The sequence below is a fragment of the Oryza glaberrima genome, chromosome 8 (genome assembly GCF_000147395.1).
Source record: "Oryza glaberrima chromosome 8, OglaRS2, whole genome shotgun sequence".
NCBI classification, from domain to species: Eukaryota; Viridiplantae; Streptophyta; class Magnoliopsida; order Poales; family Poaceae; genus Oryza; species Oryza glaberrima.
Genome location: NC_068333.1, coordinates 24,491,106 through 25,039,275, shown reverse-complemented (window position 1 = coordinate 25,039,275; position 548,170 = coordinate 24,491,106). Strand labels below are relative to the sequence as shown.

The following is a 548,170-nucleotide window of genomic DNA, read 5'->3' as shown; positions in this document are numbered from 1 at the left end:
CTTTGTGATGGCTGGCGACGAGGGGTTAGCGCTGGCCGGTGATGCTGTGATCTCCTTATACCTGGTGGTGTGCCGCGATCTGTTAATGGGGAGGAGACGGAGGGGATTGGGAGGAGACGCGGTGGCGGCAACGATGGGGAGGAGGCATGGAGCGATGGCACCGGAGACTTTAGGAGGACGTGGCGGCGAGGGGGACGCGCGCTGTCTCCGGCTATCCGCCTCTCGGACGCGAGTAGAACGAAAGGAAATTATTCTTTCCCCAGTAGGGTAGGGACGTGGAAGGGGCTATTTTTAAAAAGCAACTTCTTGAAGGACCACGAAGATATTTTGTCTATTGAAGGATCGGACGGTTGCTAACCATGGAACGAAGAATCGGACGGTCCATGTTTTCCTGGTGACGTGGCGCATTGTGGTGGTGAAAACTTTAGTTTTTTCACTACTTTAAATTATCTAAACTGATATACAAATTAATATGGTATAATTTAGTTAGAACATTGATAATCTACTTGAGGTCTTGTGACCCTGGAAAATTGTATGTAGAATCGTCATTGATGGGACACATCTTAGTAATAAGATGTGAAACTAGGATGTGTTCCATTCAATACTATTATTTGTAATATTATGGGATGAAGGTGGTAATGGAAACTTGAAAATTACCGTTGGATAAAAAATAAACGTTTGAGATTTGTCCACATTGTTAATAGTAAAAGTTTTACTGGGAGTAAAATTTTTACTCGGGATTGAATCTAGGGAAAAAAAATGATGTAACACTGCAAAGGGCCGGAACGAGGATGCGACTGAAATGGGCTTAAGTAGGATGGGCCGGCACTGACATGCCAGGCCGCGCGACCTGTGGCTCCTCGCCTTGGGAGCCTTTTGTTGAGGTGTTTGGCAAGTGAAACTCTGCAAATTGTCAACTGTTAATGAATAGTAGTGCAATCTTTCACGGCCATACATGTTTGTCGTAAGTAAACAACCGTGACACAAGCTAGTAGGCTCAGTACATCTCCCTTTAATTCAGTCGTTTCCTGCGCATAATTAGTCAAGCTGATCACGACGTGGGGCACGAGAGTGGTTTATTAAAGGCGTGTGCCGCCTGGCTGCCATCACACATATGGTATATTAGATTAGGTCAAGTGTTCTGACTAGGTTGCTCTAATTAACAGTTGATATGATTTTGGGTGCTCATCGATCGAAATCCAAGGGGGAAAATGAAAGATTTACCTCAACATATAATTTCTTTTCCCAGAGAACAGAACAATTGAGATTAATGTGTTGAATCGTTCTCTCCTATCTAGTAGTACTAGCTGGAGTACTTATTAGTATACTGTATAATATTTAATCTGCAATTTAGAAAGGCAACTGGGTAGTCCAAGTCCACGCAGTGGGAAGGAAGGCCAGAGCCCAGAGAGACCAAGCAGCACACAAGTTGCACTAATCTATTACTCGATCTGGAAGCAGCACGGCGAGAGGGCCCACAGATCAGTGACGACTGTGCCTTAATTGACAAACCAGGCAAGCAGGCTTTATCTAGCTTAGCTTGTTGTTTAGGATAGGAGGAAGGGAGGGACAGATATATATTCTCGTATGAGCTGAATTAATTTTCATCAATTCCCACTTTCCCAGTACAGTGCAGTGCCAGCAAGTGAAGGAACAATTAATCACACGTACCCTAGCCAGCTTGCTAATAAACAAAGCGCTTGATTGGAGTTAAAATTTAGCGAAAGCCTGCCCATTCATGTGCTTAAAAGGTTCGGAAACTAACACTGATGCATCTCCAAAGAAAAAAATAGTTCAGAAACAGCAAATTAGAAGGCACGTACCAGGATTAAAGAGGCTACCTAGAAAACTAACCTAAGTTTTTTAAGTGAAAAACTTTTAAAAATTATTATATATTATAGTTGTAACATAATTACATCGTAACTGTAGTATGTATTATATGTAAGCACAGTAATATAGTATTAACCTCTGACATGTCCCTTTCGGGTTGGGTTGCATTTGAGGGAGGCTTCAAGTAGGGATGACGAAGCTAAGCTTGCTTTATCTCCTAGCTCCTCATCTAGCTTTCGTTGAGTTGACTTATTATTAGTCATTCCAATTTCCATCCATCCATTCATCCCCTCTTCTTCTTCTTATGATCTCTTCTTGTTCTAATTGCGACCGCAATTAGCAACAACTAGTCAGTTACATACGTAGCATGATTCCAGGCAGTGGCGGCGGCGGCGGCGGCGGCGGAATTAGCCCTTACTTGGTGCAGAGCCAGCATGGGCATGGCGGCGGCGTCGACGGCATGGAGATGGAGGAGGGCGGCGGCTTCATGGGCGAGCAGCCACAGTGCCACCCGCTGCTCTACAACCTGTCCGTGCTCAAGGACAGGGTGCAGCAGCTGCACCCGCTCGTTGGCCTCGCCGTCGCCCACAACGCCCACGCCCACGGCCCCCTCGATGTCTCCGCCGCCGACGCCATCATCCAGGAGATCGTCGCCGCCGCCTCCTCCATGATGTACGCCTTCCAGCTGCTCTGCGACCTCGGCACGGCGCCAACCACCGCGCCATCACAGGAGACCGCCGCCGCCTCCGCCGTCGTTGTCAAGAACAACGACCATGCCGCCGATGCCGGTCAGATGGAGGACGACCATCTCATGCAGCAGCAGTGGCAGCAGAACGGCAGCCGCCAGCACGATTACAGCAGCCATGCCCATGCGCCGCCGGTGTTCCACAGCGAAACGGCGGCACCGGCAGGCGCGACGTCGGCGACGGACACGATCATCGAGCTGGACGCGGCGGAGCTGCTTGCCAAGTACACGCACTACTGCCAGGTGTGCGGCAAGGGGTTCAAGCGCGACGCCAACCTGCGGATGCACATGCGCGCGCACGGCGACGAGTACAAGAGCAAGGCGGCGCTGTCCAATCCGACCAAGCTGCTCGCCAAGGGAGGCGACGAGACGATGGCGGCGGCGGCGAGGAAGTACTCGTGCCCGCAGGAGGGTTGCCGGTGGAACAGGAGGCACGCCAAGTTCCAGCCGCTCAAGTCGGTGATCTGCGCAAAGAACCACTACAAGCGCAGCCATTGCCCCAAGATGTACGTGTGCAACCGCTGCGGCCGCAAGCACTTCTCCGTCCTCTCCGACCTCCGCACCCACGAGAAGCACTGCGGCGACCACCGCTGGCTCTGCTCCTGCGGCACCTCCTTCTCCCGCAAGGACAAGCTCATCGGCCATGTCTCCCTCTTCGCCGGCCACCAGCCGGTCATGCCGCTCGACGCCCCCCGCGCCGGCAAGAGGCAGCGATCGTCCTCGGCGTCCGTCGCCGGGAACATTGACGACACCACCGGCATTGGCATGGGCGCCGCCTGACGACCTTACTAACTAACTGTGATTGTATTGTTGCCATCACCTGCTGCATATATATGTCCATGAAAGATTCAATCCAGTACTGCATGGCTAGTTAAATTAGCATGACAATGCTAATTGGAACACACATGTTAATTTGGAAATCGATCAGGGCAGCAATTTCAGGCAGTTTATCAGTTAGTTCTATACATTAGCTTATGAGATGTGTGATGAATATATACTGTATTAGCTAACTAGCTAGGGGCTTTAGCTTTACAATATAATACTAAGGTTTATTACAAACTGTCTTGGTAATAATGAATGCATGATATACTACTCCAATAATCAAGATGGATATGCATGGTAAATAATGTAATACTCCTGTTTGTCTTGTCTTGCAATTAACTTCTAGGGTCCATGCAAAGATCGAGAGAGATGGAACAGAAGATCATCATCCTAAGTTCCCAAGTAACGGATATGGGGATATATTGAACTTGAAATTGAACTAAGGTATGGTATATATTGATTTGCAATTGGTTAATTGGGGGCAAGCTACCTAGGTAGCATATGCATGCTTTATATATACTACCACCTCCATTATCAAATAAATGAGATTTCCTAGATTATATGTAATCAAACCTCAAAACATTAATGGATGCAAAAATGTTATGATTTATTATGTGTAATTAATATTAATAGATTTATCATGAAAAACACTTTTATATAATCCCTCAGTTTCAAATTACTTATCATTATATCAAATCTCACACAAACAAATGAGATGTGTAATATTATTGTCACCCTCACTATATTTACACCCTAATTATTTTCTCAAAGTAGCCATTAGCCCACTAACTTTGATTGTCTTTTATGAGCCAATGAAATTAAGTTGTGATTACATTGATGAAAGGTTAAGGAGAAAGGGCAGCATCTAAAAGTGCTTTGAATGTGAGAATGGCAAATATCTTGGTAAAAATAATTGAACGCTAGAATGCGGACAGAGTATTGTTTTAATTTTTTTTACAACTTTTTAATTATAAAATGCAATGATGAGGTATCCAAAATATTGGGTTTGTTTGGTTTGCTACCATATCAAAATGTTGGCAATGCTAAAACCTAAACACATTTTAGTAGGGAATATTTTGGCATCAAACGAAAATAACTTGTTAAGTCAAAAGGAAACAATGGTGCTATTCAAGATGGATATAGAGTGTGTTTAGCTGGCCGTGTTGTCCTAACCGTCATGCTACGACAGTTGTACATGCATTCCAAGATTCAACCTCCAAAACATTTTGACCAACATTTAATATAATATGAATTAAATTTTACTTGCTAAAAATTATATCATTGGATTGACATTTGAATTTACTTTCATATGGTTATAATTTTGTTACTACAAAGTTTATAATATATGAGAAATTATAAGACAAAGATTAGTTTTGTAGACCGTGTCAAGTTTGACTTATATTATGGGATAGAGGGAGTAAATGGTTGTCGGTTGTCCTATAGTTCCATACCTCCCATTCATGGTGTATAGTTTGAATCGTCTTAGCATCTCTCCTTTTAAATCCCTTCTTCAATTAATTCTCCGGAGTAATTGACTGTTTGAGTATAGATATGTATGGTCATATGATACTCGATTGTGTTTGCTGATCTTGATGTGTAGGCAGGATATGGACAACCAACAACAAATGTGGAGTATGTATATACAGTCGCGCTTGAATGTGTTATATGCGTACTTGCGTAGGTGTGTTCCTAGCTTAAGCTACATGTGCACGTGTATATATATAAGAGCATGTTCATTTTGTACCGTGTTTTTAAAAAATTATACATCATATTTACAGATAACCTAGAAGCTAGTGTGTTTAGAACACAATCGCTAAGGAATTATACATTTTTTTTAAAAAAAAAAACACTACCGAGAGATGATCCGGCCTGGAACCGTACGTGGTGCTGCCGCCAGAGAAAAAACATGAGTGGGGAAGTGGAAATTAATGGGCCGAGCGAGATTAAGGAGCTGACATCTGGCCCAGCAGCCCAATACATGTCAAGGCAGAGATAATGTGCTTGATTCGCTAGCCCTGTATGGCTGTATGGCTGTATCATTTCGTTCCTCATTAATCTATGCATTCTATAAATACATACTATAAAATTATTAGCCCATTAAATCAATAGGAAAGCATGTCATATAGTATATTCTAAAAAATCAACATGTAAACATATTTATCTATAATATTTATAATACTTAACATATATCTATCCATATATTCCATATCAAAGCAGAGGGTATTATTTAAGAATTTGTTTCATGATTAGTAACTCTAGCTTTTCATATCTTTTCCTACCTTCCGCTTCCTGCTATGTAAATCTTGACCAACAACCTAATATTTTATTTACAATCTCCTAGAGAGCCTATTAAATTTATTTTTCTTCAAACATGTCTTGGCAAAACAATTTCATTTGATGGTAATAACTAATCTCCTATTCACTTCTTGCTCGATTGTTCAATGAACATATTAAAGATTTCTTAGTACTTTCTGAAGCAAAACATGGGGAATATGATCTAGTTAATAAATAAGGAAAGGGAAAGAAACCATGTCTTGCATGAAACATGGTTTCTACACAACATCTAAGATATCATGTGAGATAAGTAGCATTAAATTTAAGTATGGAATAGTAGTGTTCGCATTAGAAGAGTAGTGTCTAGTACTAGTTTCTTGATGATGTGAAGTTTATAGAAACTATGTTTAGTTTCTTGGGTTGAGAATGGCCTTATCTCTCCTCCTTTATCTCCTCGATATGTGTGCATAGCTTGCTTATAGTTTGCTATTGTACCTGCTCTAAGGGTAGTCCCAACCCTCCAATTAGAATGGTGTCTATAGTATTAACTACATTGCCATGTAGGATTTTTAGCTTATGTGACACTATATTAATTAAGAGAGAGAGTGAAGAGAGGAAGAAACTAGGTCTCATGCAAGACACAGCTTCAACACGAGAACCTATACACTAGATACTATCAAGTTTTGCATTGGGGGAGAATAGTGTCTTCATAATAGATGAAGAATAAATATGATTGGTAGAGAAGAGAGATGATGTATTTATTAATGGCCCACTTTAAGAAACCATGGGTTGTAGAGTGTAGTTTCTATTGTGATGTCTTATTGACATGGTACTATAGACACTGCTTATGGACATTATGGGTTGAGACTGTCCTAAGATGTACTCCATTTAATAGTGCAGTGGTAAAAAGTGTATGATTTTAGCCCTAAATCTCGTGTTTTCTAACACATTTATAATTTCTTTTCACAAAATACTAATGATATCATATCCGGTCGATGGATAGACAAGTTATATATTAAACAAAGGAACGAGCGGTTGAGTAAACGGGTTGGCTTTGCATTGTTTCTTGAACGTGCAGCATCATCATCATATCTACGTAGTAATTAAAATACGATATGATTCTTCACAGCATGCCAGTTAAAGCAAAGGCAGCGTCGTGGCTAAGCGAACTATACTAGTATACATGTTGCAATCGACGGAACGAGCTAGCAACGACATTTGTCCGGACAGCTGACATGTCAACACACAATAACCGTCACTGCTACTACTATTAATTGTCAACGGCCTCGCCTGGTCAAGATCTTAATTAACTGGTACATCTGTCAAAGATCTCTTTCACATAGTGTATGTAGTATTCATATATGATCACGTTATTAATTAATGCATGCTGCCTATCAAACCTCGCAAACAAATTTTGTACTTATATAGTAAAAGAGTAATTTTCTCTTTTTTTTTCATTTATAGTACGAAACAAAGTTGTGTGTGCTTGATGACTTGGACGAAAAATTCCAGACGACATCCTGATCTTGTGAGTTGTGACCAGAGAGACTCTACTACTACTACTAGAACAAAAATAATTAAATGAATTATAGCTAGTGATCGAGCGCAGCTCATATATAGGAGTATGAGTGATCAGTGACTGGCTGGTGGGGTCTCAGTTACTACTACGAGTAATCAATTAGGTGGCCATACGTCTGAATCGACGTGTCTAAATAAAAATCGTCCATTACGTGCTCGTCGTTGAGCAACAATAAAAGTCCACGGTCAGCCAAACCGGAACACGAACGGAAACTTCGGCCTCGAAAAAATTGCCAAATTAGATATATTTTCCAAATTGCACCTTGAACAACACTCCATTTGCAAACTACGTACCTATAGCCGCGTGCTTAATATATATATTAATCTCACCGCTTAATACTAAGCTAATTATACATATATAGGATGCCCATATGGGACTCCATGGTGCCCGGGCTCCAAGGTATAAAACACACAAATTCTCACAAATTGTAAGTAGATATCTAGGTATATAAATTTGATTCATACAAATACCTAACAACAAAACAACTCAAACTCAACTTTATTTCACAATTCATTATTACATACCTAACGAATTATATGTTTGGATGTTATATACCTAGAACCAAAATCTAACAAAAAAAAAAGTTCAAACTTGTTTGAACTTGTTAGTAAAGAAGTTAATGTTCATATCTAAACATTTAAAAAAAATCATACTCATTCAAATTGGATATATACTCAATTTGAATCTTGGAGCCCATACTCCATGTAACACCAGTTAATTTACCTATATATATATATATATATATATATATATATATATATATATATATATATATATATATATATATATATATATGACACTCATATGGGGCACCATGGTGCCCGGGCACCATGGTATGAAATACACAAATTCGCCCAATTTTTTCAAAATTTTCAAATTGTGAGTATATACCTAGTTATAAGTATTCGATTCATACCAATACCTAGCAACAAAACAACTGAAATTTAACTTTATTTCACAATCCAATATTACATACCTAACTAATTATATGTTTGGAAGTTATATACCTAGAATCAGATTCTAATAAAAACATGTTTAAATTTAGTTCGAACTTGTTTTGAACTAGTTAGTAAAGTAGTTAATGTTAATACCTAAACATTTGAAAAAATTTCAAACTCATTTGAATTGAGTATATACTCAATTTGAATCATGGAGCCCAGGCACCATGGAGCACCAAACAAATTTACTCTCTCTCTATATATATATATATATATATATATATATATATATATATATATAGAGAGAGAGAGAGAGAGAGAGAGAGACGCGTGTTCCATTGTTCCTACGACACATGAAACAGACATATAGTATATGTCCTGTCCCTCCATACACATATAAGTATATTGCCATAAGGTTCATATCACCAATATTTTAGTCTAGTTTCTATATATATATACTGTACTTTTTATGTGATCAAACATCACAATGCACCTGAATGAAAATGTTATCTCGATTATATACATTTTGAGGTCTCGTTTGATTTAGATTATTGAATGAATTAGTTACTTGATTATATGGATAAATTATTTTTTTAAAAAAAATCATATGACTCGGTTTTTTTAATAGAAAAACATCATGGCAGGTTCTGTTGGGGGTTAACAAGGTTAGGGGGTGTAAAGACGCCTTGGTCATACCAGACCAGAAGGCGCCACGCGGGAGCACAACTCAACGATAACAGATCAACTATAGCATGGACAAAGAACAGAGAAACTAGCTAACCTATATACTTCACTGATAAGTTGAGCAAAACAACATCCCGAAACTAGCTAGATCACCCTGCTCCTGTCCTGGAAGATCTCAGGGTTGCCACCACAGTTTGCAATTTGACTGTCAAGGCTTTCAGCTCAGACGTTTTGTTATGCTGAAACAAAGGCTGTGTTTAGTTCGTCTACCAATTTTTTTTAAGTATATGGACACATATTTAAAGTATTAAACGTAGACTAATAACAAAACAAATTACAGATTCCGCCTATAAACTGTGAAACGAATCTATTAAGCCTAATTAATCCGTCATTAGTAAATGTTTACTGTAGCACCACATTGTGAAATCATGGCGTAATTAGACTCAAAAGATTCGTCTCGCAATTTACAGTTGGACTGTGCAATTGGTTTTTTTCGTCCACATTTGATGCTCCATACATGTGTCTAAACATTTGATGTGATGGAAAAGTTAAAAGTTTGAAGAAAAAAGTTAAAATCTAAACACGGCCAGAGATTTGCACCGCATCAAGCAAGAAAAAGTTGACTTGGAAAATTACCTTGTGTGTGCGTCCATCTCTATATTAGTAACAAACAAACTACTAAGACTTCGTTTGACAATATACTTTCTCAACTTCTACTATCTTATTTTCCGCATGTATGTTTCTCAAAATTTAAACATTATATTTTTCTAAAAAGAATTATATAAGAAAGTGGCTTTAAAAATTATATTAATTTATTTTTTAAATTTTTAACTAATATAATTAATCATCGTACGGTAATCCATGATGGGAGTAGAGTCTAAAAGTTGGGAATGGACCTGGACACGATAGTGAAACGGAAAAGGGGGAAAATGTAGGGGGTGAGGAGGGAAAGTGCAAGAAGAAGAGTTTCCAAGGAAGAAAGGAATAGCGAGTGGGATTCCGAAAAGGCCCCCGTCCTTTCTTATAGCCCAAGCCATCCTCATCTCCTTCCTTGCTGCGTTTCGTTTCTTCCCCAAAAACCAAGGGGGAAGGCAAACTTTCCCCAAATCGCAACCCCAATCCCAATCTAGGGCACATGAGCCACCCCTCCTCGTCGTCCTCCTCCGCTCCCCCGGCGGCGGCCGAGGCCACCTCCCTCGCACCGGGATTCCGGTTCCACCCGACGGATGAGGAGCTGGTGTCCTACTACCTGAAGCGGAAGGTCCATGGGCGGCCGCTCAAGGTGGACGCCATCGCGGAGGTGGACCTGTACAAGGTGGAGCCATGGGACCTCCCCGCCCGCTCCCGCCTCCGCAGCCGCGACTCCCAGTGGTACTTCTTCAGCCGCCTCGACCGCAAGCACGCCAACCGCGCCCGCACCAACCGCGCCACCGCCGGCGGCTACTGGAAGACCACCGGCAAGGACAGGGAGGTCCGCAACGGCCCCACCACCGTCGGCATGAAGAAGACCCTCGTCTTCCACGCCGGCCGCGCCCCCAAGGGCGAGCGCACCAACTGGGTCATGCACGAGTACCGCCTCGACGGCCAAACCACCATCCCACCACAGGTCCCCCCCTCCCTTCCTATCTTACCCTTACCTTACCTGCTCATGTATCAGATTGACCCATGTTTCAGATTATATTTCTATTTCTCGCCATATGTATCCCTCCATTTCTCTTTCTATCTTACCCTTACCTGCCCATCAATGATTGTTTGATTGATTACCCATGTTTCAGATTACAGTTTTCTTTCTCGCACTATGTATATTAACGAATTGGTGCTCGAGTTATTAAATCCATGATTTTGCTAGCTATGGTCTCTCTTAGATATTTTTTTTTAAAAAAATATGTTTCCCCCTACACTGTTTCGGGGAAACAAAACAAAGTGTTTGATAACTCACTGAACTGCTAGCACTGATTTGCCCGTCCCCAACAGCGCTCCTGCCTGATTGCTAGATTACTACTAGTACGTAGGCATGTTTACTGCCGCTACGGCCTCAATTTGTTGATTATTCTGCTGCTGATAATGCGATGCCATGATGCTGATTTTGAGACCTATATGTGTACAGGATTCATTCGTCGTGTGCCGTATCTTCCAGAAAGCCGGCCCAGGTCCACAGAACGGGGCTCAGTACGGAGCTCCTTTTGTTGAGGAGGAGTGGGAGGAGGATGACGAGGATGTTGGTTTGCTACCGGTGGAGGAGAAGGACAACTCTGATGACCAGGAAAAGGAAATTTCTGGTGCTATGGAGAAGGGCTATCTCCAGATGAGTGACCTCGTTCAGGTACAGTTTCAAATCGCACGCTTTCTGTTTTCTCACCGTTCTAGTACAAATCTAGCACCTTTTAACATCAGATGCTGAAATGCATACCAATCAATTTCAGGACTGCTTCTATATGTGTAGTTTATTCCAGTCATTCTTCCATATCAATACTTGACATTTTTCCTACCAAACTGTCAAATAGTAATTGTTGATGGCGCCTTTTGTACGATTAAGTTATTTTTTTATTGAACATGGCCTTTTGTGGTATGTTGTGTTTATGATCGTATACATTGATTAACCATCTATCTCTCTCAGAAAAGGAACGCTGGATTTTCTTCAGCATTGCCCTTTAGACAACCTGTAATGATGAATTTGTATGCCGTGCTATGTACTGTGGATGCTGACATGTATTCACTTTTGATGTACATCTTCATATCTCTCAGGACTAGGTAGCAAGTAATATGAGATCACGACCCACAAGAGTCATGATATCATAGTATCCATGTCTATGAGCATTAAAAGGTTGGATTTTTTGTGCTGCCTATCTATGTCTTCATTGTATATCACCAACTTCTGAGACCCCTGAAACATATATTGTTATAACTTGTTCAACAAATTGGTCTTGGTAAAATGAACCTATTTTCTCTAGTAAAAGAGGAGCGTATTGTTCGTCCACACAAGACTTCCTTTTTTGTATGAGTTTTGTTCTGCAGGTGATTTTTGTTTTTTCATGTCTCAGTTTATCAGTTTCTTTATCCAGTATATATCTGCCTCTGTGCCGATTGTTCTAATATGCTGTCATTTCCTTTTCTTTTTCAGAACTTGGTTGATCAAAATGAGAATGGTACCATTGCCTTGCCAGTTTCTGACAATTCAAACAACAGCAACCATTCTGAAGACGTGGATGGAAATTCAGGGGACATTTTAAGTGACCAAAACCTTGGGTCTAACTTTCTTCACCATGTTGAGCCTGTGGAGCAAAACGGCCTAGTGCTTAATGAAAATATGTTTTCTAGTGCCAATGCTGGAGACCTTTTTAATATATCTAGCCCCAATGATGGATTCCTAGAACTGAAGGATTTTGCAGATATTGCAGATTTGGAGAATCCTTTAGCCAATGAGTCCACCATCTGGCCTTCTGATGGTTGGCCCTGGAAATCAACTGATTCCATGGAGGCTGTGAATGGGGCTAGCAATGAATTTTCTCCCTTAGCTGGTGAACAGATATTCCAGCCAGAAGAATTGGAACAGTTGTTACAGTCACTGCAAGAAGACTCTCATATGGGTTCAACTATCTCTGATCCCCCACATTCATCTATAACAAATTTAGCTAAGCCAGAGGAAGATTGTCTAATGTTCTATGATGCACCCTTTGATTCTTCAATGTGTGATGATGGTTTTAGACAGCTCAATGGATTTCTTGGCTCCCCATCGACCAATCTATCTGGTATTGACATGGTGGACGATGGTATGCCGTACTATGATGCGATGGATGATAACTTGTTTAATGATCTTCTGAGCTCAGTACAGCCATCAGCTGGTAGCAGTTCCCATGCTTTTAGTGGGCCAGTCCTTACTCAAGAGGTACAGTCATTTGCATCAAGAGTTGCATTTTGTGCACGCCATTGATGTGTTTACTGGAGATCACCCATAATTTTCTACTTTTACAGGTCAACAATACAACCTATACATATAGTCCAACTCAAAAGGTTTTAGAACCTAATTTTGTAGTTGGTGCCCCATCATCTGCTAGGTTACCTGAAGCGGGTAGTCAGTTAAATTATGTTGTTTTACCAGGTAATATTACTATGGAGAAGTACCATAGGTCAATTATTATTTCCTGCTCTTTAGTGCTGATCCATCATGGAAAAAGAGCATTCTCAGCACTTTTTGGGCCACTAATAATTAATCTTTTTTTTTTTGCAATGAGGAATTGTTCATTGTTGTATTTACTTGTCCTGATTGAGCAAGATTTAAGTATTACTAGATCATTTTTGTGGAGACACTCTTATCTTGCTCAATCAGTGCAGTGTTACACACAATTGGCATGTGATTTCTCATTGCCTGGCCATTAACTTGTACCTGTAATTGAACATTATTGACAAGTGTTTGTACTATATTCCACAGATTCCCAGACCAAGAGTAGTCTGATCGGGAAGCGTTTTGTAAAGATACTGGATTCAATCTCTGCTCCCCCTGCTTTTGCAGCAGCAGAGTTCCCAGCTAGCCTTCGCAAATCCTTGGCTCCTATTTCTGGAGCTCATCACAACACTATCCGTGTCTCTGCTGAAGTAATCAGCATAGGAAGTTTAACTCCTGCTTCTCAAGATAAGTGGTCCCTTGAGAAGGATGAAGGCATGGAGCTGCTCTTCTCGGCAGGTTTTGAGCCTGATACCCGTGTACACTTTGGCTGCAACACAATAACCGCAGTACTGCGTGGTGGCTTCTGCCTCTTCTTCTTTTCAGCAATAATGCTCTTGGTGAGCTACGAGGTGGGCATGTGCATCTATGGCAAGTAGGCCTGCCGGTATTGGAGACGTTAAGAACATGACGTTAGGTAATCCTATCTGTATTTGAGGCAAACTAGGGACCTCCTGCTGCTGGCTTAATGTATTGCATTGCATGACATTACATGACCTCCATGTGTTGAACAAGGGCTGAGGCTGTTTAACTATAGCACTAGCAGTACCGTTTTGCAGCTCGAGAGAGCTAGTAGTGTATGTATGAATTCCTCAGGTGCTATTCGTAGTAGTAAGCGCGAATTGATTATTATCAGTTCATGATGGTGCTACTATTCATATTCATGTTTCTGGTTGGCATGGGCGGTGCTAGTGCAAACTGCAGAGTGCTGTAAATATTCCCCAAATCTGCAATGAATTGAACGAGGATGCATTTGCCCTTATGACTGTTGCGGTGTTGCAGGTTTTTGAATGAGAAGGAAAGATTACTATGTAGAAAACGCTGTGTTGTATTTGTCGGTCGCAGGCATCTGGTGGTAAATTCTGTTACTGAAGAAAGTCCTTGTCGCTATATATTTGTGTGTTTACTTATGCTCTTGCCTGGAATAAAACTCGAGGATCTTTTCCTTTGCAAAACTGGGAAAATCCAGAAGTATATGCTATACGATCAGCCGCATTGCATTTGGTTGATTGTATTCTAGTGTGCAAACTCGGCAACATAGTTGAAATTTCTGTGGCATCCTTATTAAATAAATACTTATTATACATACGTATAAATAACTGCTGCAAGTAATCTGCAAGCAGTTGTTTCTCTCAGCTACTAGTAGTTTGTGTGTGTGTGTGTTTCCGTCGAAAACCCCTGTGAAATAACACAAGCCAGGGTTACCGCAACAATGATTCTACATTTCTCCTGGAAGCATGGTGTCTCCGGGAAGATCACAAAATGCATTGCCCTGCATCATGGCAAAAACAGACGCAGTCAGTCACTCGTTCAGTAGAGTTTGGTTTTCCTGTTGTCTTACTGAGCTAATTATTTTTCATGACCACTTTACTTACCTCTCCAGTAAGATGGGCAACGCATCTTTTCTCGGCGAGCAGTTCAGCTTCACTCTGAAAGAATTATAATAAGGTTGATAACTTCAAAAACCTGTATGCTGCTTGCAATTCTAGCAGAATATTGTACAAAACATCGACGCCTATAGATCAAACCTTTTTTATCCGTTCCCAGAGGAAATCGTCCATTGCCACATCTTTAACTAGTTCGTAGTCACCATCACCCTGTATGAAGCACGTAATTTGCTTATCACAAATTCACAATGGCGATCGACTGATCCTCAGGAAGAAAAAGCAGGGAGAATGTGAATACGAAAACACACCTTTGACCTGCATGGCATACTGAACACGATGTCCTCTGCTATGCCATAAGGATTTCCAGTCGTATAAACCTATGTTTTACCATTGCTTTTGGTGAGAGCCATAACAATATTAAAGAAACAATTAGCAACCAAAAGTCTCGAATTTTACCCCAGTAGAGAACCAATCGCCTTCTGGGGTAGGATTTACAAGGGACCTAATAGCATCCACGATGGAAACGGCGGTTGATGCAGCTGAAGATCTGCCCCATTTTTGTATGAGTACTCCTCCACGCTGTTGAAACATAGGAATGAAGCGAACAAAGTAAACATCAATTCAGTTATAAATTGATGTAGGGCATACACTCCGGGCTTACCTTTTGAACTGTTTTGGTGAATTCATCTTCTAACCACTTTGTGTCTTTAATGACTTCTTTCACTGGTCTCCCGTTAATTTTAGCATTCAAAAAATCAGGAACCTACTCAGAGCAAATCATCAGTAATAAGAATAAACAAAAGTACCGATACCACAGAAAGGTACAATAATCGGAAGTATTACAATAGAAAGCCAGTAATATCTAATCATATCTTCACCTGAGTTGTTGAGTGGTTCCCCCAAATAGTCATATTTGATACTTTGTCATAAAATACACCTGCTTTTAGTGCCAGCTACAAAAAACAAGTCCAATTATTTGTTTGAAATAAAACCACAAAAATATATCACAAATACTACGATTTAACGTCAAGTACCTGGCACTTGGCTCTATTTTCATCCAACCTCGTCAATGCATGAAAGTTTTTTGCTGGTATGTTGGGAGCATTCTTTAAGCAAATCAATGCACTACAAAAGTTTAAAAAAAACTTAATTCAAACATGATAATAGTATAAAATAATGACACACTTAGAAAACATAAAAAATTTCCATACTTAGTGTTACAGGGGTTCCCGACAACTATGACCTTCACATTCCGAGATGCCACAGAGTTAAGTGCTTTCCCCTGATACAATCAGAATTTTAGAGCATAATAAAGATAAAACTTATTTGCTACTAGCAAATTGCTAGTAGAGGTTTCTAGCACGTTCTATATATGCAAATGAATCCTATAGTTAGTCAGAGGATGGAAATTTTATAGTGCCTCCTGGCAGGTCTTTCCCTTTTTTGAGGTTTGCTCACAGTTTACAATGGTGTGTTCCACAAGAAATGAGGAAAGCAAAGCAAAAGAAGACCTGTTCAGCAAAGATTTGACCGTTGATATCTAGTAAGGCAGATCGCTCCATTCCAGGACCTCTGGGCTTAGCCCCAATAAGAAGAGCCCATTCTGCATCTTCGAAGACTACATAAGGGTCTATACCAATGCTGACTTCCCTTAGCAATGGATACAGTGAATCCTCCAATTCCATAGCCACACCTAATGTTGCAAATTTAGCAAATGATGTTCCCTCTGAAATCTAAAGGCCGAATGAAGAAGAATGAATCTACCTTCAAGTGCTTGTATTGATCTTTCAGAGCCCAACAACTTAAGTGCTATTGGTTGGTCCGGTCCAAAAACCTCACCAGAGGCAAGCTGCAAACGTTCACAATAAAGAAATGGTCAGCATTGCTATAGGAAATTTGCTTCATCTGTGGAACTTTCCAGCCTACGCATTTCAGTAAGGCACTTACTTTGAAAAGCAGATGATTTGATATCATCCCTGCTGCACCCGACACAGCAACATTCACTAAGCTCTTCCAGGACTTTGTCTTCTCATCCTGCGTTCCATTCAACAGGACAGACAATAAACAGATTAGTAAAACAGGCAGTAGTGCATCGAAATGAATTAGTGAGGAATTGACTGGTGCCCCCAGTTCAGGGAACTTGGGTCAGAAGAACCGGCTCATGTCAAGACGATTTTACACTTTTACTGTATTGTACTCCATATCAGTATGGACTATGGTAAGACCTGATGACAAAGTTGTTTGGGTAAAGGACATTCCTAGGTTCTGTTTTCGGTGAAAGCAGAAAAGCACGTTTACAGCTATCGGCCTATCAGAGAATATCATCACATAATTTTTTTAGGCAGGTCGGCCAAAGAGAAGACCAAATAAATCTTATTAAGATTGAGGGGTAATGTTTTACAAGTTATTACAAATATAATCACAGAATAAGAGGTCAGTGGTAGGTGTAGTGTAGTGTCCATTTTTTTTTCCGCCGGTGTTTGATCCTAGAGTTGGCTTTGTATGAAAGTGCATAGGCGCCAAAAAAGCTTGATCTTTTTATTTATTTTTTTTCCTGTGCGTGAAAAGCTTGATCTTTCAGGTGGAATGAAATTGACGGGCAGTTGACACGAAACACAAATACATGGTTCTTCGTATACGTGGAGTGATGGAACTCCAAGTTGAGAGAGATGATGAAAATAAAAGGAATACGGATGCAACATCACAGTCTGCACAGCAACAAGAAGGCAGGCTTGGAGGGGAAATCTTGGGGTGTGGTACTGGTACCAACCAAAGAAAGGGAGGCATAGCAGGGGGGAACATTTCAACAAACAGATGGTGGGAGGGAGGGAGGGAGGCTCACCGCCCTGAGGTCGTAGGTGGTGCAGAAGACGCCATAGCACTCCTTGCGCGCGGTGGGCGCCTCCTCCGCCGCGACCGCCGCGGGCGGGCCCTGAGCCTGAGCCTGCCTGCGGGTGCAGAGGCAAGAGTTAGGAAGAGAAGAGCTTGGGGGGGGGGGGGGGGGGGGGTTTGAGCGAGAAGGATTGGTGATCGATGAGCAAGAAGAATTGAGTATACTGACTTTGGCGCGGCGTCGAGGGAGCAGCGGAGGGTGGGTCGGCGCGGGCGTCGGAGGAGGAGGTGCAGGGAGCCGCGGCGCGGGGAGAGAGGCGCCGGCGATGATCTTGCGGGGGAGGAGAGATCGATTGCCGCCATGGGAGTGGGAGTGGATAGGCAGGCTGAGCTTGGCGGGGAAGAGGAGGTGATCGAGTGGAGGAGGTTATTAGCACGAGGGAGAGATTCGGATTACGAAGCCTTTATACTTGTTAGTTTTCCACCTTACTTATCCACCATCCGATGCCTGGACTTCGCAGCGTACTACACTTGTACTCCGCCAGCAGAGTCCAGAGAAGATCCATCGATTTATTACTATTAACAATGAAATATAAACGTAGTATCTGTGATTCAGTGATCACCAGCGTCCACCTCCTCACTCGCCATCTTATGCTTGTTCTGTTTCTTTTCCCTTTTTATTCTTCTTGGCTCTTTCTTTCCTTCTCAATCACTTTATTTTCTCGGCTACAAATTATTCGACTTTGCCAAATTTTCTACTACTAATAATATGTATATATGCAAGAGTAATTTCATTTTCTCGTACCCAATTTCAATTCCTACTAGCATACTGGTAAATTAAGATTTATTTTTTACCAATATCTAGCGCCAACATCCATGTCTTCCCACCTCCCTAATTTCGATCAAAGCCTAGTGTTGCCACCCTATCTTCCCCCTCTTCTCCAACTCACCGCCCCACCTAAGCATGCCATAAGAAGCCCGCGTGAGCGTTAGGATGGGGGTGACAGGGCCATCTTCACCCCCTTCAAGACGACGGATGTGACGGCATCTATGTTAGGCGACGCCCTCCTCAGCAATAGCCTCATGTGGTGGTCTGATGGCAACGATTGTTTGAGCCTGGCGATGCTTCGATTCATGGCAAAAAGGCCGGATCCATCGGCAACGCCATGGATCCAGGCAGCAGCAAGGCTCGTGCATGATGGCTTGGGTAGTGTGATTTCATGAGCTGTGGCGTGAGGAGTGTTGCAACGCTGGTCATGTGGTGGTGACATGTGGCCACCGACAGCAGCTCTCGTTCACGATGGGATAGAGATTCACCTGTTCTTTTGTTGCCTATGTCTGCCTCCTCTCAGCTCCCTCCGGGTGCCACAACAAATGTGGCGTGACGATGAGGAGATCCTGGCAATTATTGGTGGAAACAACGTGGTGCTCCTACAAGATTTCTTCATGTATGAGCTGGTTGTGGATGTGGAGTGGGCAGGAATCGCCGGCGAAAGCTTTTCCCTACCGTTAGCCAAATATGACGATGGTAACATCCTTAGATGTCATTTCCCTTCTTGAAGGCGCTGTTGTGGTATTTATTCTCTTTCTCCACGCTAATCTCCAGGTGAAAATATTTCTCCGACTTTTGGATGACTAGCGACGAATCACGTCGCATCCTCCGGGGGGCTTCTCTTCGGAGAACCTTCTTTGTGTAGTAGATGTCGTGGATGGGATCCTATTTCGCTCATAGCCAGTTGATGGTCCCTATTGTTTGTTCCTCGCATTTTGCGACTACACTTGGACGAGCAACTGATTTGCAATGTAGTTACATGATACCTTTCGCTTCGGTTTGATGTTGTCGGTGGCGATGTGCGAGAGTTTCGATTGGCGCTGATTTCGGGGAGTAAACAAGGATTACATGCAACAAGCATGGTTTTCATTAAGTATGTAGTCCCCCCATCCCAAAATATAAGAACATAGGACTGGATGTGGCATCTTGCATGTCCAGATTCGTAGTACTAGAAAATGCCACATCCGGTCCTAGGTTCTTATATTTTGGGACGGAGGAAGTATTATGTTCTCTATGTCTTTAGGATGGTGATTCAATTAATTTACCAAACTATGATATGTAATCTAAGGATCTCTTATTGCATTATGGATGGCGTAATTCTATTAGAATTGCTGACTAAAAAATCTATGTGGTTTATCGCTACTCAATAATAAAGGGGAGTTGGAAATTTGTTCCATCACTTTATTTCTCATTTTGATTTATTTTTATCTTTACTTTTTCTTTAACAAACTTATGGTTGTGTGTCTTTTGACAGAAGCCGGAGATGTAATCTATTTCCATTATCTAAAATGCTATGATATGTAATTTGTAGTCGTTTGAAGTACAAGTTCTGTAATAATGGGTTATAGCTTCTTCGAATCAAAAGGCTAGAATGAATTTTATTACTTAAAACAAGAGTAGTAAGTAAAGATTGAGTAGAATTGGAACAGCTGCGCAGCAGTGTGTACGTACCTCCGTTGATGCGGCAGGCGGGGGCAGAGCAGAGGCTGGCCACGAAGAAGCAGCGCGCGGCGGCGTGAGGGCAAAGAGGAAGCTCAACCAGCGGTGGCTGTCTCTGTCTGCAAATCAGAGCGGCGGCGGCCATTTCCCGTCGTGGAGATCAAATTTCGTAGCAAGCAGCAATGCATTTGCTCAAGCGGCAGATCGTCTTATGTTCGTTGTTAATCTGAAACAATGAAGGCTCCGTATTGATTCGTGACACCGGCCCTTGGTTGTTAATTAGTGCTGCTGCATGAAATGCGCAGCCCAGTTCAGGCACTAAGGCGCAAGCCATGCATTCCCCTAGCTAGTGAAACTGCATGCCCTTAATTAATTGCTTAATTTGCAGATAGAGACGGAGGCATGCTCTCAACTGCCGATTTGTATGAAACAGATCCTTTTTATTTTCATGCACAAATTAAATTTCTTCGCTTTCCTTTCACCTCGTTAACACATATATACATTTGTAGCTAGTATGATCATCAACCGTTCGATCCAGATTTGCAGTAGTCAGCATTCATGCATGTAAGAGAGCCTTCATATTTTGCTGTTGGGTTGGCATGATTGATAAGAATTAGTTGAAGTTCTTGGTAGCCTGGTAGGTGACGCCGAACTGCCAGTCGGGGGGGAGGACGTGCCAGGAGGTGGCCTTGCGGTGGTCGCCGGTCATCACCCTGAACGTCAGCGACTCTCCGGTGAGGACCTCCGACGTCTGCCACTCCTGCCCCCAGTTGCGCTTCAGCGGAGTCCACTTCACCCTCTTGTTCCCCTTCACCGATAGCCCTGCCACGTCACCCGCCCCGCCCACGTTCGACACCATCACCAGGTTGAAGTACGGGTTCCCGGTTATCGTGTACCTGATCCCACCCACCTTCACACACGGCACCCTACATTCCATATAATATATTAGCTTAAGCTGATGAGAAAAGACGAACAACATATATATCACTAATTGACCGTACCGTCTGTATGAGATGGGCACGATGCCGGCCTTCTCCTGCGCGATCTGCAGAAAGGCCGGCATGGAGAGGTCAAAGTGCTCGCGCGGCGGGTTGCACCAGCCGCCGTTGTCGTTGGACTGGCCGGGGTTGGGGGGGCAGAGGTTGGTGGCGGTGACGACCAAGGGGGCGGCGCCGACCTTGCAACCGTCGGGGCTGTCCACGCACTTGACCTCGTAGCAGGCGCCGCAGCCGGCGCCGGCGCCGAACAGCGGCGTGCTCACCGCCACCGTCTGCACGCCGTAGCCTTCCTTGGACGTGTCCTTGTACCCGCACGCGCCGTCCAGCGTGCCGGACCCGTCGCGCCCGCCGTAGAACGTCGCGTGCGCCTGCTTCCATGGCCCCGCCGTGAACTTGCCGTGGTTCCGGTGAACCTTGGGCGGCGCTGCATCGCCGGCAGCCAACGCAACCAGGAACACCACCGCCAACACCACCCGCCCCAACGCCCACGTACACCACATGATCGATCGATCGAATATTAACCGGCGGCTACTTTTAACAGTTAGTAGTAATTAGTAGCTGCGGGGGATTAGATTTCCGAAACATTGTGCTTCACATGATGCGCTTAAATACTAGTACGTGAGATCGACCAGCTGCTTGCATGCTTGCTTGCATAATTAGTCAGCCCAATTTTAGAGCTTGAGTTTGTTGCTGTTATTCAGGTATATATTAACGACAGGCCTGGAGCAATTGGAGGATGACCATCCAAGAATAACCAAAGAAACTGCTCTTTGTTTTCATTTATCAACGACTGACCTCACCTGTATATAGTAGCAACCTTTTAGCATGCTTCAAACTGCATATGCTGACCATGTTTTTTTTTTGAACGACTCGCACGAGACGGTGCGAAGTTCTATCGATAGAGCAGGAAAAAAATTACAAGATTACAACCCTGGATGGTCGTAACCAGGAAAAAGGAAAAAAAAAATACCACCACCCACACACCGACATCGCCAACACACAAACCCAGGAGAAGGCTAACACCGCACCGGCCGCCACTAAGTGTGACCGACCGCCACTTAAACCAACAAAAGGACACAGACGAGATCGCCCCCTAGGGGATGCCAAAACGACGTCTTCAAGAAGAGAAGCGACGGAAAACCACCACCGCCGTCCGTCGGGGCTCAGAAGAGCAAGACTGGGCTTTCGCCCGGCAATCACCCTTGAGGGGTGATACAGCACGACAACGCCCTCAGGAGGGGGAATGAACCATCGTTGTCGGTCCGACCAAGGCCGGACTGGGTTTTCACCTGCTGCTCACCACCTATGAATCCACGGCTAACGCACTGATGCTCCACCTCCACACAAGCTCTGCCGACATGTGGGACCCCTGCACCGGCGTCCCTCGCCGGCCAGTCTTTGTGCGCCAAAGACCGCGCCACACCCACCGGCAGCTCCTCCACACACCTAGGTTGTCTCCTCCACTACCGGTCGCGCCTCTCGCGCCAATCCGGCCTCCCTCCATCGGCCGCGCCTCTCGCGCCCAGCCGGCCTCCATCTCCGCCGCCCGCGTCTCTCGCGCCGAGCCGGCCTCCGCTGCCATCGGCTGCGCCTCTCTGCGCCAAGCCGGTCTCCAACCCCTCCACCAAACGATGTCGCGCCAGCAGATGCAGTCGTCTCCCACGCCCTCGGCTAGCCGTCTGAGGCCGTCATGCCTCCGGTGACCGCAGTCGCGGTCACCACCACCGCAGCCGCTGCTGCCGAATGCCCAGCCACCTCGCCGTCGCCATCCTCACCTCGCACCCGACTCCTTCCCCACCGCCGACGTCACCACTGCCTCCATAGTCACGGTCGTCGTCGCCGCTGCCACCGACGGCAGCCACCGCCTCCACAGACCGCCGCTGTGCTGTCGCCATCCGCCACTAAGCAGCCAGCAACCGCCCCGACGACGCCGCCGCCGGCCTCCACGCCGTCGCACCATCGCCGCCAGCCGCTGCCTCCGTTGCCCGCTCACCCCGACGCCGGCCGCGCATCTAAGGATGCACTCACCGCCGTCTGTCGTCGTCCAGCCGGATCCGGCCGTCATGGAGTCGGACCTCGCCCACCTCTGCTCCACTGGGCGTCGCCGTCGCCGCCGCCACCAGCAGGCCCCACCACCGGTCGCCTCCCCGCTAGATCCAGGCGTGGATCTGGCGGCACTTCCACCGCCACCATCTCTACCAACCGCCGCTGCTCCCTCTCCCGTGCGCCACTCCCTCTGCCCCGCCGGCGACGCCTCCTCCGCCCAACGCCGCGAGCCGCCATGGCCTCCGCCCGCTACAGGAAACGGCGCCGCCAACCTCCGCCCTCGGGTCTGCCCGCGTCGGAAACCGGAGGAGCGAGAGCTGCGAGCCCCGCCGCCGTCCTGGCGAGACGCTGGCTTTGCCGGCACCTCGCTCGAGCGGCGGCGAGGCAAGAGGCGAGGGTGGTAGGTTGCAGCGGCGGCTTGGGCTGTCGCCGCCCGTGCCGCCCTCGCGGGGAGGCGACGCGGGGGAAAAAAGGATGGCTTAGATAGAGATATGCTGACCATGTCATGCTTATGACATTGTACTGGAGCTCAAAGGAAAAAAAAAGTGTGTAGCACAAAGATTAGATCAGAAGCACGAAAGTACAGCCAGCAACAAGGCTGTTATGTATAACACATGGTTTTTTTTATGCGTTGTATACCCAGAACAGCTCATGTTTCACAATTTATAGTTTGACAGGGTGGAGAACAGGGGATGTGACGACACTTATTTGCTCAACTAAATTTTATTACTGTGAGACGAACGATCAACAGATACTATTAAGCATCCATGTTGCAAAATCCATGTGATACAAGAACGACTGCCTCAGGCTCGACGATGACAAAAAGGGTGACATGGATGCGATACTGACACTTCAGCTGCAACTTGCAGCGACCTACAACGGGGTCAGCCCAACAACACCTGCACAACAAACATATTAGTGTTGGAAACAGTTACACTTCTTCCTTAAAAGAAAAAAAGAGAACAGATGCGTTTGCATTTCATACATTTCACAGAGCAAACACCAGCCAATGGTTACATTATAGGTGAAGACCGAAGAGTTACAAACGCTTCACAGTCGAAATGAACATTTCATGAATAACAGTTGTAGTAACTTATTATTTGGATAACCATGTGAGGAATTCGCTACTAATCCAATGTCTAATCACCAGCAAGTGGAATGTACCCCAGAAAACATGTTTTGACGTTTTTATTTTTTTGAAATACAAGGTTTATAATATTGTTCGTTACTACGATATGTTCGTTCCAATATTTTATTCATGCGTGCACCTATGTACCACATTAACGTTACAAGAACATTTATGGAACAGAAATATGATTCAGAGAACATACCGCATGCAAGTCGCCCACCAGCATTTCCAGTACTGAGACTAAGCTCATGGCCACCTAAAAGTGATGGATAAAAAATGAGGTGTGTGTAAACTCGTAGAAAAAAAAATGCTGAGCATCAATATAATTAGGCATACCCTTCCCCAAATCATCTTCAAGCTCATGAACAACGAATGCTCTCCCAACAACAGAATTTGGGCCACTCAGAGGAATCTATTTAGAAGAAACCATCAAAAGTAGGTAAGCTGAGTTTCGTAACTTAAAACAGCAATGCAGCAACTCTCCTAGTGGTAAAAGTATGATCATTTTTACTATACCTGCTTATCAACAATGGTTGCCTCAGCTACACCTGTATGACAACAATTAAACAGACACACCATAAAATAAGTATGCCAAGAAGATTGTTTTAGAGAGAAACATCAAAAATGCATTCGTAGTGATTACATGAAGGCTATACCTTCAGCATTGGCAACAATGTTTCCCAGGTCACCCGCATGACGGACTTCATCTTCTGGTGCACCGTGCGTCAAATTGTTTGGGTTAAAATGTGGTCCTGCAAGACAAAGTTTTGCCATGTAATGTAAGGGTGTGTTTGGATAATGGGAAATGTGAGGTGGGATTGAGATTTGGAAATGAATGAAGGGTTAGGATTAAATGAAAGAGTGAGAATGAATGGTTAGGATTTAAAGATGTCTTTTAGTGGTTGGGAAATGATTTCCCTGTCCCATTAGCCAAACAGGGCCTGAGTAGACAGGTCTTAGGGCACCCGCAATGGTTATCTATAGGCTCTCTACAATAGATCCATGTCAGCATATTGTCCTACTTGGAAGAGATTAAATGAAGAGAGAGAGCAAAGCTATCTACTATCCTGGAGATAGTCTATAGAGAAAAACGAGGCAATGGATTAGAGAGCTATATATACCCATGTAGACATACTATTGAGGTGGTTTACTATTAATCTAGTCTATTACTGAGATGTACATGTTTTATAGAGAGCACCTTACTTTACCATTGTGGGTGCTCTTAGTGAATTGGACGGCAATTTTTTTTTCACAGTATTGAGTTTTTTCAAAAAAGCCAAAAACAAAATTTGCGAGGATAGCATGTGCCCTAATAGCATTGCAGAGGAAAGGTGACACTTGCAAGCTGAAAAATAGGCACAATCTCAAAGAAAATCTAAATAGGAATTTGGTGGTGCTTATAAGGGTGAAGGGTAAATGTTGATTTATCAGGTGGATTATGGAACGTTGGCATATGCAGGCATAATCGAGTCCATGAACAATCAACCTGTTGATATGCACCCATTCGTAGTATCGCCAAACTCGTGCTGCAAAACAGACATGAATATAAAGCAGACATGAATATAATGCAAAAAGTAATTAGAGTAATGTTCATAAATGAAAATGAAGGAATGTAAGCAGTAAGCGTAAATGCCAATTTAAAGCACAATACTTACGAGGTGGAAGCCGTGAAGTCCAGGAGTAAGTCCCGTCACACGGACATTCACTGTTGTAGGACCTGATATAAAAAAGCAATTAGAGAGACAAAATCGGGATCCTTTTGATGGATGTGAATGTAGTTATGTACACTGATGCTGATATCTTGACATTTTAGCCGGAAGTCAGATATTAGTAGTTTCTAGTGTGTGAATTTTGAAGTGAATAAATTCTTGCGTATGTATGTAATTGAGGTGGTAACAGTTAATAAATTATAGCTAGATGCATTGCAAATTGATAACTGAAACAGAATTCAGTTGTTTGTACAGAGCAAAACTCGAGTTATGCACTAAAAAAAAAAGACAAAATCTTGCGAATAGCCTGAGGAAAGAGGGGAACTCCTTGGGTGGATGGCCAATTAAATTAGGCGATGAAGCTTCTAGTCTAGTTGGTAGTCGTAGAGGGCAGTAAAATTACAAGAGAAAGAAGGAGAGCAGGTGGGTAGTGACCTTGGTCATCCTGGGTGAGGGTGACGACTCCCTCAACCTGGGAGGTGCCCTTGAGCACGGCGACGGCCTTCTTGGTGGCGTCGGCGACGACGAGCGCCCTGGCAGCGGCGGCGCCCCCGGGGCCGGCGGCGAGGCGGAGCGAGTGGAAAGGGCGGGCAGAGGAAGGGGACTGGAAAAGGGAGGCGGGAGGGGCGGTGGCGGAGAACAAGAGGGTCTGGGCGGCCATGGCAGCGGCGAGGATGGCTTGCATGCGGCGGCGGAGGGCGGCGGAAGGGAGGCAGAGGGTTGGTGAAGTGCCTGACCTGACGATGATAAGGTTTAGCTTAGCTTAGCTATTTTAATGGCTACTATAGATTAGATAGATCAGCCACTGGGATGAATCCTGGCCGTCCATGGCCTCTCACCCCTCGTATCTCAATCCAGAGCAGATAGATGGTGATGCTGTGGCTGTGCCTGCCAAGTGCCATGTGTTGTGTGCCCCTGCATTTTAGTACATTCTCAACAACACACAGAGGAAAATGACACCTTATTCTACACACATCTCTAAAATCTTCACCTCCAGCACACAAAAGAGAATTTTTAGTTTAAAAGGATGTGCCCCCTTCCTTCTTTTTTTTTTTCGCGCGCGTGTGAGCTACATGGTTGCATGATGTACTCACATTTGTTTGTATACTCCTACTCCACTTTGGAGTTAGTTCAAGAATACTCCTACTGGAATATTCTTCTCTTCTGCTTCTTCTTCTTCCTTAGGATGGAGAGGCCAAGAGAGTAGACGGTCTGATGAACATTGCGGTAGCAATGTATATATTGGGCTGCTTGGTGCATCACATCTAAATATTTGGATGGTTGGGCTGCATGGCTATTGGGCTTGTGTTAGATGCTAAGCCCATTTTTCTTTTATAGACAAGAAAAGAAATAAGTTCATCTGAGGTCCCTTAACTTGTCAACGAATCCGATTTTCGTCCTTCAACCGAAAAAGCAGATACAACAGGTCCCTCAACTATCAAAACCGGTACAATACAGGTTCCATGACGGTTTGGATGGCGGTTTTCGCTGACGTGGCGCCTACGTGGCTAATTTGACTCAGTCTTCATCTGATGTGGCGCTTACGTGATAATTTAATCCCTAAAAATAATAAAACCTATGGGAACCATATGTCAATCTCACACACACAATAATAAAGAGAAAAATGGTAGGGCCCACGTGGGCCTCACCTATCATTCTCAATCCCCTCCTCTTCTTCCTCATCTCCCCTCTCTTCATCTATCTTCCCTCTGCTCCCTCCTCTCGCTGGTAGAGATAAGGATGATGTGGAGAGGCGCGGCCTCCTCCACTCCCGCCCCCCATGGGCCTAACGCCGGCGGCCGCCACCCCTCTCCTCGTCTCCCGCCACACACACCACGCAAGCAGAGGCACGGAGGTCGGAGACGATGTCGTCGGGGAGGAGGTCGATCTCGCGGCTCCGCCGCCTAATGTCAGCTAAAACCGTCGTCCAAACTGTCATGGGACCTATATTGCATCGGTTTTGACAGTTGAGAGACCCGTTGTATCTGGTTTTTTGGTTGAAAGACGGAAATCGAATTCGTTTACAAGCTAAGAGACCTCAGATGAACTTATTCCACAAGAAAACAACGTTTAATAACAGGGCCGAAATTTAATTTAAGGCCCATGTGTTAAAAATGATGCTATATCCAGTTGGATGTAGGCCGGTTAAAAAATTCCCTTCGCTAAATAATAATAATAATAAAGTTCATTATTTATTTTTTTTATCTTAAACCGCAACCACCTTTTAAACCCCAACCATTTCTCATCGAACTTGGGACGCCAAAATCGTAGATTGTTCACTTTAATGTGTAAATCACCTTACCAATTTTTTACAGTGTCAAGGTTGAGATGTGTAGGTTGCATTTAGTTTATTACCTTTACCAAAAAAAATTCTGAGAGGAAGAAACTTTGATAGTGGAGATAAGTTTTGGTAATATTTGGATTGTTACTTTGGTAAAGGTAAAACTTGATAGTATTCATTTTAGCAACAAAGTGTACAGTCCTTTAGTTTTCTCCACGATTTTAATATTAAACAAACAATTTAATTAGAAATATTTATATTTTAGAACCTAGGAAATAGTACCCCTGAAGAAGTGTTTAACTGTCCAAGAAGAACAAGTTAAAGTTTACGCTAAACTGCGCGAGTGCTCTTTAATTTGGGATGGTCTACATCGATTTCACCTCATGCAACGTCCGAAGTTTGTCGCGGAGATTAAAAGGCAGGACACTAGCTCCAAGCTGTTAGCACGAGCTAGCAGACAGCACAACTTGTGATTTTTTTGCTTAACTAGTTTGCTCTTTTACTTAATTAATTACACTCATCTTCATGGATACTAGTATTCTAGTAATCTCCACTAATCCGGCCTGTCTGCTTGGAAACAAGTAAATTAAGAGTTACTGGTCCTGCAGAACTAGTATGTTTATATATCTTCACGGGCAGGCATCATGCATTATATGGATCAGTAGCAGCCGACTTATCATCGTCAGTCATTCCAGATGATATATATATATATATATATATATATATATATATATATATATATATACTCAATTTTCAACAATGATGCCCGGACACCATGGAGTACCAAACAAATTTAATATATATATATATATGTGTGTGTGTCTCCATTCGTCCATCGTCCAGATGACCTGCCTGTGCCATACTGCCAAATTGTCATGATCTAGCTCGCTCGGACTATACATGGATTTTAGATTAGATCGATGCTTCAGAAATAATTAAAGTGAATGTTGGAACATACTCCCTCCATCCCAAAATATTTGATGCCGTTGACTTTTTTAAAAATATTTGACCGTTCGTCTTATTCAAAAAATTGAAATAATTATTAATTATTTTCCTATCATTTGATTTATTGTTAAATATACTTTCATGTATACATATAGTTTTACAGATTTCACAAAAGTTTTGAATAAGACGAACGGTCAAATATGTTTAAAAAAGTCAACGGCGTCAAATATTTAGAGAAGGAGGGAGTACTATATATGCACAGAAACTTTAGCTGATCAGTAATCAGACAATATCAGTACTGTATATACACGGGTGGAGAAAGCCTTTTTACTCCCGGTTGGTAACCCCCTATAATCCCGGTTTTCCAACCCGGAGTACAAATCCGGGACTAAATATCGCTATCTTTAGTCCCGGTTCAAATACCCAGGACTAAAAATAGATCTTTAGTCCCTTTTTATTGTTTCTTAGAGTTAATCCCTATATTTTCTCCCGAATCTAGTGCCATGTATATCCCCAAATCCCCAATTCAAAGTAACATTCCAAATCTTAAGTTCCTTATACACACAAATCAAATACATCACAAATTCTAAAAAAAAATACAAGCAAATCAAATACATCACAAAACCTAAAAAAATACACCGAAATCAAATACATCACAAATTCATCTCAGATCCATCACAAGATTATACATCTCAATCAATCACAAATTATCAAAAAAAAAAGAAAAGGAAGAAGTCGGCTGGCAGACGAGAGGGCACAGCCGCCGCCAGACGCGCCCCCGCCGGCCGCCGCCGCGCGCGGCACCTCCGGCCGCCTACCCGCCGCCGCCCGCCATGGCCGCCACCGCGCGCGGCACCTTCAGCTGCCGCCGGGCGTGGCCCCGCCGCCGCCCGCCGCTGCGACCCCGCCGGCCGCCGGCCGGATGGGAAGGGAGGAGGGGGAGGAGGAGAGGATAAGTTTGAGGAAGGTGAGGAAGAGGATAAGTGTGAGGAAGAGGAAGGGATCTGTATGTGTGAGATGTTGTTGCGATTGTGGAGGAGAGGATAAGGAAGAGAGATTATATACCGCGTATTAAATTTTAGTCTCGGTTGGTATTACTAACATCTTTAGTCCCGGTTTGTAATACCAACCGGGACTATAAAGATGATCTTTAGTCCCGGTTGGTGACACACCAACCGGGATTAAAGATCCTCGGCTCCCTGACATCCTACTGACAGGGAATGAACCGGGACTAAAGATGATTTTTAGTCCCGGTTGGTAACACACCAACCGGGATTAAAAATCATAAACTAGCTGTGGGTTTTTAAACCGGGACTAAAGATCATCTTTAGTCCCGGTTCTTTTTGGAACAGGGATTATTGTGATTTTGGGTCGATCCAACAAAGATCGTTTCTCTAGTAGTGATAGATTAATCTTTCTTTCTTATCTTCTTAAGTAGCTTCCGTCCAATGGAAAACTTTTTTTTTTCTGGAAACATAGTTGACTTATGCTGATAATACTCTGGTGTATTGCTGCTTTAATTTGTTTATGCGCGTTCATACATTTGCATGTTCTGGGCATATCGATCTTAAGTCGAAGAACGCCGATTAATGACAATTAATAATCGAGGACCAAACAAGCGCGCAGCTGCTACCATTATATTGCAGCTATTAAGCTTCTCCTGTCTTCTTCCCCATATGATTCGTACATCGATCGAATCATCCATGCATTGCTCTGAATGCCAACCCCAATAATCATGCATAGATCTTTTTTCGTTCTTCTTTCTTGTCCTTTTCTTTTCTTTTCTTTGTAATTGATTGTTGGAAGCACAACTTACCATTAATTAATTAAAAATACCAGCAGAATATGTAGCACACTAGAGATTATCACTCACATGCATGTGAACGAGAGTAGTTGGTCTTCAAGAAAAGAAAGAAAAATGAACTAGTATCGCGCGCCTAATTGCACGCACGTATAGTAAGCAGACATGCACTCTAACTTCTCCAGGAATATCATTATACATTACACACATCACACATGGGATGATGGGACATGGCGATGCAATGTGTATGTATATTAGAATTTAGTAGAATCCAGAACAGTATTGTTCTTAATAGTAGTAGGAGAGTATTTGTTAGCGTCCACCTCAGAGACGAAAGTATTATACTCTCCTTATTTGTTATTAGCGTCGGTGGATGACATTATTATAACCATAGTACATTGCATGCATTTGTCAAATTGAATGCTCCCTCTGTGACTGATTGGACTCACTCAACAGTAGTAGTAGCTACCATAATAATGCATACAAATAAGAACAATGATCGGTGTGTGGTGGATTAAAGAAATTGATATCGACGGGGGCCATTGGTCCATAACTAATCTTTGCAGCTCGAATAGTCACCCACTCATCAACACAACACTGCATCATACCCTTGCATAGCAGAGGAGAGAAAAGAAAACTACAAGATGGAGAAGAAGACAGATGCATGAAGATAGAGGCCAAGAAAGAAATTAGGTGCAGGAGAACTATCATCCATGATGAGTTTTCAGATCTACGTGTACCAAGATGCATGTAGTAGGAGGACTAGCGTTGGTCCTTCCAGTTTGTCTTGCTGCCCCATTTTAGTTTGTCCTCCATGTTGCTCAATGCTGAAGGCTTACTAGATGCAGGCATCAGTGGGCTTCCACTACAGTTTAAACTAAAGGGGAGCTACCTAGCTACATGTTAAAAGGAGCTACATGGATGTCAGTCAGTGGAATAAAGCTAGTAGTTAAAGAAGAGATCACATTAACAACAAGGTTGGCAAAGAGATTAATAACCAGAGAAACAAAAGACAGGCTATAGCTGTCAGTCAGACAGAATTCAATCGCCCATGCATCTTGCATTCTTACTTGTTACTACCACCTCTGCTTTGGTTTGCTTTGCTTTCACTTTGCACCCCATGTGGCATGCAGTGGAATCGACAACCAACCTGTGCTTTTGCTTAGCTTCTTTACCAAACAAGCACAAGTACTAGAACAAGTAGAAATAAATCCTCTACTAGGGAGAGCAGAGAGGTAGATGGGAAAACGGTATTCAGTCAGGTAAACTGAACTGTACGTTCACAGATCATCGAACGCGAACACATGAAAACTGAGGAAGCCAGAGTAGTAATAAATCGGAGACAGCGGTGCCCACGAGCCCCACGGCGTGATGCCAACTAGTAAAACAAGGGTAATAACCCAGCCTGTGTTGTGTGTGTTGGTTTGGATCCTAGCATTGCCATGTGTAGTACTCCAATCCAGTAGGGCTGACTTGAAATACATATTACTGTATCTGTACTATACCTCTGTACGCTGCCATGTGAACTAATTTCCGTTTGCCATGAAAAAACAGTAACTAAACCCCTCAAACTGAATCTCTGATGATGAATGTGAGTTAGCAGTGGAATGGAATTGGGAAAGGGGAGAGCAGACAGACAGAAAGCAAGCAAGCAGCAGGAGCAGACAAAAAGCCCATGAAGAAAGCACTCAAACCAACTGATGTAGCTGCTTGTGACCTCTCTCGCATCACTTTCACTGCCAAAATGCCAAATTACTGGAGTAGTAGCCAATCTTGTTCTTCTTCTCCAATTGCGACCAGCCGGTTTTGAAAGTTTCTCGCTGTTAGTTAGTTAGTTAGTTACTGCTACCAACCAGCAGTAATGCAGCAGCTTTGATGGAGTTTGAGATGCAGCAGCAGCTAAAGCTAAAGCCCGACACAACCTAACACAAACAGTTGAGCAATCAGCCCTAGAGATTCAGCTTCAGCTTGGCTCCTCTTCCTCCTACTACATTTGATGCATTAATTATTGGAGAGTGCGGTCTCCTCTCCTCCCTCCCTGCTCGCGCTCTCAGTCTCCCCCATCCCCAATCACCTTACTAGCTTAGTAGCTTTGTGAATCAATCAAGGCCAGGGTTTGATCAGATCATCCTTCCCTCCCATTTGCCCATGCCTTGGATTTGATCCGACCAGGCATGGAGGGCGGTGGCACGAGGACGCGCCGTCGCGCCGCCACCGCGAGCCCTGGACGCAACAAGGTCTGGGTCGAGCCACCGGGCAAGACCCATCACCTGCGCTCGCCGCCCCCGCCCCCTTCCCCGTCCTCCTCCAAGAGGGTGGCCGTCGTCTACTACCTCTGCCGCAATCGCCATCTCGAACACCCCCACTTCATCGAGGTGCCACTCGCCTCACCGGACGGCCTCTACCTGCGAGGTCTGTATCCTTCTCTTTTTCTTGTTCAAGCTTCAGTTTTTTTCTTTTTCCCCTTTTCGATCCCTACCAATGATGCGGGAGGCGTTGATGCAGATGTGATTAACCGCCTCAACGTGCTGCGAGGGAAGGGCATGGCGGCAATGTACTCATGGTCGTGCAAGAGGTATATCTATCTAAATTCTTTTGGGGGACTAAACATCTCCCCCTTTCCTCTTGGTTTGGTCTGATCCGTGTAGCTTCAGCAGGAGCTACAAGAATGGCTTCGTGTGGCACGACCTATCCGAGGACGATCTCGTCCTGCCCGCGCAAGGGAACGAGTACATCCTCAAGGGCTCCGAGCTCCTCGACCGATCACCGCCAGGTTTGTGTTCGACGAATTGCCTCAATCACAGTCACAGGCTACTGAATTCAACTGCTCATCAGATCTTGCTCCAATTTTGCCATGTCTCAGATCGACAGCAGAATGGCGTTGGCGAGCCCAAGGTTGAGACCCTCAAGCACCCTCCAGAAGAGTCCCCTCATTCGCGAGGATCGCAAGAAGGGTGCTCCTCCTCATCATCTCCATCTGCTGTTACAAAAGAGGCCTCCCCACCACCCCCTACACCACAGCCACAGCAGCAGGCACAATCGGCCACGTTGCTGCCTTCATCGTCAGCTTCTACTAACCGTGAGGATGACCAATGCCGGACTCCGCGCTCTGGCTCATCTGGAAACATGTCCCCTGAACCGGCAGGAAGAGTTGCTCCTCCATTATCAGAGGCAAGCTCTCCAGGACCTTTAGAGTACAGAGTTTGCAAGCCCATCGGAGCCCAGGACGCATCCACACAGACCGACGACAGTGAGAGGGATGCTCCTGAGAGGAATTCTCGTATGGCAGGAGTATGTACAGAGAATAGTACATCAGATTCTGAGATTCAGGAATGTCATCCAAGGAGCACACAACCATCTCCAAAGGGTCCTGGAGTTGTTCGAGAATCACCACCGGTGTGCTCCTCTGATGCTTCTCCAGGAGGTAGAGTTGAGACCTTGGAGTCCCTGATAAGGGCCGAAGCCAGTAGGAGGAGTAGCTTTAGGGCGCTAGAGGAGGAACATCTCTTTGCCCCAATGGGTGTAAAGTTCAAGCCTGCCAATTTGCTCATGCAGCTGATCACTTGTGGCTCTATTTCTGTTAAGGATCACCGGAGCTTTGGGCTCATCCCAACATACAGGCCTCGGTTTACACAAGTTGAGTTTCCTTCTCCAATGTTCTCTACTCCTTTGGCATTGCGACACCTCGACAACATTCCTTGTAATGCTAGAACAATTGGAATGAGAATTCCAGAATCAGAATATTTCAGTGGAAGCTTGGTCGAGACAAAGAAGCAGGATGAGTCAGGGAAAGGAGGAACACCAACACTTAAACGCTCATCATCTTGCAGTGAGGACAGGTATGTCATCGTCTAGCTTATTCTGATATTGGACTATGGTGTTGGCAATATGCAATTCAATTCACGGTTACATGTCAAGTACTGTAGTTTATGATGTCGTATCTTACTGATACAGTGGCCTTTCTCATTGAACGCCTGAGCTAACATTGGTAAGTTGCACTAAATGTTGAACATTTCGATGTGTTGTACAGCATAAGTTAATTTCTCAATGTCCATCTTGTACTGTCTATGGTGTCCTGTACTGAAGGCAGGAAAGAAGAAAATAGAACCCAAGAATAAGATAGTTAAACAGATGACAATTATTTTATTGTACGGTTACCTTTTAGGCGTTCACATTTGGCGTTCTAACTACATCCAACTCATTAAGTCTCCTTGCTAGAATGAGCATACACCTTTCAAAGTGTTATGTTACCTTGCTCGAAAGGATGGTTAGTTATATTAGCCATTGACCCAGCATCTCTTTTGAACATGTCAGAGTCTGTAGAGTATCGGATTCCAACAGGGACATGGAAAGTATGGCTGAATCAGGCAGCTTCAGATGTCTGCCACAGACAATCAAAATGATATCATGTAAGCAATCTAGAAGTGGAACAATATTGTCTCCCAACTCGGATGTGAGGAACAGCTGTAGTCAACAAGAGTGTAGTACTAGATCCTCACCACTTGGTTCATCAAAAAGTGCAAGCAATAGGATGACTGATTTATCACTTGGTAAACTATCTTCTTCAAGGGTGGAATCATTCCATGAGGAAAAGGAGAAGGTGATCAAGATAGAAGAAAGTTGAGTTGTTTCACGTTCTTTTCTCCATTTGTTGGCCCAGTAGTTTTTGTTTTTCCTAAAGACTGACAAAAAAAAAATTCACTGCAGGCTTGCTTCTGGAGCTCGGGTTATAATCCAATCTTCACCCTTGTGTGAAGAGAGTGATGACAGCACTGAATCACTGTAAGGGGCTGTGATTTTGTTTTCCTTTTGTTTTTCTGTGAGCTGGCTCATTGTAATTTGGTGTGTGTCTCAATAGTTCTGGGAGTAGCTTCAAAGTGCAATTTTATTCATTTTATGACATGTGTGATATTCAGCAATCAATTTATTACACCTTCACGAAGAATTTATTGCCTCAAATTTTCAGCACTGTCCCGTTCTGTGTCAATTTAGCTTTATTTCTTTGATGACTTAAGGAGCAAACCTGACAGTGATAGATTTTTTTCTTTTCAATCTCAATCAATCAAGAATAAACTTGTGACAGTAACATACCTGTATGGTTACACACTTCTTTTGCTACACTCTGTAACTCAGCACCATTACACGGTAAAAGCATCACCCATTGGCTTATGTTTTTTCCTTAGCCTCAGCCAGCTTGGCAAAATCTTGACACAGTGGCCCAGATCTGAGGTTTACATTAGCTGCAGACTGTCAGCCGGATCTGACAGTGCTTTTGTTCTTGTTAAACCTTGCCTGTTGTCCAGTTGAACTACCTGGCAGATTACATGTAACACAAGCTGTTGGGGTGAAGCTAGTTAGGAATGTTGCTTCATTCCAGCATATTGGATAGCAAGCATTTTGATGATTTCTTGGTAGCTTGTTATCCTCTTTGTTGAGGTATGAATGTAAGTAAATACTCCATGCATATGGTTTTGCCAGTTGGCCAGGAAGAAGCAGATGAAGTAATCATTCAGGTTGTTTTGTGTATGATACTATGCTCAGGGTATTTATGTAGTATGATTAGTTGGAGATAGTCCAGCACCGGATGTTCAGTGCCATTGTATGGAAATGGAATGAAGCTGAAACTGGACTTTTGTTTGATTATAAAGCTATAGATCAGGTATTGAGCTAGCTAGCCCTTGTTTGGTTGTCTTTGGAGCATGTTGAATGTCTGTGTGCATTTGTACTGATGCAGTTACAGGTGGGGATCCTGAGCCATCCATCCATCCATTGCTTGGTGTGTGCTGCATCCTAGCCACATTGTTTGCAACTCCTGCCTGCTTGCCTGCATCTGCATATGCATCAATCAGAGAGATTCAGAGAGGGGAGGGGTCCAAGTTCAGGTTATCTATCTGTAAGGCTGTTGCGTGCATGTTACTGCATGATAGTAAAGTGCTGGCATTTGCTACTACTCCTACTGTAGTTTGGAGGGAAGAGATGGTCTGTCTCGCTTCCAGGTGGGTCCATGGAAATCCAGGACGGCCAATGATTGTTATTGGGCGGCTGGAGGAGGATGACACGGCACACTTATTACTGCAGTGTACAGGCTAAAAACCATGGGAGATCGATGGTTTCTGTTGCTGCTGCTGCTCAAATAATAATGCTCAGTGTTGTAGAGATCTTTAGTGACTCAATGTTGTGAGGCTGGCTACACAGACGCGTTGGCCCATAATATTTGGGCCCAGGCTGTAATTCCCTGGGAATTGGGCCCAATTCCAGCGTAGTGCATTCATCTTGGCGGCCACTTTCTTTTTCAATTGAGCGGCCCAATTGGAGGCATGGCTCAAGCCGGCCTTTTCTTTGTTTTTTGGCGAGTGAGTACAAGCAGACTGGATTGATCATTGATATAGTAAAGAAAGTGTATATACTGATGTACTCCCTCCGTTTCGAAATGTTTGACGCCGTTGACTTTTGAGCACATGTTTGACCGTTCGTCTTATTAAAAAAATTAAGTAATTATTAATTCTTTTCCTATCATTTGATTCATTGTTAAATATATTTTCATGTAGGCATATAATTTTACATATTTCACAAAAGTTTTTGAATAAGACGAACGGTCAAACATGTGCTAAAAAGTCAATGGTGTCAAATATTTTGAAACGGAGGGAGTATGTAACAGGACAGGGTACAACACAAGGCAAACAAAATAGGTACAATGAAGCACACATGTAGGTACATTAATTATACAAAATGTAGCACAAGCATCATTGAGCAATTAATCTCTCGCGACGTTACAAATTAAGAAAGCACAAGCATGATCCAAACAAAACAAATCCTAGCAAAACAAGCAAGCTACTAGCTAGTTTAATGTCGATCGATATCATAGGCAAAGGCAAATCATCAACATCATTTGGTTCTCAACAAGCTAAGTCTGTAGTACTAGCAGCTAATCGATCGATCAAATGGCTCGAAGCATGCACGCATGTAATTAATAAAGAGACCGATCGATCGATCAGACGGCGTTGTCGGAGGAGGAGGAGGTAGGCAGCAGGAGGGGCTGGGTGACGGAGGAGGACTGCTTGCCGGCGGCGATGATCCGGCAAGGGGCGGCGTCGCGGTCGGTGGCAATGGCGGCGGCGTCCTTGGCGAGGCGAGCACGCTCGTGGCTCTTGCCCCAGAGGACGAGGTAGAGGCCGGCGATGATGAAGACGGCGCCGATGATGCCGCCGAGGTAGAAGCTCTCGCCGAGGGTGAGGGAGGCCATGATGGCCACCACCAGGGTCTGGACGGGCTGATACACCGCCACGAACACCGGGCCCCCCCTGTCGATGCACCATATCTGCACCGCGAACGCCACCCCCGACGCGATGAATCCCTGCATCCATCATCACCACCTACCCCCATCAGCTCTCACATCCCATCTTCAGTTTCATTATGCAAACCATGCACTTCATTGATTAATTAAGCAGTTAACAATTTAGTTTGGCTTAAGAAGATTCATGCATTGGCTAGCTTCAACTCCAACTCCTCTTTTGAAGCTGAAGCTCAACCAAATAGATTCAGCTCCATTAAAAAAAGAAAGCGGAGTTGACTAAAATACTACCACAAAATTCACTAGAGTGGTGAAGTAATGTTTAGGCTGCTCTAAAACTTTACTCCAAGCTTAACTTTTGAGTTAAATTTATGAGTTTATATTAAGCCCTACTAAACATGTCCTCATTGGAAAAGTAAGTACTGTATATATTCCAGCCAAGTGTACTGTATATATGCATGCTAGGAGTACATGGTCGGATGCATTATGGGCCGGCGATGTGTGCCGACAAACAAAAGTCCAAAGGTAACTTTAAGGGCATGATTGATAACTATATAGTACAACCCAGCATGTTATCCTACGGAAAAAAAGTGGTTATTTGTACAGCTAGCTTCTGTGTTGCACCATGCTTGCTATAATACTCTGCTGCTGCCGCAGAAATCGATCAACTTGCATTACTTTACTGACAGATATATACCAGTACTAAGTGCTAATTAACTAAAGCAGGACAAATTAAATACAATATGGATATTTGCAAGCATGTATTTATATTCCTAATGTCACAAAATAGTTACTACTATTGAAAAGTGTACATATGGATTTCCGGCCCTTTTTCAATCCAGTACAGTATACAGAATGATTGTCATTAAATTAAAGTGACCATGAGCTGGTGCAGATATAATTAACACAAAGTAGGCTGTAGATTAGCTTAATAAATTAATCGTTGCACGTATGTATAGTCCTGTCCACTACTAGCTAGCTTAATTAGGTTGGCATAAGATGAGCTGATCAGTAAATAATTAATTAATTAATTTGCATGTTGATATTTGGAGGTAGGAATAATCGAAAGACCAGCAGTAATGCATGCATATGGATCGTATACGTAGGTGAATAGATGGAGATCGTATACGTAGGGAGAATGGAGATAGATACGTACGGCGTAAAGGATGGTGAAGAGCTCGGAGCCGGAGTGGAAGGCCCAGGCGTCGGCGTCCCTCTCCATGAAGGCGGCGATGATGAGGAACTGGATGACGCCGAAGAAGCAGGTGTATGACGTCACCGACAGCCTCGCCGGGTACTTCTTCAGCACCGGCGCCTGCAGCACCAGCCATCCCGACCACGACAGGCAGTGCCCGATCAAGTACACGCAGCCCAGCGTCCAGTTCTTCCCCTCTCCGGCGATCGCCGCCCTCAACGGCACCTCCGCCACCGCCTGCAGCTGCAGCTTGGGACCGAAGATGGTAGGGCCCTTGTAGAGCGTGATGACGGAGGCACCGGCGACGCAGGCCAGCGTGCCGAGCACCTTGGCGACGCCGTCGCGGCGGTCGAGGCGGACGCGCTCGATGCGGAGCGCGGCGGCCATGGCGAAGGTGATGGCCGGGACGGAGTTCTGGATGGCGGAGGCGAAGGTCGGGGAGGTGTTGTCGAGTCCGAGGAGGTAGAAGCCCTGGTTGGCGGTGATGCCGCACAGCGCCAGCAGGAAGAACTGCACCACGAAGCTCAGCGTCAGCTGCGGCCGATCCTTCCTGCATCCATCATCCACGTTCGTCTACATTAATTAATTGTTAGCTACCTACACTACAGATCGATCGATCGATCGAGATTACAACTGACTGAAACTCTAGGAGGACGGAGGTTCAATTCAGAAATTAAACAGCAGACAGTATATACTTCTCGAGGAAATAGGCGAAGGGGACGAGGAGGATGAGGGCGATGATGTTGCGGTAGACGGGGAAGACGAGCTTGCTGATGCCCATGTTGAGGGCCAACCGAGACACCACATGGAACCCCGCGTAGCCGAACTGCAGCGCCAGCATCGCCCCATGGAGCTGCACCCGCTCCGGCAACCCGCACACCTTCCGTGCATCCGCCTCCGCCGCCATTCTGATTCTTGCTATTCCCCGCCGGCTGGCCGGAAGCCCGGAAGGAGAAGCTCTCGATCGATCCCTCGCTAGCTAATTAGATAGCTAGGAATCGAGCTGGGGAGCTTAATTAGCTAGCTAGCATGCAGCTTGGGAGATGAGGAACGTCAGCGTCACATATATAGAGCAGCTAGCGCGCAGAGAAAAGAGTACGTCTTCAGACTTCACTGAGGCGCCATCTCTCATGAGAGACGTACTCTCCGAATATCCGTTTATACACCTTCAAACCGATGTTCACATATTTACGACTTTTTTTAAAAAAAAACAAAGAGATTATATGTAATTGTATCACCACACCATATATATATCACTTTACAAACATACAAACCAAATATTACTCTATGTAAAAAAAAAGAACATGACAAATTTGGTTGCAAATAGTGTGTAATGTTTAAAGCCAGATTATTTTCTTTTCTCTCTTTTGGTTTTTAAATTTGGATTTCACTTTCTGTGAATTGCTGTATGCTTGCTCTACAGGGGCAAAACAGCGAAATATATATGGTGGTGAATGAAAGCCCACAGTTCCGTAACAGGCATTTCTCAAAATTTCACCAATTGAAACTGTTAAATACAAGTCGAAACTTCCTGGCAAACTGGACTGGAACTTCCTACCAGCTCTCTCAGCTGGACCGAGAGGGCTAGTTGGATGTTCCGGGTCCTAGGAACTTCCAGCTAGACTGTTTCGCCTGGACCCGGCGGTGGACTGCACCTAGGTTTTTGATTTTGGGGAAAAAATTTTTTTGGATTATTATTTTTGCGTGCAGACGATATAAGCACCCGCATGGATAAATAGTGATTTTCGCTGACACTTTCGGGCAGACAGGTGACTCAACCACACATATAAAAATATGTTTTGACCGTTTGAGAAAATGCTCTTTTAGTAGTGTGTGAACTACCCCTTTCGAGTAATTCACGGCAAGTTGAGGAGAATAAAACAATCCTATAGCAAGGATAACCCATTATAACCATTATTTTCTGCATATATCATCTTTTAGTTGCTACATATATTTGTTACTAAAAGTCCCATTGATTATCCTAATAAACTAAACTAACAAACCCAACTAAAGGGACAATTTGAACCATGCCACACAAATTTTGATCTTTCAAAGTTTATTTTAAGATATTTGCAACATAGTTTCTTTTTCAGCATTGGTTATTAGGTCATTAAAAACTCATATATAAAAGTTCCACCATAATTCATAGTTTTGTCGCATGCTTTTCGTGTCTTCTGTATGAGGTTTTTGTCGGTTTCACTTTAGCAAACTATGTAGTTGTATGGTTTTCCTTATAAACAAGGTCAACTCTCTTCTTCTAATATATCCGGTAGAACTCCTACCGTCTGCTGTTTCAAAATTTTTTTTTGTTCCCAAATAAACCAAAATGACTTATTGGTGACCAATGAGGTTGTAACATGTAGACTCTTTGACCAAACATTGTTTTTTTCTTAAAAAAAATAGTAGAGTTGGTTGGGGATGGTTGAAATGTGAGCACTATGGACCTATTTCTTTTTTTTTCTTGCAGCTGGGAGCAGGTGAGAATTGACAAAACCACTATTCTCTTTTAAAGTAGTATAGATATGACACAATTCACTTTATATACCAACACTCTCTCTCACGTGATGCCCCCTCAAGCCTCTTGTGTGGAATAGAAGTGGTTTATATACCAACACTCCCTTGTGTGGGATAGGAAGCCTATAACTTTGATACCATATTGAGTGGCATGCACCAATCAGTCCAACTAAAAGCTTAATCTGATGCTGATGAGAAAAAAAAAGAACAATTCGCTTTATATACCAACACAATCTCTCCTGCCGCTAGCCTCTCCAAATTAAACAAAGCGTCCAAATGGAATAGTACGCCTAATAATGAACATTATACTACTGCGCATGATGCTTTGGAAAAAAATGTACTAGTGCTGGTACTGCTGTGCATGAAGTGAAATGTTGATGTGTGCACGCGCGCGTACTACACTAGGGAGTAAATCGATCGATCGATCATCGATCGCTAGTGTCGAGTCACTTTATTTTTGATGTTGCAATCGATTCGATGAGAATAGTGAAGAAACAGCAGGATCGAACTATAGCTAGTGCCTGGACTGGCCTCTTTATTTCATCGCATCTCTTTCTCTCGTTTGGCGCCACTCCGTTCGTCTCCACTAACCTGACCTGCATCCGACCGCCGGTGACATACCATACTGCTCAAGATTGACACATAGACAGTGATCGATATTAATTATTACAGTATATGATCCTCAAATGATCGATCGATCGATGCATTAGATCTTCTCAAGAATTAATCACTGAACCAGTTAATCTGCATGGATCGATCGACCGAATGAAGAAAGCTATAGCTATATGCCTTGCATATATTGGTACATTTACCCCAGTGCAGTGCTGCAGTGCATGTATAGTTGTTGGGCCTCGGAATGTCTTCCAACACGTCCTTTATTTGATTCTCTGATCAAGACTACCTGATGGGAGATTTGTCATCAGATAAAATCGCCATTTCTATGTTCATTCACATTCAGGCACCGCATGTGCATGATTTTATTCGCTACTTTTGATTTTGTAGTCTTGATCGGAACAGATCAATGCTATAGCTGCGATGATATGATGTTGCAGTCCTATTGCAATTGAAGAAAAAGGGATGCCAGCCACTGTTCGCTCTTAGAACTCGTTATCAATTGGCTATCGCAGGTCTGAAATTGAATAGCTGTAGCGATGCCAAGTTCATGCAGTTCGACAGAGATGAGGCCGTCATAGAAGAGTGAGGGTAATCTCTGTAATACTGCTCACTGACATGTAGGCCTCACACATCCTCGGGCTCACATGTCAGTGTGCAGTACTGCATGTGCAGAACCGTGGAGGATCTAAATTAGTCATAGAAGCAAGTTAAGAGTCTTTTTCTTAAAGGGATGAGATATGGCTATCCATATTTTTAAGATGAGGATTTATTCAAGTTTTTTGTTTGGTTGGTATAGGATGAGAATGGATGGGATGAAAGTAATTAACTAATTATAATATCTTAATTGACTCAATAATAGTGAGTCATACAAATTAACAATTTTTAACACTAATCTTGCCATACTAAGTACACATATTAATAGCAAAATATGTTAGTATTACTAATAGCACTCCAGTGAACTCACTAACCTTGTACTTGGCATCCTAGACAAGGTGGATATGGCTTCATCCGGCAAAAGGAGACTAATCCCTCCATTCAGAATAACGAGATCAGAATATTTTCTTTTCTAGGCCGCCTCATCAATGATCAATCCTACCCTCCAACCAAACATCATCCAAACTTGAATGGTCATATCCAATACAGGGATATCCTTACCACCAAAAACACCCTAAGCTAACGCTACATGCACTACTAGAAAAGGCATTTTTTTCAACATGGGGGTCTCATTTTCGCAGGCGGATATGATCCTTAGAGCCAAATGACCGCCTACGAAAATATAAATCGGGGTGAAATTTGATGTCCGCCTGCGAAAATAAAATAGATTTTCGCAGGCGGAGCACTTAAGGGGCGACTGTGAAAATCTTCTAAGTCCCTCCCCTCCACACCTCTCCTCCTCACCTCTCCTCACCACCGGCCCCTCCCCTCCCCTCTCCTCCTCTCCCCTCCCCTCACTTCTACTCTCCCCGGCGGCGGCTCCCGGCGGCGGCGGCGGGCGGTGGCGGCGAAGGGCGGCAGCGGCGAGGAGGCGAGGCAGCGCTGCCGAGGAGGCCGGCGGCGGCGCCGACGGCGTGGAGCGGCGACGGCGCGGGCTAGGTGGCGGCGACGGCGGCTCCCCTCCCCCCTCCCTCCCAGATCTGGCCGGAGGAGGGAGGGGGGAGGCCGGCGGCGGCGACGATGGCGCGGGCCGGGCGGCGGCGGCGTGGACCGTGCGGCGGTGGCGGCTCCTCTGCCCCGCTCCCTCCCAGATCTGACCGGAGGAGGGAGGGAGGAGGCTGGCAGCAGCGCCGACGGCGTGGAGCAGCGACGGCGGCGGCTCCCCTCCCCCCTCCCTCCTAGATCTAGCCGAAGGAGGGAGGGGGGAGGCTGGCGGCGGCGCTGACGGCGTGGAGAGGCGGCGGCGGCTCCCGGTGCGGGCCGGCATTTTTTTTTGTTCGTTTCTTCTATTTTCGCAGGCGGGCCGTTGCCCCGACTACGAAGATGGATGATTTTCGCAGTCGTTGTGGTGTAGACGGACCTCTCTTCCGCCTGCAAAAATTAGTTTTGTCCGCCTGTAAAAATGCTTTTTCTAGTAGTGATGCATGCATGCGGACATTTTCTGGATAAGTACATTATTGCTGGTATATAGAGAGTATATACTACTAGTAGTTGCATAGTAATATAGTAGTAATTCATTGCTGTATTGCACCCAGCAGTCAACACTTAATTTGATGCACTGAAAAAAGAGAGGAGAGAAATCGATCATATAGCTAGGGAACAAAGAAAAAGAAAGGCTACTCCAGTGATGTAAGAATGCCTCCTCCACCGAGCAGATCAGCTCCAGAAAAGCAGGGGAAAAGAGAAACACAAAAGAAAAGAGTGCAAAAGCAAGCAAGGAGAGAAAAAGTTGCTGCCAAGACAGAGGAAATGCGAAGATGTACATTTCCATTCCATGGTGTCTTTTCAGAAACTTTGAGGCGAGTGAATGAATGAATTATATAAGTATATATGGGGTCTATGCAAGCATGCATGTCCTGGATATGTGTTAGTTTAGTTTATGGAGCTCCCACTACCACTATGGTCGGTCGATCAAATGGATGCACAACATCAGTGTGTAAGAAGACTGAAATTGCTGCTTTATTAAATTATGGTTGGGTATATTCGATCGGTCCGGGCTGTCCAGGTGCCCGGATCAGGCTTTTTCCTGCTTTGCTGGGACATGCTGCTCGCCTCTGCTGCGACACACCATCATCATTTTCATTTCATGCCGTACCAACCTCTCACTCGATCTCCGCCTCTTTCCTTTTAATTAATTAAACTCCATTGATTACCTTAATTCATTGCTACTAGGAGTACTAATTACATGCATCAATCCCTGATGCACTTAATTCCAGGTGAACCTACTCTAGCTAGCATCTCCATGACTCCATCTCGATCGATGCTCTCATGTGTATATTCAGACTCAGGTGGTGTTTGGGAATTCCCAAACACCACCTGAGTCACACCTGCAATAATCTCTCAACTGACAACTGAGCCAAAGGAAGGAGCTGGAGCGAGCCACATTGGATATGCATGTCGATCAGCAGCAGCAGCAGCTATAATTACATTACGGGAACAGCTGCTACTACACACAAACCTTAGAGCAAACGATAATAATATAGCCCACTTCCTACTATTAGCACATCCTAAAGTCAACACATATAATAGATTAGCTATAAAGTTAGCTGTAATTTTCTTCTCCTATCTCTATCTCTCACTTATACATTTAATATATTTGTCTTGAAGTTTGTGTTAAGCTAGCTCTTGCATGAAAGCTAACACCATTTTCTTTTGTTTACCTCTCTCCTCCACATAAGCTTATAGTAGAGTTATAGCTCACTATTATACTTGCTCTTAATAGGTGACGGCTCATAAGCGTTGGTTCATTTAAAACCTTAATAGTTGCGGCCACTGCTGACCACCACCACCGAAGCCCATACGGTTGTCGTCGTGGTGGCGTCGCCCCTTCTCCTCTCCGTCTCGCCCCCTTCCCACCGGCGCTCAGGGCAGCTAGATTCGTCGCCGCCACCCCTCCCACCGGCGCTCGGGATCGGCACCGCCCTATGGATTATTTTTCTTTATTTGTCCATCTTGTTATTGTAATTGCGCATCTTGTTCTTTCAAAATTTGTGATTCAATTTTTTTTATTTGTGCCGATGTGGGATTAATGGATGGCGTTATGTGGATGTGAAGCTGCTCGATGTATCAGCCAGCCTTTTTTTTTTGTGTGTGCGTGTTTCTGAAACCTCAAAGGTGCTGGCTGAGTATGGGTTAGGAAATAAGTACCTAAGGGGTTTTTCTAACAGGCACCCATTGCTATTTTTTAATTAGTGAGTGTTTAATTTAATTTATGGTTTCTGATCGAGTTCCCCTTGTTTTTTCTTCCTTTCAACTTTTCAAGGCGAGATCCATGATTCACAGCTATATACTTATGTATAGTAGTATCTGAAGCTGCTAGTACTTGTACTGAATTTTGCGGGCCTGAACTTGTCTGTACGTCTGAATATATATATTCTGAAACATAACAGTATACTAGTAATTAGGAGTAAGCTACTAATGAGATCGAGGGTCCCCGGTCGGGTTCATGACGATCTGTAGCTAGTTTATTAACCTAATGGTGGATCTGACGCGATCGATCATTCATGGACAGCATAATTAACACTAGTGTCACAACATGCGATCGACTCTCACCACATGCATGGACAAGTGTCGATACATTGGACCAGTGGTCCAGAGCATGCATGCTTGCACCTGGAACTGAAGCTAATTGCTTCATATCATATCACGCTGCGATGCCTGCCTGCTGGAACTAATATCCTGCCACCATCACCATGCAAATGCATGCATGTAACTGCAGACATTCTTCTGTTTACTGACCTCATGCTGTGGAAGCTAGCATTCAGCTCATTCGAGATCCTCCACCTAGCTATATATAGCAGAGACCTAGTTTATTAGTACTAGCTTGCATTGCATGTGACAGATCGATGCATGAGACTGAGTTTATTTGGGGACAATTAAGGTGCAGTGTTGTACATGTCATGGATTGATCATATATGTATGGTTCTAGCTCAGTTGCACTGCCGGGCCGGGCAAGAAAATCTAATCTGAATCTCATCTCTGGAGATTGCATAGTGCGTAGAGATCAGATATGCAGGTTGATGAGGCCGACAGGGTTGGCATCGATGTGCCATGCAGCACTAGCAGATGGCAGCAATTAAGCTAGCATATCTTCCTTAATTTGATCAGTTCCCCTGATGATGCCCTGGCTAGCCAGCAACAGATCGATTGCTAGCGCCATTTATTTCTTACTGTACAATAATGTTCGTTGGTGATTGTCGGAGAGTGATCTCCTCTAGCAGGAGGCTATAAGGCCCTCTTTTGTGAGTTCGGCCAGGGGAGCAGGGTGCAACACTGAGGAGCGTCTTCTCCGCGATCGAGATGGATCCGCGAGAAACGGGCTCACGTGGTGGTAGGAGAGAGAGAGAGAGAGAGAGAGAGGGATTATACAGGTTTGGGCCGCTATCGAGCATAATACCCTACTCCTGTCTGTGTGATGATCTTCGTGGTGGTTACAAAGTCTCCAGGTTCTGGATGTGCAAGCTAGGGCTTGGCCAGCCTTTCTCCGGAATCTGGTTCTTCCAGAGACGTCCCCTTGACTCGTAGGGCAGGGTCCTCCTTTTATAGATGAAGGGGATATCACATGGGTCGCCCCTGACCTCTCCCTTCCGGAGAGGGTGGACATTGCCTATATTAAAATACATCTTATGTCTTGGGCCGAAAGCAACCCGCACGGCCAATCTCGGGTGGACCCCACTGGATCCCTTCGGCTGACACGGACGACATCCCCCATCATTCCTTATTAAATGTTTGGCGACTTCCTGGGCACACACGCATTGGGGGGAACGAACTTCAGGGCCTCCCACTGCGTATGACGGGACAGGGCATACCTGCCCCCACGCCGCTTGACACGAATCGGGACGTGGGTGCACTGCCGCCCGTCCCATCCATCCATCGCCGGGTCACAGACCGGTCAAAAGGCGGTCGCGGGCGCACGTCAATCAGCCTGCGGCGCACGCCAAATGCGATGGGGGAGGTTGCCGCGCCGCTCATAAATGCGCTTGGCGGACGGCGCTCATGCTCGCTCAAGGCTCATGGGTGGCCGCCACGTGGCGGCCAAGCGAGGGCCTCAATGGCGGTCCAACCCCTCGGGCCCGAGGGGTATGGCGAGGCACCCGAGACCGAGGGGGGTGGGGGGGAGGCAGCCGCTCTCCACGCGAGGGTGTGACCCCTTCAGGGGGACTGGGCCCGCCGTGCGCGCCACACGGGAAGGACTTTCTTTCCCCTAGACCAAGGGCCTCGGGCCCATATCACCGACAGTGATGGATCGATTGATAAGATCATTTCGTTGCACCAACATTTCCACCACTAGCTGCTAATTAAGCTACCTAAGCTATCACTACTCATTGTCACATCTATCCATCGATGGCCTGTCCTGCCGTCACTTTTGATTTCATTTTTCCGGAGTACTATGCTGAATTCAGATTGATACTAGTAATATTCTTGCTTTCATTTTCATGCCTACGCAACCTTTAAGCTGTTTTCCCGAATCTCTGAATATCAATTCTCCAGCTAGTAGCTCTTTCCATCAGTTTACTGAAACAGGTTGCATTCCAGCACACTACACTAACTGCAAACGCTAGCTAATTAATTAATTTGGTCCATCAATTAATTAGCTCCATTAACTTTCTTCAGCGAAAGATAGAATTTAAGAGATATATATATATATATATATATATATATATATATATATATATATATATATATATATATATATATATATATATATATATATGTGCTGGCAGTGCCAAGTGCCAACACACTACATGCAATTAAGGGCCTGGTAGTGGAGGGCATGCAGTAGTCTTGTTCGGTTGATTATATATGAATCTTTGCATACGCAATGATGTAAAGATACTACATGGTACTACATACATGTCTGCCATTATATTAGTACATATCATTTCACAACTTTAATTATCTAGCTAGCGTTTATTTTAGACCTAAGCACACACCGGCCGGGCCCCATTAATTGTGGCATTCATGATTAAGTACACATCCAAATTACCTTAGTACTTGAGTAGCCGGATCGGAGCCCGTCCATAATGTGTACTTCTTTGCATAATGCACGCCCTCAAAAGCCAACATTTGTTTATTGCTGGAGAACTCCATTATGCACTTACTATTTCAGTAGGAATATATATATATACTTGAGTACATTGACCATATGCTTGTTGTGTGAAAAAAAGAAGAAGTTCAATTCGGACAATACAATGAATTATGGAAAAAAAATTCCTAAGAACCCCAATTGAAGAAAAGGAATTAAGGGACTCCTATGGAACATGGAACAAATTTAGGAAAGGCACCATCAATTCATTAACCGTGACATGGAAAAACTCCTTTGTGTCCACCTTTCTCCCTAAACCCAAATGGCACAAGCGTGTGATGAGCAATATATACTTGTCGTTTAGGATATATTTGTAAGCTACAGTAGGATTTAATATCAGATATGTCACCTCAAGTGCTCAGTTGGGTTCGTTTTTAGCTAGATTCCTGCATACATTATTCGGATTAATTTTGCTGAAGACTTTCCTGCACTGCTGATTGAATTGTAAGATAGGAAGACTAGGCTTGTTGATCGAGGCGAGCAAGGATCGAGCTGGTGGAAGTATACTCAACGCATCATATCTAGCTAGAAATTAATAAGGCGGAAATCATATACTCCAAGCAGGCACATACTACTAGTAGTACATGCTTACTGCAGCAGAGTGTTTGTTCACACTGACCTGACTGTTATGTACTGCATGCATGCAGCAGAGTCCAAGGGAGACATAACACTCGGGAACTATTTATATAAGCATAGTTAGTTCATTTTGATTCCCTCAGGAGCTAGAGGTTGATCGATCAGACAGCAACTTGTTGACTTGGATTCATGTGTTTGTCCAGCAAATTAACAGAGGAAAAAGAGTTAGCTCTAGACTTGACAGTTGACGCAACTACTAGCTAGCTATTATCTCCGTCGTAAAATATAAGAATCTACTCCATCTGTCCCAAAATAAGCGCAGTCATGAGTTTCCGTGTCCAAGTTTAATCGTCCGTTTTATTTAATTTTTTTTAAAAAAAACTAAAAAAACATAAATATCGCATAAAATACTATTCATGTTTTATAATATAAAAATAATAATCATAACTTTTTTTAAATAAAACAAACGATTAAAGTTGGACACGAAAACTCAAGGCCACGCTTATTTTGGGACGGAGGTAGTAATAAATGTTCATTATAGGTTCTAATATTTTAGACGGAATATAGAGTGTACTAGTAGTATAAAGAGCAGTGAATTGTACGTAATTGCAGCAATATCCAGCCAGAATTATAATGGATATACTCTTATAGAATTTTTTTTAAAAAAAATATGATTTTAATGGAAAATCGTAAAAATATAGGTCGGTTAAGCGAAATCACAAATTTAGTACACTGTCAAACAACCGTGGTTCGACAGAGGTGCCATAGTTCGATAGGGTAGTTGGTCCAAGGGAAAAAGATAAATAAAAAAAAGGTACATGCACAGTGCCCGGCAGGGCATATCGAACAAGCAAACTTCGATAGACATGTCGAACTGCGGTTGTTCGATAGATGGGTGCTAAACTTGCGATTTCATTTAACCGACCTATACTTTTGCGATTTTCCATTAAAATCGTATTTCCAAAAAAAAAAATTCTAATCTTATATGCAACGGTTGCAAGCATATGCAACAACATAGTACTCCCTCCGTTTCAAAATAAGTGTAGTTTTGCACTGTTCGTATCTAACCTTTAATTATTTTTTTTATTGACGTGTAATCTTTTTGCACGTAAAAATTTAAAATTTTTTTATGATTAGTATTTTGTTAGTTATTACTAGATAATAAAACATAGGTAGTACTTTATGTGACTAATTTTTAATTTTTTTAAATATGACAGACGGTCAAATATTAAACACCAATATTCACTATGTATTTTTTGGGGACGGAGGTAATAGTAGAAGTAGCATGTAGCGGTCGAGAAAGATGAAGCAGCTGGGAGGCAGGCCAGCAGCTTTGCTAGCTCTCGGTAACGGAGCCTATATTGAAGTGAGCACGCACGCAGGAGACAGGATGACACACAGAACTAGCGATCTATTGATCGATCGAATGATAAAGAAAAGGCAAAGCAAGAAAGCCGGCAGGCAGGCTGTGTGAACTGCAGGAATTTTGTACTAGGAATCAAAAAGCTTGGTAATTTTTACTCAAACCCCAAAGCTACTAGTTAGCAAAATTGAAGTAAAAATAGTAATTACTAGTAGCAAAAGTGGAATACTCCATCAAACAAGGAAATATAATGTCTGGTGAGGGACGAAAATTCATCGCCCACACAGACACTTGATCGATCGAGTATGCTCGCATATATATATATATATATATATATATATATATATATATATATGCCTCTACTCCTAGTAGCAATAGATACTGTCACACAGCTGCAAGCATATGTCGATATTGACTAATGACTTATTCCCTCCGTTCCATAATATAAGGGATTTTGAGTTTTTGCTTACAATGTTTAACCACTCGTCTTGCATATATAAAAAACGAAAAATTATGCTTAAAGTACTTTGGATAATAAAGTAAGTTACAAAGAAAATAAATAATAATTCTAAAATTTTTTGAATAAGACGAATCGTCAAACCGTGCCAGCAAAAACTCGAAATCCCTTATATTATGGGTCGGAGGGAGTACAACCTCTCTTTTGAAATAAATTTGTTTTTTCTCCTCCTATTTATTTTATGATAAATTCAATTTTAATAATTATTACATCGTAGTTTGTGAAAGTATGAAATAAATACATTGGAAATAGATAAAGATAAAGAGATGTAAACTGGGATTTGAGAAAGTATGATTTTTTATAGTTTTTATTTTTGTGTTTGGATGGGTGAAAAATGAATTTATTTTAGAATGGTACTTCACTAGCAAAACATAGCTATAGCTTAATTAATTAATTCTCCAGGCTAAACATAGGCCCCCGTTTGGTAGAGCTCCAAACTCTAACTCGCAACTCTGAACTCCAACTCCAGTGGGAGCTAGCTCCTATAGGAAAGTGTTTGGCTAGACTTCACCACCACGTCCCTTGTAGTCATTTTATCGAACACTTGGTTGGCATCACCCCTCCGGTTAGCCCGCGCGTCGCCGCTGCCGCCCGCCGCTCATGTCCACTGCCGTCGACGCCACTAGCCCGCGTGCCCCCGCCGCCCAACCCACGTCCGCTGCCGTCGCCAGCCCGCCCACTACCGGTCGCCGCCGAATCGGGCGGATCTCGCCGGCGATGATGATGATGGGAGGATAGGAGGAGAGAGAATGGGAGGAAGAGGTGTTTAGGGGTAGTTCAGTGTCATTTTTGTGTAAATACATTAAAAAATTAAAAGGGTAGTGGGTCTTTTGGGGTGGAATTGAGCTGTGGAGCTAAAAAAAAAAACAGCTCCACCCTCGTAGTAAAAATTTGTAGAACATCTCTACCAATTCCGCCCCAAAACATATAGAATCTGTACCGTTTGGCTCATCTCCAGCTCTAAACAAGTTGGAGTTAGGAGCTAGAGCTGTGCCAAACGGGGGCCATATAATCCTAACACTCCCATCCATCCAGTGAAGTGGAAGATTGAAAGTAGTACGATACCACTACGTGGTTGTCAACTTAATATTTGGCTAGTTTGCTGCCAGGAGTACTTTACTATGTTACTCCTGAACTTAATAGTAGTACAGAATATACTAGCTAGCTTGAGTGGTAATAATGCTGCAAGTCTTATATATGATGATTTATACTACTAGTATAATTCTTTTGCAAAATGATCGTAGGGATATGTAAAGTGAAACCGGCCGGACGCAGGTGATGGGGGCACGCTGCATTGCACAACTTGGGGTGGTTCCAGTTTCTTTTTTTCAATTAGGAAGCACTGTTGCATAAAAAGACACGTGACAGCATTTGGATGAGCAAAAGAAATTCAAGAAAACCAGAAAAAAGGGTATGGGTAGGAGTTTTATTAGCTGATGATATATAACATTACAGCACACCGACACACTCCGTCGATGATCTCAGATCTCTCATGGCCGGCTTCAGTAGAGTCAGTCGGCCGGGCAGCCGGCAGCCGTAAAAGAAAGGTACGTACTACAGTATATAGCTATATGAATATCCAAGTTGATGATGGCCGGGCGCATGCATGCATCGATCGCCATCGCCATGGATGCATCAAGTGCTCCCTGATCGATCGATCGATCGAATCCTCTCCTCCTCTGTCAGCTGTGTCAAACAAGCATAGTAGCAAGGTACTCGATCCTAGAGCTAGCTACTACTATCCCTTTTCATTTTTGCTTTCCATTGCAATTGCAGCAGCAGCAGCAGATCCATCGAGGGTAGCATGCATGCACTGCTTGCCGGCCGGCCGGAACTGACTTTGAACGGAATACATGATGAATATATGCATAGAGATATTCAAAGCTGGGAATGATTCAGACTCCCCTATGGGAGGCATATATATATATATATATATGTAGTGCATGCTTCATCGATTCTCTTCTCACTTCGATCGATGTGACCAAAGTGGAATAATCCCATCGATCATACAGTATATATGTACGTACTACTCCTACCATATACTGTAACTACCTAATCACAAAAATCTGTTGCTACTAAATCTCAACTAAAATTAATTGCTCATAGTACGTAGTAGAAGTTTAACCTGCAACATGCATGCATAGAGGATAAAATGGTTGGAGGGATATATTTGGATGGTAGATAATCATTTAACTTTTGAATCATCGGCCTGTAATTGTTATGTTTGGGGAAGGTGTGGCGGGGCAGGTGCGGAATGGAAGTGCTGGCTTCATATTTGAAGCTGAATGGGTGCATGAGGAGAACTGTGAAGCAGTGGTGTCGAATGCATGGAGATTATCTATGAATACTGGAACCGGTCGTGTGGCTGATGCGGTTAGGGACGTGGCGGGGGATTTGTGGGATTGGAGTAGAAATATTCTAGGGGATTTGGAGAAAAGAATTAAGAAGGTAAAGAAGGATTTGGAGGCTTGCAGGAGAGGAGGCTTGGACGGTGCCAGTGTACATAGAGAGCAGATGCTTCAGTGCAAGCTGGAAAAACTAGAAGATCAATGTGATCTGTATTGGTGCCAGCGCGCGAAGACACACTGGCTACAGTATGGCGACCGTAACACACGGTTTTTCCACCAATTCGCTTCGGAAAGGAAGAGGGCCAACAGGATTCGCAAACTGGTAAAGGAGGATGGCAGTGCAGTTGTGAATCAGGATGGGATGTGCTCGTTGGTGACTGATTATTACCGGACTCTTTTTACCTCTCAGCAAGGTACCCGGTGCAATGAGCTGCTACAGCAAGTTCCAACAAAGGTCACTGATGCCATGAATATGGAATTGATGAAGCCATATAGTGATGAGGAGATAAAAAAACGCTTTGTTTAGCATGGGTGATCTCAAGGCGCCGGGACCGGATGGCATGCCGGCCTTGTTTTACAAGAATTTTTGGGAGACAGTGGGGCTGGATGTGGGGAAGGAAGTGAAATCTTTATTGATTGGATTAGAGATGCCAGCGCACTGGAATGAAACAGTAGTTGTCTTGATCCCAAAAATTCCAAATCCGGAGAGACTTAAGGATCTTAGACCTATTAGTCTCTGCAGCGTTGTATATAAAATTGCTTCCAAGGTCGTTGCAAACCGACTGAAGAGGATTCTCCCAGAAATTATATCTCTAAATCAAAGTGCCTTTGTGCCGGGAAGGATGATCACGGATAATGTGTTGCTCGCTTATGAACTTACTCATTTCTTACAGAATAAAAGGAGGGGTTCGGATAAGTTTGCAGCATTAAAACTTGATATGAGCAAGGCATATGACAGGGTGGAGTGGGAGTTTCTTAGGAGAATGATGGGGAAGTTGGGATTCTGTCAGGAGTGGATTAATATAGTCATGGGCTTTGTTTCTACGGTCTCATATCATATCAAGGTTAATGGTGACTTAACAGAGCAGATAATACCCCAGAGAGGATTTAGGCAAGGTGATCCACTGTCGCCCTATTTGTTTTTGCTATGTGCTGAAGCGTTCTCTTGCCTACTCAATTCAGCGGAAGACAGGGGTGATATTGAAGGAGTGCGTGTGTGTCAGGGGGCCCCGATCATAAATCACCTTCTTTTTGCAGACGACTCGCTGCTACTCTTCAAAATTAACAACCAGAGTTCAACTCATCTGTAGAATGTGCTATCACTTTATGAGGATTGTTTGGGACAGACTATCAACAAGGATAAATCAACGATCATGTTCAGTAAAAACAGCACCACTGTGGAGAAAGAGAATGTGATGGCAGGACTGGGGATCCAGTCGGAGGCTAGAAATGAGAAATATTTGGGATTACCAATTTATATGGGTAGATCGAGGAGTCAAACTTTCTCATATCTGAAAGATAGAGTCTGGAAAAGGCTACAAGGGTGGAAAGAAAGGTTACTTTCTAAGGCCGACAAAGAGATCCTGATAAAATCAGTTGTACAATCCATTCCAACATATGCAATGTCATGTTTTGATCTTACCAAAACTTTATGTAACAAGTTGGGTTCGCTTGTGTGCCGGTTTTGGTGGGCATAGCAGGAAAATGAGAACAAAGTCCATTGGGTGTCATGGGAGCTGTTATGCAGGCGCAAGGAGCAAGGAGGGATAGGTTACCGGGACCTGCATTTGTTCAATTTAGCTATGTTAGCGCGGCAAGGATGGCGGCTAATCATGGAGCCAATGTCGCTATGTGCACAAGTTCTCCGAGCAAAATACTTCCCGACGGGAGACTTAATGACTGTGAGAGAGAAACCGGGGATATCATATTCTTGGAGGAGCATCGTTCGGGGAATTCAAGCGCTGAAGAAAGGTTTGATTTGGAGAGTGGGAGATGGCACAAATATTGATATATGGCACGATCCCTGGTTACCGAGTGAAATTACCAGACGGCCTATTACACCCCGGGGGAGAACTGTGGTGAACAAGGTCACTGATCTCATCGATCCGACTACTGGAAAATGGGACAAGGAGCTCATTGAAGGTCTGTTTTGGGAAGAGGATGTCAAGCAAATCCTAACAATACCAATTAGGGCAGGTGTGGAGGATGGGTTGGCTTGGCATTTTGATAATAGGGGAATTTTTTCAGTCAAGTCTGCGTATCATGTTTTGGAGGATGAGAGATGTCGACATAAACCGAAGCAGGACGGAGCATCCAGCAGCGGCCAAACAAACATGGAACAGTTGTGCTGGCAACAGATTTGGAAACTTCCATATCTCCCTAAAGTTAAGCACTTCATATGGCGCCTTGCACATAACAGCTTGCCCTTTCGCATGAGTATTCAGAAGCGTGGTATGCAGATTGATACTAGATGTCCAGTATGTCACAGGCAGAATGAGGATGGTGGCCACTGTTTTTTGAAGTGCAAACTTATGAGGAAATGCTGGTAGAGCTTGGACCTGGAAGAGTGTAGACTGGAGCTGGTCCAAATGCAGTCGGCTAGTGAATTTGTGGACAAAATCATGCAGAAAAGTGACGGTCAAAACGACTATATTCCATTTACTGTGAGTATGGTGGAGTGCAAGGAATAAAGCAAATGTCGGGGAGGAGAAGCTGTCCCAGGGTGAGATTGAGCATCGTGTTCAGAATACTGCAGCGTATCTGAAAAACCCTGTCTTACATAATACAGTTCAATCTGGCCGGTCTGTGAGAAAGGGCAACACATGGAAGGCACCTCCACCAGGTATTCTGAAAATAAACTTTGATGGAGCTTATCGGGAGATGTCCAGGGATGGAGCCTGGGGTTTTGTAATCAGAGGTGAAAATGGACGGGGAGTGCTTGCTAGATCAGGGCGTTTGCCGATGGTTTCAGACGCACTGATGGCAGAGGCAGAGGCTTGTTTAGCTGCACTTGAAGCTACAATAGATCATGGCATTTCCCGGGTGATTATTGAATCGGATTGTCTCAATCTTGTTTCTGCTCTCAAAACTGATGAGTTTGACAGAAGTTCTGGAGGTATCGTTTTCAGGGAATTACGTCTTATTTTGTCTATGTATTTCGTAGTAATGGATATCAGGCATGTCCATCGATCTTGTAATGCATGTGCGGATGCACTTGCTCACATGTGTTTGGATAGGGACCCGGAACAACCAAATGTTTGGTCTGTTCCCCTCCCAGAATTTGTGAACATTTTGGTAGATCGTGATTCCACTGATCGCCATGTTATCTAAATAAAGTGAGCGTATTTCTATAAAAAAAAAAGCGGAGCTACTACTACATATATCTAGAGGGGTGCCCAAGAACCTGTTTCAGATTTTTTTTAAGCTATAATTTATCTATTTTCATCATATATGTACCCATCAGTTATAAACTTAGACACCTGTATCAAGTTAAATTTGATACAAACTAAGTAAAGTAACCGAGTGAGAAACCCCCTCTATTTTGTTCTAATTCTATCCCTGTTGGTGGGCATGGCTGAATAGAGCGGCCAAGAGAGGGAATTTTGGAAGTTGTTGGATTGTCTCATCCACCTAATCTTGATCATTAGTATTTAATTAGCGTAATTAATTAAAGCATGTTTCTCATCCATATAGCTAGAAAAAAATAAAAAAAAGAATTCGATGTTAGGATTTGGTAAGATGTGAACCAGGTTCAATGTTAGGATCGAGGCGGATTCGATGAAGAGATCGATTCGAAGAACAGAGTATGCATCGGCTGTGAAGGTATCAGCTGGAGTGTACATCAGCTGGGATGGATCGGACAGAGGATAGCCGACACAGCCGATGGAGGCAATGCAGCCGATTACGATGGAGACAGTTTCAAGGCTATTTCTAGAATCGTTCAAAGTGCTTCACAGGGATTGCCATGATGGAGATAAAGCTCTCGGTTTAGGCAATTGTATCTATTAATTAGGATATATTATGTAATTTCCTTAGAGATATGTTTGGACAAAAGTCTGCCGCAAAGACTTATGGTATCTTAGAGTTTGTTAGAGATAAGTGTCGTGTCCATCAAAGACATATTTTGTATCTCGGGTATAAATATGACCCAAATCCATGTAATCAATTAACACATGTTCAATACAATCTCAGCGCATCGCCACCCTTTTACTTTCGTTTACTTTCGACGAGTTCTTGCTTTCGGGTTGAGCTGCATCGGTTTCGATGTTCAACTAGAGGTAAAACTTGTTATGGCAGCTTGCGTTCTCGGGATTAGTGCTTCCATCTTTATGATACTCTAATCTTGTTTATGTAATTCGTCGAGTTATCATATATCTTACATAATCTTTGATAATATTGTTATTTAACCTTCAATCAGCCAACATTTATCATTGGAAGGCAGCCGATTAGGTTAAATATCAATGTTGACTTAGATTATATAGGATATCCACCACCATATGAAACATTCAAAGGCTTGATTGTATAGATATTGTCCTTCTTTTCAAACTTATAGCTGCATCAGTTGAGTTTGACCTTATAAGTCGTGATTAGAATCTTAATCTCTAGCCTGCTTTTTGGTTGCCGATTAGGGTAGCATCGGAGTTTCAACCGATCTTACCCGATTTAACTACTTTATATTTTATATGCTTGATTGACATGTTAAATCCGCCCTTTATGTTAAGATCTTGTCGCATTTAGGTATATTAAGCTTCCTGTTTGATATATTTTTGCTTGCTTTAATATCTTAATATAGAGTAGTATCGGAGTATTAGCCGATACATGCTGGATCTATCTGATCGGCTATGCTATGAATGCTTATAATCTCCTTGTTAATATATATTTCGACCTAAGTGATTTATATTGTCTCGGCATGACGACCGATCTATCCCAATCACTTGATTTAAGTATATATCGACGGAAGTATTATATATCATTAATATCTTCAGCCAATCGAATATATTTAGTTCTTTCTTGCCTATTTATGACTGCCAATCGACTCAAATATGACATCGGCTCAAAGATAAATGATACGTGATCGGCGACTAGCCGATCGGCTATCGTCTATAGATTTAACCGCTATTTTCCTGTCTTTATTTCTTGTTGATTGCATGATCAAATCAACTGGCACGCTCACGAACCTAAAGGCAAGATTTTTGGACCTGCAATGATGTTAAGCAGGACTTCATATGCCTTCTCACTAGTGAAATATTACATTCATCATTCACTGAGTTCACAATACAACAATTACTTGCCCTACAAACCTATCACAAGTCTAAATATTACTAGCAAGTTAAACTTAATGAAACAGTGACACACTAAGTACTAGGGGTACAAACATAACTTAGGGATCTTCTATTCTTCTGCAAGTTCTGTAGCTAGCTTTTCGAGGATAGCTTCATGCCTCTTGAGTTTTACATCATTAAAATTAGCAGTGTCTTTGTCCAACAACTTTAAATATATCTGATACTTCTCCATCCTAGTTTGTTCCTTCTTTGCTTCCGCTGATTTGGTGGTTGCTTCTGCAGATTTCAGCACTGCTTCTGCTCTCAATTTTACAGCTTCGTTGAGGAGAACAAAATCTTGAGATGGCTGGTCCCCCAAAGGAGACGGTGCATGTTTTTTTCCTTTCCCTTTAAGCTTGACTTTGACTTTTTTCTGCCCTTCAGGACGCTTCTCTTTTCGGCTGGTCTCCTCCTCAGTTTCTTGGTTGGATGATGATGTATATGCACCAGATTCAGAAATCTTAGTCCTCTTGTTCTTGCTGTCCTCTTCAAGTATCCGTCGCCATTTTGGTTGATCCTTTAATTCTCTCCACATATACTCTAATGTAAAAGTTTTATCATTGTTTTCTGATTTATATAATGCATGGGCTTTCTCCATGATCATATCATCAGAGAATCCACTGCTCCAGGTTCTTCTAGCTCGAGAATAAGCTCCACAAAATTTTGCAATGTCCTTCTTAACACCACCCCAATGTGTCTTACATTGCACGACTGTCCTTTTGCGGTTATTGCTAGATGTATTACCATTGAACTCTGCAGCAACATCCCTCCAATAGTATTCTCCCTTCTTGTCATTGCCATTTATAGAATCTAGTGAGTTATTCAACCAAGAGCTGAGGAGTCGTAAGTTTTCTTCTTCGGTCCAGTTTGACGCGTGTCCCTCTTCTCCCTGTCTCTTGGCTATTGTCACTTGACTCTTCGATGTTAACCAAATTGTTCTCTTCCTGTCTTGCAGGGCACTGAGAGGCTGATTTGGATCCATGAGATGAGGCAGACCCGACAACTTGATTTGGTGAGTGCATCCAACTTTCTTTAGGATGAAAACCTTGAAAGCTTATTGGTGCAGATTGTAACCAGCTTGCTTGCTACTGAAACCTTGAAAGTTTGGAGGAGAACTACCATATAGGTGATAGTTGGCTGGAGGACCAAAAGGGTTGAAGGTTTGGAAATTAGGTGGTGAGGCTTGGGTAAAATGTGGGGATCGGGGAAATTGTGATTGGGAGAAAGTTGAGGGGAATTGAGTAGGAGGGGAGTTTTGGCTAGAATGTTGGCTTGGGGAGCCTTGTTTTAACAAGTTCATGAAACCTCTCTTGAAGGGATCCATCTCAGGCTCTCAGCTAGCTAAGTTTCACAAAATGTGTTTGTGTTGATTTAAAGAAATCCTGAGCCATCTCTATTTTTGTAGGGGATGAAGATGGTAAGAAGAACAGTCCATGCAACGGTTGGCTAGGGAGGAGAGCAACGGTTTGAAGCAGCAATGGCTACTTGCAATTTAAAATTTGTTGTCAGAACTCCACTGTACGCATTCTATTTTTTTATTCCCTTTTTGCCGGCAGTAGTGCTACTTGCTGGCTTTAACTATGTACCACTTCCACAATGGCTAATACCAGGTAGTAAGAAGCCATTTAATGCTTACTATCTGATATTTTATAACATTGTGGTTGCCCTAACACCAACCAGGCAGCCACTTTTCTAGTTTTCTTCTCCAACCTTGTTGTTCGATAGCCATGCCATGAGCCATGGAGCTCCTCTCTGCCACTCTGGCTCTCTCTCCTTGTAGATCTCCTCTACTAGCCGTGGCGTCAGTGAGGCTGCAGATGGAGCGTTGCATGGGTTTGTGGCTGCCATCCACGAGGGTATAGCGCCGAAGAACGACACACTGACAGATGCCACATCAGATAGGGAGGGAGGGGCCAGTGCCACGGTGACATGCATGTGTGGAGGCCGCGTATCAAAATCCCTACCCGCCATTGGCCAACCTCATATCCCCTTATCCACTTCCTCACCCATTTCCCCTCTCTTCTTCTTGGGCTTTTCTCTACTCCATCTCCTCCACACCACACCACTCGAATCGAATCCACCACACGGTACACTCCTCTCTCCTCCTCCGACCACCATGGCCATGGCCACGCAAGCCTCCGCCGCCAAGTGCCACCTCCTCGCCGCCTGGGCACCGGCGAAGCCGCGCTCATCCACCCTCTCCATGCCCACCTCGAGGGCACCCACCTCCCTCAGAGCGGCGGCGGAGGATCAGCCCGCCGCGGCGGCGACGGAGGAGAAGAAGCCAGCCCCCGCGGGGTTCGTGCCGCCGCAGCTGGACCCCAACACGCCGTCCCCGATCTTCGGCGGGAGCACGGGGGGACTCCTCCGGAAGGCGCAGGTGGAGGAGTTCTACGTCATCACATGGACGTCGCCCAAGGAGCAGGTGTTCGAGATGCCCACGGGCGGCGCCGCCATCATGCGCGAGGGCCCCAACCTGCTGAAGCTGGCCAGGAAGGAGCAGTGCCTGGCCCTGGGCACCAGGCTCCGCTCCAAGTACAAGATCAACTACCAGTTCTACCGCGTCTTCCCCAATGGCGAGGTGCAGTACCTCCACCCCAAGGACGGCGTCTACCCGGAGAAGGTCAACGCCGGCAGGCAGGGCGTCGGCCAGAACTTCCGCAGCATCGGCAAGAACGTCAGCCCCATCGAGGTCAAGTTCACCGGCAAGAACGTCTTCGACATCTAGACTTCTCCTTCTTCTTCTTCTCTCATAATCGACCTATTAATTACTTGTGTTTTGGGTGGATGGACATGTAATTTTAATCATCTGTCAGGCTGCTCTTCAGTTATTGATGATGGTGTAATCGATCGATGGTGGGATATAATCTCTTCTTATAATATTGTAGTATATGTTTGGTGAATTTTGATGCGTGTTCATTAACGTGTTAATTATTGTGAATTAATTCACATGATCAAACAATCGTAATTCATCATAATTAGTTGCTGCAAGTTAAATTAATTTTCCAACTTTTAGGTAGACTAACACTACACGGCTTTATTCTGGAAACGAATGCTCCCATCGATCATTTGGCTTATTCACGGCATATTTACAAATGAAAAACAATTTGCGAATAAAACTTTAATATATATGTTCTTAACGATCTAAAAGCAAAAACTGAAAAATAAACTTTGATGAAAAAATCCCAAAACTAACTCTAAATTTAAGGTTGAAAATTCAAATTTTGACTAATAATCATAGGAATAAGCGAAAAAATGGAGCTAAAAATTCAGATATCTGAACGTGAGCAAATCACCTCTGATCATTAGCTTCCCAACCAATCAGAAATTCTCAACATCAATGTATGGATATGTGCTTTGCTATTGATTAAGATTGTGCATGGTTCACAATGATTAGATAAAAGAAGTAGAAAATGATAAGATTAAGATAACTAAACGGAAATTTTATTGTTCATGCAGTCCCCATTGTTCCATCCAGCTAATAATAGCCGTAACCGATCCGTTTTTTCTCGTTTTTTGGAATTTTTTTTTTCTCCTCGGATAGGTTTACAGGTGATTCAGTTGCCTCTTCGTCATGACATATTATCATCTAATAATAAGATATCTAAAGTTCATCCCTCTTCGCAGAGGGAAGAATCATACTTGCTGCTATTTGGCTTCTCATCAGCAGAGACCTTGATGTCCTGTGGTTTCTCATCATCCGAGTCCTTTGTCTGCTCAGCAACGACATCAGCCTTGTCATCGTCCGCCTCATCCTCATCATCCTGACATACAAATTAAGGCATGGTGTTTAGCACAAGGTTTAGTGTATACTGTATCTAGCGCGGTCTGGAGCTTGCACTAGCGTCGTCGTTGCTGTCGTCGATTTTAGAGTTTGCAGATTCCTAGCAAGAAGGAACAATTATTCTCTTAAAAAGTTTGAGCTGAAAAATGCTTTTGTTAGTTCTGTCATGTATTACAGGTTAAACAAGAAGCAACATCAAGGTATGGCTCAGAAAAATGGAGTTTTCCTGCTTACCTCCTCAAGCCTCCTCTTCTCGGCCTCATCGAAGGCAGTTTTCTCAGCCTACACAGACAAAACACGATTTAGTTCTACACAACTAGATACTGAAACAAAATAAAACCGTACAGTGCATTAAAGATAAGACAACACACATCTTTATGCTTGGCCCAGGTTTCTTCTGCAAATTTCTTGGCATACTCAGGGTCATCAGTGATAAGAATGTTGTCAAACAAAGTTCCCGACTTAACCTGTTACCAATACATTGAATTATTAATGTTTCAACAGAACTACAGAAATTAATTTCAATTTCAGGGAATTCAGGACGAACCTGCCACAGCTAGCTCAATGCCAATGTGGTTCGAACTGTCAAAAAGTGTAGATGTAAGGATCATCCTTGTAATCTGCACAAACAAAAAAGGAATTCACATGAGCGATAAAAGCATATATCATTGTCAAAAAGGAATTCACATGAGCTAGCTCGAAATCAATGTATTCCACGTAACAACCCCTGGCTGTGTACCTTCCTGCCTCATGGCGTCGAGCAGATGCCGTGCCTCCTCCCACTCAGCAGACCGGCAATAACCAAAAATCATCGAATTCCACGTGCCCAAGTCCCGGCACACCATCTTGTCAAACACCTTGCACGCCCACCCCAAGTCTCCACATTTGGCATAACATCACGAGCACCGAGTTCCCAACCGGCACATCCCCATGAACCCTCTCCTGATAGCCATGGAATGGAGCGCCCTACCAAGCTCAAGGTCCTCGGCATACGCGCACGCCTGTAAAATCCTCGTGATCAAGAACCATGGTCACCGCGAGCGCGAGGACGTCACTGTACATTCCCCTGATGGCGTACCAGGCTAGCAGGTCCCTGTGGCCCATTCCGTCGAACACCTCCCGTGCGTCCCCGAGTATGCTCGCAAATATATATGCCTCTACTCCTAGTAGCAATAGCTACTGTCACACAGCTACAAGCATATGTTGATATTGACTAATGACTAGTACATCCTCTGTTCGAAATAAATTTATTTTTGGCTCCTCCTATTTTATTTCAAAATAAGTTCAATATTAATAATTATTACATCGTAGTTTTGTGAAGGTATGAAATAAATACATTAGAAATAGATAAAGATAAAGAGATGTAAGTTGGGATTGGAGAAAGTATGATTTTTTATAGTTTGTATTTTTTGTATTTGGATGGGTGAAAAATGAATTTATTTTAGAATGGTACTTCACTAGCAAAACATAGCTATAACTTATAATTAATTAATTCTCCAGGCCAAACATATAATCCTAACACTCCATCCATCTAGTGAAGTGGAAAATTGATAGTAGTATGATACCACTGTGTGGTGGTCAACTTGAATATTTGGCTAGTTTCATGCAAGGAGTACTTTAATATGATATAATAGTAGTACCGAATATACTAGCTAGCTTGAGTAGTAATAATACAGCAGGTTTTATATATGATGATCTGCTACTAGTATAATACTTTTGCAAAATGATTATAGGGCGCGTAGCTTGTATGCAAAGTGAAACCGGACGTAGGCGATGGAGAAAACGGGCACGCTGCATTGCACAACTTCGGGTGAATAGTGTGATACCATCGAAGTTGGTGCTTCCAGTTTCTTTTTTAACTAGTGGTCCGCGCAGATTACGCGGCTACCATTATTATATTTTCTCTCTTATAATATCACATATGTTTTCTCAATATATTATTTAAATATATTAAAATGACAATAATTTTGCATGTGTCACGAAAGCGAACTTCCAATATTCCTTTTTGCATGTCTTATCCATGGCGAACTTCCAATATGCCGGGTAGCCGGCAGCCATGGATGATGGCCGGGCGCATGCATGCATCGATCGCCATCGCCATGGATGCATCAAGTGCTCCCTGATCGATCGATCGATCGAATCCTCTCCTCCTCTGTCAGCTGTGTCAAACAAGCATAGTAGCAAGGTACTCGATCCTAGAGCTAGCTACTACTATCCCTTTTCATTTTTGCTTTCCATTGCAATTGCAGCAGCAGCAGCAGATCCATCGAGGGTCGCATGCATGCACTGTTTGCCGGCCGGCCGGAACTGACTTTGAACGGAATACATGATGAATATATGTATGGATATTCAAAGCTGGTAATGATTCAGACTCCCCTATGGGAGGCATATATATGTAGTGCATGCTTCATCAATTCTCTTCTCACTTCGATCGATGTGACCAAAGTGGAATCCCGAATATATGTACGTACTACTACCATGTAAACTACCGAATCACAAAAATCAATTACTACTAAATCTCAATTGCAGCAGGAAATATATATTTGGATGGGAGATAAGAGATTTTTTATGGTCCAGCAAATTGTACCGCTCGGTACCAGTACGCATCTGCCGTTCGTTCCGGCATGGGTAGGATCGGAAGAGAGTGGCGCCGGCCATGCGTTGAAGCAATCAAGTGGCGGCGAGCGGCGGATTCCGGCATGCGTTGAAGCAGGCCGCGGCGGCGGCATCGAACTCGTCCTTCCCAGCGGCAGCAGCGTTGAAGCAAGCGGCGGCGGTAGCGAACTCGTCGTTCCCGGTGGTGGCGGCGTCGATGTCGTCCTTCCCGGCAGCAGCGGCGTTGATGTCGTCCTTCCCCGCGGCAGTAGCGGCGGCGACGTTGAAGCAGGCGACGGCAGCAGCGAACTCGTCGTTCCCGGCAGCGGTGACGGCGTCGATGTCGTCCTTCCCGGAGGCGGCGGCATCGATGTCATCGTTCCCGGCGGCGGCGGCGGCGACGGCTGAGTTCACCTCCAAGAGTCGGCGGCGTCGATCCAGGAGGCGGTGGCGGCGTCGATCGATCGAGAATCACAGCGCTTCTAGGGTTCGAGCTGCCCGTCCATCCCTCCCGATCCGGTTATTGCACGCGAAGTTACGTTTTTGTCCTTCCACCTCAGTTCTCCGCGTGGTACTGCACAGGGACAGAATTGGTACCGCCCGGTACCAAACTCTACCAGCCGTCCAGGATTTTGGTACCGGGCGGTACCGGTACTGACCGCTGTACCGTAACAACGCTCGGGAGATAATCATCTAACTTTTGAATGTGTTTGATTAGTGAGCAAGAGCGAAGCTACATCCTACATATATCTAGAGAGGTGCCCATGAACCCGGTTTAGAATTTTTTTAGTTACTTCCGCCGTTTCACAATGTAAGTCATTCTAGCATTTCCCATAATCATATTAATATTAATGAATCTAAATAGATATATATGTCTAGATTCATTAACACCAATATGAATGTGAGAAATACTAGAATGACTTACATTGTGAAACGGAGGGAGTATAATTTATCTATTTTCATCATATATGTATACCCATAAGTTTAAACTTAGACATCTATAACAAATTAAATTCGATACAAACTAAAGCTATGTTCGGCACTGTCTGTTACCATCCTCTCCTCGTTTTCAGCACGCACGTTTTTCAAACTGCTAAAATATACTTTTTTGCAGAAAAAAGTTATTATACGAAATTTGCTTAAAAAATCATATTAATCTATTTTTTTTAAAAAAATAGCTAATACTTAATTAATCAAGCACTAAATGCTACTTCGTTTTACGTGCTAGGGAATGAGGGCCCGAACATAGCCTAAGTAAAGTAACCGAGTGAAACCCCCTCTATTTTGGTGGGCATGGATGAATAGAGCGGCCAAGAGAGGGAATATTGGAAGTTGTTGGATTGTCTCATCTGGCCCAATGATATTCACCTAATCTTGATCATTAGTATTTTATTAGTGATAATTAATTAAGGCATGTTTCTCATCCATCTAGCTAGAAAAAAAGGAAAAAAGAAAGAAAAAACTGATGATCATATATATCCGCTCTGTACCATAAAAAATTAGATCACTGTATTCTTAAACACATGGATGTACATTTTTTTTATCCAACATTAAGTATGAACCAAACACACAGCCATATAGGTGCGGACAAGCCTATCAAAACCATACACAGGTTTGAAATCTGAATCGATAGACATTTTAGAGTTCAATTGAGTGGTATGTATGTTTTTTTCCGAGAATACGCATAAAGCTTGCGTATCTTTGTATTAAGATTGGGAAATAATTACATCCATCCAGTTACAACATGAAGCAAGATGAAACAAAGTTGTTGACAAAGGTTTATATCTCGCGGTATAGTTTGTGCGACTACTAATTTAGGAAAGAAAAGAAAAGGCAGTAGTACAATATATAGTGAAGTGAAACACAAAAATTAATTAATTAATTAAGGCATATATGCGCGAGGTACAAACGAATAAAACATCAAGGAATGGAATGGAATGGATCCAAATAAGATTGGAATAGAAAATAATGAAGCAGCTAGCAGAGGCTGCTGGTAGTGGTAGAAATGAAAGGGAAGAATATAATGGAGAATAGATATAAATAAATTAGGAAAGATGATATGATGGATGGGAAGCGATGAGAGATAAAGAAAAAAGAATCAGAAGACCTTGGCGACGTCCTTCATGAGGCCAGGGTTGGCGTTGCAGAAGGAGATGAACTCGTTGAAGTCGATGAAGCCGTCGCCGTCGGTGTCGATCTCGGCCATCATGCGCTGGACCTCGTCGGCGGATGTCGACCCCAGCGTCCGCAGCGCGTCCGTCAGCTCCGACAGCGATATCTTGCCGTCCCCGTTGGTGTCGAACCGCTTGAAGATCCTCTCCATGTCAGCAGATGAAGCAGCAGCCATCCCGATCGATCGATCGATCAAACAAAACAATCTAATATATCTCTCTGATCTCCGCCCGATCGATTAATCTCCGATTTCTGATGATATTCTTCTCTGCTTGCTGCTATAGATCCTTCTTCTCCGGTGGTCGATCAACAAGTATGGATGATCAGGTCGATGATAGATAGATATAGATGAGCAGGTGGAAATGAATGTGAGGAGTGGCGCGTGTTGAGGAGGAACAACGGTGGGAGTGGGAGATGATCGCGCACCACCACTCGCCGCCGCCGCTGGAATCGTTCAACCTGGAATGTGGACCAACTACCTGGACCGTGTTCGGCCCAGCCCACGTAGGAATCAATGGGCCTCCACCAAATAAAGGCCCAAACTCACAAAGCTTCCTCTTCCTCTCGATCCCCTTTTTTTCTCTCCCATGGCGGTGGCGATCGCCGGCGCCGCCACTCGCCGCCTCCTCCTGGCGCCCGCCCGCCGCAGGGCCTTCTGGTCCTCGCCCTGGGCGGAGGAATCTCCGCGCTCCCCTGGGCCCTCCGCCGACGAGAATAAGAAGAAGAAGCCCTCGTCCCACCACCGCCTGGCCGCGGTCATGGACGCCGTCGCCGACCGCAAGCTCCCTCCCGAGCTCCGCGGCCGCGCCAACGCCGTCAGGTTTATATGCCCCCTTCCCCTCCGCCCTCTACGATTCATTCATCGGTAATCATGCAAGAGGGTCTAGGCAGCGTATTATCCCGTTGCTTGCATTCTACTACTATTATTATCTTAACCAGTATGATGCCAATACCAATCTCTTCTTTCGTACCCAATTGCTTGATTTAATCATCTACAGCTTCCATTTCATTTCGAGCAACATCTGAACAGAGTCAATGAAATTACCACTGAAACTAATATCATTCTCTTCTTCTACTTATCACCTGCCCTGGCCAAGCTTTTTTTTTTAATACCATTCTCTTACCACCTGGGCAAGCATTTGTGGTGATACATAGCGTATTTCGATTGTAAAAAATATATATATATCACTGTTAGGCTTGTAGTGGAACATTGCATAATGAAATCAACGTTATAGTTGTTATACCTTATGGATTTTCTTCAGTTTCGCAACAACAACAGCCAAAACTGCATACTGCATGATGTTGTTGCTTACAAGCAGCTCCAATGGACAATGACGGACCGACTGAGTGCCTATAAATGTTCCGAAACAACGCTAATTAAAATTATCTTTCTGGTGGTACTCATTAGTCAATATGTAACGATGCTGATGAATTAATTGTCACTGGCCTCAACCAACAAAATAGACAATGTTGGAACTGCATACCTATGTGACAGCGTGATATTGGTTCAAAAATGTCTTGTTCACAACATGTTTAAGTTTAGGTACAAGACAGCATATGATCATTTTCAAAATGTTTCTGCAACGCGTGGTCCATTTGTCAAGCTATCTTATGTCTTTCTTCCTCTGGTTTCTGTAAAAAGTTTATATATCTTGTTAATGACTCTGAGTTTTTCACTTCAGAGCTTCGCCCAGCCACATGCACCCAGCAAGTTGCTATTAACAACTTTTCCATCTCTCTGTCTGAACATTTGTGTTTTACCATGTACATTAGCGTACCAATCAATCTAGCCAATAGTTAGCCAAATTGATGCATAGAAATTGTGTAATACGCACATGTTTAGGCTTGTTTCTTATTGGTAAATCTGACGTTTCTGCATCACTAATTGGATCAACTGTCAAATACTGTGGATTGTCACATGACTAGTAACTTTTCTTGTTTGTTGCAGATCTGAGACTGATATAATCAATGTTGTGGAACAAAGAATATGGCATTCAATGGAAGAAGGGCACTTTGAAAACCTACCTGGGAAGGGAAAACCTTTAAACCTCAATTCAAACCCTCATGCTGATCCTGCAGAAGACACACTTTACAGAATACTTTCAAGGAACGGCTGCGCACCCGAATGGGTTGAGCTGAACAAGGAAATTCGAGGCATGATTGCACGATGGAGATCAGCATTGAGGAAGGCTTGGGCGAACCGCTCTGAGGATGATCATTCTACCTGGCATGATGATCACAGACTGCTTCAGGAACAAATTCGCCAAATAAATGACAAGGTGCTACTGGCTACCTGCCCACCCTGTGTATGCTTAATGACTAGAACAAAATGGACTAATCTGGAGTTTTATTTTTCTCAAATGTTACAGGTTTTCCGATACAATCTGATAGTGCCCTTTGGGCGCCAAATGTTTGGTCTTAACTGGGACAAGGAGCTGGACAAATTGAAACAGTAAGACGGGAAAAGTGTAGGCTACTGGGATGCAGTTTTATAGGCATTATCCTGTATTTTGTTGTATCCAAGAATACCTTAGAACTCGAGCAGTGGTGAATAGCTTGAATAAAAAAATTAAGAAACTATAGTTATATACGCGGCATTTTTGTAGTCATCTTGCTCTTGGATTTAGATTTTCAGATGTTAGCCTGCAGTGTAGGACATGAAGCAAAGGGGGTCGAAATAATGGTGTGTAGCATGCAGAACAGCTAATTTTCTGCAGCAGAGCTGAATACTGAAGTTGTGTGCTGTACTATAGTAGAATTTGAGAATGGTTTCAGATTATTCACATTGCGTTGCTTGGCCCTTTTTTGCTTGCGAAACCAGGGGCTCAATTTTTATTCATTTGCAACACTGTTACCATCTCGAAGTGAACATTTGTTCAGAAACTCTGGCGCTTGTTAGCTGTTACCCTGTTACACCATTTACTGGACGATTTTAGGATGTGGTTCATTGCTATTTTGGATATCCTGCAATCAGACTTTTGCATTGCATGTTGAGCATTGAAGAGATCAAACCAAGGTCAGGTCATATCAGTTCATGACTCAGGAAACTGCTGCACTATGCAAGCTGCATGCAATAAATTTGATTTTATATTGTACCCTGTCACCGAAAAACCAGCTGCACCAGTACTATAATATAAAGTGAAACAGATCTCTTTCTCTCTATTTATATCACTCTGCTATCTTTTCTTATCTCATCAATGCTATGATATCCTTTTTCTTTTCTGTGTAAAAAGGTGAAAGTAGAAATTAAGGAGAAAAAGAATCTTCAGTTGGTGTCAGCATGTAGTGTCACCCTCCTCTTTTCTACTGAGCAGGAGATTGTGTAATGTCACCAAGCATCTTCAATGCAGGGCAAGGGTTGTCTATTGGTACCTGTCAGCAAGAGAAGGAAAATAGATTTCAGCATCGACAAACATTGAAGAAGCCACTACACAAGTTCACCTGCCTGTCCTAGTAAGCTCCCTCCATCCCTGATCCCTCCTCCTCTCCCTATCTATCTATCACTGTTGGTGCATGTGTCCCTGCCGGCCTCTTGTCTTTCTCAAAGGCACTGTATTGCTTCTGCATGTGCTGCTATTGATCCTTGAAGAAACTCTCTCACCAGCTACTGGTACTACATGAATGCACACTCTTTCCAGCTCACACTGAATCTAGCCTGTCCAAATCCTGATGGCTATGCTTGCACAAAAATAATTGCACTTGCATGCAATCAGGGTAGCTGACACCACAGGTTCCAACAATACCATTGTTTTACTCTAATATACTAGTATATGTGTTGGAATACTAGCTAGAGGTTACTACTACTTACCATGTGGCCAGCTCCCAGTATCCAGTAGAATTTGAGATTCTTGTAAGATTTGAGGAAGGCTTGGGTGCCAGCTGCTTCACCACCACTGCAGTAGAGCGGCACTCTGCGTGAGTTTGTGAAGTTCTTCAGACCATCCCACCTGACATCAAACAACAGGCATGCATGGGCCATTAAACCACTTGTCTTTGTAATTTGCTTCTCATGCATTAATTCTGCAGTAATAAGAGAGGGGGGGTTTGTGCAGAAACTGCAAATGCTTACTTGAGTTTCTGAATCCAATCCAATGTTCCCTTGGTCGCACAGATCAGATCAAGCTGAATGAACAATTGCCAATTAATTAACTATAAGAAAGGTAAACTTTGGCTATCTTCAGATATATTATTTATTTATTTATATATATAGTTGGTTGCTGCGATGCATTTGGCATTTAGTAACTCTATATATATATCCAGAATATGGTTCAGAAGTTGAGACAAAATGGACAGTCACACATGTTAGGGGTCATGTGTCTGTTACGATGTAGGTTGTGCCTTTCCCAATAGATGAAGCTAAATCAACTATATATTCCTGGTGGCCTTTGTGTGTTGGTGCAAGAAACAAAAGTTAGGAGTACAAGAAGAAAGCATGGAGCTGACATACACATATATTCGTCCAGATATATGCCCGTGATAAGCCTAAGGATATCACATCACATATACATATGCACCTAGGGTAGCCTGATGAAGATATGTATGTGTGTCTGATGAGATTGCACGAATCCGATAGATGGACTAGAGATGCTGATGATACCAGCAGGTGTGCAACATGCACTGCTGTCTGTCATGTGGAATATATTCTTGCTGGCGATCAAAGAGCATGTACTGTACTGCCACTTGAGAGTTGGCATGCAGCTAGAGCTAGTACCTTGTATGAGTATGGATTAATGTGACACTAGGCAATACGGGGACGGACAAACAAAACAACAGGTGATAACACATTTCCTGACGGACAACTGAAGCATGATACTGTGCCAGTGCCATGCATGCAAAGCAACAGCCAGGACTCATGATGTGTAATGTTTGGGTGTAAGCTAGGTAGAACATGCTGACATACATCAAGTAATTGGTCGATGGATCAGACAAAGCGATAAATCCACATGTTGAAAGACCCATACATAAATGTAGGAGTAGCAGAGAGGAGAGTTGAGTTTGATACCTGTCCGCTATAGATTGTGACGTTGAGGCCAAGGTTGAGAAGCTCGTCGACCTCAAGGATTCTGGGTTTCATGAAGTCTCCTGCAAGAGCTTCGAACACATCGTCTGACTGCTCGCTCCAGCTATATATTTCGATCGTGGACAGTATATGATTAAAGTTAGATGGGACAACAATTAAATTCAGAGATCCCATATACTTCCTTCGTCCCAAAAATGTTACTACCTAAGATGAGATTAGATACATCTAGTATAATAAATTGGGATAAATTGAAACATAGGAAATACTATATCATTTGTATGTGCATGCATTGTGCATTATACATATATAATGTTGGTATACGTACGTGACGTTTTTGGGTATGATCCGGAGCTTATCCCTGATGACGGTGTTCATGATGCCCTCGAAGCCGCCTTCCGTTGTGACCTTGGAGCTCAGGTAGCTGGAGTAGCGCCTCCTCGACTGCCCCAGCGACGCCAGTAGCCTCTGCCGCTGCTGCTGCTCCAAATTAGCATCCGACGACGAGTCATCCTTGAGGAAATTGTAGAAGTCCTGCACCCATCACATTTCTCTTTCACAAACTAATACAAACTCTGTGCATATATGTATATAAGTATAAATATTAGTGAGACGCACGATGTAGTTGGCTTGCTCGAGAATGATGGACTCCAGACTTTGCCATGTGTTCTCGGCCTCCAGGAACTGTGCTGCCTTCACCTGCGCCTTGATCTGCTGCGCCAGGCTGCATTTGCATTTGCATTTGCCTTGTTTAATTTATACATCGCCTTAATATCCATTTTTGTAAACAATAAGTAATTAAAAAAAGACTGAATTGGGACGGATGAATTGCAAGCAACTAACTAGCCAACCATTACATGCAACTGATATGAAAATAAAAAGTAGCACTCCTTCTATTTCAGATTATAAGACGTTTTAACTTTTGTCAAAGTCAAATTGTTTCAAGTTTAACTAAGTTTGTAAACAAATATACTATAATATTTACAAAACCAAATCAGTTTCATTAAATCGATAATTAAATATTCTTTCATAATTTATTTATCTTGGATTAAAAGTATTATTATTTTATCTATAAACTTGATTAAATTTGAAGCAGTTGACTTTGACTAAAATTAAAACGACTAATAATTTAAAACGAAAAGTAGTGTAGTAGTAAGTTAACCTGTCGGAGAGGTAGAGGCCGTTCTCGTCAAGGCGGGACACTTGGTACAGCAATGGCCCCCACGAAAGCTGCCAACAAATATAGGCACCCGACCGTTTATTTCCATCAAATCCCAAAATATCATCTTTTCCTCTTACTAATTACTCCTTCCGTTCTAAAATATAAAAGATTTTAAACGGATAGAACACTTCATACTACTACGAATATAGATAAACTCTCTGTCCAAATTTATAGTAGTAGAAAATATTCCACCCATTCAAAATCTCTTATATTTTGAGACTGAGGGAGTAATTGAGAGCATATCATATCCACAATGTTTTTCATGTACACAATATATACACCAACTAACAAACTTCACCAAAAATTCTAAAAAAACGTTTGTACATATACTTTAGGTAGTAACACATTTATGTGTAAAGTTCCATCTTGAAATTCAATCTACATATGAAGCACAAAAAAAGGAAAAAATTGTGATCGATTTATACCCTTAAAATTGTAAGAAATTTTATCTTTGTTTTTACTCTCAAAATGCAATGAATTTGAGGTTAAAACTTTACACATAAGTGTAATGCTGTTGGAAATTTTATCTTTTTCTTTTTTTTTTGAAATTGGTGTGCAAGATATATACGGGGTGTACACGAGAAGACTTGTGTAAACAGGATACGTTCTAAAATTATTAACTAGTGTGATGGGAGTATTGAGCTAGTACTTACCACCGAGTCCTCGGGTGAAATCCAGCTATTACCAAGCGCAACTCCTGCATAAAGACATGAAGATTAAGTCAGTGTTTACATATATACACATTCATTTGGTGTAGGTATATAATAAAGAGATTACTGTGTATATGGGTAGAGATAGATGCAAATGGGGCAATGGTGGATATATGGGTGTAAGTACCGGCGAGGCTGGCGGCTAGGCGGCCAGCGTGGATGGCCTTGAGCGCGGCCAAGGCGGTGGTGACGGCGAACTTACCGCCGTAGGACTCTGCGACGATGTAAAGTGGGCTCCCCTGCAGCCGCGTGTTGTTGCTGCGGTAGAGTTGGGAGAGCAGAGTGGTGAGGTCGGTGGCTGCCTCGGCGTCCGTGCGCGCCAGCAATGTCCTGTCGCCGCCCTCCACGTAGCTGAACCCGGTGCCCACTGGGTTGTCCTGCCATTGCCATCTCATTGCACCATTCAATTCATCCTTCACCAACCTACAACTACTCTATCTCTATCTCTATCTCTCTCTCTCTCTCCAGAAAATTTGTTTAAGATAATGAGATCGAAATTAAGCAAAATCATAGTATTACGACGAAGAGGAGGTCGGCCTTGGAGAGCCAGGTGGATGGGCGGGGTTTAAGGTTGGTGTCCAGCGGCCCGATCTCCATGAAGTTGCCATAACCCACGCCCGAAGCGCCCTGCAATATCGCTTGTTTGTTAACTACACAAGATGCATGATACTACGTACGTACTACTACGATAACATTGGAGGGAGCAATGGTTGTTGATTAATTAGCTAGCTGGATGATTAATTATATTTCATATACTATATATAAATAATTATGCAATCAGTAAATTAATCAATTATGCATACATGGGTGGTCGATCGATATCGGAACCAGCTAGCTGCCTGCAATCAATATATATATATATAATCATCTGGATGATGACTATATATATATATATGTACGATTTAATTAATGAATTGATTACCGGGCCTCCCTGGAGCCAGAGCACGGTCGGCCATGGCGTGCTGCCCTTGTTGTTCACGCGCTGCGGGCTCCGGTACAACCACCAGAACATGTGCGCCTCTGCACGTACATAGTATATACGGACCAACATCATAATCATATTATTTCGATCGATGGATCAATATAATATATACCCAATAATAAGCTAGTATACACAATATCATCAAAGTAAAAGGAGGAGGAGGAAGAAGAAGAAGAGTTGAAGATGCTTACTCGGGCGTACTTGGACATAGCCCCACTCCTCCGAGCAGTCCGGCGTGCCACCGGCGATGGCGGCGGCGGAGGAGGAGGTGAGGAAGAAGAGGGAGGCGGTGGTGCAGTAGATGAGCAAGGCGACGGGCCTCATCAGCAACCCCATTCTTGACCGAGATCGACAGGGATGCGTGAGGCAGCCTCTGCCTCTCCCTCAGCCTCAGCAAAAAGGAGATGAGATACTAACTAGCTAGAAATGAATGACATGACCTGGATGTCCCTATTTATATTTTATTTTATACTCGTGTACATGGTGTACTATGATCCACAGGTGCTGTACATTTAGAAATAGTATCTATTTAGTAATAAATAAATACAAATAGTAGGAGTAGTTAATTACCTGTTTTTCTCATCCATCTCGTTTGATCATTTTATCTATACATGTGTACTTTGTCCGTCTAAGAAAAAAAAACTAGCATAGATAAGAATGAGATATAACTTAAACAATGAATTTAGACATATATCTCATCCTTATTTAAGTTGACCTTTTTTTTTTAAAAGAAATGGAGGAAGTACTACTCCCTTCCATCATCCATCCACAGATATAAATGGGGGATATTAATTGGGACGGATTGGATTGAGTGCTGCTCGATCGATCCATCCATCCGGCCATCTACTGCTGCTATGCTACTTGGTTTGTTATTTACCCATGACGAATCGAATCATCCCATGCATATAGATTGGTCGATGATCGATCTGTCTGTTTGTTTTTTTGTCGTTAGTTTTTGCTTGTTTGCTGGAAAACCGCATGCAACGTAACGTACCACAGCTGCACTATATATCTGCCTCTACCTGTCGATCATAACTATATCTCCTTGTTTTTCACACGCAACGCAACCAACCCAATCACGTACAGGCAAGATCGGAATCCGATATATATATATATATATATATATATATATATTTAGTATAGGAATCTTTATATTCTTGTGATTTAGTATTTGAGTTGTGGCACTGCATGTGTACTCTACTTGTGGTCGATCGTACTCCATTTAGTTACTCCCTCCGTTTTAACTTTATCAAATATTAATTTCTAACTTTGACCATAATTTTTAAACTATATAAAATTTCAAAAATTGTAGTCAAAGTTAAAAACAATATTTGACTCAGAACAAAGCTAACAATAATTAATTGAAATGGAGAGAACTCATTGCTTGCTCCATCCTTCTATTTTATATTTTGATTTCAGAAAGGTAAACCTGGAAATTTTCGGGATGTTAAACCTGAAACTATTTTAATCCCAAGTGCAAGTGGTCATAGTTTCAACACTACTTGTGGTAAATTGGGTGTAGCTCAAGTGGTAGTAGATAGCCAGGCCGAGGCGCGCGATGTGACATCGAGCGTCTGTATTGTGTTTTGTGAAAAAAAAAAGATTCAACTTGTTGTGATATACAGTTTCTTAATTATCTGAAAAAAAAAAGTGAGATAGAGAGTATAAAAATCGTGCAGGTTTCCTATAAAGATAGGTAGGCAGAGTAACGGCCCAGGCCGGTATGGTCCCGGTCTCTGCATGGCCTCCAGCCGCATGACAAACAAAACAAGCCCAGCACACGCTATCTACACTTGTTCAGTCTTCGCTTCTTCTTCCTTGTCTTACTTCATTTCTCTGTCTTCACGTAACTGCAATCCTCCTTAAATCAATGCAGTACAATTATTATTATTCTCCTAGCTCTACTCCAGGCCCCAGCTTTATTGGTTTGGGATAAATATCTACAGTATAAGAAAGGTTTTGGTTTTTTTAACACACAACTACAAGAAGGGGGAAAAAAACTTCCCGAGATTTCCCTCATTTTCCTTTATTTATGGGCCGCCGTTACATTTTCCATAAAGTTTCCCCGTGGGCCGTCATTGGGCCGCCACGTTTCCATCATTTGTCCTAGCAGGCCAACACGTTTTCCTTAGCGAGCTTTTATTGGGCCATAGCTTTCTTTCGTGGGCCCTTAGTAGGCCGTACGCTCTCCTTCGTGGGCTCTGACTTTCATAGTTTATAGGCTTTTTTATTGTTTGTGGGCCCTTATACTAGGTTATGGGCCTTAGGTGTATGTGTTGATGTTTCTGTGCTGGGCTAACTAGCATGAGTATAATAACTAGGAAAACTAAAAAGTAAAAGCCTAAAAGAAACTCCTTTCTATGACTCAAGCTCAACTTTTTTCCATCAGTCCTAAGACCAGGTATAACCCTCAAGTATTAAAACCTACTAGGGTTTCTCACGGGCGGGCAAAATCCACACCGTTCATTCACGATCCGACGATCCCACGGGTGTGAAAGCGATGCCACAGTGGAACACGTGGATGGCTAGATCGACCCTACGGTAAAATCGGACGGTGGATAGTAGCGGGGACCGGTATGCAATTAACTAAAAGTATAGGGTTGTTTTTGCAAAAATCGGCTGACGTGGCGCTCTAAATCTCAAGCAATCTCACGGCATTTAGAGAGATTAATATTCATTTTGTTTCCTTTAATGATTTGCATCCTAGTTTCTTCCTACGTGACATGTCAACCCATATAAATCATCGTTATCAATCCACATGTTAATTCCTCCCACTTCCACTACGTGATCGATATCCAACACCTACCCCTAGAATGCCATGAGCATGAAGGCAAAGTCTGGTGGCGCCGCAGCCAACGGCACGCCACTGTCGTCGCGTCATCCTCCGATTCAAATGGCGCCACGGGCTCTACCTCCACGAATAACTTGTTCACTACACCAAAGCCGAGGCGTGCAATGGTGTCGCACTTGAAAGGTGGAAGGAACAATTCGAAAATGATAGTGTTGCTCGCTCTGGAGGGGTTCGTGGTGAGGCTGGGGACGCCTGGTGATACCGTGAGGATACTACGAGAATGCACACTGCTCTCCTTTAACCCACCTTCCAACATTGAAATCCTAAATCCTCTATTGGAGTTGCTATGCCGTCATCGTTGCCACCACCACCGTGTGCAATATCCTAAATCCTATTGAAGCTCGAATGGCAGCGAGGTGCCTAGGGGTGGATAGCGAGCCAGCTCAGCTCGGCTCGGTCTAGCTCGTTATCCTAACAAGCTAAAAACCCAGCTTGGCTCGGCTCATTTGAAAGCTCGAGCTAGCTCGTTAGGCTCGCGAGCTTCAGCAACAGCAAGCATGACTGCATGAGTGCGTCTGTGCATGACCAGTCACAGAGGTGGTTTGACCGTTTGAGTATGCAAATCTACAGTCTCACAAGTAGTACATGACCACAATCACTCATACATGATACATCAGCAGTTCATCACATCAGCAGAGGAGGAGACGACGCCACTCCTTGTGAACGGTAGAGGAGGAGAAGAGTGAGGACGGTCGGATGCGGCGGCGAGAGAAGACGCCGGCGCCGCGCACATGCTCTTTCGGTGGAGAGCGAGGCAGCGAGCGGCAGTGGCGGGCGCCTCGCTCCTTCGGTGGCGCGCTGCTTCCTTCGATGGCTGGCGGGTGGCAGGCTGGTGGCTGGCAGTGGCAGGTGGCGGAGTAGCGAGTGGCGGCTGGTGGACGGGGAGGAGTCGAGTACTCAAGCGGTATATATTAGGGAATCGGGAGAGGAGACTAGGGTTTTTGTTGGGCTGGGCCTCTAGCCCTTTATTATGTGACTGTGCGGCTAACACCCAAAGGCCCACAGCTCATATGTTCTCGCTCGTGAGCAGCTCGCGAGCTAGCTCGATCTCTAACGAGCTGATATGCCAGCTCGGCTCGTTAGGAAAATCAAACGAGCCAAGTCGAGTCGAGCCGAGCTTGTCACGAGCCGAGCGAGCTAACGAGCCACGAGCTTCTTGTCCACCCCTAGAGGTGCCCCCGTTCCGTTCATCTTCTCCACCTCCGATAACTCCCACGCCGCCATTGCCCCCACCGCCCACTTTGAAACCTTTTTTTTTCTCTGTGTAAACAATAGTACCAAATTAATTTGTAGTGTAATGTACCGAGGAAGCTTAAGTGTTAGCTAGTACATTTGCTAACATTATATTAATTTGAGTTACTTTTTTTTGTCGAAAAAAGAAGAAGAAGAAAAACTCGAGGACGTACGGGCAAGCCATGTGGTGGGCACAAGTTATATGAGGATCGGTGGTACGGCGAATAATAATAGCAGTAGTACTCTCATGTGCTAGTTAGCTAGTCAGTGAAGTACGTTGGACATTTTGATCATATTTATCGATCGATTAGCATATATGCTGCTGGCTGCACGCCAGATTAAATACCGTACTCCCTCCGTCTAAAAAAACTCAACCTAAAAAATGATACGACTCTCTTTATACAGATTCATTGTTATAATAGGTTGAGTTTTTTTTGGATGGAGAGAGTATTTATTAATTGATGGTTGATTAATTGGGCGTGCATTTATCTGTAAAGTGGTCCAAAATATAAAGATAGATAGATGCATATGCTACACAAAATATAATGAATTGAATGGAATTGCCTAGTTACCAAACTCCTCAGCCACACCCCACTTCGCTCTCTCCATCACTCTTCTTCAATACTACTAGCTACTCTCTCTCACCTGCATCTGCACGCTGCCCGGGAGTAATATAATCGTCGGTTGCTGGCCGCCACTGCTATGCTCACTACTCACTCCCTCCGCCCTATTAAAAAAAAACAAGGTAGTACCTCTGCTAGCTACTATTAGATTTAACTTAAAAACATTCGTTCGTGTACAGCATATATAAAACAAAAAATGGAGCTATTGAAATAAGTATTAGTTACTGATACCACTAAAAACAAATAAGAAATGAAACATTGCCAAATCCTATTTTGACACATTTTTGTATCACAAATGAAACATCAAATTTTAACTATCGACAAAAATAATTGTTAAAACATACAAGAACACCATGTACAATATTTGTTTTAAAAAAATAATGATATATTGCAAAACAACATGATTGTCTCCTCGTTGGAGCGTCACCACTGCATCTCAGAAATATTGGCATTAGAGAAAGTAAATCGTCGAATCCATGATAAAGCCCTAGATTTGAGTTGATGCAATGGGCCCCACTAACATGGTTGATGGTATAAGGAGCACTAGCTCCCTCCCTTCCTTGGGGCGGAGATGCACTTGATAGTTTTTAGGGACGTCTCTCCCCAAATCTCAGTTTTGGATTGAACAATGGAGCTAGGATGTCGTGCTACTGCCTTGGTCGATGAAAATGGAGATAAAGGAAGAGAGAAAGAGTAGAGTGGTGGAGGCCACGAGCATCCGATTTTTCCTCCCGTTTAAGACACCCACAAAAGATTCATTTTTCCAAAGATTTGGAGTTTATAGTGATGAAGAGAAGAAGGGATATTTATGAGGAATTGGAAACACTATAGCTAGCTAGCTAGTTGTCGTCTGATTTTTTTTTCAGAAAAAAGAAAAAGAGAAGAGCTTGATTATTTGTCGTGACAGATATAGATAGATAGATCACGGGAGCAGGGGGGATGGGCTTCAGCTTGGAGCTATATGTATACTCCGTACTAATTAATCCATTTATTTAATACAAATTAATAGTATATATATATTAGTACTAGTAGAAGGCAGTGGTCCTAGTAGATATGATAGATGGAGCTGTATCATGAGGACGCAAGCAGCAATGACGTTGGTTAATTTGGATGGATACATATTAGTTATTGTATAAGCCGCCCAACCTTCAGTTTGGAGTAAGCAGTACAGGTACTAGCTGATCATGGATGACGACCTCACATCACAGGCAGAAATGTTGTTTGCTCGTTCGGACTAGTATCTTGTATCAACAGTTGCCGGCCTCTGTACCTAATGTCAATTAGTCAAGTATAATATTACTAGTATTTACTAGTGGCATCCATATATGCTCTTATTTTTTTAGACTGATTATATGATCATGTTTTAAGCTGATTCGATCTTTCAATAGTAATGTCATTACGGTCGGCAGGAAGAAAATTATGCAGAGCAGTAGACATGTTACATGCTCCATTAATCAATCAAAGCATTACAAGCTTAATTAGCTAGCTAGCTGAGAGCTAAGTTGTCGGGCGACCGGGCGAGGAGGTTAATTAGCTGGAAGGGAGGGAGCAGCATTTGGTGTGATCGTTCAGTTTGCTTGAAAGCAGAGTAGCTAGCAGACTCAATCGGTAGCATTCCGGGCACGTCAGTAGCCTTTGCGTGCCGTGATTCATCATTAGCTAGTAGTAATCTTTCACGCTTATGACGGAACTGTTCAATAGGGCTCCATCAGCTCAAGTTCCGGGATCCTTGACTGGTGAAGCTCAAGTTGAACTAAACACTAGTATTAATCACTGACGGAGGCATTGACATTGTTACGCCTGAGCAATTTGCTACTTCAATGATCGATGTTTTTTACACATATATCATGGACAACAGGACAGTGAGAATGTTAGCGGTGGAATGAGTAGCTGCATGACCAACCCGGGAGCTAGCTCCACCACTTATACTTTTGATGGGATTTTTTTTACGAAATCCGCTGCTGCTACTTGTAAAAATGTAGGACCTGTTCAGCTTGTTATCGTTTTCAACTTTAGCAAAATTTTGGTATTACTAAATTCTAGCATATTCTAGATTTTACAACTACAACTTCTCAGAATCTAAAAAGAACTAGTCTGTTTATAGGAGGTTCTGATTATGGAAGAAGCTAAAAGCTCCCCCAAAGAGACCCTTAGCTCAGCTCACAGATACTACTAGTACTTGTAACTTAATCCTTGTTCAATGCGCGCGCGTGTGTTTTTGGGTTTGCTTAATTTGTCTTAGATAAAAATTGTACCTGTTGCCTTTTCAACCAACCTGAAAAAAAAAAAGAAAGAAAAGAAAAAGGGAATATGCAACTGTTGTGAACAGTAGTACTGCAGGTGAAGGAAGCAAAAGCAAAGGAATTTGTTGTCAGTGAGTGTCAAATCCCACCTCTACTTCTATCTGGAGTAGCCAAGCCATAGCTTGCTGTACTGCTGCTTCTGGCCCTGAAAGCGCGATCCACATCGGTGAGTGCGCCGCAAATGTACATGCTGGGGTTTGTCGCTTGGCCCCACCTGCAGTGGCACATGAACCCACTTGCCATGTGGTCCCCGGGGGCCCTACAGCAACAACCCAAATGGGTTTGCGTTTGCTGCTGCTGCTGCTTCTTTTTCACCTTCCAACCGCCACATTCCAGAGCAGCAAAGACCGTGTGTGGCCGGGCCCATCTCTCAGGCTTTCCCAGCTAATAGTCGTATTTGGATCCTTCCTTTTCTCAACACCTACAACTCAGACAAGTCAAATTCATGTTGAAAAACCAATCGAACAACCCCATCTATTCAATTCACAATTTGGCATTCTTTTTTTTTCCCTTTCCTTAAAATTATACTAGGTATTACCAGTATGCTGTCCCTCATCAGCCCATCGTATAGAGGAAAGGGAGATGTATTCAAGAAAATTCATGTTGTTGTTGTAATGTACTCCCTTCTATTTTAGATTATAAGTTGTTTTTATTATGGTTAAAGTCAAACTACTCTAAATTTGACTTTTTCACAAATGTGCAAGAGGAATAGAGTTTTTGTTACACATCGCAAATTGGTTAGACCGGCCTATTCCAAGGAAGGGGAAAAAACAAAGTCAAAAAACAAGGAAGAGAAAAAAGGAAAAGAAAAACTAGAACGCTACTCCAAACAACGGGAGGGGACAGAGCCACGCTACACTCCAAACAAATCCCCAAAGGAAGCAACGCCTGCTAACGTATTCTAAATTTGACTAAATTTGTAGAAAACAATTAGTAACATTTTCAATCTAAGATGAATATATTAAAAAATATATTAAATTATAAATTATTAAAGTGGTTTAGTATTATAAATATTAATATATTTCTCTTCAAATGTAGTTAAACTTGAAGTAGTTTGAGTTAAAATGACTTATGATCCGAAACGAAGGGAGTAGGCAAATAGGCAATGGTATCCATGGATGCGGGTTTGCAACAAACCTAGCAGAGGACTGAAGATGATACGGATAGGAAGGAAGCTGTTTGTACATTAGGACCTGATGATTGATATTGTAATGATCCAACGGGCAGGAAGATGAGGAGCGGCAGATCCAAGGGACGCAACTAGAGGGCGTGGGCACCGGCAGATCAATGGAGCGAACGAGCGAAGAAAGAAGAAAGAAGAGGACCACCCAACGCAACGCAACGCAACGAGCGAGTCTCGAAAACGCATCGCATCGCGTCTCACACCAACTCCAATGCACGCCACGCCACGCCACAATCACAATTATACTCCACACTCCGGTAGGCGAAGCCGATTGAGAAAGCACCTACCACACCACACTAGTCTCTTCCTTCCTTTCTTGCTTTCTCTCCTGACTACTCCTGCTGCTGGTTGCGTCTGCCGGTGCCGGCATTGCCATTCGTCGGCGTCATTGATGTCGCGGCGGGTGGCCCCGCCGGAGTCGGAGGGCGCAGCAGGGACGACGAGGTTGCCGGAGTGGCTGGAGACGCTGCTGTCGACGCGCTTCTTCCTGGCGTGCGGGGCGCACCCGGCGTCGCCGCGGAACGAGTGCAACATGTTCTGCCTCGACTGCCCTTCCCCCTCCCCGCCCTTCTGCTACTACTGCCGCTCCCACCGACACCAATCCCACCGAGTCATCCAGGTCAGGCATCCTCTTCGAATTGCTATTGCAATAAACGAATGAATTAATTTGGTGCGTTGCAGATACGGCGTTCTTCCTACCACGACGTGGTTCGGGTGACGGAGGTGGAGGACGTCCTCGACATCTCCGGCGTCCAGACCTACGTCATCAACAGCGCCAAGGTCCTCTTCCTCAACGAGCGCCCCCAGCCACGCGGCGCCGGAGCCGCCGCCGGCAAGGCCGCCGCCTCCCCCTACAACTGCCAGATCTGCGCACGCGCCCTCCTCGACCCCTTCCGCTTCTGCTCCCTCGGTTGCAAGGTACTACGGACGGACTACCATTATTTCTTCTTTAATATAATTCTTCCTTTTCTTTTCTTCTCTTCTTCGTGACTACTCCTACATATAATATAATGCCAATGCACTTTGCTCTCTGCTCGTTTTTCTCAATTAATCTCATCTACGATTACAAGTGGAGGGAGTACTACATTTTTGTTTTTCTTTTCCTTTTTGTTCGTGTCATCGTGTGTGTGTTCTGTTGGGTCACGCTTAATCTGTTTTCCGGCTCCTCCGCCTGCGGCGTGCAGCTGGTGGACACCAAGACGGGTGGTCGCGGGGCCACCGTGCAGCCCGGCGATGCGACCAATGACGATGCCGCCGCCGCCGGCGGCAGCAGCAAGAACGGCGGCGCACGGCCGCAGGGGAGGCGGCGCAAGGGGATTCCCCAGCGCGCCCCGTTCGGTTCGTGAGTCATCGTCATCAACATCACCAGGCAACGCAACGCAAAGCAAAGAACCAAGAAACAAGAAAGCAAAAGCATTCTTGGCGAGGCAATGCCGACAAGGGAGCACGCGAAAAGTAAGCAACGCAAGGCTTCTTCTATCTGCTAGTCGCATTGCTCATCCCAACAGATTCCACTTCTTCTCTCCATCCATCCATCCTTCGATCGATCACCACCATTAACAGATGGAGGAGGAGGAAGAAGAAGAAGATGATGCGTCCAAACAAAAGAAAAGAAAAGATGCGCATTGCCCATCTCCAAAAAAGAAAACCCAAAAGCAACCCAACCACCGGGCCAACACCAGCAAATCATCCTCTCCTACTGTCCATCTCAACACCATTGTAAGCCAAACCACCAGAAAACACACATACTACTACACACACACACCACACCAGTTAAGTTTATTGCCCTATACACAAGATACATACACCAATACTTTTTACCCATTCATTCATTCAGTAGGTAGGTAGGAGCTCATGTCCATGTCATTAGCTTAGCTCAATCCCTGCTACCTTGTCGTCTTAGGCACTAGCAGGAGTACATTTTTAGAGGATTGACTTCTAATATTAGTCACTATTGATTCTTTTCAAGATTTTGTTCTTGATTGACTGATGATGATACCGCCTGGTAATTACATTGTTACAAAATTAGCTGATTCATTCCCACATTGCTGTTACACCCTCCATGCATGATTATATATATACAAGATTCCTTGTTATTTAAAAATCATTAAATGTTGTTGTATTGTACGTCCACATTGTTACTCACTACCTCACCCTGCTTAAGAATAAAGAAAGAAAGAAAGAAAGAAAGAAAGAGGAAAGATACCAGTACTAGTTTTTTTATGCGCGTTAGGAATAAGAAGAAAATCCATCCATGTTTTGTCTTTATGGTTGGCTTGCTTTGCTTGCGCATCATTGTACTATACAAGAAGAAGAAGAAGAAGAAGAAGAAGAAGAAGAAGAAGAAGTTAACAAAGTGATCGATTACACTTGCTGGCCTGTTCTGGCCTGGCTTGTTTGATAATGTGGCTGTTATTTTAATCTAATCTTTTGGAGGGAGATGGAGGGTCTGGCTGGACTTATGCTTAGATGTGAGTGATGTGGGGACGTACATAACTAGCTGCATTATTGTTGCTGTTGGGCCGGCTGCCTATCAAATCCTCCTTTCCTACATAGGAGTAGAACTAGAATGTATGTTTCTTTCTGAAACTTATTCAGAACATCAGATTAAAGCAATCCGGAATGCATCATTATATAGTATATATGCAGACAATTCATTCGGCCCCAGCTAAGCTTTGTCGTCGATCATAAAGCTAAATTAATCAGCATGCCGGCGGCTAATTTAATCAGTTGATTAGCACACATGTACGTACAAGTAAGCATGTATAATTGCATTGTATAAGAATCAGCAGAAGAAGGGGGGTGTGCGTTGGGATGGATGTTGATGTGCATTGTGCAAAGCAAATAATGGGCTGAACCCACCACGTGCATGGAAGGAATTTGCAAATGGAAGGGAAGACTTGTTGTTGCTTGCTTGCCTTGTTGTCTTTTGGTTTGGTTTGGTTTGGTTGGTCCATTCCCTTCTTTCTCTTCCACAGCTTGACAGAGCAGAACCAGAGACGATACTCCTAGTTAGTTGATGGATGACAAGGAAAGCTAGCCCTCCACACCTTGTCTTTCTCTCTTAACCTAATCACTTAATTAGTGCTTAAATAAAACTAGTGCATTATTAGGGTACTCAAACTCTGGTCATTTCTTTGGCATGCACAAGTAGCTGCTGTCTTGGTTTGGTGTAAAATTAAACAATAACCCTCCAATTAATGTTGATCTCTTGGGAGAGAGTAGAGTAGAGGAGAGGAGAGGCGCTTATGATGGATTGATTGACCATGAATGCATCAGATTTGTGTGATCCTATTCCTACAGCAGGTTCATCTCATACTCCCATCATCATACATTTTCCACTCTTTCTTTGCCTCCTCTGCTCTGCTCTGTTTTTTCTTCGGTTTCACAAACTCTGCTCTGCATATGCTCCAGTGCTCTGCTTGCCTGATAGAAGTTATGGGCCGTAAGTTGTTTCTGTAATGGGCTCTCTGCATCTGCCCATTTCTCCTTCGGCCCAGCCACTTTTTTTAGCACTCGGCCCAACCAATCCTTTTTTTTAAGAACTCGACCCAACCAATCTGTTTTTAGTTAGGGTGTGTTTGGTTCCCAGTCAAGGTTGGATGGGATATGGCGATCCATATTTTGCTGGATATGGCGATCCAGTTTTTTGTTAGGTGGAGTGAATATGGTGGTCCATTTTTTGTTTGGTTGTATGGATAGAGGTGGATTTGGTGATTCATTTTTTTTTTGGTTGGAGGAGTATGATGGATGAGTGGTTGCAATCACCCTTTCATTAAAGGTGGTGAGTATACCTCCCTTAAAATTCACCAAACCTATAAAAATATCAATATACTACAATAAAAAATCTAAATAGAAATAAAAAGACATGAATAAATAAAAGGGGAAGGTGAAAAACGGAAAAAAAAAAGAAAAAAAGTCTTCTTCGCCGACTGCAGCCGTGCCTCCTCTTCGGCAGCCGCCGCGCCTCATCTCCCGCCCGCCGGCCACCACGGTGCCTCCTCTCCCGCCGGCCGCCGGCCCGCATCTGTAGCGCCCGTTCCGTCGTGGCGCCTAGCGGGAAAATTAAATTCTTAAAAACCCTAATTGCAAAATTTGTCCTTTGAGTGTTGTCAAGCATCCGTGCCATTCCGGATCTCAAAATCCCCGATCTATCGTCAAATTCAAATCCCAAATCCAAATCCTTCCCAAATCAAATTCCACTGCAACAGTCTAATATGCCTCCCCGTCGTTTGGTGGGCCGATTCTCTCTCTCTCGGCCCGCTCTCTCTCCCCCCTCAGCTCCCTCTCTCTCTCCCTCGCTCTGCCCGTGCGCAGCACGCGCGCGTGCGCGTGCGCCGAGCCGAGCGCTCTCCCCTCTCGCTCTCTCTCCCCGCTCCATCCCCGGCGAGCTCCCCGCACGCAATTTCGAACCTGCACGCCGTTGCTTCGCGCGCGCCCGCGCGGTTGCCGCCGTCGTCAGCCGCCTGCTACCTGTGCCTACGCCGTCCAGCCCCGCGCCCTGCCGTGCTGCGCCGCCTACGCCGCGCCCTGCCCCGCGAGCCAGCGCACGTGCCCAAGCCGCGCCGCCCGCATCCATCCAAAAACCGGAGACAGCGCCTCCCGCTCCCATCTCTCTCCCTCCCCAAATCGGCATGGCTCGAGCTCTCTTTCTCCCCCTCCGTTTTCCCCTTTCCTCTCTCGGCCCGGCCTTTGTTTCTCCCGCTCGGTTCCAGCGCCATGGACAGGGAGGAGCGCCTGACGCCGAGCCATCGCCCATGCCGTTTGACCTCGCGCTCATGAGCCCATTCCTTCCCCTCGAAGCTCCCTCGCCCCAGTACCGCTCGAGGTCGGTTTCCTCTCCTCCCAAACCGACATAACCACCCCATAAAAGCCACCCCTCCCCCTCTCGCTCGATTCCTCTGTTTCGCTCCATGCCGCCGCGCCATTGCCGCCTCGCCCGTGCCCTGCTTGCCGTCGCCTTCCGCCGTCGCGTGTGCCGGAGGAGCCGGTGCGCGCTAGGAACGGAAGGAGACTCCGGGCGCACGTCTTCCTCCTCTTCCCCGGCCCAAGGCCGGAGCGATCACGCCCCGTACCGTTGGCCATCGTCACTGCGCCCTTCACCCTGTCGCGGTAGTGCACTCCCCGTTCTCCATCCTCGTTCCTACTCCTCCCCCTAGCTTTCGGTAGTAGCACGAGTAGACCCCCCTAGTCAGCTCGCGCCGCCCCAAGCCTTGCCGCCGCCTGCTGTGTGCTCGCCGCCGTCGCTGCCCGAGCTCGGTAGCGCCTCTCGTCGCCGGCCTCCCTCGGTGCGTTTCCTCCTACTTCGGCGCTAAGAATGGATTCCCGGAGTCGCGTAGATGCTCTAGTGCGAAGGAATCGAACTCCCGTCACGCCGTCGCCATTTCCCCCTTCTCTCGCTGCCGCAATCCTCCGCCATCGCACTCCCTCCGGCGAATCCGAGCCGTTAGCTCGTCTCCTCTAGTCCCACGCTACCTCCCGGTGTGCTCGCCCTCGCCCGCATCGCCGTATATCGCCCCGCCGCTCGCCGCCGCCGTCCGCCATCCGTTCGCGGGTGCGTCGTCGTCTTCCTCTCGCCGGTCCGCGTGGCAGCCACGTAGGCGCCACGTCGGCGCCACCTAGGCCGTGACCGGGTCAAGCTGACCCCGGTCCACCGCTCCCCTCTGCCCCGCTCGCGCGCGCGGTCCACCGCGAGCGGTGAGGCTGCGCGTGGGCCCGCCACATCCGCATCCCACCGCGAGCCGCGCGCGTGCGCCGCGCCCCCTCCGAACCCTAGCGCCGCGTCGCGTGCTCCTCGCTCATGGTGAGCCGAGCCGCCGACAAGCGGGTCCCACTCGGGACCACGCGAGGTGGACCCGGCCCACCGGTTCCCCCTCCCTCTCTCCCCACGCGTGCCCTTGGGCCGCCTTCTCGGGCCGGCCGGCCCATTTAGCTCGGCCGAGCCGCCCTCTCCTCTCGGGCCACGCCCTAGCCGCCCAAGGGAAGTCTAATCTCCCTCCCTCCTTCTTTTCTTTTTCAAAAGGGTTTAATTAAATCCTTTTTCCTTTAGACCAAAAATCCAATAATCTTATAAATTCAATAACTTCTCAACCGTACATCCGTTTGACTCGGTTCAACTTCCAAAAATCCTCAAATCTCGAGATCTATCTAATGGCACGCTTAGAGGTCAATAATAGGGCTTTATTTTCGCCGTTTGTTGAGTTGTCCCGTTTCACGTGTAGTTTCGGAGCCCGAAGATCCGCAGCGCGAGGATTTCGAGGATCAAGCTCAAGATCTCGAGCGAGGCAAGTCACCTTTGAACATCTTGCACCTATAATTTAAATCTAAATATTTCTTTTCCGCAAATATTGCATGAATAGGTTTAACACACGTAATTCGGCCGCGGCTTTGCGAGATAGCCTGCCGGCCCCAAATCCTAAATTGCTGCAATTACCCTCCGTGAATTATTGAATACCTAAAACTCCTTTGTCGACTGTTGTGCTTCGATGCACGGGCCTTCGGGCACGGGCATCGGAACACCTCCCCTTAAATTTAAAACATCCAACGATGGGTAAAACTTGGGGTTTTATAAAAAACTTGGAAAAACCCGACACCTGGGTCGGTGCTTGCGAACTAAATGAATTTCCAAAATCACAGACCGGGGGACGTACCGAGAGTACGGTTTCCCGCTCTTGCACTAAGGACCGTTTCCTTGGAATTTCATCCGAACATAAGACAAGTGCGACCACATGGGTGTAATGGGACGCCCCTGGCTAAGTAATTAGCTAATCGGGGGAGCCATGATGCCAAGAGACATGTGGATTCAACGGGGTGGTGCCGGGGAGAACCCTCGGGTTTCCTGGCACAGTATGGTTTGGGACCTAACCTGGTGTTGGTCTGGGACCCCTCTCGTTGGCATATGGTGAACCTATGTCGGCTTTCGAAATGCCTTGTCATGAAGGCCTCAAGATCTCCAGACGTGGCCGTTCTGCACGGGCTGGGTGCTCCGGGTTAGTAATGTCGTGTGGGTAAAGTGTACCCCTTCTGCAGAGGTTATTAAACTGTTCGAACAGCCGTGCCCACGGTTATGGGCGGATGTGAGGTGATTCCTAGCGTAGTTTTGTTTGACTACTGCTTGTGAAATTGCTGATGTGGAAAGGGTTCGATGTTTGGAAAAATCTGCGGCTGATGGGATCAGCCAGGCCTGGGTGGCCGTTTGAAAGCTGTTGGCCGGGTGCCAACCTCGATCCAATCAAAGACTGATACATTGCACATACTCCGACCGGACGAGACGCACTATCTCATCCGTGTCGTTTGAGAAGCGCTCCCTTAGTTGTTTCAAAAGGGAGTTTAAATAAAATCAATTGCACAAACAACAGCCTTTCCTTTGAAGCCTGCATTAAACACTTAATTCCCATGGCTTGCTGAGTACTCATGTACTCACCCTTGCTCTACATAAATAATTCCCTCCCTAGTTGCTGAAGAAGATGAAGTAGATCCCGCTGATGAGGAGTTCTTCCAGAAGCAAGTCGGCTACGATGAGTTTTAGGGTTTCTGCCTAGTTCCCAAGTCACGCCTGTGATGAATGGTCCAAGTCTTGGCTTCCGCTTTCCCTTTTGTAATGCAGTTGTGAGCTCGGGATCTGTCCGTAGCCCAACATGACTGTACCCCTACTCTGTAATAAGGAGACCTCTGTTGCTGTGATAATCTGTCTTCCTGTGATACCAGCACTGTTTCCTGGGACTGGTATCGATTAACAGGTTAATTTGGAGCGTCACGGGCTAGTTCCTTTCGGGGCTAGTTTGGGGCGAGACACCTCCTCTCCCACCGGTCGCCGCCCCTTCTCCAAATTGCCGTCTCGGTCGTCGTCGTCGTTGTCCCAATCGGTCGTCGTTGTCGTCCAGATCTGATCGCCGCCTCGAGCGCTCGGGCTCGCCGCCCCGTCTCCTCTCCCACCGGCTGCCGGCCGCCTCCTCTCCCGCCAGTCGCCGCCCCGTCAAATCGTCGTCTCAGTCGTCGTCGTCCTAGTCAAATCGTCGTCTCGGCGTTGTCCTCGTTGTTGCAGTCGGTCGTCGTCGTCGTCGTCTAGATCTGGTTGCCGCCTCGAGTGCTCAGGCTCGCCACCCCGCCTCCTCTCCGGCCGGCCGTCGTCGTCGTCATCGTCCTGGTAGGTGGCGGCGTACCTCTTCCCGCTGCGCCGCCGTCCCCTCTTCCCGCGCCGGCCGCTGAGCTCGCATCCCACTACCTCCCTCGCGTCGTCGCCCTGTTCTCGCACGGTGAGAGGGGTGACGCGACCCACATCGTCGCTCGCCCCGCTCGCCCGAGCACTCGGGCGGCTCCATCCAGCCAAATCGGCCGGATTCCACCATCCGGCATCTAGAGGGAATATTCCCCTCCGGGCCGCCCTATCCCACCTTCGCCCACCAACCAAACACCCACAAAAAATGGGCCGCCATGTCCTATCCACCCAAATCCCTCCATCCAAACACATCCTTAAGCTAGCAACATTTGGGTTGGGGTTGGAGACTTGTTCAACCTCAACATCTGCATGTTTATTCAAGAACAAAATAGGCATTATTCCTTCCAATCATACACATCCTATTGGAAGTCCAACTTTTCATCCCTCTCTTCATATACTACTACTCCCTAAATTTATTAAGAATTAATGAAAATTTAATCAGGTGCACCCGTTGACCATCACAAAACAACTCAAATAAAATCACTCCAATTCACACATGACAAAATGCCAAAATCCTGACGTTAGCATAGGGGAAAACAAGTGATGTGAGCTGGGCATGCATTCATGCATAGATAGATGCAATGCATATGTTAGTTTTTTTTCAATGGTACAATGCAATGCATATTTAGGGTGTGTTCGGGAGAGTTGTTCTCAACTTCCCACACTCGTTTTTTGTGAGCACGCTTTTCAAACTGCTAAATTGTATGTTTTTTTTAAAAAATTTCTATACGAAAGTTACTTAAAGAAAATCATATTGATCTATTTTTTTAAAAAAAATTAGCTAATACTTAATTAATCACACGGTAATGTACCGCTCTGTTTTTCGTTCCGGATGGGAACGCTTGTGAACACAGCCTTATTTGTTAGCACAAACCCGATACACATGCCCTCATTCTTAGACGCAGATATACAGCACGGATATATGCTAGTACACGTCTAAAAAGATTGAAGCCTTTTAGTCTCACGTAACATGTCTAAAGAGATTGGAGATCCCTCACGTAGCGACCACAAAATTAAGAAATAATTTTTTTAAAAAAATGCAAACATATTAATATCAAATCTAGAATTTAAGCATTTTTGAGTAGGTATTCGGAATGAAGTGTATTGTGGTTGCATACGTACGGTTGACTCCTTCGAAGCTAACTCTCGACTTTCATTTTGTTTTATACTAGCCACATTAGTTGACCCCAGCTTAATTTCAAGACGAAACACACTATAAACTTATACATGATACATGCATACGTTGACCTGATGAATACATGCAGCCAGGGTCGTATATCACATCAACATCTGTCACCGTTGGGTTTGCGCAACGACTGAGCCAGCTGATTGATCCCATTATATTGGTTAATATCTTTTGTCATCCATCGAGCTCGATCGACAGATGCATTGCACATATATGCAATGCATTTTTGTCAACGTCTTCTCTTGATCAAAAACTTTTTGTCAACATCTCTTTCAGTTGATCAGTTCGTCAAGCATAAAACTGCACCGGAATGAACTGGCTGGGTAGGGTTCAGACATGTAAATGCGGTCAAATGTTATAATATCATTTTGTTGACGTCAACGGATAAAACTATCCTATCATTTTGTTGACGAATGTAGCTCAGCTGGTTAGTTTTTTTTTATGAAACATGCTTATTAGGCAGATTTAAGTCATAGAGCACTCGTTTTTATGAGTAATTATTCTTTTAGTGATAATTAATATATACATCAATAGTAAGACGTGCACACATGCATGTATATGAGCGTGTACCATGTTTTAGAAAAGGAAATAATATAGTACATAAATGTATGATACGTATGATATACTCCTATATAGTTGACTCGGCCGCTCGCGTGCGTGCTTTGCTTCAGATGGATTTCTTTTTCATTTTTTGCAGCGTGTCCGTTTTTCCTTGGCTGTTGACCGGATCCCCTTCCTGCTACCTTGTTTCACTTTTCTTTGCTTTTGGTATATATTGGACGTCGTACTTAATTGCAAACCCCTCTCTCTTCTCGGATAGATAACGTCCTACTAGCTAGTAGTTAAACCATAACATCTTAAATTATTAATTTAGAAAAAAATATAAATTAAATAATATGTAAAAATGATATTGATATATTGATTATGAAAAATGTGTTTTAATAACTTGTATGAAAACATAATTAAAAGAAGTAATGCTAAAGCATGTGAATTAATTGGAGATTACGGCCTTGTTCAACTTGGAGGGAGATGAAGTTTTTTCAGGCACGTAAAATGATAAAGCCATTAGCATATGATTAGTCAAGTATTAATGATTATAAACCTGAAAAAGTGATTTATTTGATATTCTAAAGCAACTTACATGCATATAGAAACGTTTATGCACGAAACACATTTATTAGTACTTAAAAAAACGTGCTAACGTAAGATAAAATATGTATCTCAATAAGAAAAGAACGATACTTATGCTGATGTTCACAATGTCATGTACTAAATTAAAGGTAGTACTACTCTCTCGCTTGTCATAAGGATATTGTCAGGGTTATAGATACCACATACTTAATAGTAGTTGACTAAATCTCGGCAGGACCCACCACATACCATGTCTTATACGGAAATTGACCTCAGAGGAGTTTTGGTTAAGGAAAGACGACCAAAGTTCTACATGGAAACGACAAGGACTACTCGTATTGTATCCATATTGGTTTCCCTAGTTCTACTTAAACAAGGGGACACCTATGGGTATAAATACAAGGCCCCCTAGGAGGAGAGGGGACAATCAACACCCACCATGGAAAACACCCACCATAGACGGAACGACAGAAGCCACAACATACAAGCCAATATATGCCAAGACAAGACGCCGGATATCGACTTCAGGGATAAGCACGGCTAGTCCCCTACTGTGTCTCCGGATACTGTCAGGAGAGACGAAAGCGCTATCTCTGATCTCGCGGGCACAGATTCGAGGAGGAAGCTTACCTTGTTGTTCACTACGAGTCAGACCTTCAGACCGCCATGTCGACAACAGTTAGATAGGCTACCCCAAATATTGTACTGGTGTGATTATGGTGAATAAGAGCAATACCGGCTTCGGCCAACAGGATGTAGGGTTATTACCTAATAATTCAGGGGACCGAACCTATATAAAAATCCTTGTCCCCATCTCTTTTACCTCAGTCTCGCGTATACCCTAGTACCAACGATCCCCATACTATGCAAATACCGGAATCGCGACATCAAACGTCGACAGTGGCGCGCCAGGTAGGGGTATTTTGGTGCTTTAGGATTTCGACGAGATAGGTTCAAAAGATGGATTCTCCAATAAGCTACTCGACGATATCGGCTGTGGGGAGATTCAACCCGACTGGAGTATGTCCTCTGTGGGGTGTTGGCGACATCAGAGATTGATCTGACAATTAGCCTATTCTGAGAATCCACGAGGTGTCCTCATCCGATTCAGATACATTGGCCTACAGCAGACCGAAGTCAACTACATGTCGTCTGACCTGCCGACCAAATCCCTTCGCGGCAATATTTGGTGCAAGGCATCGGGAGTCTAGCAATCTCCACCAACTAAACGAGTGCAACAGCAAAGTGGCCGCCCGACTGCATTGCTATCTACACATATATTACATGCATACTGTGGGACCCACGCACATACCGTAGCACTTTCAATGTACCGAAGGCAATTTTACCTTAGGTACACGTGCATGCGTACGTCAGCGGGCCACCCGTGCATGGTGATCATTATGTATCCAGAAGACAAGTTCGGATCGGCTACCAAGGCTAATTAAGGTAATTAGTAGGTTAATTAATTTAATTGATCTACTAATTTTATAGATACATCCGGCATGTATCTACAGGTACGCATTATTTTATATAAAATTTTCTATACTTCAGATTTATACTATATTGTCAGATCCATAATTTATTATGTTTACCTAAAGCATGTTTTTTATACAATATCTATTATGCAAGTGTCTCCGATGTTAAATCGACTACGGTTTAACGCTGGGGGCTCGTTCTATTTTCTTTCGTATAAATCATGCTTGTTTACGGTCTACATAATGCTTGATATTTAATCTGCTCGTTATATCTTGATAATGCTAGAAGATCCATGCAGCTTTTTGAGTACATACTCGATATTCTCTGCTATACGTCTTGCCTTCTAGAAAATATTTTTCAGGAGCACTCGAGTAGGTTGTGGTCAAGTACACCGCATTATCGAGAACGATCTCGACAATGCAGAGTCGTCGCGCCCAACCTACCAACGAAGACCGACGACCTATCTCATAGCACCGGCCATGGCTGGACTACTCGAGAAAAGGTTGTTAACGGATAATTCCTCGCGAACACCGTCGGCTTGATCACCCGACATGATTGCGAACGGACATCCAGATATGCTACAAGTTGGGTGTGTGAGTCATGCTGGCCACATGAGATGCACATGTAATAAACCAACTCTAGCACCTCCATTGGTGTTCGAGAGATGATTCTACTCGTCCGCTGGTTCTCGAACCAGTACGTAGCAATCTCCCGCACCGCAACTTCCATTGGTGTTCGAGAGATGATTCTACTCGTCCGCTGGTTCTCGAACCAGTACGTAGCAATCTCCCGCACCGCAACTTCCATTGGTGTTCGAGAGATGATTCTACTCGCCCGCTGGTTCTCGAACCAGTACGTAGCAATCTCCCGCACCGCAAACTTTCATTGGTGTTCGAGAGATGACTCTACTCGTTCGCTGGTTCTCGAACCAGTACGTAGCAATCTCTCGCACCGCAACCTCCATTGGTGTTCGAGAGATGATTCTACTCGCTCGCTGGTCCTCGAACCAGTACGTAGCAATCTCTCGCACCGCAACCTCAGATGGACGAGATACGACTACAGCAATAACGCAGCGGTCCTCGCACCACGACTTCAAATAATCGAGAGACACCTACTCACTAGTTCTCAACCAGTCAATTGTAGCAATCTCTCGTACATTTACTTCTAGTGGTTGAGTTACGACTACTACCTGGTTCTTGACCAGAGGTGTAGCGCTTCTCCCATTACCTCTACTTCAACAAAGTTGATATCAGGTGCACAATATCGCCAAGTGTTTTACCCAGAGATCCCTTACCACAAAAGACACCTAGCGTTGAAACATATCCTCATGTCCCTTTACGCCGTCTTGACAAAGCCTCTGAGGAACCTAAGGGAACTTCGGCTGGGGACGCCCAAAGCGGATAAGGCTTTGTCGGATCCTTCAGAGACGAAAGACCATGTAAGATCTAGTCGTGCAAGAGTTCTCGCCGTGCGTATTAACCAAGCCGTGTAATCGGAAATGGATTTTCCAACTTCACGGCTGCGGGCTAGGATCAGTGCTTGTTCAACTAAGGCAGGTCAAAGGTCCAAGAGCCTTATCATCCGAGAACGATTCTCTGATGACAAGGCTGGAGGCTAGAGAGAGTGTATAACTCAACAAACTGACTGGTCGAAGTCGGTAAAAGAGTAGACGCTCATATACAAAACATTGGTTTGTAAACCTAATTCATTTTCAGTTTTCCATACATTCTATAACATGTTACCCTTTGAGCACTCGCTTAGGGGCTATTTCTATCTAATATTATTTTCTGAGTATTGATTTCAGGAAAATTCTATTCGGCATTATCGAAGACTCCATGTCTCTATGGCTCTATACCAAGATCGACTAAGGCGAGTACGACAAATGTTGACAAAGCTCCGTCGCAGACTCTGCGCCTTCTCGATCGCTCGAGAACGGTTGGTGGATATTGACAAGGAATACGGAATGAAGAAATGGTGTACCCGCCGAGATAAAATTTCTTGACTTCAATCCAAATTCTCGATTATAGCAAGACGGGAGACTTAGTCGTATGCTTTGTACTTTCTTAGTTGACGTCGGAGATTGACTCAGACAAACCCTTTAGGTGCCCGCACGAGGCTGATAAAGGAAGTCAAACGTTATCTCTAAACTCACCGAGAACGATCACGTGAGCTCAATAACAGTTCCTCCAAGGTCTGCGGTTGAGAATATGAACCTGTTTATTTGCATTGAAGTCGGGGGCTACTGTCAGGGTTATGGATACCACATACCTAATAGTAGTTGGCTAAATCTCGGCAGGACCCACCACATACTATGTCTTATATAGAAACTGACCTCGGGGGAGTTTCGGATAAGGAAAGACGACCAGAGTTCTACATGGAAACGACAAGGACTACTCGTATTGTATCCATATTGGTTTCCCTAGTTCTACTTGGACAAGGGGACACCTATGGGTATAAATACAAGGCCCCCTAGGAGGAGAGGGGACAATCAACACCCACCATGGAAAACACCCACCATAGACGGAACGACAGAAGCCACAACATACAAGCCAACATACGCCAAGACAAGACGCCGGATATCGACTTCAAGGATAAGCACGGCTAGTCCCCTACGGTGTCTCCGGATACTGTCAGGAGAGACGAAAGCGCTATCTCTGATCTCGCGGGCACAGATTCGAGGAGGAAGATTACCTTGTTGTTCACTAGGAGTCAGACCTTCAGACTGCCATGTCGACAACAGTTAGATAGGCTACCCCAAATATTGTACTGGTGTGAGTATGGTGAATAAGAGCAATACCGGCTTCGGCCAACAGGATGTAGGGTTATTACCTGATAATTCAGGGGCCCGAACCTGTATAAAAATCCTTGTCCCCATCTCTTTTACCTCAGTCTCGCGTATACCCTAGTACCAACGATCCCCATAGTATGCAAATACTGGAATCGCGACATCAAACGTCGATAAATATGTACATTTGTTTTGCCAAACTTATTGTCATTTGAAGATCTTCAGTTTTGACTTGCTGCATGCAAATGTAAATTGTATTCATATATCTCAATCAAGGTTCTTAGTGCAGTAATATTTGTGAGCAGAACACACAAACAAAATGTATGTATACTGGCTAGCTAGGTTGATGATCAATGAGCATTGTCTTCAATTTTTTTTTCAAAAAAAAACAGATTTGGAGGGAGAGATATCTCTTAAAATATTTTTTAGAAGAAATTGTGAGCGGGTTAGGGATTAAACATAAGATTTTAGGGTTGAAACCATACACCATTTGCCACTGCACTGTCAAATGATCTCATTGTCTTCAATTTGTAAACATAAGCAATAATTATACACACAATATGTGTTTATAGAGCAGAAGCACAGAATTGTATATAAAACCAATTCTACTTTTGAAATCTGCTCCGTGCAAATTTAGGGCTTATTCGTTTCTAAGGAAAACCAAAGGATTTCCAAAACAGAGGATTTGAATCCTATATACAGCATTCGGTTTATAGGATTGAGCTATAGGAAATTTGAAGGGAAATTTCCTTTTGTGCCAGCTGTATCGGTAAAACACAGGAATTTTTGCATCCAGTACGACCTCTTGGAAATTTTCCTGGCGCGAAAAGAGCGCGCCACGAGCGCACCGCGCGCGTAATCTTTTCGCTCTCACGACAAAAAAGGTAGGTACCGCTGAAAGGAAAATAAAAAAACAATCACAGGAGGCAAACAGACTCACATAGAAGCCATCGCCTTTGATCCCATCTCCTATACCACTTCCTCTACTGTCTCCACGATTGGGTATTGGACCTCCTCTCCCACATCGATCGCCGGCACCGGATGCACCTTCGCCGCCCAGGTGACAGGACGCAACGGCAACAACGGGAAGAGCCACGGCAGAGATCGGCAAGGACGCGTTGATCGCAGGTTTGGTGCCTCCTTTTGCGTTGTTATGCGTAGATCTGATGCCCCCTGCTGCTTCCTTGCATACACCTTAGCATTTGGGTCGCCGCGGATGGGGTCGTAGCTGTAACACACAAGGGTTCATAGTGTCTGCCCAATGGCAATCTTGTTTGGTTCAGAGAAGTTGTTGCCGGCGGGCGGCGGCGATGAGCAGCAACAAGTAGTAGGCGAGCTAGCCCTGTATTTGTGGTTTGTGTTTGATGAATCACCTAACGGTGACGATTGGATGATATGGTTCTTTCATCCATATTCTATATATGTTTATGCATGTAAAATTAAGGTCCTTCTTCTAGCTACTTAGCTAGCATCTTGATGAGCAGAATGAGCACATCAGTTATCAGTTCACAATTTTTTAATAGCATCCAACTTTAATTTTTGTTCTGTTTTATCCTCCCTGTACTATTTATGATTTATTACAGATGTCTAATCGTCGGAACTATGAGCAACAAGGCCATCGTTCACAATCACAAGGAGTCAGTAATGTTGAAGCTGATATTTCAACCTCACAGCTTTCTCAACAAACAGGTATTGCTATATTTTTTAGTTAGTTCAATTAGCTTGTTCTGCTACTTTCTTAGAAGGATCACTGTAACTAAAATTGAGCATGTTTTGTCTGCTTTAGGTACCATAAGGGCTTGTTCTAGAGCTAAATGGAGTCACCAAATGAAGTTGTTTCTTATTCAGCAGTTGAAAGATCATGATGTGCCTGGTTTTCGAACACACAATGCATGGAGCAAGGATGCATGGACAAGTATTGTTTCCCAATTAAATTGTAAGTTTGGTGTATCGTTAACTGTTAACCAAGTCAAGCAAAAAGAGCAAGATTTGAAGAAAGATTATCGAAGTGTAAAAGATTTGGTAACTGAAAGTGGCTTTGGATGGGATAACGAGAGAATGATGGTAGATGCACCAGATAGTGTTTGGAACACATTTGCTGCTCGCAAGAAGAGTAAGGACGCCCTCCAATGGCGAGACAAGTCTTTCCCATACTATGATGAATTGGCTGCACTTTACGATGGTTAGTGAAATAGACTTAGTGCTTTGTCAATTGAACAACATACTTTATTTATATTTTTGTTGACCTGCTCTTTTGTCTTGAAATATAGGTCGTTATGCTGAAGGAAGGACTCGCCGTGGCATGGACTATTATGCAAGCAAGGCACATAATGCTTTTATTTCTGTTGATGAGAAGGTTGATTCTTATCAGACGGCATCACCTAGTTTACAAGGTCCAGGTGAATCTGGTTTGTGTTTCTCTATTGAAGAAGAGGTTGAGGACAAAAAATTGGATTCTGCCCAGCAGCCATCAACACCTGTGCAACACATTAAATCCACACCAATGCCCACACAATCTTTTCACGAGAAGCCTAGCAATAAACGTCCAAAAAAACAGAAGATAACTACTGAACCTGTTGATGGATTTCATGAGAAATACCTACAATTGAAGAAGGAAGAAATAGACCGCTTTGCAGCTATTGAGGAGAAGAAACTAGAGGATCCGTACAGCATTAACAAGTGCATCACAGCTCTTGAAGGGTTAGATGGTCTACAAACGAGTGACATTCTAATGGCATCAAATATATTCCAATCAAAGGATAATAGGGAAATTTTCCTATCATATTCTAGTGATGCACTACGGTTGGCTTGGATTACAAGGGAGATTGCACGTACCAACCCAAATTATCAGTTATAGAACTAGTACCTTTGGTCAGATTGCAGGAATGTTAATATTTTGGTCAGCTTGCAGCAACCCGGTATAGCATATTTTGGTTGCAGTGGTTAGAATATATTGGTCGGACCGCAGGAGCCCAGGTTAGCATATTTTGGTTATGTTGTGGTTAGCACATTTTGGTCAGACTGCAGGAGCCCAGGTTAGCGTATTTTGGTTATGTGGTGGTTACCATATTTATTCAGACTACATCAATGCTAATATACTGAGTAGGAAAAACTTATGAATAGATATATTAATGCAGTACAACATTAATATTCCAAGTACATGGGATGGTAATACAACTTGCAAGCCTCATCACTGTGTTCCTATCTTAAAGTTCTCCGTGATACGTACTGATCCCACATTTGTCGTGCTATGTTATCTCGCATTTGATTTCCTGCTTCCCTAGAGTTATTAAATTCTTGTATATCAGCTTGGTAGTCATCGTCTCCATCTGGCACATCAACAATCTTGTCTTGATCAATATCCATGGTAGCATTACTAGGCCAAGTCATATTTCCATTCTGTAGGCGTATAAAGTTATGTAGAATAGCACATGCAACAGATATGTCAACCTGTTTTTCTTTTGGAAAATGTGAAGCAACTTTCAGTATAGGAAATCTCATTTTCCATATGCCAATAATTCTCTCAACATGATTCCGAAGTTGAGCATGTCGAAGATTAAATAATTCCTTGTAATTTTGTGGCTTTTGACGAGCTCTTCCTTGTTCTTTTAAATGATACCTAGTACCACGATATGGAGCTAGAAATTGCGGTGTATTTGCATAACCAGCATCTACGAGATAAAATTTACCACCAGGAACTTGAAAACCATGATTAAGTGCATCATGTAAAACTCTTGCATCTGAAGCTGATCCCTCCCATCCAGGATGTATATGCACAAACTTCAAATCAAAATCACAAGCAACCATACAATTTTGAGAGATTGTTTGCTTCCTATTTCTATATGGCTCTTGCTCATCCAATGGAAGTTTCATAGGGATATGAGTACCATCTATAGCACCAATACAATTCTACACAAGACATGTCAAAGTTATTTTTGTCCAGTTCATGAAAAAATAGGATATTCAAAATATGAAATCAGAACAACTTAACAAGTGGCCATACCTGAAAAAGGGGTAAAATTGTGGTTTCCTCAAGATTGGATGTGGGTGTAGGGATGGTGCACGAATGTAGACAGATGTGAGATTTGTGATTGCTTCCAGCACTGCTTTGAAATATCTATGTATTGTATCTGGACTATGCTGAAACCAATCTTGAAGTGTTTCATTGGTTGCATTTTTTGCCACTGTATATAAGAATATAGCAATCTGCTCTTCTACTGAAACATATATTGTGTCAGTTAGGTACTCTTTCTCACGTAACTTATTGACTAGTGCATGAAAAATGTCGACCTCCATACGGAAGTTTCTTTTGCATAATCTTTCATGTCCTGTTAAAATCTCATGTACACGGCAACCCCCTATAAGTTTTGACGTGTGCATTGGTCTCCTAATACAAGATGATTGTGATGAATCTTCTAAAGTAGGCAGAACAAAATGAATGAACTCATCATCACTTTCTGATATACGTCGGTAGCTTGGATTCATGGTGTGCAGATGCTACCAAACTGATGCTGTAAACTCAAATAGAAGAGAGCCAAAAATCAAGACTTTTGCTGAGGAAAAAACAATTTTGGTGCACCAGATGAACAAGTAGTACCTTGTTGTTACACGAGCAAGTAACGGCTAGCTATGGTGGCTAGACGATGAGTAAAGCTTCTGGAAAAATTATGCAGATAGTGAAGAGAAGAACAAAGGATCAGCAAGCTTCTTCCACAGTTGATGAGCAAATAGAAAGAACAGGGGAGAATGGTGCACAAGGCTAACGAGGGCTATTTATGCACTTCAAAGCTAACGGCTAGTTGAGGGCCGATGTCAGTTGATGCAAACTTAAAAAAATATATTTCAAATGGCAGATTTCCTACACTTCTCCTGTGGTGTATCCGAATGCACATTTTTTTTTTCAATTCCTGAGGTTTAGTTTCCCATAGGATTGAACTCCACAACCATCTCTATTCCTTCATTTTTCCTAATCCTATGAATGAAAAAATCCTTTAAAACAAATAAGCCCTTAGGTGGAAATTAATATCCGCTTAGCTTAACTTATCGATCGAGTGAGCAGTTGAGATACGGCCGAGTCGAATAATATTTCATCCATGCATACTCATCGATCCAGTCTGTCCACAATATATATATATTCTGAGATCGATCATATAAACAACATAGGAATGACAAATAAGCATGAACTCAGATAGTGCTGTACTGAAGCTTTAATTAGATGCACACTCTTTCGGAATATATATATATGATGACGTACATGATTCAGTACTATGTACGTCAAGGTACAATCACGTTGACTTTGAAAAGTCAAAACAACAACTTACTATTTTAATAACTAGAAAAAAAATATACTACATGCATACATACGCAAACCCACGGCTGGCTTTGGCTTTTTCAGACGACCAATCGATCGATGAGAACAAGACAACTTAATTATAGTATACTCTCATATGTATGGATATTATTAGCTAGTCAACGCGCGCCAATCGAATTGTTGGGAAGGCAATTAAGCTGAAAAGCTAGGTTTGACCGGTCAAATCCTGCCTCTGCCTCGTTCAGGGAGTTGGGCCCTGCTGTTGACTTGTTCTCTTGTCGATCAATCGATCGATTGATTTGATTTAATTTTACTCCGGCAATTAAGCTGCTAACAGCAAGCTAGCTATATAGGTGAATATAGTAGTTATATAATTAATTAAGTGAGATCGAGATTGATCAATCATATCGATGATCTGTGGGCTGTGTTTGGAGCTAACTTAGCCAAGGCAATTCCGCAATTATAATTACCGGGGGTGGATCATGAGTAGTAGTAGCTAATATAATTATAATTATAATTACAGGAGTACTCCGATCCAGTTAATTATAGTGTAGAGATGATCCAATTAAGAATGGATCGATCAGTAGAGCCTCCTGGAGTGGAGGAAGGACTTGTGGTTGCCGGCGGCGGAGGCGAGGTAGGCGAGGAAGGTGGCGAGGTCGGTGTCCATGTAGCGGCGCGGGTGGCGGTCGTCGATGAGCTCCGGCGCCGGCGATACCACCCTCTCCGGCGCCACGCTGTGGAACGACGCCACCGACACCCGTAGCCTCCTCGAGTTCACCTTCACCCTGTGCAGCACGCTCCTGTACCGTCCATTGCTCAATATCTGCATCCATATCCCCATCATTTCAATTTCATTTCATTTAGCCACTACTAGTAAAATAATATTATTGCAACTATAAACTGTAGCTTTGGCTGCTGATCTGAGTTGCATATATATGCAAGTCGTATTAAAATACTTTAATTTAAGGAAGGATATTTTGCAGTGACAAGATCGATCGATCGAGTTTATTTGTCATGTGTGACGTGTGTGACACATGCAGCAAAACTAGAGGTCGTCCCACGATACTGAAAAGACGAATTATTATCAGTACAAATTACTAATTTGGAGGCTTAGGTTTTGCCACGTACTTGGACAGCGACGACTAATACTAGTCTACTGCGTACAGTAGCTAGCTACCTAGTTAGCTGAAAAGTAAGTAAGTACGTACGTACCTCCAAGTGGTCGCCGACGTTGACGACGAAGGAGCCCGGGAGCGGGTCGACGGTGAGCCACTCACCGGCGTGCATCACCTGGAGTCCGGCCACCTCGTCCTGGAGCACCAGCGTGAGGAAGCCGTAGTCCGAGTGCGGCGGCATCCCCAACGTCAGCTCCGGCTGCGGGCACTCCGGGTAGCAGTTCACCGTCATCATCTGTGTCCCCGCCGCCAGGTCCTCCATCACGCCGCCGCCGCCCACGCCCAGCGCCTCCAGCGCCGCCTCCATCACCTCCATGAACACGCGCTGGTTCGCCTCCGCGTACCTCGACGCCACCTCCCGCAGGTCGGCCGGCGAGGTGGGCCATGACTCGACGACGGCGGCGAGCGGCATGCAGGCGAGCTTGAGGAAGTCGCGCCAGCACAGCACGGCGTCCCTCACCTGGTTGAAGCTGGTGCCGTACCTCACCGGCGCCCGCACGTCGGCGGACATGTACCGCTCCCGCTCCGGCTGCGGCAGCTCGAAGAAGCGGCGCGCCACGTCGAGCATGCCACCCACCACCTCGCCGCCCACGCCGTGGTTCACCACCTGGAAGAACCCGTACTCCCGGCACGCCGCGTCCAGCGTCCGGAGCACCGCGCCGCGCTCCGAGGGGACGCGGAGGCGCGACAGGTCCACCACGGGGAGCTTCACTGACCCCCCGGCGGCGGCGGCGGCGCCGGCGGCTTGGCCAGGGCGGTCGGAGGCCGGGAGGACGTAGTTGCCGGGAAGCCTGGTAATGCCGCTGTTGCACAGGTGCCGGACGCCTCGCCGGCAGTAGTACTCGCGGCTGTCGTCCACGCCGCCGTCGCCATCCTCCGCCGCCGCTCTCTTGCTGCCCATCTGCTGCTGCTCTCCGGCATTGACCAAGTCAACGATCGCCATTCTAGCCAGTAGCTTAATTAGTGGTCGCTTTTCCGGCAAAATTTGAAGCGCAAGTGCACTTGTACTTAGCTAAGCCTAAGCCTAAGCTACTTAGCTATGTTTGTGGTGTCGTCTGTCTGTAGCTGGATTGCTACACAAATTAGCTGTTTGCTTTGTGCAAATGGAGGGCAAGTGTTGTGCTACTTATATAGGCAGCATATGCAGGCAACGAGTGCTAGTTAATTATATTAGTGGTCACATGTAAATTGATTAAACTAGCTAGCTAGTGACGAAACCGGCAACGAGATGGAGAGCTAGTGGTTTTCATCGTATCATTTTCCTGCTGGTTGCTGCCTGAAGGCTACCTCGATTCAATTCTCTCTCTTGCTTTGTTTAGTTTCTTTTTTTTTCTTTTCCCAATCAATTCGTGCGGGTCTTGATCGATATGAGCGTCACATTCCGTTGACCCGTACTAGTTTTAATCTATCTTCAATTGCACTCTATCGGCAGTTATACTATATATATCCATCTATATCTTCAAATGCATAAACGTACTCATCAACTAATAAATAAGTATTACATAATTTTAGAGTATAATAATTATATCTATATGCAAAGTTTTATAAAAAAATTCATTATACATATGGAAAAAAAGATGAAATTTTGATAGATTTATACTTTAAAATTGATAGTTTTTTATAGCTAAAGTATAATGAATTTGAAGGTGAGATTTTGTACGTACGTATAATATTATCGTAACTACACGTACAAATATTCTAGAATTTTCGATGGCATTTGTTAGTTAATGTGCACAGTATGCACAACCAAAATTTATGTGCACATGATAAGTTCTCATGTTTCGCTCTAAAATAGGGACTTAATTTTTCCTACACCTAGATATATATAGTGTAATTAAAAATACTTGATTTTATCTTAACTTTATATGCGGACCGCAAATAACAAACAAGGGCGAGGGCTCAAAAAAAATTGTTTTGACAAAGAGAGCAAGAGCTCTCCCATTCCATTACCTGACAAAAGTGTTAACAGAGTTTAACTAGCTAGAGAGCAGCAAAAGAGATGCGAGGGCTCTAAATAGTTTTCAGCTAGGTTATGTGGAGCACAAGCAGTGCTCAATTTGGTTAGAGAGGAATGCAGACAAGACCTTCTGACAACAAAATCAAGACAAGTGGCCTTAATTAACTACTGTTGGAGACATCGATCGACACAGGACGTGCCCCTGTGCTGTCCAGGTGGAAAGCAGCTATCTAGTCATACTCAAACCTAATTAAGTGCCCGTATACTCCATCTATATATGTCGGCCAATTCTGTGCTTTTCTATGTGATGATTTTTTAAAAATATATAATCATGACCATTTAGATTAATTATATATGACAAGAGAGATAGGTATCTGTATTATACTACCAGTATCATTAGGGTAAAATAGTAATTTACTAATACAATAATTAAGAGTTACTTTATCATTTTTTTTCCAAGCTAAATTTATCTATGATCATGCATTGCACTGGTATCGCTCATATTTCATCAAAAAAGTTAAAAAAGAGGAAAAAAGTTTAGTCACTGTTTAAATGACAATTATATCCCTCCACACCTTTTTTTTTTTAAATAATGCCCCTTTTTTTGCTATCGCCAACTGGATGGTAATATAAATAGATTTGAACCCTTCGATCAAATGGGATCAACGGTTTAAATTGTGTTCTACTGCTAGTAGAGAGCATCATAGTGAGGCCCTTTCGCTTGATGTTCGGTGTTTTAGACTTAGTTTGTTGGGGCAATGAACGATTCTACTCTCTCTTATAGAATTTAATTATTTTTAGGATTCAAAATTTATACAAAAATTTCAACCAATAAACAAAAATCCATATATTTCAGCCAATCGGATGTTTAGGAAAAAAAAATCGTTAACCTTGGTATATGCTAATTAAACAATATATAAAAAAGTTTATATTATATAAAAATGACAACATGCATTATACAATGATGACATGTACTAAACGGCCCTGCATATTATGCATGCATGTATGCCTGTTCTAGCTCAGAGAGAACATATCATCAGGCCGATATTCCAGCATGATATTCGATCGACCGATGTAGAGGCACATAATTTTTCAATGTGCAAAACAGGTATCAAGCTACAGAAAACACACAAATAAACAGACGCACACGCTATACATGCATATTCGAAATATCTACTCCATCCGTCAAAAAAAAAAATCAAATCTAGAGTTTGAATTTTGTTCCACAAAATATCAACTTCTACCATTCTACCTACTCTCAGCATATAAAACGAGAAATTTTATCCCTTAAATACCCTTTACCTAACTATCACTATTACTACGTACTTTTTCTAATAATACGAGGTATTTTTGTTATTTTTACCCTCTATTATTTTTTTTATTGTAGGAGTTAATATTTTATAAGACGGATGGAGTAGCTAGCTAGGGGTGTAGCTAGCTAATAAGCTAGGGTTTTGCTTCGTCTTCCATTATATGGATGGATATATATTCCTTGTTGGGATATTGTCGGGCGCGGGAACACGATGCCTGTGGGTACGTGGATGACATGCACGCTATGCATGGATCGACAAGTGTTTTTTGCCCCCCAAAAAACAATAAAGTGCCGAGGTGTCGATGCCCGGCCTAATTAAGTGGACATATCATATCGTGCTAGCTACTGTATTTTCCAACCATATATAGATACAGAAAATCTCCCCAGCTGATTTAGCTTATATATGGAATTATCCCTATATATATTACTACCTCCTTTCCAGGTTACAAGATTTTCTAGCATTATCTACATTCGTATATATGTTAATGAATCTAGACATATATATGTGCCTAGATTCATTAATATCTATATAAATATAGACAGTGCTGAAAAGTCTCGTAACCTGAAACGGATAAAATATCTGCAAGACTTCAGCTCTAACTCTAGGTCTAGCTCTATCTTCCCTAAAACTAAAACACAACCAAATATATAGTTTCAGCTTAAAAGACAAGCATATCAACTTCGAGTAATATATATATATGAAAAACATAAACTAATTAAGGTCGTTCGAACTACAAGTTAGATTAAAAGTTAGAACACTACTAAACATGTCCCACATATACATCGATTTGGTGCTCGATATGCATGTATGCTGCGTGCGTATCCATCCTGTTACAGCTAGCCAGCTAACTAGATAGATAGGATCCAAGGACGACAAAATTACAAAAAGCAACTTAATTACTCCCTCCGTTTTAACATGTTTTACACCGTTGACTTTTTAGCACATGTTTGACCATTCATCTTATTCAATAAATTTAAGTAATTATTTATTCTTTTCATATCATTTGATTTATTGTTAAATAGTACACATATAGTTTTACATATTAATTTCACACTTTTTTTAATAAGACGAACGGTCAAACATGTGCTTAAAAAGTCAATGGTGTCAAATATTTTGAAACGGAGGGAGTATATATTAGCTTCATGAAGTTGTATGGTTGCTTTAGGGTCTTTTGAGGTTCTGATAAATAGAGTTTCTTTCAAAATTAAAGTTCTATCAAATAATTTAGTTTTTTTATTTAGATTTTAAGAAATTGTGGATGTAGAATCCATAAATGAATTATATCAGCCAAAAACTTTTCTCAGCTTCTTCAGATTTTTGCCAACTAAATTTTCATCAGTTGCTTATGAAAATCTAAATAAAGGTCCCAAATATACCCTTAAACCTTGGAATTCGCTGTAGCTTACCACTTATATTTAGTCGTCATTTGTAGCCAAGTTTTGTCGTGATGGCAATGATATATACTGATATATATGATCGGTAGTGTGCGACTTGAAAATTATTAGAGCCCATATCGCAGTCAGCCGCTCATCCTCTTCCTCTCTTTGAATAGCGTACAGCTGGGACGCCCTAGCCAAGCTTAATTAGACCACTTGGCATCACTACACAACTTCTTTCCAAGCTAATATTTTTATATTATATATATATATAAGGAGCTAATCAGAACTATGATCATGAATTCAAGATACTGGCTTCATCTGGAGGTCAAATTAAACTACTTTAAGGCCGGGTTACTTGATTAACCGGTTTCACTTTTTACAGTAAAATATCTGATCGTATATCACACTACTTTTGATTTTTTTTTTAAAATAAATTAGTTATTTCTAAAGGAAAAAACAATAATATATGCACAATATAATAGATGCGATACGATGGAGTTGTTCTTATATTCATTTTTCGCCCAGTGCTCCTTGCCTCAGCAGAAAAGTTTGACGATTGCATCACGCATGCGCGCATATATATATATATATATATATATATATATATATATATATATATATATATATATATATATATATATATATATATATATATATATATATATATATATATATATATATAAAAGCTGGCATATATATATATGCCGCTGTTGGGGAGTTTAAGATTTTTAAAAACAGCTGGTGAGAAACTAGCTGATGAGAATATGGAGAAACTGACAAACCTAGCTTCTAGCTAGGGCTTATTTGGAGAAGCTTAAAATTTTGAGAAGCTGATTAATTGGTAGCGAGCCAGCTTCTGAGAATCTAAAAAGGCTGGATTTTTTTAGCTTCTGGCTTCTAGTTCATTTTCTGAATTATACAACTGCAACTTCTCAGAATCTGGACCAAAAGCTGAATTGCTTGGGAGAGCTACTGATTCTGAAAGAAGCTACATAAGTTAGAAGCTCCCCAAATAGATAGCTTATTTTCTGGATTATACAATTATAGCTTTTTAAAATCTGGGACGGTTTGAAAAAGCTTCTGGCAGCTGAAGATTTTAGAAAAAGTTACAGCTACTAGAAGAGCAGCTCCATAATCGCATTTATGCTACTACTGTGCATGCATAGTGATCTAATCTAATGACATGACTAACTGATCGATCCAAGAGGCCGCCCGGCAAGCATGCATATGTGCTATGTCTATAGACTACATAGTAGTAGTAGTTATATATAGTACAACTATGTAGTTAGGATGTGATTACCATGTAGAAAGTGTTGGCTTTGTCCACACAACAAAAAAGACTAATCAACTATATAGGTTACCATAAGTGTTGCCTTTAATTGTTGGCCATTCTTTTGCCATGAAACGTAACACACGCATATCCTAGCTATTGGGTTCTTGCACATGTACCCTTCATCCATCTCAATGTCAAAGTGGGGAAAAAAGAGAGGAGGAGCTAACGTGTCACGCTTGGAACAATAATATAATTATGACTCTAGCTACATATATTTGACCAATATTGTACTATATGCTTGACCAGGCGACACGCGTATGTGCTCGTATGTACTATATAAAAGCTATATATACTTAGCTCGCTAATATAATGGAGATGCCAAAGGCCAATTAACTAATAGTATAGCTACTAGCTAAGTTTTCTTTTTTTTTTCTTTTCAAGACAAGCTAACGCTGCATGCATGCATATATATTGAAGCTTAATTACGGCTTAGCCAGTGATCAGATATTGTTAATGCGTCACAGTACAGATCAAACAACTAGCGGTATCTGTATGCCACACCTTAATTAATTTGCTGAGATGCACCGTACGTGGCCGGGCGTCCACGTAAGTGTACATTACCTAACCATCTGGTAACAAATTAATTAAGGATTCTTGGAGGGGATTTAATCCTATGCATTTTTCTTCTATACGGTTATTTAGATCAAAGGAATATCTATAAAAATTCCTATAAAATTCATTTGGATTATTGACTCAAAACATGAAAATTTTGAAGAGATTCTAACATGAGCTTCAACCTCTTAATTAAGGAAAAAAATCCTCTGTATATATCTCTCTTATGTTTCCTGCTTTCTCCTGGCACTCCATCAAAATGATCATTCATGCAATTTTCCTATGTTTTTTTTTATCCGCGGGATTTGAGATGCTAGGACATTACCATCCTGCATTTGTCCTATTTTTGTGTTTTGAGAATCCTACATTTCAAAGAAGCTATATTTCTATGAATAGCACTGAGATGGATTTCCACTAGCTAAAATTAATTAATAAGGGCCCTTTGATCAAAGGATTTATGTAGAAATTCTATAGATTTGAATCCTATGGGAAATTCTCCTATTGGGCCCCTTTGATATATACAAAGGATTTGGAGCTTTCAAATCCTATGCAATTCCTATGAAATAGCTTTCTGCTTATAGATTTTGGAGGAAACTTAGCAAGAGCTTCAACATATTTGAAATTTTTCTTTGAATCTATCTCTCTCATCCGACTCCTCTAATTTTCCTGCAGTCCAATTTAACGGCAATTTCGGTGCTTTTCCTCTGTTCTGCAATTCTTTATTTTATACTTACATTCCTGTTATAATTTTTTTATATTCCTCTATTTATCCATCCTGCAATTTAAAGAAGCCCTAAATATATAATTATTAATTGGTGGAGAACGAGCAGCGAGCATGGAGCTAGCTAGCAGCAGTGTACTTCAACTAGAATTAATGGTGGCCACAGCTTTAAAGATGATACATGTCACGTGGGACAAAGAGTGAATTAGACATTGAACCATGTATTATATGTAACGAAAGTTTTACTTTGGATTAGCCGACTAGGTTAGAGCTAATGTTTTTATTTTGGACCAGTTATTCTCACTTTAAGCAACTGGGCGTCGACTACCGTCGCACTCGATCGGCTGCCAACAGCAGCGGAGCTTGAGCTTAAGCTTAATTAGCTCGAGCTTCACACACACACACACACACACACACACACACACACACACACACATATATATATATATATGTAATACACAATGCTGATGGAGAGCAGGCGGAGCTCGAGCGCAAGCTAGCGTTGCGTCGGCGTATGCAGAGCCTGAGTTCTATCTAGAGAAGAGCTTAATTAATTGCCTACTAAATTAAATAAGCAGAGGTTAATTAAGGTCAAGCATAGTGTAGCAAGAACAGAGCCAGAGCGTAGCTTGAGCCTGAGCTGGATCATATCGACGTACGTTCGGGAGCACAGGCGGCATGGATTAATTCATTTCCACATGTGGAGAGAGAGAGAGAGAGAGAGAGAGAGATGATCTAAGTGAAATTATAACAAATGCTAGATTACTAGGTATAGCTCGTTCAAAGTAAAAATATTGTTTATAGGATAAAAGATGACGTGGCACCATACAAAAAATTGAGAAGAGGATGTGAAACTGGCCTGGTCTAACATGCAGGAGACCTCTGCTGAATTTATATAAAATATCGCGAAGACAGACATGTGAGTAGTAGTAGTTTATATATATATACATTAATTGGGGGAATTGAGTATAGTACTATTAATTAGTTTCTAGCTATAGTTAATTAAGATGACGCGAAGGTATACAATCAGTCCTTTTTAGTGATGTCCTGCACTTGGGACTGCCCTTATTACACCAGTTACTAGCTATCTAGAGCACTCCATCAGTCTTTAATTTTTTATTTATGAATTGGTGGTGGCAATGGAAAATTAAAACGCGCGGTAAGAGAAGGAATGTCCTACTATATATATGTATACACATATTCTCTTATTATTAATTATGTCCTAATATCTGCACTAGCTATCTCTCCAATTATTTTCACGTTATATATTAAGAGATCAATCAAAGGTCAAACCTGGTATATATGTGTATAAAGGACAACAGCATCTTAGCTAATTATAATGATTTTATAGTTTTGCTGGAACACAGCTAGCATATGGAGAAAGAAAACCACGATTGTTTATCACACCTAGCTAATTAAGGTTACTATACATATAAGCTATCGATCTGGTCGGGATAGCTCTTTATTCCGTGCATGCATTGTGTTGTGTTGCTAGCTTTCCTTTTTGATCTCTCAGATTAACAAAAACAAGCCTAGTAACTAATGGAGTATATAGCTAGGGTACTCGAGGATATAATTTTTATTAGTTGGAACTGATCATCGCATGCATATATATAACTGGTTCTTGATATGAATAAATAAATAACTACATTTGCCCTGCTTCTTTTTGGTCTCACCAGTGTATATTCACGGATGCATGCTAATTATAGGGTTATAAGTACGTCTCCAGATAATAATAATGTGATGTGAAACCATGAGGCGATCTGACAATCTACTGTACAATATAATTGCAGTTAATACTTCCTCCTTTTCTTAACAGACGAAGATATTAATTTTTTAGATACGTTTGAACATTCATTGTATTGAAAAAATGTAGTTATTAATTTTTTATTGTGACTTGATTTATCTAAAGGTTCTTTAAATAAGACTAACATTTTTATATATTTTTAAAAAACCAAATAATACAAATGGTCAAATATATATCAAAGGAAAATATATATATTTGTACGTATGTATGTATTCATACGTCGTAGTCTTGTAGAAATTAAACGTACGGCTCTAGGAATCGGTGGCGGTTCAATCAGGGCATTAACAGTTGACAGTGAAGATTGCAGCTGAGTAATCTGATGTGCTATATGCTAGTGGCTGATCTAGTAATTAACTGCTGCTTCCTGTAATTAGCTCTTATACTCGCTGTCAACAAGTCCTTTTTATGGCGTTTTTATGTAGCTAACATCCTGGCGCTTCATTGCAGCTTCTACAAATTAAACGTGGTTTTTTTTTCCTTCTTAACGACAATATAATTCTCTACAAGTGATTTATAATTCAATCAAATAGTTCTTCCAAGTGTACTACCATTTAATCGATCTCTCGTTAAAGTAAAAGGCAGATGAGATAAAAAAGAACTAGAAAAGGTAAATCGCAATCTATCGATCGATGATTGAGCATCTAGTTAAATAGATGCATATGCGTGCCAGTATTGTTGACTTGCTGGTCCATTTTAAGTTGTCTTTCGCGCCATGTTCAGTGCATGATTCCACATCAGCATTTATACTTAGCTAGCATCCACAAAATGACGTCTCCATCTCTCAGATTTGTCAAATCACCTTACATCAACGCACTAGTACCAACATCAAGGCTGCCTAGCTACTCTGTTTTCAGGACGAGCTAGAGGCAATTAACAATGCAATCGAGATCAGAATCAAAAAGAAGGAAAAAAAAAAGCAATGCGATCGAGATCGATAATCATCGACTTTTATTCAATTCTCCAGTAATCAATCACTACCACTTTGGATTCATTCTGAAGATTTACAGCATGCATATGCATGCAGCTTGCAAAGGAAAACAACCGCAGATATTTTTGCTAGCTGATTGAACACCTTTGGAACATTGAATCATCATTGATTCACTGTATCTATCTACAACTTTGCCTGTTTGACAAGGATAGCTTTGTCTTTGCAGGTGTAGAAATTAAAGAGAGAACTTCTCTTTCGATGATGTGCATCTGCATCAAAACCAAAACATCCAGATGTTTCCATGGCAAAAAACAGAACGGCATACTGTTCACTATCCCATCGTACTGGTACATCATATGCTTCAGGTATGTACAGTGCAAGCAAGGAAAAGGGAGGCATATTATTTTTCATGTCATTTTCGTGCAAAAGCTCACCTTGTCTGGGTATTTCCATCGCATCAGGCAAAACACGAGTGATGATGGAAAGCATCTTGTTCCGGGCTATGTGAGTTGCATGCAGTTTCCATCTTATCAGGTTATGTGGTCATCAGCAACACCAGAATTGAGATTACCATGGGCGGCAGCTCCAGTTTTTGCTGATACCAACAAACCTGGAACAGTCCCAGTTTATCAGCTGATACCCAACAAACCTGGAACAGCTCATCCATACCTATCACCAGCAGCAGTGCAGATGTTGCCATTTCTTGTCCATGAGGTTGCTCTGCAGTGGTGGATGCTTAGCAGAGGAATAACATGCTGATGCAATGCAGTTGCTTCTTGTTGGTCTTGCTGGATATTTTTACTATTATATATAAGCTAGTACACCAAGTGATTCATCATCAGCATCCATCAATCTTGCATGACTGACAGAATTTTCAACAGCAAGCTTTGCAGCACACCTCTCAATCTTGATCCATGACAATCGTGAATTCTTCTTACCCCCACTTGCACAAGGAAAAATGAGAGCTCACAATCTGCGGTGACAAAACTAGGTGGCAGAGTCAGCAGCATGGTTTTGCCAGAACTTTTGATAGCTATGCAAAATCTGCCTCTCTACTTAATTTCTTCCCCAGCACATATATGACAACACACAACTAAATTTTACAACAAATCAACAAATTGATTTGCACCAGGGTACATGGCGACGGTGTGAACTTCCTATCTCAGAAACATTACCTAGCTACATTCTCATACTGCAACTGTCATCTCCTGTAATATGGATAGGTTCCATAAGCTATATTCCTTTGTAACGCTATATTCTCGTTATGCTGAATTAGCTGGGCCAAATGGAAATCATAGGGGTGAAAACCATTGATCACAGGTTGCTGTTCTAGTAAAGGGACAAACATATGTTGGGCTTGCTGCTGTGGTTGGATTCCAGGATTCAGGTGGATGAAATTACCCTGCTGTTGACCTAGTAACCCCTGACTATAAAGGGGAGCTGAATGTAGATGCTGTTGTGGTGGTAACCCATAAGCAAACATAGGGTCAACCAAAGGTTGAGGTATGTGGGAAACCTGATTAATTGGTTGGATGGGCCGTATTTGAGGCACAAATGCGGTAGGACGGTGTAAATTAGTGGCAGATCTACTAGCAGCCGGTCCAGGGTTTACAGTATGCTTCACTTTCTTTTGCTGCTTCTGGTTGCTTTCTGGGCCAATAATATGCTTCGCTTTCTTTTGCTGCTGTGGGTTGCTTTCTGGGCCATGCGTTGGGTGGTCCTTCCTCTTAGGACGCTTTAGACTGGGATTACTGATCAGCTCATCCTGACGAAGCGGCTCAAACATAAGGTTCTTCAGCTTTGGTGCATCAATTTTACCCCTAAAGAAATTGTTCAAATTCAAAACAGCGACCCTTATGCATTCGCTGATTTTCTGCATCTCCTCCTTGCCTACTGCTCTGGCAAAATTCTGTGACCGGTCCAAGAAGTCCTCAACCTGCATGAATTGCTTGTTGTGTATAAATAAACAAACTTTTGCAAAAGTTACTAAAAAAGCACAATGAATTCATGGAAAAGCTTACACTCAAGTTACCAACTCCTCTTTCCCAGGTCTTAAAGATCCATGACCCTTCAAAATTGCTAGCACAGAGCCCTTGCTCCCATAAACCCTCCACTGATAGTAGCTGCATGAGAGAAGGTCAATAGTGTCTGTCAGCATAATGAGTTCTGACATTAAGAAGGAAGGGCTCTTTTGTGGAAGTAATGTTAACTAAGTAATCAATGAACAGCTTACAAACCGTTCATACGTATATACGACACCAAAATAAGCAAACAACTTTGCCTAGCAACAAATTAGATGGACTCAGGTGGTATAACCCTCTCTAACTGTGTAACAAGATCCCTTAATTAGATAATGAAGTCGATGATGCTATACAAGAGAACAATGTTTAGAAGGGCACAAGAGAACAGTGACATGGACCAGGTGAACAGGACCGTCCCGTCCCAGCTGGGTCAAACTGGGAGTTTACTGTCACAGATTTTTGTCACGGATTATTAGCCTCTAAAAATATGTTTTCTCAAAAACCTTTCTTCTACTGCATTGCTTAGATCCCTTGTTCTAAGCTTCTTATTTATTAATATTTTTTATCAAAATATTTAATTTGTATTTACCACCGTGCAGATAATCCACTACAATAATCCAGTCAATAATCTTTTTCAAACTGGGCATTTGTTCAGACATTTGCAGGGGTTCAGATCAAGTCATGTGCAAGGGGAGATATCCCTTTGTCAATCAATGTAAAAACTCTAGGAAATGAGGGCAAAACAACCATAACTCAACAATATCCCTATGGATTCAAAATAGAATATTGGCCTGTAACAAACATAAATGGAAGGTGCATTTTTAATTCACTTACTTTACTCATAAGTGACACAAAAAGCTCGGCAACTGATTCTTTATTTCTGCTCCCAAACCCCTCAACTAGTGAGACATTTCTCTGAATACTTGGAAAGTCTGGACCATCTACAAGACGATGGAAATTATCTTAGTTTCTTCATATAAGTTTTATATCAACAACAGAGAAACCAATCCCAGGAAAGCGTAGCAGTGAGAATGACATACACCTAAAAATAGAGAGAGTACCTTTCAACAAGGCAGAAAATGCAGGTAAGATTGGAGGTCGCCGGGTCTGTAATCCACATTGTTTAATAAAAAGTGTGTTTATTTCTCTTTTTGCCAACAGAAAAAAGGACTTAGGATTAACTGCAAGCTTATACATACAGGCTGTAGAACTTTAATGGAAATTCCATGAGGCCAGTGAAGCTACCCTAACTACTTGATACTCATGACTAAAAAGTCCAATAAAAACTCAAGTCAAAGTAACAAACCTGTAAATGGAAAGCAACTAAAGAGATAATCGCCATTGAGCTCATTGTTCGATCTCTGGGGCAATTAACATCATGTGCCTTTGCCCAGAATTTCATCTGCAGAATTAACAGAAACGGTTGGTGTCACATATTTTAGAAGGCCACTGTATGGGGATTCTTGCAACAATTTTATTGCCCATTGGAACGAAAAAAACGTGACAGAGAATTGCAATACCAGATAACATAGTATCTGAAATCTTTCATCAATGGATGAAATAAGTTTAAATATCATTGATCTTGACATGCCATCTTTGTTCTCAACTGAAATATCACACTCAACCCCAGTTCCCTTATCAATAACCTTCAGTACAGGAACTTTAGCAGTTACAACAGGTAAAACCCCATGACAACGGCCATTCCCTGATATTGACAATATAAGGACAAGGAAACGAAATCACATTAAAATTGGCATCAAAAGGTTCTATTAAATAGGTGACATATATCAAAATGAAGTTATTTATGTCCAATTGTCAACACCATGTCAAGGAGAATACACTTCTTATCAAACATACACCGATAATTTGATATACTGTTAATAACAAAACTAATTTAAATTCTTCATTTAAATTTTAGATATTTGGTGTGTGACACATATTGCAACATATATGAAGGGACACCATAAATATATGGATATAAAGTTGACCCTTTTGGATCTGTTACATAAACCTAGAGAGTGTAGATAATTACTCTGATGAGCATATAGAACTTTTGCGAGGTTCCGAATAACAGAAATCTTGTCCTTGCGAGCAAATTGACTATGAAAATCAGCATTAAAGTTGACAGAGAGGTCAAGGTCACTTTTGGAAGTAAATAGATCCATTGTGAACGATCCAAATGCTTCCACAACTGGAAACCCCTTCTTTTTACCTGGAAGGAGGCATCATAATCAGGAAACAGGTCATAATATCACACAAATTTGCAATATTCAGGCAGAGACTAAGTATTCATGGTAAAAGAAGGAATCTTGCATGTAAAGAAAAGTGTATTGCAAAAGTGTAGACACACACAGAAATCTGAACAATGCATGTTGAAGTTAACTGATCAACTAACAGTCAAAAGGAGGTTAACTAGGCATATTTGTAGTACAAATCAAGCCAAATTCATATAATTTTCATGCTTGTGTTTCCAAATGCATTATCCTTTTCACCAATGCTCTGTTATGTACAAGTTTCAACACAAAATTTTGCACTATGCATCTTTCTAGCATCAGAAGCAAAAGTCTTTGCTTGACCATTAGGTGTCAGCAATCCATAACTGAGGTGCACAGAAAAAGCATATTTTGCTGAATGCTGACGCATATGAATCATAACTGCAGGTGTTTAAAACCCTATTCACACTATTGTTGAACTGCAAATGAATTTCCCTGATTGCATATGTGTATGAATTACAAGAAAATGCATCTTTTGCAACTCTCATATTATATTTTCAAGCATAGTCAGCAATTACAATGATCAAAAGCGCATATTTTGAAAGCATAATTCATCGACCCATGATAACAGATGAAATATAACTCTTACCATATATCTCTTCTGCTATTTTGTTGAAGACATCGATCATCAAATGCCGTTGCTCATAGTCATCAGGCTTTGGACGCAATATTGCATATAATTCTATAAGTAAATCCTCGAGAACTGGAAGCAAAGTAGGATTGATAGAGGGTGCTTCTGCCTCCAACTCGCAACTCTCTGCACGCTTGCATAGCGCTGCTAGTAATTCAAAATTTAAATAAAAGGTATCAGTTGCAGTGTACATGAAAGTATTCATTAATGGCGCAGAAGTCCGTGTAATTGGTATCAAGCATGGTAATTCACAACTGTTTCAGCATTTACATGCCCAGAGTACTCCTTCATATAAAGAAGTCATGTTTGCAAACAATCACAGCCACCACGTATATATTTAGAGCTGCCAGCATTTGCTTGCGCAGAGAGAAGCTATTGACTTATTTCTAAGTAGTCAGGAAATCTAGAGAAGCGAAACATGACAAGAGGCTACAGGATAACTTTGTGGACGGAAAAACAGACAAGCAGCTATCTTTGCCGCAAAATGAAACTGTCATTACTCATAAGAAATATAGGAGTATTAGTCTAGGTCCACCAGTTGTATTGAGTGCAGAAGATATAGCATGCTGCTTGCATGCATCTGACATGGTCACATGATACAGTTGTTATCTGTGATGCCCTGGTGTACAGAAATGATACCGTAGCAGAGGAATCTAACAGAAAGGTTTGGTTCTTGATGTGCTTGAATCGAAGAGCAGCATGAGGCAGGAAGTAATATACACCAATAATAAAAAAAAAATTGGGAGCAGCAATAAACAGATAGTTAAATAGTACTACCTTGTGAATCCCATGAGATTTCCAAGCTCTGCGGCCTGCAGGATGACACCAAAAGGAAAGAAATTTTAACTGAGAGGTCATCATAAACCGGGGGAAAATAAATCGGGTTGGTCCGTAGTCGTACCAATCCAGAAAGCTAGACATGGCAGCAAATTCTGAAGGAGAGGATTAAGCTTAAGCATATACTAGTATCTACAAAGCACAATCCCCTCGCTCTCTCGTCTTATAGAACTACTAGTACCATGAGCAAGAAGAAGAATCCGAGTAGAATTTGGTCGTACGCACGCACGCGGCGACTCCAATTCCCCCCAAAAGCACAAGGGGATCAGCGGAACACGAAGGGGGGCAGAGGCGCGAAGAATAACGGACCTGGGGGAGCGGTCGGGCCGAGACGAGGCGTCGACTTTGGACGGGACAGGAGGAGAGGCGGCGGCGGCCATGCAGATGCGGCGGCGGCGGCGGCGGCCGTCGGTTTCTGGCGGTGAAGACGTGAAGTGGTCGGAACTCGGAACGCAAGGCGCAAGAAGAAGGTAAGGCTGGTGGGGCCCACTACCACGGTCGGTTAACGGTTTTGCAAGGCCCAACTCAGCTTCAAGGCCCACCACCACCATGATCAGGCCCAAGAGATGATAAAGTGGCCCATTGCCAAGAGGAGAGTAGGAGGCGGAGGTGGTGTGGGAGATTGATTAGTACCACATCGGCTAGCGGAGAGGAGGAGGGGGTAGGCGGGTGGGTATAAAAAGGGAGGCGATGCGGCCGGTGGAAGGGCACGCAGCTGCGCGGTGAGCACAAAGCGAACTATTCTTTCGCCTTTTACTAAAGAATACCGTGTGCGCGCCGCACATAGCAGCATACGCTTATTTTTGGAGGGCGCCCTATCCAAGGGCCCCCAACAATTCTCAAATTCAATAACTCTTTTTATTTTTGGAGGGTGCTCTATCCAAAGGCCCCCAACATTCTCAAATTCAAAACTCTTTTAAGTTAGAATATCAAGTACACAGAAATTTACATTGTCCGGTCGTTTGAAAACAAAAATATCTCTTTTCCTGCATTCTCCTTTCTTGATGTTTATACAGTACCTTTTTAAAAACTAGAAATGCTTTTCTACCCGCCGAACCCCGTTTGGTGAATTTACATGTCGAATTCTCCCGGCTCACTGTCAAGCTCAAGTGAAGAGCAGCAGCACAGTGTACAATGTAATTTTACATGTGCTGAAGAAGAAAGACAAACCTGATTCAGCTCAGCCAACTACTCTTCTTCATCAGGGTTTCCCTTGACTGTTAGTTGCATGCATACTGGCTTTCCCCCCACATTCAATCTCAGCTTCTGCATCCCCTGAATTCTGCCATGGATTATCAACCAAAGGTTGCCATGCACAAGATTACGACCTCACTCCACTTGGTTCACAGGATCTTAGACAGCATCCTGGATAGAGCCTACGACGACAAACTAGACAGGCTATACGAGAGCGTCAACAATGATGATCAAAGGGGTGGCCTGAAGATTCTAGCATCACAGGCTCATCACATACATGAGCTGGCAAAGGAGGTTCAGATCAACTTCTCAGGGTACATGGAGATGCAAAGAAAAGAAGAGAAAAGGTTTGGGAGTATGATATCAAGCCTAAAGAAGGAGAACCAGGATATCAGAAGCATGCTGAAGATTGCTGTCACTGAGAAGGAGGCAGCAGAAAACAGGCTCTGTGTACTGAAGGGTGATAAGGATCAGGGCAGAAGTGCAATCCTGCAGATTGCTGAGAAGGGATTGCACAAGGTTGGCTTTGGCTTCATCATGGATGTGATCACTGGAGAATCAGAAAGAGAGGAAAACATGAGCAGCAACAGTGCGACTGAAATATCCACTACTGGAAGAGAAAGCGATCAGGGCGTTGACAGTCTGGTAAATAGTTCTACATCACTCCTCATTCTTCCTCACTGGCTTATGTATTCATTCTTACGAAATCAATAATTTCCAGTATATCTGTTTCTTATATATAATCCTTCTAAACTTACTGCAATATATAACATCAACATTCAGTACCTGTGAACTAATTCCCCTGCAAGCTTCCAATAAAGTTGACAAACATTATTCTATGACCGTGAATGCAAGTTGACGAGTTGTCAAGGAAAAAATTTCCTGATTGCAGAACTTGATCAGCTAATTATCCGTCTAGCTGTTTCGTTTCAGACTTCAGTAGTTGGAAAGACGATGGAAAATATGCAGAATGAGATAAATGACCTAAGGCATGCCTTACATAAGTCCAGGTAAACTACAAAAGTCATCGAAAAAGATGTATATATGATAGAAAATTTGATGAAACACTCAAAAGTTTTTCCATTAATACGGGTGCTAATTGACATTATCAAATTGTTCCAACAGGTCAGATTGTGATCGTTTGCAACTTCTTGCTGCTGAACAGGCCCAGAAAATAGTCAAATACGAGTTGCACATTAAAGATTTGGAAGAAAGAGAAATATTCCTACTTCACAGCGTATAAACAAATTTACATTTTAAGTTTCTTTATTTGCTAGCCAGGTAACTGAGAAGGGCCTGATGTTCTTGTTTGCAATGCTTAAGGTTGAAGAACTCACTGTAGATCTAAAAGAAGTAGAACGGGAGGCTGCAAGATGGAGGGAAGCATGTGAATTGGAGGTAGAAGCTGGAAAGGATGCTATCAAACAACTCAACCAGGAGGTAATCTTTCAGTAATTACTTTGACCTAAGCTTCCTCAAGATGATCTCCTGAGGTCATGAGGCTTGCGCCGTTCTTTTCAGACTGACAAATTTTAAACAAATTTTCTCAAATTTAAAAGGATGAATCATGCTCAAATTTATTATGTAAAACAATCATAAGTTTGGAATTCTTGAGTTTGCAGTCACTCCAGTTGGGAAAAACAGTACTCTGATGATACCACAACAATATGTGACACCTAATAACGTCATTTATCATGAGCATTATGCATGTTCTCATCAGTTAGGTCCCTTTCAGGTCGCCTTGCTCACAGAAGAACTGAGAAGGGTAAAAGCAGACTTGGAAGCTGCAAACAGTAAGCTACAGCTGAAAGAAAAACTAGCTGCCACTGCAATGGCAGCACAAGCTGCTGCTGATGAATGCCTCAAGCTTGCAGACAGTAGATCTGCTGGGCTACAACTGAGGATAGAAGAGTTGACAAAGCAGATAGAGCAAGAAGATGAGCATGCAGGAAAGGAGCGAGGGAGTGCTCACAGAAGAACAAGATACGCTTGCTGGCCTTTGCGACGACTTCGGGTCATATCAGCATCCTCTAGTGCCAGGAAATGGTTTGTTGATCAGAATGGCAGGTTGCCACCTGGGACAGAAGCACTACTGCAAATAAGGATCTAACAAATATTCAGAGTTTCCTTGTGCTAGAGATATAATGTTGTCCATTATGTTTTGAATGTTTGCACATGCATATCTAAGGTGTTTTGAAACATGTTTATATGGTCTTGCCACTGGATATGGCTTGTTCAACTATAGTCGTCCAACTTTAAGTTATTTTGCATATATGGATATTTACAGAAATATTTGTCACCTTATAAAATGGCTAAAAGAAAATAAAATATTCAAGGGAATACTTTTTTTTTCCAGGATGGCCAAATGATATTAAGATCGAGGGAAAATATTACATGAAAGGGAACATGCAAATATGTATACACTATACAATAGTTACAGAGTTACAGGGTTTGGTCTTGTGCAATGCACCAGCATGAGGTCATTCATTAATCTGAAGCTTGAAGCATGGAGGTATCACTGATTACAGGCATAACAAACCTTGCAACTCTCTCCCAAAAAGAAAAAGATATAAGAAACCTTGCATTTCTAGCCTTAGAAAAAACCATCTTATAAATTATAAATATACTTCTCTTGGTCTCTTCCATGATCTAAACCAATTTAGTAGCTGAAAATTACAAGGCTATTCACTATTCAACTTCGGAATGACCAACAATATCCAGAAAAACCATCCACCCTTACGTTCAGCAATTACACAGGGTATAACAAATCCATGGTAATTAATCTAGCAGAATGTGAATATTCCGATGAAAGATACAGACATGAATATGAACACACTACCTGTCACCTGGCCTTCTTCCCCAATGGCATGGCAGTAACCGAAGGCGCCGTCCTCTTCTTGCTAAAGGCACTAGTTCTGCTTTCAGTCTCACCACTGTCATCATCACTATCATCATTCACCTCCTGAGCAATTGTCTTCTCCTCCTCGGTGGCCTTTCTCTTTTGCGCGTTCACCTTCCCCAGCAACCTCCTTTCCACTGGATCAGTAGGAGCCGCACGTTTTACATTAGGTGCCACTTTAGCACCAAGACCAAGCCTACATCAATTTGCCAGCCTCACATATATATACTGGGTTTTATATATCCAGGAATGCTAAGAAAAAGAAATTCAATTCGTTGAATTGGTTATACCCTGGTGGGCGACCCTCAAAATCCTTAGCTTTGGGTTCATCCTGGTCTGATGCACTCATTTTGTCCACCCATGTCTGTGCCTGAGAACGATTAAATCTGCGGGTTAGTATGCCACATAGAACTAGTTCATGAAATACCATTGCACTCGAAGAATTCGATCGAACACTAGGAAAAACAGGAAAAGAAAAATAACCACTGCTTTTAGGATAAGAGAGTTCAACGGCGAGGCACCCTCTAAACCTAACTAGCACGGACTGCATCGTGCGCTTCTAGGACGGAAAGAGTAACAGAGAAGAGAGCATGGGAGTGGTGGAGGCGGAGCTGACCAGCTTGAGGGCCTTGTTGAGCGTGACCACCTTGGGGAGCGGGGCCTTCTTCTCTCCTCCCGATGCTGGCGGCTTCTTCTCCGACGGCTGCTCGGTTGCCATGGCTGGTGGTCGAAGCGGCAGAGCCAAGAGACTGGAGGTTTCTGACCGGATCAGCGGCGGCGGGAAGAGCTAGTAGGAGGAGGCGGCGGCGAGCGAGAGAGCAGAGCAGGCGGCGGCGGCGCGACGGTGAATCGGACGCAGGCGCAGCGACAAGAAAGAGGGAGGCCGTCGTGGACTCGTGTGTCTTATGGACTCTCCCTGGGCTGGGCTGGGCCGATAAATGGGCCGTGGTGGCCTCGTTGTTACGCAGCTGCTACTTGGACCTTGACGGACGGTGTACAAATACGCTTTCTATTCAGAAAAGCGTATTTTTCATAATGGCACAAGTTTACATAACGGTTAGACTCTGATGCAATGGAGAAAAATTGCGAAATTAGTTTGGCACAGCTCATCGGATCACACTTAAAATGCAACACAGATCTGGTAGCTCCTGGCTGCATTCCAGTGATACATCATAAAATTGCAGTACCGGTTTTTTTTTTCTCAAGCATCAGGCGATTTTCAGACAAAACTTGTCCAACACAGCAACAGACAATGGATTATTCAGCAAGCAGTTCCCTCGGCATTGCTTGAGCACCTAGGAAACTGCCATTTTATTGAAGGGAACTACCATCACAATCAGCCTTCACCAATCACCACCATGAACTACTGTTACATGCAAACTGTTCCTCAAAAACCTCCTCCTATTCCTCCTCTTTTTTATTTTTTATTTTTTATTACTCGAGCAGCAGCAGCACGATCTACTCATCGGTGACGCATCCTCTTGATGCAGGGGACACGAGCTTCGTGTACTGCAATGATAAAAGGATTACAGCGATGTTCATTACCAAAGGCCAATCTTATGCGACCAGGAATGTTAATGTGATATAATGTATGTAGTAGTACCTTCCAAAGCGCTCCACGGGCAGCCTTGTGTGGCGGCGGCGTCCATTTCCTCCGTCTTTCTTCCAGCTCAGCTTCAGTCAGTTCAACATCAATTACTCTCTTCACAACATCAATGGTAATTTTGTCACCGTTTTGAACAAGACCAATTGGACCTCCCTCCTGAAAAATATTCACATTGTAAACAACACCAACCAAAACAATCTTTGCTGCCGTTATCTTTCCCCTAGCTGGCAGCGTCATGAGGAAGAACCATTTGAAAGGCCGCAGGAAAAAGAACTAGCAGAATGTTACATTTTATAGGTTAATGTGTAACCAATGCTAGAGTACTACAACACAATACCTGTGCTTCAGGACAAATGTGGCCTACAACAAATCCATGTGATCCTCCAGAAAATCTGCCATCGGTCAGCAGGGCACACTCCTGTAGTGATGTTTGAATACAAGTTAAATATTGATCAGCTGTCACAAGGAAAGTTATCAGACATTCAGAAGACAGCAAGATAACTACCTTCCCAAGACCAGCACCCATTATTGCACTAGTTGGAGTCAGCATTTCAGGCATCCCTGGTCCACCTTTCGGTCCTTCTCCTCGTATCACTACTACCTTCCCCTGTTGTGATTGCATGCCAGCAGAGTAATTCAGAACAAGACTATGCATGGTTGTCCCAGTGAACTAATGCATTCCCTTGTCAAGAGCGTAAAAGGAAATATCGATAAAGCGCATTAGTTTGCAAAACTAATTAAAGTTGACTACTGTGTCAACTGGAATAAAGGTAAGTTATATTAAAATATAGGTCCAATCATTAGCAAAAAAAAAATGCAACTGCACAGAGATTTCAAAACGATATCTGCCCCACACTTATACATATATATTAGCATTCCTAGGTGCAAATATATATATTTGCATTCTTAAGTGCACCAGAGTATGATTTTTTTCATTAGCGCTTATACAAAAGATTTATTTTATAGTTCTCTGTTTCAGCGCAAAGAGTTATGTTATAAGCAAAAACTCAGATATTAAATTTACCCAAATACTTGGAAAACTGGTTGCTATGAAATTTTGTATTTCAGGCCTCTGAATTGCAAAAGAATGTGTCCAAATTGCACCTTTTGGATTAATCATATTACCTTGAAATTCGCTGGGTTTTCTGATATAGCTGTAATCATAGATTCTTCACCCTCAAACACTAGTGCAGGGCCTGCCATTTGACCATAACAAATTTAAATTTTACAGATAATGTGAGGAACTGAGGCTCAAAGGATTAGAAAAGGTGAGCAACAAAAGGCACCTGAGAAAAACATCCCCTCTTTGCCAGTAATTTTTGCTACAGAACCTTCTGGTGCAAGATTGCCATAAAGTATTTGTATATGACCAGTTGATTTGATTGGGTTGTCCAGGGGCCTTATTATTTGCTGAAAGAACAAATAAAATGTGTAAATGCTACTATACAAAGAGCTAGATAATAAGGCATAAGAATTCTGGGTTGAGCTTTACCTGTCCTTCGGACAGAGGAGGGAAGATTTTAGCATTTTCCGCTAGAGTTTTCCCAGTGACTGAAGATGGAAAAGAACAAATCGGTTAGTAACCAAATAAAGGAGCTTCTACACATTATTATGAATAGAAATTGATGGCACACACCGGTCATACAATCACCATCAAGAAGACCTTGCTCCAGAAGATAATGAATTACTGCAGGTGTTCCACCAATCTGAAATGTGCAAGCACGAATTTTTGTGAGCGCTTCACACAAACACTAATTGTAAAGATGAAGTGAAACCAAGTACATATTTATAGCATCAAGTATTTACCTTATGCAGATCCTCCATGACATATTTGCCACTAGGCTTAAGGTCCGCAAGGAAAGGAACTTGGTCACTGACCTTCTGAAAATCATCAAGAGTTAATTGCAGACCTACAGACCTGAAAGAAGAAAACAATCAGCATTTGTCTATCCAAGACATTAAAAAGCAGACAAGAGGAAGATAACCCACCTAGCGATAGCAATTAAATGCAAAACAGCATTAGTAGACCCACCAAGTGCCATGACAATGACCATTGCGTTCCGCAAAGATTTTTCAGTGATAATGTCTTTAGGCTTCAAATCCATCTTTAACAATTCTAAAAGATACTTCCCAGCAAGACGGCATTCCTCTAGCTTTAGTGGGTCTTCAGCAGGGGTTGAAGAACTTCAGAAAATAAAACACAGCAGAACTGATAAGAGTTCTGTTCAATTTCTGAACTCAGAGCAAATTGATTATGCAGCCTAAAAAGAAAACAAGACAAGGTTCCAGCATATTGTTTGCACCTGTACGGAAGGCTCATACCCATGGTCTCGATGGCGGATGCCATTGTGTTCGCGGTGTACATACCACCACACGCACCTGCTCCTGGGCATGAGTTGCGGAGCACATTCTTTCTTTGCTCATCACTGATTGATCCGGTAACAAATTCTCCATAGCACTGTACATCATAACACGACAAAAGTAAGAATAAGCTGTATACTGCTACATTAGAAAGTACTAGCAAATAAGAAGCAGAGTACCTGGAAAGCAGATACTATGTCATAAGAATTACCCTGAAAATGACCAGGCTGCATGAACAGAAAGCCCGTCAGAAAATGCTCAGCAAAAAGTGAATGTAATTCAGAACTGACATATATTCACCATGTTTTATCACTGGTAAATGACTACAAACCCATTATTATTAAATTAAAAGGGCAGTCCACAAACATGGTGCCAACCATATTGAACTGTTTTGTAGCATGAATTATTTGCTATGCATAAAAAGGTTGTTTTATTGTATCTGGCACTAACATCTTCAAATTACTTCAAATATTAATACAATCCTACATCAAAAGAACAGAGATGAATTACCTTAATAGTTCCACCATATATCATGATACTTGGTCGGTTCAGCCGCCCCATTGCCATTATTGTTCCTGGCATCTGCAACGGATTAGGACCATTAAACTCAAATGCAACAAAGATCTAAATGTCCGCAGTTATCTCACAAGCTTTCCTAATGTCAAAAGCATCATGGGGTAAAATGAAGTACAAAATTTTAGACCTTTGTTATGTTCTTCAAAACAAGGTTGTAAGTACAAAACAGTGTACCAAAATCACCTCAGCTTCAACAACCAAACTATGCATTTAACTGAACGTGCAGGGATAATGGATTTTTTCTATCATCTGTTTACTTTGTACTGGCGAAAAATATATATCAGAACCAATTGGGGATGAAATCCCCAAATGTTTAAAACACCTATGGACAAAGCGGACATCACAGCGCAAGGCCTACTTTGATGATACCACAGTCTGATTTCTCAGCACAGATTGCATTTTTAATTGCGTCTAGGAAGCAAACTAGCAGGATGGAACAGTGAATAGAAAGATGCGGACTTATGTTTGTAGAACGGATCGAGCAAAAGGATAAAGGGGGGAAAGGGTGGAGGAAAGATACAGACGTTCTTGTCGCATCCAGGAATGGAGATGTTGGCGTCGTAGTGCTGCGCGCCCATGACGGTCTCGATGCTGTCGGCGATGAGGTCGCGCGACTGGAGGCTGTAGCACATGCCCCGGGTGCCCATGGAGATGGCGTCGCTGACCCCGACGGTGTTGAAGCGGAAGGCCACCATGCCGGCCTCGCGGACGCCGTCCCTGACGGCCTCGGCGAGGCGGAGAAGGTGCATGTTGCAGGTGTTGCCCTCGTACCAGACGGAGGAGACGCCCACCTGCGGCTTGCGGAGGTCGGCGTCGGTGAGCCCCACGCCGTAGAGCACCGCCTGCGACGCCCCCTGCGACTTGGGCTCCGTGATGCGCGCGCTGTACTTGTTCAGCTTCGGCTCGTCGGACACCGCGGTGGCGCGGATGCGCTCCAGGCGGCGGCGGCGGCGGCCGGATGCGGTCGCCGGCGCCGGAAGGGAGGGGGAGGTGAGGGCAAGCGACTGCATGGCGGCGGCGGCGGAAATGGGAGGGAGGTTTAGGGTTTTGGGTGGCGAGATGAGATGGAGATGGATATCGATGGGTGCGGCGAGAGGAAGCCGACGAGGCAGCACTGTCTCGGTCGGATTACTCTAATTAACCCTTCTTCCATTTTTTTTACTGACAAGAACAAAAAAAAACTTGCCTTCTTCATGTCGTTTGCTTTGCTCCAGATAAACTAACTAACTAATCTGGTTGTTCAGTGTCATGATAAACTGTGTTCTGGTGTATTTGCATTGCAGGCGCCCATCGAATAAGTCGTAAGCTCATAGGATCAGAAGTTCAGAACAGCTGCATCCGAGTATCTATTTGTATATGCATCCATTGGCAAAAGCTTTGTGCATTAGTGCCGGCTTTTATAAAAGAATCATTTGTAAAGCAATCGGTGATGCACCATTTAGCTTTTCGGATGGCCTCCATCCAAATCCATGTTATGTAAGGTAATCTGGCTGGCTCCAAGCTCAGCTGTTGGGTCCCAACCCAAGAGCCAACCAGGATAGTGCGCTCGCTGGAGAAGTTCAGTTAACTCTCCAGGCATGAGGTCTCATCAACATGTTATGGCATTTGGCTGCTGGGATCTTTATCATCTTCCCCAGCCTTCTCTACTGTACTTGGTGTTTGTCCGGTGATAGAATTGTACTAGCTGATTAAGGCCAATTATTAGTGCATCATCCTTATCCTTCTCTGAGTTATATCTATAGATTGCAGTAATGTAAGGTTGTACCCTGTTGTTCTCGCGAGAGGGAACAAAGTGTTGTTGTAGAACCTTTTGACAGTAATATAAAAGTATCTTTGATTCTGTCATGGTCGATTACTTGAATGTTGAAGCAATGCCCAGTGATCGATTGGCTGGCATAAATATATGATGAAGATTTGCATGCTGCAAAAATTGAAACAAAAACCTTGCTGATGAAGATTTGCATGCTGCAAAAAGCCCAAGTTGATATCAATGTCTGAGCCCAGGTTCGAACTGGGGACCTTTAGTGTGTGAGACTAACGTGATGACCAACTACACCACCCAGACAACTTGTTTGTAGCTAGAAAACATTTCTATACATACACATTCTTCTGCTGTATATTTCATTTCAATTTTATTTATCTGAATCTCCCTGTTCTCACCATCATTTCTGATGTTTTTGTCTAATAACCGAACGAATTTAGATACAGTATATAGCAAAGAAATTAAACAAACCTGCATGAGGAAATGGGCCAAGCCCAGTTGTAAACCCAGGACAGAAGAAGAATAAGGGCCGTGAAAAAGCTAAAGGCCCATCTGTTGCTTTTCTTTCTAGTGTCTTCTTCTTCTTGAACTTCTTGGCAGTTTCGTTCCGTTCCAATCAATCGTCAAGTGAAGAAGCTTGGGAAGGAAAGATTGATGGATCCAAGGTCAAAAGCCGACAGAATAGTCCGGCGTACGGCGATGATCGGCGCCGCCACCGCCGCCTACTTCCTCCTCACCGCCGATTACGGCCTCGACTACCCCAACCCGGTAGGTAACTAGACTAACTTCATTTTTTTCCCTGTAAAAAAATGTGAAATTGCTGCTCCACTGTAGCACAAGTCCAATACTACCAGTATGTTGGTGCACAGAATTTGTGAATTTTATGAAGCTATGAGCTTTTCTTTCTTGTAGCCGTTCATGTGGCGCTGATGTCTGACTGGTCAAGTTCAATACGAGTATCTACTGCATAATACTTCATACTATTGATTATTGAAGTACTCCCTCTATTTCACAATATAAGTCATTTTAGTATTTTTCACATTCATATTGATGTTAATGAATCTAGAATCTAGATTTATTAACATCAATTTGAATGTGGAAAATGCTAAAATGACTTACATTGTGAAACGGAGGAAGTACTACATACTGAATAAGGAGAGATCTTAATTAGGCCTAGTGTTTTAGAAGTGTTTAAGATGCTGAACTGCTGACAGCTACATCAAAGAGCTTGTGTGTGTGTGTGTGTGTGGGCGCAGATTAGGAAGGCCATGGAAGCATCACCGCAGTATATCAAGCACCTCTCCATCTTCAAATATGGCCCAAGTAAGAACAACAAGAACCAAGAAAATGCAGAGCCGGAAGCCACCAAAGAGTAGTAGTTGGAATCTGCACTAGTCACTGTATGCATCCTATTGCTGTGTATGTTGTACAGTGGGCACTAAATCTGAATGTCGTCACTGTCTGCATCCCTATTGCTTTGTTAAGTACTGTAGTAGGAGACTCGATCTGTATTAGCACTATCTAGAATCTTCGCTTTTGTTTCTTCATTAACCTGCTATGCATGATCCAAGTGGTATCTATGTACTATATCTATCATGAATGAATAAACAGGTAGCCTTTTCACTTTACATTCTTTGAACCAAAAGACAAGGAGAGCAACAAGTTGAGTTCACTTGTTTTGTTTCACTTTCACAAGGAAAAGAAAAGAAAACAAAACTTCTCCTCTTCGGTTTCACTTTCACAAGAAAATAAGGAGCAATTCTTATATTTGGTGAGGGGCTTTCTGTAATTTATAGTGTATAAGAATTATGTAGAGAAGACCTCGTATTTGTGGCCTCCCCTCCTCCTCCGAAGAGAGAGAAGGGAATCTCTCCTCTTCTCTTCTCTTCTCGCGCCGCCGCCGCCGCCTCTTGCCTCGCCGTGTCCAGTGCCCAAGATGTGGGGCAGCGCCGACGGCGGCACGCCGGAGGTCACCCTGGAGACATCCATGGGCGCCTTCACCATCGAGGTACCATTGGCTCGGCTCGGCTCGGCCGTCTCTCTCTTGAGCTATTCTTTTCGTCGGCATACACCGAGTTAAGTTCTTGCTCCTTGATTTGATTTGGTCGCTTCTCTCGTCGATCGACAGATGTACTACAAGCACGCGCCCAAGACCTGCAGGAACTTCCTCGAGCTCTCGCGCCGCGGCTACTACGACAACGTCATCTTCCATCGCATCATCAAGGTTTCTGCCCACTCCTTGCTTGCTGCTTTGCTTAATAGGAGTATTAATCAATCCGGTCAGGTTTTCTTTACTGCTTTTATCTTCTTGCGGTTTAGGATTTCATCGTGCAAGGTGGGGATCCTACTGGCACCGGAAGAGGCGGCGAATCCATCTACGGGTCAGCATATTTCTTGCTTTCCTCCTCTTTCAAAGATTGCATTGCAACTGTAACACTCGATTTTGAACTGTATTTTGAGCTCACATCATCAACCCATGATGGATAGCACTGTATTTCTACCTGTTAAAAACATAATAGGGAATTAGTACCTATTGTGTAGCAGCATTTGGTAGCGATTGTACCATTGTTGCTGGGCTCCTGTAGCATCTTGTTTGTAAAAGTAGCTAAATTTATTATTCCTTGTTATTTTCCACGCCACGCCGTTATTGCATTCTATTTGGGGCTCTGTTTGAATCCTTACAAATGTTTGTGTTCTTGCTGTGTGTTTACAGAGCAAAGTTCGAGGATGAGATTAGGCCAGAACTGAAGCACACCGGCGCTGGAATTCTGTCGATGGCCAACGCTGGTCCAAATACAAATGGAAGCCAGTTCTTTATTACTCTTGCGCCTTGTCAGTCACTTGATGGTGAGTCTACCGTACTGTCTCATTGTTGCTCCAGTTTTACATTATGCTTCCGCTTGTTTGCTGTCTATGAATGTTCTTTGCATTGCCCTGGAAAGCTGAAGTTCACTCTGTAGGAGTTAATCAACAATTTCTCAGATTGCAACCTAAAAACTTTACTATCAAATCACTGCAAGTTTTTTTTTAATATTAGATTTGGAATAATTACAAGAAAAACTTGGGACTAGCTTTTGAAGAGCCTGTTGTAGAGTGACTTTGAGTCTAGTGCAATCACTAGGAGCGTGATTCTTGGAGACTTCTGGTGGATTTCTGGGACTCCTGTTCTTCTGTATTGTGATGTTGGTACATTGGACTGCATTGTTGTTAATGTGTAATGCAATTGTGAAGGACTTCTGCTAGCACCATCACTGTTTTTTCTTCCTAATTGCCAACCCTGGAAGATTTTGCCCCTCAGGATGTCACTGCTTACATCTGTTTTTGACATTGTATTTCGCACTCTGGATTGCTTTTACAAATATGTTCTTTTCGAAATTTCCACATTGAAAGTCAGGTACATTTTCATGCTATTAAGGTTATATGGTTTTCCTATTCCAGGAAAGCATACAATTTTTGGGAGAGTATCAAAAGGAATGGAAATTGTCAAGCGCCTTGGAAGTGTCCAGACAGACAAAAGTGATAGGTAACACCAAAACTATATGCCATGGTTGTACATATCACATAATAGATATGGCATCCGATTTGTCCTGAGGGAGAGTTGAGTGAGTGCAACGCCTCACTATTACCATGCATATGCAATGGCAAAGTAGGTAGCAGGGTAGCAGCAGGAGGGAAATATTTGGGATGATGAGTTGCAGCGTTAGTAGATTTGGCTAGGATCTACTCCCTTCGTTCCACATTATAAGATGTTTTGGCCTCTCCATTCGTTGGCTAGATTCACTAACATCCATAAGCAGTTTAGCACATACATGGATCCATGCATTAATCTATCCAAAACTCAAATCGTCTTATAATTTTAACTTATAATGTGAAACGGAGAAAGTATTCATCATGGTAGAGAACAATGAGAGCTGCGGGTGAGTGAGGGCGAATGGTGGGAGGGAGATAACCAAATCATGTGTACAATCCATGTATGGTGCCTGTAAAACTGAAAGGGAAAATGATCGATATGCATTTTTCCTGTCGAATTTATTCAGACTTGTTATCTTTGTTGATTCAGGCCCATCCATGAAGTGAAAATCCTGCGGACTGTGGTCAAAGATTGAGGCACAGCGGGTCTACTCGGTGTCACTCATGACTTCTGGTATTTGGAGTTGTAGCTGCTGTCAGTTTCAGGAATTGTTTCCTGCTTGTTCCGTGCTTATGCAGTGGTGTATCGTTTCGGATGGGCTAGTTTAGTTATTAACAACTCATGAATCGTGATCCGTCTTAATTATTCTCACCTGAACGAGTAGTGTTCAGTGATTATCAGTGGAAATAACTTTCGAAATATATGAAGTCATTTTGAGCGCATGATGTAATTCAGCTGATATTCAGCATGTTACATGCTGTACCAACTCAGGGATTTTTTTTATGTTCAAAACATAAACTCATGCGCTTCAACAGTCCCTGAAAAATTGACGACTCAAGCAATCATAGGATCGGTGTAGAGCTCCGCCAGTCATGCTTCTTAGCATTAGGTCGGTGATGCACATCTAATTCCAGATCACAAAGAACAGGGAAAAACAACAAAACAAGCACAAATAAAGGGAAAAACAACAAAACAAAAGGGCTGCTCTTGACATAGTACCACCATTCATGGATTTCTATAAACCCTGCAAAATTGCAATGCTAGAGAAACAGCATTTTAGACGAATCTGCGTATGGTTTACACGCATCTAATCTACATATTTAGAAAAAAATATGTTTATAAACTGGTGTTCCATGATTTGAGAATTTGACTTGATGCGTGTAGATAATAACATGATTTTTGACAAAGGGGATAAAAGAGCACCATTTTTCTATCAAGCATACTATGGCGACTGTAGAAAGAAATAACAGGCTCACAGAACTAGAAGATGTACATCATGACACAGCCTGTTGAAATGCCGCCGTCAATTGATTCTAGTAGTTTTTCAGTTCTGTTTTTTCTGCATTTACAACAAGGGCTTCCTCCTCTTTCTCTGTTTCTTCTAACATATGGCAACTGAAGCCATCATGTTCATAAACCTACACAGGGGGTATACCTCTACAAATCAAACTCTATAAGCATATCCCCCATCAATCTTACATTTGCTACAAAGGTCAAAGTGTAACCAGAGAAATCACCGTCGGATGGCACAGAAGTGCTCTTCTTTCTTATCCATTGTGGGTGTCAGACAAATGAGACACCCAGTGTAGGCCTGCAAAGCGTCGAATTCTGTAAGAACAAATGTCCACCACAGCAATGGTGCATCTCAAGCTACAGTGGGTCAGTGTTTCCCACATCAATGGAGTATGCTCGACTCCCCTTGGTCACCGGCTTATGTGCCCATTTGCTTCAACTTTCCCAGAAGAGACAGGTGAACTCACACCATTCACCATTATAGGGGCCTGCTGAACTTCCCCTACTACTGCAGCATGCGCTGTTAACTGGGATTGCTTGTCTCCATCTACCGCGGCATCCACTCTCTGTGCTTTCAGATCTGCGAGCTTTGCGACCTGATTGTCATCAAAATCTTGCTTATTGTTATTGGAGCATGGCTCTTCCTGTAACAGATCCAACCGCCTGAGGGCAGGTGCATCCCCATCACAGTATCTGCGCCACATGTTTCTGTATGCAGATTCCAGACCACGTGTGAAATTCTCTCCATCACACACTGGTGATTTCGCCATCAGCCCTCGGAGGCTCATTCTCAGTTCTTGCAAGGCAGTAACATCTGCCGCTAAATCCAATGCTAAGCTAACATATTCATCCTCAGACTTCGCAACCAGCCTCCCCAGCCCTGCAAGAATAACAGCAAATGTCAACCAACAATTCGGCAAGGAGAACATATACCCGACCTGATTCAACTGTGTAAAGAAAGGTCAGATTCAATAGCTAGAATTCCTGCTCCAATCATCAAGTTATATGTATCAAAACTCAAAACCAGACAGCACAATAGTGATTTTTTTTCCGAGTCTTCACATGGCGATGCAAAAGAAGAAAACAAGTCGATCAACAAATAGCATGAAAATAAAACTGTACAGCAATTCGATCTATTGCTACATACACCACAGAGTAAATAGACACGTACCAACTTTAGTGAGTAGACTAACACCAACATTATGAGCATGGACTGAGCCAGCCATAGTAACACATGGAACCCCCATGTATAGAGATTCGCATGTAGTAGTAGTTCCAGCATATGGAAACGTATCCAGGCTGCAAAGGAACCAACCAAAGTTCAGACAATTTAAGATACAATGCAGTAGAATGGATCTACTCGTTTACATAACATGTTTAAACATAGGATAAAAGATGTACTCCCTCCGTTTCATATTATAAGACTTTCTAGCATTGTCCACATTCACATAGATGTTAATAAATCTAGACACAACATCTATATGAATGTGGACAATGCTAGAAAGTCTTATAATATGAAACGGAGGAAGTATCAAAATAACTGACCTTATGTCCATTAGGGAATATGCTTGCATGTGATCATGGTTGAGATGGATGAGTGGCAGCAAGTCAACTCGTAACGGCTCCAAACCCAATTCTGCTAGTGTTGATAGGAATTTCTGTCTAATACTGTCGCAGCAGAATGGCTTACACTTAACCACAAGACGGGAGTTAGGGACTGCACACAAAATTTTGGCCCAAACTTGCAATACTTTTGGTGTAATCTGCCAAAAGAAAAATCAATAAATAGTGATCCAGTAAAAATGAACTGATTACTCAAGTTTTATGTGTCACCTTTGCTAGATTATTAAAACTCCCAAACGTGATGAAACCATTTAAAATTGCTGGAGTGGGACAAACTGGCCCAGCTTCTGGGGAAGGACTGTAACAAAGAAAGCTTTCAGGAAGGCGCACCAACTCTTCAACATGCCTGCAGATAATTCATAATTGTCACCGTCACGTTCTAGATGTGTGGGTATAAAAGTGCATGCCAGAAAGCTATCACCGCAAGAAAAGCAGATGGCTTACTTTTGGGTTGTATCAGGTGGGTCAGCCAATGAATCTGTTATTCTGTAGTCAATTGTTGGCAGACCTGTTGTATTAGGGTAGCCAATCCATGTAACCTGTGCAGGCAATTCAAGTAAAAGAAGCCCCTGTCAGCTCAATAATCACATAGTAGAATAGTCAGATAATCATTTATTATTAGACACTTGAATAGTTTCATTGACTAGAGTGAAAAGGAAGCAATCATGTTAGCAAGATCAGAAGAAGCTAGTTTCAGAACATAATGATCTGATGATATCACTTCTGTCCAAACAGTTCTGAAATTAGGTAATGTGACAGTTATGAATCATGGGCACAAAGGTACCTGAATAGGAGCAGGCCTGCATGCCATTGTTCCTAACTTGTTATTTGCCGTATGACCAGTAAGTTCCACAAGTATATCCACTTTGTCCTCTCTTACCAAGCTAGCAACCTTCTTTTCATCAATACCATATATATCTCTCCACAACCCACCCTTTTTTAATACCTTATCCTTGAATCGAAGGGTCTTGGCATCTGCCTAAATAATTTTCAATTGAAGAAAACATGAATGAACTGTGATTAAAACAGGTACTCGAACACATTGAAGATAAATTGGGCCTAATTTCTTTGTACAAGTAGTGAAACATGCAAGTTGGAAAATAACTGATATGTCACAAATAAATGGCCCCGAGTTGTCAGCCACCTTGGATGATTTCCAATTATATATTCGCTGTTACTGGGATAATCTTTCTTGGGGGGTTTCAGGATATGCATTTTAAATCTCCGGCTATAGCTGTTTGAGAAGGGTCTAGCTAAATATTTGCTCTTATGTACAATTTAGCCGCTATAGCTATAGCTGTTTGAGAAGGCTAACCACTAAATGTCTTAGCCCACTATTTAAAACATTTCAGTCTAGGCAATAATAAAGTGGTAATCCTGAAACTGGACATAGTCTAGAGGCCTATCTTGAAAAATAATTACAGTTCACTATCCTATTGACCATTGAACTACCATTTCTGTTTTCAAAAGGAATATTTTTGCATAAATTATTTCCATATATATTTTAAATCTTAATGAGGCAAGGCAGTCTAAACAAGTTTTTTGGGACACAATGTGAAAATGCAGGAAAATAGAGACAAGAAAAGGAACGGCTATATCTACCTTCACAACACCAGAATACACAACCACCTTGTAATTTGAGTAGTCATGGTGTGCAAGGGGAGCTTCAATGAAGTACGACACAGAGTGAGTAAAGTAATCAGGAGACACATAGCCAATGACCAGAGGACGATCAGTGACTTTTGGGTTATCCCAACTAGTATACTGTGGATACAATTTCAGGAAGCGTTTTCCCCACTCCCTGCAAAATATAAAATACAGTGAATATATAGTTGAGAATTTCTAACACATAAAAACAGAAAAAACAATCTAACATAAATATGACTGTATATTGTGAAAAAGTGCTAAATGACCTGTGAGCTTGATAAAGCTTGTCGTCAAAGCCCTCATCAATATAATTCAACGCAAGCAAACGATTCTGCAGAACAAGCTATATCGTAAGTTGAATGTTACAAATATAAACCATAGCTATTCCCCAAATATATATTTTTTTTAAAAAAGCAGCAAAACAGATACCGTGGGCAAGCAACATCAAGGTTGGAACAAATTATGAACATGCAATAGACGAGTATTTGTCTATTTATACAAGGAAGAAACATTTATATGCTTCCCAGTTTGCTACTAAATGGATAAGTATAATTATTAGCTGTACCTGCTTAAATAAATTTAATTCTCCATGCAACACAGAAAGATTACACAAGTTTTAATTAGCAAGCTTAGGACAAAGAAAGTACCTGACCAGCATTTCGTGAATCAGGATCAATTTGAAGGCATTTCTCATAAGCTTGTACGGCTGAAGTAATACTTCCTGCATCTCTGTAAAGAACACCTATGGTGAAAGCAGTGATGGATTGTCAGTTACGTATTAAAGTCTCATTCCAGCTATCAAAAAGAGAATTATGCAAAGCAATGAAATGAATTACTGATTAGTGCTTATATAGTTGTTATGAGTCTCAGCTGGAAAATGCTGTTTCAAATTACATGGCAGAATTTAAGAGGCTCTCATGATGTTGGTTGGTCAAACATTACCCAAGTTATTATATGCTTCAGCATACGTGGAATTTGCAAATATGGCCTTCTGAATCATGCTTGAAGCAGCATCCATCTTTCCCTATATATGAAGAACAACATATTCAATAAGCTAAAACATGATACAATCAATCCCAATAGAAATTGTGCAAGACTAGCAGAGGAGCATGCCTGGACAGTGTAGACAACTCCAAGGTTATTCAATGACTGAGAGAAATTTGGCTTAATTGACAAGGCCATCTACAACAGAATAGAAGATAATGAATAATCTGTTGTGAGACTTGTGACTATCTGCAGATATTGCATACTGCATAATTAGTTCCACTTACTTGATAACATTCAACAGCTTTGTCAAGATTATCCCTGTCCTTGTATATTACTCCCAGGTTGTTGCATGCCTCTGCACAGCGAGGATTGAAGTGCAGAGCAAGCTCGTAAAAAACAATAGCCTTTGGAAAACAGAAAAGAGTGTCAGCAAAAGAGAGGACATTATGTACAGAATATTAAAGATTTTTTTCTTATGACTGACCATCTCAAAATTCAACATTTCACCATATGCGACACCAAGATTATACATGGCATCAGCGTAGTGCCAATTGTAGAACAGAGCTTTCTTGTAATATGCCACACCTTGATTAATGTCACCCTCAATTTTTACCTGTGAAAAATGTCAATTGATAAGAGAAAAATACAAAAATCACCACCAAATGCCAGTGTTAACAATTCTTAAAGGTATACCAAAGTATACATTAAAAAGGTCTATTTCATATGATTCATTCTAAGGTTAGTCAAAATTAATTATATTGCCAGAGTTGCTATGCTCAGAGTAAAAAGTGAGCGGACAAGCAACGAAAAAACATAGAGTTATCATGATGTTTCCTCATTAACCCACATGATTGAGACAATTTTCAAATCAACACTTAGTCTTAGTTCAAGCCTGTCACGCATGACTGCTAATATGATGGGCAAGTGATGGCAACCATTATGATTGACACGCAGGACACCACAAGAAGCAATGTGTTGATTTGGTTGAAACAAAAGGTAGCAAGACCACACCTTTGTACCCAAGTCGGTTAGTGCTATTGCCATGTTATTCTTGGCAATCTCAAAATTTGGGGAAATAGTCAAGCACCTGGGATACAGTAAAGATAAGTCAACATTAGTTTTCAACAGTACTTTGGGAATCAGCATAATTTGTATGAGCAGAAAAAATAAAGCTTACCTCTCGTAGCAGGCAATTGCTGCTTCTAATTCTCCACGATTCTTGTAAATAACTCCCATGTTGCAATAAGCTTCAGCATACAATGGCCTCTCCAAAGCAGCTTTCTCGTAACAAGTAAGAGCCAAATCAAATTGCATCATCTCCGAGTAAACCACACCAAGGTTGTAATAAGCAGGCTACATTAATCAGATGAACACATTAAAAAACTTAAATGGATAACAAAAACAAAATAATAGAGATCTAGATATAAATTATAGCTGGTGGTGGTACCGCATAGTGGCTGTCAACTTCCAAAGCTTCACAATATTTTTGAATCCCCTCCTCTGTATTACCTGCAAGCTTCAAGCTAGTTCCAAGATCGGTCAACACAATAGCAAGAAACTCTGCAGCAGGTTTGTAGGAAGGATCTGCATTTCGAGCTTTTTGATAAGCCTGTTACAATTTCTCTCCATCAGAACATTTATGGATAAATATATCACATAATAAATACAGAAACAATGTCGAAATTCCAAGCTTTTCCGAGAGAATTTTTGGACTGACCAACTGTTTTGATCTTATATGTTAGATTGGTTAGGAACTTAGGATTTTTACAACCCTGCCAATTAATAGGGACCACTATTCTCCAAGGGGCAAAAGTATTACTCTTTTTGCAGCTCTAGCTGAGCCTTAGCTCATTCACATGTCATTCTATCCACCAGCTACACACAAAATTTTACGGTGCTAATAAGTATGTCATGGAGATAATAAAAAATCTTCTGCTGGAAAATTCTTGAGTGATTATCTCGACAGTTTTATCTCTTGCATAGTATGCTTGATCAAGAACTTATCAAACTAGTTGTTTTGGTTTCTAGTTACAGTTCTTGGACACAAACCACTCAAGATATAACTTGGTGCTAAAAATAGGTCTGCAGTACCCTCAGAAGTCAGAAATTGGCAGTTAAGTCCCAAGTCTCATTGCCTGGTATTTTGGGGAGTGCGACTGTGCGAGGCACTTACTTCAGCATTTGAGTATTTTGCTTTCAGAGAACCACATATACAACATTTGAGACTTCTAGTGTTTATGACAACAAACTAAAAAGAAAAACTATCAGATTTCACAATAACGAATAAGCTAACAGTAAGAACAGGGAATCCACATGAAGAATCTTACGCATACCTCTGCAGCTTCAACTAAGTGACCCTCATCTTTGTATATCATCCCACAATAAGTGAGAGCACATGCATTCGCTGGGTCGATCCTGACGGCCTCGTTGAAGCACTCGATGGCCTGCATAGGTAGGCTCTGTGCCTGGAGGCAAATCCCTTTGCCAATAAGGGCCTCCACATTGGCTTCATCCTTCTCAAGGACATTATTGTACAACTGGAGTGCTTCGGCAAATTTGTTGCGGGAGCGGAGGATGTTGGCGTACCGCAAGGTGTCCTTCCCGTCCAACTGCTGTTTTGCAGGGACAGCACCACCATTACGTTCAGGAACAACGCCATTGCTCTCCCTCCCTTCGGTGGAGTCCATCCCCGGTCGCCCCATGGTACGGAAAGTAACCTACTTGTTCTATCTTTATCTCTTTTTTTTCTGCAGAAAGAATGTAACGATCATCAATTTTAGAATGGTTCGTTAGGTCTGAGATTTCAGTTGCGAATATTAGCGTGAAGAAAACGCGTCTAAAAAAAGGAGAAAAATTGGAGCCAAATGCGCGTAAAGACTAGAAAAAAAGGACGCGGCTTTGGACTACCACCGAATTGCGTAAAAGCCGCAGCTTTTTAGTAAAAATTCAGGGAAAAGAACACCAAGATTGCAAATTTCAAAACCCTAGCCAACAAAAGAAAAAAAGAACTTTTGCAAACAACAGATTAAGAACACCCCCGGAAAGAATCCAAGAACAAGCACTAAGAATTCGCAGGAAACAGTAGGCGTTCGCAACGCAAGAGAACTCTTCCAGCTCAAGAAGCAAGAACCCTAATGCCGCGGCGGAAGTAGGAGGAGAGCTCACATTGGATAGGCGCAGTCCACCGGCGCAAGATCATGGCGCGGCAGCCGGCACCGCACCCCCCACCGCCACGCCGCAGCGAGGGGGGGAGACCTACCCCTCCGCGCCGCCGCAGGGAGGGGGACCCGGTACCCCGCCGCGCCGTGCGGCAGCAGCAGCAGCGAGGGTTTCGACGGCGACGGCGGCGAGGGTTTCGGGAGGAGGAGAAGGAGAAGGAGAGGGGGAATTTTGGTGTTTAGCCCCCTCCGTTTATTCCTTTTTGCTTTTCGGATTTTTTTTCCCTTCTTTACAAGTTCATCGTGCGCTCGCTTTGCCTTTTGTACTGCCGACTCGCAGGCTATTGCAGCTGGGCTCTGGTCGACTCCTTCTGCAGCTTTTTTTTTTTTCTGCTGTATCTTTTGGCTGCCACCCCTCAGTTTTTACTTTATTCCTTTATTTACTTTCCTTGTGGGAGCAACAGTCTGCAATGATTTTTAGACAGTCCACTAGTAATTGCTTGACACAGAGAAATTAATTGTGGGCTGATTTGGTTTGAGGCCTAAATTAGCCTTACCAATATTTGGCAATTTCAATAGTGTTTAGTGTCTATTTGGTTTGAAGCTAAATTTTGGCATGCCTAAGAAAATAGGCCATTTCAATAGTTAAGTTAGGCTATTTTGGCTTCTATCCAAACACAACTTTACCTTGCCAAAATTAGCCATGCTAAAACTTGTCACAATTTAGCATTGCCAAAAATTGGTAAGTCTAATTTTAGCCACAAACCAAACCAGCCCTGTGTTTCTGAAGGGAAGATATGAGGATGAAATGTTGACCTCAACCGTGGTAAGTCAATCCCGTTAGAGCCTGCTCTAATAACAATACTGTATATCTTAATATAGTTTTATAGATGTATATTTATTAAGAAGCGTTTCTATGCTTAAAAAAGCTAGTGCGGATATTAAAACTTACTAGTAGTAGTCTAATTTAAAAGTTACAATTGACATACTAAACCTCATTAGCAATGGGCAATTTCTTCCCACAAAATTAACCCATATTAATCTCATTTGTCTAAAAGGGGCACATGGCATGCAAAGGAAGGGGACGTGGCGTGGAGTGGTGTGCTGGCGGTAGAATAAAGGAGATGCCAGGGAGGCACAAGTGCATGTCATATAGGTCACTTTCGTAGTCGCCAACGTGGAGGACATGGCGGTAGGCTACGCAACGGTTAGTGGATCGGAAGAAGCAACAGCATAGTGGCTTGTGGAGAAAGGGGATGGACTGTTCACCGAAGGAAGCAAGCACTGCCAAATTGCTCAGGAGAGGAATAATAGAAGCGGATGACGCTGCCCACCGGAGCTAGCGCCCGCCATCAAAGGCAGACGTAAGATTTTGATGGTGGTTATTCAATATTTCTTACACTATAATATTATTGATGAAAAATAAGATGTACTTCTTAAGTTTTATGATTGCCTATGTTTAAGTAGAAAGCTATTTTCTAAAACATGGGTATTCAATCCCCTCTAGACCCGTCCCTACCCATCACATCACGATTGATCTGTCACCGTAACATCCTATGTATCAAACTATCAATACAAGAACATGCGCATTAGTTTTGGGTAGATATGGGCTTCATTTCCTAGACGATATTGTCCCTCGCTTATGATGATCAATTAGCTGAGTAACTTTAATCTAGACCATTCTTAAGCTTTAATATCCATGCATGTTTTTAAGCATGTAAGCACGTCGTATTTGTACCATTTCTATACTAATCTTATACCTAAAAATATAAAAGGCTTCAATATTATGTGCATAAAACTATAAATCTAGCGTTTTATCACAAGAAAAAATGATTTTAGTGAACGTTTAGTCGATATTTTTTTTTGCAGGGAACGTTTAGTTGATATTTGATATAACAAATTCACCGCATATGGCTATATGTTTTTTTTTTTAATTGATCAAAGCAGTGTGTGTTTGGGCATATTACTTCACTCCCCTAATATTTCGCCCTCCATTATTCCCACGACCTACATGTTTCAAATGTGCCTTAATTTTCTAATAAATTTAGTTTTTTTTGTCATTTTCTAATTTTCAGACTCAGTTTTTGGAGCTAGCGTTTAGCCTGTCTAAAATGTTACTCGTATGCTTGTTTCTAGCCTGCCCAAGTGCAGATATACTTGTTTAGTTTATAGTAAGGTAGGTAGCAACGATAACACTACCTCTATATGTATAAGCTGTACTTAAATATATGTATCCACTTGTGTTAGTTATAGCCAAAATTTCGAATTATAAAACTAAGTTTGAGTCAAATTTCTAATATGTCTTTTTCTTCTTTATTTTTTTTAGAAACCAATAACGACTTTTAAACCGTGAACAAAAAATTTTATCCATAAATTATTTTTGTCTACTTCGTTCATATTTCTGCAGCTTATCGGTCGTAGCTCAAAAAATCGAATCTGAACAAGTGCAATTCTAAAATTATTTCTTATATTGTCTTATAGCCTTGCAAGTCGCTTCAATATAAACAACTCACAAGAGAAAAAATTCAGAATTTGGTACTCAAGTCACATTCCTCATAATATTTAAAAACCCAGCTTATGTGCATTCTATATTATTTCCACCGAGCGTATGAATTGTTTTCGATCGTGCCATTTAATCCCATTTGTCTCATTTCCTTTCTTTCCTTTCATTTTTTTTCTGATGTGAGTAGATGTTTTTGCCTCTAGCTACAGGGAGATTTTTCTCGGGAGAGTCAATGTGATCGACCATACCCAATCGCTTGGTGTTGTTCCTCGTCTTGCCCTTTGCTCTTTTGAGTCGCCACCACTCATCTATATATCCTTTGACACACCCTCTCTCTGGTACTCCCTCCGTTTCAAAATGTTTAACACCGTTGACTTTTTATTACATGTTTGACCGTTTGTCTTATTCAAAAACTGTTGTGAAATATGTAAAATTATATGCCTACATAAGAATGTATTTAATAATGAATCAAATGATAGGAAAATAATTAATAATTACTTAAAATTTTTGAATAAGATGAATGGTCAAACATGTTTAAAAAAATCAACGGCATCAAACATTTTAAAACGGAGGGAGTATTATAGCAACAGGGCAATTGTTGTCACTCCTCTCTTCTTCAACAAACCATGGAGTGAGAAGGGCGCGACAGCCACGCTTGACACTGCGTGGCTCCTCGCTACAATGAGCGTTACAGCGGTGCACATGTTCATGTGGCTCGGTCCGCTTAGAAGCATTCCCATAAGTTATTTCATTAACTTTTTGACTTTAACCAACAAAACCTATTCTTATTTTTTGATTGTTTCAATGAGAAAATTTTAAAAAAATTAAGAAATCTAGTATTTTTTATTCCTTCAGAAATAGATAAGAATTAGTTTGGTGAATCGGAAACTTTTTTCAATTTTATAGAAAAATTGAAGTAAAATTTTCAAGTAAAAATTGCAATTTCTTTTCTTATGGAACATACATATCAATATGCATGGGTAGCTATGGGCACAAAAAAAAATGACTCATACGAAAAGAAAAGGCAAAACGTGAGGAAAATAAAGGACATAAAGAAAGAGAGAAAATCTGAATGAGGTATGAATTAGATGTCAAAGTGTTGCTAAAATTTCGCAGGCCTCTGTTTAGCTGCTTACTCTCTATCTGTAACTGTTGAGCATGTGAACTTGTTCAGCTGGCACTGCAAGTTTGCGGACATGTTTTGTGTTCAGAACGGTGATCTTGGTTCACTTTGTTCTGAACGATGTTACTGAAACCTACAACGCACACCCTGATTTTATTCAGGACGTACACCACATCCAGTCATTATTAACAAACTTAAAATGATTTTATTCTGAACGATTCCGAATTTGAATTCAACAAAAATTGTTCTGATCAACCGTACACCGAGACCATGTTCAGTCACTTACAATGTTCAACAGCAAAGTGAAACAGCAAACACTCCAGTGCCCAGAATACTGTGACCAACGCAATGTTAGAATATTTGCCAACCATACTGTCCATACACAACATTCAGTCATTCAGGTTCAGCAATGGTCCAAGACGTTCTCGCTGACGCTACCAACCTAACAACTGTTATGAACTCGATTGATGAAGGCAGCATGGGTTGAGAACAACCGCACTCAACCGACAGGCACTCAACCGACAGACGAACAAATACCAAAAGTACCGTAACTCAATTATACCGTCGCAACAAGAAACACCTATGATACCAACATGATTCAACCAGTCAAACAAACACCGAGAGGGAGGGCGGAAAAATTTATATAGGGCAAACAAGAACAGTACTCAACTAATAACCAAAATCTCTGAAATGTTTCAGCCATATAGAGATGCTGACCATCACAAGTAGCTCATTTAACATAACATTAGCAAACTCGACAAAGGTAACAGCTGTTCTAGAGTAGGCAAGCCCCTCGTACACATTCAGGGCAAACAAAGATGCATGTCACCCTCACACTTAGGTGTTGGTTGCCCTGGTGTAGATCTGCTGGCTTGAGTGAACCGAGACCATGCGGATTAGGCCCCGTGTCATCAAATCATTGATGGCCCTACGAGCCAGGGACCCGTTGATCTGCAAGGAAATGGCAAGTCGATTTTAGTTAAGTAACTATTGTACAGAACAAGATGCAAAGCAGAGTATTGGGATGGTTCAGAGATCAGCAAGTGCCCAGTAAGCTAAGCGTTAGATCATACAAGTATGATTATGCAACTAAAGTCAGAAGCATACACCTACACTAGGTGTACAGAAAAAAAGTAACAGAAACTGGAAACAAAGGAGGCATATATGAGCCAACTTAGATACTATCTATCTTTGCTGTATATTGTGGCTACAAATTTGAAGGCATGAGCTAGCTAGCTATTATATGGGAAGAGGAAGTAGTAATGTTGTATGAATGGTTCAGAATGACAAAGGAAGTCAACAATGAACGTCCCACATGAACAAGATTGTATGAGCAGACAATAATCATACAGAAAACACAATGCATGAATTTATCACCGGCAAACACAAAAAGCCATGCTGAGTACCATCCACAACATGTATAAAAGAACATTTAGCATGCACAACACACTTTGCAATACTCGATATATAATTAGGAATGATAGCATACATGCCATTCAATAAACAATCAACATGCCAGCATGAAACAAACAACATGAACCTTTAGTAAGTACTGTATTCAGCTGTCAGGGATTACTGAGTAGGCAAAAGGCATCCAAAATGACCAGCCAGGAGGTTACATACTACATCCATCATAGTTATTAGCCACATTGCAAAATACACAGCACAATCATCAGATAATTTATACAAATCCATGATATAACTAAGAGAGAAAGCTGAACGCCCCTAAATTCCTACAACAGTAGCAATCTGATAAAAGAGATGTAAGAGATGAGATAAATTACCCTGAGTCTCTCAGAGAGAACGGAGGGGGTGATCTGCTTGTACTTGGGCACCTCGGAGAGCAGCTTGTCGTAGGTGGCCTGGTCGAACAGCACCGAGTTGTTCACCTTCTCCTTTTGCTTTCCCTTGCTCCACTTCTGTACCAATCAACAACATATGCGATCCACCCATGAGAACCAACAAAAAAGAACTAGCAACAATTGAGACAGGGAGACAGCGTCACCTTCTTCTTCTGCTTGCCACCGCCGGACTTGGCCGGCTTCGACGACGGCGGCGGGGCCTTGTCCTTCTTCGGGGCCTGCAGCGACAGAGACGAAAGAGCTTATCAACGACACGCCGCGTCGAACAAGTCCACTCCAGAGGCGAGAAGAGTGAGAGAGATTACCATCTCGGGGGCGGCGGTGGCGCGGAGACGGCGGCGGCGGCGGCGGCGGTGGGGCGAGCAGAGGAGAAGGGAGGCTGCGACGGCGGCGGCGCTAGGGCTTTGAGAAGAGGTGGGAGACTCTTATATAGCGAGCCACGTGCCGTTTCTACCGTCCGATCCGATCGGACGGCGGAGAGTTACCCCAAGGGCAAACACGGGACAGCGAATGGGTGGCCCAACCCAGCACGGCCCGTTATGCATGCAACTGTAGCGGGCCGTGCCGTGCCAGCCCATGTACCAAGGCCTCAGACCAAGGATTTTGTTGCGGAAAAAAGTACACCCAAGGTCCCTCAACTTGCCATCTAGATACAAAATCGTCCCCCAATCGCAAAACCAGTCAGGGCAGAGCTAGAGCGAAATGGAGAGTGGTGCCACTTGCTTAATTTACTCTACTTTAGATCGAGTTTAAGCTGATGCGGGTGCCTAAGTTTGTATTGAGGGGGCTGCATACATGGTTAAAATAGGTGAGGTATAGCTTAAAAAATTTTCTTGACCGGGTTCCTGGGCACCCCCCTAATACATAGCTCCACCCCTGAAACCAGATACCGGACGTCCCTCAACTAACAAAACCGTTCGCTTCAGGTCTCTCAGTGGTTTTGACCCCGGTTTTGTTCGACGTGGTGGCTGAGTCAGCGTGGGGGCCCCATGTCAGCTCCAAATATCAGAATGACACGTCATCTCTCTTTCCCCTCCTCTCTTCTCTCCCTTCCCCCCCTCTCTCTCTCACTTTTCCCGGCTCGCCGTCTCCGGGATCCCCTCCCCTCGTGGCGAACGTGGACTCTGGCACGCTCGCGCTTTGCTCACGCGTGGCTTGCCGTCGTGCCGCCTCACCCTATCCTCGCTCGCCAGCCGGTGCCGTGGCGGTGAAGAAGGTCTCAGCGTCAGCGTCAGCACGGGAGAGGGTGAGCGGGTGTGGGCGCCATCGAGGACAGGGATCCACTCGGCGGAGCTTGAGGCGGAGGCGCTTGGAGTGGGGCTCGGAGAAGACGAACTTGGCGCCGGAGAGGGACGGGCGAGGGGGCGGTTGAGGCCGCGGAGGAGGATCTGCATGAGCTCGGGGGACTCCGGGGCCGCACGGAGCCAGGAGCGCGGGGGCTGAAGGTAGGAGGTACAGTCGGGGCAGTAGACAGCGGCGTGGCATGGGACGCCCTCGATGATGTTGACGCCAGCGCGGATGCAGCGCGTGCACATGTTGGCCGGGTTGGGCTGCATCGCCACGCCGTAGATGCAGCACAACACCGTGCCCACCGTCTGCGTCGGCACGAACATGCCGCTCCAAGCAGCCGGTGCCACCGACCCCGGCAGCATCCTCTCGGCGGATTGGATTGGATTGGATTGAATCGGGATCAAATCGAGTGGATTGGGAGATCTCTAGAAGCGAGGGGGATCGAGATTTTTAAGCTAGGGTTTTTGTAGGTGAAAAGAGGGGGAAGAGACAATGGCGGCGCGTGCCCAGCGCCTGCCTGCTCCGCCGGCCGGCCGCTCCGGCCCGCGCCGTTGCCGACTTCGCCCACCGCTTTCCCGGTCCTCCGGCAGGCAAATGCGGCGGGTCGCTCTGCCCGTCGCTTTCCCGCTCCGCCGACCCGCCTGCTCTTGCGTGGTTGCCGCCGCTGCCTCATCGCCGGTCGCCGGCCACCGCCACCAAACCTCCTCCTCTCTCGCCTCGCCCCGTCGACTTCCTCCCCAACCCGCCGGCCAGCCTGCCCACCCAGACGACGAGAAAAGTGAGAGAAGAGGAAGGAATAGATGACGTAGCATCCTGACATATGGGGTCCATGCTGACTCAGCCGCCACGTCGGACAAAACCGGGGTCAAAAACCATCGAGGAGCTAAAAGCGAACGGTTTTGTTAGTTGAAGGACGCCCGATATCTGGTTTTGCGATTGTGGGACGATTTTGTATGTCGATGACAAGTTAAGGGACCTTGGGTGTACTTTTTCCTTTTGTTGCGGCAAATGGTCCAGTGGCCAGCCCACCAGCCCGCATGGCCCACTAAAATCTGTAATCTGAAGCAGAAAAAAGAAAAAGCGAAAAAAATAAAAAAATAATGATAGTAAAAAATATAGAAAGATAGTAAAATATGGTTAAAATTTAGTGAAAATAAGGGAAAATATGAAATACATGACAAAATATACGGGAAAAAAATGAAAAAGTATGAAGAATACATGGGAAAAATAAAAGAAAAATAGATGGACTGCCGGGCCATGCTGGTGCTTGGACCGTGCCGTCCGGCCCATCGGCAATCGTGCTGGGCCAAGCACGGCACGGCCCACAGCCAGCCAGAGTACGGACAGGATGGCAATCGTACGGATAGGATGGCCTCCTATAAACTTGGCCTTCGCCTCTGCTTTCTTCCAACGCAAGAAGAAGAAAAGCGAGAGAGTGGGAGGAGAGCAGGTAGAAGCAGAGAGAGAGAGAGAGAGAGAGAGAGAGAGAGAGAGCAAGCGTCTCCTAGGGTTTCTCGCGGCGCTCGGCTCGATGGCGATGGCGGTGGTGGCGGCGGCTTCCAGGGTTCAGGCGAGGCTGGCGGCGAGGCTCGCACCGCGGCTGCTCCTCTCCTCCGGCGGCAAGGTGCTCGGCGAGGAGGAGAAGGCTGCCGAGAACATCTACATCAAGGTATATCCACCCCCACTCTCTTCCCTAATCTTCCTTCCCCTCGTGATTCTTGCTGTTCTTGCCGCGGTAGATGTGCTCTAGATGCAACTAGAGATGTATTGGTGTGCTGTATAGAGGTTTATGGTGCCAAGTCCAAGTGGTGTGTGTGTGTGTTGCGGTTGCGGTGGGGGTCGATTTCTGTTCGCTTCTTGCTCCGTCGCTTCAGGGATTTTGGCTGATGGGACGCGTGAACCGTAGGATTTTTTGCTAGTATTGTGGGTGCGCATGATTTTGTTGAGCGGTATGGTTCAGGGAAATGGATGTGCTCCTAATTGGAACGAGGCTGTTTTTCCTATACGAACTGCTGAGTTTGCTTCAACTTTCATCTGTTCATCCTTGTGCTGTTTGTGCACCTGTTGGTGTAATGGTGTTGTTTAGGGAAATTTCTGAAACTTGATGATTAATCTAGACATATGGTTACCTTTTCTTCTCTGTGGGTATGTGTAATATTTCTTTGTGTGGTGGTATGTGAGTATTTGCGGTTCAGAAAATTATGCCAGCGTGTGATAATGTCAGATGTGCTTGCGTACTAGTCATGAGGGATAGTTTGTCTAGTTTTTCTTTCATTGCTGTTCAGATTAGTAATATGTTCCTCGTGAAATTGCGCTTGATCTTTCTTGGTTTTGTTTTTCTTTCTGTGCTGTTCAAATTAGTGGCATGTTCCTCGTGAAATTAGCCTATTGTTGTTTGTAGTTTTAGCAGTGCTGTTCAAGAAATTTCTAGTTCATGTTTTTCTTGAACCATCTTCTTTCATAATTAGTGCGATTGATGGTGGTAATTTAGGAAAAATAAACTATGGGTTTTAATCTAGTTCTGTTACCATGTGTGGTTAACCTCCTAACTAGCTATGTGTTGTCTTCCTTTCTGCATGGGCTTATAGTTGGTTCAGAACCCTATGCCAGTTTGCTGCAACATGATGTGGGGTGGATCTGATATCATTATCTGTTTGTTACGATGCAATTTCATCGTATTAGGAGATGTTGATCATCATAATCACTTAGCATGAGTGGTGAATCGTATGTTTGCTTATTCCCTAAGTTCTGTAGGATTTCTGGTTGCTTTGGCATATTCTGTTAATGGCACTTGATACTCTTGTGGGTGTAATATATCTGAATGTTCTTCACTGTACTGCAGAAAATGGAACAAGAGAAGCTGGAGAAGCTTGCACGCCAGGTATGTGAAGCACATTATCTTTGCCCTACTTAAAAGTGTGCAGTCATGCATTTCTGTTTCTCATAACTACTTTCCATTTTATTCCCAGCTTAAAACTACAGATCAGTTTGCCCTGCAAAACTTTGATCATAGTGTTATACTTTTATACCAGTTTCATTCAATATCTGCCCTTGCTCTGAGAAGAGGCAATTTGTTTATGCCATGCCTTGCTTTTACCAAATTATGTAGAGTTTACAGGCCATGAATTTGCTGTGTTTTCTTGTTATGTGGGTTGTGAATTTGTGAACCTTTTAATCATTTGGTTGTTGCAACTTACAAGATACTAAATGCTTGCAGGGTCCCAGCCCAGGAGAGCAAGGCTCATCTACTCCTGCCGCTGATGTGAAGGCCGAAGGTGGCCCAACTGCTGGTGCGTCGACCGTCAAGAACAAGAACTACACTCTCATCTCATGTGCTGTTGGTGTTCTAGGTGCCAGTGCCATAGCGTGGTATCGCCTGTCAAAGCCTGAGAAGTCAGAAGAGGTTGCGAACTAACTTGGGCCTTGCTGATAGAGTTCCTGTCCAGTTTCTCCTTTCTTTTACTCACCTTATGCACCTGCACTACCTTTTGGAACTAAACTGAGGAAAACCATGCGACTATCTCGGGGGATGTAAGTAACACCAGACAAATGTTAGTTTTCGCTTAGTTTCTACCATATGCAATCTCATGATAGGCAAGAAATTTTTGTGCCGTTTGAACTCAGTTGCTGGGTGAGGTATAACTGCCTTTTTTGGAGGGTGATCTTTTTGATCTGTACGGAGTAGAAGATTGTGCCCTTTTTGTCATAGCAACATTATTATCTGATGAGAGATATATATGAATGGAATGAATCAATGAATGATCTATATGAATGGCTCTTCTTTTGCGGTGTTTGTTGTGTCAAGTTAGCGGGTGAAATATGCTCCATTATTTTCTTCTAAGTGTGGCATATTTTGACTTGTCTGGTATACTGCTACATATTTGCCTCTTTTTTTTGTGCCCTCATCCAGAGAGAATGGAGCAGCACTTGTGTGAGCTCGCTACTGGTCTGATGTCTGAATGGTGTATGTATGTTGCAATCAAGAATTCAAGATGTATAAGTCTGAACAGCGTATGCTACTTGTAGCTGCAAATATTGTTGTCAAATGAACCTCATGCCTGGAACCGCATACGTACGCATTCTCACGCCGCTGCGAATGAATTGCATAAACCGCATGTCTGGAACCGCAGCAGCACGCATGTTCTGCATATCTAGGTGCGCAACAAAATGCAGAAAGGGAACACAGATATACTTGTCCAACACAATAGAGCCTCATTCAATCATGAACAAGCACCGGAAACCAGAGCAGATGAATCTAGCTCTGTCAAATGTTTTACAGAATTTATTCTTTCATCCTAGGACATGTATGAACACCGGTGTCCAACATAGGCATGTGAAACAAGTCCGTCTTCAGACAGAAGCACATCACTCCTAATTGGATCCCCCCTCCGTATTCTGCCAAGACGAGCAATTGAGCAGCATTAGTAAATAGTCCAAACTATATTGTTCCATAGAGAGAATTAGAGTGCAATAAGCTGAAAAATGCATCTCCATACAAGGGAGATAATTCTTAAAAGCATACAGAACTTGAAAAGGTAGATAGGACGAGCAATTGAGCAGCATTAGTAAATAGTCCAAACTATTGTTCCATAGAGAGAATTAAAGTGCAATAAGCTGAAAAATGTATCTCCATACAAGGGAGATAATTCTTAAAAGCATATAGAACTTGAAAAGGTAGATAGGATCATAAGAAGCCTGCCATGTCAGGTAAACCAAATTAGTTGCTATTCTACATTTTTAAGCCTGCCATGTCAGGTAAACCAAATTAGATGCTATTCTGCATTTTTGCGCCCAAGACACATTAGAGGATTTTGCTTTGTCAATGTTTCCCTCTAGTAAGTTGCCAGGTGCAAGCGAAAATCTGCTGCAACTACATGCCAAAGTCCCATTTGGGACGAAAATCCACAAAATTTCCTATAAGGTGGTTTGCAAGTTGCAACATCAAACATTATAGCATGTAAACCAAATGAGTATAAAATTGTGAGAGAAGGGCAAAGTAATATGTAGGAGTATCATCTAATCCTAACAATAGGAGTAAAAAAAGAAATGAGTCATGTTTCAAACACTGCAGCAAGTTAGCAAGACCAACTGATGCACTAATTAGAAGAAAAGAATTCATCAGATCATATGTTGAGGAGCAGGTGTGTAAGTTGGATGGATCAAGTACATTGTAACATGGTTATCATCTTTTCTGAACTAGAACAGATAGTGGGTATGAATATTCATGAAGATACCATTTGCCCACTAGTGTTGCTCGGCTCAAAAGTGAAAAACCTTTACCCTTTACCTTTACATCTCCCCTCCCCCCACAATGAATTTAGCCAGCCATATACAGAATCAGAATGAAGTTATCTTCAATCCCTAGTTCCCCACCCACCAGACGCTTGAGGCATACTCTCAATGTAGCGATTTCTGAATGTCCCTGTGGCTACACTAGACATTTCCCCATCAATCCCAATATCATCAACACAAGTGTGCCTTGCCCCAGTCAGATATAATCAACACAAGTGTTTGGGGAAGAGAGAGAGTGGGGGTGGGGGATAACCTTGTCGGAGGCGGCGGGATTGGCCTTGTCTGCCTCCGCCTTCTCCTTCTCGAGCTTCTTCTTGCGCTTCTCCATCCTCTCCCTCTCCATCTTCTGCTCCCCCAGCAAGCCGGAAAGAAAGAAAGAACACACAGCAACAATAGCGGTGAGCACTGGATCGGATCTGAGAGAGCACAAGAGCAGAGGAGACGAGGGGAGGGGAGGGAGCAACCAAATAAACCTGGACGTAGACGTTCTCCTTGGCCCGCTCCTCCTCGCTCAGCACGCGCCCCTTGCCGTCGCTCATCAGCCGCATCCCGCCGCACGCCGCCGCCACAGGAGCAGGGGAGCGGAGGCGCAACGGGAGTGAGGTCAGCGCCGATCTCATCGCCATCTCTCTCGCGCACTCTCCTCGACTCGCCAATAATCTCTCGATCGATTTCGCGTCGCGTCTCCACAGTCTCCGGGTCTCCTCCGCCTTTTTGTGGGCTGCAACGACGGCCTCACCTCACCTCCTAACCGTCCATTCCAAATCAACGGCGGCAGAGGTCGTCCTCACGCTTCAAGTCTCGTTGACTATAGCCTTCTTTCTTTCTTTTTTTACTTTATCAAAAGATTTAAAGTTGAGAAAATTTTCGGAGATTTTCACGATGTTGTATATGCTTAGAGCATCTCCAGAAGCCCTCATTTTAAAGCCCCTAAAAACCAAATAAGGGCTGCCCCCAATTCTTTAGGACCCTATAAATACCTTCAACTCCAGCAGCAGCCCCTATTTCTTAGGCCATATTTATTATTCTCTTTTATATTAATATAGAATATAGGTTTACGTCTAATTTAACATCTCAATAATTAAAAGATAAATATTTTACAAGATCATCTCGATGAAAAAGTTAATTATCAGGTGCATTATGCACGAACAATAGAGTATATATTTAACCAAACTATTGAAATATTATCCTATATACTGTGTAAAAAAAATGAATATATACCACTGTCTCTCACTCTAATCCTGTATGTCTCGACCAAAAGGAAAAAAAATACTGTCTTTCCACTAGAATCCACTATGCCTCTGTAAAAAAATGCAAAGAAAAATCTACTCCCTTTACATTCTGTGTGCAGGGACATTGCAGGGGCAAGCAGACAGGCAGAAGAGGGCCAGGCGGATGAAAAAGCAAGGGGATGGGCTGGTGGGCAGGCACTGGCCCTCCGGCCGGCGAGGTGGCGCGGGCTGACAGGCAAAAGAGCTAAAATCAGTGCGGTGATTCGCCGGCATGCGAGCGGATGGCGGATCTTTATAGGGTGATCTTGTCGGAGGTGAGGGGTCAACGACGGCAGCCGGAGGAGATACAAATGCATCACAGGGTGTTGTGGGAACGTGAGATGAGCGAGCGAAGAGAAAATAATGTCTGCCCCAGAAAAAACATCGATAGGGGGCCATCTTGTTGAGCCCCCAGGACTAGGGGCTTCGGGGGCCATCCTGTTGAGCCCCCAGGACTAGGGGCTTCGGGGGCCATCCTGTTGAGCCCCCAGGACTAGGGGCTTCGAGGGAGGATTCAGGGGCCTCCACATTTTGGGGTCTATAGTAGGGTCTCTGCTGGACTTGATTTTTTCATGTTAACTCTCATAATTTAGTTAGGGGCTAGGTTTAGGGTCCCTGCTGGAGATGCTCTTAGTTCCATCAAACCCTAAACATGTTTTGCAAAAATTCATAGCTATGGATAAACCCTAAACTTTGGAAGCACGACAATTTAACAAACCCATAAAACTTAGGGTAAACGTGCAGAAGACTGAAGGATTGGGCATTGTAGTCTAATGCTAATCTTACAACCAGCACGAAGTATGGAAGTGATGGAACAATCCGAATGGTGTCGTCAAGCGCCACAGAAGGCTCTCACAAATTTGCTATCCAAGTATGATCATCAACACTACCTGTGGCAGTGAAACAAATTGCACCAATCTTGAATCTTGCAAGGTAAAAAGGCTTATCCTCCCTCCATTTCGAAATGTTTGATACCGTTGACTTTTTAGCACATGTTTGACCGTTTGTCTTATTCAAAAATTTTTATGAAATATGTAAAATTATATGCCTACATGAAAATATATTTAACAATGAATCAAATGATAGGAAAAGAATTATTAAGTGTCGAAATTTTTTGAATAAGACGAACGGTCAAACATGTACTAAAAAGTCAACGGTGTCAAACATTTCGAAACGGAGGGAGTATGTAGGAGCAGCATAACACACATAGAATTTCCACATTAGAAGCTTAGGTAGAATAAGTTACTCCCAAATAAACACGCTACAAAAATAAGGTCCAGATATTTCTTTGATATATTCTCTTGCACTGACAGACAAAAGCCGGTCCCAGAGCGACAGGTCTATTTTAAGAGGAAAAGCTTGGTTTCAACTGATGCTTTTCACTTCTAGGTGGAACACACCAACTTAGAACACCCTGATTGGTTTCCCCATGGTGCTCTTGATGTAAAGGCACCTCACCTATCAAACACAAACAATTCCAAGTTATCATCAGTTGTTTTCTCACATAAAACTATTATTCAAAGCAAGGCCAAAACTCATATATATTCACTATGTTGTTAAACAGATTTGAGCTGTAAGTTTAATTGCATGCAAACAGGCTCAGAACAGATAACTCACATTCTGCCAGTTCTTTTTCAAAAGGGACACGAGGAAGTTGACGCTCATTTGGATGTTTTGCTGGATCTGCTTCTCCTCCATTGACAAGTTACCCACAGCAACACCCATGCACAGAACCTTCTTCAGCTGGAACTTGACTGTAGCTTTCGTCTCGTTGACCTTGGATTCAAGAGACTCCTGGTGAGTAACCAATGTAGGGAACTTGCCTGCAGTGTGATCAAAATGATTCAATTAACCAATCTGCCTTGGTAAACCCCAACTAGCCAGAGTCTAAAAAAACATATGGGTAAACTTCACACAGTTACTAGATTAAGGTCCAATTGGACAGTTTAGGTCCTACAACAGTTAACAGTTGGCATGAAATTAGCATAAAAAGACAACGCCATGAAAAATGAAATACAATGTAACACCTAGATGATAGTTATGTTTCACTGCAGGTCAACTATAAATTTGTAGTACTATTCAGGTAGCAGTGAGGCATATGAAACGATACTGTGCACGTTAGAATTCAAAACTACACCAAGAAAAACTAGCATGTACTCATTAGAATTCAAAACTACACCAAGAAAAACTAGCATGCACTCGTTAAAATTCAGAACTACACCAAGAAAAAGCAAGAATGTCAGAAAATGGAATACTTGCCTGCCTTGTTGAGACCAGGACCAAGGAGACGAGGAATCTGCTTGATGATGGCCTCTGATGCTAAGAAAGCATGGTACTTCTTGGCAAGCTTCTTAACCAGCTTCTTGTTCTTGTTCATTTTCTTAAGAGCCTCAACATCCATGTAGTCAAGCCCAATCTTCTCAGCCTGTACACGAGCCAATCCGCAGCAAGTTGGCAGATAAATAAATTCTCATTAGACAGAATAAATTGATCCACAAACAACGTGTGAACATTCTTAATTTCAGACTCCAGCCAATTATACATAGCATACAACACTTGAGATGCAATGGAGAAGGACCCAGACAATATATCAGGCAAGGCACAAATAATAATTCAACCAAACAAATTAAAAATATGAAATATGTTTCAGTTAAGATACTACAAGAATGTAAAACAAAGACTTAAATAATCTAAGGTCACTTACATGAGTGAGAAAGGAAAATCCTCAATTTCAATCTAAACGGAGGGTGTACAAATTTACAAAATCAAAATGGGTATGGCATCATAATCTTACCTCCTCGACATGCTGGGCATCACCAAGCATGCAGACCTTCATCTTGGGGCGGGGGATATGGGGCAGCTTGACGGAGCCACTGAAACGCTTGTCCTTTTGCGGGTCATAGTTCTTGAGACCAATCTGAAGCTCAACGGTCTCGGTGAACTTCCTGCCCTTCTCCTTGGATTCCCCAACAACCTGGGAGATTGCTTCCTTGAGAACCTCGCTCTGCAACTTACTGCAATTGATCACGCAAGCTCAGCACGTGAATTTTGTTCAGGAAACAAAGAACGAGCATTTCTTATACCGATCAGTAACCTATATTCAGACATAATCTAGCTAGCGCCACTGATCTCTAGCGAGAAGCAGAAAACTCTAGATCATGCAAGGTGTACAGCTACGTGATCCCAGTCTATCTCGAGATCCATCGCTTTAATGAGACATAAACTAAACAAATCGTCCGAATTCCATATCATCTTCTTACATCTTAATAAGAGCTTTGATCTAACAAAGCAAGCGCGCAGAATCACAGAAGGCCATAGCGACAGAAACTAAGCAATAGAAGAGATTCGTTAACCGTAAGAAGGGAAGTAGAGATTGGGCGGCGGGAATCACCTCATGATGATCGGCGGCGGCCGCGGAGGGTCAGGGAGCGAAACGGCGCGAGAGAAGAGAGAAGGCGGCGAGTGAGGATGCGTGCTCCCGACCTAGGGTTTTTGTGGCTGCATGCTCTGTGCCGTTTCGACCGTCCGATCGGATCGGACGGTGGAGATTGACGCCGGTGGGCTTCCTTTCGTCGTGGGCCGAAACATAAAGGGCCCATTCCGCATATGGCGGTCGCCCATCTCAATCTCAAAAAAAAAAAAAAAAAGGAAAAAAACCTCCACTACGCAAATCGTCGTCGTCTTCCTCCGCCGAATTCCCCACCCCACCGGCGGCGCGACCGGGCGGAGATGTACCACCCGACGAGAGGCGGCGTCCGCGGCGGACGGGATCGTAAGCTCTCTCCTTCTCCTACCTTTCCCAAATCCACTCGCCGTGAGATCTCAATCGCTGGCTGCGGGCCCTAATTCTGCCGCGTAATTTTTTTACTTCCGTGAAACACTCGCTAGGGTTTTTAATGCTAGGGACTCGCTGTGGCTGTAAGGTTCTAGTTGTTGATTTGTCGGTGCTCCTTCCTCGCGTTTGATTGCATCTCGTCCGGTCTTACTTGTTGGTTCCAACTCGTCCGTGTTGCACTGGATTCGATTAGCTAGTGCGTCTCTTGTGTCTATGTGGTTAGTGCGTAGGATCTTACCTTCCAACTCATCTGTTTGCTTGTATGATCTTGCCTCAGGAGGAATTCTGTGTCTGCCAAATTGTTATTGAATCATGTTCCTTTGAAAGGTTATAAGATGGAAACTGCACATGGCGCGGTCACGCACGTATGCCTGCCCGCATTCAGCACCCTTCGTCACGCGTGTTCACCTTTATCTCTTCTCTATCCAATTGATACCAAGTTCCTCATTGGTTCCGACATTGTTTTTTAGTTTAAAAACAATGGTCATAAGATGAATGGATGACCCCATTGCAAGGGATCCTCGTGTGACAGACTGACAGTCGGATCATCAAGGGACAACAACTACTGGGGTTACAACGTACTGCTGCCAAAATTACCTTAATGAATGGTGGCATGGCAATACCAGTCATCAGGATGAAACATGACACTATAAAATTAGTATTAGCACTTCTATATGCTGGATGTATGAGCTTTCCAAAATTTACACGAGTTTTTCAACTTCTGTGGGCATATATTATGGATATGCATTTGTTTGCTGCAATGTACGGCACTTATTAGTGTGCTCCGAGCTCTAGGATAGGATATCATGGAATATTCAGTTTTACTCTCTGTATTTCGTTGTGTTTTATGCTTTATAATGCTAAGGTTCATCCTCATGCTGAATGAGCAAAAAGTTGCTAGATAACTACAAGATACAATGAGGTGAGAAAATGATCCAAATTACATTGATTACAATTGCTGCATCTGAAAGAGAAAATCATCACTTTTTTTTTTTGGGGGGGGGGGGGTTCATTTATAGGCTTGTACTATATAACTACTTTGTATATGATAAACTCACTAGATTATCATCACTTATGGGCATCATCGGTGCCCTAATTGTATAACCTTATGCTTACTATTCAACTTTACAAGCGCTACAAATAATGAGTGCAGCCCGTTAGCTCCTCCAATTGCACCTGTGGTTCTTCATTTTGTACTATGAACATAAAGCTACCTTTTCTCAAACAGAAAAGCGTGCACTGGACTACTCCTACACCTGCCAACATGAATAGGCCTACATTTTGATCGTTTGTTTTTGCTATAAGCTCTTCTACATGTTGTTCTGTTCCACTGCCATTGTGTCATCTCCATCTTGCACTTTGCATTGTAGCTTACGAGCTTTTTTGTTATATGGGTTGAACATACAATTATTAGAAAAGCTCAGTAAATCTAAATACTTTTCTCCTTTTGTTCCTTGCAGAATTCAAATGGGATGATGTTAAGGTTGACAAGCACCGAGAGAATTACCTCGGTCATAGCATTAAGGCTCCTGTTGGAAGATGGCAGAAAGGTAAATATAACAATACCCCTTGTTTACATCCACCTTTGTTGGCTGGCTAGTCCTTATAAAACAATGGTTTTTTACTGCTCGACATAAAGTGGTTTTTCTTCTTCTTCTTCTTCTTCTTTTTTATGTCACATGGTCTAATTAAATTGTTAAAAATATCTTATCTCTTACTGTAGTTTCCTACTTGACCTTGATTTAGCTGTACTGTTAGTCTACTAGATTAGCGAATACCAGTTGTCCCATGTCCAGAAATCAAGAGTGGCTAATCACATCTCCCTCAAGTTGTTCAGGTTAACACTATCATTTTGTGTATACCGGGACATTACCTTTGATATAATTGAACTGGAATATGTATTTTTAGTGCGACAAGTGCGTAACTGTTGAAACATAAGCAGGCATTTGTCAGGGTTAGCACGAACTAAACAAAAGCGCTGGCATTCTATTTATTGACTTTCTAGCTGATACAAATAAAGTGCTATGGCATCCTTTTTTATTTTATGGATTCCAGATACAAATTAAAATTAGTCATTCATGTTTTTCGACCTTCTAGTTATTTATCAACTGGAAGAAATGTTGGTCTTGTGAGCAGTGAATTTGTGAACCGTAGGTGCATTCAGTGAGTTCAATATTGGCATGTGTTGTTTTGTTACCAGCTCAAGTGAGTTTGTAATTGTACCTTAGAAACCTCGTTTTGGCTTGATAATAGTAGGCTAGTAGCAATAGATCTCCTTTTTCAGCTGGGCTTGGCCAAATGTTTTGATAAGCCTTCAACTAAAGTGGATTGGAATGTCAATGCTTGTTTTACTTTTTAAAGTCCTGTTATTTTAATGTATAACCCTGTGGATTCTAAGTTATTGATACGAGAGACTGATTATCTCGGCCAGGGAAGGACCTGTTCTGGTATACAAAAGATAAGAAATCTGACTCAGAAGATGCTCTCAAGGAAGAAATCAGGAGAGTGAAGGAAGAGGAGGAGCAGTCCATGCGGGAGGCACTTGGCTTAGTTCCTAAGCGTAGTAGTCGACCTAAGGGCAACCGATTAGATAAGCATGAGTACGCAGAGCTTATTAAGCGAGGATCAACTGCAGAAGACTTGGGTGCTGGACATGCTGAAGCAGCACAAGTGCAGGGTCTAGGTTTATACAAGTAAGTTCATGCCGCAATAGTTTCAAAACCCACTTTAAATCATCCTTATTATATAGTGGTCATATAATCGAACTTATCTGAAAAGTTTTTTCTAGTGATATTTGATGAATTACTAATAATATAATCATAATGCACATTATCTCAGGGGTCCTCGCAGAGAGGAAGAATCGAGCTCCTTTAACCTTGATCCTCCAGAAATGGTGCCCGCTGAGCAGGCTGACAACCCTCCACTGGAAACCAAACCGGAACGTGAAGATTCCGATGATGATCGTAGGAGCAAAAGGAGGCGTGAGGAGAGGGGAGGGGAGAAAGAGCGGAAGCGAGAAAGGCACTCGGAAGGAAAGGAGAGGAGGCGTGACAAGCAAGAGAAGAGGAGTCGGCATGAGTCGGACGACAGGTCGAAGCGCCACCGCAAAGACAAGCACAAGAGGAGGCATGACTCTGATTCCGACTAGTTACTGCGGCTCTTTCAACCTGTCTCACTGTATCCTGCCATCATATTTCATGCCTTGCTACGTTTGCTTGATGATGATGTAGTTGTAAAAACAGCTTGTATACTCTTCTTGAATACATTGTCTGTTTTTAACTTGCACATGAGAAATATGTTGAACCTGTAACATCAGCGGTGCATTTTGGCAATCTTCTTTCTGCCTATCCTTGTCTTGTGCATTTCCATCTTCACGGGATGTTAAGTGTTACGTGTGTTTTAGTTCACGCCAAAATTAGAAGTTTGATTAAAATTGAAACGATGTGATAGAAAGGTTACTCCCTCTGTCCCAAAAAATTGATTCGATTCATTGTATTAGTATGTGTCCCATCTAGTATAAGGTTGCTATATTTTGGGACGGAGGGTGTGCTCTGCTTATTAGTTATTTCTTCAACGATCCAGTGAAAACCATTCTTAAATTTAACAAACGTTTAACACGTTAAGCGGCTAATTATCCAACCAGAATCTCCCAGGAGGAACACGCAGATTAGCAAAGGAAAAATAAATAAAACTAGCTGAGTCAACTCTCTCTGTCGTCATCTTCTTCGTGTGTGCAGTGTGCGAGTAACTCGACTCGACGAAGGGCAAATACGTAACTTTCTCGGCAGGAGAGGAGTTGGGTTGATTCGCAGCAAAGGCACGGCACGGCACGCACGCACTCGAATTCACCTTCACCTTCAGCGCGAGCCGCGAGCGAGAGAGGAAAAGGGAAGCGACGATCTCTGCCCTTCTAGAAGGTTCGCCTCGTCGGTCCCCTTCCCCCCCCCCCCCCCCCCTCTCCTCTCAAGCTTCAGAGCCCTCTCTCTCCCTTACACGAGGCGAGATCTGCTCCCCTTCTCCCGATTCAACCAACCACCACCTCATCTCCGATTCCCCCTCTTCTTCTTCTTCTTCTTCTTCCTCTTCTTCTTGGTGGGGTTAGTTTCTGAATCGTCTCTACTGCTAACCTCCGACTCTGATGCCGCTTCCTCTTCCCTTCTCTCCTAATTCACATTCTATTCGGATTTCCTTTTTGAGGGTACTCTCACTAGTGGAGTAATTGATTGGTTGATTGGTGTTGTTGTTGTTGGGAACACAAATTAGGGTTTGGGATTTCTTGACTGGACGAACTCGTGCGATTTCGGGAGGCAGGAGCCATGAACGGCAATAAGCAGTCCCTGATATACAGCTTCGTGGCCAAGGGCTCCGTCGTGCTGGCCGAGCACACCGCCTTCTCCGGCAACTTCAGCACCATCGCCGTCCAGTGCCTCCAGAAGCTTCCCCCCAACACCTCCAAGTCCACCTACTCCTGCGATGGCCACACCTTCAACTTCCTCGTCGACCGCGGCTTCGGTAACACCCCTCTTCTTCTTATTCTTATCTTTCTGTGGGAACTGAACTACAGTAGTTAGTAATTGTGATATCTGTTGAGCTCACTTGGGTTATTTTGGGGGCTGCAGTGTTTCTCGTCGTTGCGGATGAGGCCGTTGGAAGGAGCGTGCCGTTTGTGTTCCTAGATAGGGTTAAGGAAGACTTCATGCAGCGGTATGGCTCCAGTATCGACGAGGAGGGTCAACACCCGCTCGCCGATGATGCAGATGATGATGACTTCCTCTTGGAGGACCGATTTAGCATCGCCTACAATCTTGACCGGGAATTCGGGTATGAAGTCACCATATGCTGTGTTACCTACATATGATGTTTCTTTCTTTTACTAGTATCAAATGTGTCTTTAACATGTGTTTTTGTGTTTGGGTATAGACCGAGGCTGAAGGATCACATGCTGTATTGTATTAATCATCCAGAGGAAATTAGCAAGCTCTCCAAAGTGAAAGCACACCTCACGGAGGTCAAAGGGATTATGATGGACAACATTGAGAAGGTATGTGCTCAAAACAGTGCTTTCTTTGCTGAAAGAATATAGTATATTGTGTACGGAAACAATTGTTGTGTAAGTAAGGTTTCCCAAAAACTCTGGATTATATTGTTCTAGACACCTAACAGTTCCCCTGTTCTATTCATGTATGGCCATATTTCTGTGTGATTTATTTCTTTGATGAAGTAAACGTGGATATCATGTCAGGGTATGATGTAAACATGTTTCACCTTTTCTGCTCAATGAAAAATCGCGTAAACTTGTTTCACCTTTTCTGCTCAATGAAAAATTGCAAATGGAAACATTTTCAGTAGTTCATGGGCCACATCCCATGCTGCTTGGAAGTTCCTGCAGAATATTATTACTGTGTGCAGTCTATGTTGCTATGCATAGAAGTGCTCTGGTGTCTGTTGGTGTGATTAATTTACAAATTGAACAAGTAATGATGGGATCTTGAGTTTTAAAATAAAGATCAGTTTTCCCCCCTTTTTGTGAGTTAGTACATACTGTTGTCATTGTGATGATGAATTGTCTGCTTATTGTATTGCCCATGTATTTGAACTTTTTTTTTGTTACAAAGTCTTCACTATGACAGTATGGTTATTGGCACGCTAGTTTCAATATCTTGGACCCATGTCTAGTACTCCTACCCAGTATGTAATTAGTCAGTCTGGCATTTTACAGGAAGCCAGAGAATGCAAACAATATTTGTGGCCTCATGTCATTTTAGTATTTAACTGAATACAGAAAAAATAAACTCCTTTCTTGATGTTTCATACTACTGACTCTTACTGTCCTGGATTTTGTATAGATATTGGAACGTGGAGAGAAGATTGAGCTTTTGGTCGGCAAGACTGAAACCTTACAATCACAGGTATGGAAAATCTGTGTGAAATTTTTGTTTCTGTAAGAATGTTTAAGTAACCATGACTAAGTGGTGTGTTTTCAAATAATCTTCAGGCTGACAGCTTCCACAGGCATGGAAGAGAGCTCAGGCGTAAGATGTGGCTTCAGAACCTGAGGTTTAAGTTGATGGTGGGTGGTGCTGTTGCGGCGTTGATTCTCTTCCTCTGGCTGATTATTTGCGGGGGCTTCAAGTGCTAGAACATTGAAAGCCTTTTTCTTTTTTTTGCATTCGATGTGTTTACCGTGTCGTGTGCATATATAACGACCAGCAAATCCTGCTTTCGATATGCTTCGTGCAGAGTTAAATCTCCTTATGGACCTTTATTCCTTGTAGCCTGTTCTCATGTTTCATAGTATTACAATAGGGGGGCTCTGGAAATGGAATACTTGTGTAAACAAACCTTGTGAAAGGAGACAACTTAGCTATCTGTATTATGTACATTCTGAAATGCTAATAGCTTATTTCAATCTCATTTTCATTGGTCATTCTCAGCTGGTGTCCTAAATGTTGATTGCGTACCGCGCGTCTGCGCCAGATCATTTAACTCGCTATTCATATTCTGCAATTAATCGATTCTTTGAACTGTAAGGGTCTATCTCAAGATTAGGATGGCGCACCGAATTTCTGATTGCATGAAAGATATAGTTTATCTTCACAATTTGCAAAGGGAGAAAGGCTATATATGTTGATATGCACTCTGCTTCTATCAATCCCTCCCGTGCTATGTTTAGCGGTGAAGCAGGTGTGGATATACCTCAACTGACAGCATATGATCAGTCGAACTGAATTTCATACGGAATGAGTTAGACTGACTACGCCTAATCACTTCCATTGCTGCCCTTTTTTTTCTCCCTCTTCTAGCGTTGCGAGGTAAATGTATTAGTTAGAGAATTCGAGTTCCTGTTATATAAATTTATAAAACTTACGGAACAGAAACAACGCAAAGGGTGTTTGGTCTAGTGGTATGATTCTCGCTTCGGGTGCGAGAGGTCGCGAGTTCGATTCTCGCAACACCCCGTTATTTTTTTCCCAATTTTGCTTCAACGGATGACCAATTGCCTGTGCCATTTACCTGAGTCTAATTAGCAGCTATTTTTGACTTTTATTTTTCCCACCTTGTTTGTGCATGCAACCGCGTATAGAAATATTTTCACAAGATAGGTATGTCTTGTTTGAACCAAATATGGGTACCGGCACTCTGTATCGCCAATTCTGAGATATCACCATTTTTTGGTGGAAATAATAGTAGCCAAAATTGTCTAAGTACGAGTCTATACAACATGGTACAGATTGGAGGTTAAAGCAAAACCAGTTTACTTGTGTGAACATAGTTGTGCTCTGGTTAGGGTCCATGTGATAAAAATCATAGGGTACGTACTTTGATGGTTAAAGAAGGTACCCGTGGTTAGTGGTGGGTGATTTTAATGAGACTCTTTGGCAGTTTTGAGCACTTCTCTTTGAAACAACGAAGTGAGCCGCAGATGCAAGCCTTTAGGGATGTGGTCCAGAGATGTGAACTCCATGATCTGGGGTTCTCGGGGGTGCCATACATTTACGATAACAGGAGAGAAGGCCGCAGCAATGTTAAAGTGTGCCTAGACCGCGCCCTTATAGATGATGGGTGGAGGGGACTGTTCTCTACAGCACAGGTGTTTCATCTGTCCTCTCCTAGATCAGACCATTGCCCCATCCTTGTCAAATTTTATTCTGAAGATCTTCGCAGGAATTTTGCGAAGTGTGTCCATTATGAAATTTACTGGGAAAGAGACCCTGCAATCTCTGAAGTTATAGCAGAATCTTGGGGCGTTTCCGGAGCTAAGCAGGATCTGAGCGACATTAATCAAGCTTTGTTTAGGATGATGTCTGACCTTCGCACATGGAGTAAGAAAAAGTTCAGGAATGTCAGCCGGGAGATTGAGAAAACTAGAAAGAAATTATCTGAACTTCTTCTAAGTAATGCCGACAGCAGGGAAATAAGACGGGTATCTGATCAAATGAACGAACTTCTGTACCGTGAGGAGATGATATGGTTGCAACGATCTCGAATTGCTTGGCTGAAAGAAGGTGATAGAAATACACGTTTCTTTCACAGCAAAGCAGTGTGGAGAGCAAAGAAGAATAAGATTACAAAGCTACGGGATAGTGACGGTACTGTTCACAGTACGACAAAAGAGTTGGAACGCATGGCAACTGAGTATTTCCAAAGGCTGTTCACTGCCGACCCCAGCATTGATCATTCGAGAGTCACTAGCCTGATAAAGCCGAAAGTCATGGATGCGATGAATGAGGAACTATGCAAAACCGTCAGTGAAGAGGAAATTGCAAATGCCATGTTCCAAATTGGTCCATTAAAAGCACCCGGGCCAGATGGATTCCCTGGTCGGTTCTATCAGAGGAATTGGGCTATACTAAAGGACGACATTGTGCGAGCAGTACAAGAATTTTTCTCTTCGGGTACCATGCCTTCGGGGGTCAATGAGATTGCCATTGTTCTGATTCCGAAAACTGAGCAACCACAGGAACTAAAGGATTTCAGACCTATCAGTTTGTGCAATGTGGTCTATAAAATAGTGTCTAAATGTTTGGTGAACAGACTAAGACCAATCCTGGATGATCTGGTGTCGCAGAACCAGAGTGCTTTTGTCCCTGGTAGATTGATAACAAATAATGCCCTGATAGCATTCGAATGCTTCCACAATATACAGAGGAATAAAAACCCTCAGAATGCTTACTGCGCATACAAGATGGACTTGTCCAAAGCGTATGACCGTGTAGACTGGAAATTTTTGGAGCAAGCAATGGTTAAACTGGGTTTCGCTCACTGTTGGGTTAAATGGATTATGGCATGTATAACCTCGGTGAGATATGCAGTTAAACTTAATGGAACCCTGTTGAACACCTTTGCTCCATCATGAGGTCTGCGTCAGGGTGATCCGCTTTCGCCCTTTCTTTTCCTTTTTGTGGCTGATGGACTGTCCTTGCTACTAGAAGAGAAAGTGGATCAAGGAGTCATGAACCCAATCCAGATATGCCGTCGTGCTCTTGCTGTGTCGCATTTACTGTTTACGGATGACACGCTGTTGTTTTTTAAAGTGGCAAATGATCAGGCGGTAGTGATGAAAGAAGTTCTCGAAACATATGCTTCCTGCACTGGGCAATTGATAAATCCTTCCAAATGCTCCATCATGTTCGGGCAAAGCTCTCCTACTGCTGTCCAAAATCAGATAAAGCAGACCCTGCAGATAAGTAACTCCTTTGAAGATAAATATTTGGGCTTTCCGACGCCTGAGGGAAGAATGACCAAAGGAAAATTCAAAAGCCTCCAAGAGAGATTATGGAAGAGAATTATGCTATGGGGTGAGAACTTTCTGTCAACCGGGGGGGGAAGGAGATTTTGATTAAAGCTGTCCTACAGGCCATGCCTGTTTATGTTATGGGACTCTTCAAGCTCCCGGAGCGGTCTGCGAGGAATTGACAAAACTGGTTCGTAATTTCTGGTGGGGAGTAGAGAAAGGGAAGAGGAGAACGCACTGGAAATCCTGGGACTGTTTGATTGATCAGAAGTTGAAGGGAGGTATGGGGCTTAGGGATTTTAGGCTGTTTAATCATGCGCTTCTAGCTAGACAAGCCTGGAGATTGTTTGACAGACCGGACAGTCTTTGTGCTAGAATTTTGAAGGCCAAATACTATCCGAACGGTTCTCTCATTGATACAAGTTTTGGAGGAAATGCCTCTCCAGGCTGGAGAGCGATCGAATATGGTTTAGAATTACTAAAGAAGGGCATTATATGACGCATTGGCAATGGTAAAGCAGTCAGATTGTGGAGGGATCCCTGGATTCCGCGGAGCTATTCAAGAAGATCCATCTCAGCTAAAAGAAATTGCAGACTGAGATGGGTTTCAGACCTGATTGATCAGTCCGGGTCTTGGGATACTGACAAAATCTCACAGCATTTCCTGCCCATGGACGCTGAGGCCATCCTAAACATTCGTTTATCTTCAAGGCTGGAGGAGGACTTCATTGCTTGGCATCCGGATAGACTAGGGAGATTTTCTGTCAGGAGTGCTTATCATCTGGCAGTAGCTCTAGCACAGGTTGATGATGGCTCGAGTTCGTCCGGGAATGGAAGTAGCAGAGCTTGGAATGCCCTTTGGAAATGCAATGCGCCCCAAAAGGTGAAGATTTTTGCCTGGCGAGCTATTACTAACAGCCTTACGACATTGGAAAATAAGAAGAAGAGGAAGCTTGAAGTTTCAGACATCTGCACCATTTGTGGGGTGGAGTCAGAATATGTTGTTCACGCTTTGTTTCACTGCCCACATGCCCGGCAACTCTGGGAAGCGATGAGTGATGATATGCAGCTTAACCCTCTCAGCAACATTCACAATGGAGATTCGAAAGTGATCCTGGACCTGTTGGAGCAGTCGCAGCCGGAGGATCAGGTTATGCTTTTAATGGTACTGTGGCGAATCTGGCACACACGGAATGAAATAGTGCATGGCAAACCAGCCCTAGGAATACTAGTGTCCAAACGTTTCATTGAAAGCTATGTCCTCTCCCTTGCTGAGATCAAGCAACACCCCCAAGCAAATCCTGAAAAGGGGAAACATGTTGTGGATGTGGTCCTAAAGAAGTCGCACAGCATCAAACAGAGTCGAGAACCTGCTCCTGACAAATGGTTGAAGCCGCTCCCAGGAAGCATGAAGCTGAATGTTGATGGCTCATTCCAGGAGAGTGAAGGCAAGGGTGGTATAGGCGCTGTGTTGCGCAACTACACAGGAGAGGTTATTTTTGCTGCTTGTGGACATGTTGATCGCTGTAGTAGTGCTTTGGAAACGGAACTCCTCGCCTCTAGGGATGGTCTTGCCCTCACCCTACAATGGACCCTGCTACCAATAGTGATTGAGACAGACTGCTTGGCGATGGTCCATCTTTTCCGCGATGCTACAGGAGCTAAATCGGAGCTGGCGTTTTTAATCAGGGAGATAGATTCTCTCTTGGTGGGAAATAGGGATATTAGCTTTAATAAGTGTCTTAGAAGTCAAAATCTTATTAGTCACTGTTTAGCAAATAAGGGCCGTTGTGACAAGATCACACAGTTGTAGCCGGACAATAAGTGTACTTTTATCTCACAGTTTATATGTGAGGAGGCTAATGAGTAATTATCCCTTTCCCCTGCAAAAAAAAGAAGGTACCCGTGAGATGCAAGACTTGGCAATAATCTTGTGTATAACTTTGTTATATTCATGTGGAAATTTGTGTGTGCATGAGTATATGTGCACGTCTTACTTGTACTTAGAAAAACTTCTTAATTGTATTGTTACTTACCTTTTTATAATGTCGACGACAACTAAGATGGTGACAACAATATTGGACCATGTGCGCAACAATGGGATAAAGCTACTAAGGACATCTATATTGTAGTGAAAAAGCAGGTAATAAACAATAATATATGCTTTCTTGTTAGCATACATTGTGGTACCTAATAATAGCTACTATCAAGTACTCCCTCATTTCCTAAATGTTTGACGCCGTTGACTTTTTTAAACATGTTTGACCATTTGTCTTATTCAAAAACTTTTGTGAAATATGTAAAACTATACATATACATTAAAATATATTTAACAATAAATCACGAACGATCAAACATGTTTAGAAAAGTCAACGGCGTCAAACATTTTGGGATGGAGGGAGTAGTATGCTTGCTACCAATAATAAGCAGGTCAAATATGTTATTTGTACACCTCGAATACATGGAATGGATGAATTTTGTTTGTGTACGGGTCCACCTTATTTACCACAATGGGCATCAAATTTTGTAGTGTGTATCAAGTTACTATTACTTGATAATGGAACACACTATTACCACCAACCTAGACAAGATACATTGCTGTTGTTTTAAAGGGGATAAATTGTGTGTGTGTGGTGAGTGGACGGAGAAGGAGGAGGGTTTTTGCGTGTGTGGAGCTAAAGGCAATATTTAGCTCTAAGACGTCATAGGCAACTTTGCGACGGTGTAAAAGCTTGGAAGAAAAATAATTGTGATTGTGCGAGTTACAAGGCTATGACAAAAAAAAACGATATTATAGACCAGGTATTTTCTTCCAATTTAACTATTAGCTGGACCATTCTATATAAGTTATATAAGACTATTAATTTTTAAAGGGTTCTTATAAAGAAAAATTAATTAAAAAACTCACATGTTCTATAGAAAATCTGAAGGGCATGGTCGAAAGCTTGTTTATTGGTCTAAAACTTGTGCGAAATATTGGTTCATAGTATTTTTTTTCTCGAGTTTGGCTGGAAAAGAGACCATTAAGACAAGAGAATAAAAATCTCCTACCGAGGCCATAAAAAAGGCAATGAAGTTGTGCTCGCCTCATCTTAAGAACGCGAAGTGGTAGCTCACTGAGATTCCAGCGTATTTAGTTTAAGAAAAGTAGGGTTGTTCGGAGGCTCTTATTTCTCCAGTAAAAGGTAGTCCCTTTATTTGTACCTTGTTTTGAAAACGAAACACATTGCCCTCTAGCGAGCGCTAGAACACCACTTACCTCTTTTAGAGCACATATATTGCTATGTTGTCTCATTATCCCCTTCCTCCTCTATGGCGACCGCTCTCCTTGGCAGCGAGCTCCCACAAGATCATGGCATATTGCCTCAATCAGAGCCTCCTTAGCAGTAGTCGGTCGACGAGGTGTCAGCTGTGAGACTTGTATGGCTTTGATGCTGTTGGATCTTGGATTGGTCGCACTGGATGTTGCAGCGTACGTGCAGACTCGAGTAGTGGACATTAGCTTGGTTACTTCTTTCCTTTCGTTTCATAAAAAAAAACTTCTTACTATCAGTTACTTCTTACTCTTTCTCTTATGAGACGGCCATCCTATAGCCTCCTAGGGCACATTGCCAGCTTCATCGGCGGTGATAACCTAGTGGAGTATTCATTTCAGGGGACAACGGCATTTCTGCTTGATAATCCTCTAATGCTCTTCTATTTTCGGTGAATAAATTTATTGTATGCAGTATTGTTTATCATACCCAAACACTCTTTTATAGGGGTAATAAAAATATGATTTTATTTTTAGTTAGCATCAAATTACACGTGGGAATATTTTAGTTGCGAAAACAGTTACTAATGACCAAAACAAACCTTAAATTATGTATATCCTAGGAAGATTGAGCTGTTTATATGGCAATCCGTGGTTCAAGGCCTCCAGTCCAGACTTTTTTAGTTTTAAACCTAAATTTTACTTCTCAATCTGAATATTTTAGCCATGTTAGCTGGATTGACATGGCGATACAAAGCTTCAATGTGATGTAGCTGGCATGGCAAGTTTGTTTTGTCACGCCACCCAGGCTGACGCGACAACATAAAATTGTCTGTGTTGTTTTGCCGTATAATCGGGATGGCGTGATTAAAAGTTTGAGATTTTAAAAATAAAGGCTTTATTGGTTCGTCTAATAAGTTAAAGCAAAACCAAAATTTGAATTTTCAAAATTGATGTAGAAGATGATTTTAAGATATTTATAACGCATTTTTTTATATTGACTTTTAAGTCATTAAGAACAAATATAAAAGTTTTATGTACAAATTAATTTTTATTCTATAACAAGTCATTTTTAAAAATAAAAAAAGGTTAAAAAAATTAAAAAATAGCCCATCGAGAGGCATAAGTAAAGTGTGAGCCGTGGACGGGCCTTGTCCTATTGGGGTTGGGCCGCAGCCCACAAGGGGTGCCTCGAACGTCGCATCCCGTAGGATGATCCAACGGCCGGGGCACTTGCATAAAGCCGAAGCTCCCACCCCTCATCTCCCCTCGCCGCAGCCACACCCTCTCCAAAATTCAAATTTCTCCCTCCTCTTCCCCACCCCACCCCCCGCTCCCCTCAAAATTTCCAAATCCCACGCCATATCGCACAGATTTTGAATTCCCCTCCTCCTCCTCGCCGCCGCCGCAGCCGCCATGTCGTCGCGGCAGGACAAGGAGAAGGCGGTGAACGTCCAGGTCCTCCTCCGCTGCAGGTACGCCCGCCGCGCGCCCTCCCAGATCTCCCCAGATCCGCCGCCCCTAACTTCCCCTCTCTCCCGCGCAGGCCGTTCAGCGACGACGAGGTCCGCAGCAACGCGCCCCAGGTCATCACCTGCAACGACTACCAGCGGGAGGTCGCCGTCACGCAGACCATCGCCGGCAAGCAGATCGACCGTGTCTTCACCTTCGACAAGGTCGCTTCCCATCTCCTCCCAGATCTGCCAAATTTTTAAATACTGGATGCCTCGGTTTACCTGCTCTTGTGCTCTAGTTTTGGTACCCTTTCAAACTTTTAAATTATTTGGATGAGTCCAAATTCTGCGAAATGCGTACCGAGGTTTTCGTGATTGGTCCGGCGATTTGGACGGTAACTATTCAGTGGCTAGGGTTTCTTAGGTGCATTCCAACGGGCTGAATCTGCATTTGGCTGGAGTTGGTTCGCAATTAATAAAGCATCTGGTTTATACAAGATAATATAAGAAAAAAAAACAACACAGGAATGTGTTTCCCCTTGTTGGAGTTGCTGTGGAATTTATTTCATTTCCGGTTTGGCCGCACAGTACAGAGTTCTAATATGCAGCCGTTTTTCTTTCAGGTGTTTGGCCCGACAGCGAAGCAGAGAGACTTGTATGACCAAGCGATTATCCCTATTGTAAATGAAGTCCTCGAGGGTTTCAATTGCACCATCTTCGCTTATGGCCAGACCGGCACGGGAAAAACATACACCATGGAGGGTGAATGCAGGAGAGCCAAGGCAAGCCTACGCTGCTGTTGCTCTTTCATCATGTGTTTGCCTCTACCAAAGGGTTGCTTATTGTTTGTTTTCCTTTCGTCGAAATACTTGCAGAGTGGTCCAAAGGGTCAGTTGCCTGCTGATGCTGGAGTCATTCCTAGGGCAGTTAAGCAAATATTTGACACACTGGAGAGCCAGAATACGGAGTACAGTGTTAAGGTCACATTCCTCGAGCTGTACAATGAGGAAATAACTGATCTTCTTGCGCCAGAGGAGATATCTAAGGCTGCCCTTGAAGAACGGCAGAAGAAGCCCTTACCTCTTATGGAGGACGGGAAAGGCGGGGTGCTTGTGAGAGGCCTGGAGGAAGAGATAGTTACGAACGCTAGCGAAATATTCTCTCTTTTGGAAAGAGGATCTGCAAAGCGCCGTACTGCAGAGACTCTGTTGAACAAGCAATCCAGGTTAATCCTTACCTTTGTCTTTTTAAACTTTGGTTTGCTCATCTCAAGAAACTGTGTGCTCCCTATTCTCAATTACCATATATGTAACATTTCAGTCGTTCACACTCCCTATTCTCAATCACCATTCACATAAAAGAGGCTACTCCTGAAGGAGAAGAATTGATAAAATGTGGGAAGCTTAATTTGGTTGACCTGGCTGGATCAGAGAATATCTCCCGTTCTGGAGCTAGGGAGGTAGGTGTATAACCAGCTAGAATGCTACTATTTCATTTAACATTCATTTATGTTTTGGATATTTTATTATACTATTAAGTTAGACACTTGAGCCTGATTGTAGGGACGAGCTAGAGAGGCTGGTGAAATAAACAAAAGCTTGCTTACTTTAGGTCGCGTTATTACAGCCTTGGTCGAGCACCTTGGACATGTTCCTTACAGGTAAGTGGTTAAAATACCTTGCAACAGTAATCTATTTGGCCTTTTGTGCTAACTGATTCGATCTTTCTTACCTTTCAGGGACAGTAAGCTTACAAGGTTGCTCCGTGATTCACTAGGAGGGAGGACCAAAACTTGCATTATTGCTACTGTTTCACCCTCCGTGCATTGTCTAGAGGAAACATTGAGCACTTTAGATTATGCTCACCGAGCAAAGAGCATCAAAAACAGGCCCGAGGTGATCTAGCTTCATTTTCTCACATCTACAGTCAATGTGCTGATAGCAGTGTGGTGTGTAAACAGAACAGCTTAAAATAGTAGTAATCGCTTTATTCATATTGGCTAAACAATTGTACAAAAACAAGTAAATAATTCAAATAGGAGGTGCCTAGTACATACCAAAATTATAATGGGTTTGAAGAGTACAAGCTGAAAATTTTTATTAACTCCTTAAAGCTTGTAATTGCATAGTGTGGCCTGCTATTAATATATTGTTTATTTTGTATTCCAGGTAAACCAGAAAATGATGAAATCAACATTAATCAAAGATCTTTATGGAGAAATAGATCGACTTAAAGCAGGTCTGTAGTGATTTGACAGTCAGTTCTAAGTAATTCACAATGGTTGCAGAATAACCTCACAAATTTCTCTATTCCCAGAGGTCTATGCTGCTCGTGAAAAGGTTGGAGTCTACATCCCAAAAGACAGATATCAGCAGGAGGAGAATGAGAGAAAGGTAATCTTTTGGATTTAATGGATCTGAATGGGGAAATATTCACAAACCTGAAATATGTACTGTCAACATATCTGTTATGTAACTCTAGATGTTATTATGGTATTGAGAAGATTTGGAGCAGTTTGGCTGATGATGCTAACTGTTCTTATTTTTCCTTTTTAAGGCCATGGCTGATCAAATTGAACAGATGACTACTTCGTTGGAAGCAAATCAGAAGGTTCGTAAAGTGCTTGTTGTGTATATTTGATATTTGTTCTTGTTTAAAATTGATCTTTTGCTTGGGTTTCAGCAAATTAATGATCTTCAAGAAAAGTACGACTCAGAGCTTCAACATTCTGCAGATCTAAGCAAAAAGCTTGAAGCCACAGAGGTAATCATGATTGCAAGTTAGTTCCTTTCTCCTTCATGCTATTTTGTGATCGAAGGCTTATAGTGTTGTACCATGATAGAAATGTCTGGACCATACAAGCAACTTACTATCCACAACCAAAGAAGATTTGAAACAAGCCCAGTATAATCTGAAGGAGAAAGATTACATAATCTCTGAGCAGAAAAAAGCAGGTTCGATTCTTTGCACATTTTTTATTCCTGCAGGTCAATTGTTAATAATTCTAACAGTATTTTCATCCATCTGTGTTGATCAGAAAATGCTTTAACTCAACAAGCCTGTCTTCTGAGATCAGACCTGGAAAAATCTAACCGTGAGAATGCTGCACTCTATTCAAAGATTGGTAAGCTCTTTTGGCTTAATTCGATGACTATTCCAAAATGTTGCTTACTATCATCTTTGTCATTGGTTCTAACTGAATGATTACCATGACAAAATAGCTCGAGGAGATAAACTAAATGCTGCAAATAGGTCAGTGGTGAACTCATTCCAAGCTGACCTTGCTTCAAAGTTGGATATTCTCTCCACTACCCTCGCCACATCTATAGATCAGCAAAATAAACACCTTAAATCTGTGGAGAACTTATGCAAGTCTTGTGTTGATTCCCATGACACGGTATGCATTGCTACTTCATAAATCTCCATGCCTAATTTTGCAAATTAGTTATGTGGGCTCAGTGGTTCCATATTATATTTATATGTTTTTTTTTGTTAAATGTTTAAGGCTACTTCGGAGATAAAAAAGAAGATTTTGGCTTCAAAGGCACTTTATATGTCACATATGGAAGCCTTCCAAAATGTTGTGCTCCTGCATAAAGCAAATTCAAATTCTACACTAGAGGATATATCATCCCTATCTGCTGCAAGCTGTTGCAGCCTTGATCAGGCAAGCAATCTTCTTAGTTGTCCAACAAATACAGAACCTGATGCTCTTTACTCTGTGACTACCCTTTGATTGAGTTATTCTCATGGCATTATTGTTAATGACAGCTTCTAGCTTGTGTCGAGGGAGAGGCTCAGAAGATATTTGGTGATATCCAGAATTTGCTAGCTGATCATCGAAGCGAAGTGGCACATTTCACTCAAGAGTTGCGGGAGGTCAGTTACTTGATCTGACTGTTAAACATTCTAAATTGTCAACATACTTGCCTATGATCAGCTCTTAATTGAAGTTTGCTCCTGTTATTATGCAGAGTTTCCGCATTAGCTTGGATAGGACGAAGGACATGTCTAGTTTCATCCTTGGGTTGTTCGATAAGTATGTGGAGGAAACTTCGAAGTTGCAGAGCCACTCCAATCACACACATGAAGCACAAGTCAAAAGCCTTGAAGATTTCCAGAAGGCTTATGAGGTGATCGATCCCCCTTTTGTCTGCTTGATTGGCAAAATTTGGTTGCTGTATCTAACATCAATTTTATGCAGGAGCAATCAAAATCAGAAGAACAAAAGCTTCTGGCGGACATCACCAGTTTGGTTTCTAAACACGTTACTCGACAACGAGAACTGGTGCGTTGCATACTTTCACCTCATAAATATAAGTCTGGCCAACCTTTTGAGGCATGCTTTTGATGTGTGATCATAATTTTGTATCTTCTCAAGATGCTTCTGGGGCGTGTGAATTCAGTTGTAGTTTGGTTTTGATGGAAGCCTGGTGTATTTTCCTGCAGGTGGGTGGTAGACTAAACTCTCTTGGTGACGCCGCTCGTGGAAACAAAGCATTTTTGGATGAGCACACGTCCGCCATGGAGGTGGTCACGAAGGACGCCAAGAGAAAGTGGGAAATGTTTGCAGAGCAGGCAGAGAATGACTGCAAAGTTGGGTCCAACTTCTCTGCAGCTAAGCATTGTCGCATGGAAACCATTCTGCAGGAATGGTATGCCTTCAGTTGCTGCTTCTTCGTTCCTTCTTCCCATTAGTTTGATTGGCTTTCTCTAACTAATGATTTGTACTGGACTCAGTGCATGCACCGTCGACACTGCTGCTCAACAATGGAAAGCATCACATGCAACTGTTAACGATCTATGCAGAAAACAAATAGCTGAAGTTGAAGCACTCGTCAGGCAAGCTCATAGTTTCTCTTAAGCTAGCTGTTGCTGGTTACAATTGGTTAGGAAATATTGTTTAGTGCTTCTTCATCAGATTTCCACTTATCGAGCTAGCATTTCAAACAATCCATTCTTTTAATAATCGTGTTTGCCAAGTAGCACATAATTTCACAACAAAAGGGAACACTTCTGAATTCGTTGTGAATGATGGCAGTGGAAGTTTTGAAAAGTTTAAAATCTAACGAGCGTCTTTATGTTGTATATTTCAGGAGTGCAATCGAAACCAACGAGCAGCACGAAGCAGAGATTGCATCTTCCCGTGCCACGGCCGAGGAGCATGCGTCCAACAGCAGCAAGGACCTACTCCAAGATGTTGACAGTAAGTTCTGAGATCTCATCACAGTTGCCTACTTCTAAAACACGGAGTTGCGTAAAGCTAATCCCAACCTGTGTTTCCCATATGCTCGCATCAGATATGCTGCAGGAGGCGCGCAATTCGTCGTCGAGAGTGGTGTCGACGGTGGAAGCTCATTTGGGAGAGATCCAGCATCTACAGGAGAGCCACTCCAGCCATACCGCCGGCATCAACACCCACGCCGACAACGCTTTCCAGAGCAGCTACAAGGTGAGCGAGACTAGTACACTCAAAATCTTGTGAACCGATGACAATTTTCATTTCACCGACCAGAGCCTGATGAACAACTCCGCTGTTGCTTGTGCAGGACTACGAGCCGACCGGCGAAACTCCGGTGAGGTCGGAGCCGGAGGTGCCGAGCAAAGACGCGATCGAGTCGCTGCGAGCGATGCCGATGGAGTCCCTGATGGACGAGTTCCGCGAGAACCACCCCTACGAGCCGAGCAAGGACCGCAGGCCATCGCTCATCCCTCGCTCGCCGCTCGCCACCATCAACAACTGATGAAAATCCATTGGAAACGCAGCGCAATGCAATCTGTCTCTGTGTGTGTACTAGTGTAATCTTATTAGCCGTAAGTAGGTCATCAAATGCTGGCTTTTGGTGTCCTTTGGTTGTTGTGGCTCAGTGCCAGTGCCAGTCCAGCTTCTTGTTGTGGGTTGCGAGCTATCTCAGCTTCCCCCGGCGCCCTTCCCTTCCTTTCTTTCACATTTTATTATTTTGATGTACCAATCTGTTGCTTTTCTGTGTGATTATTGGAGCTGCATAAGAGATTTGTTGAGCATTGCATTCCAAATCTCATCTCATTGCATTACACTTAACCACACATGAGAAACAATCGACGAGGTTTTGTCATCTAAATTAAAAGGAAAATGAGATGGCATCAGGTGAGGTAGAGCTGCATCTCGGAGTGGTTCTCCTGCTCGATGACGTCGAGGAAGACGGGGTCGACGACGATGTGGCTGTCGATGCTGACGGAGAAGCGGCGGGACCAGAGGGCCACGGCGGCCTCGCCGGCGATCTTGACGGCGGCGTCGAGCTCCATGTGGCGGCGCGCGGTGTCGGCGAGGATGGAGCGGGCGTGGTGCGCCAGCTCGACGGCGTCGAGGCGGGCGGGGAGGTGGAGCAGGCGGCAGGAGGTGGGCGGCTGCTCGCCGGCGTCGAGGCGGGCGGTGCCGAGGTGGGCGCCGCCGTAGAGGATGGAGACGGTGGAGGGGCCGTAGCGGACGGGGACGACGTTGGGGTTGGTGGCGTGGACGGTGAGGGTGAGGCCGATGTCCAGCGCCGCCGGCGGCCGGAAGTGGAAGGTGGAGAGGCTGATGGAGATGAGCTCGAACGTCGGGTCACGCGGCCGGCACAGCAGCACGGCCGCCGCCGCCGCCGTTGAGGCGGCGCCCACGAGTGCCGAGCCCCAGCTCCACCGCCCCCTGGACGCCGGCGCCGGCGACGGCGAGCTGTCCATGTAGGAGTATTGGGGATTTGGGTTAGCCACCTTTTTCCCTTCCTTTTTGCGCGTGGCCTTGAGGTTGTTTTGGCCTGCTCCTTCAGAGTTGGAATCAGGTTCTTCGCGTGCAGATTTTGTTACTTCTACTCAAGACTTGATTAGCTTTGTTAATCCGTGAATCGACGGCTGGCATTTATTCTGGTAGTTGAGATAGTGAAGGTTAAGCTAAGAGTAAATTGCGTCAGTGGTAAAGGAACTTGTCAAGTGTGTGCGATTTAGTGTAAAAACTTGTAAAATGAGCAAACCGGTACATAAACTTTAACAATCACGTGCATTTTGATAAAAACACTGTTACATACCAATGATTCATCGTATTTTATTGGTTGTATTGTAAACATAACTGCTAGATTAATTGTTGGCAATGAGAATGTTTTGCAGTGCTCATCAGCGAATTTTTTTGATTAGCTGGATCGCTCGGAAATTTTGTTAGTTGGCACACTTAGTTTTGATAATCATTATTTTTTTTCAATTTTAAATAATAGGTTATTTTAGTATGATAACCGAGCAAACGCAATCTATCTAAAACCTTGTTCAGAACTCAAGATGATCTAACTGGCTGCTTTTTCTTTACATGGCTGAAAAAGTATGGTTTAAAAGAGAGATCTTTTAACCAAAATGCATGCACTAACCAAGTTGTTAGACCCGTATAATTATTTTTCAAATTCTTGCACTAGATCGTACCCACTTAGCAAGTTCGTGTACTATAAACACAATTTACTCTTAAGCTAATTATGATTTTTAGGTCCCAAATAACTGGACAGAGTTCTGTTTAGCTTCCTTATTTGATCTGAAAATTAACTGGGCATAAACAGAGAAGCTTCACTGCACCTCTTCTACAGCCTCATTTCAGTGTCATTCACTATAAAACAAGTAAACAGGGAGTATAAATTCTTTTACAATAATCGTTTCAATAAAAATTCGTGTACAATAAAATGAGCAGTGTTATGTGTATGTGCATGTACTGCATTATGAATTCGCCGATTCCTTGTAAAGAATAGAGAGAATCTACAACATAAGAATAGAGAGAATGCATATTAACACTTGAGATATGTCAGGTTATCAGTGTAGCATATACTGCATATTGACACTTGAGATATGAGAAGTAGAAGGGATTCTCAAGCCGCATATGTGGCCCTCAGGTAGTCTATGATATCAGCGCTCTCGAACATCTTGACCCCTGTGTTAGGATCTTCGATATAAGGAGCCTGCCACAGCAGTAATTCATGTCAAGCGCAAAGAAGAAATTTTACAATTTAAGGCATAACATTTGATGGTTGCCAACCTGGAAAATGCCGTATTTCTTCAAAAATTCCTGTCTCCTGGGGCTGCCGCGTGCACAGCTGCAGAAATTTTCAGCTACCAGTTACTCCAAGAGTGTAGTGCTTGCAATTGCAAGGCTTTGTGATACAGGGATGTGATTTTACAGCAGGAAAAAACACTTATGATAGCTAACAGCATATCCAGCAATTTTGTCATTGGTGTAACATTATTGAGTACCTGTGTAGCAAGTGTGGCAACTCTAATTCAACAAGGGTCTCTCGTACTATTTTACAGAAAGGAGATCCCTGATGATAAAGCATGCACCGGTCAGATTCTGGATCTGGCAGTAAGCCACAGGAAACGGCAAATGCAAACGTATCAATATGCAGAGGATTCAGACCTCATATGCCCATAGTTCTATTGGCTCGGGTGGAAGCTTTGCAGGAGTATACTTAGAACCCTGTAAACAATAACTGGTCAGCCCTGGATACGGTTCATGCAAAACAAGACTATATGGCTTGTTCAATATGTACCTTCCCACTACGTCCACTCATTGCGAGCCCTGCTGTTATAGTCTAGGAAAGAAAGAGCATAAGGTTATTTAAACTGCACAACTGACTGTTAACTGGCCAAATAAAGGTTGCTGAGTAGGTGTGAAATTCAAGAACCATATATCAAATAATAATCGATTAGACGTTATTTCAACAAAGGTAAAAGGACAGAACCAGATCATAACTTACTGTTAATATACCAAGTGATAGCATAATTGGAACTGTTCCATCACCTGAAAAGCAAGGGCAAATGCAGGAGGTTAGTAGGAGGCCCCAGGGACAGGGAGATGTACAGATGAGAGATGAAATAGGCACCATATTTGTCGGCCAGGTATTTTATGATGGCATCAGATTCATACATGGCAACCCCTGTGTTTGGATCCACCTGCAGCATAAGAGTACCTTAGATGATGATAAAAACAAACTGATTTCACACTACTTCTTCCAGACAGAAAGAACACCCAAATATCCTAAGTGAAGGGAAAAGTGGAAAACAGACACATCGCTGTAGCAAAGTAAATCCATACGACAAATAAAAATACCATTTTGCAAGGTATTCAAGACTCTGCAAACATGAATACATGGTAATGGTGAGATTCTGAGCATGCTTGTTTGTCAAATATATTTCCATAACATTTTTTTAGTAATTCATAGCTGTGTAAAAGTAGAACAGAAGTAATTGAGTATATGACCTAAGAAACTGAAGAAATTATGGAGGATTACTTGCATACCATGTAAGGAAATTGTTGCTTTCCGCCCATCTCTAAAACCTTTGGACGGAAAGTGGGGCCATTTTTAGGGCAGGGGTAAAACAAAACATCAAGGTCCAAGACGGCCACCATCTCTCTGACCTGCAAATTTTTAAAAAATTGTTCATACATGACAGAAGGTAAAGTGCAAGATGCAGATGTCGAAGGCTAAAAATACTAACCTTTCGGCAGAATGGGCAGCTGAAGTTGAGGCAGAATTAATACAGCAACAATTGAATGGACGGTACAAATTAAGTTAGCTATAGCATGAGAGAATACCCAGAAGAAGATTATTGGGTCTGAACAACACATGTCTTCTATGGAAAGAGAGAAAAGATGAAGCATATATACCCTTCAAACTCGTAAATCTCGATAGGCTTTTCTGGTCGAGGACACTGCCCTATCTTTGATGACTCCTTAACCTTCCGACCTAGAATAAGAAATGACACATATACATGTGTTACTATGTACTGGTTTGAAGTCTGATCTCAGCAGTTGGGCTGGTAATACAGTAACAATATAGTGTCTGTTTTACGAAGCAATTGAGAATAAACTAGGTCGTTGTATGGTGCAAAATGACGACCTTGTGTGTGCGTTCATCGTTGGTATTTGCTTTGGGAAAATAAAATAAAAAGATTGTACCTTGGAAATCCAAAGCATATTCATCTGGTGCCACCTCGTCAGGAGAAACCAGCGATACCGAATATCTGCACATCAAATGAATCCAAGGCCATGAATATATGAATCGAGTAACAATAAGATTTAGAAACAAAATTCAGTAGGTATTGGATCGAATAAATTCAGTAGAAATAGAAAATAAAGTACCCAAGGGCGAAGACGCCGGTGCCGAGGCGGAAGGGAATGGCGAGGGAGGCGGTGACGATGTCGTCGGACTGGCCGGGCTTCACCTCGAAGGTCTTGGGCTCCGGAGGCTTGAAGTCGGGAGGCGGCGCGAAGGAGGAGGCGGCGGCGGGCTTATCAGAGGTGGAGGTGGAGGTGGAAGCAGCGGCGGTGTCGTCGAGCTGCGCGGAGAGGCGCGTGGTCCTGTGCGAGGTAGACGTGGAAGCGGCGGCGGAGGAGAAGCGGAGGCGGCGCGCGAGGAGGAGTGGCGGGAGGTGGAGCGCGGTGGCCGCCATGGTGCGCACAGCACAGGAGGAATCGAAGACGACGCAACAAAAGAAAAGAAAAGAAAAGAAAAGAAAATCGGTGGCTCACTTCACTGCAGCCGGAAATATTTTGTGCTGCTGAATGCTGATACGATACGATACCACACGTGGGATTATTTTGGATCACCGGTCCGGGAGATAAGTACAGACAGACAGGCACTGTACAAGGTCTCTTTCTCTCTCTGTATGAGGCTTGACAGTGATTGGCACTTGGGCTTAACGTAAGCAGACGACAGATGAAAAAGAAATGGACATTCTATATTTCTGTCACATTGTTTAGTACAATCATAATGGAGTGGCCAATATAATGTCACTTGTTTGGTTCAGGCTTCAGAGTGTTTTGTTTTTTTGTTAGTGGGGCATGTATGTGCACCCTGTGTAAAGTTCTCTGGTGTTGTCAACAATTATTATGTGTTGAGAGACTAGTATTTTTGATTTCCTTATTAAAATAAATGTGGCAGAGGGTCTTCAGCCTCTGATGGTCGGATTGAGATCCTCTTTAGGGTATTCTCAGCCGTCCGATTTGCAGTGAATGGATGAGATCGATCGCTACAGTACAATATAGTAACACGCAAACAGTACCTTTGTACATCATATTTTCCTGCTTATCACTGTTGCTACGGTAAACCACTGCAGATTACTGTTTCGTATTGTAGCACAAGACATGCTTTATTGTTCTCCTCTGTCTTTAGCACCTAAAGTCACAAGAGTTGGATCCCTAATGGCCAGCTTTGAGTGCTGCCACTCTGAAACCATACTATCCTCGGTAGAGTACTCACTTGAAGGCCTGAGGATGAAACTTCCGTGCCCCTCTTTAGTGGCTAACCATCGGGCCCCTTCTCGTTTACAATCTCGTCACCCTTATTCTTTTCCCTAACACTCATAACGCCCCCTCCCCTCCTACCAAATCTAGAGGTTTAGATATAGTGAACAAGTTGACATTAATTATCGGGTTGTGATGATGAATGTGATGGCATTGGGGATGGCTACGACAGACACTGGAGAGACCCGATGAACTATGGGGCTAGATGTGCGCCAAATTGTGTAGGCTGCATCTCCAAGACACGATGGGCAGTGGTGTGTATGAGGGCTTGGTGAACAATGACAACCACATGGCTAGTGGTGCATCTAGTTGGCCTGGCACCCGTTTCGGTCGGTTCGACTCCCTCATGTGAAAGGTTGGTGGACGTGGCTTCTTCTTCTTCATGATGTTTTCCACCCCAACCAACAATGTCCACCTATGGCTGCCGTTGCCAGCGGTTACCTTTCCTATGTGCCTCCTCTCTTATCCTCTTTTAACCCTAGATCCGTTTGCCTCCCCGACGACATCTCCACATACCTTCTTCATTTGCCAACTCCTTTCCTCTTCGTTTTTTCTATTATGGTCGTGGAACTATGGTCAATGCATTTCTCGTGCCATTGGCCCCTAGAAAGTCCGCTTCACTCTTCCCTTTCATCCTTTTTTGTGTAAACTTTGTGCCAATACTGGCATGCCTCCATGGTTGGAGTCCCTAGAGCCATTGTTTTTACCGTTGCTTCAACCAATTTAGCTCTGCCCCATTGTCTAGGAGTGTGTCCAATCACTTTAGCCTTGTCCCCTCCTTTGGATCCGCTCAATTTAGCATGCTCCATGTTTAATAGCTTGGGTCTCCATGTTGGTTGAGGTCTAGGGCTCTAGGCTCTTCCGGTGGTTGTGGTGACTAGCGAGTTGTGCCTTTCTTCTATCAGTGTGATCTCCATTTATATCCTTTTGTCCAGATCCGTGTTCTTCTACATCTTTCTTCAATAGCCCTCCCTCCTTTTTGTCTAGCTCCCTGCTAGTTTACATCCTCCTTCAACAACTCTTCCTCTTGTGGGGCTCCTTTTCCCAAAAGGGCGTTGGAGTTTATCACGCTTCTTGTTTGTCTACATCTTCCTTCAACAGCTCTTCCTCCTTTTTTGTCTAGTTTCCTGTTCGTCTACATCCTACTTCAATAGCCCTTCCTCCTTTGGGGCTTCCTTTCCCGAAAAGACGTTGGAGTGTATTGAACTAGATGACAATTTGATGAAGTTTGATCGAAGATAATTGGATGTGGGAGGCCTAGAGAAGTAACATTTAGTGGAGTGTGGACCCACAAGTGCATCGGTGGGCATTGATCCAAGCAATAACATGATAAAGTGGGATTCTTGATGGCTTGGTGTTGGTGGCGTTAGGCAATCACAACATTCGACACCGGGATATCGAGCCAGCTTCCGAGTAGCAGAAAGCCCTCCGATAATATTCGATACACGCACATCATATCCTTGTGAGCACCTTCAAAAGGCTGGACTGACATATCTTGAGATTGACGAAGTCGATACGGACACATTATTGTTGATGGGTACATCGCATAACACTAAAATGCGAGCACTCATGTCGAGTCTAGGACTTAACCTAGATGAACAGGTTCTGTAGCAAGAAACCTAACCAGTTGAGTTATGCTCACTTTGCTTTTACTATGTCTCTTTGTCCTTTGGGAAGGTTGTGGTGACTCCCTTCTTCTTCTTTTTTATTTCTATGTATTCCTTCACTTTATTCTTTAGGACTCGTGCGCTTGCACAGCCGAAGTAGGTCATAAGGATGTATGGTTTAAAAATAATATATTTAAGGCTGTGTTTTTTTTTAGGTGTTGGGAATACTTCCCCTCTGCATGTAAAATAGAGTGACAAATTAACGCATAATTAATTAAAAATGGATTATATGATTTTTTTACATTAATTTTTCTATAGAAACTTTTTTAAAAAAACACAGCATTTAGTAGTTTGAGAAGTGTACACGTGAAAAACACGGTAGCATAGGTTGTGAACCTTAGTTAAAACTTAAAAGCACAGCCTAACAAAACTCCAATCCTTGATTCTTACCCGTGATTCTTCGGAATCTTTTCATCGTTCTCCAATCCTTGATTGCGGTGTTGTATACTTGTATTAGGCATACTCCGCATTAGTAAAGAAATTGCTTAGATCTGTTTTTGTATAACTGGTGGTTAGATTCGCAGCGTTGACCAGCATTCATATTCCGAATTCCGAGCCGCGTGAAACTAACGCGATGCGATGCGACGCGACACGTAGAAATATCCATGGTCGGCCGGGCGATGCGCAGTGAGCCGCCGCGGAATTGAATTTGGATGAGCAACAACACAAGACAAGACAGACTTGTTCTTGGTTGTGTCCATGTAAACTTCCATCATCAAACCAGCACACGTACATATTAGGAGTATTTGATACATACGCGCCTTCACAATTTGCAATTGCCAAGAAACGAAACGAAACGAAACGCAACGCAAAGCAGATTTGAAAGGAGGAGCTTACTTAGGCTGCTCGCTCACGACTTGTTCCTTCCTTATCTCTCTAGCTGCTTCACCACTCTACTAATGCTAATTTGTCTTGTCATGAGTTAGTTGTTGTTGTTCTCTTCTCTCTTTCTTTCTGTTTGTGCTGCTGGTGAAACCGCTCGCTTAGCAATGAAGCAACTACGAGTTACAACAATCTCTTCTTGATTACTCCCTCCGTTTTCTAAATATTTAACACCATTAATTTTTCTTAAATATGTTTGACCGTTCATCTTATTCAAAAAATTTAAGTAATTATTAATTTTTTTTGTATCATTTGATTTATTGTTAAATATACTTATATGTATACATATAGTTTTACATATTTCACAAAAGTTTTTAAATAAGACGAACAGTTAAATATGTGTAAAAAATCAACGGTGTCTATTTAGAAACGAGGGAGTAATTATACTAGTACAATTGCTTACGACTCCTAATACTAATAGTATAACCATCAATTTCCTCCCTGTTGCCGTACACCTGCAGCTTTGGAAGCTTCCAGTTAATAGCTCCTTCACTCCTCTCCTCCTCCTTCCCCGATCGAGATCATCCAAAAATTTCTTGCCAAAGGCCGCACCTTTGCAGTTCTCACTGCACAGGTATAAAGAAAAGGCCACGCCTTTGCCTCGTCAGTTATCTCTTCGTTTCTTCTTCTTCCTCCTTCGACGAGAGCAAGCAAGAAGCCATGGCGGACTACAACCGCTACGGCTACGGCGGCTACGGCTCCACCCCGTCAGCGCCACCCGCCTCCTCCTACGGCTACACCACCACGCCCTCCGCCCCACCGGCCTCCTCCTCCTCGTCCTACGGCTACGGACATGGCGGCGGCGGTTACCCGTCCTCCACCTACCCACCGCCGCCGCCGTCGTCGTCGCAGGCGTATCCCATGGGGATGGGGGGCTTCCTGGTGTTCCCGCCGGGGACGCACCCGGACGTGGAGCGCGCCTTCAGGGCCGTGGACCGCGACGGCAGCGGCTCCATCGACGAGCGGGAGCTGCAGGACGCGCTCTCCTCCGCCTACCACCGCTTCAGCATCCGCACCGTCCGCCTCCTCCTCTTCCTCTTCAACAAACCTGCCTCCCATTCCCCCTCTCGCATGGGTAAACCTGCTACTCTTCTTCCCTGTGCGCCAAATTATATATCCTCTCTTCATCGCTTCAATCACGCCCAGAAAATGAAATTTTCATTTTCTTTGTTTGCTGTTCTCATGTGAGCATTGAATTCCAACATAAGGTCTATGTTTGGCTGGAATTTCCAATTCCTTCAGTGATAGATTGGATGTTCCTGGGAGCAATTTGTTGCAACTTACTCGTATCATACTGCTCGCTGCATCGAATCTGAAACGATAGAGCACTTATTACTGCTATTACTACCAGTTTACAGTTTACACAACCTTTATAACTATACTTTTATTGCTAGTACAACTGAAAGATAGAATCATGCAAGTACAATTCCTTTTGAAGCTTTCCTCTCCTTCTACTACATGGGAAATTGGGAATGTCTGTTTCTTTCTGTAAAAGCTTCTACCGTAGATCATTCTCTTCTGTGCCCATGGCCCCTTGCTCTTAGATTGGATATTCACCTTTTATGAGTGTTACCGCTTCAACTATTGAAATTCTATATCAGGATTGCTTACAAGCATTCGTGCATTAGTTTCGTCAATGCAGCTCTGCCATTTTAGTTGTCAAAATAAGTTACTACAAAACTGACTGATTTCTCATTGCCACCTGAATTTGCAGGTCCAGCAGAGTTCGTGTCACTGTGGAATTGCCTTGGGCAATGGCGGGTGAGTGCCAACAGTATTTCTATAGTTTTATCTACGAACACAACAGACAAATTACATTCTTATTATTGTAAAGCATTTAGTTTTTGGTGCCTTTCATTGTGTTTTCATCATTGCTTCAACTGGACACTAAATTGTAGACAGCAGTACAGCCCATCCAACCTGTCTCTCGCTGTTAAGAAATCTGCTTAATAATGCAAGTGGAGGTTTTTATGTTTGTATTTTTTTTAACAAAAGAAAAACAGAGAGAGGAAATAACAATGCTACTGGAGTGGAGACCCAGCAACCTGTTTCTGTCTGGAAGAGCTGGTTGCAATTATGTCTTTGATATTATAATTATTGTCTGTTAACTTATCTAAGCAAGACTTTGCAAGATTATATGGTGCTCAATTAATCAATAGGTGTCATGTTGCCTATTCTTCTGTTCTTTCATTTAGTGTTACCTATTGGGCTAATTTCTGTTCTTGGTGGCAACATCCAGGGCATTTTCGACAGATACGATAGGGACCGGAGTGGAAAAATTGAGAAAGATGAGTTGAGAGAAGCTCTATGCAGTCTTGGATATGCGGTTCCACCTTCTGTCCTTGAGCTTCTTATCGCGAACTACAACAATGGAGTCTCCAGCCGTGGCGCGTTGGACTTTGACAACTTTGTGGAGTAAGTATATTTCTCACACAAAATGAACTCATCAGTCAGTTTATTTTCTGAATGAAGGAATCTGACTATTGTTTCGTATGCCTCTGTAATTTTAATTCTGCAGGTGTGGAATGATTGTTAAGGTATGCCACTTCTCTTCCATTTGCAGCCCTCCAATTATGATTGGATCATGCAAAGAAGCAGCAAAGAACCTAATGACTGATTTATTTATTTATTTATTTTTTGGTTCCGCGTAGGGTTTAACTGAAAAATTCAAAGAGAAGGATACACGCTACAGCGGCTCGGCAACTCTTTCATATGACGGGTTCTTGTCAATGGTCATTCCCTTCATTGTCCCTTGACTTCTTCGGGTGTCTCAAGACCCAAAGAGCTTTGAATTTGTACAGCTTTTCAGCTATGTTTCTGCTTCCTAGTTGGATTTGTTTGTGCAAATAGGCCTTGGTGATTTTATTGACTCTGTGCCGTACTGTGTACTTAGTACCATTTTGTTTTCCCTATAGCCTATATCGACTGTTACCTGTGATTGCGTCTCGGTTCTGACATGCTTTGATCTTAGTTATCCTCAAATGTAATTGCCTTTTGATGCTAACAGATAATATGGGAGAGTAAACTCAGCATCTATGTTCAGTCAAGTTCTTAAAAGTCTACTTGAATTATACTGTTTCTGTATCTTCAAAAATGGGGTCAAACGGCGCCGCATCATGATTTCGATGCTGCACGATTCTTGCGAGCAGCGGCAACATTTGCTATCGATTCAAGGTCAAACCAGAACGAACGGTAGTTGGCACACCAATTCTCCCCATGAACGAAACTATTCATAAATAACACAAGCCTCATTTGCATAAATCCGAAGTGCACTGAATAAACTACTACAAAATATGATAACATATCTCGATGTTCTCTTGGGTAAGCACAAAACTGATATCAGTGCAAGCAGATCTAATGTAAGGACAAGCTCAGTTCAACCGCCCAGCATCTTATCAGCTTCAATGTGGAGCAAACCAGCTTAGAACACCCTGTACGGTTTCCCCATTGTGCTTTTGATGTACAGGCACCTCACCTGCAAAGCACAAACCATAACAAGTTAGACTGAATTGTGTTTGCTTGTTGGGCTTACACTATATAAATTTCATTACATGTAAACATCAGAAATGTAAACTACTGATGCCATGAAGTTGAGAACAGAACTAACATTCTGCCAGTTCTTCTTCAAAAGGGACACGAGGAAGTTGACGCTCATTTGGATGTTTTGCTGGATCTGCTTCTCCTCCATCGACAAGTTACCCACAGCAACACCCATGCACAGAACCTTCTTCAGCTGGAACTTGACTGTAGCTTTCGTCTCATTGACCTTCGATTCAAGAGACTCCTGGTGAGTAACCAATGTAGGGAACTTGCCTGGAGAGCCAACGACATGACCCAGTTAGCAGAGCGGTGCTAGTAGACCATACATGGCAAAAGTGTGCATAATCAAGAGCACACAACACTAACAGTACTTTAAACAAGATACCAGCTTAATGTATGTACTATGGTGTGTTCAGAAAGCCAAACAGCAGCCGAAAAATTTACTTAACATATAAAGATAGTGGTCCTTGCAACACATGCACAATAATTTGATCAATTCCATTGCCGGGAGCCCAAAAAATTGAAATGTGCATACAAGTACATGAAAAAACAGGTATTCAAAACAAAGATCATGAAAAGAAGAGCAAGCATGTCAGAAAATGGAAGACTTGCCTGCCTTGTTTAGACCAGGACCAAGGAGACGGGGGATCTGCTTGATGATGGCCTCTGATGCTAAGAAAGCATGGTACTTCTTGGCAAGCTTCTTCACAAGCTTCTTGTTCTTGTTCATCTTCTTAAGGGCCTCAACATCCATGTAGTCGAGCCCAATCTTCTCAGCCTGTTTAAATGCAATGGTGCAGCATGTTAGTAGGAAGAAAATTAGGGAGAAACAGTACCATTAGACAGAATAAAGACAGATATTACAGAGAGAAAAATCCAAATTGCATACAACCAAACACATTAGATGCTAACGAAATTGAGTATAACATATGTTGACATGTAAAGAAATAAGCACCAGGGAAACAAACAACCACATTTTAAGAAATGGTAATTCAGTAACACTACATGTGTTCAAATTGAGAAAATACTACAAGAATGTAACCTGTAAAGTCTGAATTAAACAAAATGGCTACAACATCATATCTTACCTCCTCGACATGCTGGGCATCACCAAGCATGCAGACCTTCATCTTGGGGCGGGGGATATGGGGCAGCTTAACGGAGCCGCTGAAACGCTTGTCCTTTTGTGGGTCATAGTTCTTGAGACCAATTTGAAGCTCAACGGTCTCAGTGAACTTCCTGTTCTTTTCCTTGCAATCAGCAACAACCTGGGAGATGGCTTCCTTGAGAGCCTCGGTTTGTAACTTACTGCAATTGATCGCACAAGCTCACATTCAGAATTTGTTATGGAAAAGAAAGAACATTTCTGATACTCATCAATCAGTGCACCATACTCTGGTATAATCTAGAAATCAGCCATCTCTACTGTTTACTAGGCAAATAAAACATTCTTTATGATGCAACCCAGTGCTTAGTTACATAAGCAATGCTACAAAAAAGATATATCAAGTAGTCACCTTTGTTGATAACTATATACAACTACTGGATCCCTCTTTGGCTCTTGATGTCACTCTGAAGGTCTATGTATGAAATTCGGCATAAACTAAAGACCTTTTCCTCCAAATTATAAAACTACTGGATCCCTCTAAGGTCTATCTTAGATTTATTTTTTTTGAAAAATAAAAGCATTCAACTGTCTAACAAGAAACGATCTATGACACCAGTATCCCCCAAAGCAATGCTACTACCAGACTAAATCAACGAAAACAACTAATCAGTAAGCAAGTTGGGAGGAGTAGAGTACCTCATGTTTGCGGCCGATAACTCAACAACACTCTGCAGTAGAATAAAATCAGAAAAAAAAAACTAGTGAGAAGAAGCGAGGTACAGCGCGTAAAGACAATACAATCAAACAATCGGAAGAGGTGAGGTTGCGGATCGAGGAGGGAGGCGGCCGGAGACGGAGAGAGAGACCTCACCTAGGGTTTGGGCAGGGGCGGCGCCGGCGGAGGAGAGGCGAAGAGGGGACGAGGCAGAAATGGCGTCTCTGCTTTTATCGCCTAGAGCTTTCGGATTAGACGCCACGTGGCGATGTCCTGAGCCGTTGGATCTCGCTACTGGGCCTTTTGGGCCGGAAAGCTATCTAGGCACATGCTTAACTGTGGCCCATGTTTAGTATGGGCTTCAACTTGAGTTAATTCGGCCTTTGGCTGCCGTACCTCTGAATTCTAACCAGGACTACTGTTTCGTCTGCTCTCTTCAGCATTTTTTTTTTGAAGAAATCAGAAATGTAACTGCAAAAAATGAGAAATGCAAGTTTAATTTGTTTTTTTGAGTTGAAGGTGCAGGATAGACGTGGGTAGCTTTAGTTTACATCGCTTTGTAGTTTGGACTTTGTCTTAGATAGAAAGTGGAATGGAAGATCACTGTCATATGAGTTGCTGTCTGGATTAATTATGAGTAGCAAGCTTAGTTAGATCCAATCCACTTACTAATCGCTATATGTACATATCACATGCATTATTAGAAGAATATTTAGAATAGTAATATGCCTGACAGACACCTTGGATCCATCATTGATGATTTGCAATATAGTACATATACTAGTTCCCTTGGAAACACAGACAGAGGCATGTGTTAAGCATGATCGCTGCTTCCGTCCAATTATATATCATCGTAATATTCCTATAATCCTATGTCTATGTGGTGGCGATGCCCATCGATTGAAGCGATCACATGATCGATGATCATTCTGATCACTTAATTCCTGATCTCAAACTACTAATGACAAGACAATATAGTGTAAAAAATTAGGAAGAAAATTAATTAAACTGCATGAATGCATGCATGGATGGTCCTATATATAATACGGCTGTTGCAGGATGAGGATGAGGATGAGAACGGTGACGGAGAAGATCATCGGTAATTCGGTAGGTAGCTAGGTTGACAAGTATTCTCTCCGTCCCTTAAAAAAAATAACATTGTATTAGGATGGGACACATTCTAATTTTATATTCTACGTCTAGATTTGTTGTATTACGATGTATTATATTTTAGTATTAGATTATTTTTTTTTAACGGAGCGAGTATACACTAGTACATCTATCTATCCAGCACGCACGAGCAAAACTGAAACCGAGACGTACGTAGAACAAAGCAGATCATGCATTTTCAGCATGCATTATAATATTATTTCGTTATCTCAAACTGAACTCAACAGCAGAATTTTAATTGCGCCACATGCATGCATCTCCATAGTTCGTCCATTTTCTTTAGATATTGGAAAGATTTTCGGTCTTTGGCTACAAACAAGTTGCAACCACTTATTACATAATTCTTTTTTTTGCGGGGAAAAGGGAATAGATTACTCAGGAATTAAATCATCTCTTACAAGATTTGAAATCAAAAGACATGTAGCTATTTCCCCACCAAACACTAGACAAGCCATCGCTACGGCCACTTATTATACGTAATTCAGCGAATGGAGAGTATAAAAAAACATCGAAGCACTAGACAAGAACTAATAATACCAACACAAAATAGATAAATATTTATTGAATTCTATTTATAAATCTTCATATGAAGTTGGCAAGTATCTGCACGACACGTAGCATATATTAGTTCCTTGTCGTCCATAGCAGAAGACACAGAGCAATTTAATTTGATCGATCGATCGCTAGTAGGATATATACTATTATTCTCAACGTGTATATAGAAGCCGTAAATATATACTCCCTCCGTTTCAAAATATTTGACATCATTAACTTTTTAGTACATATTTAACCATTCGTCTTATTCAAAAAATTTAAGTAATTATTTATTCTTTATATATCATTTAATTCATTGTTAAATATACTTTCATGTACACAAATAGTTTTACATATTTCATATTTTTTTAATAAGACGAACGGTTAAATATGTGCTAAAAAGTTAACGGTGTCAAATATTCTGAAACGGAGGGAGTATATTAGGTGGATCGATGGATGTTCTAATTTAATTACTCGATCGCTAGCTAGGATTATTGTGAGCATCGATCAACTGTTAATTACATCCATGAATCAATCAATTAAATAACGCTATGCACGTACGATCCTGTGTCGTCGTTGCCGCGTCGAGCATCAGGTAATAGCAATACTACTGCTGCCTGTCGGGCGCTAAAATAGAAATGAAAGAGAGAGGCCATGCATGCATGCAAATGCAATGGATGAACACCCACCGAATCTTCAATTCTCAACAAATACTGCACTGCATGCACCATGTTTTCCTTCTGAATTATAGGTATCGGTCAAATTTGAATAGTCACTACTCGATCTGAACTTGCGAAGATGCTTATAGGGATAGAGTTTACGTACATGCTTTTATAGGGGTGAGTGTGCGTGTGTTGTGAGTGGCTGCGTTGTAATGTATATTTTTTTTTAAAAAAAAAACAGCCCCATCCGAAGGGCAAAACAAAAACAACAAGCGGCAGAGATCCAAACACGTGGGCGCCGACTCCGCATCCGCCTCATCCACGTGTCGTGCCACTATCCCTTCATCCGACGGCTCTCCTTCCTCCGGCACGATATCGGACGGCTGTCCCGCCACCAAGCTCAAAGACGATGACACCCTTTCCCCCACCCTAAATTAACCAAATCAAACCAAACCAAACCATGTTTGTCATCGCTAATCAATCCACGTGCATCGTGTTCGACCGACGTCATCTTGCCTCTCCTCCTCCTCGTCGCCATCGTCATCGCCATCGTCGCGGTCTATATATGGAGGCGAGGCGAGGCGAGGAGATCGGTGTCGTTTGTTGCTGCCAGAAAGAAAGCCCAAGTCTGAGTTGGAACTTACTTGGAAGGGAGAGTAGTAGAGGTTGCGTCCTACTGCTACTTCTTCCTCCTCGATCTTCCTCTACTTGAGGAGGAGAGAGAGAGAGAGAGAGAGAGAGAGAGAGAGTTAGTTTTGGGTGGATTTGTGATGGGGTCGAACGAGCAGATCCACCGGGACAAGCTCATCATCGACACGGATCCCGGCATCGGTGAGTCCCTTCCTCTTCCTCTTCCTCATCTCATTGCGCTCATACTAGTTTCTTCCTGATTTGATTTCAATTCTTGTGTGGAAACATCTCCTCTCCCAACGACAACAATGGAGTCATGGGGATAGAAACGAGAGGCCATAGATAGATAGATAGATGGATAAGATGAGGAGAGCGAGAAAATTTCAATCTCTTTTTGGTATCTTCCCCTCCTGATCCCCTCCTCCTCACCTCACCTACTCCTCCAAGAAAGGAGAAGAGAGGAAGGACAACCAACTGAAACTCTCTCTCCTCACACCACTCATGTGATGTGGTGGGGTTCCTCCTTCTCAATCCGCCGTTTGGACGGATCCCCACTATCCGGCCTTGTCCATGAAAACGATGGATGGATCCTGCATGCACAAGCACCAAAAAGTTGCAATCCTTTAGGGAAAAGTCGCAATCTTTTTTTCTTTTTTTTTTTTTTGGCTTAAGCGACTGGTTTGTGGTTTTGTGCTTAGCGATGCGCTAGAAACTGGTAAATTGAAGAGCTGCTGCTGATAGTTCATGACTATTGTCGTAATTATATCTTATTAGCATCTTCAGTCTAATGGTAAAGCACCTAGTTAGTGCCAGGACTGTGTGCTAATGCGGCCGACAAGTGTCAACACTACGCCATGATTCCTCTCAAGTCTCACCTAGGTGTCGTTCGTGGGGGCCACCTCTTCATACTTTAACTACAGTGAAGAACCGTTTTGTTTCCTGATTTTTGCCTAGTTGATGGTTAAAAAAGAGCAGCTTTACGAGTGTGTGTGTGTCACACTTTCAACATTTTAGTGTAAATTGAGAAGTTACAGATTCCCCTTTCACATACATTCACCTTTTCCTGATCGTGCAATAGAAATGCATGACATCTGATGCTTGTGCTAGCCAATTCCAATTGACCTTCTTATGTTCAAATTCTAAATGTTCTATTTAAATTGGACGCAAAACAATTCAAGGTTAAAAGAGAGATAGTTTCACTCCTGTTGCAAAACTACATCCACTTCTTGAGAGAGAGAGAGACCGATACGGCACAAATACTAGACAGATAATTTGAAGAAGATTTTGTTGTGAATCTATTGCCTCAAACTATGTGCTTTCTGATTTCTATGTCTTCAGAAAATACATCTGAATTTCAACCTTCTAGGAAACTACTTCTTGCTAATTCTTTTCCTTACAAACTGGTTCCAGATGATAGCATGACAATCCTTATGGCGTTCAGAGCTCCAACTGTGGAGATCATAGGGCTCACAACCATATTTGGCAACACCACCACAAAGAATGCGACTCAGAATGCGCTCTTGCTGGTGAGATTTGAGATGGTTGAATATCCTTTGTTATGTTTCTTGCTCTTGGCCTCTTGTTAACAGCGGCATGTATTGAAAATGACAGTGTGAGAGAGCAGGACATCCTGAGGTTCCAGTAGCAGAGGGCAGCGCAGAGCCTCTCAAGGTACGCTGGTTCACGATATGCTTATACAGTTATATGTAACAATGTAAGACTTAGCATGTACGACGAGCAACATGAATCTTGATACATGTTCTCCCGCACAAACCGATCTTCATGGCCGCTTTCAAATTTGATGGCTTTTCCTTCGTTTATGCTTGCTTACATTGTCAAATATCAATTTTAAATGGCTCTTGAGTGCTGACTTGATTAGCGTCAATCATAAATGTGTAGCTAATGTGACATCTTAAAAATAAGACGAAACAGTCTTCCTAGTTTATTGGATGTACAGGGCACAACCTTCTTTTTTTTTTGCCCGTGGGAGTTAAGGCTTAATATAATATTCATTTTTCTATTTATAATATAGATTGAACAGTTTACTTTTATTTGCATAAGCGTCAACATTTTATATGCCACCGATTCAATTAAGACTGCAGACTTCCGATCATACTACATTTCCTATTCAATTCCAGTCAACGCCCCATGCTTATCTGGATGAGCTTGTTAATGATGTGCTCTTGTACTTTAGGGAGGAGAGCCACGTGTTGCTGACTTTGTTCATGGGTCTGATGGCCTGGGGAATTTGTTTCTTCCTGCACCCACTAGTAAGAAGGTTGATGAAAATGCTGCTGAGTTCATGGTTAATAAGGTCTCTCAATTTCCTGGAGAAGTTTCTATACTCGCATTGGGACCCCTGACAAACGTGGCGCTGGTATGCTTCCATTTACAGGATAAACCTGTTTAGCATGTTGCTTTATATGCCGTGACAGAGGATAAATCTGTCTGTGTTCTTTCTTAGGCCATCAAAAGGGACCCTTCCTTTGCAAGTAAGGTGAAGAAAATAGTTGTACTGGGTGGTGCTTTCTTTGCGGCTGGAAATGTCAGCCCGGCTGCTGAAGCAAATGTAATGTCATTATTGCATATTAGACTAGTGCTTGTACATGGACAGAAAAAATACATTGACACAAGTATTAAGTTTTTGCTGCATAACTCTGCAGATATATGGAGATCCAGAAGCAGCTGACATAGTTTTTACCTCAGGAGCAGATGTTGACGTGGTTGGCATTAACATAACAACTCAAGTCTGTTTTACAGGTTTGTTCCTTAATAGTGTCATTTGCATGGTTCGAGTCCAGCTGTGGGGTCAATTATATTCATCAAGTAAAATCTGTTTCTTTCAGATGAGGATCTCCTGGAGCTAAGAAACTCAAAAGGGAAGCATGCACAGTTCTTATGTGACATGTGCCAGTTCTATAGAGACTGGCATGCCGAATCCGATGGCTTTCATGGTATATCAAAATCCTCTCGTTTTGGTATTATTCTGCTAGTTACCATTCAAACTGAAATATACTTTAGCTGATTATTTCTATGTGTTCAGGAATTTTCCTCCATGATCCTGTGAGCTTCACTGCCCTAGTTCACCCTGAGTACTTCACGTTCAAGAAGGGTGTTGTGAGAGTAGAAACCCAGGGCATTTGCACTGGTCACACTTTAATGGACCAAGGATTGAAAAAGTATGATATTGTACTTATTTCTAAGTTAATCACAACATATTTACCTTTCTAGCGTCATGACCTTTTGACAAGCACATCTATCACTGATATATGGCTACTGTAATTGTTACTGATTGCTTGTTCCAACTATGACGCAGGTGGAATTCAGAGAATCCATGGTCTGGCTACAAGCCAATCTCAGTTGCATGGACAGTTGATGTGCCAAATGTTCTCGCATTCGTGAAGGAACTCCTCATGGCTCCATGAGCGATTTTACGCCTATTTCTTGTGCTTTCGGATACACAAGCAAATTTGACAAATACAGAGTTGTAATTAGATCCTGGAAACCGGAAGCTTTCTATTCCCCTATGAATAAGAAGATATGGTTGTTTTGATTTCTTGAGTTCAAGTCTGGTGGCTCAAAACAACCTGGTTCCACCTAAGAACAGAATAAGGACTGGTTTGTTCTGGGCTAGTAGGCATCAGACCTGAGGACCAAAACAATCTGTTATCTTATTATATGTAATAGGAGGATTAGAAGTTTGCTTCCTAGCTACAAGCAAAATATATGTAGTAAATTGAAATTCTGCATACGAAAGACAGCATTGTTACAAACTGTTTCAGACATTTGTGCCACAGATATACATTTCAAATTCGGAAATCAGTTTGCCACTCGCCGTGTTACTGTGTGCTAATTGTGTCACAACTCTCTCGGTTGTTGGTTGCGTTTGCTCAGTAATTGCTTGAAGCTAAAAAGTATAGCAGCACCACGCTTGAGTAGAGTAACTTTTTGACTTGATTTCCCTACATGGTGAGAGAGATAGCATACTGGTAAAAATAATTTTCATCGTCAGATTGCAGATGAAACCCAGAGCACAAGCAAGGACAAGTAAAGCTGGTAGTACATGACACAAGCACGAGCACACAGTGTATTATTATTGATTAAGATATGGTGATTCTTATCCGATACAAGCATTACTTAGTCTAGTAGTTGACATATATTAAAGATTAATTCTTTGAGCAAGCATGCATATTCCCATACAAGCTAGTATCAGCATACTTAGGTAGATTGCTGGCATTTGTAACAGGGAGGAGCAGAGCCAGAGTACAATACTTAAAAGTCTTCTTCATCCAGCTGTTATACATGATGATATAATCCATCATCATCCATGTGTGTTTTACTTGAGGATGTACTTGAGCACACCGGGTATATGGATCCTGTAGAAGTAGTCCTCCCAATCGATGGTCTTTGGGTCGAAGTTGAACATTTCATCGTCTTGAGGGTTCCTGCTCTTCCCCATCCTCTGCCTCAGCCTCTCCAAGTTTATGTCGTCGAAGCTTCATATATAATCCAAGCATGCAGTAATGATTATTTGTTAGTAGTAATGTACAGGTATTTGTATATACGTGTATAAAAGTAGAGAAATACGTAGGTAGTACGTACCATCCTTTGAAGAAGGCGAAGGGGCCGTAGACGTCGACGAGGTGCATGACGTAGCGGTACTGGCGGGCGAGGTTAGAGTAGAGGCGGGAGAAGAGGCCACAAAGGAGGAGGTTCACCAGGTGGAGGATCTCCAATGGCAGCCTGTACTTCACCAGCATGTACACCTGCAAAAATCAATACCAACTTGTAATTCTTTTCTATCTTTTGGATCTGTTTGATCGTGTGCATCGTAATTATACAGACATTAAAATGTTTATCGTAATTGTATCATCTTGACAACACACTTCAATGAAAAGCTTCTACTCCGTCAGTTTCATATCCTTTGATTTTTTTTGTTCAAAATTTTTTTAACTTTAACTAAATTTACAGAGAAACATGTAGTAGTATTCCTCACACAAAACAAATATATTATGATAATATAATCAATGTTTAGATTTAATCGAACTAATTTGGTATCGTAGATATTACTATTTTCCGATAAACTTAATCAAACTAACAAAAATTAACTAAGAAAAAGGCCAAAGCGACTTATAATCTATAGAAGAGAAATACCATTAAAAAATAACCTTGTAATTCTTTTTTATCTTTTGGATCGATCTGTGTGTTTGGTAATGTGCATTTTAATTATATATTATCTTGTCGTAATAGACTGAATTCAGTAACAAACTTTCATTATTAAAAAATAATAAAAAAAGAAGAGTAAATTAATTAACCTGGAAGCTGGCGATGGTCTTGAAGAAGTGCATCTCCTTGGTGGGGATGACCTCGCCGCGCTTCCCAACCCTCGGCTTCTCCGTGAAGTGCCGCCGCCCGGCCTCGTACAGCACCGAGTACGCCGCCGGGTTCCGCAGCGACGAGCTCACGTGGTACACCGCCGGCCGCTCCTGCCCGGCCTCGCCGGAGTGCGCCACCGCCGCCGCCATCATCGCGTTCACCACCATGTCCCCCGGGATGACGTCCATCACCAGGTCCAGGTCGCCCAGGAAGCACGACAGGTTCTGCTTCGCGTACCCGATGATGAGCGTGTCGATCGTCCGCGTCCCCTGCATCCACCCCGGCACCGGGTCCCGCTGGATGCTCGTGATGATGCTCGGCCGCACCACCACCACGCCGCCGGCGCCGGTGATCGCCGGCGCCGGCGACGAGCTTTGCAGCAGCATCCTGGACAGCACCATCTCGCCCATGGCCTTGGTGAAGACGTAGGTGTTGGACCACCCGAAGTGGCGCGCCCTGGCGAGCCCCAGCTCCTTCATCGCCTTCCTCCGCGCCTTGTCGTCGTCGTCTTCAACCTCCCGACGCACGTCGGCCACCAGCCGAAGCTCCGCGTCCACGTCCAGGTGCATCCCCTCTCGCAGCGCCCACCCCTCCTCGAACGCCCTCTCCTGGATTAGCCCCTCCTGCTCGCCGCCCGCGTAAGCTGCATGCAATTAACTTCAATTTAATTACTAACTGCATCTATATATATATATCGATCGAGCTTAATTAATCAGCTGATCGATCAGTGGTGCAGTGATCGAGTGACTTGACTGACCAGTGGAGACATGGAGGAAGACCTTGAGGCCCCTGCATTTCTTGGCCAATTGGCACAGATGCTTCACTCCCAGCACATTCACATCCAGCGACACATCATACCTGCATGATCATTTCATCATTTGCAAGGCAATTCCATTCCATTCCATTTCATCAATTAATATATAACTGAATTGAATGGATTTGTACTATATTTGAATCGATAGTACCGACCGACCTGCCGTAGAAGTTGGTGGTGGCAGCGCCATTGACGATGACGTCGAGGTTGTCGGCGAGGTGTTGAAGCAACGGGGGATCGAGGCCCAGGTCGTCGTAGATGATGTCGCCGGCGAGGGCGACCACCTTCTCCTCGATGAATCGCGAGAATCCCTTGCCGTGCTTCTCCTTCACCACGCTGAACAGCTCCGTCTCCGTCACCTGCACAGCACGCGTATGTTTTCCTTTTTCACATTAATTAATTTATTAATCGCATCATTTTAATTAATTTCCTAGTGCGTCTATAAGTTAATCTGCGGCATGTAGTTTCGCAGCTACTAGCTGTAACCAGTAGTACAAGTGTGCAGTTATGGTAGTACTAATTAATTATTCTTTCTAGGACGTAAGTATAGTATCGTACAGCTAATACACAGTGCATCTGTGCATGCCTCCTGTTAAACATGTTGTCAGTGTCAACATGCGTGCAGGCCTCATGCCTGTACTCATGGCAACAAACACACGATATTTTTCATTTCTTTTTACTATAATGTACCGGGCCTTGTCAGTAAATGTTACTGGCAGTAGTGGAGTACTAATTTCCGGCGACAGATATCGCACTCATCTTTTCGCTTATAGTTATATTTATTAGTTAAAATTTAAATTTTAAATTTTTAAGTTTATTTTGTATTTTTTTATTAAAGTTTATTTTTCAGCTTTTACTTTTATACCAATAAGAACATATATAAAAAAATATTATTCATAAATTATTTTTTTTATAAATATGCTATTTGGCTTTTTCCCGAATAAGCAAGCCGTATTTTTTTTAAGATAATGAGCAGCTTCGGGCCTGTGCATTACAAGGTGAATGCACACCGCAAGTGGGGCCTTATATGTCTGCATATGCAGAGTACAGCTAGCTCTGCATTGAGTATTTGAGTAAAGTGTTGCTGTGTAATGGATGGATAGCTGGATATATTGGACCATACACATGAAAAATACAGCATACTAGTAATGTGCATTATTATGCACGGGGCAGGTTGCAGCAGGATAGTACGCACATGCTGCAGTGAAATTATTTAAGCAAGGAATGAATTCGACTGCAGGCAACAACCAATAACCAACCATGCATGGATATATATCGATCAGAACAGCATATGCATATGCATGTACTATGTGCAGGTATAGGTAGATTACATATCACAGTCTTGGGCGTGGATTAATTTTTTTGTTCACGAAAAGAAAATTTTTAGATGTCACATTGGGCATTTGACCGGATATCGGAAGAGGTTTTCTGACATAAATAAAAAAACTAATTTTATATCTCACCTGGAAACCGTGAGACAAATTTATTAAACGTAATTAATCTATCATTAGTACATATAGGTTACTGCAGCAATTATAGTTAATCATAGACTAATTAGGTTCAAAAGATTCGTCTCACGATTTCATGTAAACTGTGTAAATAATTTTTTTATCTATATTTAATACTCTACGTATGTATGTGTCCAATGATTCGACGTGGTTTTTGAAAAAAAAATTAAGGACTAAACAATAGATCGAGAGGAAAAAAAATCGTGGGATCGAAGAGATGAGGCAACAGCTGCAACAGCAAACCTGCCGCATGGGCCATCACCTCATTATTACTACTGCATACCTTACTGCTTGACACTGTTAATTGGTGTGAATTCATTTTTGACTATCATTTTTTTAAAGAATTACAATATTGTCTTTATGAACATAACTAGTATAGTTATATTTAGCATACAAAGTAAGTAGTACTTAATAATGAACCTGTTTAGATTGATGTTATTTTAAACCGTATCATTGTTTGATAAAATTGATAAATATATGGTATTTAGTTTATTACCTAGAGAATTCCGGCAACACCACATTTAGTCTATCCTATTAAAAAGGCAATATATGCTGTCAACTTACTCAAAATTTTTTAGCATAGCAAAAATTTGAAAATGTTCATTTTAGCAGTAATCTGACCATACTCAATAAATTAATTTTAAAAGATTTTTATTCGTTTGGACGCCCACGCCTCATCATATGCTAGCTTCCAACTAATAATGCCTACATTCTGCTCCATCTGAACCATCGATCCCTTCTACGGATGGCTCAGATCAGACAAACTTAGACCAACCTAAGATTCGTACTAGTCAGAAGTTAATTTTTTTAAGACTTCACCGTATGTCACTGGGATATGATGCTCTGCTTGGTAGCTCTACACTGATACACACGTCGAACTGTTTTTCATTGCGGTAAATTATCAACATTCCCATCCTTGCACTCTGTCACAACTATACCCGACACTGTTATTTTTCGAGGAATAAAATAACAGGATAACTATAATGATTTTTAAAATTCAATTATATTTATTTATGTTTTCCAAGCTTTTAAATTGTATTTTCTAAATTATATTTATTTCAAGGAATGAAATGACTTAGTAAATATACGCTTCCCTAACTTCTAAATGGTAGTGTAAACTTTGTTATAAATGAATTTAAATTTGATTTGCAATTTTATAATATTTAATTAATTTATTTTTACCATCGAATGATATTATCACGAATCATCAACCTATTCAGCGTAAAAGGACATGGCTGTCACCTCTCACATAGTCACATATCGAATCAATCAGCAGGCATGAGAAAGCTACACGGTTTCCATGCATCTATATATTGCTAATAACGAGCTGAATTTCAGCTATATATGTACTAGTACTAATACATGTTTATTTATGTTCAAAAGATTAGTCATATCAACACAACTATAGTATGAATTATATATACCGTTGTAGTAACTTGTAAGTTCAGCGGGCTACTTGATCAGAGCGAGTGCGTGATGACTTTCTATTTTTCTAACGTTTTAACAGTAAAATTAGTAGATTTGCAACGCAGTAGGTGAGCTTATTACCTACTGCTTGTAAGTGATAGTGATTGGATGTGTCGAGGAGTACAAGATAAGAAGACCATGCAGACAAGTTGGTTTCTTGGCAGACCGGCGAAAAATACAGTAACAGGCCAACCAACACATATTATTTTGACTTACAGAAACTGATGGAGCAAGAAAAAAATTGACAGCACCAACTAGCCAATCAACTGCAGCCATGTACGTATTTTAATACTAGGTGATATACGTCTCCTTTTAAATTCTACCTCCATTTATTTTCAACAGATGACACAGTTGACCATTTTTAAGTTTATTTGACTATTGGTCCATTCTACAATTAATATTTATACAAATAGATATTATGTATACTTAAAATACTTTTGATGACAGATACAGTGGTACTCTTTTCACTTTAATTGACTAAATAAATGAATAGTATTGTTAGTCGAAGTTTGAGGAAAAAGTCAGCCGTATCATATATTAAAAAACGAAGATAATATAAAATTGATTAAGTACGTATAAAAAAATAGGAAGAGATGCATGGATGGATGAGATGAATCAACCTCAGATTGGACGCGTTGGTTTGCAGATGCTTGGTCGATGGCGCGAACGAGCAGGTAGATCTTCTTGACATCAGGCTGCACCCTCAGTATCTTCTCCACAAGAACTGCACTCATATGCAGCAGCAGCAGCAGCAATGAGCTCCATCAGCAATGAGCATTCATATCCAGTCCTTGCAAGAACAAGAACAAGAACAAGAACAAGATCTAGCTAGCTAGCTAGCTACTATATATATGCACACACAATTAACGTACTCTTGCCAAGAAAGCCAGTTGCTCCAGTGATGAGGATGCTCTTGCCCTTGAAGTACTCTATGATCCTTTCTGCATCCAACCTATCAGAAGCCATCATTTTAACTAATCACTGCAGATAGCTAGATCAGCTAGCCTCTCCTTCCTCCACTCCTTCTGTGTTTAGCTAGCTATATGGAGTATATAGCTTAATTAGGGATAGAGAGATGGCCTGTGATATATGTGTGTGCTGCTTGCTAGCTAGCTGCTGGCTTATGAATGAGAAGGAGCAGCAGCAAAGCTAAGCTAAGCTAAGCAAGCACCTGTGACTGTGAGTGAGGCACGCAAGAGGGAGGCTCATGTGCAGATATATATAGGCAATTAGATAGGCAAATCGATCTCTTGTTGCTTCCAATATAAGCTGGACCAATTCGGTCAAAAAATAAGTAATAAAAAAGGAGCAGGATTATCGATCACTAGTGCTTGATCAGACGATCACCTAACATCCTGCTAGGCGTGTCAGAGTATTACTGGATCATCTGTGCATGTGTGCCCGGAATTACTGAAGAGTTAATGCAGCAGGAGGGAGATAGCGCTGTCCATATGCACAGCTGCAGCCGAAGGGAGAGTTAAATGGTTCATCAGTACACACTCCTGAAATACGACTCTTTTTTTTCATTAAAAAGAAAAAAGCCTCAATAAAATGGTTGGTCTTTCACATGCGGAGTAGCTTCTATGGATCGGTTTTTAACCCGTTCTTTAAGACCCCTGCCCCATAGAACAAGAACCTACCCATAGATCGATTCTTAACATATATTTTTACGGGAGTCAACAAGTAACTTTTTTTTTTTAACTTAGGTCTGAAATTTGCTCCCGCGGGGAGTGCATCGAAGATCTAGGGATGATATTTAAGCATTTTAACCGCTAGACTACAAGTACTTTCGCTCCACTGCTAAATTACATCACATAGATAAATAATATCAATTTTTAATTTGAGAAAAAAATGGTTACTTAATTACTTCATTATCCATCATATATACCAAAATTCACCGGTATGAGTTTGATAAATACTACCGTTGTCCTAAAATGAAACTTTTCTAGTTAGGCTGTGTTTAGTTCACACTAAAATTGAAAGTTTGGTTAAAATTAGAATAATGTGACGGAAAAGTTGGAAATTTGTGTGTGTACGAAAATTTTGATGTGATGGAAAAGTTGAAAGTTTGAAGAATTATTTTGAAACTAAATACGGCGTTATAAACTTGGATAAGTTCCTGTCTATATTTATAAATAAAAATGAGTATCTCTAGATTTATAGCTAGAAACGACTTTAACTTTGGACGGAGGTATCTTTGGGTGTGTTTAGTTCACGTTAAAATTGGAAGTTTGATTGAAATTGGAACGATGTGACGGAAAAGTTGGAAGTTTATGTTTGTAGGAAAGTTTTGATGTGATGGTGTTGACGAGAAAATCGAACACACCGGCCTGGGAGATCTGCTTAGCTCCTGTGCAGGTCCAAATCTTGATTAGATGCGAGCGTGCCAGTCAGTTTGATCCTGCAACTGACAAGATATGCAAATAGTAGATCAAAACAGCCGATCGGCTGACAAGCCGATGGAGAAGTTCCAGCCGATAGCCGATAATAGCCGATGCTGATACCAGCCAATAGCGATAGGGTTTAAGCAATCGGCTATATGTCCAACGTAGATAATAATATGAAGGCAATCGGCTGATGAGGATGTAATAAAACAACAATAATATAATCCGATAGAAACCAATCGGCTAGAAACAATATATAATAAGCACTGATCTGAAGGTTAAAGCATACATCGGCTGGAGGTCCGATGTCATTAAATCCACAATATTAGATTAAACAGTGAAATCTATGTTGCGATCGGCTAAATCCAACTTATATGTATATGCAATCCTTATGAGCCGATGCAATGTCCAGATAACTCATCGGCTGAAACCCCGATGAAACCCTTATTGGCAGTCAAAAAGCAAGCTAGAGATTATGGTTCTAAGTATGACTTAGTAGATCAAACTTAACTGATGCAGCACTAAGTATGAAAAGAAACACAATATCTAGACAATCAAGCCGTTGACTGATTTTCAGGGTGGTAGATGTCTAGGCTAATCTAATATAGCAAGGCGATTTAGCCGATACCGACAGAAACCCTAAAGCGAGAGACAACCGATAGAGCTAAATTGAGATGCTAGGACTAGATTAACATAGACATATGATAAATAGCCAGGCAAATATATTATCCAAACCAGAGTAATCCAAGATGTCGAATGTATTGATGCAGCCTTGAACGACGCCGACGTAGACGATACAATTGCCTGGACTGACGGAACATTGAACTTATCCCTTCGCCGGAGATCGGACACCAATGCAGCCCCGCGTCAAGTGCCAAGTCCCGCCGGACGATAAAATAAAGTAGAAAAGGTAAAAGGTGGCAATGCGCCGAATTGTATTGATCGTGGAGATAGATTACATAGACCCTGGGTGTACATATTTATACCCATGGGTTGATACAAGTCCTTGTCGGACAAGAAAGAAACTAACCTAAAGATAAAAGGAAAACATAAAGTCCTTATCGGACACTAAACACACCTTCCTAAAGATAAAAGGAAACTAACAAACTATTCCTAATTAATAGATAAACTGCCATGCTGCATCCTCTTTAAACTCGGTCACTTCGGGATAAGCTTCCTTTAGTATATTGATTTCCTTAACCGAATATAGCAGGAATCCGACTATTGGCGACTTGATAACTCCCATCGGCTGATTCCGAAATGCTGCAGCCGATAATGATTCTAAGCTGATGACGTATTTGCCGATTACCAAATTTCACTGTTAACAGATGGACTAGTTGAAAGTTTGAAGAATTATTTTGGAACTAAACACGGCGTTATAAACTTGGATAAGTTCCCGTCTATATTTATAAATAAAAATGAGTATATCTATATTTATAGCTAGAAACGACTTTATTTTTAAACGGAGGTATCTTTGGGTGTGTTTAGTTCACGTTAAAATTGGAAGTTTGATTGAAATTGGAACGATGTGACGGAAAAGTTAGAAGTTTATGTGTGTAGGAAAGTTTTGATGTGATGAAAAAGTTAAAAGTTTAAAGAAAAAGTTAGGAACTAAACCAGGCCTTTGTTATTTTTTTTTTCGCCGGTCGGCGGCGTAGGAAAACCCCGACCAATTAAATTAAGAAAATGAGGAGATGTTACATAAAACAACAAACATGTTTGTTGTGAACACATCCCAATCCTAGAACAAGGAAAGGTTTTTGCCGGCAAACGCCTAACTACATGTATACATGGATTTTATATCTCTTCAATCGTGATGCCTCCAAAGCCAGCATCTCACCATGCCCACCATTCTTCAGAAATGCACCAGGAGACCTCGGCGACGGTCTGACTGAGTCCTTCAAATATCCTGCCATTTCTCTCCTTCCAAATCATCCAAGTAATCAAGATGTTTGTGTATATCTTTGTTATCTAAAATATGTTGTTTGTGTGTATCTTCTTTCTATTGGTTGTGAATTTCTGATTGGTCAGGAAAATCACTGTTTTGCAATAAGATGAAACCATGAATGCCGCCAGAGGACCACATTCACATGAGCACTGCAGTCTTGCCTCCTCCTGCTGCTGCTGCAATTTGCAATGCTGTATGTATGTAGTTGCAACGAAATGATCAAATCTTAACCACTGCAGCAAACAAATTAATCACAACGTCTTCAATTTAACAAAAGGAGTATGGGCCAACTGACCAGTTCATACATAATGGTGCTTTCCATTGATTCTGATCTCTCAGCTGCCTGCCTTAATCTGCAGTTGACTTCAGTCCAACCACACTGTGTTCGACTTAACTCGAGCACTTTCGGGAAGGATCATTTAATCTTATTGTACGTGCTGCATTCTTCCTTCAAGGCAATGGATTAATTGACCACTGTGTTATTATCTGATTTTTGTCCCCACTAATAATCAGAAGAACAAAATAACGACAAACAAAAGGTATCTGTTCATTTGACTAGTTTGAAGTTCCGTATCCGTATATCCGGATTATCCGCTTCGAACTGTATCCATGGTTTCTTTTTCTTTGAAGCGAACGAAACTATCCGCTCTGTTTGCTTCTCTAGTTTAAGCTATACCAGCTAACAAAGGCCTGGTTTAGTTCCCAACTTTTTCTTCCAACTTCCAATTTTTTCATCACATCAAAACTTTCCCACACACATAAACTTTCAACTTTTATGTCACATCGTTTCAATTTCAATCAAACTTTCAATTTTGGGCCCAATGAAAACTTTTTTTGTCCGGTGAAAACTCTCAATTTTGGCGTGAACTAAACACACCCAAAAATGGATTCGGAATTCAGTATCTGCATGTAGTACTCCCTATTAGGACACAGAACAGTAAGTGATAAGAATGCATGTAGTGATCAATGAACAGCAGCGTGATTACTCCCTACTATGTCTTGCTTATATGATAAGCAAAATTATTTGACACATGCTAATATGCTATTCACCCTGCTGCTGGTTGCTGGCATGCATGCCACAGTAACAAAGTTGGGCTGGATTGATCGGTAAGCAGCATAAATTAAAAACCAAGTATATCCATGGGCAATGCCATTGGGTAGATTGGTGTTGTGATCTGTTCTACATTAATTATTTACCATACTTGGGAGGCTCATAAAATTGTCCAGCATTCAGCACCCTAAAGGAGAAGTGAACACTAAACTGAACAGGGCTGGTACTGAAAAACTTTACCCGACCAACAAATAATGGCAAATCAACATATAGCTGTTCAACCTTCAGTGTGGAATATCTATAGTTAATTGATCCATATGTAACAATCAGTTATGGGTGTAGCATATGCATTTCTGCACAATGAGCTAGGTAAACCAAAATCATCTTTGTATTTGGAGCTTCAGTTCAGAGTTGGGCCATGCATTATGAAAAACAGAGTTCAGAGTTGATCTTAACTGAACATGGCCAATCATGCAAAACTGCATTTCCCTCTTGCTATGTTCCTGGTATTTCCTGTCACAAGGCAGGCAGGAAATCAGGAATGTATCCCTGGGATCATGAAATTTCAGATAGTATAACGGATCTTGAGGAGTGCACATCGAGAGCTACTGCTAGGGTTGGTAAAGTACAAGAGGAAGAAGGTGCAGCTCTTTGAATGCCTCTTGTTGTTGCCCTTGCCATTCTTCCACTCCTCATCACTGAATTCACAACTTACTATTGCTATGTCCTTTTTATACTACTGATAATTGATCTTTACACTGCTTTATCCATCGGTCCTGTAATAATCTTGTTCATCATCTTACCAGCACGATCACCACCGTTCTATCTATCTGTTGGCTGCTTGGCATAATTCTATTTGCATTTGGTGAGTAGTAGAGTTTAAGTTGTACTGCTACTCAACAAGGCTGCAAAAGAAGAAGACAGAGAATGTATGACAAAGGGTGTTGTTGTCAATGAGTGATTGCACGAAACCAAGCATGTCGACACTTGCGAGCAGCAGCTGGATTAGCTAACAACAAGAGGCAGATTGGTTACAACAGCAGACCCTTTTTCTTGATTTCAGCACTGGAGACTGATAGTTCCATCAGTACCACTCAAGAAACTTTAGCCACCAACTGCATTTCATGCATGTTGGATGTCTGCATGGATCACATCATCAAAAAGATTGAATGAGTATGTTAGATTGATACTACCAGTGCAATTCTGAAGATACTGTTGTAGCAAGCCCCAGTGTGTGGTGCCAGTGAAGCAGCAGCAGCAGCAAGTAAGACGGCATGAGATGCAAATGCTGCTAGACCTACTCGGCGTGCCTTGCATTTATTGGCATTATTAGGCCGGCAGGGGAAACAGATTTCCTGCAAAATAACAACCGCCTGCCAACAATGTGCATCCAACTTGCGCTCCTTTAGCTTCAACATTACAGTACCATCTTTTTTTTCTTTCTCAAGACATGTATATAGCATTGCGATTCAAGGGGTGCCATTGACTGTCAGTTTTCACCTCTCTCTGCTTTTCTTCCTACCTACTCCCCTCCATTAAAAAAAAACACTTGATTTCAGGTTCAAAATTTATCCAAAAGACAATCGATTCCTATCGTCTTATATCTATCCTTAATCGAAGTTTTATCCTTCAATACCTCTTACTTACCAGAGAGACTATGGTATTTCCCCCTTACTAGTAAATTTTCTTAGGATGACTGAAAATATAAATCTTTTCAGGTCAAAGGGAGGAGAAAAATAACATAATTCCACTTACCGGGACCCTGTTTGGAACACAAGAATTTTGAAGGAATCACGTGCAAATTCCGACGGTAAATGTAAAGACAAAAAAAAAAAATCTGAGGTCCAAGAAGGGAAACAATTTGTTGTAATCGCCTCCAAATTTAGACGTATAATAATAATAAATGAAATGATTTATTCCATGACAGTAGCTAGCCCAACGCTATTATACATTTATTCTCCTAAGTAGGAACAATGTACGAGTATTTAGGACCACTTTTCCTAAGTCTAGTAGTACTATAGTACATGTATGATGAACGAGTCCACCTAAGCTTAGGTATAGCCATCAACAAGGGCCAGTTCCAACTGTTCAAGTGGCACAATGCATGTGACCTTGATTTATTGGTGTTCTCAATGCCTCAGCAGTGCAGCAATTGCCTTAAAATAAATTCAGTGTTGTGTGCAGCTAAACCTGAATCTGTTGTACATTGCAGGGAGTAACATGTTGATGTTGGCCAGCTAATGCAGCAATGCTACCAAACCTACAGGTTCCGTTCATTTGGGTTCATAACAACGGACACAACTCACCCATTTTTCACCTAAACTCCCCAGAACCAGTTGCAAATTTGCATGCAGTGTTTCAGGATAAATTTCTGGAGTAGCTTGCATCAACCACAAGAGATATAGGATATGGAAAATCATACCAGATGATGGAAAGGCTGGATTGTAGATGTGTTCTTGACTGTTCTGGTGCATGTAAATCCAAAAATAATTCAACTTGACCTGAGCAAGATGATAAACAATGCACGGTTCACATTCATCCCACAACACATGGTTTCAAACAGCAATTATATCGATATTAAGTATCGCTTTGTTCTCAACAACATACCACAAGCCACCCTAATCAACCAGCAAAATGCAATTTTCGCGAAATTGCACAGCTGTTGCATTTCTAAACGACCGAAAAAAACTATAGCTGAGACACCAGGTAACAACAGATACTACAAATTGCTGGAAACGGTTGTCCCCATCACAGAAACTGAGAGCGACTACTCAGTAATGAAGGTGCCAAAGCTAGATCAGCTTGTTGCTAAACAGCTACAGACATCCCAGAAACAAATGACTCCAAGATAAAAGCTAAACGAGCATGTTCTACAACTCCAAAGGCACAGTAGTTGTGTAAACATGCAGCTCCACTGTCGCGCCAGTTTAATGTTTAGGGTAACAAGCTTGGATTTGCTGCTCCAGCTGCATTGGAAAGCAAAATAACAGATCAGTTCTATAAATGGTTAAGGTAAATTTGCATCGTCAGGTCATAAGACTAGTAAGATTTGACAGTCCAAGAAATCGAAAAATGCAAGCCAGAATTAAATGACCATTTTCCATTCAGAAATGAGAAAGGGCCAAACTGGGGAGGTAAAAGATCAGGTCTACCCATATTATGAGAAGAAAAATACAAATTGGGGACCAAACAACTCTAGGCCTCTTGGAATTATCCCATAGATATATCCACACGCAAGGATGGGATAAAATAAAATAGTTATAAGACAAACAAGGTTTTTGAGTGCGATATCTGTAAGTCATAATTATTACCACACCAAGTGGTACCACGTAAAGGCTTAAGTACAAATGTAGCACTGGAAATGACAAAGAAAAAAAACCAACTTTGTAAAGAAATAAATATACCATGTTCATCTTCTGCCAACTGCCATTATCTCGCATGCTATTTAATGCTTCACAGCAACTATACCACTGTACTATCTCATATATGTGTCATGAAAAGACTAATGCTATTCATTCAGCAAACAGACTAATCATTGTTGATTGTTTTTGTGTGTTGCACGGAAAGTAACAGTATTAATTCCATCATATCCAACCATCTCTACAATTTAATGTTCCAATCATAAAGCAAACCTTACAAATCACTTCCAAACCTTACACAAAATCACTTACTTTTAAGATGTCCACTCCAACTCAGTGCAACACAACAGGGAGTATGGGATGTAATTTGGGAACGCAAGGTAATACCTGAAGCATAGCCTGAAACTTGTTACGAAGATCATAGAATTCAGTCCTCACCAAATCCAAAGTCTTGAGGCACCTGATAAAGGAAAAGGCCCAACACAAAGAAGGGACAATTGTCACAAAAATAACATATTTTATTTTAGGCTATTACATAAATGAAGATATAAAGATCAATATAATGTAGATTTAGGGCCGTTTTGGTTTGAGGCCAATTCCTGCCCTACCAAGTATTTGGTAGCCTTGAATAGTAGTACTTGGTAGCCATTTGGATTGGAACCAACTTTTGCTAAATCTATGGAGTTGAGATAAATCTACCCTACCAAAAAAATTGTAGTGCCAAAACTTGCCCAAGAATTGGCACTACAAATATTTTGGTAGGATTTCAAACCAAAATGACCCTACTTTACTGAATAGCTGCACAACATACAGAGAGGATGGAACAACTTGGTTCCACTACAAATATGCATGCTAAAATATTTGGGGGCATATTGGACAACCTGCAAAACGCAAGAGTTATCCGTCACGTTGCAACCACCCCAATGACCCTACTAGCAAAAATCAAAGAAGAAGCCTCAGCCTGGGTAAAGGCAGGTGCGGTCAAGCTTAAGGAGATAAAACCCTGGGAATAATCGACTAGCAGAGTGTAGTGTTTTTTGGGCTGGTGCGCGAGCATCACATCCCCTGTTTTTCCCTTTCCCTTTTGTAAATGTTTTTTGTCATGGCCCTTCTGCTTTATTAATACATAAGTGGCAAAGCTTTTGCCCTTTCTTCAAAAAAGAAAAAAATACTGAAAATCTACCAGTTCTGTATAAGAATCAAACTATTTCATTTCAAATCAAGGCATGCCTGCCGTAGAGTTTACATTAGTCACACCTTTTAAAGTGATTCTATTATCTTGGAAATTGGAGTGGAGCAATTACAATCCTAAGTCAACAGGCAGAGTAGAATCAGCCAGTTGTTGCTTTCCATGAAGATATGTTACAATAGAAAAAATAATGCAAGAAATTACGTCAACATTATACCACAGAAAACACTAACAATAGGAAAATGTAAGAAAAGAGTGCACTAGATCATCATTAAGATATGCATATAACGATATGTGCAATAATATGATAAAAAAATGGGAATACTGTATTAATAGGTACTAACCCATCTCTGCTCCTCTGCTGGCAAAACTCACGGAACTGAATGCAAGTGTTCTTCACTTTCTGAGCACCAACACTGCAAACATGCAAGGATATACAGTCAGGAAGGCTCCTCAAATGCTTTAATGGAAAGACGAGCAACAAATTTGATTATATCTTCAACAATGCAATATTATCATTGACCTACTAGAAATTCTGGGACGATGATATTTTACTATCAGATTTGCATGTTTTTATTGATCATTTCCGTCTGGCTTGTGAGTTGCCTACTATCAACAAGATTTAATATTTGTAGTGATGTGTATGAATGCCAATTGGTAGTTCCAGTTCTAAATATATAAGGAGATCTAACATGAAGAACCATGGTGAGTTATTTTCATACATAATTTGATTCTGTAGAATAACACTCCAGTACATAAATATACCTGAACCCAAATTGAATAGGCGAAAGGATTTGTTTGTCAATTTCTTATTTAAATTTCTGTTTCAAGAAAAAAAATCTAATCTGGATAAACTCCAGACAACCTGTTTGAATAGGTTCAGTGTACCCTTACAAAATGTACCTTAAAACATCATTCTGAGGATATACTGATAAAGAGCAGGATTAAATTCTAGGTACTATTAAGATCTGGAGCAAGAAGAAAATTTGATAGCACCTGCAGATATGACCAAGTAAGGAGATCTCCAAAATTCAGTAAACAAATCTCAAATGGAAACATTTTTCTTTTGTAGCCATCAGGAAGATATCTTCGGGTATAGGGAAATTAGGGATCTCGAGGAAGGAAGGTGTAAAGGTACAAAACCATGACTACACCAAAAGGAAAAAAAAAAGGCATTTAAACAGGAATTTTACATGCTGTGTCATCCTACTACTGTTTGTGCATATGGTGCATAGAAGCTCTGAAGGACCATCCATGGTGAAGTAGTTTATGGTCTATACACTTAGGAATACCATTAGACCCTTCTCTCACTAATCTATGATATATTCTCTAGCAGTCTACCTTTTAATGACCAACTAATCTAAAATGTGATAACACTCCGGGTTTGAAAAATAACAAAAAATAGAATTCTAAGTAAAATTAGATACAATATTCGTAAATATGAAGCATTTCAAACTATAGGACTCTCACGTGTAAACCAAGTCATTTTGGAATGGAGGAAAGTTCTTCGAACCATTCAATAAGTGTGATGGAACAGAAGCATGTTTTCAGATCTATGTCAAGGAATGCTGCAACAATGAAGCATATGACAATCCTCCTTGAATAGATCTGGAGCACTACAAGGAACAGGAGAATATGAATGCTACTATTTGAACCGTCTGATCAACATGGGAGCGGGACTGAATTTGTCATTTCTACATGATAGAATGATACAGCTATCAAACGGACGACAACCCATCCCAAATTGCTCAGAAGGGCAATTCATATGATAGAACAATGTGAACCGCTGCTCTTCGAATTGTCCAATCACTTTGGGTGGAATGGACCATTTTTGTCAGATTCTACGCCATAAAAGATGCAATAATCAAACATATGACAATCCTCCCAAAGTTGACTACATGCTTCGCACAACGCTTTAAATTCTCCCATTCGAAAGGGATCTCATACCCAATTTCGTGCGCCAAGTGACAATAACAGCAATAATTATCCATAACAACATAAATTTCCATATCCAGAAAAGGACAGGGGAAAAGCTCACCTTGCGCTGCTCCCCTTGAGCTGATGCACATACGAGTCCACCCTGTCAAAATCCACATTTGGCTTCTCCCTGCACACACACACACACACACACACACGCAGCAATCAAATCTCCCAAACCAAAATCAAGCCAATCCCCAACACGAACACGAACGATCCGATCAAAAGCAAGCGAAACAGTTACACGCACAGCTGCCTGGCGAGCTCGCAGATGATCCGCTCGCCGTCGTCGCAGAAGAGCGTGACGACCTCGGAGACGAAGTCCGGCGCGGTGGAGTCCTGCAGCATCTGCAGCTGCTGGAACTGGTCGTCCAGCAAACCCTAACCCCCCAATACACACAATCCAACAATAACATCACACATGGAACCCCAAAAAAATCTCGTCATCCACACCCGGAATTCCGCCAAAAATGGCGCAAAAAATTCGTAAAAAGAGCGTGTGAAGCGCCTCACTCACCATGGCGAACATGTTGTTGACGAGGGCGTTGAGCTGGCTGGTCAGCGCGGCGGCCGCCATGGCAAGCAGCAGCGGCGAGCTCCTCACTCCGATCGGGAATCGGCGAGGCGAGCAAGCGAGAGAGCGAGAGAGATGGATGGAATGGAAGCGTGGGGATTGGGAATCGGAGCGATGCGACGGGTGTGATTTATATGGGGAGGAGTGGGAATTGGATTCCCAAAGGCAAGTTTTAATTTTCTTTTGTGCTGTTGTGAGCTACTATTGGAATTTAATTTTAATTTCTACTTAATTTGAATTGATGAGCATGAGCTGGAGTTGGAACAATAATCGCATAAATTTGGTTAGATTTTATTTCCCCAGCCCTTTCCTATAAAGGAATGAGCCCTTGGTATAGGAATGATTAAATGTGTATATTTATTTCATGTTTAATGCCGGTATAATTCGTGTATATCTGTTCATTACTGCGATCACACAGCTATGTGTATGAAGTAAATTAAGGTGATATTAAAAAACTACTACAAGTAACAAGACACCCAAAGCTGCCTTTTTAGTTGACTTTAGTTCATCTCAAGCAACAGCTTGGAGGTTTTATTGCATAATTAAAAAGTAACAAGTGGCATTTTCACTTGAAAAAATGTGCCAAATCTTTACAATTCGTATAATTTATGTAATTACAAATTACAAGAAAAATAGTAGACTTTACAAATTGCAAGAAAAATAGTAGACTACTCTGTCAGTCTCAAAAACATAAATACTTGAGATTTTTACGGATATTAAAGAGATAGTAAAATTAAATAAGGGATTGTTGTCACTGGTTGAGATAAGTAAAATAGGTGAAAAAAAGTGATAGATGATTGTGTCTGGTTGAGGTGAAAAAAAGTTGCTATGCCTTAGCACAAATTTTAAATTGTAGAAGTTTTAGGAGGGGTGCCAATTAAGGAACTGTATAACATCATGTGCACTGCAGTTTAGTGAATCGAAGAGCAAACATGAGTGATGTTGAAGCAGCAATCTAGTTGGTGGATACTATACCAATTAGTTAAGGAACTATAACATCATGTGAGTACCAATTATTTTACCAGAATCTAACAATATCCTATGATTGCAAATGCAATGTCCACGGGTCGTACAATCCTAGATATTCTTATGCGTGCTACCCTGAATTGTAAATTCTAGCAATAACGTAACTATAAATATTCAAACTTACTAGTAATAATCCATAACTCCATATATGCTTTGCGGTTTAGTGCATTATTGCAAATCAATAACAAAAGAGAAGAAGCGAGTACTGATAATTAGCAAGCTCGTAGGTTTAACTATCTGTTGCTGTTAGTAAAATCCAATAATATCCCAACAACGTAAATGTTATGCCAAAGGGGCTGTACAATCCCATATATTAATATTTTGTCTATGACAATTATAAGTTCCTACAAAAATTATAAATCCCGATAGCAACACACCGCGATAGATATGTAGAATTTTAGAGTGTTCAAGTTAAAATGAATTCGTTTCGTACTAACTCAAACTCACCAAATTAAGGCCCAGAGTAAAATAGGTTATTAACCAAAATTATTGTAGTGGATTATCTATACAAATTATGAATCAAATATTTTTGAAGTATGGAGCAAATAATCCATAATAAGGGTTTATTGATAGAGCTTTAGCTCTCACACTATTCTGAAGCAGAAGCCCGACCAAATAGTTTCAGCTTCACCAAAAATGAGAATGGAGCTGGATGAACTAGGGAGGTGGAGCTAGATTTAGACTGCTCCACAACTCCACTCCAAACACGGCTCTTGAAGTTAAATTTAAGAGTTAGAGTCCCTACCAAACATGCTCTAATTGAGTAGCTAAAAAGAAGATGGCCTAAAACTGTTCTGATTTCATTTGTCAAATCTTCTTAAGTAACTAGCAAAGAACAGCCTAATCCGTGATAAAAAAAAGAAACACAGACGATACACAGGTTTTTTTAAAAAGAAAACAACTAATCACAGAAGCTACAGAGTACAGACATTATTGGGACCTCGCCACAGTGACTACATCACAAATTCACAATGAGAACAAAACAAATCCTCCATATATAGGATCGGAGCTAATAAAATCACTACGAAGCTCAGAATCGAAAAGATGGCAGCATCACAGCGTCCACAAAATGAAATGCGTGTGCATAGAGAGGTTCAGACTTTGGCAGCGAAGTCGAGTCCTTCCTTCTTGAGAGCCTCGACGTCGGCCACCGGCGGCTGAGCTCTGGCGACCTTGGCAATGACCTGATTCTCCTCCGCCGAGCCGCCCTCGAGGAAGACGCCGACGACCTTGCCGTCCTTGATCCAGTACGAGCCGAACTTGGGCTTGGCCGCCGTGGGGTCGTTGTCGCCGAACAGCACATCCTCGCCGACGTTGTCGCCGTAGAACTGCCACGAGAGGTCGAACGACCGGGAGTAGAAGTAGGGCAGGTAGTCGTACTCCGGCACCGACTCGCCGGCCTCCTTCGCCTTGATCGCCTGCAAGTTCATTGAAGCCAGTGAATTTGGTTATCACAAAGAACTTCTGAATCCTGATCAATGGCGGCAACGAGGATGAAGAATCAAGAACGAACGGATGGCTCACCTTCACGGCCTGCTCGGCTGATTTGCGAGCATGGTCAACATGCTCTACTCTCCTAATCTCATTGTATAGCTTCATCGGGAAGGCGGCCACGTCGGCAATGGCGTATACACCAGGAACGCTCGTTTCGAAGAATGCATCAGTCTGGAAGACACATGCAGATTTGAAATGTTCAGCTAATTCGAAGGTATAAGCAAGAACAAGCTCGAAAGAAGGTTCAGTTGCTAATTAGGGTAACTCAAATGGACAATAGCCTGAAATACAATCATCATGCAACAAATGTAGCAGATAGAGCAGAATCTGAAAGATGAACAGAAACCGGACAAACCTTGATTCCACCCTTCTCCTCTGCAACTTGACCCTTGAAGAGATGAGTCAGTGGCCTGCCACCGACACCGACAATAACAATGTCAGCTTCCAGCACGTTTCCATTCTTTAGCTTCACCGCAGTAACCTGCCAACAGAAAAAAAAATTAACAAGGTGAACATTTGCCTTCACAGCAAGATGATACTGGACTAAGTGGTAACTACAGAGTGCTCACATCTCCATTGGCATCAGCATCAAAACCAACAGCCACGGTTCCCTTTATGATATGGATTCCTTTGTTAGCGTAGTATCCCTCGTAGAAAGCAGCAAGGCCAGAAGTGAAGAGACGGGGCACTACAACAGATGGCATCTCCAATATGAGATTTTATTGGCCAAATACGTTACAACTATAAAGATGAGAGGTATTTGTTTCCTTGCTGTTGAGTATTCAGAAAACACAATTTATAGTAGTAAAGCTTTCTGGATGCAAAGAATAAGGAGACTTACTGCACCAAGGTTCAGGGTACACCATAGTGACATCAAAATTGTTGGTCTTCAAGGCTGCGCTAAGCTCAAGTCCTATGTAGCCACCTCCGACAACCACAGCCTTTCCATCCTTCTTGGCTTGCATAGCCGCGACCAACTTGTCAGCGTCCTCAATATCCCTCAGGTACAATATGTCGTTGGCCTCTGCTCCTTGAACACCAAAGTCAGTGAGCTTTATGACCTGATCAAGCAGACAGATGTTCATGACATGAGCAACATCTTAATACAAAAATGCGCGTCTCGCGTATTCCCAAAAAAATGACATGAGCAACATAGCTCTGGAAAAACCGATATGAATAAACAAACATTACAAGTTCACAACCAAAATTTACTAAAAAGAACACCATTCCTCTTTTCTTTGTGGGTTAAAGCTTAAAGGTACAGTTGAGAACTCACCGAGGAGCCAGTGGCAATGAGCAAAGTGTCATAGGTAAAGGTTGCATCAGCTGAACTGGTCAATGTCTTGGAGGCAAGATCAGCCTTGACAATTTCGGTGCTCAGGATCAGCTCGATACCTGCAACATTACAAATGGAAACTCATTCAGTTTGCCATCAATCTGTCAGAAAGACTGCGGTATTCAGAAAATGGTGACTTTTAGCAATTTTATTTATAGAGGAATATTTTTGGCCATTTAAATTAGCTGGCATTCCTTTGTTTACTCGAAAAGGATCAGAGATCAGAGGATAGAATTAATGAAACGACACTTGAGTTATAAAATACTACTACTGGTACTTTTCAAGTTTTTTGAAGGTTTGGTTAGCTTCCAAGTTAGTACTACTGGCAGTCTGGCACTGAAAGCCTGTGAATTAATGTACGGCAACGGGTTTGTGAAGTGACCAGAAGAACTCATGGATAACCATTGCATAGACGATCACCATTGCAATTTGCAATCAACAAAGTACTCTGGCATGAAGATCGAACAGCAACTGCAGATTGCAAATTATATGGAAAAGAAAAGAGAAAAAAAAGCAGTAATTGTACCTTTCTCGGAATACCATTCAGGCAAGAGCCTCTCTCCGCCGCTCCCGACGCAGGTGTGGAATCCCGGAAGCCTGGCTGCATCTGTAGAGAGAAAGATGGATCGGAATGAATCAGCAGCAAGAAATGGAAGAGAGTAATTAGTAGTATGTTGAGAAAATAAAATAAATATGAAGGGCAGGGGAGGGGAGGGGAGGGCGTGACGTACTCTGAGGAAAGAGGTATCCCTTGCTGAGAGCAGGACGCTCGTAGGGAGCCACCTGCAGCAGAAACACGAAGAGGAAAAAAAAAATAATTAGGAATTACTAGTCCAGTATTCATTCAGGAAGGAATCGATGGATGGATGGATGGATGGTTTACCGATTCCTTGGAGATGATGGCGAGTTCCCCGGGCTTGACGCCCTGCTTGGCGAACTCCCGCGCAGCGTATCCCTGCACAAATCAAAATGAAAATGAGTTCATCGATCGTGTGAGTGAGATGATGTGATGGCCATGAGAAGGCAAGCGCGTATTGAAGAGAGTAGAGGAGGAGGGTGGCGATGTTACCGCGGCGACGCCGCCGCCGAGGATGACGTAGGTGAAGTGCTTCGCGGCCGCCATGTCGGAGTCGGAGTGGGACAAGAGGAGGGAGACGACGATGGAGGGGAAGGAGGACAGGTGTGGTGGTGGGAGCAAGGGAGGAAAGCGCGCGGCGGAGGCCCGGGTCTCTCGCTCGCTTGCTTTTTATACGACCGAACCGACGATGGAGTGACGAGGCATTAGCTCGATCGATCGGAGGAAGGAAAGGTTTGCTGCTTCCGTCTCGTTTCCTCTCTCTCCGTTCGTTTCCCCCACCAAACCAACTAATTTTGGCGCCCACGCGGCGCGCTCTTGTTCGTCAAACAGCGAGAGGGGCGAGGGCGGCTAGTCTCGCCGGCCTAGTCGCATAGTACATACCGGATCTACGACCCAGTTGACCGTTCTCACCCCCACCCGGGAAAAAAGGGCAACAACGAATGCGCACACGCCATTGCTGACGCCCGTTAATTAGAGCACGATTGATCAATTATTAATACTCCTTCATTGCAAAATACTATAGTAAGATAAAACACAATCTGAAACTATGAATGTGAACATAAGTACATTCAGATTCGTGATCTTAAGTAGTGGTGTATTTAGTCTTAGGTTGTTTCATTTTAGAACGGAAGGAGTAAATATAACAAACTATCCCAAAAGTTATCAAAGGTTAACATTTATGCTTGCTAATTACTAGTCCTCCTTTCGCTTTCAACACCACGGGGACAACCAACGCTACTCTACTCCTTTCATTTTCTAACGCAACGTCACAGCCAACACTAACCTCCTTGTGCAACACTATTACAATAATTGTAGTACGATCTTAACCTCAGTGGACAGACAGCGTCAGATGGGAACACCTAGTAGATGCTCAGGATGCCTAACCTCCTCTCCGTGTCCAGGTTCACGATGCACATGCCCCACCACTGCAGCAACAATTCTTTAACCCAATTCCAGCACGCACCGGCCGGCCAAACAAACACGGGATTGGGATTCCCCCTTCCTTGTCTGTTTACACGGGCATCATCACCATGTCAACATCACAACGTCGACCGACTCATCGGTTAATCAAGACTACAGAAAAAAAGTTAGCCGGCGCCAAAACATGACGCCCGCGAAAAGCCATCGTTCTACACGGCAGCTAAATGACGGTTACACAGCTCAGTCTAATTGGTATCAGCATTCAGTGGCTAGTCAAAATAAAACTTACGCCCTTACACCCATGCATGGAAAAATCGTCCATGTATCCTCATCTAACTGGCTCGTTACATTTTTTCCATTGTTAAATTGCAATACCAATCCCGTGTACAGCAAAAATGTTACAGTCCCATTGCCCTTGGGTTATGGATGGGAAAGCTAGTTAAAACTCGGAACACATACCTCATCAAAGGCAGTGCTTTCTAATAATATGGTGCTGCCTCTGGGTTGAGGTTTGAAGGACCAACTCGATGCACCACAGCAGCACATAAAGTTCAGAACATTTGTCTTTCACAGGCTTGCAAAGGGTGGAAGAACCTCATGCGTACAATGTCAAACCTGCAGAAGGCACACGAAATGACCACATGAGAGCACTGGTGATACAAGAAATGGAACCGTTCTCCATACAGTCAACATGAAACTGGTGATAAAGAAATGGATCCGTTCTTCATACAGTCCACATGAGAGAGAGAGAGAGAGAGAGAGAGAGAGAGAGAGAACAATCCCATGGCAAACAGGGGATAACACAAGGTAATAATAAAGAGCACCACTGGTCACTGGATGCTTGGTTTTCCTACAGGTTGTCTAGCAAAGATGACCTCCTAAAGTAAATTTAGAAGTATTTAGGTCTAACCCAACAAACCATTATGAAATTAGCTTTGATAACCACATAAGTAAAGCAGGCTATATTCTTAATGTTGTTGCAACTGGCAGTATTATCTTAATGTATGTACTATATTCTTTCCGTCCACAAATATAATCACTTCTAGGATTTTAACAGAAAATAAGGTTTAGGTGAAATTAATTTGATGCCCCTGGGACTCTACTTGATAGGGAAAATACCATGCCTAGAAATACAACTAAGTGAGCAATAAATGCAGCGGTGGTTGGATTGGGAAAGTAGTACTCCAGAAATGTACAAATTTCAAATGCTAGAAATGCTTATATTTGTGGATGGAGGTAGTAGGTAACTTTAGAAAAGGGAACAATTTAAAAAAATTAATGTTCACAAGACATCTGTGCCAGTTAAGGATTAGTTTGCATTGTATGTATTTTGTAGGAAAACACCAAGCAAAGTCACTTGTTCAAGACAATCCCCAAAACAAAATGAATTATGAGGTTAGATTATGGTATCAAGAGCAGAAAAACTGACCAATTGTTTGAGCTTATGTCTTTGGAACTGTAACGTTCAAGATCTTCACATCCTGATATGGTTTGTCATTCTTGTCGGTCTTGACCTTCTCGATTTGCTTTTAAGTTTAAAACAAAACGTATTAGGAAGCACAATAAAGGATATGAAAATTCACACACAGTCACTAAGTTGGTCAAAAAGGCTGGTACCTGAACAACATCCATCCCTTTCACAACTCTACCAAACACTGTGTGTTTGTTGTCTAGCCATGGAGTTGCCACAGTTGTGATAAAGAATTGGGACCCATTGGTATTTGGTCCAGCATTGGCCATTGAAAGAGTAAAAGGCCTATCATGTCTCAAGCTGCAAGATAGCCGCCATAGCTGTCAGTTGTCACTATAAGCATATTCAAATAGGATCATTCATATGGATTGTGTTCTCTTCAACAACAATAAGCACAGTGCATGCAGAATTTACATGACTATACAGATATCTTTCCTGGACCTTGCATAGACATCTGTCATCTAAACGGTACATAAGATGAAAAACTGCATTGTTTTCTGCAAATGAGAAAAGAAAAACAGGAAAAGGCATACAACTTATATACCTTTTGTGAAATTCATCTTCGAACTCCCTTCCCCAGATTGATTGCCCACCAGTGCCATCCCCCAAAGGGTCTCCAGTCTGAATCATAAAGCCTTTAATGACACGATGAAATATGAGATTATCATAATAACCATTCCGGCAATGGGTAGTGAAATTCTCCACAGTTTTTGGACACTCTTCTGGATATAATCTCAAGTGAATATCACCCATAGAAGTATGCATCACCTGAAATAGGAAATACTCGTGTAAATAAATGCGACCTAAAAAGGAAAAATGTTCAAAGACTATCCCACCAAGATATCAAATTTCCATAAAATCAATAGTAGCAAATCACCATTTTTAGAAATGATTGAGAAAACATACCAAATTATCAGGGAGTGATGTTGTAGCAGTCTTCCCTAAATCTGATACAGCCAAAAGCTCTTCCGGTGGGGGTTTTTCATTGAAAACATCCCTACCCTTGGTTGCGTCTTCAGGCTCCTCAGGTTCTCTACGACTGTATAATGAAAAAAGAGGGTTGAGAAGCGGGATATTAAAATTTAAGAAATACCATCTGGAGAGAAAGGAGTCTACAGAAGCAGCATGCGGAATCAGCTAATATGACCTATCCAAAGATCATTGAATTGATGTACCTAAAGAGATATATTCGATGCTTCTTGAAGGCACAGCATAGCAGCGTTGGGTCAGATAAAGGCTCCTTGCTGTCATTGACATTGGCAGCTACTGAAGGAATTTTTCTAACCTTCTTATTCCCTTTATCACCTTGGTATAGAGCAATCCTCAGAAAACGTTCATTGTTTTCTACCTTCCCCAGGATTCTTGAAACCTTATTTGTGTGCAAATTTATAATCTGCATATTTATGGGAAATCAGAATTAATCATACAGAAATATGTTCAACAATAGCAACATGCCAGATATTTACATGAACTCAACAGCTAGATAGGAGCATAATGAATACAAAACAAGCTGCTAGAAAGCTAATACAAAACATGCTGTTTAACTAGCAGCTGATCCATAAGATGGAATTCCACAAGGACAAATATTTTCTTGAGCAACATTTATCATTCCGAACATAAAAAATAATTATATAAATAACTGAAGTACATATAATGATATCAAACACATACTACATAAAAGAAAAGATGTGCAGTAAAAAAATAGCATACCTTTATGCCCAAAAGGGTAGCATAAATAAGAAAATTGCTGCTCTCATCAAATACAGCATTAGGCTGTGGAACATTTTCGGTCTTTTCTATTTCCTTCTCAACAGCCATTCTTCGCCCAAAATCAATAGCATCAAGACGATACATCGGGATATCACTTTTCTGCAGATCTTGTGCCACCTATAATTGACAGCATTCAGTTGGGGATTATAACAGAACATATTTATCTGTACCATGCATTGTACAGATGGAATTTCTTACCTCAAGGGACTCATCATATACACGTCTTAGTTTCCCAGTTTTGAACCAAAATACCCGTATCCTACGATCAGGGGATGTAACAACAAATTGAGTGCCGTCATTGCTCATCTGGACAACACAAGCTCGTTTATCAGAGTAATCCTGTAGCTCTATCAATAATGAAGCAACAAATGCAAATAACTTGAGAATCAAATAGAAGAAGTACCTCAATAGCAGACACGCTAGTCTTGCATTTTGCGATTTCAAATAGATTTGTGTCTGTTTTTAAACGAAAGTTCACCCTGCACAAAAAACAAAGGCAATATGCATTGATAAGATGATGGATTGATGCATTCACCAAGAGGGACAGAACAGCTGTTAGCACATATAAATATAGCCATTACAAAAGGAACCAACCCAGAGCTTATACACTGCCAGAGTGACAGGTGAAATGAAAAAACAATCCATAAATACTAAAGTAGGATAATATGTTATTATAAGAAACAAAAGTGAATCAGAAAAGATTTTAAGTTAAGTGCATCTTCACCAAACATAATAGTACCTAACTTTTTTAAAAAAAAGCTGGTTCGTTGATTAATTAGCACCTAGGATTGTTCCAGCTGCAGACTTAACAGAAAAGGAAATGGTAGGTGTAATCATGGCTCAAGTACTTGGTGGCTCAGTGCAATGTTTTGGGAAGACAAAACCACAAGCTACACAAACGTTGAAAATAACTCCAAGAGAGAAACAACATACGCGTCTTCTGGAAATTTGAGGGTAGACGGAGACCAGTATTCCAAGAGTCCTTTGGCATCAGCAGATATCACAACATCGTGAACATGGTTATATTTCATAACCTTTACTGGGCCAGCATGAATCTGCATAAAGAGGCAGCTCATGCAGTAAGAATCATTTAGTTACTTTAATTCACAAGAAATACACATCGACACACAGAAAGCAACAACAGATTACCTCTTTGGAGATGATGGGATCGTTTGAACCAGAATGAGTATCATATATGTGAACAAAAGGTGTATTACAATCACTAACAGCGAGTTTTGGTTTAACATCTCCTTGTCGATAAACCCACTCAATTGCACCCGGAACGAATGGGAGACGCATCATGAACATCATGTCATAATTCACAACGTCATATATCTTGACAGACCGATCGCTGGAGATCGTGCAGCAAAGTAGGCCATCAACACTCACCTGCATTACTGAATCACGCTATAATTTGAGGTTGTTCATAGTTCCATAGGCAGGAGCTGTGACTAAGAGTAGCAACTAGCAAGATAAATAGACTAATATATATTGCGAATGCAAATGTTTTCCCTGGATTAGGGAAGTCAATATAAGAATCTGAACACTCACAGCTAGGCCTTCAATGGGACTGAGATGAGATCGAAAATGTTTAGCAAATTCGATCCCAGCTGGTTTCTTCTTCCAAAATTTCAAATGTCCTGGGTAGAGAGGAGAAAAGGATGGTAATTAAGCTCCCATTACATGAAAATGAATCAGCTTATTATTGAATCATACCACAGGATTTGATCAATCCATAGATCTAAAAGTTTTTCAACCAATACTATTACGCAAGTCTATCAAGCCCGTGATTATGGTTCAGTGAAGGACTATCCCTTATGTAGAAGGGCTTGACATTTCCACAAGATACCATCCGAAATCTAACACATGCTGCCACAAGCTAACAAACTACCACAAAGGCACAAACCACTAGTATCGCACACTGAAATACGGTACGATGCAGAGACGTGAGCGCGAGAGATTACCATCTGCGCTCCCGGTGATGAAGTAGTCAGCAGGAGAGACGGCGACGTGGGTGACGACATCCCGATGCATATAGCTCTTCTCGTACCTGCAAAACCAAGCCACGGCCATCAGCCTCCCAGCCGACGCACCCCCTACCAAATCCGAACCTGAAACGGCGAGGAGAACACTCACATGGCCGCGGAGGGCAGGGCGTCGAGGAAGGCCTGCTCGAACTGGAGCGGGCGCTTCTTCCTCGGCCGCGGCGGCACGGGAGCCGGGCCGATCATCTCCTCCTCCTCAGCCGCCGCCTCCTTCCCCACGGCGGCGGGTGCGGCTGACACGGCGCCATTGCCGTTGCCCTGGTCGCGCTCCACCTCGGCGTCGTCCGTGGCGGTCGTTATCGTGGAGCTCGCCGGCGCATCGCTCGCCGTCGCCATCTCGAGGTGGAGCTCCGCTAGGGTTCTGGGGATTTGGGGGAGAGAAGTCTCGACTCCTCGAGACCTTCTGCTCCGGCGACGAGGAGCAATTATTTGTGTTACGAAACTAATAATAGGGGGTTTCCAGAAAAACAAGTCCCTACTCTCCGCCTCGATTCTAGCCGCCAATGGCCGATCTGACGGTCACAGTGACACGGGGGATTCAAATGAAAAGTAAATTCTTCTCTTGGGGTTTTTTACGCAAATGTTTACAACAGCCAGCCCACAGGCCGTAACCCACGGCCCATATTAAAACGGTCCAGTAGGCCCAACCCAGTTAGACGAATTCCTCAACCTTATCGATATTTTTCTCTCCTTTTTTTTTTCCGAGGATTATTAGGGAGTTTTCGGATTCAAAAGCTCCAGTACACCGAACCATCTCCGCTTCCGCGGCGCGAGCCACTCGTCGCTCGAATTGCCCCCATCCACACAGCTTCCCCCGCGCGCGCGAGAGGGAGGAGCTCGTGGCGCCGGCGGCCATGGCCGGAGCAGCCGCGGCGAGCTCCGCCGCCTGCTCATCTCCGGCTCCGAACCCGACAACGCGATACCCGGTTAGGAGGCGCGTGCCGCGGCCTCCACTTGTGGCAGCCAGTCGTCACTGCACCGCTTCACCTTTTCCCACTACAATCTCCATCTCCAGCTCCGGTCTCGGCCAGGCTCGTCCTCGCGATCCGTTTCTAAACCCTCGCCTTCGATTTGCGGCTGCGGCGGCGGCGGCGGAGGGGGAGGGGGAGATGGCTGCGGAGGCGAGCGCCGCGGCGGCAGAGGGGGCGCAGGCGAAGCCCTTCTCCGTCCTCTTCGTCTGTCTCGGTAAATCACACCAACCCTAGCTTCTTATCGTCTCAGCGATTGGCCATGAACTGATTGGGGAACCGCTTGATAGCGCAACTCGATTTGATAATTGTCCATGTGGATTGAAGTTGCCTGTGATTGCTTCGTCCCGCTGATTTTGGGTGCTTCTGCGACTATCAGCCCTAGTGTGTCCGCACCGTGCGTGCACTAATTCGGGGACGGCATTTTATCTCTCCAATTTCCCCATCGCGTTTGCCTGATTTCTCCATTGTAGTTTGTCCGTGATAGTATTATGCACATTGGGAAGTGTGGGAGTTTTTCTGGCTGTACGTGATATGGTTATCAAGTTTTACGGATATGCTCGCATGTGCTTAGTATTAGTAAGCACCAGGATGGGTTCTCACAGTTTTTGTTCAGCTCAATTCGGAGATTTTGGTCAGTTGGAATACCAAAATGCATTCTCTCAAGGGTTATGTGTGCACTGTATAAGTTGCAATTTGGTTTAGGGACTATCTGCTTTCAGTTGTTGCATTATTCTGATCATTTGATTACGACAATCTGTTCCGTGTAGTGATATATAGCTCAGACTTCACAGCTTCAAATTTCTAGTTGCTTGGTTTATCAGGACGAGCTGTATAATTTTGTGTCAGGTGCTTAGTACATGTGAATTTCGACATCTTTCCATGTACAAGCAATGTAGTGTTTGCTTTATCAGCGTATAAGATTGTGCGCTACCTTCTTTGACATGTTTATTTGTCTGTGTACGTTTGCATGTTTTCACGTGCATTGGTGCGTCTCCCCCTGTTTTTCAGAAAAAGGATAAATTCACCCCACTGCCTTATCTTACCTATGTGTATTACAGCCTGAAACGTGTGGTGTTTGTTGCCTGTGTTGATGTAAATTGTGTATACAGGCAACATCTGTCGGAGCCCTGCAGCTGAGGCTGTGTTCCGGAACCTCGTGAGCAAGCGTGGGCTTGAGTCCAAGTTTCTCATAGACTCTGCTGGTACAATTGGTTACCATGAGGTTGTATTCTGTAATACCATGCTTGTTTGTACATTGCTCTGTTCAGCGATGACATCATCATTGATGAGATGTTGCTTGGATTCAGGGTAACAAGGCAGACTCAAGGATGAGATCAGCTTCGAAGAAGAGGGGAATTGAGGTGACCTCCATATCCAGGCCTGTCAAACCCTCCGACTTCCGAGATTTTGATCTTATCCTTGCAATGGATAGGCAGAATTATGGTACTCTCTCAACTCCTCTCATCTGTGTTTCGGTACCTCTTTTTTTTATTATGTTCTGCTGCCTTATGTGCTTTTATTTGGAGTAATGTGCAGAAGACCTACTCAGTTCATTTGAGAGATGGAGACACAGGGAACCCCTCCCAGACAGTGGACCCAAGAAGGTTAAAATGTTAATATGTTATAAGAGTTCTTGACTCATTTATAACATGAGATTATTTCCCCAAGTTCTGTGTGAATTTGCTGAGTCCAATTAATTTTCCACAAAATTCCTGTATTGCAAACATTCCATTAATGTTCATCCTGCATATACTTGTTTGATCATTTCTATTTTTAATTTTGTTGTCTTAACCCCAGAACCTGAGGTCTTACAGAGTTTAGGCATCTATGGGAACCCAAACAGCATGTTATATGCCGTTATATGCACAATCTGAAGTATCCGCATTTGCTTTCTCCTAATACATGTTTTCCCCTAAAATAATCGGTGATATGACCAATTGACCATGCCCTTTGTCTTTCAATATGACATGGAAGGTGAAGAATTAATATACTGCAATTATTATTTATTCCCCTACTTGATTTTCTCCAACATTCCTTAGCATGTTTCACTTACAGTAAAGTGCACTTTCTAAGTTTGTTTCGGGCAAATGCAGAATCATCAATTTCTACAAAGTAGTCTCTTGCATTGCTCTTGCTCCAGCTGATGATGGCTACTTTGTTCTAGCAACTTGACTGATTCACCATATCTACGAGTTAGATTTCTTTTACCAGATAGGCAGATACTCTCTTATTTCTGGTAGAGGGGTGACCACATAGCTGCTTGATAATGGATAGTGTCTGGCCTAGCGTTTATTCTCTTTCTGACACCCTTATACAACTTTACAGTAGTTAGTTATCTCATACTGCAATCTGGAAGTCCAGTTAAGCCCAAACTCAACCAAACCAAAAAAAAAAAAAATGGCAATCCAAAAATTAGTCACCCATTTGGTTTGTGGCCAATAAATTGGCATTGCCAAAATATCTGGCTTGGTTGAATTGAGTACATTGCCAAAATGCAACATGGGTAGGCAAGCGAAACAAAAGCCCATTTTTTCCAAAATTTTGACAATACCTATTCCTGACATTGCCAAAAATTTGGCAAGGCTAAGAATGGATAAGAACCAACATGCCATATGGTTAAGCAGTTAAGCTGATGTTGGTATTCATGCTTGAAAACTAACACATGAAATGTTCTTTTTACCTTTACTAGGTTAAGCTGATGTGTTCCTATTGCAAGCGTCATACTGAGTCAGAAGTCCCAGATCCGTATTATGGAGGCCCTCAAGGATTTGAAAAGGTGAGATGATGAAGTGCACGATTGTTTTGAAGTCTGCAAATTACATGTTAGATATGTTCCATTTTTCTGACTGAAGTTAGATCTGTTTCATTGTTTGACCCAGTGGGGATGAACATGAGCATCCATGTGTGCATGACAGCATGAAACAATAAAACAATGTTTTCTGTTCAAGCATAGTATTTTATGCATGAAAGTGTACCTCCAGTACTGACCTGTGATCTTCATTAGCTCTGCCCAAAGTCTTTGGGCCTGTTTGGTTGGTGCCCTCACTGGCATGCTTGAGAAGCATAGAAGAAGTTGATGAAAATTCTTCAGCAAGGCTTCTAAAACATAGTGTCAAATCGTAGACAACTTTGAGCCTTACTTAGTCCTTTGCACAATAATTAATTGCTCTAAAATTTTCACCTTTGACTGTCAAGATCATAAACAGAATAACATAGAGTGTGATCCGTGAAGAAATTTTGAAGTGATCCTTTTTTAGATATATAGATGAACTCCTGGGTTTAAGGCATTGTTCAAAGTAATCCCAATGGGGTAGTATTAGTAGCTAAGTAATATTAGCAGCAAAAATGAAAGTCGGATTTATTTAAGTTTTTGCCAATGTTCCTTCATTTCCTTCAAATAAGACTGTTGCTGAATGCCTGATTAATATTTTTTCATGCATTTGACTTAATATGGTTCTTCCTCAAAACCATTAAGTGTACTCATAGTTCCTTACGTGCAAGCAACGATGATGTTGTCTGTTGTGCCGATTATACGAGGACAAGATTTTACATGAGAAAGATATGCGTGATGTACATTCTCCAGTAGTAACCTATCTTTGCACAATGTTTTTCAGGTGCTGGATCTGCTGGAAGACGCATGCGAGTCATTACTTGACAGCATCGTGGCAGAGAATGCAAGCGTTTCTGCTTGATCTCAATGAAGCTATCTGGAGGCAATGTAAGCATCATTTTTTCCATGTAACCATGATCAGAATCTATCTATGCCATTTGATTGCGATTCAGATAACCAGAAACACTCACATCAGCATGCATGTACCCATGTTCATACAATGTCAGGCTGGAGACATATACTTATATCTTTCATGTACACCATGATTTACACTGTAATAAAATCACCAACTCGAATTAGAGAAGCTGATTGGCACGGACTAGTTTTGTTAGTAACACATTGCACATACATACTGTCCAGTGACGTCACGTCACCGGCGGTAGCATTGCACGTGCAGGAAGAAGCCACCCCTCGCCGGCGGCTGGTCGGCCATCCACAGCCTCCCCTCCTTCTCCGCCCTCGCCCTCACCATGAACTGCGCGCCAGCTCCAGCTCCGCCGCCGCCGCCGCCACGGCCGAACCACCAGTCGTGCACGTCCCACATCACGTCCACCACCTCGCCGTCGGCGAGCACGGCGGCGCGGTTGCCGCGGAACCCCCACCCCACCCTCCTCACCTCAGCCACCCTCTTCCCGTCGATGCTGACCCGCACCTCCCCCTCACCGCCGCCGCCGCCGCCGCGGGTCGCGTGCACCGCCACCTCGTGCTCCGCCCCGCCCTCCCGGAACCTGCACCGCGTGGTGTGCGCCGTCGCCGCGCCGCGCAGCTGCTCTCGCCGGCTGAGGACGACGGCGCCACCGCCGTCGTCGCCGAACCGGCGGGAGAGGTCCCGCGCCGCGCCGCCCTCGCCGAGGAGCAGCGCGAGCTCGGCGTCGGCGACGACGGCGAGGTAGTAGTCGCCGGTGGGCTCGGGGGACGAACCCGACGCGTACGTGGCCTCGGCGGTGTCCCAGTGGACGCCCACGGCCGTGCCGGCGGCGGTGGCGAGGGACCGGCTCCCGCGCTTCTTGTGCAGCACGTGGTGGGCGCACCTCGACGACGGCGAGAGCGCGTCGTCGAAGGCGACGGCGAGGCCGGTGGCTCCGGCGGCGCTCCGCGTCCACGTGACCCGGATGAGGAGCTCCTTCCCGGAGTGCAGCGACGCACCGTACACCGTCGTGGTCGCCGCCTGCAGCGAGCGATCCAGCGCGCCGCCGCCGCCGCCGGAGTCACCGGCCGCGGCGGCGGCGATGCCGACCGAGCTGTCGCCGAAGCACGACAGCTCCCTCATCGCCTCCGGCTTTGGTTTTTCTTCCGGCGAGATTAGCTGCTGCTGCTGCAATAAAATGGAATGCACTATGTATTGCGCACGTATGCGAGGGGAAGAAGAAGAAGAAGAAGAAGAGGCCAAAAAAGAAGATGGATTTGATTCGAGACGCGTTGCGTTTTGATCTGCTACTCTACTTGTGATGCCAAAGTCGATGAATATAAATTTGTTGCGAATTTCTTCCTTCTTGTTTATATTGGCATGGTCGTGTGGTGAGCTTGCAGAGAGAGGTGGCATCCGAGGAATTGATTAGTCGATTAAAGTATGCACGTCAATGGCCAGCGGCAACCAATATCTGCAGGTCTGGTCGATTTAAGGATGGATCTCATCATCTCCTATAGATGTATGGTTGGTTGGTGATTTGGACAAACTGTACACACCCAATGCTAGCTGCTTTGGCCATCTGATTGATAATCCTCATGCCATTGGTGGCACTGCTACTTCCAGTTTTTCTCTTGTATCTTACCACACGAGATCACATGAGATAGTGAGGTGTTAACCTTGACATGCTGATGCTTACATCAGTTGGGAGGGCATGCTTTCACGGAAATTTTTAATCAACACGCAATCGCTAGCTGTATATCAAGGTCCAGTTCGATTATGGGCAAGTGACAGGACGATCGTATCATATATTCTGAGACCGACCTGATGCTCTTGACACCCTAACCCCTAACCATGCAATTTAATTAGTATATTCCATTGAGATATATTGCACTGTTTGAAGATTGCTACAGCGGGATCACCATTTAGATAGATCCCTCCTAATCAAGTGGTGATGGACAGAGTAAGCATGCATGATGATTTCTTGCAATAATCCCTGTAACCCAACTATGCTGACAGCGTGTTCCTGCCTACCATCGCTTCGGCACATCATGATTCTGCATCCGTGCAATAATCTTTCCTAGTCTTGTTCTAACATTTTTTTTATGCTGATGAAGACCCCCAGGAAGTTGGTTATGTTTGGTTCTTCACAAAATCCGGTTTAATGAAATTTTGCTGTTTTTCTTTTTAAAGAAGGGTTATGGCATCAATGATGAAAAAGAATATTAATAACCCTCGCACGATAAAAACGAAAGAAAAAATAAGTCAATTTTGCCTCCCTTGCTATTGGTTGAATCTGATTTGTATCTCTCAAGTCTGAACCGTCGTAAAACTAGGTATATCACCGTCTCCTCTGATACTAAAATCAGTTTAGAATGACTCACTCGGCTATTTTGAGATTGGTTTTGGTTGATGTGATGCCCAATCAAAAAAAATAAAAAGTACTACCTCCGTTCTAGAATATAACAACTATTGGCCATAGTTGTCCAGATTCATAGCTAAAAATACTTATATTTTAGGACGAAGGGAGTAGACGTGAGCCCTCCTCGTGTAAGTGACTATTCCATCCGTCCCAAAAAAAGACAAACCCTGGTTTCCGTGCCCAACATTTGACCGTCCGTCTTATTTAAAAAAATTATGAAAAAAATTAAAAAGACAAGTCACGCATAAAATATTAATCATGTTTTATCATCTAACAACAATGAAAATACGAATTATAAAAAAATTTCATATAAGACGGACAGTCAAAGTTGAACACGGAAACCCAGAGTTTATCTTTTTTTTGGACGGAGGGAGTACTTCCCATCTTCATAGGGCCCACATGTATACCTCCTCTCCCTCTCCCCTCTCTTCACTACATGACTCCATCTCTCTCTGGCAGCTCTCCCGGAGAGGACTCAAAACAGACTTTTCCCAAAATAAAACTAACAAATATGTGGACCGTATTATGATGGGCCGACGCTGTGAAAATGGAAATAGGAATGTAGGAGGAAGGAATAAGTTCACCTTTAGTCCCTCATGTTGATGTCAAGGTTGAATCACATCCCTAAACCGTAAAACTAGGTACAACACATCCATCATTTTTCAAAACCAATACAAAATATAGTCCTAAGATAATATTGAAAGCAGTTTTGAGTGACATGGCGCTGATGTGGCACAAGAAGAAAATAAAAGATAACACGAAACCCCACATGTAAGTGAAACAACAATCTTTTTTTTTATCCCCTTTCTCACTCCGTCAGGTGGCGGCGGTGGAGCCGCGTGGACGACGAGGCAAACCATACGGGCAGTGTGGATGTTGACATGGCTGGTGACGGTGATGCTCAAGCCGAAGCACGATCATCGAGCTGTTTCACTTACATATGGGTCCCATGTGGTTATTTATTTATTTTTTCTTATTGTGCCACGTTATCCAAAACCACCTTCAATATTGTCTCATGACTATATTTATACCGATTTTAAAAAATAAGGGATACGTCATATGGTTTAGGGATATGATTTAAACTCGACATCAAGACGAGGGACCTAAAGTTTACTTATTTATAGGAGGAATGAAGCCACTGCAGTGATTCTAACGCCTAAGCAGATGCAGATACTATTTCAATTTTTTCTGGTTGATCTTTTTTGTTGAAATAAAATTTCTAGCTGAACATTATTATTACTAGTACAATTTTTTTTTCTAAATATTACTAGCCATCGATTGTGCCACATGATGGCCGGACCACCGCCCACTTGCACTTGCTTTGTCGTTGCCTCGCCGGCCATCCCCGGAAACGAGCGGCCGGTGGACGCGGCGGATACTCTTCTTCCTCCTCCCCTCTCCTGGTCAGGTCACTGGCCAGTGGTCACAGCTCGCCGGAGAGGAAGACAAGCTTGTGGTGGTCGCCGGCCGATTGGCAATCATTCGGCAACGACGACCGATGCTGGTTCAGCCGCCGAACGCCGTGGCGGTCCGGGCGACGGCGGCGGGCAAGGAGCCCCTCTTCTCGTTCGGCGTCATCGCCGACGTGCAGTACGCCGACATCCCCGACGGCCGCTCCTTCCTCGGCGTCCCCCGCTACTACCGCCACAGCCTCACCGTCCTGCAGAGAGCCGTCCGCTCCTGGAACGCCCACAACCACAAGCATCCCGTCGCCGGCGGCGGCGTCCGCTTCTGTGTCAACTTCGGCGACATCGTCGACGGCTTCTGCCCCAAGGACAGGTCGCTGGCTGCCGTCCAGGCCGTCGTCGCCGAGTTCGACCGCTTCCATGGCCCGGCCTACCACATGCTCGGCAACCACTGCCTCTACAACCTTCCCCGGAGCAAGCTCGTGTCGCTGCTCAGGATGCCGTCGGGGCGCGCCTACTACGACTTCTCGCCGTTCCCGGGCTACAGGTTCGTCGTCCTCGACGCGTACGACTTCAGCGCCGTGGGATGGCCGCGCGGCCACCCGGTGGCGGCGGCGGCGAGGAGGTTCTTGGACGAGAGGAACCCGAACGCGGACAAGAACAGCCCGAGCGGCCTCGCCGGCGTGGACCGGCGGTTCGTGATGTTCAACGGCGCCGTCGGCGAGGCGCAGCTGCGGTGGCTGGACGGCGTGCTGCGCGGGGCGGCGCGGCGGCGGGAGGCGGCGGTGGTGTGCAGCCACCTGCCGCTGCACCCCGGCGCGGCGTCGCCGTCGGGGCTGATGTGGAACTACGAGGAGGTGATGCGCGTGGTGCACCGGCACGGCTGCGTCGCGGCGTGCCTCGCCGGCCACGACCACAGGGGCGGCTACGGCGTCGACGCCCGCGGCGTCCACCACCGCACCCTGGAGGCGGCGCTGGAGTGCCCGCCCGGCACCGACGCCTTCGGCCGCGTCGACGTGTACCCCGACGGCCTGACGCTCGTCGGCGCCGGCAGGATGGGCAGCACAGACATGCGGCTCCAGCTCCACTCCCCAGTGACTGAGCTCAGCTAGCTAAGCTAAATCCTCTCTGCTGCCGCCATTGTGCTAATGCAACTGTTGTAATAGTGGCAATGTGATTGACAGTTCGTTTCATGCATCCCTAAAAAAAAATAATCTAGTGTCCAATTGATGTCTCGTCGTCGTCCATGTCGCGCGGTTAGAAATCAAAGTCGTTCCGAGGAGGAAGACGAGAGGCGGCGTGGGCCCGGTTCGGCATAGAGGGGGATGCGGTGTTGACCAGTCCAATTTATCCACGTGTAATTTTGCTATATATTTATCAATAAATTTTCTCTAAAAAACTAATAAATGTTGTAAATTGCATGTAACTATAATGTAACTTATATATAACTTTCACATAATTTTGAACCGTTATATTTGTTTCAAGATTTGTGCAACAGTGCAAGTGAGGAATTAAAAGTCACGGCGTGTATACATGTGAGATGATTCATCCCTACGACCTCCGTTTCACCGAAATAATATATTACGGAGAGAGTTCTAAAAGTCCCTCCGTTTCACAATGTAAGTCATTCTAGTATTTCCCACATTCATAATCAATATGAATGTGGGAAACACTAGAATGACTTACATTGTGAAACGGAGGAAGTATATTGTAGTTACATGCAAATTACAGTGTCATTACATCACAATTGCACTAAAATTATACTCTCTCCATCCCATAATACAAGAGATTTTGAGTTTTTGCTTACAATGTTTGACCGCTCGTCTTATTCAAAAAAAATTTGTGCAAATATAAAAAACGAAAATTTGTGCTTAAAGTACTTTGGATAATAAAGTATATATATATATATATATATATATATATATATATATATATATATATATATATATATATATATATATATATATATATATATATATATATATATATGACACTCATATGGGGCACCATGGTATGAAATACACAAATTCGTCCAAATTTTTCAAAATTTTCAAATTGTGAGTATATACCTAGTTATAAGTATTCGATTCATACCTATACCTAGCAACAAAACAACTCAAATTTAACTTTATTTCACAATCCATTATTACATACCTAACTAATTATATGTTTGGATGCTATATACCTAGAATCAAAATCTAACAAAAGCAAGTTTGAATTCAGTTCAAACTTGCTTTGAACTAGTTAGTAAAGTAGTTAACGTTAATACCTAAATATTTGAAAAAGTTTCATACTCATTTGAATTGGGTATATAGTAAATTTCAATCATGGTGTCCGGGCACCATGGAGGACCAAACAAATTTACTATATATATATATATATATATATATATATATATATATATATATATATATATATGCAAGCACACCGTACTGCGGACTCTAGCGACGACTAGCATCACTAGCCTCTCCGAGGTGTGCATATGCACCATGCGACTGCCTGGGCAAAGAAGAAGATAAGATTGATATGATATACACGACATAAGAAATAATTAAGTAGTACTAACCACATGTATTCTGGTGTCTCAGATTGTACACAGGATCTGATCGATCTCGTATGGCTATCGCCGAATGCATTGTCGCCATCGAAAAGGCTTTGCGCGAGATCGACGAGTGATTGATGCCGCCTGGGTTAGTTCAACTATTGCTGCATCGCACCGTCGACTAGTCCCGTCCCGTCGCGCCGTTGCCTTGGAGGACGATGACCTGCATTTCCGCCACACAATGTTGCCGATCGGTCGACACCGCCGCCGCGCCGCGCGTGCAGGCCGCCGCGCCGGGATCACGCCGTCACCTGCAACGCAGCCATGGATCGACGATGAATCTCGCTGCTGTTGCGGAATCGACGATGAATCGCCGCCGCCTTCTCCGAGTTCTAGTATATCGCGGTCTCTCCTAGTGACCTGATTTTCGGATCCGATGCACTGGTGGGAACGAGGAATTGTACTCACGTCATTCCGGTTTCCGTGGCTAAATTAAGGGGTACGTAATTTTTTTTCTTGTCAAAAAGTTAAACGGGTCCGCTCGTTAATCCAATATTAGGATCCATCGAAGCTAATCACAGATCAACGGTGGATGATAGCAGGTGTACATACTCCCATGTATATAGAACCATTTTCATATATATATATATATTCATTAACATCAATATGAATGTGGGAAATGCTAGAATGACTTACATTATGAATGTGGGAAATGCTAGAATGACTTACATTGTGAAATGGAGAGAGTATGTCACAAAGAAAATAAATAATAATTCTAATTTTTTTTGAATAGGACAGAGTATCTTTTTTAAATTTTCGAAACTTTCGAAAATTTGTGGACAAATGTATTGGTGATCCCATCCACACATCATACGGCGGTTGGCTCATTTCCTTTCCAAGAAATGGGCCGGAACGGACAGTTGGACGTGGAAGGCCCAAAATCAATTGGGCCCAGTAAGGAGCCCACCCTACGTTGCGCGGCGGATAAAGAGGGGGAGGGCGACGAGCGCCTCAAGCTCCAACAGTAGCGCTAGCTTATCCCCTCCTACTCCCCCCTCATCCTCCTCCTCCTCCTCGCTCGCCCATGGCCATGGCCACCACCTCCGTCACCTCGCTCGCGATGGCCATGGCCGCGGCCGCCTCCGCCGACGCCACCCAGGCCCCGCACAAGCTCTCCGCCCTCCCCTTCCACCACCTCCTCTTCTCCCGCGCGCCGCCCCTCCTCCGCGCCTCCCGCCGCCTCCCCCTCGCGCCCCTCGTCGCCTCCTCCGACGCCGCCGCCGCCGCCGAGGCCGGCGTCGAATGGAGCGAGACGGAGGAGGCCGATGAGGGTTCCCAGGAGGAGGAGGAGGAGGAGGTGGTCGAGGAGCAGGCGGAGGCGGAGGAGGAGGTGGTGGCCTCCGTGGAGGAGGAGGAGGAGGAAGCGGTGGAGGAGGAGTTCGCGGCGGAGCCCCCCGAGGAGGCCAAGGTGTACGTCGGTAACCTGCCGTACGACGTCGACAGCGAGGGCCTCGCCCAGCTCTTCGAGCAGGCCGGCGTCGTCGAGGTCGCCGAGGTGAGCCTACTCGCGCGCCAGCCCACAATCAATTTTCCCCTTCTTCTTTTTAACAGAAGAATTGCAAGATACTATTGCCAATTGCATAAATTCTCAAGGCTCAGTATTTCCAATTACCCAATTATTGTTTTTATTTAGGTCATTTACAACAGAGAGACAGGGCAGAGCCGTGGATTTGGGTTCGTTACCATGAGTACGATTGAGGAAGCCGACAAGGCCATTGAGATGCTTAACCGCTATGTGAGTGCATTTCTGAATTGTCGTTTCTTAATCCATTGAAGTATTTTATTTTCACAACTTTCACCATTCGCACATGCTGCCGTTACACATAAAATTGGAAGTACCTTGATAACTGAAACAATTTATATTATCTGATCAAAGGGTAAAATTATACTGTTGGTACATCTCATTTAGGTTAACCATTGTGAAATGTTCCCATACCCGATGAACTGTGTTCAGTAAAACTGAGCTCGAAGATATTTCTGTCATAGTGATAAAATGATAGTACAGAAGAAATTGTATAAGTTGCACAGTGTTCTCAGCTGCTGGCTGATAAATTTATGTTTTACAGGATATCAACGGAAGGCTTCTGAACGTAAACAGGGCGGCTCCAAGGGGCTCTCGTGTGGAGAGACCTCCAAGGCAGTTTGCTCCTGCTTTCAGGGCTTATGTTGGCAACCTGCCATGGCAAGTGGATGACTCTAGGCTGCTGCAATTGTTCAGCGAGCATGGAGAGGTGGTTAACGCTTCGGTTGTCTACGATAGAGAATCTGGGCGTTCTCGGGGATTTGGTTTTGTTTCCATGGCCTCCAAGGAGGAGCTCGATGATGCTATTTCTGCCCTTGATGGACAGGTGAGGACAGCACCATCTACATTAAGCATACACTTGAATATCACCATTATAACGAGTATGGCAAATATGGAGGCTCTATAAGCTAATACCGTTTCTTTTATGCTTCTTTTATTATGCTCAATTGTTCATGATGGATTACAGGAATTGGATGGCCGCCCACTTCGAGTGAATGTGGCAGCTGAGCGACCACAGCGAGGCTTTTGATTCCATATGGCGTTGGGGAGCATGTCTGCACGTTTGAACAAGAATGCTAAAGTGTTATGCGTTAAGGCGGAAGCTGATGGTTGTCATTTACAGAGCGCGCGTTAGCTTCCTGATTTTGAGTCCTCCCGTCCTTTTTATGTGTCTTCCAAGCTGATGTTATGTTAAATTATTCTCAAAAATATGAGTTCAACTTTCCAAGTAGGATATTTATAATGATGATGTCCTTAGTATTTTTTTTTCCCGTGATAATCCAAAAGTTCACTTGTCGACCATATATCTGAGAAAAGGAGCAAATGCATGGCAGCAGCCAGTGCTTACCCCTATGCATTATGCTTATTTTTTCTCTTTCAGAAATGTTGTTCTCTGGATTTGCAAGAACCAAATACTTTGATAAACTATTGTTCATATAATGCACAGGAAACCACAATAGTCATGGACACTCCAATCCCTTTAATGTCACAAAGCTGATCAAATCTGCAGGATACGTTACATCTAAGCCAACCGTGTTGTGAAGATAACAAATATGTCATGCACATTGTGGTGGAAACACCATTAGAGGCAAAAGAGATCAACACAAGCACATACTTCCATGCTTCATGACGAACCAACATCCAACATTGTTGACAAGCACCAAGCGATTCACACATACAGTAGGACCAATTTATGTACAATAATAACATCTTGATGTAACTGGGATCACGCATTGAAGGTTTTACATTCAGCAGAATATTATGGTAGTGCATTCAGTTAGCCTGCAGCTGCGCATCCTTGCTTGTGAGGGGCACATAGCGCACAGCCGTCTCATCTCTTATGCTGACCTTGCCATCCTGGTTCTTGTCCACCACTTTCAGCTCCTGGAACATAGTCCCAACTGGGATCACCATTCTGCCACCGGGCTTTAGCTGCTCAATCAACGCCTGTGGAATCTGCGGTGCAGCAGCTCCGACATGGATGGCATCATAGGGTGCGAGCTCTGGCCAACCTTCTCTGCCATCTGTATCAGTTACAGAGATCGATTATTGTTAGGTAAATAATGTTTTGGAATATGAAGTACTGCTGAAGCCAACCCGGATGCACAATATAAGTTTATGAGATGGATGGGCAAAGTCGCTCCAAGTCTGTGTCTAGAAAGCATAAGTATCACAGATGAAGAACCACTCACTGTTTGGTATGGATAAAAAGATTCTCTTTGAAACCTAAAACAACTTGTTACCACGTTAGACCCGACAAAAGTAACCCTTTAAAACAAATTACAGAAGTTCAACATGTTTATTTAAAGTATCATTTAACCCTTGCAACTAAGCCCTTGTCTACAAAATTGTACTCTACGCTGCAATTCAGTTCAGACCTTGGCACTTCAGCATGTTTGTCATTACTACTAGTGGAGAGGAAAGTGAACAATTAAAAGCTGCAAACTTGCGCTACTTACCGGTAATATGTATACTGAGGGATCCATCAGTTAACTGTGGAGCCGCTGCACTTTTCTTGATGTTTTCAATAGACGAAGTAACCAACTCTGGGATATGTTCAACACCAACTGCTCGCCCTTCTGGTCCAACCATAATCGCGAAGCAAGCTGTTAGGTACCCTGTGCCTGTTGAAGTTATCAAAGATACGTAAATAAGCAATGCGAGTTGACAAACATGTATAGAAATTTGCTATCTGTTGAGCATTTCAGCTAGGAAATATTAAACAGGTCGGCAGTCCTGAATCAATATTTAATTCCATAAATCAGTATGACAGAAAAAAAGATGAAAGAAACCAACATTACTACTGAATCTTTGTGGTATAGGGTAGAGGCCAGCCCATCATAGACCACATGAATACATACCCTCACGGAAAAGCTGTGAGATGAAGCTAAATATTGTTTTTTCCACATATGTTGGCAAACATTTCTGCATTTCAAAGCCTAAAGCGTGCAGTGATAAGTACATCTATTAGATAAGATACTACTCCACTGACAGATCTTGGGTAATGATAAACCTATAGTTGAAGTTGTAACTCAAAAACAAAAGCAATTCTATATTTTGGCACTTAAGATTCATAACATAGTTTTGTGAATGAGAACATCAAAACTCAAAAGTGTTTCTGTTGTGATGATACATAATTGAAATGATATTTTAGGAGCATAGATAAAACGTTGAAGTGATTGAGCGAAACTGAATATATGAGATACGGGAGACCTGATCCAACATCCAGAGCACGCATGCCAGGCTGAAGGTGCTTCTCCAGGAGCTCCAAGCAAGAGGCGTGCATGTGAGGCGCAGAAATGGTGGCGTTGTAACCGATGGGCATCGGGCTGTCGAAATAGGGAGAAGCACCAGGAGGCACAAACAGCCCCCTGTCGATGGTCTCCATCACCTGCGCGACCTTGCTCGACTTGATAATCCCGTACCTCTGGAGCTGCTCAACCATTGCCTTGTTCTTGTCGCTAGCCCCGCTTGACCACAGTCGGTGCTGCAACAGTATCAGCACCAGGAGCAACATGAAACGGTTCTTCCCAGAGAAAAACAGCAACATGAGAGATGAGGCATATGAGATTGAAATCAATCCCCTTCAACGCTCTAAATGGCACTCGACAACTATGGTTGGCACATAAACTGAAATTTGTTGTAGATTATCTTATCTTATGTGAATCAAGATCATCATCAAATATCCCAAAGGTACAAAGGAACTAGTAACAATTAACAGTCGGCATAAAATTCTAATTCAATTCGTTGTAAGTCCATAATCAAATGTTGGAATCAGGCTGCCGGTGGTGATTAGAATTAACAATAACTGACAAGGTTTTAGCCTAAATTATGGAGAACTCTCCCCATAATTTCCCTAATTACTAGTACCACAAGAACTCAGACTAGCGAGTAATATAGCCTTATTAGGACTGGATCAACAATTAAGCACAGTAAAATCACAATTACGTACTAGCAATTAAAGAAGATACTCACGGAGCCCGCAGATGCTGAGGATGATTTGGAGGAGGAGGAGGAGAAGCAGGAAAAGATGTAGCGGAGTACCTCCATGGCGAAAGTGAGCGAACACTCGATCGGGTGGTCTCTCCTGGTTTAATCTTAATCTTGGGGCCGATTGGGAGCGCGCGGGTGGGTCGCGGTGCAGCTGCCTTTGCCGGTGCAGCGGCGGAGACGTGGGGGATGTCGCCGCGGGAACCGGATTCCCGCCGCGGCAGTGGCTGGTGGCTGGCGGTGGTGGTGGGGGATTGGGAGAGAGAGAGAGAGATGGATTCTTCTCAAACCACCTAGCGAGAGAGAGGTGTAGGTAGCTTGTGGGCCGATTTTATGGGCCTAATCCATGGGCCGGAAGAGCGTTCCCATGGGCTAGGCCTCCATGTGGCCGCTTGTCATGCCAAACCTGAAACCGGCGCCGTTTCTTCCCAACACAATAGTCTTTGTTCCGGTAAAAAAACGCAAGAGTTTTGTTTGAGAAAACTAAAATTGATAGATTTTTTTTAAAAAAATCATTACAGTCTAAGGGTACGAAGTACGAACAAATGAATCTTTAGACCAGCACTCTAAGAAAATTGTTATGTATGAAGGACACCATTTATAAATTTAAGAAGCGTGTGCAATTTTTTCTAAGAGAAGGGTATTTTTTTACTCGGCCTCTATATCCAACTGGATATATGCAGCATTTTTTTTAAAAAAAATACTCCCTCCGTTTCGAAATGTTTGACGCCATTGACTTTTTGGCACATGTTTGACCGTTTGTCTTATTCAAAAAATTTAAGTAATTATTAATTCTTTTCCTATCATTTGATTCATTGTTAAATATATTTTTATAGGCATATAATTTTACATATTTTATAAAAGTTTTTGAATAAGACGAACGGTCAAATATATGCTAAAAAGTCAATGATGTCAAACATTTCGAAACGGAGGGAGTAGAAACTTAGTTTGAAATTCACTCCTATGGAGATTTAAACTTAGGACCTTATGTGCTACACAGAAGTGTGTGCAAGTGAAAATTGAAAATCAGAAAATATCGGACAAAATTCATACTTAACAATCTTTTTCAAATTAATAATCAATAATCATTACACAGCGTAAACATAATCGAGCTAGATTGCAATAAATACGAGCATGCAATCAAATCAACTACAGGTGATTAAATTAACGAACTGCTTATTTTGTTACGACGTCGATCGATCGCCTCCAAACGGTAGCCAGTTACTGTTGTAAAACACACAATTAAATGAGCTTAGAGTTCGTCGTGGTGGCGGTGCTCCTCGTCATCATCATCTTCGTCGTCGTCGGTGACCTTCTTGATCTTCTTGGGCGCCGGGTTCGGCGAGGTCTTGATGGGGTAGGATGCTTCCATGGCGATGCCGCAGAGTCCCTCCTTGGCGGACACGTCGCGCTTCATCCGGATGTAGCCCTTCTCACCCCAGTCTGCGCCCCACGAGTTCCTGACGATCCAGTACTTGGTGCCGTCCACCGTCGTGCCGTAGCCCACCGCTGCCACGCCATGGTCGAGCTCCGTCCCGCATTTCCCGGCGAACACCCCCTCCGAGTAGAACTGGAAGTGCGAGCCCCCCGCCTCGATCGCCACCGACACCGGCTGGTTCGCCACCGCCTTCTTCAGCGCCGACTCCGAGTTCGCCGGCACGTCCTCGTAGCCGTCGATGGTGACGGCGGGGGACGACGCCGCGGAGCTCTTGCAGGAGCTCTGGCGGGCGCGGTACGGGTAGGCGGAGGAGGCGGCGACGCCGCCGTGCTTGGCGATGTACTGGAACGCGTTGTCCATGAGGCCGCCGTCGCAGCCCGCGTTGCCGGTCTTGGTGTCGCAGTCGACGAGCTGCTGCTCCGACAGCGCGGTGAGGTTGCTGGTGCGGATGGCGTTGATCCCTTCCACGGCAGCGATGGTCGAGAACGCCCAGCAGCTGCCGCACTGGCCCTGGTCCTTGACCGCCCCGACGGCGCCCTTCTCGCGCCAGTCCACCGCCGCCGGCAGGTCGCGGGCGCCGGCGTACATGAAGCCGCTCCGCCTCTCGCCGCGGCCGCGGAACATGCGGTGGTGGGAGACGCGGGAGGAGGCGTAGGCGCGGCGGAACTCGTCGGCGGTCATGTCGCCGAAGCGGTTGAGGCGGAGCTTGTAGGGCTCGTCGCGGCGGTTGAACTCGTGGATGAGGCGGACGTTGTCCTTGAACACGTTGAACCGCCGCGCCTTCTCGCCGAGGTCCCGCGCCACCCGGTGCTGCCCGCGCCACCGCTCGTACAGCTCCCACAGCGCCTCCTCCGACGCCACGTCCTTGTCGCCGAACTCCATCGCGCTCGCCGCCGGCGCCGCCGCGCCCAGCAGCACGACGACGGCCACGGCTACCGCCGCCGCCGCCACGACGACCACTACTCTACCCATCGCAACAACACTTGTGATCACTTAATTGTCACTAGCTAGCTAGCTTAGTGGAGTAGGTTGAATTAGCTTGTGAGGTGGTGGAGGTCAGGGGCTTCTTATATAGAGGAGGATATGATGCTGGATTGCTGGCTGCATATGTGCAAGGTAGAGGCTAGAGCCGATCGAATCAAGGCGTTGCTTGCCGGCAACAGTTTAGTCATCATAATTAAGAGGTCAGGTACTACACTTGTAATGGTTGATTGCTCTCGTGAGTGACACACAGTGATATCGCTAATTTTGGATTATACTTGCGCACCAATGCTTATTGTTGTATGTGCAGTTTTCAGAATCTAGAAGGCTTGCAGCAGTGCCCAATCAATTGGTGGATGTGATGTGATTATGCAGTTGATTATACCATCCTCAGGGTTTAATCACCAGCAGAGAGGTCATGTGATTAACTCGAACAGAAAGATACTAGCATAGAGTAGCATAGAATATGTTGATATGGCACTAATACCAGTGCAGTAATTATTGGGAAGTGGATTTTTGTCTTTCGAGTGGACATTATCTCGTTTTGTGCATGTCATTAAAAAGTTATCAAAAAAAAATTAAAAAGATTTATCAAGATAGATCAATATATGATATATCTATTTTAAACATGCGAGTTAAAATTCGACTTATATAATTAAAAAAAACAAATTTGACCGTAAATTACGCATTCTATTCATAGTCAAATTTGTTATTTGTTTCTACTTGTATAAATTGAATTTGAATTTGCATGTTTGTGAAATGACATATCACATATTGATCAATCATACTAATTTTTTTAAAATTTTTTGATGACTTTTTAAATGACATGTAAAAATGAGGGGATATCCTCTTAAGGGATGATTTGAATTTCCCTATTTATTGTAACTTTGACCGTGTTTAGTTTCCTCCATATTCTCAACTTTCTATCACATCATACCACATCAAAAACTTTTCTACACACAAAGCTTTCAACTTTTTTTTCCAAACTCCTAACTTTCTTCAAACTTCCAACTTTTTTCAGAAAACACACCCTTTACTTAATTGGACGGAATAGCAGTTGTTGGTGGCCAGGTACTGACTACTGAAGATGAATTTAACACTGAATACACGTAGGTACTTGGACATGCTCGTTTTTTAATTCATCGACAGATAGAATTAAGCTTAACTGCAGTAGTTAATTGATAAAGCAGCCGATTGATTAGTCGTATAAACCAAGTGTTTCTGTTAGTTTCGCAGTACTAACTAGTACTACCTGCGATGCTGCGAATTAAGGGGGGTGTAGATTATGCGGGAAACGCACAAATAAAGAATTAGCGAGGCGTTTACGCGACGGCCATGTAAATGTACAGATCAAGCTTGTGCGACACTATCGATCACCAATCCACTTACTCGAAAATTAACTCAGATTCTAATTCTGTCACCACTTAATAACTGAACCTGAACTAAGCTATGTTAATTTACAGATATAAATATGCAGAGCTGAATTTCAGGGCCAGATATCTGGGAAAATTTTGGATCGCTCGTCAAGCAAAGCAAGTAGCAGAAACAAAACTGAAAAGATTAAAAATTAGAGTATTGTAATGCCCCAGCTTAGCCAGTCAATTTAGGTCAATCCTAATGTTCCTTGATTGTGGCGTGAGATTTCTTCAACAAGTAACCTGATCGAAGTCGAAGAAGGAAGGAAGGAAAGGAAGCAAGCAAGCGTGTTGATTTCCTCCAGGACTGGTTCCATCAACAGCTGATGGCGACATGGAAATTAAAGCATTTCCATCAACAGTTGGAATGTTGGATGCATATGTGGCTCTGCATGTCTTAATGTCTTTCTCTCTGTGCTGAATAATGATCAGGAGATCGGAATCGACTAATTAATACCGAAATGCCAATCTTTACGCATGAATCTCATTTATCATCAGGTCCGTTCGTGTGTTTGTGTTGGATCGGCACAACTGTATTGATTGATTAATTGAGCTTCCTTTCAGATTCAGATTTCATCAGCCACGCTGGTACATGCAGCTTCTAACTAACTACTGTCTACTACCAGTACTGCATTATGCACAAGAAAGTGAATTACGATTTTTTGTTTTTGACATAAAGAGCTAGCATTAGCAAGATAAAATCCTGAAGCAATAGAAAGATTGGAAGCATAAGATCTATAGCTTGGGGAAACAAAATTCTGCATTCATCGTTGTCACTGAAAATCTGGGGGCAAATGAGAATGGCTGGCTTTCCTAGCTCTGCTTTCTCACATGGATCGCTTCGAGTGGCACGAAACCCATTATTCAGGCTACGTTTCGATCGGTTCCCAGACTGAGCAGGATGAACAAGCAACATCACCAGCGAGGCAGCGACATTCTGCAAGTATCTGGTGGCCTTTGGAAAGAGAGAGACAGGAAAAAAAGAAAGCATCGAGGCTGTATATTGAGCCTGCAAACTGATCAGATTTAATCATCTATGTACAGTCATTACTGAGCAAACTTAGCGAGGATGGCGAATGCATTTTGTCAGGATGATATAATCTTGTTGAATGGCGCATGCTGATTTTTAGTTAGGTGTCTAGGTGACGCTTGTAGGATGGATACAGATGAGAATTTCAGAGCTCTGATATCTGTATATATCTTGCGGAGAAAATACTAGTAGCTGCTGTCCTGCCTGCCTGCCTGCCTGCAGATGACCCTGCTCATGTCATTCAAGCTTAAGTGTGGGGGATAATCTTATTCTCATTCACAACTCATCCCAGATATCTCATTTCTCATAGCTCAAGTTCACGTGATGATCCCAACTCAGAGCAACCCCAGAATATACTACCTCTGTTTTTTAAATAGACGATGCTATTGATTTTTTTTATCAAATCATTCGTCTTATTAAAAAATTACGTAATTATAATTTATTTTGTTGCGAGTTATTTTATCCCTTAAAGTATTTTAAGCATAATTTATACAAACATTTGTATAAATTATTTGAATAAAATGAATGGTTAAATATGTATTCAAAAATTAACAATATCATCTATTAAGAAACGGAGGGAGTATATGCTTGGCTTGATTTCCTAATCGAACCTGTTAGATATCGGAAAGGCTCATGTCGCTGTTTGCCTGTTTAACATGGGGATTTAAATCTATCTATTATATTATTAAAGGAATAGAAAAAGGAGTCTCTACGTTCGCTCTCATGGCCTAGAAATTCTCACATTAATCGGAGAAAAAGAAAAAAGGCAGAGTCCATATAGAAATACAATTTAGAAATAGCTGAAATTCGGAATTAAAAAATAAGGAATATTAGAAGAGGAGACTAGAGTCCATATAGAAATACAATTTAGAAATAGTTGAAATTCGAAATTAAAAATAAGAAATATTAGAAGAGGAGACTAGAGTCCATACAGAAATACAATTAGGAAATAACTGAATAAAAATAAGGAAAATTAGAAGTAGAGTATAGAGTCCAAATAGAAATACAATTAGAAAATAATAGAAATTCGGAATTAAAAGTAAGAAATATTAGAAGTAGAGTATAGAGTCCATATAGAAATACAAATAAGAAAAAAATAGAAATTCGGAATTAAAAAATAAGAAATATTAGAAGTAGAGTTTATAGTCCATATAGGAATTTAAATCTAACTAAAATTCGGAATAAACATAATAAAATTAAAAGTAGTGTTTAGAGATCGTATAAAAATACAATTTACAAATAACTAAAATTCGAAATTAAGAAAAACATGGGAAGAATAGTTTAAAGTCAATATAGGAATACAATTTAGAAGTAACTAAAATTTAAAATTAAAAATTAAAGAATATTGAAAGATGAGTTTAGAGACCACATAGAAATACAATTAGAAATAATAAAAATTCAGAATTTAAAAAAAGAAATATTAAAAGACGAGTCTAGAGTCCATATAGGAATATATATAATTTACAAATAACAAAAATTTGATATTAAAAATAATTAATAACTAACACATATATAAAATACAATATGAATATTACACATTAGTAGTTTAGTAAAGTTGTTGTAAAATTTAAAATTATGTTGTCATTTTAATATATTTGAATAATATAATGAGAAAACATATATATACTATTACATGAGAGAAAATATAATGATGCTAGCCGCGAATCTGCGCGGGCCACCATAATAGTTAGGAAGTATAGTAAGATGGACGGGCTGACTGTTTCTACCAGTTCAGATTCCACAGCCCACTGGTATGGGCCCTGGGCTAGGAATATGGATGGTGATTGGGCCGAAGATAGTTTATTTCTCTTCTCTCTCGGCCTATAGTCTTAACAATCTTATCTTACGTGTTTTAAAGGCCCAACACGACCAATTTTGTCAAAGATCACGGTTAGGTAGCAGATTAAAAGAAAATAGTAACATTTTAGAAAGATATAAATACATGTACAAGCTGAAAGGACCGCGTGGCCTAATGGATAAGGCGCTCGCCTCCGGAGCGGGAGATTGTGGGTTTGAGTCCCATCGTGGTCGTGTTATTTTTTTTAACCTTTTTGAACTTTCCAACTCCTCCGTATTTCTGTACTAGTATTTCTTTTTTCCAAACTAATTTATTTCGTTGCGTCGTACATTATGAGTATATCCCAATTGTGTTCACGTGTGTTTTATTCCTTACTCCATTTTATATAATATAAGCTCCCTAAGCAGCACAAACATCGTCTAAAGGACGTGTTGCGGCTCCACTACTTTAGCTACGGTGCAAAGTAGTCCCTTCGTATTTTAATGTATAATACAATTAAAATATTTAAATATAAAAATATTTATGTCATGTCTAAAGGGCATTTATTATAATTATATAAAATAAATAATCATTATATTTTTTTAATAAGAGAATGGTTAAACGTTAGTAAAAAAAATAAACGGTGTCATATATTAAAATACAAAAGGATTACGTATTTTTTGTCAGTGCAGTTATGGTAGGACTACGTTGTAGCGCAACGTGCAGCTGAATACGGTCTATTATAGTAGATATTTAATGTTATAATCTCATGATATAGCATTTACAATATGTATGATGTAAAATATAGATATTTTTATGTAAACGAGATGATTAAGCAGACGCCATCAACGAATGCCTTATCCTATCTTACTATAAAGTTATCCCTCACTAACTTCTTAAGCTTAACATGCAAAGATGCCACATCATCATCCACTAACAAGATGCCACATCATCATTCACTAATTAACAAGATGTCACATCATCATCCACTAACAATCATCGTATTTAAACATCATGCAAACATGCTATATCTTTATAGTTTTTATAATTTAAGAGCTGTTCAAATACAAACATGTTAAATTATCATCCAACATAATTCACATAATGTTTTAATGTATATATTCATGCAAAGATGCCACATCATCATCCACTAACAATCATCACATTTAAACATCATGCAAACATGCTATATCTTTATAGTTTTTATAATTTAAGAGCTTTTCAAACACAAACATGTTAAATTATTATCCAACATAATTCACATAATGTTTCAATGTATATATTCATGCAAAGATGCCACATCATCATCCACTAACAATCATCACATTTAAACATCATGCAAACATGCTATATCTTTATAGTTTTTATAATTTAAGAGCTTTTCAAACACAAACATGTTAAATTATCATCCAACATAATTCACATAATATTTCGATGTATATCTTCATACTAAATTTCTGCAGCAATGCGCAGGGTTTCACCTAGTTTTTATTATACAAGCTGCTCCTTACGAGATAATCCTAATCCGTCACCGCATCTATCTGAAAATAAATAAAGCGGTAAATCAGGTAGCGCCGTGAAAAAGATCACGTTTATGTTGATTATTTTGAAATTAGAAGGTCTTCATAAAAAAAATAGACGGTCAACCGGTTGGATTGAATCCCTCCTGACCACATGAATCTCTCAACTCATAGAAAAAAAAAACATCATCATTAGATAACATTTCATAATCTCATTCATGTACCAACCACACATCTCCATCATCAAATAGAGTAATTATCCTTCTGTGCCAGGTATTCGAAAAAAAATAATCCTGATTTACCAGAGCAGTTGTAAACAATTTTAGTCTTTCATCATTTATCTTTTGGCTCATCAACTGCTACCAAAATTTTTAAAAATTAAAGTTTAGTTTTCAATTTTTTTAAACCAAAGTTTGTTTTTTATTAGCTTTTGAATCGCCAAAAACAAAAATATAAGTTTTTTATCTATAAAAAAAATTAGCATGATTCATATTTTTCCACGTCTTATCAGCAAATGAGTATATGACTATGAAACTATAAGCAGTATAAATATTTAACGTCTAGGACAAGAATTGATCAAACTTTTAAAACTATGGTAATCTCAATAATGTCTCAAACAATTAGTTCAAAAAGATAAAAGAAATCATATACGTAAAATTTTGCTCGAAAAGTAATACTCCTCTACTCATATTAGTACAATATCACAAACTTATTGTAGATTTTATAAATTTAATCTAATACATTTTTTTTATCTTATCTTAAATGTCAAATATATTAATAATAGCCATGTGCGTCATTAGACGGTAGTACGATCATACATAAAATCCCAGTCAAAGACAGGGAAGCAGAGCAGAGCAGGAGGAGGAGGAAAACTTGTAGCAAGTGATCATTTCATTTGGTCGCGTTAACTTGTCGTAGCATCAGGCACGCCACATGCTACATACAACAAAAGCGATCGCATGTGTTGTTCGCGTCGCCTCCCTCTCACGACAAGCAAACCCAACCCAAACCAAACACGAGCCGGACGAGACGGAGCGCTCCCTCCCTCTCTGTCGCCCGCGACGCCGCGAAGCCGCGGGCGCCACCGCCGCCGCCGCCGCCGCCGCCGCCGCCGCCGGAGATGGACGGCTCCGGCAGCTGGGACGCCATAGACTGGAACCAAATCAAGGTCAGTTTACTTGCTTCCTTCCTCGGTGGTGCGCTTCATCCCTCCCTTCCTCCTGCCTCTCCATCGATTTCTCTCCTCGCTCTCCTGCCTGCGTCTTCGCGGGTGTGGCTGTCTGCGACGACTGCCCTTGCGGGAGGGGAGCTGGCCTGTGGGTTTGGGATCCTCATGCGCGGGCGCGGGGCCACCGCCTGCCGCGCGGAGAGGCTTCATCTTCTCTCCTCTCCTCTCCCGATAAGTGCGCGAGTCGTTGCGGGGGGCGGTTTTGATTTGGAGATAGGGTTCGGTTGCTGTTTTGGGGGTGATCTCCGATTTCACGTTTTGTTTCTATTGATGATTTTGTTCTCTCCGCTTTCTAGGAGCCGAGGCCGCCGCGGAGTTCGTCCCGGGGCATGGAGGACTTCCTCCTCGAGGATGAGGAGGTTTACGCCCAGGTAATCGCCTCCTTTTCCCCTACATCTGTGACTGAATTCCTCCAGTTTCGATGTGCAAGCTTCATTTCGGACGGAAATCTCCGAATCAGTTGCGTGACGTGGTGCTTTACTAACCTTGCAATATGCTTTGTCGATTGCCCTTTGGATTAACTCATCAAATTCATTCATTACTGCCTAGAATGATTCGCCGGACTATCCTGATTGCAATGCACCCATCCATTCCCTGTTCACTGATAATAAGTAGGCCATTCACAATTGACAATTCTCCTCTCAATAACACAACCGGGGCAGCAGAATCTGTCACAATGGGGCAGCGCATTTCTAGTGCTATTGTTCAACTGCAGCAGTACAAGTAGTACACCAATTGCCTATCACTCATAATCTGTAGGCCATTCACAATTCTGAATGACACAACCGGGGCAGGATAATCTGTCACAATGGGTAGCACAATTTTAGTGCTATGGTTGAACTGCGGTGGTACAAGTTTAAGTAGTACACCGAACGGGTTCTAGGCTGCTTACAGTGGAGTTAATGGAAGCAATAATGTACCTAGTCTGGATGTACATTTTATCAGGGAAAATTTTACGTAAACACTAACGATTTTTGCACATTTTCACCTACTAAGGCACACCAATTTTCTGTGCGTAATCTAGTGATCATGATTTCCCACTTTCAAATTTTGATACATTTTTGCGGAGCCTGTCGGCTTCCAGATCATCACCTTTTCAAGGGTATTTAATCTTGGATAGTTGTTTTTGAGCCTTTTGGTTCTTATAAAATCCTAGGGACAATTATACTCCATGAGTTTGTAATCAACCAATGTGTTTCAGACTGAAACCAAAAGCCTTACACAGACAGAAACAGCTGCTTCTGACTTTTGCTCTTTTACATCTCTAATTTGGTCCCTCTTATATCTCCTTATTTAGGGTCATGGTGTTGTTCTACTAAACACAGATGAGGCTGGCATTCTTTCAGTGACAAATTTCCGACTTCTCTTTGTGGTAAGCAATCATATTATTAGTTTTATCACAATTATTAGAAACAATTCGACGTGATTTGGATGCCTCCTGCATGTCTATACAAGTTCATTCTACTATACAACATTCTCCGTTTGTTCCTTATATGTTCTCTCAATTTTTTTCCATCGATTTGAAATATGAATAATGTCTTGTTTGCTTTTTGAGTGGGAATTTAGTATATTATGACCCCTGTTTTTTTTTTTTTGGCTTGAACTAAGCATTCTAATGATGGACAGACTGCTCCCTCAGTCCTTTCCTTCTCATATTACTCTTGTTCTTCTTTTATAAATGCTACCCCTTTTACAGAGCCAAGCCACAAAAGGCGTTATAGAGTTGGGTACCATCCCACTAACTGCAATTGAGAAGATAAATGATGTAAGTCTATAATTTCCTTCATTGGGAAGTTCATGTTTTCAAGTCTTCTTTTGGGTTCATGGCCGCTATTCCATTTTCTTTAATTCATTCTATAAGTCCTTAGAAAATATTGATTCTGTGGCAGGACGTAAAGCTTCAACCCTTGCCCCGCCAGCATGATAAGAAGCAGCCCCGTGAACTTCTTCAAGTCATCGGTAATATATTTTTTTCTTTTTTTACTTTGTAAGTCAGCTTTGAACACAATTCATATATTTACAGTCCTACTTAATCATGACTGAGTAGATCTTGGCAGAAATTTGTAAATAATCTGTCTTGAGAAGGTATTGATGGTGTGCCTGAAAGGATCTATGTTGACATAGTATTAATACTGCCAGAGACCTCTATTACATGTCCTCTTGTAATTGAATCCATCTTTCGTTGGTGGGATATGAATTAAAAACAATAATTATCTTCTTAAACCATTCTGTGATTTCTGTGCGATAATGCCATTTTCCTTGTTCTTTTACCATAGTATCGCCATTTTTATTGGTGATTTTTCAGTCTATGTATGTGTTAATAATTTTACCTGACATCTAAAGTAGTTTGCAAATGTATCTTGTTTTGACCTTACCTTTAACTTGATCTTTTTTTCATCCAGGTAAAGACATGAGGGTCATTGTGTTCGATTTTCTTCCTAAAACCAAGCAGGTAGAAATCCTGTTTCATTCTAATATTCTTTTGTATTATATTTTGTTCTATTCTCCATTTGTTGGGTGATGCATCGTTAAAACCTCATATGGTCTCATACTTTGTTATGTCATGTATTTTAATCTTTTGAGTTTCATTTCTGTTACTTATCTTTTCAGAAAAACGAAGTGTTTGATGCTTTGAGAAGATATAGCAAACCTACTCATCTGTGGGATCTATATGCATTTTCTTGTGATCCCTCCACTGTTTATCAGAAATCTGATCCAAAGATGCGGCTCTTGAAGGAATACCATCGCCTTTTTAGGAAATGGTTCCCGCATAGTGGATCCGAGTTCGAAAAAGACTTGCGTAATGAATGGTGGAGGGTAAGTAAAGTAAATTCCACCTACTCACTATGTTCGACGTACCCATCTGCATTGATTGTGCCAAGGAGCATAAGGTACTTTTATACCATTCATAATATCTTGTGGTAATTTTATTCTCTTACACATGCTCAGCACCAACATTTTTTTTATTATCTGTTAGTGATGAAGATTTATTGCAAGCTTCTTCTTTCCGATCCGGCAGACGCTTGCCTGTTATTTCGTGGTGTGACCCTGGTATGCATGCTTACGTTTTGCCAATAAATTTCATCATTATTCTCTGCAGTCTTATGCTCCCTATATTTTGGAAAGGCTGATGACTGTTGGTGAATGGTCTTATGAATTATGACCTCATTGCCATTCCTTTTATATTTATATAGTTCATAATTGTTCCGCTACTTTCAGATTTTGGGGGTAACACTGTAACATCATTAATATAAAGTATCATGTTGGTTTCAGTTCCCTTTATACGACATGCATAAAACTTGAGTGTGTTTGTGTTACAGGGTCTGGAGCTGTTCTGGCAAGGTCATCTCAGCCATTGGTAGGATTGATGATGAATTTTCGGAAGTGAGACCATATCCATCTTAATTTATTTGATGCATGCACTGACTTCTGAATGCCGTTGGTCTAAACATATGTCATTCTTTGCAGCAATACCGATGAGAAGCTTGTTTCTGCTCTTTGCACCCAAATTATTGATGCCACTGGGTCTCTAAGGTAATGGAAGTATACATCATTTCATTCTATGTTTGTTAGTCTCTTCTGACATCATTGAAATATTGTCTTCTATAATGTTGCTATTTCCACTTACTGGCTATGTTTTTATAAGTTGTTTGAGCTGCTGTGTTCCTAGAAGCTAAAGTGTAGCTGATATTTTTATTGATTGTGTTCTTTCTTCCTTACCCTTTTTGTGCTCTTTCTTCATTGTTTCTAAGTATGAGCTACTTAAAAACACATACAGAGATAATGAGTGCATATCTGTAGAATTATTGGGTCTTGACCCTTGAGACTACTTACATAGCATATTTGATTTTTCCTACACTTGCATTTAACAATCGGAATATGTCACAGTAATATTAGAAGATGCAAGTTTGATCGTTTTCCTTTGATGCCCTTATCTCAATATCTTAAACACCTATGGTTTCAAGTTATATTTCTTCTGATTTTAATGCACACAGGAAATTATATATAGTTGATGCCCGGCCAAGAGCAAATGCTTTAGCAAATGGTGCAAAGGGAGGTGGCTCAGAGTCAGCATCAAACTACCCAAGATCTGAGGTATATTCTGTATATATTAACTTTTTTTATATACCATACAATTTCTTTACAATTATTTTTTTCTCTGTTTATCTGGATCCTGGACCAGGTTCTCTTTTTAGGAATACAAAATATCCACACAATGAGAGATAGTCTTTTTCGCCTTAGGGACTATGTTGATACCCATGGATCAGTATCATCAAATGGAACATCATCAGCTGTATCTCTTGTTGGAGACCGGGTAAGCCTATGGTTTGTCTTGTTGAACTACCACTTGCAGTATACATTTCCTTGATCTAAGGTTAGATTATGCTTGTGCCAGGCCAGTTGTAGGCTTCTCCATACGTGGGCTTGGTGCCAGCCTTTTCTTACGTATCTGAATCCATTACCTGCCTCCCTAGCTGCAATTTACATTGTTTAGTTAAATATGTACTATGAAGTAGCTTCTTAAGTTAGAACTTGGGACCCTTTATTTCTGAATTAGAAATATAGTACACATTATGAATTTTTTGACTAACGGAAGACATGTAAAGTTGGTCCGGATAAGTCCCAAGTGTTACTTTTATCATACTGAAATGCCTATAAGTTCATTAATGACAAAACAGAAGAAGAGGAGATTGACGATCTTTTTTTCTCACAGAGAAATCGTGGATCAACCTGGGGTGGAGGGAATCTGAATAGCATGACACAATTTTCTTCAATGTTAGGGGAGTGGCTAAACCATATCCAGAGTATCATGGTCGGTGCTTCGTGGATTGCTGCACAAATTGTCCAAGAATCAGCTTCTGTTCTCGTCCATTGCAGGTTTTTTTTTCTTCACCAGCTTCTGGAGATGCTCTAATTGAATTGGTTTACTTATTAGTAAAGGGAGAATGCAGAGAATGTTTTTTGCACCTACATTCTTACCTGGGCACCTGACATTTAGTTGAGTCTGTAGGCTAGGTTTGTAATTGCTGGATGATAAGTTTAAGCTCAATTGAATAGAGAAAGACTTTGTCTGGTCACATCTGGGAGGTTGTAATTTGAATTTAACTCAAAATTCAAAGTATAAAATAATTTAAACTAGATGCTTTCCCAAATCCTGATCCCTAATAAGAACTGGTGTGATCTTACACCCTGATTCATGTCTTGTGCATTCAAGTTATGATCCGTTGATTTCATCTTAGTCTGTATGATCTCTATAGTTTTCTTGCTGTGTATCCCTACACATTGCTGATGCATATCAAATTCTCTCACTATTTTGTTTTTGCAGTGATGGTTGGGACCGCACAACTCAGTTGGTTGCACTTGCTTGTTTGTTGCTTGATCCATATTATAGAACGTTCAATGGGTTCCAGGTACAGAGATTAACTTTTATGCAATGCACTAGTAGTAGCAAAATCTTTCAGTTTGATTTTAGCATTATATTTGATGTTTGATATCCCTTTTTGCTAACTGGAAATGAAATGATTTTTTTATATTTATCGCACGGTTGGTGGCCTTCTTAAATTTTGAGATCGAACACACTACTTATTTTGCTTCTTTGTTGCATGTCCATGTTTTTATATTTGATATTATGCACTCTGCACGAAAGCTATATGTACATTCTTCTAGTTAGTGCCAGATACGTTTTAAGTGCTGGTTTATTTCAAACATGTTACTTCAATAACACAATTGGAATTTTCACATTTTGGATATATAACCCTCTGCACTACACTTCTTTAGGCCCTTGTGGAAAAGGATTGGCTAGCATTTGGCCATCCATTTGCAGAGCGAATGGGAGTTCCAACGATAACTGATAATAATAGTGGATCACAGTTTGAGCTGCTAAGACAACCTTCTCTTGGGACTTTGAGCAATTCACCAAACAGAGGTGCTTTAGGATCATCAGTGTCAACGTCTAATACTACTTCTGGTCAATCCCAGACATCAAACAACTCTTCACCCATACTGTTACAGGTAATCTATTCTTTCTTGGGCGCCCTGTGTTAAAACAGTACTTTTCCAGTCAAATTTATTTGATGTAACTGAGTCTCAGTTCTCCCAATGTACCTCGATTCATAAACAAGCATCAGCAACTGCCAACAGTGAGCTAAATGAATAATGTTTTTTCTTCTTTTATTTTCTCATACACAATCAACCTTTTCTGATTCTGTAATTGGTTTCCTTATTGCCTGTATGGCAGATGTTATACTCTTTTGTGAGGGTAAGCATAAGCTAATACTCTTCTGGAGTTGTATTGTACAAACTGAGCACTGAAGAGTCTGAAGACCGCTCAGCATTTAGGATTAAGTTGCACGCCCTCGCAAATCATGCATGGCAGATGGTTTCCATTTTTATATTGAAATTATTAGTTAATAACAGGCGGTGCTATAGTGACTACTACATTCAAGTGACTGCATTCTGGCTTTTTAATAATCTTCCTTATGAACAATGCGAACCATTATCCATTTGGCAATTCTCACAGTGAATATCTTGTGATTAAGATATCAATTGTTTCTGTATCACTCAAAACTTGTATTAACCCACCTCAGAACACTCATATCTTATTTTTCAGTGGCTGGATTGTATTTCTCAGTTGTTACGTTTGTATCCATCTGCATTTGAGTTCTCATCTGTAAGTCGTCTCCTCTTTTGCAGCTGCATTACTCTGCTGAAACTAGGTCTCTTCATGAATTTTTATAACCTGAACTGCTTTTCACTGCAGAAATTCCTTGTTGACTTTATGGATTGTGTGTTGTCATGCCGCTTTGGGAACTTCTTGTGCAATAGGTATTTAATCTAGATATCTCATTGCAGCTACTTTCATATGTATATTTTGTGATTGAGTGAATATAAGTGAACGAGTAGAGGAAGCAATCAAATAAAGACATGCGGACATGCTCATGTTTTCATCTGTCCAAAATAATGGAAGTTCTTTTCTGACTAGAGTGACATGCTTAGGTAAATTGAAACATTAGTTGCAGGGGTCTGTTTGAGACTGAGTCTCTCTTTGAGGGTACATGATTTTCGTTTTTTCATATTACCATTGTAAGATTCTACGGTTTTCCATGATGTCACGACTCACGAATGGAAGGCTTTATGCTATATTGCCATCTAGTCAATTAGGGGGGAAAAGAAAGAGCAGTGAAATGTTTCTGTTCATCATCTGTCATGATTTATCTGTTGTAAGTTTGTACTGTCTTCTAATGTGTCTGGTTCTCACATTATTTTGAAGTATTATCTGGCTACATGTGAACAATATAGTTAATAGTTTGCCAGTAATAATGTTAGTTGTTACACCATTCTTAGGCTGTGTAGTCCACTAGATGTGGTCCGAAACTCTTTTGACTGTGTCTTCCCAAAACGGGCTTGTCCAGAAAATTATAGTTTGTTGTTCATGTATGCACCTGTCTCTTGGTAATAAGCAATGTTTGACTCCTTTCTTTTATAGTTCTTGATCTATCTTGTTTGGAAAATATTGTGCATATCTGACTTCAATTTAAAATGCAAGTGAGCGAGAAAGGGAGCAATCTGGTGCTGTAAGCTCTTGCCATTGCATGTGGACGTACTTGGCTGATCTCCGAGCTTCTGGTGGCAGCTTCCATAAGCATCGTAATCCATTCTATGATCCATTAAAGCATAATGGTCCCCTAGTGCCACCTGCTGCAGCACTTGCTCCTACCCTTTGGCCCCAATTTTATTTGAGATGGACATGCCCCATTGAATCTCAAGGTGGTGATCTTGAATCTCAATGGCATGCCATGAATAAAAAGTACACAGAAGCAATGAAGGTAACTAAGTATAGATCTTTATGTATACCTTTAATCATTTTGTTGCTGTATGTCGAGTCATCATAGTATTTTTTTTGTTTGATTTGATCACACAATCTTTAGGAAGTTGCATGGAGCAAGACTAAAGACATAAATTTATGGTTTGAGATAGGATAACCATCATAAAAGGGACACTGGGATGTTTTTTTTTTTAAAAAAAATTGCTTTGTGTGTCAGACATCCATCCTGATGTTTATTTCTTGTTTTGTTTTCTCTTGTAATGGACAGGCAAAGGACACAGCTGAATCAAGGGTAAAAGATATTAAAACGAAGATGGAATCTATGCAATTAGAATTACAGAGGGAGAAGCGTGCAAGTAGTTCAGCCTTGGCCATGGCTCAACGTGCTCAAAGGGAGAGCGTTGCCATCAGAAAGGCAGTGCGATCGTTGGGCTGTACGGTTAATTTCGGCACGAATGAAAGCCAGGTGGAGAAAACTGAGGGGCTGACATATTCATTTCGAAGAGACACAGATTTTGAGTCCCAGCACGAAAAAAGTTCCGACTTCTCTGTATCCATCACCGCGATTGAGGACAGCTTGGTTTCAGAAACACCAAGCAACCATATCTGTGAGTCACTCTGCCCTTTCCGCACCAGGGAAGGATGTAGATGGCCTGATGCAGCGTGTGCACAGCTTGGAAGCCAGTTTGTTGGTCTAAAGGCAAATTTTGATGCCTTCGACCGGCTATCGGTACAAGACAGCTATTTTGGTTCAGAATAGGAAGGAGATCTTCGACTCTCCATGCCAATCCAAATGCACTTGGCAGCTGCCAATACATTTTTTTCACAAGTTGGCGCCTCCAAGTCCTGCACAGCTGCACTAATATCAAGCTATATGCGCGGAAAGCAAATCAAATGATACATGCTTTTAACCATTTTGCCATGAAGTAAGCCAAGCTCACTTTTTTTTTCTTTGTTGTTGTTTCTTGGAATGCCTCTGTAATAGTCTCTAACTGGGCATTAGGCGTTCTTCACTAGAGGAGTTAGCAACTGGTTAGTAGCTACTGGGACTGAAAATCAGTCCTTCGAGCTGTATATAGAAGGAGATCGATTCATACAGTTAACAGTATAATGCAGGATGTAAAAGGGATAAGGGACATTTCTTTCTTTCTTTTATTTTCATTAAAATTGGTTTAGTTACGTTGGGAATAAAGAAACCATGTGTATCCTGCTTGGTTGAAATAAAATGTGATATGACGGGGGCTATCCAGCTATGTTGTTCGTTCTTTTGTTTCGGTATTTTAATTATATTTTATTTGCACAAATGTTGTAGCCTTGTTTTGTGAGATCAATTGACTTATAGAGCGATATCTTGAGGTTAAAATTAACACTTGCAAGACGATTTTGAGACCTAGGAAACAATGGAAGATAATTTAGGGACTTGTTTATCCCTGTTTTGCTAATATGTATGATTAGAAACGAGTCAACACACACGACTACTGAATCAAACGGGAAAAAACAATAAATGCAACAGGGGATGATTGTACAGCAAAATTTGAAATCAATTTATTGCCGTCACCACATGCTGTTTGCATTTGCAGCGAAATATGCTGAAAAACAAGATCATCCCCATGGTTATGTGATCGCGAGTTCAAGTTCAGAACCCAAGCATGGAATGGAAAAGTGGCCATCAAGAATTATAATAGAACGAGCATGCAAAGCAACAGTCAGAAGACCATTCCAAGTACAATCGACAAAACCAATGTTGCGCTGTCAATCCTATAAGAACATCAAGAGGGATAGCAATAAACGTGCAAAATATGATGATCGAACCAACCATCATTATCGCAAAATTATCCAAAACAGGCACGAAAACTTCATCACCATGATGGTTTATGCAACGCCTTGATACAGAACAAAGTCATGGAGTGAGAGGGGAAAAGAGTTTGTGTAGTCCAACATGAAGGTGGGGAATTATTGCCTTACTCTTAGCATCAAAGTAGAACAAAGTTTTGACAGCAAACAAAAAGCACACATGAATTTTATCGGAGTGGCTAATGCTGAGCTGAAACAGCAGGAGCTCCCTCAGCCTTCTCCTTTGCCGCCTCCTCCCTACGACGAATAGCAGCTCTTAACTTACGTTGCTCCTCCTTGTAGATTCTGTTCCTGCGCTGGAACTGCATTGGAGAGAATCATACATTTCCGCATCAGGTCATCTTGGTTGTTAGAATCGCTAATAGAATGAAATGGAAATCTAGAACAATATAATTCAGAGTACTGTTGCATCCTGATTCATTTCTCCCACTGACTGGAAGCTATGCACTAGCATGAATCCATAAATTTTATTTTGCTGTAAGGAATCAGGGCAAGCATATATCCCTTTAAAACACAAGAAACAATTCAGAATATGATGATATCATGCATGCCAAGAAGTAATAAGAACTTGTTAAATAGTATTACGACTTGTGTGCCTTTATGCTAATGAATAATTCTATTCTAGTCACATTCTGGAACCAACCAGGGATTTTCTGAACTAGTTATCCAAGCAACAACAGACACTCCGAAATATTCAGAGATCACTTGGAAATGGGAAATTGGGCTATCCTAAGAGACAAGGAGAGACCAATAATACTATTAACAACCTTGTCTACTCCCTCATGTTCTATATTAATTGACGTTTTGAACAAGATTGATGTCAAACTTTTATAACTTTGACCATCAATAACTTTAAAAATATTTAGTTTAAAGGAACTAGAACAACATATATAGATTTGTCTTTTAAAGCACTATAATAAAAGTAAACATGCATTTATTTATTATATATATTATAATAGAAAAATAAGATCAAAGATATATCTTGTAGACCGTGTTATTGTCCAAAACGTCAATTAAAATGAAACCAGAGGGAGTACAACAGAATGGAAATGAAAGCATATGGAATCCCAACCTCCAACAATCATATCATACTAGAATGGATTCGAAATACGATTACTACTCCAATCAAATGCAGTGCCCCCAATTAGCGGGTGATGTTAATACCACGAACAATCCATATCCACCCCTTCAAGAAAACTGTAAATGGTAGATCTAGGTGGTGGGCGAGGCGGGCATATCCATCAAAAATAAACCGAGAAGGGCGGGTGGGAGATGGATTGAGGAGTGAGGAGAGAGGAGAGAGGAGGATTACCTCCTTGGAGTGGTGGAGGCACTCGAGGTAGTCCTCCCGGAGGAGGCCGCAGTCGGTGGGCTGGCGGCAGCGGCTCATGCACTCGCTGAAGTCCAGCCAGAAGTCGTAGCACCGCCCCTTGTTCCCGTTGATGCCCCACCCGGACGCCATCGCAACCTACCTTCTCCTCCCCTCTCGCCGCTCGCCGCCGATCTCCTCCCTCCTCGCCGCCCGCCTCTTCTTCCTCCTCTCGTCTCCCTACTCTCTCCCTCCCGATCCCCCAACTCCCTAACCCTATACCCGTCCGTTTCACTGACGATGTGGCCCCACCCCACCTCTGAGTGCTTGTGGGATTTCGATAATATGAGGTAAATGGAGGGGCTGGGTGGAAATGTACCCGTTAAACCGTACTTAGCCTCGATCTCAACCGCACGTGCTAGATCGGGCGGTCAGAACAGACGGGAATTCTGATCGCTGCCATTGGTAGCGCTATCCTGGTTTTTTGGTGGGGGAAAAGAAAAGGGCAATGTATGTCCCTCTCGATTCAAAATCAGATTACAAATTGTGTAAGAAATTTGCGTTTAAGCATGTACTATATTATTGATTCTTGGCACAATAAACACATTGCAATGTCAGGCACAAGGTTGATCATATCAAGACCAGATCTTTGCATAAAAAAACATAAAGATTTACTCCTTCCATTTTATCTTATAAGACGTTTTTGTTTCTCTGTCCCTCGTCAAGATTTATTAACATTTATATGAATTTCAACACATATATGAAGCACATATATGGATTCATGCATGAATCTATTCAAAACCAAAACCTTCTTATAATGTGAAACAGATAAAGTATATCGGCACAATTAGCATTAGATACGTCAGTACGTTCCCCCAATGTTCATTCAAACGCTACACGCGTTCTGTCAGCATTTCTATTTCGTACTGCACAAGAAGAAGCCATTCGTATCAAAATTTGGCACAATGCTATACATCATCACAGCCCCTCGCTGCCTGCACTACAATCTACAAAATGAGTTTCTTTCCCTTTCTCAAAGAAGAGGGGTGGAGTTGGTAAGTCAAAACTGAGATTTGCCGAGCAGAAAAAAGGCGCTCGCCATTCTTGTTCTGCGCCAATGAACATAACGTAATTGTACCTGGATTCAAAGAGGGGGAAACATCAAGGTTCATTGAAATGCTCAACAAATTCATATCTCATGGATTCCTAAGAACCATGAAGACAACAGATCGAAGAGGTGGCCTTACTTGTCCAATGCAGAGAGACTCAAGCCAGCGTGACCTTTTTTCCTTTAGATTCCCTTGCCTGCAAAGAAATATTTCAGTAGCTGTCCAAGAATCTTATTGCAAGAAACATCAAACACCGACAGAAGGGAGCATCAATAAGATGCGGTATTGGAATTTTCAGTTGAAAAACGCGTTGTTTATATGCCAAAAAATGGAGCATGAACCGCACCTTCGTTGAAACAGACTTCCTAGACGATACAAATTGACCGAAGTCCATGTCATACTGCATTTTTTGTTCTGCTGATGTCGAAGGTCTAGCCTCCCTAGCAGTAGATATTAGGAGTTCTTTGCTGATACATGGCTGTGTGTCTGAGATACCATTATTTCTGTCCTCCAGAACTTTATGCACTGCTGCCAGCTTAGCATCTCTTAGAATAGCTGCAAGATCTGCACCTGTAAATCCTTCAGTCAAAGAAGCAACCTCTTCCAGACTGGCATCACTTGCCAGTGAAACCTGTGACCAACAGAAGATATTAAAAATGAAAATGCATCATCAATAACAATGAGAATGTTAAGATATCAATAATTTAAGGAGTTCACAGATGGCAAAACCCGTGATTAAAAATATCAACAAAAGACAAAATGGCAAATGAGAACTCACCTCTCTAGAGTGAACTTTCAGAATTTCCAAACGCTCATGCCATCCAGGAAAATCACATAAGATCAAACGGTCAAATCTTCCAGGCCGCAAGAGTGCAGCATCAATTGATTGTGGCTTACTGCACATAAGGAAAAAGATGAAACCATTAAAAATTAAAGGAAAACAATCAAGCTATTTTAGTTCCAATCTTATTCTCATCAGTAAAATTTCAGTCTTCATAGCATTTCATTCCATGCTGACTAATTCTTGATGTTTTGCGACTGGTCATTGCAGTCCATTTAAAATTGATTGGCATGCTGCACCAACTACATCTTCTTATGCTTTGAGAGCTAACCTTGTTGCAGCAAATACAAATACTCCAGTCAAGCTTTCTACACCATCTAGTTCTGTCAAGAACTGCAGACAAACCATATATAAATATGATCTTGATTATAACAAGAAAAAATAATGCTCTTTTGGAACTATAGACCGATCCAAAACTTATATTCAGTAATGGTAAAGGCAACTTACTTGATTAACAACACGATCAGAAACTCCTGCACTCTGTGTTCCTCGCTGGGGTGCAATGGATTCAAACTCATCAAAGAACAGTAGGCAAGGTGCTGCAGCAGCTGCCTTTGCAAAGAAGTCACGAACCTGGAATCAGATTATTAAAATCAGAACCATGACCATGTAAAAGAAGAATATCAGAACCATATTAATCTCAATGGTCTTCTATGTCCTCTATAACTACAGCTACACAGATAAGATAAGATATTAAGACAGGTCTGAGTAATACAAGGTGCAGGAAATGTCACAGTTACTAGCCCTTCAAATGTCTCTGTGAAACTAGAAAAAGGCATACGACAAAGAATGGTACATCACAGCGATAAAAAGAGTCCTTACAGATTGCTCAGAAGAACCGATGTACTTATTCAATAGCTCTGGACCTTTGACTGATATGAATCGCAGAGAACAAGCGGCAGCTGCAGCTCCCACAATATGTGTTTTTCCACATCCAGATGGTCCATAGAGGAGAATGTTTGATCGCAACCTTACAGGTGCCTTGGTAAAGATATTCGGGTATTTTGATGGCAATTCAAGAGTCTATAACAAGAAAAACAAATGTGAGTAGGAAAGTAAGAATATATATTACACAGGTAATGAAATGAAGGTTTGTAGACAATAGTTAGTTGTCCAGAGTATATCAATGAGGAAGCAAGCTCCTTGTTCGTCAAACCTTAAAATATTTAACTTGAAACCATATCACAGTATCCCTCTCAATAAATTGCAATAGCCAATAGTCACTTCTATTCTCATTCCCGTAAGCATAGGTAAATACCCCTTCCTAATTCCCATGTGGAGGCAATATGGATGGAAACATGTATATTTCTAGAAAATATATTTTCCACATGGAGGCAATATTCATATCTGTTATTCTGTACCCTCAGTTACATACATTCAGTCCTTCTAGAGGCTGTTAACCACTCCCAACAGATCTTAAAACTTGGATTAGAAACAGGACAAACATGTTTTGTCGCTAGCTAATGAAATTTCTAAGATAGATAAATTTAGTGCTGTGAGCATCCTCTGAACTCTGGTGGAATAAGTATAAGGCTTATATTAATACTACCTCCGTCCCAAAATATAGCAGTTTTTGGCTATGAATCTGGACTTACGGTTGTCCAGATTCATAACCAGAAATGCTTATATTTTGGGACAGAGGGAGTAGTAAATAGTAAAAATAAATAATTTGAACAAGTAACAAGGATTGTGAACCTCTTTGATGATGGTTACTGCTTCATTAAGCCCTCCAACATCTTCCCAACCACCTTCACCGTCAGCAGGGGCATATTTGCTAAGATCACGCATGGCAACTGGAAGGAAGTCATGTATCGCTTTTAAGAAGTCTTCCTTCACTAGAGTTGGTTCAGCACAGTTCACAGAGGCGCTAGAAGGCAGAACAAAGCGAGAGGCAGCAGCATGCACAGCCCTATCAACCAAAATATCCTGCAACACAATGGTATATATATATAAGACGAACAGACCTCAGCCCTTTGCCAAACTTGTCATATGGTTGAGAAAAGGGTATTATCTAAATAATATTTCTAATTTTGGAAATGTTTGCCAAAAATCAGTAGCATTACCAAGTCATATGCATCATAGCCATCACATTTTGATGCTATCTCTGAAAGAACTTCCTTAGAACACTGTAACTCATGCTCCTCAACATGATGTTTCAATAGCGCCTCACGCTCAGGAATAGCAAGAACAGGAAGCTCAACGTGGAAATCAAATCTCCCTGTGAAGTAAACAGATTTTTTTTAATCAACATGACAGAAGTTAGCAATATATCTCTTGACATGAAGAGAAGGTAAGAAAGAACCAGAAGAAGTTAAATCTTGAGGAAGACTCTGAAGTGATTGAGCTGAAGCCATTAATGCAATAGGTCCATATCCACATGCATTCCGAGCCTTATCCTAGCATGAATACAAGATCATCATGCTAAACAAAAGAAAACACAAGTACTCTGATAAAAAGAACAGCTTACAAATATGCAAGTTTGTTCAATATTTGAAATGTGCACATAGAAAAATATGATAACACCTTCTCACCTTGTACTCATCCATGATATCAGCCAAATATCTTACTATAGAATCAGATGAACTGGATGACTGAGGTGCTTGAGGATCTGAAGACACTGAAACCACATTGTCCATATCATCAAATAAGATAACTGAAGGTGCGTGAAGCAGAGCTTCAGAAATGCTATCTTCAATTGTTTGCTTTGTCTCCTTAGCCTTGCCCACTGTAAGTTTGGAACAATCTATATATATTCTGCTCACAAGGACAAATCAACATTTTAATGATATAACTTAAGGTGCCCCCAACTTTTTTTTTATAAACAACTGCATAACTCTGAATAAAAAGATTGAGATGTTTACACATGAGCCAATATCTCTTTATGGTCTTCAAAGTATTTTGCAGCAGCCCTAACCAAAGCAGTTTTCCCAGAACCCTGAAACAAAGAAGGAGTTCACAAAAATATAAGAATTAAACACTCCTTGGGTTTAAGTAGGATTTAAAATCATACAACCCATAAAGCAAACCAGATACTATTACTTACTCGAGGTCCAAGGACAAGAACATGACCAGGGAAGGGGAGCTTTAGCTGGTCAAATAACCTCAGACTAGTTGACGATAAGAGAACAGATAGCCCTTTACAAAGAAAATGATGATAAACATGGATTAAGAAATAAGAAATGTGATACTTTACGAGATAAAAAGAGCAAATAAAATTAAGGAACTTAGCAATGAAAGTAAATACTTTTTGTGACATCTGACATTGCATTCTCCATCCAGCCTAAAGAAGATCGAGTCAGCTTGAACCCATTGCTGAACCCATCATCTAATACAGAATCAAAAGATTCAGGCTCACCCAGCTCCAACCTCCCAAATTTTAATTCCAAGTTTTCTAGATCATCAGTTTGAATGCTCCAAGAAAGCTCAGCATTGCCTTGCGAATTGCTGTAGCTAGAATTTTCAAAGCCAACCTTTAGCAGGTATAGAAATTCTTTTCCCCTGTTATGCTTTTGGTCTACTGCTTCAAAATGGAGCAAAACTTTGGTTGGTAAAACTACTGGACTTATCTCAGAGTTCCCAACGTGTAAGCCCATATCTTTAAGTTGCCCAACAAGCCACTGTTTAATGAGAATCTTATGTTCCAATATGGATTCAGAAGTGTTATCAACATCTGCGCTCAGAACATCATCATTGTTACCAAAATGAGCTTCCTGAAAGGGATCTCTATTTTCTGAAGGGATGCTAGTTTTCCTCCAAATGTTCGCTTCTTGACTTCCTAATTCACTACCATCATGAGCAACTTTTTCTTGCATCTTAAAATGTAACGGACTTATTGTCAATATAGGTTGATCATTCTTGACATTAGCTGAGAATGTCTTCACATAAACCCCTGCAAAGAACAATGACCGTTTCAGACTTCAGAGAATTGTAACATAAAGGATGATGCATTATACAGGTAGAATAACTATTTATAGATGCTTATATTCCAAATCAGAACTCGTGCATGGACTGTTTGAAGCCTTTAAAACAGAACTCATAGACCACAGTTGGTTGCTACTTGACAAGTTGACAACGCAGAAAGACCTATTTTTGAACTTACATGAATGAATGTCTGCACTTATGTAGTGGCGAATAGAGTGGGGAAGCATAACATGCCCTTTGGAAACTGAGTCTGAGAATAAGATATAGACTACCACTTCTCGGACCCTTTCTTTAGGCAGTAAAATACCCTTCTTTTGAGTAACTTCTTTGCCTTTTTGAGCAAGTCTCTTTGGTGATGATTTGGATGAAACAGTGACCAACTGAAGATTGGAAATTGAAGCTCTTGCAGCTGTATCTGGATGTACCAGCACAGCATAGCTGAGAATCACCCCCAGTTCAACACCTTTATATTTGAATTTATGCACATACTTCCTATCTGCTGCTTGAACACGCAGGAGAGCCTTTGTTTGAGCTTCTTCCTTCAGTGCACTTTGCTTTTGCACATCCTGGCTGGAGTTTTCTCTACGTTTTTTGGGTGCCACAGCAACTTCAGTTCCCGGAACAAGTTGAACTAAAAGAATTAAAAGCATGACAAACATTAGAAATAAATACAGAAGGTACATGACCTCAAATACTGAAGGCATTTTTTATGAGAAACTAAAAGCAGCATGACATACTGTAACACAGTGCAGCAAGCAAAATTCATGATGCGTTAGAACAATAATCATTGGGGTTTTGTCAGAAGGTGCTAAATTAGGTTAAGGTACAGTCGGATGGACTACCAGTGTACGCAAAAGCTACAATCTAATAGCAGTATACAACAGCTGATACCATTTCCCCCATCTTAATGAAATTTGGTCTCCGTTCCTTCGGCCGACCCGGCAAAAAAAAAAAAAAAGCTGATACCATTGTAAGAAATTATTTATAGAGGCTTGGACAAAATATGTACGAACTTATCAAGCCCATCTCCATGCTTTTGTTGATAACATGATTTCATACTAGCGTAACATCCTGGATATAAGAAGGTACATACAATTTGAAGTAGTTTGGATGAAACAGCTAGGTCACTAGATACAAAGTGCGCATGAGCGGAACATTCCTTAGAAAGTTCATTCGAATGGAACTATGGTTTAGATAAAATAATGCACTGGATGTAACACGAGGATAATTCAGATAAGAAAAGGAGCCATACCCAGTGATTTCTTTGGAGAAGATGAGGTCACAACAAACTTCACAATATTATGGCTGTCCAACCACAATGGGAATTTCATACCCTCGTAAACAACGCCAACCTAGTTTGAAGAAGAGAATTTAAATAGTAAATCTTTACACATTAGAGATGATTATCACTTGGCTATCAAGCAAACAATGTATATAACAGAATAGTACCTGAGTCAAGATTGTTTCTTCAGCCAAATCAGCACGGCTCTCCAGTATCTCCCAATCATCCTCGCTGAAAGGTTCTATACAGACTGAATCAGCTTTGGCCAGGGAGCGAGCTACACTCAACTGTGCAACTGTTCCATCAGGCAACGAGATGCATTCTGCCAGCTCTTGAGCAACCTGCAAACCCCAACATTTGATCAAAGATTTCACGCTGGAAATAATCCACAGCCTACTGCACAGTGTTTACATAGTAGCAACGAATACAAGCATACACAGGGTCATCACAATCATCGAAAATTCTACTCGCAGAAGCCAGATTGACCGCAAAGCAGCAAAACCCCGGATAATTTTGACCAGGATAAAGCGAGCAATCATCCATCACAGATGCTAAAAGTAAATACAATTCTAGGATGGGAATAATACGGGAGTCGGGGGGGGGGGGGGGGGGGGGAGGGGGGACCTCGATGGCGCTGGACCGGGACGCGGCGCCGGACCAGGCGAGGGACCAGCGGGCGGCGGTGTCGGTGGCGGCGGCGCGGAGGTGGAGCGCGAGGACCGGCGGGAGGTCGCCGGAGACGGAGGTGCGGGACAGGGCGTGGATCAGGTGGAGCGGGAGCGCGGCGAAGCAGCTCCGGGCGCCGCCCACCACCCGCACCTCCACCTCCATCCCGCCGCCGCCGCTCATCGCCTCCTCCTCCTCCTCCTCCGCAGCTCAGCTCCCCTCTCCTCTCCTCGCCGTCGACGACGACGACGACTCCACCTCCTCTCTTGTATCCGGTCAAAAAAAGTCAAGGGGTTTTGGATTTTCTTTTAAATTATTTTATTTTTGGAGAAGCTTATATAGAGCTCCATGAAGAAGAAATCGCACTTGTACTCATGCACGTTGGATCCTTTCTTCGGTTAACATAATACTTTAAAAATAACTGAAAGACAGATATTTTAAAAAAATTATAATCAAAGATTCTAAAGTTTGATCTTAATATTGTCTAAAACGACAAGAATTATTAGCTCGGAGAGAGTAAGCCAAACTAAAAGCTAAAATTTAAATTTTCAAACTTAAATTTAAAGATGATTGTAAAATATTTTTAATGTAATTTCTTTGTAGTATTGACTTTTAATCGCTATGAATAAATATAAAAAAATTATCTATAAAATATTTTTATTTTCTAATAAACCGTTTGTTTATTAGAGAATATGGTAATCTTGTAATTTCTAGAGACATGGTGAATGCTACTCCCTCCGTCCCAAAATGTAAGCATTTTTAGATATGAATCTGGACAAGCCAAAAGTTACTATATTTTAGTACGAAGATAGTATTTATCTTGGATAACCTGGGGACTGTCGTTTTTGTCCATACTTTATGCAAGTTTTTTTTTAGCGTATTGCGTCCAAAATTCAATTAATTATTCATTACTATTGTACAAATCACAGTCAAATACTAACTCCCGGAGTTTTATATGATTTCGTTCGGAATTAATTACCGAGAAAAGAATGCTGTACATGACAAAACTCTTGGCTCCCACCACATCTCTTTGCTCCCGATTTCTCTCTCTTCCTGAATCAGACAAGGTTATGTAATTATCTTCACTTCATCAGATGTAAAACTCCACATTAATTAATCTTCCTTCCTTTTAATGCTTCGACAGCATATGCTGATCACTTGTTCTTGCAGATTCTGCTTCCAGTGTCACCTCGCCGGAGATTAGCATTGTCCGGCGATGATATCGCCATTGCCGGTCATCAGTTGCAGATTTCACCTACGGAACGGTGGCGGCTTCTTCTGGAATGTTCCGGGAGCAAACACCGGGAAGGACTCGCCGCCGCGGGCCCTCGTCCCCGCCGCCTCGTCCCTTCGAGGTTCGCCGGCGGCGGCGGCGCCGCCCAGCAGTGGCCCGCCGAAGAATATCGACTGGCCGGAGTACGTCAGCCTCTCCGACGGCAGCGTCGACGACGACGAAGGGGCGGCGTTCGTGGGCGCGGGCGCGGCGGGATTATTGCGGCTACGGGCGGCACTCAATGGCTCGCGCTCGCCACCTGGGTTCGCCAAGAAAGGCGGCGCCCTCGCCGCCGGCTGCTCGGCGCCACCGCCGCCTCCTCCTGGCCTCGCCGTTGCCGGCGCCGGCGCCACCGACACGTACCGGCCGGCCTCCTGGTCCCACACGACCGACGCCCTCCGGTTCTCCCGGACGTACGACGTGGCCGACTGGAACATCGGGTTGGATATCCTCGTCGCCGGAGGAACAGGCGGCGGCGGCCGAGGTATTGCCGCCTCCGGAGCAGCGTTCACCGGCGGCGGCGGCCGAGGCGGCACGTTGTGCGCCGCCGGCAATGGCGGCGGCGCGAGCTTGTGGAGGCGCACCGGGCTGCTCATCACGCTGCTGCCGCTCTGCTCGTACTCGTCCTGGCTCGCCACGCTCTGCGCGCACGAGCTCGGGAGAGAGGACGCCCTCCTCCTCTGCTCCTTGGCGCCGGCGCTCACGCTGCTCCTGACGCTGCCGTTGCCGCTGGAGCTCAGGTCGCCGGCGTCGTGGCCGCCGCGGTGGCGAGCGTCCACCGGCCGGAGGACGGAGGAGGACGCCCGAGCTCTCGCCGCCGCTTTCATGGCCTCGTTGGTGTCAAGCTTGGCGAGCTTCCACGCGCTGATCTTCACTTGCTTCTTGGCTCTGTTTGCTCTCTCAGCATTTCCAGCCATGTCAGGGTCGATGGTTGATGGCACCATCCCAGCCTCCAGGTGTGGGATCACTTCATCCTGCATTGCAATCATTCAGAAGAGAAATAGTACAGCGCTACTCCCTCCGTTTCATTTTAGAAGACGTCTTTGCTTTAGTCAAAGTCAAACTATTTTAAGTTTGATAAAGTTTGTAAAAAAAATTAGTAACATTTTCAACCCAAAACTAATTTATTATGGAAATGTATTCAATTATTGATTTGATGAAACTAATTTAGTATTATAAATATTACTGTATTCGTCTATAAACTTAGTCAAATTTGAAATAGTTTGATTTTTAGCAAAGTCAAAACGTCTTATAACCTGAAACAGAGAGATTATTTAGCAATGTTGTTTGCAAGAATTCAGATAAATATGTTCTTTGTAATGCTATTTGCAGCTTGAAGATTCATACTGATATTCATTCAGATGATACAATATCTGATTCTTTATTTATCAGGAGAGATTGTCTCAGAAGAGACGGGTCATCGTTTGCAGTTACCTGATCAACGAAAATCCTTGGAGGTGTGCACCATGAACCCTTGTAGGGAAGACCAAGTGAGCTTCCACCGCTGAATCCAGTAGTTGCTGAATTTGTTGGGGAATAAACAATGTTCACCCCATCCTCTTCTTCCTCCTCTTGAGGTGCTTCACTCATAGCTCTCATTGCGACAACATATTCGTAAGTTGTGATCCCCTGATTCAGTTCAAATGAAAGCAATGTAGGGGAATTTCAAGCAAATGACATTACATTTCTATGCATCTGACATGTCATTTAGATATTACATTTGATTCGGTGAGAATTGCGATACAAACCTTTCTGATCAGTATCATGTGGAAGAAGAAGAGTTCACCTAGGGGTATACAAGCGATTATAGAAAGAAGAGTAAATATGGCCTGCACAAGAAGTTGGCATTCAGTCAACTAGAGAAAATGTCTTACAACTAAAGTATGATGATTTCTGCTAGTGCAACTTACTACTATAGTTGCAAAGGGTGGACGAGTTAAACCATTTGCAAGCTTGTCTTGAATAATACTTTCTGAATTCTTGTTGACGAAGCATACAACAAGAACAGCAATGCCGACCCCGATTTCAATGGCAAGCTGCCAGATCACAGATTAAGAATAGATTTTAAATGCCAATCAGCTGAACTAATTAATGAAAAATGCAAAGAATCTTTTAGTACTGTGTTAAACATGTATTCGGAATGGAGATTAAGTAAGGCCACTTTACAGACCCAGAGGAGGCTGGTAATCATCAGAGCAAGAAATGTGAAATAGTTCTTGCGCCCAACGCAATTATTTAGCCACTGCAATGGATGCAATAATCAGACGTGCGAATAAAATTTGAAGAAAAACATAGGTTTGTATAAGAAAATACCCGACAGTGATGATCAAAACCATCCACACATTTATCACAACTTCTGCAATGTTTACTGAATTTGCGAACCTGAAAATTTTGCCTTTGTAATTAGCAACATCTGACAACAGAAGTTTTCGCTTTTACAAAGTTATTACAGAGGAAAATAAATGATATATTTTGCCTGAAACTGAGACAAAAATCATTATGCAGTTCCAACGTTGAGCACATATACAAGCTTACCTCAGCATTACATAATGTGCAAAACAAGGCATCTTCTCCATCAGCTTGATGCTCTGAATCAACAAGCGTCCTGCAATCCTCCTCAACAAACAGAGCACAAATAAGTCCTCCGACTAAGGAGCAACTTGAACTCCTTGGTGGTTGTGAGCTCAAATTATTTCCATCTCCAGCAGCTAAACCAGCATGGTTAGAACGTCCATCTAGAGAGCTCTTAAAAGTAGATGTTGGGGAATTCGTTCCAGTAGCAACATCACCCCTTCCTGGCAAATTTGTGTCCTGTAAGCCGGTGCCACTTGTTGGTGCATTACGGAAGCCATTTTGAAACTTTGACATGATCCCGGGATCTGCAGGATTTATGCTAGTGCACCGGATATAAAGGATGAAGACAACAAATGCCTGAAAATTTTACCACGTGGAGGAGAAACAGTAAGTGCACATCTCAAATAACTGTCCTTACATGATATGCTGCAGGTGTCATTTGGTAGGCTTACCACAGGAGTATAGATGCCGAATGCGATATATTCAAGGACTTGCTTTCCCAGGAATGGTGCAAAGAAGGCATAAAAGGCAACCACCAGAAGGAAGAAAACGGTAATTGCAATAATCTGTTTGACAAGAGATTCAACTTAGTCATCCACTGTTCAAAAGTCCGGTAATCGGCAAGTATTACAAACTACAGCGTGTATCATGAACTAAAAGTTGTGAACAGAAAATACGAAATCGTATTTTTTGCTGATTGACATCAAATTAAAAAAAATGTCCCAACAATTGGATGTATATGCATTACCCTTTTTATATGAAGAACTGTCAATAAATGCTTTTGGAGGGTATTATAGGCATAGGACAACACGGCAAGTTCACAGTTCTTTGTCCTCTTATAGCATTTTAGGCTGCGTTCGTTCCTATATAGGAGATAGGGGAGGTTGTTACTCGTTTTCCGCGCATACGCTTTTCAAACCACTAAACGGTGCGTTTTTTTGTAAAAATTTTCTATAAAAAAGTTGCTTTAAAAAATCATATTAATCCATTTTTGAAGTTTAAAATAGTTAATACTCAATTAATCATGCGCTAATGACTCACCTCGTTTTGCGTATCTTCCCAATCTTCCCAATCCTCTCTCCCTCAAACATAGCCTTAGTATGCTTAAACTGACTTTTCAATTTTTCAGTAATAGCATAATGAAAGAAAAACAATAATCTTATTGATGCTACAAGGGTAACTGGAAGATAGCAACTGGAAGATTGGAAGTTACTACTTAATTTCACCAGTCCATGAAAATCACATTGTTTAATAACCATGGAGTGTCCAATAAGTCGCCAAGCAGCAATACATGACCAAGGCACCAAGCTATCCCTTCAGAAGCTCAAGCTACCAGTGTTCTTACTTGTTTATTTTGTTAGTACAACTGTATGTGTGAACCCAAACAAGTTTGTCCCTTTTTGCACCCATTTCAGTGCCAAGTCATGGAGAGCATAATCTTTCACTCCATGTCTCCATCTCTCTGTTTATTTATTTAATTTTTTGAACAATTCCGCACTCCATCATGGTAGAACCAGGATAATGCCAAAAGATGAGATTTTGTAGTTAGTAGCAAAAGGGAATATCCACCGCCCGACTAAAAACCACTCCACTAAAATGCAGGAATCAGGAACAAAAAAAAAAAAAAGGCTACCTAGGAGAATTCGCCCAAAGCCTAAACAGGTTCAGAGCCAGGCATTCCTAAAAACACTAGCGAAAATTACAGTGATCATTCCTGAGCAGTGCACTCTAGAAACTGAACTCTACTTCGTAAGTCTACAACATTTCATCACGCATTTATTTCCTCCAATCCACACACACACACGTAAAGTGGAAGTTGAGATATAAGGGAGTGGATAAGCAAGATCACTAGCAACTGAATTCTGCCAAACTGATCCACAAAAAGAGAAACAAACAAAGGCTGAAAATTTTCTTTCAGTTCGGGAAGATCGAGATGTTCTTGCAGGCCTGAAAGACAAGGAATTCTTCCGGCGGAATTTCCGGTGGATACCGCGCCCGATAACAACCGCAAGAAGCCAAGATAGACGGAAAAACAACAACAACAAGAAGAAGAACTGATCGAAAGAAATTGCACCTGGAAGGTGTGTGCTGGGAGCTGCCACCCATTCTTCCGCACCATGGCCTCTCTCCCCTCTTCTTCCTCCTCCCTTTCCCCCCTTCTCCAGGTCTCTCTCTCCTTTTCTCTCTACCAATGGAAAGGGGAGTCCTTTCCTTTCCCCTGCTTTCTTGAGGGCAGTTCAAGAATCAAGACCAGAGGAACAGAAAAAAGCTGGAGATTTTATAAAAACCCCTTGCTCTCTTCCTCATTTCCTGGTGAAAATAATTTTCTACCGTCGCCCTTTTGTCGCTGGTTCGTTGGGTGGGATCAATCTCCAGCCTTGGAAATGCAGTGCAGGGCTGCAGAGAAAGAAGGGAAGATCGAGTTGACAGATTCAGACTCTGCCACTTTTTATACTCACACTGCGCTGAAAATACTGAATTGAATGTGGACTAGCTGCCTGCCACTCTCTCTCTCTCTCTCTCTCTCTCTTCTTTTGGCCTTTTTCAGAATTTTCGCTTTCGGAATAAATGCATCTGCTGAAAATTACTTAACCGTGTACTTGAAGGGCCGTATACCGGTACAAGTTCAGGAATAGTTTTCTCAATAATAGAATTCATTTCATTATTACATAGGTTAAAGGACAAGTGACGATTACGAATTATAAAATTTCCATCTATGTTTGGCCAAAGTATGCAACTTCAATGCTCCGTATTTGTTATTCCATCGATTTTTTCTTGTAACTGAAAAACAAAGAACATTTGGTGAGTGACACCATCAATCAGCTGGTACGCTTTGCTGTTGTATACATTTGTGGTGTGATACAGATAGGCAGGTAGCCGTATGTATACTAATATTAGGGTGTAGACCCCAGCAGTGTACGCTGTACATTACTCCCTTTACCTACTACTCCTACTCTCCTGATTGTATGCCCAAGTGCTCATGTCTTGATTTAGGTGAATAACAAACCTAACCTAATCTAATCAAATCATCTGATTGATAATGCTATGATAATAGTGTTGCTTGACCAGAAAGCATGCAGGAATCATGCTCTCCAGAGTCCAAGCCAGCTCTAGCCAATAACTATTTGGCAAATAAAATAGAATGAAAAAATCCCGTATCCAATGAGTTAGTAGACATTCTTTAGGATTAAGAAATGGCCCTCATCATCTCCTTTCCTTAGCAGGAATCAATAAGAATTTAATCGGAGAATGTAGTGCGGCAAGTACTTAGTAGAGTGCAGTTTAGTTTAGGGTACAGTACAGATGGATGCATGAATGAATGCTGGTGAAAATGATTGGAGAGGGCAAATGTAAATGCAATCAATAATGCACTGTTGAGTCCCAACTACTCCCAATTGTTTGCTAATTGCCTTAGAATTGTCCTCTCTTCTCCCTGTAGGTGCTTTCCAGATCCAAATCCAATGTGGCCTTTGTTTTCTCCTCCATGGATGGATGATGAGATGGTCCATCATCATCATTTCCTAGTTTCTTCGTTGATTTTATTTTTATTATTAGCTTTCGAGAGAAGCTGGATTGCATTGTGGCATTGTTAACTACCCGATACTAGCATGATTATTCCTTATTATCTCAAAAACTATAATTGTTTCATTATAGGGGATAATCAAGCCAGTGACATCTATTTAAGTAGCGATTTAGAAGGAAGCTGGGTTTTCATAAATATAGGATAGTAATTTCTCAATGTAATTTATTTTCTTTTGGGAGGTTGCTTTTGTGGCAACTTCCATTTACTTCGATAACTTCTGTTTGAAGTCGGAAACCTTGTATATTTGTACATATTCCTCATTCTCAATCTTAAGTACATCTATTTAAGTATATGTAGTATTCTCTCTGTTTTTTTTTAAATGTCCGATGACGTTAAATTTTAAATATATATTTGACTACTCGTCTTATTTAAAAAAATAAAAATATAAGTCATACTCAAAGTAACTTATTTAAAAATATATAAATTTTAATTACGTACGCTTCTCTAAATAGGACGAATAATCATATGTATGTCTATAATAAGTTGCTAGGTGAAACCCCGCGCATTGCTGCGGGATAGTATGATAACAATAAAAAAATAACGTGTAAGATAGCTAGATAACATTAGGTTAAGTAAATTAATGTGGTTTATGATAATTTAAATTTAAATAGTATGTAGAATGGTGATTCAAACGTAAAAAGTAAGGTGGTATGACTTTATGGAAGAAGAAAAGTAGGGAGATAGTTTAGACCGTAGATTAATCATCTAAAGGCTAAAACAATTGATGTAATATGACTTAATTAGAGAAAAAAAGGAGAAAGATAATTTGGACTATAGATTAATCATTTAAGCACTAACTAAGTGAGGATGAATTATATAAGTATATATGATATTATAATACATAATAAAGATATACATTGAAACATTATGTGAATTATGTTGGATGATAATTTAACATGTTTGTATTTGAAAAGCTCTTAAATTATAAAAACTATAAAGATATAGCATGTTTGCATGATGTTTAAATGTGATGATTGTTAGTGGATGATAATGTGGCATCTTATTAATTAGTGGATGATGATGTGGCATCTTTGCATGTTAAGCTTAATGAGTTAGTGGAGGATAACTTTATAGTAAGATATGATAAGGACGTTAATAAATGTTAGAAAATGGAGAGAGTATGTAGTGCTACGTTTATAATGGGCCGTGTTGGGCCGGGCCACACTGGCAATGGGCACTCTCCGCGTGGACCAGAGGCAAGGCCAAGCTATTATTATTAACTAGATGAATGCCCCACCGCGTTGCTGCGAAAAAATAAATTATATAATATGTACAAATATGATGAAATATGATTATTAAAACTAAAACAAATTAATACTTATGAATTTTGAGCCTATAAATAATTGAGATTGCATGGTGTTATTAGAGAAGAAAGAAGAGACAATTTGAACCATAGATCTATCATCTAATGGCTAAAAATAATTGAGGTGATGTGGCTTATTGAGAGAAGAGAGAAATAACGATAACTACACTTAGTGAGGATTAACTATATAAGTATATAGGATTTATTAAACAACAAAAATATTAGTAATTTCATAAACCATGGTAATTAAGGTTGCAGGGGATGAAATTTAGACTTATGTATTTTTTGTTGGGTCGGAATGGGATTGTTGGACCGGAATGTGGCCAGGCCGCAACGGGGTTACGAAGATTATGCCTGCCGTTCAATTCAATTAGTTAGCTCGACCCCGATTCACTGATTAGATAATAACCATTGTAATTTGAAAATTCAGTGATAATTTCCTGGACGTGAAGATTGAAATGCGATACATTTACAGCAAGTCAACTGATCGAGCACTCACTTAACTAATTAAGTCTACTCCTGCCAAGAATTAGTGCATGCTTGGACTTGACCTGGTCGATCTTGTACTCCTGGTAATTTCTAGGAATTTAATATGCTAATAGCTATACTAGCTAGGTTAGTTGAGATCGATTGGCTAGGGAAAACCAGCGATATCGGTTTGGACGACACTGTCAAGTGAAGCCACACCTATGGACTATAGTCTCTTACTTAGAAGATATATTTGTGAAACCCAACAAATTCAAACCGTATAACCTTCAAAAACAATACATGTAGCTATATATGACTTACATATGTGTTCTTCAACATTATTTAATCTGACCTGCAGTCAACCATGAAGGTAGGAAAGGGATAGATCGAATTAATTTCAAGAACGCGTTATGACCAACAGACATGATAATTCAAACTAAATCAACTTGCAGGTCAACCACGACCCTGTTTGTACTTATAAACATATATGCATGGATGATGTCATGGAAGCATGGATTGTAGTCAAATACCTATAGGAAAAGTAAATAAATAAATTTGGTAACATTGATTAATTAGGATAGCATAAGCCTATACACAAGCATACAGGTTAAATCTACAAATAGAGGGGAAAAAGAAAAAATCAAGCAGCGAATAGTATGTGTGCAACATGGTGAAAAGCATTTCTTTTTTTTTTCTACAGTTTAAATTTAGATTTGCATGTTTGTTTGTTGGTTTATACCATCATAATCTATCTTGTAAAATTTCATTAAATTTTTTTTGCAACTATACAAGTTAAACACATTTATTTTCGTGCAATTGAACATAAGCATAAACTTACTTTCTGATAGGTACATACTAAAATACATATGTTCTGTTTGGAAAAGTTTAAAATTATGATAGGCATTTAGTTAATAGCTGGAGAAGCTAAAAAAAACCAAACCAGTTTATGATTTTAAATTTATTTTCTGTATGTAACTACCGGTTTTCTTAGAATTTGATGAAGATTGATATTGCTTGAAAAGTTTTTGATTATGGGAGAAGCTGCAGCGGCTTAAAACCTCCCTAATTAAGAGGCCAACATAAGTGCATATGTACTGCAGGCATAAGTGCATATGTACATCTATAAATACAGGCATGCATCATACATACGACGTACTACAGAGCTAGAGCTAGCTAGCGCCTAGTGAATAGTGATAGAGTCCTATATATAATGGCGGAGGTGCAGGTAGATGAGGTAGAAGGAGGCGAACGGCGGCGGCGGCGGCCGCTGGCGGAGTACGCGGCGGAGCTGGAGGCGGTGAGCTTGAGCGTGCGGGCGGCGCCGCCGCTGCGGCTGAAGGCGCTGGTGCGGGCGTGCCACCACGCGCTGGCCTTGTTCGACCTCCTCGGCGTGGAGGCCGGGTTCTGGAAGACGGAATACGCGGAGCGGCTGGTGGCGCTGGAGCGCGCGGCGGAGGCCATGGACAGCGCGGAGGAGCTCGTCGACCGCGACGTCGCCGCCGGCCGCGTCAGGGCCACCGGCACCCACTCCAACAACCTCGTCCGCGTCAAGCGCGGCATCGAGCTCAAGCGGGCGCTCTTCCAGCTCATGCTCGCGCAGCTGCAGCAGCAGCGACCAGGAGGAGGAGGAGTCTCCTTCGACGGGGTGGTGTCCATGGCGTACGCCGCCGTGTTCGCCCGGTACCACGACAAGAACGTGCAGAGCACCGTCGCCGACTCCATCTGCGCCATCCCCGTCAAGTCCATTTCCGACTTCTTCGCCACCATCAATGAGACCGGTACTGTTCCATCCATCATCCATCTATAGATCAGGTTTGCTAATTAGCGCAGACGCGCTAGCTAGCTAACTCGCGCGCATTTCGGTCCACGGCGACTGTTTCGGGCCTTCCAGCCCGCTTTTGTTTTCTTTCCGTAGGAAACGACACAGACATACGCGTGCACCACACGGTAACGTAATTAGTTTCTAATAATCATCGTTCTAATTATCGTGCTAATTATTTTTATTTTTCTTTTTTATAGGTTGTTTCTTGTACTAAGATTTTAAAAATCCTTACGTGAAATTTGAACATTTTTCAGTTCAAATTTTGAAAACTTTCATCCCGAATTTTAAAAACTTTCAACTCAAATTTGAAAACTTTCAACTCGAATTTGAAAACATTCGACCTGAATCTTGAAAACTTTCAACTTGAATTTGAAAACTTTCGATTCGAATCTTGAAAACTTTCAAATCAAAATTTAAAAACTTTCAACTTAGATTTAAAACTTTCAATCCAAATTTAAAACTTTCAACCTAGATTTGAAAACTTTCAAGTCAAATTTGAAAGCTTTCAACTCAAAATTTGAAAACTTTCAACTCAAAATTTAAAAATTTCAAGTCAAAATAAAAAAAACTTTCAATTCTACATTTGTAAATAGATATGCAAAATATTGAAAAAAAATTGGAAAGAAACAGAAAAAAAAGTGTTGGAGGAGTCAAAATCAGGAAGAAAGTGCGAAAAAAGAAAAAACAAAAAAGGAATCGGGAAAAAGTGCGAAAAAAAGAAAAAAATCAAAAATCAAAAAGGGCGCGTGGAGACGGCCCAGCTGACGTGCGCGCTAGCAATTTTGCTAGCACGTAAGCGCGCACTAGGATCCCCCTCTATAGATGGCCATAAGGCCCGAAGCCTGATGGCCGGCCCAAGCACACCACGGCTCGAATGATGTCGGACCCGTGCTAGCATGGCCCGATAGTTGGGCCATACCTAGGCCGATGCCTTCGCACGGTGGGCCAGCCTAGCACGACACTGTTTAAAAACATAGTAGAGGATCTAAAATAAACTTAATTAACCATGTAAGGCAAGGCCCAAAGAAAGATGATAGACTTAATTTCCAGCCATATAAGACAAAGCTCGAAGAGTTAAAGGAAAAAAAATAGACTTATTACATGGAAGAGCACGATGGGCCGGGCCGGCATGGCACGGTCCAAGTCTTATTGGGCCATGCTTGGGCCGTGTGTGCAGCCCGTGGGTTGGCACGGCACAGCCCGACGTGGAGGTCGGGCCATGCTGGCTGAGCCGGTCGTGTGGCCCATTTGGCCATCTATATCCATTTTCTCCTTATACCGCATTTGATTTTAAATACACGATGTTGTTCACTTTTAGGGGCGTTGCTAGTTGGCGCGCGCACCAGCTGCTCCCGGCTCATCAGCCCATTAGCCATTTTTTCTTTTTTTTCGCGATTTGTTTTATCGTTTTCCTTTTGCGATTTTTTTCTCTTTTTTTCCTTTTTTTTCCTGATTACTTTTTTTAATCTTCAGCACACTTTTTTTTAAAAATGTTTTGAGTTGAAAGTTTTTAAATCTTAACTTGAAAATTTTTAAATCTGATTTGAAAGTATTCAAATCTCGAGTTGAAAGTTTTCGAATCCGAGTTGAAAGTTTTCAAATTTGAGTTGAAAGTTTTCAAATCTCGAGTCGAAAGTTTTCGAATCTGAGTCGAAAGTTTTTGAATATGAGTCGAAGGTTTTCGAATCGGAGTTGAAAGTTTTCAAATCTCGAGTTGAAAGTTTTTAAATCTGAGTCGAAAGTTTTTATATTTTTTCAAATCTTAACTTAAAAATTTTCAAATCTGTACTTGAAAGTTTTCAAATCTGAGTTGAAAGTTTTCAAAATTTATCTTACACATTTAAATTTCGAGTTGAAAATTTTTAATTTGAGTTTTAAAAGTTTTTAAAATTCGACTTCAAAAGTTTTCAATCGGTTAGTGGAAAAAATCTTCCGGAAAAAAGGAAATCATATCTTAATTACTGTCATTATCTACTAATAACTTAGTTAGTTAGGCTAAACTATTCGGAAACGCTCACCGCCAACACGCACGCGCGCGTTAGCTTTTCCGCACTTTTAGGTATTAGATTTGATCATTCGTATTATTTTGAAAGAAAATAGTGCTAATAAAATGAATAAATATAAGTCATATTCAACAGTCAACTGTGTAATATATTTTGAAACGAAAATGGTACTAATATATACTCCCTTCGTGTTATATTATAAGTCGTTTTGACGTTTTTTCTAGTCAAACTTTTTTAAATCTGACCAAATTTATAGAAAAGTTTAGCAATATTTTCAAAAAAAACATATTATCAATATATATTAAATGTTAATTTGAATGAAACTAATTTCGTGTTATAGATATTACTAAATTTTCTCATAAACTTGGTCAAATGCAAATGAAATCAATAATGCATTGTTGAGTCCCAACTACTTTTAATTGTAGTGGGTATCAGACGATACCTCAGAGATATCATCCCATCTGAATGGGATACCGTCATGTAACATTTCCTCTTTTTTTTTAAGATGATTATACGCATGCTTCTTGATGATTAATTTCTCAATTTGCAGCTATATAATTGTTCATATGCATGCTTTTTTATGATTAATTTATCCTCAATTTGCAACTATTGTAATTGTGAACTGCGGCAGATGAATCTGCGGCTGCAGAGATGCAAAAGTACATCGATGCAGCCAACGGGATCATCAGCTACATCGACGAGCTATTCGCCTCCAGAGGCGTCAGCGCGGATTTCTGAAGTCTGTCATTCACACATCATGCAACAGGGATGCTTAATTATCTGCAGACTATGCGAACGGTGGTCAATAATAATGTAGTATTAATATTTACTTATACTCTGCCTATGGTCTTCTGGACCTACAGTATATATGCAGTACAACATGGTGTTTTTCCTCTTCTTTTATCAATGAAATAAGGTAGTAAAACTTTCCTGTCGCCTCAGAAGACAGAATGGTGGTCAACATTTTTGCTCTGAATGCTGACTGAAGATACTTCTGTGACTGACAATAATGGATACTATTATATTGTAGATTTAATTATTGAAAGGGAAGATTAGATCGACCAACTGCATCAGAATAAAATCGTTAGGACAGGACGGACGGATGACACTTCACAAGCATGCTAGTACTCCCTCCGTTTCAAAATATTTGACACCGTTAACTTTTTAGTACGTGTTTGACCATTCGTCTTATTTTAAAAATTTAAGTAATTATTTATTCTTTTCATCTCATTTGATTCATTGTTAAATATACTTTCATGTCCACATATAGTTTTACATATTTCACAATTTTTTTTAAATAAGACGAATGGTCAAACATATGCTAAAAAGTCAACGGCGTCAAACATTTTGAAACGGAGGGAGTATTAATTAATAGTACCACGACAATCCACGTTACATATATATTCCTCTTCGTGCAAATTAAACAGGGAATTTTCTAGTTCTTGACATGGATACTGAGTGAATAATATTGGTATGATAACGAGCAATAAAGATAAGACAAGTACACTAAGTACGTATTTCTGAACAAGTATAGGTGTTGTTCATGCTTTTCTCTGCCTGAATATCTCCACGCCCAAATAGTCGAGGACTCCCTGAACAGCAACATGAGGTTTCTCAACCTTCACTCGAACTGCAGAAATCTGAGGGAACTTGAGCAGGGTTGAGTTTGCAATCGACTGAGCCACCGATTCCAACAGATTGTGCGACGGGCCTTCGACTACATTCTTGGCTATCCTATACGATACAAAAAACAAAAGAATATGAACATTCTTTATTGAGTGGTACTAGTAGCAATTCTGAATCATGAAAAGGATCGGCAAAACATATGCTGAACTTTTTTATATGATTCTGAACTCATGCACTGTGCTGACGAGTTAAAATCTCGTTACAGCATGTCAGTAGCAGCTAAACTCATCTTAGCCTTGGAACGAAGTGCACTGTGAACCACATCTGTAATTGCAACTTGAAAATAACGAATCCCAGTAGCAACTTCATTCAGGGAGCATATCAGTAGCAAGCGAGATTGAACTCTCTAGATTCTGGATGTTGTGGGGGATTCGATAAGGGAGGTAGGACGGCCAATGGCAGAAACCAGCAAGCGGGATTAATTAATTAATTCTGAATTTGGGATAGAGAGGAGAAGAGAGCTTTAAAATGAGCGACCTGTAGATTTCGGTGTAGCTGACGGTGTCGGAGATGTCGTCGGAGTCCCCGGCGGCGGCGAGATCCATCCAGGCGTCGACGTCGATGACGAACTTCTGGCCCAGCTTCTTCTCCTCTGGCTTCACCCCGTGGGTGCCATGGAACCGCAGCCCCCGCAGGATCAGCTTGTCGCCCCTGTACACAACAGCCTCCTCCTCCTCCTTCTTCCCCGCCATGGCCCCCCGCCCCCGCCGCCGCCGCCGCCGCGCTCTTATAGTGGCCGTGGAGGCGGAGGCGCCTCCGGTTGGTGGTGGTGGTGGAGTTGTTGCAGACAGAGACAAACAGATTTGTTGGGGGTGTGAACTGCGAGGACCGAGGAGGCAGCTGACGTGGCCGCCCATACCTTGGGCCGTCGCGATGTCAGCCCACATTATTTTTCTGGGGGCCCACGTAAGGTTTTTTACCTCCACCATCGGTTACGGTCCATATTTCAAACGGGCTGAATTTTAAAGTTTGGATTCCTACCTTTGGTTTATGGTCCATATTCAAAGGAGTAAGTTCAATTTAGGTCTCCCAAGTTGTCGCCGAGTTTAAAATTCATCCCTGAACTGTAATACCAGTTATACCGCGTCCCTTAACTTCCAAAACCAGTGCAAATAAGGTCTCAAAGCGGTTCCACTTAAAGTTAAAAAAACATGGGACCCACATGTCAATGAGTGTTCTATTAAAAAAATATAGTGGTACCCACATCATCGCCACTCTCTTTCCCCTTTCTCTCCCTTTCTTCTTCTCTCTTCTCTCTGCCCTCTTTTCTCTTCTCTCTCTCATGCGCAAGCACGGCAGTAGCCCGGCAGAGCTCGGTGGCAGATGGAGTCGTGCAATGGCCGTGTGAGGATGGCATCCAAGGTCGTGCCAAGATCTAAAACAGTTGTTTGGATTTGTGGTTGTAGTCTTGCAGAGACCAGAGATCACAACACGTTGATCTTCATGACTAGAGACGGAGTGCAGCACCAATATGAGGTTTCACTCCACATAAGGGAAAACCTCATAATGAATGGTGGTGAGGTGGCACGTCGGAGCAAGACGCCACCAACGTCCTCAACGAGGCTGTTATAAAGGTTAGTCGATATAGCGGAACGACAACTAACCTTTCCGATCGGTTCAATCATTAATCACCCAAGACATGGACATAGTAACACACGATATTTGTTAACGAGGTTCAACCGAAGCCTACATCCCCGGGGCTCTGATTATGGGCACTCCTCCCCAACCAACATAGCTTCTAGCCGCTACGAGTCCATGGCCACGTCGCCATCATCTCCCTGCGTATCTACGCTATATTGTAGTCGCCATGGTTACATTGTGGTGCCCCCCTCTCTATTTAAGAGAGATGCCGGGTTACAGAGTTTGACTCTAACTGCACCCCCTAACACCTATTACAACTCCAAGTCCTAAATTGTAACCGACTACGTACACATATTCGACACAAACTCTAATAGAGGCCGTCAGGTACCTCGATCACTCAAGGTGACTAGCATGAATTGTTGCAACTGCTAACCCCCCCCCCCCCCCCCCCCCCCGTGCCACGTCAGCGCGTTGTTGATGCTCACGCTCCGTCTCACCTCACCTTGGAGGGGATCAGGAAGAGAGAAGAAGTAGCGGATAAGAGGAGATTGAGGAGAGGAAGAAAGTGATAGCCACTGACATGTGGGTCCCACGCTGACTCAACTTGTCACATCAACTAAAACTGGGCATAATACTGGTTAGGACCTCGGGTGATCTGGTTTTGTAAATTGAGACCCATTATATCTGGTATTTCGTTTTAGGGGTAAATTTCAAACTTAGTGACAACTTGAAGGACCAAAACAAAGACGGTCCATAGTTCAAAGGGGCAGAATTTTGGCGGGCCTAGAGCCATTGGACGGCAGCAAAACAAAGAAAGTTTAAAAAATACAAAATTCCGTTGCCGGGACTCGAACCCGGGTCTCTCGGGTGAGAGCCGAGTATCCTAACCAACTAGACTACAACGGATCATGTCTTGGATATATAGGTATCATTTTATAACCTTATATTATAGAAATAAGATGTACAGAGCCAAAAGCATGTCCAGTCCCACATAAAAGACACAATTGCTCAAGATCTATGTCTTGCTACTCCAATACGAAGTAATACACTAATACTACACTATCTGCAGATGCAGATTATTGTGTATTTTAAAGAGGAATCTTATCTGCAAATGCAGATAGCTACACGCAATCATGATGTGAGGAGCAGCAACAGATCTGGCGCCTAATCGTTTCGTCTTGCGCATCTAAACGAGTGGAATTAACCATGACACAGACAAGTGGACAAATCTAAATCTAGCTAATCAACCAATCACACCAAAGCGCAAGGAGTTCCCATCGGAATCCAGACAGGATCCAAGTCCATCTCTTGAAGTAATCACAAACTTATTTAAATATAAATCAAAATAATACTCCCTCTATCCCAAAACAAGTGCAATTTTGCACTATTCACGTTCAACGTTTAATCATTCGTCTTATTTGAAAATTTTATAAAAAATTTAAAAATATTTAGTCACACATAAAGTAATATTCATGTTTTATCATCTAATAGCAATAAAAATAGTAATCATAAAAAAATTTTAAATAAGACGGACGGTCAAACATTGGGCACGGATATCCACAGCTGTATTTATTTTGGGACGAAGGTAGTAATAAACTTACCGGCCATGTTAGATCCAATCCGAGATCAAAGCGAGACCAACATGAGATAAGGTTAATACACTACCCTCTTTTTGTTTTTTTTGGTTTTTTGGCTTTGTACGGATCGATCTTGACTTGACTCGCACCTGCAGCTGCCACGTCAGAGCCACGTCGGATTCCAACACGTATTCCGGCGTGGGCATCGGCTCTTTCTAGAGCAAACCCCAAATCAAATCTTGCACGAACACCCCTCCAACTTCCCCACGTTTACAAATCCAACCCTCACCCTATAAATAATAAATAGCGAATTCTTACTCTTTTTTTTATTAATATATAATAAAAGAAGATCGAAGCGAAGCGCACCTCTCTCCTCTTCTTCTTCAATTGATCAGGTTGAGGGACGACAACATCAGATCACGAGCCACGCAATCGCAATCGCAGAGGGGAGAGAGAGAAGAGGGATCGAATCGAATCCAGTCGAGGAGGAGGAGGGCCCCTCGGGCCGATCCGATCGAGAGGAGGAGGGATCCGAGCTGAACGATTCAACCCAAGGCTCGCGGGATTTGGCGCGAGTTGAGCCATACCGATCCCTCTGCCTTCCGACGGACGGATCCCTGATGGAATCGGCGCACGGCGGATCGGATCGCCCAGGTTAGCGCGGGGATTTTTTTTTTCGTCTCTGTTTCGATTTTTGGCTGGATGGTTGGGTTTGGGGTTGCTCTTCGATCTGGGGTTGCATCGGTGCGATTGTTTTTTGGTTGATTCTTGCTGGGTTCGGGATGTTCCCCTTGCTAGATCTTGCTGCCAAGTGCGTCGGATCTTGGCGCGAGCTGTCTGCGTCGCTTAATTATGACAATTCATAGATAGTATACGTGATTAATTTTTCCCTGATGCCATCCATGTCATAGACTCATAGTGGTGCCTTTGGAATTATTGAGTGAATTAGTGGATTATTAAGATTAGATTTCAGGGATTCGGGCAGCGAAGACCTGCTCAAGCATCGACATTGCCGTCTTCTTTTCTCCTCTTCGCGTCCGTGAATAATGGCAGGTGGTGTGGACTATTGTTGGTTCGCGTGCAGGTTTAGCAATGTGCGATTTTGTCGGTTGGGTAAGATGCCGCTTTCAGATGGAAATCGCATCACGTGTTCATGGTTTGTACAGGCAGCAACCTGCACTAAAATTCCGGCGAGCCAGTATACCAGAAAAAGATACGGACGCAACCAATGCCTCTAGTGTGTCTCCTGTGAGCAGCAGCAGCAGCTGGCGCAGGGATAGTAGCTGCACGAAGGGAGAAGGTAGTAGTGGTAGGATGCCTGTCAGTATCGACAATTGCCTGTAGAGGCCACAATTGTGGTTTTTAGTATGGTTTTGACTAGTTGATAGGACGGCAGTGAATGATGGAAAATTGATGCCTTTATTGTGCACGGCTGCATATGCTATTGGCTACTATGTGGTGGAGAAGTACTCCCCCGAAATAAGTTGATTCCTAATGTCTAGATTCGTAGCCAGAAATTAATACTTATTTTGGGACGGAGGAAGTATGGGGTACTAAAGTACACTAATTTCAGTAATTTGGAATACTAGTGCCCATCAGCCCATGTATGTGATTGTTTAGAAGTGTGGCTTCATTCATGAACTGAATGATATGGTTCTATGGTACATCTAAGTAAGTACAATGGGGACTTAGGCACGTAGCTGTCTTTATTTGGTACTTCAGGCCATTTACGATGCTTACCTTTGTTGATTAGTGTGCCTCACCTTTTTGTTTCGAAGTGGCAGGGTATAAAATGTATTACTTATTAATTCGCCTAACAAAGAAGTGCCTAATACAGCATGATCCTTAAAAATTACTTTGCAATACAATTTTCTCTTACTTATGTGTTTTTTGCGAGGAATTTTCTCTACATTTAATTGGAGTAAATCTATGTTCCTTGAATGTTTGATTTGATCTGTTCAATCTCCCTCCCACAGGCTCAATGGATTCGCAGGAGCCAAGAGTTGATGCTGAACAAAAACCTGTTCTTTCTGATAACCCTGAAGAGCAGGTCATTACTTTATGATATCATTTAGAGATGTTCTATACAATCTTCTGATTGTCATAATTGCCTTTTTTGTGCTGATTGTTGTAGTTTTTTTTTGTTTGCTGAAATTGCTTTTTACGACCTTAGACCATTCCTAGCAAAGATGAGAAGGTCCTTGAACCCACCATTTCACACGATTCAAATGGTATCAATCTACCAAGTGAAGGACAAGCCCAAGCTGGCACTTCCAATATAGGTGGGGGACACAATGCTGCATATCCTCAAACCATGTATTCTTCTCAGGCACAGCCATTCTATTACCAAGGTCAGATCACAAACCATATGTTCTTCTCAGGCACACTATTCTCTAATTGATGAATGTTATTGTTGAGTCCTTGACATAATTGATAATTTGTCTTTTATGAGCAGGTCCAGGATATGATAACCCTTCAAATGAATGGGATGGATATCCTCCTTATGTGAGTGTTGAAGGCTTGGAAGCAGGTCCAGCGGTAAGCAATCTGTTTTTTTGGTTGCCAGAAGTTTTTCGTCAAGCACCTTTTCTAAAATTGTTGGCTTTTATTGAAGGTTGTATACAATGATGATCCTCAATTGATGTACCATGGTGGCTATGGCTATGACCCTTATGCTCATTATTCTCCTATCTCAACGCCTGTACCGGCTGCTGTTAGTGGAGATGGTCAGCTCTACTCTCCTCAGCAGTTCTCCTTCTCGGCTCCTTACTACCAGCAATCAGTACCACCTGGCATGCCATATTTAAGCTCTCCTACTCCAATATCACAGGGTGAGGCAATGGTGCCGATTGACCCAACACAAGGGGCTTTTATCGCCGAAACTCTGAGTCCTAACAGCTTCCTTTTCGGACCAAGACCTGGTTATTATCTATCTTATGCCTTGTTCACCTGATACTCCTAATTCAGGTTTCACTTTTTAGGCATGATTTTAACCTTTTATCTCATGATGATAATTTCAGAATGGTTCCGATCGTCTGAAGGAAATGGGGCGTTTCCATCACCTGCGGCTTCACCTCAACCTGCTGGTGGCGTTTCAGGGCCCTTTGGACAAAGCAACTTCCCTATGGCTTCTGGAATGGTATTCTATGCACATGCCATCTCTTGTCTATTTCTTTTGTCAAATGAAATAGTGGTTCACCCTGTTGCGAGCTACTAATTGTCATAGGTGTCTGGGGATTAATCCATTCAGTTTCCAAACAATCTTGCCTAAGTTTAATTCACATAACAATAAGCTTAGTAGACTAATAAAAAATGCTATGCAATCTGCAGTACCTTTTCTGATTGAAATAGATGGCCGCATATTCTCTCCTATTCTGTTTTCGTGTGATCTTTTAGGCCATAATTCAGTTACCATAAACATGGTCATTCTTGAATTTGGATATAATATCTTCTGACTAGACATGTAATGGCAAGAATGCCTGGTTAGAATTCTGTAAATTCTTATAATGAATGGTCCTGATTCCCGATATGGCCAAAGTTGCCTCTAGTTCAAATGCAACCTTAAGCTTTGGTTTTCTTCTTGCCAGTGAATTTCACAGAAATTTACTTAGAATTATGAATTGCTTTTCCTGATAAGGACACTGTTTACTATCTCAAAATGACTACTATCACTTGTCTGATAAGGACACTGTTTACTTGTCGGATATTTACAATGACACAGGCATATTTACTTGTATGATCTATCTTCTGACACTCTTCCTTTTTTCCCCTCTAATTTCAGCAATCTCCTCAGCACAGGCCCTTCTATGGTTTTGGGACACCAAGTGACTCTTACGGAAGAGTGTTCTCTCATGGTGGATATTTCCCACAGGCCACTAATTATGGGGGCCCTTTCCCTAGCTTTGGCCTGAATGGTAGGAGTTCTATTCCGATGGAAAAAGGCCGCAGGAGAGGAAGGGGCAATGCTCTTCTTTGCAGCTGCAATGGTTCACTTGACTTCCTCAATGAGCAAAGCCGAGGCCCACGTGCCACTAGGCCTAAGAAGCAACCAGAGGATGGCGGCAAGGATGAGAAGCCTTCTGCAGGCGTTGATTGCGAGTTGTACAACAGGCCTGACTTTGTTACAGAGTACAAGAATGCCAGATTTTTCATCATAAAATCATACAGCGAAGACAATGTGCACAAGAGCATCAAATATGGTGTTTGGGCTAGCACCACAAACGGGAACAAGAAACTAGACTCAGCCTACCGTGAAGCAAAGGAGAAAGAAGAGCATTGCCCAATTTTTCTGCTGTTTTCGGTAATTAAAGCTGTGACCTACTTTCTTATTGTTCCTTTACTGCCTTCATTTTTTTGTTAGTGGTTTTGTTACTTTGAATTTGTTGTTTCTCTTCAGAGTTAACAGTTTGAATGCTATGTACAGGTGAATGCTAGCGCACAATTCTGTGGTGTTGCAGAGATGATTGGGCCAGTGGATTTTGAGAAGAGTGTTGACTATTGGCAGCAAGATAAGTGGACTGGCCAGTTCCCTGTTAAGTGGCACATTGTGAAGGATGTTCCAAATAATCTTTTCCGCCATATAATTCTTGAAAACAATGATAATAAACCTGTGACCAACAGCCGGGACACACAAGAGGTACATAATAACGATAATAATTCTTATTTTCCCCTTTTACTTTGATATGCATGTTGATATTACAATGTAATGGTTTCAACCATTTAATCTGACACAAATAGATGTCTGCATTATATTATATTAGGTAAAACTCGAACAAGGTATGGAGATGCTGAAAATCTTCAAGGATCATGAGGAGGATGCATCGATACTCGATGACTTTGACTTCTACGAGGAGCGTGAGAGAGCCCTGCTGGAGAATAAGGCGCGGCTGCATCAGCAACATCAGCTGCCCAGCTCTACTGTGGTTGAGCCCAAGAAGCCCTTGACTGTGGCCACTGATCTAGTTGGTCATATAACTAAGAGCTTTGCGCAGGCAGTTCGGCTTGGTGAGGCCAAGAATGTGAGCCCTAATTCAGCTGACAAAGGTGCCAGTGGGGATTCATCTGTCGCTGCAAAGCCTTTTGAAGTTAAAGAGGCCGGCTTAGCATAAAGCCCCAGGGTGATTGGTTCATACTGAATTCTCTGATCCATGCTCTTCCTCTTTGAAATACTAAGAAATGGGCGAAGACAATGTCCAGCGCTTCTGTCTGGTGAAGCATTGTACACTAGGATAGGATGGAAGCCTAGCTCCTTAAATAGTTTCTTTTTTTACCTTTCTTTTGTTCCTTATCTTTTCCTGTTGGTAATATTTTTCGTTGCGTTTATATGATGATCGATTCCTTAGTGGCTAGCCTTAAGGAGAGCTGCAGTTTTTGTGCAAGCCTCTGTAAATTTCCCAGTTCAATCGATCTCAAGATGAATAAGGCCTTTTGCCTCCTCCAGTAAAATCCTCTTTAATCTACTTGTCTTATACTGAACAAGGTGTGTCTGGAAAACAACATAACATCTGTTTGGGTGACCTGGTGATGGTAACAATAACAACTTGTTAATAATAAAGAGAGTGTGACCTTGTGGTGGTCGCTTATGTGATCTGTGTCTGTTCTGGAGACTGGTTATTTTCAGTGATGATTTGCTTGCTTCCAGTGCTTACAAATTTTGTAACCCTTGTACTATCTTACTTCTGAGACATGAGATACCAGGCAGGTATAGAAATGGTAGAAACATCCTGCATGGGTTGCATAGTGTGTCTAACTGGACAATACTCCCTCCGTTTTGATGTTAATGAATTTCACATTCACATTCATATTCTATATTCATTAACATTAATATTAATGTGGGAAATGCTAGAATAACTTACATTGTGAAACGGAAGAATTATTATTTATTGCCCATCTATAAAAAAAATCACAATTATGTTCTGGTCTGGCCCTCCTGTCAGTCACAATTCCATTCTGATCGTCCCGTTCAGCCCCAACTGTGACGGCCCATAGGAGGCAGGGGGTTGGCGGCCCACACATACCCTGCCTCCCCCAGTCCACTGCCTTCGCCCCCTGTGCATCATCTAGTAGGTGATTTTGGGCCACTTTGATCTGATGCTAAATTGCTAATTGAGTATTTGGTACTATCCCTGTTTCAAAATATAGCATTTAAAAATTATCCTAAAATATAAACCCTTTCACCTATCTTTTATTCTTAACCCTTTACAACCAATCATAATATTTTTAATTTCATCTACTTAATATCCGTGTCCAACCCAGAAGACCAACGGTAGTAGTTTTCGGTAGTTCTTAGTAGCAATTTGGATTGGAGCCAAGTTTTACCACATTTATAGGGTTGAGGCGTGTGTATACTATAGTTTCAAACCAAAATGACCCTCTTGCCCACAATCCGGGCAAGGGAAGAAACCCAAGAAATATTTTTCCTAAAAAAAATCCTTCTATTGCATTGTTTAAATCACTTGTTTTAAATTCCTTTATAAGTTTGATTTTTTAAAGAAAAATATTTAATCTATCTCTATAATCAAGTAGATAAACCATTGGTAGCTACAATCCATCCAATAACCTAAATCAAACGGGCTACATAAAAAAACGTAAATATTAGAAAATGACCTAATATCAAATAAGTAGGAGTGAAGATTTGAACCCAGGCCGGCTAACCCACCACCTTATGAAGCTAGCCAGAAAACCTCTAGACATTTCTCAAACGTGCTACATCATTTGGTGAGCTTACCATGCATGCTAGAAATTCGACGCGTGGGCCAAATACAAATTCATTTCTTCACTTGAGACCCATATTTCATACAGAAAAATCGAACGAAAAACAATTAGCCAGAGGACACATTTAGTGTATTAGTTAATTTTTCATTTGCTGACTGCCTGACTTTTGTTCAGTCACTTTACATATTTTTTTTAGACAATGGATTTTCATTAATCCGGTCTCTATATTTATAAATGATATACACAGTCAAAACATACACGAGTTCTTAGATTGTATATATATCCGGTCGAGAGAGAAGAAAAAACAAGTCATCAACATGTAGCTGGCAATAATATTCATGTAGAGGATGCAGGCTTTTCAATTGAAAAACAAGATGGAGGAGAGTACCAGCTAGTTTGGTGGAGACTGATGATGAGAATCGATCGCGAAGAGTTTAGAAGGCTAATATCTTGAGATAGTTTTTGCTATCTATCGGCCTCGAAGTTGTCGATCGATGCAGATCTCATCCGGACCCATGCAGCATGCCTCCCTGCCGACCAAATCTCTGTCAGATTGCATTGCTAAGATCACCACCATCTCATCTTAGCTACTACCACAGCAGCATCCATTGAATTTTGCATGCACTTACACACTGTTTGTCCACACATTGATCAGCTTGCTTCTCACTGTGTAGGAGTACATCCAGAGAGCTGAGCTGCATGTAGGAGTAGGTCTCAAGATTCCTCTTGCATACTCCTACTACTCCTCAAATCTATCTGCACAATGCTGTCCAGTATGAACCACTCCTCCATGCCCGGTACAATCCTGGCATGGCATACACAGTGTCAGTGCAGCTGGAGTTTGATTCTGATTTATAGTGGTAGCATTATTAGCAACATTTGATATTGACATAGTACTACTACTCAGTACTGGCTTTAAATATACTATAGATTTGCATGTCATTTCTGCGGTGAAAATGCAGCCCACGAACTGGAAAGAACTGGAAACCGGACTATTTGCATCCTTTTGCTACTGTTTGTACTCACTACTCACACAGGCAGCAAGCTTACTGTTTGTGCATACTGTGCCTGCAAGTTCAAGCTGTGCAGCGATCTTGATACGCAGATCGAATTTGATCTTATGTTTCCTTCTATTATTTTCAGAATTCTTCATGTATAGCTGTTTGGACTGCATGGATAAACAAGATGTCCATGTATGGCTTAAATCCATTTTCAGAAGAAAAACAGCCCTAAACACCGAGAGACATACTCCCTCCGTCTCAAAAAAAGACAAACCTTTCCGTGTCCAATGTTTGACCATCCGTCTTATTTAAAAAAAATATGAAAAAATTAAAAATATAAATCACGCATAAAGTATTAATCATGTTTTATCATCTAACAACAATGAAAATACTAATTATAAAAAAATTTCATATAAGACGGACAGTCAAACGTTGAACACGGAAACCCAGGGTTTGTCTTTTTTTGGGACGGAGGGAGTATGCAGTAGGGCCGGCTAGCCATCTTACCGCAAAATCAACTCATTATCATGCATATACTTGTAGATGTATATGGCATGCAAAAAATCTACTAGTTATTAGCAATACAGCATCTAAATGCAATGTACTCCGAGTAAACATATTCCTTCCGTCATATAATATAAGAGATTTTATTATTTAAATTTATCCCAAAATATAATCGATGGGATCCAGAAATTATTATACTTGTTGGGTACTTGGGTTTCAGGCAAAGGCCCGGGCAGTCAGGAATGGGCCAAGCTATAGAGGAGCCTAGAGCCTGATTTGTTAAAAATGCATAGTTGCATGCTGCAGTCCAAGTCATGTTAATGTACTTGCTGATCTGAAGACTGAACCTATGTCACTGTCAGAGGCATGCACACCCACAGCTTCCATCCGGTCGAGCATAATAATACATCTGGATAATAGCCGTGTAGTAAGATCAGCATCTTAGAGGGGATCTTTGCCTAGTCTCTAGCTAGTTTTGTTTTCATTTGGCTTTCAAGTTTCAGCCATGCATGCATGAATCTGCATGACGTAGCCCTTGCAGCTAGATACTAGCTAGTAGCGCTAGTAGCTAGAACCCTACGATACTAGGGATCTGGATAGATCATTCATTCTTCATTCTTCAAATTCGTAGTGTTAGGATATACAATATGTCAGTATCCAATCTAGTATTAGATTGCTATATTTTGAGACGGGTCAGAGGTAATTAGTTTCTATCACCCTATATATCCTCGCTCACTTTGTAAATTGAGAAGTACCATTTATCAACATTGTTTCTCAACACCTAAGTCATTTTTCCTTCTTACTAAAGTTATCTTAATATCTTATAAATATAAATTTATTGTAGGATGGAGGGAGTACTGCTCTCCATGACCATCGTTTCACATGCTCAAAACTGGAGTATAGAACATTTTTTCTAATTAATACTTCCTCAGTCCCATTTTAAGTGCAGCCATGATTTTCCGTGCACAACTTTAATCGTCCGCCTTATTTAAAAAAAATAAAAAAATTTAAAACATAAGCCACGTGTAAAGTGCTACTCATGTTTTATCATCTCATAACAATAAAAATACTAATTATAAAAAAAATTTTAAATAAGACAAACGAACAAAGTTAGGCATGAAAACTCATGGTTGCACTTATAATGTGATGGAGGTAGTTGTAAGTAAGCATGGATGAAGCTAGCTAGCTACCTAGAGCTACTTTATTGTCCTAGCTAATCAAGGGCAATGCATGCAAACAATGGGTCGATCATGCATGCAAGCTGATCAGCATGGGCCTTACTGCAAATGTATATAAGCAAACGACTTATTACATGTATCAACCATATATAGAACAGTGGACGTGACCGCACATAGGAGTACTACATACATAACTAAATGTACCATACATGTATATATACCGTATATAAAGGTCAAATGGAATAGATCTTGCTGTACACATATATACAAGCAGATATGCCGTACTCGTTCCGTACATAGGTACGTATGTAATTAAAGAACCTCAAAGATTATATAGTAGTACAGATATATGGATATCTGAGCATATTATAAATATAAATATACCGTACATTAGTAAAATGTGAAAAGTAATAATCTGGCACGTCCCGTGCAAGAGACGACTGGAGTGCATACGTCATGCATGCCATCAACGCAGAGCAAATTACGACACGTAGGTACTTACAATGTACTAGCCAGATACTCACGGAGATATGCAAATGTCACGTTTAATTAGTTACTGAGTGAATATAACACCCACTCCCTCCGTCCCACGAAAAACCGATCTAGAATTAGATTTGACACAATCTAATACAACGAATCTGGATGTACAAGAGCTTAGGAGCTAGATTATGCCAAATTCAATTCTAGATTTGTGTGTGTGTGTGAAGGAGTAGTAGCTAGCTAGTATGATGGCAAAGAGCTTCCATCGATTGATTGCCAATATGTAGTCCATTTGTTAGCTTAATTCAGACAATTTTGTCTCTACAATGGGTTAGCTACATATTGCCGCTTTTATCACAATCAGAGTAATGACGTACTCTTCCATTATTGTTCCGTACAAGCAACATACAAGGTGTTATGGACTGGTGAAAGACATTATATTAGACATCGGTCAAAGTGCGGCAACAGCAAAAATAAAACATTACTTGTATAGAATAATGGCGCGCATAGATTAAGAGGAGGTTTTTTGCTATGGCAAAAGTGAGGATGTAGTGTGCTCTAATCGGTAGCAAAAGGAAAAAAAATCTCCTTAATTATTACCCATTATCCATGTGATACCATGTAATGCATGCTTAGTCTTGGAGAGCATGCCTTTAATTGCAGAGTCAAGATGGACATAGTTATTTACACGTAACAATTTTTATAAGAACTTCAAAATTTGCTTACGATATCTTACCAACTTGTCTTGGACTAGCTAGGGAAACGTTGGGTATCATCTTGGATAATATCCTGGTTTTGTGTCTAGCTAGCTAGCTAGTAGTACCAGTTGGGAGATATCTGTTGATTAAAGTCCCCATGGATTAGCTGTGTACATTTTGTTGGTGTAGAGGCTAAGTCTCTTAATCTATTATTAAAAAAAATTATCATTGGCAGAAAGATTGGTAATACTGTTACTGTTTTCGAGTGTCGAATTAAGTGATCTCAGTTCCCAACTCACCTCCTTCGTTCTTCACGCGCACGCTTTTCAAACTGTTAAACGGTACTTTTTTTACAAAAAATTATTAAACGGTATATTTTTGCAAAAAAAATTCTATACGAAGGTTGCTTAAAAAAAATCATATTAATTCATTTTTTTAAAAAAATTAGTACATACCTAATTAATCATAAGAAAATACATCACTCTGTTTTGCGTACGTGGGAGGTGAGTTCCCGCAGCCGTGTACATATAATATGTAGCTCAAATGTAACATCGATTATTATTCAAAAATGAATAATCATGGAATATATTTCCATTATTGACATTAATGATTAATTGCTAGTGCCCAACCAAAACAACAGCGCCGTGTGGCCGTAAGCACTAGAGGGCCGACATGACAATAATCCCCATACAAGCTAAGCTTAGCTAGTCGATCGCCTAGCTAGTCCTCCAGGCTTAATTGGACTTTCCTCCTTTTATATACGGCCGCCTCGATCGAGCTCGCACCACACTATCTTTCTTACCCACCCCGACAATTACATTTTGCACATCCATACCAAGCTAGAAACTAATTGATGGAGAAGGAGATCATCGGCGCGAGGTCGACGACGACGACGACGACCACCGCCGCCGCCGGCGACGTCAACCTCGACCTGCGGCTGGTCCACTCCACGGCGGCCGGCAGGCAGCACACCGCGGCCACCAGGAACCCGGCGCCGCCTCTCGCCGCCGCCGGCGACGACCGCGCCTTCTCGTGCACCTACTGCCGGCGCAGGTTCTACAGCTCGCAGGCGCTGGGCGGCCACCAGAACGCGCACAAGCTCGAGCGCAGCCTCGCCAAGCGCAGCCGCGAGCTCTCCGCCGGCGTCACGACGGCGGCGGCGGCGCCGCCGCCGCATCCTGAGCTCGGCTGGCCCTACCCGCCGCAGGGCGGCGGCGGCGCCGCCGCGGCCGTCGTCAGCTGGATCGCCGACGGCGGGCGCCGCTACGGGTACCGCGTGCACGCCGCGGCAGCCGGCGGCGACGCCGAGGACATCGACCTTTCTCTCAAGTTGTAAGCTATACTGCTAGCCGGTGTCGCGTCCACACGCTTGTCATGCGTGTGCATGGTTACTGCCACTACTACCACTAGTCCACACTATCACCAGCTTGCTAGTGCTTTAATGTTACTTGTGTCCGTTTGACACAAAAAAGCTAGCCAAATCGACAGGCAATTTGTGTGTATGCAATGCATATCTTGTGTTTCAACTTCCAATTCAATCGATTTGTGAAATGTGTGCTCGCTCTCACAGCTGGTTTAATTAATTTTGTTTGTGTGATATACTGTATATGATTTTAGTAGTGTGTGTATAGAGACGCACCTCAATCACACCTTAATGGGTACTCCTATGTACGTACAATTAATTATTAACGCTAACTGTAAAAAATTCGGATTGCATTTTCAAATTATGCGCTTGGTGATAAGAGAAGAAAACAATTCTAACCTAAACAGCATTTGATATCATTCAACTATCATGCACTATATAGTCTAATTTAGTAATTTCATACGTCGTGCTTTCAAATCCCAGAAAAAAACAGAGAAAAAAAGTTCACACTGATAACCCAGCATATGCTTATTTTAAGCAAAATTAATCAACGTACCTGTGAGGTGAATCGATCCCGATCAAGCTAACAGTGAGGCAAAGCATCTCGCTGTCGAGCTGTGTAATGCATGGTTTGGTAACAAGCAGTTAATTTGCCATGGCACGATGGCAAGAAATTATGATAAAGAAACGATGATGTATACACAAATGTCATTTCTAGCCACGCGCGAATCATGCATCTAACAGAATTAATTCTAGCCACACGACAGTAACAGGGCTCATATCGAACGTATATAATAGGAAAACAAGATGACAGAAAGCAAACATGTCAGACACTACTGTTATGCATGGCATTATATTTGAACATGCAAAAACAAGTTGTTCATACTTCTGTAGTTCTGCATGCTCAAGGATTCATGTCATGAACTCGAGTGATCTATCAGACTATATCTCACTGTTTGTCCTATATACTTTTCCAAGGCACACCATTGATTCCAAAAAACTATTGGAGTACTCTACATTCTCCTGTCCTTGTCCTTTGGGCATCTGCAACTTATTAGGACACTCCATGTGATTACCAATCACTTACCTGTCGAGGTCTACACGATCTTGTTTAGTTAATCTTGTAGCTTTCAGTTCATGGGTCCATCCGCCCGTGCGTCAGGGCATGCAGACATTCAGTAGCTAGCTATAGTTTCTTTGGTGCAGTTAGCTAATTACTAATTATTGTGATTTTTTTTCACTTGGTGGATTCCATCTGTCTGTCAGATACTTTTGTGCCAATAATCACACAGCATGGAATTAAGCATGCTACCAATTCGACAATAGATATATAATAATATTGTATAAGCCAAAGAGCTTCTTGCATTTGGACGCGAAGCACACCAAACCAGATCAGGAGACCTGATTTGAGAGCCTATTCCTCTAGTCCTCATTTCAAAGCTGGCTAACCATCCCCCTCTGTCTCGTTGAATATTCCTAGCATGTAGCTGACGAAACACAATGGCAGGGCAATGCATGCATTCGCTACTAACTAAAGCAAACCACTTTGGACAAAAGTCCAGTCGATAATTGGTTCTTTGTCGCCAATTAGCAAAGCTTCATCAATGCTCACAGCAGCAGCATCTACCCCCTCTCAATGCATGTTCACATCCTGACGTGCAAGTGCTAAACACCACTCCCCAACTAATACCAGAATTCAGAAGCAAAAGTCTTTTGTAGGCAAGTGGAGTTCACTCCAGAGCCTCCTTTTTCTCCTTCTTCTTTGTAGGTGACACAAACAGAGGCAAACATCCTCCGATCACAAGAATGCAAGGGCTATCTGTGCTTGTTGCAAGCTCTATGGCTTCATGGGGCCTCAGATATCTCATGGACCACATGGTGCTGCCGTCCTATGAGGCAAATGGACAAATGGGGCTTGTCACCATCATATCAGCTTATCATGACATGTACGCGTTATTATCACGTATAATTGATAGTTATAACCAGTAGTCCAGTACTGGTGACCCCTCCCACCCAAACAAGAAAGGAAAGATTTTCATGTCTTGAGTACATATTTTGGTGCATATACCATTAGTTTATATTTCTTGGGGTTCAAGTACCAGCTAAGGCATGGTTAACTTGAATTGAAATTACATCAGCTGCCTCTGAGTGTAAGTTTATGAACTGGAGCTCAAGTAAATAAAGCTTTATGTCTAACATGCATGAATTGATAATTGCATTAACGCTGTTTTAGTATTCTTCCTAAGCAATGGAATGTTTGGAACAAAGTAGTTTTTAGTTGCAACATAAATTGAGTCAAGCAGCCTTATGTAACTTTACTACTATACATGGTACGATTTCAATTGACGTTTTATCAGAACTCACCGATTGCCACGGAAGTCCATAAATTCCGAAGATGGTCTTACTTTAGGGCTCATAGAAACCACCTCTGTAACTCCAGGGAGTACTTGAAATGAAAGCTGATATTGATTCTTGAAACTGGTTATGCTTTCACCCATCCTCTATTAGCCTGACATGACAACGAGTTAACCTTTCCAGTAACGTGCACCTGTCGTTTTAATCGTTCATGTTAAAATGGTAAGAAGGATATAATACATCAGATCTGGGATTCAGATTTCAGATATTTCACCGTTGAGGAAGAAGGCCGGATTTAGGCTCTGAAACGGCGGTGCACGTCACTTGTTGATTGGAGCAGATGCCAGATGCTGGATGGTATTGGCCTACCTGAAAAGGACCTTGCATTGATCAAGCATACAGGTCATGTCAATGGGATGAAGAGATCAGTTGAGCTTAACCAAGATAAAAACTCGGAAGATCCTGGGATTGGTTAACTACTATCTCCCCTCATGGCTCATGAGAGTTGTTGTTATACCAGTTGAGAACGGAGCTAAGCTAGCTGCTGACTAAAAGGTGATGTAACTACTCAAACACTGATTTGGTAACTAGAGCTAGGAAGGGCTATCTCTTTTCTTAGGGTGAAGAGTGCAAGCTCATTCTTTGCCAAAACGAGAGTGAAAGAACACTAATATTCTTTGGCTATTAAGACTTTAAACTCATCCCTAATCTTCCATGGTGCATGTTGTCTGCACCATGTTGCTGAGATATAATTAAAGCCAACACCCTGTTAACAATTTCTAATCTAGATAACCCTTCAGAATAAGGACCTAACATATGTCTCTGAAATAGCAGAGAATACTTGATTTCTTAACGTTTCTCAATTAAAAATTGTTTCATAAACTTACATTGTGTAAACATTTGAGAATATCACGTATAGAATACAAACAGAGAGGCTGTGTACTATATTATCTCAGCTACACAAAGTTTTAGGCAGTTTATTTGCAATCCTAATTCCAGAACGTCATCATATAGCCACAAGGGGGCACTTACGAGATCAAATTTGTAAAGCAACTGACTTGTTGAGTAAAGTCACCACCCCAGAACACGCTTAGTTATTTTCTTGTTATTGAGAGTTCACACCGTAATTTAAACATCACCATCTAGAAATGAAGAAAACGACAGTACATGAAAGCATAATAGACAAAACTGCCCTTTGCATGGCACACACACATGACAAAAGGGGCTGATGCATTATTGCCTCTTAAGTATTTAAGAAAAACTCCCTTCCTTTTTTAGAGCAGACATAAAACATGCATATATAAATATGACATAAGTAAATTGGAGTAAAGAGTAAAACAATTAGCTAAACATACCAAACAATGCCTATCACAATATTGGATCCCCTAATAGATTCTAAGGTCTGTCTTATAGACCATAATGTAGGCATGTAAGGGTCTTGGTGAAGAAATACAATTTCAAATTATAGCAGACTGGTTTGTGATAACTACTCATTAACACATGGGGTTAATGAAACATACTTTTGAGCATGCTTCGGTAGTTGGTTTCCCAGCCATTCAAAGGAGAACAAAACACCTTCTTGCTACATCATATTCCCTTAGCTAGTCATCCTGAAAATCTGAAATTGATATACAAAATGTGATATGTTAGTTTCCAAGTTTGTAGAGTACAAGCCTCTAATAATTCATGAGAATTGCCATCCAAATGACATGTGGGTGAATACATTGGCGAGTCAGAGGCAGCATGTTCTCAGTAAAGGAGTTTGGAGAGGACTTCTAGGTCCAGCTTCCCCTGATGAGCAGCAGGAGCTACCTCCCTTGCCAATCTTCCAATCACTCGCTCAATGTATACCACATACAGTCCGTTTCTCCCATCTAGGACTTCCAAGTCCTTTCGTGCCTTGAGAATAGATCTGACCCATTCTTCAAAAAGTTCTGAATAAATGTTGTATTTAGATTTGATCAAGCTCATGTGATGAAATGCCAAAAAGAGATAGTAGATGCAATGATGAGTTATGTTTGCACCATTATCAGCATGTATCTTTCAATATTTAGCTATTCAGATTCAGGGATAGAATTATACAATTTATAAGCTGTGACTCGACTCAAATAATTAGTATGAGATGATAAAGTGCAATTCCAAAGAACAATGTAGAAACCAAAGATATTTAACTGCAACCAGAAGAATTGAATGAAGAAAAAACATATATGTGGATATAATTTATTGTTTTAATGTTATCATGTTGGATGCAGCACAATTCACATTGAATAACAATTAACAAATATAAAACAGCGCCATCAGGGCAACAGAGGACTAACTTCTGTCAAAATGATCACGGCATAGCCAATTGTTGAAGCTGTCAGATATTAGGAACTCGATTAATTGTATCCTGCAACATAAAAACAAAGTAAGGCACAAAAGAAATAATCCTTATAGGAAACAGGGAGTAAAGAAAATCAAATTAAATATTTGCTAATTATGCAACAACACAAAGCATGCCCCAAGTATGATGGAACTGGAGATCATAAATTCTTCTTCTGATGAGATATGTCATGTCTAATATCTTCAAGTTGTTGTAACTGCCCAACTGGCAATCTCAGAGTATAGATTGTGTTGGGCAAAAAATTATGACAAATATGTTCTGAAAACATGACTGCATCTCAACTGACAGTACAGTAAATTATCAGAAAAGAGGAGAAAAAAACTGTATGCAGACCATATTGCTCAGAGTCGGACATTATCTTATGACAAATTGTGCAGAAATTCCTCTGTTATAATCTATCTGAAGGAGTTGAAAATCAACTTACATAATAAACATATTGCTATGCATTTCAGGGAAACCATCATCAAATGGATCTGCCAGAAGTAATTTTTCTGATACATTTGAGATCTTTTGAGAAATTGCAAGGATTATCCTCTGACCAACAAACTCCTCATTTCCTAACTTACGGAATAAGTGCTGCAGGGAGAATTGGGCATCTGAACAGTCAACTGATCCTGCAATATACGAACAAAATGAAAGGAGCACAAATAAATATAGAATTGGTGACAATAGCAGAGCACATTCTGAAAATAAATTCAGTTAACACTCAAGTGATAAAAATAAGCAAAACTATAAGATGTCATAACATAGATAAATGTTCCCAAAAAACAAACCAAGCGAAAAGAAAGTCAAGTCCATTGTTAAGGAATAGTAATGGTGCTACTAGCTAAAACACTGCTAATGTGCAACTAATGGCACCATTTCATGATTCATCACTATGGATGTAATTTCTGAAAGAAAAACATATATCCAAAATGCTCTAGGAATGGTCTGAAATGGATCAATTAAAGATCATCTGAACTTGAAGTACCAGCATTTTCAGGAGTGGTGCACATCCTTTTCATCAAACGTGCAACCAAACCATTGATTATCTCCTCGATTATCTCCTTTTCCCTTTCTGACGAGAGAATGTTCTTCAGTGAAGCTGAAAGAGAAAGTAATTACCAATCACACATGGCTGCATCAATCTAACATGGAATAAACAGAAAACAAAAATAGATAACTTCATATGCAACATATTGACGATTTGTGTGGCAAGTGTGCTCTTAACCCCACAAAATAAAATGTGTGGCAAGTGCAATAGAAAACTGAAAATAGTTTCTAGAGCCATCTTATACGGCTACCATTAAACAATCAACAAAATATGTGAAAACTGAAAGGTAAGGCTGGAAGTAAATTCATAATTCCTTTGCTAACTACAAGACGATGCATTCAGGTTCCAGTATCAACTTGCCATGTAAATAACCACAGAAAAATCAAATATGTTGAACGTTATTATCAGTGACGAGAACTCATACCGCTTGAAGCATATGTGGGGCACAATTAACAGATATAATTTATTAAATGTTCAGTCGTGGCATAACTGTGCAACTCTCACTTACCCAGAATGAAGTCTACTGCCTGGTGAGAAAATGTAGCAAATGAGGAGCCAGCTTCTCTCTGCACAAACAAATCTAATTTTAGAAACACAAAAAATGGGATATCTTACATTCTTACATATAATAAGACAACAGAATTTTACTTTGGCAAACAAGCCATCTGATAACTCCACCAGGAAATCAATCGACAAGCTAAGCTGTTGTACCTCATCCTCAGTGTTATATTCTGCACAATCGAACAATTGAAACTAAGATTTGAGCAGTTAAAAACTATTCTACAGTAATCTGAAATCCGAGTAGTGAGTGAGAAGAACATATGTTTGCAGCGATACCCACCCATCAAACTACTCGTGGGCAGTGATCTGTCCAGTCTCCTGCGCTTATCCTTCCACCGCACTGTTGCAATAGAGCTTATACATGTAAAATTCTACTAGAAGCTCCTATAATTAACCGTGCAATTGTGTGGTTTTCAGGCCCGGTTTTCCTTATAAACTGGGTCAATTCTCTTCTTCTAAATATAAAAGTGGAACAAAGTTCCGCCTTAGGTTTCAAAAAAAAAAATTCTACTAGAAGCAATAAAAATTCAAAAAAAAAAAAACAGTGTATCGAAGCCAAAAACCGTACCCAATCTGACGAATCTCCTCCGCAGCACGTCGTCGACCCAGTGCTCCCCAGCATCGCCGTCCGTCGGCGGTGGAAGGTCCCCGCACCCGTCGAAGAAGTGGCATCGGCACGACGCGACCGGCGGCTCCATCTCCTCCCCGCGCGCCCCGTCTGATCACACCCATACACGAATTGGGGGCTGGAAATCGAGTAAACGAACGCGGCGCGGCGGATACGTACCTTGGAGGAGCTTGAGCTCCTCGCGGAGGCGGAGGATCTCGCGCTTCCGGTCCTTGGCCTGCACGCACGGGATCAGAGGAGAGAATGAGAGTTAGGGTTCGACGGCGGGGTTGTGGAATGGGGAATGCGACCTACCTTGCGCTTCCAGTTGAGGAGAGCCTGGGGAGAGGGGGCAGCGGCTGCTGCTGCTCGAGAGGGGAGGCGGTTGTAGTGGATGAGAGCCATGGCGAGGGCCGCCCTGAGCGACGGCGACTCTATCCGCGACGAGGAGGCCGCCGCATTCGCCGTCGGCGTCGGCGTCGGCGTCGGCGGGCGGGAGGCGGGAGGAGCCATGGCGATTTCGGCGGCGCGGCGGAATGCTGTGTTGCTGTTCCTTTTCCAAACCGTACCGAACCTTTGGCATATTGACCCTTTTGGCCTTTTATAAAAGAGGTTTTCTACAGTCCAGCAGGTAGGTACGGTACCTCGCGGTACGAAATCTGGGTTGTCCATTGGAGCGGATCGAACGGACTGAAAACAGGGGTACCGCGAGGTACCGTGGATGAATTTGAGCTGTATCGCGAGTGGGTTTAAGGGTGGAAGGGCATATGCGTAACTTCGCATATCATTAGAGCATCTTTCGCTTTGAAGCTGGAGGAACCCTAGGGATGCAAATTCTTTCTCGATCTGATTCCCCAGCGGCACTTCCCGATATGATTCCCCATCCGTCGCCGGAAGTGAATGGTGCCAGCGGCGCTTCCCGATCTGATTCCCCATCCGATCTCCGCGGACTCCAGGGCGGCGCTTCCGCGGACTCCAGGGCGGAGGCAAGAGGAGTGAAGGGCGGCGCTTCCGCGGACTCCAGGGCGAAGGCAAGAGGAGTGAAGGGCGGCGCTCCTGCGGAGTTCTTACTGTGAAGTCCAGAGCTGATTGACGCCGGTTCGCTTCTCGTCGGTACAGCCCTGGTCCGCTCGTTGTCGCTAGCCACGAGAGAGGTTTGCCGTCGTGGTCAAGGGGCGATATGGTGGTCGGAACAGACTGCAACGGCGCCGCAGCGGTAAATTCGTCGCTACATTTATGCTGGGTGGAAATGCGTTGGGAACTATAGTTTTGTGGCATAAAATTGCATGTATTGTTGTGCTAGCTGCTTTGGGAAGAAATGTTTGAGGCACATGAAGTTCAGAAAGATAGAAATGTTGGGTGGAAATGTGACATTACATTGAAATTTTTTTGAATTTTTTTTGCCCACTGCCTTGGTAACAAATGTATGAGCGACAAGAAGTTCAGAAAGATACAAAACAATTTTCTAACTGCATGGAACGAAATTTGCAAAAGAGTCTAGTCACTCGTCCTTCTTTTGTTGCATTTGCTCAGTTTGTATGCGTCTGATGTCTTCTTGTATGTTGATGACCTCATTCATGGAAGAGTTGATTAGGGTGGATGCCAGCTTCGCTCTAAATGTAGTGCATGTGTCCTGAAAGATGAATTAGAAATATTTAGAGCAATGAAGTAGGTTGTATATTTATGTTTTGATTAAGGAAACATACCATTCCATGGAATTGAGGCGATAGCTCTTTTCCAGTCCAGTGTTCCATGAACCTCAACATATGTAAACCACAGGACCAACCGTCCCTTTGTTGTGGAACTTGCATTGGGCACAAAGGCCAATCGGTCACATTTGTATTTTTCCATCTTGTGGTAACGCTTTTGTCCTCGGTTGCATATGCGATGAACTTGTCAATACCTTTAATCTGTGTTTTCAAAACACAATCGCTGATTGTATATATGAATGTACAAAGTGAATGCATTGTATAAACACGCAGATGATACGGTAGAATGTAACATACCGTATCGTTGAGGTCTTTGTTAGCCTCATATGTGTTCCTATCCATACGTATTGAGTCTAGTATCTGTATTTTTTGTTTTCCAGCATTGAGTACAACAACATACCAGTGGTCCTTATTTCTATTTAGTGGTAGGAAGATCTGCATGGAATGAATGAAAAATAAATGTTTTGATTTACTGGTAGTATGGATGGATACATTAGGATTTAGTTATACCATATCATGGTTGAGGTATTTGGATGCAACTGTGGCTCTTCTTTGACGGTATGTTTTGCTGAAAGTTCCTTTTTTTGCACCATCAGATTTCCATTGCTGGCAATGTGCTTCAGATTCTAGTAATGCCATCCCATTTCCTCTTGGTGTGTCGGCTTGCTCGTCTTTGATGAGCTCAATGTATGCGTCTATGATCTATGATGGAAGATGAATAATACTCATGATTGAAATTTAAATAAAAACATTGGTAGTATTGTGAAGAATGCTTACACTGCCATTTAACCACTTGGATGTTGGAGGTGCTTCTTGAGGGACAACAAGTGCTCTAAGAAACTGGGAATAAAGTTTGACTCCATTGATAGCTGAAAGTAATATGTTGTCTTTGCAATTGGAAATATAATTAATCGTTATGGCATCAACATCGTCTATCTTTGGTTGTTTTGTGGACGATGCAGTAACTGTGAATTTCTTCTTGTAGTACACGAAGTCATCATATGCTTTGTGTGCTGGTTTGATGACCCTTTTTCCTAAAATATTAGGATCTTTGTATTTGGGTTCAGCTTGCAAGGATGGTATAACATTAACAATTATACAATACAATATTAGATTATTAAATATGACTGTAAGTGCAAGAATTAGAGGACCTCTGTGTTTCCATTGCTGTTGTCATCGTCGCTTAGGATAACTAGAGTAGTTTGGCTTGTCTCTTTGATGTCTTCAGTTTTCACCTTTGATTCCATCATGCTGTCAGATTGTGTGTGTTTCACCTTGTCACTTCGCATAGTTTTCACGCTCTCTGTTTGGGTATTCTTTGTGTCGTCAGCTTGTGCAGTCCTTACTTCCTCTTGATTTGTAATGTTGAACTGCTCATGGATGATCTCGACCTTTGGGTGCTTTGCGCTTGTTGCATGGAATGCTGATCTCAACCTTTTTTTAATCTCCTATTATAAGTTAGATATAAGCATTGCTCTATCACAAAAATGTGAGATGTGACCCTTAAAAGTATTACCTGGATATCTTTTCTATTTTGATTGCATATGCCTTCAATTGATATCAACTTGTTTGTCATTTTATTGTCAAGGAACTGGATGCTTTGTTGAAGTTGCAGTAGCTGGCCCAGTACAATATCCATATTGGCTGAATTCTGTAGAGAGCGAAGTAAGAAACTGCAATTTCAAGCTACTTTGTTTGAAATGAAACAAATAATACCTTGGGTTGCTGGCTGCTTTCAGGACTTGTAGCATAATTTTGGTATTGTGGGGATTCATACGTTTGGCCACGGTCTGTATCTGATCTGGAAAGTGTGTGAATTTCTTGATTGATTCTGTCTTCCCAAGTGGGGCCGTGGTCTGTAACTGGAATGTTGTTATCTTTATTGTCCGCTGCTTGTTCGGCATGCTCTTCATTGTCATGTTGAACTATTGAATCGCATTTTTGCAAGGGAAGAGTGATCTCTTGGACAACCTGTATTTGAACAACATGTAAGGAGAAGTTCTGGTCGTGTTAGTACTACATAAGAACCTTACCAGTCCAGATATGCCATGTTTGCTGTCGTACTTAAGCCATGAATTGACCTTCATCTCATTCCAATACGACATGAGAGGAGGTGTCCTGTCACCATATGTCAGCTTGTACTTAGAATCTTGGACCTGCACATGTTCCCATAACCAGAACTGGAAAGTAGTAGCAGTAGGAACAGAAATGTTAACACGTGTCTAGTAAGCTGTAAAAAATAATATTGATCTGTGTTGAACTAAAAGTATGGAGTAGTTATGTTACCTGTAGGAGTGGTAGATTTCCTTCCAGATTAGTCCTTTCGCCCTTAAGCTCCTTGAGAGAACGGATCAGAAAATCTCTAGTGAGAGCAGCCCAATTGATGTGTTTTATTTGGTTGATGTCCTTCACCAAAGCAAGGTAATTTGAGCTGACAAATGGTTTAGTTGTCGGACATAGAATGTATCCTATTGCAAACAAGACAAATCTTCTCAAGAAATGCTCGTCGGCTACTTTTGCTTTTAAGAGTTCTTCCTGCAAGATAGCTAGACTGATATTCTTTTTCTTTGGGTCCTTGTACACCGAGTAGTACTTGTAGTCTTCATCATCGGAAACTGGCCTAGGGGTAATCAACAATTCTCCAGCTGGTAAACCCATTATGCACTGAACATCAAATGTTGTTATTGGAATCTGGATACCTTCAATCTCAATGCATTCTGTAGTTACATCGAACCGGTCAGTGATGTGCCCACACGTTATCCTTTGAAGTGTAATATCATGCATTTGCAATAAACCACCAAAACCGATTCTTTCAATAGCTTCTTTTTGACACGAATCGAAATTTTGAACGAGTGAAACAAATTTTGGAATAGAACAAGCAATAGTCATGGAGCTCATCTGTTATTTTCCAGGTAAAAGATTTAGAGGACAGGAGCATGAAATCAGTGGATAGGAAAATGATTTGAATGGATATGACAAAAGCATGATTTGAATGATTTTAGACATACCTTAAGGGCAAACGACACATGAGCTTGCTGTGGCACCTGAGGTGGGCCTTCATCACGTGCATTGCCGTCTTGATCCGCCATGGTTGGCGCCACGGAGATACTAGAGCACGAAACAAAATTATCTGACTCTATCTCAGTCTGTATTTATAGTAAGCATGTATTAGCAGTTGTATTATGGCTAACTTGATTAATTTAATGACTTGTCTGTTCGATAACTACATGCTTTTGAATAGGCGACTGTACACTTCTCATCGGTAAGTGTAGCGAGGAATTAAGTCGGGACTGCATGCACTACCGTTGTCCAACAAATTTAAAGTCCCCATTACTATTGCCTGTCATGAGTCAGACCACAACAAGTTCCAAAGCACATTTCTGCACTGCTTGTGAGCTGTGATGGACCTGACGAAGGGCACCGTTCGCACATACTTGTACGCAAACGTTTCACGCGATGTCACAACACGTTGCACGCGATGTCACAACACTTGCACGCGATGTCACAACACGCGATGTCACAACCGTTCGCACATACCCGGGAATCATGGTAGGTCCACCCATGTGCACAAGTGTGATGTACAAGTGTCGTAGCACACGTGCACTCTTCGACACGTGCACTCTACGACAAACATCGTGTCGGGTTGATCTGGGCTATGCACAAGTGTGGTCTATGACATATATCAGGTCCGACGTACAAGTGTCGTGTACGCACGCACTCCATGACAACTACTGGGTCTGGTGTACAAGTGTCGTAGCATACGTGCACTCTTCGACACGTGCACTCTACGACAAACATCGTGTCGGGTTGATCTGGGCTATGCACAAGTGTGGTCTATGACATATATCAGGTCCGACGTACAAGTGTCTACTGAACCTTCTAGTCTACTGTCTTGATTTGTTCTGAAGGAGATTATCAACTGCAACCTTACTATAGTCTACTGTCTACTATATGTGAGCATGTCTGCTGTCCGTCAGTTGTGTAGTGTCCGCTATATGTGAGCACACGTGCTATTCGTGAATTGCATGTATGAGTGCTGCTTGTTGCAAGTTGCCTTTTGTGCTAAATGAAGTGTTTGGACCACAACTATGAATGAAATTATATTTCGCATGCTATCTCTTGGCCCTTGGCCCTTGTTAAACTTTGGTACTCGATCATGATATCTCAAAATGTATATATGCCATCTCCTCCCGCACATATGATTTTCACCACTGAAAAGCACACACGTTCCCAGATTGAGCATGTATAGCACACTTGAATAATGGATTAACTATAGCAGCTCCAATACAGTGAGATAGGAGGACAATTCGTGATCGATTAGCAAACCAAAGTCATGAATAATTGAACAAAACAAGTACAGCTCCAGTACAGTTTTCAGACACAACAGACGAGTACAAAATAGCAAACATAATAGACCAAGCACAGCTCCAATACAGTTTTCAAACACAACAAACGAGTCCTGCCACGACTCATGATTTACAGAATTCAAATAGCACAAAATAGCCCACTGGATAAGACATGGAGCTTGATTGCTTCCACTTTGCACTTCATACATCTACTGCAACTTTTCTGAAATAACAACAAAACTAGTCCTTGTCAGTTGTCACCAATTACAAAAAAACAAAACAAAAAAAAGCATTACCCAAAATATATTAGAACCTTACCTTAGGTAAATGGCACAAGAACGAACCGTGTGTCCACGAACACGGCAATAACCACAACGCCGGTTACCCTTCTCCAAAAAACCTCTCAACCTTTTAGTTGGTGCACCTTTAGGTACTACCTCCATAGGATCATGAACCTTCTGTACACTAGCAATGTCAGAGCGTAAACTTTGAGCTACAACGTGACCGCACAATGTTACATCAAATTCATCCCCCTCAACTGCATTTGTCTCTAAGTCCAGTTTTTCAAACATCTCCATCACCTTCAAAGTATATTCCTCTGACATCGAGCACTTCAATAAAACCTCAGATCCAATTGCACGCATTCTACGATATCTTTCCATCTGATCAGACCAGGTATAAACCTCACCATACCTATCTGAAGGAAATGCAATTTTGGCTTTAACTGTCCACCTAGGCACTACACACACATCTGGAATGGCTTGAAGGTTCAAATAGTCCATAATTGTGAACATATGCTGACATGGAAGGCTTTCACACTCCATTTTCTTGCATGTACAGCTCATATTCTTCAATGATGATTCAACATATGAACAAGTCAAGATTGTTATCTTGTCAATTTTTCCTTTCATGCAAATGATGTACTTAATAATATTTTCCTCATCTATACAGTCTATCACCTCACAATCTTTCGATTTAATAATATCCATTTTCAACTTCTTAAAAACTGATGGTGTGAATATACGGGCAGCATCCTTTTCAATTAGACTAGCATCGTTGGCTGTGAATGGAACTGACCGTGAAGCTTTCGAATCAAGCTCTGCCTCCCTATGTCTCATACGCGACAAGCAGTGCTCATAGTGCTCAACCAAAAGAACTAAGCTCATTTTACGATCCAAGTGTCTATGAAGTTTAGAGTTGAGGCTTTCACTACGTTGATTGCTTTTCATACCAAGGAAATACATACCTTTAGTATATGCAGCCGCCCATTTCTTCCTTAAGTTGTACATCCTCCCGAGCCATTGGTTATCTTCTGCCATTTTGTGTTTCAGCTTGAACTCCACCCATTTTTCCTCAAACTCCTCAGCAGAATAAGTTGCATGAACTAGAACTCTAAAGTCTAAAATCATTTTCGGACGGAGATGCCTTGCCATATTTTGTTCAATATGCCAAGTGCACAACCTATGTTCCGAGTTGGGCATGACAGTTGCAATTGCTCTTCTCATGGAATTATCACTATCTGTAATCAACCCTTTAGGATGTTTCTGACACATGCAATCCAAAAAGCGCTTAAGTACCCATTCATATGTTGCAATCTTCTCATCCGCAACAATAGCACAAGCAAAAATGACGGTGGACCCGTGATGGTTAACACCGACAAACGGTATGAAAGGTAAATTGTATTTATTTACCCTATATGTGCTATCAAAAACAACAACATCACCAAAAGCATCGTAATCAATACGGGATTGACGATCAGCCCAAAATAATCTCTTAAGGCGACCGGCTTCATCTGTCTCGTACTCATAAAAGAACTCCATATCATCTTTCTGTCTAGCTTGCATGTATTTGATAACACGATCGACATCACCACCAACAATCTGTTTCTTCTTTTGTCTAACAAAGAAATTGTACATGTCCTTACTAACAAACCCAGTTGTTTCAAAACCACCACGATGCCTCTCCATCACATCCATTACTTGATGCTGCCGCAATCCCACTCCTTTCAGCTCCATTAAATTGGCCTTCTGAGCATAGCTAATTCTACGGTGAGAGCGCAGGAAAGCCACTTCATCTACTTTAGCTAGTGGATGGCTATGTTGCGGCACAAAATTAAGGACAAACCAATCACCCCTTTTCTTGTCAAGTTTAATCTCAAACTGAGCAACGAGTAAGGGCTCTAGGTTCTCTACTCTTACATGAATTTTCCATATAAATGTCTCTCCTATGTCCTTCTCTAGAACAAGTATACTGCCTCTGGATAACATCTTTACTCATTGCATCACGTCTTGCATTGTTCTTCCTAACACTGAACCCTTTTTCCTTTGCATACCTATTGTAAAAGATGAAACCATCTTCCTCACTCTTGAATCTCATACCTTTCATCATTGCATAGTGCTCTTGATCCTCAATGCTCACAAAATTATCTCCCATCTCATCACCCAGTTTGAATCTGTGAATCGAACAAATCCAAATAAATACACTGCTTTTACACAACAAATCCAACCCAAGCACATAATGCACAAAACCACACAGTCAGTTCAAACTTACCTTGTGTGCATCGTGCTGGGGACAAATTAGGGCTGTGGCTGCGGGGCACCCAAGGGGGAGACGACGGACGCACGGCGCGCGGAGATGGGCAAAGGGGAAAACAACGGTGGGGCGGCGCAGCGAAGGGGCACCGAAGGGGGAGACGACGGACGCTCTGCGCGGAGATGGGGAAAGGCGACGGTGGCGCGGTGAAGGGGGAGACAACGGTGCCGCGGAGAAAGGTCGCACTAGGGTGGCGTGGCGCAGCGAAGGCCGAAGGGGCAGACGAGCCGCGGCAGAGCGAACAAGGAGAGGACGCCGGCGGCGCAGTGAAGAAGGAGAGGGCGCCGGCGGCGCCACGAAGGAGAGGACTCTGTGGCGAGGACACTTGCGGCACAGCGATGCGCTTTCTGTGGCGAGAAGTCCGCATTTTCACCCCCACGGCCCCACCAACGCGCATCAAAACTTTCTCCACTTCTGATTCTGCCCACCAATGGAGTTCGCTCTGGTACCTCACGGTACCAGTACCCCGCGCCACTTTCTGCTGGACTGGAGCAACGCTCTTTATAAAAACCCATTTAAAAAATAACCCGTCACAGAAACTAATTTATAAAAAGTAAATTTCACTTTGGACCATCTTTATTGACCAAAATTTCACATTGGGTAAGAGCTAGGCTCATGTTTTCACTTAACACCATGTATAGTTACTATTGTTTGCACTTTGGACCTGGTTATAGTTACCATCACATGAGTTGTTGTCTTGGTGCTTAGCATTTTACAAGAAACAATGATATGGAATTTTTTGCCATGCAAATATGCTTAGCGCAAGAACATTGATTGTAACATGTTATAAAATATCCTATCAAATTAATGGGACTTCATTACTACTGCATATGAACATTCACAACCCTTATACTAGAGACAAAATTGGAGAAATATTGAGTTTAAGAACTATTTTTCTAGAAAAGATATTACATGTTTTACGATACCCAACTGTAGTGTTAGTACAGATTGTTGAATTCTAAGTTTTCTAACACAAAAAATAAATGAAATCAGATCTACAATCATTATACTATGTGTAATTTATGAAACCCGGTCCAAAGTGCAAATGATGGTAACTATATATGGTGTTAAGTGAAAATATAAGTCTAACTCTAGTCCAATGTGAAAATTTGGTAAATAAAGGTCGACCAAAGTGAAATTTACTCTTTATAACATAAACTATGATCTCAGCGCTAACCTGATGACACTAAGATATAGGGTCTGTTTGGCACAGCTCCAGCTCCACCCCTCCTGGAGCTGGAGCTTAGCCAAACAGTTTTAGCTCCACCAAAACTGGGAGTGGAGCTGGGTGGAACTCTCTCATAAAATAAACTAGAGTTGTGCACAACTGCACTCCAGACCTAACTTCAGGAGCTAAATTTAGGAGTTGGAGCTGTACCAAACAAGCCTATAGTGTCTCAACTCCATCATCATTGGCGCTGAGATAGTGCCCAAGGTGACGTGAATTTGCCTTATCGAGTTTTAAACTATGTAGCAAATAAAATATTGAAATGTGAACAATGAAAGTCACTTGAATAATATTAATGTTTTATAACCATTGGATTGATAACAAATATCAACCTTCATTTTTTTTCAAAAACAAAACATTGATATTTGCATAACTATCTATATCATTCTATCTACATACGAATAACTTAGAGCACACTATAATACTTGTGGTGTTGATAGTGGAGTGATTGCTGCCTTAAGCACCTTAAGGCGTTATTTGCGTATGCTTTTGCTACACCTGTCATAGGGATGTCATCGATAGATCCACCTTGGTATGCAACTTGTCCAACCGCTCCCTTGTTGTTCAAGCTTTGATGCAATCATATACACTTGTTTGCCAATTATTTCCATCTCATTAACCTTCGTGTCTAACTGTTCCATCACCGCCATTAGTCGCTCCTCCATGAAATTTATCATAGCTAGCACTTCTCGAACTTGTATGCCCTCCTTTGTTGGAGCCATGGTGTCTAGTATAAACCGATCGAGCACGAAATTGAGAGAATCACTAACTCAACTATAGGAGTTTTACCAATCAAGGTGATGAGAATGCGATCAACACATCACACGGATCGAACAAAGCCTCTGATACTAAAATGTTATATTCCTAATCACCGGTAAGGTTGATTCACCATCAATCAAAGAAATGCATGGGAGAAGAGATTGGAGAGGAAAGAAGTCCTAGCCACACCCTGCCCTTTGGCCCTGCACAGTTCATAGAATGACTTCTCAGTCTTCATAGGTTGGTGCCTTCCTCATTTAGGGTGTATTCGGAGCACATGACATCCCTTTTTCTTCTTCTTTCACTATGGGTGAGGCCCCTCCCCTCCTATCATCCGTCACTAAACACTAACCCTAACACCTTGCACCTGTCGCAGCGGAATGGATTCTCGATTAGGACCCGATAAATATTACTGTGTAAAATTTTAGGAGGCTATTCAGATTGTGTTCAAAATAAACCTTACTAAATTTGGTATTGTCAAAATTTTGGTAAGTTGACAATATTACTAAAATTTTGGCAAGATTTGTTATGTGTTTATCAAAGTTTGAAAAAAAATATAGTCACATCTTTAACAACTTTGCTAAATAATGGTATGGTTAGAAATGACATCAACTTGAACAGCCCACGGTAAATTTAGAAAATTTGGCAGAACAAGCTCCCAACTTATTTTCGGGCTGATTGAGTATTTTGTAAATCAGTCCTCTACGTTCTCGTCCCTATCGTACAGACGACGTCGTCGGAAGCGGCGGCATTCCGACGAATTAACCGGCGCCCGGCGGCGATCTGGTCGCCGGCGACGACCTGCAATCGTCACCTCACGGCGACCTCACTCTCACTCTCGAGGGGCAGTCGCAAGCTGGCCGTGAGAGCTCTCGTATTGAGCCGGCGACGGAGAAGAAGAGCCGCGCAAGGGGATCGACCGCCGGCTGCCCCGGACATATCAACACTGTAAGTGCTTTTTTATTTATTAAGATTAATGGAGTATATTTTTTTTTCTGTAGAAACTGTCGTTAAATATGTATACCACCAGCTAATTAAGTTGGGGCGATTCCTCTTTCCGCGGCGGCGATTAGGATTTATGGCACGGCGACCACATCTACGGTACACTCCGATATCGTTGTTTATGGCCCATCCATGTATACAAACCAACCCTTAATCTCACCGGCCTCATCACGGCGCCTGTACATGTGCCCGATCACCGGCCGGCCATTACGATAATCCAAAATTAAATCATGGCCGATGTACAACAACAAGCCCTATTGTCGCCGCCTCATAGATGAAGTCATAGACTTGAGAGAAAGATTACTGAGATTGGGAGTGCCAACCCACACTCCGCAGATAAACAATCTATCATTCATTCATGTAAAAGTTAAAACAACACATACTTCGCAATTGATCAATCCATCATATCTTTGTTTTGTTTGTTGGATTGGGCACATAAGAATCACAAATTTTCCATGTTTTTTTTTTGTTTTGTTTGTTGGATTGGACACATGAGAACCCCAAACCTTCCATGTTTTTTTTTTACAAGTTGCTGGCTGCCAGGTCGGAGAGCGCACAACACAAGCAAGCTATGGCAGAAAGTGACAAGAATGGGGAGGACAAGTGCGAGATGAGGGATACGGTTGATAAGAAGAAACAGGAGTGGAAGCTGTTAATGGAGGACCCGAAGCTGACATGGGAAGAGAAGGTGGTCGAGGTCCTTCACATAGTTCGCTGCAGAGGCTTTACTGAATATAACCACAAGCTTCTTCGCTCTCTTCCTACTCGCTTTCACACCCACAACATTGCCTTCTTTGACCTTGATAAAGAATGTCAGTACATCAATCCATATATAATCCTTAATTTATCTTCCTTGTTACATGCAAGCAATAGCTGTATGGATGTATGCATCCTCTCTTACTATTTGTTCGTCATCACATCTTTAGCCTTGGGTAGATATATGTAGACGTGTAAAAATTACAGTATATTCTTTTTTGTTTGATTTCTGTTATCTCTGCCTTGATTTTATTTACAGCAAAGCTTGGGCGTGGACCACCAGTGAAAAAGGCTCTTGCTTCCTCTGAATATTGGAGGATGATGGACTCCGTCAATGTCATCGCGATCAAGGTGACCGAGTCTGATGTGAGTTACCCTATCAGCATATTTGGCACTGTGTTGGCCAGGGATGTGTACGACTACAGGTGTGTCTATTTGTTCAGGCGTGGCAGGGACGATGCCCAGATCATCACCTCACCGGTCTGTCGCTTAACCAATTCCTTCCTTCCTCCTCGCTAGATTAATCAATACTACCATTCCTCCGGTCAAATAAAAATGACATGGCCTTACCCTTACAATCCACTTTCAGATATTCTCCAAGTAAATCACGTCAATCGCCATATTGCAACCAACTGTTTGATCCTTGTTACTAAATAGTTTGTCTGGTATCTTTTTCTAATTAATATTAGACTCACATTATGAAGTGAAATATAGACAGTTACTGAATTGTATTATACTTATCGAGCTTGGTCCCTTCTCATGTCATCTTTTACATGGTTTTCCCTATCCATATGCAGGAGGATACTCTACTTTTGACAGGACCTAATCGAGCACTTGCTGCAAGTGATAATATATATTTCGAGTTCCATCTGAAGATCAAGGGTGATGAAGGTGTCGACAAAGATTTCAGCAAAGGTCTGCTAGAACACAGTACCATCTGTTACACAAAGCAACCCATGACTTTGTCACTGGAAAGCTTGTTGAGTACAATTGAATTTGTGTATACCCCTGTTCCATGTGCTGTTGAAGCTTCAGTTGCAGTCAGCATTAAGGGGCTAGTATCATCCAAGTTCAGTGGCAAAGTAACTGCTTGGACTTCTGGAGACGATGAAAACAAGATCATTCTATATGACAGTGAAGTGAAAGGCACTAACAGAGCACTTGGACCTGGTGGATCAATCGATTTGACTCGTCGTTTTGTCGCTGTGAAACTGGATGATACACTGGTGCTCAATGTCTCTGTTTCTGAGGGCGACCACCATGAAGAAGCTGAATTGTTTGAGCTCGTTGTAGGTCACGATGATGATGAAGAAGAATGTATTCGTCAGCAAGGTCCTTATGAGCTGCAGGTGAAGGTTGTTTGGACGGCAGGCTTGGAGGAGAGTTGGCGGCGAAGGTGCGTGGAAGTTGGGGACAACTACATATTGCTGTGATATCTATGATGATGGAGTTGATGGCTATGGGGAACATGTTCAGTCTCAAGCAGTTTTACTGCCCTAGGTTAACGATTAACATTGTTCAGTTGATCTAGTGTTTTGCTCCTTTGCAGCTCAAGGAGTTTGCCTGCAATGCTTGTTTAGTTAAAAGTTATCGATGTACCGGTAGTCTGTAATGCCCAGTAAACATGGATAGGTCTAGCATGCGTGCTACGTACTTCATCACAACCAAAAATTATGCATTAACCGTGATCACTTGTTCTGAAAAAAGAATAGGGGTATGTTATTCTGAATTGGCAGACTACCATTTTTGGACTTGAATTTTCACATTGTATGCTCCAACTGATTATCAACTGATTATTACCACACAGGATTATTACCACACAGGCTAAGTATGTTCCATTTTGTGAACTATAAAACAGTTACAGAGAAGTTTCTGCCCAAACTATACACATCTCAACATTCAAAACCAGAAATGACATAGTAGCACACATGCTATACTATCATCTTCATGTTTAGCTTGGAAAAAAAATTATCACTGGGACTTGGAATAACTGGAATGGAATTGCCATGACAAGCTCTCCTGTTCCAGGACACAGAGGTGACTGTAACAAACTGGAGTTACAATCACAGCAGAATTCTAATTCCAATTCCAAAATTCTAATCTCAAGTTCATCCAAATGCCCTCTGTGAGTAAATAAACCTTGTGAAGAAGAAACAAGAGAAGAAACCAATTGTGCCTGTAAGCAGGAAGAAGGCATATGAGACGACAAGCATGTATCCAAAGTAGAACATGACTGACACTGGCTTAACAATGCTCAGCTTCGCGAAGAAGAAGAATGTCGCATATAAGAAGAGATAGACTGCAGAACATCCTGGTGTAAGGAATGATCTCCACCACCACTTGTAGTTGCCGCTTCGCAGTTGATAGTAGCAAAACGCAACGGAGATTTCAGCGCAGGCGACGAGGAGGAGAACAAGCGTGATGAGGAGGAACCCAAATCCACGGTAGAATTGGTGATACCAGATGAAGATGAGGCCAAAGAAGAGCTCAATGAAAACAATTGTAAATGGAAAGATACTACCAATGAGGATGGAGAACACAGGGCTGATGTACCATGCTTGCTTGGGAATCTTTCGTGGAGTTTTGTTGATCTCCACCGGAGGCTCAATGGCAGGTCTCTTGTACCCAAGATATCCTCCAAGAAACACGAGAGGCGGCGCGATACCGGACTAGAGGAGGACCAAGGCACACATTGTGGTTGGAGGAACTGTGGCTGATGAATTCTCATCTTGTAGAAGAGTATTCAAGATTGCGAAGATAACAAAAGTGAAACCCGGGAACTGGATAGCTGTTGCCATGGTGATATGCTTCCACTCTGAACCGCTCTTGAACATCTTATAGAGGCGAGAAGAGGTGTAGCCAGCAAGCATCCCCATCAGGACCCAGGTGAGCAACACAACATTTCTCAGGCCTGCAGAATTTGATGGAGAAAAGAAGCCCAGCGCAGCGAAGGCTACGGTGATGAGTACCAAATAGTTGAACACCACTCCCTGCATAGGCACAGAGCAAGACAGGGTTGGATGGAGGCCGGAACACATCTCCATGAACAAGCTTCCACCCGGTTTCCACTTGAGCCTCATTCTGGGTTTCAAGTTTGCTGTATCTAAAGATATCTCTATGCAGACTTCGAAGCATAGTCATGGCCATTGCAACAGAAAGACCAATCAGGGTAACAGGAGAGTTAACAATGGAAAACCAGCGAGCCTGATCATCTGTCATTGACAGGTAGGCATCCCAGCGAGAAGCCCACTTGATATCACTTTCCTGTAACAGCAGTAGCACAAGCATGTGATAAATCATTAGAGAAAGGTTTAATATCTGATTAATGTCTGTTTTAGGGAGAAGATACAATTTACAGGTGAAAGGATGATAAAAGGGAAGGATGAAAGCCACCTCAAAGTTAACATCATAGGTGAAGATGATTTCTTCACCGACTTCAATCTCCGGTGGAGAATCAGAGGATAAGATGAACCTGTTGGCATTAGCATCACATGTGCTCAGACGAGAGTTTGCACCGTTCCATTGCGCTTCATATTGGTGCTTAACACTGGGACAAAAGGAAATTAACCAGAAGAACGGTAAAGATGGTACTCATTCATGCTGAATAAAATGTGGGAAGCAAAGTTGGCAAAACCTGAATGGTTTGACCTCAAATGCCACTATTGTAGAAGCACTTGTGTCGATATCCCTCTTGTACCTCACCAAAAATGATAAGTGATTGTGGATGAAGTACCTCTTATGCTCCTCCTGCGGAAAAATGCTTATGCATGAGGGTCTTTTTAACTAAAGATTTTAGCGAAATAAAGAGTTTGAGAAGATCAATATAATGATCTTTCATCTAAAAAAAAGAGTTTTGAGAAGATGAACCCACTCCAAAGAATTGGCCAATTACACCAATATGGTACCCATGCTGATAGAAAAAATCATCTTTATCTAACCTTCTGATTGGAATACTTAATGGGAGGTTGTCAAGAGCCCTGTAATTCAACTTCATTAAATCTCTCACAAACTTTGCGGTGTTTTTAGAAAATGTAAATCTAACCTCTACAATCCTTACATGTTCACACGGTACTCATCTTCCATCTTCTCCATCAGCTCCTTCGCTTCTTTTTCTCCAACAAGCACTCTGCAGACAATTTGGCACTTCTTGGGCACTCTCATTTCAAACTACAGTGAAAACGCAAAGTTGGATCATCAATTCGCAGTCCAAAAATGATAATCCAAGATCTTCACAGACAAAAAAAAAATGATAGAACCCAAGATAAAACCCTGGCAGGTGGCAGTGTGTGACTAACCTGGTAAGGGGACCTCTGTTGGCGATCACCATGGAGAAGTTGCCAAAGAGTCGGAGCACTTTCAGTTAGATTGTCAGGTCTACAGAAGGGAAGTGAGTAGTACGAGTAGGTGATCTGAATCTCGATGGACATCAGCTCGTTCACCTTCACCAAAACCTCATCTCCCTGTGAAAATGAACACAAGAAACAAAGCCAACAATTCAGAAGATTAGACCAATTAATGTTCAGCAGATCAATTCCAAAGGAGACAGATACCATGTAGAGCGTATCAGATTCAGTACCTTGTAGAATTCGTGGATGAACACAGCTGCGACCGGTGGCGCGGCGAGCAGCGCGGCCACCGCCGCCACCGCGCACCATAAAGCCTCACGTACGACGGCGAGTCGGCCGGCGGTGACGTTGAGGAGGGAGAAGCACTAAGCCTCACTCATATATGATACCGGAAGTGCTGGGAGATGACAACGACGAGTTGGCCGGCGGACGGCGGCGACAGCGAAGGCGACGGAGGAGACGGCCTTCTGCATTGGTTCTCTCTGGCCACGACATACGTGGTTGACCGTTGACCCCTGGGTGGACCGCAATAACTGACTGACTGATTACACGTACGTCACACAGCAATATGGCAACTTTTCAACTCACCCAAAGAAAAACCGGAGCAAAGTGGCAACTTTTCAACTCACCCAAAGAAAAACCGGAGCAAAGCAGCTGCTGGTGATACTATCTTGGAAGGGTAAAAAATGATCAGAAAACAGTAGTATTCGGTCCCGTATATAATAAAATGAATTTATACAGAGATCCATAAGAATTGAGAATAATATGCTCTGCCATACGAAACTAACAATCGTAACTAGCCTTATATAACTTCATATCAAAGATGTATCATCTCATTTATAGTGAATGAACACAAGTGGTTTATAAGCTAAGAACTACGATATAAATTTTCTCGAAAATCAGTAAAATACAGAGTGGATTCTGATCCTCGTCTCACAATTCTCCACAATAATCATACAGAACTTTTGGAAGCCGGATGTATAGCAACTCTGCGCCTAGTCAATCTTCACAGATGAGTAAATCAATCTCGTGAACCACAAGCAGGCACAGAAACCAATTGTGCCAGTGAGCACGAAGAAAGAGAATGAGGCCAGAAGCATGTAGCCGAAGTACAGAATGCCTGACACCAGTTTAGTAATCTGCAGCTTGGTGAAGAAGTAGAACCCAGCATACAGGAAGAGATAGATCGCAGATGATCCTGAGGTGAGATAGGACCTCCACCACCACATGTAATCCTCACTGCACAGTTGGAAGTAGCACAGCACGATTGCAATCTCCGCACAAGTGATGATGAGGATAATGAACACGAGGAAAAGGAAGCCGAAGATGTAGTAAAACTGGTGAAGCCAGATTGAAGTGAGGATGAAAAATAGCTCAATGAAAACTGCTCCGAATGGAAGAATCCCACCAATAAGAATGGTGAAGGCAGGGTTCATGTACCCAGCCTGCTCTGGGATCTGTCTCGGGATTTTGTTGGTCTTCACTGGAGCCTCAATGGCAGGTTTCTTGAAACCAAGATAGCCCCCAACAAAGACAAGTGGAACCGAGATACCGAACCAAAGAAGCACCAAGGCAAACATTGTGGAGAAAGGGACAGCACCTGATGATTTCTCCCCCCATATAAGAGCATTCAAGACGAAGAAAATACCAAAAGCAATTCCCGGAAACAGGAAAGCAGTCTTCAAGGTGATGCTCTTCCATTCTGATCCTTTAAACATCTTATAGAGTCGGGAAGAAGCATATCCAGCAAACAGCCCCATCAAGACCCAAATGAGCAGCATCGCAGTCATCAATCCTCCACGGTTTGATGGAGAAAGGAAACCCAAGACAGCAAACATCATGGTAACCAGCAGCATACCAAAGAACTGGACACCAGTGCCAACATAGACACAGAGTAAGTCAGAGTTAGTTGGTGGGCGGAACACATCTCCATGAACAAGCTTCCAACCAGTTTCCTCCTGGGCTTCTTCTTCAGTCTCAAGTTGATTGTACCTGGAGATATCTCTATATAGAGTGCGGAGCATAATCATGGCCACCATTCCAGATAAGAAAAGCACGATCATGAGAGAGTTCACAATAGAGAACCAGTGAATTTGATCATCTGTCATAAGTAGATAGGTGTCCCAGCGAGAAGCCCACTTGATATCACTTTCCTACAAGACCCAGCGAAGAAAACCAAAAGATATTGTTTAAATAAATATAACATTGGAAGCATAGCTGTGAAGGAAAAGAGTCATAGTACAAAAGGAAAGAAGAGATGCCATGAAAATATCATCACCTCAAAGCCAACATCATATGTGAATATGATATCCTTTCCAGCTTCAACCTCTTGAGGAGTATCTGAGTTTATTACTATTTTGTTGGCATGGGGATGACATGTGCTCAAACGAGTATTTGCATCATTCCATTTCTCTTCGAATTGGTGTTTAACACTGAGTCAGGGAATTTAGTAAACACATATGAGGGATTAAACTTAAATTTGCCCAATATGTCAAAGACGTTGTACGAAACAAACATAAAAAGGTTAAGGGAATGAACCTAAATGGTTTGACCTCGAACCCAACAATTCTAGAGAGATCTGAATTTTCATCCTTGTGATACTTCACTAAAAATATCAGGTGGTTATGGATAAAGTACTTCTCATCCTTGCTCTGCAAAATATATTTTTGTAAGATCATTACTAGTCTTCCAAACAAAAGAAAAGGAAGCTGAGCACAGAGACTTACACCAGCATATTGGCCCTTAACACCAACATGATATCCACCCTGAAAAACAACATCATCCCTATCTGGCCTTGCAATAGGCACAACTAGCGGGAGGTTGTCAAGAATCCTGTAAGGTAATTTAACCATGTTACTCCAGAACCCATCATATAAAATAAATTTCAATCAAACTAAACAATCCATACAGGCATACATGTTCACCCGGTACTCATCCTCTATCTTTTCCTTTAGCTCCTTTGCTTGTTTATCGCTAATGGTTGCTTTGCAGACGATCTGACACATCTTGGGCTCTCTCATCTCAAACTATAGTCCAAAGAAGTAAAATAGAAGATAATTAGGTACATTAACATGCGAGTGCGCTCAGATAATCTGTAAACCAGAGACCAGTACTAACCACATAAGGAGAATTCTCAATGCGATCACCACGTAGAACTTCTCCAAGATTTTCTGCACTGTCAACTATCGTATCTGGCTTGCAGAAAGGAAGGGAGTAATATGAATAGGGGAGTTGTGTCTTTGTGGATGACAGCTTGTTCACCTTCACTTGAAGTGGATCTTTCTGCAGGCATTGTAGTATATATGTCCATTAGAGCACATCCAAAACATATGACTAGATATTTTTAAGATATTGTCAGTACGGCAGGTTAATGTAAATGTATGTTTTTTAAGATTACTAGATATTTTTTTTCTTCACAGACTCAAAAATATTTTCTTTCAGTCACCTTCATGATGTTTTCTTCTCTACGTAGCAGAACAGAATAAACATGTAATAACCTAGAAAATGCCTAGTAGCACAGTCATTCTTAAAACTAATGACTGAACGATAGAGAGCAAAAAAAATTAAGGGTAAAAGGGTGATTAAGCAGGTGTTGCAAGGACATGCATGCCATTCGTAAGTGACAAAATTGAGGATACACGCACAACTGGCAACAATTGACGAGAGAAGATAAACAGGGTACGGTATAGAGAGGCTGAGAAGATGTTGAAAATTGGAGCGTGTTTACTCAATGCGCAAGCTTGAAAAAATTACAGAATACAGCTATAGTCAACAATATAATTTGTTCTGAAAATGTTCAGAGGGATAATACGAAATGCATATGCTAGGATCATTGCAGAAGTTTTTTCCACTCAAAGTGATAAACTCCTTTGCTTCGCTTTCGGTTAGAAACATGTTTTGCCTCAGCGATGAGGCTTGCGAAACAATGGATCTAATCTAAGGATGCTAATGTCCATCCAGAATTCCAGAGGCATGCAACTAGAACCACATGACAGAGGCATCCCTAACAAAATGTCGGGCATGCAACTAGAACCACATGACAGAGGCATCCCTAACCAAATGTCGGTACGCCTTTAGCACTGATCAGCCACACCCCTACATCAAACAGCACTGAAAATATACAGTTTATTCTCAACATTGGCGACAAGCGGCACACAGATTCATCACTCATCAACCAAACCCCACCAACATCCACAGAAACGCGTACGAAACAGCATCCCCTACGTGTGTGTGTGTGTGTGTGTGGAAGAACAGGACGACGATCACGCCAAAATTATAACACCAGCTTTGCTGGCTTCGGTTTTCAAAAAAAAAAAAAAAAGATCACGCCAAAACGATTTGGCGCGTACGGACGACCCCGAAGAGCGAAGAGGGCTAGAATCACGAGGAGCCGGATCTGCACCAGGGGATCGCCGAGATCCAGCAAGCGCAGGAGCGGGAGCCATTACCAGGAGGAGGAGGGGGAGGAGGAACGGACCTTCTGGAAGTAGTTGGGCGCGACGCCGGGGAGGTAGAAGGCCGCGGCGGGGGGCGCGGCGGCGATGAGGAGGAGGAAGAGGAGCGCGAGCGCCGCCGCGGCGGCGGGCCATCGGAGCATCGCCGGCGGGCGCATCTGGTGCGGGATCCGGATCTGGCAAACTCCCTCTCCCTTCCTCGTGTCCTTTTTTCGAGCTGCTACTGCTACTCACGCTCACCGGTCGTGTTGGGGGCAAGTTGGGGGCCTTGTTTGTTGGGCGAAAATTTGTGTGTGTGTGTGGTTGTCACGTCTAAGGGCGGCCCAGGATTTTGAGATTAGCTATTAAAAATGTAAAGGGGATAAAAAAATAATTTTTACAACACGAACATAATATTTGGTATGAATGATCAATAGTACAGTATTTTAGTACTGCTTATTGAATTAGAACTTGCGACAAGGCTTTTAGCAATTTCCTTAATTTATTATGATATACTTTGTGAGAAAACATATACAGTACAATCTACCAACCAAGTATATATCGATTGGCGTCATGCCATCACAACACGGTTAATGCACAAATTAGACAACCATGCATAATTGGGTTCGATTTTGAGGGATCCAGCCTGCTAGGTTTTCTTGTTGGGCTTCTTTCGATCAATAACGTTTATTTTCTTTATTTCTCTATATACATATGAAATATATATCTCATATATGTATTTTTTTTTTGTCTAAAAATCTTGGGTATTCATTTTGAATACCCTTTGAATTGAGGTGGGCCCGCCCCTCGGATATAAGGACACATATTTGAAGTATTAAACGTAGTCTAATAACAAAACAAATTATAGATTTCGATTGTAAACTGCGAGACGAATTTATTAAGCCTAATTAATCCATCATTAGCAAATGTTTAATGTAGCACCACATTATCAAATCGTGGAGCAATTAGGCTTAAAAGATTCGTCTTGCAATTTAAACGCAAACTGTGTAATTAGTTTTTTTTCTACATTTAATACTTTATTCATGTGTCCAAACATTCGATGTGACAGTGTGAAAATTTTTGTTTTTAACTAAACATGGCTCCTATACCATTTTCAGGCCTTTTTTTCGTTTTCCAAGTTTTTTTAAAATATTTAGAAAAGTTGTTCAAACGCAGACATACATGCACCCTATCTTCAAATAGGGATCTAGAACTAGATTAGCTGTGTTCGGGAGGAGGGGTGCGGCACGCAAAACGACATGGCATTAGCGCATGATTAATTAACTATTAGTTATTTTTTTCAAAAAAGGATTAATATGATTTTAAAAAGCAATTTTCGTATGGAAAATTTTTACAAAAAACACACTGTTTAATAGTTTGAAAAGCGTGCGCGCGAAAAACAAGAGAAATAAGTTGGAAAAGTGAGGTAAAGAACTCAGCCATATATAGGGGAGACTCATCTCCTTCTTCCTCCTTCGGCCCCCACACCCAAACCCCACTATTCCTCATATCCCTCTTCTTCTCCTTCCATCTCTTCTTCTTTCAATGGTGATTCAGTGTGGTACAGGGGCTCGAGTGACCCAACACCCACATTGGATCCACTCTTGCTTATCCCTATGAGCACATCTAAAAAACTAGATCGGTATATTTTGGTATTAGCGAAGTCACTATGGGTGTCTCATTATCGACAAATACATCGTTTACCATTGAAAGAATAATTAGTCGTAGATACTTAAAATTTGTACGGTTATATTTATCTTAAGCAAGTGAAATTGGAAGTGGTGGGTGTCACGCCCAGAAATTTAGCCCCAAATTTCCAGACTATTTTGTGTATTAAATCCCTGTCCAGGACCAGCCAGGGTACACAAAACGACAAGTAATATACAGTTCCAAACATAAATAAAGCGTAAATACTTACAGAAGAGGCACTTAGTCCTCACACCGAAAAGAAAGCAGCAGTAGCGGAAAAGACGATCCTAGCGGGGTTTCAGCTCCACTCCACAGGTAAAACTCAACTGGGGTCTGAGCCTTGGTCTTCTAACTTCGTCTTTAGTTCAGAAGCACTACACTTCTAAAAAAGGGGGGAAAATAGTAAGGCTGAGTACAACCACTGTACTCAGCAAGCCACACCAATGATGCAGACGTGCAAGGGGATACAAGGACGGCTTGAGGCTATTTGCATAAAGGCAGTTGTAAAACATTTTATTGAGCAAAACCGTAAAACAGTTGAGTAATTAAAGTAACATTAAATCTCCACTGATCAACGCTACACCACGTTGAACAGGCCCAACCAACCCACCTGAACTACAGTGCATTGAGTCGATTTATTAAGGTGGGACTAATCACGGTGAATTTGGTCGACCGCCCATAACCGCGGGCACGGCTACTCGAATAGTTTTACTCTGGCCAGAGGTGTACAACTGTACCCACAAGACACAGTCCCACGACACGTTTCCGTGCGCCGACATGCCACCACGACATACCGGAAAGAGGTCGTGACAGGACCCTTCGCATAACCCCCTCTAACCAAGCACACCACACCTCAGGTTTCACCCCCACTCCTCGCAAGGCAGCGGGCAGTCCCCTCTCGTGCCTAGGTGAATCCGGAAGCCGCATAGGCCGTCGCAGGGCCCATCCAAACTCCATCACGCACACCCTTGCCTGGATGCGTTAGCTAGAGGAAAGCTACACTACAAGTCCAGCCTTGCCCACGCTGGCTTGTGGTAAGTATGATAAGTTCTTCCAGGGCATCCCGCGAACCGGTTCTTAATCGCCATGGGTGCGACTAGCAAAACCATACACCCACAGCCCACCATTCAGTCGCTTTTTTAGTTGGATAAATATGAGCATGAAGCATGGCCAGATGTCTCGAGCATGCAGCTCATTCTGATACTAAAAAGGTCTAATACTGTAATTATCCCATCAACTGAGCTAGTGGTAATTAAGCATGGCTAAGCATATAGTTCTAGCTCGGTCACATAAGTAACACAAGCTAGGCGATTTATTACCCACGGATGACAAATGACAGATATCAAGTAAACATGGCACAAGCGAGCAGATAGGTAACACCCGGATCCCATGTAATTAGCAAAACATGCATATTTATTTGCAAACGGTAAAACATTTATAAATTGGGATCAACATGCTCAAGGGGAATATGTGACTTGCTTTGCTTCTTCACTTTGATCTTCTGAACTCTTTCCCCTTGCGATCGCAATCTTCCGAAACGACGGATTCTACACGCTGGCACGCAAAACGAGAAAAAACTCTAATAAAAACCAAGCAAACAGTACATAAAAAGTAAACAAACATATAGAGCTTAATTTTACATGAATTTTGCAAGTTGAACGGCTCAATTCGGAGTTCGAATGAATTAGATATGAATTTTAGAAGTTGTTGAGCCATTAAATGATTTTCTATAGTTATCAATGATTTATTGCGCAATTATTAATTATTTTTACAAAGGAAAAGGCTTAAGCGCTGACGTCATCAAAGAGGCCGGCGCCGACAAGCGGGCCCCACACGTCAGCGTGTCAAGGGAATCGGTCCACCGTGGACCAGGACCATGGGGTGGTCCACCGCCGGTCCACGGGAACCGACGGCCCAGATCAGCCCGAGCTGATCGGGCGACCACGGGGTGGCGCGGCAGGGCACGGGCACGGCTCAGGCCGGCCCGGCCGAGCGATGGCTCGCGGCGGCGCGGCCACTTGCGGCGACGGCCGGCGACGGCTCACGCGGGCGACGGCGGCGCACGCAAGAGAGCGGCGGCGCGGCGCGGCAAGGGGGAGGCGGCAACCAGCTGCCCGGCACCACCGGCAATGGCGCGGGCGCGGAGAGCGGCAGCAGTGACCCGGTCGGACGGCCACTGTCGGCAGCAGCGCGTCGCGAGGACGCCTGGGAGGTGGCTAACGAAGGGGAGGAAAAGGGAGAGGGAGGAGAGTGCTCAACGAGGGGCACGACGGCGAAGGGGCAGCCGATGGCAAGGACCGGCGGCGGTGGGGCTCCTCAGGAAGACGATGCGACGGAGCTCCGGCGACGGGCGTTGCTCGGGAAGGGGCGGATGGGCTCGGCCTCGATCTGAGGAAGATAAAGGAGGGGTTAGAGAGGGGAGGACTGGTGCGTGGTGACCGGTAACGACGGCCGACCACGACAATATGAGGAGGAGCTCACCGGCGACCGAGGAAGGAGGAGCTCTGGCGGATTTCCGGCGAAGAGGGGTGGCGGCCGAGGTCCTCCTCGTCCTTGCGGAGCTGAGAGAGGCAACGGCGCGGGTCGGCGTCGACCGAAGCGGCGGCGTGACGCGGCTGGAGTCGGTAGCGGCGGCGGAGAGAGGTGGTTCGCGTGGCTGCGGCGCTTCGGAGGTGAAGAGGGGAAATGGAGCAGTGGACGAGCTTGCCCGGGCGGCGGCAAAGCCGGCGGTGGCAGCGGCGCAGCGCGGAGATGGCGGCGGCGGCTGAGGCGCGCGGCTGGAGAGCGCCGGCGGGCGGCGGCGATGGGGAACGGCGTGGGGAGAGCGAGGGGGAGTGTGGCGGGTTCGGGCGAAATGGGGAAACGAGAGAGGATGCTCCAGGAATTGTTTATATACACTCGTGGAGGGGGAACCGTGGCCGAGTGGGGCGGCAACGACCGGTGAAGTGGCGAGGCATCGTAGGATCGTGGGGGCCAAACGGGGGAGGAGGTGGAGTAGAGGGGTTGCTTCCGGTCCCACGCAAGAGAGGGCTCGAGGAGGCTGGGAATGGCTGCGACGTGGGCGGTTTTAGGCGGCCATGGCAGCAACGACAGTTGCCGGCCTGAGGTTGGGGATGACAGGTGGGCCCATGGGTCCCATCTGTCGGCCAAAGAGGAGAGGGAGGCCGGCTGGGGAAGCAAAGTAGACTTCGGGGAGGAGAGGGCCGAGCGGCGAGCTGGGCCGAGGGAGAGAGAGAGCCCGAGAGGGAGAGGGGGATTGGGCCAGGACGGCCCAAAAACAAAGAGGGGGAAATTTTATTGCTCTTCTTTTTATTTTAATTGATAAATGAACTTTGTATCGTTAAAATTATTTCTTGAGCTCTGAAAATTCACGGAAAAATCCGGAGGATATTTAGGGCACAAAGAATATTACAAAATATTCTCGGCCAATGATTTTTAAAGGAAAATTTTAATTCTCCCAATAATTTCACTTGATTGAATTGATTTAACTTTTATTTAATTTCTAGGAAATGGATTATTAAATGATTTTTAATCCCGAATGAAAATCGGGGCGTTACAGTGGGGGTAGGAGAACCGCGTCCAATTTATTCGTATTACTATTTCTTTTCATCTTTTATTTCCTTTTCCACGAGTTGCGGATAGTTGTTGGTATTTCTTAACGACATTACTAGAAATATAATTCCCAGCAATGGTGCAGAAATACTCCTGGTATATTATGGTTACAGAGTTCATCCGCAAGCGCACGGATATACCATTGTAGCATTTCACCCGAGAGTATTCCAAGGGTATCGTATTTGTTTAATCCCGTGGGAAGTATTTACACCCAAATTTGGCACCTAGGGATAAAATAGGGAAAATTACCAAAGTTTTGAAGTCTGCCGGTTTTCCTCTGATTGGGCCGGTCTGACTGCCGTATGTTGGCCGGTCAGACCGCCGAGTGAGGGCCGATCAGACCGGCGGTGTGTGGCCGGTCTGACCGGCAGAGTCTGAGTCCGGTTCTGTTTTCATCGGGTCTCGGGTTTCCTTGCTCGGGAAGGCATGTTTCGGGTTTCCTTTGGATTCTATCCCGAGTTGGATGTGGAAGAAGGCCTGTAGAGAGCAAGACCAACCCTTATATAAGGGGGTAAGGCCGGTTCATTGTAAAATTCAATCTACAATCAATCAATCGGATCGTTTTCCATATTGCTTTTAGTTTTCTCTTAGTTTGTCCATCTTTGTCGATTTGCGCCGTAAATCGTCCGCCGCCGCTGCGAGAGTGTGACACCTCTTTGTAGGTTTGTCCTGAAAACCTTCCGTTTTGCCCACGAGACGGGTAGTTATCTAGAATCGGCTCCGCTAGCCGGTTTAGTTATCAAAACCCATCTTGGTTTAGCTTTTGCTAGATTGAGGTGGTTGGCGACTCTAGGATCACCGCAAGGCGTTTAGGTGCTACGATTGTGCCTGTCAACTTGTCACAAAAAGTTGCCAACACGATTTTTGGTGACTCCGCTTGGGAAATCTGCTCAAAGGCATCTCAACTTCGACGTCGTCATGACAAAGCTTCCATCAACCAAGGCGGAGGTGGAACCGGGCAATGTGATACCAGTCGCATTGGAGGAGCTTGACGAGGGAGCACGCAAAGCTTTGAATGAACATCTTAAGGCGTATACTCAAGATCTATTGACGAAGGCGTGTGCTAGGACCCGTCAAGGTGTGGTTTTCAAGCCGGGATCATTGCCTAAACCTACTTTTGACATGGTAAGTGCTGAAGAGTTATCACAATCTATCCAACAACAAATTGCACATTCAATAGATTCATCTATGGTTACTTTAAATAATAAATTAGATGCATCTATTGAAACTCGTTGTGAAGAATTCCTGAGGACTAAATTCGGCTCTCTCATGGTCGATTTTATGTTCAAAGATAAAGCCTCTACCAGTGCTAGCCAAGCCCCTATAGATCAAATAAGTAGTAAAACTGATGGGGCGAAGACGCAACAAACCGGCGAGGGGTAGTCGGCTCATACAGCCGGTCCGACCGGGCCAGATGGCCGGTCGACCGCGACTTTGCCGCCAGTCAGACCTGCCAGATGGCCGGTCAGACTGGGTATTACCCCGGCGGTCAGACCGGACCTCAGACCGGTCTGACCGCACCTCTGGACACCGGTCAGACCGGGTCTTGGACCGGGCAGACCGACACAATTATTCCTATACAGGGGGTAGATCCTATTACAAATAACGCGTATTTGTACCATCTTAGAACATTTGATCCCCCTGTATCTACTGTTGTTGCTAGTTCCCAAGTTCCCCCACATATTCCCAATGCTTATAATGATCCTAGTAGGGGATATCCCACCAATACTAGGCATGGCCAATATAATTATATTGCGCCACAACCTCAACCTATTAGGCCACCAAACCCACCACCAAACCAACATAGGCCTGATAATATGGAGGAATTGATTAGTGGAATCATTAGGGATAAATTCGGGATTGAAGCTAGGAATCGTGCTAAGGTTTACCAAAAACCGTATCCTGATTACTATGACAATGTACCATATCCTCGTGGTTATAGGGTTCCCGAATTTACCAAATTTAGTGGTGAGGATAGTAGGACCATATGGTAACATGTAGGTTAATTCTTAGCGCAATGTGGAGAAGCTAATAGTTCTGATACTTTTAAATTACGCTTGTTTTCTTTATCTTTGTCCGGTATTGCTTTTACATGGTTTACTTCTTTACCGGCCAATTCTATTCATACTTGGGCTCAATTAGAACAAAGATTCCATGATTATTTCTATACTGGTGAAACTGAGCTTAGGTTATCTGATTTAACATCGGTTAAACAAAAGTATAATGAATCTGTCATAGATTATGTTAAGAGGTTCAGGGATGTTAGAAACCGATGTTATAGCTTGAATATAACTGATAGGGATTTGGTTGATCTTGCTTTTAATGGTTTAATTGCTCCTATTAAAGAAAGATTAGATGGCCAACAATTTCTTGATGTTAGTCAACTTATGCAAAAGGCTCTGGCTCAGGAAAGCCGGGTTAAGGATAGTAAGAAATTTGTTAGACCATATGAGAAGAAGCCTAATGTTAATTTGATTGATTACCCCGAGGCTAGTGATAGTGATGGTGAGGGTGATCATGATATGCATGTTGCTGAGTGGTCATGGACTAACAAAAATAACCCTTTTGTTTGTTCTAATTTAATGCCGACTCCTCGTAAAGATCGGCAAAGTGAGGTTAAGTATAGTTTTGATGTGGCCAAATGTGATAAGATTTTTTATTATCTTTTGCAAGAAAAAAAAATTAGATTACCTAAAGGCCATATCATACCATCTCAAGAAGAGTTGAAGCATCGAGCTTATTGTAAATGGCATGATTCTTATTCTCATTCTACTAATGATTGCAATGTGTTTCGACGACAGGTTCAATCGGCCATAGATGAAGGACGATTGAAGTTTACCCATGGTTCCAAGATGAAGCTTGATCATGATGCTTTTCCGGTAAATACAATTAATTTCAATGATAAGAAGGTGTTGATTCGGCCGGAGCAAGCCGAATCTACTGTCACGCCCAAAAATTTAGCCCAAATTTCCAAACTATTTTGTGTATTAAATCCCTGTACAGGACCAGCCAGGGTACATAAAACAACAAGTAATATATAGCTCCAAATGTAAATAAAGCGTAAAATAATTATAGAAGAGGAACTTAGTCCTCACACCGAAATGAAAGCAGCAGCAGCGGAAAAAGGCGATCCTAACAGGGCTTCAGCTCCACTCTACAGGCAAAACTCAACTAGGGTCTGAGCCTTGGTCCTCTAACTCCGTCTTCATCTTAGAAGCACTACACTTCTGAAAAGGGGAAACAATGGTAAGGCTGAGTACAACCACCTTACTCAGCAAGCCACACCAATAATGCAGATGTGCAAGGGGATACAAGGACGGTTTGTGGCTATTTGCATAAAGGTGGTTGTAAAACATTTATTGCGCAAAACAGTAAAACAATTGGTTAATTAAGGTAACATTGAATCTCCACTTATCGGCTTCAAAGTTCTAGAATCAGCCGATGGGAGTCAAGTCGCCACGATGTCGTGTTCTTGGTGGAGTCGGATCAATTAAAGGAAGCTTATCTAGAAGAGTCCGAGATCAAGAAGGATGCGACATGACAGTTTATCTATTAATTAGGCATAGTTTGTTAGTTTCCTTTTATCTTTAGGAAAGTTTGTTTAGTGTCCGATAGGGACTTTAATCTTTTCCTTTTTAGTTTCTTTCTTGTCCGACAAGGACTAGTATCTCCCTATGGGTATAAATATGTACACCCGGGGTCTATGTAATTTATCAATCTATCGATCAACAATACTCTCGGCGCATCGCCACCCTCTTTATCGAGGTTTTTACTTATCTTCCGGCGGGATTTGGGCACCTGACGCGGGGCTGCATCAGCTTTCGATCTCCGGCGAAGGGGTAAGTCCTACGTTCCGTCGGGCCCTGGTGAATCTATCGGCTACGTTGGTGTTGTTCAAGGCTGCATCGCTTCGATCTCTTGGATCGCTCTGGTTTGGTTGATATATTTGCCTATCTGATATCTCAATTCTATCTCTAGTTGCATTGTGTTTAGAGATGCATCGGTTTAGTTGGAACTGTCTCGGTTAGGTCTGATCTTCTATCTTGGCCGATATATCTCTATAATCGCAATGCTGTTATAAATAGATTTGTTATATCCTTCACATTAGACAGATCTATCGGCTCATTGAGTATTAGATTATCATATACAATCTCATCTCATGCTGCATCGGTTAGGTTCGACCTACTAGATTGTTGTTGATAATATGTCTTGTGAAGCCGATAGGTTCATACTAATGTTTTATCGGGGTGCTAGCCGATAAGTTATCTGGACGTTGCATCGGCTCATAAGGATTACATATATATATATATATATATATAAGTTGGATTTAGCCGATTGCAACAAAGGTTTCACTGTTTAATCTAATTTGTGGATTTTATGGCATCGGACCTCCAGCCGATGTACGCTTTAACCTTCGGATCAGTGATTATTCTATCATATCGTTGCTAGCCGATTGGTTTCTACTGGACTATATTATTGTTATATTATATTATCATCAGCCGATTGCCTCTATATCATTATCTACATTGGACATATAGCCGATTGCTTAAACCCTATCGCTATCGGCTGGTATCGGCATCGGCTATTATCGGCTATCGGCTGGAACTACTCCATCGGCTTGTCAGCCGATCGGCTGTTTTGATCTACTATTTGCATATCTTGTCAGTGGCAGGATCAAACTGACTGGCACGCCCGCATCTCATCATATTTGGACCTGCACTGGAGCTAAGCAGATCTCTCAGGCCGGTGTGTTCGATTTTTTCGTCAACAGCTATTCGAATAGTTTTACTTTGGCCAGAGGTGCACAACTGTACCCACAAGACACAATCCACCGACATGTCACCATGCCCGGCCGGATACGTCACCATGTCGAGTGATTGTGACAAGACCCTTCATATAACCCCCTCTGACCAAACACACCACACCTCAGGTTTCACCCCCGCCCCCAGCAGGCAGCGGGCAGTCCCCTCTCGTGCCTAGGTGAATCCGGAAGCGACAAAGGCCGTCGCAGGGCCCATCCCGCTCCATCACGCCCACCCTTGCCTGGATGCGTCAGCTAGAGAAAAGCTATACTTCAAGTCAGGCAGTTACCCATTCCCAATTGTGGCAAGCGCTGTAAGTCTTCCAGTGCATCCCGCGAACCGGTCCTTAATTGCCATGGGTGCGACTAGCAAAACCATGCACCCACAACCCACCATTCAGTCGCATTTTAGTTGGATAATTACGACCAATGGAACATGGTCTGATGTCTCGAGCACGCAGCTCGCCATGATACTAAAAAGTTCTAATACTGCAATTATCTCATCAACTGAGCTAGTGGTAATTAAGCATGGCTAAGCATAAATGATTCTAGCTAGGTCAACATAAGTAACACAAGCTAGTCGATTTATCACCCAAGGTTGACAAAGGACAGATATGAAGTAAACATGGTACACGCAAGCAGATAGGTAAACCATGATCCCATTTAATTAGCAAAACATGCATATTTATTTGCAAACGGGAAAACATTTGTAAAGTAGGATCAAAATGCTCAAGGGGAATGTGTGACTTGCCTTGCTTCTTCACTTTTATCTTCTGAACTCTTTTCCTCGCGACCGCGGATTTCCGAAACGGCGGATTATACACGCTAGCACGGAAATCGAGGAAAAACCCTAATAAAAACCAAGTAAATAGTACATAGAAAGTAAACAAACATGTAGATCTCAATTTTAGATGAATTTTACAAGTTGAATGGCCCAATTTGGAGTTCGAATGAATTAGATATGGATTTTAGAAGTTTTGAGCCATTTAAATGAATTTCTAGAATTTATTGATTTATTGCGCAATTATTAATTATTTTCTCAAAGGAAATGGACTCTGCTGACGCAGCAAGGGGTGACGCGTGGACCGCGTCCACAAAGGGGTGGGCCCCACACGTTAGCGGCACGGCCTACCAGGGCCACGCGGGCACACACCCGACGGCCCATATCGACCGAGACCGATCGGACGGTCGGGTGGCGCGGCTGGCGCACGAGCGTCGCAAAGGGCCGGCTCGGCTGAGCGACGGCGCGGCAACCGGCGGTGACGCAAGGAGCAGCAGTGCACAGCACGAGAGGCGGCCGGCGAAGGGGAAAGGAGGAAGAAGGGTGGGGGAGTTCTCACCGAGCGCCACACGGCGGAAGAAGGCGGCCGGTGGCGGGGTGGCAACGGGAGGTAGCGACGGTGGAGCTCGGGGTAGAGGGAGGCGACGACGCTCCGGCGACAAGCGGAGCTCGGGAAGAGGCGGACGAGCGGCAGCTGCACCATAGGATGGGAGGGGAGGTGTTAGGGAGGACGGGGCGACGACATGGCCGGCCGGAGAGGAAAAGAAGGGAGGAAGGGCTCACCAGCGCACGGGATAGCGGACGTCCTGTGAGTTTTCGGCGATGGGAAGAGGTGGCTGAGGTTCTCCTTGTCCTTGTGGAGCCGAGGGAGGCGACGGCGTGGGTCGGCGACGACTGGAGCAGAGGGACAACACGGCTGGAGTCGGCCAATGGTCGCGGTGGCTCGGGTCGATGGTGGAGGGGCGGTTGCGATGGTGATTTGGGGAAACGAAGCTGAGGCCGGTGTGCAGCACCTCGTGGCGAAGCCGTCGGTGGCAGTGGCGCAGCGCGGCGACGACTAGGACGGTGGTGGCGAGCGGCTGGAGGCGGTGAAAGAGGTGGCGGCTTTGGGTGCACGGTGGGAACGGTGTTTCAAGGTGGAAGGGGGAAAAAGGAGTGGCGGCCGGGGGTTCCACGCGGTGCGGCGAACGCGGTGGAGGCGGAGGCGCGGCGTGAGGTGGCCAGGAGCAGCCGCATGGGGCGGCCGGAGCACGGCGACGAGCGGCGGAGCTCGGACTCGTGTCGCGAGCGCGATTTAGGGCACGGGGAAGCTCGGGAGTTGGAGGAAATGAGAGAGGGGAGGCCGGGGAGTGATTTTATAGGGGAGGGGAGGTCGGACCGAGCCCGGGAGAGGCGGAGACAGGGCGGCAACCGCTGGTGGCGTGGGCGGCATCGTGGGGTGTGGGTGGCGGTTTTGGAGGGAAGAGGTGGGGATGAGGAGGACGTGGGGCCACGGGGTCCCACGGCCGGTGGGCTCGCACGCGGGGTGGAGGAGGAGGGCGGAAATGGCGGCGTCATGGGGTGGCTCGGGCGGCCATGGGGGCGGTTGGAGCCGGAGGAAGGGGATGTCAGGTGGGGCCTCGGGTCCCACCTGTCGGAGATAGAGAGGGAGGGGAAAACGGGAGAGGGAGGACAAACGGACTTGCGAAGGGGAGCGAGCTGGGCCGACGTCCCGAGAGGGGGAAGGAGGGGAAGGGGAGAGGGGCAAGCGGGCCAAGGAGGGGAAAGGAGGGATTGGGCCGGGTCGGCCCAAAAGGAAGAAGAGGGAATTAAATTTGTTTTTCTTTTTTATTTAATTGATTAATTGAACTTTGTATAATTATAATTACTTATTGAGCTCTGAAAATTCACGGAAAAATCCGGAGGGTATACTAGGGCACAGAGAATATTACGAAATATTCTCGGCTAATGATTTTTAAAGAAAATTTTTAATTCCCTCACTATTTCACTTGATTAAATTGCTTTAACTTTTATTTAATTTCTAGAAAATGCATTATTAATTGATTTTTAATCCCGAAAGAAAATCGGTGCGTTACATCTACTAAGGGGAAATGAGTGGTCATTGGGGAGACTAGGCCAAAGATGATGGTGCCAAAGAATCCGGAGGTTGGCGTGTGGAAGGAGAATAGGAATGAAGCTTCGAGTTCTAAAGCTCCTAAGAAGACTAAGGTGACCTTCGATATGCTTTTGGACAAGTATGAGAAGCAAGGTGGTGAGAAAGCTGGCAATAAAGGGAAAAGACCAAGATCACCTCCTAGGGAGCGATTTGGTCATTCACCAAGACGGTCGGAATCACCAACATATCATCCTCCTCAAGACATGTCATGGGGGCCTTATCCAATGCCGTCGCCGGGTTATCCTTTTCCTTACTACATGCCATGGGGGGCAACACCGCCAATGTTCAATCATATGCCTCCAATGCGATACAACCAAGGATGGGGAGGACCAAGGAGGCCGGCTCGTGAGCGCTTGTCTTCACCAAACAATAGCCGGTTTTATGCTAAGAACCGGGCCAATGAAGAAAAGAGGGAAGGAAAGCACTGCACTTGTTTGTTCTCTCCCTCTCTCTGTCTCAATATAATAGATAGAGAACCCAGACCTTCTACCATAAATAGATATGCTATACATAGACAAAACTTACAAAAATCGTTAGTTTTCAAATATCTTAACTAAGAAACAACAAAACAAAACAAAGGTATTTTTTTTCCAAAAAAATGTAGAAAAGTAAGCTTTTTGAATCTTCTTTTACCATGCTTCGCCAATCCATAAAACCGCACCGAGATGATCTTAAGGAGCAGCCTGAACTCGAACAACCCTTAATTAGCAGAGTTCCATCCCTAATAACATTTTCTTTTATTTATGATAAACTAATTAAATTTGTCATTACATAATGTATTTTACTGTTCAAGGACTAGGACCTGCTAGCTTCCTCTACAAAAGTATTGGGAAAAATGTGATCCTATTCATATTTTCCATTCAAAGAGTGTAAATGATTTTTTTTATTTAATTTATGCCCAAATTTAGTAGGCATCTTTTTCTCCCTGTTTTTTTTATAGCTAGGTTTGTTTCCATATGTCTGCCTTCTTGTTCATAGCCACAGTAGATAGCTAGCATTGGAAGAAGATCAGCCATTGCTCATTGCTTCATCTCTCTCCTTGCGGCTGATGATGGGTGGCATACTAAAAAAAAACGATTTTCTACAATGAACACATATATTTTCACAGGAAGATCTTATTTTCGACTATGATTGCCTGGCTGTGTAGTTGTTGTGTGGAGAGGAGTCCAATGGCCGACCGCCTGGGAATATCCTATTCCCATTTTTGAAAGCAGATGGCTTAAAAGGGCCGCCTGCAATAATACCCTTATTTTTGCAGGCGGGCCTCTTAAGCCATATGGTGAAATTTGGTTGTGGCATTTAAATAGACGCAAAAGGAAACTGAAACACCAGTTTTTTCTAAGTCCCTAACTCCCTCCCTTTTCCTCTCTCGAGCTCCTCTTTCCTCACCCGAACGGCAGCAACGGCGGGGCTCGGTAGTGTTGGCGGGGAAGGGAGCAGCGGTGGTGCTCCCCCGGCCGTGGCGCACGGTTCGCCGACGAGGGTGGTGGATCTAGCAATGAGGGCGGCGGAGGCGGCGGATCTGGCGATGGTTCGTCTTGGCCTCCTCCTCGTCATGGTGGCAAGGGCGCACCCTCCTCGCGCTGTTTGTGGTCGTCTTCCTCGTGGTGGTCTTGGTGACAATGTTGGCACTGGAGGTGGTGGTAGAAGCGGCGTCCATGGAAAGCTGGCTTCCGGATCGGCTTCTCGGTGGCAATGGCGGCATCAATCCTCCCTGCAATGATGACCACCACCACCACGTCCAACTGCTGTTTTGTTTTGGCTACATGCAAAAATCGTTGTTCTAGTGGTGGCAGTACTGATGAGAAGTATAGAGTATAGAAGATATGGAGGAAATTAATACATTGGCAGTTTTGACATTATTGGAGTAGTGATCGGGATGATGCATGCATGGAAAATCAAAATAAGAATAACACTATAGAATCCCCCTCCCCCCCCCCCCCCCCCCCCCGCCCCGTATCATTAGTTTTATCCGTCAACGAGTTTGAAAATACCATCACAGATATACCGGGACAATTTACTCTTTATTTGTCTACTATGTAAAACTAATAAATCAAAATGGGGATTGAGAAAACAAGAGAGATCATATGATTGGTTCAAATGGATGGCAACATGGCATGTTGTGTTTTCTTCTGCTATCAAGTTTATCTAGTAGCTAGCCGTCAATATCAAACTCGTGTCGTCTATGGTAACATTTGAGGCATATGGGAGGTTTTTGGATATCAGGTGTTGAGATTTTGATTTTTCTGGGAACAGCTTGAATTTGATTATTTTAAGGTTTTGGATGCCCTTTTATATCCGATGCCGAATTCGTGGATGAACAGTAGCATCAACCGCTGCCTCATCGGAGCCAATAAAGCCTCACGGTACGACGGCGAGTCGGCCGGCGGCGACGTTGAGGAGGGAGAAGCCGATGCCGAATTCGTGGATGAACAGTAGCATCAACCGCTGCCTCATCGGAGCCAATAAAGCCTCACGGTACGACGACGAGTTGGCCGGCGGACGGCGGCGGAGGAGCAGCTAAGCTTCGGTGCCTTCTGCACTGGTTTTCTCTGGTCACGGCATACGTGGTTGGACCGCAATAACTGACTGACTGATTACACGTACGTCACACAGCAATATGGCAACTTTTCAACTCACCCAAAGAAAAACCGGAGCAAAGCAGCTGCTGGTGATAGTACCAATTACTACCAAGCACGTTATGCAGAAAACAGTAGTATTCGGCAACCGTATATTATAAAATGAATGTATACAGTGGTCCATAAGAATTGAGAAATATGCTCTGCCATATGAAACTAAAATCGTAACTAGCCTTATATAACCTCATATCAAAGATGTATCATCTCATTTATAGTGAATGAACATAAGTGGTTTATAAACTAAGAACTACGATATAATTTTTCTCGAAAATGGGTTAAATACAAAGTGGATTTTGATCCTCGTCTCACAATTCTCCACAATAATCATACAGAACTTTTGGAAGCCGGATGTATAGCAACTCTGCGCCTACTCAATCTTCACAGATGAGTAAATCAATCTCGTGAACCACAAGCAGGCACAGAAACCAATTGTGCCAGTGAGCACGAAGAAAGAGAATGAGGCCAGAAGCATGTAGCCGAAGTACAGAATGCCTGACACCAGTTTAGTAATCTGCAGCTTGGTGAAGAAGTAGAACCCAGCATACAGGAAGAGATAGATCGCAGATGATCCTGAAGTAAGATAGGACCTCCACCACCACATGTAATCCTCACTGCAGAGCTGGAAGTAGCACAGCACGATTGCAATCTCCGCACAAGTGATGATGAGGATAATGAACACGAGGAAAAGGAAGCCGAAGATGTAGTAGAACTGGTGAAGCCAGATTGAAGTGAGGATGAAAAATAGCTCAATGAAAACTGCTCCGAATGGAAGAATCCCGCCAATAAGAATGGTGAAGGCAGGGTTCATGTACCAAGCCTGCTCTGGGACCTGTCTCGGGATTTTGTTGGTCTTCACTGGAGCCTCAATGGCAGGTTTCTTGAAACCAAGATAGCTCCCAACAAAGACAAGTGGAACCGAGATACCGAACCAAAGAAGCACCAAGGCAAACATTGTGGAGAAAGGGACAGCACCTGATGATTTCTCCCCCCATATAAGAGCATTCAAGACGAAGAAAATACCAAAAGCAATTCCCGGAAACAGGAAAGCAGTCTTCAAGGTGATGCTCTTCCATTCTGATCCTTTAAACATCTTATAGAGTCGGGAAGAAGCATATCCAGCAAACAGCCCCATCAAGACCCAAATGAGCAGCATCGCAGTCATCAATCCTCCACGGTTTGATGGAGAAAGGAAACCCAAGACAGCAAACATCATGGTAACCAGCAGCATACCAAAGAACTGGACACCAGTGCCAACATAGACACAGAGTAAGTCAGAGTTAGTTGGTGGGCGGAACACATCTCCATGAACAAGCTTCCAACCAGTTTCCTCCTGGGCTTCTTCTTCAGTCTCAAGTTGATTGTACCTGGAGATATCTCTATATAGAGTGCGGAGCATGATCATGGCCACCATTCCAGATAAGAAAAGCACGATCATGAGAGAGTTCACAATAGAGAACCAGTGAATTTGATCATCTGTCATAAGCAGATAGGTGTCCCAGCGAGAAGCCCACTTGATATCACTTTCCTACAAGACCCAGCCAAGAAAACCAAAAGAGATTGTTTAAATAAAGATAACACTCGAAGAACAGCTGTGAAGGAACAGAGTCACAGTACAAAAGAAAAGAAGAGATGTCATGAAAATATCACCTCAAAGCCAACATCATATGTGAATATGATATCCTTCCCAGCTTCAACCTCTTGAGGAGTATCTGAGTTTATTACTATTTTGTTGGCATGGGGATCACATGTGCTCAAACGAGTGTTTGCATCATTCCATTTCTCTTCGAATTGGTGTTTAACACTGAGTCAGGGAATTTAGTAAATGCACATGAGGGACTAATAAAAAATTTGCCCAATATGTCAAAGACGTTGTATGAAACAAACATGAAAAGGTTAAGTGAACAAACCTAAATGGTTTGACCTCGAACCCAACAATTCTAGAGAGATCTGAATTTTCATCCTTGTGATACTTCACTAAAAATGCCAGGTGGTTATGAATAAAGTACTTCTCATCCTTGCTCTGCAAAATATATTTTTGTAAGATCATTACTCACCTTCCAAACAAAAAATGGTAAGCTGAGCACAGATACTTACTCCAGCATATTGACCCTTAACACCAACATGATATCCACCCTGAAAAACAAGAGCATCCCTATCTGTCCTTGCAATAGGCACAACTAGCGGGAGGTTGTCAAGAATCCTGTAAGGTAATTTAACCATGTTACTCCAGAACCCATCATATAAAATAAATTTCAATCAAACTACACAATCCACACAGGCATACATGTTCACCCGGTACTCATCCTCTATCTTTTCCTTTAGCTCCTTTGCTTGTTTATCGCTAATGGTTGCTTTGCAGACAATCTGGCACATCTTGGGCTCTCTCATCTCAAACTATAGTCCAAAGAAGTAAAATAGATGATAATTAGGTACATTAATACGTGAGTGCACTCAGATAATCTGTAAACCAGAGTCCAGTACTAACCACGTAAGGAGAATTCTCAATGCGATCACCACGTAGAACTTCTCCAAGATTTTCTGCACTGTCAACTATCGTATCTGGCTTGCAGAAAGGAAGGGAGTAATATGAATAGGGGAGTTGTGTCTTTGTGGATGACAGCTTGTTCACCTTCACTTGAAGTGGATCTTTCTGCAGGCATTGTAGTATATATGTCCATTAGAGCACATCTAAAACATATGACTTCAGTACGGCAGGTAAATGTAAAGGTATGTTTTTTAAGATTACTAGATATTTTTTTTCTTCACAGACTAAAAAATAATTTCTTTTGGTCAACTTCATGATGTTTTCTTCTCTACGTAACAGAATAGAATAAACATGTAATAACCTAGAAAAGGCCTAGTAGCACAGTCATTCTTAAAACTAATGACTGAAAGATAGTGGGCAAAAAATTAGAGTAAAAGAGTGACTTGCAAGGACATGCATGCCATTCATAAGTGACGAAATTGAGGACACACATACAACTGGCAACAGTTTACGAGAGAAGATAAACAGGGTACAGTATAGAGAGGCTGAGAAGATCTTGAAAATTGGAGCACGTTTACTCAATGCGCAAGCTTGAAAAAATTGCACTGTTCAAATAAAGCTATAGTCAACAATATAATTTGTTCTAAAAATGTTCAGAGGGATAATACGAAGTGCATATGCTAGGATCAATGCAGAGGTTTTTTCCACTGCTTTGCTTCGCTTTCAGTTAAAAACATGTTTTGCCTCAGCGCTGAGGCTTGTGAAACAATGGATCTAATCTAAGGATGCTAATGTCCATCCAGAATTCCAGATGCATGCAACTACAACCGTGGAGGCATCCTATAACCAAATGTCGGTACGCCTTTAGCACTGATTAGCCACACCCAGACATCAAACAGCACTGAAATATACAGTTCATTTTCAGCATTGGCAATAAGCAGCACACAGATTCATCATTCATCAAAACCAAACCCCACCAACATCCACAGAAACGCCTACGAAACAGCATCCCCCGAAGAGCGAAGAGGGCTAGAATCACGAGGAGCCGGATCTGCACCGCGGGATCGCCGAGATCCAGCAAGCGCAGGAGCGGGAGCCATTACCAGGAGGAGGAGGAGGAGGAGGGGGAGAAGGAACGGACCTTCTGGAAGTCGTTGGGCGCGACGCCGGGGAGGTAGAAGGCCGCGGTGGGGGGCGCGGCGGCGATGAGGAGGAGGAGGAGCGCGAGCGCCGCCGCGGCGGCGGGCCATCGGAGCATCGCCGGCGGGCGCATCTGGTGCGGGGATTCCCCCGGATCTGGGGCGAGCGAGCGAGCGAGCAACTGGTACCTCAGCCTCGTGTCCTTTTCCTTTGCTTGTGTTTTTTTGGGGCTACTGCTACTCACGTTCACCGGTCGACTGGGGGCAAATTGGTCCTATACCATTTTCAGGCCCTTTTTTATTTTCCAATTTTTTTTAAAAAAATTTTAGAAACGTTGTTCAAACGCAAGAGGCACGTAACATACGCATCCAAATAGGATCTAGAACTAGATTATGCCTGTGTTCGGCACCCCCTCTTTCTCGTTTTTTTACGGTGCGCTTTTCAAACTGCTAAACAGTGTGGTTTTTGCAAAAAAGTTTATATGTGAAAGTTGCTTAAAAAATCAAATTAATCCATTTTGAAAAAAAGTTTAGTTAATAATTAACTAATCACGTGCTAATGGATCGCTCCGTTTTCCGTAAGCACTATTCATGTTAGGAACCAGACGTGCCGAACATAGCCTATTATAGGGAGACTCATCTCATTCTTCCTCCTTCGGCCCTCACACCCAACCCCCACAATTTCTCATATCCCTTTTTTCTCCCTTTCATGTCTTCTTCTATCAATGGTTATCCAGTGGGGTAGAGGGACTCGAGCGACTCAGCACCCACGTTGGATCAAATGTAAAAGTAAGATGATGTGGCTTTATGAAAAAACACAAGAAGGAAGATAATTTAGACCATACATCTAAGAACTACAAAGAATTAAGATGATATGGCTTTATGGGAGAAGAAAAGAAGAGAGATAATTTGAACCATAGATTAATCATCTGAGGACTAAAAACAATTTATATGATATGACTTAATGAGAGAAAAGAAAAATAACTTGGAATTAGTGAGGATGAAATATATAGATTTATATGATATTATAAAAAGATGATGGAGATATATATTGAAATATTATGTGAAATATGTGGGATGATTTAACATGCTTACATTTTAAATCTCTAAAATTTAATAAACTATTAAATTATAGATAATATAATATGCTTGCATGATGTTTAAATGTAATAATTGTTAATGGGTAATGATATGGCATCTGTAACGCCCCGCTTTTCGCGAGACGTTAAAAACTAAATCAATAAAATCCTAATTGCGAAAATTTCGTTCTTTGAGTGAGAGTCTAAGTCGTGCCATGGATCTTAGTTTAAATTCCTTGTTCCCTCCTGTCAAAATCAAAAATCGCCTCCTCGAAATTCCCCTTCCGATTCAACTTCCTATATCAATTCCGAAATTCAAATCCTTCCTTTGAATCCATGCCAAATACTTTTCCCCGATTCCAAGAAAATATCAAATCCCAACCTTGAATCCCTCCCTGTCTATTGATAGATCTATCTACTTATCTAACCTATCAATCCATCTATCTATCTGTCGACGTTTGATGTCACGACTACGGTATTTGCATAGTATGGGGATTGTTGGTACTAGGATATATACGATATTGAGGTAAAAGAGATGGGGACAAGGATTTTTATACAGGTTCGGGCTCCTGAATTGTCAGGTAATAACCCTACTCCTGTTGGCCGAAGCCGGTCGTTGCTCTTATTCACCATAATCACACCAGTACAATATTTGGGGTAGCCTATCTAACTGTTGTCGACTTGGCGGTCTGAAGTGCTGACTCGTAGTCGACAACAGGGTAACCTTCCTCCTCGAATCCGCATCCGGCAAGTTCAAAGACAGCGCTATGTCTCTCCTATCAGTATCCGTAGACACCGCAGGGGACTAGCCATGCTTATCTCTAAAGTCGATATCCAGCGTATTGTCTTGGCGTATGTTGGCTTGTATGTTGATCTTGTGTCTTGATCTATTGTTCCGTCCCCCCTCTCCTCCTAGGGGTCTTGTATTTATACCCATAGGTGTTTCCTTTTTCCAAGTAGAACTAGGGAAATCAATATGGATACAATCCGAGTAATCCTTGTCGTTTCCATGTAGAACTCTATTTATCTTTCCTTATCCGGAACTCCTTCTATACCGGAAGGTTGTTTCCGTATAAAACATGGTATGTGGTGGGTCCTACTGAGATTTAGTCAACTACTATTAGGTATGTGGTATCCATAACCCTGACAGTAGCCCCCGACTTCAATGCAAATGAACGAGTTCATATTCTCAATCCGAAGACCTCGGAATAACTGTTGTCAAGCTCACGTGACCGTTCTTGGTGAGTTCAGAGATAACATTAGACTTCCCTTATCAGCCTCATGTGGGCACCATATAGGGTTTGTCTGAGTAAATCTCAGACATCAACCAAGAAGGTACAGAGCATACGACTAAGTCTCCCGTCTTGCTGTAATCGAGAATTTGGATTGAAGTCAAGAAATTTTATCTCGGCGGGTATACCATCTTTTCATTCCGTATTCCTTGTCGAGATCCACCAACCGTTCTCGAATGGTCGAGAAGGCGCAGAGTCTGCGACGAAGCCTTGTCAACATTTGTCGTACTCGCCTTAGTGAATCTTGGTGTAGAACCATAGAGACATGGAGTCTTTGACAATGTCGAATAGAATTTTCCTGAAATCAATACTCATAAAAGAATATTAGATAAAAATAGCCCCCCGAGCGAACGCTCAAAGGGTGACATGTTATAATATGTATGAAAAACTAAAAATGAATTAAATTTACAGACCAATGTTTTGTGTACAAGCGTCTTCTCTTTTATCGACTTCAATCAGTCAGTTTGTTGAGTCATACACTCTCCCTAGCCCCCAGCCTTGTCATCGGAGATAAGTTCTCGGAGGAGAATGCTCTTGGACCCTTGACCTGCCTTGGTTGAAAAAGCGCTTACCCTAGCCCCCAATCGTGAAGTTGGAAAACCCAATTTCCGATTACACGGCTTGGTTAATACGCACGGTGAGAACTCTTACATGACCAGATCTTACATGGTCGTTCGTCTCTGCATTACCTGACAAGGCCTTATCCGCTCTAGGCGTGCCCAGCCGAAGTTCCCTTAGGTTCCTCGGAGGCCTTGCCAGGGCGGCGTAAAGGGACAGTAGGATTGGTTTCAACTCTAGGTGTCGTCGTGGTAAGGGATCTCTGGGTAAAACACTTGGCGATATTGTGTACCTGATATCAACTTTGTTGGAGTAGAGGTAATGGGAGGACCGCTACACTGTTGATCGAAAATGAGTTGTAGCCCCAACTCGACCACTTGAAGTAAAGGTAGTGGGAGAATCGCTACACCACTGGTCGAGGACCATGTAGTAGTCGTAACTCAACCACTAGAAGTGGATGTAGTGGGAGGAATTGCTACACCGCTGGTGGAGAACCAGGTGTAGCCTTAACTCGACCACTAGAAATAAAGGTAGTGGGAGTATTGCTACACCTCTGGTCGAGAACCAGGTGTAGCCTTAACTCAACCACGAGAAGTAAAGCTAGAGGGAGTATCGCTACACCGCTTGGTCGAAAACCAGGTGTAGCCTTAACTCGACCACGGGAAGTAAAGCTAGTGGGAGTATCGCTACACCGCTGGTCAAAAACCAGGTGTAGCCTTAACTCGACCACAAGAAGTAAAGCTTGTGGGAGTATCATTACACCGCTGGTCGAAAACCAGGTGTAGCGTTAACTCGACCACGAGAAGTAAAGCTAGTGGGAGTATCGCTACACCGCTGGTCGAGAACCAGGTGTAGCCTTAACTCGACCACGAGAAGAAAAGCTAGTGGGAGTATCGCTACACCGCTGGTCGAAAACCAGGTGTAGCCTTAACTCGACCACTAGAAGTAGAGGTGCGAGAGATCGCTAAAGCCTACTGGTCCGAGAACCAGGAGTAGCTTCATCTCTCGGCCGATTGATGTTGAGGTACGAGAGATCGCTACGGCCTACTGGTCCGAAAACCAGGAGTAGCCTTATCTCTTGACCAATTGAAGTCGTGGTGCGAGGACCACTACGCTGCTGGTCAAAGACCAGTCGTAGTCGTACCTCGACCATCTGAAGTCGTGGTGTGAGGACCGCTACGCTATTGTCGTAGTCGTACCTCGACCATCTGAAGTTAAGGCGCGAGAGATTGCTATGATTTATTGGTTCGAGAATCAGCGAGTAGAATTATCTCTCGAACGCCAATGGAAGTTGCGGTGCGAGAAATTTCTACGATTTACTGGTTCGAGAACCAGTGAGTAGAATTATCTCTCGAACACCAATGGAAGTTGTGGTGCGAGAGGTTGCTACAATTTTCTGGCTCGAGAACCAGCGAGTATAATTATCTCTCGAATACCAATGGAAGTTGCGGTGCGAGGGATTGTTACGATTTATTGGTTCGAGAACCAGCGAGTAGAATTATCTCTCGTACACCAATGGAAGTTGCGGCGCGAGGGATTGCTACGATTTACGATTGCATGCATGCAATATTCAACGAAGATTAAAATACACGGGCGGTTCCTAAATTTATCATTCTATATGTCATCTAGGTTCATGTAATTTCGAAATGTACATCTAGATCTCGATATTTGTTATAGTGTGTCAATCTGGTCCAAAACCTCTAGAACACATCTAGGACCCAAGGCGCCTGCATTTTCTCTGTCCCCCGACCCCATGACGACATTGACCTAGGCAACGGCGGTGACGGCCACCAACAGCGACAAAGCTTGGGCAGAGACAACCATAACACGGTGGGCTCACATAGGACATTCATGCAAGACCACGCATGGCAGCCCCCATCCAGTCTCCCATCATTGATGCCACAACCTCTCCACACAGAGCCCTCCGCACCAGAGCATCCCTACCATCGGCACTCATGCGAGACCTAGTTCTCCCCGCCCAGCGCACGTATAGGATCTCCACCTTGGTGGCCTCTACCGAGAGCATATTGGTGGGAAGCTGTTCACCATTACCAGCGGTCCCTGCATAGCTGCATCGTCTTCGAGTGGCTACCTTCGACGGATCTCGAGTGATGCCCACATTTAGCACCACCACCGTCGAGGTCACCCAAGACTCGGTGGAGGGATCCTCTAGGACCCTGTTTAGATGGGACTAAAACTTTTAAGTCCCTATCATATCGGATGTTTGGACACTAATTATAAATATTAAATGTAGACTATTAATAAAACCCATCCATAATCTTGGACTAATTCGCGAGACGAATCTATTGAGCCTAGTTAATCCATGATTAGCCTATGTGGTGCTACAGTAAATATTCTCTAATTATGGATTAATTAGGCTTAAAAATTTTGTCTTGCAAATTAGCTTTCACTTATGGAATTAGTTTTGTAAGTAGTTTATATTTAATACTCTAAATTAGTGTCTAAATAAAGAGACTAAAGTTAAGTCCCTCGATCCAAACACCACGCTAGTCCTCCACCAATACTACCATTCCTCCGGTTAAATAAAAATGACATGGTCTTACCCTTACAATCCACTTCCAGATATTCTCTAGCGAGGAGAGTGGAATCACCCGTTGGCCTTCTGATAACATCAAAAGCGGATCTCGTTGAGAAGATGTCATGGTTGTCGGGGATCCTAAGTAGTTTATCTTTCTCACCAGCAAAGCATGGAATATGGACTGTCACAATATGATGTATCACCTCCTCTAGAAGAAGGGACAATAATAAATCACTTAATCTGCTGCCCATGTTGAATGCATCTTGAATAGAGAGGTGCTTATAAGAAAATGAACGCCATCTATCAGGCTGGAAGTAATTAAGTCAAGCACCTATCCCAGACCAATTAGATGTGAAGAAAGGGCCATACTACAAGCGCCAAAAAAAAGTAAATCACGTCAATCGCCATATTGCAACCAACTGTTTGATCCTTGTTACTAAATATTGCAGCTGCTGGTGATACTGATTTTACCAATGACATTATCACGATGCATCATGCAAGGGTAAAAATGATCAGAGAAGAGTAGCATTCGGTAACCGTATATAATAAAATGAATGTATATAGTGGTCCATAAGAATTGAGAAATATGCTCTGCCATATGAAACTAAAATCGTAACTAGCCTTATATAACCTCATATCAAAGATGTATCATCTCATTTATAGTGAATGAACATAAGTGGTTTATAAACTAAGAACTACGATATAAATTTTCTTGAAAATCGGCAAAATACAAAGTGGATTCTGATCCTCGTCTCACAATTCTCCACAATAATCATACAGAACTTTTGGAAGCCGGATGTATAGCAACTCTGCGCCTAGTCAATCTTCACAGATGAGTAAATCAATCTCGTGAACCACAAGCAGGCACAGAAACCAATTGTGCCAGTGAGCACGAAGAAAGAGAATGAGGCCAGAAGCATGTAGCCGAAGAACAGAATGCCTGACACCAGTTTAGTAATCTGCAGCTTGGTGAAGAAGTAGAACCCAGCATACAGGAAGAGATAGATGGCAGATGATCCTGAAGTAAGATAGGACCTCCACCACCACATGTAATCCTCACTGCAGAGCTGGAAGTAGCACAGCACGATTGCAATCTCCGCACAAGTGATGATGAGGATAATGAACACGAGGAAAAGGAAGCCGAAGATGTAGTAGAACTGGTGAAGCCAGATTGAAGTGAGGATGAAAAATAGCTCAATGAAAACTGCTCCGAATGGAAGAATCCCGCCAATAAGAATGGTGAAGGCAGGGTTCATGTACCAAGCCTGCTCTGGGACCTGTCTCGGGATTTTGTTGGTCTTCACTGGAGCCTCAATGGCAGGTTTCTTGAAACCAAGATAGCTCCCAACAAAGACAAGTGGAACCGAGATACCGAACCAAAGAAGCACCAAGGCAAACATTGTGGAGAAAGGGACAGCACCTGATGATTTCTCCCCCCATATAAGAGCATTCAAGACGAAGAAAATACCAAAAGCAATTCCCGGAAACAGGAAAGCAGTCTTCAAGGTGATGCTCTTCCATTCTGATCCTTTAAACATCTTATAGAGTCGGGAAGAAGCATATCCAGCAAACAGCCCCATCAAGACCCAAATGAGCAGCATCGCAGTCATCAATCCTCCACGGTTTGATGGAGAAAGGAAACCCAAGACAGCAAACATCATGGTAACCAGCAGCATACCAAAGAACTGGACACCAGTGCCAACATAGACACAGAGTAAGTCAGAGTTAGTTGGTGGGCGGAACACATCTCCATGAACAAGCTTCCAACCAGTTTCCTCCTGGGCTTCTTCTTCAGTCTCAAGTTGATTGTACCTGGAGATATCTCTATATAGAGTGCGGAGCATGATCATGGCCACCATTCCAGATAAGAAAAGCACGATCATGAGAGAGTTCACAATAGAGAACCAGTGAATTTGATCATCTGTCATAAGCAGATAGGTGTCCCAGCGAGAAGCCCACTTGATATCACTTTCCTACAAGACCCAGCCAAGAAAACCAAAAGATATTGTTTAAATAAAGATAACATTGGAAGCATAGCTGTGAAGGAAAAGAGTCATAGTACAAAAGGAAAGAAGAGATGCCATGAAAATATCATCACCTCAAAGCCAACATCATATGTGAATATGATATCCTTTCCAGCTTCAACCTCTTGAGGAGTATATGAGTTTATTACTATTTTGTTGGCATGGGGATCACATGTGCTCAAACGAGTATTTGCATCATTCCATTTCTCTTCGAATTGGTGTTTTACACTGAGTCAGGGAATTTAGTAAACACATATGAGGGATTAAACATAAATTTGCCCAATATGTCAAAGACGTTGTATGAAACAAACATAAAAAGGTTAAGGGAATGAACCTAAATGGTTTGACCTCGAACCCAACAATTCTAGAGAGATCTGAATTTTCATCCTTGTGATACTTCACTAAAAATATCAGGTGGTTATGGATAAAGTACTTCTCATCCTTGCTCTGCAAAATATATTTTTGTAAGATCATTACAAATCTTCCAAACAAAAGAAAAGGTAAGCTGAGCACAGAGACTTACACCAGCATATTGGCCCTTAACACCAACATGATATCCACCCTGAAAAACAACATCATCCCTATCTGGCCTTGCAATAGGCACAACTAGCGGGAGGTTGTCAAGAATCCTGTAAGGTAATTTAACCATGTTACTCCAGAACCCATCATATAAAATAAATTTCAATCAAACTACAGAATCCATACAGGCATACATGTTCACCCGGTACTCGTCCTCTATCTTTTCCTTTAGCTCCTTTGCTTGTTTATCGCTAATGGTTGCTTTGCAGACGATCTGACACATCTTGGGCTCTCTCATCTCAAACTATAGTCCAAAGAAGTAAAATAGAAGATAATTAGGTACATTAACGTGCGAGTGCGCTCAGATAATCTGTAAACCAGAGACCAGTACTAACCACATAAGGAGAATTCTCAATGCGATCACCACGTAGAACTTCTCCAAGATTTTCTGCACTGTCAACTATCGTATCTGGCTTGCAGAAAGGAAGGGAGTAATATGAATAGGGGAGTTGTGTCTTTGTGGATGACAGCTTGTTCACCTTCACTTGAAGTGGATCTTTCTGCAGGCATTGTAGTATATATGTCCATTAGAGCACATCCAAAACATATGACTAGATATTTTTAAGATATTGTTAGTACGGCAGGTAAATGTAAAGGTATGTTTTTAAGATTACTAGATATTTTTTTTCTTCACAGACTCAAAAATATTTTTCTTTCAGTCACCTTCATGATGTTTTCTTCTCTACGTAACAGAACAGAATAAACATGTAATAACCTAGAAAATGCCTAGTAGCACAGTCATTCTTAAAACTAATGACAGAATGATAGAGAGCAAAAAAAATTAAGGGTAAAAGGGTGATTAAGCAGGTGTTGCAAGGACATGCATGCCATTCGTAAGTGACAAAATTGAGGATACACGCACAACTGGCAACAATTGACGAGAGAAGATAAACAGGGTACGGTATAGAGAGGCTGAGAAGATGTTGAAAATTGGAGCGTGTTTACTCAATGCGCAAGCTTGAAAAAATTACAGAATACAGCTATAGTCAACAATATAATTTGTTCTGAAAATGTTCAGAGGGATAATACGAAATGCATATGCTAGGATCATTGCAGAAGTTTTTTCCACTCAAAGAGATAAACTGCTTTGCTTCGCTTTCGGTTAGAAACATGTTCTGCCTCAGCACTGAGGCTTGCGAAACAATGGATCTAATCTAAGGATGCTAATGTCCATCCAGAATTCCAGAGGCATGCAACTAGAACCACATGACAGAGGCATCCCTAACAAAATGTCGGGCATGCAACCAGAACCACATGACAGAGGCATCCCTAACCAAATGTCGGTACGCCTTTAGCACTGATCAGCCACACCCCTACATGAAACAGCACTGAAAATATACAGTTTATTCTCAACATTGGCGACAAGCGGCACACAGATTCATCACTCATCAACCAAACCCCACCAACATCCACAGAAACGCGTACGAAACAGCATCCCCTACGTGTGTGTGTGTGTGTGTGGAAGAACAGGACGACGATCACGCCAAAATTATAACACCAGCTTTGCTGGCTTCGGTTTTCAAAAAAAGAAAAAAAAAAGATCACGCCAAAACGATTTGGCGCGTACGGACGACCCCGAAGAGCGAAGAGGGCTAGAATCACGAGGAGCCGGATCTGCACCGCGGGATCGCCGAGATCCAGCAAGCGCAGGAGGGGGAGCCATTACCAGGAGGAGGAGGAGGAGGAGGGGGAGGAGGAACGGACCTTCTGGAAGTCGTTGGGCGCGACGCCGGGGAGGTAGAAGGCCGCGGCGGGGGGCGCGGCGGCGATGAGGAGGAGGAAGACGAGCGCGAGCGCCGCCGCGGCGGCGGGCCATCGGAGCATCGCCGTCGGGCGCATCTGGTGCGGGATCCGGATCTGGCAGTTTGGCGAGCGAGCAACTGCCAAACTCCCTCCCTCGGCCTCGTGTCCTTTTCCCTTGCTTGTGTTTTTTTGGGCTACTGCTACTCACGCTCACCGGCCGTGTGCGTGTGGGGGCAAATTAGGGGGCATTTAACTATTTGTTACTTTTAAATTTATCAATTAACTATATTGTATATGGTTCAATATATCATAAATTATTTTACATATAGTTCAATATCTCATAAATTAGGGGAAGAGTTGATTAGCGACTGACCGCGCGCGGCCGTAAAAGTGGCGAATTGGGGGGCATTTAACTATTTACCACTTTTTTCTTCGGAGAAATTTGTTGTTTTAGTCTGAATTTCTGCTCTTCTTATTCACATGAGATTTAAGAGTTCGTCACCACCTGACTGTTTCAAATCTGCGTCCAAAGCAAAACTAGTAATGTTTTGGAAGAATCATGGGATTACATAGAAGATATTCAGCCATCAATCCATCGTGTTCATGAGTGACAGCTCCTAGTTTTTCCCCCTAAACTTGAACAGAACCTCTGCTGTGGTGAAAGCAGCAGCAGCCTCTGCCGCCGCTCGAGATCGCCGTCTCTGCCAGCGCTTCGTTGATTGATGTCGTTGTCTCCGTTGAAGCATTGTCGCCGCTGCCTCCGAATACAAACCCTCGCCGATGTTGCGCATGCGGCGTGCTAGTGCTAGATCCAGATAGGGTCAGTTTGTACTCTTTCCTTTTTTTTTTTTTTTTTTTTTGTTAATTGGATCCATGCCACTATAACTTTGCGAAATTTAAAAAATACCACTACTATTTGTTATATCGGCTGCATGCCACTAAAAATTTCTAAAATTGGAACCATACCATTGCCGTCCCTTTTTCCATCCCCTCTCTCACGGGAAACTATTCTAATCCCTCGAGGGGATGTTCCCTCGTTTGCTTAAAACCTATCTAAACGGTTATGAAAAAATCTAGAAAAAATTGACAACATTCATACAACACATATATACAACTCCACAAAATCTTAAGTCCAAACTCAACTCACACGTCGAGATATAAAAAAGATAAATTCAGCGTATGAATAGTAGCGTACTGTTTATATCTAAATTTGTCTTTTTTTTTCTCGATGTGTAGATCAAATTTGAACTTGAATTTTGATGGACTAGTAGGTATCATTATACTCTACATTATCAATTTTTTTCAGAATTTTTTACAACTATTTACATCGAATTTAAAAGAAAAAAAGATACACGAGGGATATCGAGGGATTAGATTCCACTCCCCCCTCTCACGCCGTCTCCTTCCCACGTTTAATCGTTTCAATCTCCCTTTCTCTCTCCCTCCAACTGCAAAAGGACAGCGGCGGCGACGCCAGCGGCAGCTCCCGAGCACTCCCGTCGCGGACGGCGTGGAGGACGACGGCGGCGGCGGCAGCTCCCGAGACTGAGCTTGCCCGGCGCATCGTCGAGCACGGCGGCGTCGCCATGTGTGACGGCGGCGGCGCCACGCTGCGCCGGCCGGGCATGTAGCAGCTGTGGCGCGACGGGGGCGGGGAGATGTCGGCAACCATGAAGTCGTCGTCTTCGTCATCGTCGCGTTTCTCCAGGGGGAGGAACTCCTCCTCGTCGCCGTCGTCGTCGTCATCGTCATCTCCGGCGAGCTCGAACGTGGCTTACGGCCAGCGTTGGCCGTCGGCCCGCGACTTCCACTCCCCGACGCTCTCCTGCCGCGGTGGAGCACGAGGAGCGAGCCCGGGGGAAGGTGGCGGCCGCTGGCGTCGACCTCCTCGCCGAAGAAGAGGAACAAATGGTTGGCCCGGCGGATGCGGAGGCCGTCGAAGCCGGCGAGCGTGGTGTCCACGCGCAGCGCCCGCATCCTCATCGTCGTCCGCCGCACGCTCCCGCACCTCCGCGACCTCCTCCGCTCCCTCCTCTACTCCCCCGCGGGCGTCGCTGTCTTCCTCTCCGACCTCCTTGCGTGATGCAGCAAGAGCAACCCATGATGGACTGTACACCGACATTGATGTCTTTCTCAAGGTATATTTGCTTGACAATGACCATGATGCAAAACAGTGATCATTTTTCATCTTTTTTGGTTCTTGAATTTGCTTTATTGTACATGTTGATGTATATTTTCATCCACCATGTTAAGTATAAACTACTAATATATTTTGTATATGATTTCTAAACTATTATTTTTGACATGAACATATTGCAATCTGCTGTCACTTGTCAGTTGCATCCGAACGTGCCGAAGGCGGAGAAGAGGATCGGAAGATCTCAAGCTTGATGGACGTGAAGAAGCTGTCCAAGGAGGCGTGCATCCACGCGGCGCAGAACAATCGCCTCCCGCTCCGCGTCGTCATGCAGGTGGTCTTCTTCGAGCAGCTGCGCGCGGCAGCGGGGGCCAGCCCGGCGGCGGCGACCGGCGGCATTGCGCGGCGTCTGGTGGAGGAGGAAGACGAGGACGACGATGTCAGTAGAGGCGGTGGGGATTGGAGCAAGTCCCGCGCGCTGCCGACGCCGACCTCCTCAACCCGCGAGCGCTCGCCGTGGCCGCCGAGCTCGCAGGAAGAAAGAAGAGGGAGATGGTGTGAGATGACGCCACATCTGACGGGGGAAACGAGACAGCGTGAGATAGGAGATGGAAAAAGGGACGGCAGTGGCATGTTTTCAATTTTAGAAGTTTTCAGTGGCATATAGCTGATATGGTGAATAGTAGTGGTATTTTTTTAATTTCATAAAGTTGTAATGGCATGGATCCAATTAACCATTTTTTTTTGGTAATATGGACTGCTCGAGGAAAGATGAGAATTGTGGAGGGGTGTTTTGCAAAACTTAGTGGAGGAGGCGGGCGGTAAAGTGTAAAAATGCAACGCTTGGAGAGTTAGCCGCAGGATCTTGATCGAAGGGCTCGGAACGAGCGTGTACATGAGTGCAGCTATATGCCCGTGTGCATAGGATACGTTGCCATATATGTACATTTATACGTATATAAACTTTGTATACATGCGTATACAAACTTTGTATACGTGCATATATATAAACTTTATACACGACGTATATAAACTCTGTATACGGGAGTATACAAACTTTATATATGTATGTAAAAATATAAACATGTATATAAACTTTATACACGTACATATACAAACTTTGTACACGTGCGTATATAAAGTTTGTATATGCGTATACAAACTTTGTACACGTGCATATACAAACTTTATATACGTGCAAAATATATACATGTATGTATACAAACTTTGTACACGTGTGTATACAAACTTGCTACTGAAAAACCGAAAAGGGAGAGAAAAAACCGAACAAAGACGGAAGAAACCAACGTAGAGAAACGAGAAAACTGGACAAAAAAACAGAAGAACGGAAGAAACTAACGAATAAAGAAAACCGGGAAAAAAACGCAACCTAACTCCTCCGCGCGCAGTCCGCTGTCCCCTCTCCGCGCGCACCACGTGGCTCGTCGCGCGGGAAGGGACGCGCGCGACTAGTCGCGTATTAGCGTTTTTGCCAAATTGGTCCTATACCATTTTCTGGCCCTTTTCATTTTCCAAAATTTTTCAAAATTTTTAGAAACGTTGTTCAAACCAGACACACGTACACCCTATCTCCAAATAGGGATCTCGAACTAGATTATAGGGAGACTCATCTCCTTCTTCCTCCTTCAGCCCCCGCACCGCACCCAACCCCCACTATTCCTCATATCCCTCTTCTTCTCCCTTCCATCTCTTATTAGAAGGACTCAGTCACTCAGCACCCACGTTGGATCAAATATAAAAGTAAGATGATGTGGCTTTATGAAAAAAATACAAGGAAGATAATTTAGACCATACATCTAAGAACTACAAAAAATTAAGATGATATGGCTTAGTGAGAGAAAAAAAAAGAAGAGAGATAATTTGAACTATAGGTTCATCATTTGAGGACTAAAACCAATTTATATGATATGACTTAATGAGAGAAAAGAAAATTAACATGGAATAAAGTGAGGATGAACTATATAGATTTATAGGATATTAAAAAAATGATGGAGAGATATATTGAAATATTATGTGAATTATGTGGGATGATTTAATATGCTTATATTTTAAATCTCTAAAATTTAATAAATTATTAAATTATAGATAATATAACATGATGTTTAAATGTAATAATTGTTAGTAAGTAATGATATGACATCTCTGCATGCTAAGCTTTAGAAATTAGTGTGCTATATAATTTTATAGCAAGTGAGAGGATTGCATTAAAGTACATAAGTCACTATAGTAGAGTATTACTCAAATAGCATAATGGCCCCTACTATAAATGAAACTTTTACATTGGCCTCCTCCTATTTTTCAATCAAACGTTCGAAGGACTCTTGCTCCCACTCTAAAAAGAAATTTTCAACTGGAGTAGTAGTGTAATATTCCTTTGAATTTTCTTTATTTGTTTTTGAGGGAATTAAGGAAACATTTAAACGGGCAGATTATTCGTAGTCAATTTGGTTTATTAAATTATGGGTGCCATGTTGGAAAATTAAACTAAAAACATTGGTCCACGCAAGAGTGTATGGGTCGAAATTAGACGTGGATTCAGGTCCAATTTCACAGCAGATACATACAAAAAGGCCCTTCTTAGTTTTTGGCCTTTCAAGCCCTTATCCTCTGGCTAAACAAGACTACAAGCATGGGCCTCACAGAACTTGGCCCATTTCCTCCATCATTTAGCATTGGAGAAAGTATACTTTGACTCCCTCAACTATCGTCAAGTATGATTCATGACCTCCAACCACAAAACCGGGTATATCAACTCCTCCAACTATCAAAAAACCGGTGCAATCAATATCCCTCGGTGGTTTTGACCGGGTCTTTGTCCTACGTGGCGCTTACGTGCTACTAGGTTATAAAAAACAAAAATAAAAAATATGTGGGACCCATATGTCATTCACACAAAAAGTGGAACCCACGTGTCATCCTCCCTCCCCTTCTTCCTCCCCCTCTCTCTCTCCCTCCCTTATCTCTCTCTCTCTCAGGACTCAAGAGCGGCGGCGGTAGCGGTGGCCGATGGGGACAAGGCGGAGGGGAGCGGTGGCAGCGGGGAGCGGCGGCGGCGGCGGTCGGGAGCGGCGAGGTGGCGGCCGTTGACAAATACTTAGGGGAGGGTCATGTGGCGGCGTTGGGGGAGGAGCGCGGCAAGCTCCGGGAGGAAGGTCGGGTCCATGGGGAGGTCTCGCTCGTCGACGGCAGAGCGGAGCCCCCGCAGGATGGCGCGCACGGTGCGACAATCCTCGTAGGTCTCGCGGACGACGCGAAGCGACGTGTAGTAGAGCAACACCCGCGGCCCCTCGCCGTCGCCGAGCTTGCTCCAGATGGTGGCTGCCGCTGCCCCGCGGGCTGGAGGTTGCGGAGGACGCGCAGCGCGCACGCGGCGACGCGGATGCGGTGGAAGACGTGCAGCGGCGATGGGGAGGGGGAGGACAGCGCGGCGTGCGGTGGGTGGTCGGTGCCCTCCGGGACGAGCAGGTACTGACGGTCCTTGACCCGTCCCCGCTCCCGACCGCCTCCGCCGCTCCCCACCGCCGCCGCCGTCGCCGCTCCCCATTGCCGTCTCCCCCGCACTCCGGCCAAGAGAAAGGCCCAAGGGGAAGAGAGAGATAAGGGAGAGAGAGGGGGAGGAAGAAGGGAAGGAGAAGGAGGATGGCATGTGGGTCCCAAAATACTTTTTTTTTTGCGAATGACATATAGGTCCCATATATTTTTTTTATTTTTTTTTATTCTAATGCCACGTAAGCGCCACGTAGGACAAAGACTTGGTCAAAACCGCCACGTAGGCGCCATGTCAGCCAAAACCACCTCCCAAACCACCGAGTGATATTGTTTGCACCGGTTTTAATAGTTGGAGGAGTCCATATACCCGGTTTTGTGGCTAGGGGACATGAATCATACTCGGGCGATAGTTGAGGGAGTCAAAGTATACATTTTCCTTTAGCATTTGGCCCAGTACGCAAGAGTTGGCCACTAGCTCATTGTAGAGGTATATAAGGCTGAGCAATGCAGAGGATATTTCATCAAACAAAATGACCCCCATTGTTAGACAAGTACAGTCAGTTTTGTATTATAAAACGTTTTAAATTTATTCTAAATTAGTTTTTTTAGTTAGACTAAATTCATAAAATATATAATAACACATATAACACACATATTAGTTAGTCCTTAAATTTACCATGTAATATATATTTTATACTTCCTCCGTTAGGTTATAAGACTTTCTAGTATTGTCCACATTTATGTAAATGTTAATGAATATATATATATATATATATATATATATATATATATATATATATATATATATATATATATATATATATATATATATATATATATATATATAACATATATATGGATATGGGCAACGTTAGAAAGTCTTCTAATCTGAAACGGAGGGAGTAGTATATTTGTTTTATGTTGAAAAATATGCTACATTTTTTTTATAGTTTTGGTTAAATTTAAAGATTTTGTCTTAGGACAAACCTAAATGACCCATAATATATAACTGAGTTAATTAGTCCTACTGTTATGAATTTAGTTCACGAGTATTCCCAAATCCCAATACAACATGCATGGATCACCTTATTTCACGGCTTGTTCGCGAGGACTCCGTGACTGAGTAATGAAGATCCTTTTTTCCCCGCAAAAAAAAAAAAAACATGCATGGATCACCTGTATAGTAGTAGGAGTACATGTTTACAGAACTTTTAAGAGCTGTTATATAGGAGTATATAACTTTCGTATCAAGCTAGTCCGAATAGTTGAAAAGCTGTCATCACTCATCAATTCACAAAGTTCTGAACTTCATTAGATGAATGTCCATATGCATGCAGTGGCTGTTTTCAAAGCAAGGTAATGTAAAACCTGAAGCTAGCTATAGTGAGTACTACTCCATCCCAAAATATATCAATTTAGCATTGGATGGGACATATTCTAGTCCAACGAATCTAGATAGCGTCTTCTACAGATTCGTTGGGGGTGGAGGGAGTAGCTAACAGTATTTACATCGCATAGACAAAGATTATATAGCACGGTCTACGAGGCAAAACCCCAGTTAAACGTTGAAAAGGATGTGGGCCAAGGAGCCGCTGATGGCATTTCTCTGAACATCTGCAGGATTAATAACTGAAAGAGTCTGAAACATACTGCATGCATGCATGGTAGCTAAGCAAACATATATATGCATGCATAATTGCGTATGCAGATGCAGATGATGCAGGAGCAGGTGAGCCCAAGCGGTTAAGTCCAAGCGAGACAGCAAGAAGAACATCTCTGCTGCGTTTCATGCATGCGTATACGCCGGAATTCAGATGCAGCTCAATCAACAAGCTACCTGACAATCACTCTCTCTCTCTTTCTCTCTCCCCGGCAGAAAACGGGCCTGCATCGCTTTTCACCACTAGCTACATATTTATTGATATATATCTCTTTCACCATTCATTTTTTAGCAGCTTTGACACAGTCCTCATCAAGTTGATCAAGCTATGCCAAGTTTATGTGCAGTTCTTGCACAGTTTCCCGGAAACAGAGGGTTTCACACATCATGCAAGTATGATTGCACAGTTTCTATGGTTTTCTTAAAGGGATGGATGGATAAGACATTTTCAAGTCCACCAAACATTATTGCTGAAAGCCTTAAAAACATGAGATTGACTAAGGTATATGATATCCACTTCAGTTTGCATAAAGGTAGCCTCTGGGTGCATGCATGGTGGTTGTTGATCTAGTATATGACTTCAGATAAAGCTATCAACATTCACCCTTTTGAACTAATCCACGGCCACACACCAATGACATATGTAAAAGTACTCCGGCCGGATGTTCTCCAAAACAAAAGACAAGCATGCATCTCAAGTCTCAACCAAGAATTGCATGCTTTGCTATTGTCTGCCACACAAGCAAGCTTACATAGGCAGAATTTATTTTAGTAAAAAAAATTCTTGTCGGTAAATGAGTTTTGACTGATGTCATGCATGCAATATTCAATAAAGAGTAAAATACACGATCGGTTCCTAAATTTATCACGCTATATCATCTAGGTTAATGTAATTAATTTGAAAATACGCATCTAGATCTCGGTATTTGTTATAGTGCATCAATCTAGCCCAAAACCGTCACAACACATCCGGGATCCTTCTATGTTATCTCTCCTCTCTCATCATTTCTCTCCTACTTTTTTTCTGTCCCTCGACCTCATACCAACATTGACCTAGGCAGCGGTAGTGACAGCCACCAATGGCGACAAAACTTGGGCCGAGACAACCATGACAAGGTGGGCTCACATAGGACATTCACGCATGACCACGCATAGCAAACCCCATCCAGTCTCCCGTCGTTGATGCCACAACCTCTACACGGAGCCCTCCGCACCAGAGCATCCCTACCATCGGCACTCACGCAAGACCTAGTTCTCACCGCCCAACGCACGTATAGGATCTCCACCTTGGTGGACTTTGTCGAGAGTATATTGGTGGAAGTTGTTCACCATTACCAGCAGTCCCTGCATAGTTGCATTGCCTTCAAGTGGCTACCTCCGACGGATCTCGAGTGATGCCCACGTCTAGCAGTACCCAGGGTTCCCCTTACGGCCTTACCGTTTTTGGCGCAGTTACCGTACCCCCGCGGTAACCGCATAACCGCGAGACATACCGTGGTTTTAAAAACTAAAAAGATTACCGTGCGTGGTAACCGTGCGGTTTTGTAAACCCTTGCAGCACCACCGTCGAGGTCACCCAAGACTTGATGGAGGGATCCTCTAGCCCTCCACCAACGGACACCACCTTCTCCTCTAGTCACCATCACCGTTGATCCCATTCTATATCGAGACTATCTTCCTCGCTCCAACTCTGATGGTGGATAGAGCTTGGAACTCAATGGTAATAACGAACCATTACACATGACTTTGCATATTTAATGGGTTGTCTCTTCCAGCACCATCGGTGACGGTCAAATTAACATCCCATTATAGATGAGGTCATTATAAATGTAAATGGTTCTAATTTAACTACTTGACCTGTTACAGAAAACCGGTTCCCTAGTAGAGTATATGCAAACTAAAGTTGATTCTTGATTTTAGTTACTACTCCCTCTATTCTAAAATATAAGGGCAGTCCCAACCCATAGTGTCCATAAGTAGTGTCTATGGTGCCATGTTAATAAAACATCACAATAGAAACTACACTCCACAACCCATGGTTCCTTAAAGTGGGCCATTAATAAATACATCATCTCTCTTCTCTACCAATCATATTTATCCTTCATCTATTATGAAGACACCATTCTCTCCCAATGTAAAACTTGATAGTGTCTAGTGCATAGGTTCTCGTGTTGAAGTTGTGTCTTGCATGAGACCCAGTTTCTTCATCTCTTCACTCTCTCTCTTAATTAATATAGTGACACATAAGTTAAAAGTCCTACATGACAATGTAGTTAATGCCATAGACACCATCCTAGGTGGAGGATTGGGACTGTCCTGAGGCACAACCACCCTTAACCCAAAGACCAAGAAATAGTTATTATCACCTTGTAGTTTGGATCATCCTAATAAATGTAATACATGCATCCAATAGAGTTAGAGAATGTGAGTGTGAAGGATTTAAAAAAGTAGTAATTTAATGGAGAATTGTCATAGTTAATGGCATGCATGCATGTATGCCTTATATTATGGAACATCTAAAAAATATGGTTGTACCTTATATTATGTAATGGAGGGAGTAATTAATAACAAGAGGCTAAGAACAAGTTCAATAGTATAGCCAACTACTAACTTCAATTCATCTATAGCCAATCTAATAGTTTATTCATACAATAGTTACATACTCCACTATTAATACCTAGCCCCACCTGTAATAGACACACTGCGTCTTGGAGTCCGTGCTACAGCTGGCTACAAATTTGTATCCCGCTGCTCTTCTCTCTTCTGATTTATCTCCTTAAAATATGTTTGCAGCTGGCTTATAGCCTGCTATTATACTTGCTCAGATTCATTCATCTTTTAGGTGAGACTTGAGAGAGTATAAGAGGAGAGAACGAGGGAATGAAAGAGCTAGAAAGCTGCTGTCGTCGACGAGACCTTTTGTGGTCTTTCTTCTGTCTTTTGAGGCATGCAGTTGCTCACCTCATCAGCTGCATTGGCTCCTAGTACCAGCATTTGTACCGGCCGGCATCATCAAAGGCTCAATCATCACCTCACCTACGTCTTATCTCTTATCCATCTTAATTATTTAATCACGTCATCACTGGCTCACTGCGATGCACAAACATATCTAGGCATCATCAGAAGAATTGATAGCTTTGTTCTCTTCTCAGAAGAAAGCCAGCCAGCCAGCCTAGCTAATTTCAACATTTATACATGCGTGAAACTTTGCTATCACCTCTGTGGCTCTGTCGATGTCTCAATGAGCTTTGCTACAGGGCATTAGTACGTACCTATAACATTGGATATATATATAGAGAGAGAGACAGGGAGAGGACGCTGCAGTTTGGGAATACCGTAGTTTGTAGTAGTAGTAAGTATAGTAGGAATCGAACTATATATATCCATGAGCTGCCAGGTGGTGTTGTTGCAGGGTCAGATATGGTACAAGTATATGTAAGTAAACCTTTCCATTCAGGAGGAGGCAAATCTTTCTACCTACTATACTATACGAGTACTCTGTAGTATATTAAAAATTTGTTTGGCATAACTCTAGAAACTGGAGCTTTGTCAAACAATTTCAACTTCATCTAAAATAAGAGTGGAGATAAATAGAGTGTTTTTATAAAATAGGTGAAGCTGGATTTAATTGATCTGTTCCACAACTTTACTTGAGATCCAACTTCTAAATCTAAATTTAGAAGTTTGAGTTCTACCAAACCGACCTGACATCCACAAGTGATCAGCACCAGTGTATATCGATCGATCAATGTAGCTAGACCGCTGGCTAGCTAGTAGTACTGTTCACTGTTCAGTGGACAACCCTGCATAGTGTTCTCTCCACACCACGGCGCATAGCTCTAAAAAGAACAGTGCACTGGCTGTTTTAGCTAGCCATCGATAGACCTGAGATCCTGTTTAGATGGGACTAAAACTTTTAAGTCCCTATCACATCGGATATTTGGACACTAATTATAAATATTAAACGTAGACTATTAATAAAATCCATCCATAATCTTGGACTAATTCGCGAGACGAATCTATTGAGCCTAATTAATTCATGATTAGCCTATATAGTGCTACAGTAAACATTCTCTAATTATGGATTAATTAGGCTTAAATAATTTGTCTCGCAAATTAGCTTTTATTTATGTAATTAATTTTGTAAGTAGTCTATATTTAATAATCTAAATTAATGTTTAAATACAGAGATTAAATTTAAGTCTCTGTATCCAAACACGACCTGAGCTCTGACCTCTGCGGGTCTCGGACCACCAACATGTCAACCTGCAGCAGCAGCAGTACTACTCCTACCTATAGCCATCGTCTTGTGATTCTTGGTGCCCTGATGGCTGAATAGACGAATGAAGAGAGTGTATACTAAAATCCGTCCCAAAATATAACAAAGTAACTTAAATCAAAATTATAAATACAACTTATCCAAATTCGGAGTATTAGAATATGTCTTATTTATTTGTAGGTTGCTAATGCCGATACTACTACTATATTTTAGCATCAAACTAGAGGAGTAAATTAATACTTAGAGCAGGTACAATAGCAGGCTATAAGCCAGCTGCAAATATATTTTAAGAAGATAAATAAGGAGAGAGAAGAGCAACGGACTATAGATTTGTAGCCAGCTATAGCACGGATTCTAAGACGCATTATGTGTATGACAGGTGGGACCAGGTATTAATAGTGTAATATGTAACTATTGTATGAATAAGCTATTAAATTGATTATAGATGAATTAGAGCTATTAGTTAGTTATACTATTAAACTTACGTACTGTAAAAAAAAACAGAGAAAAAGCTCAATCTACCATGCTGAGATTCATTCACTCTCAGAATTAAGTTTTTTTAATGAGATAGCACGCATGGATGCATGCACGGATGGGTGATGGCTCGGGAAACGAGGGCATGGACAAGACGTGGGAATGTACCGGTGTTTGTGCTGCTGCTGCTGCTCTGACCTGACGAATTATTGGAGGACCTCACCTCACGTCGCGCCACCAGGTAGCCGTCAAAACCACCCTTCAGGCCTTCACCATTTCTCACATGCATTGTTTCTCTACTGTATGTGTGTCTCGATCTGCTAGCTAGCTAGCTAACCCCTTCTGATCAGTGTTGTCTCGTGACCAATGCTTGCAGCTAATAGCTAACAATACACTACACACACAGACAAACAAACACGGACGCAGGCTAGCTGTAATCGCATCAGTCAGCATCAGCATGCATGCATGATAATGATAAGATAATCTGAATTTATCTAAATTTGTTCACAGTTCGATTTTTTCAATAAACAGAAAAAAAAAGTACTAGATGATAGAGATACAATAGATGAGATGACGAGATGCTAATTAATTAACCTCCCGGGCGCCGGCCGGACATTTTAACAGTCAAATTGAAAGGCCCCCTGACAGGGAAAACGCCAACTAAATTGAATCATCACTTGCATACATTGCCAGCAAGAGAAACGCAGAATGGACCAGCCGGCAGCATGCAGACGCAGCAGCTAGCATGCATATGTGCAGTATGCTGCCTGAAGTAACTGATCGAGCTAGTATCTGATGAGCGACGACCAACCAAACCCGAGGTGACTCAAGCTTGACGCGCGCCCGTGCATTGATGTGTGCATGCATCATTATCAGATGCACGCGCGCCCTAGCTGTAGCCTGTAGCTGCCACAGTGCCTGATGCACACTAGTACTCCCCTTAGAGCGAGTTTAATAGTATATCCCACTGTCAGCTCTAAATCATTTATAATCAATGTAATAGCCAATTCATACAATAGTTGCTTGCTGGCTACACCTGTCATACACACATTGCGTCTTGGAGCCCGTGCTGCAGCTGGCTACAGATCTGTAGCCAGCTACTCTTCTCTCTCTTCCTTTATCTCTTTAAAATATGTTTATAGCTGGCTTATAGCCTGCTATTGTACCTGCTCTTATTTCAAGTTTGTACAAAAAAAAATGTATTGCTTTCATCCCAAAATATAAACACCCCTGAACAGCTTCACACAAATTAAGAAAGTTCTCACTCCGTTTTAGGTTATAAAATGTTTTAACTTTGGTCACAATCAAACTGCTTCAAGTTAGAACAAGTTTATAGAAAAAACAATAATATTTTTGACCCAAGATAAATTTATTATCAAAATATATTTAATTATTAATTTAATAAAACTAATTTGGTAATATACATATTACTATATATATTTTTTATAAAATTAGTCAAACTTGAAGCAGTTTGACTTTGACCAAAGTCAAAACATCTTATAGCCTGAAACGAAGAGAGTGGTTGAAAATATTTGGGAGATGTTTGTGAATTGACTGAGAGAAAGTCGTAGGTGTAGAAACTAAACACACAAAATGGTTAATATTGGTTGAGATGAGATGACAGGTGAACAAATTACTATAACTTCAATTTAGAACAAATTACTATACTAAAAGTAGCTTCATTTAATTTAGGGATGGAGGGTGGAACCAGGAGCGGAGTCAGGAATTTACTAATTAATTAAACCTAAGGCTAAACCAACATAATTTGTCGAATCTTTAGGCTTTGAATGAAATTTTGAAATGATTTATAAGGGATTAAGGAGACTAGCTTAGACCTAATTTAAGCTCTAATTGTTCTGGGCTTGTCTCCTCCCTGATATTGCTACTTTTTCAATAATATGTTTAACTTAGAACAAATCTAAAGTAACTTACACTTTTCCGTTTCATATTATAAGTTGCTTTGACTTTTTGAAGTGTCAAACTTCTTGAAAGTTTGACCAAGTTTATAAAAAAATATAGCAACACTTATAACACCAAATTAGTTTCATTACGTCTAACATTAAATATATTTTGATAATTTTTTTGTTTTGTATTTAAAATATTGCTATATTTTTTTATAAAATTAGTCAAACCTAATAAAGTTTGGCTCAAAAAATTAAAACGATTTATAATATGAAACATAGTAGTAACATGGAATGAACAGAGTACGTATAATATATAGTTGAATGTGAAAATGAGTTCAAGATAAATGCATCAGCACTATTAATTTCATGAGTTATATGTGTAGGAGTAATTCCGAGAGGCCAAGCATCATAACTAATCGGGCCTATGCTGTCGTTTATGTAAAGACTAGCTAGTTACCACCTCCGTTCTAAAATATAGTACAGTAACTTTTAGTTATAAATTTAGATACACAGTTGTCCAGATCTATAGTTAAAAATGTTTATATTTTGAGACAGAGAAAGTACTCAAAACTTAGCACAGCCAATTAATTCATTCATCGAGCTAGTATCTGTTTCTTTTCTCTGCATTCTTGCCCATGTACTAGCATACGAATTTACAAAAATTCAGTGCATGCAGACACACGGGTTAGCCAGCTAGGAGAGTGTATATAGCGGAGAGAGATTGAGGCCTGTACGCTGTAACATGAACCGACCATGCAGATGCAGTGTCCCTGCAGGTGGCGCCAAGGTAAGGCCATTCCCAACTTAATGGTTAAGATGATGTCTATAGTATTAAATAGGTTGTCATCTAAAATGAAAAATAATGTCGTAAGTGAATAAATAAAGAAATAGAAGGAAACCATGTCTTGCATGAGACATAGTTTCTACACAATATCCAAGACATCATGTGAGATAAGTAGCATTAAATTTAAGTATGGATAGTGGTGTTTGCATTGAAAGAGTAGTGTCTAGTACTAGTTTCTTGATGATGTGGAGTTTATGGAAACTATGTATAGTGCTTTGGGTTGGGAATAGCCTAATACTACAGTATTTGACTGTCAGATGACTGTGTCCTGCAGGAAAGCAAACAAGCTAGGGTACGTGCTGCATGCTAGCTTCACAGTTCACACTACATGCATGCAGCATGGACCTCCTCCCTCCCTTGGATACCGCCACGCCCCACGCCTTCATGCATTTGGGATTCCCTTACAAACCCTTCGTCCCAAAATAATATTATACTTATCTTAATTTATTGCTAGAAGTTGATCTTTTTTGAGATGGAGGTTGTATTATATATCAGCTGCATGTATGTTTTCAGTTTCCATCTATCGGCTACCCATGTACTATTATCGAATATTTTTTACCAAAAATATCATAAAATTTCAGTCTACCTCATCATCAAGCCCCGTCCTCTCCTCTTCCTCACTCATCCTCCTAAGATGAACGCCGGCAATGTACCCTCGGTCAATTGTCATTCCATGTCTCTGGCAGCTCGCACTGCCGGAGACGACACTAGCTACTAGCCCGACGTCATCGGGGAAGACGTCAGGGCACAAATCTTGACATAAATCACACGGTGGGAAATTTTGAGCGAGATTTTTAAAGATGTGACTGAAATTTAGCAACCCACAAATCTCAAACTATTTTGCATGTGCTATATTACTATTTCCTCCATCCACAAAAGTTAGATATTTCACATTTGAGCTTTTCCAAATAAGTTGTTCCTATTTGTAGTTTTTATGCATCCAAGACTTAAATGAAGTGATAAATTAAATGTTTGATTAGAATGCAATGAGTCATCTAAATACTCATTGGTGGCATGTTTACATTCACTCCTTGATTTTGTAATATGCAAGATGATTTAATCTCTCCTTGATCTTGGTGACTCCTAGATAATTTAATCTCTCCTCGGTCTTGGTGACAAAAGTAATATGTATAACTTCTGTGGATGGGGGGAGTATTATAATGGTCAATTCAATTTGGAAAGAAGAAGAATGTACACATGTGCTACTGTACGTGCAGTGGGCAATTGGCTGGCAAAATTGGAGTACTGCATCCAATGATTGCAGAGTCTACGTATGTGTTAGCCACCATAGGGAGATGCTGGGTCTGAGGGAGACGTTGTATCAAAGAAAGAAGATGTTGCTGATCGAGCTGAAGACAGGGCAGGAGAGGAGCTAAGACGTGGCAGTAGGGAAAAACACAATAATTTAAAGTATTATGGGTCGACATGGGTCATGTAATAATACACAATTATGGATAGATCACGACCTATCTGACGAGAAAAAAATATATAAATAGTAGGTAATGTATAAGAGCATCCACAATGTGATATTTGGAGGGGTTCTATGGGAGAGAGAGAGAGAAGAATAAGTCTAACCTACATATTGTGAAACTTTTCCTACTATTTTTAATATAGAACCAGTCAACAATCATAGTATCTAGCTATAGAGAAGAGAGAATATATGGGCCCGCCTCTCAGAGGCCTTTACATCCACCATGAACCTATTGCCATTTATAGCGCGTCCTACCTATAAGATATTTACTAGTTCTATACATTGCAAGAATTTTTGAAGGGTGCTACCCTCACTGGGTGTCTATCCATAGGACCTTATAATGGATTAAACATCGGTCATGCTCTAAGCTTATATAAGGGGAAAGAAATGACAGACTCAGCTTGTATCTAAACCTAGCGATGGCGGTGCTCTAGCTTGATCCGGATTGATTTGCCCATAGCTACAACTGAAATTCATCATGTCTGTTGCACGATTCGAGTGCGTTCTTGAGTAGTTATCAATATGGTATCAGAGCTACATCGCTTCAAATTAATCCTCTTGATTTTGGTTGTAAAATTAAGTACCAAGGATTGGAAGTTGTGTTCATAGAGACATGAACTTCCGCGAAACGCCCAAGGGTCTTCTGTTGGGCTAGATGACTTGAGTTCGAAGTCTCACCCCTTCTAATTATTTGATATTAGTTCCTTCCATAATATTTGCGTCTTTTATGAACTTCCACGAAAAGGCGACTTGCCTCGATCCGATTATGTCATGAGCTCGGGGAGAAGCTAGAGAATAGAGGAGATACTAGAGAAACCAGGCTATATATGGCACCAAGCAAGTAGGTAAAATCACGGAGAACGAGTAGAAAAGAGCTTGATCTCGATCTGCTCCTGCGCAAGATGGAGGAAGCGGAACAAGCGAGAGCTAGGCTGAAATTAAACAAGTGGAGATGTGCATGCGCTAGGCCGGCAGCCATTGACTAGAATTTATAATTAGGACTAATCCGTTCAATTCTGAATCAAATCAAATCGTGAGCACGCAACAAGTCAGTGTCAACACGTCAAACTAGGCAACGACCGTATACGGCCAGAATTGTCAGATACTACAAATCATGTCCGGCTAGTAACTCGATTTCAGCCTCTCTCACAGTAACTCGATTTCGATGGATATATATAGGTTAGCAGATTGCTGTGAGCTAAAACAACCTAACAGCTTAATTAGTTAATTAGCAGCTGCCACTAGTTTATTTTTATTTATTTTTAATGGTTCATCAAAGTATATATAAACATTGGTTGATCGAATGTGATCGAATCAAGCGTGGACGCAAGCCTACCTAACATTTCACAAGGTAGCCAACAAAAATATTCCTATTCCAATTCTTAATTCATTTCGAATGGCAATTGCCAACCACTAAAGCTGCATGCAGGTCCGGTGCAAATGCACTGCACTTGTTTGTTCTCTCCCTCTCTCTGTCTCAATATAATAGATAGAGATCCTAGACCTTCTACCATAAATAGATATACTATACATAGACAAAACTTACAAAAATCGTTAGTTTCCAAAAATCTTAACTGAGAAACAACAAAACAAAAGAAAGGTTTTATTTTCAAAAAAAATGTAGAAAAGTAAGCTTTTTGAATCTTCTTTTACCATGCTTCACCAATCCATAAAACCGCACCGTGGTAATCTTAAGGAGCAGCCTGAACTCGAACAACCCTTAATTAGCAGAGTTCCATCCCTATTCCCTAATAACATTTTCTTTTATTTATGATAAACTAATTAAATTTGTCATTACATATATATTGTATTTCAGTGTTCAAGGACTAGGACCTGCTAGCTTCCTCTACAAAAGTATTGGGAAAAATGTGAGCCTATTCATATTTTCCATTCAAAGAGTGTAAATGATTTTTTATTTAATTTATGCCCAAATTTAGTAGGCATCTAAATTTTTCTCTCTGTTTTATTTAGCTAGGTTTGTTTCCATATGTCCGCCTTCTTGTTCATAGCCACAGTAGATAGCTAGCATTGGAAGAAGATCATCCATTGCTCATTGCTTCATCTCTCTCCTTGTGGCTGATGATGGATGGCATACTACTAGAAAAACGAATTTCTACAATGAAACACATAGATTTTCACAGGCAGATCTTATTTTCGACTACGATTGCCCACCTGTGTAGTTGTACGTTGTGTGGAGAGGAGTCCAATGGCCGACCGCCTGGGAATATCCTATTCCCATTTTTGCAGGCAGATGGCTTAAAAGGGCCGCCTGCAATAATACCCTTATTTTTGCAGGTGGGCCTCTTAAGCCATCCGGTGAAATTTGGTTGTGGCATTTAAATAGACGCAAAAGAAAACTGAAACACCAATTTTTTCTAAGTCCCCAACTCCCTCCCTTTTCCTCTCTTGAGCTCCTCTTTCCTCACCCGAACGGCAGCAACGGCGGGGCTCGGTAGTGTTGGAGGGGAAGGGAGCAGCGGCGGTGCTCCCCCGGCCGTGGCACACGGTTCGCTGACGAGGGTGGTGGATCCGGCGATGAGGGAGGCGGAGGCGGCGGATCTGGCGACGACTCGTCTTGGCCTCCTCCTCATCATGGTGGCAAGGGCGCACCCTCCTCGCGCTGTTTGTTGTCATCTTCCTCGTGGTGGTCTTGGTGACAATGTTGGCGCTGGAGGTGGTGGTAGAAGCGGCGTCCATGGAAAGCCGGCTTCTCGGTGGCGACGGCAGCATCAATCCTCCCTGCAATGATGACCACCACCACCACGTCCAACTGCTGTTTCGTTTTGGCTACCTGCAAAAATCGTTGTTCTAGTAGTGGTAGTACTGATGAGAAGTAGAGAGCATATAAGATATGGAGGAAATTAACACATTATTATTGGTAGTATTGACATTATTGGAGTAGTGATCAGGATGATGCATGCATGGAAAATCAAAACAAAATAACACTATAGAATCCCCCCCCCCCACAAGCCCACAAGTATCATTAGTTTTATCCGTAGACGAGTTTCAAAATACCATCACAGATATACCGGCACAATTTACTCTTTATTTGTCTACTATGTAAAACTAATAAACCAGAATGAGGATTGAGAAAACAAGAGATATATGATTGGTTCATATGGATGGCAACATGGCATGTTGTGTTTTCTTCTGCTATCAAGTTTATCTAGTAGCTAGCCGTCAACATCAAACTCGTGTCGTCTATCGTAACATTTGATTTATATATGTCTAGTTGATTCAATAATTAATATTTGAGGCATATGGGAGGTTTTTGGATATCAGGTGTAGAGATTTTGAATTTTCTAGGAACAGCTTGAATTTGATTATTTTAAGGTTTTGGATGCCCTTTTATACCCGATGCTGAATCGTCGACCTAATATCTTGCTCATGCACATGTGTTATTTTTGAATTTAATTGAGAGGGATTATTTACAGGTAGTATATATGCTGTACTTTACAGTCAGCCTCGTGACAAGAATTTTGTTTTTCTTCGTGCTGTTGACAATACACGGCTTTGTCCTTTAGTCGCCACTGTGTAATTCCTCTCTGTGGATAGTTGCTGTTTCCTATACATCGTAATCCACTAAATTAAACTTTGCTACTTTGGAATTTCTGGGGAGATGAAATGATCAGCTAATTATATATCACATGTGAGCACATCTGCATATACACACAAGTATGTACCTGTTCCTGATTTTTCTATATGTTTGTTTTTGTCCTGTACTTTTGATCTCGAATACACATCACATGCAATTATGCATGCCTCGTAGAGGAATTACTATTCAACAGCGTAGTATTTTATTGTGTTATATAGGGTCTGTTCAGAACCTAGGGTTCCTAACCCCTCTCCATCGTATTCCGCGTGCATACTTTTCAAACTGCTATAAACAATGCGTTATTTTTTAAAAAAGTTTCTATACGAAAGTTGCTTAAAAAATCATATTAATTTATAAAAATAGCTAATACTTAATTAATCACGCGTTAATAGACTGTTCCGTTTTCCGCATGGGAACCGCCAGCAGCGAACACAGCCATAGCCTGCTGCCAAGCACTTGACAAGCAAAGTACATGTGACAAAGAATGTCATGAAACTCTTGGAGATATATATGCATGCCAAAACTAATCTTTTAGCACAAAGATATTTTTTCTCAATTTGCATGAGGAGCATATAATATTAATATATGCTTTTCGTATTTAATTTTTCACTTAGTTTCGCTATATGCATGCGCCGAAGAAAAAAAAATCTACACGCGTGCCATATGTTCATGTATGTACCTCTATGCACAACCGCCGCCTGATATAATTGTTTTTGGACTTTAAAATTTAGATAACATTTTTTTATTTAACTAAGCCAATTACATATAATATATATTATGTTTAGATAAATGGATATATATATCTTTATCCCGTTTACATATGTGATGAGCAATGATCACATGGAACTTGGTCGTGGATATATGTACCTAGCTAGCTGTAGATGCATGCTCTGTGCCGCAACATTTAGGGCCTGATGATTGATGAGCCGCTCTACAGCGGATTCAGTGTTTGTTATCACGTCACACATGCCCCTGACAGCAGCCACTGCAAGTATAATTAATCAGGCAAGCAAAACATCCAGCCAAAAAAGCTCCCCACGCACAACAGCTAGCGCTTCAAATTTGATTGATCAATCGTTTTTTTAAGCCAGTAATTGGAGTAGTCCGCGCCCCGTACAATTATGAGGCTAGCAGTCCTAGCACCCGCATAAAATTATAAAAGAATTACACATAATTTTAAAATGTATTAAAAAATATCTCGTTGTCTTGGGAAATCGTACTATTTTAAGTTCATTGTCTCGTCATATTCCCTTGTTATAATTTTAGAAGTCCTAATAAACATCGTCACCTTACTTCTACGCCCCGACCGCTGGCTATTGCTAATTCTCTTTAACGCTGGGAACTATAATTTGAACTCTTTTTAACTCTATTTTTTCTTTTCTTTGATTAATGTGAGAATTTATAGTCCCCATCGTTCACTTAATGTCTCTTTTTAATGATGTTTTAATAATACAATAGATTGAAAAGCGTTTTACCCCTCCGAAAGCGACACACACACATATATAGATTGAGCGAGAAATCTCAAGATATTAGGCCACGTTTGGAGAGATCGAGATTCTAGGAAGAAACTAATGAGTAGCCTTAGCTAGTGAGAATACGAAGCAAACTGTGTTTTTAATCTTTTACTTCTATTTAGTAGTTAATTTTCTGAATTCTATAACTACAGAGAATCCCTAGTATTAGAGTGAGAATCTAATTAAACTATTTAAGGGAGCTCAAGATTTAAAAGAAATTGCCGCTACTAAAAGCTTCCCTAAACGTACACGGTCACGTGTACATGTACATCTGATTGGGAATTGGAGATATAGATAGATGATAGATCCATATATACCAGGGAACATGAGCTAGTATAGGATGGAGAGGTCGGGGTGGAGTGGAAGGGACGAGAGCATCTGTCTATGTCATGGTGGGCCCATAGAGCGCGCCACGTGGGCCCCACCCTTGTGCCGGCGCCGGAGGAGAGCTAGCTAGCTCGCTCGCTCATAACGAACCACCCAACTCGAGTCGATCGATTACTCGATCCACACCATATCGATCTCCCTCCTCTCCTCTCGCTCGCTCGCTCTCTCGTCTTCTTCCTCTCTTCTTCTCCAGCCACAGGCGCCATATAGTAGCATATGCTCCTAAGCTAGATTGTTATACCAGTTACGTCGTCGTCGTCGTCATCATGTGCTATAGCTAGCTCCAAACAAAACTTGGAGAATTTGGAGCGTACGTGTACTAGCTAGTGTAGATTGCAGCAGCTAGCTAGCCCCAGCAGCAAGAAGACGAGGAGATAGCTGCAGTCTCGTTTTTGGCTTTTCGAATTTATTATAACCCCGGTTCGTGTTTGCTAGCTCTCTATATATTTCTATCTCCATCGCCTTAATTAGAGTTTTCTCCTCTTCCTTTTTTCAACAAGGAGCCTAGCTTGTTTTCTTTAACTTGTTTGTTCGGTTCTCGATCTCCATCTCAGATCGATGACATGTGATTTAATTTTTTTGGTTTTATCTCCTGCATGTGTTGCTGTTCTTCTTCTACCTCGGTCTCCATGCCTTATCTCATGTTATTGACCAGTCTCCTTTTTTCAAGCTAGCTAGTTTCTAGCTGCCTTGCTTGTGAGTATGTGCAACGTACGATTGCATGTTTTTTGTTTGGAACTTTGGATTAATTAGCTTGTGAATTAATTCCTCTCTTATTAATTCCTTGATTAAATTCCCCTCTCGTTTTCGTTTCCTTCCCCCTTTTTGATTTAATTTGTTGCTTTGTTATTAGAGAGGATCTGATCGATCAGCTGCAGGTCAGTCAGTTTGTCTGTCCTATGGCTGCACACAGTACAGATCCATCCACCATCTTCCATGCTAGCTAGCTTCATCCACGCATGTAATTACCTCTTGGATCTCTGCTTAATTTTGTCTTGATTAATTTTCAGGTCGTGCAAATCGAAGAGGATTGGAAGTCAGCTGGTAGACTAGCTAGCGTCCAAGATACACATACTACTATCGAAGAGTGTGACTTAATTGGATTGGATTAATTCCATGCCTATCTTCTTCTTCAGCCACAATTTAACAGAACAAGACAATTAGTCTATCAGTGGTTTGAGCTGATTAACTATCATCAGAGATAGAGATGGCAGCCGCCTCGTCTGCACACTACTTCGGTCTCGGCGAGCCGCAGATGCAGCAGCAGCAGCAGCAGCAGCCTCCCCTGCAGAACAACGCGGCTGCTCCGGTCGCGGCCACGCCGCCGCCCAAGAAGAAGAGGAATCAGCCCGGGAATCCAAGCAAGTATCTCATTTAATATAATTCCTCTGAATGAATTTCGCAGATGATCAATTAATTCAATGATGAATTGATAATGTACGTAGATCCTGATGCGGAGGTGGTGGCGCTGTCGCCGCACACGCTGCTGGCGACGAACAGGTTCGTGTGCGAGGTGTGCAACAAGGGGTTCCAGAGGGAGCAGAACCTGCAGCTGCACCGGCGAGGGCACAACCTGCCATGGAAGCTGAAGCAGAAGAACCCCAAGGAGACGCGGCGGCGGGTGTACCTGTGCCCGGAGCCGTCCTGCGTCCACCACGACCCGTCGCGAGCCCTCGGCGACCTCACCGGCATCAAGAAGCACTACTCCCGCAAGCACGGCGAGAAGAAGTGGAAGTGCGACAAGTGCAACAAGCGCTACGCCGTCCAGTCCGACTGGAAGGCTCACTCCAAGACCTGCGGCACCCGCGAGTACCGCTGCGACTGCGGCACCCTCTTCTCCAGGTACTCTTTATGTACTACTCCCTCCGTCTCAAAATATAAGTCGTCATCTTCGTCTTTCTGCTGCGAATCATACTCCCTTCCGTATGTCCCAGTAGCAACTTCTGGCTATGCATCTGGTATATGTGCATGACTGTGCCAGATGTATAATCAAAAAGTTTCATATTTGAGAACGGAGATAATATCTCTTAAATTCTTTGTTTTTTTTTGTTTGTGATGTCCCTCTGTGGTCTCAACAGCAACTTCTGGTTATGCGTCTTGTGTCAGATGTATAGCTAGAAGTTACCGTATATATTTTGAGATGGAGGTGTAGTATGTCTTGAATTATTAGATATTCCATTAGTTTGCAAGATGTGGCAACCTAGAGAATTGTTTGGATTTGGGATGATTCTTTTTCATGTACTTTTATATATTTTGTTCATCATATCATTGAGTCATGATGAACACACTCATGAGGAGGAGGTCCGGGCACTGAAAGGCACACGAGATGAATAGCTTTGGTAGATACTAGGATAGATGGAGATGATGGTGATTTGATTGAAGCAGATGGCTCTAGCTAGCTAGCTAGGTCGCCGGCCGGCCCGGGTGAGTACTACTACGTGTTAGGGTTAGGGTTGTCACCACTCGCGCATGCTGCAGTGAAGAACAGTAGGTAGTAACAGTGTGGCTGGCCTTGTACGGTTGTGTCTCTCGAGTCTTTCTTGTTTGGAAATTTGATTTTGATTCCCTTTGCTTACTCTCCTCTTACAACAAATTAACTTTTCCCATTGATCATTCCATGAGAGAGAGTATATAGGATTAGTAGCTTAGCTGGTCACACGTGAACTGCTCTTGTCCGGAGGGGGACACAAAGGCAGGCAGGCAGGCCAGCTGAGAGAGGCCACTGCAGATCATGCCGCCATGGTCATCTTCTTCCTCCTCCTCCTCTTGAAAAGGTTCAGAAAGAAAAACAAAAGCCAGTCATCTTTTTCGACTCGGAATCCGCACCATCTTGATACAAGTATCCTTCTCTCTCTGTCTCTCTCTCATCGTCCCTACGTGTTCACGTGATGACAAGAGCCCTTGCTAGCTGCAACTGTAGTACTAGTACTCTCTGTATACTCGTACTACAGCAATGTAAGCAAGGACCATGGCCATGGTCATGGCTTGTTCTCTTGTGACGGATGGGATGCATCAGTACTACTCTCTCTTGCATTGCATTGCATGCGATCGATGGATGGAGCCATGCATACAGACTACAGAGACGACAGCTCTATTCTTTTCATGGCGACTGTGCTAGCTACTAGCACGAGCTGCTGCGTTAGCTTACTATTCAGCCTGAACCACTTGTTGTTGCATTCGGATCGATCGACATTTGATGATGCCACTCGGCGACCTGATCGATCTGCTCATACATGCATGTGTAATTAGTAACCATTTCATGTATATATATAAAATTGGAACCTTGCTTGCAATTGTGTATGAATGTTATAGAGAGAGGGTACAGTACAGTTACACCATGCATCTTAATTTGGGTATTGTTGCATTGACATTCTTTCTTTCCCTTTGTTTTGCCTTCCCATTTCTGGCTTTTCGATCATGGGCTACAGTCGCAGTTTGCACAATCTGCCGCATATATTTGGATATATTGGTACAAAGACAATCAAGCATGCATGTACTACTAGTGAAATTAAGCCAATGTTTTTTCTGTCCACAAATAAATTCCATGTTGACATGCATGCACATTAGTATGGTTTTTAATTAGTAAATAGATATATAATTTTCAACAATTTTTTTGTTGCTATATATGTTAGCAAAGGATATTTGATGGTACCATATATATGTTTATGTAATTTTGTGTATAAGTTAGATAGTGCTTAAATTGGGGGAAAACTTCGTGTGCTATTAAACAGCAGTATGATATATGTCTCGAAAGCTATATGCTCAATTTAGCATTGCAATGGATCTTGATATTCTAGTTTGATTAATTGCTCTTTTAGACATTTCTTCATTTATTAATTTGGCGAACTGTTTTTTTCTCATAACCGATGGTATTATTGAATTTCAAAAAAAAAAAAGATAACTGGAGTGACAAGTTCGTATATATTGATCTGTAAAACAAATCATAATGTTCACATTTTCTGTTTTCACATCAACTTAATTAATTAAAAGATAAATGTTGTGCTGGCTGCACAACGAAACAACTATATACAAGATGAGTGAATTAAATGACAAGTGAATAATAGAAGAAAGTGAATTTGAGGTGAACATGTGAATGCACATATACCAACCTGCTACCCTTCAAATTACTTATTGTTTTAGCTTGATCTCCTAAGTCAAATATGTTTATCTTAATTTGGCCATTGGTTTCTAGAAAAACTGTACTTTTCAAGGTATATTATGAAGATATTTTTCAAGGTAAATCTGAAAACATGCATAAATCACACTGATGCTAAACTATACAACTGTTTAAAAATTGATGGTCAAATATATGGATGTTTGAGACCGAGGATAAAGATAGAACGGCAAGTAATTAATTTAAAACCAATCAAGTAGTGTATTTCCTCCCAACTTCATTGTGTATAGCATCATGATCAGTATCATTATTATCTCTAGCTAGGAGTAAATTGTATACTCCCTCCGTCCCTAAATGTTTGACGCCGTTGACTTTTTTAAACATATTTAACAGTTCGTCTTATTCAAAAAATTTAATTAATTATTATTTTTTCCTATCATTTGATTCATTGTTAAATATACTTTTATATATATATATATAGTTCTACATATTTTACAAAAGTTTTTAAATAAGACGAACAGTCAAATATGTTTAAAAATGTTAACGACATCAAATATTTAAGGATAAAAGTTTTTAAATAAGACGAACAGTCAAATATGTTTAAAAATGTTAACGACATCAAATATTTAAGGATAGAGGGAGTATATATCTTGCTTATAAAGATTAATAATTAAGTGGCACATCATATTGATCACCGTGAAAAAAAAAAACTTTGTACCACATGCAGGAGGGACAGCTTCATCACCCACCGCGCCTTCTGCGACGCGCTGGCGCAGGAGAGCGGCAGGATTATGCCACCCATGGGCGCCGCCCTGTACGCCGCCGCCGGCGCCGGCATGGCCATCGGCGGCCTCACCGGCATGGCTGCCTCCCACCAGCTCCAACCCTTCCAGGACCACTCCTCCGCCATCACCACCGCCGCCAACGCCGCCGCGCAGTTCGACCACCTCATGGCCACGTCGTCCGCCGCGGCCGGCTCCCCTGCGTTCCGCGCCGCGCAGCCGACGTCGTCGTCCTCCTCTCCGTTCTACCTCGGCGGCGGCGGCGACGACGGACAGGCCCACACCTCGCTGCTCCACGGCAAGCCGGCGTTCCACGGCCTAATGCAGCTGCCGGAGCAGCAGGGGAGCAATGGCGGCGGCCTCCTTAACCTGAGCTACTTCTCCGGCGGGAACGGCGGCCACCACCACCACCACCAGGAGGGACGACTCGTCTTCCCGGATCAGTTCAACGGCGTCGCCGCCGGGAACGGCGCCCGCGCCGGCAGCGGCGAGCACGGCAACAGCGGTAACAACGCCGACTCGGGGAGCATCTTCTCCGGGAACATGATGGGCGGCGGCGGCGGCTTCTCGTCCTTGTACAGCTCCTCCGACCAGACCGTCCCGCCGCAGATGTCGGCGACGGCGCTTCTCCAGAAGGCCGCACAGATGGGCGCGACGACGAGCAGCGGCGGCGCCGGCAGCGTGAACTCGCTACTCAGAGGTCTCGGAAGCGGCGGCGGCGGCGGCGCTCTGAACGGTAAGCCCGCCGGAGCAGCCGGGTTCATCATGTCCGGGGAGAGCTCGTCGAGGAGCACTGCTTCTCAGACGGCGGAGAACGAAAGCCAGCTCCGGGAGCTGATGATGAACACGCTCTCGGCGACCGGGGGCAGCACCGGCGCCGGAACGGTGTTCGTCGGCGGCGGCTTCCCCGGCGTGGACGACGGCAAGCTGAGCACGAGGGACTTCCTCGGCGTGAGCGGCGGCGCGCCGGGGCTTCAACTGCGGCACGGCGGCGCCGCCGGGATGGGCATGGCCGGCTCACTGGACCAAGAGATGAAGTAATTAATTAATTATTATATTAATTAACCACCAGATTATTAGGGTTCATCGATGCATCATGCAAGCATGGAACTAGTTAATCAATCGATCGATCGATGAGATGATCAAGTTAATGGTGGATTAATGTGGTGTTTTGATTATTTAATTTAGGTGGATCAACTGGTGATAATGCATGTTAATTGTCAATGACTGATCAGTCATGCATGCATGCAGTGTAGCTTCTTCTCGTTCTAGAGAGATGATGGATGAAGCTAGCCACGCAAGCCATCAAAAATAACACCGAATTAAGGCCGAACCAAATCCAATTTGATGTTCAATTTGTATGTGATGTGGCTACAAAATTTAATTGAATCTGGCTGGGATTTAATTTGTACATTTACTACTCCGTATTTTGGTAAGTGGTGACAATTGTCACACTGAATTAGTGATCTTGATAACGCATATCAAATTGGTGCCAGATATATACTGCAATTTTGGCTGGGTCTGAACATATCATTTGTGAAAATCTTACAACAGTTAATGGCTCAAATGATAGAAATATAATGTGGCACGTGAACACACACGCACACTGCACACATATAGTCACGCACAAGAGTGTATTGCTATGTGATACTATGTGCGTGAAAATATTGGTTGTGTATTCAAGTTATGCAAATGCCGAGAATATTTTCAATATGGTTTTATCACTGATATTAATTGATTGAGTTCAATAAAGTTTTTCTTATCTTAAAAAACATGCACGCAATTTTGTACAGTTTAGCTCTGCGCTCTCTACAGCGGGCTGCTCCTGTTGATTGTGGAAGGCCCAATTAAGTAGTTGGGCCATTGGTTGGTTTATAGTGGGACATGGGCTATTATAGAAGCCCATTATGTAAAGGACTGCAGCATAGATGGGCCGGTGGACGTCGTACTAATCAAATTTATGCTTTCCACACGTATCTGGTTCAATAGAATAGGGCTAGCCATTTTCTAGTAAAAAAATAGACAAATTTCTTATATGCCACTGATTATACTTAACTTAATACTTCCTCCATTTCACAATATAATACTTTCTAGAGTTGCTCACATACATATAGATGTTAATAAATCTAGATATATGTGTGTCTAGATTCATTAATTTCTATATAAATATGGGAAATGCTAGAAAGTCTTGTAATCTGCAACGGAGGGAGTAGTTTTTTCAGCACTAACTTAATAGTTATTGTTACATTTTCTCTTTAACTAGTCCTCGTTAGTTAGTTCTATTCTTTATGCTGTACGAGGACTACATAATTTCTACTTTTAACCACAATGCATATGTAATTGTGTTAAAACATTTATTATTTTAATTAAACTAGCAAAATATATGTGTGTTGCGTTAGGAAACAATAGGCAAATAAAAGATAAAGAACAATAGATCAATCACAGAAGACACGAGATTTAATGTGAAAAACCTTCCCAAAGCAGGAGAGAAAAAAACAGCAAATTAATATCTTCACTATATCAGGGTGAGGTTACAACGCCGAACGACAGCTTACAAGAAGTATATATAAATGTGAAACCCTAAAAGGATAACGATCCGTACTCAAAACATTTCTTTTTGTGTTATATGCACTCGCATTATATATGTGTGTGTGCGCGCGCGCTCGTGTTCATATGACTTGAATAATTTATATACAAAATGATATCTTCTCAATAAGTGGAAATGCTACGTGCTACAACGCACAAAAAGGTCTGCTATCGCCAGGTCAATTTTTCGGAACTAATTTAGAGAAAGAAAAAAAAAAGCTTAGTTATAATATATATCCACAGGTAGTGATGAAATTGGTTCATATAGTTTCGGACTGTCCAGACACTTGCGTGGAAATAGACTGTGTTGATTTATGGATAACTTCAGATAGTATCAGAGACGAATATGGATATAGTAAGGCTATTATCCATCGGAAACGGAAAACGGTCAAACTATACGGATAATTCTGAAAAACAAAAGCATAGCACCAATTTAGATTATTTCTAATCGTTACACTACAGTTAAAACAGGAAATGATATTTCTTTTTCCAATACATATCACCAATTTAGATTATATCTTATCGTTTTCAAAATTCTGATGCTCTGAGAAATTTCGGCAGCTTACATTTTTACCAGCTAACCTAAATCAGATAAGCTAAATCCGGGTTAGACAAAACCCAGGATTTTTTTTTGGTAAAATAAGATTAAACTTTAAAATCATACTGCATACCTAGGCATAGTACAGCTATTACTAGCGATACATGTGAGGCTGGTTAACTAGCTAAAGACTGGCCTTAGCTGCCAGAAGGACCTTCCATTCTCAGGTAGTCATACATCAGTCCCTGAAATGGACTCTGGTTCCTGGGCTGCTTCAGGTAGATGGTGTTCATCCCTTGAACAAGCCAAGCTCCACTCACATCGATGTTGAACAGCCAGTACAGCCCATGGATCCCGTGCCTCGCAATCGTGTTGTCTTTCCCAATCAATCCAGTTGTGAAGTGAGGAGCAGTTCTGTCCTGATTGTTGAAACGAACCTGAAAATACAAGCATTTTGTGTATTTAGTATCAACTTCTTGAATGATGATAACAAATAATGAAATAGGAATGGACATTGGCCAATCTGAGTATTTTTGTGTTTTTTTTTCTGAAATAACCTGCAACTCGGCATTTGCGGATGATGCAAGAGCCACTCTGAATTTGTATGTGCTGTTAGGACTGACACTGTCAAGATTGAACTTTATTTGCCATGTGGTTGGCTGGTAGGTGCTCTGATCAGTTCTTCTGCAGTGGACACAGATGTTAGAAGCACATCATGTAACTCTGCGTAATCAGTTGTATTCAAATGAGATGAAAACATCACCTGTTTACTTGAGCAAAGAACCAATCGGTGGTATAGTCGCTCTGGCCAATTGTGTATACCAGATCACTGTCTGGATACAGCTCTGCATATCTTTCCCAAAGTCCATACTGCCTAAATCTGTAACGAACAATCAGAACACTATATGATAAGAAATGATGATCACTTGATTAGTACATGTTTGAGAAGTCTGTTGGTAGCCAGTCTGCATCACCTGTCAGGATGGTTGATATACAACCTATTCACATAGTTGGGATTAGGGTCTGGAACATAGAATTCAGAGGCGGATCGATCAGGTATTCCGATCTCCCACATCGTGGGACCGTCTCTCGGTGGTTCATACACAAGGTCACCCAGATAAATGTCATCCCCTGAACAGGAGTGCTGAACATATCAGGATATCTCATTGGAAGCTGCAAGAGGAATAAATGTCAGGTAGATACTGACCTGAAGATATGGTTAGCTTAGCATCCAGTTTGTAGTCCCCTATAAATCCTGGAACCCATGCATAAAGGTTGTAGTCTCCAGCTACAATGTTTCTTATGCTAAAGCTTCCATCATCATGTGCCCTACACCAGAATTGGTATCCCTACAGTGTTGGAATATGTGATCGATAATATACTTCATAGTCTAACATGTATTCCAGCTTGTTCTAAAAGAAAAAGTGTGTATATAGAATGCATTACCTTGCACTCTCTTTGCCAGGATCCAACATCTCCTGGTAGAGCTAAGCCTACATAAGCTGATGTAGCATAAAGATCTGCATCATGTAAATACCTATATAACACATGATAAATTCATTAGTAATAGATGTATCTCGATTTAAATTACATCTGGACTGAATCAAACTTTTTTAGTTACTACTGTTGTAAAAAACTGGAAAAGAAATGTCATTACTACCTGTCTCTGACGAGTAGTCTACCAGAGATACGACCTCTTTGCTCAGTCTTCTGAAAATCATCTGATAGTGCAAAATAGTACGGCCAGTTCTCTTTCTCAATCATCATCTGTTTTCCAAAGGAGAATTAAATTACAAGTTACTTGTGCCGTGTTCATAACACTTGTACTGTCAATAAGAACTTATTCAATCTGAATGTTATCACCTGAACTTTTGTAAATAAAATAAAGATATCAAAGTAGAGAAGAAATATGCATCCAATCTGTCACCTGAACTTTTGCATCCTTCCAGAGTAGAGTTGGGTTACTTCCATCCCAACTGGAGTTAAGGTACATGAAGACAGGCCCATGGACCTTTTTCCAGTATTCACCAGTCAAGAACTTGGGTGTAAGGTCATCTCCAGCATAATGACCGCTAAGGAACATCTGAAAATCAGATTAAAGAAAAAGGGTTTCAGAAGAATGTCTGAACTTAATAATCTGAACTTTTTATTTCAATATAATATAATGTCTGAACTTACAGCCAGCATAGTTGGCCCAACATGAGAGGTCAGGTTCTGCTTGACGGGACCTCCTGTCCGGAACTCATCACTCGGAGTGATCTGCCAGAAGCCAATTGGAGGATCGAATGATATCCATCCATGGACATTGTTATACTGGTTTTCACACGAGTATTGGTATTTATCATCAACCTTGACAATTTACCAGTAACAGTGTTTAGATTCTTCATGATATTGTAAATTTACCAGGAATAGTGTTTAAATGATAATTAAAATTCTGGCAGATCTCCTGCCGTCGTTCTCTAAAAAAAAAATCCTTATTTTTTCAGCTTACCTCTCCTTTTAGGTCAGGATTTATTGGGTCCACAAGAAGGACAGCTTCAGGGTATGCTAATTGCTGTCCCCGGGGCGACACTCGGTCTTCAGGCATCGGCATTATTCTCTTCCTGTCGTCGGCCAATGCCATGTAATGAAACCTGAATTTGCACCAAAGTAATGGATTCAGTGTAAGATGTAGCATAATTCAGCAAACTAAAAAAAAAGGGAGTATCTATGCATTTTTCGAAATATTTTTATGATCATATCACACAGATTTTTAATATTTGGATTAAAATCTAATAGACACAGTAAAAGACAAGAAACAGCTAAGAAACACCATAATGGACACTAATTACCATATCTGTAAGAAAAAGACCAAATCCAATATAAATTTCAAAACTTAAGATTCAAAATTACACTGTAAAAGTTACAGCGTAAGTTTCATAAATTACATTGTAACTTATAAGAAAATACACTATAAATTTGAGTGAGAAAATCGAGTGAGATAAGAAAAAAACTCTCGAGTGAGATATAGCAAAATCGAAAAAAAAAAACTTAAATTCAGGAACTAGAACAACTTGTCTTTCCGAAGCTTGAAGGCCACCCTGGTCTCTACCATGCTAAAACCAGGCCACCCTTCCTGATGCTCATAGATTCCGTAAGTATAGAATCCTGAGCAGCCCCGGAGTACGATGAACCTATACAAACATACTTGCGCTGTCAAAATATATCAATTACTTGCTCTGTTAAACATGATTGCCTTTTCCAAATGAATTGCTGAGAACAACTCCATTGTATGCCTGTGCTATTGGATCACCTCTTATCAATGTTCAAGGGAACAGCTTTGCCTTCCAGAGAAGGATCCCATGTTCTGACGAACGAGACCTCTGCCTGGTTTTCATCCTGATATATGATTCGGAACTCTGTCCCTTTTATTCTGCGTAACAACGTTCAATGTCAGCTACATCTGGGCTCTCTCTAGCACAAAAAGTGTATTCATATGGAGGCACAGAACTGATGCCTGAAATCTGAGGAGTGAATTGAGAACCCTTACACATCAAATATGCCAGTTCTTTCTCCCAGTTTACTCCAAACAAGGTCCCAGTACCTGACAACATACAACACCTTATGACCAATTGACTATAACCTCAGTTGCAGCCTATACTTGAATGAGGACTAAAATATTTCTTCTTTAGTTTTAAATTGGCAAAGTAGCTCAATAACAATTAACAAATGTACACTGGTAGGATGTGGCAAGATCCAAGTAGTACCAAACTATTGTACTTGCTAATTATCTATTATCTTATTAAAGTAATAAAAAAGAAGCCACCACGTTTGCTCTTCTGACCTAGAAATTCCCACATTAATCGGAAAAAAAAGAAAGGTAGAGTCCATATAGGAATACAATTTAAAAATAGATGAAATTCGGAATTAAAAATAAGGAATATTGAAAGAGTAGACTAGAGTCCATACAAGTATACAATTTGGAATTAATTAAAATTCAGAATTAAAAAATAGGAGAACTAAAAGTAGAAGTTAGAGTTCATATCTATATCTATATCTATATCTATACCTATATATATATATATATACCTAATTAAAAATACATAAGTTTTCCGACAATTTTTTTTCGTCCGTGCGTTTTTTTCGCCGTTTTCCTTTTTTTTCCGTCGTCTTTTTCGGTTTTATTCCCATCTGCTTCTTTTCATGGGTTGGCATGGCTGTTGGGCCCGAGGATGGTGGCCCAAGAAGGAGGAAAGGAAGAGAGGTGGCTGCTGGGCCCAAGTGGAGATAATGATGACGGCCCAATAGGGAGGGATGGCAGCCCAAGAGGGAGGAGAAGAAGAATGGGCCAGATTTGCCCAGACTTAGGAGAGGGTTTTTAAGTTTGTTTTTACTTTAAATTAATTATTAAAATAATATTTGTATTATTAAAATTAGCAATTGAGCTTTGAAAAATTCAAAACAATTCTAGATAGTGTGGTTCATTCATGAAGAATTTAATAAAAAATGTATTTTGTATTTTATTTTAATAATAACATGTTATTTAATTCTAATTCTAATATATACCTCTGTACCTAATAAAAAAAATACGTAAGGATTTCAGGGGATCCGTTTAATTGTCGGGTCAAAACCGCGGTTGATATAGTATATGTATCTTCCATGTAATCACCTCTCTCTCCTTTTTACACCTATATTACTTGCACTGTGTCTATGGGCCTCTCCTGGAATAAATCTACTTTTTATGGGCCTCTCCTGGAATAAGTCTACTTTCCCTCCCTCCTGTCAAATCATATTTGCGCGCAAATTTTTTTTTCTCGACCACTAGCACGGACCATACACATCCGGTTGATGAAAACTCAAAACTATAGTACCTCTTTCTTCAACAAATTTTTGTTGATTATAAAATCTTATAATGAACCAGTTTTTAATTTAAAAATTAAAGTTAATTATATTATGTGCACAAGAATCCTAATTGCAGCTCATGACTTTTTAAAATATATATATTCAAGCAAATTCCCACGGTTAATCTCACCTTAACTAAACCGTATAACAACAATAAGATTAAAATAGATTTCACCCGTTGCAACGCACGAGCATTTTTTTAGTAGAAATAAAATTTAGAAATAACTAAAATTCGAAATAAAAAAGCAAGATTGGGAGAAGAGTCAAGAGTCTATATATAAATATAATTTATAAACAACTGAAATTCAAAATAAAAAACAAGAAATATTTAGAAAGAAAGTCTAGAATCTATATAGGAATACAATTTATAAATAATTTGAATTCACAATTAAAAAAACAAAATATTAAAAAATGAATTTAGAGTCTAGATAGAAATACAATTAGAAATAACATATTGAGAATTAGAACAGTAGAAATATTGTAAGAAGAGTCTACGGTCCACCACATTTACTCTCACGGCCTAGAAATTCCCATATTAATCGGAGAAAAAGAAAAAAAGTAGAGTTCATATAGGAATACAATTTAAAAATAGATGAAATTCAGAATTAAAAATAAGGAATATTGAAAGAGTTGACTGGAGTCTATATAAGTATAAAATTTAGAATTAATTAAAATTTGGAAATAAAAAATAGGAAAACTAAAAGTAGAAGTTAGAGTCCATATAGAAATACAATTTAGAATTAACTAAAATTCAAATTATTTTTTTTAAAAAAGCAAGATTAGGAGAAGAGTCTAGAGTCCATACATGAATACAATTTATAAATAACTGAAATTTGAAATAAAAAATAATAAATATTAAAAAAAAGAGTCTAGAGTCTATATAGGCATACAATTTATAAATAATTTAAATTAAAATATTAAAAAACAAGATATTGAAAAATGAATTTAGAATCCATATAGAAATACAATTAGAAATAACAGGTTGAGAATTAAAAAAGTAGAAATATTGGAAGAGGAGTCTACGGTCCACACATAGGAATTTAGAACTAAATGAAAGTTAGAACTTAAAAATAAAAAAAATAAAAGTAGAGTTTAGAGTCCATATAGAAATACAATTTAGAATTACAAAAAATCAAAATTAAAATAAACAAGATTGGGAGAAGAGACTAGCGTCTATAGGAATACAATTTATAAATAACTGAAATTTAAAGTTAACAAATAAGGAATATTGGGAAAAAAAAGTCTAACGTCCATATATGAATACAATTTAGAAATAGCTAAATTTTAAAAAATAAAAACTATTGGAAAAAGAAGTCTAGAGTCAATATAGTAATACAATTTACCATAATTGGGATTCAAAATTAAAAAAATAAATATTGAAAGAAGAGTTTAAAGTCCACATAGAAATATAATTTATAAATAACTAAAATTCAGAGTTTAGAAAAATGAATATTGGAAGAGTAGTCTAGAATCCATATAGAAATAGAATTTATGAACAAAGGAAATTCGAAATTTAAAAACTAAGGAATATTAAAAGATTATTCTTGAGTCCATATATAAATATAATTTATAAATAGCTATCACGTATACAATACAATAAAAATATCACACATTTGTTAGTTCAACCAAGAGTTTAAAATTACGTTGTCATTATAATATATTTTTAATAATAAAATGTGAAAATATTTAAGCTATTAAATGAGAAAAAAAAAATCTAACGATGCTAGCCACGTAATTTGCGTGAGCCTCTATGCTACTTAAACATATCAAAGAGAGGATAAAAAGCGTAAGCAAAATTGTCAGGTAGGTACCCTCTCTTGTCTTCTTTGTTAAGAATCTCCATCAAGTTGTCCACACCATTATACCGGACGCCGGTCACGATCCCGTCGGGGTTGGACAGTGTAACCTCAAAGATGCCATTTTTAATCTCAACCTGCATGCGCATGCAATCATTCAATCAATCATGTCAGCAATGAATCGATCGATCGAACATATGCAGGCAGAGCTGACCAGCAGCAGCACACTTACATATCGGTCGCTGACCATAACGCTGACGCCGGCGGTGGCGCCGGCCGGTGAGGAGGTCGCCGGTGGATGGCCCATGCAGCACGGCGAGAGGTTCTTGCAGCTTCAGAATTCACACAGATGGACGTGTCCATGCATGAGCATGAGACCACCAAACCAGGAAACCAGCAGCATATATAGGCCCTTTTTTTGGGGATCTTGTCTCAGCGGCAGCTTTTCCCAAAAGCTGCTTCTGTTAGAAACTGCCCTAAACAGTCCACAGCTTCTGAGAATATGTAGTTACATATTCTGAAAAATGAACTAAGAAGCTAGAAGCTGGAGAAGCTGGGTTTCAGAGCTTTTCCAAATTCTCAGAAGCTAGCTACCAAACAGCTGCTTCTTAGAATCTAAAACTCCCCCAAACAGACACATAGTATAGCAATGGCTAGCAATGCCAGCCAAGTATGTGGGCATGGCCATGCAGTGCAGACGCAGCAGTAGTACCTACATAAACGATTTTTGTGTACGAGACCCTCATAATTTTTGCAAACAGACCATAACTTACCGCGTATGAAAAATCAAGCGGCTTTTTCGCATATGGCTTCTGGAAAAAATCGATTTTCCTATTCATGCAAGCCTCTTAAGAGGTCCGCATGTAAAAAATGAGCTCATTTTTGCATGCGGGTCACTTAAGAGCCCGCATAATAAAATCAATTTTTCCATACAGTCGTCTTAAGCAGCCGTATGCGAAAATAAAATTTAAAACTAGTTTATCTCACTCATATGAACTCCAAATTGGATGGTTTTTTTCCTAAATGTTTTTAAAATCATCCTCTATCATGTTATTGTGTTCTTACTGCTATTATTTTGGCTATTTTTTCTTTTGACTTTGTTTTATCAATTAAAAATTTGAATTTCAAAACTTCAAATAATATTTTGAAGTAGTAAATAATTTCAGCTGAAAAAGTCATGAACATAAAAGTTTTAGAACTCATCAAGACATATAGCTTTTATTTTGGTCATTTCTTCATCCGACAAAGTGATAGTAATATTGTTCACAAAATTTACATTTCTCTTATAGTTTATAAAACCATATAATATATATATATATATATATAGGCAACATATCCTATGCACACAGGTCCTCACGTGTACACACGTGCACACCAACTAAAAAAATATCACCAAAAAATCTAGAAAAAATCATACACATACTTTCAGTTGTATTACACCTAGGGTTAAAATCTTAACGTAAAATTCATTATATTTTAGCCGTAACAAAAAAAACAAAAAATCTGACAGTTTTAAGGTTGCAATTTTGTAAGAATTTTATCTTTTTTGTTATTCTCTATGTAGAATGAATTTGAAGATGCTACTTTGCACGTAGATGTAATACTATTGAAAGTACATGTATGAATTTTCCTAGAATTTTTTGTGATAATTTTTAGTTGGTGTACACGGTGTGTACGCGCGAGGGCCTGTGTGCATAGGATACACTCCCATATATATATATATATATATATATATATATATATATATATATATATATATATATATATATATATATATATATATATATATATATATATATGTATACATATACATATATATATATATATATATATATACGTATATGTATATACCTATATATATATGTATATACATATATGCATGTATGTATATACATACATATATATATATATATATTGTGAACAATGTTACTATAACTTTATCGGATAAAGAAACGATCAAAATAAAAGTTATAGATTTTGATGAGTTATACAATTTTGTTGTTGATGACTTTTTCAGTTGAAATCATTTAGTATTTGAAAATATTGTTTGAAGTTGTCATATTTAGAAATTCAAATTCAAACTGTTGAAACAAAGTCATATAAAAACTGACCAAAACAAAAGTTGTACATCTTGATGTGTTATACAACTTTGTTATTCACAATTTTTCCATTTGAAATCATTTACTACCGAAAAAATTATTTAAATTTCTTATATTTTAAAATTCAAAATTTATATAGTTTAATCAAACTCGATGGAGAAATAACCAAAAAAAAATTGGTAGATCTCAATAAGTTATACAACTTTATTTTTGACAACTTTTTCATATGAGTTCATTTAGTATGAATGTATGATAAAATTTGACTCGAAGTTTAAAGAGCCGCATGCAAAAATTGATTTTTGCAGATGCTTAAGTTCCTCATTTTTACATGCAGACCACTTAAGAGACCCGCATGCGAAAATCGATTTTTGCATGCGAGCCTCTTAAGGATTGGACTTGAAGTCTAATTAGCCTTCTCCTTCTCTCTCCACCGGTTTAAAATTTTTCACCCAACCTTATTGTCATGGTTCTGGATACCACATACCCAATAGAAATCGACTAAGCTCGGCGGGGCCCACCATATACCAAGTCCTATACAGAATCATGCCTCATATATAGAAGGAGTTCCGGATAAGGAAGGACGAGTAGAGTTCTATATGGAAACGATAAGGATTACGCGGATTGTATCCATATTGGTCTCTCTAGTCCTACTTGGACAAGGGGACATCTATGGGTATAAATACAAGACACCCTAGGTGTCGATGTTTGATGTCGCGATTCCGGTATTTGCATGGTATGGGGATCGTTGGTACTAGGATATATGCGAGATTGAGGTAAAAGAGATGGAGACGATGATTTTTATATAGGTTCGGGCCCCTGAATTGTCAGGTAATAACCCTACTCCTGTTAGCCGAAGCCGGTCGTTGCTCTTATTCACCATAATCACACCAGTACAATATTTGGGGTAGCATATCTAACTGTTATCGACTTGGCGGACTGAAGTATCATCACGTAGTCGACAACAGGGTAGTCTTCCTCCTCGAATCCGTGCCCGATGAGATCAGAGATAGCGCTAGATTCCTCTCTTTGGTTCCCGTAGGTACCATATGGGATTTGCCTAGGCTTATCTCTGATGTCGATATCTGCCAACTTGTCTTGGCGTATGTAGGCTTGTATTGGCATGTGGCTTTGTGGCGTCTATGTTGTTCGTGTCCCCTCTCCTCCTAGGGGGCCTTGTATTTATACCCATAGGTGTCCCCTTATCCAAGTAGAACTAGGGAAACCAATATGGATACAATCCGAGTAGTCCTTGTCATTTTCATATAGAACTCTATTCATCATTCCTTATGTGGAACTCCTCCTATATCCGAAGATTGTTCCCGTATAAGACATGGTATGTGGTGGGTCCTACCGAGATTTAGTCGACTACTATTAGGTATGTGGTATCCATAACCCTGACACTAGGGGAGAGAGGACACGATAGATCGACACACAAACCAACACGCCGGCAGACATCGACATCAGAGATAAGCCTAGACAGACCCAATATGGTGCCTGCGGAGGCCGACAAAAGGGATCTAGCGCCATCTCTGATCTCGATGAGTTCGTACTCGAGGAGGAAGACTACCCTGTCGCCGACTACATGTTGGTTATCTGTGCCGCCAAGTTGATGACAGCTACATAGGTTATCCCAAATATTGTACTTGTGTGATCCAGATGAATAAAGAGCAACACCGGCTTCGGTCAATAGGAGTAGAGTTATTACTTGTATAAAAATCCTTGTCTCCATCTCTTTCACTTCAGTCTCGCATATACCCTGGTACACCGACGATCTCCACACCATGCAAAACCATAGTCGAGACCTCAAACGTCGATACTTATCTTCTCCTCCTCTCCTCTCAATCCTCTCTCTCTCTCTCTCTCTCTCTCCTCGTCACCTCGACGGCAAGAGCAACCGAGACTCCGAGAGCGGTGTGGAGCGGGGTGGGTGGCGACGGCGGGCTCGATGGCCGGAGGAGGAGCGGGCTCGCGTGGATCTGGCACCGGCGACGACGGCGGCGACCGGGAGCGGGCGGCGGCAGCCCCTCCCCACGTGGATCTGGCACCGGCGACGACGGAGGGAGGTGGGGGGGCAGATCAAACAGTGCCGATGATGACAACGATGGCGGGTGGCGGATCCGACGGCACCCTCAACGACAATGACGGCGAGCGGCAGATCCGGACGACGAAGGCAGATCCAGCTGCGGGATCCTACCTCGTGCGGTGGGGGCGGTGGATGTGACGGCGACGACGACGGTGGGCGGCAGATCTGGAGCGGAGAATGGCGGAGATCGCGACGGCGGTCTCGACCGGAGGATCCGGCACAGAGGATGGCGGTGGTGGTGGCGGCGGTCTCGGGCGGCGGATCCGGGAGGGACGGTTCTACCGGCGGCTGGCGACGATGACGGCGACGACAGAAGCGGTGGCGGCGGCTGCGACGATCTCAGCGGCGGCGGGGCTAGGTTTTTTTTTTGGATTTTTTTTGGCAATTATTTCTTTTTGCATGTGGTCGGCTTAAATGCCCGTGCGAAAATCGTATTTTCTCATGCGATTGCGCTGGCCGCATGCAAAAATACCGATTTTCGCAAACCTTTTCACATATGCGGCTAGAGCAACCGTATGCGAAAATCAGTTTTGCCAGTATGCAAAAATGTGTTCCGTAGGAGTGACCACCGTACCACATCCTCCAACTCCACAAGCAGCTGGCAAGTGGTAATCCACTGATTGATCAATCCATCCATCAGCTTTGCTTAGATGAGTGGTTATCCCTTGGTTTTCCATGCCCTAATCGTGGGGAAACTATTTTGATCATTCAAGGGAATATCTCCTCGTTGTTTGCATGTCATTCAAATGGTTATGAAAAAAAATTAAAAAAATGCAACATATGATATATCACTCCACAAATATGCAAGTTCAAATTCAACTTCTACATCTCACAACAAAAAAAAAATTAAACTACAGCTAGTTAACATATGTTCACAGTCAAATTTGTTTTTCGTTGCGAGATGTAGAAGTTGAATTTGAACTAGCATGTTCGTAGAGTGATATCATATGTTAATACATCTTCTCAATTTTTTAAAACTTTTTCATAACTATTTGAGTGACATGCAAACAACGAGGGGACATCCCTCTCGAGAGATCAAAATCCACTCCCCCTAATCAAGCACCACCACATCCTCCAACTCCGCAAGCAGCTGGCAATCCACTGATTGATCAATCCATCATCAGCTTTGCTTAGATGACTGGTTATCCCTTGGTTTGGAAAGCAATTGGCATGTGCCTGCACTGGAGTTGATCGATGAGTTGAGTTCAAGCCAAGGAGGAGGACAGCAATGGCGCCGAAACTGGTGGTTGGTCAATAGTCAGTACAGCCTGCTGCTGCTGCGAGTACGAGGTGAAGGGATCAAAAGCTTCAGGGGCTTGACTTGTTGAGAGGGGAGACCTGCAGCAAAAGGAAGGTGCCAAAGATAGCTACTGCTTCAAGAATTGATTTCTTTGCTAATAGTTAGTGGGGTTGGCAACCGATTTGACCTAATTAACTAACAGCTTGTTGGAGCTTTTGACTTTTGAGTGAAGAATGTGTCTTGCCACCATCTGGCAACTTCTCCAGTGAAAGCTGTTTGCTGCAAACCTTAATTCTGAGAAACAAGAGCATAGCACCAATTTAGATTATTTCAAATTGTTACACTAGAGTTAAAACAGCAGGGAAATGTTATTTCTTTTTCCAATACATATCACCGATTTAGAGTATATCTAATCGTTTTCTGAATTCTGATGCTCTGCGAAATTTCGGCAGCTTACATCTTTACCAGCTAACCTAAATCAGATAAGCTAAATCCGGGGTTAGACAAAACCCAGGATTTTTTTTGGTAAAATAAGATTAAACTTTAAAGCACACTAAATAGAATATTAGTGGATGGGAATATCTGGGTCATAATCGTACTGCATACCTAGGCATAGTACAGCTATACTAGCCACACAGGTGAGGCTGGTTAAACTAGCTAAAGACTGGCCTTAGCTGCCAGAAGGACCTTCCATTCTCAGGTAGTCATACATCAGTCCCTGAAATGGACTCTGGTTCCTGGGCTGCTTCAGGTAGATGGTGTTCATCCCTTGAACAAGCCAAGCTCCACTCACATCGATGTTGAACAGCCAGTACAGCCCATGGATCCCGTGCCTCGCAATCGTGTTGTCTTTCCCAATCAACCCAGTTGTGAAGTGAGGAGCAGTTCTGTCCTGATCGTTGAAACGAACCTGAAAATACAAGCATTTTGTGTATTTAGGATCAACTTCTTGAATGATGATAACAAATAATGAAATAGGAATGGACATTGGCCAATCTAAGTATTTTTGTGTTTTTTTTTTCTGAAATAACCTGCAACTCGGCATTTGCGGATGATGCAAGAGCCACTCTGAATTTGTATGTGCTGTTAGGACTGACACTGTCAAGATTGAACTTTATTTGCCATGTGGTTGGCTGGTAGGTGCTCTGATCAGTTCTTCTGCAGTGGACACAGATGTTAGAAGCAGATCATGTAACTCTGCGCAATCAGTTGTATTCAAATGAGATGAAAACATCACCTGTTTACTTGAGCAAAGAACCAATCGGTGGTATAGTCGCTCTGGCCAATTGTGTATACCAGATCACCGTCTGGATACAGTTCTGCATACCTTTCCCAAAGTCCATACTGCCTAAATCTGTAACGAACGATAAGGACACTATATGATAAGAAATGATGATCACTTGGTTACTACATGTTTGAGAAGTCTGTTGGTAGCCAGTCTGCATCACCTGTCAGGATGGTTGATATACAACCTATTCACATAGTTGGGATTAGGGTCTGGAACATAGAATTCAGAGGCGGATCGATCAGGTATTCCGACCTCCCACATCGTGGGACCGTCTCTTGGTGGTTCATACACAAGGTCACCCAGATAAATGTCATCCCCTGAACAGGAGTGCTGAACATATCAGGATATCTCATTGGAAGCTGCAAGAGGAATAAATGTCAGGTAGATACTGACCTGAAGATATGGTTAGCTTAGCATCCAGTTTGTAGTCCCCTATAAATCCTGGAACCCATGCATAAAGGTTGTAGTCTCCAGCTACAATGTTTCTTATGCAAAAGCTTCCATCATCTTCTGCCCTACACCAGAATTGGTATCCCTACAGTGTTGGAATATATATATATTTTTTGCCGGGTCACGGTGTTGGAATATGTGATTGATAATATACTTCATAGTCTAACATGTATTCAAGCTTGTTCTAAAAGAATAAGTGTGTATATAGCATGCATCACCTTGCACTCTCTTTGCCAGGATCCAACATCTCCTGGTAGAGCTAAGCCTACATAAGCTGATGTAGCATAAAGATCTGCATCATCTAAATACCTAAATAACACATGATGAATTCATTAGTAATAGATGTATCGCGAACTAAATTACATCTGGACTGAATCAAACTTCTTTTAGTTACTACTGTTGTATAAAACTGGAAAAAGATGTCATTAATTACTACCTGTCTCGGACGAGTAATCTACCAGAGATACAACCTCTTTGCTCAGTCTTCTGAAAATCATCTGACAGTGCAAAACAGTACGGCCAGCTCTCTTTCTCAATCATCATCTGATTTCAAAAGGAGAAAGAGAGAGTTAAATGACAAGTTACTTGTGCCGTGTTCATAACACTTGTACTGTCAATAAGAATCAACCTGAATGTTATCACCTGAACTTTTGTGAATAAAAGAAAGATATCAAATTAGAGACGAAATATGCATCCAATTTTTCACCTGAACTTTTGCATCCTCCCAGAGTAGAGTTGGGTCACTTCCATCCCAACTGGAGTTAAGGTACATGAAGACAGGCCCATGGACCTTTTTCCAGTATTCACCAGTCAAGAACTTGGGTGTAAGGTCATCCCCAGCATAATGACCGCTAAGAAACATCTGAAAAACATATTTTTAAAAAAAGGGTTTCAGAAGAATGTCTGAACTTAATAATCTGAACTTTTTATTTCAATATAATACAATGTCTGAACTTACAGCCAGCATAGTTGGCCCAACATGAGAGGTCAAGTTCTGCTTGACGGGACCTCCTGTTCGGAACTCGTCACTCGGAGTGATCTGCCAGAAGCCAATTGGAGGATCGAATGATATCCATCCATGGACATTGTTATACTGGTCTTCACAGGAGTATTGGTATTTATCATCAACCTTGACAATTTACCAGTAACAGTGTTTAGATTCTTCATGATATAATACGTTTATCATAGATAAAAAAAATCCTATATTTGTCAACTTACCTCTCCTCTTAGGTCAGGATTTATTGGGTCCACAAGAAGGACAGCTTCAGGGTATGCTAATTGCTGTCCCCGGGGCGGCACTCGGTCTTCAGGCATCGGCATTATTCTCTGCCTGTCGTCAGCTAATGCCATATAATGAAACCTGAATTTGCACCAAAGTAATGGATTCAGACATTCAGTGTAAGATGTAGCATAATTCAGCAAACTGCAAAAAAAAAAAAAAGAAAACTTAAATTCAGGAACTAGAACAACTTGTCTTTCCGAAGCTTGAAGGCCACCCTGGTCTCTCCCAGGCTAAAACCAGGCCACCCTTCCTGATGCTCATAGATTCCGTAGGTATAGAATCCTGAGCAGCCCCGGAGTACAATGAACCTGTACAAACATACTTGCGCTGTCAAAATATTTCAAAAGTTACTTGCTCTGTTAAACATGATTGCCTTTTTTCCAAATGAATTGCTGAGAACAATTCCATTGTTATGCCTGTGCTATTGGATCACCTCTTATCAATGTTCAAGGGAACAGCTTTGCCTTCCAGAGAAGGATCCCATGTTCTAAAGAACGAGACCTCTGCCTGGTTTTCATCCTGATATATGATTCGGAACTCTGTCCCTTTTATTCTGCGTAACAACGTTCAATGTCAGATACACCTGGGCTCTCTCTAGCACAAAAAGTGTAATCATATGGAGGCGATTCCTGAAATCCGAGTGAATTGAGAGCCCTTACACATCAAATATGCCAGTTCTTTCTCCCAGTTTACTCCAAACAAGGTCCCAGTACCTGACAACATGCAACACCATATGAGTACATTGACCATAACCTCAGTTGCAGCCTGTAATTGAATGAGGACTAAAAGGTTTCTTCTTTAGTTTTAAATTGGCAAAGTAGCTGAATAACAATTAACAAATGTACACTTGTAGGATGTGGCAAGATCCAAGTAGTACCAAACTATTGTACTTGCTAATTAAACATATCAAAGAGAGGATAAAAAGCGTAAGCAAAATTGTCAGTAGGTACCCTCTGTTGTCTTCTTTGTTAAGAATCTCCATCAAGTTGTCCACACCATTATACCGGACGCCGGTCACGATCCCGTCGGGGTTGGACAGCGTAAGCTCAAATATGCCATTTTTAATCTCAACCTGCATGCACATGCAATGGTGCAACGCGGGCCAACCAATCAATCATTCAATCAATCATGTCAACAATGAATCGATCGAACATGCGCAGGCAGAGCTGACCAGCAGCAGCACACTTACATATCGGTCGCTGACCTTAACGCTGACGCCGGCGGTGGCGCCGGCCGGTGAGGTCGCCGGTGGATGGCCCATGCAGCACGGCAATAGGTTCTTGCAGCTTCAGAATTCAACACAGATGGACGTGTGCATGCATGAGCATGAGACCACCAAACCAGGAAACCAGCAGCATATATAGTATAGCAATGACTGGCAATGCCGGCCAAGTGTGTGGAGTGGACATGGCCATGCAGTGCAGATGCAGCAGTAGCAACAGAAGAAAGAAGAATGCAGAAGCAGCAGTAGTACCTAAGTTTCCCCATGAGCAAGCTGATGGATGGATGGATTGATCAATCAGTGGATGGCCAGCTGCTTGTGGAGTTGGCTTGATTAGATGAGTGGTTATCCCTTGGTTTGGAAAGCAAGCATGTGCCTGCACTGGAGTTGAGTTGAGTTCAAGCCAAGGAGGAGGACAGCAATGGCGCCGATACTTCTTGGTGGTTGGTCAGTACAGCCTGCTGCTGCTGCGAGTGCGAGGTGAAGTGATCAAAAGCTTCAGAGGCTTGACTTGTTGAGAGGTGAGACCTGCAGCAAAAGGAAGGTGCCAAAGATAACTACTGCTTCAAGAATTGATTTCTTTGCTTATATTTAGTGGGGTCGGCAACTGATTTGACCTAATTAGCTAACAGCTTGTTGGAGCTTTTGAGTGAAGTATGTGCCTTGCCACCATCTGGCAACTTCTTCAGTGGAAGCTGTTCGCTGCAAACCTTCAAATAAAAAGGGGTGTTTGATGCAAAGGGCTTATTATTTAGAGGCTTTCAGCTCAAAACAAAAGCATAAAATCGTGTCCTATGTATTCCTATACTTATGAAAAATTCAAATCAATGAGAAAAGGTGAGTTTTAACACAGATTAGTACGCCAACATTAGAATCTGACACTAGTACTAGTCTACTAGATGATGAACTAGTTGGTGTATGTCCGAACTCTGTGGCATTGACACGTGGAACATGCCGATAGCCACAGCATCCCAAGTGTCACCATCTAGTAGTCCCGTGAGGCAGAGAGGAAGAGAAAACACAAGTTCAGAAAAGAGAAAACGACAGGAAGAGAAGACTTTCATTGGAGCAAGCATAGAGATATTGGCAGGCATTGGGGGAAAGCGTTTGGCCTCTTGTCCTTGGAACGGAAGAACACCAGCACGAGCAGCGAAATCCAAAGCATCAGAGATTGTATGGGGAACAGGGGAGGTAGTTCAGCACAGTGATCATGTGATGGGAGCTCAGCTGATACATCTCTTCAGCTAGGATTCCTACTGTACTCTCTACTGTACCAAGCATCAAGGCTAGTGAGATATTCACGGGGACCTAATTGCCTAATTCCTAGAAAGGGATAGTTGCATAGTGAATCAAGAACTGTACTCCAGCTATGAAAAGTTTTGGGTTCCCTATCCTGCCATGTGCTGCTTGCAAGAAAATTGCGTTCTCCGTCGTCAGATTCAGAGAATTGCAGAGGGGAGGTAAAAGAAAAACTGATCCTTGAAAGTAGAAAGATGAGATGCTCGTGGAGGGCTTGATGCAACAATAGACAAGAGCAAAAGTGAGCAAGAATCACCTAGGGGAAAAGATCACAAGTGAGCAGCACAGTTATCTGCAATTGCAGAAATCAAACAGGGCAGTAAGAAAATGAGTTAAAACAGGGAGAGGGAAGAGAACTGTTGAACTAACCTCTGTTTGTTTGGCCGGTTATTGACGTCCATGGAGGTTACAGACTCCAGAATAGTTAGTTCAGTAACAACAAAACCATACGATATCCCGAAGAACGCCTGCAAATTCATCAATAGCAAGAGTAATATGGCAGTTCCATTCAGTTAGATTTGGAGGTGTTGTCACTCTTCTTTTTCATTGATGACGACCCACCAACAGATCCGATCTCTCTCCAGGGAATGTTCAAGAGCACAAATTTGTCACAAATACAGCACTTAGTGGTATAATGTTGAGAATTAGTGTCGGACAGGAGTTATGTTCCTTGCAAACTGGTAACTTTTTGCAAAGCTTTACTCCTTTACTTGATCCAGGTAGGCGGGTATCATTGTAATTCAGTTGATAGCATGAAAGGTTGAAATCAACACAGATAAATTTGATACAGTTAAAAGAAGACCTCACTGGTTTCAAACAAAGCTGCTCAATTGCATTTGCTGCAAACAGGTCAAAATAGAACATCCATTTTAGACACCACAAAAAGGAGTTGAATAACAGGTACAAGAGCATATGCTACAGGCTATATCAATGCAAACCACAAGTGCTACAAACTCAAAGCTTCTAAGAGATCAACCGCCGGCGTGACACTGGAGTGAGTGAACTACAGAAAAATGTCACTATGAACTAGCCTAGAGATGTACATTGACAGAGCAAACCAAGTTATGTACAGTTTAGGCGTTAGAGGGGCAAAATTCCTCAATTGCTCACCAAAAAAATTGGTTGGTGAAGCATCGACAACTCAACTAATCTGAAAGAATCCCTTCCAACTCTGGATCCTCTAGTCTGAACTGCACATCATCATCCGCTTCAGGATCAATTATCTCCTCTTTCTCTCCAGGAGCATCTTCATCTGCCTCGGATTCACCTGCCTCTTCATCAGTATGATCAGGAACTGTGGGCTCACTAGTGGCTATTCCCATCTCAGTATCATTACTCGAGACTTGCTCAGTTTGAATGGCTATTCCTCTCTCAGTATCATTACTTAAGACTTGCTCAAATTGGGAGTTAGATTTGGCTACTGTTTTGCTAACGGTTTTTTCACATATACAGGTAGAAGGGTTCTCATGAAATTCTCCCCTTCCTGGCCTGAGTTCCTTGGGCTCTCCCATAAATCCTTTCTGAACCATGCGCACTCTTGAGGAGAATGAATCCCATGACATGTTTCTTCTGTTCGAAATTAAGGAATAGAGCCTTTTAGCATTTGGCCGGATCGTTCTCTTATGCCCAAAATATCTCCTATCAAAAGCAGTATAGATGATCAGAACTAATAACGAAGTACATGATGACAGCAGGGAGCTTCCAGTAGCAGAAGAGAAGTATACCTTCGCCCAGCCAAAATTTTAGCCATGTTACCATTGTTGTTAGTCACAAAAGCATCACTTCCATCACATACAATAAAATCAAGTGCAGCCATGCGAGATGAGTATTTAGAGAATGGAGCCAGCTCCTCTTTGCTTGATATTGTTTCTTTCGTGTGGAGATTTGGGAAGAACGCTTTGAGGGGTGCTAATGTCCTTGCCCCGCCATATATCTCTCCAGATGCAACATAAATGTGAACATCATTTCTGTAGCCCAGTGCCCTCAACATCAGCCCCACCTCTTCAGGAGTCAATGGGCATCTACCTTGCCTTCTTCCTTTCTCAGGGTTGATAGCCTAAACAAAGAAGAGGTTGCAGTAAGTAGTTCGGTCAAGGATATATGCCATTTTAAGTACGTACTAATACACTATAATGATATGCCATACGTACATGCAAGGTTTTCCATCTCTTCCGTATTGCACCAAGCTCTTTTCTTTCTTTTTCTCCACCACCATAATAGCACCCCGAAAAGGCAAGCATATCAGGTTCAAATCTGGCAACCCAAGAGAAAGACTGTTTAGGGAAAAGGAAAAAAAAGGAAACCACTACAAACTAAATAGACAACATACTTGTATTACTCATACAAGAAAATCAGAAACCAGTACAACTTCAGACCAAGATGGTGGTCTATTCTGAAGCAAAGGTCACAGCCAATCCACTAAACTGAACTTCTCCTGACAAGAGCATGCTATATGATGGCCTTCTCTCTTTACTAGCATGACCAACAAGTGATTGACTGATATTATCGATAAGATCTGAGACCAATCTTCTCAATACATAGATGGAGCACAGGAGGACCCTCTTCTGACATGCCATTCGGAACTCCATATATATGTTCTACTAGTATGAGTATGTGCCCGCACAAAGGCTACTTTGGACAGTATTGGTTGACAACTTTTAGATATCACCCTTCACTATTTTGTGCATGCATCCTATTTTGTGCATCCTCCCTCTCAAATCCAGGCGATGCTCAACTGGGGTATTCATGATAAAAGAAACATGCTAAGGAGCCCAACATTTGCTAATCCAAGCTAGAGATGAAAATTGCCCCCCTTATGACCTAAAATGGGTTTCAAGTAATCCCCTGAGAAAAAGAAACTATGTTCTTCACAAATACAGCACTAAGAATATAAGACTCTCTAGTTTTGTATTAAAGGAAAACCAAAATATGAGAGCTCAAGCACCAGAACTTGAGATGCGTGTACCTTAAATGAAGAGCAATAAAATGTTTGCTTCTCTCTCTCATTCTTTGTATTAATTTTTCACCCATTTCTTCTATTAGGCCAGTAAATCTCAACCCATGATAGTTTACTCTGCATCTCAGCTTCTGCAGATCTGTGTCCAACCTGTTTGCTAGTCTATAATCAAATTTCGTCAGCCGAACAACCTGCACTACGTGAAAGTAATGATATAAGGTATCCTGGTATTGGTATTATGAGTGTCTCTGAACAGAAGAAGTAAATTTATTTGAAGTCACAAGGTGGTCAATGGTCAGTCAGTGGAGCGAAAGTACAGTCAATTGACCTACCAAGAATATGAAATTTCTATTCCTGATCTCAAAAATTCATATCATCAAGATGGTGAATTAGCACATAATTTAAAAGTATCTTGGGATTATATGCTGCTAGCAATGACTTACATGTTTCTTAAGAAGTGCAGGCAACACACGGTTCACATAACATCTCTGAGTACATTTTCGGGGCACACGCATTCTATGAGGAGTCCGCAGTTTGCCTCCTATCTCTGGAAGCTCTTTCACAATCTTTACATCCTTTGATAGATTCGAGATGAACCAGTCGACGTCAAAAATTTCAGAGAAATTGCTGCAGAGAAACAGTATACATACAAATGTAAGTGTTCATAGAAACATGGGCAGCCTTAGAATATTAGGGTAGCAAGCGCTCAATACTCAAATTAACCTTGCATCTTTCCAGAAAGATGTTTGATCCAATTTGGGAACAACAAGTGTGGCATTTAAGATACGTGCAGCAACAACAGCATCAATTATCTGAAAAGCAGAAGATGGTCATAGTTATGCATATGGAACAACAGAATACACATAACTACCACGGAGTTACATGGAACATGGTGTCATAATGGATCACATAAAATCTATGTGTACAAGTTGATTCTTCATGTACATTTGCAAACTGATTTCTTTTATTCTTTTTCCTATCCATCCACACGCATCACAGTATTTGATAAGGAACAGTGTGGCACATATATTACCCCTGTTCTCTGTTGATTGAGGCCTCCACTTGTAACGATCATCAAATAACGGTCTGGTTGCGTGATAACACTTGAACCTGCACAATCTAAAACATTGACTATTTCAGGTAATCCATACAACAAAGAATAGTACCACTGCCACTAAAACCTCCTATATGTAGAATGCCTCAGAAACATGCACACTACAAATCTAAAACACTACTCAGTTCGAGCAAATTTTAACCAACTGTCAGTGGAAAAATAATGCGCACCAAGGAACCTGCTGCTTGAGTTGCTGCACCCATAGAATCTGCTCGCAAACTTAGAACCCCAAAGGCCATCTGCCTCTTTCTGCAGTATGAGAAATTGCAATGAAGTTTTCATGCTACTTTAGACAAAAATGGAGCAAAATGAGTACATATTTCATGGGTCTATATTTCAAAATAGGGAGTGTCTTAACTCTTGAGCGCATTACATAAAATCAGTTTAACTCAAATCTCAGAGGATCACATCTAGAAAACCCATGAGAACAAGTTGTGTTTCAAAGGAAATAAATAAACCCATGATAACAAGTTAGAAAATACTCTAGAACATCCAAATCTAACTCCATAAATATAGTAGAAAAGAGCTCAATTTAATAGCTTGCCATCATCTAATTTGCTTCAAAAATGGCACAGGGAATGGAACCTGAATCATTATCTACCAATTAAAACAACCATTTCCCAGAAACAATTAGTTAGGCACTAGAACTGGAATAAGTGCTCTGTATCTACTAATTTCTGAACAGCACAATCACGCAACCTCTGACAATTAATCGAGGAATTAGTTCGCTTAATCTAACCAAAGAAGCTTACGCTTATCGGAACGCGCGAAATCTCGCTGTGCTCGGACACCACCGTGCTTCCGCCGCCGGAGCTGTTCAGCTGCACTCGGAATGCACAGAGCAAGACAAATTAGATCGGGATAAGCGTGGGAAGCAGGTAGGAAGGGGTACTAGTGCAACACCACCAGGGGGGCATGAGGGGAGCGGCGGCGAGAGGAAGCGAGGGCCGGGTGATCGGTGAGCGGCGGCGGGGAGACGTAGAGCAGCGCGACGGCGGCGAGGAGGAAGAGCAGGAGCGCCGCCGCCGGCAGCAGGGCCGGGCGCGGGCACTTGTTGTGGCCTCCGCCGCCGCCGCGCCGTCGAGGCTGGGCCATCCTCCGGAGCCCGGAGATCTCAGGCTAGGCTAGGGAGGTAGTGCCGCGACGGCAGCGGCTGCGGTGGTGGTGGGGTGGTCGCCGAGACGGCGGCGACATGGGAGACTTGTGGAATTTCGATGAGTGGGTTTGAACTTTCGAGAAGGTGATACTGTTCCAGTGTACGGCAGTGCAGTACTCCCTCCATTCCAAATTGATTTTTAGGTTATTTCTAAATGATCTACATATTTGTATTCATTTATTAAGTCTATTCGTTATTTATGCATTGGAGTAAATGGACATTGATGCATGTATCCATGTACACAGTATTTATAACCCACATGCAATATCTTGATTTGCTATTGGCTAGGAAATAGTGGGGATGGTGCATGCATTGAGTTTGTTGCTAGAATAAATATAGTATGAGAGATTTATTAGCTTTTTTTTGTCTTGGTGTACCCATGAAATATGTAGATCAATTTGGAATGGAGGGAGTATTAAATTAAACTGGATTTCCGTATTGCAAATTTTGTACTAATTTTTCAAATTCTTTTCCTTTTTTCATAGCACATATAACTGTAACGATTAAACGATGCAATTTGAATACAAGATATTTCATCTAAAAAAGGATACAGGTATTTATTGTCGATTTCTGTAGGAATTGAGACTTTTGTGTACATTTGTAAAGGAGATGTATTCACATTAGCTAGTACAAATTGGTCGAAATTTTTCTGTAATCCTCCGGTTAAAACTTGCCCTTTAATGGAGTAATTGAAGCACGAATTTCTCCACCATCATTGATGACACATGGAGGAAACGTGAATGTCTGCGTGTGTTCGGGTTGGACTGAGATTCGGTGACATTCCCCCGTGACATTCTCGGCGGCGCGACCCACATATCAGTGACTCAATGTCACCGAGAACGTCACGGGGGAATGTCACCGAATCCCAATCCGTTCGGAATTTTGGCGACAGATGGGACCAGACTGAAAAAACAAGCAAAATGTTGATTTGTTTTTTTCATAAAAAAAGGTTGATCATTTTCTAAAACAAATTTCTCCCTTCGTTTCAAAATATTTGATACTACTGACTTTTTAATACGTGTTTGACCATTTGTCTTATTCAAAAAAATTAAGTAATTATTTATTATTTTCATATCATTTGATTCATTGTTAAATATACTTTCATATATACATATAGTTTTACATATTTCACAAATTTTTTAATAAGACGAACGGTCAAACATGTGCTAAAATAATCAACGGTGTCAAATATTTTGAAACGGAGGGGGTATCAGCGAACACATATGATTTAAAAAGAAACTGTCGACAAAATCTTCGCGAAAAAGAAATGCTGAAAGCATGTGAGCCTGCCGTCCTGAACGCATGACAAGTTCGTAGGTGGCTCATGCCCAAAACAATTTGAAGTTAATTTGCTCATTCCCTGAATGATTTTGTAACATACAGACGAAATATTAATCTTTGCTAAAGTAAGGCAACCACTCATACAGTGAAAAATCGAATGAAAAACAGAAGCTCAGATCTTGTCAATCTCAACAGTTCTACAAAATTCAGATCGGTTGTACTTCACCACATAACGCAACAATTGACACCAACCTTTCTCAGATATATGACATTCAAGAATCACTCGAGGAGCAGTATTTGGCAATTGTACCAGGCTGAATTTTGCAATTACAGCTGGCCTGAATCACAAGAGTGGCAGATCATATGAGACACTGGATTTCTGCCAAGATGGTTACTGAAACATTATTGGCTTGCTATTGTTCTGGGGTCACAAGCTGTCGAATCAGGCCATCGCATCAACTCCATGTACCAGAGTACAGTATATAGGATGGCAAGGAGAAGCTCTACAACACCAATAATATGCACAACAAACAAGTCTGCTTGAGCAGAAAAGGGAAGGTCTGTTAGAACAAGAGAAGGTACTATTGGTAATCGCATCAACAACATACTGAGCAAAGAAGTGGAGTTATGTGCCCTTACAACGGAGAGAACATGCAGCTTCATTTTCTCTGCAAGTAGGGCTTGACTGATTCTAAAACAACCTGACCATTAGAGGAAATTATCACAGATCATTAGAGTCAAGATTCAGATATCAGATAAACTGGCTTTAAAAAATCACAAGACAAATATTTCAAATAAGCATACAAATGCTGCAGGTACTTACCCTTCCGTCATAAGATAAAGAAGCAAATAATGACGGATCATGGGAGCTCCATGCAATACCTACAAATTTTTAATACGCTGTGTGATTCCTTGTCAAAATTATAACGTAGAATTATAAACACAGGTAGGAATTCCTGAGGGTACCGTATATGCTATCTTCATAATCAGTGTATGAATTTAGTAATGGTTCTTCTTCTCTTGTGGGTGAACCAGGAGGACTGATAAGCAAGAATGTGGGCATCAAGATTATAACAAACAAAGTAACCAAACAAGAAAATACACAAGGAATAGAAACCTTTCAGGTCCTGAGTCATCAGTGCCAACTTTAGCAAACCACAAATTGACAGTTGAATCTGTTCCAGCACTCTACAGGAGTTACAATAGTCAGTACACAATAAAACAGTACATCACAATATGCAAACCACTTGAAGAAATAGAGAGAGAGGGAGAGACCAGAATCAACTGGTCATGCTCAGGATTGTGCCGAACAGCCCATGTCCTGCAAAATTCACAAGGATCAACTAACTAAACATTGAATTGAAAGGATTCTGATCTGAGTAAAACAGGATATAGAAATATACCAATGCGAATGCCCAGGGAGATTCTTCAGAGGATACTTAAGCATTCTGAGATCCCACAAACGGATACCAAATTCATCTTCTGCTGTTGTCTACAATGCATAAAGGATCTTTTATTGGAACCATAAATAAATTAAACTGAATAAAAATAAACAGTACCTATCACTATAACCGTTAATTGCACAATTGTCTGATTCAACAACCTCTGAAATAGGATTCAATGATTCAGCTAGATAACACAATCAAATCCGAGTGTTTAGTTTCATTGAACAATAAAAAAAGTAACGGCTAGCAAGTAGCGGCACAGCTGATACCACACGGTACCTACTAATGTAAGAAAAATAATCTCTGCAGGATCCTTAATCAAAACAAAGACGAAACGAAGTTGACAGGTAACAAAGAAAACGGAAGTAATACAACAGTGTTTTTCTCTTCAGTACTAATTCATAACCATGACTTAAGCAAACGAACTATGGCTTGATCTGAAACACTTGAAATGAAGTACGGCAAGTATCACCACTCACAATTAAGTGCTGTTTCTTGGGGTTATAATCCACATCCCGAAAATGCGCATGCTCAATTGCATTTGATTTCCTGAAAAGAACAAGTTCACAGATAAAGATATAAGTGGAACATTTCAGCATCTAAACCACAGACACTAGATCAACAAATTTAATAGGTCAAGATTGTGAAGGTATTAACTTCATAGAACGGAGATCCCAGCAGTGAAGTGAGGAATCAGTAATTGCAGCAATTGAATTGTGATCGTGTGGATCCCAAGATCCACCACGTAAATTGGGAAGCATGTCAGCAGACCCCTTTTGCATCACCTGTAACATAGGAATTCAGGTTAGGACAAGATTAAGTTCAGAACTTCTGCTAACAGAGATACAGAACTGTAAGTTTCCATAAAGTTGACACTGAAGTGCAAAGACAATGCTTAGAAACAATGTAATATCACGTAATTATGTCGATGTACTATTGGTAAAACAGAAGGATGCTGGGCACACCTTGGCTGACTTATTTGATGCATCTATATTCCAGAGGAAAATATTTCTGTCATCAATACTAATTAACTTGTCGTGCTTCCCTAGTGGCCACCAGAGAACACTGCAAAGATAAGCCAGCTTACAGATACAGTCTGAGCATGGTATCCACCAGAAATAACAATGTATTAAAGGAGCTTATACATTGTTATAAGACTGTGAAGAAAGGTCATAACTTATCTAAAACTTTAGATCAAAAAATGGTATTGGTAAATAAAAATATTAAAATTTCATCTATTGTGTGCTCCCTATAGAGAACCTCGGACGAGCCAAAATTAATTCTTATGTTGCTTTGGCCTTCGAATTGTAGCTATGTGTTGTAAACAAGTAAGGTATGCTAGGAAAACTTGAAATATCCGCTGAACCCTATATGGTGTATAACCTTCTCATGACAATGTGCTTCATAAAGTAGCATTGGTAAAATCACAGTCATCGTTTTTGTGAGTCGACTAATCCCCAAAATAAGAGACCCTTTTTGGGCTTTGCAAATCATCAGCATACAGTTGCATTCTTCAACTAGACTCTGGTTACTACTTACCAGTATGTATAAAATCAACAAGCGGCAAAATACTCTACAGCAATAAGACTAAACGGCACCAGAACAAGCGAGCACAGAACATCAACAGAAACAAGAGCGCGCACCATCTTATTTTGCCCGTGTGCTCATCAAGCGTGAAAAGCTGCTCAAGTGGCGGCGAATTCGACTGCCCGTGCAGCTCCGGGATCTTCCAAACAGATGCACCATAGCCCTCGCCTTCCATCCATATCATAACATAAAGAAATTTTTAGAAATTTACAACTAGATGAAATGCCCAATGCACCGGCAGAAAGAGAGTAACAAAGAGGGGAATTCTTTCTTTACCAGACGTGTAGACTGTGGAGAAGACCCTATGATCGAAGGGGCAAGACTTAAGGTCCCAGATCTCGTTTGGATGGTAGAACAGCCCGTCGCACACCAGCTCGCTCTCCGCCGGCGAAAACCGGATCAGGTGCACCTACTTGGCAGCAACAACGAGTTAGAGATCCAATCACAACGTTCTCTTCTACAATTGCTCGAATTGCTGCAACACACAGGGCAGAGCCAGAGTCGATGGAAGAAGACGAGTTGGGGCGGAGAGCCCTCCCCCCCTCCTCCAGGAGACGCACCTCGTTCTCCTCCTTGAGACTGAGGGTTCCGGCGAGGAAGGTGGTCGACCCGGCGGCCGCGCGCACGTCGGCGATGCACCGCGCCTGCAAGAGTGGGGTGCAAGGGTGAGGGGCGCCCCCCTACGGGAGACTGTTCTAGAAGGTTCGAGAAGGCTTGCCTGGTACTTGAGGCCGCCGTAGACGATGCCGCTAGATCCGCCCTGCATTCTCGCTCCGTCCGTCGCCGGCGAGCACCACGGTGGTCGACGGGCACGGAGATCGCGGAATGCACGGAGACGAGCGAGACTACGGCGACCTGGCGCCTTCTACACTTCTTATCGAGAAAAAGAATATGTTTCGTACACATGGAAACGAACTTCTTGAGACCGTGTCCGATATGGTCAATGGTTTACGTTTTCTACGTATGCGAAGCGGAAAAGATTTGGTTAGACGTGAGCGTTGGGAAAGGTAGGTAGGCCGTTCAAATAGGATTCGGCTCCCCAATACGGCCCGGCCCATCTACGATCGCGTAGTGTGGGCCCGCAAGGAAGTTACAGTCCGTTCCGGACTTGCGGCCCATACAATATGGGCCGCACATAGGCCGGAAACCCCTTACAGCCTGAGTAGCTGGGACGCCTAGCACAAGCCCACAAACCCAACAGCCATCGACCATCAAAGATATATGGGCCAACAGCTTGCTAGCTCTAGCTTTTCAAAACTTTTTTCCATCAATTATTTCGATTTTCGAGGTGTCACACATTTCCTTCTCAAAATTTCAGCACTTGTTCTTTATGAGAAGAAAGCAGAAGGTGAGAGGAGTCCGGGCTTTCTCAAGGTTAGAACGAGTGGACGACGTCCAGAATCATTATCAGTGCGGATCTAGAAATTTGTGTGAGCCTGTTCCGCCAACGGATATATAACAAATCACACATAACTCCATAGATTGTGTACTATACAACAACTTTTTTATCTATTCTAATTTAGAGGAAAACATGGTTGTGTTTTTGCAGACTATGGGACTTAGTAATTTATTATCTCGAAAAGAGAAAAATTATAATGGTGCTAGAAAATTTACTTTGCCTTTAGATTGCAGATGTCTAATAGCTTACACTCAAGTAATGGGTACAACGATCTAGCTAGTAAATAATTCTGGTGCTTCAAGTTACCCTAGATGATTATGTCTAACAGATTATTAAAACGTACTTATACTACTGCATGCAGCATGCTAGTTATTGTATGCTGTGGCTAAGTATGTTCTCTAATACTTATACACATTATTAAGTGTCCCAACCCAAATAGTGTGCTTATACTGCTTCATGCTTGGCTAAGCACCATAAATTAGCACTAATCAGATGATGCTTGCGGCGCCGAAGCCCGGGCAAGTGCCCAGGGTCGCCGGGCCCTAGCTCCGCCGCTGATCATTATTGACAGAGAGTATTATTGCAAAGTCTAAAAACAGAGTACCACCACTACTCTATATCAAGCACCGTCACTTTAGAGTAAGCAAGATAATAGCCTGCTTATATAAAAGAGAAGGACTAGAGAGAGAGAAGCGAGCGACTATCTATTGCCAATTCAAGCGCGCGCGCCTATGCACGGTTACTGACATGGACCCGCTACAAATGAGAACATTGTTGATGACAACCATGAAAAACAGAACAAACAATGTACAACATTGGGTAACTCTTGGCGTGATGCACACTCTCATGTTTGTTGTCCCAAGGGAGGCAATGTTTTTGTTTGTGCAATGATGTCACCACTATCTCAATATCTCTACATCACATGGGTCAATAAAAGCTGACCTGATGCGTTTTATCTAGCCTTTAAGTGTCTTTGAGTGCTGTAGAAACCGATGATTATTTAAGTGACCTACTCACTCTCCCTTCACCCATTTCTTCTCCAACTCATTAATTTTGTCAACGCAAATGCAATATAGCCACCTGTATATTACTTGGATACTAAGGGCACCCGCAATGGTTATCTATAAGCTCTCTACAAGAGATCCATGTCAGCATATTTTCCTACTTGGAAGATATTAAATGAAGAGAGAGAGCGAAGCTATCTACTAACATAGAGATAGTCTATAGAGAAAAACGAGGCAATGCATGAGAGAGCTATAGATACCCATGTAGACATACTATTGAGGTGGTTTACTATTAATCTAGTCTATTGCTGAGATATACATGTTTTATAGAGAGCACTTTACTTTACCATCGCGGATGCTCTAATGACTCCGTCTAACTGCAAACTGTTTGTCCACGTATTCCGTATAAAAACGGTTAAAAAAAAAGGAAGGAGAGGGCTGGTTTGGTTTGTGGCCTAAATAGGCCTTACCAAATTTTATTAGTACCAAAATTTGGCAAGTTTTGGCATGACTAATTTTGGTAAGGCAAAATTGTGTTTGGATTGAAGCCAAAATAGCCTAAGTTCACTATTGAAACGGCCTATTTTCTTAGGCATGCCAAAATTTGGCTTCAAACCAAATAGACACTAAACACTATTGAAATTGCCAAAAATTGGTAAGCCTAATTTAGGCCACAAACCAAACCAGCCCAGAGTCGGGGGTTGCTAGTTGGCGCGCGAGCCAGCTGCTCCCGGCCTAAGGCCCATCAGCCCTTTTTTTCGCGATTTGTTTTTTCTTTTTCTTTTGCGATTGTTTTCGGTTTTTTTCGTTTTCTTTCTTATTACTTTTTTTAATCTTTAGCACACTTATTTTTTTTATAAAATGTTTTGAGTTGAAAGTTTTTAAATCTTAACTTGAAAATTTTTAAATTTGATTTGAAAGTATTCAAATCTCGAGTTGAAAGTTTTCGAATCTGAGTTGTAAGTTTTCGAATCTGAGTCGAAAGTTTTCGAATCGGAGTCAAAAGTTTTCGAATTTTGAGTTCAAAGTTTTTAAATCTGAGTCGAAAGTTTTCATATTTTTTCAAATTTTAACTTAAAAATTTTCAAATCTGTAATTGAAAGTTTTTAAATCTCGAGTTGAAAGTTTTCGAATCTGAGTTAAAAGTTTTTGAATCTCAAGTTAAAATTTTTTAAATCTGAGTTGAAAGTTTTCAAGTCGAAGTTGAAAGGTTTCAAGTTAGAGTTAAAAGTATTCAAATCTGGGTTGAAAGTTTACACTTATATGGAAAAATTCGGAAAAAAAACTAACCGTGTCTTGTCGCCTATTGGGCCGTGTGGGCCGGCGCGTGCGCGCCAATTAGCATTCCTGCACAGAGTCCACGTCTGCGGTGAAGAAAAAAATAAAAAGAGAAACAGAGGAAACAGGAGGGTGACGTGGACAGAAGGGATGTCGGGATGGCGGTAGACGTGGCGCGACGGCCATCGGCTACTCCGCATCCCCTCTCCGCCACTCCTCGCCCGGCTCTCCCCCCAACCAAAAACCCAACCCCGACGACCCACGCCGCCACCTCTCCACGCTCTCTCTCTCGCGCGCGCAAATGGCGTCGTCGACCAGCCTCGCCACGCTGCCCTCGCAGCTCGCCTCCCCCGCCCGCCGCGCCGCCCTCTCCCGGTCCGCTACCGCGCGGCCGCGCCACCACCACCACCCCCTCCTCCGCGCACCGCCCAAAGGTACAATACCTATCCCGTTTCCGCCTTCCCCTCGCCTGCAGTTGCGGATGATCGTGTGAGGTAAACGAAGTTTGGGGGGTTCTCCAGGCTGCAGGCTGGTGGTGACCTGCAACGCGCAGACGGCGGTCCCGACCAGCATTGCGCAGGGCACGCCCGTCAGGCCGACCAGCATCCTGGTGGTCGGCGCCACCGGGACGCTGGGACGGCAGGTGGTCAGGCGGGCGCTGGACGAGGGCTACGACGTGCGCTGCCTCGTCAGGCCCCGCCCGGCGCCGGCCGATTTCCTCCGCGACTGGGGCGCCACTGTGGTCAATGTAGGTTTCCACTGTTTTCCTTGCTGCTATATCAACCTCACTGTTCAATGTTTATCCGCCTCATGCCCATTTCTGTTTGCTGATTTAGGCCGATCTCAGCAAGCCAGAGACCATTCCCGCGACGCTTGTTGGTATTCATACCGTCATCGATTGTGCTACAGGGCGTCCCGAAGAGCCCATTCGGACGGTATGTTGTTAGCATTTCTTTAAGCATAATGTGATACTTCTGTATTCCTGTCCTGAAGTTGATTCTTGCTGAAGTGTATTTGTACTATTGTTGAGTCGTGACTAAAGCTAATCACATTGCTTTTAATATATCACGTAATTGTGATGTAGTCCTTATACTGTGAGTCCTGTGACATATATGCTGTAGAGTCGTTGAGTGAATTTGGTTTCCGTTTTGCTAATAGTTGTTCTATTTAGGTAGATTGGGAAGGAAAGGTTGCTCTAATACAATGTGCTAAGGCCATGGGAATTCAAAAGTATGTGTTCTACTCTATTCATAACTGTGACAAGCACCCAGAGGTTCCCTTGATGGAAATCAAGCATTGTACAGAGAAGTTTATTCAGGATGCCGGTCTGGATTATCTCATCATCCGTTTGTGTGGTTTCATGCAGGTAAATGTGTTCCTTCTGTGGGGTTCTATATATTTGGCCAGGAAATTGATTTGTTTTCGAATATAAACAAGGGTAGTTAATTGTTTCCTGAAACGAATTCTGTCAAATGTTGGTCTGAATAGGGCCTAATTGGGCAATATGCTGTGCCCATACTAGAAGAGAAGTCAGTATGGGGAACTGATGCTCCTACCCGGATTGCTTACATGGATACCCAGGTTTATCTTTCTCCTTCTCCATTGAAAGATGAATATGTGACCTATTTGTAACATTATCTCTTCAAAGTCCCTTCCTTTGATACAACATCCCTCGTGTGATTGTAGGACGTTGCTCGACTGACGTTTATTGCCATGCGGAATGAGAAGGCTAGCAAGAAGCTCTTAACTTTTGCCGGACCACGTGCCTGGACAACTCAAGAGGTAGTATACTGTACACTGTTCTAATGACGTCAATTCTTTTTTTAAGGATGTAAATACATATTTGGTTTCCATGAATAAATTGCACAGCATGTTTATTCTTGACTGGAAATATACTCCCTCTGTCAGAAATATATGTCGTTTTGCAAAATGTGCAGCTGAACTTCCTTATCTTTGTCCACCAACATATCAAATGGTATTAGGCTTGTCATATGTACATATTTGGCTTCCATGAAAGCCTGTCATGAAAATTTTTGCTGGAATTTTCTGTGGCGCATCTGTTTTAGTTTTCCAGTGTGTGTGTGTGTTTATGTGGTATATTTTGGGGATAGGAAGGGCTTTTAACCCCTAACCCTCCCCGTGTAGTACTATATTATTTATTCTTAATGAAATAGCACAGAGCTCTTCTGCGTGTTCAATGGAAAAAATTGCAATATACTAATTTATGTTCACAAGCATATTCATATAAATGTAAAGGTCAAAGTTGCATGTGGAGACTATATTGTTGTCCAAAATGTCATGAATTCTTCAAGAGATGGGAGTACTAATCTTGTATTTCCTGCTCTTAATTTCGTTTTCAATGTCAGAATGTACCAAATGATGGCTTCTGAGAGTTGGAATACTATCATTTACTCAACTATTGTATTGTTTTTTTACTCAGGTGATTACACTGTGTGAGCGGTTGGCTGGCCAAGATGCCAACGTTACTACTGTCCCTGTTGCAGTGTTGAGATTTACTCGTCAGTTGACACGGTTCTTCCAGTGGACAAATGATGTGGCTGACAGACTGGCATTCTCAGAGGTTACACTCTAGACTTATCTAAATAGTGCACTTGATTTTTCAGTAATTATAAAATTGTCAAGGCTTATGAAAATTAATAACTAGTATTTAATTGTTATAATTCAGGTCCTCTCCAGTGACACAATTTTCTCAGTTCCAATGAATGATACATACCAGCTTCTTGGGGTAGATTCAAAGGATATTCTCACCTTAGAGAAGTATTTGCAAGATTACTTCACTAACATTTTAAAGAAATTGAAGGATCTCAAGGCACAGTCCAAGCAAACTGACATATTCTTTTGACAAGAAGGATATCTACAAACCTATGGATATATTTTCTGATGCAGATCTGTGCTTCAAAACACAGATGAGTGAATACAAATTTTCTTGTATATCTGTTGTTGTGGTATGTGCAAGAAGTGCATGCTATTAGGTTATGTCTACAGAATCCCAACTATTGAACTATCAGGTCATGTATATAGGATCTCAACTATTGAACTATCAAAGACCTGGAGTTTGTGTAGATCAGACCTAAATTCATGAATTCACAGTCAGCTTCTGCTTTTCTATAATCACGCGTTTTAGCATGACTAGTGAACCAGAATGTATTGTATTATCTTGGGATAGACTAAAGATGAATTATTGTTTTTAATCTGTACTATGACAAACAATAAAAATTGCATAACAATTAAAGAAAGAGATGCACATGAAATTTCCTTGGACCTTTGGAGAAGGCCTACCTGGCTTACCTATGAAGAGGAAACAAATGAGGCCATGACATCCAGTGATAAATACAATCTTGCTACTTAATACCATAAATTTTGTGTGTTAATGTCCTAGATTTGTGTTGCAACAGATCAATTTAAAATCCTCAAAGGAGCCATAAGCAGCAAAGCTTTCTAGCCTCAAATAGTGTACCGCACATTTTATATTCCAAATGAATGTTTTGCTTATTACCTGGGGGTGGGGGTGGGGGTGGGGGTGGGGGTTAAAGTTTGATTTCTTTTCCCCTTTATGATTGGCACATATCAGACCAACTCTGGTGTTTACTTCTATTTTAGACCTTGCGGCTGGAGCTGGCATATTTCCTATATAGGCCAGATCCACCTCATAAGGAGTGTATCAGTGTACAAATCACAATCATTATGAGTTGTTGAAACAACACTACTATTTGTAAATCAGATAACTAAGCTTAATCTCTATCCCTGAAAAAAAATCTGCACTACCATCCCAGATAGACGCACCAAAATGTATTTTCTCATAAGACAAAAAATATACTTTTGTTACTGAAGCACGGATATACTTTTTCTATTGATGTATTTTCATCTGTTCAAATGTCCTGCATATTTGTTGACTTCACGTATATATATGATATCATTTTGATATTAGTGAGATTGGTGGTTCTGTCATAGTAAATTGGCAACATGAACTATGCCAACATTTTGTTTTTTTCACTAGAAAGGCAATAGTGCAGACATCTCATGGAATAATGACATTGTGAACCTCAGTAGTATGTGAACATTGAATGCACAACACAAATTAGATCAAAACTTTTGTCTCTTCATGTATGAACATTTCTGTACACTACATATACAAATGGGAAGGATCGGCAAATCCTTTAAAAGGCGGATACCGATCACATGCTATCAAGAATGACAGAGGAGTATCTATGAGCTAAGAATGTTAAGGAGAGTAACCCTGCTCTGGAGCAATCTCCTGAACACAAGTCCAGCCCCAGCCTCAAGATCTCCGATGCAGCACTCTAACACCTGCAACTGTTCCTCACTGCAAACAACTGAGTTTTTCTTCAGGAATGCCTTGGAGATGATAGACATTTTTGGTGTTGCGATTTGCTTCGATAAGAGGTCCATTGATGACTCAAGTACAGAGGTTGTGATCTCTCTAGCCTTGCTCAAGAGCTTGACCATCTTGTCATCCTCCTTGTCTGAGGTAACCTTCTTCACAGTCTTCTTGAAATGCTTTTTTGCCTTCTTCATCAAGCGAATGTATGACTGGATCTTAGCTTGAACAACTGCATCATCTCCTTTTCTAAGAGATACTTGCATATCTTGGATGATGGCCTTCAACTCAGCAAACACCTCATGCATAGCATTGCAGAGATCCAGTAGCTCAAGGGAGCATTCCATTTCTCCATCCAACAACTTCCTTTGCTGGGATGAGCAAATTTGGTTGCTAGGCAGGCACATGATGCCCTCAACAGAGCTGTAGATATCCTCAAGCCTCTTTAAACCATCGGAGAGGATATCAATGGTCATCGAGGTTGAAGAGATGGATGCCTCTACGATGTGAAGCTCTTCTTCAACTTTGGAATGAGTCCTAGAAGGCAAGCTAATTGATCTTTGGTGGCAAGCCATATCTGTTGATGTAATTCTTGTTGTGTTGTGGCTGAGGAGATGGGAAGGAGAGTCCAAGCTTTGGTTTGATGTGTTTGGCCTTCTGCCAAGGCCTATTTATACAGAGGAACTGCACGAGACAGCATCGTTTGGTTTACAGACAAGTAGAATCCCTCCAGTTCATCTCCCAGATGCTGTCTATCAAGGTCTGAGATCTGGTAGCAGCATATAGAATCTATTCTGTCACTCATGTGTAGCTGCATATATTAGTGCACTACATATCCTCCCAATGAACTATCACATTGTCATGTTCCAACTATTGGAAGCAAGAATCAGAAGGTTAGTTCACTCTATTGGTGGATCTTGACATTATTGCGTTTTCAAGATGTTACTTTAAGGGAGTGGTACTGAGTATTGTTGGTGATAGGTGTGTCTTCTAGTTTTTAGTGTGCTTGCTAATTTAAATATTGTTTTATTATGTGCAATCCATGCCGCTCACACGTTCAACCTCGTGCATTGGAGCTGGCTTGTCTTAGCTCTGGTAGCAAGATCCACTGCTCAAGGATCCTTTGCTTCTTGTTGAGTTAGCACATAGCATCTGAATAGTGAGGCCGTATTATAGTAAATCATTTCGAAGCTGAACTTGAAAATTCTGCTAACTGCTTCTCTAACAGTCAATAATGATGAGCATATTGTTAGAAAATTAGGTATTTATATCAAACATGCATAAACAGTGTAATCAACAATAGGAAGTGGACAAATACTTTGTTTTTGTTTCTCAACTGAGTTTCTGTACAATTCCTTTCATATATGTACACATCAAAATTTTGTTCCAGTGATCAGCAAATCCTCTAAAAGGCGGATACTAATCGCATGGGATCAGAGTTGGTGTATGATCTATCTACAAGCTGAGAGTGTTGAGAAGAGAAACTCTGCTCTGGATTGATTTTCTGAACAGATTCTCGACTCCAGTCTCTAGATCAACAATGTCTAACTCCAACACCTGCAATTGCTCCTCCTCACAGACAAGCCTTCTTTTCTGGAATGTCTTGGAGACAAGAGACCATTTGCTAGAGCTTGGCAAAGCAATCTGCTTCGACAGGAGATGTGATGACGACTCGAGCATTGACAGAGCTATCTCTCTAGCTTCAGCCAACAGCTTGATCACACTGCAGCTCTCCTGATCTGCTGAAGAAGACTTCTTGCTGATATGCTTGAACTGTTTTCGCCCCTTCTTGGTGAGGCGGATGTAAGACTGTATCTTGGCTTGGACAGCTGCATCATCTCCTCTCTTGACAGCCAGCTGCATGTCCTGGATGCATGCCTTGAGCCCGGAAAAGCTCTCGTGAATGGCATTGCAGAGGTCTAGCACGACGAGAGAGCCTTCTAACTCTTGCTCCACTGCTTTCCTCTGCAGTGGTTGGCAAAGGAGAGCTTGGCTGCTGGGCAGACACATGATCTCATCGATGCAGTTGTAGATACTCCCAAGCTTCTTCCAGCCACTGCTCATCGTCTTGATGGTTGAACTGGGTGAGGAAATGGTCACCTTTAGACTCTGCAGCAGTTCTTCAGCATTGGTTTCATTGGAGCAAGGGCTGGATGGCACACTCGCAGATCTGAGGTGGAATGCCATGGCTGCAGTGGAAGCTTATCCTTTTTCTCTTCTCTGTGGAAGTGAAGATGAGAAGAATGCTGTGCTGCAATGGTGTCGACCCGGCTATAGCTTTCCTCTATATATACAAAGAGGCAGAAGCAATGGCATCCCTCACCGTGTAGACAACAATGAAATCTCAATAATAATGAAGTGCTTTGCTGCTGCAACAGACGCCACCCATCTCCTCGACAGGCTTATGTTTTTTTATGTTTCCCAACCAAGTGTAGAGGCATCTCTAGCTCAGCTTACAATGCTGTCATGTCCTGATTATTGGCGGCAAGTTCACCTGCACAAGTGTATAGTCTAATGTAATATTCAGATCCAGATCATGAGAAGGATGAGCCTTGCTCACAGGAGCAGCAGTTGACTTCTCTCTCCAGGCTCCAAACCGTGTTTCTTATCTGGTAGAATCTGCTCACTGATCTTGCAGCATTGCATCACTGGCTTGCCTGCTGTGCTCACAGCATTTAGCATCTGTTGCAATCTCAAGATGATTCCACGTGCTGTCCAAATTTCTGGTCAATTAGGCTGCCTAACTGAATCACAATGTCATGTTCCAGTTATTGGCAGCAGGAATCAGCATGGCAGCTTACTCTAGCGTTGAGCCTTTGTCATACGTGCAAGCTCCAGCATTTATCCAATGGAGATTGCTAATCGAGTAGTGTTATTGCAACTTGCCATCTGATTGAAGAATAATTTATCAACAACCATACGAGCTGGCAATCTGTCATGGTGCTATATGCAAGGCAAGATCCACTGCAGAAGGATCTTGTGCCTGTACTTGAGGCACGTCACATGTGAATAGTAATTACATGGGCATCTCACGGTAAAGCTTTGTAAATCTAATATTTGAACTCTGCATTACTACTGATCTCTATATTATAACAGCCAAGATCGATGAAGAAAATTCTTATTAAGTTACTATTTCCTTTCGTGAACAAGTTTCATCTGAAGAACTCAAAATGTCAGGTGATTGTTCAGTTGACATCCATGTGGAATGAGGGGGAAAAGGAAGACAGTGAAATTAAACAAAAGGAATAAATCCTTTGTTTTTCAATCGCATAAATTTCTGTACATTTCCTCTCATTTATGTACACATGACAAAATTGATTCAATGATCAGCAAATCCTCTAAAAGGCGGATGCCAATCACAGGGGATTAGAGTTGGTGTATGATCTATCTACAAGCTAAGAGCATTCAAAAGAGAAACTCTGCTCTGGATCAATCTCCTGAACAAAGTCTCAACTCCGCTCTGAAGATCAACGATGTCCAACTCCAACACCTGTAATTGCTCCTCCTGGCATGTAACCCTTGTTTTCTGGAATGCCTTAAGAGACCACTTGCTGGAACTCGGCACCGCAATCTGCTTTGACAGGAGATGCAAAGTTGATTCAAGCACTGAGAAAGTGATCTCTCTGGCATCAGCCATCAGCTTGACCACCCTGCAGCTCTCCTGATCAGCTGAACTAGCAGGCTTCTTGTTGATCTTCTTGCACTGTTTATGTGCCTTCTTGGTCAGGCGGGTGCAAGACTGAACATTGGTCTGAACTGCTGCATCTTCTCCTCTCTTGATGGCCAACTGCATCTCCTGGGTGGTTGCCTTGAGCTCAGAGAAGCTCTCTTGCATGGCGTTGCAGAGGTCAAGCAAGGTGAGAGACCGCTCCAGCTCTTTCTCCACTTCTCTCCTCTGCTGATGCTTGCAAAGGCTAGCTTGGCTGCTGGGCAAGCACATGATCTCATCCATGCAGCTGTACACATCTGTAAGCCTCCTGAAACCATTGCACATTGTTTCCATGGTTGCAGAGGGTGAACAGATGATCTCCCTGAGGCTCGCCAGCTGTTCTTCGATGTTGGTTTCATTGGAGCAAGGGCTGGAAGGCACACTCGCGGATCTGAGGTGGAATACCATGGTTGGGATGGAAGCTGATGACTCGTTTCTCTCTAGAAATGGAAGAGAACAGACTGCTTTGCAATGTTGTCAACAGCAAACCATGGCTTCTCTATATATAACGAAGGAGGGAGAAGCAGTCTCATTACTGGACCAGCAGACAGAAAGAATCTCTCTAATAATTGGCGAAGCCTTGTGCTGCAACAGAAGCCACCATCTGCACGACAGGTTTCTGTTTCTTTAATATTTGTATGCTTTGCTCAATGCACAAAGCATCTCTTCTCTAATTGAGCTTGCATTGAGGTGGCTATCATGCCTCGCTGGCCAGAAACTGGAGACAAACTCATCTGCACGAGCGTGTCAGTTTAGTTTAATGTCAGATCCATATCGTGAGATTGGTGAGTAAAGCAATGCAGTGCAGTGAGAGGAGATGAGCTGTTTTCGCTGTTGCAACCGTGCAAAGGAGGAGTTGACTTGACATCATGTGTCATCTGTTGCTGGTCGCAGATATCATAGTGTGTTATTGCCAGCAGGAATCAGCATGGCAGCTAACTCGTAGTCATAGTGCAGAGCCTTGTCATACATGCATGCTGCAGCACTTCTTTAATGGAGAATGCTAATCGAGTTGTGTTGTTTCCAACTTGCCATCTGTGCTACTCCATCTTCTTGCGGAACAATTTATCAAGAACTATATCAGCCGGCTAACTGGCAATCTGTCATGCTGCTATCAATTATATGCATGGCAATATCCATTGAAGAAGGGTCTTGCGCCTGTTCTTGAGGCACATCTCATGTGAATAGCAATGACGTGTCCATCTCACGGTAAAAGCTTTGCGAATAAAATATTTGAACAGTGCAATTATACTAATTTCTTTATTATAACAACCAAGATAGATGAAGAAAATTCTGATTAAATTGCTATGTACCCTCTTGAACAAGCTTCAGCTGAAGTATTCAAAATGATAGATGATTGTTCACCTGCCATCCATGTCGATTGAGGGGAAAAGGGAAGTAAGACAGTGAAATAAGACAGAAGGAAAAATCCTTTGTTTTTCATTCGAGTGAATTCTGTACATTTCCTCTCATTTATGTACACTACTATACATCCAAAAATTGTTTCAATGATCAGCAAATCCTCTAAAAGGCAGACGCCAGTCACAGGGGATCAGAGTTGGTGTATGATCTATCTACAAGCTAAGAGCATTCAAAAGAGAAACTCTGCTCTGGATCAATCTCCTGAACAAAGTCTCAACTCCGCTCTCAAGATCAACGATGTCCAACTCCAACGCCTGTAATTGCTCCTCCTGGCATGTAACCCTTGTCTTCTGGAATGCCTTGGAGACAAGAGACCACTTGCTTTGACTTGGCATCGCAATCTGCTTTGACAGGAGGTGCAAAGTTGATTCAAGCACCGAGAGAGCGATCTCTCTGGCATCAGCCAGCAGCTTGACCACCCTGCAACCCTCCTGGTCTTCTGAAGCAGACTTCTTGTTGATCTTCTTGAACTGTTTCTGCGCCTTCTTGGTCAGGCGGGTGTAAGCCTGAACCTTGGACTGAACTGCTGCATCATCACCCCTCTTGATGGCCAACTGCATCTCCTGGGTGCTCGCCTTGAGCTCAGAGAAGCTCTCTTGCATGGCGTTGCAGAGGTCAAGCAAGGCGAGAGACCGCTCCAGCTCTTGCTCCACAGCTCTCCTCTGCTGAAGCCTGAAGCTGGGCAAGCACATCATCTCATCCATGCAGCTGTACACATCTGTAAGTCTCCTGAAACCATTGCACATTGTTTCAATTGTTGCAGAGGGTGAGGAGACGATCTCCTCGAGGCTCTGCAGCTGTTCTTCGACGTCGGTTTTGGCAGAGCGAGGGCTGGAAGGCGCACTCGCGGATCTGAGGTGGAATGCCATGGCTGGGATGGAAGCTGATGACTTGTTTCTCTCTGGAATTGGAAGAGAAGAGGAGATAACTCAAGACTGCTTCGCAATGTTGTCGACACCAAACCATGGCTTCTCTGTATATATAACCAAGGAAGGAGAAGCAGGTCTCATTGCTGGACCAGCAGACAGAAAGAATCTCATTGATAATTGACGATCACTTGTGCTGCAACAGAACTACAGAAGCAACAGGTTTCTGTTTCTTTAATCTCTATCATTATATGCTTTGCTCGATGCAAGAGGCAGCATCTCTACTGATTGAATGAACTTGTGAGATAGTACTAGTAGATGACTAGCTGTCATGTCTCACCTGAAACTGGAGACAAACACTCATCTGCACGAGCGCGTGAAACTTCAGTTTAATGCCAGGTCCAGATCGTGTGAGATCTGTGATGAGCAAGCAATGCCAATGCAATGCAGTGAGAAGAGATGAGCTGTGGTTGCTGTTGCAACCGTGCAAAGAGTTTGACTTTGCCTCGTGTGCATATCTATCTGTCCGTTGGAAGCAGATATCGCAGTGTATTTGGTTGGCTTACGCTTTCTGTATTACTACACGATGATTCCATCCATAATTGCCTTCGTGCGCATGGCTGGTTTGTTTCACCTCAATCTCGAGATGATCCGTGTGTTGAACAATAACTAAGCTTATCGGGCTGTCATGTTTGCTAACTTTTTTTTTATTAATCGTCCGCAAATAATCCACAAGGGCGTCTAATATGCGATAATGCGAAGTTGCAAACCAACTCGCTTGTCCTCGCGTTCGTTCAGGAACATTAGTACGCTATTTTGATCTACTCCCTCCTTTTCCTTAAATATTTGATACCGTTAACTTTTTTAAACATGTTTGACCATTCGTCTTATTTAAAATTTTTTGTGAAATATGCAAAACTATATGTATACATAAAAGTATATTTAATAATAAATCAAATGATAGGAACAAAATTATTAATTGTTTCCTGCATTTGCTTTTAAGACTTGATTAATGATGTACTTAAGTAAACCCTTAATTCTGAACATGAAAAAAAGAAGCGCTTTACAATGCAAAAAGAGAGAAAAATCTATATTTATAGCCGCACCGACTTCAAATGTCTTACTTCCTCCGTTTCACAATGTAAATCATTCTAGCATTTTCCACATTCATATTGATACTAATGAATCTAGACATATATCTATCTAGATTCATTAACATCAATATGAATGTGGGAAATGCTAGAATAACTTACATTGTGAAACGGAGGGAGTATTGTTTGACTTATGATTATAAAATTTGAATTTTAGAACTAAATTTTGAATTTGATTTGTTTGTTTTTTTTCATCGTAGTTTATTTCACAACATTTGTTTTTGAATCGCTAAGGACACGTATATAACAATTTTCCTTAAAAATAAGCGATTCGGATAAGCATATGAATAAGAGAAACAATGGGGCTGCAAATGACTCCACCCCTTCAACCGTATCTATGGGCATGTTCAGATTGATGACATTTCCAACCATAGCATTATTTGGTAAAATTGACAATTATGTAGCTACGTTTAGTTTGTTACCAAATATTGACAATGTGTATATAATTTTGGCAACATTAATAAGCCAATTCTACCAAAACTTTGGCAATGTTGACAATTTGCTAAAATTTTGGTAAAGTTTATTTCGACACCAATCTAAACAGACCCTATATAAGAGTATACTACAAGATATAAATAGTTTTCTAACTATGCAGAGTTGTTCAAATTTTTACAGAAAAAGAATTGTTGTTAGCAATGTAGTTTCATGGGCCAAACTGAAGGATAGCGAGACCATCCGGCCCACAGGAAGCCCATGAATCCACTCAGTACCCCACTCGTTCCCCAATCCACGTGTCTTCGTCTCACCACTCGCCACCACCCCCCACCGGAGAAGAAGAAGAGGAGCGAGGAGATGCGCCGCTCGCCGCCGGCTGCCGGTGAGGCCGCGACCACCCTTCCCGCCGCTACCCCCGTGCTGGAAGGCAGCCCCCGACAAGATCGCGGAGGTCTCCATCAGTTCTGGCGGAGGTATCCCACTAACCCTAACTCAATAGCACACGGTATCTGCGGTATCTTCGCAATGCCTTGCGTTCCCAGCCGAATCCTTCGCGGCCATCCTGTTGAGACCTGAGTAAACAAGCGAATGTTCAGGGCCAATGGATAATTCCTTGTGATTCTGCATTCATCGAACATTTTTTTTTTGTTGGCGTCATCAAATAATTCCGCACGTATTTCACAGATCACATGCTGTCTTTTCTTTTGCAGACTATATTCGGAGCAAAGCACAACTGCACAAGGGCAACAGTACTGACATGGATAATCGCATAGAGGTTGAAATCAGAAGCATGCAAGGATTTTCATGACACTGAGTTTGGCCAAAACTTTTGTTCACTATTATGTATGGAGTTTTCTGTACATTTCTACTTATATATATACAATGTGAAAGATCAACAGATCCTTTAAAAGGCGGATGCCAATCGCTGGGTGTCGAGTGAAGATTCTGGAGTATCTATGAGCTAAGAATGTTGAGGAGAGAAACTCTGCTCTGGACCAATTTCCTGAACAGATGTCCTGCTCCGCTCTCAAGATCTCCGATGCTGCACTCTAACACCTGCAATTGCTCCTCCTCGCAAATAACTACTTTCTTCTTGTTGAATGCCTTGGAAACAAGTGATTGTTTGGGCATTTCGATTTGCTTTGACAGGAGATGCAGTGTGGACTCCAGCATAGAGGTTGATATATCTCTAGCCTCCCTCAATAGCCTGGCCATCCTGCAATCCTCCTTTTCATAAGTAACCTTCTTTGCAGTCTTGAAATGTTTCTTTGCCTTCTTCAACAAGCGGTAGTATGATTGGGTCTTGGATTGAACAGCTGCATCATCTCCTTTTCTCAGGGCCACTTGCATATCTTGAATGATGGCCTTCAACTCTGTGAAGTCCTCATGCATCACGTTGCATAGATCCAATAGCTCAAGGGAGCATTCCATTTCTCCATCCAACAATTTTCTTTGTTGGGAGGAGAAAGCTTGGTTGCTAGGAAGGCACATGATCTCCTCAATAGAGCTATAGATGTTGGCAAGCCTCCTCAAACCCTCACACATTGTATCAAGGGTCATGGAGGGTGAAGAGATGCATGCATCTAGGATGCACAGCTCCTCTTCAACCTTAGAGTGAGGCCTAGAAGGCAAACTAATTGATCTCTGGTGGAAAGCCATTTCTGTCGCTAGAACTCTTGTCTCCCTATTGAGTCTGAGAGATGAGAAAGAGAGGGAAGTTTTGGTTTGATGTTTCTAGCTTTGTGCTGAGGCCTATTTATACAGAGATGTGCAACACACAGCATCAATTGGATGGTAGACAAACAGAATCCTGCCAGTTCACCTCCCGATGCTATCTATCATGGTTTGAGATCTGGCTGCAGCATATAGTCTTGTATGCTCAATATTTTAATGCACTGCGTCTATCTTCCAAGTCAGCTATCACATTGTCATGTCCCAACTATTGGCAGAAAAAGCCAGCAGGTTAGTTCAGTCTACCGGTGGATTTTGGCATTATTGCATGTTATCAAGGGATTATTTTAATAAAGTGTTACCAGAGTATTATTATTGCCAAGCGTGTTATCTATTTTTTAATGCTTTTGTTAATTTCAACAAGTGTTCTATTGTGTACAATCCATGCCGCTTACACGCTTAACCTCGTGTATTGGAGCTGGCCTGTTTTACCTGCAGCAGCAAGATCCACTTTACATGGATCAGTTGCTTGCTAGTGAGGCAACAAACGGCATCAGACTGGCATGACCCACATGGCCATTTTTCATAGCCCTATGGCGCATCATATATCAATTTGCCTGTAAGAAATAAAAGAAATGAAAGTAATATCGCTAACTTGCCCATATATTTCATAAGTCATATGCCATGGCAATTATATTGACATTGAATTGCATAACCCATCATGTAACTCTGCAACACGCGAGGATCAAGTGCACGACAAGAATTGGATCAAAACTTTGTCTCTTTTCATGTATTTTCTTTGCTGTACAGTAAGCCTATAACATATACAAATGGGAAGGATCAGCAAATCCTTTAAAAGACGGATGCCAATCGCAGGGTCTTAAGAGTGTCAGATCTTGAGGAGTATTTATGAGCTAAGAATGTTGAGGAGAGTAACCCTGGTCTGGATCAATCTCCTGAACAGAAGTCCTGCTCCAGCCTCAAGATCTCCGATGCAGCACTCTAATGCCTGCAACTGCTCCTCATTGCAAATCACCAGGTTTTTCTTCTGGAATGCCTTGGGGATGAGAGATGATTTTGGCATCGTAATTTGCTTTGACAAGAGGTACAATATTGACTCGAATAGTGAGGTAGTGATCTCTCTAGCCTCGCTCATCAGCTTCACTATCCTGCAGTCGTTGTCTGAGACAACCTTCTTCACAGTCTTCTTGGAATGCTTCTTCGCGTTCTTCATCAAGCGGATGAATGACTGGATCTTGGCTTGAACAACTGCACCATCTCCTTTTCTGAGATGTACTTGCAGATCTTGGATGATGACCTTCAACTCGGTGAAGACCTCACTCATAGAGTTGCAGAGATCCAGTAGCTGAAGGGAGCATTCCATTTCTCCATCCAACAACCTCCTCTGTTGGGATGAGCAAATTTGGTTGCTAGGCAGGCACATGATCTCCACAATGGAGCTGTAGATGTCCCCAAGCCGCCTCAAACCATCAGAGACCACCTCGATGGTCGTGGAGGGTGATGAGATGCATGCCTCTATGCTGTGCAACTCATCTTCAACTTTGGAGAGAGGCCTAGAAGGCAAGCTAATTGATCTTTGGTGGAAAGCCATGTCTGTTGCTAGCTCTGCCTCTTTGTGCTGAATCCAAGAGATGAGAAGGAAAGGAAACTGATGGTATGATGTGTCTAGCTTTGTGCTGAGGCCTATTTATTCAGGGGATGTGCTAGACACAGCACCATTTGGTTGGTAGACAAACAGAATCATTCCAGTTCAGCTCCCTGATGCTGTCTATCATGGTATGAGATCTGGCAGCAGCAATAAACAGCATATGGAATCTCTCGTGTTCTGTTCTCATTTTTAATGTACTGGCATCTATCTTCCAAGAGAGTTATCACATTGTCATGTCTCAACTATCAGCAGCAAGAACCAACAGGTTAGTTCGCTCTACCTGTGGTTTTTGGCATAATTGCATGCTCTCAAGGGATTATTTTAATTGATTGCTACAACAGTGTTATTGTTATTACATGTGTTATCTATTTTTTATGCTCTTGTTAACAACTGATTGTTCTATTATGTGCAATCAGAGGCTCTTGCACGCTTAGTCCCGTGTTTGGTAGCTGGCCTGTTTTAGCTGCTGCAGCTAGATCCATGCTGCCTGCACGCTTAATCTCATGTATTGTAGTTGGCTTGTTTTAGCTGCAGCAGCAAGATCCACTTTACATGGATCCTTTGCTTGCTAGTGAGGCAACAAATGTCATCGTAGCGACATGACCCACTTGGCCATTTCATTGCCCCATGGTATACCATAGATCAATTTGACTGTAAAAAGAAAAGAAATCAAAGTAATATCGTTACATATATTTCATAATTCATGTGCCATGCCCTTGTCATGAAAAGTATATTAATCACAAAGGCAATAATATTGATATCGCTTGCATATTCACATCATGTATCTCAGAGATATGTCAGGACGAGTGCAGGGCAAGAATTAGATCAAAATTTTGTCTCTTTCATGTGTGTTTTCTTTTCTGTACAGTGAGCCTATAACATATACAAATGGGAAGGATCAGCAAATCCTTTAAAAGACGGATGCCGATCGCAGGGTCTTAAGAGTGTCAGATCTTGACTCATCTATGAGCTAAGAATGTTGAGGAGAGTAACCCTGCTCTGGACCAATCTCCTGAACAGAAGTACTGCTCCAGCCTCAAGATCTCCGATGCAGCACTCTAATGCCTGCAACTGCTCCTCATTGCAGATCACCGAGTTCTTCTTCTGGAACGCCTTGGAGATGAGAGACAATTTTGGCAACACAATTTGCTTTGACAAGAGGTCCAGTGTTGATTCAAATAGAGAGGTAGTGATCTGTCTAGCGTTGCTCAACAGCTTGACCTTCTTGGAGTCCTCCATGTCTGAGGCAACCTTCTTCACAGTCTTCTTGGAATGCTTCTTTGCCTTCTTCACCAGCCGGATGTATGACAGGATCTTGGCTTGAACAACTGCATCATCTCCTTTTCTGAGAGACACTTGCAGATCTTGGATGATGGACTTCAACTCGGTGAAGACCTCGTTCATAGCGTTGCAGAGATCTAGTAGCTCAAGGGAGCATTCCATCTCTCTGTCAAACAACTTCCTTTGCTGTGATGAGCAAACTTGGTTGCTAGGTAGGCACATGATCTCCTCAATGGAGCTATATATATCACCAAGCCTCCTCAAACCATCAGAGATCATCTCGATGGTCTTGGAGGGTGATGAGACACATGCCTCTATGCTGTGCAACTCATCTTCAACCTTGGAGAGAGGCCTTGAAGGCAAGCTAATTGATCTTTGGTGGAAAGCCATGTCTGTTGCTAGAACTCTGCCTCTTTGTGTTGAAACCAAGAGATGAGGAGGAAATGTAACTTATGGTTTGATGAGTCTAGCTTTGTGCTGAGGCCTATTTATTCAGTTGATGTGCAAGAAAAAGCATCATCTGGTTGGTAGACAAACAGAATCCTGCCAGTTCAGCTTCCTGATGCTGTCCACAATGGGTGGAGGTCTGGCAGCAGCAATAAACAGCATATGGGATCTCTCGTATGTTCAATACTTTAATATACTGCCATCTACCTTCCAAGGACTTATCACATTGTCATGTCTCAACTGTTGGCAGGAAGAAACAGCAGGTTAGTTCACTCTACATAATTGCATGCACTCAAGGCATTATTTTAATTGATTGCTTCCAGAGTGGTATTTTTTATATGTGTTTTATCTTTTTTTATGCTCTTGTTAATTTCAACATGTGTTCTATTTTGTGCAATCAGTGGTACTTGCACGCTCAACCTCATGTATGGTAGCTGGACTGTTTTAGCTGTGGCAGCAAGATCCACTGCACACGGATCCTTTACTTGCTACAAGTGCTCTATTATGTACAATACATGCTGCTCACATGCTTAACCTCGTGTATTGGAGCTGGCCTATTCTAACTGCAGCAGCAAGATCCACTATACATGGATCCTTTGCTTGCTAGTGAGGCTACAAATGGTATCAGAGTGACACAGCCCATATGGCCATTTCATGGCCCTATGGCACATCACAGATCAATTTGACTGCAAAAAAGAAAAGAAAATAATTTTGCTTGTGTGGAACATATGTTTCATAATTCATGAGCCGTTGCTATGTGTATTCGATAACAAGGCAATAATACTAATATCGCTTGCATAATCACATCATGTATCTCAGAGATATGTCTGAACCGAGTGCACAACAAGAGTTAGATCAAAACTTTGTCTCTTTCATGTATGTTTTCTTTTCTGTACAGTAAGCCTATAATAAATACAAATGGGAAGGATCAGCAAATCCTTTAAAATACGGATGCCAATCGCAGGGTCTTAAGAGTGTCACATATTGAGGAGTATCTATGAGCCAAGAATGTTGAGGAGAGTAACCCTGGTCTGGACCAATCTCCTGAACAGCAGTCCTGCTCCTGCCTCAAGATCTGCGATGCAGCACTCTAACACCTGCAACTGCTCCTCATTGCAGATCACCGCATTTTTCTTCTGGAATGCCTTGGAGATGAGAGAGAATTTTGGCATCGCAATTTGCTTAGACAAGAGGTCCAATGTTGACTCGAATAGAGAGGTAGTGATCTCTCTAGCGTTGCTCAACAGCTTGACCATCTTGGAGTCCTCCTTGTCTGAGGCAACCTTCTTCACAGTCTTCTTGGAATGCTTCTTTGCCTTCTTCACCAGCCGGATGTATGACTGGATCTTGGCTTGAACAACTGCATCATCTCCTTTTCTGAGAGACACTTGCAGATCTTGGATGATGGACTTCAACTCGGTGAAGACCTCGTTCATAGTGTTGCAGAGATCCAGTAGCTCAAGGGAGTATTCCATCTCTCTGTCAAACAACTTCCTTTGCTGTGATGAGCAAACTTGGTTGCTAGGCAGGCACATGGTCTCCTCAATGGAGCTATATGTGTCACCAAGCCTCCTCAAACCATCAGAGATCATCTTGGTGGTCTTGGAGGGTGATGAGACGTATGCCTCTATGCTGTGCAACTCATCTTCAACCTTGGAGAGAGGCCTTGAAGGCAAGCTAATTGATCTTTGGTGGAAAGCCATGTCTGTTGCTAGAACTCTTAACTCTTTGTGTTGGATCCAAGAGATGAGAAGGAAAGGGAAGTTCTGGTTTGATGTGTCTAGCTTTGTGGTGAGGCCTATTTATTCAGTTGGTGTGCAAGACACAGCATCCTTTGTATGGTAGACAAACAGAATCCTGCCAGTTGAGCTCCCAGATGCTGTCTATCATTGTTTGAGATCTGGCAACAACATATGGAATCTTTGGTGTGCTGTTCAATTGTTTAATACACTGCCATTTATCTTCCAAATGAGCTATCACATTGTGATGTCCCTACTATTAGCAGCAAGAATCGGCAGGTTAGCTCACTCTGTTAGTGGATCTTGACATGATTGCATGCACAAAACGTTTTTTTTAATGGAGTTTAAACAGCGTATTATTGGCATCATGCTTGCTATTTAGTTGTTGTATAACTGATATTATCAGAGGTACTTTATACTGCAAATTACATGCTGCTTGCGCCCTCAACCTCGTGCATTGGAGGCTTGGAGCTGACTTGTTAGCTATGGATAACTAGATCCACTGCACACGTGTGCTAAACTGCTAATTACTTCTATAACAGTCAATAATAATATCACCATCTGAGTAAATTATTATATTACTTTTGAATTTTATCTGAATGATCTGGTCCCATACGTTGCTATGCATCAAAGCATGCTTAAACAGTTAAATAAATAGCAGGAAATTAAATGATTTTTTTTTTGTTTCTCATTGAGTAAATTTCTGTACAATTCCTTTTCATTTACACATGATTATCAGCAAATCCTATAAAAGCTGGGAACTAATCATCTGGGATAAGAATTGGTATAATCTATCTACAAGCTTAGAGCATTTAAAAGTGAAACTTTGCTCTGGAACAACCTCCTGATCAATAATGTTCAACTCCTATGTCTATAGTGGTTCCTCGTTGCATAAAACTCTTTTCTTTTGCAATGTCTTGGAGACAAAAACTACTTGCTAGAAGTTGGTATCTCAATTTGCTTTGATGGGAGATGCAATAAGGACTCAATCATTGAGATATAAACCTCTCTAGCTTCACCCTGCAGCTCCCCTAGCCAGCTGAAGCATACTTCTTCCTGAACTTCTTGTATTTCTTTCGCGCCTTCTTGGTCAAACGGATGAACGATTGGATTTTGTTGCATCTTCTTAATGCTTGTCTTGAGCTCAGAAAAAAATCTCTTGGATGGCTTTGCAAAAGATCGAGGAGCACAAGGGAATCCTCGAGCTCTTGCTCCATGGCTTTCCTTTTCTGATTCTGATGAAAGATGAATTGGTTGCTTGGTATGCACGATTACCTCAATATTTTTTGTACACTCATTCAATCATCTTGAGGTCACTGAAGATTGTTTCGACAGTTGCAGAGGGTGAAGAGATGATCACCATCGAGCTCTGCATCTATTTTTCAATGTTGGTTTCTCCGGAGCGAGGATTTGAAGACATGCTTGCAGATCTGAGGTGGAATGCCATGGTTTTAGCTGAAGCCGCAATGCTCTCCTTTTGCTGATAATGGGAGAGAAAGAGTAGAGAAACTGTTTTGCAATGGTGTAGACCTGCCTACGGTTTATCTCTTATCTATAACGAAATAAGCATTGCAACAGAAAGGATCTTGTCAATAATGAAGGTTGTTCTTCTGCAACAATGCCACCCATCTCCTCGACAAGTTGATGTTTTTTCTTGTGATTAACCTGTGATGTAGGAACCGTCAGCAGCAATCTCATCTGCATGAGTGATTAGTTTAATGCCAGATCCAGATCAATGTGGACATGTGGTGAGATTGACAAGCATGCACTGAAATGGCGAGAAAGGAGCTGGTGATGTTTTCTGGTGGAAGGAACAGCTAATTGACTTCATCTCCAAGCTCCAAGCCTCCAACGTGACACACATGCTTATCTGTTCTGGACGCTGGTATGTTTCTCATGTTGGTCCACATGCTGTTCGTTTTTCTATTGATGCATTAAGCACTCCTAACTAGCCATATCACCTTTTCATGTTTCATTTTTTGGTATCAAGAATTATCATGGCAGCTTATTCTAGTGCAGGATTTCACATCCATGTGTATTCTAATATTTGTTTAACTGAGAATGCTAGCTAGTAGTATGGTTCTATGCTTGTTATTAATTAAGTAGTTGGTTTTTCAGGCACAGGTTGTGCTAATTACCGGCTGGCATGCTATTAGTCATGACAGCAAGATCTACTGTATAAAAAAACCTTGATGTGCATGAGAAAAGCATGCCAATGGAGAATGGCAGGAGTAGGTCGCCGAGAAACTTTCTGATATTTTTTAGACCATATATCAACAGATCAACCCAGCTTAACTTAGAAAGCGAACATAAGTCTTACAGCATACAGGTAAAAGCAAAAGACTGGAATCTCCAGTTTGACATCAGGACAACAAAAACCACCACATAAACAATCCTGATATAACAACCTACTATTGTTGCTTTTATGTCTTGGTCACTTGATATCTGCTGCTGTGATTTCCTCCAACTTTGCCTGCAGTCCCTTTGATATGCTTATTTTTGCACAACTCGGATCTCAATCCTGTACTAACCATTGTATGTATTTCATTTCTTAGCAAACACAAAAATTCGCTTGTTATTGGAAAAAGAAGAAATAAATTATCATCCCATTGTTTCATAGTGAAGAGTGCAGACTTAAAAGAAAAACTTTGGACTTTATGTATCATTGTTTTCTATAACATCGATCAACAGTGAGCATCTGATAGAAAATTATGTATTTTATAAATAATATTAAATTTCAGAACTCTAAGAATTCATGGTTTTGCTTGGCTGTCCTCAGTGAGGTGAAACAGAGCAGTTTCTGGAAAGGAGTCGTGAGCATGCATTTAAGGTTCAAATAACAGTAAAATAGACAACTGAGCATGGACTAAAAACTTTTCTTTTCGATTGATGATTTCCTGTACATTTTGTCATTTTCTATCATATATACTCTATATACACAAAATTGTTTTGATGATCAGCAGATCCTCTAAAAGGCGGACGCGGATCAAAGGGAACAGGAGTTGGTGTATCATCTACAAGCTCAGAGCATTCAGAAGAGAAACTCTGTTCTGGATCAATCTCCTGAACAAAGTCTCAACTCTGCTCTCAATATCACTGATGTCCAACTCCAGCGCCAGCAATTGCTCCTCCTGGCATGCAATCCTTGCCTTCTGGAAAGCCTTGGATACAAGAGACCACCTGCTAGAATTCGGCATCACAATCTGCTTCAACAAGAGATGCAATGAGGACTCAAGCATTGAGATTGCAACCTCTCTAGCTTCAGCTGACAGCTTGAGCACCCTGCATCCCTCCTGATCATCTGAAGCAGACTTCTTGCTAATCCTCTTCGACTGCTTTTGTGCCTTCTTGCTCAGACGGATTAAAGACTGGACCTTGGCTTGAACAGTGGCATCATCAGCTCTCTTGATAGCCAACTGCATGTCCTGGATGCTTGCCTTGAGTTCAGAAATACTCTCTTGCATGGCATTGCAGAGGTCAAGCAAGACAAGAGAGCGCTCAAGCTCTTGCTCTGCTGCTTTCCTCTGCTGTGGCTGCCAAAGGAAAACTTGGCTGCTGGGAAAGCACATGATCTCTTCAATGTTGTTGTACACTCCTCCAATTCTGCTGAAACCATCAAGCATTGTTTCGACAGTTGCAGAGGGTGAAGAGATGGTTGCCTTCAAGCTCTGAAGCTGTTCTTCAACATTGCTTTCATTGGAGCAAGGGCTGGAAGGCACACTTGCTGATCTGAGCATGGATGCCATGGCTTCTATGGATGTTGTAGCACCTCCCTTTTTTTCTGGAAACGGAAGAGAAGAGAAGAAACCTTGCTCAATGGTGTAAACTCAGCTATGGTTTCTCTCTATTTATAAGTGAAGAAATAGAAGCAACAGCAAGAATCTCATCCATAATGAAAGCTATGCAGCTGGTACAAAGCTACCCATCTCCATGACAAAGAGATGTTTTTTTATGCCCCTTCGGTGCACTCTTAATATTTGAGTTCATGATCAGCCTGTCATGTCTGCATTGTCAATGACAAGCTCTTCTGCACGAGTGAGTAGTTTAATGTCAAATCCAGATTGATGTATTGAGATCTGTGAGTATGCAGTGAAATGATGAGATAAGGAGCTGGTTGATGACTCTTGGTGTAAGGAAGAACTAGTTGACTTCACCTTGTGTTGATCACCCGTGTATCATCGCTGGCATGTTTCTTCTAGTGCATTTAACATCTGGCTGTTGCAATCTCAAGATGATCCACATGCTGTGCAATTTTCTGTTATGCATTAGGTGCTCCTAACTAGGCCGATCACATTGTGATGTTTCAGTTCATGGGATCAAGAATCAGCATGTCAGCTTACTCTAGTGCTGCACATTCACATAAATGCATGAGCTACCATTCGTTTAATGGAGAATGCTGGGAAAGTGGTATGGGTTCGATGTGTTATATTAACTGTTAGATAGTTGGTTTATTGGACAATTATGCTAATTATCTGCTAGTGTGCTATTAGTCATGACAGCAAGATGGACTGTACTATAAACTTCCTGTGGATGAGAAAAGCACAACCATCTCATTATTTTATAGGAAAGGGTGCAGCTTCAGAAGGAAATTTCAAACTTTCTGTACTATTATTTCTACAACAACCAGTAATGGTGAGCATCTTGTTTATAAGTTATGTTTTTACCTCTAAGTGAACTTTAACATAAGAACTCCAAAATACAAGTGATAGTTTGGCCATTCTAAGTGAGGATAAATAAGATTTTCTGGAAGGGATTTATGGTCATGCAGAAAGCTAAGACAGTAAAGTTGACAACTGAACATAGATAATTTTTTTTCTTTTCAGTATTCTTGTACATTTTGTCAGTACCTATTGTGTATATACACTTCTCAAAATTGTTTTGATGATCAGCAAATCCTCTAAAAGATGGACGCGGATCACAAAGAACAAGAGTTGGTGTATCATCTACAAGCTCAGAGCATTCAGAAGAGAAACTCTGCTCTGGATCAATCTCCTGAATAAAGTCTCAACTCTGCTCTCGAGATCACTGATGTCCAACTCCAGCGCCTGCAATTGCTCCTCCTGGCATGCAATCCTTGCCTTCTGGAAAGCCTTGGATACAAGAGACCACCTGCTAGAATTCGGCTTCACAATCTGCTTCAACAAGAGATGCAATGAGGACTCAACCATTGAGATTGCAGCCTCTCTAGCTTCAGCTGACAGCTTGAGCACCGTGCATCCCTCCTGATCATCTGAAGCAGACTTCTTGCTAATCTTCTTCGACTGCTTTTGTGCCTTCTTGGTCAGACGGATGAAGGACTGGACCTTGGCTTGAACAGCGGCATCATCGGCTCTCTTGATAGCCAACTGCATGTCCTGGATGCTTGCCTTGAGTTCACAGAAACTCTCTTGCATGGCATTGCAGAGGTCAAGCAAGATAAGAGAGCGCTCAAGCTCTTGCTCTGCTGCTTTCCTCTGCTGTGGTTGGCAAAGGAGAACTTGGCTGCTGGGAAAGCACATGATCTCCTCAATGTTCCTGTATACACCTCCAATCCTGCTGAAACCATCAAGCATTGTTTCGACGGTTGCAGAGGGTGAAGCGATGGTTGCTCTCAAGCTCTGAAGCTGTTCTTCAACATTGGCTTCATTGGAGCAGGGGCTGGAAGGCACACTTGCAGATCTAAGCATGGATGCCATGGCCTCTATGGATAGTGCAGTGCTTCCTTTTTTTCTGAAGAAATGGAAGAGAACAGGAGAAACCGTGTTTCAATGTTGTTGACCCTGCTATGGTTTGTATGTATTTGTAACGAAAGTAGTGGAAGCAACAGCAAGAATCTCATTGATATTGAAAGCCGTGCTGCTGCAACAAGGCCACCCATCTCCATGACAAACAGATGCTTTTTTTTGTCTCCTTGGTATAAGATGCATTTCTATCTCTAATATTTGAGTTCATGATCAGTCTGTCATGCCTGCTGTATCAATGGCAAACTCATCTGCACGAGTGAGTAGTTTAATGTCAAATCTGGATCAGTGTAGTGAGATCGGTGAACATGCCAGTGATCTTATGAGAGAAAGGAGCTGGTTAATTTGATGATTCTTGGTGGGAGGGACAACTAATTGGCTTCACTTCCAGGTTCCAACACATGATGCTGTGCTTATCTTCTCTGACCACCCGTGCATCATAGCTGGCATGTTTACTAGTGCATTTAGCATCTGGCTGTTGCAATCTCAATATGATCCACATGGTGCGTATTTTTATACGATGCGTTAGGTGCTCCTGACTAGCTCTATCACATTGTGATGTTCCAGTTCTTGGGATCAAGAATCAGCATGGCAGCTTACTCTAGTGCTGGCCCTTGACAAAAATGCATGCTCTAACACTTGTTTAATGGAGCACGCTTGGCGAGTCGTATGGGTTCTCTATGTGTGTTATTAATTGTTAATTGGTTGGTTTATTAGGCATAGGTTATGCTAATTACCAGCTGGCATGATGTCAAGATATATTGTATAATAATATTCCTGTGAATGAGGAAAGCATGGCCATCTCATCATCTCTAGTAAAGAATGCTGGCTTCAAAGGAATTTTTCAAACTTTCTGTACTATTGTTTCTATAACATCCAGGAAAAGTGAGCATCTTATTGATAATTTAAGTTTTTTTTCTATCAATAAACTTTAGCTTAAGTACCCCAAAATTCAGGTGATTGTTTGGCCGTCCTCAGTGTGAGGTTAAATAAGTTCCTGGAAAGGAAAAATGGTCATACATACAAGCTTCAAAATCAGTAAAAATTGACAACTGAGCATGGGCCAAAATATTTTTTTTTCCTTTTGACTAACTGATGTACTGTACATTTTGACATTTGTCATTTCCTCTCATATACTCATTGGAAAATTGTTTTGATGATCAACAGATCCTATAAAAGGCAGATGCAGATCAGAGGGAGCCAGAGTTGGTTCATCGTCTATCTACAAGCTTAGAGCATTCAGAAGAGACTCTGATCTGGATCAATCTCCTGAACAAAGTCTCAACTCCACTCTCGAGATCAACGATGGCGAACTCCAACGCCTGTAATTGCTCCTCCTGGCATGCAAGCCCTGTCTTCTGAAATGCCTTGGAGACAAGTGACCACTTGCTAGAATTTGATGTTGTGATCTTCTTTGACAAGAGATGTGAAGAGGACTCAAGCATTGAGATGGCGACCTCTCTAGCTTCGGCCAACAGCTTGATCACCCTGGAGCCCTCCTGCTCAGCTGAAGCAGACTTCTTGCTGATCTTCTTGGACTGCTTTTGCACCTTCTTGGTCAGACGAATGAAATACTGGATGTTGGCCTGAACAACTGTAGCATCCCTTCTCTTGTGAACCAACTGCATCTCCTGAATGCTTGTCTTGAGCTCGGAAACACTCTCTTGGATAGAGTTGCAGAGGTCGAGCAGCACAAGGGAATGCTCGAGCTCTTGCTCTACTGCTTTCCTCTGCTGATTCTGACAAAGTTGAGCTTGGCTGCTTGGCAAGCATATGATCTCCTCAATGTTGTTGTACACAGCTCCAATCCTACTGAAACCATCAAGCATTGTTTCAACGGTTTCAGCTGGTGAAGTGATGGTTGCCTTCAAGCTCTGAAGCTGTTCCTCAACATTGGTTTTGTTAGAATGAGGGCTGGAAGGAGCGCTTGCAGATCTAAATGCCATGGTTTCTATAGATGGTGTGTGGTGTTTCCTTTTTTTTTTTCTCTGGAAACGGAAGAGAAGAGAAGAAACTGCTCAATGGTGAAAGCCCAGCATAGTCTGTCTCTATTTATAACGGAAGAAACAGAAGCAACAGAAAGAATCTCATCAATATTGATGGTTGTGCTGCTGCAACAAAGCCACCCATCTCCAAGACAAACTGATGCTTTTTTATGTCTCCTCAATATAAGAGGCATTTCTAACTCTCACATTTGAGCATAACAAGCCTGTCATGTCTGAATTATCAGCGGCAAACTCATCTGCACGAGTGGTTAGTTTAATGTCAGATTCAGATCAAGATGCGAGGTGAGCACGCAGTTAAATGATGAGAGAAATGAAGCTGGCTGCTGCCTGATGATTCTTTCTGGAAGAAAAAACTATGGTTGACTTCCCATCCAGGTTCCAATGCAACACGCCATGCTTATCTTGTTCTGATCACCCGTGCATCATTGCTGGCATGTCTCTACCAGGGCATTTAGCATCTGGTTGTTGCAACCTCAAGATGATCCACATGCTGTGCAATTTTCTTCCGATGCATTAGGTGCTCCTAACTAGGCTTATCACATTGTGATGTTCCAGTTGTCGGGACAAAGAATCAGCTTGGCAGTTCATTGCTGGGTCCTCACAATCACAGGTATGCACGCATGCTCTAACACTTGTTTAATGGAGTAAGCAGGCTGACTAGTTAGTGGTTCCATTCGTGTTAATGGTTGTTAAGTATTGTTTTATTGGGCACTGGTTATGCTAATTACAAGCTGGTCTACAGCACGCTATTGGTAAGTCAAGTTTGTGTATGTCAGCATGAATCTACGTTTATCCCATTATTATCTAAAAAAAGGGATCTTCGTCTATCCTGTTTTCATAGTGGCACTTCTTGGAAAAGAAAATACTTTGCCAAGTGAACATAATCTTGTACTAGGCCTGATGTCATAGGCATGGAATAAAGTTCTCATCAAAGTACATACAGTGAATCGACAAGAGAACATGGACCAACAAGAATTCTTTTCTCAAAATGACTGTACAATTCATCATTTTGTCTCATTGTACTCATGGCAAAATTGTTTCATGATCAGCAGATCCTCTAAAAGGCGGACGCAGATCACAAAGGAGCTAGTGTTTGCATGATCTATGATCTATCTCATCATCTACCAGTGTCAGTGTGTTGAGAAGGGAGACCCTTCTCTGGATGAGTCTCCTGAAGAGAACCTCAACACCGTTGTTAAGACCAGCAATGTCCAACTCCAACACCTGCAACTGCTCTCCTCGCAGGAGGCATCTCTCTTCTTCTTGGAGACGAGCTGGGACCACCTGCTTGAACTCGACATGGTGGCGATCTGCTTCGGCAAGAGCTTTGCTGCTGCTGTTTCGAGCGCTGCGACGGCGATCTCTCTGGCTTCAGAAGCTGCAGGCTTGCTGCTGCCACCGCCGGTGATCCTCCTGATGTGTCTCTGTGCCTTCTTGGCTGCTCGGCGTACGACTGGATGACTGCCCTGTCTCCTCTCCAGCGAGCAGATGTATAAATCCTGCACGCTTGTGTAGTGTGTTCATCAATCTCTAGTTGAGAGTTGGCATGCGAGGCTGTCATGTAGCAGCTGCTGCAGGCAGCAACCGTTGCACGAACACACGCACAAGTATTGTCAGATTGGATTGTGAAATCATCGTCGAGCCTGCGAGGAAATGGGGCATCCAATCATCCAAAGCATCTAATCTACTGTAAGCATATGCAAGTTGTGTGGTGTATGTGAGGGTGAGGCAAAATTGGTTGTTAATTTTGCTTTTGATCTGATGGGGCCCAGGAGATACTGCCTACTCGTCGCCTCCCACAACTCACCACCACCAGAGAAGGCAAGAAAGAGTAGAGGGGTAGAGCCCGCTCTGGCGAGTCGGCGACGGCCGCCCCAGGGAGCGGCCGCATGCTGTATAGTCTCCAGCACCCAGGGGGGGCAGCTGAGGTATTCATGCATCTACCACTTTATTTTCCTGTTACCTGTGTGCTGCAATGCAATGCCCCGTGAGTCATCTTGGTTCTACTGTTGATGCCTGAGTTCATGAGTGAATCAGCAATCCACAGCGATAGGCGTACGCATGGTTCCGAAATCGCTTCGCGCAGCTTTGAATTTCTCAAATCTGCTTGCAGTTTTCTCACTCGTCCGGCATATTTGCTGCAGAATTGCAGATTATGCTGTCTACGCTACAATTATAGTATTTAAGCATTTTTGTTTTTTAAGAAAACTTCTGAATGTGATGCATATGAGTCCTCCAAAATGAATAAATAAAATGGATGTACACACAAGAGCTTACCAAGCTAGGTCGTGCGATCATGCAGCGAACTTTGGCAGCTAATACATTGTGCTAATTGCAAGCTTTAATCTCTGTAGTTTGGGCCTGGCATGTTTCATGTGTGTAGTGCAAGATGCACCAAACACTGATTGAGGAATGAGGACTAATTAATGGAATTAGACCGGTGTGAGGTAACATAACCACATGGCCTCAATAGAATATGCAAACTAGGATGTTGTGGGTATTTTCGTGTAATGTTCATGTTTAGAGGTAGAGCATGTATATCCCTACGGCCCATCACAGATCAATTTGACTGTAAAATAGAAAAGAAATGAAAACAATATCACTAACATGGCACATATTCATTTGCGGATTGTTCGATGTATATTCATAACAAAGGCAGTAATACTGACAGAACATTGGGTAATCACATCATGTATCTCAGATTCTCAGTAATATGTGAGGACAGCACACATGGCAAGAATTAGATCAAAACTTTGTATCTCTTTCATGTATTTTTTTTCTGTACAGTAAGTCTATGGCATATACAGATGGAAGGATCAGCAAATCCTTTAAAAGGTGGACGCCAATCGCAGGGTCTTAAGAGTGACAGATCTTGAGGGGTATCTATGGGCTAAGAATGTTCAGGAGAGTAACCCTGCTTTGGACCAATCTCCTGAACAGAAGCCCTGCTCCAGCCTCAAGATCTCCGATGCAGCACTCTAACACCTGCAACTGCTCCTCATTGCAAACCACCAGGTTTTTCTTCTGGAATGCCCTGGAGATGAGGGACAATTTTGGCATCTCGATTTGCTTTGACAAGAGATGCACTGTTGACTGGAATAGAGAGGTAGTGATCTCTCTAGCCTCACTCAACAGTTTGACTATCTTGCAGTCCTCCTTGTTTGAGGCAACCTTCTTCACAGTCTTGAAATGTTTCTTTGCCTTCTTCACCAAGCGGATGTACGACTGGATCTTGGCTTGAAGAACTGCATCATCTCCTTTTCTGAGAGACACTTGCAGATCTTGGATGATGGCCTTCAACTCGGTGAAGACCTCGTTCATAGCGTTGCAGAGATCCAGTAGCTCAAGGGAGCATTCCATCTCTCCATCCAACAACCTCCTCTGCTCGGATGAGCAAACTTGGTTGCTAGGCAGGCACATGATCTCCTCAATGGAGCTGTAGATGTCCCCAAGCCTCCTGAAACCATCAGAGATCGTCTCGATGGTCAGGGAGGGTGAGGAGATGCATGCCTCTATGCTGTGCAGCTCCTCTTCAACTTTGGAGAGAGGCCTAGAAGGCAAGCTAATTGATCTTTGGTGGAAAGCCATGTCTATTGCTAAACTCTGTCTCTGGTGAGTCTGAGAGTTGAGAGGAAAGTTTGGTTTGATGTGTCTAGCTTTGTGCTGAGACCTATTTATACAAAGGATGTGCAAGACATAGAATCAATTGGATGGTAGACAAACGGAATCCTGGCAGTTCAGCTGAGATCTGGCTGTAGCATATGGCCTCTTTGTTATTTATTGTTTTAATGCACTGCCATCTATCTTCCAAGTGAGGTGTCACATTGTCATGTCTCAACTATTGGCAGCAAGAACCAGCAGGTTAGTTCACTCTACCGGTGGCTCTTGGCATAATTGCACGCTCTCAAGTGATTATTTAATAGTGTTATCTAATTTTTAGTTCTCTTGTTAATTTCAACTAGCGTTCTATTATGTGCAATCCATGCTGCATACACGCTTAACCTCGTGTATTGGAGCTGGCCTGTTTTACCTGCAGCTGCAAGATCCACTGTACATGGATCCTTTGCTTGCTAGTGAGGCAACAAACGGCATCAGAGTCAGTAACCCACATGGACATTTCATAGCCTTATTGCACATCATAGATCAATTTGACTGTAAAAAAGAAAAGAAATAAGAGTAATACTAATATCACTAACGTGGCACTTATATTTCATAATTTAGGTGATGGGTTGTGCAATGTATATTAATCACAGAGTCAGTAATATTGACATTGATTTGCATAATCACATCATGTATCTCAGCAATATGTGAGGATTGGGTGCACGACAAGAATTCAAGAAATAGATCAAAACTGTTCTCTTTCATGCATATTTTTTTTCTGTACAGTAATTGTATAACATATACAATTGGAAAGGATCAGCAAATCCTTTAAAAGGTGGATGCCAATCACAAACTCTTAAGTGTGTCAGATCTTGAGGAGTATCTATGAGCTAAGATTGTTCAGGAGAGTAACCCTGCTCTGGACCAATCTCCTGAACAGAAGCGCAGCTCCAGCCTCAAGATCTCTGATGCAGCACTCTAACACCTGCAATTGCTCCTCATTGCAGATAATTGAGTTTTTCTTCTGGAATGCCTTGGAGATGAGAGACAATTTTGGCATCGCAATTTGCTTCGACAAGAGGTGAATTGTTGACTCGAATAGAGAGGTTGTGATCTCTCTAGCCTCGCTCAACAGCTTCACTATCTTGCACTCCTCCTTGTCTGACACAACCTTCTTGACAGTCTTCTTGGAATGCTTTTTCGCCTTCTTCACCAGTCGGATGTATGACTGGATCTTGGTTTGAACAGCTGCATTATCTCCTTTTCTGAGAGACACTTGCAGATCTTGGATGATGGCCTTCAACTCGGTGAAGACCTCATTCATACCATTGCAGAGATCCAGTAGCTCAAGGGAGCATTCCATCTCTCTATCCAACAACTTCCTTTGCTGTGATGAGCAAACTTGGTTGCTAGGTAGGCACATGATCTTCTCAATAGTGCTGTAGATGTCCCCAAGGCTCCTCAAACCATCAGAGATTGTCTCGATGGTCAGGGAGGGTGAAGAGATCCATGCCTCAATGCTGTGCAGCTCCTCTTCAACTCTGGAGAGAGGTCTAGAAGGTAAACTAGTTGATCTTTGGTGGAAAGCCATGTCTATTGCTAAAAATGTTGCCTCTCTGTGTTGGATCGACAGATGAGAAGGAAAGGAAAACTTATGTCTTTGATGTGTCTAGCTTTGTGCTGAGGCCTATTTATTCAGTGGATGTGCTAGACACAGCATCATTTGGATGGTAAACAAACAGAATCCTGCCAGTTCAGCTCCTTGATGCTGTCTATCATGGTCTGAGATCTGGCAGCAGCAATAAACAGCATATGAAATATCTCATATGTTATTCTTATTATTAATGCACTGCCTCTTTATTCCAAGAGAGTCATCACATTGTCATGTCTCAACTATTGGCAGCATAAACCAGCAGGTTAGTTCACTCTACTTGTGGATCTTGACATAATTGCATGCTCTCAAGGGATTATTTTAATTGAGTGCTACCAGAATGGTATTGTCGATACATGATACATGTATTTTTTTTTAATTTTTTGTTCTCTTGTTAATTTCAATATGTGTTCTATCATTTGCAATCAATGCCGCTTGCACTCTCAACCTTGTGTATGGGAGCTGGCCTGTTGCAGCTGTGGTAGCAAGATCCACTGCACAAGAATCCTTTGCTTGCTACTGAGGCAGCAAATGGAATCAGAGTGTCATGACTCACATGGCCATTTTCATAGCCCTGTGGCACATCACAGATCAATTTGAAAGTAATTTCTTGCTGTCTCAAATAGGGATTGAGTGCCTGTGGAGAAGAGAAGGGTTGGTTTGATTGAGGAAAGAATAGGAAAGCTAACATGGTATATATATTTCATAATTCATGTGCTTGGTTGTATGTATATTCATCACACAAAGGCATTAATACTAATATCACTTGCATAATCACATCATGTATATCAGAGATATGTGAGGACAAAGCACATGGAAAGAACTAGATCAAAACTGTCTCTTTCATGTATCTTTTCTTTTCTGTACAGTAAGTCTATGATATATACAAATGGGAAGGATTAGCAAATCCTTTAAAAGGTGGATGCCAATCGCACGGTCTTAAAGAGTGTCAGATTTTGAGGAGCGTCTATGAGCTAAGAATGTTCAGGAGAGTAACCCTGCTCTGGACCAATCTCCTGAACACAAGTCCAGCCCCAGCCTCAAGATCTCCGATGCAGCACTCTAACACCTGCAACTGTTCCTCATTGCAAATCATTGGGTTTTTCTTCTGGAATGCCTTGGAGAAGAGAGACAATTTTGGCATCTGGATTTGCTTCGACAAGAGGTGCATTGTTGACTCGAGGAGAGAGGTAGTGATCTCTCTAGCCTTGCTCAACAGCTTTACAATCTTGCAGTCTTCCTTGTCTGAAGCTACCTTCACAGTCTTCTTGAAATGTTTCTTTGCCTTCTTCACCAAGCGGATGTATGAATGGATCTTGGCAACTGCATTATCTCCTTTTCTGAGAGACACTTGCAGATCTTGGATGATGGCCTTCAACTCAGTGAAGACCTCACTCATAGCATTGCAGATATCCAGTAGCTCGAGGGAGCATTCCATCTCTCCATCCAACAACTTCCTCTGCTGGGATGAGCAAATTTGGTTGCTAGGCAGGCACATGATCTGCTCAATGGAGTTGTAGATGTCATCAAGCCTCCTCAAAACATCAGAAATCATCTCGATGGTCATGGACGGTGATGAGACGCATGCTTCTAGGCTGTGCAGCTCCTCTTCAACTTTGGAGAGAGGCCTAGAAGGCAAGCTAATTGATCTTTGGTGGAAAGCCATGCCTGTTGCTAAAGGTCTGTATTTCTGTGTTGAGGCCAAGAAGATGAGAAGGAAATGAAAGTTTCGTTTGGTGTGTCTAGCCTTGTGCTGAGGAGTACTTATACAGATCATGTGCAAGACACAGCTTCATTTGCATGGCAGACAAGCAGAATCCTGCCAGTTCACCTCCCAAATGCTGTCTATCAATGGTTTGAGATCTGGCAGCAGCATATGGAATCACTCGTATGCTGTTCGATTTTTTAGTGAACTGACATCTATCTTCTCAATGTGCTATTGCATTGTCATGTCCCAACTATTGGCAGCAACAACCAGCATGTTAGTTCACCCTACCGGTTGATCTTGACACATTTGCATGCTCTCAAGGGATTATCTTATTAGAGTGCTAACAAGTATTACTGTTGACATGCGTTTTTCCAGTTCTTGTGCTCTCGTTGATTACAACATGTGTTGTATTATGTGCAATCCGTGCCGCTTACACGCTCAACATCTTGTGTTGGAGCTGCCCTGTTATTTTTATTGGTGGAGCAAGATCGTTGCTTGCTGCTGAGGCAGCAATTGTCATCTGAGTGACATGGGCGATTTGCCCATTTCACATTAAAGCATTTCTAAGGTGAACTTTAATGTCATCTGTTTTTTTTTTTTTTTGTGACAGTCAATATTGATGAGCATCAATCTTCTAAGGAAATTAAGTTTTTTACCTTTTGGTACTAAAGCATGTGCATAGACAGTGTAATCAACAATAGAAGATGGACTGAATCCTGTTTTTATTTTTCAGTGAGTATATTTCTACACTTTTTTCTCATGTTTAGATAAACATTGGGAGACTATTTCAACGATCGGCGAATTCTCTAAAACGCGGGTGCCAAGCACAGGGGATTAGAGCTCGCAAATCTACCTTCAAGCTGAAGTAGGAGTCGGAAAGTGAAACTCTACTTTGAATCAATTTCCTGAACAGGTTCTTAATTCCATTGTCTAGATTAACAATGTTCAGTTCTAACACCTACAATTCCTTGTCGCAGGCAACTCTTATCTTGTGGATTCTGGACTATCTTCTGACCTGACCTGCCTGTGTTAATTTGAATGTGTATCCTGTAGTGTGATCCTCCCTGTCAATGTCCCCAATGAATCCTACGTCCATTTTAATTTGGAATGCAAGGGGGCTTGACAAGATTGCTAAACGCAACTATGTGCTGAATTGCTGATATTGTTTGTTATCAAGAGAAGAGACCAAAAATTTGTATAGCTATCTTTTTATCATTAATTTCATGCCTCCTCCCGGTGCTTGGAAAATAAAGGCTCAAGTTGTCAGGCGAACAATCAGCATGTTGATACGACATACCAGCATTCGTTGAATGAATTTATCAGCAAAACATGTTGCGAATAAGAAAGACAGAAACTTGTTAGTTATATTTGTTTAGTGAAAGGGATATACATAACTTGAATTGAAATACAGATACACGCAGAGCAAACTCCTGCAAAATTTGTGTTTGAGCCTTTCGCCGTCCTGGACTCAAACCATGAAAGCCCAAACAAGACGTGTTGCATTGGCCTCCGACTCGCTGCTCCCTCGGCCTCGACTCCTCGGCCCGCCGCCTGCGCCGACCTCCAATCTCGCGACCAGCGGCGCCGGCGTCCTCGCCGCCGGCCGGTGAGCGCCTCATTTTTCTCTCTTTCCCATAACATTACATTATCTACTTGTTGATCTGGGAGCTTTTCTCTCTGCCTTAACCTTGAGTATTATTTATGCTGATAGCATATGCAATTTGTTTGCAGAAAAAAATAACTTGGGGCTATAGGTCCGCCCCTCTGGTGCCTATCGTTTTTAACCATGGGTTATCTTTAATCTTTTTGGCTTTCTCCCAAAAGCCAGGTCAATGCAAGTTGATCTGTTCTCAAAAAAAAAAAAGTATCTTTGCCCCTTGGTGGGTTCCCTCTGATTGATACTTTCGTTTTGCTCAATCGGTTGCTGTTTCCTTGAGTTTTTTTTTGCTGGGTCGGCCAAAGGTTGGCCGACCAATTTCATTAAGATTTGGGGGGGGGGGGGGGGGGGGATACAGTAAAATGTTACAACGACATTACAATGCTGCGGTAGCTAGGGAAGGACCCCAGCCAACCAAGAACGAGAAATGAAAGCAGGGCTAAACCCCGCAGACAGTCATGCGATTACTCGCGAAATTGGGAGAAAATCCCAGCCACCCTCCAGACAGCAATTTCCTCTTGAATATCCTCTGCAAGTTGTTCCGGTGTCTTGGACACGTGTTGGAAAATTCTTGCATTACGCTCCTTCCAAATCAACCAACAAATTAGCATGAATGCACTGTCAAAATCCGTCCTGTAGCTCGTCTGGAAACAACGTCTTGTTGCCAGCCACCAGTCAGCCAGCGTGTTCTCCTCATCTGCCGGAATTGGGAAGCTAGCATTGCACCATCTTCTGATAATTCTCCACACCGCCGCCGTGAAGTCGCAACCAACGAACAGGTGGTGGCAGTCCTCGTCCTGGCGCTGACAAAGCGGGCAAATGTCGTCATGAGGCCAGTTCCGCTTGGCAAGGTTGTCGGCAGTGAGACACCGGTCCTTTAGCGCAATCCACATGAAGAAGCGGACTCGCGAGGGAGCCCTGGAATGCCATAGTAGCTCACCATAGGGGCAATTCTCTGTTGCCATGAAGAACATGTCATAGGCTGACGCTACCGAGAACTGCCCATCATTTGTCAGTTTCCACCTGATCTCATCTGCCGAGGGTAGCAGCAGCACATCACGGATTTCATCCCATAATTGGAAGAACTCGCCCATTGCCTCGTTGGACAACGCCCCTTGCAGCCCGCGGACCCATCGATTGTTGCACAGGGCTTTGGCGACCGAAAGCCTGGTGCGCCCCGCATAAGAGTGCAAGATCGGCCAACGCCAAACAAAACATCCCTTCCCGGTCCAGTTTGCTGTCCAGAAGTCAATGTTCTCCCCATTGCCGATGGTGTACTCTGCCACCGAGCGAAAGATGGTCTCCACATCATTCCCAGGCCTGAAAGTCGCTATCGTCCAGGGCCTATTCTTCTGTTCCAGTGATTTTGCATGCCACTTCAACCTTAGGGCCCGACCAAAGAAATTCATGTCCTTCACACCGAAACCACCTTTCTCCACTGGAGAGCATACCTTTCGCCACGAGACCAAACAATGTCCGCCACTCACCTCCTCCTGCCCCTTCCAAAGAAATCCACGGCATTTTCGCTCTATGTCTTTGATTGCCCATCTTGGCAATTGCAGGACCGACATGTAGTGAACAGGTAGGGCCATGAGCATTGATTTGATCAAACAAAGTCTCCCGTCGATGGATAGCATCTTTGGTTTCCAACCAGCAACTTTCTTTGCTAATTTGTCAAGGATCGGTTGTACTTCAGCTTTTGTTGGTTTCCTTGTTCCTAGTGGGAGGCCTTGGTAGGTGATGGGGAAATCTTCCACTCGGCAGGATAGGATGGCCTCAACCATCGCCCGTTGCTGATCATTGCATTGTATCGGTGTGATCGTGCTCTTGCAGAAATTCGTTTTGAGACCCGTTGCCTCACCGAACAGCGTCAGCAATCCTTTGATTGTGCTTGCTTCACCGGCCGTTGGCCTAAAGAACAGGACTGCATCATCTGCGTACACTGAGATGGGGGGTAATTGCCTTCTTGCATTCAGTGGCGACAACAGCCCTGCTTGCTTCGCTCGATTCACCATGGCTTGCAAGGCATCCATTACCAACACAAAGAGCAATGGCGATAAAGGATCACCCTGTCTCAGTCCCTTTGCTGGTTTAATTGGATCAGAGAGCGCTCCATTTATCAGGATGCTTGTTTCTTCAGTCAGGAGGACAGCCGAGATCCATCGTCTCCAATTTGGGCCAAATCCCCTAAACTCCAACATGGACAGAAGAAAACCCCACGAGACAGTATCAAAGGCTTTGGAAATGTCCAGCTTCAATAGCATCATTGCCTTCTTTTGCCGGTGGAATTGCTGCACAAGGCCCTTGACAAAAACAAAATTCTCATGGATGCAACGCCCTTTGATGAAGGCAGTTTGGGAGCAGGGAATGAGGACATCCAGCTTCGTCGACAGACGTTGCGCCATGACTTTCGCAGCCAGCTTGGAGAAGCTATGCACCAGGCTGATCGGCCTGTAGTCCTTGAGTAGGGTTGGCGATTCCTTCTTAGGAATGAGCATGATTATGGCCGACTTCAATTTCTGTAAATTCTGACTATTGCCGGTGCAGAACTTGGCCAACGCGCTAAGGAGTTCAGGCTTGATGATCTCCCAGCATTTTTGGTAGAACAATCCTGTATATCCATCTGGACCGGGGGACTTTTCATTTGGCATGCAACGAATGGCTGCCCAAACTTCCTCTTCAGTGAAGGGTGTATCAAGATCGGTCAGGTCAGCAGCAGCCAGCCCAATTTGATCGAACTGCAGTCTTCTCATGTCAGAGTCTTGCGCGCTCATCACTGACTCAAAGTACTCTTTGGCTAGGTTTTGCATGTCCTGCTGAGTTGAAGCTAACCGGCCATCGTGTTCTAACCGTGGGATTAGCAATTTCCTTCGCCTTGATTTAATCTTCATGTGGAAGAAAGCTGTGCCAGCATCACCTTCCCTCAAATTCCTAATTTTGGCCCTTTGTCTCAGCCGAATTCTTTCTAAAGACGCCAAGGCCAGACACCGTCCTTTGCAGGCAGCACGAAGCCGTCGCTCATCCTCTGACAGCAGCCGTGATTCTTGGGCAATATCAAATCTTAGGATGATTTCATTGGCGATCTGCAGCTGCAGCCTATTTTTGCTGATCCTCTTCTGACCCCAGGATGCAAGTTTCTTGCACAATCTGGCAAGTTTTACATGCAAAATTGAGTAAGGATCAGTGGCATCCACCTCCTGCTGCCAACTCTCTTTAACAACTTCCATGACTTAATTTTTCCCCTTGGTCCAATCCATATCAATATCTGGGATATATATTTTTAGATAATGGTCTGGGATATATATGGACTATTATTGTAACTATTATCAATATATATATATTGAGTAAGTCTCTGTGCTTGGTTGCGTTGCAGTTGGATCCATTGCTTCAATGAATACTAGAAAAGGGCTCGGGCTTGCCCTCTAGTCAACAAGATGGTGATGATTCTCAAGCTGTCAAAGCAACAATTCCAGACCTTCCTGAGGTACGTAGGGCGGCATGAAATTCTGACCTTTCTGATACATTCCACTGCACTATCAATTAATTATCAACTCTTGTAAATCTGCATATCACTTGCAATTAATCATGCCAAAAGGTATACCTGGGTAGAATATAACCCTCCTACTCCATGTGGTACTTCTGTTTTTCTTTCTACTGTCCAAGTAACCATTTGGCTCTTTCGGCATTGAACTCTACTCGCATATGCTCGTATGCAGGACATCTGGTGCCATGTACATTCCCTAATGCCACTGCGTGATGCTGCTCGTGCTGCTTGCCTATCTCGTGCCTTTCTTCATTCCTGGAGATGTCGTCCCAATCTCACCTTGACTAGGGAAGTGTTTCTCCCGGAAGTACATTCACTACATTCACATATAGTGAATGCCAGCGACATAATTGATGGCATTCTAAGAAACCGCTCAGGCTCTGGTGTGAAGATATTGAAGCTTCAATTAGAGGGCATTTCCCTTCTCTGCCTCGACCGTTGGCTTAAACTTGCTGTTACACCGATGACTGAAGAGCTCATTGTTATGCTATGTACTAGTATTACAGCAGAGTACAATTTCCCATGCTCAGTTTTATCCAGTGGGATTCGAAGCTCAATTCGGTATCTTAAACTTGGCTATTGTGCCTTTCGCCCCACAGCTGAACTTGGCACCTTGAGAAACCTAACAACTAACAAGTCTGAGTCTGCATTTTGTACATGTTACCGAGGATGAGTTGGAGTGCTTTCTTTCCAATTCTACTATTGCTTTGGAGCAGTTGAACCTCAGCAACTGTAGGAGATAATTTGCCTGAAGATACCTTGCGTGCTGCAAAAATTGAGCTGCCTGGTGGTTGCTGGATGCTGTAGGCTGCGAGTGATAGAGAACAATGCTCCAAATCTTTCCAGTTTAAGCTTCAGCGGAAATGTAAAACTCTCACTTGGAGACCCATTGCAAGTGAAGAGATTAAGCATGATCCATCCAAAGGTTGTCTGTTGTGCTCGTGCCGAGCTGCCATCCGTTATGCCAAATCTTGAGACTCTTGCCATTTACTCCAATGATGAGGTATCGATCTCTAAAACATTAGGCGTTTTATTATGCATATTAAGAGTAGTTGTATATTATAGGATTATTAATTCTAATTAATTTGAGACATGACATTCATTGTGCAGGTGGTCAATACACCAATGCTGCCTACAAAATTCCTCTACCTTAAGCACCTCACCATTTCCGTTAGCTCAGCAGCCTCCTTTAACACGTCGTATGATTATTTTTCTCTTGTTTCTTTCCTTGACGCGTCTCCTTCCTTGGAGACATTGATCTTGAATGTAAGGCACTCTTCGCTCATTCCATCCTGAAAAGATATACTCCTCTATCTGATCACTGATCTCTTGGATATGTATACTTTATTTGACTTATCTTTTATCATTATCAGGTATCACAAGAGCATATGAAGCATGAATCGGTTCTTGGAGATTCCTCGCCTTTGAGGCAGATGCCGGAACACCGCCATTACTACCTCAAGAGTGTGAAGATGACAGGGTTCAGCTCCGCGAAGTACTTGATTGAGCTAACATGTTATATCCTCAAGAACGCGGTGTCACTCGAGTGCCTTACATTGGACACCCTTTATGAAAGGGCATGTAGCCTAGTGGTTATAGTGACCTGAGTGGTACCCCGAGGTTCTGAGTTCAAATCTTCTATAGAGCGAATTTCAGATTGGGTTGTTTCCGGGGCTAAGTTCCCTATTTCAATGGCCGTATATATCCGGTTGGATGTAGATGCCGGGTAAAAAAAATACCCTTATCTAAAAAAAAAAAACGGTGTTAGGTGTACTGAAAATTCTAGAAGGTGTTATCCCATGGGCAAGAGTGTTGTCAGGGAAGCCCATAGGGCGGTCAGGGCTGTTACAACTTACATCCAGGATAAAGTTCCTGATACAGTTAAGTTCACTGTTCAGAGTTACTTCCTCGTGCTTTTCACGTGTTTTTAATGGATGAAACTGCTAACTCTTAAACATATACTTAATCATTCGTGTTGTTTAAAATTTAATACAAACATATGAAAATATAAGTCATACATTAAGTAATCTAATGATAAGCCAAGTCACGTCGTAAATAATAATTACTTATTTTTTAAAAAAATAAGGAGAGACGATGGAGATGAATAAAAGGTGTTTTCTATGGCTGAATTATCCTTTTTGGGGGTTATTCCCGACTCGACAGTATAATATCATGTAAAATCTATAAATTCTTTCTGTCTTAATAAAATTTGGTCGGTGTACTTGCGCCGACCCGGCAAAAAATGGCTGAATTACCAGCCGGCAGCAAGGATCTTCTAGTTGGACGATGCGTACAATGCTGTGCCGCGATGCAACGGATGCAAAAATCCTGCATCGCGTGTGTTCATCGATCTCTAGTTGAGAGCTTGCATTCGAAGCTGTCATGAACAATTCCAAGCAGCTAATATACGCAGTAGTGTTAGCGAGGCAAGTTTGGCTATTAGAGTGTATTCAGATTGATGCCATTTTAAACTATAGATTATTTAATAAAATTGATAAATATATAGTTGCATTTAGTCTATGGATTGTTTAATAAAATTGACAAATATATAGTTGCATTTAGTTTATTATCAAATAGGTAATTTTAGCAACAATACATTTATCTTATTCTACCATAGTTTTGGTATTGCCAATTTAGGAAAGGTTGATTTTGGTAGTAATCCCTTCTTTCTATAAAGTCAATACCAAAAGCTCAAACCTCATGCTTCCACGTCATCATCAATTGTAAACTATTGGATGAATACGTTAGATTGCTTCTCAGCCGTTGGATGGAACGCGGCATAGAGCCCAATCCATCAAGCATCGGGTGAGTCTCTCCGCCTACTCAGTACCAAATGTAGCCCACATAAACATATTGGCCCATCTCCACACACATCTACATGTATCCGGCTCATCAATCCGTATAAAAGAGCTTTATGGCCGAATGCCCATTCTGCTTCTTCGTAGCTTATGCTTTGAATGTGCTACCTAAATTATTTACAAAATTTGGATAGGGTTGCTAAAAAGAATTTCTCCAAGAAAACCATTTGTTTCTTCCGTTTCTTCTTGAGATTGTACCTCCTATCTAACAAATTAATGTTAACCAAGTCCCGCAGCAACGCACGGGGCATCCTTCAGTGCCCTTAATTTTGAATCACTTTTTATTCAGCGATGTTCATTTTGATTTTGATTGTGTTGGGCCCAATTTTGTAGTGGGCCTAATATGAGATACCGGAAAAACCCACCAGGCCCAAATACAAGTAAGCCCACGGCCCAGAAGAAATTACTACTGCCTACTCGTCTCGTCTCGTCTCCCAGACTCCCACCACCGGAGAAGGCTCCGGCGAGAAAGGGCGGAGGGGAGAGAGAGTCCGCTCCGGCGCCACCGGCGGCGGCGGCGGCGGCGATGTCCGCCCCCATGGATTCCCCCAGGACGATGGGAGAAATCCGCGGCCGCTGTTTACCCTCCAGAACCCAGGGGGTCCAGCCGAGGTATGCATGCATCTACCACTTTATTTCTCCGTAATCTGTGTGCCGCAATGCCTTGTGAATCATTTTTATTCTTCTCTATTGTTGATGGCTGAGTTCATGAGTGGATGTGATTCAGGCTTCCATGGAAGCATCTGCGACATGGTTTTGCAAATCATTTTGCGGCAGTTTGGATTTCTCCAATCTGCGTGCAGTTTTCTCACTCGTCTGACATATTTTATTTTGAACCATAACTCATCTATGTTTAAACATTTTTTTAGGGGAAAAAAATACTTCTGAACTTGATGCATATATATGTGTCCAAAAAATATAAATAAAATAAAAAGGATGCATACCATGCTAGGTCGTGCGATAATGCAACGGACATTGGCAGGTAGTCACTGTGCTAATTGCAAGCTTTAATCCATGTAGGTTGGGCCTGGCAGGTTTCATGAATGTAATGCAAAATGCACCAAACACTGATTGGGCACTAATTAATGGACTTAAACAGGTGTGAGGTAACATGGCCACATGAATATAAAAAAAAGAAGTCTTCAATAGAATATATAAACAACTAGGACACTATGGGTATTTGCCTGCAATCCTCATGTCTAGAGGTATAGCATGTATATCCCTATGGATTAATTTGACTGTAAAAATACAAAAGAAATGAAAATAATATCACTAGCATGGCACATATATTTCATAACTCATTTGTTGGATTGTCCGTTGTATATTAATCCCAAAGGCAATAATACTGACAGCACATTGCGTAATCACATCTTGTATCTCAGCAATATGTGAAGCCTGAGCACACGGCAAGAATTAGATCAAAACTTTGTATCTCTTTCATGTATATTTTATTTTCCTGTACAGTAATTCTATTCTATGGCATATACAGATGGAAGGATCAGCAAATCCTTTAAAAGGCGGATGCCAATCACAGGGTATTAAGAGTGACAGATCTTGAGTATCTATGAGCTAAGAATGTTCAGGAGAGTAACCCTGCTTTGGACCAATCTCCTGAACAGAAGCCCTGCTCCAGCCTCAAGATCTCCGATGCAGCACTCTAACACCTGCAACTGCTCCTCATTGCAAATCACTGGGATTTTCTTCTGGAATGCCTTGGAGATGAGAGACAATTTAGGCATAGCAATTTGCTTCGACAAGAGGTGTGTAGTTGACTCGAATAGAGAGGTAGTGATCTCTCTAGCCTCTCTCAATAGCTTGACTATCCTGCAGTCCTCCTTGTTCGAGACAACCTTCTTCAGAGTCTTCTTGGAATGTTTCTTTGCCTTCTTCACCAAGCGGATGTATGACTGGATCTTGGTTTGAAGAACTGCATCATCTCCTTTTCTGAGAGACACTTGCAGATCTTGGATGATGGCCTTCAACTCGGTGAAGACCTCGCTCATAGTGTTGCACATATCCAGTAGCTCAAGGGAGCATTCCATCTCTCCATCCAACAACTTCCTTTGCTGTGGTGAGCAAACTTGGTTGCTAGGCAGGCACATGATCTCCTCAATTGAGCAGTAGATGTCCCCGAGCCCCCTCAGACCATCGGAGATTGCCTCGATGGTCAGGGAGGGTGAAGAGATGCATGCCTCTACGCTGTGCAGCTCCTCTTCAACTTTGGAGAGAGGCCTGGAACGCAAGCTAACTGATCTTTGGTGGAAAGCCATGTGTGTTGCTAAGCTCTGTCTCTCTGTTGAGTCTGAGAGCTGAGAAGGAGAGGAAAGTCTTGGTTTGATGTGTCTAGCTTTGTGGTTAGACCTATTTATACAGAGGATGTGCAAGACACTACTTCAATTGGATGGTAGACAAATAGAATACTGGCAGTTCAGCTCCCTGATGCTGTCTGTCATGGTTTTGAGATCTGGCTGTTGCAAGTCTCTTTGTTGTTCAATGTTTTAATGCATTGCCGTCTATCTTCCAAGTGAGCTATCGCATTGTCATGTCCCAATTATCGGCAGCAAGAATCAGCAGGTTAGTTCACTCTACCGGTGGTTCTTGGAATAATTGCATGCTCTCAAGGGATTATTTTAATAGCGTGATACCAGAGTATTATAGTTGACGTGCGTGTTATCTAATTATTAATGCTCTTGTTAGTTTCAACTTGTGTTCTAATAAGTGCAATCCATGCTGCTTACACGCTTAACCTCGTGTATTGGAGCTGGCCTGTTTCGGCTGCAGCAGCAAGATCCACAGTACATGCATCCTTTGCTTGCTAGTGAGGCAACAAACAGCATCAGAGTTACATGGCCCACATGGGCATTTCACAGCCCTATGGCACATCATTATCAATTTGACTATAAAATATAAAAGAAATGAAAGTAGAATTGCTAACGCGGCACATATATTTGATAATTCATGTGCCGGCTTGCGCAAATTATATTCATCACAACGGCTTTTGGCATCTTGTTGCATAATCACATCATGAGGATTGAGCGCACAATTAGATCAAAATTTCTGTTTCTTTCATGTATAACTTTTTTTCTGTACACTATAAATCTATGACATATACAAGGTAAGGATCAGCAAATCCTTTAAAAGGTGGACGCCAATCGCAGGTTTTAGGAGTGACAGATCTTGAGGAGCATCTATGAGCTAAGAATGTTGAGGAGAGTAACTCTGCTCTGGACCAATCTCCTGAACAGAAGTCCTGCTCCAGCCTCAAGATCTCTGATGGAGCACTCTAACACCTGCAACTGGTCCTCATTGCAAATCACTGGGTTTTTCTTCTGGAATGCCTTAGAAATGAGAGACAATTTTGGCGTAGCAATTTGCTTCGACAAGAGGTGCGTTGTTGACTCAAATAGAGAGGTAGTGATCTCCCTAGCCTCGCTCAACAGCTTGACTATCCTGCAGTCCTCCTTGTCTGAGACAACCTTCGTCAGAGTCTTCTTGGAGTGTTTCTTTGCCTTCTTCACCAAGCGGATGTATGACTGGATCTTGGCTTGAAGAACTGCACCATCTCCTTTCCTGAGAGACACTTGCAGATCTTGGATGATGGCCTTCAACTCGGTGAAGACCTCGTTCATAGCGTTGCAGAGATCCAGCAGCTCAAGGGAGCATTCCATCTCTCCATCCAACAACCTCCTCTGCTCGGATGAGCAAACTTGATTGCTAGGCAGGCACATGATCTCCTCAATGGAGCTGTAGATGTCCCCAAGCCTCCTGAAACCATCAGAGATTGTCTCGATGGTCAGGGAGGGTGAAGAGATCCATGCCTCAATGCTGTGCAGCTCCTCTTCAACTTTGGAGATAGGCCTGGAAGGCAAACTAATTGATCTTTGGTGGAAAGCCATGTCTGTTGCTAAAAATGTTGCCTCTTTGTGTTGAATCCAATAGATGAGAAGGAAAGGAAACTTATGGTTTGATGTGTCTAGCTTTGTGCTGAGACCTATTTATTCAGTGGATGTGCTATACACAGCATCATTTGGATGGTAGACAAAAAGAATCCTTCCAGTTCAGCTCCCTGACGCTGTCTATCATTGTTTGAGATCTGGCAGCAACATTAAACAGCATATGGAATCTCTTGTGTGTTGTTCTAATTTTTAATGCACTGCCATCTTTCTTCCAAGGGAGATATCACATTGTCATGTCTCAACTATCGGCAGCAAGAACCAGCAGGTTAGTTCACTCTACTTGTGGATCTTGACATAATTGCATGCTCTCCAGGATTATTTTAATTTATTGCTACCACCGTGGTATTGCTGATACGTGCACTATCTATCTTTTTATGCTTTTGTTAATTCCAACTACTGTTATATTATGTGCAATTAATGCAGTTTGCACGCTCACCCTCGTGTATGGGAGCTGGCCTGTTGTAGCTGTGGCAGCAAGATCTACTGCATAAAGATCCTTTGCTTGCTAATGAGGCAACAAATGGTATCAGAGTGGCATGACCCACATGGCCATTTGATAGCCCTATGGCACATCACAGATCAATTTGCCAGCAAAAAAAATGAAAAGATTTTCGTTTATGTGGCACATATATTTTATAATTCATTTGCCATGTTGTGCGATTTATATTCATCACAAAGACATTAATAATATCGCTTGCATAATCACATGATGTACCTCAGAGATACGTGAGGACTCAGGGGATGGAAAGAATTAGATCAAAACTCTCTTTCATGTATGTTTTCTTTTCTGTACAGTAAGCCTATAACATATACAAATGGTAAGGATCAGCAAATCCTTTAAAAGACGGATGCCAATCACAAGGTCTTAAGAGTTTCAGATCTTGAGGAATATCTATAAGCTAAGAATGTTCAGGAGAGTAACCCTGCTCTGGACCAATCTCCTGAACAGAAGTCCTGCTCCAGCCTCAAGGTCCCCGATGCAGCACTCTAACACCTGCAACTGCTCATCATTGCAAATCATTGTGTTTTTCTTCTGGAATGCCCTGGAGATGAGGGACAATTTTGGCATCTCGATTTGCTTCGACAAGAGGTGCATTGTTGACTCGAATAGAGATGTAGTGTTCTCTCTAGCCTCGCTCAAGAGCTTGACTATCCTGCACTCCTCCTTGTCTGACACAACCTTCTTCAAAGTCTTCTTGGAATGCATCTTTGCCTTCTTCACCAAGCGGATGTACGACTGGATCTTGGCTTGAAGAACTGCGTCATCTCCTTTTCTGAGAGACACTTGCTGATCTTGGATGATGGCCTTCAACTCGGTGAAGACCTCATTCATAGCGTTGCAGAGATCCAGTAGCTCAAGGGAGCATTCCATCTCTCCATCCAACAACCTCCTCTGCCCAGATGAGCAAACTTGGTTGCTAGGCAGGCACATGATCTCCTCAATGGAGCTGTAGATGTCCTCAAGCCTCCTCAAACCATCAGAGATCATCTCAATGGTCAGGGAGGGTGAAGAGATGCATGCCTCTATGCTGTGAAGCTCCTCTTCAACTTTGGAGAGAGGCCTAGAAGGCAAACTAATTGATCTTTGGTGGAAAGCCATGTCTGTTTCAAAAACTCTGGCGCTTTGTGATGAATCCAAGAGATAAGAAGGAAAGGAAACTTATGGTTTGATATGTCTAGCTTTTTGCTGAGGCCTATTTATTCAGTTGATGTGCAATGCAGAGCATCATTTGGATGGTAGACAAACAGAATCCTGCCAGTTCACCTCCCCGATGCTGTCTATCAAGGTTTGAGATCTGGCAGCAGCATATGGAATCTCTCGTATGTTATAATAATTTGTTATGCACTGCTATCTATCTTCCAAGTGAGCTATCACATTGTCATGTCCCAACTATTGGCAACAAGAACCAGCAGGTTAGTTCACTCTACTTGTGGATGTTAGACATAATTGCATGCTCTCATGGGATAATTTTAGTAGAGTGCTACCAGAGTAGTATCTTTTATACATGCATAATCTATTTCTTAATACTCGTGTTAATTTCAACATGTGTTCTATTATGTGCAATCCATGCTGCTTGCCCGCTCAACTTTGTTTATGGTAGCTGGCCTATTTTAGCTATGGGGGCAAGATCCACTGGCATAGAAACTAGCATTGGCTATGTGACTATTTCGTAGTAAAGCATTTCAAAAGTGAATTGGAACTATCTGTGCTAACTGTTCATGTAACAGTCAATAATGATGAACATCAGTCTTCTGTGAAAATTATGTTTTTGTACCAAAGCTTGCATAGACAGTGTAATCAATCAAGAAGTTGACAAAATCTTGTTCTTTCTCAATAAGTATATGTCTTTCTCCAAGTCGAGGCACATACCTGGTGAGCCAATGAGTTATGAGTTTCATGGACATTGCATGGTTAAATTGTGGTTGCTGAGATAAACTTGAGATGTGTCTCAAGATAATCTGTGTCTTGCTGTGCACACTATAATTATACTGTTTTTCTGTGCTTAAAAGAAATTCTCTTTACTTCTGAACTTAATTAAAACGTGCTTTATTATCAAGATGTGTATCAGTGCTCCAAAACAGTAAAAATAATATATACACAAGAACACAATACTAGGTAAGCTATGTGATCATGCAGCAAATTTAGGATGTAACTTTTTTTTCCTTGAAAACACAGGTGTGTTGTGCTTCATTGCATTAAGAAGAAAGAAAACAAATATAAAAGGAGGGATCAACACTGATCCACCTCTAAGAACACACACCCACAAAATATTGTGCTGATTGCAAGCTTTTAGCTTTGTAGCTTGGGCCTGGCATGTTTCATGAATGTAGCGTGAGATGCACCAAAACTAAGATCATGTACTAATTATTGGCTTAGGCGGGTGTGAGGTAACATGGCCACATGAATATATAAACAACTAGGCAGTTGTGGACCAGCGCAAATTGTTTGCTTCCAAATATTCATGTCTAGAAGAAAAATGTGTGAGGCCATATGGCATATCAGTATATCAGCAATCATTTGGAGTATAAAAATAATAAAATAAAGGAAAACAATATTACTTGGCACATATATTTCATAGTTCATGTGTTGGGTTGTGCAAATTATATTCATCACAAAGGCAATAATACTGGCATCGTGTTGCATAATCACATCATATATCTCAGTAATATGTGAGGATTGAGCGCACGACAAGAATTAGATCAAAATTTCTGTTTCTTTCATGTATAACTTTTTTCTGTACACTATAAGTCTAACCATATACTAAGGATCAGCAAATCCTTTAAAAGGCGGATGCCAATCACAGGGTCTTAAGAGTGACAGATCTTGACGAGCATCTATGAGCTAAGAATGTTCAGGAGAGTAACCCTGCTCTGGACCAATCTCCTGAACAGAAGTCCTGCTCCAGCCTCAAGATCTGTGATGCAGCACTCTAACACCTGCAACTGCTCCTCATTGCAAATCACTGGGTTTTTCTTCTGGAATGCCCTGGAGATGAGGGACAATTTTGGCATCTCGATTTGCTTCAACAAGAGGTGCATTGTTGACTTGAATAGAGATGTGGTGTTCTCTCTAGCCTCGCTCAAGAGCTTGACTATCCTGCACTCCTCCTTGTCTAACACAACCTTCTTCAAAGTCTTCTTGGAATGCTTCTTTGCCTTCTTCACCAAGCGGATGTACGACTGGATCTTGGCTTGAAGAACTGCGTCATCTCCTTTTCTGAGAAACACTTGCAGATCTTGGATGATGGCCTTCAACTCGGTGAAGACCTCATTCATAGCGTTGCAGAGATCCAGTAGCTCAAGGGAGCATTCCATCTCTCCATCCAACAACCTCCTCTGCGCAGATGAGCAAACTTGGTTGCTAGGCAGGCACATGATCTCCTCAATGGAGCTGTAGATGTCCTGAAGCCTCCTCAAACCATCAGAGATCATCTCAATGGTCAGGGAGGGTGAAGAGATGCATGCCTCTATGCTGTGAAGCTCCTCTTCAACTTTGGAGAGAGGCCTAGAAGGCAAGCTAATTGATCTTTGGTGGAAAGCCATGTCTGTGGCTAAAACTTTGTCTCTCTGTTGAATCTGAGAGATGAGGAAGGGAAAGTTTTGGTTTGATGTGTCTAGCTATGTGCTGAGGTCTATTTATACAGAGGATTTGTAAGATATGGCATCATTTGGAGGGTAGACAAACAGAATCCTGCCAGTTCACCTCCCAGATGCTATCTGTCAGAGCAGGTACAATAGCAGGCTATAAGCCAGCTGCAAACATATTTTAAGAAAATAAATCAGGAGAGAGAAGAGCAGCGGGCTACAGATTTGTAGCCAGCTGTAGCACGGACTCCAAGACGCAGTATGTCTATGACAGGTGGGACTAGGTATTAATAGTGTAGTATGTAACTATTGTATGAATGAGCTATTAGATTGGCTATAGATGAATTGGAGCTAGTAGTTGGCTATACTATTGAACTTGCTCTCAAGGTTTGAGATCTGGCAGCAGCATGCAGAATCTTTTCCATCACTCATGTGCAGTTCAATATTTTTAGTGCACTACGTGTCCTCCCGATGAGCTATCACATTGTCATGTTCCAACAATTAGCAGCAAGAATCAGCAGGCTAGTTCACTTGACTGGTGGATCTTGACATATTTGTGTGCTCAATGTATTATTTTAATGGGGTGCTAATTGAGTTTTATTGCTGGCATGCGTGTTCTCTAGTTTTATTGCAGTTGTTAATTTCCATAGGTGTTTTTCTATGCACAATTCAGTCTGCTTACACGCTCAACCTCGTGTGTTGAAGCTGGCTTGTTTTTTCTGTGGTAGCAAGATCCACTACACAAGGATCCTTTGCTTGTTGCTGGTGCAACATATGGCATCTGAATAACGTGGCCATACAATAGTAAATAATTTCAAAGATCAGAGTGAACAGTCTTTGCTAACTACTTCTATAACAGGCAATAATGGCAAGCATCTTATAAGAAAATTAGGTGCTTCTGTCAAAGCATGGATGAAATGCAACAAGAAGTAGATAAAATACTGTGCTTTGTTTCTCAACTTAATATCTGTACAATTCCTCTAATGTATATACACATTGCTAAAATGTTGCAGTGACCAGCAGATCCTTTAAAATTTGGACACCAGTCACAGGGGATCAAAGTGGTATATGATCTATCTACAAGCTGAGAGTGTTGAGAAGAGAAACTCTGCTCTGGATCGATTTCCTGAACAGATTCTTGACTCCAGTGTCTAAATCAGCAATGTTCGACTCCAACACTTGCAATTGCTCCTCTTGGCAGAAAAGTGCTCTCTTCTTGAATGTCTTGGAGACAAGAGACCACTTGCTAGAACTTGGCATCGCAAGTTGCCTTGAGAGAAGATGGAATGAGGTTTCAAGCATTAAGATAGCTATCTCTCTTGCTTCAGCCAACAGCTTGACCACCCTGCAGCTTTCCAGATCAACTGAAGAAGACTTCTTGCTGATCTTCCTGAACTGTTTTTGTGCCTTCTTGATAAGGCAGATATAAGACTGGATCTTCACTTGCACAGCTGCATTATCTCCTCTCTTCATAATCAGCTGCATGTCTTGAATGCTTTGCTTAAGGTTGGAAAAGCTCTCCTGCATTGCATTGCAGAAATCGAGCAAGATGAGAGAGCGCTCAAGCTCTTGCTCCACTGCTTTCCTCTGCAGTGGCTGGCAAATTGCAACATGGCTGCTTGGCAGGCACATGATCTCATTGATGCAGCTGTAGATATTCCCGATCCTCTTCAAGCCATTACTCATTGTCTCAATGGTCGAAGACGATGAAGAAACAATTGCCTTCAGGTTCTGGAGCTGCCCTTTGATATCGATTTCGTTGGAGCGAGGGCTCGATGGCACACTTGCAGATCTCAGGTGGAATGCCATGTCTTCAGAGGAAGCCGTAATACTTTTTTTTTCCTGCTCTCTCTGAAGTTGGAAGAGGAGAAGGTATGCTACAATGGTGTCGACCCGGTTAGCTTTATCTCTATATATAACGGAAGAAGAAGAAGAAGAAGCAGAGGCAATGGCATCTCTACTCTGTAGACAGCATTGGAATCTCAATTACATTTAAGTAATGTGCTGCTGCAACGGATGCCACCCATCTCCTCGACAAGCTGATGAATTTTATGTTTGCTAATCAAGTGTGTGTAACAGTGCAAGTGGCATGTCTAGCTCATCTTGTGTCTATCATGTCCTGGCTATTGGCAGCAAACTCATTGCACGAGCATGTAGTTTAAATTTAGATCCAGATCCAGATCATGGGATTGATGAGCTTGCCACGAAAGAGAACAAGAGCTGTTCCTTTGCTCGGCCAAGCAACAGTTGACTTCACCTCCATGATGTGTTCTTATCTGGTACGTTCTTCGTGCAGCATCACATCGCTGGCCTGCCTTCTGCACTCACAGCATTCAGCATCTGCTGCAATCTCAAGATGATTCCACGTGCTGTCCAAATTTCTGATGCATTAGGCCTAACTGAGTCACATTGTCATGTTCCAGTTATTGGCAGCAGGAATCAGCATGGCAGCTTATTCTATTACTGAGCCTTGTCATACGTGTATGCTCCAGCACCCATTTAATGGAGATTGCTAATCAACTAGTATTGGTGCCATGTGTGCTATTGCATCTGATTGCTGAGCAATTTATCAACAACTATTTAGTTATATGGGGAGCAAAGGATCTTGTGCCTGTTCCTGTCTCATGTGAATACTGGTGACATGACCATCCCATGGCTTTACGAAGGCAAGGTGGGAACTGTGTACTTATTACTAATTGCATATATTATGACAGCCAAAAATGGTATGTGTCTTCTGACTAATTTATTATTTTTTTGCTTGAACATGCTTCAGGTGAAGCGCTCCAAATGTCCGGTGATTGTTTGAGAGCAGTATGCGTCAAGTGAAGGGGGAAATTAGAGGCAAAAGAGTGAAATATTCATTGAATGAACTCCTGTACATTTCCTCATGTATGATGTAGGTGAACATACAAAATTGTTTTGGTGATCAACAAATCCTCTAATAGGCGGACGCCAATCACAGGTGTCAGAGTTGGGAATGTTCCATCATTCTATCTACATGCTGAGAGCGTTTAGAAGAGAAACTCTGCTCTGGATCGATTTTCTGAACAGATTCTCGATTCCGCTCTCAAGATCAACAATATCCAACTCCAACGCCTGCAATTGCTCCTCCTCGCAGATAATTCTTCTCTTTTGGAATGTCTTGGAGACGAGAGACCACTTGCTATAACTCGGCATCACAGTTTGCTTCGAGAGGAGATGTGATGAGATTTCAAGCATTGAGAAGGCTGTCTCTCTTGCTTCAGCCAACAGCTTGACCACCCTGCAGCTCTCCTGATCAGGTGACAGAGTCTTCTTGCTAATCTTCTTGTACTGTTTCTGCGCCTTCTTGGCAAGGCGGATGCATGATGGAATATTGGCTTGAACAGCTGCGTCTTCTCCTCTCTTGATAACCAACATCATGTCTTGGATGCTTGCCTTGAGCTCAGAAAAGTTCTGTTGCATAGCCTTGCAGAGGTCAAGCAAGACGAGAGAGCACTCGAGCTCTTGCTCCACTGCTTTCCTGTTCTGTGACTGGCAAAGGAGAACTTGGCTGCTAGGCATGCACATGATCTCGTCGATGCTATCATAGATGCTCTTAAGCCTCTTCAAGCCATCGTTCATCGTCCTGATGGTTGAAGAAGGTGAGGAGATTGTTGCCTTTAGGCTCTGCAGCTGTTCTTCGACATTGGTTTCGCTGGACCGTGGGCTGGATGGCGCACTCGCAGATCTGAGATGGAATGCCATTATATTTTTCTCTTGTTTTCTTTTCTCTGGAGATGGATAGGAAGAGAAAGGAAACTGTGCTGCAATGGTGTCGACCTGGGCATGGTTTGCCTGTATATATAACGAAAGGAGCTCAAGCAATGGCATTTCTGATTGTGTGGACAGCCATGGAATTGTTGTGCTGCTGCAACAGAAGCCACCCAACTCCTCGACAAGCTGATGTTTTTTTTCATGTAAGAGGCATCTCTAGCTCAGCTAATGATTGTACATCATGTCCCGATTATTGGCGGCAAACTCAGCTGCACGAGCGGGTTGCTTAGTGTTGAATTCAAGTTCAAGATGGTGAGACCAATGAAGCATGCAATGAAATGGGAGAATCAATCATGCGGTTTCTGCACTAGCATGTTACTCCTGCCTGCCGTGCTAAACTGCAAAATGTTCTTATCAGTTGTGAGTTGTCATGCTGCAAAATAAGGACACATTGTGACATTGTCAACCATCTCTAACAAGTTGATGCTTCATGTCTTAGGTTGTGTTGGCAAAGTGGCAAACTCATCTGCACGAGGGCGTGGTTGGTTCTTGCTTGTGTGAGAGGACTCGTTGTTCTTATAAATGACAGCCTTGGTCCATTGACATTTCAGCCATTATATATCACTCTGTTGTCTTCACAGCATTGCTGTCATGTTTCAGTTGTGTGGTACAGCACATTTCTCTGTTCAAGTGTTCATTATGGATATGATCCACATTTAGTGCATTTTTTCAGTGTATTAGGTGCCGTTCGTGTAGATGAGTTTATGTTTTTTCAACATCAGTTTCCGGCATCAGTCTTTGTTATAGTATGTTTCAGCTGTCTGCGGTTAGTATTTGATGTTCATATGCCTTTTATTTTGATATTATGCATGTCTGATCCTTTTTCAAGTACAATGTTGGTGCCTCTTAAGAGCTTAATTACCACATATACATTTTCCAGTTATTGGCGAGAATGAAACCAGTAGGGCACTGGTACTAAGCCAAACAGGTGCATGCATCTTTAGGTGATTCTAAATCCAAAATCTTTTTAAGGTTTTAAACCAAACATATCAAAATATATTAATGCCAAAATTGGTCAAATTTCGTCATTACCAAGTTTTGATAAAATTGAAAGTGTCAACAAAGTGAAAGGACCCGAGATGCGCATTCTCTGATTCTCCTCCATCTTCCTCATCAGCTTGGGCCGAAATTGACATGTGACGCCCATAGTAAAGCCCACACGGCCCATAACCCACCACGCGTCTCTTCAAATTTCCGCCCCTAAATAAAAATAAAACGAAATAAAAGACCAAAAAAAAAAAAAAAACTCACAAGAGGCGCATCGGCGGCGGCGCCGCCACAGGGCCACCGGCCGCCGTCGCCGGCGATCTGCAGGGTCAAGCACTCAAGCCCCCGCAGCCCGCTTCCCGCCGGAGGTCAGTTCGGAACCCTACTTTTTTATTAGCGTTGCAGTGGGTTACCGCCGTCCTTCCACTGTTGCGTTATCGCATTAGCGATTGGGTTAGGGAATGATTACAGACTAATTGGTGCTAATCACAAGGTCAGACCTCGTGGGGTTGGATCTGGCATGCTGCGTGTATGCAGGGCAGGCCAGCATGATCCACCATTGAAGGATCGTGCGCTGATTATGGGATTAAACAAATGCGAGGTCACATGGCCACTTTGAAATCAAACATTTAGGTTCAGAAATGGACAGCATTAAGCAGTTGAAAGTTGATTCCATCTACTTATAACTTATTCTAGTCGAATCTCTCTCTTTTTTCTCTATCTTCCTGAGAAGAGAAATCGTGTTTCACTTGCAACAATAATTCACATCTTCTGTTTTTTTCATGTTTTTTTTTTTGTTACCCATAGTTTTATGGACATCAGCACATCACAAAATCACATCATCAGATACCACTGAAATCAGAAATCAGAAGCATGTATAAATGATTGGAGATGAGACACTGGCTAGATCAAAACTGCTGTTTTCAATTGCTCTTTTTGTTCTATACATTTACAGATGTACAAAGATTGGCAGATCCTTTAAAAGGCGGAGGCCAATCACAGGGTGTTAGAGTGTCTTCACTTTAGGAGAATCTATGAGCTAAGAGTGTTTAGGAGCGCTACTCTGCTCTGGATCATTCTCCTGAACAGAAGTTCGGCTCCATTCTCAAGATCTCCAATGATGCACTCTAATGCCTGCAATTGCTCCTCCTCACAAACAACTGATCTCTTCTTTTGGAATGCCTTAGAGACAAGAGACATCTTGGGAACCACTAGTTGCTGTGATAGGTGGCACGATGTCGACTCGAGTAGAGAGACGGTGAGCACTCTAGCCTTGATCAATAGCTTGATCAGCTTGCAGTCCTCCTTGTCAGAAGTAGTCTTCTTGCTCATCTTCTTGCATTGCTTCTGCGCCTTCTTGGCCAAGCGGGTGAAAGATTGGATCTTGACCTGAATGCTTGCACTGTCTCCTCTTCTGAGAGCCGCGTGCAGATCTTGGATGATGGTCTTCAACTCGGTGAAGTTCTCTTGCATGGCACTGCAGAGATCGATCAGCTCGAGGGAGCACTCCATTTCCCCATCCAACATTTTCCTTTGCTGTGCAGAGAAAACTTGGTTGCTGGGCAAGTGGATCATCTCCTCGATCTGATTGTAGACATCTCCAAGCCTCCTCAGACCATCAATGGTCGTGGAGGGTGAAGAGATGCTTGCCTCTAGGCTTTGCAGCTCATCCTCGATTTCAGCTTCATTGGATTGCCTCTTGGATGGCAAACTGACTGATCTTAGGTGGCAAGCCATCTTTGTATTGGAGTATTCGAGAGTTGGGAGATGTGGAAGAAAGATGAAACTTGGGTTTGATGTCTCTACTCCTCAGGCGATGCCTATTTATACACTGGAAGCAACTGAGACAGCATCAATTTTTTAAGAAATGGGAGAGAGAGAGCATCTTTTGAAAGGTAGACAGAAAGAATCATGCCATTTGATTTCCCAGATGCTGTCTGTTGAAGTTGCATGCTAATGCTGCAGAAGTGCTGCATTATCAAGGCTTTTCACGTGAAGTACACATATTTAGTTCACTAGACTTCACAAACTGGTCTTAACACTCTGTCATGTTGCAATTATAGGTAGCAAGAATCTGCATTTGTTCCAACCGTCACGATGGGTCTTGAGGGAAATGCAAGGAAAACCATTAACAGGTTCTTAATTGAGTATTATTAGTGCATGTGTATTAGTTCAATTCTTGTTGCTCTTTGACATTAGTAGGTGTTTCCATCAGTAAATATAAATGATAATGCTAATTACCGGGTTGTAGCTCGTGTGTTGGAGCTGGCATGTTTCAGCTGAGTAGAGCAAGATCCATTTCAGAAGGATCTTCCGCTAGAGGAACATGTGAGTTAACATAACCTTTGTTCCCATAAAAAAAAACCATTAACGTGAAGCCCGCAAGGCTGTAATAACAAGTTGATAACCTTATGGAGACATGTCACTTTTGTTTTAACATCAAAAAATTATAAGAGGCACAAAATTTTACTTGGCTGGAATGGCCCGGATCTTAGGTTGTTCTTTTGCCCTGTAAATGGATGGTATGTTTGAGGCACAATACCTATATTTTAGTTATGAGAAACGTCAATCAGTCATGATGTGAATAATACCAAAGACTCATAGCATGAAATTGACAAAATTGCTTCTCTTTCTTTTTAATTTAGTGAACTTTGTATACATATCCACAAGACTATACATGTTGCAAAATTGTTGTGATCGACTGATCCTTTAAAAAGTGGAGGCCTATCACAGGGTATTGGAGCTCAGGTTGCCTATGAGCTAAGAGTATTCAGAAGAGAAACTCTGCCCTGGATCAATCTCCTGAACAGAAGTTCTGCTCCACTCTCAAGGTCTTTGATAGTGAGCTCCAATTCCTGCAATTGCTCCTCTTCGCACATGACTTTGCTCTTCTGGAATGTGGCGGAGACAAGAGACCACTTAGGCGTCTCAATTTTCTTCGACAGGAAACAGGATGTAGACTCAAGCAATGAGACGGTGATTTCTCTTGCTTCTGCTAGTAGCTTTACCACCCTACAGTCCATCTTGTCAGAAGCAGTCTTTTTGCTGACCTTCTTGAATTGCTTCCGCGCCTTCTTGGCTAGCCGGATGTATGCCTTGACTTGAGCAGACGCATCTTCTCCCCTTTTGATGGCCAACATCATCTCTTGTACACTCATCCTCAACTCCATGAAGCTTTCTTGCATGGCATTGCAGAGGTCAAGCAAGACGAGTGACCGTCCAAGCTCTTCCTCCACCAACTTCCTTTGCAGCTTCTGGCAAAGGCTAACTTGGTTACTAGGTGTGCAAATCAGCTCCTCAATGGAGTTGTAGATATCTCCAAGCTTCCTCAAACCATCGCACATCGTGTCGATGGTTGCTGATGGTGAAGAGACGACTGTGTTTAGGGTCTGGAGCTGCTGCTCAATTGTGGTATCATTTGAGCAAGGGCTGGAAGGCACGCTTGCAGACCTTTGATGGCAAGCCATGTTGGGATTGAAGCTTTGGTGCTATTTTCTTCTGTGGGAATGGGAAGAGAAGAGCAAGGAAGAGAGAAGATGCACTTTGCTGGTACTCAAACACTTTGGCTCCTCTCTTATTTATAACTGAAGAAGCAGAACCAAAAACGTGATTGGGTTTGAACAGAGCAATCGACAGAAAGAATCTCATCTACTAACCTCCCTGCATTGTGCGTTGTCATAATAAGTGATCTGTTCTGAAACATAGCCATTCAAGCCTAGACATGTTGTTATTCATCTGATTTTTAATTAGTGCAACAAATGCTAATGAGTGAGCTTATGAGCCTGTCATGTCTCAACTATTGATGACAGTATACTTGCACGAGGGTTTAGTTTGATTTCAGATCCAGATACATCATCAGGAAGGAAGGAGGAAAAGCAGCCTTTTGGTGCTGGTGAGAAAATAATTATTTTGGTTTTCTTCTGATACTCCTACATTAGGACGAGTTGAACATTCATCTCTCGTGCAGCAGCAGCAGCAGCATCGCTGGCATGTTCCAGCTATCCACAGAAAGGATGACCATGTAAGTGCACGCATTCTTGACTCAACAACCAGTATAATTTATCTTGTAATATCAAAGTTTCGGTTGGATAGATATGACACGATCATGTCAAATCATATTTATTAGGGAAGGTAGCAGTGAGCAGCTAAGCATACAGCAGAAATGTGACTTGATTAGTTAGCTTAAATTTTGACAAGAACTTTCTAGGATGCAACACTTGCACACGAATGCAATCATCATCTGGCAAAATTTTTTGAGATATTTTAAGAGTTTGCAGGCGTGCAAGGAAGTGTTGAGAAATCAAACAATCGTTGTCACAGTAGTCAAGTCAGTTTGCGTAGCTTCCAATTGTACACCTGGATAGAGATAATGTGCCACTTGTTCATAAGTTTATAGGGTAAACACAGGCTCCAAGATGGTAGAGAAGGAACAAATCACATGTTAACAAAACTGTGTAATTTCTTTTTGCAAGGAAGCAATGCATGCCTTCTCAATTATGTATCTTGCTATACATTTAGACTTACGTACATATTATTCAAAATTTGTGGTGATTGACAGGTCCTATAAAAGTTGGATGCCAATCGCATTGTGCCAATGGAGCATCTATGAGCTAAGAGTGTTCAGAAGGGAAGCCCTGGTTTGGATCAATCTCCTGAACAGATTCTCAACTCCGCTCTCTAGGCCAACGATGCCCAACTCTAATGCCTGCAATTGCACCTCCTCGCATGAAACTTTGGCCTTCTGGAACGATTTGGAGATAAGAGACCACTTGCTTGGATTGCAGGTGGAGATTTGCTTCGACAGGAGCTCTAGGGCAGATTTCAGGACCGAGGCAGTGATCCCTCTCGCTGTTGTCAACAGACTGACTAGCCTTCCATCCTCATCAGAGGTAGACTTGTTGCTGGCCTTCTTCAGGTGATGCTTAGCCTTCCTCACCAGGCGGATGTATGACTGAGCCTTCACTTGAACAACTGCATGGTCTCCCCTGTTGAGAACCATCTGCAGCTCTTGGATGGTCATCTTCAGGTCAGCGAACATCTCTTGCATGGCGCTGCAAAGATCCAGCACCTCCAGAGACCGCTCCATCTCTTCCTCCAGCTTCTTGCCATGTGCTTGGTTGCTATGCAAGCTTATGATCTCGTTGATGCAGTTGTAGACGCCACCAAGCCTCCTCAGAGCGTCAGACACCATTTCGATGGTGGCGGATGGCGATGAGATGCCTGAGCATATGTTGCGCAGCTCTTCTTCGATCTTGATGTAGTTGGGGTGAGGCATAGACGGCAGGCTTGTCGATCTTTGATGGCCAGCCATGTTTGGAATGAAATTTGGTGCTATGCCTCAGACTCTTGAGTGTTGGGAGCAGATGATGAACTGGTGGTGCTAATGCTCCAACTCTCCCTACTTATAATCAGGAGGTTGAGAAGATGGTATGAGGCAAATTATGCAGAGACAGCAGGAATCTCCACTGCTCTGCTCTCCCATCTGCTCTTTGATTGCATGGCCAATGCAGCTGCAGACAAGGTGATGCCCTTCAGATGTTGTCTAATTCCAGGTACACTGCTAACTAACCTTTGCTGTGTTGTCATGTCTCATGCATTGCAAGCAGAGTAAGCTGCACGCTCAAGAGATTGTACTGTTGGGTTCTTATGGATGACAAAAGCACAAAAAGAACGAAACAACAGAGGTACGTGGAAGTTTCATCGGTGTTGATTGTTGAAACTTGTTTCAGATATCGTAAGCAGGATCCACCATTTGTATTCACCTGCCAAGTTGTAAGGATCTGAGCATATCTGATCAAATGAACATCTGAAGCAACACATCATCACTTGTTTGGCAACATTGGAGGTTCACTACTCGTTGATCCTGTTGCTCTGTCTGTAGGATTTTTTTTTCTTTTATGTCCAATGCTTTGTCTACAACTCTAAGTAGGACTTCATCATGCCAGCGGGCTCATCGGAGATTCCTCATACTGCAAATGATCTCAAATAGTCTGAAAATTTGTGACATCAAAAAGACAGCCGGAAGATGCAATCCTCTAATTTGCTCCAGCTTCAGGGAACAGTGTGAATAACTCTACTTTGGCTAAGTGAAAAGAACTATGTGAAGCTGAGCTGATAGCGTGGCTTTGCCCCTTCCCGCTGTTTAGGAGTTGCTTTTAGCTGCCGTAGTAGTTCCTAAGCTTCAGTTTTTGGCTTTGCTTTTTCTCCCTTCCCTTGTAACAAAAATTCTTTTTTCTTCTAATATATTGACGTATAATCCTTTTGCGCGTTCGCGAAAAAACTGAGCTGATAATATATTACTCTGACACTAGTCTACTTAAGGAGGTAACCTATCCTATGCAAATAAGTTTCGGGTGCATCCTCAAAAATTCTTGAAAAAATTATACATGTATTTCCAATAGTATTGTAATTGTGTGTGAAGTCTCTTTAAAAAATTCATTATTTATAGAGAGAGACCAAATTCTAACTTACTTATATTCTTAAAACTATTAGTTTTATAAAAAAAAACGGATGAAATAAAAATAACTTTGAAGCGGAGACTTTACATGTATGTGTAGTACTATTGGAAGCACATGTACAGTTTTTTCTAGAATTTTAAGTGGAATTTGTTAGATGGTGTGCACGTTGTGCATCCAAAACTTAGCCTGTATTTGAGGGAGAGAGGATTGGGAGGATTGGGAAGATACGCAAAACGAGATGAGTCATTAGCGCATGATTAATTGAGTATTAATTATTTTAAACTTCAAAAATGGATTAATATGATTTTTTAAAACAACTTTTTTATGGAAATTTTTTGCAAAAACCGCACCGTTTAGTAGTTTGAAAAGCGTACACGCGGAAAACGAGTGACAATCTCCCCTATCTCCAATGAACGAACGCAGCCTTAGTTAATGACTGATTGTTAGTCCAGTTTATGTGAAAGGTGTTTCACAACAAATAATTTCGTACATGTACGAATGTAAAAGACTAAAGGAGTAGTAGTTATGAAACAAAGCTAAATTGTGTTCATCAGCATATGTGACATGAGAATTCTGATCTTTTCTTCTTCCTTTCGATGGGTATGATGGCATCGGAGAGCACAGTAGTCCGAGAGAATGGCTCAAAATTTTCTACTGCTATTTTTTATTGTTCACCATATACTCATATCCAGGTGTCAAAATTATAGCTGACAGCTATCTACTGTACATGCAGCTCTAGCATTTTTTGAGCTCTGATCTGTTCATACACACTCTGACAGTGAGCTGCACATGTTGAGCAAGAAGACTCTGCAATGCACGAGTCGCCTGAAGAGTAGCTCCAGCCCATCCTCCAGCCTCTGGATCGTGTCTCCCAGCGTTCTCAGCTGCTTCTGCACCCGCGCCGCCGTCTCGCCGCCGTCGTGGAGATCTTTGGACGGCGACGAGCTGCAGTACAGGTGAGCCAACGCCGGCGGCGAGGCGGCCGCGATCTCCTCGGCGTCCTCGCACGCCACGCGCGTCCTGTTCCTGAACGCGCGCGCCACGCACGTCGACCACCTGCTCGGCCCGGTGGCGCCGCCCGCCGCCGCCGCCGCCACGACGCGGTCGAGCACGTCCACGGCGAGCCGCCGCGCCTCCTGCAGCGACTGCGCGTCGTCGCCGTCGCGGGTTGGCCGCTCGCGCCTCCTGCTGTTCGTGAGGCGGCGCTGCTGCTTCTTGACGTCGGCGCGCGCCTTCCTGGCGAGGCGCGCGTAGGCGCTCGCCGCGCTCTGGGCGCCGGCGGCGTCGCCTCGGCGGACGGCCACCTCGAGGTCAAGCGCGCAGGCGCGCATCGCCCGCAGGCTGTCCCTCGCTGCGGCGCACGCGTCGAGCAGCGCCACCGACGCCTCCAGCTCCTCCTCCACCTGCTCGGCGCAGGCGAACCGCACGAGCGGCCCGACGTGCTCGTACACCCGCGCCACGCCCTCCAGCGCGCCGGCCATCGCCGCCGCCGCCGAGGAAGACGACGACGACGACGCCACGTTCTGCCTCAGCCTGCACAGCTGCTGCTCCTCCATAGCTGCAGATCACCACACTAGCTTCCCTCAATTCTTGGGAATTAATGGCGATCGATCGAGGAAGACGAATGCATGCACCATGGACAGATGCGATATATATCCTGAGCCGCCGGAAGAATCTCATCGCTGGCATGTCGGTACGGCCTGCCTCGCCGGCAAGGCCTGGCTGGCATGCCTCCCGTGGGCGCGGCACCCACACCGCACGAGCGCGCGACGGCGACGACGGCGACGCACCACGTACGTACTAGGAAGCGTCGAGCAGTTGCAACCACGAGTGGTTGGAGCTTGACGACGAGCTCGGCTAGGGACGCGTGGCGCGTCTCCACGGAAGCGTGCGAAGCCGACGAGTGGGTTCGCGCGCGAATTTGAATGAATGATTGCACGGCCGTACCAGCGAAGGAGGGGAGGAGGAGATCTTTGGGGATCCTGCAATCGGATTAAACAAACGAATTAAAGTTGATTAATTTGTGCTCTGACGTGCATGACATCGTCAGATACGTTCATACGCTGGCCTGATACAGCATTATCTGTTTCTGTATAAGTATAATCATGATTAAGGTTTTTCTCTGCTGTGTTTCGTCTGATTGATGCTGTCTCTCTCACCTAATACATGTAGTACGTGTCACTTTCTCACCAGGTTTGTGAAACTGGTTTGTCTTGTCTCCACTGATGCAACAGATGACAACATGCTGACATCCTGGCTTTTGTTTTCTCAATTCATCATGGAATTGTTATTACTTTTTTTTAATCTTTTTTAATTTTTAATTTTAAAAATATTTTTTCCGAAACTTATTTTCAAATCTGAACATTTTAGCCACGCCACCCTACCTGTAGTGGATGTGTCTGTATCGTTTTGCCACACTAATAGGTTTAGATTTAGAAATAGGTTTTGCGAGATTTTATTTTTAAAATTAAGAAGGTTCAAAAAAAATTTAGAAAATAACTTCAACATCATGTTTCATATGTACTGATCTGGTTGTCACTTTCAAGAACAGCTTGGCAACCAGATTCAAGAACAGTTCATACTGAGACAGGTTAAGAGATGAAAGAAAAAGGCTCAACTCAAGTTACACTCGCTGTACAAAGTTACAGTGTCACAGGTACAAATGAATCATATCATGTGTATACAGATAAACACAGAGAGAGACTTTTTTTCGACAGCCAATCAAATTAGGAGATTGAAGAGTTGCAGTATCAGGGCCACGTCTGCCTAAAATGCTGTCATGCTGAGGCTCCCAATTCCCAAATGCTTCGGTGGGAATTATCGAGTAGAGACTCCAAACAGAGCATCAAACATGTCTCATTATCGATGTAGAGGCAGGAGTGATATCCATTATCTAAAAAAATTATCTCATTATCGAGTATCAGCTAAGATTCATCCACAGTACCAACCTCCTTAAACACTGCCTTGATTCTTGATAGAGAATTTCTACAAGCAATTATAGGGCCTCTAAGAAGAAATATCTTGATCTCTGTTTCTTTGTCAGAATCTTCCATTGCTCTCTGTCTCTTTCTTTTATAGATAATGTCCATTGTTTTGTATCTCTGATAGTCTGATGCTTTGTGCCCCTCTGTCAATAACATTGTGGTGAATTGGTGATTAACTTCTTTACAGGACAGTAGTTTTCTCCAGTATGATTATGACCACAAAAGAAGATCATTCAACCCTGAGAATGCAGGCCAACACAGATCTCACATCAGTTGCTGCAGGCCTAAGGATGACCCTGAAACTTGGCAGAGGGCCCAAACCAAGCAAAAGCAAGGCACATCGGTTGTGAGACTGGAATTGAGAATCTGTGGTGGCTCTGCACACTGTTGCTGTTCATCCAAACCTCCAAGGTCAGTTACTTGCTATGTACTTACCAGCTAAGTCTGAAATGAAGCTAGGAACTCTGCCATTGTTTTGGCCGAGTCGAGTCTTCTCTTCTTCAGAGCGAAGATGGAGATCACTGTATGCATTCGCACAAGCGGCAGTGAAGCTCTCCATTGCTTCAAAGACCTTATTCATACAAGATTGCAAACCAACTTCAGCAGTTGGACCACTGTCGTGAACCACCTGCGCAGATAACGACACGCCACTCTGATTGGAAACAAGCACAAGCTTCTTGCTTTGCGCATCGAGAGCCTTGCGCATTGAGAGTTCATCCCTCTCCATCACTCTAAGGTCCCTGTCCATATCTTTGTTAGCCATCATACCTTGCCTCCATTCTAACCTGTGCTTCTCCCAGAGGTGCAGGACACTTGAGGCAAAAGCCTGCATTTTGTCTACTACTTCCTTCTCCGATATTCTTCCCGTGCTGATTGCCCAATTATTACAGATGATGAAAATGGGGGGCGCTCCTAAGCGTCCTGGAGAAAAGGGGGGAGTCCCGTCATCGGTAACTTCGGGCACATAGTCAATTCCCCTCTTGAGCCACTCATTTAAAGTGCCAACAAAGCTCTTTTGAGCATTGACCCATGTAGCAAAACTAGAAATCAACTCCAGTAACTGAAGCTCTAGCCGCTTGATTAAGTCCATATGAGCTTCACTGAACCTTGCAGAATCTAGCTTAGAGTCCAAGTTTCTAGCTTGGGATATGGCGTGGCGTTGGATCTGATGGCATTTTGACATGGCATGCCACATTTGCATTAACCTGAAAATCCATTGTGTATGTCCAAGTTAGCATGCAAATAACAAAGTAATCCAAGGTGACAACTTAAAGTTGAATAACAACACCCGTTAAGATTTAAGAAGCATTTCGAATTTGTACTGACAGCATGTAGAAAGTCATAATAATCGAAACTAATAATCACATGGCAGTGCCAGTACACCATAAAGTGAGGAGAAAATGTAACAATGCATTCTGTTAATGCTCACCAGCAGGGTTTATGTTACCGCCGGTAACCACGCGGTTACCGGGCTTACTGCGGGGGTATGGTAATAAATACCGCGGTAACCTCCTTAAATTCAAATAAATTTTAAAAATAATTTGAATTTTTGATAAATTTTGCACGGTTTTTCACGGTTACCACGGTAACCGCGCGGTAACCGTGCTTACCGCCGGGGCGCGGTAACCCCGGCCCCGGTGGTATGGGAAACCCTGCTCACCAGTAATCACTAAATGCCTGAAATGCCAAATATTTCACATACTAACAGTTATGTCTAAATGTGTAGTTAAGAATGCTAAATTCTTGCCTTCTTGCGAACCAAATTCTAAATTTGTCCATACTGCCTACCCTGATCTACTCCATTCAATGAAAAAGTCATAAAAATGTATGTGTATGTGCATTGTGTATGCAAAATATGCATTAGTAGTAGTAGTAGTGTGGAATTTCATGTAAAGAGATGCATATCGCATACCCTTGAATCAGTTCACATGTTTGCGGCCATAGTTCGTCATCTCTCAGATTATTGATGTTTTTTGAGATAGTATTGACAATCTGAATGGCAATGCTTATCTTTGTTGATAGCTTCCTGATATGAGTTTCAGTTGCCTCAAGCTTGTGTGCTTCGGCACCCCTTCCATACAAAACTTTCAGCTCCTCACGCTTTTGGTTATACAGCACCCTCATCTTCTCCTCAGTCTGTGATAAACAAAGTTGCTTGAGTATAACCCAACACAGAACATAATAAAAGAAGAAATCAAGTCTTCTTTAACAAGCCTATAAAAGTAAAATAATAATGGGATGACATGCCAAAGCAAGGGAAAGGAATGGTAAAGACAAAGCACAAGAAACATAAAGCCCTCTACAGAGTAAAACTGTAAGGCATAATCATTTCTTGGGAATACTGATATGCAGAGTTGGATCCCACATGTCATTATGACAACGAATGCATATAAGGGATGCGGCAAACAATTTCAGTGGCATTAAAACTATCAGATTGCACTTATTTGTAGTGCAAACTCCTAATCATCTATAATTAACTACACGACAAGTTTCCGAAAAGGAGAAATGTGCATATTTGACAAGAAATAGTTATATCCAAGTTCATTATGTAAATACAGTTTGTTACTCAAAATATTCGAACTGAATATACTTTGACAATATTAGGCAGCTAAAAACAAGTTAATAACAGCAAACAGTCAGCTTTGCTTTCCTGAACTGAATGTTCAAAACAGACATCTAAAGGGGAGAAAGAAGTACACCCATGAAGGATTAAAATCATTCAGCTAGAAATTCAAAATTGTAGAGCGCGATCAGAACCTTGACTTCCTCAAGAAGCTTTTTCTCCCACATGTACAGCTTCTGCAATGTTGAAGAAAGGTTACCACATTCCATAGCCTTGTCCTCCTCAAATTGCAGGAACTCCTCCCCCACCGAAGATAGCCCACAAATCATCATCGAGGATACTGCAACAGCAATTTGGTTATGAAAATTTCCACTTGTCTCATTGAATGGCACAAAAGATTGGAAGTTTAGACAGGAAAGCAAGGAATGCATCATAATAAACCTTTTAATCCTGAACTCTTCTGGTAGTAAGGCATCTTCCCAACCTCAAGCACCTTGGATACATCGAATGCGGACTTTGCGGCATGCTCGAATTGTGATCTGATCTCCTCCACCACCTCGACATCGTCATTGTAAACCTTCCCGGGGATCGCGGGAGGCCCCGCGGCATCCGAATGCCGCAGCTGTTCTTCAATCACACTCTTCTGAACTACATGGAGATCACTGATCATGCTGCTGCTGGTACTACTGCTGGCCTCCGAGGACTTGGACTTCCTGTGCTGCTCCTCACTGACATCCTTCGCCGGCAATGGCATGCCATTGGCATCCTGGTGGTTGTCAACCTTGTCGACCTCGTCGTGCTCCACCTCGGGGATGCCATTGTCATCTTCCTCCCGCGCGCCATTGGAGCTCCGGCTTGGCGTGTAGGCCGGTGGAGCAGGAGATGGCTGGTCCTGGTGGTAGTAGCTCTCGAATGACTCGAACGGGTTGAAGAAGTCCCAGGCGGACACCCGCGGCGGCGATGGCGGCGGCGCGGCGCTGCCGTAGTAGGAGCCGGGAAGCGGTGGCCCGGCGGCGCCGTCCCCCGGGTAGTAGTGAACAGTCGCATTGGCCGTTTGGGGGCGGTGCTCGTAGGACACAACGGACGACGGCGGCGGCGGCTGGCTCCGGGCGTAGCTGATGCTGAAGAAGCTCTGGCCGTAGCCGCCCATGTCGACGCCGTATTCATACTGCCCGGCGCCGGGGCCGTAGCCGTACGGCGGAGCGTAGGTGTATGGCGTGGCGGCGTGCGGCGCCGGAGCCGCGGCGGGGCGTGGGGGAGGCGGCTCAGCGTCGTCGTCGTCGTCGGACGGGAAATGGATGTGGATACCACTACCATCAGAACCGCCCTCGTCGTCGTCGTCGTCGGAGGGGAAATGTATGTGGCCGCCGCCGTCGTCGTCAACCTGTTTGATGACCACCGCGTCGACGGGGAGGGGAACCACGGCGGCGGGGAGCGAGTGGTCCCCCTTCCTCAGGTCGGGGAGGCGCAGCGGCGCGGCGTCGTCGACGTCGGACGACGACGGCGGCGGCAGCGCCTGGACGCCGCGGAGGAAGTCGTGCAGCGCGGCGGCGGCGTCCCGCAGCGAGGCGGCGTAGGCGCGGTGGGCGTCGGCGAGCGCGTAGCGGTGGCGGATGGCGTCGGCCAGCAGCGCGGCGCGGTCCCGGCACAGCGCCACCGCCGCGCCGCCCCCGCCCCCGCCCCCGTCAGTCTTGGACTGGCCGCACCCCATGGTCGGCGCGCGGCGGGCGCAGCAGCAGCGGTAGAAAGTTTTAACGGCGCGGCGGCGACACTGGACGCATGCAGTGCAGTGCAGATGAGAGATCTGAAGCAAGGGAGCAGCACGTACAGTGGCGATGGGCGATGGGCGATGGCGACGCGAGAATCTTCGCGCTTTTCGGCTTCGTCCTCGAGTCGAGCGGGCCGGCGCACGGTGAAAACGTCACGGACTGGACAGCGCGGGTTGGCGGTTGCCGGCGGCGAGCGGAGATGAGCAAAAGCGGGGGGGACAGCCGTACGTGGGCGGCGGTGAAAAAGGCTGCGTTAGGCCCTCTTGAGTTCACGTACAAAAATTTTACGCGTAACATATTAAATGTTTAAATACTTGCATAAAGTATTAAATATAGAAAAAAAATCTAATTACACGATTAATTTGCAAGACGAATCTTTTAAACTTAATTGCTCAATAATTTAACAATGTGCTAATTAGGCTTAATAAATTCATCTCGTGATTTTTTTCCGCGAACATGCAAAAGTATTGCACATCAATATATTAGAAGAAATTCATCTCACAGTTTACTATCGGATTCTATAATTAGTTTTTTATGCCTGAACACCCATATGATAACTTATATAATATGCCACGTGATATGCTAAAACTTTATACCCTGCATTAAAACACCCCCCTTATTCGGCTTTGCTTTGCTCCGGTGGTGGGGACGACGTCACGTCACGACGCGACGCGACGCGGCCTCTGCGACTCCACCTCATGTTGTGTGCATGCTTCGTCACGCGGGCGGCGCACGGGAGGCAGGCCATGCATATGCATGCATGCATGGTCTGGCTCGCTCGACCCCCACTGGACTTGAAAAGGGTAGGACATGGGGTTGCACATGTGACGTGTGTGGGGTACGTGACGACCACAATCGCACCAGAAAGAAACAAAGCTTGTAGTAGCTGGCTGGGCTAAGCTTGGCACTATGCCGGTGGCAGGTGTTTTTGTTCTTGCTGGTATCCATTATTGCTTCCACCCATAACTATAGTTTTTTTAAAAAAATATCCCATAACTATAGTTTGGCTTTCTATTGTTCGTTCAACCTTTTTCTTTCATCATCTTCTTCTTGCTATACTACTCGTTGTAGTCAAGATTACATTCGTCATTGAATTGATGGAGCTACCAACTTTCTCGCCGTTTCACTAGCAGCAACGGCACTCTCAGCAGATGAGGAATGGCGTTATAAATGGCTCTCACCAACCAACTTTTAATATTAGATAAGAGTAGATTTTGTTATTTACATGTTATTCAAATAATTATGAAAAAAATATAAGAAAGAATTAAGAAGATACATAAATATATGTGATATATAACATTTCACAAATATATAAGTTAAAATAATTTAACTTATACAAGTTTCAACGAAAAGAAAAATTAAACTATATACTTAGTTAACGTAAATTTACATTTTATTTAAACGTGTATAAATTAAATTTGATCAGGTATATTTGAGGAATGATCTATCGTATATTAATATATCTTATTGATTTTTTATAGACATTTGAATAGTATGTAAATAAAGAGGGATGTCCTCTCAAGGGTTTAGAATTGTTTCCATCTTAAGTGAATATGATTATATATTACCTCCCTATTTAATATAGGGAATTGCTTAAAGATTAGTCACCAGTTTTTTTAAAAAAAAAACTTCAAATAATATTATTGGCTTATCCATTATTAAAGCTCTGACTTGTTAGTAGCTCTCAAGATATTTAGTTTAAAAATATAAAAATCATATTGTTAGGTATTTCTTTGAAAGTAATTTTAAAATATTATAATTTTGGTTAATAGTATTGTTATTATATTTTTAATAGAAAAAATAGTTGTAAAAGTCGCACGCTAAAGGTAGATAGTGTCATATATTTATATTTATATTCTACTGGTTAAGTTGTGCACAATGATCTGGTAGCAATTTCATCTTAAATTTTGAGACGGTGCAAACCAAAGTGGAGGGGGCGAACCCAGCCAAGGATGGTGGAGATGCCACCACACGTCGCCAAGGATCGATGGTGCAATGCAACGTCCCGCTCTCGAAGTCCCGGACGCCGAGGTCCAGCTGCGCTTGAACAGCGGGTGGATCAGCTGGTCGCTGTCGTCGTCGGCTCGTGGTCTCCTCCCACGCCGCCGGCGAGATAACATGCATGGCCGGACGTGAAGCATCCGGAGCTGAACTCCGTCGTGCTCACGTCGTCTTATACGTAGACCCTCTCTCCTCCGGCACGACGACGATTGGGTCGTTGGAGAGATGAGATGCTCGTCGTCGCCGTCTTGCGCCACATCTTCTCCACGAATATGCATTTTGATCATGACCACCGGAGACGCAGACGCGCCACCGAGGTCGACGACTCTATATAATCAATCCAACTACGCGCGCGACGATAAGAAACGTGAATCTGAATTCGCCTACAGTTTAACAAACGTGGCGTAGCAAATGCACTGGCAGCCAATGTGCCCAATTGGCCACTGCATGCCGACCAAGAAAATCAAACCTTGTATGATTGTCCATGCAGAACACGTTCTTGATTCGGACTTTGGTCCCGTACTCGATCTGGTGAGGAAAAAAGATTATTCAGAGAGATTCAGAGAGGCGCAATTCGAGATTTCGAAATCTGGATAGACTGGTGTCCCACTGCATCATGATCATGATCAGCTCTAGATGACTTTGTGGCGACTGCTGAGATTGCTCGTACTGCTGCTATCTTTCTCGTCTTTCCATGGACTGAGTCCAGTCCAAGGACAAAGGCCGAGACAGACACCAATGTGCTTTGCCAGGAGTAGAGTATATGGTGATTTGACTGGTTTCTTCCTTTCATGGCGATGCACAAAGGAAAAGCTCACGCCTATTTGCATCGAGCTGCTTTGCTGTTATTAGCCTTTTGGAGATAATAACAACTCCTGTAAAAAAAAGTTTAGGGTTAGCCAGAGCTAAGCTAGTGCAGGAGTACTAATTAACCACTATACAGGAATACTGTCTTTTCTTTTCTTTAGTTGTTTAAAGGTTGTCACCTCTTGTGGAATAATTATTTGTATGTATCGCTACCTCGTAGCAAAGCTAATAATATAGGCAACTGCTTAATGTATAAATCATTATAGCTTATCTCAGCTGACTTATATAGTGATTAGCTCTTCACTATAAATATATGGTCCACTTATCTGTCTCATAGATTTTTTTTTTCCTATACCTAAGCCGGCTGTAAGTTTACATCGTACTTCTCATCTCTCATCCACCTCAGCATTCAGCGTTCTTACAGCCCACTATTATATTTTCTCTCGTGACATCAGTCATCAGTAATCAGTAGTCCTATCGTTTATCGACACTACCATATTCATCGTACACGCTGTTTCTAGCAACATAATCATGAGTAACAGAAACAAGCTTTATTCAAAGAGAACCTTTTGCTTAAAATCTGAAAATTTCCACAACATATAGGTAGCAACCATAACTATACAGTAACAAAGTTGCAGAGATTAACTTCCTCTTAGGGGAAAAAAAGAACTCCTTCTAATTAATCTCTGCACAGAGTATTCAGATAAGTGACCATGCTGAGATATCCAAATGACAAGTTGCCTTTTGAAAAAAAAAATCAGAAAAGAAACCTCAACTTCAATACGGCTCATTTAGACATTCAGGCCCAACAAGCGGGCTCCGGCCTCTGGGCCTGATCTGAGCTGTATTTGGGCCTTACAAATGAGCTGTTAACTCGGATGGGCCTAGGCCCACACCGTGTGGGCTGCTTGCAGAGAAACCAGAAGCAGAAGCAGACACAGACCTCGTCGCCTCCAGATCGACGGCGACGACGGCGGCGTTGGCGGGTGCCACCGCCAACGCCGAGGCAGAGAGCGGCAATGGCCATGAGCCGCGCCCACCCGTCTGCATGGGGAAGGAGGCGGTCAGGCGGCGGAGGAGGGGGAGGAGATCCGCATCCGCTCCAGCTTGACCAGGCAAGCTTTCCTCGACGCCCTCCCCTCCCATCCCCTCCGCCGCCATGTGTGTCGGATCGAACTGCTTCTCCGTGAGATTTACAGAGGAACGCCATTTTCTGGAGGATGCATGTGAGATGCTGCAGTGCAGATGGATTGGACCACAAGGTACATTGGCGATAAGAATTTGTCGAGGAAGTTGTTCAAATCGAAGCCAACCAACCAACACCTTCCTAACCCTAATCAAATTTGATGTGGGCGAAAAGATCTGCGGCTAGCCTATCACCCATCGATCTCTTCCTACGCCATTGAAGTTAACAAGCAAGCTAGGAAGCTACATGCTGTCCTCGTGTCGATCTCTTTATTATCCACAGTACGGTACGGACCAGTACACAGTTGCATCACTTGCATGATCATTGATCAACCAGCTCACAACCTCACTCCTTTCCCTTGCAGGATTGGTCTTTTTTTATGGATTGCTTTGCAATTGTAATTGACAAGAAAACACAGCGAGGTATAGCAAAGAACTCTTCAGTGTAGTTCTTGGAACAACTCTTTACAGAAGTGCAACCTGCAGCACATTGCGAGTTCAGAAACCAGAAATGCGCAAGAGTTCAGAAAGGCATGTAAAATGGAGAACATATGGATGCCACATCTGATGATATCACATCATCGTAGAAATATGGAGCACATACCATATGCAAGTTGCTTGTAATGCTAGTCAAGTCTTCCTCAACCAACCCCTAATGATCAGATAAGGAAGGACACACGAAGCATCCTAAGAAATCTCACTTGATGTGGCTCTCCATCTGATGTTTCGGTGTGTTTCTTGTGTTGACAGATGCTGGAGCTTGAAGTAAATGCCTCTGCATATGCTTCTATCCTACACTGAACCACTGCTGCTGTACGTACCCAATCATCTGAAACCAGTTCAGTACTATGGCCTCCACAAGAGGACCCCAATGCACCAACTGTTGCCTCCATTGTAGCCAACATTGCACTACCAGATTCATGACCCTGCTCTCGCACCAACTAGTGTCATTGATGAGTGCGTGCATGTCATGGACCAATTTGTTGCTCATCTATTCAAAGCACTAATGGATATCCTCTGGAAAGTGAAAAGTTGATATATTTTCTTTTACAGATGGCCATGATCCAAATCAGATCCAAGGAACACATGCAACGACTTGACTTGGAGGCAGCTTCAGTCCGTACGTAGAAATAAAGCTCTCTCTCTCTTTTTGAATGAACAGAGTGTTGACGAAAAAAATCGAATACATGGCTTGAGAGATCTGCTTAACTCCTGTGCAGGTCTAAAGATTGATGAGATGCGGGCATGCCAGTCAGTTTGATCCTGCAATTGACAAGATATGCAAATAGTAGATCAAAACAGCCGATCGGCTGACAAGCCGATAGAGTAGTTCCAGCCGATAGCCAATAATAGCCGATGTCGATACCAGCCGATAGCGATAGGGTTTAAGCAATCGGCTATATGTCCAATGTAGATGATGATATTAAAGGCAATCGGCTGATGATGATGTAATAAAATAACAATATAGTCCAGTATAAACCAATCGGCAAATAATGATATGATAAATAAGCATCGATCCGAAGGTTAAAGCACACATCGGCTGGAGGTCCGATATCATGAAATCCACAAGATTAGATTAAACAGCGAAACATTTGTTGTCATCGGCTAAATCCAACTTATATGTATATGCAATCCTTATGAGCCGATGCAACGTCCAGATAACTCACCGGCTGAAACCCCGATGAAACCCTTATTGGCAATCAAGAAGCAGGCTAGAGATTATGGTTCTAAGCACGACTTAATAGATCAAACTTAACTGATGCAGCACTAAGTATGAAAAAAAAAACATAATATCTAGACAATCAAGCCGTTAACTGAGTTTTCAGGGTGGTAGATGTCTAAGCTAATCTAATCTAGCAACACGATTTAGCCGATACCGACAGAAACCCTAAAACGAGAAGCAGCCGATAGAGCTAAATTGGTATGCTAAGACTAGATTAACAGAGACATGATAAATAGGTAGGCAAATATATCATCCAAACCAGAGCAATCCAAGAGGTCGAATGTACTGATGCAGCCTTGAACGACGCCGACATAAACGATACAACTGCCTAGGCCAGTGGAACATTGGACTTACCCCTTAGCCGGAGATCGAACACCGATGCAGCCCCGCGTCAGGTGCCAAGTCCCGCCGGACGATAAAAATAAAGTAGAAAAGGTAAAAGGTGGCGATGCGCCGAATTGTATTGATTATGAAGATAGATTACATAGACCCCGGGTGTACATATTTATACCCATGGGTTGATACAAGTCCTTGTTGGACAAGAAAGAAACTTTCTAAAGATAAAAGGAAAAGATAAAGTCTTTATAGGACACTAAACACACTTTCCTAAAGATAAAAGGAAACTAACAAACTATTCCTAATTAATAGATAACTTGCCATGCCGCATTTTCTTTGAACTCGGTCTCTTCTAGATAAGCTTCCTTTAATAGATCAATTTCCTTAACCGAATATAGCAAGAATCCGACAACTGACGACTTGACAACTCTCATCGGCTAATCTCAAGACTTCGAAGCCGATGACTACTCCGGGCTTACCAAATTTCACTGTTAACACAGAGCAGCATATCGTGATCATAATGTTTAGCAGAATTTGAACTTATACGCTAACTACGTTCAAGGAGGTTTTAAATGTTCCATTTGTCAAATTTCTCTTAGTGAGTTAGTGGTAGGATTTAGCGTCGGAGACCATGAAAGATGTACTTCTTTTCCTTTGTGTTGTGAAACATGTACATGTTCTTTTCCTTTGTGTTGTTTTTTATGTGTGAACCTCTTTGATCTCAATGCAATAATGATACACATTCCCAAAAAATAAGCCATGAAACCTATAATCTTCATAAAACTACACTTTTTTTTTTGCGAGGAACTACACTATTTCTTTTAGAACCACTCTAATACTATCTGAGATAATAAGCCAGTAGTTGGGTTCAATGTATGTCAGATCTGGCAAATGAAATATGGCTCCACCATGGGAGAAACAATGATCGTGGGCATTGAAATCCTGTAACACGGATTGCAACATCTCACCATGGGAGTTCATGGCCTTGTCCCTTGCCAGCTAGCTACTTCGTGTTTGGTACTACTGAAAAATCTGAAACTAAGTTGCATATCTCCCTATCACATATCTCCCCTATAAATACATTGCCATTGACACAAACCATCACCAATTCACCAAAAACAACCTGACATTTCCTCTCTTTTTTTCCCTGATCACTTCCTTGGAAAGCAAAGCAAAATTAAGCAATCATGATCAGCTCCAAGAAGCTAGCTCAGCTTTCCAAGAAGTGGCAGGGAATGGGTGCCATCGGGAGGAAGAGGGTGACGGCATCGGAGAAGGAGATCATCCACCACTCATCCTGCAGCTCATCAGTCGCCGGGAAGGGCAACTGCGTCGTCTACTCGTGCGACGGGAGGCGGTTCGAGATCCCGCTGGCGTACCTCCGCACGCCGGTGTTCGTGGAGCTCCTGAGGATGTCACAGGAGGAGTTTGGGTTCAGCAGCGATGGTAGGATCACACTGCCGTGCGACGCCGCGGTGATGGAGTATGTCATGTGTTTGCTCGGGAGAGAGGCCTCGGAGGAGGTTGAGAAGGCTCTCCTCAGTTCCATTGTGATGCCCTGCAGCCACCACCCAAGCAGGATGGCGCAGCACCAGCATTTTGCTGTATGCAGCATCTGAAGTCTGAAGAAGAGCTCCAGGGATATTCAGCTTGTTCTTCCTCTTTTTTTCCATCTTTTTTCCCAAATGTACCTTTGGAGCACAGTTTTTTTGTGCAATGTTTTTCCAAGGTACTGTGGGTGTACAGATGGAGCATGTAAAAATAATCACAGCATTGTGATTACAAAAGAGGATCAGGCTAAATTTCCATGCACTGGAATAATAATGAAGTTGTGTTGTGTTAAGATCTTTGCTTTTCCAGACTAAAACACGCAGCTTTTAATATACCTTCCCTATTTATGGTTATTTGTCAGTAAGGTTTAGCTTATGTCGTGTTTTAAAAGTCTTTAGCCAAATGAGTATAATTGTTTCGGGAGTGACATGTTTATGGAGGGATGAACATCTATGTTTATAGAGTGACATATCAGTATATCACATGTTAATCTATCTTACTTTTTTTTTAAAAAATGATATTTTAAGCGACATGTAAACACGATAGAACATCTCCTTGAGAGATGAATGGACTTTCCCTATATGAAACAATACTAAGGCTGTGTTCGTTTGGGTGTGTTGGGAATAAATATCTTTTGCACGAAAAACGCAATAGTCTATTAGTATGTAATTAATAAAGTATTTATTATTTTTTAAAAAAATGGATCAATATGATTTTTTAGAGCAACTTTCGCATAGAATTGTTTTGCAAAAAGCGCACCATTTAACAGTTTAAAAAATATGTGCGTGGAAAACGAGGGATGTGAGTTAAGAAAGTTGGGGAAAGAACTCAGCCAAGATGTTACCATTTGTTGATAGTCAAATTTAGCACCAGATCAAATTTGGACTTAAAAAATCTTGGAGATGTCCACATATGGTAAGAAAAAAAAGTTAGCTCTAAGAAATTCTAGTCGCAGAAATCTAAATATACACAAACTGTTGTGTCATGTGTGTAATAACCTATTAATAATCTTACAACAATAATTCTTATGACGTCTGCGTGTCATTGCTTGATCACTACCGTGTGCTGCTGCATGACGAGCACCGAGCCCATCTCCAGCGAGTCGTTGGACGCGAGGATCGCCGCCGCGGGGCCCATCTCGCCGCCGGCGTCCGCCCACCGTTCCAGCCCGGCCAAGAGCTCCGGCGGCTGCCTCCCTCCCCGGCCGACGATGACCAGCGAGAACATCCCGGCCATCCCGGCCAGCGTCTCCTCCACGTCGGCGGGCCTCTCCACGACCTTCTCCACGTACATGGCCATCTCCGTCGCCGCGTACCTTTTTTCACGAACAGGATTGTACGTCAATATACTAAAAGAATAGAGTTTTTGTTACACGACGTACTCAGCCAGACCGGCCCTCGCCGCGTACCTCTCGTAGAACCTCCACAGGAAGCGCTCGTCGACGTCCCCCTCCTGGAACGCCATGTCCAGCTCGTCGACCTTGGTGGAGGTGACGCTGTCGTACGTGCTGCGCTTCACGAAGCGGAACACCGTGAGGCCGATGGACGGGTGCTCGGCGAGGCGGGAGGCGAGCGACACGGCCTCGCGGTCGTCGGCGCCGCCGAAGAACACGGCGGCGACGACGTGCGTCACCGCCCTGTCGCTGCACGGGTGGAGGAGCGTCCTGCCGCCGCCGCTCGTGGCCGCCGCCTCCGCCGCCACGCTGCTGGGCACGTTGAAGCTGGTGCCGCTGTTCCGGTAGGGGCGGTCGACGAGGAGCCCCACGGTGCACGGCGCCCGCGACAGCACGCCGTGGTTCAGCTCCCGCCGCCCGCCGAGGCGGCACCACATCTTGCCGTCGTAGCGCTGCTCCTTGTGGCAGGGGGCGAGGAGGAGGCGGGCGTGGACGCCCTCCGCCGCGCGGCAGACGGCGCCGGCGTCGTACAGGGCCGCGCCGCCGCGGCACACCACGTCGATCTGGCGGAACCAGATGCCCGTGGCGCGGGAGAAGAGGTCGACGATCGTGTTCATCCGCGTGACGGCGTCGCGGCCGCCGCCGCGTTCGTCTCGTCCTCCGCCGTCGTCGTCGTCACGGATTCGCTGGTGGTACGGGATCCGGACGACGCGCTCTTCGCCGACGTCGAACAGGTGGAGGACATGGACGGCGGGCTGCTCCTGCGGCTCGCTCACCAGGAGCTCCACCAAGCTGAGCATGCCCGGCGCGGCGTGCGCGCTGTGCACGCAGGCGAGCATGTGGAGCTCCTGCTCCGCGCCCAACGACTCCATGGCCTGGTGCCTCGTCCTGTACGCCTCCTCCTCCTTCCGCCGCACCACCGCCACCACCGGACCGGCGACGAGGGTGCTGATCAAGTTGCCGATGATCATCGCGTACAGCGCTTGCTCCGCCCACACCTGCGCCGCGCAAACAAATAATCCGGAATTCCGATGAGTTGCTCCATTGCCGACGTTGTCATGGCGCATCAAGTGTTCGATCGGTTACCTACCCCTTCTGATTTGGCGAACTTCATGTTCATGGTGTCGACGTGGCCCTTGATGTTGAGGAGGACGCTGAAGCGGAGCGCGTCGGAGAGCGGCATGCTGAGGTAGGAGGCGACGGCGGCGGCGCCAATGGCCTTGCCGAAAAGGCCGAGCAGCGTAATGAGCACGCCGGGCACGATGATGGCGCCCGACATGGAGTTGAAGTTCATCCTCATGCCGATCGTCGCGAAGTAGAAGGGCAGCATGATGCCCTTCACCGGCGGCGCGAGCGCGTCGGCGACGGACCTCGCCGCGGCGCCTTCCCGCGGGAACGCCAGCCCCAGCGCGAAGCTCGTCGGCATGCCGTCGAAGCCGAGGAACTGCGGGATGTTGCCGACGAACCAGATGGCCAGGAGCATGACCGCCAGGTCGCGGACGCCGACGTGGTGCTGGCCGACGTTGCGCTTGTTGATCCGCGTCACGGCGGGGCGCACCATCCACACCGCGCCGGCGGCCACGGCGAGCGCCAGGAAGCCTTTCCTGATCTGGTGCTCGCCGCGGGCGACGCCCTCGATCTTGCCCTTGGCGCGGGTGGTGGACGACAGGACGCCGTCGCCGAGGATGCAGATGAGGTTGGTGGCGATCCCGGCGGCGACGACGAGGCGGCCGTTCTCGGTGACGGTGAGCTTGAGCTCGGCGGCGATCCGCGCGACGGCTATGGAGGAGGTATTGGTGAGCGCCAGCATGAGGGTGGCGGCGAGCAGCTCGGGCGTCTTGACCGGGGAGTGCATCATGCTGCCGTACATGCCGCTGGAGACGACGGCGGCGAGGAGCAGGCTGGCGGCGACGGTGGCGTAGGTGAAGGCGACGCAGCGGTGCGTGGCGTGACGCAGCGCGGCGATGTCCATGTCGAGGCCGACGAGGAACATGTACAGGATGCGCGCCGCGGAGATGTAGCCACCGTACATGTCCTCCACGTTGTCCACGTCGACGTGCACGATGGCGCTGCGGAGCCCCATGCCGCCGACCACAACGCCGGCCTGGACACACACGATCCGATCGATTATGAATTCAAGAAATGTACTAGGAGGATCAATGAGCCGAGAGAGTATTACGTACGAGGATCTGGGAGATGACGCTGGGCTGGTTGTAGCGGCGGAGGAAGAGGTGGAAGAACTTGGAGACGAGGATGACGGCGAGGGCCTGGATGGCGACGAGGAAGAGCGTGTCGAGGGCGATGCCGGGGATGGGGGAGAGAGCGAGGGGGTCGATGTGGGAGCAAATGTAGTAGGATCTTGCCATCTTGCTTGCATATATGCCCCGGCCGATCGGCAGCCGGCCGCACCGCCGCCGAGGAAGAAGGCTACGGCGATCGCCGGCTCGCCGTTTGATCGCTCGGCAAACTTAGTTCCGGCCTCCTGCAGGTGTGTGCAGTGCGTTTACGTGCTAGCTAGCTAGCTGCGCCGGCCGCGTGTTCATGCATGCACGATAGATGCATCATGCAAAAGGTAGAAATTAATTAATCTGGGGATTTTTGGAGGGACGGCCATGAGTCTCGTGGTGGCGGTGGCCGGGGAGACGATGCCTCGCCCCGGAATAGGCAGGTGGCTTTCGCATCATGCTCCGCCTGGCTCCATCCGCGCGCGACTGTTGTCTGTTGCATTGCAATGAGCCATCTTCTTGGAGTTGGGCTGAGCAGTGAGCTACTGACCAAGGTGAAAACTCAATTCATCCCTCAAGGATATCCACTCATTTTTATATGCCACTTAAAAAATCATCAATTATTTTTAAAAAAATTTAGTAAGATAGATTAATATGAGATATGTTGTTTTCACAAACATACAAATTCAAATTCAACTTATACAAGTAGAAAAATAACAATAAATTTGACTATGAATAGAACGCGTAATTCACGGTCAAATTTGTTTTTTTCCAATTGTATAAGTCGAATTTTAACTCGCATGTTTGCAATAAGATATATTATATATTAATCTATCTTGACAAATTTTTAAAATTTTTTGATAGCTTTTTAATGGCAGGCACAAAATGAGAGGATGTGGATGTCCCCTCGAGGGACAAAAATCGACTTCCCAGCCAAGCATAAATTAAGGAGAAGATGATGAACCGCGAGACATAGGCACATCCATTCATCCTCTTTGAGACAAGATTACCAATGAGGAATTGGGGATACTACTCATCGCCCACCGCGGCGGCGCCGTAGCATGGACGAGGGCGCGGAGCTCTTCTCCGGTTCTCCTGGCGAGAAATTTGGGATTATACCATCGTAAAAGAGTGGTTTCGCTGGATTGCCATCGCTTCAAACTGATTCACTGTAATGTCACACTAAATTGAGATGTGTTTACCAAAATGCCATTTTAGTTCTTTTTTTAATAGAAAGCTTTTGCTCAATTTTATTTTTTCCCCGACCAAAATACCCCTGACGTGGGCCCACCCGTCATGCTCTCTCCCACCTCTCTTTCCCCTCTCCCGAGACCTCTCCTCTCAAGGACGCCGTCGGCTCGCAGGCGTGGCGGGCAGTGGCCGGTGGCGGCGGCGGGCGTGGCGGGGAGGTGGGCGTCTAGCCGTCTAGCGGCGTCGGCGGCTGCGGCTGCGGCATGCCCCTTGCAGGCGGCGATGTGCATTTGTGCATCGCCGTGCGGCCGTCGGAGTCGCGGAAGTTGGGGTCTGCTCCGCCGCACCGGCGACGATGCTCGCTCGCCGTGGCCCTGGCGGATGCAGATGAGGGGAACCCGTTGCCTCGCGGGTGTAAGTACGTGTCCCCCTCCTCCATCCCCCCTCCCTTCCTCATTCGCGTTCCCAGGGCTCACACCCTCTTTCATCCAACCAGTCCGGGGGTCATAGGTCTTACTCGGAGCTAGGAGAGAGAGATTCCTCGATCTATGACTTGTGTGCTAGCAATGCCAGCCAGGGAGTAGTTTACTGAATCTGAGCCCCATCGAGTCCCAGTCGATCCATCGCACAAATTTCATTCTGATTTTACATGTCATATTTAGGCAATGGGAGTTCTCAACTATGATGGTGTGATTGAGATTTTTATCATACTTTGCTATGAATTGTCGGCTTCGGCTAATATAGTTAGAAAACAGTTTGACCCTATGAGGAGCGAATGAATTTTCCTAAAAATCCATTATTCTGGGGTTCATGATTTTTGTGGACTTTACTATGATGGTGTGATTGAGATTTTTATCATACTTTGCTATGAATTGTCGGCTTCGGCTAATATAGTTAGAAAACAGTTTGACCCTATGAGGAGCGAATGTATTTTCCTAAAAATCCATTATTCTCGGGCTCATGATTTTTGTGGACTTTAGATTGACTCTAATCTTGGGCTAAAAGCTGAGTTCAGGAATGGAATGATCCTTTTGTTTCTTAGAGTAAGTCACTTTGGTGCATTTTTCTCAGCTGATTGCTTAGTCATGACTCGAGTTCTGTAGGTTGTCCACTAAGTTATAGATAAATCCCACAGATTCTACTTGAATTGATCCATTACTTGAGAATGATTTGTGCGGTATTATTCAATAATTTTTTGTTCATTTCACTATTTTTATTTGTTCCAAACTTTGCAACAGTGCTATTTTTCCATGATTTGTCTCACAACATGTAAGAAGTGATTTGTACATCATGTCTCACATCACATGTTTGTTAATATATGTTCTTTTGTTAATCAAAAAGAGTAAGACTTGGGGTGATTTTTCACACTCTAGGTCAAGTATGTCCAACAAGTTCTTTATGCTGTGTTTTTTCATGAAACAAGAAAAAAAAAATCAATAACTCAGTAAGTACCTAGCATATTCCTCCCTTATGTTAAGTTGGATTATCATTTTTCAACTGTAGTTTGCTTTGCATGTATTATTCTTCCCTTCACATGGAGATGTTATCCAACTTAAAATTTTCTGAAGTTCAGTTGGCTGATGACAAACTTGTCTATGCTGCTGGTTTTGCTATGCTGTTAGTCATCAAGAATTAGTGAAGCCAACATCTGATAGAGTAACATTGTTCCATGTGTTGTTAACTTGTTATTAATGCTACTGGTTTCTGTTTCATATGGAGATTTTCAACAACAGCATACCAGGTCCCATCTTTTTGCACTTCTATCTATCTATTTAGGCCTTGTTCGGTTACACAAGGATTCGTTCCGGGCTGGGAATGATAGGTATAACAAGAAATTTATAATAGGTACAACAAGAGACCGGGATTTATTCCGGGTCGGGAACCAATTTACTCATATTAGGTACAACAAAACATCCGGATTAGTTCCACACCTCTTGACTAGTGGATTGATTCCCGGTCTCTTATTGTCCCTATCATGAGTAAATTGGTTCCCGGCTCGGAATAAATCCCGGTCTCTCGTTGTATCTATCATAAATTTCTTACTATACTTGTCATTCCCGGCCCGGATTGAATCCTTGTGTAACCGAACAAGGCCTTAGGGAGAATTTTTGGTTCAGATTCACACAGATGAGTCTACAGGCGGGAGTAACACTATTCCTACAACATCCAATTTGGGGTCTGTTGTGGGTGTGGATACGCTGGTGCTTGGACAGGAGAGTGAGGCCTGCAGCCTCGCCGCCCTGGAGTCTGGTGAGACGAACAGATAAGGGGGAGACCAGAGATAGGTTTAACTTTCTTTCTTGATTGATTCCAATTTACTGCCATGCCTCTCCTTATATAGAGCAGGCTCCTAACAACCCTATCTAACAAAGCCTAACAAACTAACTGAATGCATGAGATGGGCTGAGTTGTGCCCATAACAGTGGCCACTATGCTGTTTGTTGAGCTTATTGTACAGTTGTTATATTAGCAGTCTAAGGTCAATCTGTTGAGGAGTTAATCATATTTCCACGAGCAAGGCCTAGGATGCTTCAATGTATTCCAGATAGTTAAATTAATGTTGTTAGGAAGGTGGCAAAATATCCACACTTAAGCTTTAACTATGACATAAGTACTAAATTAAGCTACTCTAACATGTGTGCATCTGTGATGTGACGATATATACAATGAAGAATTCATTTCCCCCTACCTTTCTGTTTGATTTAAATATTTACCTCTGGCTGAGCATCTATGTAGCTTGCCACTTACTAGGGAATGGAGGCAATCTTTCCAAGTTTTTTTTGGTTAAGAGATATCCTAACTGGTAATGGGTTAATGACACATTGATAATGCATGGATGTGATTCCAGAACAATTAATACCATATAATAGATAATTAAGGTGAATGCGCATGGATAACTTACAAAGAGATAGGGTTCATATGGAGAATGCTATATTGCATTCACATTATTCAAAACAAGATTAAATTAAGAACTTTGACATCTGAACAAGTCATTGTTCAAGTAATGAACAATACTGCACCACTGGGAAGGAATAATAAACATGCAGAGTAGACAACATGGACTGGTATGGCTGGTCCGCTGGTGTATAGGTGACCTTATTATGTGAAAATAGGGAAGTAGATAGCAGTACGGCAGAGATGGTGAAAGAAAATGAGCTGATGAAGCATTTTACGGGTTGCTTGATGAGCCACGCCTCTGTGACTCAGGAAGATTACCTTCATTGCCATCAAATGAAGTGGGTTCAGTTGAGCCATCTGGTTTGCTGTTATTTCTGTTGCTTTTCATTTGCTCAGTATTAGAGGAGATCCGCCCTTCATCAGACTTTTGTAAGGCTTCTCCTGTAGTTCCTCTGATTTTCTCATCAGCATTTGCAAGGAGGTCCCTTTTCTTAGGCTGCTCATTTCCAGATCCCTGCAGTGCAGCTTGAGACCCTTGCTTCACATTGTCTTCTTGTGATATACTGGAGTAGCTGGACTTGTCACCTTGCGGTTGCTGCATTCTCATGCTCTTATCAGGAATAGAAGGTAGCATTTCTCTGGACGTTGCTGAGCTGCCATAGCTTACTGTTTCTTTGCCATCTTTAGATGATATAGGCTTGTTCAGCCCGGATTGCAGTTGCTGCTTGGATGTTTCTTCAGTTGATGTTGGTTGAACTCTTCCAGTGCTACTTTGATTTGGATTTGCCAACAAATCATCCTTTTGGGCCTTGCCAATTTCATTGATTAGTGCTGCATCAGCTCCTTGCTCTTCCTTGGCTTCTCTTGGCTGAGACCTATACTGATCATTTGGCAACTGCTGTGTGGATGGTCCATCGCTGTATGCTTCGTTCATGTTCTTCTGTGATTTCACGACTGAAGGTCCTGCAACCTGTGGTCCAGCATCTTTGGGAACTCCCAGATCTGGCAGCCCATCAGGTGCTACTGTGTTGGTTTGACCAGCTTCAGAAATACCATTCTCCTTGTTCCTTGTACTGAAGGAAGACGGAAGTGGAGCTTGGGATGGCATTTGATCTGTGTTATGTCATCAAATCAATAAGCCATGATCAACCCACACATTAAACATACAGTTCAAAAGAATATATTGGATTTTCTTTCCTTAGGACAGGGACTCATAATCCTAATAGGCAATAGCACATTGTGACTAAATTTAGAGGATGAACCAAATATCCAAATCGACATTGAGCTAAGCATTCCAACAAAATGCAAATATGAGATGATTTTTTCAGTGTTGAAAATGCTGGAGTGCCAATATAAATGCAGCATTTTGCTATAAGATTTTGGGATTTTCAAACTCATCTAGAAATTTGGAAACTACTATCTTTTTGCAGAAGGTATTGCTGCCTGTTTTGTGGTGATGTTTAGTCGTTCCACCGTATTCCTTGACCTGCTGCTGAGCATGCATATACATGGAACTCTACTTGATTGAATTGAGCAAATTTTCTTTTAGTGGGGGTTACTTTACCTGCTGCGCGACGACGTTGAGTGTCAGGAGTTGGTTCTTGTCTTCTTGGTGAAGTAGGCACGCCTGTTGGAGAAGTGACTGATGGAGTTGGTTCTTGTCTTCTTGATGAAGTAGGCATACCTGTTGGAGAAGTGACTGATGGTTTGACTGCTGTATTTTCCCCACGAGCATCAGGTGTGCCTCCTTGGAGAGCTGTAGAAGCACTCTGTCTGTTGGATGCTGGTGCTTGCGCCTTTGAAGGTGGCGTTTGTCTTTCATTAGCTCTTGATGTCTTGGCCAAGTCATCATCAGTACTGCCATATGAGGTAGGAGTTCCTCCTCTAATTTGTTCAATTGTCTGTTGGGAACTTGAAACTGGCTTCTGCTTGTTTGCTGTTGCCTTTTCATCAGCAGGAAGTTTCATCTCTCTGTCAGCATAACTAGTACCACGAACATCAGGGGTTGCTCCTTGAACTGTTGTTTGCTTTGGTATGGCTGGAGTGTTGCTTTGATCAGCACTTGATGTTTTTCCAAACTTATCATCACTAGCGCCATGGGCACCACTAATTCTTTCTTGGATTGATGCTGAAGCACGCTGAGTGACAGAAGGTGCTGCTTGCCTTGGTGTCATTTGTTGTGCTCTTTCATCGATGGAATTCTTGTCATATTGTTCATTACCAACTCCACGATCAGCTCCTTGCCCTGTTGCTAAAACATTTCTATCATTCCTTGGGGTTTCCTTTGTTGTGCTTGGCTGTGTCCTCTTGTCAACACCTTCTGTTTTGGCCAACTCAACATTTCTAGGAGCATGAGGAGCTGCTAGTTTGGTTGGAGGAGGTGCAGAGGTTTGTCTCCATTGATTGATGGTGGATACTTGAGCCAAGCCATCATCAGGGGAAACTTCCTTTAATGATTCGGAAGCTTTCCCTGAACTGGCTGGTGGCGCTTGGCTTGGCACTACTGGAATTTTTTCTTGCTCATTTATGGATGGTGATTTTTGTGGTTTAGTGGCACCACGATCATCATATGGCATTCCTTCTTTTGGTTGTGAAGCAACTCTTCTTTCAGCAGCACTTGTTGGATAGTCAGGAGCTCGTGTGCCAGCTGACGGAGATCTACCACTTTTTCTATCATCCAAAATGGTTCTGTCTTGCACATCTGAGGGCTTCTTATAGATAGATGGTGTTTCCTCCCTTGAAGGTCGAAAATCTGTAGGCTGTGATTTAACTTCTTGTGCTTCCTTTTCACTTTCCTCCATCATCTTCCGGAGCCTCTTGGTAGAGAATCTTTCATCTTCACTCATGATGTTATGAGTGTCTTCTTGAGACTCTGGTTGCATTGTTGACAAGTCAGGTATTTTCAGAATTGGTGGTGCTATAAATTGCTTATGGACATTTTGCTCACCTGATGGTTGTTGACGTGGTGATGCAGCTATCCTGTTTTGATCAGCCTGTCTAGCATCCTTGGTGAATTGCTGGGTGCCATGGGGTTGAGCTGGTTGTGCAGTTTCAGAACCTCTCTGATCAGATGAGGTTTTCTTCACTTGCTCAGCACGTCCCTGTGCATAAGGAGACTGAACACCACCTCCCAGATCAGAAGATGTTTTGTCTGCCTCAGTGCCAGAAGTGCCTAGATCTATCTGTGCAGAAGGCCTTCCAGAAGAAGTTTGTGGTATGTTTGTGGTAGGCTTGGTATATGGAGCTGGCTTGTCAAAGCGGGGATCAACACTGGCACGTTCATCAATTTCATGGGGAGCTTTGGTTGATATTGGACTATTAGGACCGACTGCCTCACTGATATCACGTGTTTTGGGTATCTTGGTAGAAGTTTTCGAGTCTTCTTGTGGACTATGTTTTGTAGGAGTTGCTGTTTCATCGGTATGGCTCCTAGCCTTAAAAAAGCCAGAGAAACGGGATTTATCATGAGCTTCTTTCGATGTTGTTTCACTAGGTTTGGTTTGGTATGGGGCATCTTTGGAGCTGGATATATCAGTATCTGTTCTCTGAGGAATTTTGGGGGTGGTTGATTGGGTGAAGAAGGTACTGCTAGGCTGTTTCTGAGTTGTAGGAGCTCTAGACCTTGGGGTTGATGGAGTTTTCTCTGTGGTAGTAAAGAAGTTGCTTTCTTTTCTAGGTGAGGGTTTATCTTGGCGGGTTGTTTCAGAGGGCAGAGGTTGCTCTCTTTGTGATGAAAATGAGGTTGAGATCATACCAGCACTGGAAGGTGGGACTAGTATTGTCCGTGACATCACATGCCAGCTAGTCGTCTGCCGAGGGTCTAAGCGAATGGTGTGGCCAACAGATGTTTGGGGAAGCTCTGTCTGCCACTGCTCCTCCTGCTGCTCTAGTTCCATTTGGTATTCCTCCTCCACTCTGTTCATATCCTTCAGCACCTGCTTCCAAGATTGGCGGTTGGAGATTGTATCCCACCACCTCTGCACATTCTTCCTTGAGTCATACAGGTAGGCAAATTCAGATGTCACAAGGTGGTGGGTGTTTGGCAAGTGAACAAGGTCAGCAAGGGTGAACTTGTTCCCAGCAAGGAACTCACTCTCACCAAGCCTTTGTTCATAGACTTCAAGGACTTCTTCCAGTTTTCTTTTCTCTGTGTTGATATCATCATCGTCGTCATCCTGCACAGGAAAGGCCAGGTGGCAAAACAATGCCCGGCTCGGAGGATCAAACGCATGCTCCTCATGACGGAGCCATTGTTCAATGGAAGCCCTCTCCAGAACATCCTTTCCCAGCAGGAAAGGATACCCACGCTGTTCATAGGTTTCTGCTATATAGCGGCAAATTGCTCTTGATTCTGCAGGTAAGAAGAAGGGTCAGTACCATATTCTGACTGAAGACTGAAGATGCACCATTACTATATTTCTGGTTTCTGTGGACAGTGTATGTCCTACATAACCTCAGTTGAGAAAATTGAGATAGTTTTAGATAGTGTGATTTCAGTTGCCAATTCACATGATTAATACATGCTAAGAAGCATTTGTTTATTTTGGCACCATGAATCCTGCTAGTATAACCATGATATACTTGCTAGAATGTGAAATGTACCTCTCTTTCCACTTGAGTGCTTCATGAGGTTTTTATTTTCGAACCAGTTTTTAGACATACATTCAGCATTTCATTTCATGTTCAAACCGTAATCATGAAACAAATTGCCGCTAATGATGAATGCACGACATGGTACACAGTGGTTGCACAATGGCACTACATTTTGATGAACAGGGTCTGCCAACTATTTCCACTTTAAATGGAATTTTGAAATGAAAGGGGACATGATATGGTGTAGCACCTATGTTTCTGAAAACCAGAATGCTGAGAATCATTCTTTCTTCGTTTCATTTTAAGTCTACTGTTATATTAATTATTTTCATCCTGAAATAATGAATAATGTCAATCTTCTGAGATCACATGGCTATTGATTGACATGTCAATTTCATTTCATCTACAGGTTTAAAATTCCTGCACCAATCATTTGCAGGGTGGATGCACAAGACATAAATTGAATTCGACTTATTTGATTCGGTTCAAAAATGTCTCATCTACAAGGCACGCATGCTGATACAGGTAACAAGCATCTCATTCTAGGATTTGTGATTAACCAAAAAAAAAGCTATGTTCCTTTAGCCATGCAAGCTTACCTAAACCATGGATACATCACACACCTTGCCAAATTAAGACAGGCTAGATTGTGCAACAAACATTGTTACCTTGTAGAAATGTGGGTCCATCGTAGAATGGAACTGGAACACTCCTCGATGCCTACAGTCACAGAACAAAATAAAAACTCGAAATGAGATATAAATATATAAACCCAAGAAACTGCTTCTATTGTTGTACATTCTGGGTGTTGCCGAAAACGGAAAGTAACACATAAATGTGGCAGCAAAGTACCTGGAGCCTGAGGATGTCCTTGTAAGAATCCTTGACAGTCTCAAACTCGATGTTTTTCTCATACAGGCATGCAAGCACTCTGGACACATCAGGCAGGATCATGGATTTCTCATGGTATAACTTCACAACTGGAGCACCTGCTCCGGTGCTAAGCCCTGCCATGACAGCAAGAGCTCAGGTTTGCTGGTTGAAGAGTTGAATGAACTCCACCCTACAATTTTTTAATATAAGAAGCTTATCTGCCTCCAACGAGAAGCAAAGAGAAGATGCTTAAAGTGAGAACCTAGAAAAAAGTTGTGACACCGTGACATGATGTAGTAAGAAATAAAATGGAATTAAAGAAAAGGAAAAGGTAAAGAGAACAAAGGGGAGGGAAAAAAGCAAAAGGTAAAGCAAATAAAATATGGAGATTTGAACAGTGATGATGTTCTTTAGTTATTCCAACCCTTGCTGCGATATCTATTTCCAGCACGTTGTGATTTTAAAGAGCAAAGGTAAAATAATAAAAAGCTACTTCTTGGACACTACCTAGGTACAAACATTGTTATGCTGCCAACTGAACGGGAGGATAGATCGTATCAGATGTACTCCCCTATTAGCTAACATCGCTTTATTCATCCGTTGCCCCTTTAACCAAAGGAGATGCAAGGTGCTCTGGTGCGTAAATTCACATGTTTTGTCACAGAAGGCAAGTATAAAATCAGAGACTAGCAGCAGTCCAGCACAAGCCTCTAGCAGCAGCAGACAAATGGGATGATGATGGGCACCGGGGTGCCTTTGTACCAGGCTACCAGGTTACCCATACCTGCTAGTGGTAGGTTTGAAACCTTCCAATAGAGGCCTGATTTAGTTCCCAACTTTTTCTTCAAACTTTCAATTTTTCCATCACATCAAAACTTTCGTATACACATAAACTTTCAACTTTTTCATCATATCGTTCCAATTTCAATCAAACTTCCAATTTTGGCGTGAACTAAACACACCCAAAGTATACTCCCTCTATCCATAAATATAAACGTTACAAGGGTTTAAAATTTGTCCATAAATATAAAAAATTACATTCAAGTTTCTTCTCATCTTACATTTAACTATCTTTCCACTTCCAACCATCTCACATTTAACGAGGAATATCAAAATCTTTTCTCCTCAACTTTATTTTCTGCTAAACAACTGGTAAATTCCTTCCATTGGGAAGCTCCTGATTAGGGGGTTCAAATCGTGGTCTCGCAAAAAAAAAACATGGGTTAAGAATCAACCTATGGACTGTGGTCTTAAAGCACGCGTTAAGGTCCGATTCATAAAGGATTGCTCCCTCTGTGTGTTGTTGGGGCGGGGGGGGGGGGGGGGGGGGGGGATTTGTGACTTTTCTCTTGCCCCCGTTTCGAGTGCTTCTTCTTAATTAAAATACTTTAAGGGGTTTTAATTTCCTCTTGTGGCTGACCTTTTTTTAAACAACCTATAAATGCTTTTATGTACCAAGCTAGCAGCAGAAGCCTGGCATAATACTATCTCATCCCAAAATAAGTTTATTTTTTCCCGTCCCACACATACCAATACAAAACTAAAAAAACTACAACGACTCTACTTTATTAAATCCTAATGCAATTATTAATCAATTTATCTATTCCAAATACAATTATTTCCTACTTTCACAAACTTTGATATAATGATTATTCTAAAAATAAATATATTTTAGAACAAATAGGAAAAGCTAAAAATATTTTGGCATAATAGCAGACAAACAGGATAAACGATGGTTGTACTACAAGGTAGCAGTAGATGCCTGGCATTAGCAGACAAACAGGATAAACGTACATGCCTTTGTACCACGGCTACCCAGGCTTGTACCAGCCTACCAGGCCTACCCATGCTGAAACCTTTATAATAGGATCTCCATATTAGTAGGAGGCCGTTAACCATTTTGTACGGAGCACTGTTATGTTTTTAGGGGTTCTTTATCTAGAGCAGCATATAAATACTCATCACAAAAGTTCATATAGCACGCTGCATTGTACTACCTCCGTCCCAAAATAAGTTCAGTCGTCGAAATCCGTGTCCAACGTTTGACCGTCCGTCTTATTTGAAAATTTATGAAAAATTTTAAAAAAATTGGTCACACATAAAGTACTATTCATATTTTATCATCTAATAACAATAAAAATAGTAATCATAAAAAAATTTTAAATAAGACGAACGGTTAAAACTGCACTTATTTTGGGACGGAGGTAGCACTAGATTAAATCGAGATAAAGTATTGGGTGTGGAACACATTTTTAGTAAATTAAGTGTCACCGGAAGGACTAGCATGGTACGGGCATTTGGACTAAATTTACAACATTAGGGCGAAATGGCATGTGGCCTAGTGGTTACACGAGCCTTAGTAGCATCTTAGGTTCTGGGTTTGACTTCCCATGGAAGCGATTTTTTCAGGATTTAACAGCTTTATGCTTTCAGTGGTAAGCGACGTACCCGTTGACAGCGAGGCGCATGTGGTGACTTCAATCTCCAGGATGGATCCTGTGGTGACTTCGTCAATCTCCAGGATAGATTGGTCGGTCGAGTCTTCGAAAATGCTCATAGGAGTGAGTGTGCGTGAGTTAAGTGTCTGCGTTGTACTGTGTAATTCTCAAAATTTATAACATTAAGTAATGTTCTAATGTTTAGAAATGAAGTAAATTATTTTCATTTGTGAATGGTTGCAAATTATATGCACAGTTTATAGGCTCCATGTTTTCTGAATTCAACTCATGTAGCCTATTGACTGATTCCACATGGTATTGAGTGTTGACTCTTTCTGAGGACTATATTGTGAACCATTGGATCTAAAATGTGCGTCCCGGATCTCCTCGTTACATTTTATAAAACGTCTCCCTCACCAACCAATGCACAAAAATTTTCCTCCTAATCCCAGCTATAGCAAGGTACCAAACTAGATAAACCTTGTGACAACTTGATAATTTGCATATCAACTTGATATATGTTAAACTGAGTATTTATCTAGTTTGACACCTTGCTATAGCTAAGATTGGGAGGAGAGAATAACTTAGATTACGGCAGCGGTTGGAGAAACAATCGGTGAATTGAGTCAGCCGTCGATAGACGGCCTCACATCAAAAGAGAAACATAGTTGGCAGTATTATTTTCTGCCAGTGTTGTTTATCTGTTGCAATCGTTGTCCAATGGTGTAAATTTGATGGCAAGAGAAAATGTGCGACTCTCATGTCAAGATTTTAGCTCAGCTTTACTGAAGATATAGAACAATATGTTATTCATATAAAATCGGAAAATTTATGTTCTTTCTGAGAAAAAAGGTTGGGAAAATTCCATCCTGTCTGTAGCAAAAGCTATGTAAGCTCCCCCCTTCCTTTCCTTCTTGAAAGATTAAACAACTCTTCCTTACAGCCGAGCTAGCTTACGGTATCCCGACGGTAAGCGCAATAACCACGGTGACTGTCACAAGCTATGAAAAACCGGAAAAAGAAATAATCAAGAAATTCAAAACTGTTTAAAATTGTTTAAATTTGGTGGGATTATCACGCGGTTAGCATTAACCGGCGCCCGGCGGCAAATTGTCAATCCTGTTGAAGCCAACTTCTGTTTTTGCCGATACAAGGCATCCACAGTTCCATACCATTGTGTTTCTCCCTTGCACACGTCTCTGTCATGGTGTCATTCACCCAACCACCCGAAAACCATTTGCCCATTCCGGTCTTGCGTGGAACATGACACCATATATTAGAGTAGAGATGCCTTCACCGTGAATCCTTCACCTGCATATGTTGCTCATGCTGAAGAAAGAAAAGGTCAGACAAATTGCGATCGAGACGCAGCTCGCAATCGCCGTAGAAAAACCTGTGGCACACCTCCCCTGTTGGTGGTAATCGCCTAATCAATGTTCCGTTGAAACAATTGCTCGCTGCAGCTAGCAGAAATTGACTCCTCCCTACACGTCCCGCTGCACCCGTCGCCCGGGCATCATAGGAGAAGTTTCTGAATTCGCTTTCACTCGCCTCATGTCATGAGGTGCTCTCTCTCCATTTCTGCGCTTGTGTTTGGTCTTGTTTAGCTGGGGAAAAATTCTATGTTTGGTTGTCGCATCGAATATACGGATCAAACATTTAAAGTATTAAACATAGTATAATAACAAAACAAATTACAGATTCCCGACAGGCAGCATAGGAGAAGTTTCTGACTTCGCTTTCACTTGCCTCGGGTGTGTTTAGTTTACGCTAAAATTGAAAGTTTGGTTGAAATTGGAACGATGTGATGAAAAAGTTGGAAGTTTGTGTGTGTAGGAAAGTTTTGATGTAATGGAAAAGTTAGAAGTTTGAAGAAATAGTTTGGAGCCCTCATGTCATGAGCTGCTCTCTCTCTCTCTATTTCTGCACTTGTGCTTGTGTGTAGCTGAGAGCATCAGACAGAGACACAGGAAGAAGAGGGATGTAGAAGAAGCTTAGCCGTTAAGAGAGAGAGCGAGGCAAGGAAAGAATTAAGGAAGAGAGAAAGGAGAGGAGAAATGCTGGAGGCGTACGTAGCTAGCCCCAACCACTCTGGCCGCGCGTTGCCATCAACGCTCCCGCGTGGTCACCCGTTTCTGCAGCGGCACGTCTGACCTTATGGCTTTAAGCTCACGGGGGTGCCGGTGGCTGTGGATGGACTCGTTCCTCCAACCACCTGGTGCGCCACCCCGATAGAGGGACTGTGTTTGTACTTCCTCTCCGTTAAGCAAACGTAGTACATTGCGTGATATATTAAGTACCTGGACAAGAACACATCCCGTATTAGATTCGTTTATTTGGAGAAAGTAGGTCCTTCAAAGTGCCTTTTGGCTTACGGGTTAAGAGCCCATTTGAATCGTAGGAATGAAAAAAAAACAGAGAAATAAGAAAAATACAGGATTCTAATAGGAATACAATTGTAAAATAGAGGATTGCAAAACACAGAAAAAACACAGGAATGGCCGTTTTGATTGGACCACAGGAAAAACGCAGGAATCAGATAAGAGAGATAGACTCAGAGGAAATGTTTCAAGAGGTTAGACCTCTTGCTAACTTTCCAACAAAATGTGCATAGGATTACCCATTCCATACGAAATTTAAAGGATTCGATAGGATTCAATCCTTTGTTTCAAAGGCCTTCATAGGATTTTTTTTTCCATAGGATTGAAATCCTCCAAAAATCCTATATTTTTCCTACAAATCAAGGGGGCCCTAAATGCTGAAGAGATGATAGATTATCTGATTTTATGATAGTATATTTGAGAGTGTAAACGAATGAATTAACTGTTACGAAGTTGAAAGTTATTTATTTTTTTAAAAAAACCATTCTAACAAATTTATGCAGAGAACTTTTGTAGAAACCGTACTGTTTAGAATATTGGGGAGACTGTCTGTCAGTCTGTGATACTAATATGCAAGGAAAAAGAAGTGCCCTTACGGTTTTTTCATTAAAAAAATTCTTAACATTTTTAAGAAAAGTAGTAAGATCAGTGTTTAAGGCTTTAAGCTTGCGTGGCAGCCTGTCAGGCAAGCGGTGCATGGCTGAGCTGGCAAGCCAAGTGCATATGCTTCATATCATATCATCTCATATGTACCCTTTCCCTCGGCTAATCCTTGTGAATTATACACGCGCTTGATTCATTAATTCATATGTGCCGTGTACTACTAATCACCATTCACCGAGCAAGCATATTTATATGCTAACAAGATTTTTTTTTAGAGACGTACCCAACATCCACAAAGCTACCTAGCTAGATCCTCCTCTTCTCTGCACTCTGCTAGAGCAAGCTCGATCGATCGATCAGTGATATTTCCCCTTATCCAAATCCAGCACAAACTAACAATATCCATGGAGGCCGTAGCAGTGCACGCCAGCTTGTCGTCCTACTCCCCTCCGGTGGTCGCCGGCGGCCGCGACGACGCCGGCAGCAGCAGCAGCAGCAGCATGTCCCGCCTGCCGGCTCGCGTCGCCGGCGCCGTAGCTCGCGGCATCGTCACCTTCGTCTTCGCCACAGGTAGGTGGTGGTGGTTTCTTGCTTCTTTTTGTTTGCCTCGATTAATTCGAGCTCGATCTGTTTCATGGAAGTAATTAACTTGTGTAATTGATCGATTGGTTGACAGTGGGCACGATCCTGGGGGCGATCACCGGCGGGCTGATCGGGCTGGCGACGGAGAGCGGCATGGTGCGGGGCACCGGGATCGGGGCCATCTCCGGCGCGGTGGTCGCCATGGAGGTCGTCGACTCCTCCGTCGCCATGTGGTGCTCCCACGACTCCGGGATCTGGAGCGTTCTCTACGTCGTACGTTTACTAATCTCCTGCCAAAATCTGCATCCCCTACTGCAATTACAGTTCCATCTCGCAGCTGAGACGATGAATTTGCATTCATTCTTATTACTAATCCAACTTATCGTACCAATTAGCAATCCAATTAAGTTTATTTGCTGTACTAAAAAAAGATATGATTAAGCTTTCCTTGTTCTACTAATTGATAGTACCAATTTGCAAGCTAATTAAGCTTTTTGCTTGCTTGCTCTACCAAATTTGGGAGCTAATTAAGTTTGGTTGTGTTTGTGTGTTCAGCTTGACGTGATCTGGAGCCTCCTGACGGGGCGGCTGGTGCGGGAGAAGGTGGATCCGGCGGTGCAGAACGCGGTGGACAGCCAGATGAACGCCGCCGACGCGCCCTTCAGGGAGAGCGCGCCGACGCTGGCGGAGATGTTCGACACCGGCATCCCCGGCGTCGCCGCCGCCGCCACGGGCATGCCGGCGGACGCCATCGCCGCGCTCCCGGTCACCACGTTCGCCGCCGCCGCCGGCGGCGACGACCGCGCCGGCTGCTCCGTGTGCCTCCAGGACTTGGAGGACGGCGAGCGGGCGCGGAGGCTGCCGGAGTGCGGCCACACGTTCCACCTCCACTGCATCGACAGCTGGCTGCTCAGGCACGCGTCGTGCCCCCTGTGCCGGCGCACGGTGGTCGCCGCCGCCGTCGCCGTCGACGACGTCGTCGTCGGCTGAGCTGGCGCGAGCTCGCATCTGGTTGGCTCGTTCGTGGTTAATTAGGCTTAAGCTAGAAGATTAGTGAGAAGGGCGTGCAGTGCACGGCACGCCGCCGGCGACGGCGTGAGGATCACGACTGACGTGCGTGTGTGTACCTACTACCTCACCTTCTTTTGATACCTTGATTCGTTTTGGCGTAGTACATATGTATAGCGGATACTTGCATTATACTAGTATATACACACACACTTGTATGTATTGTAGATTTATATACTTGTACATGGAGACCTTGTGATTAACATAATAGAGAGATCCAGATTTTGTCTCTATCTTAGTTATTAATTTCATCACTAACTTTGGGCCTATTCAGATTACTACCAAAATAAACCTCCAAAATTTAGCAATGCTAAATTTTTTATTATAAATTTATAGAATTACCAAATTTTGATTGGATGGAACAAATATGTTGCGCCAAAATTTTCTTTACGAATATTTGGTAAAATTAAATGCAACCATATATTTGTCAACTTTACCGAACAATGATATAGTTAAAATGACACCAATCTAAACACACGCTTGTTCTTATGCAAGATGCATATTGTGGTTTGCTATTTGTTTTAAGACAAGTCATAATCGATCATTGAAGACAGTTCAGAAGAATAATAATCCTTAGTGCAATGCTAAACAGAGTAACTGGAAGCACTGAACCATCCTTTTCCAAATGAAAGGCTAAGGGAACTAAGGAAATAAACCTAACAGCAGAAAAGAGGCATATAGACAGGGTAATCTCTATACTTAAAACACGACGACCGCGTCCATGAGCCTATTTTGATGTACACTGCCTACATGGAAATATCGTAGTTCAAAGGTTTATTGTTGAGTTACAGATTTTGGTGTGAACTTCATTGAACTCAAAGGATTTTTAAGAGTTCTTCTGCGAGATATGTGTTGTGGTTTGCTCGCTGGAGTACTTTTTTAAAGACAAGTCTCAATCACAAAATCTCAATTTACTAGAGTACTTATTGTAAGAAGACAGAGTTTAGAAGAATAATCTTAGTAGCTGAAAGTATTGAACCACTTTTTTTCAAAAGAAAAGCTTAACTGAACTAGGAAAATATACTTCCTAATGAAATCTAACAATAGAAAAAAAAGAATATCGATATGGAGCTGCGGCGTTGTCACAATAATAACATCTGTGAGTCTATTTTAATGCGCACATTGCTTCACAAACTGATGATCGCTTTCGTCAGACTCCATAAAAATAGCATAATTCAAAAGTTTGTTGTTGAGTTCATCATTGAATCTGAGAAGCACTAACTACAATCCTACCAACTAGAGCTACAGAGGTGATATGTGCTCAACCCAAACGGCGAACGGTTTAAGTTCGAAAGTCCTCCTCCTCAAGAGGATACCGGTTTCCTGATTCCTATGAGGTCACCTACATACAGGGCCATAGTTGAAAGCCCATCAATTGATTTCAGCGTTAGGCCCACTCACATCGCCGGGTGGTGGGCCGTGTACCATATGATCCGCAGGCTTCTCTGGGGGCTTCTTCATTCTGGCTTAATTGACTTGGTTGGGCTAATTGATGGGCCTCAATTCCATCCCATTTATGTACATGGGCTGAGATTTCTTTTAGCTTAATTTCTTGCTCACAAGAGCAGAGATTAAAATCCATCCGACTCCAAAAGAAAAAAAAAAAAACTGGGAGAGATCGGCTGTAGTGATAGATGATCAGCTAGCAGCTATAGCTCTTGATTGATATCACCACCATGATGGAATGCTTCTAACCACAAGCTGTACTAAAATAACTTTCAAGAGAAATGTCATTTGCATGTCGCAGTTGGTTGGTTGGTCGGTCGGTTGATCGTGTGAGAACGCAGTCATGATCGACTGCTGCTACTGTTTGGCTTGGGGACGCACAGTCAATGCTGCATGAAGCACGTGATGTGACGCTGACACTCATCAGTCATCACTCATCCAACCTTCCGCCAGTCTGTCCCTTCTCTTCACTGTTAACGTTGTCTAATGACTCCTGGCTCCTTTTGTTTTAAATATAGTAATCTAATATTATCATTTCGTTTTTAATATAATCCGGGTAAACATCAGATTTAATTTCAATAAAATTAGGATTAATTGTGATACTGTTATCTCTTCCTCACATGAAACATATGCATGGAAATAAAGACATTAAGGGCTTGGCAATTTGGTAATATTGTATAGGATTTCTGATGTATTTACTAAAGTTTGACAAGAAACTAAATGGATGTATATATTTGGCAACTCTACCAAAAAAAATGGTATGGTTTAAAATGACATCAATCTGAACAAGCCCTAAACCTTTAAAGGTGAAGATTTCCCATATATCTTATAAGTGAAAACGCTCCTCACAAGTTTAAGGAAAACCAAGTAAAAACCAATAACTTTTTATCCGTATAAATACCATCTAAAAATCCCCTAGAAGAACAAGCTACTCCCATTGATTTTTACAGACGGTCTCGGTGGTTTTGTAAACATTAGAGGATCTCCAAATCACCAAATGTACGTACCAGCTGCTGCGTGCATCGGTCCACCGAGGTGGTCACGTCGCCGTCGTCGTTTGTCGTCAAATTTTTGTGGTAGTGTCGTAGTAGCTGGCACACGAGAACCATTGTCGTGATTAAACAATAAATACTGACAGTCCTTGCTATATCTAGCTACTTCTCTAATTAATTAATCAGCCTGCGCCGATATTGTTCTTTTCAAAATTCGATTTTAAATTCAGTCATCAACAGCGCTCCAGCTGGTTTTAATTTCAAGTAGGTGAAGTTGTACTTGACGTGTTGTATATAATACTCTCGTTTGGTAATCGAACAGTACGTACATAGCAAACGTGATATCTGACAATGACAGTCGCAACTATATAATTAACGATTACTCCTCGATCGAATTATTCACAAATTAAATCGATCAACGCAATATTGATAAGAGATCGCGACGACCGTGGCAACTGGCAAGTGGCAACCCACTTATATATTGACCGTGTGCTAGATACGCACTATTAACAATCACACTATTGTGATGCGACCAGAGTTTATAGAACCATATAATTATCACGTAGTTATATGTACGATAACCTTCTCGGTTTTAAAATTATGGTATACCTCATAATAATCGCATATTTTTCACGGTAACCACCAAATCGTGAGGTGATAAACATGTTCTTTTTTTCTTATTAAGTTATTTTTAGATAATTAATGGATAAAATCCGACATTGGCTTCAACAAAAGCTACAGCTACTCGTTACAAAATTGTCGCTCATCATGACCAATAACAAAAGAAAGTGGAGTACGTAGCTAACAAAGGGTAAAGAGAAGACAAATATAAATCCATATTGGTCACAGTTCAGCAATCCTCCTAGCTAATGAATCTCTATCCAAAATAATATATTAATTCATATTAGTCATAACTAATAACTTTGCCTTACACGTGTGCAATATAACTAGTATGTGTATGAAGTGGTCATATACATCGATCTTCTAATGAAAAAGAAATGTAGATTAATTTGCATTATTTTAAAAAAATAATTATGAAAAATGAATCGGGCAAGATGCAATGGTCCATTGTATGTATTAAGTTTGAGAGTTATTGCACCAGTGTCTTCTAGACCCAGTTGCTATATAGTAGGAGCCAACTCATATCGATCGTCGCGTCAAACCTCTCCATCGGTCGATTCAGAGAGAGATCGAGATCAGCGTGAGAGAGAGAGAATGAGCAGTACGAGTGGATCTGCATGGGATCACAGCAACAATGGAGGCGGCGGGTCGCCGGAGTTGAGGGAGGCGCTGCTGCTGGGTGACGGCGGGTCGTCGCCGGAGTCGAGGGAGATTAAGGGGGTTGCTGTGAAGAAGCAGGATGACCTGGAGGAGATCCGGAGCGTGGGGGAGCTGATGCGGCTGGCGGCGGAGGAGAACCGGCGGCTGTGGTACCTGGCCGGTCCGGCCATCTTCACGTCGCTGGCGCAGTACTCGCTCGGCGCCGTCACGCAGGTGTTCGCCGGACACCTCACCACGCTCGAGCTCGACGCCGTCTCCACCGAGAACATGGTCATCGCCGGCCTCGCCTTCGGGATCATGGTTAGTCACTCACTAGCTAGAACTCCCTCCGTTTCATAATATAAGAAATAACTATTTTTTTATATGTTACATAATATAAGACATGCATGCATGCATAGAGTTAATTAGAACCTCTTCTTCATTAAACTATTACTTTTTTAAATTCTCCATCCTCAATATCTCTAATTCTATTGGATGCATGCATTATATTTATTAGAGTGATCCAAACTAGGAGATGATAATAATTGTTTCTTGGTCTTTGGATTAAGGGTGGTTATGCCTTATATTATGGAACGGAGGGAGTAGCTGGCTGGCTACTTCCTTAATAGTTACTCCAGTTACTTCCATTCATCGATTCCTACTTAACTACCACCTCCGTCTAAAAAAAATATTAAATATGATACATTCTAATACCTTGACACATATATATATATTTAAATTTATAGTGCTAAGATGTACCAAATTTAATATTGATTAATTTTTTAAGATAGAGCGAAGGGAGGGGAGTATAATATAATTACCCTCGTTCACCGATCGATCGTGTGTATTACTATCTCCATCTCAAAAGTACTGTCCTTTTTTTAATTTGTGTAAAAATTTACTGTCTTTTTAACTATCAACTTGACTACAGTACACTTTTCGAGAGACCTTGGAAGTACAGTAGTTTATTTTGCTTGATTAGCTTCCCAATTTTTTCTTCATTATGTCTAAACTTTATCTTAATCACAGGATTGAGTTGTACATTTTTGCGCTTATGTCAGTTATTTGGATCCAAAGTTTTATTAAATCTAGTCTAACTTCCTTGTAATTAGTTAAAACTTGTTTTCTTAAGACTAATTTTTATTTTCTTCATCCAAATTAACAATCACTGCAAATATTTTTTATACGAAAGTTATTTTTAAAAAATCATATTAACCCATTTAAAAAAATAGCATATATTTAATTAATTGCACGCTAATGAATCACTCCATTTAAGTGCGCGAGAGATTGGATCCCAAACTTCAACATACGAACTTAGGGGTGAAAACGGTACGGAAACGGACGGAAACGACCTTTATCGTTTTCGTTTTCATATTTTTTTTTCGGACTCGGAATCGGAAACGAAAACGGAAACGAATAGTATCGAAACCGAAAACGGAGCGAAAACGAACCAGCGCGGATACGGTAACGAAAATTTATCGGAATACAAAAACCCCTCAAACTGAGCTTCAAACTTTTGTCAAGTCCAATTCGCAAGTCTCAACAGTCAACAATTCATCATAAAACACAATTATATCAAGTCTAATTGTTTAGTCTCAACAGCAAAAATATATTCTTCTATAACTTCATATAATTTGCATAACAAATATTCTAAAAGAATACAGCAAAACAGAATGGTATAAGCCTATAAGGTATACACAATTCAGGTGCTATACTGCTATCAGCCTATCACTCCAGGAAATGGGTTTGAGAACAACAACAGAACATCAGTCCATCAACACTTAGTTCATCAATCATCACAGAACAGCAACGCACATCAGTCCATCAGTGTTTCAGTACTTAGTTCAATCACAAAACACATCACCCTATAAATACATAGTTCATCACAAAACATAGTTCAATCACAAAACACATCAGTACATGGTTCAAACATATCTCATCCACTTGTGCAGCAGGAGTACACTAATTTGAAATGGAAACTTGAAATTAGATGTAACTTGAAAATTAAATTGACCAACATTTTCTTCAAACATCCATTGGCGCAATGCCATCCTCATTAGAACATTCCGCTTCTACTATCTCTGTCTCTTGTTCCGTTCCATTAGCCTTCAAAAAAAATGATAGAGCATTAGTAAAAGTGCAAAGTCAATCACTATATACACCTGCTGCTGCTGGTTGCTCAGATGCTGCCGCTGGGCTGCTGGCTGCTGCGAGGCGAGGAGCCGTCGGCGTTGGTGGCGGTGAGGAAGAGACTGCAGTGGTGGTGTCGTCGTCGCCTCGTCGGTGTGGTGGTTGTTCCGTCGTCGGCGGCGGTGGTGGCGACGGTGAAACGACGAGACGCGGTGGGACGGAGCCTTGAGATGGCGGGGACCGAGCAGGCCGGCGGCGAAACAACGAAGAGCAAGGGCGGCGGGGGCCAGCCGGCCAGGCGACCAGCGGTGGGCGCGAGGGCGCGCCGGCGCCGTGCGAGATGGTGGCGGCGGCCGGCGGCGAAACGACGAACAGCAAGGGCGGCGCGAGATGGTGGGGGCGAGGACGGCGGGGGCCAGCCGGCCAGGCGACCAGCAGTGGGCGGTGGGGCGCCGGCGCCACGGGCGGTGGGCGTGAGGGCGCGCCGGCGCCGCGATGCCGCGATCTGGACGCCGCAGCCGCCGCTCCGCCTCCAACTCGCGAGTCGCGTCTGAGTTCTGAGTCTGACGGTCTCTCTCCTATAGGGTTAGCCGGTCAGGGTAGATGCCGCCGAGATTTGGGTTGGGCTAGGAAGCTAGGGATGAATTATGCACTATTAAATCTATGGGCTTTTTAACTTCGGAAATTCCGACAATTTTTCCGGAATGTTTCCGATCGTTTTCGGGTTCCGACGGAAACTGCTATTATCATATTCGATTCCGTTTTCGATTCCAATTCCGAGAAATTCCGAAAAAATTCCGACCGGCCGATTCCGTTTCCGAAAACATGACCGGAATCCAGAAAAATTCCGTACTGTTTTCACCCATAATACGAACACAGCGATAGTTGCAGTAGAGAGTTAAGTGCACATGTCTTTTTTATTAATTCCTTGTTTTCTCCATCGCCTGCGCAACATTTTTTATTACATGGACGCGTATGCACACACTACTATACACACAACACCACATGCACACACTCGCACATGATTTATATATGTTTATGTATCACTGTTGACCCTTCTAGTAGTATGTCTTTTTTATTTATAAATCATGTGCCTACTACCCAGATTAGGAGGATCGAATTCAACTTAAGAACGAATGGAAGGCTATATAACTTTAATTTTGGACATATTTAAATTAGTTTTAACTAAAATTTCAAAAGTATGTTAGACGATTTTTTTGGGAAATCTTGCTTGAATTTCTGACCTCCACTTGAAGATTCCCGCAACACGTGTTACCCGTTCTCTAAGAGCCAGATTATTATAAGTCGGATTATAATAAGCCGACATAGAATAAGTTGTTAGATATATATTTCTCTATATTATTAGTTGTTTGTTAGTTGTTAGCCACCAAATAATCTAAAAAAGCACCTTTCGAATGGATTATCAGACTATAATAATATGGTTTATAGATTGTAATAATCTATAATCTATTATAATAATCTATTTGTTTATTTCAGCTTACTCCTAAAAATGAAAAATGTGTTGTGTATGTATGAATGTGTGCGGTGCAGTACGGGATGGGGAGCGCGCTGGAGACGCTATGCGGGCAAGCTTTTGGCGCGAAGCAGCATCACATGCTGGGCATCTACTTGCAGCGCTCATGGGTGATCCTCACCGCCATGAGCGTCATCCTCCTCCCCATCTACCTCTTCGCCACCCCGATCCTCCGCTTCTTCCACCAGGACGACGAGATCACCGTCCTCGCCGGCCGCTTCTCCCTCTACATGATCCCCCAGCTCTTCGCCTACGCCCTCAACTTCCCCATCCAGAAGTTCCTCCAGGCCCAGAGCAAGGTCATGGCCATGGCGGCCGTCTCCGCGGCGGTGCTGCTGTTCCACGTCGCGCTCACGTGGCTTCTCCTCGTGCCGCTCCGGATGGGCCTCGTCGGCCTCGCCGTCGCGCTCAACGTGTCGTGGTGGCTCGTCGTGCTCGGCCAGCTCGCCTACATCGTCATGGGCTACTGCCCTGGAGCTTGGAACGGGTTCGACTGGCTCGCGTTCACCGACCTCCTCAGCTTCGCCCGCCTCTCCCTCGGCTCCGCCATCATGATCTGCCTCGAGTTCTGGTTCTACATGTTCCTCATCGTCATTGTCGGTAACCTCCCCAATGCCCAGGTCGCCGTCGCCGCCGTCTCCATCTGGTCAGTGAAAACTCAAATCATCCCTTAGAGGGATATCTCTTTATTTTTGTGTCACTAAAAAAGCCATAAAAAAATTGAAAAAAATAGTATGTGTGATATATCACTTCACAAATATGCAAATTTAAATTCAATTTATACAAGTAGAAACAAAAATAACAAATTTGACTATAAAGTGAACGTGTAATTCACAGTCAAATTTATTATTTTTGTTTCGAATTGTATAAGTCGAATTTTAACTCGCATGTTTGTGAAAAGATATATCATATATTGATCTATCTGGACAAATTTTTAAATAATTTTTTGATAACTTTTTGAACGGCATGCGCAAAATGAGAGAATATCCCCTTAGGGACAAAAACCCACACTAATCAGTAATCACTCATCGTCTTCACTGTTTTATGCTAGGATCGTAGCTGATGTCGATCTCGATCTGTTTGCATTTTGCAGCACGAACCTGTTTGGGTGGCAGATCATGGTGTTCTTCGGGTTCAACGCGGCGATCAGCGTGAGGGTGTCGAACGAGCTGGGCGCGGGGCGGCCGCGGGCGGCGAGGCTCGCGATCGCGGTGGTGCTCGTGTCCTCGGTCGCCATCGGCGTCGCCTTCTTCGCGGCGGTGCTGCTGCTCCGCGACGTGTACGGCGCGCCGTTCACGGGCAGCCCGGAGGTGGTGCGCGCGGTGGCGAGCCTGGGCGTGGTGTTCGCCTTCTCGCTCCTCCTCAACAGCGTCCAGCCGGTGCTCTCCGGCGTGGCCGTCGGCGCCGGGTGGCAGTGGCTGGTGGCGTACATCAACCTGGGCTGCTACTACTGCGTCGGCATCCCCGTCGGCTACGCCATCGCGTTCCCGCTCCGCCGCGGCGTGCAGGGGATGTGGGGCGGGATGCTCACCGGCGTCGGGCTGCAGACGGCGATCCTGGTGGCGATCACGGCGCGCACCAACTGGAACAAGGAGGCCAGCGAGGCGCACGCCAGGATCCAGCACTGGGGTGGCACGGCCAAGCTCGCCGTCGACGACCCCATCTAGTTAAGCGACAGCGAGCTTCATCATCCATCCATGGCGTAAGAATTTGTAATGTACCTGCACAATGCAAGTACATGTACATCCTGTCGTCGGATTTGGTTTGAGATTCGTGCGCGTGGCATGGATTGCAATAAGAAAATGCAGATGTGTTGATATGTCGTGGTTTTGTGTATCCGAGAATGTCAATCCACGATGCAATTATGCAGTGTATGTGCACCTTGTTGTTTGTTTGGATTTGATTGGAGATTCGTGCGCGTGTAGAATAGATAAATATCATGAATAAAGCATGATATTATATACTAGTATCTCCATTTCATACAATTTTTTTCTAAATCAAGTTTATAGAAAAACATAACAATATTTTCAACATAAAACAAATAATGTTATAAGTGTTACTGTTTTTTTAAAAATAATGGTCAAACATTAAAAAATTGACTTTAAAAAAGTTAAAACGAGTTATAATATTAAACGGAGTGGGTAAAAAGAAATGCAGTTGCGTTGATATTGTGGTTTTGTGTTTTGGCAGTTTGGTCTCAGATTCTGTTTGTCAATGGCAATGGAACTTGGGCAATGGATGTGTATGATGTAACGCAAGCAACATTCGTTCTCCAGTGACTTACTCACGGAAATTTTTTTTTGACAGAATTGGCTTTTGGTGCTACTATATAAATAAAACTAAAATAAATAAAGATATTTCCGTGCTATAAGACCATTTTTTTTCCATTGGATTTTGATGAAATAAGACAAAATGACACTTGCATGAAGAGGTAGGAGAGCAAACTGAGGCCCCTATCGTTTAGCCAAGTACGGATAATAGCAAAATAATAATATTTATAGGTAAGATTTTTATTTATACGTTCTTAGTAATTTAGATGCCAATACTGAAAAATAAACTTTAAATAAAAGATTTTAAATTTTGGCAACGAGCGATGCTGTATGGAGGAAGCGATGGGCCTGAATCCTAAGCCGTCTAGGATGAACAAGCCCAGTTTAAAACCAACACGGCCCGCACACAGACGGCCCAGCTCAGCCCAGCAAAATATAAAACAAAGAAAATACAGGAAACACAACGAAAAGCAGAGGAGAGGTAGCCCAAGCTCGGAAGGGAAGGGGAGCGACCTTCTTGAGGCAGAAGTCACGAACCAACCAGCGCCGCCGCCGCCGCCGCCGCGATGACGGACGTGCAGATGAGCGACTCCGAGCCGCAGGCGGCGCCTCCCGCGGCGCCGGCGGCCTCCGCCCTCCACCGTAAGCGGTCCTCCCCCATCCCCCAGAAACCCTCGGGTGGAATTCCTCAGATTTGTTTCTGATGTGGTTGCGCGCTGTTCGTCCCAGATCTGAAGGAGATCGCCTCGGTGATCGAGGCCGGCTCGCTGTCCAAGGAGGTGCGCCGGATCTCCCGCGCCGTCCGCCTCACCGTCGCCCTCCGCCGCCGCCTCGCCGCCCGCGACGTCTCCGCCTTCCTCGCCTTCGCGCTCCCGCCTTCCTCCGAGGCCTACACCCGCCTCACCTCCCTCGTCCCCAAGGTGAATTACTTCTCATGCGTTCTTCTTCTGTTACTAGTATAACTCAGCGTAAGAGCAACTTAATATTCCATATGATGCAACTAGACTATCAGTGTTTAGATATAGTTGTTGGCATGGATAAACTTACTAGACATGCTTGCATGATGTGTGTGATTCTGGAAAGTTTCCCGTTGGTAAGTAGGTACCTCTGACAAAATTTCCAGCACTGAGATATTTGCATTGAGTTGGTTTAATTTAACATAGTGATCAGTAATTCTGTGTGGATCTGGGTTTTCTATGGCAAAACTGGAATTCCAAACCTTGGTACCTGTGATGCTAACTGTGGATATTTGATTTATCATCACTGCATTATCGACCGCTCTGTAGTTATTTTGGAATTCTTTCTTTAAATAAGCTAATCATATGGTTAAAATTTTAAATTAACTGGTAAACAGGAATTTTGGGTGGGTGTGGTCTTATTTTTGTTGTTATCAAAACTGGAATTATTCCATTGGTACTACTGATGTAATTCATAGATGCTTGTTATTTGATTTATCACTGTGGTGTTTGACTTTCTCATGGCTGTTTTGGATCGCCTGTGTCTGTCATTCCATGATTAGCAACCTAAATCGCTGAACATATAGCATGGGTCATTTTCTTTCATCTCTTGATAGGAAGCACTTGCAAATAGAGGTTAAGTGAGCTCCTTCACTGCGCACTTCGACTTTCAAAAACATCATATTTTCATGTATCGTATATTTGCAACGTTGTTCATTATCGTTATGTTATTTCTGCATGTTTATGCTGAAATCTATTTTTAGAACATATTAGAAAGCTATTCCTAGAAGTCTAGAGCTGTAACGTTAAGCCTTATTTAGCAGTATCTCTATGATACCCAAGAAATTGATTACCAGTATGAGATACTGCACTGTACTTGTTTGTTTTTTTTTTTTCATTTGTGATGACTCTGTTATATGAAGAACATAATATGCTGTTGCACTATGGTTGGCGTAGTTTCTGTTTTTGCTACTTGTTTTGTAATTTAGGGCTCAGGACCTGGAAGCCTAACTTTGTTGTTTCATTGTGTATACAATGATATAATAAGGAGAGTAAGGTAAAACATACTGTTATCATATGCACGGTGTCTGATGTCCTTATTTGTTGCTTTTTAGGAAGATGACACTGAGATGGACATTGACACGGCAGCTCCAGCAACTCAGATTTCGATCAAGCATGGCCTCCCTGAGATTGAAATATATTGCTATTTGCTTGTCCTGATTTTTCTTATTGACCAGAAGAAATACGACGATGTACGTCTAAGACTACTGATTTTATCTTCTGCTCTCAGTGAGACATTCTAATTTAAAGTTCTCACCTGTCTCTAGGCTAAAGCATGTGCAAATGCAAGCATTGCTCGTCTGAAAAACTTGAACAGGAGAACTGTTGATGTTCTGGCATCTAGACTGTACTTCTATTACTCATATGTGCATGAACTCACCAACAGCCTTGCTGAAATCCGTGGGTACGTCAAGGTCTTATTTAATGCTTAGTTGCTCACTATTCAGTGTCTAAATACCATGTTTATCGACTTTTCCTGCATTTACTCTCTTTTCAGGAATCTGCTAGCCTTACACAGAATGGCAACTCTTCACCGCGATGAACTTGGCCAGGTAGTTTTGGTTTCTATATCCTCATTGATTTATTAACCTTTAAGTCATCTAATTCTTGTAATCTGTGTAAATATACCTGTTTTCTTGATTGCAGGAAACTTTGCTCAACCTGCTTCTTCGCAATTACCTCCATTATAATTTGTATGATCAAGCAGAGAAACTTAGGTCAAAAGCTCCACGTTTTGAAGCCCACTCCAATCAACAAGTATATATCTGCTCGCACCATTTATTACTCTACAGCTTGTGAATTTATTGTGTTTTGGATGTTGCTCATGCGAAGTTTCATGCTCCACTTAAATTTGTTTCTACATGTTGTTGTTAAGACACCTTCATTTTAGTTAATGCTTTATGATTATTGAAGTATGAGATCATCCTTCAGCCAACTGAATTTACAGGACAGACTCTTGGGCATATGCTAATAAGTGCCTTTTATTGCAGTTCTGTCGATACCTGTTCTACTTGGGTAAAATCAGGACAATTCAGTTGGAGTACACTGATGCTAAGGAAAGCCTTCTGCAAGCTGCTCGGAAGGCACCCATTACAGCTCGTGGCTTTCGTATTCAGTGCAACAAATGGGCTATTATAGTGAGACTACTTCTCGGAGAGATTCCAGAGAGGACTGTGTTCATGCAGAAGGGAATGAAGGAAGCACTGACACCCTACTTCGAGCTTACAAATGTAAGTAACTAGACTTTCCTGAAGTACTGTGTTGCATAGGTGGAAAACTCAGACTGACTTATTTGTGGTCTCTAGGCTGTCAGGATCGGTGATCTTGAATTGTTTAGGGCTGTCGCCGACAAATTTGCGAGCACTTTTAGTGCTGACAGGACTCGCAATTTGATTGTGAGATTGCGCCACAATGTTATTCGAACCGGACTGCGCAATATTAGCATTTCATACTCACGGATCTCCCTTGCTGATATTGCCAAGAAGCTAAGGCTCGACTCTGATAATCCTGTTGCTGATGCGGAGAGCATTGTAGCCAAGGCAATAAGGGATGGCGCAATTGATGCCACCATAGATCATGCCAACGGCTGGATGGTGTCGAAAGAAACTGGCGATGTCTACTCGACAAATGAACCACAGATTGCATTCAACTCTCGGATTGCATTTTGCCTCAACATGCACAATGAAGCTGTGAAAGCAATGCGGTTCCCCCCGAACTCTCACAAGGAAAAGGAAAGTGCGGAGAAGCGCCGTGAGAGGCTCCAACAGGAGGAGGAGCTGGCAAAACACATGGCTGAGGAAGATGACGATGATTTTTAGACTGGCTGGCCACTTCTTTGGCACTTTGGGCTGCCAAATTGCAATGTTGAGTTGGTTGATCTGAGAGACCGTAACACACCTATACATGCCACTCACAAATGATATTTGAGTCATGCAAAAACCCTTTGCTTCATCTGCCGCAAATTTATGTCGATGAGAAATTTATGACTCCAAATGTGTCTAGTTGGATAACTTACTTTTACCTTCACCTTGTATCATGGATTCGAGAATTTCTTTTTTGTACCATGCGAAATTCGGCTGCTTCATTCATGTATTGTGGTTCATGTGTGCGCGTGCGCTTTATGCATCCTGTATTTATGTAGTAGTGGTAGTAGTAATTTTGTCATGTTTGATCGTGCGCGTCTCTTGGTTTTTCTTCCAGGAAGTGACCCAAGAACGTTAATTTTAGTTGAAACCTAAAAGCTATATTAAGGAGAAGTCATGATGGAGTAGAATATTTTGTGTTGCCCAAATCTGTGAATTGCCGTGGCTGTAATGAATGGTTGAGCAGGTCACTCAAGCAGATGTTAATTACTGTGTTCTGTTTAGCTGAATCCATGCATGGTTAGAAAAGATACGTTCCAAAAAAAAAAAGGGTTTATGCAAAGAAGTACTCTCTCCGTTACACTGGAGCAGGTGGCGGCGCGAGTTTATTTATGGGCCGGGGAGAATAGCTCACCGCCTCACCCAAAGGTGGTGGTAAGCTCGCGTATATTGGGATCGATACAAGCTAGCAGATGGCCGGAATTGGAGACGAGGAAGTATGGAGAAGCATCTAGAAGTGGCTAGAATACGACCGAACGCCAGTGTGGTTGGACTTTTTCTTTCTATTGCTGCGTAGAAGTATTATTAATTCTTCCCCACCCAGCCAGCCTCTGCACCGTAGAGATCGATAGCTAGATAATTCCCGACCTCAGTCGATCGATCACAACATGTTGTTGGCTTCAAATTCTGCAGATACTTTAGTCAAAAAATAATAATAATTCTGCAGATACCTAGCTTGCTGTAAAGTTTTTCTGGTCGCTAATAACTAATTAATGATGATCTCCTCCTTCCTTGTAGTCTCCTCCTCCATAGTTCTTGTGTATATATACTCCCTACGGTTTTATATATTGTGCGGTCACTTCATGGATGCATGCGTGGGTCGTCATTGGACTGGACACGATACATGACAGTATCTATAGGATTTAACATGTATATATAGCTAAGCTAGTATATATATAGGAGTATATTTATATACTCATGATTTATTAATTAATTACATTCCGACAGTATATGAATGTGTATGCATGTAGGAGTACTAATTAACACCTTGTAATTAGCTAGCCAAATTAAAGCGCCGATCCAGGCGACACAGCGAGATCACGCGCATACTACGTATTTCGATCTATATATGCAGTTATATATGCATCGGAATTAACTAGCTGCTAGCTACAGTACACTCTATAATCGTCCTCACGTACGTTCACAAAAAAATCACGTACGATAAACACCACCGAAGAAGCTGAAGCTCCCAGGGGCGTCGATAGATAGATCATATCGCGCGGTGTGTAGCTAGATCTCGATCTCGATCATATCGATGCATTCATCCATTATATATTTTCCTTTCCTTTTGTTTCCCAGCCTGACCCCATCCATCGATCACTTAATTTGGATCAACAAAATTAAGCAATTAATGAACTCAAACATGGATCGATCAATCGCTGTTTCACATTTGCCCTCCATGCCGATCGAATTAGTCTTTCAAAGATTTGCACACAGTACGTGCTTAATTATATGCATGCGGTTTGATTATTAAAAGCTAGCTAGCTATCATCAGAATGGATAGATGCAAACCCTTGCATGATGTTATCGTCCAGGGGATCGCATTGATCAACGTGTTAGATCATTGATCGATTAATTTATTTGTCCTATACAAATTACATATATAGGATAAGATCGATGATGAACAAAAAAGTTATTATATATAGGTTTTTCATTCCTCTTGTAAAGAAAACAAACATGATAATATTTATAGTAGGACGATTGATTGATTAAACTCAAAACCTCTAGTAGTAGTAACATAATTTACAACTAAGCTACGCTAGCAATTAATCTAATCACGCCCTTAAATATTACTTACTCAACAAGCTAGTCCCTGCAAATAACTTATATTTACAAACAAGTCCCTCCCCGGCCGGCTACTACTACTCTACGCCGGCGGCCTTGGCCTTGGCCTTCCTTCCGCCGCCGATCGGCGCCGTGGCGGCGTAGATCTCGGCGATCGGGCGGAGCCTCCGGTTCCTCCGCGGCCTCCCGCCCACCTCCTGCTCGTCGTCCTCGTCGTCCGCCTCGCCCAGGCCACCCCCACGCCGCGGCGCGTTGCTCACGGAGCGCGGCGACGAGGCGGAGGCGGAGGCGGAGGTGAAGGAGAAGGACGACGACCGCGGGGACGAGCTGCTCTCGCTCAGGTGGATCAGCTGCTCCGCCGCCGCCAGCTCCAGCGCCGTGAACCGCTGCTGCTGCTTCGGCGACGACGACAGAGACATCACCAGGCTCTCCCCGTCCGCCTCCGCCGCCGCCGGCGGCAGCTTCCGGCGCCGAGCTAGGGATCCCTCCATGGCTGATTGGATCGAGGCGGCGGGGCGTGGATGGATTGGCCGCCGGTTAATTTCGTGTGCTCTCTCTCTCTCTCTAATTTCTTCCTCGATTTTTTGTTTGGTTGGTTTATTAGTATTATTTTTTATTTTTGTGTGTGGGTGTGGGTTAAGATGGAAGAAGAAGGGAGTTAATCGGTCATGTGGTTGCTGCGTGCGGCGTGACTCGGCGGAAACCGACTTCGCCTAGGCGTGTAAAACAGAAAAAGTACGGGGGGTTTTGTGAAAAATGTGATTCTTGGTTGGGAACAAAAGCTGATGGGAAATTGAGTGGCCGTGATGAGTCTGCCTGCGCTGGACTCGATTTTTCCTCCCAGGGGGGTATGTGAGAAAATGGCTAGGAGTACTAGGTTAACGGAGTGAAGGAGTTGTGTGTAATTTCGGTTTTGTGCGGGGGAGATTAGAGTAATTTGACGGAGGAGGAGAAAGAGTTAAAAGGTGGGCATGAGACACGTCATCACGGCGCACCTCACGTGGCTCCTAGTTGCCGCCGGTTAATTCATAGAAAAGTCAAAGTTGCAGGGCTTAGCTAGACTGCATGCACGTACCAACTTAGCTTTGCTTTATACTCCGTAGTATCCAGCCATCCAGGTAGGGGGTGTGTTATGTTAATAATCACACGGCTAAATTAAATCACAACAAGTCGAGAGAAATGTAAATTAAAGTCTGTACATGGTCGGTACGCGTGTAGTGTTCCTGTACTGTGTTGGCCTCTCGCGACCTTTAATTTCAGACCTTTAATTTCAGGCAGCTAATGCGTGCGTAGCTGCGTGTTGTATGTATCATATATATGTAGGTGATTGGATGGATCAGTACACAAGCCAGTTTGTATATCTCTGTCCTAATATAATTACCGTTAAAAACTAATATTTAGAAGAACTATTATAGCGTTCTTTATCAAATTATGTATTTAGGGGTGGGATGGAAAAAAGGCACAATTCCAAAGTAACAAGCATTTTGAAACAAATTTTAAATTCTAAAATAACATCTATTTTCGAATGAAAAGAGTATATCACGGTCTCATGTATTCTCAATCATCCACCCTCTACCTTAGCTTAGACATGATGACATTCACCCAGCCCCATCTCTCAAGATTATTTGGAGTGTTGGGGAGAGATTGATGTGGCTATACGATCGCGGCAGCTAATATTGCTTTACTATATATACAACCCATCTACTGCTGCAGCCGGCTGCAAAGCAGCATTGCAGAACAAGCCCATTATGTTCCAAAGATATTATTGAAAAGCTACATATTTAACTATATATTCTAGAATTACAAATATAGTATAAACTTTAGCATAAAATTATGTATTTAAGCAGACAATTGCAGAACTACATATTTATAACTCTATCAGAACAATAGTGCTAAGATTTTAATATCCAAACTTAAATTTTGGGATAGTTTTGGTGTATGATACATCGACTTAAATCTGTTGTAATAATTTCGATAGTTTGACTAGAGTATTTTTTTAGTTTTGTGATTTACTTTCTTTTCCATGATCCAAATATAATTATAGATATATTGAAAGTTTTGCAGGCTTGTTCTTTTATCTCTACTGTGAATTAGACAGTTCGGATCAAACTTTTTTCGATCGATCCAACCAATGGTGTACACAGAGAACCGAACTAGAACGGAGGCTGATGATCTAGTCTTGTTCAACCTGAGTATTATTATGTAACTGTGGTTAGTTCTTACATCTGTAGCGACGATGGCGTTTGTTCTCCTTTTTGTCGGTCAGAGTACATTTTATCTTAGCTGTATGCGTGCGTTTGACCGATCAACGTAGCTAGCTAAATCAGTTAGTTACGTACATGAAGCTTGATTGGTCATTAAGTAATCGATCTGAAACATGTAACCCTTCTGTCCCAAAATCCGAACATAACTAAAGAGGGTAAAGCTAATTGAGAAATATTTCTGATTGGCTAAAAGTGAAATTAAATAAGACATGATAATAGTAATTAGTTGTGATCGATAAATAAATTAAAGTAAATAAAGTTGCTATACTATTTTATATGAGATTTTGAAAGCTAATTAAATTTTGTTACCGGGACACGATATGATCGAGCGATCTCTACACATATACGTGTCTTAATTTGGTGCGAATAACAGCGTATGTTTTTGCGCGCCGACCAAGCTTTGCCATGCTTGGTTGCAGGCTGCCGAAACGATGGCGTCACCCGTTAGGCTAGCTATAGCCTAGCCACCTCTGGAATCTTCCAGAAGCAAGCAACCAAAGCATTCAATTCCAAAAAAATAAACAAAAATTCGATACATTTCACAGGCAGCGTGTACAAAAAACCTCTTGCAAGCCGACCGATCGCTGCGTGTCATCGATTGTTTGAAAACCAAAACTCAAACTTTGTACAAATTCTTCTTTTTCTCGGTCCATTCCACGCGCAGGTGGCAAAAGGAGAAAACTAAATTAACCAAAAAAAGTGAAAGCAAACACCCTACGAGAAGAAAATATTTACAGATAGGTCCGTCCATCCATCCGTGCGTTCCCGATTCCTCTAGCGCGGCTGCGGCTGCTTCTTCTTCCCCATGTCCTCCTCTCTCTTCTTACGCTTGCCGCCGCCGTGGTTCTCCTTCACCGGCAGCGTGGCGGCGTAGAGCTCCGACAGGTGGCGGTACCTCTTCCTGACCCTCCTATCCAGCCCCATGTCGTCGTCGTCGTCCATCGCCGCCGACGCCTCGGCGTTGTTCACCGACTGCAGCGTGGTGGACGAGGAGGAGTCGTAGCCATCGTCCTCGCACCCGCCGCCGCTGACGCTGAGCTGCACGAGCTGGTCCGCCGCCGCCAGATCGGCCTCCGTGAAGAAGCCGTCGCCCACCGTCGTCCCACCGGCGCCGGCCGGCTTCATCTCCTCCACCTCCATCTGATCAATATCTGATGCGTCTTCGCCTCGATCCAGCCGCGAGCTGATCGATCGATCGATGGAACGATCTCTCCGCCGCGCGTATGGGTGATGGATGATGATGCGGTTGGTGTTGGGAAGAAAGGAAGAAGATGGAAGCGGAAAACAGTAGAGCTGCGGGGTTGATTTGCAAAAATATCTCCGGATTAGCCAAGGCCGAGGTTTATATAGCGCCTTCGAGGCGGACCCGCGAGGAAACCGACTTGGGCCGCACGGTGCCACGCCTCGCTGACGCATGGGCCCGGACGCCCGTGACGTGGAGCCCACATGTCGGCCTGCGAGCGTTGGTGGGCCAACGGGAGGCGGACGCGTGGGTGGGTGGCGTTGGTGTCACGCGCGCGGAGGATGGCCGTCGCAAACTCGCAAGTCGAGGATCGCGGGACGGTGGGGATCTTCTGCGGACGAAATGTGGCTCCTCGGCTTCGGGCCGGGCCGGGCTGCGCTCTCGATAATGGGCTGGAGAGGCCTGTCATGGCCCAACACTACTTGTGCTCACACGTCGGCACGGCCCGGCCCCATGGAGATAGGCCACTGTCAGAAAGCCCGCATGTTGTCTCGATGTGATTTGACGCTAGTTCCTTTGACTAAATGTCTAATAAATTAAAATTCGATTCATATGATCCATCTAGAATGATCGATCCTTCGAAGACAGTGCTGGGGCACAAATGCATGCACGAGCGTACCACCAACTACAGCCACACGCCATTGTTAAGCTGTGCTTGGCTTGACTTAATTAACCACGTTGTTATATTATGATTCAGAGGTAGTTTTAGTGGTGATGAACCTCTACTGCTACCGAACCGTTGTAGCGGACTGTATATAATTTATTGGAACTTAGCAGTCGCTATAACGCTCCGTAACTGTTATAGCAACCGGTCATTAATTTTATTAATTTTGTTGGATCGTTATAATACTTAAAAGGGTGTTTTTCGCGTATGGTCCATAGTGTAGTACAGTACGATTTAAGCCACTGAATTTTGATGATGCTGACAAACTATCTGGGCATGTCTGGCTTGTTACCTTTAACAATAGCAATAAGGGCATATTTAGGGCCATTTTGGTTTGATGCCAAAAACATGCCCTACCAATTTATTGGCAAATTAAATAGTTTGTATGTTAGTTTGGATTGAGGCCAAATATTTGGTAGTGCCCCTAAAATATTTGGTCATATTCTAGAAGTTTCTTCACTATACTATAAGAATTTGGCTTTAAATTGGTAGCAATCCAAATGTTAGCTAAATAATTTTACCCTACCAATATTTTGGTACTGCCAAAATTTGCCTAGACTTTGGCACTACCAATGAATTGGTAGGGTAAAGAACCAAACAAGCCCTTAGATCCCACCCTAAAATTTACACCATGTCACATCGAACGTTTTGAACATCTACATGAAGTATTAAATATAGGCTAAAAATAACTAATTGCACAGATTGCTACTACTTTGCGAGACGGATCTTTTAAGCCTAATAACTCCATGATTTGACAATGTGATGCTACAATAAACATACGCTAATGACAGATTAATTAGGCTTAATAAATTCGTCTCGCGATTTACCATAGATATTGTAATTAGTTTTTTTATTAGTGCCCTAACACCCCATGCGACATCCTATATAATACCTGTCGGAGAGTTAACTCCTCCACCAGGGAACCGTGATGGCCCCCTTTTTTGGTTCGGTCGGGGGCAGCGGGTGAGATTTAAGGGCTTAGTGAGCGATGTTGTGTGATCTTGAGGGGGTTCCATCCCCCAAAGACGATGGGACAAAAGGGGTTTATACAGGCTCGGGCCGCTAGGAAGCGTAATACCCTACTCCTGTGCTTGGTTGATTGAGTGTAGAACACCAGCTGCTTCAGGTTGCGAGACCCAAGCGCGAGTTCGCTCGGAAGTTCCCCCTCCACCACTAGGCCTGGACCTCCTTTTATACCTCAAGGGGTTACCACATGGGCCCAACAACCTAACCTAGTTCCGGTGGAGAAGTATTATAATCTTTGCATTAAATGCATGTCTTGTCTCTTGAATTGGGAAGCCAAGCGTACGTCGTCTTGATGATGGGGCCTATCAAATCTTGCCACCTAACACGGGGGTGCCCCTGTCAGTCACCATTTAATGGGTAAAGACTTCTGGGCTCCTATTACACCGGAAAAACGGGAGCCTTGCTTTGACCAGAGCGGGAGGACCGACTCCGGCTGGGATAAGAGGATGAGAACCTCTCACCATCATTATCTGATGGGACATGTCGGGCTGCACGTCGCCTGACACACGCGATGGTACACCTGACATCTTGGGTCCCATCGGTCATTCGACCGGTCACAGACCGGTTGAGTGCACTGCACACCGCATTAAATGCGGCGTGGCGCGACCGCTCGGGTCGCCATAAATGCGGGTAGGTGGGCACTTAGAGGCGGACACCTAACCCACCATACGTGGTGACCTAGAGAGGGGGTCGGGGGAGCCCGACCCCTAGTCACGGGAGGGGGGGTCCGCCTCCCGACCTTGGGTCCGATCCCCCCTCGGGGGAGGGGGGGGCCACGTGGCGCCTGGGGCAGCCTTCTCCCTCTAGTCTCGGCCAGGGAGTGGCCGCCGCCCTACCTCGGGCCCGACCCTCCTCGGGGGAGGGCCACGTGGCATCGGAGGGCAGCCTCCTCCATCCAGCTTCTGTAAAGGAGTGGCCGCCACCCCACCTTGGGCCCGACTCCCCTCGGGGGAGGGCCACGTGGCATCGGGGGGCAGCCTCCTCCGACTAGCCTTTGGGAAGGAGTGGTCGCCACCCCACCTCGGGCCTGACTCCCCTCGGGGGAGGGCCACGTGGTATCGGGGGGCAGCCTCCTCCCTCTAAACCTGATACCCTGGACCCATATCACCGATAATACCTTATGTGACACACTAAAACTTTACACCGCTAAATTTAAACACCCCCTAATATCCAAAGTTCCAAACATACTAGAAGTACTACTGCTACTATCTCACATACCCTACCATGAAAGAAATTGGTGTTTTCTTGTACAGTTGTACTAATCTTTTTCACATGACTCCGTACAAAAAAAATTCGGTAGTAAGATATAAAATCAAACAGCACACTGTTGTGTTTGGTTGGAGGGGCTAAAGTGGGGCTAAACTTTAGTCCCTCTCACAAAAACATAAGTATACTTTTGTGAGAGGGACTAAATTTAGGGGGTGTTTGGGAACTAGGGACTAAATTTAGTCCCTCTCACAAAAATATAAGTCCCTACCAGTCCCTAATATAAGTCCCTACCATAGGGACTGGTAGGGACTTATGTTTTTGTGAGAGAGACTAAAGTTTAGCCCCACTTTAGTCCCTCCAACCAAACACCACCTTAGTCCCTAGTTCCCAAATACCCCCTACACTACATATTCTCTACCAAATTGTACTATCAAATTAACTTTTTTGTGTTGGATGGCCCTCCCTCTCTCAGCAATGTACTACGTATCATTGCTGTCATTTTTTTTTGTTCCTCTTTCTCCTGTTTGAATGGTACAAAAGGCATAACATTCCGTACATTGTCAGGTAGCGCGGTTAGGTTGTTTTGGCTTGACAATAGCTTAGCTGGACCCTTTTTCGAGGAAAAGCGATGGATCGTAGAGTGATATTTTTAATTCAGAGGATCGATCTGGCTCTGGCCAATTTGCAGTACGGAGTTTACTGCGACAATTCAAGGTTAAAAAAAAGAGAAACAATCAGGTTGATGTCGTCACTTCGTCGATGGAACAGAATACATGCCTAGATACAGGATAGAATATTGCAAGTTGCGAGAAAACAAACAACGAAACTCAGCAAAAGCGATCTGAAATCGTTCTCTGCGAACATGAATTAAAGCTTGCCAAAACTCTGTGCTATGAACGATCTCCTGTGTCTAGAGCTTTGACGTACGTTCACGGACGGATAGAGTTTTGATGACGTTCACCAAGGCATGCACGAACCCTCTTCGGTTGTTTATACGGAGGAAGTCGGAGCTGCTCGCTGTTGGGGCACGGCGACGCTTGGCAACGATGACGTGTTGTAGTCTCTTCCAAAGAGTTGGTGCTGGCCATGTGAAGAAAGTGGCTCTTTGGTGGCTTGGATGATGTCCATTGTGGATGTCGGAGCTGCTTTCGCTTTGGCGACTTCCGTGACTTTAGTTCGCTGCGGTGGTGAAGTCGGCGCTGCTGGGTCGCTTGGGCGGCTAGCTCGGTAACGATAACACCTTTTCTGTGATGTTGGAGTTGTTGTGCCGCTTTTGTGTTTAGCTTGGCAACGATGTCCTGCGTTTGGGCTCCGCCGTTGTTGCTAGTTGTGTAGTAGGTCCCATGTTTTCTTGGGTATGTTGGGTTTCAGTTGGTTTACCATAATTAACCGTGTAGCTGTATGGTTTTCGGGCCCGGTTTTCCTTATAAACTGGGTCATTGTCTCTTGTTTGTACAGTTTCTCCCTCTTTTAATATAAAACCATCAATGTTGGCTTAGGTTTAAAAAAAACAATATATATAAGCCCCTGTCACGATAATGGAACAATTTTACCCCGTAATCGTATATGTATGACCGTTTTAATAGGATTCAATAATTATGTTGGTGCTTATTAGTTTGTCTGTTTCATTTTAGGATGGTTTTTTTTAACTCTTTGATGTGTAAATGCTAGTAAGCGAATTTTTATAATAATTAGCTATAACTCGTTGAGCAAGGACCGGATATATATTTCATGATCTAAAAATGTACAACCGTTTTCCATAATAATTAAAATTAATCGTTCTCTACGCACATAAATTAAATAAAGCTGGGCAACAAGATAGCTACTACAACAGCTTTAATTAATTACTAGTTCCTTAATTATCCAAAATGTGGTGTGCTTGAGGAGGCCTTTTTTTCAGGCAGGCAGGCAGTACACTGCCCCTCGTATTCTCCAATCCTAAAAAGGCCGAATTTTTTGGTTTTCGTGTCTAACGTTTGACCGTTCGTCTTATATGAAATTTTTTTATGTTTAGTATTTTCATTATCGTTAGATGATAAAACATGAATAATACTTTATGCATGACTTATTTTTTTTATTTTTTTATAATTTTTTTAAATAAGACGGACAGTCAAAAGTTAGACACGGAAATTCGGGAATTAAGTTTTTCTAGGACAGAGGGAGGAGCTAGCTAGCTAGCTAAACCTACCTACGAGTTCTAATATTCTTGCTGATTAATCTACGAGTGGAGTAAATTTCATTCCATAGCCCGGCCGAGAACCCCAAACAACTTGCTGACACCGATCTGAACGTCGCCGACGACGTCCTCTGGATCGTCGGCTTCTTCGCCGCGGCCGCCGCCGCCTCCGCCGCGGCCGCCTTCAGCTGCACACATCTCATCAACACGTCGATCTATGAGCTGCTAGCTAGGCGATGACGTACGAATTGATTACGTAGAGAATCTGACGACGAAGGGAGGAAGGAGACGATAGATATACTCCATCCGTTTCACAATGTAAGTCATTCTAGCATTTCCCACATTTATATTGGTGTTAAAACACCAATATAAATGTGGGAAATGCTAGAATGACTTACATTGTGAAATGGAGGAAGTATGAGATTTGCTTCGATCCATTAAAAAATATCTCCGGGTATTGGTGCCTCACGGTACCAACTTGTTCTCGATCTTTAGATCTAGCTAAGTAGGATAACATTGTTACATCCAACGATCAGAAATAATTTGGTACCGTGAGATATATATATACCTCGAGATACTTTTTGTTGGACTGGAGTTATATAGATATAGCGTAATACGTACTTTGTGGCACTGGTGGCGTTCTCGGAGCGGAGGAGGCAGACCTCCTACTCGAGCTCCTACCAGGGTTTACGTTACCGCCGGTAACCGTGCGGTTACCGGACTTATCGCGGGGGTACAGTAATATAAATACTGCAGTAACCTCATTAAATTCAAATAAATTTAAAAAATAATTTGAATTTTTGATAAATTTTACACGGTTACCATGCGGTAACTGTGCTTACCGCCGGGGCGCGGTAACACCGGCCCCGGCGGTTTGGGAAACCCTGGCTCCTGCAGGTACGCCTGCTTCCGCCGCGCGACCGCTCCGCCGACTCGCGGTTCTTCATCACGCGCCTCTTCCGCCGCTCTGCGCCGCCGCCCCGCTGCTGCTGCTCCGCGCGGTACAGCAGCTAGCTCCTGCTCCAGCGACGCCGCCGCCCATGCAGGAGGGGTAGGAGCGGGACGACGCCGACGGCAGCACGAGCTCGTCATCGTCGCCGCCGCTACCAGTACCAGCCGCTCGCTCCATGCTCGCTGGAAGTGGCAGATAGCAAGTCGGCAAAAATGGCAGATAGCGAAAGTTGGCGGCTTGGGCTCTCTCTTAATAAATTAATCTCGAAATTCGATTCATATGATCCTTCTAGAATGATCGGTCCTTCGAATACAGCACTGGGGCACAAATGCATGCGCGAGCGTACCACCAACTAACAGCCACACGCCATTGTTAAGCTATGCGTGACTTGAGACTTAATTAACCACGACTGTTATTATTATTATTTTTAGTCTAAGGAGAGAGAAGCTTTATTAATATCTGAACAATGGATTACATTCATGATCTAACAAGTCTAAGATTTTTACGGGAGCACAAAATCTCCACTCTCCATAAATCTAGTACTCATTACCATTTTAACCACAACTATTATTATGACTCTAGCAAGGTGATAAATAGTATTCGTAGCGGCTGCTATAGCGGTAACGAACCTCTACTGCTACCGCTACAAGGTAGTGGACTTTATCTAGCGTATTGAAACTTAGTGTCTGCTATAGCGCTTCATGACCGTAATAGCAACCTATTATTAACTTTGTTGAATCACTATATATAATGCTAACCAGTGTTATTCACATATGGATAAAATAATTTAGCACTGTGTGCCTTCTTTTTCTTATATATTTATATGCTATTTCATAATATTTATGTTATGAAATGTAGAAGTAACTAAGCATGCAGTTTACATTTTAATTTTTAAGTGAAACTTGATGCTAATATTGATATACAATATAAATTTATGGTTATTTTTTTTAATTTCGTTATTGGAACTTAGGTCCACAATAATGCCTACTAACCTGCTATACGCTATTTATTAGATTTCATCTTGCACTCTAGCTACTCTCGCTCGATCGGGTGTAGATGCGATGCCGTACTGTAGAAGCGCACGGTAACAACTGTCTTTGAGTATATATATACTACATGATGGAGTAGTATATGGCGGTCTTAATTACTCTGGTAAGCACACGTATATTGGGTAGGGACCGTTTCGCACACATGAGTACTACTAGTATGATTTGAGCCACTAAAGGCCATTTTGGTTTGATGCCAAAACGTGCCCTACCAAATTATTGGCATTTTGAATAGTAGTTTGGCTAGTGTTTGATTTGCTACCAAAATGTGCCAATAAGACACATAAGTTGTCAAAGTATTTGGCACTACCAAAATTTACCTATGATTTGGCATTGCCAATATTTTGGTATGGTACCAAACCAAACAAGCCACTGAATTTTGATTGGACCGCTCCGATCTAACCCTGATGATGATGACAACTCTCTGGGCATGTCTGGCTAGCTTGCTGTTACCTTCAACCATAGCGATCCAAAGTTTCAAACATTATACCATCTCAATCACATACCCTACCAAGAAAGAAATTGGTGTTTTCTTGTACTAATCTTTTTCACATGAATACATGATCACTCCGTACAAAAAAAATCGGTAGTAAGATATAAAATCAAACAGCATATATACCTACACTACATATACCTCTACGGCTCTACCAAACGTATTATATCAAACATTGTCAAATTAACTTTTTGGTGTTGGATGGCATTCCCGCTCTCAGCAAATGCACGTATCATTGCTGTCTCTCTCTTTTTTTTCTTTGGTCCTCTTTCTCCTATATTGGATGGTACAATGCATAACATTGCGAACATTGTCAGGTAGCGCGGTTTGGTTGTTTTGGCTTGACTATAGCTAAGCTGGACCCTTTTTCGAGAAAAAGCGATGGATCGTAGGGTAATATTTTTAATTCAGGCCTTATTTAGATCCAAAAAATTTTGGCCAAAAACATCATATCAAATGTTTGGACATATGTATGGGACATTAAATGCGAGAAAAAAACCAATTGTATAGTTTGCATGTAAATTGCGAGACAAATCTTTTGAGCTTAATTACGCCATGATTTGACAATATGATGCTATAGTAACTATTTGCTAATGACAGATTAATTAGGCTTAGTAAATTCGTCTCGCAGTTTACAGGCAGAATCTATAATTTGTTTTGTTATTAGTCTATGTTTCAAATGTATGTCCGTATACTTTAAAAACTTTACATCTAAAGAACTAAACACATCCTCAGATGATCGATCTGGCTTTGGCCATTTGCAGTACGGAGTTTACTGCAACAATTCAAGGTATAAGTAAGGCCGTGTTTAGTTTCCCCCTTATTCCCAACTTTCCATCACATCATATCAAATCAAAAAATTTTCTACACACATAAACTTTCAACTTTTTTTTTCCAAACTCCTAACTTTCTTCAAATTTCTAACTTTTTTCAGGAACTAAACACACCCTAAGGTTTAGATGGTGAAAAAGTTAGGAAGTTAGAAGAAAATTGGTAGTTTGGAGAAAAAGTTGGTAGTTTATGTGTGTAGGAAAGTTTTCAATGTGATGTGATGTGATGGAAAGTTGAGAATTTGGGAGAACTAAACACGGCCTAAGAAAGAAAAAGAAAAAATCAGGTTGATGTCGTCACGTTCGATGGAACAGAATACATGCATGATGCATGTGCAGATGTGAGATGTGCTGAAGTGCTCGTCCAGTATATACAGGATAGATTGCAAGTTGCGAGAAAACAAACAACGAATCTCAGCAAAAGTGATCTGAAAACGTTCTCAGTGAACATGAATAAAGCTGGCCAAAACTCTGTGTTATGATCGATCTCCATTGTCTAGAGCTTTCACGTTCACGGATGGATCGAGTTTTGATGACGTTCACGGCACGAACAATATACTCCCTCCTTCCCGTTTTATTGGACGTTTCCGACCAGTTCGACAGGAGTAAGGAAGCAATAAAGTTACGATTTTGCTCTTCTTTGTTCATATCTCGTATTTCCTCCTTCCCTAAATGTTTAACACCGTTAACTTTTTAAAACATGTTTGACCGTTCGTCTTATTCAAAATTTTTTGTGAAATGTGTAAAACTATATGTATACATAAAAGTATATTTAACAATAAATTAAGTGATAGGAAAAAATTAATAATTATTTAAATTTTTTGAATAAGACGAACGGTGAAACATTTTTTAAAAAGTCAACGGCGTTAAATATTTTGGGATGGAGGGAGTACATACTGCTGCTCCGCCGGCTCGGCGACGAGGCGGCCGTCTGCCTCGCCGCCTTGATGCCGCACGAGGCCTCCAGCTCGTCGTCTCGATTTTGTCTTGCATGTCGTCTCCCCACGCCGTCGCCGCCACACAAGAGCAGGAACCCATAGCATTGCTGTTGTTGCTGATCCGAAATGGTGCTCGTGCTGCTGTTGCTGCGTTCTGATCTGAACTTGGTGCTGGTCTGAAATATTCAGAAATCAGCTTCTCCTAATCTTGAAAAAAGTCGGTCCTCACATGAAAATGTGAACCATAAACCATTAGCAGGGTAGAGATAAAAAACCCACAACTACAACCAATGACTGTATTCCAATTACGGCTCAGAAATCGAAATCCACAACTGCAACCAAGGATTGAATTCCAATTATGGCTCAGAAATCGATTCTTTTGATTTCTCAAACACAAATTCATCAATAGAATTAACACTCAATCTGAGTTGCTTACCTCTCTCGTGCATATCGAATTTTACACAAGCACCATATGGTGTTCGTCGTCGGGCACCGGCCTCGACGTCCGCCATGATGCCGCCGCCGGCGGCGACGGCTTACGGCACCGAGGCAGCGGACGAGGCCATCATCGGCGAGCAGCGACATCATCACCTCTTCGATAGCAAGCAGTAGCCGGAGGGGACGGCATGAGGGAGTTGTGGATGCAGCCGTAGGGAAGCGCATCCCAGCTCCATGCTCGATCTCCTGGCGCGGCAACGGCATCAGTTCACCCTGCCGCCTCCCACTGGCGCGGCAGCGGCATCACGGTGTTGGAGGACAGGGGCAAAGACGGAATGCTTCAATTGATTTGGCTTACGGCGTCAAACATTGTGACACTAATTTTTATTTGACTTGCGGCGTCAAATAAAATGGGAAGGAGGGAGTATATAACCCCCTGTCACGTTAGGGCATGTACAAACAAAGCCATTTATAGAGTACCTTCACTAATTAAGGATACTTTTTGGGGCACTCATCTCCCAATGAAAGCTACACTACACTAGGTGAACTCTTCAAAATATGAGGTAACTGGGTCAAGATACTTAAACCCACAATGGATGTCCCAACCAAAAAGCCCACGGTGGGTATTTTCCTATACTACCCTCCTCCACCCCTAGCTCACCGACGCGTCGCCAATCTCTCCCTATCTCTCACGCGTCGCCGATCTCCTCGCCCTCCCCAATCACCGCCACCGCCTCCCTCCTCGCCCTCCCCAGCCACCGTCGTCGCCTCCCTCCTCGTCCTCCCCAGCCACCGCCGCCAGAGCTTTGTCGGCGAGGGCGATGAGGAGGGCTGTCGCACCACCGTCGACTCCGCCCCTCTCCTTTCGCCCGT

The 548,170-nt window shown here is 42.7% G+C and overlaps 83 protein-coding genes, 5 long non-coding RNA genes, 5 other non-coding genes and 11 pseudogenes across 127 annotated transcripts; 36 read left to right on the top strand and 68 right to left on the bottom strand.

The window, feature by feature from the left end:
- Positions 1-2,087: 2,087 nt before the first annotated feature.
- LOC127781532 (protein SENSITIVE TO PROTON RHIZOTOXICITY 2-like) lies at positions 2,088-3,676 on the top strand. Its single transcript, XM_052308497.1, has one exon. The coding sequence runs from the start codon at positions 2,198-2,200 to the stop codon at positions 3,353-3,355; it is 1,158 nt and encodes a 385-aa protein (XP_052164457.1). The 5' UTR covers positions 2,088-2,197; the 3' UTR covers positions 3,356-3,676.
- Positions 3,677-9,906: 6,230 nt separating this feature from the next.
- On the top strand, positions 9,907-14,076 carry LOC127781527 (uncharacterized). Its single transcript, XM_052308489.1, has 5 exons — positions 9,907-10,478; positions 10,980-11,195; positions 11,994-12,758; positions 12,845-12,971; positions 13,302-14,076. Exons 1-5 carry the CDS (start codon positions 10,008-10,010, stop codon positions 13,691-13,693), a joined length of 1,971 nt encoding a protein of 656 aa, XP_052164449.1. The 5' UTR covers positions 9,907-10,007; the 3' UTR covers positions 13,694-14,076.
- Positions 14,077-14,290: 214 nt separating this feature from the next.
- Positions 14,291-17,978, bottom strand: LOC127781530 (malate dehydrogenase [NADP], chloroplastic). Its single transcript, XM_052308494.1, has 14 exons — positions 17,763-17,978; positions 17,544-17,649; positions 16,649-16,735; positions 16,466-16,550; positions 16,213-16,394; positions 15,913-15,983; positions 15,736-15,826; positions 15,580-15,654; positions 15,363-15,464; positions 15,158-15,280; positions 15,010-15,078; positions 14,843-14,911; positions 14,690-14,743; positions 14,291-14,586 (listed from the first exon to the last, which is right to left on the bottom strand). The coding sequence occupies exons 1-14, from the start codon at positions 17,894-17,896 to the stop codon at positions 14,533-14,535; spliced, it is 1,302 nt and encodes a 433-aa protein (XP_052164454.1). The 5' UTR covers positions 17,897-17,978; the 3' UTR covers positions 14,291-14,532.
- A 2,411-nt stretch (positions 17,979-20,389) lies between these two features.
- LOC127781533 (expansin-A32) lies at positions 20,390-21,589 on the bottom strand. Its single transcript, XM_052308498.1, has 2 exons — positions 21,026-21,589; positions 20,390-20,950 (listed from the first exon to the last, which is right to left on the bottom strand). The coding sequence occupies exons 1-2, from the start codon at positions 21,520-21,522 to the stop codon at positions 20,638-20,640; spliced, it is 810 nt and encodes a 269-aa protein (XP_052164458.1). The 5' UTR covers positions 21,523-21,589; the 3' UTR covers positions 20,390-20,637.
- Positions 21,590-23,649: 2,060 nt separating this feature from the next.
- LOC127781534 (superoxide dismutase [Cu-Zn], chloroplastic) lies at positions 23,650-26,674 on the bottom strand. Its single transcript, XM_052308499.1, has 8 exons — positions 26,342-26,674; positions 25,853-25,914; positions 25,684-25,723; positions 24,854-24,949; positions 24,714-24,745; positions 24,534-24,609; positions 24,400-24,453; positions 23,650-23,967 (listed from the first exon to the last, which is right to left on the bottom strand). The coding sequence occupies exons 1-8, from the start codon at positions 26,589-26,591 to the stop codon at positions 23,942-23,944; spliced, it is 636 nt and encodes a 211-aa protein (XP_052164459.1). The 5' UTR covers positions 26,592-26,674; the 3' UTR covers positions 23,650-23,941.
- Positions 26,675-32,557: 5,883 nt separating this feature from the next.
- On the top strand, positions 32,558-35,878 carry LOC127781528 (protein SOSEKI 3-like). 4 transcript variants are annotated; one of them, XM_052308493.1, is made up of 6 exons: positions 32,558-33,345; positions 33,439-33,508; positions 33,588-33,706; positions 33,797-34,569; positions 34,667-34,772; positions 35,248-35,483. In XM_052308493.1, exons 1-6 carry the CDS (start codon positions 33,108-33,110, stop codon positions 35,334-35,336), a joined length of 1,395 nt encoding a protein of 464 aa, XP_052164453.1. In that variant the 5' UTR covers positions 32,558-33,107; the 3' UTR covers positions 35,337-35,483. The 4 variants fall into 4 exon arrangements, with proteins under 4 accessions (XP_052164453.1, XP_052164452.1, XP_052164450.1 ...); XM_052308492.1 differs by adding an exon at positions 34,888-34,921 and having other exon boundaries at positions 33,797-34,772; positions 35,248-35,384; XM_052308490.1 differs by adding an exon at positions 35,641-35,878 and having other exon boundaries at positions 32,561-33,345; positions 33,797-34,772; positions 35,248-35,552.
- A 1,745-nt stretch (positions 35,879-37,623) lies between these two features.
- LOC127781531 (protein WALLS ARE THIN 1-like) lies at positions 37,624-40,465 on the bottom strand. The gene is made up of 3 exons (XM_052308496.1): positions 40,115-40,465; positions 39,381-39,969; positions 37,624-38,287 (listed from the first exon to the last, which is right to left on the bottom strand). The coding sequence occupies exons 1-3, from the start codon at positions 40,324-40,326 to the stop codon at positions 37,925-37,927; spliced, it is 1,164 nt and encodes a 387-aa protein (XP_052164456.1). The 5' UTR covers positions 40,327-40,465; the 3' UTR covers positions 37,624-37,924.
- Positions 40,466-61,439: 20,974 nt separating this feature from the next.
- LOC127783175 (photosystem I reaction center subunit II, chloroplastic-like) lies at positions 61,440-62,315 on the top strand. The gene has a single exon (XM_052310415.1). It carries the CDS (start codon positions 61,529-61,531, stop codon positions 62,138-62,140), a length of 612 nt encoding a protein of 203 aa, XP_052166375.1. The 5' UTR covers positions 61,440-61,528; the 3' UTR covers positions 62,141-62,315.
- A 130-nt stretch (positions 62,316-62,445) lies between these two features.
- Positions 62,446-64,375, bottom strand: LOC127783176 (uncharacterized). 4 transcript variants are annotated; one of them, XR_008019247.1, is made up of 5 exons: positions 63,936-64,375; positions 63,744-63,816; positions 63,568-63,663; positions 63,431-63,478; positions 62,446-63,335 (listed from the first exon to the last, which is right to left on the bottom strand). It is a non-coding gene; the product is annotated as an uncharacterized LOC127783176 (long non-coding RNA). The 4 variants fall into 4 exon arrangements; XR_008019248.1 differs by having other exon boundaries at positions 62,446-63,296; XR_008019250.1 differs by having other exon boundaries at positions 62,446-63,176.
- Positions 64,376-67,645: 3,270 nt separating this feature from the next.
- On the bottom strand, positions 67,646-68,295 carry LOC127782203 (polcalcin Phl p 7). The gene has a single exon (XM_052309287.1). It carries the CDS (start codon positions 68,136-68,138, stop codon positions 67,890-67,892), a length of 249 nt encoding a protein of 82 aa, XP_052165247.1. The 5' UTR covers positions 68,139-68,295; the 3' UTR covers positions 67,646-67,889.
- Positions 68,296-68,506: 211 nt separating this feature from the next.
- On the top strand, positions 68,507-70,553 carry LOC127782202 (uncharacterized). The gene is made up of 3 exons (XM_052309286.1): positions 68,507-68,783; positions 69,912-70,242; positions 70,333-70,553. Exons 1-3 carry the CDS (start codon positions 68,551-68,553, stop codon positions 70,417-70,419), a joined length of 651 nt encoding a protein of 216 aa, XP_052165246.1. The 5' UTR covers positions 68,507-68,550; the 3' UTR covers positions 70,420-70,553.
- A 458-nt stretch (positions 70,554-71,011) lies between these two features.
- LOC127782201 (serine carboxypeptidase-like 51) lies at positions 71,012-76,323 on the bottom strand. Of its 2 annotated transcripts, none has more exons than XM_052309285.1 (12): positions 76,086-76,323; positions 75,835-75,932; positions 75,432-75,539; positions 75,115-75,289; positions 74,856-74,899; positions 74,143-74,210; positions 73,599-73,704; positions 73,309-73,514; positions 72,966-73,086; positions 72,033-72,085; positions 71,772-71,910; positions 71,012-71,335 (listed from the first exon to the last, which is right to left on the bottom strand). In XM_052309285.1, the coding sequence occupies exons 1-12, from the start codon at positions 76,228-76,230 to the stop codon at positions 71,267-71,269; spliced, it is 1,332 nt and encodes a 443-aa protein (XP_052165245.1). In that variant the 5' UTR covers positions 76,231-76,323; the 3' UTR covers positions 71,012-71,266. The 2 variants fall into 2 exon arrangements, with proteins under 2 accessions (XP_052165245.1, XP_052165244.1); XM_052309284.1 differs by having other exon boundaries at positions 75,040-75,289; positions 76,086-76,322.
- A 7,871-nt stretch (positions 76,324-84,194) lies between these two features.
- Positions 84,195-87,262, top strand: LOC127781415 (uncharacterized). The gene is made up of 3 exons (XM_052308364.1): positions 84,195-84,706; positions 84,769-85,005; positions 85,272-87,262. Exons 1-3 carry the CDS (start codon positions 84,299-84,301, stop codon positions 85,431-85,433), a joined length of 807 nt encoding a protein of 268 aa, XP_052164324.1. The 5' UTR covers positions 84,195-84,298; the 3' UTR covers positions 85,434-87,262.
- Positions 87,263-104,089: 16,827 nt separating this feature from the next.
- On the bottom strand, positions 104,090-106,459 carry LOC127781239 (probable 2-oxoglutarate-dependent dioxygenase SLC1). Its single transcript, XM_052308169.1, has 2 exons — positions 105,410-106,459; positions 104,090-105,020 (listed from the first exon to the last, which is right to left on the bottom strand). Exons 1-2 carry the CDS (start codon positions 106,313-106,315, stop codon positions 104,775-104,777), a joined length of 1,152 nt encoding a protein of 383 aa, XP_052164129.1. The 5' UTR covers positions 106,316-106,459; the 3' UTR covers positions 104,090-104,774.
- Positions 106,460-115,339: 8,880 nt separating this feature from the next.
- LOC127781420 (uncharacterized) lies at positions 115,340-121,723 on the bottom strand. Of its 2 annotated transcripts, none has more exons than XM_052308371.1 (10): positions 121,434-121,723; positions 121,065-121,099; positions 120,246-120,434; positions 119,416-119,595; positions 118,904-119,088; positions 118,690-118,785; positions 118,445-118,490; positions 118,218-118,324; positions 117,384-117,485; positions 115,340-117,298 (listed from the first exon to the last, which is right to left on the bottom strand). In XM_052308371.1, the coding sequence occupies exons 1-10, from the start codon at positions 121,673-121,675 to the stop codon at positions 116,564-116,566; spliced, it is 1,917 nt and encodes a 638-aa protein (XP_052164331.1). In that variant the 5' UTR covers positions 121,676-121,723; the 3' UTR covers positions 115,340-116,563. The 2 variants fall into 2 exon arrangements, with proteins under 2 accessions (XP_052164331.1, XP_052164332.1); XM_052308372.1 differs by having other exon boundaries at positions 120,246-120,431; positions 121,434-121,722.
- A 114-nt stretch (positions 121,724-121,837) lies between these two features.
- On the top strand, positions 121,838-121,954 carry LOC127783408 (U5 spliceosomal RNA). The gene has a single exon (XR_008019312.1). It is a non-coding gene; the product is annotated as a U5 spliceosomal RNA (small nuclear RNA).
- Positions 121,841-124,798, top strand: LOC127781418 (uncharacterized protein At3g49055). The gene is made up of 5 exons (XM_052308367.1): positions 121,841-122,963; positions 123,252-123,328; positions 123,444-123,555; positions 123,642-123,758; positions 124,054-124,798. The coding sequence occupies exons 1-5, from the start codon at positions 122,412-122,414 to the stop codon at positions 124,426-124,428; spliced, it is 1,233 nt and encodes a 410-aa protein (XP_052164327.1). The 5' UTR covers positions 121,841-122,411; the 3' UTR covers positions 124,429-124,798.
- On the bottom strand, positions 124,246-126,098 carry LOC127781419 (uncharacterized). 3 transcript variants are annotated; one of them, XM_052308369.1, is made up of 4 exons: positions 125,834-126,098; positions 125,508-125,587; positions 125,158-125,413; positions 124,246-124,393 (listed from the first exon to the last, which is right to left on the bottom strand). In XM_052308369.1, exons 1-3 carry the CDS (start codon positions 125,933-125,935, stop codon positions 125,161-125,163), a joined length of 435 nt encoding a protein of 144 aa, XP_052164329.1. In that variant the 5' UTR covers positions 125,936-126,098; the 3' UTR covers positions 124,246-124,393; positions 125,158-125,160. The 3 variants fall into 3 exon arrangements, with proteins under 3 accessions (XP_052164329.1, XP_052164330.1, XP_052164328.1); XM_052308370.1 differs by having other exon boundaries at positions 124,270-124,407; XM_052308368.1 differs by lacking the exon at positions 124,246-124,393 and having other exon boundaries at positions 124,912-125,413.
- Positions 126,099-126,395: 297 nt separating this feature from the next.
- On the bottom strand, positions 126,396-130,885 carry LOC127781417 (dihydroxy-acid dehydratase, chloroplastic). Its single transcript, XM_052308366.1, has 14 exons — positions 130,285-130,885; positions 129,695-129,766; positions 129,364-129,411; positions 129,127-129,281; positions 128,813-129,007; positions 128,630-128,741; positions 128,460-128,529; positions 128,316-128,374; positions 128,110-128,233; positions 127,949-128,019; positions 127,329-127,430; positions 127,161-127,241; positions 126,821-126,979; positions 126,396-126,726 (listed from the first exon to the last, which is right to left on the bottom strand). Exons 1-14 carry the CDS (start codon positions 130,768-130,770, stop codon positions 126,676-126,678), a joined length of 1,785 nt encoding a protein of 594 aa, XP_052164326.1. The 5' UTR covers positions 130,771-130,885; the 3' UTR covers positions 126,396-126,675.
- Positions 130,886-131,751: 866 nt separating this feature from the next.
- TRNAV-CAC (transfer RNA valine (anticodon CAC)) lies at positions 131,752-131,825 on the bottom strand. Its single transcript has one exon. It is a non-coding gene; the product is annotated as a tRNA-Val (tRNA).
- A 304-nt stretch (positions 131,826-132,129) lies between these two features.
- Positions 132,130-133,145, top strand: LOC127782961 (uncharacterized). The gene is made up of 2 exons (XM_052310255.1): positions 132,130-132,290; positions 132,779-133,145. The coding sequence occupies exons 1-2, from the start codon at positions 132,177-132,179 to the stop codon at positions 132,896-132,898; spliced, it is 234 nt and encodes a 77-aa protein (XP_052166215.1). The 5' UTR covers positions 132,130-132,176; the 3' UTR covers positions 132,899-133,145.
- A 203-nt stretch (positions 133,146-133,348) lies between these two features.
- Positions 133,349-135,875, top strand: LOC127781757 (peptidyl-prolyl cis-trans isomerase CYP18-2). The gene is made up of 6 exons (XM_052308774.1): positions 133,349-133,530; positions 133,651-133,746; positions 133,842-133,903; positions 134,236-134,369; positions 134,961-135,045; positions 135,583-135,875. The coding sequence occupies exons 1-6, from the start codon at positions 133,459-133,461 to the stop codon at positions 135,626-135,628; spliced, it is 495 nt and encodes a 164-aa protein (XP_052164734.1). The 5' UTR covers positions 133,349-133,458; the 3' UTR covers positions 135,629-135,875.
- A 546-nt stretch (positions 135,876-136,421) lies between these two features.
- Positions 136,422-144,158, bottom strand: LOC127781756 (probable UDP-N-acetylglucosamine--peptide N-acetylglucosaminyltransferase SPINDLY). The gene is made up of 18 exons (XM_052308773.1): positions 143,869-144,158; positions 143,037-143,450; positions 142,151-142,312; positions 141,881-142,056; positions 141,715-141,790; positions 141,188-141,316; positions 140,988-141,107; positions 140,830-140,898; positions 140,659-140,740; positions 140,364-140,458; positions 139,983-140,047; positions 139,672-139,870; positions 138,854-139,048; positions 138,514-138,608; positions 138,280-138,415; positions 137,992-138,209; positions 137,618-137,745; positions 136,422-137,326 (listed from the first exon to the last, which is right to left on the bottom strand). Exons 2-18 carry the CDS (start codon positions 143,403-143,405, stop codon positions 136,857-136,859), a joined length of 2,784 nt encoding a protein of 927 aa, XP_052164733.1. The 5' UTR covers positions 143,406-143,450; positions 143,869-144,158; the 3' UTR covers positions 136,422-136,856.
- A 3,954-nt stretch (positions 144,159-148,112) lies between these two features.
- On the bottom strand, positions 148,113-149,777 carry LOC127781745 (40S ribosomal protein S25-2). The gene is made up of 4 exons (XM_052308755.1): positions 149,655-149,777; positions 149,493-149,567; positions 149,272-149,406; positions 148,113-148,438 (listed from the first exon to the last, which is right to left on the bottom strand). The coding sequence occupies exons 1-4, from the start codon at positions 149,655-149,657 to the stop codon at positions 148,325-148,327; spliced, it is 327 nt and encodes a 108-aa protein (XP_052164715.1). The 5' UTR covers positions 149,658-149,777; the 3' UTR covers positions 148,113-148,324.
- A 2,260-nt stretch (positions 149,778-152,037) lies between these two features.
- On the top strand, positions 152,038-154,418 carry LOC127781744 (uncharacterized protein At2g27730, mitochondrial-like). Its single transcript, XM_052308754.1, has 3 exons — positions 152,038-152,308; positions 153,482-153,520; positions 153,857-154,418. The coding sequence occupies exons 1-3, from the start codon at positions 152,171-152,173 to the stop codon at positions 154,052-154,054; spliced, it is 375 nt and encodes a 124-aa protein (XP_052164714.1). The 5' UTR covers positions 152,038-152,170; the 3' UTR covers positions 154,055-154,418.
- A 410-nt stretch (positions 154,419-154,828) lies between these two features.
- On the bottom strand, positions 154,829-156,669 carry LOC127781746 (uncharacterized protein At2g27730, mitochondrial-like). 2 transcript variants are annotated; one of them, XM_052308757.1, is made up of 3 exons: positions 156,396-156,669; positions 156,185-156,277; positions 154,829-155,034 (listed from the first exon to the last, which is right to left on the bottom strand). In XM_052308757.1, the coding sequence occupies exons 1-3, from the start codon at positions 156,555-156,557 to the stop codon at positions 155,011-155,013; spliced, it is 279 nt and encodes a 92-aa protein (XP_052164717.1). In that variant the 5' UTR covers positions 156,558-156,669; the 3' UTR covers positions 154,829-155,010. The 2 variants fall into 2 exon arrangements, with proteins under 2 accessions (XP_052164717.1, XP_052164718.1); XM_052308758.1 differs by having other exon boundaries at positions 156,405-156,656.
- Positions 156,670-158,389: 1,720 nt separating this feature from the next.
- On the bottom strand, positions 158,390-160,714 carry LOC127781694 (60S ribosomal protein L10a). Its single transcript, XM_052308703.1, has 5 exons — positions 160,594-160,714; positions 159,997-160,216; positions 159,462-159,627; positions 158,820-159,025; positions 158,390-158,660 (listed from the first exon to the last, which is right to left on the bottom strand). Exons 1-5 carry the CDS (start codon positions 160,596-160,598, stop codon positions 158,607-158,609), a joined length of 651 nt encoding a protein of 216 aa, XP_052164663.1. The 5' UTR covers positions 160,599-160,714; the 3' UTR covers positions 158,390-158,606.
- A 105-nt stretch (positions 160,715-160,819) lies between these two features.
- On the top strand, positions 160,820-164,386 carry LOC127781690 (uncharacterized). The gene is made up of 4 exons (XM_052308697.1): positions 160,820-160,974; positions 162,498-162,587; positions 163,469-163,730; positions 163,876-164,386. Exons 1-4 carry the CDS (start codon positions 160,932-160,934, stop codon positions 164,183-164,185), a joined length of 705 nt encoding a protein of 234 aa, XP_052164657.1. The 5' UTR covers positions 160,820-160,931; the 3' UTR covers positions 164,186-164,386.
- A 433-nt stretch (positions 164,387-164,819) lies between these two features.
- On the top strand, positions 164,820-167,451 carry LOC127781692 (vesicle-associated membrane protein 727). Of its 2 annotated transcripts, none has more exons than XM_052308700.1 (6): positions 164,820-164,954; positions 165,301-165,549; positions 165,657-165,858; positions 165,958-166,078; positions 166,884-166,946; positions 167,033-167,451. In XM_052308700.1, the coding sequence occupies exons 2-6, from the start codon at positions 165,354-165,356 to the stop codon at positions 167,174-167,176; spliced, it is 726 nt and encodes a 241-aa protein (XP_052164660.1). In that variant the 5' UTR covers positions 164,820-164,954; positions 165,301-165,353; the 3' UTR covers positions 167,177-167,451. The 2 variants fall into 2 exon arrangements, with proteins under 2 accessions (XP_052164660.1, XP_052164661.1); XM_052308701.1 differs by lacking the exon at positions 164,820-164,954 and adding an exon at positions 164,984-165,134.
- A 473-nt stretch (positions 167,452-167,924) lies between these two features.
- On the top strand, positions 167,925-167,996 carry TRNAP-CGG (transfer RNA proline (anticodon CGG)). Its single transcript has one exon. It is a non-coding gene; the product is annotated as a tRNA-Pro (tRNA).
- Positions 167,997-174,805: 6,809 nt separating this feature from the next.
- LOC127781688 (kinesin-like protein KIN-5C) lies at positions 174,806-181,008 on the top strand. The gene is made up of 23 exons (XM_052308695.1): positions 174,806-175,000; positions 175,072-175,201; positions 175,603-175,761; positions 175,855-176,204; positions 176,300-176,438; positions 176,542-176,639; positions 176,718-176,874; positions 177,148-177,217; positions 177,296-177,372; positions 177,536-177,589; positions 177,662-177,742; positions 177,822-177,933; positions 178,017-178,103; positions 178,201-178,376; positions 178,485-178,646; positions 178,751-178,858; positions 178,954-179,112; positions 179,184-179,267; positions 179,429-179,634; positions 179,720-179,821; positions 180,076-180,185; positions 180,280-180,431; positions 180,529-181,008. Exons 1-23 carry the CDS (start codon positions 174,942-174,944, stop codon positions 180,721-180,723), a joined length of 3,027 nt encoding a protein of 1,008 aa, XP_052164655.1. The 5' UTR covers positions 174,806-174,941; the 3' UTR covers positions 180,724-181,008.
- On the bottom strand, positions 181,004-182,350 carry LOC127781695 (uncharacterized). The gene has a single exon (XM_052308704.1). The coding sequence runs from the start codon at positions 181,679-181,681 to the stop codon at positions 181,103-181,105; it is 579 nt and encodes a 192-aa protein (XP_052164664.1). The 5' UTR covers positions 181,682-182,350; the 3' UTR covers positions 181,004-181,102.
- A 250-nt stretch (positions 182,351-182,600) lies between these two features.
- On the bottom strand, positions 182,601-185,501 carry LOC127781689 (uncharacterized). Its single transcript, XM_052308696.1, has 12 exons — positions 185,109-185,501; positions 184,926-184,990; positions 184,635-184,713; positions 184,466-184,484; positions 184,266-184,385; positions 183,850-183,919; positions 183,724-183,767; positions 183,517-183,558; positions 183,384-183,443; positions 183,221-183,288; positions 183,006-183,063; positions 182,601-182,928 (listed from the first exon to the last, which is right to left on the bottom strand). The coding sequence occupies exons 1-12, from the start codon at positions 185,417-185,419 to the stop codon at positions 182,839-182,841; spliced, it is 1,026 nt and encodes a 341-aa protein (XP_052164656.1). The 5' UTR covers positions 185,420-185,501; the 3' UTR covers positions 182,601-182,838.
- Positions 185,502-189,280: 3,779 nt separating this feature from the next.
- LOC127781691 (calcium-binding protein CBP) lies at positions 189,281-191,868 on the top strand. The gene is made up of 5 exons (XM_052308699.1): positions 189,281-189,896; positions 190,536-190,582; positions 191,061-191,236; positions 191,340-191,358; positions 191,473-191,868. The coding sequence occupies exons 1-5, from the start codon at positions 189,482-189,484 to the stop codon at positions 191,575-191,577; spliced, it is 762 nt and encodes a 253-aa protein (XP_052164659.1). The 5' UTR covers positions 189,281-189,481; the 3' UTR covers positions 191,578-191,868.
- A 182-nt stretch (positions 191,869-192,050) lies between these two features.
- Positions 192,051-194,420, bottom strand: LOC127781693 (60S ribosomal protein L10a-like). The gene is made up of 6 exons (XM_052308702.1): positions 194,341-194,420; positions 194,166-194,197; positions 193,450-193,669; positions 192,974-193,139; positions 192,429-192,634; positions 192,051-192,296 (listed from the first exon to the last, which is right to left on the bottom strand). The coding sequence occupies exons 2-6, from the start codon at positions 194,168-194,170 to the stop codon at positions 192,243-192,245; spliced, it is 651 nt and encodes a 216-aa protein (XP_052164662.1). The 5' UTR covers positions 194,171-194,197; positions 194,341-194,420; the 3' UTR covers positions 192,051-192,242.
- A 2,631-nt stretch (positions 194,421-197,051) lies between these two features.
- LOC127781700 (probable uridine nucleosidase 1) lies at positions 197,052-201,010 on the top strand. Its single transcript, XM_052308711.1, has 9 exons — positions 197,052-197,381; positions 198,591-198,706; positions 198,792-198,851; positions 199,375-199,557; positions 199,645-199,749; positions 199,844-199,940; positions 200,027-200,134; positions 200,224-200,359; positions 200,497-201,010. Exons 1-9 carry the CDS (start codon positions 197,321-197,323, stop codon positions 200,603-200,605), a joined length of 975 nt encoding a protein of 324 aa, XP_052164671.1. The 5' UTR covers positions 197,052-197,320; the 3' UTR covers positions 200,606-201,010.
- A 234-nt stretch (positions 201,011-201,244) lies between these two features.
- LOC127781699 (fatty acyl-CoA reductase 1-like) lies at positions 201,245-207,552 on the bottom strand. The gene is made up of 7 exons (XM_052308710.1): positions 207,218-207,552; positions 206,966-207,069; positions 203,530-203,729; positions 203,314-203,414; positions 202,496-203,199; positions 201,783-201,946; positions 201,245-201,676 (listed from the first exon to the last, which is right to left on the bottom strand). Exons 1-7 carry the CDS (start codon positions 207,312-207,314, stop codon positions 201,517-201,519), a joined length of 1,530 nt encoding a protein of 509 aa, XP_052164670.1. The 5' UTR covers positions 207,315-207,552; the 3' UTR covers positions 201,245-201,516.
- Positions 207,553-214,281: 6,729 nt separating this feature from the next.
- Positions 214,282-218,958, bottom strand: LOC127783209 (histidine-containing phosphotransfer protein 1). The gene is made up of 6 exons (XM_052310443.1): positions 218,771-218,958; positions 218,504-218,634; positions 218,315-218,383; positions 216,621-216,692; positions 215,475-215,547; positions 214,282-214,694 (listed from the first exon to the last, which is right to left on the bottom strand). The coding sequence occupies exons 1-6, from the start codon at positions 218,828-218,830 to the stop codon at positions 214,656-214,658; spliced, it is 444 nt and encodes a 147-aa protein (XP_052166403.1). The 5' UTR covers positions 218,831-218,958; the 3' UTR covers positions 214,282-214,655.
- A 1,673-nt stretch (positions 218,959-220,631) lies between these two features.
- On the bottom strand, positions 220,632-223,967 carry LOC127781823 (monodehydroascorbate reductase 4, cytosolic). Its single transcript, XM_052308881.1, has 10 exons — positions 223,753-223,967; positions 223,567-223,638; positions 223,415-223,466; positions 223,210-223,290; positions 222,624-222,742; positions 222,189-222,408; positions 221,917-222,035; positions 221,703-221,828; positions 221,378-221,518; positions 220,632-221,271 (listed from the first exon to the last, which is right to left on the bottom strand). The coding sequence occupies exons 1-10, from the start codon at positions 223,804-223,806 to the stop codon at positions 220,948-220,950; spliced, it is 1,308 nt and encodes a 435-aa protein (XP_052164841.1). The 5' UTR covers positions 223,807-223,967; the 3' UTR covers positions 220,632-220,947.
- Positions 223,968-224,928: 961 nt separating this feature from the next.
- Positions 224,929-230,375, bottom strand: LOC127781822 (peptidyl-prolyl cis-trans isomerase CYP71). Its single transcript, XM_052308880.1, has 14 exons — positions 230,060-230,375; positions 229,888-229,973; positions 229,475-229,563; positions 229,073-229,312; positions 228,857-228,978; positions 228,327-228,402; positions 228,122-228,229; positions 227,864-228,040; positions 227,329-227,546; positions 227,060-227,192; positions 226,698-226,921; positions 226,300-226,453; positions 226,112-226,208; positions 224,929-225,297 (listed from the first exon to the last, which is right to left on the bottom strand). Exons 1-13 carry the CDS (start codon positions 230,302-230,304, stop codon positions 226,125-226,127), a joined length of 1,956 nt encoding a protein of 651 aa, XP_052164840.1. The 5' UTR covers positions 230,305-230,375; the 3' UTR covers positions 224,929-225,297; positions 226,112-226,124.
- A 333-nt stretch (positions 230,376-230,708) lies between these two features.
- Positions 230,709-234,807, top strand: LOC127781471 (uncharacterized). The gene is made up of 6 exons (XM_052308425.1): positions 230,709-231,153; positions 232,049-232,161; positions 232,247-232,382; positions 232,476-232,543; positions 233,629-233,715; positions 234,554-234,807. The coding sequence occupies exons 1-6, from the start codon at positions 230,823-230,825 to the stop codon at positions 234,629-234,631; spliced, it is 813 nt and encodes a 270-aa protein (XP_052164385.1). The 5' UTR covers positions 230,709-230,822; the 3' UTR covers positions 234,632-234,807.
- Positions 234,808-234,888: 81 nt separating this feature from the next.
- Positions 234,889-236,517, bottom strand: LOC127781468 (uncharacterized). The gene has a single exon (XM_052308421.1). It carries the CDS (start codon positions 236,090-236,092, stop codon positions 234,920-234,922), a length of 1,173 nt encoding a protein of 390 aa, XP_052164381.1. The 5' UTR covers positions 236,093-236,517; the 3' UTR covers positions 234,889-234,919.
- A 1,951-nt stretch (positions 236,518-238,468) lies between these two features.
- LOC127781469 (manganese-dependent ADP-ribose/CDP-alcohol diphosphatase-like) lies at positions 238,469-239,734 on the top strand. Its single transcript, XM_052308423.1, has one exon. It carries the CDS (start codon positions 238,597-238,599, stop codon positions 239,614-239,616), a length of 1,020 nt encoding a protein of 339 aa, XP_052164383.1. The 5' UTR covers positions 238,469-238,596; the 3' UTR covers positions 239,617-239,734.
- Positions 239,735-242,059: 2,325 nt separating this feature from the next.
- LOC127781470 (28 kDa ribonucleoprotein, chloroplastic-like) lies at positions 242,060-243,930 on the top strand. Its single transcript, XM_052308424.1, has 4 exons — positions 242,060-242,601; positions 242,740-242,841; positions 243,173-243,454; positions 243,596-243,930. Exons 1-4 carry the CDS (start codon positions 242,131-242,133, stop codon positions 243,656-243,658), a joined length of 918 nt encoding a protein of 305 aa, XP_052164384.1. The 5' UTR covers positions 242,060-242,130; the 3' UTR covers positions 243,659-243,930.
- Positions 243,931-244,226: 296 nt separating this feature from the next.
- On the bottom strand, positions 244,227-246,901 carry LOC127781472 (protein-L-isoaspartate O-methyltransferase 1-like). 2 transcript variants are annotated; one of them, XM_052308426.1, is made up of 4 exons: positions 246,604-246,901; positions 245,842-246,115; positions 245,088-245,252; positions 244,227-244,652 (listed from the first exon to the last, which is right to left on the bottom strand). In XM_052308426.1, exons 1-4 carry the CDS (start codon positions 246,676-246,678, stop codon positions 244,402-244,404), a joined length of 765 nt encoding a protein of 254 aa, XP_052164386.1. In that variant the 5' UTR covers positions 246,679-246,901; the 3' UTR covers positions 244,227-244,401. The 2 variants fall into 2 exon arrangements, with proteins under 2 accessions (XP_052164386.1, XP_052164387.1); XM_052308427.1 differs by having other exon boundaries at positions 246,673-246,900.
- Positions 246,902-247,664: 763 nt separating this feature from the next.
- Positions 247,665-249,088, bottom strand: LOC127781117 (KDEL-tailed cysteine endopeptidase CEP1). Its single transcript, XM_052308022.1, has one exon. It carries the CDS (start codon positions 249,026-249,028, stop codon positions 247,871-247,873), a length of 1,158 nt encoding a protein of 385 aa, XP_052163982.1. The 5' UTR covers positions 249,029-249,088; the 3' UTR covers positions 247,665-247,870.
- A 4,352-nt stretch (positions 249,089-253,440) lies between these two features.
- TRNAR-CCG (transfer RNA arginine (anticodon CCG)) lies at positions 253,441-253,513 on the top strand. Its single transcript has one exon. It is a non-coding gene; the product is annotated as a tRNA-Arg (tRNA).
- A 2,240-nt stretch (positions 253,514-255,753) lies between these two features.
- LOC127781932 (phosphatidylinositol-3-phosphatase myotubularin-1-like) lies at positions 255,754-265,085 on the top strand. Its single transcript, XM_052309003.1, has 19 exons — positions 255,754-255,947; positions 256,304-256,378; positions 257,305-257,379; positions 257,704-257,772; positions 257,897-257,966; positions 258,410-258,459; positions 258,618-258,898; positions 258,985-259,058; positions 259,328-259,391; positions 259,476-259,541; positions 260,003-260,102; positions 260,191-260,322; positions 260,722-260,885; positions 261,334-261,418; positions 261,786-262,019; positions 262,618-262,677; positions 262,768-262,832; positions 263,554-263,833; positions 264,101-265,085. Exons 1-19 carry the CDS (start codon positions 255,900-255,902, stop codon positions 264,590-264,592), a joined length of 2,484 nt encoding a protein of 827 aa, XP_052164963.1. The 5' UTR covers positions 255,754-255,899; the 3' UTR covers positions 264,593-265,085.
- Positions 265,086-265,664: 579 nt separating this feature from the next.
- Positions 265,665-267,264, bottom strand: LOC127781933 (NADH dehydrogenase [ubiquinone] iron-sulfur protein 5-B-like). The gene is made up of 2 exons (XM_052309005.1): positions 266,999-267,264; positions 265,665-265,988 (listed from the first exon to the last, which is right to left on the bottom strand). Exons 1-2 carry the CDS (start codon positions 267,146-267,148, stop codon positions 265,866-265,868), a joined length of 273 nt encoding a protein of 90 aa, XP_052164965.1. The 5' UTR covers positions 267,149-267,264; the 3' UTR covers positions 265,665-265,865.
- Positions 267,265-267,787: 523 nt separating this feature from the next.
- On the bottom strand, positions 267,788-275,107 carry LOC127782382 (peroxisome biogenesis protein 1). The gene is made up of 18 exons (XM_052309559.1): positions 274,773-275,107; positions 274,316-274,489; positions 274,119-274,218; positions 273,045-273,497; positions 272,190-272,834; positions 271,989-272,080; positions 271,807-271,880; positions 271,477-271,699; positions 271,248-271,341; positions 271,009-271,163; positions 270,641-270,871; positions 269,768-269,968; positions 269,393-269,518; positions 269,217-269,278; positions 268,883-269,000; positions 268,451-268,735; positions 268,243-268,300; positions 267,788-268,133 (listed from the first exon to the last, which is right to left on the bottom strand). Exons 1-17 carry the CDS (start codon positions 274,995-274,997, stop codon positions 268,262-268,264), a joined length of 3,297 nt encoding a protein of 1,098 aa, XP_052165519.1. The 5' UTR covers positions 274,998-275,107; the 3' UTR covers positions 267,788-268,133; positions 268,243-268,261.
- Positions 275,108-275,748: 641 nt separating this feature from the next.
- LOC127783318 (probable protein S-acyltransferase 19) lies at positions 275,749-281,124 on the bottom strand. Of its 2 annotated transcripts, XM_052310572.1 has the most exons (10): positions 280,736-281,124; positions 279,703-279,774; positions 279,114-279,227; positions 278,623-279,018; positions 278,401-278,469; positions 278,258-278,329; positions 277,998-278,123; positions 277,836-277,916; positions 277,522-277,716; positions 275,749-277,061 (listed from the first exon to the last, which is right to left on the bottom strand). In XM_052310572.1, the coding sequence occupies exons 4-10, from the start codon at positions 278,953-278,955 to the stop codon at positions 276,066-276,068; spliced, it is 1,872 nt and encodes a 623-aa protein (XP_052166532.1). In that variant the 5' UTR covers positions 278,956-279,018; positions 279,114-279,227; positions 279,703-279,774; positions 280,736-281,124; the 3' UTR covers positions 275,749-276,065. The 2 variants fall into 2 exon arrangements, with proteins under 2 accessions (XP_052166532.1, XP_052166531.1); XM_052310571.1 differs by lacking the exon at positions 279,703-279,774.
- A 4,063-nt stretch (positions 281,125-285,187) lies between these two features.
- LOC127781315 (accelerated cell death 11-like) lies at positions 285,188-288,970 on the top strand. Its single transcript, XM_052308253.1, has 2 exons — positions 285,188-285,793; positions 288,472-288,970. Exons 1-2 carry the CDS (start codon positions 285,226-285,228, stop codon positions 288,576-288,578), a joined length of 675 nt encoding a protein of 224 aa, XP_052164213.1. The 5' UTR covers positions 285,188-285,225; the 3' UTR covers positions 288,579-288,970.
- Positions 288,971-289,185: 215 nt separating this feature from the next.
- Positions 289,186-290,282, bottom strand: LOC127781316 (dihydroneopterin aldolase 2-like). Its single transcript, XM_052308254.1, has 2 exons — positions 290,004-290,282; positions 289,186-289,574 (listed from the first exon to the last, which is right to left on the bottom strand). The coding sequence occupies exons 1-2, from the start codon at positions 290,216-290,218 to the stop codon at positions 289,382-289,384; spliced, it is 408 nt and encodes a 135-aa protein (XP_052164214.1). The 5' UTR covers positions 290,219-290,282; the 3' UTR covers positions 289,186-289,381.
- A 1,658-nt stretch (positions 290,283-291,940) lies between these two features.
- TRNAE-CUC (transfer RNA glutamic acid (anticodon CUC)) lies at positions 291,941-292,013 on the bottom strand. The gene has a single exon. It is a non-coding gene; the product is annotated as a tRNA-Glu (tRNA).
- A 1,020-nt stretch (positions 292,014-293,033) lies between these two features.
- Positions 293,034-298,162, top strand: LOC127781649 (YTH domain-containing protein ECT3-like). The gene is made up of 9 exons (XM_052308649.1): positions 293,034-293,338; positions 294,661-294,734; positions 294,858-295,035; positions 295,140-295,222; positions 295,299-295,605; positions 295,705-295,823; positions 296,466-296,984; positions 297,108-297,320; positions 297,445-298,162. The coding sequence occupies exons 1-9, from the start codon at positions 293,305-293,307 to the stop codon at positions 297,790-297,792; spliced, it is 1,875 nt and encodes a 624-aa protein (XP_052164609.1). The 5' UTR covers positions 293,034-293,304; the 3' UTR covers positions 297,793-298,162.
- A 198-nt stretch (positions 298,163-298,360) lies between these two features.
- On the bottom strand, positions 298,361-312,122 carry LOC127781650 (protein MULTIPOLAR SPINDLE 1). 9 transcript variants are annotated; one of them, XM_052308654.1, is made up of 17 exons: positions 311,877-312,122; positions 311,742-311,799; positions 311,523-311,672; positions 311,235-311,294; positions 311,042-311,124; positions 310,902-310,959; positions 310,331-310,444; positions 309,785-309,974; positions 309,296-309,366; positions 308,701-308,911; positions 308,498-308,595; positions 307,252-307,346; positions 306,987-307,170; positions 305,179-305,237; positions 300,028-300,203; positions 299,787-299,928; positions 298,361-298,732 (listed from the first exon to the last, which is right to left on the bottom strand). In XM_052308654.1, the coding sequence occupies exons 1-10, from the start codon at positions 312,072-312,074 to the stop codon at positions 308,727-308,729; spliced, it is 1,167 nt and encodes a 388-aa protein (XP_052164614.1). In that variant the 5' UTR covers positions 312,075-312,122; the 3' UTR covers positions 298,361-298,732; positions 299,787-299,928; positions 300,028-300,203; positions 305,179-305,237; positions 306,987-307,170; positions 307,252-307,346; positions 308,498-308,595; positions 308,701-308,726. The 9 variants fall into 9 exon arrangements, with proteins under 9 accessions (XP_052164614.1, XP_052164612.1, XP_052164616.1 ...); XM_052308656.1 differs by lacking the exon at positions 298,361-298,732 and adding an exon at positions 300,449-300,566 and having other exon boundaries at positions 298,764-299,928; XM_052308659.1 differs by lacking the exon at positions 298,361-298,732 and having other exon boundaries at positions 298,764-299,928; positions 309,785-309,833; positions 309,927-309,974.
- On the top strand, positions 304,029-305,182 carry LOC127781652 (zinc finger protein 6-like). Its single transcript, XM_052308660.1, has one exon. It carries the CDS (start codon positions 304,113-304,115, stop codon positions 304,593-304,595), a length of 483 nt encoding a protein of 160 aa, XP_052164620.1. The 5' UTR covers positions 304,029-304,112; the 3' UTR covers positions 304,596-305,182.
- A 5,411-nt stretch (positions 312,123-317,533) lies between the features above and the next one.
- On the bottom strand, positions 317,534-320,650 carry LOC127781102 (protein FAR1-RELATED SEQUENCE 5-like). Its single transcript, XM_052308008.1, has 3 exons — positions 320,167-320,650; positions 317,935-320,068; positions 317,534-317,839 (listed from the first exon to the last, which is right to left on the bottom strand). Exons 2-3 carry the CDS (start codon positions 319,881-319,883, stop codon positions 317,818-317,820), a joined length of 1,971 nt encoding a protein of 656 aa, XP_052163968.1. The 5' UTR covers positions 319,884-320,068; positions 320,167-320,650; the 3' UTR covers positions 317,534-317,817.
- Positions 320,651-323,434: 2,784 nt separating this feature from the next.
- Positions 323,435-325,649, top strand: LOC127782032 (uncharacterized; annotated as a pseudogene).
- Positions 325,650-325,715: 66 nt separating this feature from the next.
- LOC127782031 (transmembrane 9 superfamily member 10-like) lies at positions 325,716-328,861 on the bottom strand (annotated as a pseudogene).
- Positions 328,862-329,075: 214 nt separating this feature from the next.
- On the bottom strand, positions 329,076-362,065 carry LOC127782030 (transmembrane 9 superfamily member 8-like). 5 transcript variants are annotated; one of them, XM_052309104.1, is made up of 7 exons: positions 361,809-362,065; positions 331,417-331,581; positions 331,216-331,325; positions 331,026-331,131; positions 330,838-330,950; positions 330,578-330,731; positions 329,076-330,452 (listed from the first exon to the last, which is right to left on the bottom strand). In XM_052309104.1, the coding sequence occupies exons 1-7, from the start codon at positions 361,941-361,943 to the stop codon at positions 329,295-329,297; spliced, it is 1,941 nt and encodes a 646-aa protein (XP_052165064.1). In that variant the 5' UTR covers positions 361,944-362,065; the 3' UTR covers positions 329,076-329,294. The 5 variants fall into 5 exon arrangements, with proteins under 5 accessions (XP_052165064.1, XP_052165066.1, XP_052165062.1 ...); XM_052309106.1 differs by lacking the exon at positions 361,809-362,065 and adding an exon at positions 352,036-352,281; XM_052309102.1 differs by lacking the exon at positions 361,809-362,065 and adding an exon at positions 332,777-333,020.
- A 21,515-nt stretch (positions 362,066-383,580) lies between these two features.
- On the top strand, positions 383,581-389,931 carry LOC127782291 (protein indeterminate-domain 6, chloroplastic-like). Of its 4 annotated transcripts, none has more exons than XM_052309434.1 (5): positions 384,059-384,318; positions 384,476-384,500; positions 384,633-384,983; positions 385,068-385,464; positions 388,464-389,931. In XM_052309434.1, the coding sequence occupies exons 3-5, from the start codon at positions 384,830-384,832 to the stop codon at positions 389,557-389,559; spliced, it is 1,647 nt and encodes a 548-aa protein (XP_052165394.1). In that variant the 5' UTR covers positions 384,059-384,318; positions 384,476-384,500; positions 384,633-384,829; the 3' UTR covers positions 389,560-389,931. The 4 variants fall into 4 exon arrangements, with proteins under 4 accessions (XP_052165392.1, XP_052165394.1, XP_052165393.1 ...); XM_052309433.1 differs by having other exon boundaries at positions 384,476-384,534; XM_052309432.1 differs by lacking the exons at positions 384,059-384,318; positions 384,476-384,500 and adding an exon at positions 383,581-384,042.
- Positions 389,932-391,798: 1,867 nt separating this feature from the next.
- LOC127781410 (probable rhamnogalacturonate lyase B) lies at positions 391,799-398,644 on the bottom strand. The gene is made up of 15 exons (XM_052308357.1): positions 398,552-398,644; positions 398,335-398,456; positions 395,172-395,225; positions 394,935-395,054; positions 394,696-394,815; positions 394,134-394,275; positions 393,821-393,991; positions 393,570-393,725; positions 393,303-393,409; positions 393,089-393,179; positions 392,850-392,991; positions 392,617-392,773; positions 392,406-392,522; positions 392,200-392,326; positions 391,799-392,079 (listed from the first exon to the last, which is right to left on the bottom strand). Exons 1-15 carry the CDS (start codon positions 398,624-398,626, stop codon positions 391,840-391,842), a joined length of 1,941 nt encoding a protein of 646 aa, XP_052164317.1. The 5' UTR covers positions 398,627-398,644; the 3' UTR covers positions 391,799-391,839.
- A 5,454-nt stretch (positions 398,645-404,098) lies between these two features.
- Positions 404,099-409,806, bottom strand: LOC127781408 (probable rhamnogalacturonate lyase B). The gene is made up of 18 exons (XM_052308352.1): positions 409,652-409,806; positions 408,601-408,693; positions 408,236-408,511; positions 407,951-408,047; positions 407,712-407,833; positions 407,421-407,474; positions 407,195-407,314; positions 406,950-407,069; positions 406,698-406,839; positions 406,438-406,608; positions 406,186-406,341; positions 405,916-406,022; positions 405,698-405,788; positions 405,423-405,564; positions 405,190-405,346; positions 404,979-405,095; positions 404,773-404,899; positions 404,099-404,651 (listed from the first exon to the last, which is right to left on the bottom strand). Exons 3-18 carry the CDS (start codon positions 408,247-408,249, stop codon positions 404,412-404,414), a joined length of 1,977 nt encoding a protein of 658 aa, XP_052164312.1. The 5' UTR covers positions 408,250-408,511; positions 408,601-408,693; positions 409,652-409,806; the 3' UTR covers positions 404,099-404,411.
- Positions 409,807-410,071: 265 nt separating this feature from the next.
- Positions 410,072-414,595, bottom strand: LOC127781409 (O-fucosyltransferase 16-like). 4 transcript variants are annotated; one of them, XM_052308355.1, is made up of 10 exons: positions 414,256-414,595; positions 414,105-414,173; positions 413,523-413,601; positions 413,272-413,348; positions 412,962-413,050; positions 412,682-412,865; positions 412,248-412,429; positions 411,433-411,535; positions 411,007-411,338; positions 410,072-410,920 (listed from the first exon to the last, which is right to left on the bottom strand). In XM_052308355.1, the coding sequence occupies exons 1-10, from the start codon at positions 414,445-414,447 to the stop codon at positions 410,428-410,430; spliced, it is 1,800 nt and encodes a 599-aa protein (XP_052164315.1). In that variant the 5' UTR covers positions 414,448-414,595; the 3' UTR covers positions 410,072-410,427. The 4 variants fall into 4 exon arrangements, with proteins under 4 accessions (XP_052164315.1, XP_052164316.1, XP_052164313.1 ...); XM_052308356.1 differs by having other exon boundaries at positions 414,259-414,595; XM_052308353.1 differs by having other exon boundaries at positions 413,272-413,357; positions 414,256-414,594.
- A 1,250-nt stretch (positions 414,596-415,845) lies between these two features.
- LOC127781411 (WD repeat-containing protein DWA2-like) lies at positions 415,846-419,696 on the bottom strand. 2 transcript variants are annotated; one of them, XM_052308359.1, is made up of 14 exons: positions 419,540-419,696; positions 419,382-419,465; positions 419,098-419,230; positions 418,878-418,989; positions 418,200-418,299; positions 417,892-418,019; positions 417,714-417,783; positions 417,193-417,281; positions 417,065-417,110; positions 416,907-416,977; positions 416,756-416,829; positions 416,613-416,671; positions 416,429-416,490; positions 415,846-416,349 (listed from the first exon to the last, which is right to left on the bottom strand). In XM_052308359.1, the coding sequence occupies exons 1-13, from the start codon at positions 419,585-419,587 to the stop codon at positions 416,449-416,451; spliced, it is 1,056 nt and encodes a 351-aa protein (XP_052164319.1). In that variant the 5' UTR covers positions 419,588-419,696; the 3' UTR covers positions 415,846-416,349; positions 416,429-416,448. The 2 variants fall into 2 exon arrangements, with proteins under 2 accessions (XP_052164319.1, XP_052164318.1); XM_052308358.1 differs by having other exon boundaries at positions 415,846-416,325; positions 419,540-419,695.
- A 3,019-nt stretch (positions 419,697-422,715) lies between these two features.
- On the top strand, positions 422,716-425,714 carry LOC127781380 (protein HIGH CHLOROPHYLL FLUORESCENCE PHENOTYPE 244, chloroplastic). The gene is made up of 8 exons (XM_052308328.1): positions 422,716-422,936; positions 423,024-423,250; positions 423,339-423,437; positions 423,674-423,868; positions 423,991-424,083; positions 424,189-424,284; positions 424,943-425,083; positions 425,189-425,714. Exons 1-8 carry the CDS (start codon positions 422,804-422,806, stop codon positions 425,363-425,365), a joined length of 1,161 nt encoding a protein of 386 aa, XP_052164288.1. The 5' UTR covers positions 422,716-422,803; the 3' UTR covers positions 425,366-425,714.
- A 646-nt stretch (positions 425,715-426,360) lies between these two features.
- LOC127782848 (uncharacterized) lies at positions 426,361-427,437 on the bottom strand. The gene has a single exon (XM_052310122.1). It carries the CDS (start codon positions 427,435-427,437, stop codon positions 426,730-426,732), a length of 708 nt encoding a protein of 235 aa, XP_052166082.1. The 3' UTR covers positions 426,361-426,729.
- A 595-nt stretch (positions 427,438-428,032) lies between these two features.
- On the bottom strand, positions 428,033-429,101 carry LOC127782845 (uncharacterized). Its single transcript, XM_052310119.1, has one exon. The coding sequence runs from the start codon at positions 429,047-429,049 to the stop codon at positions 428,318-428,320; it is 732 nt and encodes a 243-aa protein (XP_052166079.1). The 5' UTR covers positions 429,050-429,101; the 3' UTR covers positions 428,033-428,317.
- Positions 429,102-430,137: 1,036 nt separating this feature from the next.
- LOC127782846 (uncharacterized) lies at positions 430,138-431,005 on the bottom strand. Its single transcript, XM_052310120.1, has one exon. The coding sequence runs from the start codon at positions 430,977-430,979 to the stop codon at positions 430,251-430,253; it is 729 nt and encodes a 242-aa protein (XP_052166080.1). The 5' UTR covers positions 430,980-431,005; the 3' UTR covers positions 430,138-430,250.
- Positions 431,006-432,145: 1,140 nt separating this feature from the next.
- LOC127782847 (uncharacterized) lies at positions 432,146-432,982 on the bottom strand. Its single transcript, XM_052310121.1, has one exon. The coding sequence runs from the start codon at positions 432,860-432,862 to the stop codon at positions 432,146-432,148; it is 717 nt and encodes a 238-aa protein (XP_052166081.1). The 5' UTR covers positions 432,863-432,982.
- Positions 432,983-435,399: 2,417 nt separating this feature from the next.
- Positions 435,400-436,104, bottom strand: LOC127783197 (uncharacterized). The gene has a single exon (XM_052310431.1). The coding sequence runs from the start codon at positions 436,102-436,104 to the stop codon at positions 435,400-435,402; it is 705 nt and encodes a 234-aa protein (XP_052166391.1).
- Positions 436,105-436,656: 552 nt separating this feature from the next.
- Positions 436,657-437,914, bottom strand: LOC127783196 (uncharacterized). Its single transcript, XM_052310430.1, has one exon. It carries the CDS (start codon positions 437,726-437,728, stop codon positions 437,024-437,026), a length of 705 nt encoding a protein of 234 aa, XP_052166390.1. The 5' UTR covers positions 437,729-437,914; the 3' UTR covers positions 436,657-437,023.
- Positions 437,915-438,082: 168 nt separating this feature from the next.
- LOC127783193 (uncharacterized) lies at positions 438,083-439,456 on the bottom strand. Its single transcript, XM_052310428.1, has one exon. The coding sequence runs from the start codon at positions 439,454-439,456 to the stop codon at positions 438,749-438,751; it is 708 nt and encodes a 235-aa protein (XP_052166388.1). The 3' UTR covers positions 438,083-438,748.
- A 959-nt stretch (positions 439,457-440,415) lies between these two features.
- Positions 440,416-441,216, bottom strand: LOC127783195 (uncharacterized). The gene has a single exon (XM_052310429.1). The coding sequence runs from the start codon at positions 441,214-441,216 to the stop codon at positions 440,509-440,511; it is 708 nt and encodes a 235-aa protein (XP_052166389.1). The 3' UTR covers positions 440,416-440,508.
- A 3,000-nt stretch (positions 441,217-444,216) lies between these two features.
- Positions 444,217-444,998, bottom strand: LOC127783190 (uncharacterized). The gene has a single exon (XM_052310426.1). The coding sequence runs from the start codon at positions 444,996-444,998 to the stop codon at positions 444,267-444,269; it is 732 nt and encodes a 243-aa protein (XP_052166386.1). The 3' UTR covers positions 444,217-444,266.
- A 1,149-nt stretch (positions 444,999-446,147) lies between these two features.
- On the bottom strand, positions 446,148-446,927 carry LOC127783191 (uncharacterized). The gene has a single exon (XM_052310427.1). It carries the CDS (start codon positions 446,925-446,927, stop codon positions 446,196-446,198), a length of 732 nt encoding a protein of 243 aa, XP_052166387.1. The 3' UTR covers positions 446,148-446,195.
- An 873-nt stretch (positions 446,928-447,800) lies between these two features.
- Positions 447,801-448,918, bottom strand: LOC127783192 (uncharacterized; annotated as a pseudogene).
- A 2,776-nt stretch (positions 448,919-451,694) lies between these two features.
- On the bottom strand, positions 451,695-452,566 carry LOC127783199 (uncharacterized; annotated as a pseudogene).
- Positions 452,567-453,468: 902 nt separating this feature from the next.
- Positions 453,469-454,169, bottom strand: LOC127783198 (uncharacterized; annotated as a pseudogene).
- Positions 454,170-455,203: 1,034 nt separating this feature from the next.
- On the bottom strand, positions 455,204-455,895 carry LOC127783200 (uncharacterized; annotated as a pseudogene).
- Positions 455,896-460,483: 4,588 nt separating this feature from the next.
- On the top strand, positions 460,484-462,745 carry LOC127783152 (uncharacterized; annotated as a pseudogene).
- Positions 462,746-465,565: 2,820 nt separating this feature from the next.
- LOC127781873 (uncharacterized) lies at positions 465,566-466,266 on the bottom strand (annotated as a pseudogene).
- Positions 466,267-467,039: 773 nt separating this feature from the next.
- LOC127781874 (uncharacterized) lies at positions 467,040-467,907 on the bottom strand. The gene has a single exon (XM_052308936.1). The coding sequence runs from the start codon at positions 467,890-467,892 to the stop codon at positions 467,185-467,187; it is 708 nt and encodes a 235-aa protein (XP_052164896.1). The 5' UTR covers positions 467,893-467,907; the 3' UTR covers positions 467,040-467,184.
- Positions 467,908-468,570: 663 nt separating this feature from the next.
- LOC127781871 (uncharacterized) lies at positions 468,571-469,552 on the bottom strand (annotated as a pseudogene).
- A 1,596-nt stretch (positions 469,553-471,148) lies between these two features.
- Positions 471,149-472,457, bottom strand: LOC127781870 (uncharacterized; annotated as a pseudogene).
- Positions 472,458-473,053: 596 nt separating this feature from the next.
- LOC127781869 (uncharacterized) lies at positions 473,054-473,847 on the bottom strand. Its single transcript, XM_052308935.1, has one exon. It carries the CDS (start codon positions 473,845-473,847, stop codon positions 473,116-473,118), a length of 732 nt encoding a protein of 243 aa, XP_052164895.1. The 3' UTR covers positions 473,054-473,115.
- A 1,185-nt stretch (positions 473,848-475,032) lies between these two features.
- LOC127781868 (uncharacterized) lies at positions 475,033-475,890 on the bottom strand. Its single transcript, XM_052308934.1, has one exon. The coding sequence runs from the start codon at positions 475,888-475,890 to the stop codon at positions 475,033-475,035; it is 858 nt and encodes a 285-aa protein (XP_052164894.1).
- Positions 475,891-477,603: 1,713 nt separating this feature from the next.
- On the bottom strand, positions 477,604-478,557 carry LOC127782687 (uncharacterized). Its single transcript, XM_052309955.1, has one exon. The coding sequence runs from the start codon at positions 478,555-478,557 to the stop codon at positions 477,853-477,855; it is 705 nt and encodes a 234-aa protein (XP_052165915.1). The 3' UTR covers positions 477,604-477,852.
- A 1,016-nt stretch (positions 478,558-479,573) lies between these two features.
- Positions 479,574-480,287, bottom strand: LOC127782685 (uncharacterized). The gene has a single exon (XM_052309953.1). It carries the CDS (start codon positions 480,285-480,287, stop codon positions 479,574-479,576), a length of 714 nt encoding a protein of 237 aa, XP_052165913.1.
- A 1,094-nt stretch (positions 480,288-481,381) lies between these two features.
- On the bottom strand, positions 481,382-482,292 carry LOC127782686 (uncharacterized). The gene has a single exon (XM_052309954.1). The coding sequence runs from the start codon at positions 482,129-482,131 to the stop codon at positions 481,424-481,426; it is 708 nt and encodes a 235-aa protein (XP_052165914.1). The 5' UTR covers positions 482,132-482,292; the 3' UTR covers positions 481,382-481,423.
- A 3,361-nt stretch (positions 482,293-485,653) lies between these two features.
- LOC127783237 (protein ALTERED PHOSPHATE STARVATION RESPONSE 1-like) lies at positions 485,654-490,794 on the bottom strand. Its single transcript, XM_052310474.1, has 4 exons — positions 489,267-490,794; positions 489,020-489,165; positions 488,175-488,398; positions 485,654-487,467 (listed from the first exon to the last, which is right to left on the bottom strand). Exons 1-4 carry the CDS (start codon positions 490,534-490,536, stop codon positions 486,675-486,677), a joined length of 2,433 nt encoding a protein of 810 aa, XP_052166434.1. The 5' UTR covers positions 490,537-490,794; the 3' UTR covers positions 485,654-486,674.
- Positions 490,795-493,940: 3,146 nt separating this feature from the next.
- Positions 493,941-495,315, bottom strand: LOC127781671 (uncharacterized). Its single transcript, XR_008019043.1, has 2 exons — positions 495,192-495,315; positions 493,941-495,067 (listed from the first exon to the last, which is right to left on the bottom strand). It is a non-coding gene; the product is annotated as an uncharacterized LOC127781671 (long non-coding RNA).
- On the top strand, positions 495,311-496,315 carry LOC127781670 (uncharacterized). The gene is made up of 3 exons (XR_008019042.1): positions 495,311-495,544; positions 495,641-495,707; positions 495,808-496,315. It is a non-coding gene; the product is annotated as an uncharacterized LOC127781670 (long non-coding RNA).
- A 1,416-nt stretch (positions 496,316-497,731) lies between these two features.
- LOC127782508 (auxin-responsive protein SAUR36-like) lies at positions 497,732-498,493 on the top strand. The gene has a single exon (XM_052309744.1). The coding sequence runs from the start codon at positions 497,834-497,836 to the stop codon at positions 498,263-498,265; it is 432 nt and encodes a 143-aa protein (XP_052165704.1). The 5' UTR covers positions 497,732-497,833; the 3' UTR covers positions 498,266-498,493.
- Positions 498,494-499,070: 577 nt separating this feature from the next.
- LOC127781513 (cation/H(+) antiporter 15-like) lies at positions 499,071-502,349 on the bottom strand. 2 transcript variants are annotated; one of them, XM_052308476.1, is made up of 4 exons: positions 501,774-502,347; positions 500,681-501,694; positions 499,606-500,588; positions 499,071-499,512 (listed from the first exon to the last, which is right to left on the bottom strand). In XM_052308476.1, exons 1-4 carry the CDS (start codon positions 501,954-501,956, stop codon positions 499,239-499,241), a joined length of 2,454 nt encoding a protein of 817 aa, XP_052164436.1. In that variant the 5' UTR covers positions 501,957-502,347; the 3' UTR covers positions 499,071-499,238. The 2 variants fall into 2 exon arrangements, with proteins under 2 accessions (XP_052164436.1, XP_052164435.1); XM_052308475.1 differs by having other exon boundaries at positions 500,681-502,349.
- Positions 502,304-503,805, top strand: LOC127781515 (uncharacterized). Its single transcript, XR_008019015.1, has 2 exons — positions 502,304-502,369; positions 502,694-503,805. It is a non-coding gene; the product is annotated as an uncharacterized LOC127781515 (long non-coding RNA).
- A 2,094-nt stretch (positions 503,806-505,899) lies between these two features.
- LOC127781512 (uncharacterized) lies at positions 505,900-511,529 on the bottom strand. The gene is made up of 4 exons (XM_052308474.1): positions 511,350-511,529; positions 511,166-511,217; positions 507,469-510,255; positions 505,900-507,017 (listed from the first exon to the last, which is right to left on the bottom strand). Exons 1-4 carry the CDS (start codon positions 511,509-511,511, stop codon positions 506,176-506,178), a joined length of 3,843 nt encoding a protein of 1,280 aa, XP_052164434.1. The 5' UTR covers positions 511,512-511,529; the 3' UTR covers positions 505,900-506,175.
- LOC127781514 (uncharacterized) lies at positions 510,113-511,858 on the top strand. The gene is made up of 3 exons (XR_008019014.1): positions 510,113-510,261; positions 510,907-511,022; positions 511,416-511,858. It is a non-coding gene; the product is annotated as an uncharacterized LOC127781514 (long non-coding RNA).
- Positions 511,859-516,983: 5,125 nt separating this feature from the next.
- LOC127781487 (NEP1-interacting protein-like 1) lies at positions 516,984-518,675 on the top strand. Its single transcript, XM_052308449.1, has 3 exons — positions 516,984-517,362; positions 517,469-517,647; positions 517,930-518,675. The coding sequence occupies exons 1-3, from the start codon at positions 517,197-517,199 to the stop codon at positions 518,362-518,364; spliced, it is 780 nt and encodes a 259-aa protein (XP_052164409.1). The 5' UTR covers positions 516,984-517,196; the 3' UTR covers positions 518,365-518,675.
- Positions 518,676-522,000: 3,325 nt separating this feature from the next.
- LOC127781281 (protein DETOXIFICATION 33-like) lies at positions 522,001-527,623 on the top strand. Its single transcript, XM_052308219.1, has 3 exons — positions 522,001-522,461; positions 525,822-526,450; positions 526,898-527,623. The coding sequence occupies exons 1-3, from the start codon at positions 522,096-522,098 to the stop codon at positions 527,469-527,471; spliced, it is 1,569 nt and encodes a 522-aa protein (XP_052164179.1). The 5' UTR covers positions 522,001-522,095; the 3' UTR covers positions 527,472-527,623.
- A 928-nt stretch (positions 527,624-528,551) lies between these two features.
- LOC127782856 (probable 26S proteasome non-ATPase regulatory subunit 3) lies at positions 528,552-532,231 on the top strand. The gene is made up of 8 exons (XM_052310130.1): positions 528,552-528,716; positions 528,804-528,994; positions 530,146-530,283; positions 530,359-530,495; positions 530,589-530,643; positions 530,738-530,848; positions 531,082-531,321; positions 531,397-532,231. Exons 1-8 carry the CDS (start codon positions 528,641-528,643, stop codon positions 531,907-531,909), a joined length of 1,461 nt encoding a protein of 486 aa, XP_052166090.1. The 5' UTR covers positions 528,552-528,640; the 3' UTR covers positions 531,910-532,231.
- A 4,564-nt stretch (positions 532,232-536,795) lies between these two features.
- Positions 536,796-537,581, bottom strand: LOC127782763 (uncharacterized). Its single transcript, XM_052310033.1, has one exon. It carries the CDS (start codon positions 537,420-537,422, stop codon positions 537,057-537,059), a length of 366 nt encoding a protein of 121 aa, XP_052165993.1. The 5' UTR covers positions 537,423-537,581; the 3' UTR covers positions 536,796-537,056.
- A 5,079-nt stretch (positions 537,582-542,660) lies between these two features.
- Positions 542,661-543,729, bottom strand: LOC127783151 (uncharacterized; annotated as a pseudogene).
- Positions 543,730-548,170: the final 4,441 nt, after the last annotated feature.

Excerpts from the sequence above, each read along its gene's own strand:
- LOC127781532 (XM_052308497.1), top strand. The coding sequence starts at position 2,198 with ATGATTCCAGGCAGTGGCGGCGGCGGCGGCGGCGGCGGAATTAGCCCT.
- LOC127781527 (XM_052308489.1), top strand. The coding sequence starts at position 10,008 with ATGAGCCACCCCTCCTCGTCGTCCTCCTCCGCTCCCCCGGCGGCGGCC. Across the intron at positions 10,479-10,979 it reads AAACCACCATCCCACCACAG|GATTCATTCGTCGTGTGCCG; the intron begins GTCCCCCCCTCC and ends ATATGTGTACAG. Across the intron at positions 11,196-11,993 it reads AGATGAGTGACCTCGTTCAG|AACTTGGTTGATCAAAATGA; the intron begins GTACAGTTTCAA and ends TTTCTTTTTCAG.
- LOC127781530 (XM_052308494.1), bottom strand. The coding sequence starts at position 17,896 with ATGGCGGCAATCGATCTCTCCTCCCCCGCAAGATCATCGCCGGCGCCT. Across the intron at positions 16,736-17,543 it reads CCACCTACGACCTCAGGGCG|GATGAGAAGACAAAGTCCTG; the intron begins GTGAGCCTCCCT and ends AATGGAACGCAG. Across the intron at positions 15,465-15,579 it reads GGAACCACTCAACAACTCAG|GTTCCTGATTTTTTGAATGC; the intron begins GTGAAGATATGA and ends TGCTCTGAGTAG.
- LOC127781533 (XM_052308498.1), bottom strand. The coding sequence starts at position 21,522 with ATGTGGTGTACGTGGGCGTTGGGGCGGGTGGTGTTGGCGGTGGTGTTC. Across the intron at positions 20,951-21,025 it reads GTGCCCATCTCATACAGACG|GGTGCCGTGTGTGAAGGTGG; the intron begins GTACGGTCAATT and ends TATGGAATGTAG.
- LOC127781534 (XM_052308499.1), bottom strand. The coding sequence starts at position 26,591 with ATGCAAGCCATCCTCGCCGCTGCCATGGCCGCCCAGACCCTCTTGTTC. Across the intron at positions 24,746-24,853 it reads CATTGTTGCCAATGCTGAAG|GTGTAGCTGAGGCAACCATT; the intron begins GTATAGCCTTCA and ends GTTGTCATACAG. Across the intron at positions 24,454-24,533 it reads TGAAGATGATTTGGGGAAGG|GTGGCCATGAGCTTAGTCTC; the intron begins GTATGCCTAATT and ends CATCACTTTTAG.
- LOC127781528 (XM_052308490.1), top strand. The coding sequence starts at position 33,108 with ATGGAGGGCGGTGGCACGAGGACGCGCCGTCGCGCCGCCACCGCGAGC. Across the intron at positions 33,509-33,587 it reads TACTCATGGTCGTGCAAGAG|CAGGAGCTACAAGAATGGCT; the intron begins GTATATCTATCT and ends GTGTAGCTTCAG. Across the intron at positions 35,553-35,640 it reads GGTGATCAAGATAGAAGAAA|GCTTGCTTCTGGAGCTCGGG; the intron begins GTTGAGTTGTTT and ends AATTCACTGCAG.
- LOC127781531 (XM_052308496.1), bottom strand. The coding sequence starts at position 40,326 with ATGGCGGCGGAGGCGGATGCACGGAAGGTGTGCGGGTTGCCGGAGCGG. Across the intron at positions 39,970-40,114 it reads TTCGCCTATTTCCTCGAGAA|GAAGGATCGGCCGCAGCTGA; the intron begins GTATATACTGTC and ends TGATGGATGCAG. Across the intron at positions 38,288-39,380 it reads TCTTCACCATCCTTTACGCC|GGATTCATCGCGTCGGGGGT; the intron begins GTACGTATCTAT and ends TGATGGATGCAG.
- LOC127783175 (XM_052310415.1), top strand. The coding sequence starts at position 61,529 with ATGGCCATGGCCACGCAAGCCTCCGCCGCCAAGTGCCACCTCCTCGCC.
- LOC127782203 (XM_052309287.1), bottom strand. The coding sequence starts at position 68,138 with ATGGCTGCTGCTTCATCTGCTGACATGGAGAGGATCTTCAAGCGGTTC.
- LOC127782202 (XM_052309286.1), top strand. The coding sequence starts at position 68,551 with ATGGCGGTGGCGATCGCCGGCGCCGCCACTCGCCGCCTCCTCCTGGCG. Across the intron at positions 68,784-69,911 it reads GGCCGCGCCAACGCCGTCAG|ATCTGAGACTGATATAATCA; the intron begins GTTTATATGCCC and ends TGTTTGTTGCAG. Across the intron at positions 70,243-70,332 it reads TTCGCCAAATAAATGACAAG|GTTTTCCGATACAATCTGAT; the intron begins GTGCTACTGGCT and ends CAAATGTTACAG.
- LOC127782201 (XM_052309284.1), bottom strand. The coding sequence starts at position 76,230 with ATGGGGTTGCTGATGAGGCCCGTCGCCTTGCTCATCTACTGCACCACC. Across the intron at positions 75,540-75,834 it reads TCTGGCTCCAGGGAGGCCCG|GGCGCTTCGGGCGTGGGTTA; the intron begins GTAATCAATTCA and ends GCGATATTGCAG. Across the intron at positions 71,911-72,032 it reads GATTGGATTCAGAAACTCAA|GTGGGATGGTCTGAAGAACT; the intron begins GTAAGCATTTGC and ends GTTTGATGTCAG.
- LOC127781415 (XM_052308364.1), top strand. The coding sequence starts at position 84,299 with ATGCACGCCACGCCACGCCACAATCACAATTATACTCCACACTCCGGT. Across the intron at positions 84,707-84,768 it reads AATCCCACCGAGTCATCCAG|ATACGGCGTTCTTCCTACCA; the intron begins GTCAGGCATCCT and ends GGTGCGTTGCAG. Across the intron at positions 85,006-85,271 it reads TCTGCTCCCTCGGTTGCAAG|CTGGTGGACACCAAGACGGG; the intron begins GTACTACGGACG and ends TGCGGCGTGCAG.
- LOC127781239 (XM_052308169.1), bottom strand. The coding sequence starts at position 106,315 with ATGGCGATCGTTGACTTGGTCAATGCCGGAGAGCAGCAGCAGATGGGC. Across the intron at positions 105,021-105,409 it reads ACGTCGGCGACCACTTGGAG|ATATTGAGCAATGGACGGTA; the intron begins GTACGTACGTAC and ends ATATGGATGCAG.
- LOC127781420 (XM_052308371.1), bottom strand. The coding sequence starts at position 121,675 with ATGGTGGTGGTGGGCCTTGAAGCTGAGTTGGGCCTTGCAAAACCGTTA. Across the intron at positions 118,786-118,903 it reads TTCAGATACTATGTTATCTG|ATGAAATTCTGGGCAAAGGC; the intron begins GTATTGCAATTC and ends TTAATTCTGCAG. Across the intron at positions 118,491-118,689 it reads TAGTTGCTTTCCATTTACAG|ACCCGGCGACCTCCAATCTT; the intron begins GTTTGTTACTTT and ends TGTGGATTACAG.
- LOC127781418 (XM_052308367.1), top strand. The coding sequence starts at position 122,412 with ATGGATTATCAACCAAAGGTTGCCATGCACAAGATTACGACCTCACTC. Across the intron at positions 123,556-123,641 it reads AAATATTCCTACTTCACAGC|GTTGAAGAACTCACTGTAGA; the intron begins GTATAAACAAAT and ends GCAATGCTTAAG. Across the intron at positions 123,759-124,053 it reads TCAAACAACTCAACCAGGAG|GTCGCCTTGCTCACAGAAGA; the intron begins GTAATCTTTCAG and ends GGTCCCTTTCAG.
- LOC127781419 (XM_052308369.1), bottom strand. The coding sequence starts at position 125,935 with ATGGCAACCGAGCAGCCGTCGGAGAAGAAGCCGCCAGCATCGGGAGGA. Across the intron at positions 125,588-125,833 it reads TCAACAAGGCCCTCAAGCTG|GCACAGACATGGGTGGACAA; the intron begins GTCAGCTCCGCC and ends AATCGTTCTCAG. Across the intron at positions 125,414-125,507 it reads TTTGAGGGTCGCCCACCAGG|GCTTGGTCTTGGTGCTAAAG; the intron begins GTATAACCAATT and ends AAATTGATGTAG.
- LOC127781417 (XM_052308366.1), bottom strand. The coding sequence starts at position 130,770 with ATGCAGTCGCTTGCCCTCACCTCCCCCTCCCTTCCGGCGCCGGCGACC. Across the intron at positions 129,767-130,284 it reads TTCCTGGATGCGACAAGAAC|ATGCCAGGAACAATAATGGC; the intron begins GTCTGTATCTTT and ends AATCCGTTGCAG. Across the intron at positions 126,980-127,160 it reads ACATTTGTCCTGAAGCACAG|GAGGGAGGTCCAATTGGTCT; the intron begins GTATTGTGTTGT and ends AATATTTTTCAG.
- LOC127782961 (XM_052310255.1), top strand. The coding sequence starts at position 132,177 with ATGGATCCAAGGTCAAAAGCCGACAGAATAGTCCGGCGTACGGCGATG. Across the intron at positions 132,291-132,778 it reads GCCTCGACTACCCCAACCCG|ATTAGGAAGGCCATGGAAGC; the intron begins GTAGGTAACTAG and ends GTGTGGGCGCAG.
- LOC127781757 (XM_052308774.1), top strand. The coding sequence starts at position 133,459 with ATGTGGGGCAGCGCCGACGGCGGCACGCCGGAGGTCACCCTGGAGACA. Across the intron at positions 133,747-133,841 it reads TCTTCCATCGCATCATCAAG|GATTTCATCGTGCAAGGTGG; the intron begins GTTTCTGCCCAC and ends CTTGCGGTTTAG. Across the intron at positions 133,904-134,235 it reads GGCGGCGAATCCATCTACGG|AGCAAAGTTCGAGGATGAGA; the intron begins GTCAGCATATTT and ends GTGTGTTTACAG.
- LOC127781756 (XM_052308773.1), bottom strand. The coding sequence starts at position 143,405 with ATGGGGCGACCGGGGATGGACTCCACCGAAGGGAGGGAGAGCAATGGC. Across the intron at positions 140,459-140,658 it reads TGAAGCATATAATAACTTGG|GTGTTCTTTACAGAGATGCA; the intron begins GTAATGTTTGAC and ends CTTTCACCATAG. Across the intron at positions 140,048-140,363 it reads ATTCACGAAATGCTGGTCAG|AATCGTTTGCTTGCGTTGAA; the intron begins GTACTTTCTTTG and ends CTTGTTCTGCAG.
- LOC127781745 (XM_052308755.1), bottom strand. Across the intron at positions 149,407-149,492 it reads GTGGCAAGCAGAAGAAGAAG|AAGTGGAGCAAGGGAAAGCA; the intron begins GTGACGCTGTCT and ends TGATTGGTACAG. Across the intron at positions 148,439-149,271 it reads TTCTCTCTGAGAGACTCAGG|ATCAACGGGTCCCTGGCTCG; the intron begins GTAATTTATCTC and ends ATTTCCTTGCAG.
- LOC127781744 (XM_052308754.1), top strand. The coding sequence starts at position 152,171 with ATGGCGATGGCGGTGGTGGCGGCGGCTTCCAGGGTTCAGGCGAGGCTG. Across the intron at positions 152,309-153,481 it reads CCGAGAACATCTACATCAAG|AAAATGGAACAAGAGAAGCT; the intron begins GTATATCCACCC and ends ACTGTACTGCAG. Across the intron at positions 153,521-153,856 it reads TGGAGAAGCTTGCACGCCAG|GGTCCCAGCCCAGGAGAGCA; the intron begins GTATGTGAAGCA and ends AAATGCTTGCAG.
- LOC127781746 (XM_052308757.1), bottom strand. The coding sequence starts at position 156,557 with ATGGCGATGAGATCGGCGCTGACCTCACTCCCGTTGCGCCTCCGCTCC. Across the intron at positions 156,278-156,395 it reads TCTACGTCCAGGTTTATTTG|AAGATGGAGAGGGAGAGGAT; the intron begins GTTGCTCCCTCC and ends CTGGGGGAGCAG. Across the intron at positions 155,035-156,184 it reads ATCCCGCCGCCTCCGACAAG|AATACGGAGGGGGGATCCAA; the intron begins GTTATCCCCCAC and ends TCGTCTTGGCAG.
- LOC127781694 (XM_052308703.1), bottom strand. Across the intron at positions 159,628-159,996 it reads ATGCCCAGCATGTCGAGGAG|GCTGAGAAGATTGGGCTTGA; the intron begins GTAAGATTATGA and ends GCTCGTGTACAG. Across the intron at positions 159,026-159,461 it reads TCCTGGTCTCAACAAGGCAG|GCAAGTTCCCTACATTGGTT; the intron begins GCAAGTATTCCA and ends ATCACACTGCAG.
- LOC127781690 (XM_052308697.1), top strand. The coding sequence starts at position 160,932 with ATGTACCACCCGACGAGAGGCGGCGTCCGCGGCGGACGGGATC. Across the intron at positions 160,975-162,497 it reads CGTCCGCGGCGGACGGGATC|AATTCAAATGGGATGATGTT; the intron begins GTAAGCTCTCTC and ends TGTTCCTTGCAG. Across the intron at positions 163,731-163,875 it reads CAGGGTCTAGGTTTATACAA|GGGTCCTCGCAGAGAGGAAG; the intron begins GTAAGTTCATGC and ends ACATTATCTCAG.
- LOC127781692 (XM_052308700.1), top strand. The coding sequence starts at position 165,354 with ATGAACGGCAATAAGCAGTCCCTGATATACAGCTTCGTGGCCAAGGGC. Across the intron at positions 165,550-165,656 it reads CCTCGTCGACCGCGGCTTCG|TGTTTCTCGTCGTTGCGGAT; the intron begins GTAACACCCCTC and ends TGGGGGCTGCAG. Across the intron at positions 166,079-166,883 it reads TGATGGACAACATTGAGAAG|ATATTGGAACGTGGAGAGAA; the intron begins GTATGTGCTCAA and ends GATTTTGTATAG.
- LOC127781688 (XM_052308695.1), top strand. The coding sequence starts at position 174,942 with ATGTCGTCGCGGCAGGACAAGGAGAAGGCGGTGAACGTCCAGGTCCTC. Across the intron at positions 176,640-176,717 it reads CTTGGACATGTTCCTTACAG|GGACAGTAAGCTTACAAGGT; the intron begins GTAAGTGGTTAA and ends CTTACCTTTCAG. Across the intron at positions 177,218-177,295 it reads AATAGATCGACTTAAAGCAG|AGGTCTATGCTGCTCGTGAA; the intron begins GTCTGTAGTGAT and ends CTCTATTCCCAG.
- LOC127781695 (XM_052308704.1), bottom strand. The coding sequence starts at position 181,681 with ATGGACAGCTCGCCGTCGCCGGCGCCGGCGTCCAGGGGGCGGTGGAGC.
- LOC127781689 (XM_052308696.1), bottom strand. The coding sequence starts at position 185,419 with ATGGCGGCCACCGCGCTCCACCTCCCGCCACTCCTCCTCGCGCGCCGC. Across the intron at positions 183,768-183,849 it reads ATACCTGGCCGACAAATATG|GTGATGGAACAGTTCCAATT; the intron begins GTGCCTATTTCA and ends CTTGCTTTTCAG. Across the intron at positions 183,289-183,383 it reads TAGAACTATGGGCATATGAG|GGATCTCCTTTCTGTAAAAT; the intron begins GTCTGAATCCTC and ends CTTTATCATCAG.
- LOC127781691 (XM_052308699.1), top strand. The coding sequence starts at position 189,482 with ATGGCGGACTACAACCGCTACGGCTACGGCGGCTACGGCTCCACCCCG. Across the intron at positions 189,897-190,535 it reads CCATTCCCCCTCTCGCATGG|GTCCAGCAGAGTTCGTGTCA; the intron begins GTAAACCTGCTA and ends CTGAATTTGCAG. Across the intron at positions 190,583-191,060 it reads ATTGCCTTGGGCAATGGCGG|GGCATTTTCGACAGATACGA; the intron begins GTGAGTGCCAAC and ends GGCAACATCCAG.
- LOC127781693 (XM_052308702.1), bottom strand. Across the intron at positions 193,140-193,449 it reads ATGCCCAGCATGTCGAGGAG|GCTGAGAAGATTGGGCTCGA; the intron begins GTAAGATATGAT and ends GCATTTAAACAG. Across the intron at positions 192,297-192,428 it reads TGAAGAAGAACTGGCAGAAT|GTGAGGTGCCTGTACATCAA; the intron begins GTTAGTTCTGTT and ends TGTGCTTTGCAG.
- LOC127781700 (XM_052308711.1), top strand. The coding sequence starts at position 197,321 with ATGGGGTCGAACGAGCAGATCCACCGGGACAAGCTCATCATCGACACG. Across the intron at positions 198,707-198,791 it reads CTCAGAATGCGCTCTTGCTG|TGTGAGAGAGCAGGACATCC; the intron begins GTGAGATTTGAG and ends TGAAAATGACAG. Across the intron at positions 198,852-199,374 it reads GCAGCGCAGAGCCTCTCAAG|GGAGGAGAGCCACGTGTTGC; the intron begins GTACGCTGGTTC and ends CTTGTACTTTAG.
- LOC127781699 (XM_052308710.1), bottom strand. The coding sequence starts at position 207,314 with ATGATGGCTTCTGATAGGTTGGATGCAGAAAGGATCATAGAGTACTTC. Across the intron at positions 203,730-206,965 it reads ACCAACGCGTCCAATCTGAG|GTGACGGAGACGGAGCTGTT; the intron begins GTTGATTCATCT and ends CGTGCTGTGCAG. Across the intron at positions 201,677-201,782 it reads TTCGCCTTCTTCAAAGGATG|CTTCGACGACATAAACTTGG; the intron begins GTACGTACTACC and ends TTATATATGAAG.
- LOC127783209 (XM_052310443.1), bottom strand. The coding sequence starts at position 218,830 with ATGGCGGCCGCCGCGCTGACCAGCCAGCTCAACGCCCTCGTCAACAAC. Across the intron at positions 216,693-218,314 it reads CTCAAGGGGAGCAGCGCAAG|TGTTGGTGCTCAGAAAGTGA; the intron begins GTGAGCTTTTCC and ends GCATGTTTGCAG. Across the intron at positions 215,548-216,620 it reads CAGCAGAGGAGCAGAGATGG|GTGCCTCAAGACTTTGGATT; the intron begins GTTAGTACCTAT and ends TTCCTTTATCAG.
- LOC127781823 (XM_052308881.1), bottom strand. The coding sequence starts at position 223,806 with ATGGCGGCCGCGAAGCACTTCACCTACGTCATCCTCGGCGGCGGCGTC. Across the intron at positions 222,743-223,209 it reads TGAATGGTATTCCGAGAAAG|GTATCGAGCTGATCCTGAGC; the intron begins GTACAATTACTG and ends GTAATGTTGCAG. Across the intron at positions 222,409-222,623 it reads TCATTGCCACTGGCTCCTCG|GTCATAAAGCTCACTGACTT; the intron begins GTGAGTTCTCAA and ends CTGCTTGATCAG.
- LOC127781822 (XM_052308880.1), bottom strand. The coding sequence starts at position 230,304 with ATGGCGACGGCGAGCGATGCGCCGGCGAGCTCCACGATAACGACCGCC. Across the intron at positions 228,230-228,326 it reads CTAGCGTGTCTGCTATTGAG|ATGAGCAATGACGGCACTCA; the intron begins GTACTTCTTCTA and ends TGTGTTGTCCAG. Across the intron at positions 227,547-227,863 it reads CTACCCTTTTGGGCATAAAG|ATTATAAATTTGCACACAAA; the intron begins GTATGCTATTTT and ends ATAAATATGCAG.
- LOC127781471 (XM_052308425.1), top strand. The coding sequence starts at position 230,823 with ATGGCCGGAGCAGCCGCGGCGAGCTCCGCCGCCTGCTCATCTCCGGCT. Across the intron at positions 232,162-232,246 it reads GTACAATTGGTTACCATGAG|GGTAACAAGGCAGACTCAAG; the intron begins GTTGTATTCTGT and ends GCTTGGATTCAG. Across the intron at positions 233,716-234,553 it reads GCCCTCAAGGATTTGAAAAG|GTGCTGGATCTGCTGGAAGA; the intron begins GTGAGATGATGA and ends AATGTTTTTCAG.
- LOC127781468 (XM_052308421.1), bottom strand. The coding sequence starts at position 236,092 with ATGCCACCTCTCTCTGCAAGCTCACCACACGACCATGCCAATATAAAC.
- LOC127781469 (XM_052308423.1), top strand. The coding sequence starts at position 238,597 with ATGCTGGTTCAGCCGCCGAACGCCGTGGCGGTCCGGGCGACGGCGGCG.
- LOC127781470 (XM_052308424.1), top strand. The coding sequence starts at position 242,131 with ATGGCCATGGCCACCACCTCCGTCACCTCGCTCGCGATGGCCATGGCC. Across the intron at positions 242,602-242,739 it reads GCGTCGTCGAGGTCGCCGAG|GTCATTTACAACAGAGAGAC; the intron begins GTGAGCCTACTC and ends GTTTTTATTTAG. Across the intron at positions 242,842-243,172 it reads TTGAGATGCTTAACCGCTAT|GATATCAACGGAAGGCTTCT; the intron begins GTGAGTGCATTT and ends TATGTTTTACAG.
- LOC127781472 (XM_052308426.1), bottom strand. The coding sequence starts at position 246,678 with ATGGAGGTACTCCGCTACATCTTTTCCTGCTTCTCCTCCTCCTCCTCC. Across the intron at positions 245,253-245,841 it reads TGCTCTGGATGTTGGATCAG|GCACAGGGTACCTAACAGCT; the intron begins GTCTCCCGTATC and ends TAACTTCAACAG. Across the intron at positions 244,653-245,087 it reads CCTCAGTATACATATTACCG|ATGGCAGAGAAGGTTGGCCA; the intron begins GTAAGTAGCGCA and ends TAACTGATACAG.
- LOC127781117 (XM_052308022.1), bottom strand. The coding sequence starts at position 249,028 with ATGGGTAGAGTAGTGGTCGTCGTGGCGGCGGCGGCGGTAGCCGTGGCC.
- LOC127781932 (XM_052309003.1), top strand. The coding sequence starts at position 255,900 with ATGGACGGCTCCGGCAGCTGGGACGCCATAGACTGGAACCAAATCAAG. Across the intron at positions 258,460-258,617 it reads TTCTTCCTAAAACCAAGCAG|AAAAACGAAGTGTTTGATGC; the intron begins GTAGAAATCCTG and ends TTATCTTTTCAG. Across the intron at positions 262,678-262,767 it reads CTGCATTTGAGTTCTCATCT|AAATTCCTTGTTGACTTTAT; the intron begins GTAAGTCGTCTC and ends TTTTCACTGCAG.
- LOC127781933 (XM_052309005.1), bottom strand. The coding sequence starts at position 267,148 with ATGGCGTCCGGGTGGGGCATCAACGGGAACAAGGGGCGGTGCTACGAC. Across the intron at positions 265,989-266,998 it reads GCCTCCACCACTCCAAGGAG|TTCCAGCGCAGGAACAGAAT; the intron begins GTAATCCTCCTC and ends TCTCCAATGCAG.
- LOC127782382 (XM_052309559.1), bottom strand. The coding sequence starts at position 274,997 with ATGAGCGGCGGCGGCGGGATGGAGGTGGAGGTGCGGGTGGTGGGCGGC. Across the intron at positions 274,490-274,772 it reads CCCGGTCCAGCGCCATCGAG|GTTGCTCAAGAGCTGGCAGA; the intron begins GTCCCCCCTCCC and ends TGGGGTTTGCAG. Across the intron at positions 269,279-269,392 it reads CTGATCGTGTTGTTAATCAA|TTCTTGACAGAACTAGATGG; the intron begins GTAAGTTGCCTT and ends GTTTGTCTGCAG.
- LOC127783318 (XM_052310571.1), bottom strand. The coding sequence starts at position 280,780 with ATGGTGCGGAAGAATGGGTGGCAGCTCCCAGCACACACCTTCCAG. Across the intron at positions 278,470-278,622 it reads GCACATTATGTAATGCTGAG|GTTCGCAAATTCAGTAAACA; the intron begins GTAAGCTTGTAT and ends CAAAATTTTCAG. Across the intron at positions 278,124-278,257 it reads TGATTACCAGCCTCCTCTGG|CTTGCCATTGAAATCGGGGT; the intron begins GTCTGTAAAGTG and ends GTGATCTGGCAG.
- LOC127781315 (XM_052308253.1), top strand. The coding sequence starts at position 285,226 with ATGGCGGAGGTGCAGGTAGATGAGGTAGAAGGAGGCGAACGGCGGCGG. Across the intron at positions 285,794-288,471 it reads CGCCACCATCAATGAGACCG|ATGAATCTGCGGCTGCAGAG; the intron begins GTACTGTTCCAT and ends GAACTGCGGCAG.
- LOC127781316 (XM_052308254.1), bottom strand. The coding sequence starts at position 290,218 with ATGGCGGGGAAGAAGGAGGAGGAGGAGGCTGTTGTGTACAGGGGCGAC. Across the intron at positions 289,575-290,003 it reads AGCTACACCGAAATCTACAG|GATAGCCAAGAATGTAGTCG; the intron begins GTCGCTCATTTT and ends TGTATCGTATAG.
- LOC127781649 (XM_052308649.1), top strand. The coding sequence starts at position 293,305 with ATGGAATCGGCGCACGGCGGATCGGATCGCCCAG. Across the intron at positions 295,606-295,704 it reads CCTTTTCGGACCAAGACCTG|AATGGTTCCGATCGTCTGAA; the intron begins GTTATTATCTAT and ends TGATAATTTCAG. Across the intron at positions 295,824-296,465 it reads TCCCTATGGCTTCTGGAATG|CAATCTCCTCAGCACAGGCC; the intron begins GTATTCTATGCA and ends CTCTAATTTCAG.
- LOC127781652 (XM_052308660.1), top strand. The coding sequence starts at position 304,113 with ATGGAGAAGGAGATCATCGGCGCGAGGTCGACGACGACGACGACGACC.
- LOC127781650 (XM_052308654.1), bottom strand. The coding sequence starts at position 312,074 with ATGGCTCCTCCCGCCTCCCGCCCGCCGACGCCGACGCCGACGCCGACG. Across the intron at positions 311,800-311,876 it reads TCCTCAACTGGAAGCGCAAG|GCCAAGGACCGGAAGCGCGA; the intron begins GTAGGTCGCATT and ends CCGTGCGTGCAG. Across the intron at positions 311,295-311,522 it reads GAGGAGATTCGTCAGATTGG|TGCGGTGGAAGGATAAGCGC; the intron begins GTACGGTTTTTG and ends CTATTGCAACAG.
- LOC127781102 (XM_052308008.1), bottom strand. The coding sequence starts at position 319,883 with ATGTTATCCAGAGGCAGTATACTTGTTCTAGAGAAGGACATAGGAGAG. Across the intron at positions 317,840-317,934 it reads TCTTGTGCCATTTACCTAAG|AAAAGTTGCAGTAGATGTAT; the intron begins GTAAGGTTCTAA and ends TTGTTATTTCAG.
- LOC127782030 (XM_052309104.1), bottom strand. The coding sequence starts at position 361,943 with ATGCGCCCGACGGCGATGCTCCGATGGCCCGCCGCCGCGGCGGCGCTC. Across the intron at positions 331,326-331,416 it reads TTGAGAATTCTCCTTATGTG|TTTGAGATGAGAGAGCCCAA; the intron begins GTTAGTACTGGT and ends TTTGGACTATAG. Across the intron at positions 331,132-331,215 it reads GATGAGTACCGGGTGAACAT|GATTCTTGACAACCTCCCGC; the intron begins GTATGCCTGTAT and ends ATTACCTTACAG.
- LOC127782291 (XM_052309432.1), top strand. The coding sequence starts at position 384,830 with ATGGCAGCCGCCTCGTCTGCACACTACTTCGGTCTCGGCGAGCCGCAG. Across the intron at positions 384,984-385,067 it reads GAATCAGCCCGGGAATCCAA|ATCCTGATGCGGAGGTGGTG; the intron begins GCAAGTATCTCA and ends TAATGTACGTAG. Across the intron at positions 385,465-388,463 it reads TGCGGCACCCTCTTCTCCAG|GAGGGACAGCTTCATCACCC; the intron begins GTACTCTTTATG and ends TACCACATGCAG.
- LOC127781410 (XM_052308357.1), bottom strand. The coding sequence starts at position 398,626 with ATGGGCCATCCACCGGCGACCTCCTCACCGGCCGGCGCCACCGCCGGC. Across the intron at positions 393,992-394,133 it reads ATCCTGACCTAAAAGGAGAG|GTTGATGATAAATACCAATA; the intron begins GTAAGCTGAAAA and ends TAAATTGTCAAG. Across the intron at positions 392,327-392,405 it reads TTCTTTGCTCAAGTAAACAG|AAGAACTGATCAGAGCACCT; the intron begins GTGATGTTTTCA and ends TGTCCACTGCAG.
- LOC127781408 (XM_052308352.1), bottom strand. Across the intron at positions 407,070-407,194 it reads CCCTTGAACATTGATAAGAG|GTTCATTGTACTCCGGGGCT; the intron begins GTGATCCAATAG and ends ATGTTTGTACAG. Across the intron at positions 406,342-406,437 it reads TTGGGCCAACTATGCTGGCT|ATGTTTCTTAGCGGTCATTA; the intron begins GTAAGTTCAGAC and ends TATGTTTTTCAG.
- LOC127781409 (XM_052308353.1), bottom strand. The coding sequence starts at position 414,447 with ATGGCCCAGCCTCGACGGCGCGGCGGCGGCGGAGGCCACAACAAGTGC. Across the intron at positions 413,602-414,104 it reads TTTCGCGCGTTCCGATAAGC|AAAGAGGCAGATGGCCTTTG; the intron begins GTAAGCTTCTTT and ends CTCATACTGCAG. Across the intron at positions 412,866-412,961 it reads TCTTTCTGGAAAGATGCAAG|CAATTTCTCTGAAATTTTTG; the intron begins GTTAATTTGAGT and ends GTTTCTCTGCAG.
- LOC127781411 (XM_052308359.1), bottom strand. The coding sequence starts at position 419,587 with ATGCAGGGCGGATCTAGCGGCATCGTCTACGGCGGCCTCAAGTACCAG. Across the intron at positions 417,111-417,192 it reads CTCCCTGGGCATTCGCATTG|GACATGGGCTGTTCGGCACA; the intron begins GTATATTTCTAT and ends TGAATTTTGCAG. Across the intron at positions 416,672-416,755 it reads TTATGAAGATAGCATATACG|GTATTGCATGGAGCTCCCAT; the intron begins GTACCCTCAGGA and ends AAAAATTTGTAG.
- LOC127781380 (XM_052308328.1), top strand. The coding sequence starts at position 422,804 with ATGGCGTCGTCGACCAGCCTCGCCACGCTGCCCTCGCAGCTCGCCTCC. Across the intron at positions 423,438-423,673 it reads CCGAAGAGCCCATTCGGACG|GTAGATTGGGAAGGAAAGGT; the intron begins GTATGTTGTTAG and ends TGTTCTATTTAG. Across the intron at positions 424,084-424,188 it reads TTGCTTACATGGATACCCAG|GACGTTGCTCGACTGACGTT; the intron begins GTTTATCTTTCT and ends GTGTGATTGTAG.
- LOC127782848 (XM_052310122.1), bottom strand. The coding sequence starts at position 427,437 with ATGGCTTGCCACCAAAGATCAATTAGCTTGCCTTCTAGGACTCATTCC.
- LOC127782845 (XM_052310119.1), bottom strand. The coding sequence starts at position 429,049 with ATGGCATTCCACCTCAGATCTGCGAGTGTGCCATCCAGCCCTTGCTCC.
- LOC127782846 (XM_052310120.1), bottom strand. The coding sequence starts at position 430,979 with ATGGTATTCCACCTCAGATCCGCGAGTGTGCCTTCCAGCCCTTGCTCC.
- LOC127782847 (XM_052310121.1), bottom strand. The coding sequence starts at position 432,862 with ATGGCATTCCACCTCAGATCCGCGAGTGCGCCTTCCAGCCCTCGCTCT.
- LOC127783197 (XM_052310431.1), bottom strand. The coding sequence starts at position 436,104 with ATGGCTTTCCACCAGAGATCAATTAGTTTGCCTTCTAGGCCTCACTCT.
- LOC127783196 (XM_052310430.1), bottom strand. The coding sequence starts at position 437,728 with ATGGCTTTCCACCAAAGATCAATTAGCTTGCCTTCTAGGCCTCTCTCC.
- LOC127783193 (XM_052310428.1), bottom strand. The coding sequence starts at position 439,456 with ATGGCTTTCCACCAAAGATCAATTAGCTTGCCTTCAAGGCCTCTCTCC.
- LOC127783195 (XM_052310429.1), bottom strand. The coding sequence starts at position 441,216 with ATGGCTTTCCACCAAAGATCAATTAGCTTGCCTTCAAGGCCTCTCTCC.
- LOC127783190 (XM_052310426.1), bottom strand. The coding sequence starts at position 444,998 with ATGGCATCCATGCTCAGATCAGCAAGTGTGCCTTCCAGCCCTTGCTCC.
- LOC127783191 (XM_052310427.1), bottom strand. The coding sequence starts at position 446,927 with ATGGCATCCATGCTTAGATCTGCAAGTGTGCCTTCCAGCCCCTGCTCC.
- LOC127781874 (XM_052308936.1), bottom strand. The coding sequence starts at position 467,892 with ATGGCTTTCCACCAAAGATCAATTAGTTTGCCTTCCAGGCCTATCTCC.
- LOC127781869 (XM_052308935.1), bottom strand. The coding sequence starts at position 473,847 with ATGGCATTCCACCTGAGATCTGCAAGTGTGCCATCGAGCCCTCGCTCC.
- LOC127781868 (XM_052308934.1), bottom strand. The coding sequence starts at position 475,890 with ATGCCATTGCTTGAGCTCCTTTCGTTATATATACAGGCAAACCATGCC.
- LOC127782687 (XM_052309955.1), bottom strand. The coding sequence starts at position 478,557 with ATGGCTTGCCACCTAAGATCAGTCAGTTTGCCATCCAAGAGGCAATCC.
- LOC127782685 (XM_052309953.1), bottom strand. The coding sequence starts at position 480,287 with ATGGCTTGCCATCAAAGGTCTGCAAGCGTGCCTTCCAGCCCTTGCTCA.
- LOC127782686 (XM_052309954.1), bottom strand. The coding sequence starts at position 482,131 with ATGGCTGGCCATCAAAGATCGACAAGCCTGCCGTCTATGCCTCACCCC.
- LOC127783237 (XM_052310474.1), bottom strand. The coding sequence starts at position 490,536 with ATGGGGTGCGGCCAGTCCAAGACTGACGGGGGCGGGGGCGGGGGCGGC. Across the intron at positions 488,399-489,019 it reads AGCTTCTTGAGGAAGTCAAG|ACTGAGGAGAAGATGAGGGT; the intron begins GTTCTGATCGCG and ends TGTTTATCACAG. Across the intron at positions 487,468-488,174 it reads ACATGTGAACTGATTCAAGG|GTTAATGCAAATGTGGCATG; the intron begins GTATGCGATATG and ends ATGGATTTTCAG.
- LOC127782508 (XM_052309744.1), top strand. The coding sequence starts at position 497,834 with ATGATCAGCTCCAAGAAGCTAGCTCAGCTTTCCAAGAAGTGGCAGGGA.
- LOC127781513 (XM_052308475.1), bottom strand. The coding sequence starts at position 501,967 with ATGCAAGCAAGATGGCAAGATCCTACTACATTTGCTCCCACATCGACC. Across the intron at positions 500,589-500,680 it reads AGTTCGCCAAATCAGAAGGG|GTGTGGGCGGAGCAAGCGCT; the intron begins GTAGGTAACCGA and ends TGCGCGGCGCAG. Across the intron at positions 499,513-499,605 it reads CTGTGGAGGTTCTACGAGAG|GTACGCGGCGACGGAGATGG; the intron begins GTACGCGGCGAG and ends TCGTGAAAAAAG.
- LOC127781512 (XM_052308474.1), bottom strand. The coding sequence starts at position 511,511 with ATGGCAGGGCTTAGCACCGGAGCAGGTGCTCCAGTTGTGAAGTTATAC. Across the intron at positions 511,218-511,349 it reads AGGACATCCTCAGGCTCCAG|GCATCGAGGAGTGTTCCAGT; the intron begins GTACTTTGCTGC and ends CTGTGACTGTAG. Across the intron at positions 510,256-511,165 it reads TGGACCCACATTTCTACAAG|AATCAAGAGCAATTTGCCGC; the intron begins GTAACAATGTTT and ends TCTTACCTGCAG.
- LOC127781487 (XM_052308449.1), top strand. The coding sequence starts at position 517,197 with ATGGAGGCCGTAGCAGTGCACGCCAGCTTGTCGTCCTACTCCCCTCCG. Across the intron at positions 517,363-517,468 it reads CACCTTCGTCTTCGCCACAG|TGGGCACGATCCTGGGGGCG; the intron begins GTAGGTGGTGGT and ends ATTGGTTGACAG. Across the intron at positions 517,648-517,929 it reads TCTGGAGCGTTCTCTACGTC|CTTGACGTGATCTGGAGCCT; the intron begins GTACGTTTACTA and ends TTGTGTGTTCAG.
- LOC127781281 (XM_052308219.1), top strand. The coding sequence starts at position 522,096 with ATGAGCAGTACGAGTGGATCTGCATGGGATCACAGCAACAATGGAGGC. Across the intron at positions 522,462-525,821 it reads GCCTCGCCTTCGGGATCATG|TACGGGATGGGGAGCGCGCT; the intron begins GTTAGTCACTCA and ends TGTGCGGTGCAG. Across the intron at positions 526,451-526,897 it reads GTCGCCGCCGTCTCCATCTG|CACGAACCTGTTTGGGTGGC; the intron begins GTCAGTGAAAAC and ends TGCATTTTGCAG.
- LOC127782856 (XM_052310130.1), top strand. The coding sequence starts at position 528,641 with ATGACGGACGTGCAGATGAGCGACTCCGAGCCGCAGGCGGCGCCTCCC. Across the intron at positions 528,995-530,145 it reads TCACCTCCCTCGTCCCCAAG|GAAGATGACACTGAGATGGA; the intron begins GTGAATTACTTC and ends GTTGCTTTTTAG. Across the intron at positions 531,322-531,396 it reads CCTACTTCGAGCTTACAAAT|GCTGTCAGGATCGGTGATCT; the intron begins GTAAGTAACTAG and ends TGTGGTCTCTAG.
- LOC127782763 (XM_052310033.1), bottom strand. The coding sequence starts at position 537,422 with ATGGAGGTGGAGGAGATGAAGCCGGCCGGCGCCGGTGGGACGACGGTG.